Genomic DNA, 576,716 nt, shown 5'->3' with positions numbered 1-576,716 from the left:
CCAACGTTGCGTGTTTACTGGGATAACAGTCAAACTAATATATTGTTTTGTTCTGAGGGCTGCAATTTACCCAAGTCAAGTGCAGAAACGAATTTAATACGATGTTTTTTTTGGTTTGTGCAGTCATTAGTGACTTAGATCATCAACTCAGTTCACTCGAGCATTGTTCGAATCAGTGGTGGGTGTCAATATTCAGAATCCAGTGTACACTTTATGATGTTTTACAAAAGGACATGCAAGAACATAACATGGCTTCCATGTGATAACTGCAAGCTTGAACCTAAGTAATCGAAAATAATTGCATTTAATACACTTTAATAAATGCTGTTACATTTTTCTTATATGGCCTTTGAATACACTCATAGGATTTTTTTTTTTGCAAAGCAACAGTTAAATATAAGATACAGTAATTATCATCAACTGCATTAATCCTATGAATAAGTGGATGATTTAAAAGTGCATTTGACATATTAAACACACACACACACAAAACACCACGTAACACACGCCTCGAGCTTTGTTCAGACGAGGTTCAGGGATGGGAAAATATGGCGTTCTTAGTGTGTCTGCTTCTTTATGAATTCATTAGCGGACTGTGGGGGGGGTCAGCCACATTTTGATGCTTGTTTCTTATGAAGCGGGATGATTGTGGTTTTTGGGGCCGGCCCTTTTGCCTTGCAACTGACGTCGGTGATAATTTTGCGTCAGGCCGGCGGTCTGTAATTGTTTGGCAGTGCTCTTTTCGACCTGGCGCACAGCAACATGCCGCAATGCCTCCCAATGTCGTTCGCTTTGTTTTGCTTGCGTTTGTGTTCGGTGGGTTATTTTGACGTCTCAAACTCCTACCGCGGCTCTATATTGTGAACATCATTTACATTTTTCAAGTGTGGGAAAAAATTGCCTTAGACAATTGTGTAAAAAAATATATATAAAGGTTTTGTTTCTGTAATAAGTAATATGACCACAACGGGACAATACAGGCTTCACTTAAACACTGTTTAACTAAATTTTGATTTAAAGCTTTCATGACTGCAGGGATTCATATTCTTGGTTCTTATTTCGGTACTGCTTAACTAATTCACTAATAGACTTACAGTCTTGTACATAAGCTATAGCGATAACTTATGAATGTATCTTTGGCCGTGTTACCTGTTATGCAATAACTAATGTTTATGAGACTGCAATACTTATAATACAAAAAAACATTATGGAATGTTACCACTTTTCTGTTAAAGTAATGCTGGGACGGATGTTATTAAGTCATAGCTTTTTATGTTCCACCATTTAAATGTTATTTATTTTAAGCAATTAATTTAATTCATCGAACATTTACAATATATGTCTTCCCAAGGTTAAATAAATGATGGTCTTTAAAAAAAACACTGACTTAGCTAAAGGTCATGGCATAATCTATTTCCCAGAATATGCTTAAGATTACACGACGAGAAAATGTCTTATCCTAACACAAAACGTACAACTTTAAAGTACATCATGGAAAAACACTTTATGCAAACTATCTCTTCTGACATTTCACATCTTACATTATTGTAATTACATTCAATCAAATGCCAGAATGCATGATATCAAGATGCTATACATCACTGTAATCTACATTTAATTTCGTGATCTTTGACATTTTACATTCCACATCTTTAAATCACATTATTTCTTTTCGTCCCCAACAGCAACCTTTCTGTTGTTCCATTAATTAAAACCAGCGATATTATAAGAGTATAAAACACATTGTTTTTTATTGTTACTACATGAAAGATACTTGTCTTTGGGGCTCCAGAGTCATATTTCATATGAGATGAGATTTTTAACGAGCCAACATCACAAACTGCAATTTAGCAAATGAATTGCATGTGACGGGCGCAATTTAACCTTTTGCCATCCTTCACCCGCACAAATTACATTGTTTATGTGGCAGGAAGAGCACTCCTACTGGCACTTAATCAAGCAAATGAGGCATTATTATGTTTTTGCTCCACGCAGCCACGCCATCAGGGCACAAATTAAACGGCAGTCTGCCCGATCGCACAAAATAAAGCAGCGCTCAAAGGGGTTTATTGAAGTCGATCGGTTATTATTATTATTTTTTACTTATTAACTTCCAAGTTAACCAATAAATGAGCACCTAATGATTAGTGTGATTTTCTATGGTTTTAATTTTAAGCCACATGTTTTCAAATGTTAATGTAATTGCCGAGAATGAAGACAAACTTTTAGAAACCTCGTTGTTACATATTTCAATTATAATTTAATTACATTCTACTTTAATGACCATACCATTCTAATATTTATAATTGTATCGGTGATTTGATTAGTTTTGTTTTCTATAAGTCAGATCTGTATGACTGCTCTAATGAGCAAAGGGGTGGAACTCGTTTTTAATTGGCTCTTAGCCAGTGGTGTAAATTCCACATTCTCATGGCAGGGGCCAGTCCAGTAATAGGATATTCACTGTAAACTTTTCACAAAGTGGCATTCATTTTATCCACCCTATTGGGATGATGATCGACGTAAAATAAATTATTAATTTCTTATCAAGTCTCTTTATAACGAAGGTCCTCCTTCAAATCGTCCAAAATCGCGTGACGTTTTTTCATATCAGAAATCTACAAAGTGGTCCCGATGTCTTGTGACCCCCATTTAATTCTCTAAAACTTAATGTTTTTTTTTAAGTAAGGTTAATTTAAAACAAAAATTAATATTTAAAAAAAAACTGTTCGGGGTCAATAAATTGTGGGTCACAAGACATCTGGGCCGCCCTGTAGAGTACCTGAAAAAAAACGATACTTAAACAGGATAACCATTAAACAAAATGCTTAGGTTCACCACCGACAGCACAGGTATCCCTCGATTTATGATCATACGGTTTGCGAAATTTCCCGTTCACGCCATTGACAAATTATGGACATTTCTCAATCAACGAAATCCAATTTCTTGCGTAAACGAAATTTCACGTGGCACGCCACCACGAGCTCAAAGAAGAAGCGCCTGCTAGGCTGCATCATCCATCCACGACTGCCAAGGTGTCCCTGCAGTGCAACAGTAATGCCTCCGCATCACATTTCACAGTCATTACAAAATGCAAATCTCTCTTTGGTGAGTACCCTAAATAGGTAAATTGCATTTATGTTCTTAATTATGATTTTGTATTGTGTACGTGGACTTTTTGTTCCTTGCACTGTACGCAGCCAACCGTGCTAATCGGCGGTGAAGGGGGGGAAGGACAACAAGCTAAACACAAAAGGCAGAAAGGAGTTTTCAAGCGAGAAAATTGTGAAAGCGATGTAGGTGTACATTTTTAGGTTAGTAGTATAGATAGAATCGCTGTCTGAAACACACTCCTAATCTTTTGTATTACATTAATTGGAGGCCATGCTCATGTAATGTCATGCTTGTGTTTTGAAGAACGCATCCCTTTCGTAAACCGAGGGATACCTGTACTTGACTTTCAGCCATCTACTGGCCACCATGTCGAATTACTATTATTGTTACTACTTATTTATTCAGGAAATCCACACTGAGTACAATTACTCATAGGCATTTGTTTTTTTGTTACATTTTAACGTGGAAGGAAACCAGAGGAGCTGGAGAAAACCAACATGCACAAGCGGGCAACACTGTCTCCCTTTAGATGGAAACAGATGGAAATTAGTCCAATTCCTGTACTGCCTACTCCTGGCGAGCTAGGGTATGGCACCTCCTCGGCACCCTCGGGAAGGGAGGTTCACATATTATCAGAGCATGTTTGTTTGCATGTTCACCAAAAGTATGTGTGGCTAACGCAGACTGGATTCCTTGCACAACTGATCTATTTGGTGTTTGAACACCTTAACGCAACTGTTTTATTTCCAGAAAGGGTCAAACCTAGTCCTCTTTTTCATCCTGAGTTTTCACAACATTCGTGCGGTGATCCACCAACCCTTGCTACCTCCACAGTGCTGGATTACAGGCGTGCGCCACCACCACCACAAGACAGTGTATTTGCGTGATTTATCCACCAATCCTTGCTACCTCCACAGTGCTGGATTACAGGCGTGCGCTGCCACCACCACTACCACCACCATAAGACAGTGTCGTTGCGTGATTTATCCACCAACCCGCCTTCAAAGCAGTGGGCTACAGACACGGTGTTTAAAAATACATTAAGACAGACAATGTCATAGAAATAAGCAAAAAAAAGTGAAGCATCATATTTCGATCCAAACACTGTGCTCGTGGCGAGATTTGGTTCATGTGATATGAAGGATGCAAGCGATCCTTCTGAGGACACCCCTGGCTTCTCTCAGAATGACAACGAATGGAGGACCTTATTACATGCTCTGTGAATTATGAAGACCTACACTCATGGAAAACTATGTACTCAGATAAATTGGAGTGCAATAGCAGAAGTGATCCCCCCCCCCCCCCCCATTTAATTATAGCCAGACTGCACTGCGAAAAAAACTAATTGCGTGAAAAGCATAGCGAAATATTAAGCAGTTGTTGTTAGGCATAGTCAATCGAGGTAATTTGAATAACAAAGGCATGTTCAATTTCCCCCCCACACTGGACTCTAGTGTGAGGAATTTGGAAAATGTACAAATACACGTGCCTGGATTTGTGATGGAAAGAGAAAGATGCTTAATGAATGAGTGAAGGGAGGCATTTGATAAATTTGCCAAGAAGTCAATAGACACGGTGTAGGCAACTGTCACAGCTTTTCTAAAAAGTCCTTTCACTAAGTCAAGGCTGAGTCATTGATTATTCAATGCTTTTTTTTCTCATCATGGGTCACACTCCACACACACTCGCTCAGTTAATCAGCTTCTTAAAAAAATCGTGGCCCAAAGAAGTACAGTATGGTGAGTTGTGGAAAATTCCAAACATCAACAACCCCTCCTTACTAATTGCCCTAATGAGTAACATTATTGCCGTAATTTTTAAGTTGAACGTTTTATAACTTCTGTTTGTACTCTTTGGTTCTTTCGGTAAAGTCACGTAGGTATAAAATAAAATAAATTAAATCACGACGTTTTGATTGCAACACAAGCAATCATCATCAGGTGGGAAAACCACAGCAAGAAATTGTTTTGCTGAAGTGATGATTGCTTGTGTTGCAATCGAGACGTCGTGATTTAATTTATTTTATACCCACGTGACTTTACCGAAATAACTAAAGAGTATGGATCCCTGCAGTTACGAAAACTTCAAATCTAGATTCTGTTTGGTTATTGGCAACGAGCGCCAATAATGTACTAATATAGCAAACAACTATTTTTACATGGTGGTTCATTAGTAATTTCCGTGAAACAGTATGTAATAGTGGAATATTTATAAATGCATGTTTATTTAACTACAAGAGCATAATAAAGCACTAGTGAGGTATGACGTATGAGACCTGACAGATCCATAAAATTACGGGAATTGTCAGTGAGAGTTGAAACACTGTTATTAGCACTGTTCCCAAAGACATACAATACAAAAAAATGAAATCCATTGAGTGTTTACGTAAACAAAAAGTAATTTTGTGACGTGTGTTTTGGGCTGGTTATGGGTATGAGGCTACATGACTGGCTCTGCCAGTTAGGCCTTGCTCAGGTCGTGATGTAGCAGTGCGAAGTATGACCCCTTTTGTATTGCGTGGGGTTTCTCCAGGTAGAGTACATTACTCTGGGTTCCCTCCAAACGCTAAATACTCATTCACGGTCCTGGACAAACATCCCGATGCCGTAGACTCACAGAAGCGTTCATTGGGTCAATAATTACCGTTATTGTTGTAATTCTTCATCGTTCACTCAGCACAACGCACGTGGCCATAAAACTGTCGGTTACAATTTGCCATCAGTAAATGCCCATGTGACTACTCATTATCCAACCAACGCGGGAATCCACCAACCCACTCTAACATCCTATCATCCGCACGAAGCTATAGTATTCATTTGAGGCTGAGTCGACAAAAGGTGTGGGTTCAAAACGACGGGCACCATTGATGTTTTCCAGTGGTTGAGTATTGAAGTTAGTTTGTGCGTGGTTCCGTAGCACGGTGCATCTGGTGGTCACTGCTGCCTCGATTCCCTCACAAACAAACAAAAGAAAACATCAAAGACAGTAGTTTGACAAAAGGGTTGTACAATAATTATTTATATTTGCTAAACATCAAAGGAAAAGATCAATGACAGTGATTAAGGCAAACATGGATAGCAGCAACACCTAGATCGCCGGTCAAAGTGCTTACTCCTTTTGGCGGCACGAAAAAAATTCCAGTAATAATTTACAGCCCTTTGTGAATAGGGAGTGGTGGCACATTGGTTAGCGCACTTGCACTATGAATCTGGTCACCTGGGTTCAATTCCCAGTCAAGGCTAAACAGTGGCGAGCGCATTGGTGCTGGGCTTCTCTCAGAGTCGACTCCGACTTCAATGAGTAAGTGGTATTTTGTGTAAACGATTGATTATTTGACTAGGTAAGGCCCACTGAGCTATTTAGCTATTTTTTTCAGAAGCGACCTGGCCACAAATGAGAGCCCAACGAAACGGCCTTATCATCATGTGGACATTTACAGCAGCAGTCGAGGGAAAACCCGGAGAAGAAACCACGCCACCACGAGGAGAACATTCAAACTCAACATGTGCAAGCGTCAGGGTTGGGATCGAACCCACGACCTCTTGAATACCGGGCGAGGTCGTTAACATCTCGCCACCGTGCCGCCCCATGAGCACTGGGGGGCCAAAGCTGGCCGAGACTGGTGTTAGGGGCCATCCATAAATGACGTCACGCACCTAGGGGGGAGGGGGGGGTCAGACATTTGTGACGATGTGTGACGAGGGGGGGGGAGTTGAGAAATGTGACGTCACGTCAAAATTCGCAACTTTAAGTAAATATAGACAACACGTTCTACTTAATAAAATTGACTTTTTAATAAATGTTTTCTCCTACAACATAAGAGTGCAGCGGCACATTAAATACGCACTACAATGAAAATAGTTTAAAGCGATTTGAAGCATGTTTTATTTGGGGGGGGGGGGCAGAACTTTGTGACGTCATATTTGAGGGGGGGTCTGACTTTTTGTGACGATGGGGGGGGGGGGGGTCAAAAATCGTCCAAAATCGCGTGACGTCATTTATGGACGGCTCCTTAGCCACCGAGCCCCTCGTGTGCCGTGCCAGGCCAACATAAGTGCCAGCTAACAGCACTTGCCCCAGTAGTCTGTTTAAAGGCTATACAGTACAGGGCACCTTTGTCATTGTGTCACGTGGATAATTCAGCGGCGTGTACACTGCACTATGAACCTGGTCACTAACGTTGGATAATTATCAGCCAAGGCACACATCAGTGGTGAGTGGTTTAAGAACCTGTTTTAAGACTCATCTAGGTCAACTCAGACTTAAATGGGTGCCTGGTCTAGCACAGACGTGGAACATCCCATACATCACTTTGGAGGGATGGGTTGGAAAATCACGTGAAAGTTGAAACTCACAAATCCCGCTGGGCTGTAACATAGCCCGAGAGATGACAGCACAAGTTCATTCTTGAATCGATCTGTGCAGTTGTTTTATTGTTATTCTCTGGGTGCCGAGTTCCCTCCTGTATGCAGTGGGAGTTTTCTGGAAACACGACCTCTTCTGCATCATCATTATCAGCAGAAGCAATATCAACTGAAGCAACAACAAAAACAGCATAATTATCCAACCTGACTGCTTAAAAGGTTTAAACCAGTTCAGCGTTTGCTTGCTTGAATGAATGACAACAATTGTGCCTGGCAATTATTTACCCAGGAAATGCCTCACCGAGTCCTAATGCTGTTGTAGTCGGGTGATGTTTGGCTTATATATGGGAGAAAATCAGAAGAGCTGGAAAGAATAGACACATGTGGGGAGTGTCACTCAGCACTCCCGTCTCCTCGTCAATTTAAAGATCCCGATACAGGCCCCAAACTTGCTTAGATTGCGAGATAACCGACGATATCAGGCGAATTCAGGTGAATTAGCTTGGAGGCTGGCGTTGAACACAATTCTAGGAGGCCAATTGGACGATACACTCAAAAAATATATTTTCGTGTGGAGATACAGAATGAAGGGGGGGGGGGGTATTTTCTGGACTAGGATGCTCAAAAAGAGTGCAAAATGAGCTTTTCTCACAATCTTCGAACATTGCAAACTGAATTTTCAATTTTCCTTACAATCATTTGCGGGTCAGTTTTTGGCCTTTTCCAAATCAACTCCTGGAAATTAGCATACACACACAAAACACAGTGGTGGTTTTGCAACTGGAATGTGTGACTTTGAAAATAAGAACGTTGACCCTCTTACCCAGCAATGAGATCTGCAACGTCGTGAAGAGCCTGACAGTATCCACGGTGTGATTCTATGGTTGAGATGACCAATGACTTCTCATTATTATAGAGTTCTGCTTTTTGAAGGGTAGGCAAAGACAGGGAAAGACAGGCAATACTCCAAAGCACTGTAATAAGCACTGTAATAATGTCTAACGACCAAACAAGCACAGTAACGCTATTGCTTCTGTCATCCCATGTATGTACGTTTAACAAAAATGTCTACAGTACATGTCATGCCAAATTGTACTGATATACACACTATCGCACTTTAAATTATTGAAACGAAAAGCCCATAATTTTATGGGATTCTCGCTACAGAACAGCAGTTTCCTATTTTTGACATTTGTGCTTTTTTAAATTAATTTAAACGTCTCAATATAAATTTAAAACCGGCCTGGCCTGAGCGTATGAGCAAGCACTACTTTCTGTAGGAATAGGAGCACGGGATGTTTAAAGAACCCACTTAGAAAAAAAACGTTCGACCATTTTGCAGTGAATCAACAAGGAGCCTCAAATCAGTGTCCAAACCCACAGGACCCATGGATTCAACAGAGTCGGCAGGACATCGAACAAAAATGTCAGACCACCTTTACAATAGAATAAAAAACACACCCATTTGAATAATTACCCGCGTCTCGTCTCCGTAAAATCGACAGATGGGTAAAAGCAGTTGTGCTTTGCCAAGTAAGCGAATGTGTTTTATTCAGGGCCATTTACAACCAGATCGTGAACTAATCAGCAGCGTGGTCGGATAAAGTTAAATACAGGGGACTTAAATTTCAGACTGCCATAAAAACACCGCGTTTAAATTGTGTTAATCGTAGTTTATTGTGTGTTTAGTTGTCCAATCTTGAAGTGCACTTTTCACTGCACATCCCTGCATCTGGCTCTTGCAGGAATGCATGGTTATTATGGCCACGTAACCAGGACCTTTAAGTGACGGACTCAATGGCTGGCCCCAAAAGGGGGATTTGACTCTAAAAAAAAGCACTGAAAGTGCACGGTACAATCCTCAGGAAAATTTCAAACACGCGCGTCATTTAATTAACGGCAAAGGCCGGCTACGCAGCTGCAGGTGTTGATTACAGAGCGTTCCATTTCCATGTAAGGGGCCCCGCAGTGCAATGCACTGGGCACAATTTGACTCGTTTACATACGCGTGATTTCATGACCAATATTCTGATTCATAATTGGTTCATGTTAGGTGAGACCGTGAAAGTACTGCACAATGTTCATTCCTTACCGATAACCCTCCACCATCCCACAAAGACAAACAAATGAAGTTGTCACGTGGGCAAATGTGCAAGTTGATTTAATGTTTCAGCAAACGGGAATTGTGAAAAGTAACACTTTATTTGCTTTGTCCCTTGATTCGTTTGGCTGTGTCGGGTGGTTGAGGTTTATATCTCTAACTGACAGTATACAGACACTATCCAACCCAAAAGTAACCAATTATGTATCACAGACTTATTTACATGGGCTTCACACTGGTTCTGAGGCAGCAGTCCCATCCCACTGCAGTCCTTCACCCACAATGATTTAGTCACACTGCCACTGGAGGAAATCTACTGCTCGTTTGGCCAAAATGCATTTTTGCAAATATCACCATTTTAACAAGGCTCATCCAACTGAAATTTTCTTCCAACGAAAACATTTTAATCAGCCCGACAAATCAATGGCAATGTGAAAGAAAAAAGACTCCGACAAATAAATGAAATACTTTCAAGGGTAAATTAAACTTTGTTGGTAAATTGTATTCTCAAATGTGTTGGTAAAATAGCTCTGTTAACCTTTCAAAGATCGGTAAAGCCGTATTCACGCCCACTAGTGCCTGGCACAGGTCATGGAAATACTGAAGAATGGCTCTTTGGAAATATAATTACTAATTTATGTACAAGACCCAAGAGCTAAGGCAGCGCTAACTGAGCCCTTTAATTTTGTTATTCATGACGCAACCCAAGATTTCCTGCCAAGAGCCGAGAAACCCGGGCGGCTATTTTAAAGCGATCACGGGCAAAGTTCTACTTCGCTACAAGACTCAATTAGACATTATATGAACCTTGCGCTGAAACAGTACGCCTACAGTTCAACTATGAAGTCGTGTAATCGCTCTTTTGTGTGGAACATATAACGACTGGCAGAAAATACAAAGCGCCGTGAACGTGGAACATACATAAGGTGATTAAAAGAAAATACTTCAGAGAAATGAGAACTGGATAAATTGATGCAGGCGGGTAATTGTTTTTTTTATTGAATTTAACTTAATATTTTCTTTGCAATAAAAAAAACCCATCTATGTATCCGCCTTCATTGAGTGCATACTCCTAAGTGCTGTGTTTTTTTACATACTAAATCTCCTGCTTCCTAGATTTAAGCATGGCTTAAGTAGACTGAGTTGTCAGTAAAAGAGGAAGGAAGTTAATATGCAGATGTATCTGTTTTTCGTTCTGGTCGCTGTGAACATAGCACCAACAACTGTAAAACAGCTGCTCATGGTCCCAGGTTGAGGAGTCATCCACTATTACCTTGGATTTCCCAGTCGAAGGTAATGTGAACAGCTGCTTAATGCGGTCATCTGGTTGAGAGAGCTACCATCATTCTATCACCATTTGTGTACGCACGCCACCTAAAATGGGAATCTTATTGCATATTGTGCAATCTGTTGTCTCTTTATAGCGAAGTTATAAGCCGCTGCAAAACAACATTTTGGTGATGAATTGGAACACTTATTGTGGGTTACAATACACACAAACTGCATTATCTTCGATTGCTATCAGGAACACCAGCTTCTGCACAGCTTCCGATTGCACACAATGAAATATGTCAAAAAATAACACGCGGATTGAATTAATGCATTACATTTATTTAACTGTACATTCATTCCATATTCATTGGCGTAATGGTTAGCACACTGGACTTGCAATCCAAAGGCGGATTATATTTCCTGGTGCAGTTGGAACAATGGGCCAGTTTATTAAACGCCCCCTCCCCCCACCTCTATCTAGCCAGCAGCAAAGGGGGCAAAGTCAAGTGGTGGGGTAAAGTGTGGGTACCCTCACCTCTTCCAAGACATCTGGTCAGTGTGGGAAAAGTAGGCAAATATAATTTCTAGAGGGACTCTCAAGGGTACCCTCGAGCGGAGGCTCTTCCACCAGCAGTAGACTGAAGCAAGCAATTGCAGGGCCGTACCTTTACCTCTTGACATTCGTTACATTTATTCTTCAATGAATATACACAAAACAAAATATAGCGATTCTCACCATTGCAGAAGCATAATGGGTGCTGCTTAGAAACCGTTTGCTTTGTTTTAGTGGCCTTTGTTTCAAATGAAAACTCGAGTCTGGGTTATGGATGAGTAATGCACGTACATTGCAGATGTATCATAAAAGCTGTGCACTGGAGACCAAATTGGACACAAGTGAAATTAACTTGTAAAGCCAACACACATGGCCAGTGCTTATTCCCAATGTTGTAAAAGGGGTCGTATATTTATTATTGCTGTGCAAATGCCAGGTCACTGTAGTGGTACAGTGGGGAACGTGAATGAAGAGAAATTTAAATTCTTATTGAAAAAAATAACTGAACCCACAAGTCCATGCAATGCATGTTCTCGGAGTTACACTCGCCAAATGGAATTTTCCCAAGAACCTTAAACATCCATCTAAAAACTGAAATAAAAAACACATACAAGCGGTTCTTTGTTTTGTTCGTGTATCTGAATGAGCTACACATTCCAAGTAAAGGGTTTTAAAACATTCTGCAACCAGTTTGGCATGCTACACAACAAGACATTATGATTTTTCTTTACAATATAAAAGTGACAGAAATCCAATTTCAAACAAAATTATAATGTTTTATCGTTGTGCGCTCGACATCTACCCGCGGACGCATCGAGAAAAATAAATACTCTATGCTGCTCGTGGTTTTAAAAGTGCATTTTTCATTAATTTGCTGCAGTAATGCACTTTGAACTTCATTTGATACAGTTCTGTGCTTTGGACCCGCCGCCAATTTAAAACAACAACAATAACAACAACGTGGTGTGTGCATCGTGGAAGGGGAGGGGGCCTGCTGGTTTTATGGAGTGCCTTTGCTGAGTTTATGATTCTACTGTACAGCCATGCATTACTGTTTCTTAAACCAAAGCTGTAAACAAGCTGAGGCCCTTACCATCATAGCCAATAGCAAAAATCCCACCAAACCTTGAACTCTTAAGTCAATATTAATGCTATATTACATATTTTACAAACTTAGCCAAGGCTATTTCATTATGTTTAAATAATTTCAGTTTTTTGTCGACATGTTTTTTTTTGCCTCAGCATTCAACCATGTTGGTTACAAAGCAGCACACTATTTCATCTTAGAATCTCCAACGGAGATCAGAACAATGCGTTTTGGCAGAGAACAGCCTCGGTTACAAGATACTCCAAGACCTCTACCACTCTCGCTCAGGCTTTGTACATTTTAACGTGCCCTGTGGAGGGCTTTATTTAACTGTAAATGCACACGTATCGGCGAGGGCCCAATTCGTGTTCAGTTTTATTTCTGCGCATCTCCGGCATTCTGGCAGAATATAGAAATTCGGAAAAATAGTTTCCGCCGAGATCATTTGATATGCCAGCTTCTGGTCCAATTCACCATGCGTAATGATCGGTGGAGGCCCCATTCCACAATAGTTTCCGCAAACACATCGGTCGCCGGTGGGGAGAATCCGGGCAGGCGGGCTGGCGTCAGCACGGTCGCTTCACCCACGGACTGAGCCGACGATGATGTGTCAAATTGCGCAGGTTCGGCCAGAATTCTACCAACCGATGGTGGAACCATTGCCACAAGCAGGCCCTTGGTATCGCTTTGTCTCAGTGTCTGCCACCACGGGGTCACCGCGGTGGCGAGACGTTAATTCCCTCGCCTGGTATGAAGGAGGTGGTGGGTTTGATCCCAACCCCGACATTTGTCGATTTGGAGTTTGCGTGTTCTCCCCGTGGTCGCATTTAGAAACATGCGTTTAGAGTATTTAGCTGCTGTACATTTCCGCATGATAAGTTACTTCGTTGAGCTATCATCTGTGGCCAGGTCACTTCTGAAAAAGAGCTGTATCGCTTAGTGGTCCTTATCTGGTTAAAAAATAAAGACAGATTCATTTATTTCAACTGGATAAGAGCTCATTGAAACTACAAGTCTCTTTTTCAAGAGATTTTCAACCTGAGTTGAAAGAGATTACTTTTTAAAAAATGATAAGCAACCTGCACAATGGGGGGAAGTTAAGTGTAGAATTATAAAAGCAATAAAAACAAATGTGAAAAAAAACATTAACATATGTCGACAATTTACAAGTGCAATTGCCAATAAAAATGTAGGGCACTTTATGCATTTTTTTTGTTTAATCACTGAATTATTTTCTTTTGAACCTATCTACATGACTTTACCGAAAAACCCAAGAATATGAATTGATTAACTTACAGCACATGAACCTAAAGTATTATAGGACCTGGTTCCAAATTTTTACATGGTCTTGAGGCTCCCAAGTTTTTTACTGCAATGCAACAACACTTGAGGAATCAGTGTATAGCACAGTATGATCGCAATGATTGTGTAACCAAGTCGAGGCATGTGACGCATTCAATTCTAAGTACAGTAGTTTGTATTCCCCCAAGGAAACCTGTGGCCCTTTCATTTTTTGCTGCCAGGGTGCAGTGCAATAATTTTGCTTCAAGGATGCATTTGCTGATTGCTAGCTGACGGTGAGCATGTTACCCATTGTTCAGTGGCCTATGCACTTCTCTTATACTCCACACGTGCATGTGCTCCTTATAGCCATGCTTTGCAAATTTGAATGTGTTTTTGTTTATTAATGCAGACCCTACCCAAAAAATACCCCAATGATTACACTATGTAACGTAATTTTTGTGCCTGGGTCGTAAGTGTTTTTTCGTAATTGCTTATGCCTAAAAAGTATAGAAAATGGCTATTATTCCCCACAAACTTTGCTTTTGTGACCAGGACAGTGATATTTTGAAATTTACCTATTTTCAATGAGAAAACAGGCTAATTTGAGTCTTTTTGTTCACATAAAATCAGAAGAAAAAAACCATATGAATCAAAATTAACATGCATTTATACTAAGGTAATACAAAATTTACCACAAAAGATTTAGAAGTGAGTAGTTTTTCTAGATTTACAATTATACTGTAAATCACTTTTACGAATCAGCCCCCAAATGTAGTCTCCCATCATGTTCTCGTTACACTGTCCTTGGTAGCGGCGTTCAAAGTCCAGTTTATCCTGGTGGGAGCGCTCGCCTTGCTCCTCCGAGTACGCTCCCATGTTCTCCTTTAATTTATGAAGATGACCATCTTCATAAATTCAGCAAACTGGAACTAAACTAAACTGGTGGGCTTAAGGGCCCTGTATTTATACTACTATTTATATTACTGGAAAGTTCTAGAATGTTCGAGAAGTGACTCCAAGTTTACTCAGCACTGAATGTATCTGGAATCATCTTCTTGGTTCTTTCGGTAAAGTCACGTAGAATGAGAATAAAACAAAACTAAATAAGACAATAAAATTCTCACGACGTTTCGGCCACAACACCAGTAGCCTTCTTCAGGTGAAGGAACAGAACTGTCGGGACGACAGCGCTTCAGTCGCGAAAGCTTTAAATCGAAATTTAACCACCTCTACGGGGAGGGATTCCACACAACCTTAAGATCCTTCAACAAACTCCGAGATAAGAAGGCTAAACTAATCGAGTCTCTCACCTTTCAATGCTAAATTCTCCTGTTTGATATGTAAACCCCTTTGTCAAGGTGTTTTACTTCTCCCACCTAGCTTAAAAGACGCTGCGAATCTTAGCAGCGTTCATTGAAGCGCTGTCGTCCCGACAGTTCTGTTCCTTCACCTGAAGAAGGCTACTTGTGTTGTGGCCGAAACGTCATGCGAATTTTATTGTCTTATGTTGTTTTATTGTTTTATTCTCATTCTACGTGACTTTACCGAAAGAACCAAAAGATGAATCATTGCAGTCACGAAAGCTTTAAATCGAAATGTGTCTGGAATGTTCTGGAAAATAGGCTAATTTCAAAATATCATTGTCCTGGTCACAAAAGCAAAGTTTGCCATTTTCTGTACGTTTGAGGCATTAGCAATTAGGAAATAACACTAACTAACCAGGGACAAAAAAATGTTACACAGTGTTATCACTACTGTTCCTGAAAAATGAATGACTACATGGCTTACTACTAATGGTCAAAAGGAGTCTTAAAAATAAATAATCCATGCACGATATTTAAATGTATTATACATTATTATACATCAATCGAAATAAGCAGAATTTATTCCAGGACATAGTTGCTTTTGTAATGTTAGTGCATTCCATGATGAGGCCAGTGCCCTCAGTTTGGTCATGTGCTATGTTTGACCAGACTTCTTTAAATGGCTAACATCAGTGACATGTCACATTTGTACCACTTCTGGGCCTCCACTGAACGAACCTGCACTGTCCAGCATGGTGAAGAATGGTCAAACAAGTCCCATGACCGATAGATTGTGGGAAGGCCTTCATCCACAACCTTGGGGCTGACGATGGCTATAACATTGCCCAATGTTTGAAAGAACATTTATCCATATGCCTAACACATTTATAGTTACAGTTTATAAAATATATATTTTTAATACCTGATAAGGTTAATTAAGAAAGCACTGTGCTTCACTTTGCAATCACAGTCAGCACTAAGACACCCATTACACGTATTATTATTAATAATGTATGATTATTATGCTAATACTAAGCAATCTTAATATCATATCAGGCTCATGACCTTCAGGGTCTTATATGGTATGAGCTCTTTTTTTCTACTCACACTCAACATGACATCTGACAACCTCCTTCATGTTACCACTCTTTGCCTCGATTAATCTCACTGCAACATTTTGCAACAATTTAGCTGACTCATTAAAATGAGCACAGAGGAACACGCCTTTGCAATACTGATTTCCTGGTGCGGGGGCCTCTGCCAACACCAGCAATATAAATGGGCACAGCACAGTCAATCGGGAATACATGTTTGGTGGGGGAAAAGTGTGGGTACCCACCTCTTCCAAGACGTCTGGTCAGTGTGAAAAGTTAGGACGATATAATGTCTCGAGGGACTCTCAAGAGCACCCCCCAAGTCGGAAGACTCGTCCGCCAGCAGTAGTCCGAGCAAGAAATATCAGCGCTGCACCTCTAACTTTTACTGAGCCTCATCGAGTCTCGGGACTACATTGCAGGAGGAGGACGCTACTTTGGAATACGTTACCAATCCATTTTACGTGAGTGCTTTTTTTTATTTGTGAGCAAGGTGAAGTAAACTGTTGCATTCAAAAAAATAACACCCCCCATGTGGGTGGCTCGCTAAATAATAACACGAGGGCATTCAATGCACTGCTGCAACGGAGGCCTCCCTATGCCATGGTCATGCAATATGTTCGCCATCGTGTGAACCCTGCGCAGCCACAAGAGAATGGCAACAAAAAATAAATTATTGAATCAAAACGTGACCCCCCCCCCCGCCGCCGCCTACCCCTCCAAATGTTTGGGCTGCAATATGGCCAGGAGATGGCAGTAAGTCAATAAATTGTTGAATCTGCAAATGAAGATATTCGAGTCAGTTTAACACGTAGGCTTTCACAACCAATATATCCATAGTAGATGTTTTTTTTGGGGGGTTAGGATTGTCTTAAATATAAATGTGCCATTAAACCCGCCACAAATATAGCTGTGGCCTGATGATGCTGGCTGTAATTACTGGCAAAACGTCACAGCACTCGAATTGTAAATGTTGTGGGGTTACTCTCCAACACACCGATGAGCTGTTCTAGTAACAAATTTACACGTTTTGTTTACGTGACAAACCTTACTAATTGGCTGTGTCGGGTGGTGGCGGGTTTAACGACACGTTGATATTAACGTGATCTCACCCAAAAAACTTTTATTACAAATATTTGAGTGTTATCTCCTTACATGATTTGGATTTTCTCCAGATGTCCTCCCACAGGCTGAATACTTATGAAAACAATTGTCCAAACGTCTCAATGCAGGCACCTCCTAAATATATCTTGGGTCTTAATACTTGATTTTCAAGATAAAAGGCATGAATACGTCACAAATTAAATAATCCAGGGTGAAAATCACACAATGCCTCATCGTAAGTAAACAATCTCCTTGTCATACTGTTTGTGACAGCTTTGTCGTGGCGCTACAACCTACCAAGAAGGCAACATGATCCGCCCACACATTGTTCAAGCCACCAGATTGTAAACTGCGGCGTGCGTCATCACTAGCACATATTTAAATAATCATCATACTCTTTGGTTCTTTCGGTAAAGTCACGTAGGTAGCAAAATAAAAAAGATATAAATAATAACGGAATAAAATTCTCACGGCGTTTCGGCCACAACACAAGTAGCCTTCCTCAGGTGAAGAAACAGGACTGTCCGGAAGACAGCGCTTGAGTGAACACTGCCAAGCATGGACAGCGTCTTTTAAGCTGTGTGGGAGGAACAGAGCGCCTTGACAAAGGAGTTTACATATAAATTAGCTTGTGATTAGCACCACGGAGAGCGATGAGCTATGTTCAGACGGACGAGGGGAGGGAGGAGAGGAGTTTACATAGAAATTAGCATGTAACTGGGGGATTAGCATGATGTTGGTGTGAGGGATTAGAAGCAGTTTACATATCAACAGTAAATTTGCATGTAACTGGGGGATTAGCATGATGTTAGTATGAGGGACGAGCTTGTGTTCAGACGGACGAGTCCATCTATGTTCAGAATGGAGGAGGAGGGGAAGAGGAGGAAACAGCCACGGTGCGATACCCTGTCCTGTGTTGCGTTATAACTATGCTATAAACTGGACTACTATACAATACAATTTTATACCTTTCAATCTAAACTACATTGTATAATATCGTATACATAGACAAATCCCACCCTTGAATTATACAATGCGTTACTATACACTACCCTATACTTTAGACTATAAAATATTAGACTTGTAGTATTACACTATGTATTATTCTATTAACCCTACTGTATACCACACTGCAGTATATTCACTATACAATTACGGCACTGTATATTGCCTTATGAATTATGTTAAACGTTACACTGTTATACTATTTATTATTATACAAATGCTATAAACTATACTATTGACCGTCGTGTGATAGGTACTAATAGGCAGTATCAGCGAATGGACTGCGGTCTGAAAGTCACCGTAAAATACAATAAATCAAGAACCGAAATAGTTTATAATGCCTTTCCAATGGTTACTAAGCCAGAATCCATCTTCTCGGTTGAAATTCTCTCTGTGTTTGTATATGTGGATAGCCTCATGAACGAATCTCTCATGGTATCCGGATGGCTTGCAGAGAACCTCCGTCTTGAAGAAGTCAATGTCATGTTGGCTCTTATCTCAGAAAAAATCAGACTTACGCGCACCGAACTAGATCAGTTAGACAAGACACTCTACAAATCACACTTATCATTGACGGCAACAATGTCCACATCGGATTGGGAACATGTAGACAATATGACTGCCTCTTCAGCTGCCACTATGTCGACCAAATTTAAGGACAACTTGATTTTCAAATTCAACCGCCTCTCCAACAAGAAATCGGACCCACACACCAAAAAGCTAGACATTAACAAAGTCGTTATTAATCGCAATAACAGTTCTATTTCTGATGGTCTGAAAACCGTTTTAGCTAAAGGACTAAACTTTGCAGTCACACCTAGATACATACAAGTTAATGATATCATTGCCCATGTCGACGTGGCACTCAAGGGCTGGGTCACATCGCTGCAGACGTAGCAAGATCTGAAATCGCTGCAACCCTCAATAACGCTAAGATGCCAGCTAGCAACATCAGCAAAGATGAACGCTTTGAATTATCTCAATTAAAAAAGAGGGATTGCATTGTCATTCTCTCAGCTGACAAGGGCAATGCCACTGTCATCATGGACAAAATAGAATATAACAACAAAATTCAGGAACTACTCAACGATGGCAGATACACAAAAATAAGAAGAGACCCCACCGACAGCCTCGTTACTAAAACCAACAAAATCATTTCTGATTCAACAGCATTAATTGATCAAACCAAACAGTTCTCATTGAAACCTTCTGCGGCCAGGCCACCAAGATTATATGGCCTTCCAAAGATACATAAAGAAGATACACCTCTTCGTCCCATCGTCTCTACTATCAACTCCCCCACCTACAAACTGGCTCGTTTTCTGTCTGAAATCCTGCGGCCTTTTACTGTACAAAACACCTCTGCGGTTCTAAACTCTACTCACCTGGTTTCGACAATCAAGGGTATTTCCCTGTCCCCAGACGACCTGCTTGTCAGTTTTGATGTGGTTTCCCTATTCACCAAAGTTCCTGTACCTGACACCATCGCAATCATTGAAGACTTGGTTCATCAAGGACTGCATACTGATGTACCCCCCCCCCCTGGTGAGACACTGCTTAACCAACACATACTTCACCTGGAATGGAACTTTCTACAAACAAACTGAGAGCACCTCAATGGGCTCCCCCTATCGCCGGTTGTAGCCAACGTTTTCATGGAAACATTTGAGACTGACGCCATCCAGACTGCCACTCGAAGCCCGATCTTATGGAAGAGGTACGTGGATGATACTTTTGTCATCTGGCCACATGGCCGGCCTGCTCTAGACCAATTCCTCGACCACATCAATTCCATACACCCAGCCATAAGATTTACCATGGAAGTCGAAAAAGATGGCAAGCTAACCCTTTTTGGATGTCCTAATTAAAAGGAAACCTGATGGTTCAATGAGCCACTCTGTCTACAGGAAAGCTACCCATACGGATGCTTACTTAAAATCGGATTCCCACCACCATCCATCCCAGAAGAATTCCCTCATCAAGACTCTATACCATAGAGCCCAGTGCATTTCCGACCAGGAACACATTGCTAGTGAACTTAAGCACTTACACCAAGCTCTCAAGGCAAATGGTTACTCCAACTACACAATCCGCAAAGAAATCACTCCAACCATGAAGAAGGCTCCTCTTGAGGAGCCATTCAAAACCATCACCTTACCCTACATTGCAGGGGTCACAAAAAGATCTCCAAAATCCTGAATGAACACAAGATCCAGGTCCGATTCAACACAGTACATAAAATCCGTGATCTGGTTCCGTCTGTAAAAGATGTGGTTCCAGACATACAGTACCCAGGCGTCTACAAACTAAGTTGCCTCTGTGGTAGCAGCTACATTGGAGAAACCAAACGACATATCTTGGACCGCATCCGTGAACATAAAGCAGACTTGAAACATGGTAAGACAAACACCTCAGCCATGGCAGATCACTGTTATAATTCAGTGGGCCAACATGACATTGACTTCCCCAAGACGGAGGTTCTCTGCAAGCCATCTGGCTACCATGAGAGATTCGTTCATGAGGCTATCCACATATACATATACAAACACAGAGACAATTTCAATCGAGAAGATGGATTCTGGCTTAGTAACCATTGGAAAGACGTTATAAACCATTTCGGTTCTTGATTTATTGTATTCTACGGTGACTTTCAGACCGCAGTCCATTCGCTGGCACTGCCTATTAGTACCTATCACACGACGGTCAATAGTATAGTTTATAGCATTTATATAATAATAAATAGTATAAGTGTAATGTTTAACATAATTCATGAGGCAATATACAGTACCGTAATTGTATAGTGAATATACAGCAGTGTGGTATACAGTAGGGTTAATAGAATAATACATAGTGTAATACTACAAGTCTAATATTTTATAGTCTAAAGTATTGGGTAGTGTATAGTAACACATTGTATAATTCAAGGGTGGGATTTGTCTATGTATACAATATTATACAATGTAGTTTAGATTGAAAGGTATAATATTGTAATGTATAGTAGTCTAGTTTATAGCATAGTTATAACACAACACAGGACAGGGTATCGCACCGTGGCTGTTTCCTCCGCTTCCCCTCCTCCTCCATTCCGAACATAGATGGACTCGTCCGTCTGAACACAAGCTCGCCCCTCATACTAACATCATGCTAATCCCCCAGTTACATACTAATTTACTATTGATATGTAAACTGCTGCTAATCCCTCACACCAACATTATGCTAGTCCCCCAGTTACATGCTAATTTATATGTAAGCTCCTCTCCCCCCTCCCCTCTTCCGTCTGAACAAAGCTCGTCGCTCTCCGTGGTGTTAATCCCTCACACCAATATCATGCTAATCCCCCAGTTACATGCTAATATATACGTTAACGCCTTTGTCAAGGCGCTCTGTTCCTCCCACACAGCTTAAAAGACGCTGTCCATGCTTGGCAGTGTTCACTCAAGCGCTGTCTTCCAGACAGTCCTGTTTCTTCACCTGAGGAAGGCTACTTGTGTTGTGGCCGAAACGTCGTGAGAATTTTATTCTATTATTATTTTATTCCCATTCTACGTGACTTTACCGACAGAACCAAAGAGTTGGATTCCTGCAGTCACGAAAGCTTCAAATCAAGATTAAATAATTATCATTAAAACTATGATGGATAAAGGCCTCCCAACGCTGCGTCTGTATATATTGGGATTGTTTGACCATAATTCGCCACGCCGGTTAGTGTGGCTTCGGATGACCAGTTCAGGTATCACTCACCACTGATTGTTTAGCCGTGCTTCGGAATGTAACTCAGGTTTGAGATTGTTGTCCACTCCGAACGATGGTGCCACCGCTCGCCACCAAACATAATTAACATTCACTCTCACGGCACGGTAAATTTGCAGCGAATGCTTGTTTCGTGAAATTATACATAGAATCATCGCAAGAGGTCCTGGTTGTGCCAGTGTGCATTTTGCCCGTGATTTTGCCCATGTGAGACGATGATTATTTCATACCCTCCCACAATTTGATTACAGGTAACTTATGCTTGGATCGCAGACAACAGCGAGCGCCATCATTGGGTATTGTAGGCGACAGTGTCCCTGATGAAGATGGAACGCCGTCTTATTCTTTATAATGAAATAAGGTGGCAGAAAAACAGCTCTCTGGGAAGATATATTCATCTCTCTGTCAGCGGCTGTGGTTTTCATTTCGATCATTTACAAGAGGAAGGGATAAGTTTTCTCAGCATCATGACACTTTCCAAAAAAGGATTTATGAATACGGGTAAGCTCTTCTGCAACAACAACAACAACATCAACAATTTTAATAGCACACTCTTTAGTTAATACCCGATTGTAATAGAATGCCATTACACATGCTATTAAAGTCCTCAAAAATAATTCACCACCTTGTTTGTTTTAATGAACTGTATTTCCTTGTACGTTGAAGCCATTATATATTAAATGCATGTATAAAGGTTAGCTAAAATGTAGCCATTCTTAGAAAGTTTTCATTGGGAGCAAAGGTTGCATGGTTAACTTTTAATAAGGTTCATGAATCAACACTGAGTGAGCATGCATGCATAAATAATACACTTTCACTTAAACGAGTAATTAAATGCGTTTTTGTTCATCAAACCCCACGAACTTATTGGGAATGTCATCTTGCGTTGTGCACGTAGCCCAATGGGTTTCACGACCCCGTATATATACTATAAATAAGGGACGAAGCAGAGGGATATGTGTTTTCCACTTTTGCGGCACTCACCGAGTGCATTGTAAGAAGGAATTGTGTGATCTCAATTGTGTGCTATAATACAAATTGGCTTTCGTATTGTCTGTACACAGCTGCTCGAGCTGCAATATGCGGCAGATGACATGACCTTACATGTAGTAAGAATGCGGCCCGGAGGCCCTGCCTTTAAAAAAAAAACAGACTGGTATCTGTCAGACCTGGCTTAGGGGAGCCATTAAGACACTTCACATTTAAACACTCCGCCATATTCACCCACGACATGTGTCAGGGGCCATGTGAGAGACGACCTCAAAAGACCACAGGCGCGATCCACCCCAGCAGGGCCCCCCCTCCCCTTCCTCTGCCTCGCTCCCCCTCTTAACGCAACCAAATTCAGTAGTGCAGGTGAGCTAACACAAAGGCACGTGTGCATACGCGTGTGTGTGTGCGCTCGTGCCTGTGTCTCAAGTCATCTGCCAGTCATCTCATTCAGTTAACCCATAACACCTGCATCTGTTCCATGATCTCCTGCCAGCGGTGAGCCTTTGACACTGTCATGTGGTCTCAAAATGCACCTCCTCTGGCACGAGTGCTCTGGCGATATCACCCTCACTTAGTGGCAAATGGTGGCTGTAGTTGTTGCTGCTGCTGTGTGCCTGTGCGGGGAGTGGTTGTGTCGTGATTGGGGGGCATCGCGCTACGGAACTTGGCTCGCCTGAGTTTGGCTCCTGACCATGGCGAGCATCACTGGTGAGTGATGTCTGGTCCTGAGCCTGCCATAGATTGACTCTGCCTAAAATGAGTACCTGATGTGAGTGTGTAAACATCAGTTACAGGAAGACAACATTATTCAGGTGTATTGCTTGCCATGCCACCTCTTTGTGCACCCTCTGGCCTTAATAGGTGCTCACTAATATAACTTCCCCAAATCGTCTACAAGGCAATAGAGTACAATGATATTTGATTTTACTTATATATACACACACACGTGTGTGTATATATAAGTTAAAAAAAGTGTGTGTGTGTATGCGTGTCTTCTTCTGTGTTTTTACATGTGCTTCAACGTGTGTGTGTGTGAGTGCCTGTAAAATGCTGTCTGTATGTTGCGAGTTCAGTTCATTCTGTAAGCTTACCTGCCAAACGACTAGTTCTATAACAAACATCGTATGTCTTGTTGGTGTTATTTAGGGGCATGCCAAGGCATTGTGAGGCCCTTGTGCTCCAGGCACTGGTCTAATTTGATGTCAAACAGACTCATGCTGGAATCAAATCTTGTGGTATACACGCTGGAGGCAACTAAAACAATTTAGGGCCACAAGATTAAAGGATAAAATTGGTCAACTGTCTTACCCCGTGAGACTGTGAGTGGGGACCTTTGATAATAGCATCCTCAAAAACAACAACAACGCAAAGAGCATCAGAATATATCATACAAACTGAAAGGTTATATGACAGCATTGCACTCCTTACCTCTCAGCTTTATTAAACAAGTATTGTGTTCCGGCAAGTTCTCTCCAAATTTTAAAATAAGTGCCCCATAAAGAATACTTTTCGGCAGCTTAAATATCGCTGCAACATGCTTGTGGATTAACAGGCATAAATCCAATACCCTAGGTGCAGTGTTGCAATATTAATAAATCAAGAACAGTATAAAAAATGCATATGCTTCATACTGTGATGTACTCTTCATTCTCCTCTCCGCCCCCTCTTCTTGTAAAAGGGCTGGCAATGCTTTCAGGTGAGGTTGATGGATGTTGGTATAATGATGTTGGCAATGCTGAAGCCAATATCTAAATTCTGCTTGGCAAGACGGAATGCATCTATCCGTATTAATATTAATACAACTAAAAGTAACATTGGACAACGGAGCAAGAATGATTAAATGCATAAAAAACAAAAAAACTCAATGATAATAAACATATCGTATACCAGATTTAAAATAAATCGTGGATTATAAAAAAACAATAACACACTTATCAATGAACATATGGGTTTGTTTTTAGTAAAGGACTGTACAATATCTTATCAGAAAGTGCAGCCCAATTTCCTATTTGCTGGTGGTTTCCTTTGTGGAAGTCAAAGGTGACTGTTTGTTGAACTTGCCTGACCGGTATACTGCCTCATGCTTGTCAGCACCTGCTTTGTTTCTCATTAGAGAACTGGAATTACTGGTGCTATGCATTTAATTTATTCCGTAAATAATTTAAAATCCTCGGAGTGAACTTGTGAAATACGATCCGGAATTTTAAAATAAGCCCGCCACTGTCTGCTTGTGCAAGCACCGTTTCATGTTTGATTTTAACAAAGGTTGATGTAAATTTTTAGAAATCATTTGCCTTGGAACCTAAAAATAAAATAGCGCCAGGAATGTGAGCAACGTGCTATTTTTGTGACGCATTAATTGAACTATGCCAAGCGTGCAGGGCTTGTGTTTAACTTAACATGGAATGCGTCTTTGGACGGTTGTGCAAGAGTTTGGCCGCTGTAAAGCAAGCATCGGAGGTCTCACCGAGAGCTTGGGAACATCTGCTCTGGGCAACAAACTATTCATGGCTTGTCTGCTTTGCGATTTGTACTCCCTCGTGCGAACAATGAGTATGCGCTACTGTAACACCATGACTAGGGGAAAGGGAATATGGCAGGAGTAGCAGGCATTCAGATGTATTAGCGCGCAGATGGCATGACGAGAAACAACACAAATGATAACAAAACCAAAGTAGCCACCAAAGCCATGAAGCAAGTGACCAGATGCCCTAAAGTTAACATGTTCCCTCAATAGTGAATGGCATGTCCCAACGTTCCTTTTTGTTTGTAGTTTAGCAATACCACATCATTACACAACTGATGTGAGCAGAGAGAAGGGGGGGGGGGGTGTGACATTTTTATGGTTTGATTATTTTTTTTATTTTTACTTTTATTGATGCTAACAGATTCACCGCCTTCTGTTTGTTGGCAAGCAACCTTGACAATAATTAGATGACAATTAAAGTTTGCCTGGGGGCTAATTGAAGGCCTACTTTCTACAGCTGTTTGTCATACCCAGGAGACACATGCTTTAAAATGGTCTGCTTTTGATCATAAAGACAGCTTGCTAAGTGAAGCGCACCTCACCCATCAACAACAAAAGATGAGGTTGTGGGGGTGGGTGAAGGAAAAATCTGACATTTGGAAAAAAAATGTGTCATCTGCACAGGCAGCGGTGTGTTTTGTAAACACAAGGTTATGTTTGAACAGTCAATCAAACAGGTGTGACCTGTAAAAAATACATCACGGGTTTTTATTAAAGAAAGTCCTTCTTTTGTGAACACAGGACTGCACATCGAACCGTATTATTTATATTTCACATATATAATTTGTTTTATATATATTATTTGTTTTATATATAATTTGCTATCCCCCAAACGAAAAGCGTTAACCTCAACAGAACAAGTTAGTGAAGTTTACTTTTTCAATTGTAAAAGTATAGATTTGTTTTTTAATGTTACAAGCATTGCCATGCCTTAACAAAACAGGGCTGTTTAATCTCTTCCCTGCCCTAACGTAATCTGCACCTACTTATTTGGGGGGGGGAGAAGAAAATCAATTAACATAATTTATGTAAGATGTCGGTTAACATTAAGGGAGAGTGTATTTGCCAACTTGAGCTCTTTGTCCTAATGAAGTCGTTCCTTGCTGCCAATCAAGAGAGTGTGAGGTTGATCAGCCACAGGGAATACGACTTTAGAGGAGCCTCAGGTCAAACCAATAAGCCAATAGAGCCGCTTACGTAATGGCCAAAGTGCCAATAAGCGTTAGTTGGCTGCGTAAATCAGGTATTTGATTCATGATCAAAACACTTTTGCTGGGATCATTAAATCTCTGTGGGCCTGCAACAAATTGTGCGGACAGCGAGGCGGAGGTAACATCAAAGTAACGCCACCTATCACAGAGGTCAACGTCGACAGTAACAGAGGTCACGGGCTTGTCGCTGGATTCGGCCTTTGTCTGAAAACTTCAGCGCCCGAGTTGCACACGCGCCACACAGCACAACCGCGAATAACAACCCACTCAGTGGCTTTGAGAACAAATTTCGTAACTTGCCGTGGTTTATATAGCCAGACGAAGAATACTAGTTACCGACACGTTTAGTTATAACTAAGGCCAATTGTCGTAGCTTAACTCCAGTAAATGTTTAAATCGCTGACGTTCAAACAAGCAAATGGGTGATGCATATCTCCGCAGCTCTGAGATAGGTGTAAATTCCCCGTTCCTATGGCAGAGATGGGTCTCTCTGCCGTACAAGCACTGTTGACTTCATTCACACAGGATTTAAAGTTGACTCTTTTAAGGTCAATTGCAATTCAGGAATTACGTGGTTATCGGTGCATTGTATAATTGGCAGATGAAAAAGAAAGTTATTATCGTGACTTCATTAGTGAACTAGAACAATCTACGTGTATTAGATAACCATGATACATATACTTTTGTTTCCAACAATGTTAACACAGACACCCTGCTATATCCTACACATGCTGTCGAGGTGAGTGCTGTTTGCGAGCACCTATTAAAGGTTCTCACGGCACGTGAGAGTTTGATTTGATTTTACGATGCCGATCAGCCAGTTTCTCGGCTATTTTACCAGGGAGATCCATGGTGCGTGATGTGGCCAGCACCTGTTTCCCCAGTACTGACTGTTTGCTCACTCTATCAGGTACTCAATTAAGGCTGATTCGACCTCGGGGAGGCCCGAAACTAGTCCAGATAAACATCACTGATTTGAGCCGTGAACAGAATCAACCTCAGGTGGTCACTACACGGTCGCTCCCCCCATTTAAAACCCCAGACACAAATACATACACACGCTGCATATTGAAAATGATTCAGATTACTAATAAATAAGGCATTTAGAACTTACCTTCTTCTTTGCATGACCAGGCAATGCTCCAGAGAATATTTTAACCCAAAGCAGTAGAGTATTGACAAGACATGAACATACGCTATGTCATTTCTCCGCTATTGATCTATGAGATGTTTTTTTTCCATAACGAGATGATTTTATAGGTCAGCAAAGACATAATGCAAAGATACATGTATCCCACCATGTTAAGGTGTGGTAAAAAAATAAACCCATGACCGATATCACATGGGAAAAGTCTTCATTCAGCAATGGATTGCCAAAAAATCTATTGTTTTATTTACGAGGCCAAGATCATAAAATACCATCAATGCATATTTTTTTTCCAATGCATAATAACGGACAAAAGTAGAGAGAGGATTAGGAAGGCTTATGCCAAAATGTACACAAGCACACTGAAATAATTCCCATGTGCACTGGGGAGCATTCATTCAAGCCTGACAAACAACAATGCCAAGAGCCACGAACTACCCCATGCGTAGCTCAGAAGGCCAGCTCCCTGTATTTACTAGCTCCCTATTCATAACGAGTTAAATGATGACGTCACCCTGCTGCTGCTCTATTTAAGACCGAGAGCAAGTGGCGAGGGCTTTACCATTCTGACGAATTGCCCGATGATGCTGGATGTATTTACCAGCGAAACGTCGTACTCAAACTGTAAATGTGGATTCACTCTTCAACACACCGGTGGGCTAAAGTAGTGAATTATTTGTCTTTTGTCAACGTGATACTTTATTTTGCTGATTGGCCGTCTTGGGTGGTGGAGGGTTACGACACATTTATAAATAACGCGATCTAACCCAAAAACCTTTATTATGAATAATAATGGTCGTGAAAGCCTAAGTGTTAAACTGACTAGCTCCCTGTTTACTCCCTGCATCTTGGTTTACTTTCGACTCCCTAATGAACAGAAATTTCCCAGGTTTTCTGCTTAATGTACATATGGTGGTCAATAAGACAGTAAAAATGGATATGAATTACATTAATAAGTAATGTATGTATGTTGTTGAACTTTTGTCGCACCTTACGTAGCCAACTGATAATCAGAGGTGTGGGGGGGAAAACACTAACTTACAATTTTGATTTAAATCTTTCATGACTGCAGGGATTCATATTCTTGGTTCTTTCGGTGAAGTCACGTAGAAGGGAAACAATAAAATAATAAAAATATAAAACAGTAAAATTCTCACGACGTTTCGACTGCAACACAAGCAATCATCATCAGGTGTGAAAACCACAACAAGAAAATTTGAAAAAAGTGGCGGTTATTTTTAACGTTAGCAGCACGGAGAGAGATTTAACAGTTTGTTCAGATGGACGAGTCCATCTATGTTCGGAAAAGAGGAGGGGGGAGACGAAAAATAATGGATGCGGTCTGAAAGCCACCTTAAGCGTGATCAATCAATTAAGACCCGAAATGGTTTATCAAATCCTGCCAATGATTGCTAAGCCAGAATCCATCTTCTCGGTTGAAATTGTCTCTGTGTTTGGATATTCGGGTCTTAATTGATTGATCACGCTTAAGGTGGCTTTCAGACCGCATCCATTATTTTTCGTCTCCCCCCTCCTCTTTTCCGAACATAGATGGACTCGTCCATCTGAACAAACTGTCAAATCGCTCTCCGTGGTGCTAACGTAAAAAATAAACGCCACCTTTTTCAAAATTTCTTGTTGTGGTTTTCACACTTTATGATGATTGCTTGTGTTGCAGTCGAAACGTCGTGAGAATTTTATTGTTTTATATTTTTATTATTTTATCGTTTCCCTTCTACGTGACTTTACCGAAAGAACCAAGAATACTAACTTACAAGTTATTTAGGTATATTTTAATTCCTGCATTATTTGCTGATAACCTAATGTAATACATAAATAATGCTATATTTTATATTACGTACAAGTTTCTGTAGTCTCTTCCAAAAAACCAGGCCGTAATAAAACTGGCCAAAATCTCTCAAACTTCCTCTCATAGAACCTCTGTTGGCAGTAGAGTCTCTCAGGCTTCCTCTCACAGAACCTCTGTTGGCAGTGGTATCTCTGAAGCTTCCTCTCACAGAACCTCTGTTGGCAGTGGTATCTCTGAAGCTTCCTCTCACAGAACCTCTGTTGACAGTGGAGTCTCTCAGGCTTCCTCTCATAGAACCTCTGTTGGCAGTGGTATCTCTCAAGCTTCCTCTTATAGAACCTCTGTTGGCAGTGGTATCTCTCAGGCTTCCTCTCACAGAACCTCTGTTGGCAGTGGAGTCTCTGAAGTTTCCTCTCATAGAACCTCTGTTGGCAGTGGTATCTCTGAAGCTTCCTCTCACAGAACCTCTGTTGGCAGTAGAGTCTCTCAGGCTTCCTCTCATAGAACCTCTGTTGGCAGTAGAGTCTCTCAGGCTTCCTCTCACAGAACCTCTGTTGCCAGTGGTATCTCTGAAGCTTCCTCTCATAGAACCTCTGTTGCCAGTGGTATCTCTGAAGCTTCCTCTCATAGAACCTCTGTTGGCAGTAGAGTCTCTCAAGCTTCCTCTCACAGAACCTCTGTTGGCAGTGGTATCTCTCAAGCTTCCTCTCATAGAACCTCTGTTGGCAGTAGAGTCTCTCAGGCTTCCTCTCACAGAACCTCTGTTGCCAGTGGTATCTCTGAAGCTTCCTCTTATAGAACCTCTGTTGGCAGTGGTATCTCTGAAGCTTCCTCTCATAGAACCTCTGTTGGCAGTAGAGTCTCTCAGGCTTCCTCTCACAGAACCTCTGTTGCCAGTGGTATCTCTGAAGCTTCCTCTCACAGAACCTCTGTTGGCAGTGGTATCTCTGAAGCTTCCTCTCACAGAACCTCTGTTGGCAGTGGTATCTCTCAGGCTTCCTCTTATAGAACCTCTGTTGGCAGTGGTATCTCTGAAGCTTCCTCTCATAGAACCTCTGTTGACAGTGGTTTCTCTGAAGCTTCCTCTCACAGAACCTCTGTTGGCAGTGGAGTGAGCAAGAACGTTCATGGCTGGACCTTTACTTGCACAAAGCGACTTTCAGTCTGCAAGTAAACTCCTGCAGAACTGACTTATCGTGTACAAATTCGGTACCATGACAACCAGAATGAACACGCACTGTGAGACAGATTGGTTGTTCTATAGGCGCACTGAGATCCTTTGATGAATTGCACCTTTTTGATTTAAAGCTTTTGTGACTGCAGGGATTCATATTCTTGGTTCTTTCGCTAAAGTCACGTAGAAGGGAAACAATAAAATAATAAAAATATTGTTTTATAATAAAAAAATATTTTTATATTTTTATTATTTTATTGTTTCCCTTCTACGTGACTTTACCGAAAGAACCAAAAATATGAATTGCACCTTATAAATGTAAATTATTACGTATCAGAATACACGGAGTTAACCAACTTCATACACTTAAGCCACACTGCCATAACGTTAAGGCAGGTAGCAGATCCTCTTTTTCTTAATTAACTATTGTACTAAGTTTCTATTTGAGTTTTTCTGGCATAGGACAGGTTTCTTGCAGGTCATATAATATTTTCACAGGTATAATTAGGAGTTATTGCATTTACAGCTTGAAGTACTGCAGCCAGTTGAAGTCTTTGCATACTTAAAAAAAATCTAACTCAGAAAGGGGTTTTACTGGCCCTTATACGTTTAAAGAAATTGATCGTTTTTTCTGTGATGACAGCTTTAGAACCCAGGGTGTCAGAGGCAATAGCTGTCAGAATGACAGGCCTCCTTAGGCAAGGCTAAATCTCTTTCCGTTTCCACACTTAATCCACTATTAAGGGCCTTCAGTTCTGATGGGCAGGTTATCTGCCAACAATTTCACCCATACTGTGTTTTACCTTCATTTGAATTCCCTTACACTATGCGTTTACTGTTAAATAAATGCTGAAGCAGCTGCTGGGAACAAAAAGTTGTGTTGTTTCAGTCGCTTTCAAGGGGCCGTGTTGTTTACAAATCATCCGCAACCAGGGCACCAGTGTGGATTCATGTTCTCTGACAAATCACACAGCCACACGTGGAGTCACATTTTGTGATGACTTAATTTATTGTGGCCCAAAAAATTACAAACAAATAATAATAACAATAATACCACCAAATCCGAGAGACTGATTTACACTAAACAAGAGAAATGTTTTAAAAGATGGTGATGACCTCCTTAAAATGTCATTATTACAGTTTAAATAAAGCCTCATTTTCAAATACAAAAACAAAATTAAATAAGAAACAGAAACATTTAATTTATTACATCATATTATACCATTGAATGCTTTTAAGGCTACATGGAGCCAACTTCAACACCCCCTCTGTTAAAACTATACCCCCAGCAGTCAATTAGAAAGCTATTTTGGCATTTAATGCAAATGGATTTCACTTAAAAATCTGGCGGATTTATCTTTTTTATTCTACACACGACGACATACAAAAAAGCTATATTAACTTCTGCAATATACCGTAGATTACAAAATGTAAATATTTTCACTGGTTTTTTTTCATTTTTTGGTAGCAGAATATAAGGTGTGGTTTAAACGGAGAGCTAAAAAGCATGGTTTGTTTTAATTGTGTTTTCGTCTTACTTTACAAATCCCAAACATTTTTTTTCCTGTGTATTTTCTTCGCTAGAAAAGAAAAAAAAACATCATCACCACGTTATTATTATTTTTTTTTTTACAAATTATCTCGTTAAAGCCCTAGGTAACCCAGGCTGGAATTTTTTTATTTTTATTTTATTTGCCACAACTTACAAGTACATTTGTTCAGCCACATACAGCTCCAACAAACAAGTGCTAAGATTGCAAAAGTTGCAAAAACAGAAAAACGAAAACCCCAACAGCAAAGGAGGAGATACTGAATGCGAGGTTCTACCCTCTTGGCAGCCAGGTATGTATATATATGATGCACGCACAATTTGTACACTGCCATTTTTTCAATTTATCTCCGGCCAACTGAAAACCACATTGATATCTTAACGTTTGCCTTGGCAGTGGATTCCCAGTTCTCCATTTCAAAGTACATTTTTTTCTGTTTTTACATTATTTTTTTTCATTTCTTAAATAGCAATCCGTGCATTACACACATTTATATAGCAGATAAAAAAAAGACAGGCAGACAGGCACCTTATAGAAAACAAAAACCATAGCGATGAAACGTGTGGGAGAGTCATTTACTGAAGCCCCTGCCAGACCCCCCCCCCCTCTCACCCCCAGTTCAGTTAATGAGGCTAACACACAGAATTAAATCCCCCGTGCGTCTTCTTCCACACATCCTAGCCTGGTAAAGTGTCTGATAAATGCAACGATATCCGCATTCGGGTCTGTGCCGACCGGGGTCACCGTGGGATCAAAAAAAAGAAAGCAGGGTGCTGCCCCCCTCCCTTCCAACTGGGTGCACCCAGTGCACCCTGCAACTTGGGCAGGGGGGGATAAGCATGAGAAGTGGTCAAGCGTCGCACAAATGCATTCGTCCGGTGCCATCGTCTGTTCAGTCGTTCTCTGTGAATGTACAACGGTGAAATGTTTTTTTTTTCTCTGGACGCGCCCGACAATGCGGCGTGGATTAGCACAGTCAGCCCCGGCTCCGAGAGGTTACTGCTGCTCGTTTTGGTAAAACTGTGCTGTAGTTATCAACTGTCGGCGCAAGGTTTGTGGTCTGTTTGTCTGTGTTTTTCACATATGTGGGCTGTACATCCGATTACTGATAGCGTCACAAACAGAAGAACAAAAAAAAAGCACCATCCTTTACACGTGTGGCTTTTACACGAACGATTAGCTTTGCTCGCAGCAAGCGGTAACCGTAGAGAACATTTACATGTAGTGATATATCAAAACACAGGTGTTCAGTTAAAGCGTAGAGAGGATAAGGGATAATAATTTCTACAGGGTTTAAAAGAGAACTTGCGTGACGTGACGCAGTACAGTTATGTGTTTCGCCTTCGGGAGAGAAGAAAATCCAGACAGCGTTCCTGTGTCGGCGCGAGAGTCACCCTTCCCACTCTGATCTGCGTACTTTCCTTTTTGAATCATCGTTTTTCAAGTTCCAGCAATCACTGCAAAGCACACAACGCTTCAGTCAGTGTCCCGTCCAGTGGCTTCACTTGACAGGAGCAGCATTGCTCTGGTTTCTTCCCGCCACCCAAGCCATAAACACATCTCTGCAGGGACAGAAACAAAGGGACAATTAGTCTGAACAGTTTCAAATGCCACTTGTAATTTTTGTTGGTGTTCCAAATCAATAGAGCTTTAGACCCTTGTAGGAATCTGACGGTTGTTTGTGGCAAGCATATGTCGCTTTGTAAGAGTGTGGAATGCACAATAAAACACAGCGCTCTCTTCAGCAAAAGAATGGGCCACAGATCAACATCGGCAACACCCACAAATAAGAAACGTGTACATCTCACACATGCGCACACGAGTACACATTCACGTGCGCTCGTAAACACATGGCACAGCTGTTCTCTGCTATGTCTACCCCTCCTGCCGTACGCTTAGGGCAAGACGTGATCAGACTTTGCGCATCTAAACGGTCTATCGACCCACACTTAGAAACAATCTGCTTCTCGAAAGCACCAAATGCTGTTTGTTTCACTCAACGATAAAAAAAACACCCCACCATGATCTCAGAGGCATGCCACCAAATGGAAATGCAAGAACTCCTAGTCACGCAAAACTTTCCTTAAAACAAATCAAGGAGGTGGCCAAATGAGTATACACCTCATTCTGAAACCTCTTATGAAACAAGCTACAACATGTATCTTCCTCCTTTCTGAAATGCTTAAAAGATCAGTTCTTATTTTGGCTACATTATGCAACACCATCTGAATGTAAAACTCACCCCAGTAATATTTCCATACTGAAAATAAATCTATGGGATTATGGAAATTAATTCAATGGGGCCCTATAAGAAATGGAGGAAAATGTGTGAGCTTGCAAAGGCTTTTGTTTGCGAGGGTTGATTACTCAATTCCATCTAAATGTAATGTAGGACACACTGCTTTCAAGCTCATGCGTAGTTAATGCGCTGTGAATTTACATACTGGTCCATTCAACTTCTTTTGGATTAGCGCACCTGCATCATTGAACGTCTCAAAAGCTCTGCATAAGGGGTATGATCCAGACTTGGGACAGCTGTGTTCTCCACATAATCCCTAACTTGCATTTTCAGTTGCGTTTAGCTGTAGCTAAGGAAAAACACCTGGATTATAAAAGAGTAATAACTGCGACCGTGATAAATGCACCAAAGAGGCATGTGTTGGAGCTCGAGTGAAATATAGTACCTCTTTGCTGAGCCAATCTCATAACGTCACTCTGTTCCAGCTAATAACCATTGATTTATAGTATACACCAACGATAACATTACAACAGCGTTAGAAGTAAGCCGAGCCTTGGGTAACACCAACAACAGAGAACATGACCTTAAAAACGAAATCCAATTTTTTTTGTACTTGGCCGAGGGAGAAGTCATACTCATCTCTTTTCAGGAGAGTCTAAATAAATCGTAGCAACATTAAGGGGCAGTTGTGTCAACATTTTCAGGATTCAACTGCGGATAATTAAAAATACTGGGATGTCTTCCGAGTGCACATTGGGCCTAATTCTCTCGGTCTCCAAGTGTCTTCATAAATCGTTGTCAAATAGAAATATTTAATCTTGGCATAGGAATGTGGAATGTTTACCACTGGTACAAGGCCACCAGAAAAATGGGCACCACGCAATCCTTGCTCGAGCATGGAGATGCTGAAATTCAGTTAACGAGAGGCTACACAGGCCTCAGTTGATATTATCCACTGACCAAAGTGGCAATCAAAGCGTCGTCAGGCCAATGCTAAATGCGTCTCACTGACAATCTTGCCGGCCACTAGGCCAAGTCACAGAGGTGCTGTTAGCGAGCACCTATAAAGGCCGGCATGGCGCATGAAGGCACTGGGTGGCCAACAGCATTCCCAGCCGCCTTTTGTCTACCCACTGCTGATGTTTACACACCGCACCAGGTACTCATTTGAGGCTGAGTGGACCTAGTGGAGGCCCATGACCCGGTTCAGATATTCGTCACCGATGTTGGCCACGAGCGGGAATCGAATTCGGGCTACCGAGGGTTCGTAGCGCCAACCACTACCTCCCCCCCTCCCCCCGCCGCCACTAGGCCGAGTCACAAGCATGCACAGTGACAACAGGTGGCAGCACGCACACCTGCAGTGGTGGACCACGCACTCGCTGCTGCAGTAGCTGCTGTCCCAGTCGGCGCTGGGAGCCGGCGGGTTGGGGCAGCCGGCGCGGACGCACGACCGGTGCGGGGGCGGCTGTCCCTGCGGGGAAGGCAGGCTGGGCTGAGGCGGCGGAGGGGAGCCCATCATGGGTCGTGAGTCGCCCTGCTGCGGGGAGTACACCTGCGAGGGTGGGCGGGCGGGCGGGGGGGGACAGCGAGCGTAAAGCACCGAGCGCGAGTAGATGCCGCGGGAGACCGCGTTGGCACTGACGCTTGACACGTTTACGCGCCGCACACTAGGCCCCCCGCCCCCCCCTGGCTTCGTGCCCTGGGCATGGCATTGTCAGAAGTGTGCTGCCCTTCAAAGGGTATGTTAAACCAGCCATCCCATCCGCTTTTAGGCATTAACAATCCCATGAAGCCCTTTTTTTACGCGAGTTAAGTACTGTGTGTTGGCCAAATCGTGAGTCATATTGTAACCCAGGCACACAACCAAAGGGCACATGGCCCTGAAGAGAAACCGCACACAGCTGAACTGCAACAATAGAGCGAAAGATTTTGATATGAATGGATGATTGAATTTAACATGGAGTAACTTGGTGCAGGTCTGCGTGCAGACATTGTCCTTGAGAATGGTGGGGGCTCAGGTACATTTTTCACCGGTTTAACGTGCAATGCTTACAGGTGTAACCTCACCAGGATCAAAGCCCTTTGATATTGAATGCAGCTGTATGATGTTTATACAATCGTGAATGTGCTTTGGCTGCAGGTGTATTTTATGACTTTTTAAGGACTCTATTAAAATACCTACTCACAGAATCCTTCCCAAACTCATATTTCTGGATTTGGATTGCTCCAAAAACTCAAGGAAGGACCTCTACAGACTTCAATTCACCGTCAGCAATTTTGTGGCTACTGCAAAATGTCTTTCCATAGCTCACACTCCTCAACGTCGTCTCGAGCACCTGGCTTGCTATAACTCAATAAGTCTAAACAAAATATGAGAATAGGTATTTCCTCTTTTTTCTGGCAACAAAACAGGTGTTAAGATGTTAAAACACCAAACTGAAACCTTTTACAAGGAATCATGTCTGCATTAAACACAATACATGTGGTCAGAATGCAAACAAAAAAAACTGATAATATATGCATTGTCTTTGAAACTGATTGGTCCACACCAAAGACAGCTTTCTTTTGAGCCTAGTCTCAAAACGGTGTTAGACCAGAGGATGCCAAAAGGCCATGATTCCTTGTAAAAGGTTTCAGTTTGGTGTTAACATATCAACACCTGTTTGTTGCAAGAAAAAAAAGGGAAAAACCTATTCTCATATTTTGGTACTGTCAAAGGAGGTCCCATGATGAAGTCCTAACAAGTCCCCAATGTGTTCTCATGTACACGTGAGCACTGAGTGGCACTTATCGCCCTCCCCCCGCTCCACTGGCAATCCTCAGCACATGCTGAACATTAATTACTCATTCCTATAACAGGGACCTGTATATATCCACAGGATGATCACAAGCCCAGCCTCCCAACGCAGTGCTTAGAGTTACGACCTTGACTAGATGAGGGTAATTCTGAGTTGATCCTGTGTTGATGAGATTAAGTCATGATCTCATGATTGGAAGCGGGGCTACTTTTACCTGCTCGAGCTGCTCAGCAATGCCCTTGTGCCTGCACACTTCCGACCTGGGCCACTTTTCCCTTCCCCTTGGTCATCCTCGCGGGTTCGGTTACTTCTCTTGGCTCCCATGCTCACACTGCTTTTATTGCTAGGTGCAACAGTCAAGGAGGAGCCCTGTGACTGCTTGCTTACGCCACTGGCGAGACCTACAGAGCCCCTCCAGGAGTATTTTGGTCTACTCTTCCACGTTGGTCAGTTATCTAACAAGAGGTGAGAGGGTCCACGCTGTAACCCAGCTCATCCAACCTTTGGTTACTTGCGAATAGTGGTTTTAATTACAAGCTCAAGTTTGAACAATAGTTACACGAGTGCGTAGAAAGATATGAAAGAGAGCAATTATTTTTTGTTGTTGTTCAATTTTAATTTTTAAAAAAATATATTGCCGGGGAAAATCTAATGTAGGACTAATGCTATTAACAAGTACAAGTTTTTAATTACTAAAGAAGTACCGGTACTCAATATAGCAACATGGCTTCTGAGGCAGAGTGTGTTTGCGTAATCGAGCAAAATTGATTTCTCCATTAGCTCCTTCCACGCTGTTGTCAATAGCTGCACATGCAGCCGTGAATATTTATCGGAGAGCGATTTTACAAGTGCAACGAAACAAAAGAATAATATAAATGAAGCTGTATCAACTAAATGCCGTTTTACAATCGTTAAACAATGTCGGGTAAAATATATCTAATTTGTAATCCATTAATAATAGTGAATGTAGCAAAGTGTCGTGAAACGTTTCCAATGAAAGTCCTGCTTACGGGAAAGTTAGAGTGGTTATATCAAGTGTACATATTTGTTCTTGTAACTTAGCATCCTAATATTTCTCCTTTTTTAACACAATGCATACCACAAATAATATTCACTCAGCCTGTCATACTAATGCAACTGTCGTGGTTAGCAGCGCCTTAAGCAGAACATAAGTATACTTCGAAGGAAGTTGGTTCATTGTAAATGTATCCACCAAAGCATGTTTTGAGCTACGGTTTAATGCTGACATCGCTAAACAAGAGGGTAATTACACAACACATTATTGGTAAACATATTGAACTGCAAAATAAACAACTGTGATTTTTTAAATCTGTTCTCCACCCCATGCCTTTACAGTATTAGTCCTTACTCTTTGGTTCTATTGGGTAAAGTCACGTAGGTGAAATTTTTTTTAAAAAATCACGACGTTTCGGCCACAACACAAGCGTTTCTTGAAGCTAAATTATCCCCCCCCCCATTTCAACGTATGTACGCTGAAACATTGCACCTCTTTCGCACCGTACGTAGCCAACCGCGCTAATCGGAGGTGCAGAAAGCACTAAGAAGTTCACCGCTTACTGTCGCACTGCGCAAGGAGTTTCAACAGCGGCACAAAAACACTACACACGTCCCAAATCTCAGAGAAAATAAGCGGGCCTGAAGGCCGAAATGAATGCAACGGGGTGGGGGGGGGGGTGACCGTCTGACCGTCTGATATCATACGATACATTTATAGATTTATGCGCACCGCATCTACTGTATACGTAATTGGCGAGTGTGCGTGCACGCGCATGCACGGCTGTGCACTAACACACAGAAACTTGGCCTGTGGGAACTTTGTTGAGGCAGAACTATTCATGCATAGCTAAGCACCATCTGGTCCTTTCTCTCTCTGGGCCCATCTGCCCACCCCAGCTGGCCCCCACGGAAAAAAAAGAGGAAAGAAAGAAAATAATCATAATAAAAAAACAGAGCCGACAGCTGCCACTAAACAAAGGAGCAAACAAAATAAAAGCGGGATTAGGCAGGGAGGGGGGGGGGCACATAGGAAGGTAACAGAGAAGAGGGTTCAGTCTATCATTTAACAGCGAAAAATAGCGAGGCCCTTTGTGCTGCTGGGCCCTATTCAGATTACGGGACCTGATTGAACGTACATTATTTTTTATCTGAATTGAGGACTTGAAGTAAAAAGGGTGGGATGGGAGTTTCTCTCCCCCCCCCTCCCCATCTCTTTCTGTCTCTCCGTAAGAGGGGGGGGGTGCTTCCTAATGGAAAAGTCCACTGCAATTTAGATTTTTATGCAATTTGCCAATTTAATTGCAAAGATGGGATGATGGCATTGGGATAACGCATTGGGCCTTGCCAAGCCGATGTAAATACACGGCGAGAAGAGGCGTTAATTTAAAAAAGCGCACATTGCAGAATTATTCCTGCAGCCGAGGTGCCTCGTTTGGGGCGTTGTCACGGGACTAGGCCAATTCATACACAGGCCCTTATTGTTGCATCTTGATCTTTAGAAAAGAGTCCTATTGCGTTTTACCACTGCTCTATCAGATCCTGGAGGAATTCAAAATCCCTGTGGGGTATTATAGGATTTCTTTGAATACATTAACGACATGTTTTCATGTAAAGGATCAATAGGATTAGTTGAATAAAACATCAATAAGTATTGTTTTTAATTGGACCGAATACAAAAAAAAAACTAGTTATTTACAAAGTCCAAGGCAATCCCATTATCAGATCAAAACTGCAAGGGCTGAACAAAGTACAAATGTTATAAATGTTTTCTTAGCCTGCATGGTATGTTTACATGTGACATGGGCATAACGATAGCAATGGGTACTCAAAATGTTTAGAGTATTGGATGCAGAATTTATATTGTACATAAACATTATACCTCGTTTCCCTACATAGTGACATCATTGTAAAAAATAAATACTTATTCTCTTATTTCATTGTCATCATCACACAGAGCTGACAGATATCTGGTTATCAAGTCTGTGTGATGGCTGTTCTCCAGTTCTCTTTGTCCTTCATGCATGTCAACACAAGCCCACATGCAGAATGTATTCCAGAGCACAGGGTTATTGTGGCAACACTCATCGTCTGCTTCATACAACTCTCTAACAGTACACACAGCAGCATTCACAAAATATAGCCAGGGCATGGTTCCAGCCTGAATGGCAAAAATTTAATTTAATGCAACTGACACTGCACTCTATCAGAAACATATGTTTCGTTGTTTTTTTACACCGAAACTGTTCTAGTCCGTATGCGTTGGATCATTTACATAAATAACTGATAAAAGCGTGATGTTATTTTAGTGGCAGGAGAGTCTAGTGCTCACAACATTGAATCTTAAAAGTTTTATTTGCGGGCATTGGTGTGATGTCACAACTTCACGGATCTCCAATTTCTTTTGTACATTTACCAAAGCAGTGCCATCTCCCGCAAAGTGGATGTGACCAGAGTGGTAGAACTTGAAGCCCAAAAATTCCACATTTGTAAAAAAAAAGGCAAATTCACTTGTTTTGGAATTAAACAGTCCTCAGCAAATAAGTCACCAGGTCTCATTTTGCAGACACGAAGTTAATGATACTGATTTAATAATATTACACTGGTAATGGAATTTTATATTGTACAGATACAATAATTTCATAAGCTTACAGCTCGTGTGTTTATTAATGTTTTGTAAATTCAACAATGAAGGTTTTATGTTGCTTTCTTGGCCATGACAACAGCAGCTGTCTTAAAAGATGTTATTTAGCTTGTGCCAAACATTAAAAACAAACCAATTGTATGCAGTGAGCTCAGAAAGGTCCAAGAATATAAGCAGACTTTTAATCTAAATCAGTCTTACAGACTCTAAAACACATCCTCTGGAATGTGTGTATTTAACGATACACGACTTTATATGAATGAAAAGATATTGCTATCATTCATGTATTAAGTTATTTTATAACGAAAAGGCAAGGCATCTTAGTTATGTTGCATAATGAAAACCATACAAGAAACCAAAAATACCTCAGTTTGTATTGCACATTAACACATTGTAGGTTCAAATATTTTTTTTATTTTCTTGTTGTGGTTTTCACACCTGATGATGATTGCTTGTGTTGCAGTCGAAACGTCGTGAGAATTGTATTGTTTTATATTTTTATTATTTTATTGTTTCCCTTCTACGTGACTTTACCGAAAGAACCAAGAATATGAATCCCTGCAGTCACGAAAGCTTTAAATCAAAATATTGTTGTAGGTTGTCTCACATTATTACTTGCTGTCCATACTGTACCGTATATGAACAGATAGTATTTTATTTACCCAGAAAAGCATAACTTAGTCAAGCTGACTCTTGCAAATAGAAAAAAAAATAACAATGTGATACTTGGTCAACATGAACATATTAATTAGAAGGCATGTGTAAATATATACGCATATAAATGCACAAAGCTGAAATAAGGCAAACAATTACTCTCAGTGTAACCGACGCCAGATTTAGTAAAATAAGATAACTGAAAATGCATAAATCCATTCATTATCTTGTATAAAGCAATGACACGAGCCGGTTAGAAAGTTACGAAACGCAATGTAAGAACAAATAGCTCAGCTGTTGTGTAAAAATGTCCCTTCACTGAGAGACCGGGACGCTCCCAACAAGTACTTTCTCTCGTGGCTGCTGCGCCAATGCCTCATTGCTCAGACCTATCCGGGGACAAAGCTGGTTTTGTCCACCGCTATTCAGATTGAGACCCCTTTTTTTTGCCTTCTCCATTCACTGTCAGTGAACACACCACACACTTACCACCCCCTCTCCTCCCTCCTCTCACTCCCTATACAGCCACACACGGCCTAACATCCTCACACACAACCTCTCTCTCTCGCCTTGCTTCAGGTCCCTCCTCCTTCCCCAGCCTATTCCAAACTAATTAACTTGCTGTAGCAGACAGGTGCCTGAGAGAGAGATGCAATCTCTTTGGGTCACAATGAGAAAATTTCAAGTCAGGGATCAGCCCCTTAATTCTGTTGACCTTTTTCGTTTTTGTAACTTTAAATTGTTCAGAAAACCAGCACGTTTTGCCCATAATTGGCTGAAATATGCACACTGACTTTTACATATATGAAATAATTGAATGTCCTTTGTTTCTTTTACTTATCAAAGCTGAAGCTATAATGTGAATTTTTTTTCCCATAAAGGTGGAGACAGAGGCTTTTTTAGGCAATTATTCCATCTCAAATGGTTCAATGCTAATAAGAGAAGAATAAAATAATCTATACATTAACCCAAGTGCCCCAAATCTGATACAGTATTTCTCATCTTGTAAAAAAATAAATGGCTAGAGAGAAGTGGAGATCATGACTGGAAAACGGTTGTGGCTTGAGTGCTCGGCCAGAAGTCTCTGCTGCTGCACTTGAATCATCGAGCAGCAGGGGTGTCTTGGGTCATACCATACATGCAAGGGGCGGGGGGGTGGTAGTTAAAGTATGCTTATTTTCTCTGCAGGGTAAGATTGTAAAGTGTTTGTACAGCAAAGTTTGAGGTGCAGGAGAAATGGAGGCAGAGAATTGGGATATGGGGGGGGGGGCACCTTTATTTCATCAGTTGTTTGACTTTGGCCAAATCATCATGGCCAAAGCAGTTTCCAATTAAGGGCGCGTTAGCAGTGACTAGGGACCCATGGTACAATTAATCATTATCATCTTCATAATTGTCTGAAAATATGGGCGGTGGATGCACATGCAGTGCTCGGGTAGTACACAAAATCTGCAACAGTTTGCACGCATTTTTGTGTACATGAAACAATAATTATTTGAGGTAAAAAAGGTCGTATTTGGAATTCTTACTGGAGCCTACAGAAAAATGTGCTTGTTTGAAATACACAACTATTGTATTGGAGATATCCAACGGCATCTTTTAAACGTGGATTTATAGAAAGACGAGGACAATTTTGTAAAAAAATAAAATTCCCAGCGAATGTGTTTTTTTAATGTATAAAGTATTCTAAAATCCATCACCTATAAATTAACATCATGCAGGTCCACTAACCGTGCACTGGGCCAGTAGCGTTCAAGCTTCCATCGGAGTGAACCGTCATCACGATGCCAACTGCCATTGGCTTAGTAGACCTATGGGTTGGGGGCCTCTGTCTGCCAATTTGTGATGAACGAATACAGTTATGCTGTCACTATTTGAGCGCGTGATATCACATCCAATATAAGCTTTACTTTGGCAGAATAGCCAGTGTAAATGAGGCAGCTGAAATAAATTATAGGTAATTTATTTGCAATTTATTTTTGTTGTTGTTGTGGGGCAGCTTCGAAATAGTATATGAATAGTTGTGACAAATGCTTGCAAACAGAAAATCGTGGTCAGCGCTCTCCCCATCTCTTGCTTTTTCCATTGTGCGCCCATTGCATTCATTTTCCATAGTCCATCAAAATTAAATTACTTTTCAAATCCTTCCATGGAACTGTTTACTTTGACAACACACAAATGTGTATAAAGCCACGGACTTTTTCCTTGCCTTCAATCAGTTCAGGAAAACAAAATAATTAGCTTTTGTACAATAATAGAGTTTATTGTGCTAAGGATTTTCAGTGTACATCAATTTTCCTTTAACAGCTATTTAATGCACACCAATAACACGAACCTTAAAAACGTGTGGGCATCACATTAATAATGCAGCTAATGCGTTATGTCCTCAGCCTCATGTCTGCCAAAAACCTGTCCCATCGCTCATTTCTACTGAAATTCTCCCAACATGCACTGCTCTTGATACTCTATCCTTGTAAAATATAAAAAGTAGGGGGGGGGGGGTGGAAGACGACTCCTCAGGCATTTGGCAAGACTAGTCCTTACAAATTATTCACGATGCTGAAATATTCATTATTGTTTTTTCTTTATCCCCATTTACTTTCTTGTTTGAAAAAGCCCAGCAGTGCACGCATATTCTTTGTAAAATCATAATAGTTTCTTTTTTAATGAAACACCAGGAGCAAGAGGGTTGAGGCTTTGGTTAATGTTCAAAGAGTGCCGCCAGAGTGACGAGTGTGCTGCTAAATTGGTTTGTTTCCCCTTTGCGTCGTCGCAGCAATAACAACTCGCCCACTCAGGGGTTCTGATCTTGCAGCTTTGTTCCACATATAAAAGGGGCCCCCAGACGCCCGTCAATACTGCAATCGAACAGTTGACAATGGTGGCTTGCGCTTCCAGTTAACCAGACGACGCACTGCTGGTGCGCGTGTGCACCATGCGCAAAGGGTTGGGTTGTTTTTTTGAAATGGAGAATTGCCATCTTTGAGGATTTAAGTAACGGTGATATTGATGAACCATTGAGTCAAAAACACCTGCATGTGTGTTTTTTTTTCTTTACCAGGACACGAGTATAAACACGCGTATGTATTTGCAATTTTTAACTGTTTTATTAACTACACTTATAATGTACCATTACAACGGCCTTAAAGGTGAGAAGTAAACAAAACATATGCAAAAACAGATGCTGTATCACTTTACCGGGCTGGAGAAAACAAATCTAAGAATGCGATATGACTATAGAGCCTTCATATGAAAGTGTGGAGGTGGAGTAATGGCACATTGGTTAGTGCACAGTGCCCGATGAACCTAGCTACCAGAGTTAAATTCTTATCCATGGCTAACATGAGTGATATCTGAACTCGTTCCTGGACTCCCTTCAGAAGACTGCATTGACCAGCGTGCTGTAAAGTATGGGACTAACAACGGCCATGACTGAAACGACATGTAGAGGCCTTCATCAAGCAGTGTTGTGACAAAATACTGCACGTTATTATGATAAGTGTAAACGTGTTTCACAAGAATCCAATAGAGGTGACTGGATGGAAAATAAAAGCACAAAGTGCATTGGTTTTTAATGACCCGCCGCACATTTATGAACCCATTCCAAACATTTTCCGACCACCTCTCTCTCATTGACGAAGGTATCAAATAAATAATGCTTTCTGGGAAGTATTAAAATGGATGTTCTAAAAAAAGAGAACATTACGTTTTAATAACTGGAAGTTAAGAAGAGGCGAGGCAATGCAGATGTTAGTTCAGCCACTGGTGGCCTTATTTAATTAAATAAGATTATTAGCTTTGAAGGCACAGCGAGTTCCATTGGCTGGGGAAAGGATGACGAAACTTAATCAGTGTTTAGTAAAATGAAGCTGTATTCTCTAATGGCAAACATTGATAGTGGAGATGGTTAAGAGTTAGGAGGGTTGTACGTAATTAAGAAATGAATGAATACGTGTTTGAGATATCTTGCAGAATGAATGAGCTTTCAGAGAAATAGTTAACATTGCATATTAGTTTCAGTAATTTCCTAAGCCATGTATTGAGAATTTGGTATTAATTTACATTTCACATCCGTAGGTAAATAATGGCCAAAAATATATTGAAACACAAAGTTGATGATGCACATCTGGAAGGTAAATGACCCTGGTTAAAACCACACATTTAATCATGAAACACTTTCTAAACATGTTACGTTTAAGAAAAAGTTACGGACAATTTAATATATATATATTTGTGTTAAGTGAAGTAAAGTGCGCACATAACACACAATTATTGACTCCAGCAAGCTGCAGGGAGCTTACTTTGAGCGATTTAATGTTATTTGCTATTAATAAAATGTAACCACAATGGATTTATTTTGCAACAAAAATCTCCAATATTTGCGAGGACAGGTCAACTGGCCGAATATCCCACTGCCAAGTGGCTCACTATATTGCAATGCACTTCCCAGGTTGTGTTGTAACATGCCATTTTTTTGTATTGGAACAACCAACCAAGGGCTCCATTATTGCTTTGGTGGCTGACAAATCACAGAGGACACTAATCATATAGAAACACAACCAAGTCTCCCTTGCAGAAGAACTTTAATGTCTCAATGGGCTCACAGCTGCTAAAGTAAATGCTACCAAACGGAGCCTGACCTTCTGCAGGCATTTCATTGGTGAAGCATATTGCCTTGTGCTTGTCATATTCTTCCTTCGTTGCAACGTAGTCAAGCAAAAACAAATTAAGTGGTAAATCATGTGGTCCAATCAAATATATTAATATTTGCCAGGAATACGTGGGTAAACCCCAAGCCAGGAAGTGATAGCTGTTAATTTGTTTAGTAATTTGCCTGTGGGTATTTTAGAGCTGTGGGATTTGGGCTATAGTACTGGTGGTACACGAGGTTCTCTGCACGTTGGAGCAATGTCACAAGTTGTTTGAATATACATCAATTGTATGCTGGCTACTGGCTACCTAGGGAAAAGAAACTGTCCCCTTTGTAACACGTGACTTTGCGGTGTGTTGGCCACCAATGCATTCAGCCAACTTGGATATAAATAGTAGTTAAAAATTAGTTCACAAAACCCTGCTGACCACCAGGCCACGCCACTGCCGTGTAAAGAAAAAAAATAATACACCATAAATAAATCCACAAAAGCAGGATCGATGGGGGCATTAATAATTAAGCGGGACAGCACTTAAACAAACCGCTGCGTAGAACATTCTGCTCATAATGCAACGCACATTGGGGTTCAATCGTTTCCAAATGCGCAGACATCATCTGCGCTGTCGGTGCGGCTGTGGGGTGTACAGTACACGCGCCGTGACAGCTGCTGCTGCGCTAGAGTTGGGTCTGAGCCCATCCAGGGATCACCGTCTGCGTGACGGCTCTGCAGTGCAAAGTGATTGCTCGTGAATTATCTACGTGGATTAAATTGTTTTAACCGTGCGCATGCTTTTGTGTATGCTATCTTAGCTCCCGTAATCGCAAATGGGATTGTACGAATGCACGATGTATCATTTTGCACGCGATGACCAACATTTTTTTTGCACATTCGTTAATTGCTGTACTTTAAATTGACCCGTATGTGCAAACAAATACCGTAAATATTTGCATTCTTGACTCTGCTGCTACAAATAATAATCCTACAAAGCATACACATGTTCAATTGACATATTATAAAACAATTACTTGTGTCTTGGGTTCCAATGTTGTGTTTAGAAAACAACACTCCCATTACATTCAAATTTCAAATCGGGTTACAATTCGCTTGCACCGTCACGATGAGGAAATTTCCATTCAGTGCATTCACTTCGTGCAATCTGACCTCCTTCCGTCACTACATCCTGGGTCAGGAGGACACTACAAGTTCAACGTACACTAGTACCCATTTACATTGACACATCAGAGCCCAAGCCAGCGTTGCGCCCTCACGGTATGGGTGGTTTTCCACAAGGCCTTTGCCATACTGGGCCGGAACCAAGCCACGATACGTCGGCCTCACAAGACACCCACATCTTGCTCCAGGGTTAAGCAGGCCCAGGGGCCAGGCTAAATAACGCATTCATTGCATGCGACATCAGTCAGTGCACCGCGAGTACACGGCTACGCCGCATCATCGACACGCGCCTCGACTGGTTCAACTATGAGCGACGTCATCGACTTGGCCGCGATGGCTCGGCACGACTCCGGCACAGCTCGCTCGTACGGTGGAAAAGAGGTTCTAGAGGACACCCACCTGTATAGACTGCTGGTCTGGCCCAATCGGCTCACAGTGCAGCTGTGGCTGCGGCTGCTGCTGCTGTCCGCCCATCGGGTGGTGCTGGGGCGGCCCGGGCGGTGGCTGAGCGAAGCCGTGAGGTGACTGGATGGGGCTGCCCATCAACTGCTGCCCGAACACCATCATGTGCTGGCCCTGCGGCTGCGGCGGCTGGGGCTGCCCCTGCGGCTGAGAGTGCGGCGGCTGGGGCTCCTGCGGTTGTCCCATCAGGGCTTGCTGCGCTGCCGCGTGCTGCATGTGCTGCTGCTGTTGCTGCTGGGGTGTGGGCATCCCCATGGGCGGGCCCTGCGCTGGGTGCAGGCGCTGCATGGGCATGCCGTGGGGTGGCACCATCGCCTGGCCCGGCGTCATCATCTGCGTGGGCATGCCGTGCGGCGAGTGGTGATGGTGCTGGTGAGGGTGTGGGTGGTGGTGTGGGCGAGGGGGGCTCATCCTCATCGGCCGGGGCGACATCACCATCCCGACGGGCGTCGGCTGTGGCTGCTGTTGCTGTTGCTGCTGTTGTTGCTGCTGCTGTTGTTGCTGCTGCTGCTGTTGCTGCTGCTGCTGTTGCTGCTGCTGCTGTTGCTGTTGCTGAGGTTGTCCCTGGTTCACCTGCGGCTTGGGTGCGATGGTCCTGGGGATGGGCTGCAGCTGGGAGGCCATGCCCGGAGATTGTTGTGACATTGGGAAGGACGACGACATGTTGACCTGCGATATGCCGCCCTGCGTGACACGTGGAGGCTGGGTGTCGCCTGGGTCGGGGTAGGACTGCCAAAAGGGAAGACGAAGGAAGGGACAGCGCAAAGGAACGTTGTACGGGGATTTGTGCACAGTTGTCACTGCCAGTTCGGCAAAACAGGGAAAGAATACAATAACATGATGAATACGGGGGAAAAAATATATACAAATGTAGCAACGGTTTTACGATTGGAATATACCATAGCTAGAATTGATGTGTGCAAGGATTTCGATCATGAGGTCATGGGTTAAAATCCTTTCTGGGGTCAACTTAACCCCAACACCATCATAATCTGGTACCCCCCTTGAGCATTGTGGAATTTCCACATATGGTTCCGACCACCGATAGAGATGAGCAGTCCTCAATGCTTATTAGAATACCGTGATAAATGCTTTGATTTAATTTGATATATTTTAGATATCAAATTAAATATTGGAGCTGAAAAGAAAATGAGCTATTTAATGTTGAAAATAAATATACCTTGAAAACTCTATTATAATAAAATCCTGATGACGTATGAGATGGTAAAGAACAGGCAAATTCATTCACTTCATGATTACAGGTCACAAAAAAACATTTTAACGTCAGTTGTAATAGAGGATAGTTGGCAAGCTTCAGGAATTGTAATGTAGATTAACCATTTTTTGGAAATCTATCACCTGTTAATGATATTTAAAAAGAAAATTGGCCACGTTTAAGAGGGTGCCGTATAAAGAATGTTTTGTTTGCGGGCTTTTAAAATGGTTGCACGTTAAAAAAACATTTAGCTTTTATTGCGAAAAGCAACGGCAATCTGCATATTAATGGAGCTGAAAGTAATAAAGGGAATTCGGCGAAAATGCTTGCGCGTTTGTTTGCCTTCACACGACTGTGGCAAGTGCTGCACACGGTGACATTTAAAAGCAACTTGAAATGTTAATTTCACTCGGGAGCGCGTACGCAAAAGAGGGTGCACGCACGCGGAGTATATGAAGAGTCTGCCAAAATGTTGAGAGCAGGACGTTAAATGTATACACACGCTCGCGGTTATGATGGTGTCATTATATTTTAATTCCATGAACCCTTAACATCAGTGTAATTAAATTATTACATTATTTGTGCTCATGACTTGCGTGCATTTCCACTAATGTTTTAAACTTGTATTTGCAAAAAATTAAGCATGGAAATCTAATTTATAAAAATAGATTATAATAATTTAAAATATATTATCCTTAATTTACCCGCGATAGTCTCATGAGTATTTAAGACACTTTTTTTTAAAGAGGATCCTGCTTCAGATGTTCAGTCAACTTCTTTCAGAGTATTTTTTTTGCATGTGGGATGAATCAGGAACAGCAGAGAATACCCATGCATGTGAGGAGATAGCAGTCAAAAAAGTATAAATAGACAGCTCAGCAACCTACTTGCTGTACAGAATTCTATGAGCTACCCTGAAATAAATGTAACATCGGCCTTAAATGGACCGCAAAAGGAATGGTGTAATTGGTCAGCTAATGCCTTAGTGCATTAGTAGCCAGAGCAAGATTACCGAGCCATAATGGGGTTAAACAGATAGATAAAGAAAGTCAAGGACACAGCCTTGGAGAAAATACAACCTGCATGCTGGCATTAACACAGCTTAAAATAAAAATATATAGATTACCGATTATTATTACACATTGTCATGCAGTTCCACATGTGCCAGTATGTTAATTGTACGCTGTTTGTTGCGAAAAAAAGTATCATTTGATATAACATAAACCAAAAATTACAGTTTTGTGGTACAAACTGCTTGTGGTTTTGTGATGAAGGAAAAACTAAGTAGGTGGGTTTTTATTATTATTTATTTCTCCTCTCCCTCTCCAAGAAGGTTTGTTCTTGTAGTCCAGGTATGTTAAGTGGTGCTTGCAGGCTGAATAGAGCGCTTGAAGCGTTGATAGGGGGAACATCTTACCTTGGAAACTAAGCTGGCTCGGTATGCCGCAAGCTGCTTCAAGTACTCCTTTTTAGCTGCTTCAGTTCTTCGTTTATATGCCTAAGAAAACACATTCGAATGCACTGGCTTTACACCATGAAATACATGTGCACAATCGTGCACACACAAACACATACTCGAATCTCAGGATTGCATAGTGAAAGCTGAACTCAAACTCGCATTCAGGACAAGCCTATCGTGGCAGGGAAAAAGCCTAATGCTGGTTAAGTTACAATACATTTGAATGATTAATATGATATTTATATAAATAAATATATTATTGTAAGTCATGCAATACAATAAGTAACGCATTTTCTTGTCTATGCCTACATGGATGTTTAGCGGAAACACGGTTGGCTACGTACGGTGCGAAAGAAGTTCAACTTACATATGTACATTAGGGGGGCACACCCTTTGTGAATCGAGTTCGATTCCTGGACACGAATTTCACTTGTGGCCATGGCCTACATAAGTGCTCACCGCACTGCCAAGCATGCTGAAGTATGGTCAAGCAACCCCCATGGACTGACGCTGCATGAGGGAGGCATTTATCAAGCAGAGGACTGGCAAAGGGCTATACATGTTATTTTAACAGCGATATATATGTGCGCGTATCGCAATAGACGTTGTGTGAATGTCATGAGATGTGGTTACATTTCTGCGAGGTTGCAATATGCCACGCAGTTCAATGCGTGTACAGCTGTATTTTAGATGGAGGTTGGAATGACATGTATTGACGTAATATAGTATTCCAAGGAAAACATTAAATTCCTGTATATTTCATGCACAGGACTTTCTTAGGCCCCAACATGCCCCCTTCTTTATATCAGCTTCATGCCACATGTTGACATTCAAGGGCACAGCCGAATTCAATCGTTCGCAGGAAAAGCAGTTTGCGCTAGATTGGCAGAATCACGGAAAAATGACTGCTAAATCGAGGGAAAATGCGGCCATCCTTTGCACTAAGAGGCAACGGGGCAACAGAGCGCTTTCCTGCAACACACACGGCAGGCACCAGAGAGCACTGGACGCACAACCATTTGCGACTGTTGTTGTTGTCGTCGTTGTCGTCGTTGTTGCACGCACAACAAGACAGCGCCTACCGCGCGGGCACACGGGGGCGGTGCAACGCCAAATGCCGTGCCCGCGTTAACGCGGCGCGCGGGGAATTACAAAAGCGATGCTCGCCGACCTGTTTCTGCTCCTCTCCCAGGCCGTCCCACATGGAGGCCACGATCTTGGAGACCTCTCCGAACGTGGCGCTCGGGTTCTGCCCCTTGATGGCCGCCTGCGTGTCGCGGAAGAAGAGCGCATAGGCCGACACGGGCTTCTGGGGCTCGTTGGGGTCCTTCTTCTTTTTCTTCTTGGGCATCTTGGGCTTCTTGAGCACGGAGTCGGGAGCAGGCCGCTTCTCTCCGCCGTTCTGCACGCAACACAAAAAAGCGGTGACAGTCAGCGCCGCCGCCGATGCGACGACCCGAGCCCACCGGCAAGAAACGCCACCCCCAACGTTGCCTAATGTTTTTGTTTATTGTTAGTACTGCAGAGGCTACGCGGCCACCGTTGAAACGAAGATGCCTTGGTCACTGGTGGCGATAGCAGCATTGTGGGTGTTTATTTTATGATTTCAAGAGATCTAAAATTACACGATTAAAATAAGAAACGGTTAATACCTCTAAACAACACGTAATTGAGTTTATGTAACAGTTCTAATTGCATAGGAATTGTGTGGAATGTAATATAAATGCAAAAACATTTTAATTACAAATGTGTGCAATCAACGAACTAATCACAGTGAGGCTCAATGACTCAATTCACGCGGTGAAATATTTTCCGACAAATTTCCCAACAAAGTGCATTCATCGAGCCAATTGCAATGCAGCCAATGTATCGGTAACTGTGAGTGTGAAACTGTTCTTCATGAACCTTGCCAGCCAATGACCAAAGTTGACGAGCTGCAGACCGAGTTTACATTTCTTCACGCGCATTAATTTTTTTTTAAATTAGGTTACAACTCAAATAACCAAAGAGCACAACCCAATATGCCACCTCAGCTCTTTGGCTTCGCCAGAAGCACAGAAACAACTGCATGAACTGTAGGTGAGGAGATCCCATTTTCATACAGTTGTATATATTTAAAGAAGAAAAAAATAACAAGAATAAGTAACGTCAGGTCTTTTGGCGGGCCATGATTCAGAGCGCGCGAGTTATTCTGAGGCTGGAGTGACCCTTGGATTAGCGCAGCAGCTTCTGCGCTTTAAAAAGCTAAAATGGGATGCTCTATTTTTAATCCACATATCCACAACGATTACAATGGGGCACGGCTTGTGCAATGCTAATCAATGTACGCACTTGTGCGGGCGCCAACAAACGTTATTAAAACCCTTCAGCCACCCCCCTTAGGACAAATGTACCACCTTGACAATGCAGTGCCCATCTCTTGCCTGCTCCCTGCCCTGTCTAATTTGTTATTCAATTAAGGCCTCGGTTCACGACGTTACTAATTTGTGAACATACCAGCCAGATGCCCTTCATTTATCTTTCAAGGATAAAATACTGCTCGTTTATGGTCTTTTGCACGCAAAAAATAGCAAAGCCTCTCTCTGCTCAAAGGAGCAAGGGTCATTGCTCATTTCAGGTGGTGGAAATTCTAGATTGTCATGACACCGGGCCCAGTCTTTCCGTAGGATAAACCACTGCTGACTTCCCACAAAGTGGTACTCATTACATTAAGTGGTACCCTTGTGTTGAGACTTCTAACCAGCAGGGCTGTGAGGTGATCAGTAGATGGCAGTACAGCTAATACATTATCTTACTGACTTAACTATACTGATTTTTGAGTATTTCAACGAGTATGTGTTATTCTTCTCTAAATGTCAGCTTCATGCCACATGCAATAATACCGATTCAGGAATTGTACAAACAGCCCAATGCATGGTCCTCTCGAAATGAGCCTCAAACCTAATTGAGGCTTTTATGAATAAACAAAGTACTATTATTCTTTGTTATTATTCATCTTGTTTGTAGGTACAAGCCTGGTTGTATACTTGATTCTGATCTCATGAGAAGTCAATAGGAAACCCAGCCCTGGTGTATATACTACGGCAGATGGTGAAACAGCTTGTCCTACCGTCTCATGGACACTAACACCCTGCAGAACTCCTCGTTTAGTGTCAGAATATTGTGTATAAGTTTCAAGGCCAAGCTAAGCACATGACTCTCTTCAGTCACGGGATTTCTTTAGAAGCAAACAGGGCCCTTCTTATAAACGTGATTTATGTAACGCTAACAAGGTTGCTCTGTATGAAGACGTGCTCGTGTATAAAGAAGAGCTTAATAGACCTACTTTGGATAATGTTATCCAACAAAAACAAACAGAGCAGCCTTGTAAATGACTAGCAAGAAGTAACTGAATAGAACCACCCAGAGAGACAGGGAAACAGACCGAATAACTCAACAATTAAAGCGACTGTAAACAAGCGGAATGCTTTCCCACAGTCATACTTCATCTTGTCGGTTTTGAATGAGAAGTGAGGGCTCGTTTTGACCGCATGTGCTGGACACCAGTCAATATTTCAACATCGTCCAGAGCTCCTCCTTTCATTTTTGAGCAGAACGATGACACCCCCAGCATGCGCACCGGGTGTGAAAACGACGCACCGGATTCAATTCGGTTGACAAGCTCACGATACACGCATCGAATTGTGCAATTATTTGTCATTCACGCCGCGTGTGTTGAATGCGGTGAGCTCACGTGAACCTCGCGACTTCTCGGAGGTGTGTATACAATGCAATTGCAACAAAGAATCGCAACAAACCACAGTCGCGATATGGAATCGTGACGATTCGTAAAATTGCGAGGAGGGAGGTGAGAATCGTTGCAGGCCTAATGTAGGTTCATAGAAATTTGGCCAATGTGGAAAGATGGATGTGGGAAATAAAATGAGCAAATGCATGAACCCTACATACATACATCCAGAAAAACGAGACTGTTTGCGAGAGTCTATTAAAGCCGGCATGGTATTTATAGGAGCGATGTGGTCTGCAATAACACTCATGTCTGGCTGCCTTTGTCTTCTGCAGAGTTCATGCAAACCTCACCCCACACACGAAATACTCGATTTAGGTCAAATCAACCCTTGAGGAGACCCAGGCTGCATTTGAATACCAATTGCCACTGGTGTTGTATATGGCCTAGAATCTAACCTGTGTCAGAAGCTGAGACGTACCACAGGATTACACCACCAATCACACTTAGACTTAGAGGTTCCCGGTATATGCATTTGCACACATGTGAATATTCACACTGGGGAGTGAGTTTTAGATGTCAGGGCTTGTTTATACATTGAGAAAAATATATTTTCGGGAAACAAAGTGAATTAAGCTTCAGGGGAGGCTTCCCACATTTAAAATTATGAAGGGGTCAAAGCAGCCAAATTGTAGACATGAAATAGGGATAATTTCGATGAGATTTCTATCTCCATTGTTTTTTTTTTATTATGCCACAGGCTTACAACGCGTGACATCTGTACACCACACGTAAGACAGTGGCTCAGCTTTTTTTTCGGAGTGGTTGGGCTAGATCCTATTGCACCAGCAATCAAATCAGAGGTTAGCTGGTTCAGGCTCTCAGCTCATGCACAATGATCATGTGCGTCGTGTACAGAACAAACACGTGTGTTATCTGCCTTGCCACTGCACGTTAAGCATCCCTCGAAAATCTTCATTAGTTCCGGCGAACGTATATGCCGTGGTCAGGTGCAAGACTCGCACCAAGCAGGGGCATTTTCACAGAATAATAATCATCTAAAGCTTTGCCTTGTAAACAACACCGCATGCATGTTGACGGAACAATGACAAATTCGAGCACGTGTGACTACTGGAGGAAACACACAGCGGATAGTGAAATGAGATATAGCAGAATTCATAAAGGGACAATCTGATCATTTTGGCAATGCGAGATTGAAAACAACTATCTATGGTCAACAGCGGCCTATTCTTGTGAATAATGACTTGGGGTTATTTTCATCCATGACAACTGATAAAACAACCCCAGGTTTCATTATTACAGACCAGGTGGGCTGCCACTTCACTAAATGGCCAATCTACAAGACGGTGCCTTGCTGCCGATGATTTGGTTGTATTATCAACTGTGCTCTAGCACAATGGGTACATCATCAGAGTGTGCTCGTGTAATCATCGTGCTGTGGCCTAATTGGCATGTCATCCTGTGGGTCACTGGCCATTTTCTTATTCCAAAACCTGGCATCGTAACCCATTCAAAGCAAGAACTCAAGACGTTATGCCTCCATTTTTCAAATACAGTTCGGTTACAATGCAAACATTGTATTTTTTTATCTATCAGAATATACGATTAGAAAAGAAAGAGTTTTTTCCCTTTCACATTCTTGGATGCAAACTTAGCTAGAGAAGGGCACTGCAGTGCTTGACAAAAGCCCAGCAGCTCATCATTTCGAGGCCCAGGTTGGATTTAAATCAAGCCCTTTACTTATGGCCAGTATACCAATCACTGTTGTTCTCCCCGGTGTGCTCTGCATCCAGTATTCCTCCGGTCAATGGTTTTAATTTTGTCAAAATAACATGCAAAAGGTGTGCCCACAAACAGCAGGAAGGCCCGACTCCCATCGTGCCTTGCGTGCATGTCATGTCGCCACCACATTCGCATGAACAATGCCCTCGACCTTGTTTCCAGCCTACACACACATTTGCCTTCCCGTTTTGACAGGCCTTCCTCATCGTCTACGGAAAGTGTTGGCTTTCGCGTTGATGTTGTTGTCGTCGTTCTCATCACGTGCATTCATTGGACTTGTTGACAAGGCAGCCTCAAAATTAGATCACGGTTTATTAACCGGTGTGGTACATCCGATGCCTTTTCTAAACTAAACTATTATACAAATGTTTTATTTTATTTTACCAGGTAAGGCCGACTGAGCTATATAGCTCTTTTTCAGAATCGACCTGGCCACAAATGATAGCTCAATGAAGTGGCTTATGACGTGGAGATGTATAGCAGCCAAATACTCTAAACACATATTTCTAAATGTGGAGGGAAAAAACCGGAGGACCCGGAGAAAAAAAAACACGCAACCATGGGGAGAGACACCTACACTCCAAATAAACAGCAGGCGTGAGGGTCAGAATTGAACCCACGACCTCCTGTATACCAGGCGAGGCAGTTAACATCTCGCGACCGTGGCGCTCACTTACCCGAGCCGCATCGTCCGCCTCCTCGTCATTAGCCGAGCTGGTCGGAGACGGCGTGGCAGACTTGCTTCCGGGAGGTGAGGGCGAGCCGTACGGTAGCCCCGCCATGCCGCCGCCACCACCGCCACCGCCTCCCCCGGCCCCAATAGCCCCCAGGCCCAGGTGGGACTGGTTGATGGTGGTGAGCTGCCCGTGTGGTGGCAGCATGGAGCCTGGCTGGCCCAGGCCACCCATGGGAATCATGTGAGGGAAGCCCAGGTGAGGGTCGTGCCCAAAGAACGCTGGGTTAGCTTGAGCCATTGCCTAAGGGGCAGCAGCCACACACACACACACACGCGCAACACCCGTTAGCGGACTGCCTTCAGCAGGTTCCACTGAAATCATTAACAGGAAACACTCAAAGTAAATGTCACTCGCCCGATCATCCTGAACCAAGATGGAAACTGCACATAATCATAAACATCGTCGACACCAGTTGCAGCACTAGAAGCATCATAAGATGACATTTTCAATTATCTGTGAGATAAAGGATTTCAGTTTTGATATTAAGCATCATTATTGTTATCAGCAACAGCACTAGGGGCATCATCTGCAGCTATTGTCCACAATATAATTATATGGTAATTTTTTTTGTATCATATGAAGTTTCCCATAATCGTAACCAGCCATTGTCTATCCATTGCTGGATGAAGGCCTCTCCATGCTGGTATCATTGAGCTATACGAGTGGTATTTGTAGGCATCGCAACCAGGTGGCTCTGTTATTCATGCAATTGACTCACAATTGGAAGGTCGCGAGTTCAAATCCCGGTTGGGGGTCGATGCACCCCACAATCCCTCCAGGGTCAATAGAATGAGCACCATTTAAATGGAAGTGAATGGTGGGTCTCATTTGAAGAGACAATGCCCCCCCCCCCACCATAGGAATATGGAATCCTCACCACTTGCTCAGATACCGCCAAAGTAGAGGAGCATCTCGTCATTGTTTGTTTAAGCAGAGAACACAATTCAAATGTTGGAAATGAGTGTAGTGTCATTACTTTATATTCAATTGCTGGACATCATTTTTCTTTTGGTCTTCTTCTAGTTAAATTGTTTCTAAATCCCAAATCATAGTGTGCGTGTATACAGTATCGCACTGTACCGTAACGTATATACTAATGGATACCTTCTACGGTGCAAAGATAATGCAATCTTCCTTTTTCGAGTTTCTCTAAAATGGCATTTATTACGATCAATCAGAATCATCCACCCCCTAAGTCTATTGCCCTCATTATTCAGTGACCACCTGCCGCCTTATAGCGACACCTCTACCCCCCCCCCCCCCCACCAAAAAAATGCCAGCTCTCAATTCAGTAAATTGACCTACAGTTTTAATAACGCCATAATACAAACATTGTATATTAAATGAGGGCAAAAAGGACCTTAAGAAAGGGCTTATTAAAGCGCCGAATTTTGGTTGAGTAAGGAATTCTGTTTTAAACATTTGGCCTTTTATAAATCGGGCACATCATTACTGTAAGCCTCTCATAATCCAACGGCATCATTACTGCGAGTGTGCTGCGCTTAAATGAGAGCTCGTGTGCAAGCCAGAAGCAGTGTCCATGCTTAGCCAGTATTGATACCCAGTATATCAGCAAAAAAATCCAATATCCACTTAAACCCATTTCATTTAGCAGCAAAACAATGCTTCCACATTTACTTTCAGTGATGTAATGCTTGCACCATGACATGGACAACTTTGTGAACACATTTAATATATCTCATTGAAACCCTATCAGCTAAAGTATTTCTTTGCTGGAAAGAAGCAAATTTATTAGCTGTAATGCTCACTGCCACAAGAAAAACCCTATCTAACAAATAAAAAACATGTTATTGGACCCTGTATGAAATGTAAACAATTCCAAGAGAAATCCTCAAGGAATCCTGCAAGAATTTACAAAACAAAACAGGGCTTTTATGAAACCCTAATGGATATTTATGTTAAAGGATAGCTATTGAGTAATGCTGACATGGAAAATTCCTACAGGATTAAATGTGGCATTTTAAATGCCACGCAAGGTTTATTTTGTATTTCTTGTCATGGTCTAACCAGTGAAACACACCATTAAAAAAATGAATCCTGTTTATTTCGTTCTTTCATTCTTACAGTTACATTTTTACATTCACCAACATGTTTTATATTCTCCTCTTTGATCATTTAACCCGAGTATTCAATTAGGGAAAAACCAGATGTAAGTGCGCACGCAAGGTAACGTCATGGCGTTCTTTGTTAGAGCAGGTACAGAATGAATCATTGAAATGTCACCGACGTCACTGCCATCTATATTTAGGCATTTTAAGTAAGATGGCTTGCATCTCAAAGCCTTCAGCTGAAAGCTGACCCCAAAGCAATTACTGTAAAACTCATTTAATCTCTAAAAATCCCTCGCAGTACATTACTTTTGGATTGATTTTCCACTACGCCACAGCTCTAATGCCAAATGCATCAATATGTGCTGTTGTCATGCCAATTAACAGAATAATAATAAAAATCACCTAATTCGTATGAAGAAAACATGTCTTTGAAAATAACGAAACATTCGCCCCCCTTCGAATTAATTTGTGCGAACCGAAATCGCTTTAGTCCGAAACCTCATTCAAATTTATTCCAGAAATAACGCAATTCGGTCAGGATCAGGAAGATGGTGGGGTCAATAAGGAAAGAGAGAGGGAGACAGAACAGCGGGGGGATTTAAAATGGCCGCCCGTTACTGTGTCAACATTTGTGCTGGAGAAGCCGTTCATTTGAGAGCAGATTTAAATCACACGCATATGAATAGGCCAGTGTGTGACTATTGAAATGGTTTTAAGTCAATATAATTTTGCCTCAATTACGGTATTACACCATCGTCAAAATGTACGGCAACAACAAAAAATAACAACGCAGCACCGTGTTGTTAGCTCCATAAACACGCGTGTAGTCGGAGATGGTCGATAAAAAAAAGTAAAACGTGCACATTACATAAATATAAGCCATTGCTGGCAGAATTTCCCCAATTGAAAAAAAAAATGGGCCCATTTTCTGTTCCGTCTTAAATCCACCATTTAACGGCACACACAGAGGTTTTGTGCCGCGTTCGTGGGGACCTACCGCTGTAAAATACATCACCTTACAAAGGGGACGTTAAAGTCGGCCGAGATGCAAATGAGAGAAGAGACGATGGTGGTGGCCTTGGAATGATTTGAACGAGTCTTTCACCGGGTTCTACTACAGTTGGCAAAAATTGTGTTTAAAAATAATCCTCATTAAGATGTGTGGCTTCTTACAAAGTAATGACTCAAGGTTGAGCATAGTGATATTTAATGGAAAAAAATCAAGCCTTGTCAATTTTAACAAGGGAAATATTTGCACAAACATACTGTAATGGAAACACTACCATGAATTGCAGTGGTTTTTTTTTTCAAACGTGATTCACTTTAAGTTTACAATGCATGTCGCCACAGCCTTGGCAGTCACAGATAAATGTTGCAGTCAAAAGTGGTTATGTAAATGTTGCTAAACTTTCAACAAACAGAGACTGCCAAATGTTGCTTTTTCCACTGCAATGGTACATATTGTGCCTGCTCAAAAGAACCTGCCCGACAGGTTTCTGCCGCGTAGATCGAGATGGCCTGCGCTAAAATTTGCAATGTAAAAAATGGGCACGATAGCTCTTTGCATTACTCGGTTTTCAGGAGAAACAGGTGAGGTTTTTTTTGGGGGGGGGGAGGGGGGGGTGCAAAAAGTTGATGAGAGGTCAGAGCACAAACACCCTTTGAGATTCCGGAGTCACCTTGGGGTGATTTAGGCCAACGGGCGTAACCTTGGTATGCATCACCGGCTCACAGATGTCACGAGGATGTGAACCCTCAGGGCTTCTTTGCATGGTCGGCTACTGGGACAGTGACAATGTGGGTAAACAAGGCTTGACCTTCCCCTGTGACCTGTCACTGCTGTCAAAGGCAATTGCTAATGATTTCTGAGCACATGAGCGTGCACATATTCTAAACAGGGGGCTTTTAATGACGAGAGTAACAGCCAGGCCCTGTGACCTGGGCAAAGCCCAGTGCAGCCCTTCGCAGAACCTTGAGAGCAGAGGCGGTTATTCATGTAGTTAGTATTGATCATCGTTTATAGATAATAATCATAATCTTTATTCAAATATATAAATAATGCCATGTAACGGTGACACGGTGATGACCGCACTGTACTGTGAACCCAGTAGAGTTACATTCCTGACCACGTTTAATATCAGTCGGATGTGATATCTGAACCAGTACTGGACACCCGTTTGCGAACCAAACTTGATCAGCATGGTAAAATATGACAAACATGTATGGCTTAAATAGCATTTAGTGCAATAAGTTAGAAAAACGTTGTAATCCTTGGAAGCAGCAGCAGAATGTCTTAATACATTAATTTGTGTATGTGCATGAGGATGGATATGTGCTTAAGGCGTTGCGTTTACAACTCACCATGCCATTCATGTGACCTCCCATCATGCCTCGGGAAACAGTGATGGCTGGCAGGTCCAGATTTTGTGGTGGGAAATGTGGCACATACTGTCCCCCCTGTGGTGGAATAGTATCTTCCAGCCCATGATACCGCACCACAGAATCATCCAGAATCAATCCAGAAGGATCCATTTCATTGAGGGGGTTGATGGGTGGGATTTCGAACTCTTCATCGCCGAGGCTTGGCGTGTGAAATGTCTGTGGGTAAAAAACAGGAACCGTCAAATGTCATTAACTGTGAAAAATTATCACTGTGAATGTAAAATAAATCGAACAATAAAATGGTTCTAATATCTATCTACAGACAGACACACATTTAAACATTTGAATGCTCTGCTTAACAAAATTATGGACATGTGGCTTCAATACACTCAAGGTCACAAATGCTCTCTTTTAATATAACAGTTGTTCACAGTTGGTAGTACAGATCAAATAGAGAACATATGTCTGACGTGTCATTTCTCACTAGGCTGCTACAATACAAGCTAGAAAATCGTCTTTTGTACATCTCTTCACTTCAAAGTCAAAAATGTCATCTATCTACAGTGGACAATAACACACAAGGCTGAAAATTTTTGAAATTTGAAGAGGGCAAAGTTGAACATGAGATTAAAGAAATAAAATAAAATATTGAGCTAGGATTATTTTTTTTCAAGGGTTGGCTACAAAAAAACATGGGCGTGAAATCATTAAAACTGAAAATACACAGTCTCTGACATAGAACATCAAACGCACTGGTGGGATATCAAAGATCAGCATTCAAAAGACTGGCACTGATATTGCATCCTGTGAAGTTGAGACTGCTCTTTTAAATCATAAATAACCAGTGATGGCTCTCTGGGAGGGGGACAGGATTTATTAACTACAGAAAGGGGGAAAAAATCCAAACCAACACTTTAAAGCTTGTGCCTGCACTTTATTAAAATGCAGATGAAAGACAGAGTGTTTTGATTATTAAGGCAATACATGTCTTGTCGGCGCAAATTATATTCAAACGGATGTTTTTTTGAAGATACAATTTTGATACCATCCAGATGAGTAATAACTGCAATCATATTATGCATTTATTATGCATGTTTATAGAGAGTATATTTACAGTACTCTATATTAGAGAGATGTGACGAAAGTTGCCGTTTGCTTGAATGACAACTGAAGTTGTTTTTATTCAATACATCTGCAATCGCAGAAAGTTTTACTTATCTTATTTGCAGAACATTTACGTTTCTGTGTTGATTATATTGGTCTGTATACAATTATGGAACATGACCTGAGATTAGTTCCTGGCCATGAGTAACACATCAGTGGTGATGTCTAAACTGGTCCCAGGTCCCCGCTTTGCCAATACCGCAGTGACCAGCATGGTGAAGTATGATGAAACATCCCCCATGACTGACACAACACGAGGCCTTCATGCAGCAGCTGATGGTCAAAGGGCTGTGCACATTTAGTCCATAGCACTGCATCTCTGCACACAGAAAAACCTAGATGGTACTATGTTCTCCAAAACATGAGATATTGCCGTGGCATTGCCTTCCTACGTCTCCAGCCATAGGAAGGCATTCAGACCAACCCCTTGAATTTGAGGCCCTGTGACCTGCCACTCCTACTAACCGCGGCTCAAGTCTCTCCGTGAAAAATACGAATATCTGCGATGTATTCCTCACATCATGCATATATTTTTTATGCAGGTAAAAACAGTGACGTTGAAGTAGTGGCAAGTACAAGCTATTATCCACACAAGCCACCTGAAGGTACTAAATCCATCCTAATGTCCGCAACGTTTTTGGATGAAAGGTGTCACATTGAAGTTGTCTCCTGGAAGCAATAACGTCATCCCATTACCTACATTTTCCCGAATAAAAGAAAGACCCGGAAGTGGTGGTAAAAATGTATCGTATTACAGGTGTCTATTATTCGGGTAATTGTGCGGATACTGGGAGCTATATTTGTGCAGATAATAGGATCCTCTAAAAGCGCCTATTCCGCCTGTATCTATTTTTTTTACCAGGTAAGGCCGATTGAGCTATATAGCTCTTTTTCAGAAGCGACCTGGCCACCGATGATAGCTCGACGAATTAGCTTATCACGTGGAAATGTATATAGGCAGCCGAATGCCCTACACGCACATTGATTGCAAATGTGAATGGAAAAACCGGGGGACCCTGAGAAAGATCCACGCGGCCACGGGGAAAACATGAAAACTCCAAATATGCCTCCCTGTATACCAGGCGAGGGAGGTAACATCTCGCCACTGTGGTGCCCCATCCCCCCGTATCGATGGTGGGGGGGGAAGGAAAGAGCCTCACCACGATGCGCACCACCGGTCCGGGCCCACCGAAAGAAGGCAGCACTGCTCCCATGCTCGTTTGAGCACGGAGACATTTTGAATTGCACTTGTACCGATATATAATTTATTTACATGTTTAAAATGCATTACACAAGACTTATTTGTTTCAGACTAAAGGTCAAATTTAACACAGTTTGGCTTCTTGTCCAACAGTATCCATGAGCGCATAAGAGCAACAAGCAAAAGCCATGCCTGCAGGCATCTTCCTTCAAAATGTTACGTTCCGCATCGAGTGGGAAAACCTCTGTTTAAAACTGTTATTCCCATTTCATGCTCGAAACCCTCTTCTCTCCCTTGCCCTTACCCTCCGTTGCAATCACTCTCCGTCTCTGTAAACACCCCCCTGTCCATAATAAAAGGGAAAAGGTAGTTTTCCATTTGATTGATGTGGATTTTTAAACAAATGTCATCAGACGTCCAACTGGGGCATAGTTGATGATCCTGTCCTGTTGTGCATTTGAAAGTAAAATAGAAATGTATACGTGTGTGTACTGGGCTTACCCTAGGTTGACTCAGCCTAAAGTTAGTACCTTGTGCAATGTGTAAGCAGTGCCCCTAGGGAGACAAAGGTGGCCAGGCATGGTGCTGGCTAACCCACCGCCCTCGTGTGCAGTGCCACCCTTCATAGGTGCTCCTCGCTAATGGCACTTGCCCCAACAGTCTGCTAAGGCTATACGGGGGGGGCAGGGGAATCTTTATCTGTGTATATGCATGTATTTATACCCGAACAGTTATGGTGTTTCTTTTAAAAGGCAGGAAGGCAGGAATTGTCGCTTTCCTGTAGACAGCTAATAACACAGTGGCTGCCACACAAATAAACACAATCTGCCATTTGTGCCACACAACCCCACAACACGTGAGCACGAGTCACAGTTTCTTATTTTCTCCCGCTGAAAGCATCGTCAAATACCTCTTGGCGCTGTGGCATAGTCTGTTGAATGTCAAAGGCTGTTGTCCGGACTGCAGTTAATATAAAAACTCATAATAAAGTCACGTTAGTCAAGACTTGTTTTTTATTTGCACACGCTTTTGTAAAACTACACCTCTTGGCAGGGTGCAGTAAAACTGCATAAAAATGCCAAAATGCCCCTTGAAGTTGGGGCATATTTGCACAACGTTTCGTTTGGCATGCGTTGAGTCAGCACACCTGTCTAAGCACGCGTGTAAGCCGCATTCAGACTATCAAGAAAGGTAAAGAATTTGACGTTTTCCTTCTAAGCGTGTGCTGTGCGCGCGTGCGAGTGAATTCAAGTGGGGGGGGGGGGGTCACTAAGAGACAAAAATGAGGGGGGGGGCATGCAAGCCTTGCCAGTGAGTATTGTTGAATTTTAAATGGCCAATAATTCCCCTGAGAATGCGTGAACACACAAGTGTTACGTATTAACTTGGACAACAATCCGGCTTAATGCAGATGCTTACAGCAACGGTAACACCCCTCCCTCCTTCCGAATTGGGAAGTTGCTCAGAAGTTTTGCCCAATCACTCAAATGCCTTAGACTACGTGTAACCCTCAAGAAGCATATTTTTCTACTTACGCAGAACTTCTGGGCAAAGCGAGCGGCGCTGTTGCGTTTAGACATTTCCCACTGCCAAAGTGTTACTCCTGCACTGTTTAAATTTGAATAAGACATGTCGGTTTAAAATGGACGACGCACATTTTTTGAAAGCCATCAGGGGTTAACATCAGAGGCCTTCAGTGTTGCTCTGTACAAGAGGCACGTCCCACACCACAACACTGTACATTAAAGTCGGTGAAAGCCATTTGCTAAGAAGCACACATCTGTCTTTAATTTGGGACTGTTTTCACGTGAAACTGAACACAGAGCATAAACATGACCACAAACAGCACACCCCTTTGAGAGGCCACAGAAATTCTGACCAGTACGCGTGGGCGTGGATAAAAAGATGAAAAGCAGCCATTATAAACCTAATAAATATTCCTCAACAGCAGGATCCCATTTCATAAGAAAGCAGCGAGGCCTGGCACGATGTCTGCAGAACAAGTCAGGACCCAGATCCCCACTCGTATCTTCTTTTGGGCAACCGCAGCGCTTGGCAAATCCTTTCGGAACCCACAGGGGTCGTCAGCTGATGGCTTTCAGTGACGTACGCTCCACGATCTGAGGTCTGCGTGGGCCAGTTTATCATTTGAATCTTGACACAGTGCTAAAATATGTCAAAAAGATTATTTGCATCTGTTTGCATTACACATTTTCGTTTTTGACAAGATTGACAATTACGTGCAGCACAAATATTCGCATGGATGCTAACTTGCCGTCTATATTGGAGAGGAAAAAAACTCAGGCAAAATATTCCACATTCCCATGGCAGAGGCTAAGCTCTCCATAGGATGGTGAAATAACATTGTACGGTAACAAAATTTAAACTGTGAATAACTTTAATATCCCCATTTTTCGGCTGATCTCATATGTTGCATTATTTTTTGGTGCTTAGAGTCCAATATATACAAACCAAAACATAATGACACATTGCATATACACAGCCCCGATTCATGGGCTGGGTGAATTTTGGTGGAAGAATGTCCAAAAATAAAAATTAAGAATGATCAAATACCACTAAAATATCAATTAACCTTACACGCACCACATAAACACACATTGTAATGCAAAATTAGATTGTGTGTTAATGCCTACTCGTAGTATCTGCACACACAGCACACAGAGGCACTTTGTGGAAGATGGGCATGCTGAATGAATGCACATCAAAGCAGATTATACAAAGTATTCATCATGTGCTCAAAGGCAACAAGGCCCACTAAAAAAAATAAGTCGATATCAAACAAAGAAAATGTATAACATTTCAATGCTTTGTGCCAGGCACAGGCCTTGAGGACACAAAAATCAATCATCTGCCTGCACTGTCTTCCACACAGCTATTTAAACAAAGCAATCGTGCACGCGCGGGCAGATATATGCCCCGGCTAAAATTGTTTTCACATTGGTTTTGAGCAAGTCAAAAGTTTTCTCAGAATCTCTCTTGCCAGTCAAACTTTCTGCCAATGATCTGCATTTCAATTCAGAATGTTTTGTTTGTTTACTGGTACGGGCACTACGCCTTGTTGCCTTGTTCATACTGTGGTTTATCTCCCATTTCATTGCCGTATTTGGAAACAAACAACATTACACCATCATTAGAAGAGTGAATCTGCCTTTTGTAAACGGATACAATACATTAACACGCAAAAGGCTACTGTTGTAAAAAGAATATACGCAGGGCTGTACTGTACTATATTAAATGATTAAACTAGTCTACTGCATACGGTATGGCAGTTAGAGGCAGTTGCCTGATATCGAAAATGCATTTGCCATTACTCTTAGTTAAATTTAACCGACATCAAAATAAAAAAAGCAAAGATGAATATTTACTTGATTTAAAAAAACGTACAACTGAAAACAAAGAAAATTTCTCAGCTGGACTCAAGTGCATGTTTGACATGCGACAATTCCAACTGGAAACACTCACACGGTTAACTCTTTGCCAGTCACCGAAAGAGAATCACAGTATGTATTTATACCGGAGGAATCCAATGAGCTGTAAAAAAAGCTCTTTTTCACAGATATCCAGTAGGGGCGGGTAAGTACGTTACAACAACAGTTACAAAAACACGATAGGAGTGCAAAGTACAAGAAAGGTAAAAAAATCACCCAAATACACAAATATAACTCAACCATCCCCATCCTACCAGGCAAAGCCCACTGATGTATTAACTTATTTTTCAGAAGAGACCTGACCACAAATGATATAGCTCAACAAAGCCGCCCATCCTTTGGACATTTATAGCACCAAAATCATCTAAATAATCTCAATGCCTGTTTCTAAAGAGACAAAAGGTGGTGGGTGGGGGGGGGGGGTTAATTTTCCTCTTCTAATACATTGTAAATCCTCTGCCCAACAACAACAACAACAAAGGAGCTTTTAAGTAAATGAATTGTTCTTTTTTTTTATTCAGGAGGAATTTTACGGCACGTCTTTGGCGCGTACAGTGCGACATTGTGCGAAGTAGTGTACACAGAAGGCCCTGAGAAAACAAAAGCGAGAGCGATACGGCAGAGTGCAGCGACTTTGGCCTCAAACCCATCCTTGTAATCCCGCCGTCTTTTGGAACGCACCCAGCCCAAGCCCAGGGACATCGTGCCAGAAGGCTCTTGTTTTATAATAAATGTTTGTACCGAGCAAATTCCTCCCCCCCCCCCCCCCCAGCGGCAATGGGAACATCTGGAGCAAAGGGGGGGGGGGGGGAAGGAAAAAAAGATTCACTGGGCTGTTCGTTGTCTTCAATATTGTTGACGATTCGTCAAACCGTGGAAGAAAAAAAAGATTAGTTGGCAGGTAAAGAAAAAAAATCGCAGAGGGACCCCTCCTTGAGCCGGTGTGTTTATTAACCTTTAACGCTTATCTGCCGTGGTTGATGTTTTACAGTGGCGTCCTCTATGCCACCAAATTGAAAAGCCACGCGCAAGAAACGAAAGGCAAGACGTGAATCATTCACAGTTACTGTTGATGCAGATTGGTCGTGACAAAATATGACGAATGCCTTTCACCAGCGCTTGCCTCCAATTGTTCTTCATTTTATTATTTAACCTTTCCTTCCAAAAAAAAAAGTCTCCCTCCACTATTTTTAACTTGTCATTTATAACAGCCCCATTGTTAACAACTGTTAGCAAGGAAACTTTGTTTGTTGTTTTAAAAGGGTTCTCCATCTTGCAAATGGTGTGTTTTGTTATTAAAGAGGTTTGGGCACACAAAAAAAAACCCCACAAAATCTTGACTGCGATACTTTGGGTGGCCTTTATGAAGAGCAGTGTTTGGCGAAATGGCGAGAAAAAAACACCTGCCCACCGTAACAACTCTTAAATCCTCCTCCCACTGCCCCTCCCTCAATGGGGAAAGAAGGTTACCTTTGTCAACCATAAGTACTGGTTTTTCCTGTTTTGTACTTTGTAACAGGGTATTGTATTCCAGGCAGCTGTGTTTTTTACGTGTATCTATGCTTTCTTTGCTACATTGACATCATTCAAATCTTATACTTTAAGAGTATTTGGCTGCTATACATTTCCACGTGATAAGCCACTTCGTTGAGCTACCATTTGTGGCTAGGTCGCTTCAGAAACAAAGCTATATAGGTCAATGTGGGTCTTACTTTGTAAAATATAAAACATAGTTTAGTTTTCGTTTTTAAATGAAAAATATTTTAGTTTTACCTGAATCGACCTATGTAGGTTATGAAATTATCATCTAGGTGATAACAATCGCTTTAACTGCACAATTCCTGAATACGCATATGCAACACACAATTTCCTGTCCACCCTTTCGTCATCGCAAAACATATTTCAAACGTGGACCTCTACACAACTTATCTGCAGGGGAAAAAAAATCCACCGTACTTAAGAGATCCAGAAGCCAGGCCTGTCTGCTAAGCATGTAAACAGCCCACTATTACTGGAGCAGACATGTGCATGCCTGTAGGGTTTCCACTATCCTGGTGTGTGGACTGCTGTCAGCACGCGCTGTTTATTGAACGCTGGTATGCGCCTACCCTGCTTAGCAATGGGACCCCATTCGTGCCAGCTACACGTGAAATGAAACAGCCGCAATGAAGCTGATCAAACGCACACACACCACTGCAGACGCTTTCCGAGTGATGGGGGCCCCATTCATAACTTGAATGCAGGACAGTGGCATCTGTTTGCAATTATATTCGTTTTGACAGCGCAAATAACGTCGTATATCAAAACTCAGGATTAGCCACATACTGTGCAGCAAATGCAAGAGTCTGTACACTGCATTCAAATGTCATTTTTTTTCGATTTCTTTGTGGAATTTATGCCACGAAAAATTGTGGAAGCTCAGGCCAGAGTACGTATCACTGGAATATGTGGCACATGTTGGAAATTGAACTTAGAATACAATTTTCAACACGCGGATTTGACCTCGTTTAATTATCTGCTGACCTTTCTAATTATTTAATAATAATAAAATGTATTATTCTCTTTATTCCTGATAACTCTCGAAAGGGAAACGTGTCTTTCGCTGCAACATTGTATATGCCAATGGAGTATTAATACGTCTATTTCAACACGTCTTTATTTACTTTATCCTTGTAAAGGCAGGATAAATATCAGCTTTCCACACAGTCTCTTTTGCAATTGCAAACTGCTTGCCCACATTATGGTTATCACTTAATGCTCTTCTGGCCACAAACAAACAAGGCATATCATGTTAATTAAGTGTGACAAAGTGCGTGGCAACACATTAACTAAACAATCTACCTCCATTATGCTGTTCTTTGCATGGATAATTTTCAACCTACTTATTATTTCAATGCAGACGGATGCCTGGGTGTGGATAACACGTTGGATAAAATCTACAGTGCTGTTATGACGTTAACTTTAGCATTTTACCCGACCTGCACAATGGTATCGTTTTTGTTGCGAGTATGCCTTATCATGGAATATAAGCATGCTGGAAAAACGGCTCGTACAACCCAATCCGAATGGTTAACCTCAAAACTGTAAATTCAGTTAAACTACATTGACCTGCCTTCCTTTTACTCACTCTTCCTTTAATCCACTCCGCAAAATTCAGTCAGTGGAAAGTCTGAATACCTGCCGACTGGTCCTTCATATTATCATCACTTATCCACTGCGGACAAGAGGAAGGACCCATTGTCCACTTATGCATGTTGTAATTCCATGGATAAAATGAGTCATTTGCGTAGATAAAATGCTGATAATAGGAACCGTCAATAGCACCCCTAAGTGAGGGAAGATTAGATGGGATTCACTGTTCTATATTGAATGAAGATACGGAACTAACAAAACTATTTTTTATTTTACCAGGTAAGGCCCACTGAGCTATGTAACTTTTTTCAGATGTGACCTGGTCACAAATGATAGCTCAATGACGTGGTTTATCACGTGGAATTTTACAGCAGCCAAATATTCTAAACACATGTTTCTTAAAAGTGGAGGGAAAAACTGGAGGACCCGAATAAAAATCCATGCAACCACGGGGAGAACATGCAAACTCCAAATATACAGGCGTCAGGGTCGGGACCGACCGAACCCATGAACTCTTGCATACCAGGCGAGAGAGTTAACATCTCGCCACCATGCAGGCTCACACTGCCCATTCGTAATCGAGTCAAAGCAGGTGAATTACAGAACATTTTCCTCCAGCATCATCACCTCCATTGTACCTGCAGTAACCTGCGGTAGATGAAAGGCAATGTACTTTCATTGTGGAGAAAAGCATGGGTAGCGTCCCTGCACCTCCCCCCGTGTCATCTGACATGCAAGAAAGCAGGCTACATACACCTCTCTCAAAAACTCCATCTGCAGTGACATGAGCCACATGTGGCAGGGCTGACATTTACACTTAACACGCATATATATGTTGTACTTCCAATGCATTATTGCTCTTCATACGTTTTCATATAATAATACAGTTCTGTACATTCTATACCATCTCTAAAGCAAATTTAAATTCCACCAAGTTCACGGTTGAAATTCTAGAGGGTTTTATGAGAGTTTAATTTTCAGCAGTGCCAATCTTGGCAGCAATAAATTAGAGTATATGGCCACATTTAGACTCGGAAAAGTGGGTCTTTGTAAAAGTAATATAGAAGTGGGTTCATAATACGTTGAAAAAGTAATGCAGTCATACTCATATATATACTTATTTTATGATCACATTATTGTATTTTAATATTAAGATATAAAAGCTCACATTCCTCCATGCTCCAATTAAAGATGGGTGGTGTACATCTATATTGTGGTCTGTGCCAGTGGTATTAATTCAACATTCCTATGGCGGGGATTAGTACAACCACAAAGCAACTGCTGTTGATCTTCTACAGAGTTGCGCAGCCACACTTGAGAGTGTTCATTTTAGCCGGAGCGATGATGATGATGAGGGCAATAATTAACCCTGCTTGGGGTTTGCAACCTGGCTGCTCAGCCAACTGAGCTATAGCTATAGCTAGTTCATATGTGGTTTGTATATAATATTGCATTTTTCCCATTCAACAGGGTCCCGTTGCTTAGAATCGAGTGCTGTTGCCAATGAGTTGGTAAATCAGCAGCAGCGTTTTTATAACAAGCCTGACTGCTGACAGAACCCAGAAGTTCTGAAACCGGCCCAGAATATTTCCCAGCAGAATTAATTCTGCTGGATAATATTGGTCTAGAAAGCCAAAGGGCTGATGGACTAAAACAATTATATTCATCGTGGGACCTCCTTTGCCAGTACCAAAATATGATAATAGGTTTTCCCTTTTTTATCTGGCAACAAAACAGGTGTTATAAGATGTTAAAACACCAAACTGAAACCTTTTTACAAGGAATCATGTCTGCATTAACCACAATACTTGTGGTCAGAATACAAACAAGAAACGTACTCTGATAATATATGCGTTGTCTTTGAAACTGATAGGTCCACACCAGATATATTATCAGAGTACATTTTTTGTTTGCAATCTGACCACAATTATATTCATGTGAAGACACGCAATGGAGTTATGCTTATACAGCCACACTATATGCCATTGGTTCTTAACCTGGGGTGCACGATGCCCTTTCTGGGGGTACGAGACATACCGGATTTTTTTAGACGGTAAATAATCGAAACACAAATTAAGCGCAGGCATGTAAGTACAACTACTTTGTTTCATCCAACCTATGTATTTGTTAACATTATATATATTTTTACGATTGAGACTCAAAGGGGTGCATAGCTGCAATAAAGCTTAAAAACCAATGGTATATGCATTTGATGTATATAGCACGGTTGGCTACGTACGGTATGAAAGAAGTTCAACATACAGAAATGCACGTGTTTATTAATATTGTCGTATTACTTGCCTCTGTATTTGGAAGAAAGCTGTGGCTTGGTTCCATGACATCCATGTAGTTTTCGCTTCCGAACTAAAACGACGAACATACAAAATAAATGGAGGGAGGGAGGAGAAGATACAGAGACACGCACACGGACACAGTTAAACAAATGCCTCATTTTTAAATTGACATGCAAAAAAATGGCCACGTGGTTATACATTCTACATTCTCCAGAGGCAGATCACATCAATTTCTCTTCCTCTGGGAAAAGGTTTTTTTTTTTGTCAAAACTGGGCCAGTGTGCTTACAACTGCTCACTCTGGGGGCAAGCTGAGAATGTGTCATTACATTGTAATCTCACGTTGGAATGTGCAAAGTTTAAGTTTTGGGATGTGCTTTTATCATTTATTTTTTAACACGTTTTCCCTCCCTGCGCCCTCCCCATCTTAATTTATGTTACTGGGCTGTCAACATGATTGTTGTCGGTAAACGTTTAAAAAGGCACATATTGCACAAATGAGAATCACTTGTTTAAAACTGGGCAGATGAATTGTAACATTAGGCGTACATATGGTAAAGCTTTACAACTGAAGACTGCTGTAATTTAGTCTGGTTAAAATATAGCTTTTGTTAGACTGGGGGAAAAAAGAGAGAGAGAGGTTGAATCACAATGTAATACTGCACTTGATGGCTTACAAATGCTCCCGTAAAAAGCACGTTGTCTAATTTGATGGATTGCCAAGTCATTATTGAAGCACTTGCTAAGAATGATTAAACACATTGTAAAGAAACAAAAAAAAACAGTGGTTGCATTCCAATATCAATGTTTAAATAAAACGTCAAGTGGGAAATCTGATTTGTAGATAATACCGTGCAGCGGTCATTTTACGGTTTACTTCCTTAATGAAAATTGCACGAATCCCTGGTTTATATATAAAATTGGACGTACACGCAGGGTTGTCTTGTGCAACGCACGTGGCCCCGTTTATATCAAGAAGGGGCTTTAAAACGCATCCCGGGCGAGACATTTTCCAAGCAGTGGAGGTATTCCAAAAGTGGTTTACAACGATGGCAATACGCTGCGACAGGACCAACAATAAGGGTGAGATGAACGCAGAGGGGTTAGCAGCCGCTCCCGGAGTCCTTGTTTCGTTGCTGCATTTCGGCAAAACCCCTACCCGCTATTACAGAGCGTGACATGAAAATCAATGTTCCCACTTAACAACTCCGGGATAATTGATTAACACCATCTGGCCATACAATTCACTCGGCACGCAACAGAGTGTCAAGTTGGATATGCATGTAGAGCAAAAGATGGACAGACCATGAAGGAGAGCCAGGGAGGGCCTGGGTGGCGATGGGGGTTGTGGTTCGTGTGGAAAGAGGCAAGGGAGTGGAGGGAGGGGCTGTTATATGAAAGAAAGGGAAATTCATCAACAAATAGGTATGGTATATGAAACAAAAGCACATGACGAGAGAATTTGGGAAATAAGTGCCAAATTTTAACGGCGAAAAGGAGGAATTAAACATGGAGGGATAATGAACAAGTCACTTATAATGAAGGGAGATTTATAACATAACTACGTTACGGTAGGATATAGAACGTAAAGTGCAACAGATGGATAAAGATCATTAGGCAAACACGGGCGTGGGGGGGGGTGTAAAAAAAAATACAATACGCACACACGAAATAAATAACTCATAAGCCAAGAAACTGAAGTAGACAAATATGTGCCAAGAGAGTTGAAATGTAAAGGAAATAACATAAAGCAAACTGAACACACAATGAAGGGTGGGCTGTCAACAGCAATTACCCACTGCAGCTGCCATGACAGTAATAATCGACAACAGTAACCCCGCTGTGTTCACTCTGAACGTAATCAATCTTAATCCCCTCCCCACACAATATTTTCTCTGTTTCTCCGAATTATTTTTAACGAGTAGAAAGCGCTATGTTTCTGCGTGCGCCTAATTAATACCAGTTTTTTTTTAATATATATTCTCTCTCGTGTTTTTTTGGTTTAAATTAGGTTTTTTTTTTTTGGGGGGGGGGGGGTGTGGGCCAGTGGCTGAGTAGGGGGCGATGGAGATCGAACAGCGGCTGGGAGGTGACTTTCACATAAATAAGCATTTTCCTCTGGACCCCCTCCCCCCCCTAACAAGGTCTGCCTCGTGCTACTTTGCTTGTGTGATCGTATTAAATACAACGTATTAAATACAACGTATTAAATACAAGGCATTAATGGGCCGCAACGCGCGCCCCAATCCCACTGGTTCCTTGCTTTGCCCGTACGCGAAATGAACACGCGTCAATCATTTTGATGCGTAGAGGATATGAAAATACACACACAGACACAAAAGATTACCAGCCCATCCAACCTCAAATACTGCAGGGGAAGAGTGTGGTTAGTGAGCGCCTATTAAAGGCTGTCAACACAAGAAGAAGCAGTGGCTACCTTTGTGTACCTGCTGCCGATCCCTCCGACACACTGCAACAAGAGGCACGGGACTCTTATTTAAGGCTTAGTTGAACGACGTGAAGCCGCAGGATGGGTTGAGATGCCACTTTTGCTCACCAATGTTGTGCACGGTGGCCCAGGATACGAGCCACAACGACACCAGGAATGAAGTGCATGAGTGTGCTTACCACCAAAGACCACCAAGGCTTAAAAGACTGCTGGGGCAAGTGCTGTTGGCGAGCACCTATAAAGGCCGGCACTGCAGTGGCACACGAGGGGGTGGGTGGGTGGGTGGGCCGGCACCACGCACGATCGCCTTTGTCTCCCCCCAAGTGGCGATGGTTTACACGCCGCATCAGGTGCTAATCTTTGAGGCCGAGTCGACCTAGGGGAGGCCCAGGACCTGTTCTGACAATCGTCACTGGGGTTGTTGGCCATGAGTTTGTAGGGCAGCGCGCTAACCGCTAACACTACCGCTACCCACCACACGCGCACACAACAGACATCAATTCAGAGCCAGGGCGCGGCCAAACACACTCCGAGAACAAGACACCAGGAAAAAGCTCCGCCTCATACCTAATGCTAAGCAAATTCTAAAGCCCACATATTCATGTGCTATTAATAATGTACGATGATACATTAATACGGGTGGATATTGGAAACTAAACACCGTACTGTAAACGCTACCCTCTGTTAATGTTTCAAGTGCTATTCTTAAAAAAAATTTGACCACCCCTAAAAAAACCACACCAGTAATAACGATAATAACGACAAAAACATAACAATTGAGAGCTATGTTGTCAATCCACTGCTGGATTGAAGGCCTCCCCCACGCCATGTCGTCAAAGGGCTCGTTTGACCATACTTCACCATGCTGGTCAGTGCGGATTAGTGAAGAGGGGGCCCATACCGGTTCCGTTATTACTCGGGAATCAAACCCAGAATGCGAGGTTCACACTCCTGCGGAAAGCAGTGTAATACATTACTTGCGCACATGTCACGTGATGTGGGGGAGGCCTTCATCCAGCAATTGACATAACATGGCTGATGATGAATATGCAGTGAAATTCCCAAAAATGCATTGAAGTTGCCACCGAAAACGACTTAACAGCTGAGCGAGAGCATCAACTTGCCGCAACAAACACAAATCCCAAACACTCCCCCGCTCCCACAAATCATCTTTTATTTTTCACCCCATATCCTAAATGACACCGTATGACATTTCCCCGTTTACCAACGAAGGGCTCATTTTAATAGTCAATTTGATCTGCTTTGCAATTACATCCTTGCAATGATTCCCACCCCCTTCCCTTTTCTGAAACTGCGTAGCTGTATTTGGCACGATCTCGGCATTTTCAATCAACTCACAGAATTTGTTGTACGTGTCGGCCTAAACAAACAGCGGTGGCTTCTAATAACGGCCCGCTTGTGCTGGAGCCACTGCTGTGACAGCATGTTAATGTTCTTTTATATGCAGGTTTTATATTTCGCCAAATGTCAGTGAGCTTAAATAGCCTAGCGGGGGGGGGGGTATTTCTGAACACGCGTCGCCTCCAGAAATGCGTGGTATTGTCAGTACCTGTTATGCAAGCCGCAGTGAAAATGGCATAAGCATGCAATTAAATAAATAAATAAACACACACACAACGCCGGCTACAAAAAAAATCAAACAATTTAAGCTGAGCCAAAGCTAAAAGCTGGATTAAGCAGCGCACCGTTGAAATTAATAAACTCAATGCAGGACAGTTCTCCAGTTGTATGCCTTTTCATTTCCATGCTGTCATATGCAGCCCTCCCTACCACCCCTCCACCTGCGTTGCCTCCCCATACTTAAATTTTGATTTAAAGCTTTCGTGACTGCAGTAATTCATATTCTTAGTTTTTTCGGTAAAGTCACGTTGAAGAGAAACAACAAAATAACAAAATATATATAAAACAATAAAAAATTCTCACGACGTTTGATAAATCATTTCAGTTCTTGATTTATTGTTCACGCTTACAGTGCCTTTCAGACAGCATACATAAAAACAAATTTCGTCTCCCCCCTCCTCTTTTCAAAAAATAGATGGACTAGTCCTGGCAAACTGCCATCGTTGCGCGTGACGCAAACGTTATTTTTATATATATAAATAAATATGCCGTTTTCAAAATAAATTTATGCAAACCGACACACCTGATGATGACCGTTTGAGTTATGGTCGAAACGTCGTGAGAATTTTTTATTGTTTTATATATATTTTGTTATTTTGTTGTTTCTCTTCAACGTGACTTTACCGAAAAAACTAAGAATACTCCCCATACTTATTCAGCATTCCGCATGGTACACTCCAAGTCATGGCACAATGGCTGTGTTCAAGCCAAACGACATCATTGATCAAGCCTGCAGATGAAGAGTGCCGTAATGAATACGAACAATCTGTTCCCCTGGAACAACATGTCCTGTTATGTGTACTTATCAATGATTAATGGGCTGTAATTGGACTCCACCTGGCCAGAAACACTCCATTAGTCCAGCGTCATGATAAAGCTCCTGTCTCAAACTGCATCCAAGCCTATTTTAATTTAAATGAGGGAATGCATAAATTTGCCTTTAAAATGTTTTTTTTTTCTCTCAACAACTGCATTATTGTAAGGGGAATAATGAAGCAGGCAGCCGAAGTCTATTGCAGCAAGTTACCAGTTTATTCAAAAGACTCGGGAGTTAAACCACATTACCTAACGCTTAAATATAATTAACAAAAAAGAGTAATGTGGATATAATTTGCATCTTTCATCTTGTTTTCACAGCTAAACGCTAAATTACTTTTTTCCCTTTCAGCAAAGGCTACTCTGCGGCTCATCTCCGCCGCTATTGCCAAATCCACGTGATGGTTTAATTCAGTAATTGCCCAATAAATTAACCAGCAGGTTCCTTTCAAGCAAGAATTGAACTGATCAATTTGTCGATGGGGATTAGCTTTATTGCACAGCTGCCAATGCCCCTTCTAAACATTGACGGAAGTCTCAGCCTCTGAGCAACTTAAGTGCATTACAAATAACCTTCCTTAAAAACCCAACGTAATGAATTCCCGCACACTTAACCACTAATTGCTATCCGTGCCCTTGTTGTCACTGGTGTCGTCACCATCACCATTAGCGCCACGTAGTTGATCACTATTTAAATTGTCGTTACCTATGCTGGTTATTATACCTTGCGCATGTTATTTTACATGCTCATCATCACGACATGTATTGCCGTTGCCATCGTCATCAAAAAACATCATCGTTCAAAGTACTATTGAACCCATAGCACAGCCACGTGAGCTAGGGGGTGCAGCATGGACGTTTCAGATGTCAAGAGATGTCTCATTTGTATGAATTTCCATTGAGATTGTCCGTTCCCAATCAACTGAAAAGCTCCACCGACTCGCTGAGCTGTGAACACGATACGGTAGCTTTGAGTGCCTCTCTCAGAACGTTGCGGTACACACCTGCGATGCATGCCAGCATGTACACAGAACCACTTCCATGCCTTGTCGCATTAAAATACACTCCGGACGCAACTAAAGGCGCTGTCAGTGGGACCAATATGGGACCCATTGTAACGTCTGACGTCCGGTGTGACGTGCTGCATTTTCAAACGTGAAAAGTTTTGCGTCGTTCGCCACAAAGGGTAAAACGGCCGATTCGAACGGGCGAATCGAGTCGTCTGCCATATCCGATTGCGCGCTCGTGTTTTGGGATTACGGCTGACGGCGGTGGCAGGTTTGTGGGGTCCCAGGAACAAGGCCATGATTTAGTGTTGTCAGTGCGAGCTCGTGGGAGGCACTGTGACATCCCCCACAATGGCCCGGCCCGCGCTTTGTGTCGTTGTTAGAGAGAAACTGACCCCCGGTCAGCAGAAAGGCCACGACTTGTGTAGCATTTCTGAGTGTATATATTTGTTGCCAATGCTTTTTTTTTCCTAGTGTAATGTTGTCTTTTACCACCAATCCCCTAAATGCAGACGACTCGCTGACATGTGCATACGTAAGTGTTACATATGTGTACGGGATGTGTTTTTATTGTCTTGTCCAGAACGCTATTACAATTGTGCTGTCGCCATCACGTGACACGGCCAACTAACCACACAAAACTCTTGTTGAGCCAGTGCACATTCTCTGTGCCAGGACGTCTCAAAATTAATTCTGAGATTCTGTCCATCAAATACCCTTTTAATCGAGACTCCAGGGGAGGGGGGGGAGCACGTTCCCACGTGCCCAACTACATAGAGAAATGTTCGTCACATGACGGTTGGAATTTTGCCAAGTGAAACATTATATCCAATGTCCTTTGGTTGAGAACATCAACTCGCTACACTTGAGGAAATGGTGTAATCACAGCTAACTTACCTAGCTTTGAACCCAGGAGCTCTGGTTATTCTGCGCCCGATCCCTCCAGTTACATCCGAAAAATGTAATTAGGTTTAAAAAAACATTCCTGTATAGGCATCCTGCAAACTGGTAAGCGTATAGCCCTGCAATTGCTTGCTCTCACCACTGTTTGTGAAAGGGTCTCCACAAGAGGGAGTTCTAAAGAGCCCCTCTATAGGGTATTTGGCCAATACCGTCACACTACAAATATATCAATCTTGTTATATTTTACGAAAATTCCATATGACCTGCTGGGCAAAACATTTGTCATAGTTCCATCCCTGAAATTGCCTGGCAATGCAAACTGGCATTACTAAAGCTCAGTGTCTGATTCAAAGTGAAAATTAAAGACCCTGTTGTATCACTCAACTGTAGGCCAGTGCGTTTTATTACCACGGCACGAATACCACAATTCTGAATTATAGCAGCCATACATTGTCATCGAGCCGCTTCAACGTTGAAACATCTCCCAGACACTCAAATATTTCACCAGTCTCACCTTGGATAAATTTTTACAACAACCGTGGTGCATTCTATATGTACCATATTCTATACGAACCAGCGGTGTGTCCAATATAATTATTGATGTATTTATTTATATATTTCACTGGGTGTGATATTCGCTGTATAAATGCCGACTGTATAAGTTATAGATTTGAAATGTGTGTATGCGTGACATTACGAGTTTGCTTTATATATTTCAATCGACACCCTGGACACCTTTGCAAATGACTTTTTCCACCTCATGGGATTTTGTAGGTGAAATATTTTAATAAAATAAAAACAAACAATAAAGGTTCCATATAGCGTTACCCAACCTTATCTTGGATATTATATTGTTTGCCAGTGGTCTCACTGAAATTACTCTAATCCAATATATTATTTACATTACGTCATGTGTGCAAATACAAATATCAGAATCTGAACCTTTACTTATATATACACATTAGTATATTTTACTTGAGTATTTTGGTTTGGAATGATTAGGAATTGATAAATATGGATAATTACTAGTAATTGCATGTATATAATTGCTGAGGGGTTAATCGAGGACGCACAATATGGTAGTTTATTTAAGGATATATGTAGACAAGACAAAGATCCCCCATACATCATTCATCAGGCTGTTGGGGCAAGTGCTGTTAGGAAGTACCTATGAAGGCCGACATGGCACACGAGGGGGTGGGTGGCTAGCACCAAGCCTGGCCGCCTTTGTCTCCCCAATGATCATGTTTGCACACCGCAACCAGTTACTCATTTACAGTTGAATCGACCCCGAAGAGGCCCAGGACTGGTTCGCCGGGTTCGAAGTGCAGTGTGCTAACCACGACACTACCGCTCCTATGTGCAGACACATAAGTGGACACCCACATCGCACGTACCCTACCATTAATTGGTTAAAGGGATCCATCTACAAATGTTATTTTTCCCCTACATGTTTACATATGAGCGTACACACATTAATTAATTTACCCATTACAGCATTTATATCATTAAGTAGCTACACAGCATGACAGATGGCATTAGCCTTGTGGCTTGCACCGGGGCCTGACTGGTACACAAATTCAACACACTGACAAGGCAATCTAGAACCACCACAACACCACTGGCACAAAGCTCCGCCTGCAACAGTTCCACACGATATTCCATTGGGAAGGCACTTACCCCCCTCCCCCCATTAAACTGTGGTTGCATAGTGCACCTGCATGCATTCAAACAGAGACGACGCAAAACGCTAATTCTTTGGCACAGGGGGGGCCCGCTCCAGGTCAACGTGGAAGTCACCTTATGCTCTTCAATTTCAAGCTCCATTGGTCCCTGAGGCACTTCCTTTTACACAAATTTCGGGGGGGGGGGGGGGGGCAGGTTGAAACACGTTGAAGCCTCTGGGGCATTTTGTGATCAATTGATATTGAGCACAGATGTATCCGAGACATCCCATCCTTAAGCAATCCACCACCCCCAGTTTCTGGTGTACTGAAGCGTCGGACAAATATTTAAAATGATTGTCATAAAGAAGGGGAGCCGTGCCACTTCTTGGGTAAGTTAGCAGTGGTTTGTCTTACTAACAATCTGGTCCCTGCCATGTAAACGTGGAATTTCGAACTATAGGCTCAGGGTCACACAAGCATGAGGAGCACTGCTTCAATTCTTGTTCAAGCCTAGAGGCATGGTTTGTATTCAGACAAAACATTCTAATCACAGGGCTTTGCGTAATATCTATGTGCTGCACTACGAATGTACACATTTACAAAGTGTGCACAATTGATTTTAATAAGCTGCCTTATTATGAGGACACCTTGAAGGTCTCTCTCAGAGGTAAATACTTTTTGTTCAAATGAAGTATTTGATTAACATTTCCTTTCCAAAAGAATATCTTGGTATAAGCGACAGATTGAAGATAGTGAGTGCGACTGGGATAATAGGAATGACTAATAGTGCAGATTGTTTGGAAGATAAAAATGGTTCATTTTAGCTTTTTTTTTTGCTCAAATGTTTGTGGCTTGAAAGTCATGCGTGTATTATAACAACATGAAATGTGTGGCCCGGCTGCTCCACAGGCCAAGGTGAAAGGTGGAATGATAACTGCACTTTTCATTTCAAACTTCAACATTTCCCATTAGAAGGGCAAGTGCCATCAAACGTGCACCAAAAGCTGTAGACCACAGCATCTGTCCATCACGCCGCTTCCGAGGTCACATTGAAAAAAAAAATCAAATGGCTGCGGCGATGGAAATTCCTAGAAACTGTATTGATGTTAAAAGAAGAAAAAAAAAACCCGCACGCGTCTCACTCTTCTCGCAAACAGTGAACATTTCAATCGCTTAAAAATTCATGCTCGTAAAAAATTGGACAAACTATACCACCAACAATAACCTAAATTGCGTATTTGTGTACATTTTACGCATGTTTAATGGCCACTTGTGAACAATTTTAGTTTGCCTTCAAATTGCACACCGGGCTCTTGTGAAGGAAGCTGCATTCTCTTGCTTGGCATGCGACCACAAAAGCAGGTACGATTTAAGTTTTGTTCATTGAAAACGACTGTGGCTTTCATTCTGCAAAAGTCAAATTACTTAAACATCGTCTTCATGTCTTCCGTAAATGCCTGCTCATCCATATACCGAATGTGCGTGTTTAAATTCCACTCGCCGATTTCTTATTAATAATGGAAGACCGCCAATAGAAATGGTTACAGTCTACGCAACCAACTTTGGTGTAATTTCATACGAAAACGATGACGTGACATTTGTATTTCTTTGATTTGTTTGCATGATATGGCTCGTCAATCACGAAGAGTAAATTAATATCCCTTTTGATTTAAATAAAGAGGGGCTCTGCAGGAAGCCCCGTGTCAGCTCTTTCAGCCAGCACACCCCACTCCCCATTGGTAAGCGATTTTTGTAATCTCTATAATAACTCGGAAGAATTTGAACAATGGAATCGGTCATCCCATTACGGTGAAACGTCACGCCGCGTAAGGTCGCCCAGTTATCACAAAAGACGTCATCTTGCCGCATTCCCGTTTTTTTTAATGGAGTACAAAGGTCACGATGAATTATTCACGCTGGGCTGGCCAGAGGATGAGAGGGCCTTTCTGTGTGCATTCTCAAGAGCCTCTGAATGGTCCATTTCTCTGCACCCCTCCGTGCAACTTCAAATATTTACTCACAAATAACAGCGGGTGAGGATAGTCTAAGGGCTGAGCTTTGGAGTCAACATTCACATTCCTTTGACAATTACATTCGCCCCATGGAAATAAGTTACAGTACTGCAGACGGGAGTTTCTCCTTGAAACCTAATACCCGTTTGGATCACAAGAACAATGTTTCCTTTAGTTCAAGAAATAAAGATACAATACAGAAAATAGATGCCATGTGTATCAAGAGTGGCTGTTTATGCATGTCCCTTGCGGGACTACTCACTGCGGTTAATAAACATCACTCTTTCCAGCTCCCTTAAAACTAGAACATGCTGATCCTTCTCTTAATGACTCGTATGAATCAGCATAACCCTCTGTGCATTATGGATCCTCGCACACTCGAGTCTTGGTTTTAGATCACTGCAACCTTCTGTCCAGTTGCATCCCTGTGAGACGTCCTGAAGGCACACATTTGTGTTTTTTCGGGGGGAGGGGGGGGGGAGTAAAATAAATAAAACAGCAGCGTAACAGTAGTTGTTAGTATGACGGACCTGGCTTGTGCTCCATGTTTGTGAGCGGCTTTGTGGAATGAATGGCCTTCTTGTGCGAGAGACTTTCATGTGTGTCTCTAAACAAAAGAACACTCACGTACAGGGCAACGGGGACAGGAGATAGCAGGGTGTACTCGCTTCTTAGTTGAGCACTCAATGTGATAACTCGTGTGTCGTGCATGGCCTCCCTTATCCCTTTCCTCCCCCTGTGCCTGCAGCAACAGGGGGAGGGAATGGGGCCGCGTTATGAGCTCGGGAGGCAGAGGCTGGAATAGAAATGAGCTACAATGAGACGGAGCATTGCTACCCACGACGCTACTACTTCCACGCACCTTTGTGATGGGATAGGTGAACGGGACAGGTAAACGGAGCACGTGTTGTGTAAGTAGGAGAGACTAGCGTAGTGGGAAACGTCGTCAAAAATAAAATGTTCCTTCATTCATGGCTCTCCGATGTGTTGCATCACGTGTTGTTCAGCACAATGTCCCACGTTTTCGCTCCACGTGCTGGAAGCTTCTTTAGGAACTGAAACAGCACAACCACAATAACCTACGCGGTGGTATTGATCGATACTTGCGTTGCCTTTTGGCGTTCTCCGATCTAACGCTGGTGAGATAAGGCCATGAAGATGGTTGTCTCTCTTGTGTAGGCCAATCAGTTTCAAAGACAAAGCATATATTATCACGTGTTCGTTTGCGTGTCTTGCCACAAGTGTTTGCGGTTAATGCAGACTTGATGCCTTGTAATAGGAATCTATTTGTTGTTTGATCACATTAACGCCTCCTGTTTTATTGCCAGAAAGGTCAAAACCCATTCTTTTGTTTTTCATCAGTTTTGATAGTGGGCAAAAAAGGTCTCATAGATTCCATCGTTCATCTTCCCACCAACGTCTCGCCTCAGAGCTGAATACCGTTTGAGAAACGTTACACGCGGGCAGTTCGTTACACTACTGTACTTTGGGAGTATTTTGCATGTGAGAAGACGATATGAAGTGCCACCATGCTGCTCCTGCCGACGATGGGAGTCTCAAGCATATCATCTTAACGTGGTCCACCAACCCCACCCCCCCCCACCTCCATTTTGCTGCATTGCAGGTGCGCAGCCATCACCACACCCAGCCAAACAATCCTTTAGGACTACATTCCAGAATGGAGAATCATCCCTCAAGAAAAAAAGGTAGGCTTTTTAAGCCTCCCTGGATGCTGCCTTGAAGCAGCCAGGGAGAGTGTGAATTGATTCAACAAAATACTGCACCAAGTGTGCCGTGTAATACACAGTGAAATTACTCAAACCAATCATATTGTCGCCCAGTGCCAAATGGTTTTGTAATGAGTTTAGAAACAAGAAAAAAAACACAATCTCGTAGGTCACAAAGGAAAATATTTAAAAACCAGCGGCAGGGAAGATTTGTGTTCATTTATTTTCCTTTATCACAGATATTTATTAAGAGGGATTTTTTTTTGGGGGGGGGAGGCGTTTCTGCTGATATACCATCCACAGTTAAGAAAAGTTTCCCTGCGGTGCTGCTTGTAACGAGACAGTTTACAAATGTGTTTGCAGCAGGGCACTATAATTTAGGTTTTGTTAAGATTCACGCATCTGGTTCTGTTACAGCGAGTACGCGTAGCCAATCACACGTAAGCGTTCACAATCACATGGGTCTTTTAAACAAATCAAATGTGCTAAGAAAATGTAATAAATTCACAAAGCATGACCAAAAATGTGTTTGAGAACTGGCTGTAAACTTTACGTAAACTCCTCTTACCGATAGTTTTTTTTTTTAAAGCCACATGTGACCATTAATTTGCTCACATGTGATTGGTTCAATGCCCCATCAATCTTGCTCAATTGGGCCACTCAGCTCTCAGCCGCTTGGCGGCAGTCGCACAGATTGTGGCATAGACAAGGGGGACTTCAAGGAGGATTGCGTCTCCACAGTATTTTACCTGCTCTTACTCCCTCAATTTGTTTCCTCGCAAACAAAACAGCAAGCACTTCTTCTTAGTTTTTTCCCCAGCAGTGCCCGGCGAATGAGTCGGTTTTCTCCCACATTTGGGTCTCGCGTGCATCGGCCGTGGGCATGCGTGCTCTGTGGGACCTCGTTTTTTGGTCCACGGGCTTGATGTATTGAAGTGCCTCCTGTTTGTTCCATAATCTTGCACGTTTTCTACGCTAAGCGGGAATAAATACGAGGCGCATTCAGGCGCAACGTTGCCAGCGGAACGACAGAACGCGCCCGTATAAATTCCACATTTCTCAAAGCAACACACAGACACGTTTAACCCAGGTACGTGTGTCCACGTATTCCTATCCATTACGGGTTTACATTCAGAGGCTTCACGCCTAACACAAAGGCGCATTTGAAATGTTTGCTCTTTATTTAGTTTCTCACCCTCACGGGGCGCAAATAGCTAAAACTACACCTTCACCTTTGGCCCTTCATATATTTTGTATTTGCGTGCGACTTCTTTGAAATCATAACACCGAGCGCCAGAAGGAAAATAAAAACCACACCACAAAGGTTGGCCCACAATGTGAGGTTGTCAGGGTCGTTACACAAAATGAACAGAAAGCGCTTTCTTGTATGCATGCACACGTATTTACGACGCTTAAGTAACATTTTACAGCCCACCGAGAAATACAAAGATGTGACGCAATTCCCCCGTAACGAGTGGCTTGGTAGTGCACGTAGGACGTGCAAATGTGTAAAACAAAAGTCGTACTATAAACGCCAACAACGGATATGAACTCAAACAAAGGTTCGAGGCAACAAATAGCAAACATCACGTCGATAAAAACTCGCGAACGTGATTGTGCTTATCCGGTTTCCAAAGCAAGCCCCAACCATCATTCTGTTCACCCTTGGCATGTGCTGATCCACATTCGTAACCCCGCTAATCAGCAGGGATGCAGATCCACCGATGGAAGGAACCAGGCAAAGACCGTGACGATATGATGCCACCCGCCGCCGTATGCCTCGTCCTGTATAAATATTAACGGAGCAATTAGAAGTGATTTTACGTTAACAGCCCAAAGTGATGCAGAACTTCGGTCCGTCTGATGCCAGGACGTACGAGAGTATGGCAAGTTAGCTTTGGCAAGTGCACGGCACGCACGCACTTCACTTGCGCCGCAGGCAGCCAGATACAAGTCACTGGCGAAATGGCTCCAGGCAGCTGGTGTACCAACGACGATTCCCTCAGATTTAGTTAGTGGCTGTATAAGTGAAAAAAATTAACATACAAAAGACAATGCATTACATATGTTGGTTCTACTGCTCTGGCATTATTTTTTTGATACAAATTAATTATACACGATTTAGTATATATATGACATTCATTATAGAAATGTACTATCCTTACTATCACTGCTGGATGAATAGTCCTAAATTGAATGTCAATTATGGGGGCTGTGTGACCATACTTTGCCACATAATTTTGAAGGGGAGCAGGGTCTAGGACTAGTTCAGATAGCTACATTGGGGCTCGCTGAGTTCATAGCACAGCGAGCTAACCCCTGTGCCACTGTTCCATCCCCCCCAATGATATTACGGTACAGTGCTGGTCCGTCTATGGGCTGTGAAGAAGGGCCATTGCAAAAGATAACACGTCGCCTCATGTAACACTTTTTAAGGCAGTGTCATTTATGAATGTAGAGTTTTTTTGTGCTTGTGTACTACTGCCAAGACGGTATCAGCGAATCATTTGCACTGCTGAATTAACGTATTGTATCGGGAGTGTAGAATTGTATATGCAACATTGCGACAGTCCACATTATTTATACAATTACTTCCAAATGCCAAACACATGAAATTTAATTGCTGATTTTAATTCAACAAAATATGATCAAATTATTTTGGTTTCCGATTGCCACTCATGTAAGAATACAGCACAATACTAACGTATACTTTTCCAGCATATAGTTCACGGTTCTTCTGAAAATCAGTGTTGATGAAAATATTTAAAACATAAAAAATACGAAGTTGCACGTTGTACTTTTTCACATTTATCTACATGGCTAAGATATATTCAAAAAAAGTGTAATCACACAACAAGAAACTGAATAATAATAATCCAAAGCAATTGCCTCACTGTGATGGAAATATTTAATTCACATTGTGCTTGTCCCGTTGTTCCTCCGTGCCTCGCTAATGGCGAAATGAAATGCAAAGCAACATTTGTGAAGACAAATGTATTTTGATGTTGCAATTTGCTTCCTCGCCTATTAGTCTGTAATAGAGCAGCATTAGTATTCCGTGAACAGAGTTATGGTAATTGCAGTAATGTGAACACAATGACAGTGCGCAGCTGTGCTCGGATGAGAGAGAGTGAGCCGTCAATCAAGCCATGGAAACGAAAGGGGGGGGGGGCAGAGAGAGAGAAGGGGTGGCCGGAACAAATTAGCGCCGTGCATCTGCGTGAATTCCGTTAGCTTCCCCTTGGAAACAGCCGCGAAAAAGCCACACAAGGCCAAGGATGATGTGGGAACCGAGACGCGGCAAGGAGGACCCCGGGGTTACGCGGACAAAAAGCCGTGGGGCATTTTTCAATGGGAATGAAAGCCGCGTGTCGGCAGCACCTTCTCGCGCCCCCCCCCCCCCCGCCTCCTCCCACAAAAAAGAGTAAAAGTAAATCGGAGGCATAAATCAATTCGCTAAAACGTACAATTCTCACTTTTTTTTTTAAGAGGCCCGACGGTGTGCGCTCGCAAGCAGATGCCGCCGCAAGCGAGTGCCCGATGCCTGGGAGACAATTTTTGTAAAACGACGGCAAAATACGTTTTTAATGCCCTCTGTTTGTTATTAGTGGGCTGAGTTGTTTGTCTCTTCCCCCCACCCCACCCCGCCCTCTACCCCGGCACCTGCCACCTGCCTCTGCCAATGTAATAATCTGGGCCCCCCCCCCCAGCCGGAAGAAATGCCAACTCACCGTTCACCTGACTTTGCGGGGGTAATTCCTTGCCGCCCTCCCCCCGCCGCCACCCCAAGCACGTACGGCTGTTTTGTAAACTCGGCATTTCGAGTGCCTCGACTCTTCATAACCGCGGTGCCTCTTCCCCCTTGCCATCTGTCCAGCGCTACTTGTCCTCACTGCAAACACGCCCTGTCCCTTCAACCCCCCCACCCACAAAGCCCTTAAAAGCAACAAAATACCAGCAGTTCGTGTTGTGGTGGATTGTCCTTACAATCACTTAAACAGCAATCAGAGCTTATAATTCCATTTCCCCATTGACTTTTAGTCAATTATCTTCCACGAGGTTGTTGCTGAAACAATATTGCTCCCTGGGCTAACATTTATTTATTTTATTTATTTTTGCAACGTTTCAGGGAAGCGCTGGCTCAGGGCACTGATAAGTTTTATTTTAAGTGTGGCATCTATTTTACATTCATGCAAGGCAATGGTTGGGATCATAAACGCTCAATTTAGGGATGGGAAGAGAAAAGCAAGCCGGCAGCTATTGTTTAAATAGTTTTACCTCCCCTGGCTTTTTAAATCACCTCCTTAAAGTTGTGTTTGTAATGACGTCTGCACCGTGGAATTTTTACTCTAAAAAAATATCATACTTACGTAAGAAAAAAATGTGTAGGGCTATTGTAAATGATTTTTTATGGACTGTATAATGCCATAGTGCACACACCCCACTATATGTCAACGCAGACAGACAGAAAGGGGCCATTCAGAGTGACAGAGCCACTTTATGCTGCACCCCCCCCCCCACACTGTGCTGCAACTGCCCCCCCCCCCACAAACCGAAGCTCACACCCCCCACACCCCTCCTCGAACTCACACACACAACCCCCACGACAGCACAACCCAAAATGTACTTATCAGATAAGGGCCTCTGAAACAAGTAAAACACACCCAAAGACCGATCGAGTGCCATCCATTCACAAGCGATAGCCTTACCTTATTGTGTCAACTCTTGAGGTTCGGGCATTAGGGCTCAAAAATAAATCAGGTAAAAGGCAGGGTGGGTCTTTAGCCACTTATCACTCGCACCAAATATATTATTATCCATACACAGAACCTGGAATTTGGTCCCCTTTGACTGTGTCCCTCATAACTCAGGGGGTTCTAAACCTTCATTTTAGCATTGAAGCCTGACCTATCACCTCACTAAAAGGCACTTTGAATTCTGAGAGATCAGATGATGCGGACAATGAAAATGTACGGCTGCAGAAATGAAAATGGCGTTCCATTAAAATAAAAATTTTTAACAAAAATTCTTGACACGTGGTTCTCCCCTGCTCCCCAATGTGTTGTATGCATTTAGCTTCAAAATAAATGTTTGAAATTAAATGCATTTGAGCACTTCTAAATGTATGTGCCCTTGTGATTACACAAATTAATGTAATGATTCAAGAGGCAACCTCCACGTTATGTAATAACATTTTTTGAAAGCATGAATTACTCACTCCGTGTCACAAGGCATTTAAGTTTAATATTTTTTAATTTAGGAGAAAACATTGAAAACACTGAATCTATTGTGTTCACAATTGATTGCTAGTCTGGCAACACTATAGGCCTGTAAGCAAGAATTGTAGGTCTATAAAGTACACTCTTCAATACGATACAATTTTTTTAAAATTATCACGGTACGCACAATTGTGTTTAACATTGAGGTTTTAAATGAAATCATAATTGTCTTCTATCGTTAATATTTAAAATGCTATTTCAAGTTAATGGGCACTCTTGTTGGACACAACACAAAGGGGAGGCGGGGCTGGCCCTGTGGCAGGCTTGGAATTGCTGTGTGGGTTGCATTTCAGAGGTGTACTTTGATACCACAACCTACCGTCCCCTACCATTTAAAAACATTCTGGGTCCGTGGGACATTTACGGCCAAAGTTGGCTACCATATGCGAGCGGCGCAGTCAACGCACTGCGTGCCGCCATGTAAACAATGCCTCCTTGTGAAACAGCTGTCGCACCTACCGATTCAAGAAGGTGGCATTGCTAAATTGGCTCATGCGTAACATTTTGCTTCTGCCGAGCTAGTAACCAAGGCGCAATTGTTCACGTTAAATAATTTGATTCTGTGTTGTGCTATTTGTAAATGGCGCGTTTCCGCTTGCCCAACGCAAATGGCAATTCGGTGTAGTACAGTGCATTACTGTAAGCGGTGTACTTTGATACCGCGTTTGACTCTGTGGGTAGTGTACGGTGGTTACAAAATGACGACGCCAGTTATTGCTACGTCCGGTGAATGGGCCGCTTATTGCCGCTGCCTCTTGGTCAGCGCACAGGTACTCAGCGCCGCCTTCTGCAGACGTGAATTGCGCGCAGCAAAGACCATGGCTTTCCACAGAACACTCGATTCATCAGCAAAAGCGAAACCGAGCAGTTCGTAGCGGGCAGGAATAAATCGTGCACACTAAAGTGGGAACTGTTTTGACGAGCGCCGTCATCCTCGAGATGATATGGGAGATCCACGGGATTTTACGCGCACGTGGCAATCCGGCTGTGAAATGGGCACCGCTCAGCGCAAAGCGGTCCCAGAAGCTACCCCCGGCGTCGGCACCGCGCGCACGCGCCAGCGTCCCACTGGATGCGAGTCGTAACCTGTCCTCTGCATGTCGTACACGCGTCGACACGGTGCCTATAACCTTTTAGGCCGCTAATAGACTACATCGTGGAAAGATGACAGCGGCATCAGCGAAATCTTGGCCTTACGTGTATTTCTATGGCTTGTGCCACCAACTCTATATATATACACCTACAACACAAACTAGTTTCTCAAAATGTTCACAAAAGTGTGTTTTTTTTTAAACAATCCAGGCGTGTGTATTTCGTTAGACTGAAAACTCAGAAATAAGCAAAGGAACAACTGCCTTGGAGGGAAAGACGTACAGAATTGTGTGAGTTTTCGGGTGTTGTTTGTTACAAGCTCCAGACACGGTGTACCAATGCTTGGCAAGGCATTACGAAACAGTGGCAGTAAGTGGAGAATGGGTTGAGGGGGCGTTGGGGGTGGTTGTGAACAGCTTTACGAAACAATTTGCTGATATGCTTGATCCATTTAAGACGCAAAAGTTGGGGGGGTGCTTTAGAGAAGTATCCACCCACCCAACCTCCCCCACCCCTTTATCCAAAGCTTGCCACTGGCTTTGCACTTTTGTGCTTCTTACACCGACTGGCGAACAATTGCACGCCTCAACAATGGATTCTGCGCTTGCGTGCCCACTGCTAGACCCACATTGTGGAAGCGTGATGATTGTTATATCAGTATTTTTTTTACTACTACTATTTCAGTGTGTGTTTGGGCGCACCCTGTGTTTTGACACAAAATGGTGGCAATGCTGATCTTGCAGCAGGGCCTGCAGAGCCACATTGAGCCACAGTGCCTACAGAGCCACATTGAGCCACAGTGCCTGCAGAGCCACATTGAGCCACAGTGCCTACAGAGCCACATTGAGCCACAGTGCCTGCAGAGCCACATTGAGCCACAGTGCCTACAGAGCCACATTGAGCCACAGTGCCTACAGAGCCACATTGAGCCACAGTGCCTACAGAGCCACATTGAGCCACCAGTGCCTACAGAGCCACATTGAGCCACAGGGCCTGCAGAGCCACATTGAGCCACAGAACCTGCAGAGCCACATTGAGCCACAGGGCCTGCAGAGCCACATTGAGCCACAGGGCCTGCAGAGCCACATTGAGCCACAGAACCTGCAGAGCCACATTGAGCCACAGAACCTGCAGAGCCACATTGAGCCACAGTGCCTGCAGCAGAGCTACATTGAGCCACAGAACCTGCAGAGCCACATTGAGCCACAGGGCCTGCAGAACCACATTGAGCCACAGTGCCTGCAGAGCCACATTACTTATATTATTACTTTTTTTAATACATCCAATTACCCCCACGTATGTATTACAGCCCCCTATTTGCTAATAGCAATTGTGATAAATGACATCGTATTTTCTTACCGCACTTCTCACAATGCAATTTTTTTTATATAAAAGGCGCTTTTATGTTTGTTTCATTGTTGTTGTTTGCATTTCAGTCAAACGCAACGCTTAGAAAATACACGATGCCATGTGTTAAAACGTACACTGTTTTACGTGACGCTTGAAGACATATCCAATTTTCGATTGTACCGTTCAACAAATTTTTTTACCATGGATATTTTTATTCAGTTTTTTTCAAGGTCAGAAAGTTCTTTAAAGAAAATCCGAGAAAAATACCCTAATGGCCGCACAACCAACGCTCTGACAAGAACAGTTACGCCAACCAATATCAACTTCAAGATCAACACAACTGCCACAAAGAAACGGTCACAGCGGCAACAAAATCAGCCACAGTAACAAACACGCTTTTATTTTAATTCAGCAGCAATATCCGATGGGACAAGAGGGCCCTTCTAAAGCGACACAGGACACCCTGTGCTTGCATGAATTGCAGACTTTCTCGTGATCTTGGCTTATACTGCCTCTGTTTTTTATGCAGTTACACAGTAAATAGTTTACACTGGAAAAAAAGGAATAACTAAAAAAAACGTTCAGTACACTTTAATCATGACCGTCAGTTCAGGAAAACTTTACCTCCGTTATATATTATTGTTTTTAAAAACATGACTGTTTTATATAGTTGACAAATTGTACAACCTTTGAAAAATTCCTAGGAGAGGAGCGGCGAAGTACTACCGAGTTTTAAACTAATGTCCTGTTAATATACTCCACAGAAACTGAATGCTTGCAATGTACTTGAATTTTATCTAATTGTGGATTAAAAAAAGAAATAGCGTGCACAATTGTAATAATGATGCATTGTTTATTTATTTAACAATACTGGTATACTATACATGAATTCAAATATAAGCACGGAAGTTTTGGCCAACAAATTAACCAACTTTTATTTTTATTATTATGGAGCGTGTAACATAATAATGTGTAACATAAGAATACGAAGGAGTTCAATGCGAATTAATTGTTACACTCAAGCGAACCGAGTTGAAGCATGGTGCATTAAAATTAAAAAGTCAGAAATAAAATATAAAATTACTTCACAAAAGCCCAAGCCAATGCTCATATGTGTCATTTTTATTTTTTCTGTGTGCCGTCTGTGTAAGTGTAATATCTTGTTCTGTCTTTCATCATGCGTTGCGCTGGCTCATGCTCAAGCAAAACGTCCCACTCTAGGCTGTGCATTTATTACTCAAGAGAACCCAGGCTGGATTTAGCACGGGATCGCTGCCAATTTTACATTTTTAAAGGCTCCAGCGATTCTGGCACATTGTAACACATTTTCACCCTTTACAAAGGGCCCCTTGATTGTAAAGTGTTTACTTAATAAGTTAATAGCCATTTATGAATGTAAAATTATTCAAAATGAGATACAAAGAAGCCACTGGCATTGTAGGGAATAAGGCATTTAATTGTTTCAAAAAGGCAACGAGGGATGGCTTTTAAAAGTTTCCGTTGAAGCCAGGGACATTCCACGCTTATCTACCATGTCACTGCTGATTACATTCACTGTACAGGAAATAATACACTGTTGTATTTTATGAAAGCAAAATTAATTGTAGAAAAAAATACGCTGCACGTATAATGCCCACGGCACAATCCACATGTATTCTACTTACCGATGTGAACGCTGCACACGCATTGCGTTATACACTACATTAACGTGGAATGAAAATATATTTTGCAATATATTCACATATGGGGAAGCAGTAGCATACAATTGGGAAACGGTGGCACACAACGGTTAGCGCACCGCATTATGAACCCAGCTTCCTAGGTTACATTCCCAGCCAAGGGCCAACATCAGTGGCAAGTGATATTTGAAACGTGTCCTGGGCACTCATCCTTCACCAACAGGCTCTGATCAACCACGGTGTGGAGAGGCCTTTATCCAGCAGTGGATTGACGGAGGGGCTGTACAAAATTACACGCTAAACATACATGAATGAAAATGAGAACCGTCATTCGATATATTGTATTTTGATGAGATGCTCACTATTCGTCACACGCTGTTTCAATATACCGTACGTGTAATTTTTGCTCCACTGTATATTTTTCATTGCGAAATGTATACCTTTTACACCAAATTCATCATGGGAATGAATGAGTGATAAAACAGCAATGCCCAGCTAGGTGAATTGATAAAGGACAATATTTATTTTTGCACATAACAATTCAATCGTGTAATGTTTTGAGATGATTGATGAGCCTATTGGCTGGCAGGGTTTCACCTATCTGTGACCTCACTGAGAACAATGCAGATCTACTCCAGAATCACACGATGGTGAGTAATGGCTGAAACGACCCCCAGGAACTACAATGCTTTATCTGCTAATCAAGCTTACAATGTGGCTTCAATCCATACAGGAACTGCCAACAAAAATATATCAATTGTATTAACTGCAATGTATCTGAATGCAGTAATGCGAGCCAAAGGCTGGACTGGATACCATTCCCCAGACGGAATGGAGTCATACTGACAGCCATGGAACGTGTTTCTTGAACATCTGGAATTTTACGTCCAGAGCAAATAGCGGGGCTTTGACAGCTGTCACTTCAGCACATCACAAGTGCTTTGCCTGTAAGTGTAACTGGAAGTCCTAAGCAATACTTTGGAATTATCGAGGCTTTGATTTTAACTCTGTGATGAAGACTGCAAAATGCACCAGCACGGATTTCCCAAAGCACCCGCATCCGGTGTGCCGCGCAGACCTCGCTAAACAACCTCGAGGTCTCGGTGAAATGCACGTTGAATTTAAAAAGCCACATCCGACGTTGGTGAACCTGGTCTGCTTAATCTCACTCCGCAGTGCTCTGCTTAATATGAACCTCGGGGAACTTCACAATTTCCAGTGCAATAAAGTGCAACTTTCAAAGTCCACATGAAAGCTAAAATAGCCGTCCTTTTGGAACTACAAAATAAATATATGATTTTCAAATTTACACTTTGAATAAGATTGACACTCTCACTAATGCGTTTTGTAACGTGTAAAATGCCCCCCCCCCTTTTTTTAACTGTAAATATAACCGATACATTCTGTTGAAACTCCTTATTATTGGATCAAAGTTTTAGAAAATGTCTGGGCACTTGAGCTCGGGTTCACACTGCACGGGTTAAGGATTTTCACAATGCGTTAGTCTCAAAACACGAGAGAACACAAGAAACTCCACGGCACACGTAGCACAAGCTTTTGTCAAATGATCTGTCAAAACAGTTTACTCAGCCGAACGACCCGGGCGGCCGTTCCTCTTTGGGGGTGCGGCAATATAGCTCCGTTGGTGGACCTTTAAAACGGGGTAATGGCGCAGACCAGCCGAGACTCCTCGGAAAACAAAGCCGCGGGGTCCAAGTCTTGGAAATTTACACATTCTGTACACGAAAGCACAAGACCCCGGGTACAACTAACCTTCTTCCTAGACAGAGGGCGTCCGCGCAATATTGCACAAAGCAAAGGAGCGGCTGTTTGCCCGCTGATAAGGCGAAGGAGGGTGTTGATGAATAGAGTCACCAACACAGCACGCACAATATAATTTGGATACTGTAACATTTTACAATTTGGTGTTCGGGGGGGGGGGGGGGGTTTAGGGGCTTCCAGGTTGGGGGTCTTACAGCTGGCCCCAGCACAGTCTGTAAAGTGTTGGACAAGAAACGGGGGGAGGGGGGGGGGTGAACGCAGTTCGGCTTGGAATTACATTTTAAATTAAACTATTTTAATTTTACCCCGCAAGGCCCACTGAGCTGTATAGCTGTTTTCCAGAAGCGACCTGGCCACAAATGATAGCTTAACGTAGTGACTTATCACGTGGATATATATATCAGTATCCAAATACACTAAACGCGTGATGTTGTTTCTAAATGTGGGGGGGGGAGGGGAAAACCCGGAAGGACCCGGAGAAAAATCCACGCGACCACGGGGAGAGCACGCAAACTTCAAATACACAGCAGGTGCGAGGGTCGGGGTCGAACCCACCACCCCCTGCATACCAGGCGAGGTAGTTAACATCGCGCCACCGTGGTATATAATTTACTTGGCGGGCGGACGTAAATTTTTTATCGCGCTTTGCGATTTTTAGCAGCTGTTTGATAACCCCCTCTTGGCAACTTGCAGTCCACTATATATGCTATATAGTTCCCTCCGTTGACTTGGTAAACACAAGTCACACTGCAACAATTATGTAACCCGAATCCCAAATAACATTACGTCCATATTCTTGGTTCTTTCGGTAAAGTCACCACGTAGAAGGGAAACAATAAAATAATAAAAATATAAAACAATACACGCGATAGCGTGATAGCGTGTATTGTTTTATTTTATTGTTTCCCTTCTACGTGGTGACTTTACCGAAAGAACCAAGAATATGAATCCCTGCAGTCACGAAAGCTTTAAATCAAAATTTAACATTACGTCCGACATTAGCCACCCTTTCAGATGCTCTTCGAGCTACCAAGCAATACTCAATCTAATTAAACTCTAAATTACTTCGGGATTACCCCCAATTTCAGGATTACCCCCAATAGTCTGTGGGTGCCGTTTGCGCATGAGAGTGGATCAAGAATGTAAATGCAACACAGATCATCGATTTGCACATTGATCAGCTGGTATGCCAGTAATGAAGGCACCACGACACCTACCCCCCTCGTCGCATACGTACAAGAGCCAAGCTATGCAATATATTCACTCATCCGCAGTGAAAATAAAAGCTCTCTTTAAAATAAAATAAAAAAACTCCTAACAAGGTGACAGGAGCCTCTCTCTCTCTCTCTACCCCCCGCGTTGATCGCCACAAGACGGCGTTCCGAACGCGAGGGTGAAAGTCCTGCCGCCACGTAACCGCATGCCCCCCCCCCTTCGCTTTCGCTTGTGGATGCGATGGCTATCGCGTGGAAGAAGCGGTTCACTATCACTGCCTGACAGCATGAATGGCGCATACAGGACTAAGGGACAGCCTTGCGTGCAAACTACACACCCTCTCCCCCCCTTCTCTCTCCCTCTCTCTCTCTGCTTAATCCCCACAACACTGTCCTGAAGATGCCTATCTCTCAGCACATGCACGGTTTTGTAGTCAATAGCAGTATAACGCGTAATATATATACACACACACATAAACACGCCGGGTCGGGTAAACTGCATAAACAGTGTGGAAGAGTTGTTGGCAAAGTGTGGCTCTTCCACTTGTGAATTTCGGTATTCAGTTGGTCGCATTAAATTGAGGATAATTTGTCACGCTTACATGTTATGTTTATTGAACGTTCTTTTTTTAATTTTGGAGTAGCAGTTTCCTGTTAATGATTATGGCATAGCGCAAAACATCCCAGAGAACAAACAAAAAACATAAGTGAATCCTCGAGTTATCTAAATACATAATAACGATGGTCTTTTGTATGGGTGACCAGTGTCTGAATTTGCAAGGGAGATATTGTATCGCGTTGGGCAAGCGTTCACCTGCTTCTAAATAAAGGAAATTGAAAAAAAAACATGCCTTATCACATTGCAGATTACTCTCCTGTTAATGTTGTCAGTGAGCTTAAGAATGGGGGGGGGGGTGGGTAGCGGTGGCATGGGCTATATGAGGTTTGGGTTACACATTGTTGAAGGATACTGGGTCGGAGTCATGTTTAATACGTGTGTTTTGCGAAGGCTTGAGTTTCACTTAATGGTCTCACAACATAAAGTGCACGTCTCACGTACTGTACAATGGAGGTAGCTTTCAAAAAGCGTATTTTTTTTATAACGCATAATATGCTGCACATTAAAAAATATATATGACAATCAACATTTTGCTAGCGTTCAAAGGTGTACCCTACAAACAACTCTCCCCACATATATGACATATCAGCACACAAGCATCATGAAGTAAGTTAATGGTACCGAATTCAGCCTGCATTACATTCATAACGTAACTGTTAACGTTTTATTTTACTTTTTTTTTTAAAGCCACACAGTTTTTGCGATTGCCAATGTCTTGATGTATAGCATAAAACTGTCCCAGTGCATCATTTGTCAACGCAGCACCAGGAGGAAACAAAATAGTCAGTATACTCCAGACACATCAGTATCATGAACCATGGGTCAATCCACTGCTAGATGAACGCGTCACCATGCTACGTCGGTCACTGGGGTTTTGACCGAACTTTGCTTTTAATTAGTGCGTAGTCAAAAATTTAAAAAAAAATCTGCTGTTAAGTTTTCTAATCCAACCCACTGCTGTATGCTCCTACATGTGGACATTTGAAATCTATATTCAAGAACGGCCAACCACATTATATTAAAAACGACTGTAATCATTGTTCACTTCACACCTGCCACGTTGTGGCTGCATAAAGTATTTTAAAAAAACAACTGACCAATGATGTAACAGTGAAAATATTAACGATTTGATTTCCAATGCATGTACCTGTTGTAATTGCATGGCCGTCTAAACGAGGTATGCAATGAGTGTGAATTGATTTGCATTTAGTACGCTTCGCTGTGATTCCTAAATAACAATTGTTTTTTTGTTGTGCTAATATAGCCGTCGACTAATTTAAACGTGAGAATAATGCCCTTTATTTAAGGAAGGCCTTAGCCGACTCTTAACGTTTGATTTGCAGGAGGATCCCACACGGGAGTACCCGGAGATAACCCAAGCGAAGATGTGCATACTTACAATCATCTCCGCACAGATAGACTGAACAATCACACCGCTCTACCGCCACCTCGTGGCCTAAGTGAAATTAATAACACAACCACCCGCCAACTTACCAAACAAAAGCCCAAAACACAACCCCCCCCCCGTCCGTTAAAGCGCTGTCGTGAAACAAAAAAAAACAACCAAAAAAATGCCTCCCATCGCTATTCATATTTAATGCACGTCATTAACATCGCTTCGCACTACGTTACAGAGGATCAGAGGATCAGAGAGAGAGATGTAAATCAATGGGTATAAGGGACCGTCCCGTTGCGCCTGTAATGAATGCGAGAACATCGCGTTAAGAAAGTCTTCGGGTGCCACGTGAAGTCCGTGTCTCTACGATAACACCTAGGGGTTGTCGTCGTCGTCACCACTTCCATAAGCGCCCAGCAACGATATCAATGAGTAATCTGTAACACGTAGGCATCAGTCCTGGGAGTCTCAAAGAACCCCCCCGGTTATCAGGAGGTATCCTACAATTTGGTAATGTTCGCGCAATTCCTCGATGGGCACACACGTAGTTTAACCGGCGCGTGTGGTTGTCACCAACGTTTCGCTGCGGGGTAGCGATTTGACCTCTTCCGTGACAGAACAGAGTTTATTTATGTTTTAATCTCCCAGCTGAGCGTGGAACGTCAAACCCGCAGACATCAGCCGCGTTAGCACAACCGCGACAACCCCACGCAGCCGACACACAACGAAACAAGTACGACGTGACTTTGTGGGGGAAGGAAGGAGGGTGGGCATGCAAACCCGAGGGTACACAAACACTCGGTTGAACAAAAAAATATATACATCAGCAAAACCACGCTTTGTGCGACCGTAAACTTGCATTAACAATAGAAGGCAATGTTAACGACGAGATGATGTCGCATTGGGGGGGGGGGGCACATCGATATAGTTTGTGGCGGACAAAGCGCACAGACAGACACACACAGGCAGACACACAAAGATAAAGATCCCCCGTGTAGCCTTAACAGACTGTAGGGGCAAGTGCTGTTAGCGAGCACCTATGAAGGCCGGAACGGTACACGAGGGGGTGGGTGGCCAGCACCACGCCCGACCGCCTTTGTCTCCCTAGTGGCGATGTTTACACACCGCACCAGGTACTCAATTGAGGCTGAGTCGACCTAGGGGAGGCCCGGGACCGGTTCAGATAATCGTCACTGGTGTTGGCCGTGAGCGGGAATCGAACCCAGGTCGCCAGGTTCATAGCGCAGTGCGCTAACCGCTACACTATCGCTCCCCACAACAGACACACACAGACAGACACAGACAGACACACACACACACAGACAGACACACACAGACAGACAGACACACACAGACAGACAGACACACAGACAGACAGACACACAGACACACACACAGACACACACGTGCGTGTGCATCCTACGTTACTGCAGGTGAAACAGCGTGCTGCCGGGACCCGGTAACACCGCGAGCGAGCGAGCGAGCGCTCAGCTGACGATGTCGCGGTGCTTTAGTTTACTCGCAAGCCGCCTCATTCTTACTTCTCCGTCAAACAACCGCGCACGTTAACGGGCAGGCGAAGCACAAAGCAACAATCACTGCCTGCACGTACACACAACACACACACAACATACACACACAACACACACACACACGTTCGTACACGTGTGTGGTGGTGTGTGGTGTGAGCGCTGCGAGATTGTCAACCGAGGGATGAGCCAAGGATGCCGAAGGAGTTTTGCGTGCGCAGCCACAGACACGACAACGACACCCCCCCACGTGTAGCCTGTGACAGACTGTAGGGACAAGTGCTGTTAGCGAGCACCTATGAAGGCCGGCACGGCACACGAGCGGGTGGGAAGTGGGCAACACCGCGCCCGGCCGCCTTTGTCTCCCAAGTGGAGATGCATTTGTTTCTATTACTATTTACACGTTTACGCACCGTACTCATTCGAGGCCGAGTCGACCTAGGCGTGGAGGCGCGGGACCTCAGAACCGGTTTCGTACAATCGCCACTGGCTAGGGGAGTCGAACTCGACGCGCACGCTTTAACATACAAGCACGGGACACAGCAAGCGCTCGATCGTCAACCAACATCATCACGAACCATCATCATCATCACGAACCATCAGCATCATCACCTTGCCGCTGGTGTAGTAGGGGAAGGAGGCGCAGCGAGACGGGTCGAGGCTCGAGTTGGGCTCTGCGGGAAAGCATTTCCCGGCCGCCGGGGAATAGAATCTCAGGTCCATCGTGGCCACGGTCTTGTGGGGTTGTCTCTCGGCTCGTGTGTCCCCCGGTGATTGCGATGATGGTCGTTGTCTCTGTTGGCTGCTGCTGCTGTTGTTGTTGTTGGTTGGTTTGTTCCCGTTGCTAATAATGAGTTGTTCGTTTTACGAACGCGTGCGCTGTACCGACACAATAATAACTACGGTAACTACGCGTGCGCGGTTTACTATTACAGCTAATTACTAAATGCTATGAGTTAATGATCCGGTGGCTGCTCCTGGGTTTATCTCCTGGGTTTATCTCCTGGTTTTACTCTTTCCCTCCCTTCCCCCCCCCAAAAGACCCCGTCTGAGACTGCCGACAAACGCCGCTTTCACAGCGGTTCAACTGAACGCGCAAACCAGCGAAACGGCGGCTGTCCAAGAAGCCTCCTGCGACATTAGTCCGGGTCGCTTGTTCTTCCTCCTCCTTTTCACTTTTAGCGATTTACAAAGTAGACAGCGGAAACCGGCGGTGGCAGCCGCATCATCATCAGCAGCGGATGATGATGATGCTGATGATGATGATGACTCGGAGGAGGCAGGCGACGGGGATTGCGAGTCTTTCGTGAACCAACTTTGCCAAGTTGTTTACAAGCTCCGCGATTCGCGTGGTTTAAAAAAAACACCACCACCACTCGACTGACACGCGCAAAAGTTAATTGCGTTAAAAAGTCCGACCGAGGGCGAGTTTGATTGTTTCCTCCACTCCGCGAGCCCCCCGTTAACTTCTCGCGGGACGTCAATTCCCAGTTCACCGTCGCTGTTGCGACAGCAGCAGCAGCAGCGGTAGCTTCAAGCAGCAAAGCAAAAAAAATGATTCGACCCAAGTTGCGATTATTACAGCATTCTTAATCTGTTCGCCTCTCGCTGCCGCCGCCGCCGCTGGCTGCTACTCTCTTCGTCTCCGTGTTGCGAGTGTCTCTCCACCCCCCCCCGAGCCACGTCTCGCACCACCACCACCACCCCCCCCCAACACACCAACCTACTACCCCCCCAACACACCAACCTACCACCACCCCCGCCTGTCTCACTCACGCGACAAGACGCCCCCCACCACCCCCCCCCCCCCTCTGATTGTCTTCCGAATCCAATGGCGCACAGCGAGAATATTTAGCGCGTGGACTGCCCCCTTTTCTAGTGATGATGATGTATCCCGGCACGGGACGCGCCGCACGAGGTGACACAACAAAGAGAGAACGGCCCAGGGGCCAAGCGACTCCTGCGGCACCGACGACGCCGCGCTTGCTTGCCCCGTGGATGAGCAGCAGCAGCAGCAACAATAATAATAACCACAGTCGCTTTTTGGAGCGGCACACCGCTGCCTCGCTACTCGTGCTGCTCCTGCTGCGTGGGGACTCCTCAATAGTCACAGGTTCCCACCACCACCGCCACCACCAAAAAAAAAATAAGAAATTGAGTAAATAATTGTTCTAGATGCTCGCTAAAGAGGCCCAAAACCCTCTTGCCTCTCCCCCCACCACCCACGCAAAAAAAATATATATTTATTTACGCGATAGAGTTAACTGCCTTTTAAACACGAACTGTAATATTAGAACGTCAATTTTGCTGGTGCCCCCTCCCCACCACCAGCCACCTTTATATTATATTTATTTTATTTATTATTTAAACAAACTGCTTACAGCAATCACAGCTGCCCGTCAAAGCCACTATCAATCTCGCCGGGGGAGTAACATGCGGACGTTGGTCACGGCAAAGTGAGCGCTAATGCTCGGTACGGTCAAGCGCCCCACTGCTTAGGTGTTGGAAGCCCCGTGGTCGCCTGCGCAGCCCCAGATCTTACCCCCCCCCCACCCCCCAGGGGGAGGGATGGCTGGGCTATGATGGGATGGGGTGGGGTTGGGTCTGTGAGTAATGCAATGGGAGGGGAGGGTTCGTGGTGGGCGGGGGGGGGGTATGATGGTGTAGTGGGTTGGGTTGGGATGGGTGGGGTGGATGGGGGTTGCGCTGGGTGTGTGCAGCGCGAACACACATAAGCTGCCCTGCCCACTTGTTATACGGGAGCGCGTAGCCACCTCCTCCCCCCCCCCCCTCTTTGGTGTGCCTCACCCATCCACCAACCCACCCCACTCCTCTCTCTTCCTGCTCGTTCCCTCCCCACCCACCCAGCACCCCCCCCCTTCTCTCTCTCTCTTCCAGTCGTGAGCACGAGAGATGAGCTGAGACCAGGCCCACTGCTCCATCTATGGGTATGATGTAATGTAATTGTGTATCCAATCCGACGGCGCGCTGCGCGACTTGCGTGGGCAGTGGAGGAGGGAGGCGGCATTCATTCATTATTTACGTATTTGATTTTCTTTGCTCGCAACGGGGTAAGAAGAGAGTGAGATGGAGAGATGGAGGGAGGGAGGCATGCAGCCAGCTCTAGCAATTGTGTCGGTGAAAGAGTGCCATAGGTGTCCAACTGGAGTACTACACGCAGAGTATAATTAAGCCGCACGGTCGCGTGATCACATCTCTTAATCAGTGTTATCTGTAACCATGCATATCAATAATGCAAATTACCGACACGTAGCAAACAGAGAAATAACCACTGAATGTTTTAATTGCATGCCTTTTCACGCTTTGCTTTGGCATATACATTAACATACAATAACATACATTAACATAAGCGTGCGGTTATGCAGTGGCCAGTGCTTTAGTTTTCAGGGCTGTGTAATTCATTCTTCTGAGATGTGTACGTGTTTATATACAACGTGTGGATACATATATATGCAATGTGCTCATAACAGATGATTTAAAAAAACATTCCCACGCCACGGTAAATTTAAAAGTCAAGTCAAAGTGTCGTCCTTGCCAGTGGTAAAACGAACAAAAAAATCCACATTCATATGACGGGACTCGTCTATCCATAGTGTCATCACCAAAAGTAAAAAAAAAATGTAACGGTGCAACCCTGCAATAACTTGCTCATACCACTGCTGGCAGAAGGGCCTTCACTAGAGACAAGGTCTCTATTGACTCTGGTGCCTGCTGTGAAGGGCAATTGCCAAAAACGCCACCGATTATAGTTTTATTTCTTTCTTTTTAAAATGCAATGCTATGGAGGAATGTGCTGAGGTTATTTTGCTATTCGTGCAAATGCAGTATCACCAAGTAATTTCTTCTATTTGAGCGAGCATTTCAGAGCCCCTCTGAAGGGTACTTTTGGCTACTCTTCCACGTTGGCCAGCTATCTCGGAAGATGTGGGATTACCCACATTTTACCCCGCCGCACCCAACCTGGTGATGGCCTGTGGTTTGCCCATTATGCCACTGAGTAGACAGGCGGTTGGATATAATAAACTCGCACATTGCTTCACGTGCTGCACAAGGAGATCGCATTGAACCGGCGACCTCTGAATTGCAAGTTCCAGTGTGCTCACCATTCAACCACGACAGCTTCTCACACCACCTAAAACATGGGGTGCCAAACCTGTCTAAGACCTAGAGCCAAAAGTACCCATGAGTTTTGCAAAGAGCCAAGTGTATGTATATAAGAGGGTATATCCATAATAGAGTTTTTTTGTGGTTGGATCGCGTAAATGTATAAAAGTGTTGTTAAAACCCGCCACCACCCGACACAGCCAACTCGTAAGGGTTGTCACGTAAACAGAACATGCCAATTCGTCACTAGCACAGCACACGGAAGGTGTGTACAGGATTAACTGCACGTGTGGTAAATGTTATGTTGGGCAAACAGGACGAATGATCAGCACGAGAATAAAAGAACATGAAAGAAATATTACATTATCCCAAATACAACTGTCAGCAGTAGCAAAATACGCGTGCCAACAAGGACACTCAATTGATTTTGATAATGTTGAAGTGCTGTGCCAAACTAGCTACTACTGGCCAAAACTAATTAGAGAATCTATCGAAATTGAAAGAAATAAAAATAACTTTAACCGTTCAGATAGCTACAGGCATAGTGCTGCTTGGAAGCGAATCATCAAATTATACATTATTTAAATGCATGCCTATAAAGGGGAGCATACTTCAATAGGAATTACCGTTGGCACGGCTATTTTAATACACACAACAGACAGGAAGGACAAGTCAAAAGGCTCGCAAAATGCACGTGCATAATGTACGTTGCCTCAGTAATCTCCCCCCCCCCCCCACATTGTGTAAGAGAACAGAAGGGTGGTCAACACATCTACGCCTCTATATAAGGAACGAAACAGGTGGACTTCTCCACAAATCTGGCTGTCGCCTGATGAAGCTAGTTGTAATTACTGGCGAAACGTCGTACTCGGATTGTAAATGTTGTGGCTTGGCTCTCCAACACACCGGTGTGCTGTACTAGTGACGAATTGGCCACGTTCTGTTTACGTGACAACCCTTACTAGTTGGCTGTGTCGGGTGGTGGCGGGTTTTAACGACACATTTACACGATCTAACCCAAAACACCTCTCTTATGAATGATATTGCTTGCGAAAGCCTACATGTTAAAGAGTGTATATATTTGCAGTTTTCGGCACAGCACGGGAGACATTCATTATTCTTTGCCGCTGTGATAGTGTGTTCTACGTTATGCCCCTTCGATAGACCCGCATGTGGTGGATTATAGAGCCGCATGTGGCTCGGGAGACGCCGGTTGGCCACCGCTGACTTCTAAAGTATCGTTCCTTTTGAACCTTCCTCGATCTGAGGGCTGGTGGCGAGATGGATTCTCCAAAACCCACGGGGCTCTGTCTTTGGCTTTTCTTACGGGTTGTCCCATACTGAGCCCTGTCCAAGCAGCAACGACAGTGTCATCAATCCAAACCCTTCTTGTTAGGCCTCGTCCTTCCGTGGGACTGAGCCTTGAGTTAACATCTCCTCCAAGCAGAAGCCGGTTTTGTGCAGGACGTGTCCCAGGAATATCATGTCACGTTTACTATTGTACACACAGGGCTATAACGCTTGGTAGTATACCACTTTATACAGAGTATAATAATCGTGTACAATATCTTTTAGGCTATTTTGTCAATTCACGGTTGGATGAAGAACCTCATTTCATCGTGTCGATCGTAAGGGTCGTTTCATCGTACTTCACCAGGCTGGTCGGGCAGGTTGATGAAGAGGTGGAATCCAGGACAAATTCAGATTCACTTGCCACAGATGTTACCCATGGCTAAGAATAAAACCGACATTGCCGGGTTCAGACCACAATGCTCTAACCACTGTGCCACCACTCCACCCTCAAAACATATAAATGTACACAGTTTGACATTATTTTGACATTTACAATGTTAATATTCTAAGTAAATGGCATTAAATAGTTATTTTTAGACAATAGGAGCAGTAAAGGTGAGGGAGCTAAAATAGGTAGCCACAACACAGCATTTGTATTCAATATAATATATACTGTGCACCGATTATGTACACAAAACAGAGACACTTATATTTTAAAACCACACGATTAAAAGGTCACCTCGTGCAGTGCAGTATACAAATGTTAAATGCATATCTGTATATTTTAGGTATTTGGCTTACTCATTAACTCCTTTATTCAAACCATCAAGTTTCTTAAATCCCCCCCATCCCACCTCTGGATACATAACAGTTAAATCTTGACTAAAGTCACGTGGCTTTACCGAAAGACCCAAAGAATATACATAACAGTTCGTCCATCGGCAGGTCACATGTGGCGGAATCAAGTGGGGGATACTCCAACCTCCTCCAAGATGTTCGTTGGGTCTTTCGGTAAAGTCACGTACGTACGTGCCTTTACCGAAAGACCCAAAGAATATGAATTCCTGCAGTCACGAAAGTTTTAAGTCAAGATTTATCCTCCAAAATGTTTAGCCAGCACAAAACCCTCCATGACAAGGGCTCATCAGAGCTCCCTCTAGTGGAGGCACTTCTATACTGTTTTATATTTTCGCAGGTCAGGCCCACTGAGCTATATAGCTCTTTTTCAGAAGCGACCTGGCTATCACAATTAATAGCTCAATGAAGTGGCTTATCACGTTCAATAGCAGCCACGATGCTCTAAACGCACGTTGATTCTAAACGTGGAGGGGAAAAGCAGAGGAGCCCGAAGAAAACCCCACGCGATCACGGAGAGAACATGCAAACTCCGAAACTTACAGGCATCGAACCCACGACCTCTTGTATACCAAGCATGGGGCGCACCCAGCTGCAGAGCAAGCAAAGCAATGGAAGGGCTACTGTGCCTGAGACAGCACCATCTGGGATACATACAGGCAGTAGTAATACAGAGACAAGGGCACTCTTGAGAACATGCCTTGGTTATGCGTAATTATTGCAATTAATACAGTGTATCTGGTTCAAAATATGTTTTTAAAGCGCACGCTTTTTACTGAATAGAATAGATGGGGGGGGGGGGGGGTGAAGAACATTTCCAAAACAATTGTTTTTTTCCCCATGTTCCCTATTTGACAAAGACGTTTTCAACCATTTTGTTATAAACACACGTGTGTGCCATCTTTGTACAGTGAGGGAAAAAAGTATTTGATCCCTTGCTGATTTTGTACGTTTGCCCACTGACAAAGAAATAATCAGTCTATAATTTTAATAGTAGGTTTATTTGAACAGTGAGAGACAGAATAACAACAAGAAAATCCAGAACAACGCATGTCAAAAATGTTATAAATTGATTTGCATTTTAATGAGGGAAATAAGTATTTGACCCCCTCTCAATCAGAAAGATTTCTGGCTCCCAGGTGTCTTTTATACAGATAACGAGCTGAGATTAAGAGCACACTCTTAAGGGAAGTGCTCCTAATCTCAGCTTGTTACCTGTAAAAAAGACACCTGTCCACAGAAGCAATCAATCAGATTCCAAACTCTCCACCATGGCCAAGACCAAAGAGCTCTCCAAGGATGTCAGGGACAAGATTGTAGACCTACACAAGGCTGGAATGGGCTACAAGACCATTGCCAAGCAGCTTGGTGAGAAGGTGACAACAGTTGGTGCGATTATTCGCAAATGGAAGAAACACAAAAGAACTGTCAATCTCCCTCGGTCTGGGGCTCCATGCAAGATCTCACCTCGTGGAGTTGCAATGATCATGAGAACGGTGAGGAATCAGCCCAGAACTACACGGGAGGATCTTGTCAATGATCTCAAGACAGCTGGGACCAGAGTCACCAAGAAAACAATTGGTAACACACTACGCCGTGAAGTACTGAAATCCTGCAGCGCCCGCAAGGTCCCCCTGCTCAAGAAGACATATACATGCCCGTCTGAAGTTTGCCAATGAACATCTGAATGATTCAGAGGACAACTGGGTGAAAGTGTTGTGGTCAGATGCGACCAAAATGGAGCTCTTTGTTATCAACTCAACTCGCTTTGTTTGGAGGAAGAGGAATGCTGCCTATGACCCCAAGAACATCATCCCCACCGTCAAGCATGGAGGTGGAAACGTTATGCTTTGGGGGTGTTTTTTGCTAAGGGGACAGGACAACTTCACCGCGTCAAAGGGACGATGGACGGGGCCATGTACCGTCAAATGTTGGGTGAAAACCTCCTTCCCTCAGCCAGGGCATTGAAAATGGGTCGTGGATGGGTATTCCAGCATGACAATGACCAAAAACACACGGCCAAGGCAACAAAGGAATGGCTCAAGAAGAAGCACATTAAGGTCCTGGAGTGGCCTAGCCAGTCTCCAGACCTTAATCCCATAGAAAATCTGTGGAGGGAGCCGAAGGTTCGAGTTGCCAAACGTCAGCCTCGAAACCTTAAAGACTTGGAGAAGATCTGCAAAGAGGAGTGGGACAAAATCCCTCCTGAGATGTGTGAAAACCTGGTGGTCAACTACAAGAAACGTCTGACCTCTGTGATTGCCAACAAGGGTTTTGCCACCAAGTACTAAGTCATGTTTTGCAGAGGGGTCAAACACTTATTTCCCTCATTAAAATGCAAATCAATTTATAACATTTTTTAAATGCTTTTTTCTGGATTTTGTTGTTGTTATTCTGTCTCTCACTGTTCAAATAAACCTACCATTAAAATTATAGACTGATCATTTCTTTGTCAGTGGGCAAACGTACAAAATCAGCAAGGGATCAAATACTTTTTTCCCTCACTGTATCCACATGGCACTCTCAATGCTCTAATTGCCTTGTAGCAATTATTTAGCACACGCTATAAATACGCACACACTGTATATATTCACGAAACATTACCTTTCTTTCATGTCATGCCATATTCAAATATTTACATGTGTTCAGGCAAGTTGTTAATGTGGCCAAAGTAAAAAAAACTATAAATGCCACTAATAAAATGTTTCATTCTTTGTTTTTTCTTTGTTTTTACACAAAAGCCACAGCACAGAAAATCACCACCACCTGCCTGCTACTTTATAGCGGTCATAAAGACATAAAATGTGAAACAAAGTGGGCCCATTGACTAAGTATTTCTTTATATTTATGGGCACATTGTTCTTCCATTTTTCTGAAGTGAAGTCATGTGGTTATATTGTCGTGATGTTGGGCCAACATCCCCATGAAGCACGTCCCTTCTCTGCTCCCAAACACTGAATGTGGAATACACGCCGACGTAAATAAGATCCAAACAACCAACTTTGTAAAGACACGAATTGAAAGAGCGCTTTATTGATGAACAAACTCAACGCAAAATGGAATACATGTACATCCATCAAACGTTGCATCAACAAACAAAAAACTATTCAGTGCGGAATTCATCCCTTTTGTGTCAACGCTGTTTAGGACAGACGATAAGTAGAGGACAAACAGTTTTTTTAATAATTAGGCGCTTGCAGAGCAATAGAGAAGAGAGCATGTTATTTGTACAGCTGTGTATACAGCAACGTTAAACTGTCACTGAATATGCTCACTGTATTTGATTTATATTTTGTAACAGTGCATGTGTGCACGTATAGGGGAAGTCTAAAAAGTTATGACAATGACATACAACACTTTTCGCGTCATTTATAAACGTAATTGATTCTGCCCCAGTGCGAATTAACATAGTCTATTATGTGCTGCATGCATGAAGCGCAGGCTTTCAATATGAGGGCGAACAATGGCTTTGTGCGACTTTTTTCGTCTGATTCTAAAAGTGTTTGATCTTCATTTCTCATACTGTATACAAACTGTGCCGCATAACGCATGAAGAGAGAAAATGGTACATTCAGCTTTATGGACAGCTGGTGCAAAGTGATATATATATTTTATGAGCACCTATTAATGCCAGCGAGGTTCTTGCGGTGGTTGTTGGAACGGTTCACACGCCATCGCCATGAACCCCTCGACCTGAGTTTGATTCCTGACTCGTGGCTAACATCAGCGGTGAGCGATATCTGAACCATTCTTGGGCGTCCCCTTTTCACCAAGCCGCACCGACCAGTATGGTCAAACATCGCTCACTGTCGACATGCTGTGGGGAGACCTTCAACCAGCGGTGGATTGTCAAGGGGCCGTAAATTTTGACTTAAAACTTTCGTGACTGCAGGAATTCATATTCCTGGCACTTTCGGTAAAGTCACGTAAATAGAAAACAAAGAAAAAATAAAAATGATGAAATAAAAATAATAATTTGAAAATAATAAAAGCAAAAAAAAACCCACGACAAGCGGTCTTCATTTTTGTTGTTGTTTTCTATTTACGTGACTTTACCGAAAGTGCCAGTAATATAAAGGGCCGTAATTTATTGATATTAAATTGAGAACAGCTTGGCACATTGCAGGGTGGTGTCGCCAGCACCACTTCCGGCCTCCTTGTCCACACGCAGCAACGGGTACTTACTCATAATAAAGGTTTTTGTTGGGTTACATCGTGTGAATATAAAAGGGTGTCGTTAACCCACCGTCACCCAACACAGCCAAATTGGCAAGGTTTGTCATGTAAACAACAACGTGCCGATGAGTTACTAACTTCAGCACACGGGTGTGTTGGAGAACAAACCCACACTATTTATAATTTGAGTACGACGTTTCGCTGGTGGCGACAACAACCAGCTTCATCAGGCGATAGTCAGAATTGTGAAGGAGTCTCCCTGTTTCCAGTCCGAAATAGAGGAAGGTGATGCCATCAGTGTGAGCCCATCAGGTACTCACTTCAGGCTGAGTCGACATAGGGGGGAGGCTCAAGACAGATTGAGGCACCAATTGCCACAAACAAGACAGACGTGCACACACACACATACAGCTAATGGATGTCAGTGGCTTGACTCTATATTCACGTTAAGTACAATAATGTTGTTGTACTCCAGAGCGGCGAACAATGAGATTAGAGTGGAGTGGAGAGGAACGATGGCTGGCGTGCAAACGTTTCCACGCTTCTAAAAAAACACACACATTTTGTCTTAACGATAAACGTTCTACAAAATAGGTATTGAATTTGTGAAATAACGTGGTGAGTGGAAAAAAAAGACTTAAAACGGTTATTTTTGTCAAATTTGTCATCCGTTAAAATATACCTTTTTTTTTTCCAACGCAAACATATGGCCGTCATTCGTGCCGTATTTCCGGAGGAAAGTTAAATGGTGCTCAGTTATTCTTCAAAAGTGCGCAATGCATCTCGGAGATAAGTTTAGGGGAATATTTAGCGAATGCGCTTGGTAGGACACTGCCTTTCACAGCACCTGCGAGCGTGTTTAATATTCTAGACATGGCAGCAATTGCCACCATGAAAAATGCCAAATGCCTCCCATTCATTATACCTGACAAAGGGAGTGCGCTGAAAATAATAGGGCTGGGATGAAGGGGAAATTACATCCAGAAAGCAGCATTTGTCCGTGCAACTGCAATGCTGACATGTTTTTTTTTCCTCCTCCTTTTTGTTATTCCAAATTAATAGAAAATAATGACATTATTATTCATGGACGAAGGATTTTGAATTAATTTGAGGTGCATTACTCTTTAACAACCGTGATGGAGCACACTGTGGTTTTTACAGCCGGCTCGGTGTTAACAGAGTCTTCGGGAGATACACATTTTGCCTAGAGAAATCCCTTGTTTGATTAATGCAAGCTGTGTAACCCATTTCTCTCCTTCCATCTCTAAACAAATATCAGCGTAGGAAGAGCACCTGCCCGAATTGCGAGCAAAGCAAACAAACCATCAAAAAAACCCCTCTCCATTCCCCACTGCTGTCATCCACCCAGCCTCCTTGTCAGTTGCCTCACCAACTACCTGAAATATTGAATTATAGGAATGGGTATACTCCAGCAATTTTAATAGGAGCAAGGACGGAGTGAGGCCGTCTGGATTGGGTGGCGGGGGGGATGGGTGGATGGGTGGGTGGCGAACAGGGCCATTGCTTGTTTACCGTTTCCATAGCAGTGTGGGATTAAAGAGTATTGGGTTCTAAGGGGGTTGGCTGCCTGTTCTACACCCTGCGATCTGGTCTCAGAGAATGGCCTAAAAGCAAACACCACTGGGTGGGTGTACTTGTTATTTTTGTTGCAAAACATTCAATTAAGGAAACCAAAGTGGCAATTAGCTTTGTAACCAGCACTACACAACGCAAAGGTCATTTGGTCCAATCGCACTGCCAACCCCCACGTACCCCCCCCCACCTCCCATCACCCTACATTGTGGATCAGAGAAAATGTTTCGTCGTAAAATAATAACATCTAATTATTTCATTTGCCAAATGTAAACTCCACCGCTAATGATGAAGCCTCCAGGTTACAACTGTCTGTTATCACAGTCGCTATTTATAAATAGGACAAACTGCATGCATAACTCTGCTCTAAGCTGTGTCTGTTGAAAATGTTCTGCATCGATGTAATGATGTTTGGCTGCGTTGGCCCACAGGCATGGCATGGATCATGCTCGTGGCCTCACCAACATCATTCAACTGCTGTGGCCCACCCCCACCCCCAGGTGCCCCCTTGTAACCTTACAGAACAGAGCATCACCTCTGTCTGTACTTAACTTGGCAGAGGTGTCTCACAGCTCTTGTCTCCATTATTAAGTGCTTAGAGATGCCCCTTTCTTAAAAAAAAAAGTTGCACAATACGTAAAGTAAGGCATTTTTATCTTAATGAAACAGAACGGCGGATGAGAACGTAACATTGTATTAATCGCTATTCTAATTCAGCCAGACAAAGCTGAGACGATTCTCCGGGCAAGGGCATTGTTATTATAACTGCTCTTTGCAGCATTATGCGTGTAATTCGTGGAAAATAATTCCAAGTGAGCACGGTCATTTGGTCTTGAGTCTCAGTCACTCGGGGCTGCCAGTGGGAGCTGTTATCCTCTACGTGACCACATGTGGAGTGGTCACGTAGCAGATTATCGCTTCTCTTTGGCACCTCACTGGGCCGGGCCATCTCCCAGCTGCTACCTCCATATTGAGCATTCGCAGAGCCGCTTTTGTAATAAAGTGCACACTATGCAAAGCAAGGCAATTCTATTCATCACCAATGAACTGGAAGAGTTGATGAGAGAGTGGCATCGGTCTGCTCTTGTGCCTGAAACAATACATTGCGTGTGACCACGCATCGTTTGTTAAAAATAGCCATTTGATACTAGATGTTGATTGTGGTGATAATTGATGATGACGTGAAGGATATGTAGCATGTTGCATTCTACGATTATTCAAAATGTGTGTGTGTTTGCATAAACTCTTACATAGTTAAAACAAAGCTGCGGGTTTCCAATGTACATCGCATTTTGTTATAAATCCAACGAAACGTTTGCTTTCGTGGGCTGATCCTAATTACGAGCACACGCCACAAAGGATATGCAAGGTACAGACTGCAGCAATGGCTCCATTTTCACCATTTAGGGAAAGAAAAGGCATTGTTGGAGGTGTTGCTGACCCTTAACCCCGGCTTTCCCCCCCCCCCTTCGATTTTTCTGAAGCATGTCATTGAATGGGGTGGGTGGAGGGGTTGGTGGCGTTAGAGAGTTGGTTTGGGGGCTGGGCAGTGACTACAGCTGTGACCGCATTGTGTCCTAAGTGCCAACACCGCATTCCTACCTCCGAACAGAAACCAGAAAGACAGCGTAAAGGGGCTGCTGTACAATTGGGAGGGTGGTGATGGTGGTGATGGTGGTGGGGTGGGAGGATCTAAAACAATTCAACCGCCTTTTCTGCAGTGCAGAACTGTTATTGCTCAGCCTTCTTGCATGCACAAATGTAACATACTTCACCAAACGCCAGGCACTGCGGGGAGGTGCAATGTTTTGGGTCGTGAAATATCTCCACAGGTGTACGAACACGTGAAGAATCGCATGCTACGAAGGACATTTTAGTGGTTTGCCTTCATGCATATTTTCCTGAGTGTGGTGCGTCTGTAAAAACGCTAAGGTTTTATGTGCACTGCAATGAAATATATGTGTGCATACGTAAAGATATTTATGGGGTTGTTGAAAAGTTTGGAATGAGATCTTAACAAAAGTAGCGCCAACCTAATGTCAGGCTATATTTAAGTCCACATCTTTGAACTAATCATATACTACAATAACTTCACTGATGTTCGGCGAACACGGTATTGGAAAAATGACATTGAATATATAAATCCATGTTTTGTGTTTACGAGTCAAATGTATTGCTTTTTTGCAATGAGAGCATGTCATTAATTTCTCATTACACGATTTAAGTAAAAACTAAACACGCGTGCTCGAATGTTTGTTCTTGCTGGTGTCAAGATGGATTGCAAAATTATCTTGAGAAACAAAAATGTGTACCGCAATTCATCAAGATATATCATATCTTTATCGGAACAGACAGTGACATTCTGCAGTAATATAAACCAATTCGGCATCTGGCTGTTTCTATTCCAAATCCAATTACGCGGGCTGTAAAATAAACTTATGGGACTTATCAGGCTGCCGTACAGCATTCAGAATCCATAAACACTTTGGTGCTGTTACATTGAGCACCTCGTAATGGATTAACTTTTCAGTCTAATTAGCTCCATCTACTTAACAAAAAAAATCCACGCCACTACTTATTTAAACGTTATGTTAATGTTACAAAAAAAATCACTTCACAACAACTTCAGAGAGCTTCATAAAACTAACAAATTCGTCACTTTAAGCGCAAAAGAAGGCTAACCATGTTCCTCGTGGCACTGTACCGCACTATGGCTTGTTTTATCATCCCTGTGCTGGCAAGCCTTCAAGCAAATAGTTTGTCAGTGACCACATTCGCCAGCATTAACTCATGGCGCAAGTATGTTTCACCGTGCTGTCTAAAGGGGCAGTGGATAAGTTGAAGGATCGTGTGCCTTTCGTGGAAGAAAAAAAAAGTGTCCATTAAAATTAACAACACTTTTCATTGGATCTGGAATCCTTGCCTCAAAACATCTGCTTACTTTTAAGTTGTCTCATTTTTTTTAACTGACTGGAGCCAGACTTTTGTTAGCTGCACAGCTGTTACCATCAGCTTGTTTGATTTTTCGATTGTCTTGTATATTTACACGTATTACATTTTCACTCTCTTTAAACTCATTGCGACGGGGTTTCCCCCCCCCCCCCCCCGTTTAAAGTTTCAAATTGATTAAAATATACAAAGTGTCTGAACACACAATGAAACTGAACAATTCAGCAATCGTGTTTCAACACCCCCACGTCATGCATTCCATCCTCTCCAGCAATAAATAGTTTACTCGAATGCTATTGCTATTTTAAAGCTGCATTGCAATCGTAACAGTTCCTTTTCAGTGCCCCCCATCCCCCACTTCACACTTTCCCGTGGCTACAACCGGGCGCATGCCACCTTCCGCACCCGGCAAACCACGCAATTCCGCCGACTCGTTTCCCGTTCCATCCAGGTCATGTCCACGGACGCGTGCTTCCCAAAGGCGCAATTAATTGTCGCGGCGGATTGACGCGACGTCAGACGGTGCGATTCTCCCACCTGACCGGCGTCTCGAACACCGAACACATTTTTTTTCTTGCGATTTGCAGCTTTTACTTTCGCCGGCGCTCTATACGGTGGCCGGGTGCAAAGTGCGGGCGCATGGCACCCGCGTCTTCGATCCGTTTCCCCGAGTAACTCTCGAAATCTCAAAACTCTGACAACCTCAACACCACCCTCTGCGCGCCCCCCCCCCCCTCCCTCGTTTACCACACTCATGGCAAAAGTGTGAATTTTTTCCATGAGATGTCACATCAGCTTAAATATATTTTCATTACCGGATGCCTGTTGTAGCAAAATGAATGCATTGCCGGGCAGCAGTGCTGGATTAAGCTAGTGCGAGGCCTGTAGCATGATGTTATAAAGGGGTCCTAAATAAAATTAAAAACACGTAAATATTAAAACACAAGTGTTTTTTTTTACTTGCAAAGTAAAGTAATTGTGTTTTTTTTCATTTGCTATACAGCCAGATAATACGACAAATCGCTAACCTTAAACACCCGGTCGTTCATAAAAGTTGAAGGCAGTATAGTACTATAGTAGTAGAGCAAGTTCAGAATCACTGAACCGGAATTGATAGCTTTGGAAGCATTTAACGCGGGGCCCCTTGAAAGTGCGGGGCCCGTAGCTACAACGTGTGTAGCTACTTGTGCTGCTCGGACTCACCGGCACTGCCGGGCAGTGGTGTGCTCCCGTAATAATGTTGCTTTGCTGTGACCAGCTCCAACCGCTATGACGACCTTGATTACGTTCTTCATCTGCAGTGTGCCCTTCCAGTCCCCCTGCCGACCTCACAGAAACCACCCCCAGCACCTTCCTCAATTGTGCGCAGAGAGACGCACTTTGATTTGGTTATGCATGAACACCTCGACCGGGGTGCTGGCCGCAACCGCGGACGGTTTGCGAAGAGGCCTGCCGGCTTCTCTGGTACGCGAAATAATTGGTGGGGCAATTATTAAAAAATTTTGAGCCAGAGTGCACTTGAAAGTCTCGCTGCCGTGAAGCACTTTAAAACTGCAGTTGGGAAGTGTTCTACGGCGGAAGAGAACGAGAGCGCTGCATATGCGCTCGCAACTTACATCAATGCCGCGCTCCTCACCTTGTTCATGAACTCACCGCGGTGGCTTGTGAATTGCAAGCGCTCCGCTGTATTAGGTTAGGTTAAACTTGAATTCTCATCCCGTGTTAAAGTTACGACCAGACGGGCAAATCACCCGTAATTTCGGAATGTGCTCCATTCCGTTAAACATCGAAAGCTAAGCAGCGTTCGGGGCCTGGATAGTGCACGGATGGGCAACCGCCACGCATAGAACAGGTGCAAGAGGGCAGCCCACGGGGCAATGGAGCATAATCCATTATTATGATGCTGCACGTCTATGCCCCCTCGACTTTCACCAACCCCCCCCCCCCGCCGCCGACAACAATGTGAAATGTGGTCAGATAGCCCCCATGAATCGCACGCTACGTGGTGGGGGGGGGGGGGACCATTATCCAGCGGCGGATCTGCAACAAGGAGTCGTACACGTGTGGATGTGCCCCTTTCCGTAGCACGGCACGTTTATATTTATTTTTCTCAGTGAAATGGCGGTGGACAAAATGAAGTTTACGTAGAGAAAACTGAGCAATTACGCACCGATTGTCTCTCTCCACATCTGCCAAAATAAACACGAGGGCAGAGTCAGCACAGATTTCGTGGAATTGCGTACAATAAAAAAACACACAGGAAACTATTACAGTTCCACAATTTTCAAACACTGATCCTTCTTCAAAGTTCATTTATTTACTACACTTGCAAAGAATGGTGTTTCCCTGACAACCAGGTTGTGTTGGAAATATTTGTATTATTATTATTGTTCGACGACTTATTAAACATGCCGGACTGCATACGTGTGTGCCTTTGCCTTCAAATAGCCGATCCGATAAAACAAAATTATATTGACGAAGAATAATGGCAGGCATTTGGTAAATATTTGAGAGAGGGGATTATATATCACGCAGTATGTTTCCTAAGAGGGAAAGAGAGTTGCTAAGAGCCGCATTGGCCAATGCAGAAGCAGGAAAAAAGATTGACCTTGACTGCATTGTACTGGTGTATTTACATAATGGTTAGCTGGTTATCTATGCCTAATATGCCTCTCTTTACAAAATGTCTCCCTGAGCCTTAGGCATTAACAGCGAACCCTAAGAATCTTGGCCATGCCAGTATTTATCTCCGAGTCTCTGGCATTAACGACGAACTCCAATAATCCTCATGTGCTTCATACAGGTATTGTGAGCTTCGGGAATTAACGATGAACGGGTTGAATCCGAAGGGTATTATTACCATTTCTCTCTGAGATTCAAGAATTACCAGTGTACCTTTGGGGATATCAGTCTGGTTCTCTGAGTCTCTTTATTTAAAATCATAAGGCGCCTTACACTGTTTCTGTGAGATTTTGGTACTCTATTAACAATGAACTATTCCAATGGTTTGCAAACTTTTTGGTAGTGGCGACCCTCAAATCAAGACGACTGGGCCCTCCCTGTCCCCTCCCAGCTCCCCACCACCCCCGTGTTAGTAAGGCATTTGTTTCGTGTTGTGTATGCGTGTGTTTTGTCACTGCAACGTGGCGCCGCCATTCTCCGCTCACATTCGAGATTTCTACTGCACGGTATCCATGCCGCAAGCCCGAGGAGACCCAGGGGGGTGAGAACCACTGAACTGGGAGTTGTTGTGGGACGACGTAACTATTGGTGCACTGACTGGTCGTGTCAGCCAATCAAAAGCCTCGGCTGACGTTGTGGGTTGCGGATTGGAGGTGGGAGGATTGCAGGGGATGAGGCGGTTGAGGTCCCAGAGCCCCTTGCCCCACCCCCCAATTTCCCGTCGAGACGTTCGACCTCTGGCCAAAACTGAGCCACCGCGTTATGCTGCGCTACATATTTGAAGAAACAATATCTGATTGACAGTATGTATGTGGGTAATGGTATAACAACCTTTATAAATCAAGCTGGTTGGTTCGTAGGTTGGCCTCTAAATTGTCTATTAATCAGATATATATGATTTTGGTTGACAGTATATATTTATACGTGTGATAAGAGACTAGTAGGTTTTACAATCCCTCAAATCAGTTGTAATTAATTTCTATGTATACATTTAGCAAGTAGGTCTACTCATTTTGATCCAACAGCTGATCCCAAATATTTGCTGTCCACAGTTCCATCCGAACTGCGAGCGTAACCTTTGTTCATATTGTGAAAGGCAGTGGTTAACTTTTTGGAGTGTGATATTTGGAACATGCCCAGATGTTCCAAATGTATAGTCATGCGATCTGCTTCAGTTCATTACTACTGTGGAAGTTTGTGTTCTCGGCCTTCCACTTCCACTATCGCTTTTTTGATGTAATGACCGAAAATGACCCCAAGGCACGGTGCAGCCTAACGGCTATTCAAAAATAAACCAAGGTGTCCGATTGGAGGAAAGAGGCCTCCACAGGGATTGGTCAGGAGGCCTCCACAGGGATTGGTCAGGAGGCAGGGCTTTTGAAGTGATTGGAGGAAAAGTTTTAAAGGAGAATAGGTGGGAAACAAAGTGGAACCCAGAGGCGACGGTTTTGGATCCGTTATAGGGAACGGACAGGGATTGGGTAAGGGAAATAGGGTGAGGGAACATTCGAGAAAGGGGGCTGAGGGATATATAAGGGGAGAGCACGAGGAGTGGGGACGTTCAGAGGAAGACACGCTGGAAGACAGCCAAGAAGCCTAGTATCCCTTATTGTGCATTTTATAGTAAGGTTCTTATGGTGTAAACTAATAAAAGTGTCTCTTCTTATATTCTTATCGTTGGAGTCATTATAATATTATTCCCGTACGCTCGCCTTGCCGAGCCAGGTGACAGCCACGTCATCATCAGTGGAGGTCGGTGGTATCAAGGTGGACTCATCAGTGGGATCAAGGTGGACTCTCCGGTGGTATAAACATGGATATGTCGTTGGTATCAAGTCGGACTCATTGGTGTTATCAAGGTTAACTCGTCGGTGGTATTAAAGTGGACTCCATAATAGAGGTGTCTTGGGTTAGATCACGTAAATATATAAATGTGTCGTTAAAACCCGCCACCACCCGACACAGCCAACTAGTAAGGTTCGTCACGTCAACAGAACGTGGCCAATTCGTCACTAGTACAGCACACCGGTGTGTTGGAGAGCCAAGCCACAACATTTACAAACTGATTACGACGTTTCGCCAGTAATTACAACCAGCTTCATCAGGCGACAGCCAGATTTGTGGAGAAGTCCTCCTGTTTCTTTCCTTATATAGAGGCGTAGATGTGGTGACGTCACTTGTGCGCTCTTGTGCCACGTGGGGGGGATTACTGAGGCAACGTACATGATGCATGTGCATTATGCGAGCCCTTTGAAATTGTCCTTCCTGTCTATTGTGTGTATTAAAATAGCTGTATCAACGGTAGACGCTATTGACGTATGCTGCCCTTTATAGGCATGCATTTCAATAATGTCTTATTTGATTATTCGCTTCCACGCAGCACTAAGGTAGTATCAAGGTTGATATGTCACTGGTATCAAGGTGGACTCGTTGGCGGTATCAAGATTGACTCATTGGCGGTATCATGATGGACTCATCGGTGGTATGAAGCTGGAGTTATAGGAGGCATCAAGGTGGAGGTTGGCTGCGCATTGACCCTGGCCAGTACATAGCCTGTTGGGCTTATGGCCTCCAGAGATGGTTCCTCATCATAGAACAAAAGGAAAGTATGCAAAAAAGTTCAATGTTTGGATAAAACAACAACAAAAACTACGTAAAATACATGGGCACTTCTATCCAAGGGGAAATGAGCACATACAAATGTACCTGGCGAACATTTCTCCAAGACATTTATGTGGAGAAGTCCACCTGATTATTAGAATGAGTAATTTAATTCCCTCCTCTCTTTGGTGTTGCGGATGTTCTTTGAGAAGAAGTATTGGGGTTATCCCTGCCGCCTTAACATGTAACTTACAAGCGCGAAGGCATGGATTATTATATGCAGGTGTAAACTTGGTGAATGCTTTTGTTGCATTATCTCGCTATGATTTCCCTCCCATGTTTGCATTTTGGAGTGCGTTTATGGAATGTTTTTTGGTATTGTGTTTACGTAAATTGGTATTTTGGAGTGCATCAAGTAATTTTTAGTTTTGGAATGTGTTTATGTATTTGTTATTTGGGTTTCTTTATGTATTTGAATTGGATGGTTCTGATTGATGTGAAAATATCCCCTATTTTCAACAGAAGCAATATTGTGTAATAGTCTCCAGTTACGCGCTTCTACGGCCGTCTGTAATACTCTTCCTTTCGATATGATGAAGCTACTGGAGCTATGCACTTTTAAATATAGATTGAAAACTCATTTCCTTAGAACGGCTGTTTGTGTTTATTTTGTTGTCCTTCCCCCGCATCTCAAATTACCGCAGTTGGCTACGTACAGTGCAAAATAAGTTCAACATACATACATAGTGAGCTAGTTTTTTTTCGTCGAGATTTCGAATGTTTGCTAAGTCAGCAAGTCTCATTGCATGCATCTGCTGTGTTCGTTTTTGATGTCTTCAAATTTTTTTGTATTTTGCCTGCTTCATGTTGCTGGATGTTTTTTTTTTAAACCTGTACTGTACTCACCGTTTTCTTGCTGCTCATGCTCGAAAACCGTGAAATAAAATAAAATGTAAACTCAAATGCGTCCTTCATGCAATGCGTATTCTGCCAGCTATGAGGACTAAAACGTGTAAACAGTTGTTATTTGAAGACCCACTCTCTGCAGAGCCCGAAGGGGTGACATCAGGCAGTGTGTAAGTGGATACGAGAGGGCCGATTGAAGAGACACCCGTGGAAGTGGTTATCTGGTGTCGTCTTTCTCTGACTTGATGCAAGGATCTGCTGACCGTAGGAGTTCCAGAAGGCCAATTCATTGCCTCGTGACATGACTCTTGACAGCACGACTGGAATGCAACTGGTGATGAAATATTAAAAAGCCAGCTATCTTGTTGCAACAAGGTTAAGGAGAAAAGCACTTAGTTCATGAGCTCTCTATCCCTTTTATTCTGCCAGTAATATTTCTCGACGGTACATTTCTATCATGACCCAGGCTAGCTTCCGCAAATAATACCAACAAATATTCAAAAGCAGTGTATCTTCTCGTGCAATTGAGCATTCTGGTAGCACCCCAGGGTTAGGTCTCTCCCAGAATCGCCACTTGTTGGCTTGCTATGAAAAGTAGTTGTCATTTCACTGACACCAGATAATCTTGGCCTGAATCAATCCTCAATCTGGGCTTCAACTCACGGCCTTCCAATAGTGAGTCAAGAATTATATTAACAGCACCTGAACAGGTGTTACTTGCCTTATTTGGTTCTTTGTTAATGGCCTGTAAAATAAAATAAGTATATGCAATGTTATAATGTGCAGTCAATCTACTGCTGGATGAAGGCCTCCCCACGTCACATCACTTATGGGGACTGTTTAACCACAATTCACCACACTGGTCAGTGTGAGTTGAAGGGTGGATAGAGACCCAGAACCAGCCCAAATATAACTCACCACTGATGTCAGCCGTGGCCTGAAATCTAGCGCAGGTTTATGGACAATTAGCACGGCACACTAACCACTGCGCCACCACTCCACCTATATTGAGCACTAATATTACATGTTTTAAAAATGATCACTCTTCTAAAATGAACGGGGCGATCTCATCTCCAGGTTCATATATAATGTAAGAACTACGCGCGTGTCACTGCGCGATGAAATGATTGACCGCCCGCGTGCTGGGATTTTAGGGCCATTGTACCTGTTCCACAATGCGAATGGGGGCTGAGTTGGATTTGTGTGGAAATCAACAGCGGATCCCTGGCACACAGCTCCTCACAGGTGACCACCCCATCCACAGCAGCGTGAAGACATGTGACACATTGGAGGGCTTTCTCTTGTCGGGCGATATCAGAACTGAGCCGTAAATTACACTCCGATCTCTGCCTGCTTGCTACTGGGGGGCGACAGCTGTTACTTAAAATCACAGGCCGGAGGGCCGATACCGAGATGTGGGGCAGTGAAAAATGGGTGGTTGTGGGTTGGGAGGGTGGAGTGGATGTCGAGCGAGGACCGGATATGCAGTTATCGGCTGTCTTACGTGCCACCTGTAGTGCTGTTTGACGACATGCGTGCCTTTGGGTTCGCGTGCCGAGGGCTGCTGTTTGTGTTGTGTCGGAATCCTGCGTGTTTGTCGCAAGGTCACTGCATAAATAACTGTGGTGCCCTGCTATTCATATTCACAGACATCATGTTGATAACATTGCCTGTTGTCATACGCTCAAAATTGCACGTAAGATTTTCTTATTACGAATGCTGATATTCACAAATTAAATCAGTTTACCCGTCTTAGATTGCGTTGACCTAGCGAACGCTGAGGCCAGATTCGGATTCCAATTTCCATCGGCATTGCATCTGGCCAGGAATCAAGCCCAGACCGTTGGGACCATAACCAATTGTCCTAACCATGGGCGGATTTTGCAGGGGGGGGGTGGCACGGGGGTAGGGCAACGCCTCGCCCAAACTGTACACCTATATTCATTTATTTTCAGTAGTTTACAATAAACATTAGTTCCATTTTCCATTTATTTGGTATAGCCCTGTGAGCCATTCGGCTCTTGAATCGGGTGCAACCGCAACAAACAAAAACATGAACAAGAAAACATCTTAAAGTGACTGTGTGACTGTGCAAACAGAAAATCCAGGAAAAAAACATCAAAATATTCCTGAAATAGCACCGTACACCAACGCTGTGTGCAAAATTACTTTATATGCACCGCAATTCCTAATGTGAGGGACAAAGCGACCCCCCCCCCTCACTCACTCAAATATAGAAGTCAAACCCCGTCTATATGGCGCTAACCATCTACCCATCAACTCCCGCGAGATAACGCACGTTACGTGGCGGTGTTAACTCGCGGACTAGAGGGGAAGACGTGAATGGGAGACAGTGGCTGACAAACAGGAGGCAGTGACATCTCAGGTTGTACAAGTGGCACCCGTTGCCTGATTGAAGCTTGTCCTTTAAATATTCCTGACACTGCCGTTATCCCCCGTTGGGGCACTCTGTCCGACAGCATCACAAAGCTCTTCTTGAAAGTGGCTTGATTTTCACATAAAAAAGGCAAACTTAATCGCAATTTCAATCATTCACCACCTATATACCCTTCCCACCTCCTTAAAAAAAACCACAAGGATTCTGTCACATTCTTTGTTAGAAATAAGAACCACACGTCTTGTCGAATTCCTTCTCGGGGAAAAAAAAGAGTCAGTTGAGACTTTAATTGTGGCATTCAGTCTACTTTTAGCAATCATGCTGCTATTGTGACTGTCAATTGGGATGGAGTTTAGAACATTCTCTTGGCAATGATTTAACCAAGGAGATATTGGCAAAAAAGGGGGGAGGGAGGGGAAACCATAAAATAATGAAACCAAAAACTGCCAGAAAGTGGTATTTCCCTTTCGTATGAGAAGTTTAAGATTTAGTGTCGTGCCATCGTTGCCCTGCACTCTCTAAAACTCGCAATATATTTGGGGGGGGGGGGGGGGGAAGAGCCGCGTCTATCAATAGGACACGATGAAAGGTGCTTTTACTCTGTCCCTACGGCCCACTTTAGTCAGATAACCCGCTCGATAAAACCGACATACAACTGTGTCGACTCAAAGCGAAAAACAAATGCATCACGTGTCCTGTAAGGAGGCACTTTCATTGCTCGACCAGCGTGGAGCAAACCACTGTTCCAAAATAAAGCCCCCTAGACTTTTGACAATGTCGCAGTGCATAAATGAACATGGTAAAAAAAAAGATGCAATGTTGAATTGTGCATTATTTTCCAGTGTTAAATGTGAAGAGATATGACGATTCAAGTGTCCGTCACAAGCAACCATCTCGTTCAGTTGGTCTATGAACGAACACTCTGTCAAACCAAGTAAATGTACCGCTTTTTTTTCAATCCACTGCTGAATGAGGGCCTCCCCACGCTGTGCAGGTTGTGGTCAGTGTGGATTAACGAAGGCAGGGAGCATCGACCTTGGAGTACAGTATAATACAATGCAATGTGTTTGCTCCACGATCCTCTGATGACAGCACAGACCGGCAGCAGCCTATAGGGGCCGTCCATAAATGACATCACGCGATTTTGGACGATTTTTGACCCCCCCCCCCCCACCTTCGTCACGCGGCGTCACAAAAAGTCAGACCCCCCCCCCCTCAAATATGACGTCACAAAGCTCTGCCCCCCCCCGCCCCCCAAAAATATATAAAACATGCTTAAAATCGCTTTAAACTATTGTCATTGTAGTGCGTATTTAATGTGGCGCTGCAATCTGATGTTGTAGAAGAAAACATTTATTAAAAAGTCTATTTAATTAAGTAGAACGTGTTGTCTGTATTTATTTAAAGTTGGGCATTTTGATGTGACGTCACATTTCTCAACCCCCCCTCCCACCCATCGTCACACATCGTCACAAATGTCTGACCCCCCCCCCCCCCCCAAGGCGCGTGACGTCATTTATGGACGGCCCCATAGCACCTATATGATGGATGGTGGTCGCCCATTAAAGTGATATCCGGGCTCAAATTCCTGCTTAGCCTCAGATATCTGACGAGTCAGACTGAGACCATGCGATGCATAAGTAATTATCTGTACTTATTCGTAGGATCACTTCGGCAACGTTCAGATTTGGAAGTTGATTGCGACAGAGCAGTTAGATATTAATGGACGGTGGACGTTTCGCTACAACCAGAAACTAAAGTAGGAAAATATTTTCCAGCGTGCGCGGCCTTACCATATGTCCTCCTGGGAACGGCACAAATGATCGATGCATCTGATATAAATTGCATTTGGACTGACACTGGCTAAATTGTGATGTTGCCTCTGGGGCCGTAGCAGGTCCAGCTTAAACAAAATAATGGAATAATGTCAGCGTATTTGGGGGGGGTCCGTGCTCATTAATATGCAGTCAAGAGCTTCTCAACTGTTTTGAATTCTGCACCAGGACATCCAACTGTTATCTACTCTGCAACATTTTCGATGGCGTCGTTTGCGTGATTTATATTGCCAGAAGCGATAAGCAACGATTACACCAAATAATCACTTAAAAAGTGTGTCTCCTTGTGCAGATGAACTCTGCTTTCAGTAGCACATCGAAAAACCACACGCATGGCCGGAGTTGGGGGGGGGGGCATCGCAATGCTTAATGTGAGGGACAAAGCGAACCCCAGCTCCCCCAAATATACAAGTCAAACTCCGCCTATGGCAACATGTGTATCGTATATTTTTGTTACGTTTTTACTCTACTATTGACCTTTCGTATACTTCCCAACACCATCTTCCTACCCTCTGACCTATGACCTCTCACCCTCTCTTAAGCCCCCTTTGTACCCTGAATCTCCATTCCACTCCCACTTAATGGCACTGTTTGTGCTGCTGCTTAATCCATTCAGTTCCAGCCAGCACCGGGCTGCTCAGGATATATTTACGTAGCATCATTGCATGTATCAACAGGGTTTTTGTTGTTGTTGCTAAACAGCACGACTTGGGCAACACAGCACATAATCAATGTTTTAGAAATGCACAAAGGAAGGCAGTTTTTGCAATTTGAAACATAAATCATACTCCACTTTTTTTGCCTTTAAGAAGGAGAATAATGAATGTTTCCTGCGCTTACTCAGCCATGACATGCTCGGTTTGCGACTAAACAGCAACTCGAAGAAAAACAAACGGACACTTTTAAATGCTTTCTGAATACTTATGCGGCTGTTTTCGTGACATATGTGTCCATGGTGGACACTCGTATGAATTAGCCATGCTTCGATATAATTGGGGTAAGATTCTCTTTTGGGGGGGGGGGGGGGTTGTACTACACCCTCCCCCCACCTCCACGTTGATCTCGGTCGATGAACATAACGTGAAAAGTAAACAAGCCAGTTGTTACATAAACATTACGAGTGAACGTGAAACGCGACACAGGCACGAGGGGGCCTCTGAGCGAGAGGCTCTTTACGAGAGCAGTGCTGTGGGACATTCCATCAACCACAGACACACCAACCACACTGGCTGCACACAGACACACCAGCTTCACTTGCTGCACACAGACACAGCAGCTCCACTGGCTGCACATAGACACACCAGCTCCACTGGCTGCACACAGACACACCAACCACACTGGCTGCACACAGACACACCAACCACACTGGCTGCACACAGACACACCAATCACACTGGCTGCACACAGACACACCAACCACACTGGCTGCACACAGACACACCAATCACACTGGCTGCACACAGACACACCAATCACACTGGCTGCACACAGACACAGCAGCTTCACTTGCTGCACACAGACACACCAATCACACTGGCTGCACACAGACACACCAGCTACACTGGCTGCACACAGACACACCACCTCCACTGGCTGCACACAGACACACCAGCTACACTGGCTGCACACAGACACAGCAGCTTCACTTGCTGCACACAGACACACCAGCTACACTGGCTGCACACAGACACACCAACCACACTTGCTGCACACAGACACACCAGCTTCACTTGCTGCACACAGACACACCAACCACACTGGCTGCACACAGACACACCAACCACACTGGCTGCACAGACACACCAGCTACACTGGCTGCACACAGACACACCAGCTACACTGGTGGCTGCACACAGACACACAGCTTCACTGGCTGCACACAGACACACCAACCACACTGGCTGCACACAGACACACCAATCACACTGGCTGCACACAGACACACCAGCTACACTGGCTGCACACAGACACACCAGCTACACTTGCTGCACACAGACACACCAGCTACACTGGCTGCACACAGACACACCAGCTTCACTTGCTGCACACAGACACACCAGCTTCACTTGCTGCACACAGACACACCAACCACACTGGCTGCACACAGACACACCAACCACACTGGCTGCACAGACACACCAGCTACACTGGCTGCACACAGACACACCAGCTACACTGGTGGCTGCACACAGACACACAGCTTCACTGGCTGCACACAGACACACCAACCACACTGGCTGCACACAGACACACCAATCACACTGGCTGCACACAGACACACCAGCTTCACTGGCTGCACACAGACACAGCAGCTTCACTTGCTGCACACAGACACACCAACCACACTGGCTGCACACAGACACACCAACCACACTGGCTGCACACAGACACACCAGCTTCACTGGCTGCACACAGACACACCAACCACACTGGCTGCACACAGACACACCAACCACACTGGCTGCACACAGACACACCAACCACACTGGCTGCACACAGACACACCAACCACACTGGCTGCACACAGACACACCAACCACACTGGCTGCACACAGACACACCAATCACACTGGCTGCACACAGAAACACCAGCTACACTGGCTGCACTCAGACACACCAGCTCCACTGGCTGCACACAGACACACCAGCTTCACTGGCTGCACACAGACACACCAACCACACTGGCTGCACACAGACACACCAATCACACTGGCTGCACACAGACACACCAGCTACACTGGCTGCACACAGACACACCAGCTACACTTGCTGCACACAGACACACCAGCTACACTGGCTGCACACAGACACACCAGCTTCACTTGCTGCACACAGACACACCAGCTTCACTTGCTGCACACAGACACACCAACCACACTGGCTGCACACAGACACACCAACCACACTGGCTGCACAGACACACCAGCTACACTGGCTGCACACAGACACACCAGCTACACTGGTGGCTGCACACAGACACACAGCTTCACTGGCTGCACACAGACACACCAACCACACTGGCTGCACACAGACACACCAATCACACTGGCTGCACACAGACACACCAGCTACACTGGCTGCACACAGACACACCAGCTACACTGGCTGCACACAGACACACCAATCACACTGGCTGCACACAGACACACCAGCTTCACTGGCTGCACACAGACACAGCAGCTTCACTTGCTGCACACAGACACACCAACCACACTGGCTGCACACAGACACACCAACCACACTGGCTGCACACAGACACACCAGCTTCACTGGCTGCACACAGACACACCAACCACACTGGCTGCACACAGACACACCAACCACACTGGCTGCACACAGACACACCAGCTTCACTGGCTGCACACAGACACACCAGCTTCACTGGCTGCACACAGACACACCAGCTCCACTGGCTGCACACAGACACAGCAGCTCCACTGGCTGCACACAGACACACCAGCTTCACTGGCTGCACACAGACACACCAGCTTCACTGGCTGCACACAGACACACCAGCTTCACTGGCTGCACACAGACACACCAGCTTCACTTGCTGCACACAGACACACCAGCTTCACTGGCTGCACACAGACACACCAGCTCCACTGGCTGCACACAGACACACCAGCTTCACTTGCTGCACACAGACACACCAGCTTCACTGGCTGCACACAGACACACCAGCTACACTGGCTGCACACAGACACACCAATCACACTGGCTGCACACAGACACACCAGCTCCACTGGCTGCACACAGACACACCAGCTTCACTGGCTGCACACAGACACACCAGCTACACTGGCTGCACACAGACACACCAATCACACTGGCTGCACACAGACACACCAATCACACTGGCTGCACACAGACACACCAACCACACTTGCTGCACACAGACACACCAGCTACACTGGCTGCACACAGACACAGCAGCTTCACTTGCTGCACACAGACACACCAATCACACTGGCTGCACACAGACACACCAGCTGCACTGGCTGCACACAGACACACCAACCACACTGGCTGCACACAGACACACCAATCACACTGGCTGCACACAGACACACCAGATTCACTTGCTGCACACAGACACACCAGCTTCACTTGCTGCACACAGACACACCAACCACACTGGCTGCACACAGACACACCAATAACACTTGCTGCACACAGACACACCAATCACACTGGCTGCACACAGACACACCAGCTTCACTTGCTGCACACAGACACACCAGCTACACTGGCTGCACACAGACACACCAGCTGCACTAGCTGCACACAGACACACCAACCACACTGGCTGCACACAGACACACCAATCACACTGGCTGCACACAGACACACCAGCTTCACTTTCTGCACACAGACACACCAACCACACTGGCTGCACACTGACACACCAACCACACTGGCTGCACACAGACACACCAACCACACTGGCTGCACACAGACACACCAATCACACTGGCTGCACACAGACACACCAGCTTCACTTGCTGCACACAGACACACCAACCACACTGGCTGCACACAGACACACCAACCACACTGGCTGCACACAGACACACCAGCTCCACTGGCTGCACACAGACACACCAGCTCCACTGGCTGCACACAGACACACCAGCTACACTGGCTGCACACAGACACACCAGCTGCACTGGCTGCACACAGACACACCAGCTGCACTGGCTGCACACAGACACGCCAGCTCCACTGGCTGCACACAGACACACCAGCTACACTGGCTGCACTCAGACACACCAGCTACACTGGCTGCACACAGACACACCAGCTACACTGGCTGCACACAGACACACCAGCTCCACTGGCTGCACACAGACACACCAGCTCCACTGGCTGCACACAGACACACCAGCTCCACTTGCTGCACACAGACACACCAGCTCCACTGGCTGCACACAGACACACCAGCTACACTTACTGCACATAGACACACCAGCTTCACTTGCTGCACGCAGAAACACCAGCTCCACTTGCTGCACACAGACACACCAGCTCCACTGGCTGCACACAGACACACCAGCTACACTTACTGCACACAGACACACCAGCTTCACTTGCTGCACACAGACACACCAGCTACACTGGCTGCACACAGACATACCAGCTCCACTGGCTGCACACAGACACACAGCTTCACTGACTGCACACAGACACACCAGCTACACTGGCTGCACACAGACACACCAGCTCCACTGGCTGCACACAGACACACCAGCTACACTGGCTGCACACAGACACACCAGCTCCACTGGTGGCTGCACACAGACACACCAGCTCCACTGGCTGCACACAGACACACCAGCTCCACTGGTGGCTGCACACAGACACACCCGCTACACTGGTGGCTGCACACAGACACACCAGCTCCACTGGCTGCACACAGACACACCAGCTACACTTGCTGCACACAGACACACCAGTTTCACTGACTGCACACAGACACACCAGCTCCACTGGCTGCACACAGACACACCAGCTGCACTGGCTGCACACAGACACACCAGCTACACTTGCTGCACACAGACACACCAGCTTCACTGGCTGCACACAGACACACCAGCTTCACTGACTGCACACAGACACACCAGCTTCACTGGCTGCACACAGACACACCAGCTCCACTGACTGCACACAGACACACCAGCTCCACTGGCTGCACACAGACACACCAGCTTCACTGGCTGCACACAGACACACCAGCTCCACTGGCTGCACACAGACACACCAGCTCCACTGGCTGCACACAGACACACCAGCTGCACTGGCTGCACACAGACACACCAGCTACACTTGCTGCACACAGACACACCAGCTACACTGGCTGCACACAGACACACCAGCTTCACTGGCTGCACACAGACACACCAGCTACACTGGCTGCACACAGACACACCAGCTCCACTTGCTGCACACAGACACACCAGCTCCACTGGCTGCACACAGACACACCAGCTTCACTGGCTGCACACAGACACACCAGCTTCACTGGCTGCACACAGACACACCAGCTTCACTGACTGCACACAGACACACCAGCTTCACTGGCTGCACACAGACACACCAGCTCCACTGACTGCACACAGACACACCAGCTCCACTGGCTGCACACAGACACACCAGCTTCACTGGCTGCACACAGACACACCAGCTTCACTGGCTGCACACAGACACACCAGCTCCACTGGCTGCACTCAGACACACCAGCTCCACTGACTGCACACAGACACACCAGCTCCACTGACTGCACACAGACACACCAGCTCCACTGACTGCACACAGACACACCAGCTGCACTGGCTGTACACAGACACACCAGCTCCACTGGCTGCCCACCTTCTCCCTCCCCTGCTGTTTTGTGATCTAATAAGAAGAGAGTGCGGCTTTGACGGCTGTAAATAATAACTCGTGCAATGCTCTGTGTGATACTGCAGAAAGTCTGAAAGAAGTCGAAGTCATCTAATGCTGAAATTATGTAAAAATGAATCGTATTTAAATGATAAAAGGTTGGTTAATGCTACGTAAACATAAACGGAGAACTATCAAACATCTCCGATGTTGCTAATTACGGGGTCATTAAACGAACGTATTATAATTAGCGATATGAAATGATTGATGGACTCAAAGAAGGCTCCAACGTGGGGTCGAAGGTGAATATGAGCAAGACAACATTCACGTGCAATGAGAGATGCAAATGTAAACACAACAGGTGATGTACATCTCGAGCAATTATTACAGGTGGACCAGAATCAAAGTGATGCAATACAGAGGCCTGAGAGGGACGGATGCAGTGCTTCTGGAAATGTTTACTTTGAAACGTGTCTACAGAGAGCATTTTACATCAATACTTATTACTTCTACGACATGCAGACTGGAATGATTGGCTGACTGAACAGTATGCAAAGACGCACGGATAAATACAGTGCTGTGAATTACACCGAGGCACGGAGAAACAACACAGGGATCAGAGAACACAAATTGGAGACGTCATATTTACTGATACGAAAAGTAAGCGGACTTGAGCCGGGGGGAAAAACATCACTCTAGGGGTTGATAAATATATAAAAAAACACTTTTTTTTAAAAAACACGCTTTAATGAAATGTACCGTACGAGTAATGGCAGAACTCCACCACAACTCCTGGAAGTGGCCCCGAAGCTTGCCACAGCGTAAGGGACCTTGGTGATTTACAGCCAACGTGAGTTGAGCGTGGACAATTACACCCGTAAAAAAGATTGTTTAAAAATATATTTTACTAAATATTTAATGATAGAATATAGCATTGTCATCAGTATGACATAGCTATACCAAGTTTGCAGTCGATACGACATTGGGAAGACGGTTGAAATTGAGTTACAAGATTTGAGGATACAGCAACACACACTGAGTTAAATAAAAGCGTGTAAAATGTTTTAAAATATGTTTTGGATTTTTAATGATAGAATATAGTCTGGTCATCGGTCTGACATAAGTATACCAAGTTTGCAGTTGATAGCACATTGGGAAGTGGCTAAAAATTGAGTTACAAGATTTTTTTGAGGACACAACAGAGGGAGTGAGTTAAGTAAAAACGTGTTGTAGTAATAATAATAAAATCGACGAGACACAATGGCAGCCAAATGTTGGTAAAACAAGTCCGAGGTTTCGATCAACGTAAAGATGGAGCGATGAAATCAGCTCATGTGCATGAGCGAGATGGATTGTGACATCACTAGAGCCACGAGGGATGGCGATGCCGTGGAGAGGCCTTCATCCAGCTGTGGATAGAACAAAGGCTGCTGATGGTAAATGCTATGGGAGTGACTTCTGCAGCCTGTCGTCGTAATAACGTGCGTACATCGCATGTGGTTGAGTTTAACATGCCATCTTCATAACTCTTCTGTGGCCACGTCACAAATTGACAGTGCACCGCTCTATACATGTAAAGAATGTATACTTAGGGATCACTCAACATTATCAACATGTTCAAAAGGGATGCACAGGGAATTCGTTTCCCTATGCCTTCTCATCCATTCAAAAATTAGAAGAGTCTTAAGTGGTTTCCCATTCAATTGGACATGGGAGAATTGCTAATCTCCCTTTTCCAGCCTTGAGCGAGTTATGGAAATTGTACCTTCCTATGGCGGGAGATTAGTCTTTACATAGGAAACAACAACAACAACAACGTGCAAAGTGGTACATATTTTATCCACCCCGCAAGAACGAAAGGCTGAGTTGACCCTCGTCCTGAGATTTAAATTATTGCAACCTTCGGATTGCAAACCGTGTGCTAAAATGAGCAACACTACATTATGAGAATACTACATAACTCCTCCTGTTCATGGTGATGTTAGGAATGAACATCGTGGGATCGTTTTATCCGTCCGACTTTCCGTGGATTACCTCGACTTGTCTGCAAGAAAATAATTGCGGATGATAGGATTTGTATGGTCCCAGATTATGCGAGTTTATGTGAACCCTAACAGCTGCCACAGTTATGATAGGAGTTGCGGGTAACGTGATTTGGGATGAGAGGAGTTCTCCTGCTCGAATTCTCTCAGAGAATTTCATTCAACAGTCTGGTATTTTAGAAAGCATATATTCGGCACGTACGCATGCTGGACTTCTTTCGCACTGTACGTAGCCACCCGTGGTAGATGGCATTTTGTCAGGCTACCTAATAGATATTGATGATGCTTAACAATCGCTTACAATATACGTACAGTATGTGTACACGTACACCCCTTTATCAACTCACTGCTTGATGACGACTTCCCCATGACATGCGAGCACGTGCCGGTTAAACTGGTAGGAACCTCCTGGTTACACCAGCAGCCCACAGGGGATTATTGTGTCCGTCCGTCCGTCGTGCATCCAAAAATGGGAGGGGTGGGGCTGGGTGGAGAGGGGAGGGTGGGGCTGGGTGGGGAGGGGCTGGGTGGGGAGGGTGGGGCTGGGTGGGGGGTGGAAGGGGTGGGGCTGGGTGGGGAGGGGCTGGTCACCCAGTGGTACCCTTATAAAACTCAACGTTTAACCTACTCACGCCGGCTTGTGCCCGCCCTCACAGTCGGGCATATTTGCGGAATTCACCACGTGGTGCCGCCGTTGACCCTGGCCATTGACCGAGCAACCCAACGTTCCTACCAGCTCCCTCCGCAGGAATGTGTTTTGACTGCACAGGGTGGGTCCAGATGTCCTGTAACCCCCAATAAATTGACCCCGGACATTTTGTTCCCTTTGCTTCTTCACTTGAAGTTTTAGATAATTAATTGGGGGGGTCACAAGACATCTGGACCAACGTGCACTGCAGCACGCCAGTCGATGAGGTTTGGTTAAGGTAGTAAGCATAGCCATGGGAGCACAGCACTACAGTCCAACAATTAATTCCGTTGCACTGCCTGCTGCTCAAGAAAGGGTTTGCACCCTATAATACACGTCGTACATTATGGTCACCCGTCCATGCACTATCCAGGCTCTGATGAGATTGGACGCATTCCGTATGATTTCATGATAGGCCCTATCTATAGCATTATACTGCACGGCTTGTAATGGAATATGAGACAGAGCCGTCCCTCGACTGCACGGTGATTCGGGGCAGCTGCCTCGGGCCCCGCGCTTTGGGGGGCCCCCCGTGCTTCGACGTCACACAGACATAATACTTCCGGTTGGCTCTGTAAGATAATGCATCCTTTTTTTTAAGCGAGCTGCATCAGTAAGCATGAAAATAATATTAATTCAACGAAGAAAGCCATATCACTATTGTCATTAGCATCGCGATTATTTGCATCAATGCTGGCCCAATTAGTTTCTCCCTATCAACTCCACGATGATTTAAGCAAATGATACCCATCAGCGGGCTCAGGGCACCACTGTGAACAATATCTGTTTCATCAATGTCTGGGATTTGGGTCATGAAAGCAACAAACAATGTCCTCCTCTTGCAAGTGGGCAACGCAGTAAGTCCACTTGCAAGAGCAGACGTGGCGCTTTGCGATAATTGCCCGCGACACCACCGGACTGAGATTTGAATTGTCAAACCCTCGCATGCAGCACGTTAACCACTACGCTATTTCAACCGCGCGTACACGTGAGGGTTGCATAATGCCTAATTGGACGGACGAAATGAAGGGATTAAATTGTGTTTTAAAGCTAATGAAACCCAGGAGCCGCACATTGTAGCATGTTATATAATAAAGTAAGGGAGGCTCAATGAGTGCACGGTAACGCCGTAAATTTAGCAACAGAAATCGTGCGCGCTAATTGGCTCTGATGGTGATCAAGCTAATGATACAAACAGACAAGATGGCTTGAAACCATCTGTCGAACCAATTTTCCAATGATGGAGGGCAGGCACAAAGGCTTGCCAAGTGCGCACGGGGTCACGGTATTCGTGCAGTTCACAGGATTCACGCGCAAAGGCAAAACAATGTCCCCCGCATAAAAAAACCACAAGCACACACACACACAATTGGTCAACTCGATAACCTGGCGATAGTGAAACGACGTGGCAGCACCGCGCCACCCTCGGGAGACCCGGGCTGGGAAAGGAAAACAAAGGAAGAAAATTCCAGGCACTCTCTCCACTTTCCAGAAGTTTTGGCCGATCCTTTCAGGGCGGTGGGTGCAGGCTGCGGCGTGGATACCGTGCAGGAGACATTTAGAGTGTGCAACGGGGGAATGAATGCCAGTGCCACATTGCGGCACACACACACACATACTAATACGAAACATGACACGAGTGGCTTACTAACACGGCGCTGACTAGGGGTGTGGACATGTCATCTGTCTGTGTATTGTGGCCTTCTTAATACATGGGGGTGGCGTGGGTAGAGGCACCGAGAATAAACTTTTGTGGGGGGGGGGGGGGCGACCTGGTGGAGGTGAGTCAAGAATATTACTTCTCAGCTCCTTTCATGAATACACCATGGGTTTTGGTATTGGCAAAGAAAAAAAACCCAGCAATTCACATTTGTGTCGGATGTGGACAGACGATATGCAAAGTAGGTCACGACAGTGTGCATCTGTCTATGTGTGAACGTGTTTCATATCTGCACTTAAAGTGGCTTGTCATGCTAAAAGCAATCAAACCAAAACATTCACCGCAGCACCGCTATTATGTGTTAATGCTTCGACCAAATGAAATGCTCACGCATTGTATTTTACAAAGCCAGTTTATATACATGGCAAGACGGATACCTTGATGCGCTCCTGTTAAACATACTGGAACGGGCAGTAATAGAAAAAGGGAAAAAATTTGTAAGCGGGGGGTGGGGGGGGGAAATCCTTTCATTCTACATTTTTGCATGCTGTGAAATTCTGAAAAATAAAAAAGCCACATTTACATTTGCTCTGTATGGCCATTCCATGTCAGTCGTGATGTCGTTACCATGGCGAACACATTAGCATGCCTCCATTGCCACCACTGGTGAAATGCCAAGGCAAAATGGAGGTTTATTTTTTAACATTGGTGATGAAAACATCATCACCATCACTTCATTATCCCTTTTATAAGACATTGAAATTTAATTATTATTGCCCGTGGCTGTGCAGATCTTCATTTAGCTGTTTGTTGAAGTGAGGGTGAGCAGCAAAACATATGAATGGTATGTGCTGTCCTTCCCTTGCCGCTTGATCTGTCATCCTGAGCTCACAAAATAAAACAAACAATTACATAAAGCCTCATCTCCTAGGCCCACGATGTGTACAGCCACAGGCAGATGCTTTTTTTTTTGCCTATGTGCTCTGTCGTGACAGGGAACAGCGATTGTGTTAATATTTTTTTGCATCTAATTTTGCTTGCTTTTGTTAAATTCTTTATCCTCCACCTACATTGAGAGAGAGAGACAGAGAGAAAACTAAACAGCGGTGCATGCAAGCGGGTGGACGAATATTACACGAAACTTTCATTTTTAAATGTTCTGAGCATTAAAGAAAGGAATTTACAAATTTGACGAGCGTAGCATAGCCAAGCATTGGAAGAGCAGAAGATGTTTGAAGCCGCATGAATTGCACGAAGATTAACTCATACGGCACGTCAAAATAAGGTGAAATTATTGGTGGATTAATTTTAAAGTCACTTTAATAGCGTTTTAAATAATAACAATAATAATAACAACACTGCATTGAAGTAACTGAACATAATCTTCTATTTACATTCCGTCAAATCCATCGCGATGTTCAGAGTGATTTTGAATGTTTTTGATCATGCCATGTTTTTATTTTCCCTTGTGTACCATTCATGCCCATTGAACACAATGTTATAGTTCTTTTTAAAAAAAACAACAACACGGAGACATTATTAAGAGCGAGGCCACTATTTGATGTTTTCCAGTTTATTCTGTCGCGTCTCATGCTCTCTCAGATGCAGTTCTGGGAGTGTGGAGATGGAGCCGGTGGCAAGTGGTGGCTAGCGGTGTCCGAACAGGTTCCTGGGTCCCTCCCTTCAACGTGGTAACGTTTTTTCCCACAACCCACTGGGATTTCTACACACAGCATTGATATGCGGTGCTTTTTTTCTAGAAGACTTTTGTTGTTTTTGTTCCTGGATTTTTCTGTTTGCGCGTAGTAGTCACTTTAAGACGTTCATGTTTTTGTTTGTTGCGGTTGCACCCGATTCAAGAGCAGAATGGCTCACAGGGCTATACCAAATAAATGAAACTGAAACTGATGACGGCAAGGTGTGGGGAGGTCTTCATCCAGCAGTGCACTGACAAAGGGGATGTAAGGTTAGTCAAGGAACCAGATTTACTTTGGACCAAAGTCTAGAGTCGTGTCATGTGCCTGTAACCCATGTCGTCTATGGTCTACAGTATTGCACTTCCATCTTTTGATGGTACAAATTTGTCATTGACTTTACACGGCTTTTTGCACATTCACATGAGCAGTGTTTGCTTTGTAGACTTTAAAAGGCATTTGTATTAACAGCCAGTTCAAGAAGTACTGTTTATACAACATGTTTGCCGAGCCCACTGCAATGCTGAGTGCAGTGCGTTTACATCTTCGCGTGTTGTAAGTATAGAAGCTAAAGCATGTTGGCCTTTACAAATGAACATCGTTATTATTTAAACCCTCAGACCTTCTCAAAATCTGCCCAATGAAAGTGCCCAGATAATCCTATAAGTTTTGCAAAAATTTTTTTTTCCCTCTCAGCAGAGCATAATCCAAAAGGGCTGTCCTTTTAAACGGAACCTGATAACGCGGTTTCCAAAAAAAACACAATACACACCCTCATTATGAGAACCTTTTGCAATAAATACGGCACTGCGTTGCATTTCGCCACATTGCCGAGTCACCGCAGCGTTCCGGAGGAATGTTTTTGCGTTGTTATTAATGGTTGCGAGTCGCAAGCGCGCACCGTAGCACTTGCGCACCGGCTAGACAAGCGTTCGAGGCTCTGAACTCTCACACCCGACCCGATCGCTGCGTAGCGATTGCTGAGGTAGGGGGGGTGGCGGGGGCACTGTTTGTAATTTAAAATGCGTTTTACGGGAGCCGATGGTAAAGTGCTCGCTCCGACAATGTCTCCGAACTGCAGTTTTCTTCGTGGTGCTTGGCCCCCGGTTAGCAAACTTGTGTCCACCACATGCGGGCAAGAAGATGGTGTTCATCATTTGCTGAGCTTTGCGGGAGTTAAAAAAAAAGGTTGTGGCTTTGGGTTTTGTCAAAATTTCGCAAAACTGACAGCGTATGATCAAATGTGCATCGCAGAGAGCCAAAACCCATAATTTAGTGCAATGTTGTGGTGGTTTAAAATGCATTCACACACACACATGCCGTAAATTTTAAAGCGTAAAACATTCTCCCGTTAGACCCTATCAATTTTATTATCATAATTTTAATAAATGACAACATAAAGAGTCTAAATCATTTTTTTTACTCTTTCAAGTGGATGACATTGCACACTTGGCAAAATGCAAATTGCCAGGCAAAGTGATGATGAATTGCTGCGTGGAGAAATGTCCTCACACTGCACATGTTAACTCTCTTTTCAGCAGAAAGCAGTTCTAGGAATGTATTTTTTTATACTTTAAATTGATTCCAGACCACATCAACAATTCTTCATCCAAACAAAAGTTCTGCTTAATAGACCATAAAACAAACCAAGGAAGGACCCTGACATTTCTGTCATAAAAATAAAAAATGCTGATGGCTCTATTTTAGCCGTACTTCGATGGTTATACAGATCTCTAGAAGATTGAGTCTTTTTGTATTAGTATTTTAAGTTACATTCTCATAACCTTCACCGTGTATTCTATTGCTTTTGATGATTCTGCAACGGGCATTTAAAAAAATGAATTGAAAGCGTGAGGTGGTGAGTAATGACGTTAGAATTATTTTCGTGATATTCTCAAGTCAAGTGATCAAAACTTACAACATAACAAGAAATGAATTGTGCTTTCCGGACACTGTACATGCCACATAATCCTGTTGTACAAGCGGTTCTGTATGTGGGGTTTTTTTTTAAATTGAAATTGTGCCAGCAGATATCAACAAAATGTTCCCAAGGTTAAAGTGGAAACTGGGGGCTTCTTTGACCACAACATATTTTTCACAAACTTCATTTACAGCACTGCCCCACTCTGGCAACAACAAAAAAGCATAATTCAAATGACCACTGCCTGCCTAAATGTACTAAAAGTACAAATAAACACTTCATATAGTAGTAGTAGTGGTGGGGCTAAGGCACTAACCATGACATCATCGCATACCACGCACCGAACCCTAGCAAGAAGAAATTTCACCTGAGCTACGTCAAACTAAATGGGTTATCAAATTACGCACGCGACCACTCTCCCATCGCGCTGATGCATCTTCAGTGTTGAAAAAAGATACATTGTAAATTAGCATTCCTTTTAGTTATTACTTTATCAAGGCAAATCTTTACAGAGTGTTAAGAGTCTCTCATAAGCAGCTCCTTCGTGCAATATGTTTGGCAAGTTCCATTGTGAGCGATGAAACAAATTGAACACTTATGCTGACGGGGGAATAGGTTGCAACAACCGCACAGAGTGAACAAGTGATGGGCAACTCCAAGGCCAAATGGGCCAGAATAAGGCCTCTTTTTTTACACGCTTTTATTGAACTCACTCTGTCTGTTGTTGTTGTCGTTGTTGTTGTTGTATCCTCAAATCTTGTAAGTCAGTTTTAACCCATTTCCCAATGTGGTATCGACTGCAAACTTGGTATACGTATGTCATACCGATGACAATACTATATTCTATCATTAAAAATACATATATTTAAACAATATTTCTTTACATGTTATGTTTCGGCTTGGGTCTAATTGCCCACGGTCCCCTTACGTTGTGGCAAGTTTCGGGGCCACTTCCTGGAGTCGTGGAATTCTTCCATTACTAGTACGGTACATTTCATTAAAGCGTGTTTTAAAAAAAAAACGTTTTTTTTAAATATTACTTATTATTTCAGCACCTACCATTGTTAGTTACGGAAATAAATCGTTTTACATCCTTCTGGTCAATAGCGTTCTGACACAGCACGTGGAATGCCTTCATGCAGAAGTGTCTTTTTATTTATTTTATTTCAGCTGTATTTCATGGGTGTCCTGCGACGGGGCAGATGTTACTCCACGGCATAGATCTTCGTGACAACCACGGTCACATATGTCGCGATACAAACAGCTAGAATGGGTACATTCTTTAAACGGTGCAGGAATGGTACCGGAAAAGGGAACTGGTCGAAAACGTTTTGACAACGAGCTGTAACGTGATTTTTTTTACTGAATAAAGTAAAATAAGCACGAAAACGGTGTAACTCCATACAGCCATATCCATTCGAGTATAAAGAAAAAATCACGTTCTCCTCGATGCCTTACTCGACAACATTTATATAGCCAAGAATCTGCCGAGAGAGCGAGCACGTCACCAACGCCGAGGTCACAGGGTTCCCAATCACTGCCCGACACAGTCAGAGGCTGACCTTCACCACCATGAGCTTGGCCTGCACTCAGCGTAGTGGCGAGCACAGGATATAGGGTCACCTGGCGGCATGTCGTGGGAACCGCTACGCTCCGAGGAGTTCGCGCCTCGTGATGATGACGACGAGGCACCAACACCACCTGTGGCTGGGCCTTAGAGTGGCCATTCGATACATGCCAGTGCTGGGCTCCCCTTTACCAGGCCACACTGACCAACTTGTTGAAGTAGGGATGGACACACCCCATGACCGAATTGACAATGGGTTGTGAATGATATATTATTGCATTTTTCAATTGCCAAAAAGAATCAGCAGAATTTGGCAAGTTAGCACTTTGACCAATGGTCTAGGCATTGCTGTAACAAAGTGGGCTGTCTATAGACAGTCTTTATTGTTTGCCCTTGTTTCTTAATACAAATAATTACTTTATAGCCCATTGTCAATCCACCGCATTAGATATGCGTGCGCATATAAATATTTGGTGGCGCAGTGGCTGCAACCCTGGTCACTATGAGTTTGATTCCAATAGCAGCCACAATGTGTTGCTTGTTTTGGTGTGCACACATCAATGTGTACATCTGTAATCCAGTGCCCTGGAGGCAAAGGATAGTGGATTGCCATGCGATAGAGATAGGTGTTGGTGTGAGATTCATTCTCATCATCACTATCCACTTCATTGTCATTATCTTCAATATTATCATCACTATCATGAAGACATTATCGTCTTCATTTAGCATTACTATCTTCATCATCATCTATCATCGTTTTCATGTAGCGCTAAGCCATACTTGGCTTAGTGCCACAATTCTTTACCACGGTGGAGAGCAAAACAACACACACTGGCATCTGTGTGTGTTTGCGTAGATCTATGGAGCTTGATTGGTCAGCTCTGTTCTGTGGCGGGCGAGGGTACTGATGTCAGCACGCATCCAGGTACTGGTCTAGATATGTATGCAATGTGGCTTCTATTACACATGGTGAATTGGTAAAAAAAAAAACGATCTGGATACATTAATTGGTTGCAATCAATTTTGTAGAATTACTGGTGAATGCTGGAATGCCACAAAAGCAGAAACACTAATTCTAAATGAATCTGGCCTGAAGGGTAACCACGCTCAAATAAGCATTTTCCGGTGTTCATCTCTGTTGGTGGCACAGAGCTGGTGATGTAAATTCCACACTCCAATGACAATTACGATTCTCGCCATAGCATAAATCACTTGTGCAGGGAATGTCAAGTGAAAAAGTGTGAGAGAGAAATATCCGTGGAAACTGGACAAAAATAACTAAACGGCTTAACGCATTTGAAGTAAAAAAAAGTGTGCCCCCATGTTTCCCGAGCTTTGACGTAATTATGCTCGAGAGTGGGCTTATCACACGTGTAATTAATAGCGTAATTAATGTGGCACGATTTACTTCAACCATCAATAAATCATTCCTCCTCATATCTCGGCCCAACAGGTGGTAGTAGTTACAATGTGTATATTGCTCGGCGGTTTTTTTTCAGGTCACACAGCTGCACACAATAGGCCCTGCGTATTGTGCCATTCCACCATAATAGCGCCTGGGTAATTGCAGCTCCTTTTGTTCACCAATGTGGAGCGCTCTGCGAAAACAAACAGCGTCCGGAGGGGTTGGGGAGGTATGTTGGGAAAGTGAAGACAGCTCATCCGGTCGCCCAAGTTCTGGCAGGTTACGAGATTCCTAGCCCAGACCTTGCTGGACTTCCCTGCACATGCTCCACTTTTAAAGTGTGACGAGGGGAAAAAAATAAACACGTCCGTAGCGTAAGCACACGTAACTTCTGCGGTTGTGCGCTGCGTGAACGCACCACCGACAACACACAGCCGTTGCGTCTGCTGAAAGGAGGAAATATAACTGAAAGACGCTTTTCAAAAAGCTGCTTTTTGTTGACATTTTCTGTCATTCCATACCTTTCATTATTTGTTTTTATTACATTTTTCTTTTGCCCTCTTGGCAAGCTGAATATGGCTACAGTTAGCAGTTTAATGACAGCAGTCTGTGTACCGTCGAACATTTTTTTATTTTCTTAAATGTTTTACTTTGTTTTATAATGGGGTTCTGATCAGCCTGTGTGGATTTTTCTGCGTTATCCCCTCATGCGTGTGGGTTTTCTCTTGGAAAATTGGCAAAACATCCCAATGTAAAACCCCCTTGCAAATATTTTGAGATTCAGTGAGGCTTTAATAGATGGATATTATACATTATTTATGGTAATAATAAACATGGGATATGTTTATTTGTAATATATAATCGCTGGCATTTCATAAATGTCAGCTGCAGGCACTTACTTTGAATAAGGTCCATCTATATATTCTCAAGCCAGCCTGAATGCACCCAGTCAGATGGTTTAAGCTTGGGTAGTGGTTAGATGGGTGATCACCATGCATGACACAGGTATTGTCGTTTAGGTTCGTTTCAAGTTTATTCTATTTGACCTCCCAGCCGTACTCATCATACTTCAAGGTGTCCAGCAAGGTCTTGATGCTGTTGTAATCCTCACTGAGGTGCACCGAGTTAGCCATGGGAAGAGATGGCTACTTCTTGACTTAAAACTTCCGTGACTGCAGGAATTCATAAAGTTACGTAGATAGGTTCAAAGAAAATAACAAAAAATAAAAATAAAAACTACGATGTTTCGATCGCAACACAAGCGTTCGTCATCAGGAAGAAAAAAGAGGGGGAAAGCTGCTGAGGCAGACTGTTTTAAAGGTTTAAAATGGGTGTAGCCCAAGGGTCATAAAAGAAGTGGGCGGGGCTAGTGATGTTGATGTGAGAAATTAGCATAATGTTAATGTAGATCGGAGAGTGGCCTCTACGACGTGTGCATGGAGGTGGCTATGTTAATGTGAGAGATCAGCATGTTAATGGCAGATCGCAGAGCAGCGACGTCAAGCTCGGTGAGCGAGGTGGCTGTGATAGTGTGGGAAATTTAAACCTGTTAATGTGAAATCATAGAGCCGAAAATAACAACTAACATCGGAAGGTGTTGGGATAGAAACATCACAGCCAGTTATGACTTAAACTGGTTGATAACGTCCTTCCAATGATTGATCAGTTTATACACATCTTCTCGATTGAAGTTGTGTCTGTGTCTATATATGTGGATGGCTTCATGAACGAATCTTTGTTGATAGCCAGTGGGTTTGCAAAGTACCTTCGTCTGAGAGAAATACATTTCTTGAGCCCACCGCATTAAAACAATGATCAGCCACGGCCGAGGTATTGGTCCTACCGTGTTTCAGATCTGCCTCGGACCGTCAACTTAGTTTATGACCCTTGGGCTACAAACATTTTAAACTTTTAAAAGTCTGCCTCAGCAGCTTTCCCCCTCTTTTTTCTTCCTGATGACGAACGCTTGCGTTGCGATCGAAACGTCGTAGTTTTTTAAAAACATTTTTTTGTTTTTTTCTTTGAACATATCTACGTGACTTTACCGAAAGACCCAAAGAATAAGATGGGTACTTGTTACCATGATAGAGCAGCACGGCTTTGAGGTTCCTGGATGAGCTGTCAATGAAGAGGCGCCACTCATTCTGGTTACAGGCAATTCCGATTGCCTCGAACAGACTGGTCACATTGTGGCAGAAGCAGAGCCCATCTAGGACGGGTGAAGAAGCTGCAAAAAGGTTGGTGACGCTTCCTCTGATCTGCGACTTGCACACTTTCATCCAACAGGTTCCACTGCTTGAGCCTCGACGTCAAAAGCTCGGCATTGGACTTGGTGAGACCAAGATCTCTGATCAAGTCTTTGAGCTCTTTTTGGTTGGGGTAGAATGGGTCTTTCTCCTCAGCTCCACCTCTTAAATTTTCATCTAGATCTACGTCTTCCTCGCTCTCTGACTTGCTGCTCTCTTCTAAAGACGGCTGCTCTCTCTCCGGAGGAGTGGGTACGGGGAGCTCATGGCAGTGTGGCACCGAGGCGATGGATGAAGGAAGGTCCGGATACGTGATAGCAGGTGCATTCTTGCCAGTCCGACGTTTGTAAGGGTCCACCATGCAGAAGTAGCAGTTGCTTGAGTGGTAGCTTGGGATAGCAAACTTCATGGCTCTCTTTTCCCCTCTGTACCATCCTACAAAAATACATTTATTTCACCCATGACTAATGTGTAAGAGATTCTTGCAACATTTTTCATATATATTTTTTCATTAACATTTTAAATTGTGAAACATTTAAGAATTAAAAACTTTTACAATTTCAACATTTTTCACAAATTCTATAACATTAAATTCTGAGCAATAATTGTACATCTTATCTTCCAGAGTTTTTTTGCATTGCTCGCAGGTGAAATGAGGTACCCAGGGTTTATCTTGATCCTCGACAGGCATGCTGAAACATGCCTTGTAGGCCTCACACATCTTAGCAGATGCTTCCACAGAGTACTTTTCGCTCTTGTCTTGATCAATTGGTCGCAGACAAAGCAAAATTCGTCTGCCGGATGCTTGCAGCCCCTTGATGCCATCTCAGAAAAATGCAGATATGTATCCACTTAGGCAGCTGGAACTAAATGGAACTGGTGGGCTTAAGGCCCCTGTATTTAAACTACTATTCATAGTCCTGGACAGTTCTAGAATGTTCTAGAAGTTACTCCAAGTTTACTCAGCACTGAATCTATCTGGAATGTTCTGGAAAATAGGCAAATTTCAAAATATCACTGTCCTGGTCACAAAAGCAAAGTTTGTGGGGAATAATAGCCATTTCTGTACTTTTGAGGCATACGCAATTAGGAAATAACACTTACTACCCAGGATAAAAAAAACGAATACAGAGTGTTATCTCTTTGTTGGGCATACAGAGTACGAGTTTTCATGTGCATTGAATGCAATTTTAAATAGTGTACTGGTGATTACCGTACAACCATTGTCAACCAAAAAAATTCAACCACCTACGATGTTTGGTATCACTGTGCTACATGTGAGCAGAAAGCAGATACAGGACTGTTTCAAAAGGTAAACGTTTGCATTGCTTCAAATGTAACAGATTCAAATCACACTCTGCGAACCATATTCCCACTAACTAGTGTAATGATCTATTTTAATCATGCAGCGCTCGAACACCTTACCCAGTCTCGTCTTCTAATAACTCATCATTGGAACAAGCTTCTTGTCATCCTCATTTAACTTTTGAAATCCAGACCAATTTCCCCATTTAATGGTGAATGTTCTAAGGAGTGATAATAATGGGGAATTTTTTTTTTGCTACTTGATCTAACAAAATGCATTACTTCCATAGAGTAATAATGATTCACATATACTGTGCGTGTAATAATTCATCATTACAACATACCAGCTTCCATTCCCGGGGTTCTATCAATGCACGGCAGATCAGCGGCTCTCAGAACTGTGCATTAATAAATCACTGCTCATGTGTTGGGCCCCCGACTTATTCAACATTTAATTACAAACGCCCCCCCCCCCCAACATGTAGACCGAGCAATAAGCGTGACAAACGCGATGTGCAGATTCATGTAAATGAAAACGGCGCGCACACATACACACACGCGTTGCATGCATTAACTTTTAAAGCAAAATGTGCCCGGGTTAATCCTGTATCATTCGCTGTGGAGTCACGACATGCTAAAGTTACGAGCGCCCACAGTGAATGATTGGCGAGGGAAGGGGGAGGTGGCTATTGATTCCTATACATTGCTATGTACATGCAACCATTTGCACTTGGGGTTCGTAACAACATTAATAATTGAGGTTTAATGCGAGGGGTCGAAACGCTGCGCGGTGGCTTTGGCGTGCCAGCACAACAGAGTGTACGGTAGCGACGAACACTAGAGAGAGAGAGAGATCTCGACAATTGAACGGGTTTAATTGTATTCTTCCAACTCAAAGTCCCGAGCACAAACGAAGTCACTTTGTGGTCACTCGAAAGTAATTCAAGACGAGGAGCCAATAATTGTCGTTCCCATTACTTTGTGGCCGAATCAAATGGATGCTGTCGGTGAGAAGCGAGACTGTAATACAATTAAATAAATAAAAAAGACAATACATTCCTATATCGAGAAGGAGAGTGCCGATAGAAAGACACCATACACAGTCACGGCATAACGGAATGTTCAGCGGTAATGGCTTAGCAAGCGACGGTTGCATGAGTAATAATTATTATTTTAATCAAATGCATTTACTAAAGGCATACATTTTTGGTAATATCCCTTTATACTGAGAGTAGGCAGAAGGTGACCAGATATTTTCAACCTGCAAATACAGCTGGTTTTATATATGTGCAGTAGATATATGCCCGAACATACACTGTATATTCTATATGCCTTACACCTAAACAAATTTAAATGAATTTACAGCCATTTCTCATACCACTGCTGGATGAAGGTCGTGTTGGTTATGGCATTTGTTTAACCATATTTCACTGCGCTGGAAACCCAGAGGAAATGATGTTCGAGTGGCCGGGAATTAAACTCTGGGTCAACAGGTTCAAAGTGCAGTGATCTGTAACCACTGTCCTATCATTCTCCCCATCCACCTGAGAAGCGAGTACTACAAAATTGTCATCTACTTATTTGTTCATCGCATGCACAAACAATTCGACACGGTAGAATGTGAATTGAGAAAAGTCACGCTAATTTTCACTGCGCAATCGTTTCGATTGTGAGGTCATAATAAGAAGCCTTTGGCGCTATGCACTTTAAAATCTAGATTGAAAGCTCATTTATTTAGAAGTCCCTTTTGTGTTCCATTTGTTGTCCTTTCCCCACACCTCCGATTCTTCTTGTCGCACGGCTGATGTAGATGCAGAGCAACAGCTACAATTTCACATTCAGGTGGTCAAGCCAGATAGCCACTTCAGGAGCAGTGGAGTGTATCGCTGTAATGTCTCCTTCGTATTTGTGGATCGGGACGTTGCGTCGCTGTATATTGTACGGGCTCTACTGGATGACCACAGTCGGACACTGGACAGTTAAACATTTTCCATTTGTGGATGTGATTTTAGGGCGGACCATGAGCTTCGTGGAAGATCAAACCCAGGGATCTTCTGCGTTGGGTCTTTCACCTCCGATGAGCACGGTTGGCTTCGTACGGTGCGAAAGAAGTTCAGTATAAAAAATATATTATTGACTATATGTGTCATGTATGACATCTCGAGCCTCCTTTTTGTCCTGTCCTGCTACTCGCTCCCCGCCCACCTCCGATCACATTAACATTATTGGTCAAGTGGGCACGTCGATGGGTGGCATCGTGCAGCAAAGAGGAAATGAGGGAACCCTTGACAACTGCGTGGTCCATGCCATCACGGCTTCAAGTCGACGGCTACACTTGGATGTGCGAATTAGACTCCAAAAAACACCTTCAAATCGAGGTCCTCATGTGGGGCTTCCGTTAAGCTTTCTGCAACTGGGTAGACTTACTGCAATTAACGTAAGACGCGTGACACACCAGCAGTTTTCATATTTGAAGCAATTGGCGAGACCCCGGGGTCCCATCACTGCCCCGGGGTGGGAAAAACCGCGTAGCGACACGAGTCTTGCTGCCTTACCGACAACAAAACTAGCGTCAATCGATTGGCCTCGTCGAGAGCTACTCGGGACACTAAGTTTCGTAAAAAGTTGAAAAATTACATAAACACGTTAAATTCAATGCGGGGGCGGGCTCGCCTTGGCAAAGAAGCTGAGGATCGACGGCTGACCGGAGGGCGTCGTCGCCGCGCGTGACTGCGGCGGACGCCCCCCGGGGCTCGCGTTTGGCCGGTGGGGTGGCGCCCATCGTGTCGATCGCCGCCTGCTGCTGCTGGCGCTTGGTGGCGCGAGTCTGGGCGGGCGGCGCGTTGCTGTCGGGGTCACGAGTGGGCAGATTGAAAAATGAACACATTCCTGCGGAGGGGGCTGGTAGGAAATTTTGAAGTAATTATTAAGTAATTATATACGGATATTTAAGCCAAACTTGTTCGGGTCGTGCGCAGAAGAAAGCAAAATTAAAAGTGAGCAGAATTATAAAACGACGCCAGAAAGTGCAGTGTAAAAGAGGTCGCACCAGAAAGTGCAGAGTTATAATCCCCTGCCTCCTGTGAATTAATCCCGGTTGGGCTTCCAGTCCATATAAGGGCACCACGGGGTGACCAGCCCCTCCCCACCCAGCCCCACCCCACCCAGCCCCACCCCTCCCACCCCCCACCCAGCCCCACCCAGCTCCTCCCCACCCCTCTCCACCCAGCCCCACCCCTCCGACGTGGACAGACATACACAATTAATCCCCTGCCTCCTGTGAATTAATCCCGGTTGGGCTTCCAGTCCACTACGTTTCCTACCAGTATTATTGACCTGATTTTTGCGGGACCCCGGGGTTCCGCAAAATGATTCATTTATCATCAACCATTACGCCTCGTGAGACATGGAAAATCTGCATCAAAGGCATGAGAACATTTTTTACGTATTTTTTTTAACATGGTTGCTGAGCACAGGCCCTAAGGCCCAACTTTAAGCGGCCAGCAATAAACAGCATGGCACGAGTACAGTCGTAATACATAGAATTTCCACACAATCTCTTAATTTGAGCGAGGTTATAACAGCTTGGACAAAGAGACAATGGGGAATGAATTTCAAAGTTGAGCTGTGCAAGCGATGAAGCAGAATAAGAAGAGGTTTTTTTTAATACCTGGAGTGTGGTGAGTGAGTGGTTAAATAAGTGGGTGTGGGAGTGATTCGGTAGTTGAGTGAGTGGGCAGACGGGTGTGTGTGTAGCTGCGTGTGTGTAGGGAGCGGTGGTGTAGCGGTTAGCGCTACGCTGTGCTACGAACCCCGCGACCTGGGTTCGATTCCCAATCACGGCCACCAACACCAGTGGCGATTACCTGAACCGGTCCTGGGCCTCCCCTAGGTCGACTCAGCCTCAATGGAATACTTGGTGCGGTGTGTAAACATCGCCACTGCGGAGACAAAGGCGGTCGGGCTTGGTGCTGGCCACCCACCACCTCGTGCACCGTTCCGGCCTTCGTAGGGGCTAGCTAACAGCACTTGCCCCTACAGTCTGTTAAGGCTATACGGGGGATCTTTGTCTTTGTGTGTTGCTGTGACCTGCAGTGCCGTGGTTGAAGCACAGTGTGCATGAGACTGGAACAGTCAGTCGGGTCGAACAAGAAGTCCTCAACGTGTGTGGAGGAATCGGCGAGTGAAGTTTACGGGAGCAGTAAGCGTGGCAGTAGTGATAGAAGAGTGTTCAGGAGACCGTGACTGACCACTGTGAACCATGCGACCGGAGTGAACCAAGCATATGAATTGTTTGAATCACGTTAATTCCACAGGATCTTCTTGACGCAGGATGTGGTCCCATTCTCCATAAACGTGGAGCTTGGGTTGGTGACTCGCCCAGAGAGGGGTTGCTCCATTGTGTGTTGTGCACCAAGCATCAGGACGATGGGATCCTTGTTGAGAACTTGACCCGACGGTTTGCACACGACTCTTCTGCGCAGCCCATTTGTTTTCCCACCGTGTGAAACAAAAACAAAAAAATTATTACCTCCGAAAATCACCCAGAAATGTCTGTGCGTCACGCGCGTGACGTCATTCCACATGAGGCCCACCCCCCCCACGTGACGTCACTCCACACGCGGAAAGCCCCTCCCCCTCATTAATAATCATGAGCTGAATAATTTTTTCAATTGAATATTTCAGATTTACTACAATCTACACCCGTCCTTGGACGGTGCAAAGAAAGCGGGTCCAACAATAAACGTCCAAACATCTCAAACATGCCCGGGCTGTAACAAATAAAAAAAACCGCGAGGTTAAGTGAGAATTTTTCCAGGCTAAGTGAAGAATATTTTATACACTACGTCCAATACCCGCCGTTCACCCCAGAGTAACGGCGACGTCACCACGCCGCCTGTGCCAGGCTAAGTGCACTTTGAAGCCACGTGAAGTGTCGAAGGCCTGCTGACAGACCCAGCAGGTGCCATGGGTCGGCTGACTGAGATGACCAGTAGATGCACCATGTTCATACATCATATGCACACCAACATATCTCCATATAAAGTTGTGAATGTGTGTCTGTTCAAAATGTTTAGCGTACTTCTCGACATGCAACAAACTTGAAACTTGCCATGTGGGTACTTTCCAGACTGTACACCATGCAAACATTATAAAAATCCACTTTTTTTTGGGGGGGGGGGGGGGAGCTCAATAATGCAGATTTTTTTTGCACGGTAAGTGAGCTGTGACGTCAAATCTGTCACGTGACCCGCGCACGTGGAAGCGCAACGCATTGTAGTGTAGTGGTCAGCGTGCCGCGCTACGAACCCGGCGACCCCAGTTCGATTCCCGCTCACGGCCACCACCGGTGACGATTATTTCAACCGCTTCTGGGCCTCCCCTAGGTCGACTGTGTGAACATCGCCACTGGGGAGACAAAGGCTGCCGGACGTGGTGAATGCAAGTCCCGGGCGAAGCCGGGTATAGTACAGCTAGTACAGAATAAGGGGGGCATCTCAAGAGTTTCTGAAAATTACATATAAAAGCAAGCAAATGCAAACTTAGCACTGCCTCTCAATGTGACAAGCCATACCACTTATACGAACATGCATTACTCATCATAATACAGTGTGCATAACGATGGGGGTTCTGATAACCCACGGTTTGCATTTCCTTTCGTTTATCTTCTCGAAATTTTGCCCCCCCCCCCATACACATTTGCATGGGGATAGAGATAAGGTCTTGACATTTGACAGTCAATGCAGCTATGTTCACCATTGTTGAAATAAAAGCTTACGTTAGATTATGGAGCCTGATGCAGTGACATAGGTGCATATTTACATTGGAATTGTCTGTTTAACACGGGGGCAGGGCGAGAGGGGAGGTGTTCCCCCAATATAGACTCGCTGTGCTCCATTGCTGAGACTGAATTGGAGTAAAAAAAAAAGATATAATATATCAATCATAAATAATATATAGAAATGTGTGTTTTCTTTTAGTATTATAATTATATATAAATATACATTACATGTTACGTATAAATTTTGATTTAAACTTTCGTGGCTGCAGTAATTCATATTCTTAGCTCTTTCGGTAAAGTCACGTTGAAGGGAAATAATAAAATATATAAAACAATAAAAATTCTCACGACGTTTCGACCATAACACAAACGGTCGTCATCAGGTGTGTCGGTTTGCATTAATTTATTTTAAAAACCGACACACCTGATGGCGACCGTTTGTGTTATGGTCGAAAGGTCGTGAGAATTTTTATTGTTTTATATATTTTATTTTTTTATTGTTTCCCTTCAACGTGACTTTACCGAAAGAGCTAAGAATATGTTACGTATAGTTTTCTGTATATGATCGCACCATACACATTAACTAATTAATATAATATACATGAGTTTTATATTATTTATATATCTGTAACTATATATAATTATTTCTATCTATTTTATATATCAATGTATGAAATAAAACCGATGCTTTGTGAAATTCCACAATTTGCGCGTGAAGCACAAAGATGTGAATGAGTCGCACATTCAACGCAATTTTGTCCAAAGAAAGTTTAAAACAAAAGGGTTAGCCACGCATTTCATAGTTTTCATACCGTGCATGCTAATGTTTTCAGGGGTTTTTTTTCCTTCCTCCTCACTACACCTTGTTGTTTTGCATACACAAACACGTGCAAATTGTACCCTAAACATTCAATCGCTGTGTGGGGTGCGTGAACGGAACGCGCGTTGGCCTCGTTTGAAGAGCCACGCAGCAACAGGAGGCACGTGCCGTCACGTCCGAGAAGCGCTCTACGAGTAACAACATCACGTTCATTCGTATCTGACCACCGTGGGCATTCTCATCCATATCCTCGACATGTTCACGAATACAAAGCGGTGCATTTAACTAGCCGTCAATGGCACGTCTGCCGTCTGCGTAAAACAAATGACATTCCGCGTGACGTTGAAAGTGCTACTTTAAATCATCTATAATAGAGGGGGTTTTTTTGGGGGGGTTAGATCGCGTAAACATATAAAAGTGTCGTTAAAACCCGCCACCACCCGACACAGCCAGCTAGTAAGGGTTGTCACTTTTATATATTTACGCGATCTAACCCATAAAACCCTATATTATGGATGATATTGGTCGCGGAAGCCTACGTGTTAAACCAACTTTAAATCAGTCTGCGTCGTGTGGCAGGGCATCTGCATGCGTGCACAGGGTGCCCGCCTTGGGTTTAATCTCAGCTTTCCGCCTTGGAGGTGCTTATGGAGTAGCCCATTGGGTATCACCTCTCTGCCTTCAGGTTAGCCACTCTCCCCAGCACGTGCGACGATCATTTAGTAGTAAGGTGACGCGTGCAGCATGCAACTCCTTCAGAGCTGGGCTATCCGACTGTCTAAGTAATCGATTACTTGAACGATTATCCGTTTTATTACTCGAATAATTAGATAACGCAACAAGTGTTAAAAACGCTTGACGTCTTTTGCTCTCCTCTCCCCCTCTTCTCCGTCCTTTCTGGAACTTTCCCCGACTCGCCACCAAACCTTGCTTACTCCCTTAACATCGTACGTCTTATTAAAGTCACGTAGAAGGGAAGCAATAAATAATTATTTTATTGTTTCCCTTCTACGTGACTTTACCGAAACAACCATGAATATGAATCCCTGCAGTCACGAAAGCTTTAAATCAAAATCGTACATCTTTCTTAAAAAAATATCCTGATGCAGATGATTGGTCCTGGATACAGCCACATTTGCCAATGTGATTTGTAAATGTGATCCTTACCTTTGAATCTAAGGTTACATTGTCATGTGCCATTTTTTGGGGGGACTGTGTGTTGTCTTGGTGTGGTCTGGGACTGTTTTTGTTGTTGTTTTGCTGCCTTGCCCAAGATTGCATTTAGTGTTGAAAAATTTGACGGATACACTTTATTTATTCAGATGTATTTATATTTAGGGACTTCCTTATATTTTTCTCTGTGTTTGCACTGCTATCATTTTAGATTTCTCACACCTCCGATTAGTACAGTTGGCTACGTAAGGTGTGAAATAAATTCAAAGTACATACAGTACGTTGTTGTAACTCACTGACCCGCCCCTCCTGGACATCTGTGGAAAAAAAGAGCTTCATAGTTCATCTGATTTCCTGCAGTCTCCATAAACATTCTGAAAAATTCCCTTTCCTTTCTACTTAACGGTCTCCCAACCGACCAATCATTTCCATTTGCTTATATATTTTTTTTTCCTTCCCGTGCTATTTCAAATTACCCTGACGACCAGTTCAATGTGAACGGGTTGAACTCGCAAGCTGTGAGAGCTGGAGAGGTATTTATTTACGGATAGGGTTCGCTTCTGGGCATCCCTTACGCAACATTTCAGAGGCGTTGTCGAACCCACGTCCTGATCAAGTTAAGCTCAGCAGCGTGACCAAGGAATTTTCATGGCGAGGGTTCATAGCCGTGCGCAGGCGTGAGAGGGGAGCACAAGGTCGCCGCAGCATTATCACCAACTGCGCCTAAATGCACGCAGGTTGGAGGGCATGCGGAGAGAGGTCGGGGCTCTTTATTCATAGAGGAAGGGGAACCGTCGCTCGCCGTGACTCCACTGTTGAAATACTGTTGTGTAGAATGCTGTTAAACGTTGCATTGGTTGTTTTGGCAAGATTTTTCTTTACAAAAATTGCTACGATGATTTTAATGAAATTGTCGGCACATTTGGCATTCGCCGCCATTCTAATAATGTCGGCTTATCACAAAGAGTGCTATTTTTCACGGATGATTATAGCCTCCGGTAGTTTCACAGTTGAGTGGAAGGTGGCAAGCATCACGGTGCCCGCTCTTGTTCAAGTGAGAAGAAATCACGACTTAAAACCGTCAAAAACGATCAACGATCTCCAGAGCAACAACTCAACTCAAGTTGCACGGGAGGGTAGGGGTGGCGAGGTTGGCGCGTGTGGCATTTTTTTTTTCAAATTTGGAAAAAAATCGCGCCGTCACCAACTTTATTTTTTTTTCTTCGAATAACGTTGACGAGATCGATGAGCACGGTTGACCACGTACAGTGCGAAAGAAGTCCAACGTACGCACGTAGATCTTCAGCGTCCACCGTTGGCGCAGACGACGCGCATGGGTTTGCGGTGAATGCACCCACGGTGTTCACCAGGGCAGCCACCGGAATTCGAGCCGCGTGCATCGCACGCAACGGGCGGCAAATTGCGAGCGGCTGCTCGGTCCTCGTCACGGTGAAATGGAAAGCCATGCTGCGTATAAATCGTTCAAAAACATTTTTTTTTGGGGGGGGGGGTGGGGGGTGGGACGTTGTGGCACAGTCGTTTAGCCTTCTGCTCTGTTATGGACACGTGACCTGAGTTCAATCCGCAGTCACGAGTAACAATCGGTCGAGGGGGGGGGGGTTTGAACCGGTCCTGGGCCCCTTGCCTTTCACTAAACGCACACGGGCCAACGTGGGGGAAGTTGTGGTTCACACAGCACCCAAGAACGACACAGTAGGAGGTGGCCCTTCACGCGGCAACGCATTGACTGATTATTCATGATTTGAAACTGCATTCAACAAGTACAACGATGAATTCACGCAAAAGAACCGTATCCACTTGGTTCGCCTTCCTGGACGTGTCGGGTCACAACATATTTATATCGCTAAGTATCTGCCGAGGCACGCAAAACCGCCTGTTGCTGGATTTTAGAGTGGGGCCTTCTCAATGCGAACGATGACGGAGTCAAGCCATTTTTAAGACGTAACCATGTTTCACATCAACCTCTGTTTAATCAAGGATCAAGAATATATATAAAAAAACCTCTACAAGAATACAGTGCCCATTTAAATAAAGCTCTTCATTACTGGATGATGTAAGGCTGTGATACTGTGTGCAGTAATTAAAGCCCCTTATTATAATTGGTCCGTTCAGCCCTATTGCTGCGTAATTACTCTAATGGAACTTGAAACAAGGAAGCCCACAGTGTCACGACTTCAGCCGCTGAGCATCTGGGCCGAAAAAACAAACTACAGTAATTGAATCTGAGAGAATTTAGAGAAAGGCAGAAAAACACACACACACACTAGGAATTAAAGACACACGCGCATGCACACGCATGCACACACGCAGTCCTGCGTGCTGTGAACGCTGATCCATCGTGTTAAACCGCCAGGCAGTGGGAGTCTGCAAGCCACATGTTCTTATCAAACTCAGGCCATCGAGTATTAATCCGCGTGCTATGCGTTTAACTTAATCTAAACGTTCTTAACGGCATGGGGGGAAAGCTGAAGATTTGACTGCGATAATCAGCACTGAATCATGCTAAACGCTAATATTTCGGGGTTTTTTTTTCACATAAATTTGTATATTTCTTAGCCTTCCTTCTGGCGTTGGTCATACTTTCCAGTGCGTTTCTGTGTTGTGCTCAATGCACAAGAGCAGACATTCGGGAAAATATTCTAACTGCGCTATTACCACACGCATATACATATCAAAACACTTAAGCTCTCCACTGTGATAGAGCAATAGAATTTCATCGTACAATGACAGCACTAAGGCAGCAAACAGTGGGTCAAGAACAAGCCCTCTTTTCATTTAGCGATATTGATTTAATGCTTATTAAAGCCAAAGGACTGCATTGCTTTAGGGTGAACGTATATGGAGACCTTCTTCTAACAGTGGATTGACCATGCCTGATGATAACTGTATTGACAAAAAACGCAGTACAAAATATTTTTAATATTCAGAGAATGTGTATTATTTATGCAATAAACACAAATGTAGGGCATCTTTACTGCAGTTTATGGTTTTAAAGGTCAATTTTTTTTGTAATTTGAGCAGCCTGAAATATTTTTTGCCAATAAATTTCCAACTCCTCAGAGCAAAAATGGGCTCTAATTACAGGAAACGTAACCATGTTTTCATTTCGAAAATATATAATTAAGTTCATTTAGTGACCTAAAATGTCCCTCGATTTGAAATAAGTGGCTTATCGTAACATGTTATTCATTGCTCTATGCTTTTCATGTGCAACGCATTAAATGCGTGCCTTTATTCCTTGTCTAAAGTCACGTGGAACCTTGTCAGTGCCCGGAACCGCAATTTAAACGTCGTCATCCTTCAAAAGACAGTGATTAATTAACAAATAAGCAAGCACACGAGTGCTCACAATAGGGACCCCTGATGTCTCTGTTAAGATAATGGGTTAATCGCCGACAGATCGTGCAATCGCCATGATTGGAGAGACGTAACTGCGGATATTTATGAAAATGTACCCCGGCAATCTTACAAACTTAATTATACCAGGAAATATTATCAAATGTTTCCATGTACACACGTGTTTTGGCAACTCTTGAGTATAGATGTTTATTTATATTGACCTATATTCTTGGTTCTTTCGGTAAGGTCACGTAGAAGGGAACCAATAAAATAATACAATAATATTTTATTATTTTTAAATAATATATACTTTAATAATATATTTTTTATTATAAAATAATATATACTTTATTATTTTATTGTTTCCCTTCTACGTGACTTTACCGAAAGAACCAAGAATATGAATCCCTGCAATCACGAAAGATTTAAATCTAAATTTATATTGACCTACTTAACCTCTGTTCCATTCAATGTTTTATCGTGCACTTCCTTAATAAGGTGCATGCTCTCATTGCGTTCGTGTTTTTTCCCAGGCATGGTTGTCCTCTTTGTGCGGTGGCAATTGTGGCAGGCAGGGGGTCCCGTTTGGTTCAACTCCACATTTGACCATCTCCCACGATGTTCGCTGAGTGCTCTTTTAGGTCCAGTTCCAAGTTTTACTTAGTTTTACCGAGTGAGAACTCAGGAGAATAGTATATAGTCTTAATTTACCAGAGTGATCTGGGTTTCAAAAAAAACTATGACAAAAGCAAACGAAATAAAATTAAGTGCAGCAATGAAGCAAATAGAAAATCAGAGCAAAGTGAGAACTATCATGCAGCCACCAGGAAGCCAGGCCACTTTATCCAACAATGGACAGCTTTATGAGGGCTTCCTCGAGAATGAGGGCCGCCCCTTTCCAGGTCAGTCCAGTGCCTCTGCCAGATCAATTCAGTATTAAATGAGCACCCGGCCGCTTACTCCAGATTGATTCAGTCAGAAATGAACTATATGCCTGGTTTGAGAAGCACGGGAGGAGTGAAAATCAGATAAATGTGGTGCTCATCTCTCACCTCCCCCCCCCCCAAACACCCAATTAGTCATCAATACAGTTCTCTCATGCCAGATCTGCGCTAAACAGATTATGTTGTAATTAAAGGGAACTTTTCCTTTGTAATGTGCACAGTGGCATTCAAGAACTCTAATGCCTATCTATACATCTAAATCAGTTCAAACCTCCCGTAAATCACCCCCCTCTCTGAATTCGGTTATTCCTTCTCCGCCTCCCCTTCCTGCACAGCGCTCCTCCGTCGTTCTTCCTGCTGATAATCTTGAGCCGTGGACTTCCGTCCTGGAATTCCGTCCGTTTCCCGTTCAAGTTTATTTTTCCATTCATGATATCCTTCACTCTTCCCGTGGTGTACCACAGGTAAAACATTTTTTTTGTATTCATTCAGAAACGTATTTATTCCTTTAACTCATACTGTCTGTGCTTTAGTTGTGTGCGGCACATTCTGAATGGTAGTCAAGGTGTCTGTGTCAGCGGTGGCACAACTGCAGTTTGTGGGCCACGTGTGGATCATGGGAAGGCCACATGCTGCTGCTGCTGCTCGAGAGAGAGAGAGAGCAGTGGCCAATTCACTTCTTGTCAATGTACCTTGACGGTTAGGCCTCAACGTTCACGAGAGTTAGGTTCTTGAAAATGTGCGGGAAAGTAGAATTCGCGAAATTAGAGACTACGTTTAAAGGGGGGTTAGATTCCCTGTCCGACTAAACATATGGGAGAAAATCTAAATGTTTCATAACATTAAGCCTGTGCTGTACACGTACATAACATCCATAAACTTAATAAAATTACGTGACTTTACCGAATAGAACCAAAGAGTATGGATCCTTGCAGTCACGAAAGCTTCAAATCTAGAATTAATACAATTATACAATAATACAAATATATAAAACTAATACTACCAAATAGAATAAAATGAAAACATCAATAAATTATACCGTAAATTCTAAAGTTTTATTTCCCTGAAATACAAAACGCCAGGGTCACTTGAACGTTAATGATTCGCCATCGAGGCGTCTGTAAGGCACGTCCTCAAACGGGTGGACGGCCAGATGCATTCGGTAACGTCTGTGTGCGCTCGCGTTGTGCCTGAGCGTGTCGAGTATGTGTTACACACTGGCTTGGGATGGGCACACGGGGAGGGGTATCACAATCCACCACAATCACAATCAGGAGTTTATTCCCCATCGAGTCAATCTCATTGAGGCAAGAAGCTCCTTTTCAAAGACGACCAACAGCGCAATTTTGCCTCCGCCGTGACGCCACGTTGCCAAATCGCGAATGGTCGAGGGACAAAGGCGCGAAACTTGAACTGGCATACAAATGTAAAATCGCGAATAGTCAAAGTTCGCGAAAGAAAAATCCGAGAAGTTGAGGTTTTAATGCACTTTAAATGGGAGAAATCTGCGGAGGCGGGAGAAGCCAGGGACACTCGCCCATGGAAGTGCACCTCTGCATCCGCAGCTTTTTTATATTCAAACATCCACAGCCATAATACCGTTTTTTTGGGTGAGATCGCGTAAATATATAAATGTGTCGTTAAACCCGCCACCACCTGACACAGCCAACTGATAAGGGTTGTCACGTAAACAGAACGTGCCAATTCGTCACTAGTACAGCACACCGGTGTGATGGAGAGCCAAGCCACAACATTTACAATCCGAGTACGACGTTTCGCCAGTAATTACAACCAGCTTCATCAGGCGACAGCCAGATTTGTGGAGAAGTCCATCTGTTTCGTTCCTTATATAGAGGCGTAGATGTGTTTACGTCACTTGTGCGCTCTTCTTGCGCGAAGTGGGGGGGGAGGGGGATTAATCCACAGCCAACCAGCTCGAGCGAATCATCCGCGTGACCACCCCACGTGACCACCCTGTGTGACACGACCAGTGCATGCGCTCAGTATTTGTTTATCGCTAGTGCGGTATATACGGATTACAGCACAGTCCGTTAGACCACTTAATTTTTCAACATTTTCATGAATATTTAAATAGTTTTTATTAGCGGACAGGGTCCTTGGGCTCTTGATATTATGAATATATTTTTTTCTATGCGGCTCACAGGACCACAACGTGTGGCCACCGCTGATCTACAATCATGGACGCACATCATTGGGATTGTTATTTTTGAAAACCAATAACTAATGGTCTAATATAATTACGAATAATGTCACCACCATTTGTCAATGTATTGCCGGGGAGAAGGCCTCTCCATGCCATTTGGTCATAAGGAGGGTTGTTTGACCACACTTAACCGCGTTGGTCAGTGCGGGCGGGGTGAAAGAGGAGACAACTCAGGACCTGTTCAGATAGAACTTGACAGCGATGTTAGCCCTGGCTGGGAATCAAACTCAGTTTGCCAGGTCAATAGTGCACCATGCTGCTTACGACCACAACACTGCCACTGCTTGCCAGACTAATAATATAAAAGTAAAATTACATAATAGATTGCATTTGCACATCAAATTATACATTGAGTCTAACATTCTGGGTGAACATTTAATCATTAATAATTTGCTTATTTGTCTTTCCTTTTGTCAGTGCAAGATGTGTTAAGAGTAAATACTATGTGTCATCACATAGAGAACATTTTTATTTTTTTGATGTCGCCATAAATGTATAATTAAATATAGGTTACTTTTCACACATTTCATTCTGAAGGGCATATCAATGATTTCTGAATTAATCAGGAAATGCCAGCAAACATAACTGCAAAAAAATAGCGTCTATACATTAACCAGTCAGTATCTCATGTCGGTATCCTACAGTACTCAATGTTTACTTAAATCCCTAGGTGGAAGCCACTCTGTTATAAAACTGGCAATGTTTTTCTCTCCTAAATTTGGGCCTTGGATGTTGGAATTAAGCCAGGGTCACAGGAGAAAGGATCAGCAGGGCGACAGACACTTTGTCAAGCCTACCCTTCACTCCACACCACTCATCCCCTGACCCATAACTGACTTCTCACCCGAAAATGATTACCCATCAACCTTTGTGTTTTGTATCACTGATAAACAAAAAAAAAGGTGGTTGGGAAAAAAAAAACACTTTCCCTATTAGAGGCCATTTCATATAACTTACACCAGTGTAAAATACAGCCTTGTGGTGTTGTGACTTGAAACACATGACTGACATTCAGGGAGTTGCGAGTTCAATTCCCGGTCAGAGGTCGATTCAAACCATCAACTCCACCCCCCACCTCAGGATAAAATGAGCACCACTTTTAGAGAAGCCGACAATGGTTGTTGTCTTGAGAGATTGGTCCCCACCACCACCACCACAATCATCAGCCAGTCTACTTCTGGATGAAAGCTTCCCACCTCTCCACACTGTTATCTATTCCAGCCCTGCAATGCCAAAACCCATCTCACTCCTGCACGTGAATGCATCTCAACCCTCCGTGCCTTCAATTGTCACCTTGTCGGGCGTGTTCTCTCCTTTGGCTTCTATTCCATAGCTAGTCTCGTCCATCAGCCAGCATCCTCGTGATGTGCCCTGCCCATGCCCGCTTACTTCCCTTCCGGCTGTGTCTGATAAATCTACTTTGTGTTTGTTCTCCGATCTGTGTGGTCATCTTCCTTACTCTCATTGTAAACCCGAGCATGAGTCTCTCCGTGCGTGCGAACATTGCAGCTTTTGCTCCATTTTCTTCATCAGTGGTCGTGTTTTTGATCCGACATGATGCGCTGATTGAAAACTGTATTCATCAGGCACATTGGTATGTGGCGTTTCATTCGCATAACTGTACCGTATTTTGATCCCAGGCAGCTTACAATAAATGTCCTAGATCAGTGTTCTTCACACATGTTAAGAGGGGGGCCACATTCGCCAACAAGACATCAGCGTGAGAGCCGCCACACATTTGAAACCACTGGGTTTGACAGCAGCACAATGATGGGAGGTGTTGTCACGTGTTGTGTATTGTCGGTGGCCACACGTCAGGGCCCACACTAAAGGCCATCAGGGGCCGCCAGTGGCCTGCAGGCCTTTGCAATGAAGAACACCGTCCTAGATATACTTACCTCTATAAATTATATTAATTTGTTTTGTGTGTTCATATTATCTCGCGTCCAACGTTGTAGCTTCTCATGCCCAAGGATTAAAACGTTTTATCCTCAAAAGTTAAGAGCAACAAAACTGAAAATGATCATCATCCACTTGGGAACTCGATCCACTATAATAGAGTATGGATTGGCACATGCATGTCGCGTCGCGTTATTTTTGGTGGAAAAGTAAAATTAAGTGTAATCTAACCTTTGCCAAAAGTAAAATAAAATAATGTAATCCACGAAAACGGATGCCATGCTAATTGCAAAATGTTATTACAATTTTAAAACTGCTTCGGTCATGGAATGTTTTTGTTACGTGGGTTGCTATGGAAGCGGGGAGCGGTAGTAAAGCGGTTAACGCAATGCAGTTTGTTTCCCGCTTACGACCAATGCCAGTGGCGAATATGTGAACCGATACCTGGGCCTCCCTTAGGTCGGCTCAGACTTAAACGAGTGCTGTACCTGGTGTGGTGTGATAACATCAGCACTAGGGAGACAAAGGCGGTCGGGTGAGGTATTGGCTACCCACCTCTTCGACTGCCGTGCCAGCCTCCATGTTTCCTCACTAACAGCACTTGCCCCAACAGTCTGTGAAAGGTTATACGGGAAATCTGTCTTTACTACCAGATGATAAGTAAAGGTCACAGACAAATCCATCTAGATGGCTAGCTGTGGATAGTTGGCATAGTAAATTAACTGTGGGGTGGAGCCCGCAAGCATTCTCCACGACAAACCTGACGACCTGAATTTGGGTCCCAGCCATGGCTAACATCAGTGGCGAGTGATATTGGAACTGGCCCTGGTCATACCCTTCACCTACCCGCATTGACAAACGTGGAGAAGTATTGCCAGACAACCCCCATGACGGAAGTGATGTGGAAAGGCCTGTATCCCCCAATGAAATGACAAACGGCTGACTATTATAACAGTATGACACCGTAAATATCAATATACACAAATGGTGTTTCCATGTCATGAAAAAAAACACTTCATCACTTCTGAAGTTAATAAAAAGCACCCATCTTGACTCAGGCCACAATTATGGTCACCAACATTGAAACTTCGAGAGAACCGTTGAGAAATTGCTTTGAATTAGCGTAAACACCTTAGAAGAAAAATCCATATCACTGCAACTTGTAAAGCAATCAAAATTAATATTAATCTAAATATCTTCTACCTGAAATACTATGTCCTTAATAACCACTACTGTACACTTGAATGTAAGCAATTTTTTTTAAATGAAAGGTCTCTTTTGGCCACTGGACCTCAAATCAACTTTGGTCGACTCATTTATTTCTCTAAACTCACCACACCATCATGCCACTTTCACGTAGAGTAAAACTCTCGTAGTTGTGCATCGTTCTGAAGCTTACAATGAAGCCTACCCATTCTTTTTTAGATGCCATTATTTTTTTAACTTGGAAATGTCCTTCAAATGGTAGATAAATATGAAGCTTGAAATGGACCCAACGTGGTTACTGCATTGCCTGTGTAACAAATGTTGCCAGAATCTCACTTGAAACGGTTGACAGTTCCGCATTATCGGTATCAAATCTTACTTGGACTACAACGTCCTGGTTTTTTTCACCCCCTTTAAAACAAACAAACCAACCAAATATGTATTCACACGGACATACTGTATACTTCCTCCGATTATCTTCGAGTTGTTAGTGAGTGACTGATTTCTCGCGCATGGCGCACGCGATAATGTTACACACTGTTTGTGTGACTCATCACGTCGGTGACACTTAGCGCTTAACGTTTCAGACATATTTTGGGACTATACGTATTCTCATCGAGTGTTCGTGCGTAAAAACGAAAACGTTTCGTGGGTTCACCGACATGTTTCTAACCACATATTTTTTCATTATTATTTAACAACACAATAATATGCTTTAAACATGGTTACGGCGCATGTTGTGAAACTTGTACCGTCCGTTTCACAAAAGACAAAAGGCTTCACCATAGACAACCAAACAGCATCGTGTGGTGTCGCAACACGCACATGCCGCGGACGTCAGCAGGAATGTCCACGGGTACTTTTATTTTGGCATAACTTCTGTACAAACTGGTTTGATAATAGATCAGTATTGCTTATCAATTGCAGTGAGGAATGTTATCTCCCCACAACCAACCCGCAAGATAAACTTAACTTATACATGTTTTAGATTAAGTGGAATTCTCAGAATTACTGTTTTTTTTCTTTTTCGACTACTGTATGGCAATAGTGTTTCTCCACAAAGTTTTACACAGCTTCTGTAAAATGAGAATGTGTGTGTGTGTTTTTGGATAAATCGGGAGCGGTAGTGTAGCGGTTATCACGCTGCGCTACGAACCCGGCCACCCGGGTTCAAGTCCTGCTCACGGCTAACACCAGTGACGAATATCTGAACCGGTCCTGGACCTTCCTCCCTATGTGCGGTGTGTAAACATCGTCACTGGGGAGACAAAGGTGGTCGGGCGTGGTCCTGGCCACCCACCCACTCGTGTGCCGTGCCGGCCTTCATAGGTGTTCGCTAACAGCACTTGCCCCAACAGTCTGTTCAGGCTGTACGGGGGGCCTTTGTCCATTTGGCTTACAATACTGTAAAGGGATTTAATCTGCTGCTTTTAATTGCATCATCCCACTGGCAGATCCTGGTGAACTTTGTGTGAAAGCAAAGGTGTGTGAATCCTAAAATATATCCTGGAGCAAGTCTACAAAATTACTTAGTTTTTTAAGCAGTCTTATTTTGTGTCACTCATGATGTGTTTTTACCAAACTCAAGAATTCCCTCTGATCATTGTTCGAGGTGAATTCTGCCAGAAAAAAGACTGTATTCACACTTGAAAGTGCCATATATTGTCGCTAATTGGCACAAGGGACACGTCCAGAGATGCAGCGATGATGATGATGATGAAATCAGCTCGTGTGCTGGTGCTGTGTGGATTATTACATTGGGTGATGGTAAGTGATGGCAGCTTTTGGGAAGGTCTTTATCCAGCAGTGGACTAAGCATGGTTGCTATTAACCAACCCGCATTGTGCGAAAAAACGATCTTTAACCGGGTTTTTAACTCGGGACATTTTGAAAGTGAGTTGAATACGCTCCACTATGAGCCAGCCAGCAGGCTCATTTACTCGTAATAATAATAAACTTCCAGGCCTTTACAAATGCGATGAAGGCCTCACCATGCCATGTTAGTCATGAGGGTTGTGGACCATACTTCACCACACTGGTAACTGCAGGTTGGTGCATAAAGGGCAAAATTGGCTCGGGACATCACTCGTCACTGGTGTTAGCCGTGACTGGGAATCCAACCCACCTTGCCAGGTTCAGAGCGCAATGTTAACTACAATGCTACTGCTCTTCACTAGCTGACTAGTCATAATAATAGTGTAGAGCTCCTTATCAATCCACTGCTGGAGGAAGGCCTCTCCTTGCCTTGTCGGTCACGGAGCTGGCTTGACCATACTTCACCACTGACCACAGTAGTCAGTGCAGGATCGTGAAGTGGAGGAGGATCAGGACCAATTTAATATTCACTAGTCATTGATGTTGGCCGTGGACGGGAATTCAACTCAAGTTACCGGATTTGTGGCGCTATACTAGCGCTCCGGCTGACTTAGTTGTATGTAACACAAGAAGTCATAAAATGTAACGTATCACAAAATATAATCAATATAAACGTAATAATTACCCAGCAAGCCGTTATTTAGCAGAGCTCATAACCAACGTTTTCAGCACTTCTGCATTACCATTGGCAATGGTCCATGTGATCTCATTTCAGCCAATCACAGAGCCAAGTAATGGGAAGACGGATGGACAATTTTCAACCCTGCGTGGCAGAAAGGTTGAACACTTCACTTGTGGACCAACACAATGTCTCGACATCAGTACCACATTCGCAGTGGTGACCTAAATTAACCAACCCGCATTAAACCATAATGCGCATTAAACCATAATGCGCATTAAATGAAACTTAGAAGTTGACTGCTTAATACACTACGTCTCATATGTAATTTCAAGCAGCCTAGCTGATAATTATATAATGGGAGAGAAAAAATCTATGTGGATCTGGCAAGAGTTCAAGTTTACTTCAGCATCAGTGAACTCAAGATACCGATTTATCGCCACTGGCTCTACGGTATCAACGCATAGGTCTCATTGACAAAATGTTTGCTTGAAATTGTTTAATGGATCTTTTAACCAAAAATATCGAAGTGTGTGTGAGTGGTGCCTTTGTGTATTGGCCGCTTGTCAACAGCACTTGCCCCAACAGTCTATTTTGCCTTTTTGTGTGTGTAGGGATATAGAACAGTGAAAATTATGTAACCGTGGTAAGGACACAATTTTAATGATTCCATTGACCTGGTTTCATGTCCAATCGCGCACATCATTGGCAATGAAACCTAGTCTGGGCCTCCTTTTGGTTCAACTCAGCCTTATATGGTGCAGCGTGGTCAATATTAGTACTGGGGAGACACAATGTGACGAGGTATGATGTTAGCCCCAATATTGCCCTGTCAACAGCATTTTCCTTATGCAGTTTATGCAGCGATGCTAAACATAGCTATATATTTATATTTCACGTGTACTTGCTTATGCGCGTGATGGTGCTATTGTGTGCGAATCTTGAACATAACCCAAACTTTATTTATAGTGGAAACCCTCTCTGAGTATTAAGACTTTTTTTTCCAGGAGAGGTTCTATTTTGGGAATGTTTTGCCACTTTCAACAAGCGAGTGTTTTGCCTGCGTGCGGGAAACTGGTGGGTCCAGAGAAAAGCCGCACACGACGAGATAGCAATCGAAGGTGCCCAGAGATGGACTCAAAGAATCCACTTTGCTGCAAGAGCTGCACGTGACCCACGCCAGCCACAACAGGAGCACTGCAGTACGTACACCGCCCCTACCGGACGCGGCTCATCGGATTTCTCCAGGATAAATATTCTTGAGTCGAAGCGCAGGCGTAATTTGAGCAAGTCTCATCGAAATTGTCTTCCTTCATAAGGTGGCACCAGGTACCACCACCCCCACCCCACCCCCGTGACAGCGTGCGTTGAAATTGTTCACCTCGGAGTGGGTGAAGGAAGACAAAGACAGAGAGAGAGAGAAAAACTGCAAAGCAAACTCTTGTGGCGCAGACTCAGCTCTGACGGCTGAGCGAAGACGCTGAGAACAATCGCGCGTTGCGTGAAAGCGGCGCGCGCAATTCCGCCACTCCCCATTAACAGAGCCCCACGGGGTGCGGGCGATGGTGCCGGCGATGGTGCCGGCTATGGTGCCCCCTTGCGCCCCGCAGCCGTGTGTCCGTTTAAAAAAAAAGAGAGAGAGGGGACGGATCAAACGTCACTTCAATTCCTGTGGCTACAACAGCTCTCTCAGCGAAGGGGGGGGGGGGGGAAAGTTCACAATGCAAGAACTTTTAAAGATGACGCATATTGGGTCTCATTCAATCGTTACGTCCGATCGCTTGAAAGGCAGGGGGCTGGCTCACCAGATCTGACTGATTGATTTTGAGCTCGGATGCTTTTTGAAAGCGTGCACCCAATTGGCAATGTCCCCACCCTCCTGCACACTACCGCCACCTCTGCAATAATTAAAACAAAACGTATCCGAGGGATGTGGCCCAGATGATAAAGCGCAAACGGCGGCGGTGGCTCCGGCCCTACGCTGGTGCACGCGGTGCTTTGGAAAAGCCACGGCGGTGAAGTGCACCCCAGTGGGGTGGGTGGGTGGGGAGGGAGGGCCTCAAACCAAACGTTGAATCATGGCCCAACGTAGCCCTCAACGAGCGCGGCACCATATGGTGTAAACAACACACCCCATCTGGTCGGTGATTCAGCCCCTTCTACTCGGTTCTCTCTTTCTCTCTCTCTCTATTCAGCGCTCAAACAACAAAACGGGTTGGGAGGGGAGGGGGGTAAATTGGGAGGCCGCTGACTGAAGCAAGTTTCAGGTGTCCAGTGGCAGGTCCAGTTAAGCAGCAGGAGCAGCAGCAAGCAGCAGTCCGTAGAGATGCCTACAGGTGCAGCACTTTTGTCTTCGCCTCCCCAATGGGAACACTTTGCCACGAACGAAACTACCTTTGTTGTATTTTGTTAAGTAAGTGCAGATAGATAGGATGGCTTATCAAAGGAATCATGCCATGCGGGAAATTGAATTACTGTCAAATTGAGCCAAGACTGAAATTATTCCTCTTCTCTCTCTTTTCTTTGAAATCCCCTGCGTATTTAAAATAATTATAACTCACGTGGCAGGTTGCTTTCAATTTAGCTCAAAAGAATTTGTAAGAAGAAAAAAAAACAATTTCATGTTTTTCATGCTGTCGAAGCCCAGGAGAGAATGTGTTGTCAGGTGATAGCTATGCACGCAGTGAAAAGGACCCCACATTAGATCGTCACTGATACCTTTTCAGTCGATGCAAATGTATACTGCGGGAGATATAATCAGGCAGAGCTCAAACATTTCGGTGTAAACAATTACAATTACACAACAACCCAAAAAACCCCGTGACACAACCACGGGATTTTATGGGTACAAACACACTTGAGTGGCGTGCACACACACACATACATTTCATTAAAAAAAATGTGGCTAAAGTGCTCTCTGGGAAATTGCATGGCATTTTCTTAATGTCTTGCCATTCAGCCACAGCGCAATGTTAAGTACACACTGTGTGTAGGTACACACTGTGTGTAAGACAAAAGGACTTGGGGTCCCTAATGAATGTGCGATGTTTTGATGAAACAGCCGAGTTTCAAGTTGATTTTGTTTAACCAGGTGAAAACTCAAGAGACCACGTCTCATTTGCGCGGGTGACTTGGACCATTCGTCTGCCAGTATCGGGGCGATGATTGCCGCTGTGCGTATGATCCCAATCGAATAATTTGCAGTTTAATTTTCGAATTTGGCAAATGTAGACATCAGCTTACGATAGCCGGGCTCTTGCGAACGGCGTCAGAGAAATCTGCAACGTCCTCTGCGAGTGAAGCAGACGGCGTGTAGTATTATCGCCACGATTAATACACACACGCACGCACTGCAGTATTAATCGGGGCGGCCGCTGGAAAATTCTCGAACCGCGAACCTCTGCAAACAAGCGGCGAACTCACTCCAACGAGGCCACATCGCGTCCCGGCGATGACGGTATCGCGGTGTAATTATGCGCGCACCGTTCTTCCCCCCTTCTCGGTGCAGGCACGAGACGCGAGCGACACGCGCTATCTTTGTTTGCGCCACGGTCTACAATCTGCTGCTCTTGGGGGGCCCGTGGTGACACTTACGCGGGCCTCAGGCCTTGGGGTGAAAGCAAACCTGCCACCTACACACACAAACAAGCAAAAATCCCATCCGGGCCTTACATCATCATGTGTATGTGTGTGTACAACAGTTTATCGGGAACACGCACCTAATTTAGAGCAGATGTGGGCCCCCCCCCCCCCCGCAAAATGTCACTTGCGTTGTTGTCTTACGTGCATGAGCGTATGTATGTGTGCGAGGGGTGACACGCACACGCCCGTGTGTACACCGTGTATAGACCGTGAGTGCTTGTGTTTTGTCACTTGTGTGTGAGTGCGTACGGAGTGTGTGTGTGTGTGTGCGTGTGTGTTTTCCATTTTTCCGTTTATTAAATGTACCGGGTTCAGAGTGCAAGTCGTTGTATTTCTTTATTTTCCCGTGATGTCATGTATCACCGAGTTCATGTTTCATCGGTGAAAGTTCGCTACAGGCGTGGTCAAAAAACGCGGTTGGTGCAACGCAATAAAAACACGGCCGTGGGTCTCTTGGCGAGAATAAAGCAGTGTTCCAACACACCGACCCCCCTCCCCCCCCCCCCCAATGTATTCCGGCTTAGAAGGGCACTTGTAAGTTCATAATTTATTAACCCATCTAAAACCATGGCTTCTGTATTTATAAATGGTACTATCGACGAATGCCAAGCGCCGATCGCACACCGAATTCGTGCGCCACTTTCAAGTGTGAATGTTTTGCGTTCACCTTCACAAATCTGCTCCTCATACCTTTGTACCTGTGTTTTTGTCCTTCCCCGGGGGTGCCCCTTCCAGGAATTTGTTTTTTTTTGCCGTATATCACCTATGGCTGGGCTTTCATCTGCTTAAATACATATCGCATTCCCACCTACTGTGTGTGTATATGTAGTGCTGCGTTGAACACGCACACGTGGTGAATGGTGCCTTGGTGGAACGGCTTGCATACCTGAATTTGCAATCCAGAGGTCCGCCGGCAGTCCTACCTGCCTGAGCACAACGGTTGAATCAATGGTGCCAGTTTTCCTCAATCCTCTCCCCCCACCTCTATTCCACCACATGGGTGCACCGCAGTTACATCGATTGGCATGTGTGTACGTATGTTGAACTTCTTTCGCACCGTACATAGCCAACCGTGGTAATCGGAGGTGCGGGGGGAATGACAACAAACTGAACACAAAACGAAGTTCCAAAAAAACGAGTTTTAAATCTAGGTTTAAAAATGCTTAGCTCCAGTGGCTTCCTAATATCAGAAGGAAGAGTGTTCCAGACGGCCGCAGAAGCGAATCTGAAAGCGCACGCGGTGACCATCTGTGTTCGATAGTTAACCAAAAGCCGTTGCGAGGATGATTGCGTGATGGGTTATGCTCCTTCACCAGATCAGCAAGGTATTGTGGTTCATTTGTGGCAAGCACTTTGTGGGATAGTGTGTGGAAGGGAACTCCCGGCCTCTTCCAAGACGTCTGGTTAATGAGATAGAGTTGGCCGAATATTCTCTAGATAGGCTCTTCGAGAGCTCCGTCTAGTGGAGGCATTTCCACAAGCAAGTGGCATGAGCAGGAGATTGCAGGGCTGCACCTTTGCCTCATTGTGTACGCACGTTCACGCGGTGCACAGTATTTACGTGCGGTACGTTGTCATCTTTTCAGAAAGCACATCTGAAACTTCGTGTTCTGTTTGTAATCCAGTCCATATGTATCACGTGCGCACACTGTTGTGCTATTTGCACCTAGAATATTGGGAGTGCACGATGAGTACAACAGCAATACAAAATATATATACACACAACAATAACGACTGTACAGTGAATGATCCTCATACTTTGCGGCAGTGTGAACCCAGCGAGTGGGCATTCCTCCCCAGCTTCACGCCAAGGTGTTGAGTTCCAGCAAGCCTTCGTGAAGAAGCAGTCGTGTGCCCCTGAGCCGCTCAGTCACCCCAAGCGTGCCGATGAACGCGTTGAAGCCACTCGAGGTACATTTCCCCACCCCATTGCTGCATATGCAAAGGAGCGGGCATCTCGCAAAAGCCTAGAAACACACCACAGCCTCTGCTGCGATCCAGGTCGCCGTTGCCAGAGAACTCTGGTCCAGGTTTGTGAACTTTCCAGAACAGGTGCAGCCGGGGCAGGTAACTGAAGACTTTGGTTTTATTGTAGGAGCACAACAGCAGGCGTACACACGTCACTGTGTGTATGAAAGAACAGACTGCGAATGTTGGCCATATTCATTACGAGGCATGACCTCCATAGGGGCACCAATGGAGCAATCGTAATAATAATGGAATTGCCAGTATTGAGTGAAACATAGTTATAGCTGGATTTCTATTTCCAGTTATATTGTTTCCACCCTCTAATGTACAATATATCTGGGATCATGTTTTCAAAGCGTATACAGCGTCGCGAGTAATCTATTTGTAAATAAGTTTATATATGTAACACGACGAAATGTGTAGTGAAAATGAATTGTATTTAGGAATTATTTGGCGTGCCTCCATCTGAAATACCGTATGGCTAGACCTTAAATCTATTTTCGTGCTGCAATCCTCCATTATACTGTAAATCCCCCGTTATATTACACAGCGATGGCGCATCCACCGCTCGTTGCAGAGGTTCACGGCTCGAATCCAGCGGCTGCCCTGATTAACCCTGCGCCCGTATAATAACTGTAATAACACAGCACCACTCGCCTGTCTGCTTGACAGCGGGCGTTAAATATCACCCCCCCCCCCCCCCCGATGTCATTCGTGAGCGTAGGAGCGTAGGGTCACTGTGTGCCAGCGTCAGGGTCCAAATTTGCCAAATTCGACAATGACCCCAAGAAAATACTCCATTGGGATTACACACACGGCGGTAATCATCGCCCCCTACTGGCAGACTAATGCCTCCCCACATCACTCTTGAAGATGAGGCTGTATCCTATTGTGACAATGACCAGTTCTCACCTGGTTGAGAAAAATGAACTTGAAACTTTATCCACCTTCATTTCCTTCAATGTGAATTTTGTACGGCCTGTGTAATGATTCCTCTAAGTTAAGCCTAACTGTGTCGTGTTTGTAACATTGAAGACATATTTGTGTCTCCACGCTCAGATAAAACATTCGTTGGGGTTCATCACTACTGCATTGACAGCCGGTGGTGAAAATTCCACATTCTGATGAGAGAGCCACTATATTCGTAGAACATCCAAATTTTCACTTTTAAAAAGGATATGCCACACGTTGTTGACTCTTAGACTGGTGATGGGGCGAGTCAAGCTCCAACCAAGACTTAAACTCAAAAACCTTGATGGTAATTGTACAATGATCAGTCTAAAATAATCTACCCAAGCAGACTTCCATTATAAGGGCATTTAATAATTAACACTGACGTGCGTTTGTGTAATATTTTTTATTTATAGTGTGATGCAGTCGTTGTTGCACCGATTTTTGTTGCAGTTTCATTGCTGCACTTTTAATATTTTGCTTTTCTGATTTTGTCATTTTTGGTGTGACCCAGGCCTCTCTCTCTCTCTTTTGCAAATGGGACTCTCGTCCCCGTTCCTCTTGAGTTCTCAGCCACCTGATTAAACAAAATTACGCGATGACCTCACTCTGTCACGGCGCACCCTCGTCAGGTGGCGTAATATCGTGGGCAGTTCCACCATTTTGGGATGCGCACCCGAGGCGATTTAAAGATTGTGGCGTTTAGAAGTAAAAATGACGAAGTAGGTCTTATTCATATTCTTAGTTCTTTCGGTAAAGTCACGTTGAAGGGAAACAACAAAATAATAAAATATATATAAAACAATAAAAATTCTCACGACGTTTCGACCATAACACAAACGGTCGTCTTCAGGTGTGTCGGTTTGCATAAATTTATTTATTTTTAAACGGTGTATTTATTTATTTAAAAAAAAACGTTAGCGCCACGCGCAGCGATTTGACAGTTTATTTAGACGGACCAGTCCATCCATGTTCTGAAAAGAGGAGGGGGGAGACGATTTTTTTTTTAATGTATGCTGTCTGAAAGCCACTGTAAGCGTTAACAATCAATTAAGACCTGAAATGGTTTATCAAATCTTTCCAATGATTGCTAAGCCAGAACCCATCTTCTCGGTTGAAATTGTCTCTGTGCTTGTATTTGTGGATAGCCTCATGAACGAATCTCTCATGGTAGCCAGATGGCTTACAAAGAACCTCTGTCTTGGAAAAGAAGTGGGTCTTCCCTTGGGTACAGTATGTTGGACGGAAATAACGTGGCTCATAAAATCCCACGGTATCAAACATATTCAGATGGACACGTGGTGGGAGGCTTTCGCGACTAATATCATCCATAATAGAGGTTTTTGGGTTAGATCGCGTAAATATATAAATGTGTAGTGAGTCCAAATGAGTCGCAGACGTTGTCTTGGGATCAACACTATTTATTACATCAACTCAACACAACATAACGTAACCTACACTCGGGTGTTGAATGCCCATTTAACCACGCTATGGCAGAACTAGACACGGTCCCGCTATCCCAGTCCGGACCACGAGCTGGGTCTCGGACCGCGTGGCTAGAGGCTTCTTCAACCCGACGTGAATCTTCACTCGCCAACAGGCATGAACCCCGAGCCCCTCACGGGGGGGCCCCCGTTATATCGGCCCGGGCTGGGGCTGGCTCCGCCCCTCACCCCGCCCACCTTCTCGATCTTCCGAGCTCTTTCCCGAAGGCTCCCGAGAGCTCCTCTATACCACGTGACCGCCCAGCGGCCCCCGTCCCCCAGTGGCCCCCCTCCAATATCATCCGGTCACGTGTCGGCAGGTCAACCAGCGTATCATGCCCCAACGTAACCCTGGCTGGCTGACACTGTCTCGCTTCCTCACCGGGAGCCCGCACCGCACACTGTACGTGGTGCTTCTGCGCTAACCAGCGCTCACCCAAGCCCCGCTGGGTCTGGTACTACGCCCAGTAACCGGGCTACACATAATGACAACATTATCCACCGTGGCCTCGCAAGCCCGGCACCACACAGTGACAATCACAGTCACTACAAATGTGTCGTTAAAACCCGCCATTTTATTGTGTTTTAATAAACACAATAGACAGAAAGGACAAGTTCAAAGGGCTCGCATAATACACGTGCATAATGTACGTTGCCTCAGTAACCCCCCCCCCCCACCACATTTTGCAAGAGCACAGAAGTGTGGTCACCACATCTCCGCCTCTATATAAGGAACGAAACAGGTAGACTTCACAAATCTGGCTGTCGCCTGATGAAGCTGGTTGTAATTGCTGACAAAACGTCGTACTCAGATTGTAAATGTTGTGGCTTGGCTCTCCAAAACACTGGTGTGCTGTACTAGTGACGAATTGGCCACGTTCTGTTTACGTGACAACCCTTACTAGTTGGCTGTGTCGGATGGTGGCGGGTTTTAATGACACATTTATATATTTACGCGATCTAACCCAAAACCTCTATTATGGATCATATTCAGATGAACTGACGTTTTCACCCATGCCAGGATTGGCAATGGTTTGTCCAGTATTGTGTAAGTGTCAAACCATTGATGTATTCCATAAATAAGCCACATTTCCTAAAACTGTGTATAATTGCCTCGAAAAAGACACCCCCCATATGCATTATTAGGCTGAATTGGAAATGTCTGACTGTGATGTCGCCTAATGTAATGCTTAAGGATTAATTGTATATCGCTGTCGTTCATGCAAATTCCATCTCACGATCACTGAGGAACCACGCACCAGGTTGGAAGGCCGCCAGGCGGTGAGCCGGCTCCAACAACTGCTCAGCAGTTCTTTATTTATTAAGATGTTTTTAAGCCAATCGGTGAATTTGTTATACAGTGCTCCCTCGGTTTACGATGCCATCGATTAACGATATTTAGATTAACAATCCGCCTCCCATGGGGTCCCATTGTTTCTATTAACGATACATTTTCGATTAACGATGTGTTTTGCGATATCACGTGGCCGCTAATTTCGGCCAATCGAAGCGCTTCTAAGAGGACTTAGCAGACCTCAGCCAACAGCGGCGCCCTTTTTATGGCCGTTTTAAGAGCAACTGGCTGCGAGATTTTCAATGTTTGATGTGCGTTGCTTTATGGAAAAAGCTCTCTTGAATACTTTTTTTCTTGGCTTAAAAGATAAACAAGATCAATAACAATGCCTCCTGAAAAGAATGTGAAGACAAGAAAGTGAGGAAAACTATTTTCTCCCACCTCAACTTTCCATCAACCCCTTAATCTTCTTAGCCTAAGTTAAGCATTTTTATTTTATGTTCAATATATGCACCTTTTTATGCTCTATTTAATCATTATTTCTCAATGTTTCCAATAATATTAACGCTTTAATATTTTAATATAACGTTTATTAAAATTGAGTGTTTAAATTTATTATTTTTCGCGGAACCAATTGATGTCGGTAACCGAGGGACCACTGTACTGGGATTCCTCTACTTGTTCGTAATTCCAGCTTTACTCCTGTCGATTCCAAGCATGTTGAACAGCATGTACACTAAACACGGGCAATGGCTTTAAGAGTTGTATAATCTCCAGTAGATGTAGATGCCACTGGTTCTTCATGTTCTGCAGATGTAGATGCCACTGGTTCTTCATGTTCTGCAGGTGTAGATGTCACCACCGCTATTCATTGCGCGGCGTTTGAACTTACGACTCTCGGTCCGAACAGGCAACTGGATATACGGACAGGTTCGTTCGCATCCCTGAAAGTTCGTAAGTGGAATGTTCGTAAGCAGAGGAGTCCATGTAACGCAACCACGCCTGGGCGCGAGCGGGCGGTGCCAACACCCCTGTCCCGTGGAGAGAAAGGGGGGGAAGATTCGTGTAGACTCCCTTGTGCAACTTTATGGCAGTATCTCCTTAGTACTCATTCACATGCAGGGAAACAACGCGCACGTTATCTGCGCTTTTTGGCAGCAACAATTGGCACTCGTTTAAGATACAACTTGCAGTCAGAGGTGGGCTTTGCTTCATTTCCATCAGCTTCAGCATCGTCCTCTATGGGAGGTAAATGACTTGGTTCACTCACGATGGAGATATATATGTTTTAAGTTCACCTCTACATTTAATTTAGGCTACCCTTGCACTGTGCAAAAGTAATCAATCACTGAGTTTTAACTTTTGGGGTCCTAATTTAAAAAAGAAGAAACAAAGGTTCCAGTTGTAAGCATAGACTCAACTATATTTTTGCCTCTGCGAGGTGGTCAGAAGGAAATGGCGGATCAGCATTGGATTCTTGAATCTATCTGTACGGACCTTTAATGCACTGGGTTTCTCCAGATACGGTAATTTCCTCCCACGTGCCATTGGCCAAACATCCCGATTGCAGGACCCACTTTTCAAAAGCTTTCCTGGTAAATAAAATGAAAGCGAATGTATTATAATTGTAACAATTCGACGTTTTAGCCTGTCTAGAAATCGTTACAATTTACCACCGCTCACTCACCCGCTCACCCGCTCACGATTGCCTATTATGCACAATATTGGTTACCAAAAAAAGGTGGCTAAAAAGGTGAAACCTAATCATTGTTTTTTACCCTTTTATCTGGCAACAAAACGGATACCTTTTTACAAGGGATCATGCTTGCATTAACCACAACACTTGCGGTCAAAATGCAAACAAAAAGACAACACTGATAATGTATGCACTGTCCTTGAAATTGATTGGCCACACCCGAGACAGCTTTTCTTAGATCCCGGTCTCACATGGTGTTGGACCAGATGACGCCAAAAGGCGCACAACTCAAAGACAATGCACCATCAGAGTATTGAGAGCTCGGGGTAAGGTTTTACATCATGAGACCTCCTATGCAAGTAGCAAGATATAATAATAGGTGAAACCTGTGAGAGGCTAACATGTTTGTTTTTGTTGTTGAGACAATGACTGGGTACTGTTGGTGTAAAAATAACCCCTTCCCCCGCACCACCCCATGCGCACGTGTGGGAACATCAGTGGTCTGGCCCAGTACATGAGTGCACAGCCCTAACTCATTGTAAACAGCCGTTATAACTGGCTGTCAAACCGAATCAGGCACAAAATTGCAGTTGGCTGTACACCTACCACAATTGATTTAAAACTGCTTCAGAATGTGGTATGTGACTCTGCCAGTATACATATATACACAGTATATACAATATAAACACATGTGTGGTTTATATATATCGTGCGTACTGTCTGTATATGCAGATTCCAGGGTGGTCAAAACATTGCGAATGAGGTTCTACGAAAATTTAAACAACGCTAACTTGAAACGTTTTCAAACAAAACTTAAGGGACTCGGCTGGTGTACATCTATAGAAGAATCTGTGAAGCATAGCCTCCAGCATTGAATTTTGTAGATTCATGAAATGGAGGGTCGTGATGGGCAGAGCACGCGTGTAGCTTGGAGGCCGGCGGGTTGCTGCAATCTTTCAGGACATAGTCTCCCCGAGGTTGGCGAGCAAGGGGGACACCCCCAAAGCAAGATTGTTAGCTACTCTTAAGATACTCAAAAGAGTGGACTTTACTAACAAGCTATTTGTATTTTACCAGGTAAGGCCCACTGAGCTACATAGCTCTTTTTCAGAAGCGACCTGGCCACAAATGATAGCTCAACGAAGTGGCTTGTCACGTGGGAATTCATCGCAGCCAAAGACTCTGAAGGCACGTTTCTAAATACTGTGTGGAGGGAAAAACCAGAGGACCTGGAGAAAAATCCACGCGACCACGGGGAGAGCGTGCAAACTCCAAATATGCAGGCGTCAGGGTCGGGATCGAACTCACGGACCTCCTGTATATCAGGCGAGGTAGTTAACATCTCGGCACCGCCGTGGCGCTTTCACAACAATGGGAGCTGTCAGAAGGAAGGAAGTGATGGCAAGGTGTGGTGCCATCAGTGGTATGGGCAAAGGTGACGTCTTGGCCCTTGACTTGTTTAATAAAAAAACATTTAGTTGACTTTGACTGGACAAATTTAGTAGGCAGATGGAAGTGACGAACAAAAGAGGCCAATAAGAGAAAAGCACAAATAAGGAAATAACCGAGAGGGAGATGGAGCAATAAGAAAACATTGAATACGCAAATGGAAATAATAAACACAGCTACATTGAATGGCGCCATAATAGAGAGGCCTTAATCTCCTCGTAGATAGACACTGACTGCCACTATGCCTCTTTCCAAACTCTTAAAACTGCAGTTTCCATTTTCCACCACACAAAGCTCGTATGTTCATGAATAGCCACACTCTTGAGACGTTCGTATGCACACAGCAGTTCATCCGTCATTTTCTAAAATTTATACCATGATTACTTTGGGCACGGTGTCAGTTGGGATTTCTGAACTGAAATACCAAAAACGAACCATGTTGCGACCACGTTCTTAAAATAAAAAGAGAGGTAGGGGAAGCCGCGAACTTGTTCCAGCACGGGTAATTTGACGAGAACCGCGGCCACCCACACGGGGTGTGATCAGAGGGAAGGGATTAAGCCGTACCGCTGCGGTAGGTCTAATGATGGACACGGAGACCGCAGAGATCACACATTCAGAAGGTAAATAGGCATTTCCGCAAATGTAGTATTTAAATCGAATTAAAATATGTGAAAGGACAAGGACTGGCGGTGAAATCGATTATACAGGGGGAGAGAGAGAGAGAAAAAAAAATTACACTGCACTCGGAATGTAATTGCAGTCCACTGCTTTAAGGAAATGGTTTGAATGGAACAGCTTCATAATTGGTGGCCGTGTTTACGAGGAATAAGATAAGTGGAATGCACTGGGCATTCCTCGCTCAAGTGACATTAGAATTTAGACGGGTACTCAGAGAGGGTCCCACCCTCTCTGAGTCACCCCAGCAAAACAAATGAAACACTCCAAATTAAATACAAGAACGCCTTAAATGCAGCCATGCCAACCCTGGGATACATACGTGAGGGGCATTTTACGTCGTGCGTTTCCATTTTGTGCGAGGATGGTTTGGTGCTGAAGCTTCTGTGCCTGATAGCCTCCCTTAATGTGCTAAATAGAGTTGGGTCAGCATTACTTTAATTCTCTTTACATGTGATGAACGAGTGCAGAGGTAATCAATTATGAAAGACTAATGCACAGCATAGGGTAATAAATGAATGGCACGGGAACAGCATTAGCGGCAACCTGGAACAACATAACATGGACCGCAATGTTCTGGCCAGTGAATCACCTTGGACTCTCTGCTATCATGCCTCATAGTCCGCTACTTTTTAGGTGCCTTTGTATACTTTTTTTTTGGTTGGCCCTACAATTTCCTAAATTCGTAAAATATCCACCAAGAGGGGCATTCCGTTGCATGTTGATACATTCTTCTTGATTCTTTGTGTTTTTTATATCTGCCAACAGTCATTTGGGGAACTGCAATCTTGACCTTTGACTGGTTGACCCCAAAAGCAATCTCATACAAGATTTTCATCTGTTGGATCATTCTTCCCAAAATTTTGTCCAAAACTGGTAAACGGGTTCTTAGCATATGGTATGTGTGGCGAGATAGACACATTCAGACAAAGAGGGCCAACTCACGATTTTTAGAGAAAACATTTTATTTTCTAATATACTTCTTGTAAATGTTAAGTGATATATTCAAACAACGCTTAAGCATTAATTATACAATTAAGTGTGCGTAAAATGTGCATTTAATGTGTGAAGAACACATTATCAACATGCCAAAATAGATATTTTCTAAAGCTGTGTAATGAGAAATATCATAACTTGTGCAAATAAAGTATCGCTTGAAATGCTGTATTACTGCTATAAAATAAAGTAAATGAGATAAATGAGTAAAAGATTAACCGTAATTATGGCATAGAAGCATAACAGTAGAATGTTTGTGCTGCAGTTTCTCTGCGATATAACCAATCTATTATTGTCATAATGTTTTTTTTATTTATGAGCCAGCAAAACGCATGAAGGAAAACAAGGCACACAACATTTTGTAATTATCTGTAGGAAATTATTTAGCTTTATCGTAAAGCAATCAGCAAAAAGTAATTTTCTTTTGTCGTACGCACACACCCCCTCAAACGGCTCACAACTAAAACATTAATTTATATGCATCGTATTTTCTCAAGGGCAAAGCTTGATGGCTCTGAACGACGCGTTTATTTCAGATTGAATTGGACACGAAGGCATTCTGCTTTCCTGAAATAGACTTCGGCAAGGAGTCGTTGCTAGGCAACCTTGCCGAGCTCAAATAAAGCACTGAATCGTGGGATTGTTTGCCGAAGTCACGGCATTGCTTGCTCCAAGACAGAGAGAGAGAGAGAAAGAGCTGTAAAGCTTTAAAACGTAGCAGATTTAAAGAGCAATAAAGAATAAAATAGCTGAGACTTGTAGTGTTGTTTGTATCATGCTTTGAGAGAGAGAGGGAGGAAAAAAAAAGATAGGTGATGGTTCGCTATGGTTTAAATTACAAGTAGCGGGATATTTATACATATGATACAATGCGCATCCGTAGACATGCGCTAGACGTACGCAATCATGCATTCCGCTTGGTGATTAACTGTATCCTGGAGCAACATTTTTCACGTGAATTGGTGGCCTGGCTGTGTTTGTGCGTTGTAAATAAATCGCTCCGCTGTCGTTGGAGTTGGCCTGATTAAACAATTGCGAAAACAAACTTGTCACTTTCATGCTAATGCTGCGTTTAAATGCCAAAATAAACGTTTCACCCGCAGCAAAAAAAGATACTACAAACAATAATGGGGCGCGTAATTCGAGCAAATTATTCAAAATAATCCATTATGGAGTGACGCACAGGCGTGCATTAATAGTCATTTGGTGGCAATACGGCCCCTTTTCACTGGCGTTGACTGTTTTTGATCAAAACATTAAATCTACGGGCAACACTCATGCCAGCCAACTTCTCTTGGCTGCAACCAACGGATATTCGTAAAAGGATATTAATGAAAACAGCTTGTGCAAACTGCAACAAGAATATATCTGTATTTTGGAACAAAAGGTGTCACTATCCAATGGGGCCTTGGGGCGTAATACATAGGCTTCTTTGCTAATAACCCATCATCATCATCAAAGTGGTTCGTCTCATACAGTGCCGAGTACAAGAGAAATTTGGAAAATTGTGCCATCTCAGAAATGCGGGTAGATCTAATATTACATTAAATGCTTGGGTCAGTTCGCTGGATGAGTGAACAACGCATTTTTTTTGCTTTTTTTTGTAGAGTCGCTCTGGCCACATGCATGCTATGTAAAAGGAGGTTGACTGCTAAAAGCATATTCAGAGTTTTCCCCTACACATTAAGTAAACATTGCATTTGCTTACTTACCGCCTGTGTACAAGAAATGTCATTTGAAATGAGGATTTTATATGAGATGGTACATGATGCCAAAACGCATCACGCACCTTGTACTCATGCATGGTCAGGTATGGTTATGCTAAGGCTATGGCTTAAATGTTAAATGACCGCGGCCCAAGATACAATAGGACTATTGGTGGCTTTTGTCATGAACGTGCAAAAAGTGTAGCTGTAGTCTCTGTTATTAGGCACCCATAAAAAATACATAGCACATTTTTTTATTCCTCAATTCGATATTTCTGCTCAATGCATATGCATCTTATACGTGTGACTGCTGGCACACTGAACCTATTTTCAATTTAACATGCGGCAGCCACACATCAGCACGTACCGCTGGCCTGGAGCGTTTGCAGAGTTAAAAAGAGGTGGACTGTGTCATGTGCTTTATAAACAGGGTCACGTGGTTGCGAATCAATGTGATATTCTATCTCGCTACAATGTTTTCCTACTTTAGATCCATTGTTCATCCGTATTTATGTTCCGTGTGGCTCACTTGCTCCATCTTCGTTTATAGGAGAGCTGTTTGTTTTATGACGCGATATTAATTTTGTGTGCGGTAAATTCGTTTAGTAAATTGTTTCTTAAGTTATTAGGCACTTATTTGTTCATGGAGAACCGCCAAATGTAGCTCAATTATTATTTACGTATCTAGAAACTGACACTCACCTAATATAAGCAGAAAACCTATATAAAAATTACAAACTCATTTTGCATTATTTTGGAGCATCATGGGTAATAACATGTATAAACACATCGGAGTTCTGTAATCTCCGTATACAAAGACAAATTTGTTGAGTCCATGCATCTATTGCCCTTCCGGATCGCATAATGAATTAATGTAAAATGTTGCGTTTCGAACAGGGCCCCATCGTTTAGACGGAATGCTCTTGCCAATAACATCTGGCAACTCAGTGGGGTTTGTTCAATAAGCATTACCACTGATAAGAACCCAGAAGTTCAAGTTCCACTTCAAGTTTATTTAGTTTAACCAGGTGGTGATAATTCAAGAGACCAGGATGAGTCTCATTTTGCAACCGTGACCTGGGTCACCAAAACTGACAAAAGCAAAAAAATAAGAACAGAAATGAAGGAACGCAATCGGAACAAAAAATTAAAGAAAACACGAAGGATTGAAAATAGTGCAAACATAATCAACGTTCAGACTACAGTACCTCCAATTATCTCCATGAAGTCAAAACCAGTCCAGAGTTTGTTTGCTTTAACAAATGCGACTGCTGTGCATTGGTTTTGAGAGACACTAATTGGCAGATGGACTAAACACAATGTATTCATACTGTATGTGGAGTTGCAGTAAGTGCTCTTTTCTGCTTATATGTCATTATCTGAAAATTCGCTCATCTCTTTCAAGGGTATGCACTGCCGTGGCATTGCTAAAAAAATATATATAGAAATCAGGTGACAATGTCCAAACAAACAGCATCGGGGGACTCTGAACACCGCGGTGTTTAGAGTAACGATGGGAAACTTAGAGGGGCCCTTTCCAGCTCACCGCCTTCGATTGCTCACGCGAGAGTGCATCTGTCGGAGGGGGTTGGTTCATTCTCCATGCTGGGTCGGGTGGAGTTCTTGGGAGAAGGAGAATCTGCCTGAGCCCGGTGGTGGACAGGGCAGGTGTTTCATCGGCGAGAGGAGAATGCCGCGATGGAGATGCAGAGGGGAGGGGGGTTTCTTTCTCAAAACCCCAACTGCCCTGTGAGAATTTAAGCAGGCAACAATCACAGGCTACACATGCACAGCCCTAAGCGGTCCTTCAGGGGACACTCATCGCGATGGTGCTTAGCAGTGGAGCATACCAACTCGTGTGTGGTGGTGGGGGGAGGGGGGTTTAGTGTTTTTTGGTGACCAGCAATGATTTATGTTTTGTGGGTCGGCTACGATTAATGTTACATTGCCGTCAGAGTGTCACTAATCCTTACTCTTGGCTGCATTTAGGAAGAAAATATTTGACCCACGCCACAGAGGATTTTGTTTCTCGTCACGACGGTAGAAAGCGGCGTGACACCATGATGCTCCGGTGAGCACCGTAGTATTTGGACAGAACGTGGTCAGAAATAATGACATAACAGAATAAAATAAGCTAATACTGTACCATAATGCCCTTGACTTATATGTCTTGGGATGATGGGGTCCACTCGGATCAAAACAGATTCTGAGCACACAAAAAAAGCTCAGAGAAATTTCATCAGCCGGAAATTGGATCTTGTAATTCAATAACGTTGAAAAATCACTTTCTGGGAAGTCTGTATGAGTTGCCAGGCAGCACAGTGTGTCTGTCATAATGGCAGTGCTAATGCTTTGTAAATTGGAGGCGTGATTGGTTTTCGGGTTGAAAATCGCCCCTGGGCAATACATTTTTTTTGCGCGCAAATATTGAAATTGCACGGCCCAACATGGTGGGCCACGTTTACATTAAACCGATCATTGAATAATAATAAATCATCAGTTCGCGTTTATGTGGTTTCGTGTATGGAAATGTCACCACGGCGTACAGAAAAACGCAATTCGCATCGCCGCAAGATTGCGTTACCACTTCCCCATGACACCTCCACAGCGGTTCCGCCACCACAATCTGGTGCACAGTGTACTGAAGGGATTCGGTGCCCCCCCCCCCAATCACGCCCCACACACACACACAGACATCGATTGATAGTCCGATTAAACGTGTTACGAGACGTGACAAGTCGACATGCGGATTCATATAGGGACCTGGCAGTCCTAATTAAAGGTGCAAAATAAAATTTCGCACCGAAACAAAATCCATCAAGAATTACTCTTGTGTCATCACTATTGCCGTGGCGTTAATAATAGTTACGGTGGTTATGAGATTTCCTCGCACGAATTTCATGATATATTTAGTCAACAGTGGTAATTGCGCATTAATTCACACACATTAACCGAAGTAAGTGCCGGATGTCACTTTGATGGGTTGACGATGTGTGCGATACAACAGATCTATGGGGGGGGGGGGGGGTGGTGGAAATACTTTCAGGGGTCCGCTGGAGCGAAATGCATCTCGGTGTAGCCATACCACAGAACTGCAAAATTTGTGAGAAGGGGGAAAAAAAAGGATGCTTTTTTTGTGCAGCTGTCATCAAGATATCAACTGATGCAATTTCCAGCGCAGAATTGCTTTGCTCATTGTCAATCTCCATCACACCAGCAGACGTAAAGAAAGTGCAATAAACAACAACAACAACAACGTTTGCACCTCCCCTGCCCCCTCCCTCTGTGCCAGCAATAATCACCGTCTTTAGCTTAAGCACTGCTGGTGTCTTGCTGTGTGTTTCGTCTCGTCTTTTAGGTACGAAGCGTACACAACGTGCAGCACCTTAAACGTGATGATCCATAAACCAATGCAGAGGGCTAATAAAACCAATCCATATTTGCGATGTATAATTTGATAAGTTTAACCTTCACTTTGGAATGAATCACAATGCCATCTCATGGCGAGCAGAAGCCTCCGATCCTGTCTATTTTTTTGTGAATTCAAGGCTGACTGTCAAAAGCAGAAACAAGCCGTACATCACTGTGGTTTATCTACAGCTGCTATAACATAGAAAATGTAATGACTGCACGGAGCGAAAAAAAAAATAAGAATTTACTGATTATCAGTCTGTTGAGGTCTTCCTAGTCAATAACGCATCTCTTTTTGCAGATCCCATTTACTGAAAAAACCGAATCAATTTTCTGTGACTAAATTGCTTTGTGTTTCCTTGTCAATCAATGCCAGTGGGATGAGGAATGAAAAGACTGTGAGAACATGACTAAATTGGATTGTTATTCAGTGAGATTTTTTTTTCATTTCTTTCAGCGACTTTTATCTGACATTCTCATCCGTGCGTGGGCTGGGAGACTGGCTTTCCATTTACCAGCACCAGATCATCTTTCCTTGTACTCTTTTTATTTGCCTACACTGCATTCATTTTTTTTGTAATCTATTTACACGGCAATTCTCTCAACCATTTACATTTTTGGCTTTATTCGTCTTCGTATGCGAAAGTAAATATTTTTCCTGCTTTATATTTTTTTACCGCTTGTTTGCTACAGTCCCTGACATCTCAATTCAAAAATGAGCCTGGCATTAATTCACTAATTACTGTGATCCGTCTTAATCCTCTGGCCTGTGTATACTTTCAATCATTACTTTTCCAATCCTCCATCCGGTTTATCTAATTATGTCAACCTCTCTAATGTATTTTCTCTGTCCCATCTCCTCTCCATTTTCTTGTTTCCCCTCACCCCTGCGCCTGTTATCTCTCTGTGCAATGCATGATGGATGGTTGCAGAAGGTCAAAGGTTGGGCTGCAGAGTAAATCAGTTCTGACACGAGGCACAGAACACTCGCACACCCGCCATAGGCCATGACAAAACGAAAATTGACAGCATCCAAGATACGTGCTTTTTAATATTGAACATTCAGAGCATGAACCTATGCGTTTCAAACCTCTCTGCGTGGCTACTGCAGACCAGTCCCACTTGCAAATGCAGATCATAAAGTGTGCATTCGCACCGGAGACAATTTATTTATACGTGTGCTAAAAATAATAAAAATTGAATTGTTATATTTAAACTAATTAGTTACGCTTATATATAATACAATAAAACATTTTAAGGATCGTGCTTTGACAAACGCTGCTCTATTTTTCAGTTGACAGGCCATTCTGAAAGGCATTACACAATCCACAGCATGTTTCTGTGTTTGTGCTCCACTCTTATTAGAGATCATCAGCAATGTAAGCCCAGATATGGACTGAGGCTAAGCCATGGGGCCTTTAAAAGGTGTAGCAATGTAGCTGTAATAGATTGTATCTATGCACATGTAGTACAATATACATACATATGGCTTAGCATGCTATGATAAATAGGCGAGATAATGACTTTTGGCAGTTTGGGCCACAGGGATATATGGCGGTTCAGACATAAAAAATAGTTTGTCTCCACCAAGCATGCATATAATTTGCAAGTGCATATTACTACGTATGTGCGCACACTCACAGACACGCAGAGTAGGTATGTCTGTCTTTTGTAAGTTTTTTTTTTTAAATTGGCTTTCATTGTTTGATGAACCACAGTTCTCATGTACATATATTTGAGTTGACTTTTGAAATGTTTTTTTGCGAATGGATTTTCCCCAAGGAGAGAGAGAGAGAGACACACACACGCTTTAGCCAGCCAACTTAATGCAATATGCAAACACTGGAAAACAGAAACAGGCACGTAAACATTGCCAAGTATACAAAGACATTTATCCCCCATATAGCCTTAACAGGTTGTAGGAGCAAGTGCTGTTAGCGAGCAGCACCTATGAAGGCCGGCACGCCCCACGAGAGGGTGGGTGGCCAGCACCACGCCCAGCTGCCTTTGTCTCCCGAGTGGCGATGTTTTTACGCACCGCACCAGGTACTCATTTGAGGCCGAGTCGACCTACGGGAGGCACAGGACCGGTTCAGATAATCGTCAGTTACGTTGGCCGTGAACAGGAATTGAACTCGGGTCGCCAGGTCCGTAGCACAGCGCGCGAACCACTACACTACCGCTCCCCAAAAACATACGCGCAGAGGCACGCGCGCGCACGAATACACGCAGGTTCACACAAGCCAGTCACAAAACACTCGGAGATAATGCCCATTGCCGAGCTCTTGAATAAGGGAGGGGAGGAGAAGCCGCAATATTATTAAACACCATAAATCACGGTGCGAAATTTATGACAGCTCCCGTATGAGATGTACTGCAGCGACTGTATTAAAGAAAATGTGCAAACTGCACTTGTGATAAGAGCGTGCGGACACCGTCTTTTCAACACGTAATCTGTTTGTATTAGCCAAATGTCACACGTTATAAGTAATAAGCGTCATAATGTTTTTTTCTCTCTCTCTCTCTCTTTATGCCCACAGAGATAAAAAAAACGGTCGGGAGTTGTATTGGTTCACAGTTTAATTGAGCCATTAATCACGGAGACAGCGTTTTAATTAAAGGGCCTGTGTGACACCGTTGGCGGGAATTAATCACGCCGGATAACTGTTAATGAGGGTTACGCGCCGCAATTAGCGCTGTGCTCTGGGCTCAAACACGGATTTCTTAATTAGAGTCGCCCGTGCGCCACTCTACGCCGTAATTGTTATATGCTCCACGGAAGATTCATCATGTGGTCTTTGTGCCCGAGGTATAAATGGATCGCTTTGCAGCCAGTAATTGGGTAGCTGTAAGTCGTAATTGCCAACATCCCAGATAATGATAGAAACCATATTTTAGTGTACAAAATCATTAAGGATCCCCTATTTTTATTTGTTTTTTTTTACACTTAGGCGGGTTAAATATAAAATCCCCGGACCTCCTTTGAGCACTGCGTTTCATTTAATATGCGCACATTAGCGATGCTATTAAGGAGTTAATGCTTTCGGAGGGTGACGCTGAAAAGAGTCACAGACCTCTTTTGGGTTTTCACTTAAATAATTAAATCGACGTAATCTCTGGGATCCTGCACGGGTGAGGCGCGATTACCCAGTGGGAGATTTGGGGGGTCCCTTTTGATCCAACACGGGGAATTGTGTAAGTCGCAGGGCATGTCCTCCGCTGTGTTCTCGCGCGCGTGTGTGTTTCATCTCCCATGATGGCCTTGCGGTCTGTTTGCTCGGAGTGTTTGCCCATAAAATGCAACTACCACCTGCAGCTAAAGAGCAATGTATCTGGTGTTGCATTATCAAGACAAATGGTGTTTTAAAAGCTTACTTATAAGTTCGGCACCGCGATTGAGCAACGCTGAGTTCACACGTACACCTGACAAAGGTCCCCGTATAGCCTTTACAAACTTTGTTTTTGGGACAAGTGCTGGCCAGCAGCACGCCCGACCGCCTGTGGCTCGCACGTGGCGATGTCCACACACTTGCAGCAGGTACCTCACTTGAGGCTGAATCGACCTAGGGGAAGCCCAGTACTGGTTCAAATAAACATCACTGGTGTTGGCCATGAGCTAGAATCGAACTCGAGTCGCTGGGCCCGTAGCGCATGAGTGCACTGCACCTAAATGCACACACAAACCACGTAGATTGAACACTCGAATTTAATACACATTCGTGTTGTGTAATGTATTATGTAATTTCACTTTGAACCTATGAACCCGACCGATTGTAAATGAAAATTATTCTTGTGGCATGCAAAGCAATAAATATGACTATGCTCCGAAGCATACTATGAGCTAATTCATTATTTTCTTTGTTTATCCAGGAAAAAGCTCAACAAATTACACGACTCGTTTTTGAGAGCGCTATGTTTCGTGATGTTTGGACGCATTCTTTCGTGGAGGTTCTTGATTTTTTCTGAAAGGAAAAGCAGAGCTGCCAAAGAAACCTCACGTTTATTACGGGAGAACACTTTCACCTCGCTCGGGTCGCCTATCAACAACCTACCTGTTGTAAAAGGCAAAGGCGCAGGCCTGCAATTGCTTGCTCATACCTCTGTTGGTGGAAGGGCCTCCATTAGAAGGGGCTCTTAAGAACCTCTGTAGAAGGTATTTTGACGTGTTCTTTCACATTGGCCGGACGTAAAACTTTAAACTAAACTATTTTTTTTATTTTACCAGGTAAGACGCACTGAGCTATTAGCTATTTTATATATATATAAAAAAGCGACCTGGCCACAAATGATAGCTCAAAGAGATGGCTTATCATGTGCAAATGTATTGCAGCCAAATACTCTAAACTCATATTTCTAAATGTGGAGGGAAAACCGAAGGACCTGGATAAAAATCTACTCGACCACGGGAGAACTTGCAAACTTCAATGATAGCGGCGTCAGGGTTGGGATTTAACCCGCGACCAGTTGTATACGAGGCGAGGTAGTTAACATCTCGCTACCGTACCACCAACTTTACCCGAACGCGTGCGACTTGCCTTTTGAACAACTGCTGGGTGGACAGTGGCAAGGGCGATTTAATATATTTGCACGAATATTTGCAACTGCTACGCTGGGAGACTGAATCGGCGACCTCTGCATTGCAAGTCCAGAGGCAGTATCCCCTTGTTGTACTGACACACTTACCAACAATCTCTCTGCCCGCCTGCCTTGCCTATCCACCTATACACAGACATTCAGTCAGCATATGACAGCGCAATAGGCAAACTGTGTCAACAGGTGCTTGAGCGATCCGGCTCCTGGAGATTAAAATGATCCCATCCAGGTTTTCAAAGTGCCACAGCAGGTGCGTCCAATAAAACAACGTGTAACTGTAGACAGCGTGCTTTCTTACGTATGGCCACAATAGAAGTGTGTGGTAGGCTTCAGTTACCTGCACTGGGAGCACCTGTTATGATGGAGATTGTAAATGTGCACTGGATCGCTTCACCACCTTGCGGATGGGACTCCGGGCTGACACCCATGATTACAACCGGATGACTTCACGATGGCTGTGCATTGAAACGAAATGAGGCTGTCCGCAAACAGTTGTGTCCGCATGCAATGGTATTGATTTAAGCCTTTAAATGCCAATTGTACTTACTGCCGTGCGTTCTCGACGCTCCCCTTTGCACTTTTACGCATGCTGAGCCTGCGCGGATAACGTATAGGAAAATGTTGCGTAACATGTTAATGGAATCAATGCATTAAACATCACACATGCTGTGCATATTACATGCGGCACTGCACGTCGGAGTCGCGAAATTGACTACGGTAGCTGAGCCGTGGTGGGGACGCGGTGCGTGTGAACCAACACTGTGAGGGCAAGGGTGGGTGGATCACGCAGTTGTTGCGAGATTCCCTTCCCGTGGGCGTTGAGGTGCCAAACCCTGGCTTTGCCAGGAGAAGGCCGGACAGCAACTGTGGACTATTTGCCATCTAACGCGTAGGCTTTCGCGACCAATATTATCCATGATAAAGGGGTTTTTTTGCGTTAAATATAAATGTGCCGTTAAACCCGCCACCACCTGACACAGCCAATTAGTAAGTTTTGCAACGTGAACAAAACATGCCAATCAGTTACTCGTTGCGGCACAATTCTGGCTATCGCCTGTTGAAGCTGGTTGTAATCACCAGCGAAACGTCGTACTGGAATCGTAAATGTTGTGGGTTTACTTCCTAACACACCAGTGTGCTAAACTAGTAACTAATTGCCATGTTTTGTTTACACGACACACCTTAATAATTGGCTGTGTCGGGTGGCGGCGGGTTTAACGACACATTTATATATTTATGTGCTCAAACCCCAAAAAAAACCTTCATTATGGATATTTGCCATCTGTTCCCCATGTATGGGATAGAGCGTTGACTCCTCGCACATGTGGGTTTTCTCCGGGTGCTCCAGTTTCATCCCTCATATGAACAGGAATTGGCTGAAAACATCTCAACGTACACAGGGCCACAGAGCTTGGGTAGTTGTCGGTGCCAGCTCACAGCCTGGCTGCTGCATTTCCCGCTCATCTGTGGTTACCCTTGCCTCTGAGTCGTTCACTGCATTCGAGAGTGAGCGAACACTGTACGTGTTCAAAGTTGGCATTATTATTATTATTAGTATACCCTATAAGGACAAGCTATAAGGTATTCGCGTGTTAGTGTATATGCAGTAGACAAACACACTATGTGGGGAGCAGTCGTGTAGCGGTTAGCGTGCTGAGCTACAAACCTCGTGACCCGAGTTTGATTCCCGCTCACGGCCAACACCAGTGACGTTTATCTGAACCCGTTCTGGGCCTCCTCCCCTAGGTCGACTCAGCCTCAACTGAATACCTGGTGCGGTGTGTAGTAAACATCGCCACTCGGGAGTCAAATGCGGTCGGAAGTGGTGCTGGCCACCCACCCCCTCGTGTACCGTTCCGGCCTTCACAGGCCACTTGCGCCCCTTCACCTCCGATTGGCGTGGTTGGCTCCGCACGGTGCGAAAGAAGTTCAACGTACATTCTAGTTGAAATCGTGAATTGTTTTGCATGCGTATTATTGTGTAACGCGCGTCCTTTTAGAGTGCGATTCGACATCACGTGTTCAGTTTGGCTTTTTTGGGCAGCCAAGTCCGCAATCACCCTCGCCGGTGTGTTCTCTCGCACAGAACGAGTACGAGGAATATCGAATTGAGTCCTCCAAAGCTTACGCGCACGCATACATTGTGGCACATTTGCCCCCCTCCCCCCACAAACCGTTCGTAAAGTGACAGCTGAAGGTTACCGCAGTGATGCAAGCGCACAAGAATGCTGCCGCATCCCTGCTGCAGTAATGGCACACGCGCGCGCGCGCACACACACACACAAAAAGGCTTTGCTTGTGCTGGTAATGCATCTGGAATGACGTCAAACCGCATGCACGCCGGCCTCTCTTTCCCCTAAAGGCGTCAAACATTCGAAGATAAACGCCACCACCATCAAGGCTGATAATTATAATTGGCGACTCGTAGTTGACTACTCATTTATATAATTTAAATACTAGAGGTGGATCGTAGCCATTCGTGGGCCAATGGCGACTGGCAGCTTGTTTCTATTGATTATGAAGCTGTCAGCGCCCTCTGCTCGGCTAAGCCAATAAGAGAAGTAAATTATATGGGAAAAAATTGGAAAACGTAGCATTGCACAGCGCTTCTGTAAGTTGTGCCGATTAAAACGTCATCGTTTTAAATCGGCCGAGAGATGCCATCGCAGCCAATGATGCAGATTGAGATTCCACCGCACCTCGACACAAAGGGCCACCATTGCGTCCTTCCTTATGCTACATTCGGCAGCTTGTATGGAAATGTGACGTCTATCCCCCAAGATATGTTTGTACAGCAGCCAACCATCTGGCTTGAGGTCTTCCACTTGCCTGGTAAGCTGCCTTCCCACCAAGTTCTGCCAGCATGCCCCCCCAAAACCTATCACGCCAACTTCCTTGACTGCATCTGCAAAGCGTGCTCTTCGCATTCTGCTCCAAACTTCCAAGTTGTGTACAATAGCGTTTAAAGACTTGGACAGCAACAACAAAAACAGCGAACAATAAAAAAAATACGGGGTTTATTTTGAAGGTTGCCACAGTGAATCACGACGAGCCTACTACACTCGCACACAATCTGGCTTTTTTTTTAAACAATCCACAGCTATTGCATGGGGCTGTGCGCACACGTGCGTTTTATTATCATTATATTTCACGAGCGAAATAAATATACACATGTAATTGGAAGCACATGAAAATGATAATTAGGAAAGCACATGTGCCGCATACCAGCCCGTGCCAGCGGACCACCAAATCCCGACATAGATAAGCCTCGCAAAATGGAACGGAGTCCCAAAGTGAAATCATACGCAAATGCTATTAAGAGAGAACATACCCCGTACCCCATACTGTCTACTGGATACTACCTACGCATTCTGCTGCAAGTGTGGACCATGAATATGAGTAATGTGACCCCCCCCCAAAACGTAAAAGAAAAAACTGCGAGGCACATGTTACATTCCTCAAATACCACCACGCATGCTCTGGGGAATTTATCGACAGATTGAAAAAGCGATGGCGGGAAGGGATCAGCGTGTTAAAAACAACCCCGGTCTATTTTTTCATTACAACATTTTTTTTTGCCAGCAAGCTCAGAGAAAACAGCTGGGATACAATATGTGCACGATCCTCCTGGGACTTCTGTTTAACCAAATCATGAACAATCTTGAGTCATGACTGCACGGCCCTTTCATTGGGAATGTCCAGAAGAAAGAAACAAAACACTTCTGGATGACCACACAAGCTGGAGAGGACGACTCGTCTCGTGATAAAGTCTCATTGGTCGAACTGAAAACGTTGGCGGTCACCTGTTGTCATATACAGGGTGCATTACTGTTCATGCGGATTGTTTTTGTGTCTGTTTGTCGTGAAAGGGGTCTTTCAACGAAGAAGTTCATGTCTCTATTTGACAGGCCACATTTTTCAAAAATGAAATTTAAATAATCTCTGAACAGCTTGTAAAACAGGAGATTTACATGCCGGGAACGAGATCAAACGATGTATTTTTAAATATTAACTCGCCTGCCAAAAAAGTTACTTAACAGGTACGTCAGCCCGGCAGGCCCCAACTGGTTTTCCAGCAAAGCTCCTTGTGTTCATCATGATGGGTAAAACATTTACTGTATATCTAGAATGGTTGGCATCTACAGTAGTTCAATTGCGCCCTGAAACGGGGACGCAACGGAGGTAAATCGACTGCACCAATATGTCACGATCTAATAAGAAAGACCTGAAGCTCAGTTTCAGTGACTATCACAAAGATGGGAAGCACACTCATTGAATACGTACCACCCCCTCCTAATAAATGGACCGGTCCATAACTTCCTGCTGAAATCCTATCAGCTCCGAATGACTCATGTATGCGTAACAAAAACTGATACAAAACACACTTTAGGCGTGTACTGTCATGAATTATTTGCGAATACAAAGACATTTGGCAAACAGTACCAGATATCTTCTTTGGTTCTTTCGGTAAAGTCACGTAGAATGAGAATAAAATAATAAATTGATAAAATAAAATAACGCAATAATATTCTCACGACGTACCAGATATGCCTGTTGGTATGTCTGACTTGTTCACGTGTGAATACGCACACACTGAAATTATAATGGCATATCTAAATATTTACTATTAAATATACTCATTGTATCTTGAGATGTATTCTAGGAGTGTAGTTTTTTTTTTTATGCGCTGTATATATTACACAGGGACTCCTATCCGTGGTGCTGTGGGGGATTGAACATCGCGGATCCTATTTTCCGTCGGGTTATCCATGGATTTATTCCCCTTATCCGTGAGAAAATATTGTGGCTAATTGGAAGAATAATAGGGCCATGGGTAATATGGGTTTTCGCAGACCCTACTGCTCCCATGGATAATAGGGTCGCGGATAAGATGCAGTCTACTGTACTTGTTCTGAAAATACAGTACACATTACGTGCTAGTAACCGGTAGCAGTCTTCAGTGGCTTTCTACTGGAGTTAACATCACATTTTCATCCAAGAATAACCCTAAATATTTGAGTTGGCGTACGTAAATCTTTACGTTCGAATTGACATGTGGCGCCCTTCAGTACTTCCAGACGCAGGTCTTTGCTGCCCTAGGTTCCGAAACTTTTTGGCCCCGAATTTTATTGTGGGCCAAAAATAACAGTATTGGTTTTTATTTGTTTATTGCTCGTTATAAGCACTGACTTAACTACATATCTGCCAAATTTCAGCTTTGTCGCCATTCTAGAACAACATTGTAAACGTACAGCACATCAAAGGATTACTCACGACCGGATAAATTAAAATGTTTATGTGTGAATGAGTCTGCTTATAGGGTACTCTATATATCTGCACACAGTTTTTTTTATTTATTTAGCAATTGCTGTTACACGTGACCGTACAGTTCTGCATACCGAATAGAGTTTCTGAACATACGCTTGTACAGTACACTGTGTCTTACGCTCTCCAGGGTAGGTGGAATGGTGATTACAGGGGTTAGTAAATTTGATTATGAACCCAGAAAATGTAGGTTTCATTCCTGACGAAGGCTAACAACAGCGGCGTTGTCTCAACTGGTCCAGCCCTATCCCTACACCAACCCTTGCTGATCAGTGTGGTGAATTATGGCCCAACAACCCCCACAACGAACACTGACGATCATCATTATTAATATGCTGCTTCTTATTTATGAGTTTCCTCTGAAATTTCTGGTCTTCCAGATGATAACAAAATAAATGAATATAATTTATTTGCCTTACATCTATCGCAGACCGTTCCTGAAGACGTTTCTCAAGACTAAAACAAATGATTTGCATGCACGCGTGCGTCCACACTGAATTCATATATCTGCGCAGTACAGTGAAGGAAAAAAGTATTTGATCCCCTGCTGATTTTGTACGTTTGCCCACTGACAATGAAATTATCAGTCTATAATTTTTATGGTAGGTCTATTTGAACAGTGAGAGATAGAATAACAACAACAAAAATCCAGAAAAACGCATGTCAAAAATGTTATGAATTGATTTGCATTTTAATGAGGGAAATAAGTATTTGACCCCTCTGCAAAACATGACTTAGTACTTGGTGGCAAAACCCTTGTTGGCAATCACAGAGGTCAGACGTTTCTTGTAGCTGGCCACCAGGTTTGCACACATCTCAGGAGGGATTTTGTCCCACTCCTCTTTGCAGATCTTCTCCAAGTCATTAAGGTTTCGAGGCTGACGTTTGGCAACTCGAACCTTAAGCTCCCTCCAAAGATGTTCTATGGGATTAAGGTCTGGAGACTGGCTAGGCCACTCCAGGACCTTAATGTGCTTCTTCTTGATCCACTCCTTTGTTGCCTTGGCCGTGTGTTTTGGGTCATTGTCATGCTGGAATACCCATCCACGACCCATTTTCAATGCCCTGGCAGAGGGAAGGAGGTTCTCACCCAAGATTTGATGGTACATGGCCCCGTCCATTGTCCCTTTGATGCGGTGAAGTTGTCCTGTCCCCTTAGCAGAAAAACACCCCCAAAGCATAATGTTTCCACCTCCATGTTTGACGATGGGGATGGTGTCCTTGGGGTCATAGGCAGCATTCCTCCTCCAAACACGGCGAGTTCAGTTGATGCCAAAGAGCTCCATTTTGGTCTCATCTGACTACAACACTTTCAGACGGGCATGTATATGTGCTTTCTTGAGCAGGGGGACCTTGCGGGCGCTGCAGGATTTCAGTCTTTCACGGCGTAGTGTGTTAGCAATTGTTTTCTTGGTGACTATGGTCCCAGCTGCCTTGAGATCATTGACAATATCTTCCCGTGTAGTTCTGGGCTGCTTCCTCACCGTTCTCATGATCATTGCAACTCCACGAGGTGAGATCTTGCATGGAGCCCCAGGCCGAGGGAGATTGACAGTTCTTTTGTGTTTCTTCCATTTGCGAAAAATCGCACCAACTGTTGTCACCTTCTCACCAAGCTGCTTGGCAATGGTCTTGTCGCCCATTCCAGCCTTGTGTAGGTCTACAATCTTGTCCCTGACATCCTTGAAGAGCTCTATGGTCTTGGCCATGGTGGAGAGTTTGGAATCTGATTGATTGCTTCTGTGGACAGGTGTCTTTTATACAGGTTACAAGCTGAGATTAGGAGCACTCCCTTTAAGAGTGTGCGCCTAATCTCAGCTCGTTACCTGTATAAAAGACACCTGGGAGCCAGAACTATTTTGATTGAGAGGTGGTCAAATACTTATTTCCCTCATTAAAATGCAAATCAATTTATAATATTTTTGACATGCGTTTTTCTGGATTTCCTTGTTGTTATTCTGTCTCTCACTGTTCAAATAAACCTACCATTAAAATTATAGACTGATCATTTCTTTGTCAGTGGGCAAACGTACAAAATCAGCACGGGATCAAATACTTTTTTCCCTCACTGTACATGGACGTCAGGAGGCTTGACTCGACGGCAATGCAAAGTTGTTCAGCTGTGACACTGGCAGGAAGTTCCAAGGCCAATTGACTCACTCGTTACAATAAGCAAACACACCTGCGACCCAGCTGAACTCGGCTGCTTGTGAATCGGCAGATTTGAGCAAAGTCATTGCTTCAAAAAGCCGGCCCTAAGGGTTGCAACACTCGACGGTGCAGCTCATCGATTTGTAAATATGTTCCGTATATCGTTAAAACAAAAGAGTGCCCCCCACCCGCGCCCCCCCCCAAAAAAAAAACCACAACAGATATCCTTAGCATGCTCATACAGTACACGGACGACCGTATGAAATATTTCTGAAAAGTACATTTTCTCACCGAGCATTCAAGGTGACATTGAAACAGACGAATTGACACTTTATTTCAGCTCTCGGCTTTGATTTGCAGAGCCGGTTGATGGAGCGCTGCCCGCGTGATGTGGAATGGTTAAAAATGTTATTTTCTCGCCTGGCTGACACCTGTTGTAGATCACACCATACGCGGATTGAAAAATGTACCTCGCAGGCCATTATTCTTTAACTGGCAGACACTGCCTCGAGTCACGCCGCAAAGTAAACATCGTAAATTATTGCCGGTTATGACGGGACTTTGCCATTTTCAAAATGAAAATAAGAGTGGCATCAGTGATATGATCTCTGAAACAATATTGCATGATACTTTTTAAAAAGGCGTTGGTAAAGTGTATCATACCCCCCACCGCACCGCATTTAAAATGTGCCATTACGTAAAAATGATAACCTTATTATGAATTTAATTTGGAGATGAAGTAAATGCAATAAGAGGAGAATATTATTTGATGAAATACATTTATTTGCGTAAAGCCCAGTGCAACACAGATAACAAAATATTATCATAAATCAAAATCCTGCTTCTTAAATCAAATTACATTTAATAAATTATACGTCCCAACAAATATCAATTCCAATGGATTATAGATTAACTGTCACCTTCAATATAATATCTTTCCTTCCTATGGATAAAATAAAATGTCAAAAAATGGCCAACAAAGCAAGACCCTGCTGCCGGGAGGATGGCTGGGGTGCAGATATTTTTGGGGGGGGAGGGGGAGTGATTTGGGAGCTGGACGAGCAGACCAGGGAAGTAGGGGGTGTCAACTTCGTGTGCGGTGCATGGGCAAACGCTTGAAGCAGGAGCAAATTGAATTCCTCAACACCAGCCCCGCTCGAAGAGAATGAGGCACCACGCAGTAACGATGGCCTGTCCAAGCATAGTTAGCCAAGGTGTGATCTCCTACACCCAACATCCAAATAACTCTTGAGAGCGAAGCTAGCTTGAGTACCAGTTGGTACTCGTGAAAGGCAGTCCCACGCGAGTCGATCTCCGCGTAAGGGAATTTTATCGCTCCACTTACACGCACTCGCAGAGAGCTTCGCCACCCATTTTTGTCATCTGTTCCCCGTTCTTTTGCGAACCTTCTAGAACGTTCTCCCGTATGTCTTCCTCCTCTTCACCACCAATCCTCTATATTATTCCTCAAACTCTGCCACTCCTCCCTCATTTCTCAAAATTCCTTCTCTTGCAAATCCCTCAACCAATCAAGTTAGCCCTACCGTGACAGCTGTCCCGTGACTGCGACGTTTGTTTAATTCATTAGTCAGCCACATTACGATTGTATGAAAAGACTGCCCGAGAACACCGGGTGACGATTGATTGGGCTGTGAGGCAGCCAGGAGGTGGCAGTACAACAACGTGTTTTTGAATGTGTGTGTGCGCGTGCGCGGAGCTTTCAGTGCTGTAGCCTTTGTTATGCATGGGCTTTTCTTCTGCTGCTCCGGGTCGCTTCTCAAAGCCAAACAATCAGAAATTGAAATGGCCAAGCATCCCAATGCAGGACCCTCAAGAAAAAAGCCCTGGCAATCTGTTAGGCATTCCCGGATCGAGGAGGGGCATTGTTGTCATTATGAACTCTCAAAGGACACGTTATTAAAATTCACCGGAGATTCAATGAGAAATTCGAATGAATCCATGAGAGACTGTTAATGTTCGACGTGACTCTGAAATATTATATTCTTTGGGTCTTTCGGTAAAGTCACGTAGATAGGTTTGAAATGAATACAAAATAAAATAAACAAAAAACTACGACGTTTCGATCGCAATACAAGCGGTCGCCATGGGACGGAGAGAAAATGGGGGTAAGCCTCTTCTCTCCGCCTGATGATGACCACTTGTGTTGCGATAGAAACACAGTTTTTATTTTTATTTTTTTATTAATTTCAACCTATCTACGTGACTTTACCGAAAGACCCAAAGAATATGAATTACTGCAGTCATGAAAGCTTTATGTCTGAAATATTACTTTAAAATTATATTCGTGCAAATCATGTGGTAGTGGAAGTGCACAATGTTCGAATAGCTCCATGTTGTTAAGACGAGGCACTGTAATTTGACCATTTTCTGGTGAGATTTCACGTGGGGTCCTGAAGCTGACATATAAGGCCACCACTGCCCTTTGGTAGTCATCCAACTTATTTCTTAACATCTCAGCTTCATGCCCATGTGTATGCTATTGTGCATTAGCAAAGGTTAAGCCACGTGCCAAGAGTGAGCTGATGAGGATTTTATTTTGGAAACTTTAACCAAGTTGGCGTGGAACAGTTGCCTAATGTGTGGCAGCTTGCTGTAAATATATTTCGGTAATGTCTTATTTTTTTAGGGCCATTTTTATTGGTCAGCAATAATGAAGGAACCTCAACAAACCTTAGCTACCATGCAGCTCTAAATCATCTTGTAAAAAAGATTACTACTACAGAGCCCCATTCTCAACGGATATGTAGCAATTGCTGGAGACTTGCATTTTTTGACTTACGAAAGTAAGCGTGTTTTGAAGAATAAGCTAAAATGCATCCCCTGTTGCCGCTCGTAATTAATGTAAGCATATGCAAACACAAGTCGCTGGGGTTTTTTTCGGTGGGGGGAGATGGCCTTAATTTATTTTAAAGGTGTGACTGGGCTTACTCACGTTGTCATATGTCGTGGCACCACAGGTAACAATGTCTGTCGTGTAATGTAGTGTACAGGTCGGATTGAACAACGCTTTGGTATGCCTGTCGTAATAAACGTAAGCATACGGAAACACTCCTGTTTTTTTTTTGTTGCTATTAATCCGGAAGCCGAGATAGGCAGCCTAATTTAGTTGAAAGGTGTTGTTTTTGGGCCATCTCACATTGTTATGTGTGGCACCACGGGTGAAATTGTCTGTCGTGTAAATGTAGTGCCATGGGTGGGCTTGGAATGTGCTGGTATGCAGTATACAAGCCACCTGGAGTGCAGGTCACCTGGAGCAAGCATTGAAATTCAGCCGCATTTCATTTGTGCAAAAAACCACGTGGGAAGAACTCGCTGATAATGACATACTGTCTCTGACATTACCACTGCAAAGCCTTGAGGGGAAATCATTTTGTGTCCCCAGTGTTAAATATAAAATGTGGTAGTTGTCCAAAAAAAAAGGATGTAAGATATCATAACGAAATAAATGTGAGGAAAATCTAAAAGGGCAATACAAAGATCGCACGTGACACATTCGCCCTTTACCCTTTTCCGTGCATCTCTACGTCAGGAGAGTTTTGTGGGGGTTGGGAGGGCTATTTTTTTGCCTTTGGTTCCTCGGACATATTGGTCTTGGAAACTTCAACTCCCTACCATGGCGAACACTGAATAAAAAAAGTTAAATGTATCTGTGGGCCTCTCTGAGCTCCCAGCAGAAATGCCCAGCAAAAAAAAATATAAATTGGTTCGTGTATGGGAGTGTCTTTCCGAAATGGTGGAGAGAATGGTGTGCGTGTGTGCACTGAATTGCCAGTAGTTTCTGCCTTACTCTATTTTCTGCAGACCTGTATCAATTTCACACTCAATGCAGCCTCTTTGCTGTGAAATGGTTTTTGTATAATGCTACAGGCAATGCATACTAACGAAATTCTACAGCACATTGCCACTATCCATACATCATCATTCCCAGCAGGAGGCTTTTCATTCTGTCTCTGGCACATTTATTGAATTGAAAAACTTTTCAGAGGTTTTTTTTTTATATAAAAAGGTTGTTCTAATTTTCTATGATAGTGATTCTTGCATTTACGTATTTACGTGTGTTTTCAGTCAGAAAACAAGCCTCAAGCCACGGAAATCGATCACACATGTCGCGGGCGTGGTTTAGGCTTTTTGAAAAAAAAATTGTGCAATATAAACCATTTCAGTTTGCACGTGTACGGAATCAATATTATATAAATTCAAATACAAATTAACCCGGTGCAATAACATTTTTATATGAATAATTTAACGGTGTCTCTTGAGTCTTTGAGTCATATACATTCACAACACACATTTAATACTCTGTACAGCACTATCCCGCATGCTAAATTCGAAATTTAAAAGTGCAGCCCTGCAATTGCCTGCTCGCGCAACTGTTGGCAGAAGTGTCTGAACTGCAGAGGGGAGTTCTGGAGAGCACGTCTAGAGCGCATTAGGCCTACTCTTCCACACTTGCCACACATCTAGGTGAGAGTACCCACACTTTACCCCACAAAAGGTCGCTTGCTGATGAGACGCACTGCTGTGTGTCCTCTTTATACCGGTGGCTGGACATAGGCATTGCAAGTCCAGTGTGCTGACCACGGCATGGCAGCAGCATCTGGCATGTCAAATGACGTGGGAGATATTCCTAGATTTGTCGTCGCAGGTTGGGGGAATGTAACTGGAAGTCTGTTGTCACTTTAGGAGGGCTCACATATCTGCACTTTGCCAAGTTGCCACGTTGGCTGAGGGGAAATCAAAAACATCGTGCCTGCATGAGCAGGTGCTTTAAACCCACGCAGGAAATCAAATCCGTAAGCATTGCATCACGATGACAGCAGACTCCCAGACCATATTGTGCTCATAGATGCCTGCTTGAAAGCATTAAATTATACATTTTAAATACGCAAGTATGTAGTGCAACACACATTTGGAGCTTTGGCATATTGACATTATATATGTAACGAGTCACGTATGCATATTGCTTTGTCCATATGCGTGTACGGTATGTGTGTGCAAGTTTTTTTTTTTGTAATATGTACACATGCATTTAGAAACTAATTATTGACACTGGCTAAAGCTTTCCCACAATGTTTCAGGCATGGGGGTTTTGTTTGACCATACTTCACCACGCTGGTCAGTGCCGGTTGGTTGAAGAGGGAAGTGGTCATGGACCGATTCAGATATCACTCTCCACTCTTGTGAGCCTAAGCCAGGAATTATACTCACGCTATACCAGATTCAGAGTGCCTTTGCTCCACCGCTCCACTCATTACACACTGTAACATCAAAAATGCATTTCATCGAGTAGAATCACACAGATATCCATAGACTCACACGAAAACCCATAGACTCAGATAGCAGGGCCTGCTCTGCCACACTGACGAGATGTCTTGGGGTCGGTGGGAGTGTCCACACTTTGACCTACGAGAGATGACCTAACAGTCGACTCACATTGGTGTACCCGTTAATTTTACTTGCATATACAGTGAGGGGAAAAAGTATTTGATCCCCTGCTGATTTTGTACGTTTGCCCACTGACAAAGAAATGATCAGTCTATACTTTTAATGGTAGGTTTATTTGAACAGTGAGAGACAGAATAACAAAAACAAAAATCCAGAAAAACGCATGTCAAAAATGTTATAAATTGATTTGCATTTTAATGAGGGAAATAAGTATTTGACCCCCTCTCAATCAAAAAGATTTCTGGCTCCCAGGTGTCTTTTATACAGGTAACGAGCTGAGATTCAGAGCACACTCTTAAAGGGAGTGCTCCTAATCTCAGCTTGTTACCTGTATAAAAGACACCTGTCCACAGAAGCAATCAATCAATCAGATTCCAAACTCTCCACCATGGCCAAGACCAAAGAGCTCTCCAAGGATGTCATGGACAAGATTGTAGACCTACACAAGGCTGGAATGGGCTACAAGACCATTGCCAAGCAGCTTGGTGAGAAGGTGACAACAGTTGGTGCGATTATTCGCAAATGAAAGAAACACAAAAGAACTGTCAATCTCCCTCGGCCTGGGGCTCCATGCAAGATCTCACCTCGTGGAGTTGCAATGATCATGAGAACGGTGAGGAATCAGCCCAGAACTACACGGGAGGATCTTGTCAATGATCTCAAGACAGCTGGGACCAAAACCACCAAGAAAACAATTGGTAACACACTACGCCGCGAAGGACTGAAATCCTGCAGCACCCGCAAGGTCCCCCTGCTCAAGAAAGCACATATACATGCCCGTCTGAAGTTTTCCAATGAACATTTGAATGATTCAGAGGACAACTGGGTGAAAATGTTGTGGTCAGATGAGACCAAAATGGATCTCTTTGGCATCAACTCAACTCGCCGTGTTTGGAGGAGGAGGAATGCTGCCTATGACCCCAAGAACACCATCCCCACCGTCAAATATGGAGGTGGAAACAATATTCTTTGGGGGTGTTTTTCTGCTAAGGGGACAGGAAAACTTCACCGCATCAAGGGGACAATAGACGGGGCCATGTATTGTCAAATCTTGGGTGAGAACCTCCTTCCCTCAGCCAGGGCATTGAAAATGGGTCACGCATGGGTATTCCAGCATGACAATGACCCAAAACACACGGCCAAGGCAACAAAGGAGTGGCTCAAGAAGAAGCACATTAAGGTCCCCTGGAGTGGCCTAGCCAGTCTCCAGACCTTAATCCCATAGAACATCTGTGGAGGGAGCTGAAGGTTCGAGTTGCCAAACGTCAGCCTCGAAAGCTGAATGACTTGGAGAAGATCTGCAAAGAGGAGTGGGACAAAATCCCTCCTGAGATGTATGCAAACCTGGTGGCCAACTACAAGAAACGTCTGACCTCTGTGATTGCCAACAAGGGTTTTGCCACCAAGTACTAAGTCATGTTTTGCAGAGGGGTCAAATACTTATTTCCCTCATTAAAATGCAAATCAATTTATAACATTTTTGACATGCGTTTTTCTGGATTTTTTTGTTGTTATTCTGTCTCTCACTGTTCAAATAAACCTACCATTAAAATTATAGACTGATCATTTCTTTGTCAGTGGGCAAACGTACAAAATCAGCAGGGGATCAAAAACTTTTTTCCCTCACTGTACTACATATATACTCTATCGACTGCGCGTGTTTGTATGGGTGTATGTGTACTTAATCACGTTTTATTATGTATTGAATACAATTTATTGATGATCAAATATTTTCTGTAACATCTTATTGATTTTAAATATATTTAACTAATTATAACTTTTGTAAGGTACAGTATTAAATGTAGAATGCGTACACTACAAAACACGTTGGCACTCTTATACAGCGAGGTAAATAATGCAAAGTTGCTGCCCTGCAATCACTTGCTCGCAACACTGCTACCGGAAAGACCTGGGCTAACTCTAAAGAGCCACTGTGAATGGTATTTGGGGAACCACGGTGGTGAGATGTTAACTGCCTCGCCCGGTATACAGGAGATCGTGGGTTCGAGCCCGGCCCTCGCGCCTGTATGTTTGGAGTTTTCATGTTCTCCCCGTGGTCGCGTGGATATTTCTCCCTCCACAATTAGAAGAATGCGTTTAGAGTATTTTGACTGCTCGAAATTTCCACCTGATAATCCACTTCCGTTGAGCTGTCATTTTTTTTTTGCCAGGTCGCTTCTGAAAAAAGCGATATAGCTCAGTCGGCCTTACCTGGTAAAATAAAAAATAGTTCACAACTTTAGTACCTTATAATCACGCGGACACAAAATATGATACATACTCAATATATAAAAAAGTATACATTGTTTACACTGCATATATGGGCAATGGTATTTAGATGCTATGTGGATTGTCAGAGATGGTTCTGGCTTGAAAAGGCCTTCTTCATCCAGCCGTGGGTTGGCCGTGGCTACTGCTGCTGATGCATATACAGGGTGCATATTCTTGGGTCTTTCGTTAAAGTCACGTAGATAGGTTCAAAGAATATAACAAAAAATAAAAACTACGACGTTTCGATCGCAACACAAGCGGTCGTCTTCCTACGTGACTTTACCGAAAGACCCACGAATATGAATTCCTGCAGTCACGAAAGCTTTAAGTCAAGACATATACAGGGTATTTAACAAAAAATGTTAACACTTACATGGGACTATCGTTTTTAATGTAAAAAAACGGATAATACACTGTAACATGATAACAAATATGCGTTAATAGCTTCAAAAATTCAGAGTCTCCACGTGCTCGCCATCATTGTCAACACGTGCCTGGATTCTTCTCCAGGTGCCCGGAGGCACATTTCTTGTGGTAAGGTTGCAAATTCTCAGAAGTTATCAAGTTTTTTTTTGAAGCACCCTGTATATGTAAAAGATAAAGACAAAGATCCCCCCGTATAGCCTTAACAGACTGTTGGGGCAAGTGCTGTTAGCGAGCACCTTTGAAGGCCGGTACACATACACATACAAACATACTGATGGTCTGGTGGTCACTGCACTTACAAACCGAACCGGTCTGCAAATGTTGGGTCGTTCATAATCAGCTGCTGCCTGGCCGATGCATCAGGGTATTATTGGACATTTTCACTTCCTCTAAATTGGCTATTACAGACATCGTGACATCATATGGAAGATGAGGCCAATGGTGTTTGAATTTAATGACCCAGAGTAGAGATTCGAAAATGATTTGCAACTAAATAATGAACAATCAGAAATAACGCAGGACAGTACCTTGATAAGTGCAGCCATCCAATGTAACGTAAGAAAATTTTGCATCGTCTCTCTCCACATATGGAAGGATTTTTCTTGTGACGTATAGAATAGAAATTTAAAAAATGTATACCTACTACGTGACGTTACCGCAAGAACCAAAGAGTATGGATCCCTGCAGTGACGAAAACTTCAGATCTAGATTTTACTTGTCTCCAGAATTTCATAACTAAGACACAACACATCTGATTGTATCATATTAATCACCCGCTTCACATACAATTCCAATAGGGGAGACAATACCGCACTTGAAATGATGCAATTACATCAAATGAGGCATCGCATTGTGAATAACCCACGTGAAAATAAATTGTTTATAGAAATTTGAGAGCATGTGTCAATGCTGCTGTAGGTGACCACAGGTATTAAAAAAATGAGGTCTGAAGGTTAGCATTACTTAAATGGGAATTACGGGCCGTGCTCTGTAAGGTGCACTTTGCGTTGAAGAATCTACACACGGGAAACACGAACACCTGTGGTCGGATCGCCGCTGTTGTATACTGGCGTTGCTTTTCAGGTAAACTTGTATAATCATTGCACTGCATCTGGGGGTGGGGGGGGGGAATACCACGACAATAGCTGCCATTATGCAATTGAGCCGTGGAACCATGAGGAATTAATCATTCCAAACCAATTTCTTACAATGAAATATCAGTGTCGGATTGCTGATAATGCCAACCAGGCTGCAGCATACAATCAAGTCAACTTTCCAATAGCCCTCACTGAGGTAACTGTCGCTAGTTTTTGTAATTTTCTAGCCTCCACAAAATACCTCTATCACAGAGAACAAGCCAAATAACACCCAAATTACCTCCATTACGGCTAGTGCACAGTGGTATCGGTATTGACACTGGTAAACAATATACCCTTTCCTGCCCCAGCTTCCATTCTTTGTTACCAAGCGCTGATGCAGAGCTTATTTTTTCTGAATTGTGACCATTCCAATAGCGTCGTTTTTTCAAAGAAGGTCAAAATGTTTATTTTCAGACACGATCTCAATGAAAACATGCCTAATTACACAGAATCATCATTCTTAGGAAGTACGGTCGTATCATTTTATATCCAGTAGTTTAAAATATTTCCCTTTTTTATACTACATATAAAAGCACACATTTTTATGACAAAATCATTTTTTCAGGAATAATTGTATGCATATGTTTTTAGAAAATCTTCTGAGAAAGAACGTGGAATTGCATACGAAAGGACAGGGAACAACAAAACATTTCAAGACCAAAGATGCGGCGGCTTGACAAGGTATATAATGATCTCAAGCAAAGGGCGACAAGTGAAGGAGGCTGTGGAGCTTGGCGCAAGACGACACAACGAGGTACCAGAGATCGGGGCAGTGACACGGCCCAGCAGCAGCAGCAGTAGTGTGCCCGCCCCTTTGTTGCAGTGATTCCAGGATTCGGATCCAACAGGCCGTCCTGGTTATTTAACTGCGGGTGTATTAACTGTGCATTATTCGCTGTTTGCCACACGGCGGAGGTTAAAGATCCGCTGTGAAGTAAACTAATATTATTCTCACTTGACGAGCTGTCTTCTGTCAAACCATCGGCCGATGTGTTGAGTCGTTACTTTTCATTCAGAGAAGATAAGGGGGGGGGGGGGGGGGTGGGACCCCATCACTTCCCAAATACCAAACCACGTTATTTTTTTCTGTTTTCAAACGTCATTTAAGAATTTACTCAATTGGGAAACGCAAAGCAACATCCGCACCCTCCTGTCAAACTACTGTAGACTATGTCTGTGAAACATAGTACATGACTGCCGCGAGAACAAAGGTGATGATACTAAATTATCGTTACCTATAACTTGTGTTTTTAAGGGACCATTTTACAAGGTGCAGGCAAAATGTATCGTGTGCTGCTTTCCCCTCTGCTCTGCATACGAACCATTGCCAGAAATGTTATAGCCCATTTCATTTGTTTCTGTAACAAGACAAAAGTGGTGAAGGGTTTTCGATTTGTGTTGGTGCACAGGTGCTAATGGGCACTCGCTGAAGCCTTAACGTATTCTACGCGTTCGTTTCCTGTAATGGGATTTTTTGTTTTACTGAAAAAGGCAAAGGTATGACCGCAACACATTTATGTTTTTTTGTTATTTATACTGTATACGGAAGTAGTGAACTTGGAGATTGATGATGTTTATAATCTGTGTAGCGAGTCTGATAATGTGAGGAGGCGAAGGTAATTTGACTATTACATTTATTGTAATTACCCCGTTTCGGAAGACATCGTACATGAGCAAACGTGCAGTAAAAACTCTGATTAACCACACTCAAGTGGGGGACATGATCCTAAAGCTATTAAAGTACCACCGATAATTTGAATAGCCCCAATTACAGACAATTGGAGATATCTTGAAGGACAATTATCATAATATATATTCCCTATGCTGTATAGTACAGATCATACATTGGAAATTCCATATCCAATTGATTGGACACTCTCTATATTTCCAAATGGGGCGTTTGCGGAGCCATTGGAACATCGCTTTGTCCCGCAACTGGGATTGAGAATTATCGCTTCATACAGCGAAAGAGATCCAGAAGCAAATACTATCACTTAGGGAGGGATGCAAATAAATGATGACACAAGCGGATACATGAACAGAGTGATTGACGCAAACGGAGGACGTCAAAACAACGATGCGAGTCAAGCTGACTTCCTTTCGAATTCATTTGATCTCTCAGAGCAATTGGGGGGATTTGGAAACAGGGAAACTGCGCACGTTTACGCAGATTTCCGTCACCAGATTTCAGTCACCCCTCGCATTTATCCCTGTTAATCAGACACAAATGCATAAACTGTGCTTCGGTTACGGATTCCTGGAAGTGGCATTCTTCTGAGGGCGCTGGGAAAAAAATAACGCGCCGCTTGTAATGCATTGAGGGGGGGGGGGCTGTTTTAGTCGTCGCTTTGTTATCCCCGGAGGGGGCTCGTGGAACCATTCTGAATGGTTGGCAAGCGAGCTTGTCATATAGGATGCAATTTATACAGGGCCTATATATATGAAACATTACATGTTAAAGAGTGGAAGGACATGTAATGCACTTTGGAGGCTATCTCTAGCCCTCGAGACATTTCCCCAGAACACTATTATACAGGAGTCACGATTCGATGTCTCCCTGCAGAAACGAGCCTGAATTGGTGGTCATCTCTTTTGGCAGCCCTGATCTAGCAGGGTAAATTCCACATTGCCATGATGTGGGGGGGGGGGGGGGGGTGGGGACTTCAGCCTAATATTTATAGGACCACCGATGTTAACATCCCATCAAGTAGTGCAGATTAACAAAGCGATGCTCATTTTGCCAACTCGTGAAACACCGCGTGACGATAGGCAGTCACCGTTGGCCGGAATATGAATGCGGTCTTACCGGTGGGGGCACTGAGTGATAACCCAGCCAATAATACCACAGGCAGGCAATCTCCTATCTGCGACAGACAACATGTATTGCCTCCTCCGTTAATGATATTAATAGCGTGCTAATATGCTATTAATTTAATATATGTAACATAACAGTAGCATGTTCCTTTATTGTCTAGGCTTTAAGCTTGTTGCGAAAATATTTGTTTGTGTAAAAAGCCCTCCCGGGTCAACAGCGTGCCCTGAAAAAACGCTGCGATGCGCGGTTGTTTGGTGCCATCCAGTGGTGTGCCGTGGCGAATAATACAAATAAAAAGTTTACTCATTTAAAGTCATCGGTGAACGCAGACGGCACGGCCGCTCGCAATGTCTCTATGCATCCTCTCCTCCGAAACGGAGCGAACGGATTGGCCAGAATCAGTTTCCTTGCAAAAACTCATTTCAGCCGAGCTGACCGAGGCTTGGCCCTCTCCGGCAACAGACGCAAATTGGAAATTTGAACTTTATGAGACTCGCAGATAGATCCGCGGAAAGGCTGTGCGAGTCCTCCGCGGGTTTATTCCAACTCGCTTTAAAAATGCTACGTCTCGCGGCAAGGGATGGGTCAATTACAGAGGGCTGTGTTGTTGGTCCAAATCTTGCGTGAAGTTTCTATCAGTGTTTTATCCGGTAATATTGTCTTAAATCATGTGTGCATGCACAGCAGGCAGTCTTTTCTATCCGTGTGTATAAGAATGAAATGTGATCAGTAAGCAAGAAAGAGGTTGGAACTTCAGCAAAAACTGAGATCCATGTTACTAAACCAGCACCATAATCACCATCAGCACCATTATTTAATGACTCAAGCAACTATTCAACCGTGTGACTACCTTTCTAACGATCGAATAGTGAATAACATGTGATCATCGTCAGCATCGCCTTCATCATAATCACAATTCAATCGCTCAAGCAATGGGGATTCAACCATTCGAACCATCTTTTTATCCACCTATCTGCAAGGGAGTCCCACACGAGAGTCGGCCTGGCGAGGAACCGTTCATGTTCCACTCAACACCAGCACGACGAACACTCGCTTGTTCGATGTCCAGCCTTTTCCTGCCCCAGAGACAGCCTCGCCTCTTGTCCCAACAGCTCTTTCTGTGACCCACTCTCCTCTCCTTCTCTTTGAGGTTTTACACCCCCCTATCCCCGTTTCCGCACCTGCATTTCTCTGGGCATGGTGCCTTGTTCCCATGCGTGACCACCTCGACATTCAATGTTGGCGCGGCATTGTCATCGCACGACCTCTGCACGTCCATCCGTTTGTTAGGGAAGGCCCTAGAGGTGAACCCGATTAAGATATACACCGGGAGTCCAACGGCTCGCGAGTTCATTGGTGAGGAGCTATCACGGGGGAGAGCCGACACAGGGCACACAGTCTGATTGGAAGATGGAGAACCATTCCGAATTACGGTCGATCATCGATTATCCGGCACCGACGTGATTATCCGGGCTGCTTCCAACATTATCCTGCTACGGTCCCGAGCCCATCCGGCGATCGGCACCGTGTGGGTGACAACAACAACAAAAAGTAGCTACGTTTGATTTCAGTGTCAAATCTTACATAGTGCATTATACACTACATACAACAACTTAATGAAAATACTGCACGTACATACATCACTCTATGCAGAGAGTCTTCGAGATAGGAGTGGTAAGTATGGTACATTGAATGTGGTAACTTTTTTTTAAGTACAACATTATATTTGTGTCGACGTGTATGTTTATTTATGGCAATTTCATACAGTAAACAAATAAAAAACACAAAAAACATAGAAGCCAAAACATAAAAACATTGTACCATACAAGAATGCGCAAAAAAGAAGATATTTTAAATAAGGATGCGATTTTTTTGCGATTTGGAATATCCGGCGCTCCCTTCCCCCCCCCCCCCCCCCAGCGAAGCTGCCGGATCAATCGATGATCTATTGTAGATTGGTCATCAGGGTCATTTTAAAGTGCCTGGGGAAGAAAAAACGAATGGAAATGAGGGGTCGGTTGGGAGAAACGAAGGGGGGGGGGGGGGAGATCGGTGGAGAGTCGAGAAGGTTCCAGAAAGGGCGGAGAAGAAAATGAGCGGAGCGGAGCGGATAGAAGGAGGTTCGAGGCGCCTGAACGGAGTCATTCCCTGACGTCGTTACGTGTTGTGTGTTGAAGATGCAATGACCTCCAGGTTCAAGATTTACCGGGGTGCTGGAACCCATTTTACACATGCATAGATCGTCATCACTGTCGGAATCACCGTTCTTCTGCTTTGGAAATTAGCTTGATGACTCTTTTGTCAGATGGAGGTTAGGTGGCCAGCAAATGCGGGAAGAACAAACGGGGCTCGAAGCTATGTCGCTCGGATATGTGACTTTAGCCAATGTACGGGTACGTTCGTTTCCTCACAAATGTCCCATGAGTTTCTTGCAATATGCAGAAAGTGTTACAATTTGTTTACAGTTTGAATGAAATTGGACAGATATGTCAATTCTGCGCTCTCCCGAAAAAGCTGTGAGACTTAGTGAGTGAGGCCTTCCTGAATAAATATAGTTAATTATTTACGTAAGAATCCACGGGCATTCTCAATAAGTACATTTCAAACCACATTCTCAATTGACTATGCAATGAACCAGAAATGAGATAAGACAATTTTGGCTGATTAAAAACATTTAAATGCATAAAAAATTTATATTTTGAAAAACGTAATTTGATAATGAAAAACAACATACCAATGTGCCTTTGGATGACATTTTTCGATCACTGAATATGACTCGCTATGATAAACGGGTTTACAATTTGCCAAGTAAGTTTCATCGTTCTTTCTAAATAACCTGTATATAAAATAGGTAAAAATTATAATTATAGAGGTATCATTGACTGTTTAGAAAAGTTCGTGGACTTAAGTGGTGGGTGGCTGAGACTTTGACGCAACAGCTGCCAAATTGAGAGAACGCACCCAAGAGGTCAACTGCCAACAACCACCACGGAGGTGGAGAAATCTTCTTCTTCTTTCGTACGGCTGCTGATGTAGATGCAGAGCAACAGCTACAATCTCACATTCAAGTAGTCAAGCCAGATAACCACGTCCGGAGCAGAGGAGCGTATCGCTGCGATGTCTCCCTTCGCATTTGCGGACCGGGCAATGCGCATAAGATATCCGCATCTGCCATGGTTTTGTGCAAACGCGGTGTAAGGTGGACCATGAGCTTCGTGGGATCTTCTGCGTTGGATCTTTCACAATTAAAAAAGATCATGTGCAAGGGCACGAAGGATTGCGACGTCACAAAACCGTGATTCATGGTGATGTGTGGAGGTCTTCATCCAGATAATGATTTAATGTTGGAATTTAAATGATAAAACCATGATAGATTAAAGCCATTATGCTCGACGTATGGTATGTTGTAGTAGTAAAAAAAACACATACATTACCTCCAAGTCTAATCATACTGGAACAAATTGGAAATGCGTATGACATGTCAGATTGACCATTGAAAAGGCTGTGACATCAGGACCCGAATGCATGGGGGAGGGAACCTGAAATGTGATCCTGGCTTAGGCCCAGAATGACCTTAAGTCAGGTCTGCCAGCGTCCTATAAAGAAAGCAATTAATCTATGCAGGCGTAATAAATGTTGCTTTTGGTTGAAAGCACTTAAAAACATTAAGAATGCAAAGCAAGATTTTAAGCCTTGCAAATGTTAGGATTGCTCGACTTCAATCTTTATATTGCAGACCTATGGTAGTCTTTACTACGCATTAGTTTCTTGTTGCAGAGGTTCATGGTTCGAATCCAGTGGCCGTCCTGATTAGTCACTGCGGTGAATATTAACTGTAACGTCAGATGCACAGCAGACATTGAAGATCCCGTGACATCATTCGCAAGAGTATGCGTTGAGTGCCCGGCGTCAAGGTCCACATTTGAAAGGTTACCCACAAGTTACTCAATTGCAATCTATGCATTATGTAACAATCTGAAAAGATTTGCAAGAATCCTCCTGAAAAAGAATCATGAGGCTATTTTACAAGCGCATTGGTAAAGCATGTTTGGCCACCACTTAATCGGACGTGTGTGACATGTTAATTAAATAACGATTCATACTGTGACTACTAAAGTATATGCAGCATTGGAATTATATTAACGGCCCATGACTACATATCATAAATTAACAGAGTTACAGAAGTCAAACGCAGGACATTTCAATTATATCAGTGTTTACGAAACATGCTTGCTATTAATGACTAATATTGAATCGCTGTTATAGGTAAAATAATTGGTTGTATTCAGAAGCGCATAAAGCAGACTGCAGTGAAGGTAAAAGTACAGCCCCTGCAATTTCAAGCTCAATGCCACTGCTGGCAAAAAGGCCCCCACTCGGAGCAGCTGTAGAGAGGCCCTTCCGGAGGGAATTTGACCCACTCTTCCACGTTGGCCAGACATCTGACAAGAGGTGTGAATATTCACACTTTACCCCACACAACCTGCCGATCGACCAATTGTGGTGTTGCCATTCATAGCGATGAGTGAACAGAGTCGTGGGGTGGGTGGGTTGTAGAAACTTACCCCATTGTTTCATCTGTCGTGGCGGGAGATCAACTGGCAACCTCTGGATTGGAAGTCCAGCGTGGTGGTCATTACACCACAACAATCAAAAACATGGATATTAAACTAAAATACTGAAAGGCAGCATCCTCAAAATATGAATGTCCAATCGATATGCGGTTATGTCCATGACAGTGTTTTGAAAATAAGCAAAGTTTTATTGGATAGAGACGATAAAACCATTAAACCCATTTTCACACAAATCGAAACTCATATTCCTCTCACGCATGTTGTCTATATATAAAGGGGAAAATCGATGTAATAAGAGCTACAAAGTCTGTAATTACAAACAAAGCTCTCGTTAATTCCACCTTACAAATTTTTACGGGTAATGGTTCTTTAATGTAATGGTTGTATTGAGCCATGTTGTGGTGGCTGGTACCAGCCACTCCTCATGCCTCCACGTGGCTCAACAGCACTGCCGGCGCTGGTTGTTCGCAAGCAATACCATTTAAGGATATTGGTCGGGGAACAGTTATATAACGTTCTCAAAATCTCCACGTCCATAGGAATCTCTGGAAAACTAAATTACAGTATTGTGTGTATATTCTTGGTTCTTTTGGTAAAGTCACGTAGAAGGGAAATAATAAAATAATAAAAATACAACTATAATTTATTTTTTATTAGAAGGGAAATAATAAAATAAAAATATAAAAACTAATTTATTTTTATTAGAAGGGAAATAATAAAAAATAAAAAATACAACAACATTTTTCTTATTTTATTATTTCCCTTCTACGTGACTTTACCGATAGAACCAAGAATATGAATCCCTGCAGTCACGAAAGCTTTAAAACGAAATTTATTGTGCGTATGTTGAACTTCTTTCGCAACTGTACGTCGAGGTGCGGGGGAAGGACAAACAAACTAAACAAAAAAGCAGTTCTAAAGAATTTAGTTTTCAATCTAGATTATTTAAAATTGCATAACTCCAATGGCTTCCGAATATCGGAAAGAAGAGCATTCCAGACGGCCGCAGAACCGCGCCTGAAAGCGTGTGATGCAGTGACCATCTTTGGTAAGTGATACAGGCTCAGCCCTGCAACTGCTTGCTCACAATCACTGTTGGTGGAAGGGCCTCCACTCATGGGAGCCACAGAGAGCCACTCTCGAGGGTGCAGTATTTTGGTCTACTCTTGCATACCGGCCAGACGCCTTAGAAGAGGTGAGAGTACCCACACTTTAGACTACACCACATGGGATCTACCTATCGGCTAATTCTAGTGTACCCATTTACACAGCTAAGGGGCTATCCATTTAGTACGTACGCATGAAGGGGGGGAGGGGGGTTAACCCAAATGCGTACGCTTGCGTATGGGGGGATCTACTGACAATGTGCGTACGCATAGGAAACGGGGGGGGCGGAAGCCTCGATAATAATTTGTCTACATTGTCCTTCAAATGAGTTCGATAGTTCGGCGGTGGACTATCTCTTTGCTTAAACGCGTTCATATTATTAATCATTGATCGTATCTGCGTGGATTAAATATCGGCCGGGGGTCCGTTAAGCGTACGTATGCAGGTGGGGCGGGGGGGGGGGAGGTTTAAAAAGTCCGCGTGCGTACAGGGAGGGGCGGAGGGGTCAAGTTTTGACAGATTTTTGCGTACCTACTCAATGGATGGCCCCGAAGTGGAAAAAGGCAGAGGAGGGTGGCGTTCAGCTTCCACATCAGGAGGTCGAACCAGCGACCTTTGGATTGCTTTGCACTATGGTTGCATCCACCAGCCATTAGAACAGTAATTTGTAATTACTGTGGGGAATTACTTTAGGAGTCACTGTGAAGAGTATAGATACGTTGGCAAGCAGCCTAAGCAAAAAGAGAAAATTGAAAAAACGTAGAGCAACATTGTATTCTACAATGCCATTCAGGTACAACGCTAATGTAATAGTTTCTATGTATCAGTCTTTTTTCTTCTTTATATCCATTCCATTCGAAGAGTATTTTTTAAAACAAATTTGTAAATGCAATTTTCTGCATTAAACTGGATTTGAGTTCAAAAGTTATGATGCATGCAGCTGGAAATGAGTTCCTGAGAGTTTGTGCCAAAATGGGCCAACCCCTATCTTGGAGAGTATTTTTTCTGCTCTCTGCCTTAACGAAATAATGTTTATATTTACCCTTTATGGCCTGTAAAAAGTATATATACTTTATAGAAAAATATATACTTTTTAAACAATAGGCCAATATTGATGCAAATTAACTCACATGCTTCTTTTAGCCTCCCCCCCCCCCCCCCCCCCCCGATTTTATCCAAATTCTGTTTCAGTGTCATGAAAAGACATACATTCCGAGCTCTTCCAGAATAGCCCGCAGAAGCAGATATCACGGAGCTATTTCTGAGATCCATTCCGGTGACCTCTGCTTCACATAATAGGGAGGCACTTTCCCAGCCACGCTGCCGCTGAGGGGAAACGCTTATCACACGTCAGTTAAAACTGACATTCTGCTCGTGAAGAACCAAAATTAACGGAATGGTTTGTTTTGTACAGTCAATGGTGATGTAGCGTGGGTGTCTTTTATAATGTAAGGTTATACTGAATGATTTTCTCAATTAACAAGACCAGTATGGTGAAGTATGGTCAAACAACACCCATTTATGAATGGCGTGGAGAGCACTTCATCCAGCTATGGATTAAGGAAGGGATGAACACTTTCAGATTTCATATTTAGAGTGTAAGTAAAGGCCTTGGAGGTTTGGTGTTGCGTGTCCAACCGTTTTTCAATTTGCAATTAATGAGAAGCGAATTTAATTGCTTAGCGCGCCCCGTGAGACGTGTTTAACAATCATCTGGGGCGTGCAGCGTGGAACGAGTTCATTTTATATTTGAATAAAAGCGCGTTGCATGGTGGGTCGTGAGGACTGGAGTTTGGGAAACCATGACCGATAAGCAATGCCTGCTTGATTTATTGACGATAATGATTGTGGGAAGTAAGTGAATAAAATTGTACAATACGTGTATGTGCCAAATGTCGCAGCATAGTACTCTGCGTATCTATAAAATATTTATACAATTTCCTATTAAACTTACAGAAAATGTGATTGTCCTGCTTCTGAACCTATCCTGGACTATTTAACACTACATGCACTGTAGAGTGAATGTCTTTGATACTCAAAAAAGGTAATGTACCATTCTTTGCAATTACACTTTCATTTTCTTCAGTTAAAATCTGCCAATCTTTTAGGTGATAATGCAATCTGAATTTCGTTTTATTAGATGTAACAAGGCTTCCTTTGCAATAACGAAAGAATGTCTGTCTCGGCATAGCTCATTACTCTATATCTCCAACCGCACTCCAATAGCTACACGAAAGGTGAATAATATTGTGATAACCATCCCGTAAGGTTTACTCACTAGATTATAGCCATTACGGAAAACTAAATCTAAAATAGCTTCAGTCCTTGTCGCGATACCCACATGCTGTGTTAAATAACCGTCCTGTAAAACCTCAAAACGTGCTCCACCCTCATTACATTCTGAATCAATTACTTCCCAATTTACATCAGAGAAATTACAATCGCCCGATAAAATAGCAAGACCTTCCCGTTGACTGCCCTAATTTGCTAGAACATTTCTAAAGCTACCAATTTCAATTTTACCAAGGAGGTCTTCGGGAAAAGTGCAATTATTATTTTTAGTTGGGCTTTTTGTCACAAGTGCCGGTGCAGATTGATTCAACTGGCTAAAGTGACTCACTGTCACAAAAAAGTCCATGCAATCAAATACTCTTCTCTCTCATTGTTCTAATGCTTTAATTACTCTTGCCTTGTGCCAGGTTTAAGCCAAATTCATCTTATACCAATTATAGGTTATTGCTTAAAGTTGGCACGTAATTCTAATTGGGAATATGAGCTATACCTTATTAAGAAACACTGGTCGCTTTTACCAGCATAACCATAATTAGCCAAGCAAATTAATCGAACAGATATTTTTAAATAACCTGTGTGAATTATATTACTTTTTAAATTGCTAAACTTTTTTTCCTTTTCAATCTGAGTAATTTAAATATATACACACACAGAAACAAAGATCTCTCGTATAGCCTTAACAGACTGTTGGGGCAAGTGCTAAGCGGCGATGTTTACACACCGCACCAGGTACTCGTTTGAGGAGCGATTTAAATAATCATCACTGGTGTTGGCCAGTGACAGCTACACTTCCACACCCCATATATATACACACATATATATGCACCGATATATTTATACCTACGGCAGTTGTTGATTAAATAAAGGTGTATGAGATAAGGTTGGATTGCTTTAGGAAACGTATGACAATAAAAAACCTCTTATGGATACTAACTAGAGCTGAGCTTTCCAAATATTTAAGTAATCGATTACCGATTACCAGTATGATCGATTATAACACGAAAATATAATCGGAAAAAATCTAAACTTTGTTCTGGATGGGAAGTGATGAGCACGGCTTGGTGACATCACCGGCATCATCAGCTGCATCATGCTGGGTGCGATTTGTCAGGGGTTTCCTGCCTTGAGGAGGCTAGAGGTCAGGGCTTCTGCAGCCGTCTGGAACGCTCTTCCTTCCGAAATCAGGAAGCCACTGGAGCTTTGCACTTTTAAAGCTAGATTGAAAACTAATTTATTTAGAACTGCTGTTTGTGTCTGGTTTGTTTGCCCTTCCCCCGCACCTCCGATTAGCGCGGTTGGCTACGTACGGTGCAAAAGACGGTCAACAACATACACAGCTGCTAATTTTTAGCGTTGTTATATATGCGTATTGACATAGAATTGGTCACGTAGCAGCATAGCGCTGGCTACTGGCAGGGAAGGGGATCTGTAGCTTACAGCAGCCCTGACTGACAGCAGGCCACGTTATAGGCCAGAGAGGGATGTAGGGGAAAGGTTAAGAAGGGGCACATCGAGAACCTGCTAGTACAGGGGTGGGCAAATTTTTTGACTCGCGGGCCACAATGGGTTCTAAAATTTGACAGAGGGGCCGGGCCAGGAACAGATGGATGGAGTGTTTGTGTGAACTAATATAAATGACATGTAAAAATCATTACATGAAAGGATTTGGCCTTTAACAGGTAGCAAAGCATTTATTTGCAAGGCAAAGTGCGCCATCTAATGGAGAAATGGGGGCATTACAGGAGAAAGGTAAAATTAAATTTAATAATAATATTTGGACAAGTTCGACGGACCGGATTAAAAAGCCCAACGGGCCGTATACGGCCCGGGGGCCGTACTTTGCCCATGTCTGTGCTAGTAGGTTCTAGAAGGGGGGCGTGGCCGGGGGCGGAGCCAGGCCACGCTGACAGTATAAGAGGGGCCCCGGGAGGGGACCTCGGGTAGTCGTCTGGAGTGGGATCCCTGTCGTGCCGCTGCTGGAGTCTTGTCTGTCGTCTCAGTATTCACCGTCTCAGCGTCGCCAGTCAGGCAGCCTACCAGCTGTCCTGACTGGGAACTTTAGTTACTAAGTGTTACTGGCAGGTTGTGTTAATAAACCAGAGTGCCTCCTACTACTCTTAGTGTCTCTGAGTCAGTCACTATATATGAACCAAAAACATTGACATCGATGAAGGAAATTGAATAAATGGTAAAACGTGCTCACATTATCATGGAGAGGTGCATGCTTGGAAATGCACTGAGAGACAATGAAGCGGAACACATTGACAAGAGAACAAATGCAAATTAGCGACCTCCTACACAGGGTGTCAAGAAAAGTGAGGGGGTTTGGGTGAGAGAAATCACCGATAAAAGAGATGATGGCTGATGGTCGAGACTGACAAGAAGTGGCAGCCAACGGAGGGAATTCCCAAGCGGGAATATCCATTGAGGATGTGAGTGATGAAGTCAGTTTGTGTGCAGGAGCCACGTGTATTTCAATACGGACAAATGATGATGGCTTGGAGAGCCGTGTATCTGGCAGTGGATAGATCATGGCCGATTATTATAATAAGAGAGAGTGGTGACAGAGTGGTGAGCAAACCGCAAACCTTAGTGTGATTTCCACCCACAGCTAACATCAGAGGCGAGTGATACAGCACCCGAAACTGGTCCTGACTCCCCTGCTTTACCAACACACTGTGGCCAGTGTCATGACTAAGAGAGAGAGACATTTCATCCAGCAGTGAATTCACATCATCATCATCATCAGCCGCAATCTCGGCACTGCTCTATGAAGGCCTCCCCATATCGTCACCATCCTAATTCACGGTCCAATAAAGACGGAACTCAATAAACGTGTAACGCTTGCCCAACGGTTCAAACCACATGCCAACGTTGGCCTAACGTCAGGGTGCTTACTGGAAATGCATTCCCCACTCCTGCACTTGGGGCTAATTTCTCCAACTTCAAAGGGGTTTGGCGGTGAGTGGATTGGCGAAGTGGCTGCAGATTTAATAATGGTCAAATGCCAATTCATGGAATATTTAATGGACTGTAATATTCCTATTATGTTGGCACATTCATGGTGCACTCTTATATGTTGTTATAATTGCTGACTATATAGTATACACTGTTAATTCGCTTACGGGTAATTAAGCTTTTACATTTTTGTATGAAATTGACTTTTTTGAAAATGCCTTAAAGCTGCTCACTTAAATTATTTCATTTCAAATTTCACTCAGTGCAAGATTGCGTAAGAAAGCACACAATAACTTAATGCAGTACATATTTATATATATTTCATAATGGAATGTCAACGTTTTCCAAATGATACATCATTAACACAGTCGAACCTCCTTATTTTCCAATTCCCGCAGTCTCGGGATTATAAGACATCTCAAACAAGTGGTGGTGTCAACAAAGTAATACAAATCTGGACAAATATTTTTTTAAAATCCTCGGTATAGCCTGAACAGACTGCTTGGACAAGTGCTGTTAGCGAGCACCTATGAAGGCCGGGTGGCCAGCACCACGCCCGGCCGCCTTTGTCTGCCCAGTGGCGATGTTTACTACACACTGCACCAGGTACTCATTTGAGGCTGAGTCGACATAGGGGAGGCCTAGAACCGGTTCAGATAATCGTCACTGTTGGTGTTGGCCGTGAGCGGGAATCGAACTCGGGTGGCCGGGTTCGTAGCGCAGCGTGGCGCTGACCGCCACGCCACCGCTCCCCACAATCTGGAAACATTGCGGACTGTGCGACGCATCCACCAGCGTTTGCTTAAAAAAATATATATGCAGCGCGACTTATAATCTTGAGAATATGGTAATACTTTTGCACGGACGTTTCATATTGACCGACACCCGATCCGAGTGCTCGCTTGCCACGTGCAACCCATTTCAAACGCGTGTTAACGAGACACATTTTTATAGACTGCAAATCTTCACTGTAATAACCCCAATCTTATCTTTTATGCATCAGGAGCCTCGTTGTTTCATACGCGTCGTGACACCATGCCAACCATTTAACATGCTCAACGAGAATCCACGTGCCACGCCAGCTAATTCAGGGCCTACTGTTTTAATAAATAGTTATATTAATTTAAATTAGGATTGAAAACGTATCTGGAATATGCTGTCTTCATTTAACTAGCATTCATATTTAATATGAGGTTTACAGTCCACTCTCCATGAGGGAGCAGTCGTAAAAAAAATCGTATGCATGTTTCAGCGACTAAAGACTGGTTCCCATTTCACATCCTGTATTGTGTGTGAGGCTATCGATCTAGCATTTTTGGGGGGGGTTAAAAGCGGAAACATTGAGCTTGAAATACTGTATCGTCTCCTGCAACAGATTTATTCAACATATTTTTGAATCTCATTTGATACAGCCGATTGCGAGTTGAATTGTTCTTCAGCATAGCGGTGAGGTGCAACAAAGCATAGCCACGGGCACATCGTTAAAACGCTCGTACGGGTGACACTTTAATTTGACTGTGTCGGGTGTTGAAGGGTTCTTAAGGACACAAATTTGGTCAAATCATTACGCGTGGCCTCGCCCAAAAAGTCCATTACGCATCGTAATATTGGTTGCAAAAACCTTCGTGTTAAGTTAGACTAATTTACTGCGACTATCTAGCAGTCGATTGACCATGACTAAGAGGTGTATACAGTATAAACAAAAATAAGTGATACAAAATACACTGAAGTTGAGTTTTATGAGAAAACAATGTAATAGAACTTATGAACTACAATTAAGATTTTAGAATTTGGGTATATGGAGAAACAAGGCACAGTAATTCCAATAACGCAATGTGTCATTGCACCGCATTACATAATACGCGCGAGAAAATAACATCTTTCGAGTAAGGTGAATGCAAATGTGTTAATGTACGTATAAAAAGAAATAGTTTTAAAAAAAAATGTCAAGAAATATTAGCAAATACAAATCGTGCAACACCACCATTATAAAATGTAAATGGTGTAACCTCTCGCTAAACGATGCCACGTGCTGCTGATTTAAAGACCCAGGGGTGATCCATTATTGTGCAGCTCTTCCCGTGCTAGTAGCGGTCCTCAGTGTTCCCAAAGTATATTAATAAAACAAAAACTATAATCCTGTACAGCTCTCTGATCCTCTAGCAATCTTGATATAGGCAGACTGGGTGAAAACATATTTTGTAAACAATAACAAAAAAATCACAACTAAAAGGAAGGGATTATCCAAGCAATGCATATATGTTATGCATTTTCAACTATGGGAAACATCTGTCTGATGTATAATTTGATTCTCGATCCATTTGTTAAAGTTAAACATTTCCCAACCTTTGCAGAATGTCATAAGGTGCTGTATGATATTTTCTATCCTAAACTTTCTGGGAAAGTTAGTATTAAACTATTTATCTTGTCCTTCATGCACACTTCCCGTGTGAAATCTCCACACACGACCATTTGTTCTTGGCCAAACCCTGCATTTTCCTGACATCCTATTGTATTTTTTGTGCCATTGCTCGCAACCGCTCTACATCCCCATCTTTTGTATCCACTTTATTTCACTTTTCGGTGGCTTGACATCCCGTGTGTGTATACTGTATATGTGTGTTTCCACACTCGCTCGAAGGGATAATGACCAGTTGGTCAAGAATAGTGATAGAATAGCAAGCAAGGAATGGGACGCTTCCAATGAGGATGTCCTCTGGAGATGGAACGATTAAATCAGCTCGTTGTGCAGGTGCTAAGTGGAGTATTACATTGTGTGATCGTGACAAATGGCGACGGCTTGAAGAGTGGCCTTTATCCAACAGTAGAATGATCTTGGCTGATGATGATACACACACACACATGTAATTGATATGATAATTTTGGTGTCTTAAAGAAATCATTGTTTTCCTTCCAATGAGAAAACCTTGCGATTCAGTACGAGCACTTCAATGAAGGCAGCGTTATTAATTTTTCATACATTTCTCACTTACAAGAAACTCCACTCCCTACTGGGAAATAATATACTTCACATGCTGTACCGTATTAGCCATGTCGAGAACATTTGGCCAGGCCAGATATGTTATCAGGATCTCATTGTATTGGGGATTTAACCAGGACACCCTCTGCTCTAATTGAAGAGCATGGCAGGATCTTAATAACTCCAGGGCTGACAGGCCTTGATTTTGTGTCTCACGACACTCCTTACTGAAAAGTAGCTCCGCTGTGTTTTCTATTTAATTAGTTTTCAACATTTCTTTTTTTTATATTTACACTCGCCGTGTGCAAAGATTTTTTATTTGGGAGGGTATTTTTTCTATGGATATCAGGTATTGTCGCGTGCAGATTTTTGCACATCAGAAGAAACTGGAGTGCCCAGAGAAAGCCATGTAATATGATGTAAGAATGCTGTACAATTCTAAAGCTACTTGCTTAACTACCTGATATACAGTAAATATCTTGTTGCCCTCTGTTTCACACACTCATTATTTGTTCAAATTACACTGGCTTGTAATTTATGACGTGATGAGTAGTGTGGCAAGGCTAAGCGGCAGCGCATTTGCCTCTCGTTGCAGAGGGTTCAAGCCCGGTGGCCACCCTGGTTCATACTGCTCATGTATTAACCATTAATACGCGCCGTGTGCTTCACGGCGGATATTAAAGGTCCCGTGATGTTATTCGAGAAAGGGTAGGCCATGTGTGCCAGGGTCATGGTCCAAATTTGAAACAACTCCTCCCCAAATTACCTAATTTACCGAAGCGGGTGCACCAACAAGGCAGCATAGCCCCCTACTGGCAGACTATACCCGCCTGAAAAACATAGCAAATTTGTGACATTATTAGTAAACAATATTGTCCGAAACATTCAATAGTGGCAATCATACCATGATCAAATAAAGTTGATTTTCATAGAGATTTCGACATACAATTCCTTCTCCTATAATGCGTTGTTTTCATAACGCGAATTGGAACGCGATTAATTTATTTTTGGAACACATTTGTTGTCACGCGGATGCAAATTGGATATAACGCGATGGAGTGAACAGAACTATGTCATGCGAGTAGGAATAAGTGGCTGTACGACTGTCGCAGGGTAGTATCACACAAGGCGGGATGCTGCTGGATGCTTCTAGATGCTACCCATCCACCTCAGTCTTTGTTGAGCCTGCATACGCATCTCACGCGTTATCGTGGACTCTGCTTCGCCCTATGTTACATATTATTTATTGTAACGCGATTTATTCCAAAACGCGTGTTCTTCAAGAATGCAACGATTGCGTTATAGGAGAACAGACTGTACACGTGTTTCATCAGACATACATATGAGAATGCTCTCTCTTCACGGTTGGGCAATCCAGTACTAACTACACCCAACCCCACTTACCATGTGACATTTAATAACCGTAAGATGATATGGCCATGGGCTGTCATTTAATTTGCAAGGAATATTCAGTATTGCAAACCAGAGCGACGATGCAGCTTATGTAACTATGACACAGCCCGCAATAATTCAAGACATTCAAACACATATTTTAAATACTGTAGAGGAAAAATAACATTGAGGCCATATAAATTAAAGGGATTGAACATGACTGTAACATGCTGAAGTATATCAATATATGTGCAATACACGAATCAGTATTCAAAGCATAAAGAATCAATGTTGAAATAATAAATAACATTCAAATGAACAGTATGATTTTAATATTATTTGGTTATGCATGCAATGTGAGCTTGTGAATGCAAACTCAAGCTCATACAGAAGACAATACAAATATGGACGCTATAGCATGTTCTTTAGATATATATGAGCACCAGGTTTCTTATTTTTTGGCGCCCTCAAGTGGTAAAATTACAAATAAATTTAAAAGCAATCTCTGCAACAAAAAAATGTCGTTTTAAAATGCAGTTTATTTTTCATCTAAAGCCGTCTCAATACGAAATCTAGCAATGAAGTGATGCACATCTCTAAAAGCATCTCAAACTAGCGGTGTAAATACCACATTCTCATGGCTGGGTCCATTCTCTACACAACTAGACCATTGACGTCTTATTATTGTTGTTATTATTATAGGTGCTTACGACCTGATATGGTATCGTAATTAAGAAAAATATATAATGCAACACAAGCTGAAACGTGGTCAAAGAAATGAAGAGAGATGTATGCTTGGAACTTGCATTGAGAGGCAGAAAAAATACTGCATGGTTTAATGGCATCGTTCAAACTGCCGGGAAAAAGTGAGTGGCCTTGGGCAGGCTATGTCGCGAGAACGAATGATGGACTATGGTCAATAATTATAATGGAGTGACAGCCAAAGGAATGGAATGAATCTGAGAGGAATTCATCGCGAAGATGGAGCGCTACAATGAGCGCATGCACACGTGCTAGGTGGATTACCCCATTGCATTATTGTGAGAAATGGTGGCGGCTTCGGGAGGCCTTCATCCAGCAGTGGATTGATCATGGCTGATGATGATGGTGATGAGTTTAATATTTTTTTACGCCATTAAGATTATTCCAGCAGGTAGTCACCGATCATTGACTCATCAAGTCTCTGTTGAAATGGTAACTCGGATCAATTTTAATTAACATCTGAAATCAACGTACAGTAAAAAAAGTAAATACACGTATTCGTATACACGTATATCAAAGAGGCAGTCTTAATTGATTTTAGATGTGCGTTTGTCAATTGTACGACCAAATTGAATAAAGTTATATATTAACCCAGAAGAACCTCGTTTACTTTCAAACACTATATTCAGGATCGTTCTTCTTTGGAATGTTTGGTCTTCATGTGTTATTTTGAACAGTGGGAGTCCGGTGAGCTTAATGTTTCATGCACACATGCTGGGCATTTATTAAATGGCCGGGACTCTACGAGTTTATACGGACATAATAAACATTCAATATTCTGCTGTCACTTGTTGCGATTGCCTCATATTTCTGGATTTAGCACAACAAACCGGTTTGCAAAAGCATATAAACGTAAAACTTGTGTTTCTGCCGGAGGGTTACACACTTTACAACCAAACAAAAAATTTGATTAGTTTAGTCCTGAGATATCTGTGTTCATAAAAGCAGAGGGGTTTAAAATGAATGTGGCTATACTGTGTAATTGGTTTGTGAAATGGATATTTTCATTGAAGTCATCAGCACTTAAAAAAACCGGGCCGTACATTACCAAGGGAGGTGTTTGCATTTGTTAAGTATTGACTTACCATTTTAACAGTAGCTCTTTGAATAGTTTGTGTGTTAACTTATAAAGACGTGAAACATGTTTGGCATAAAGGTTGTGTTTCATGCTGTGGCGTTCTACAAAAAGAAACCAAATCAAATTTTGATTTAAAGCTTTCGTGACTGCAGTAATTCATATTCTTAGTTCTTTCGGTAAGGTCACGTTATATATTGTATTATTTTATTGTTTCCCTTCAACGTGACTTTACCGAAAGAACTAAGAATATAAACCAAATCAAGTTAAACACAATAAACATTGTTGATTTAAAGCTTTCGTGACTGCAGTAATTCATATTCTTAGTTTTTTCGGTAAAGTCACGTTGAAGGGAAACAACAAAATAATAAAATATATATTTTATTATTTTGTTGTTTATTATTTTGTTGTTTCCCTTCAACGTGACTTTACCGAAAAAACTAAGATTATAATAATAATAAACATTGTTTCAATATAACTCCTCTTATACATGGTGATGTGTTTAACCAAAAATACGGATCCAATTATCCGCAAAAAATGCGGGTAATATGAAAAAAACTAAGCAACTTTTTTGCATTTTCGTTTTTTTTAAGGAGTGTGTACACAGTTAAGGTAGTCCTCGACTTACGAACACCCGAGTTACGAATACCCATACTTACAGTGAGGGAAAAAAGTATTTGATCTCCTGCTGATTTTGTACGTTTGCCCACTGACAAAGAAATGATCAGTCTATAATTTTAATGGTATGTTTATTTGAACAGTGAGAGACAGAATAACAACAACAAAAAAACAGAAAAACGCATGTCAAAAATGTTATAAATTGATTTGCATTTTAATGAGGGAAATAAGTATTTGACCCCCTCTCAATCAGAAAGATTTCTGGCTCCCAGGTGTCTTTTATACAGGTAACGAGCTGAGATTAGCAGCACACTCTTAAAGGAAGTGCTCCTAATCTCAGCTTGTTACCTGTATAAAAGACACCTGTCCACAGAAGCAATCAATCAATCAGATTCCAAACTCTCCACCATGGCCAAGACCAAAGAGCTCTCCAAGGATGTCAGGGACAAGATTGTAGACCTACACAAGGCTGGAATGGGCTACAAGACAATTGCCAAGCAGATTGGTGAGAAGGTGACAACAGTTGGTGCGATTATTCGCAAATGGAAGAAACACAAAAGAACTGTCAATCTCCCTCGGCCTGGGGGTCCATGCAAGATCTCACCTCGTGAAGTTGCAATGATCATGAGAACGGTGAGGAATCAGCCCAGAACTACACGGGAGGATCTTGTCAATGATCTCAAGGCAGCTGGGACCATAGTCACCAAGAAAACAATTGGTAACACACTACGCAGTGAAGGACTGAAATCCTGCAGCGCCCGCAAGGTCCCCCTGCTCAAGAAAGCACATATACATGCCCGTCTGAAGTTTGCCAATGAACATCTGAATGATTCAGAGGACAACTGGGTGAAAGTGTTGTGGTCAGATGAGACCAAAATGGAGCTCTTTGGCATCAACTCAACTCGCCGTGTTTGGATGAGGAGGAGGAATGCTCCCTATGACCCCAAGAACACCATCTCCACCGTCAAACATGGAGGTGGAAACATTATGCTTTAGGGGTGTTTTTCTGCTAAGGGGACAGGACAACTTCACCGCATCAAAGGGACGATGGACGGGGCAATGTACCGTCAAATCTGGGGTGAGAACCTCCTTCCCTCAGCCAGGGCATTGAAAATGGGTTGTGGATGGGTATTCCAGCATGACAATGACCCAAAACACACGGCCAAGGCCACAAAGGAGTGGCTCAAGAAGAAGCACATTAAGGTCCTGGAGTGGCCTAGCCACTCTCCAGACCTTAATCCCATAGAAAATCTGTGGAGGGAGCTGAAGGTTCGAGTTACCAAACATCAGCCTCGAAACCTTAATGACTTCGAGAAGATCAGCAAAGAGGAGTGGGACAAAATCCCTCCTGAGATGTGTGCAAACCTGGTGGCCAACTACAGGAAACGTCTGACCTCTGCTGCCCACCATAGTCGAAAAACATCTACAATGCATTGCAATAGCATTGCAATAGCAAGAGTTTTGCCACCAAGTACTAAGTCATGTTTTGCAGATGGGTCAAATACTTATTTCCCTCATTAAAATGCAAATCAATTTATACAATTTTTGTCATGCGTTCTGTACTGTTCGCCTTTCGGCGTTCTCTGGTCTGACACTAGTGAGTCAAGGCAACAAAAAGAATGTGTCTGGTGTAGGCCAATCAGTTTCAAAGACAATGCGTATATTTTTCGATTTAAAGCTTTCGTGACTGCAATGATTCATCTTCTTTGGTTCTTTCGGTAAAGTCACGTAGAATGAGAATAAAATAATAAATTGATAAAATAAAATAACACAATAATATTCTCTGGAGTGCGCTGTCCTACCAGACAGTCTCGTCCCTTCACCTGATGAAGGCCGCTTGTGTTGTGGCCGAAACGTCGTGAGAATATTATTGTGTTATTTTATTTTATAAATTTATTATTTTATTCTCATTCTACGTGACTTTACCGAAAGAACCAAAGAAAATGCGTATATTAATTATTATCGCAGCATGTTCATTTGTTTGCATGTTTTCTCACAAGTGCGTGTGGTTAATGCAGGTTTGATTGCTTGCAAAAGGTATTTATTTGGAGTTTGAACATCTTAATACCTGTTTTATTGCCAGAAAGGGTAAAATATCTTCTTCATAATTTACCCGAACAAATTTTTCATTTGATTATTAATTTCTGTTGAAATTAAACCTGAACTTAATTTGTAGAAAGTAGATAATTAAATTGTTGCAAGACATCTGGATCACCCTGTATACGCCGTTTTCCGGTTCTTTCTTTTTTAGTAACATTCTTATTCGGAGAAATAAAGATAGGTGTCTTTATCGCGGCGATAGCTGGACACAAAGAAGCTGCTTTTGCCGTTCTCTGGGAATTTGCCGCGCAACAGAACCGTCGTCACGTGACGTCACAATGGGCTCATTAGCATGCGCGTCAGCTCGGTTGCCTTGAGCGTTTCGGCGCTAGACCGATGCACGCGTTTTACACTTCCATTCTGCACACATTCGACGCTAAATTACCATTAGGGGCCGTCCATAAATGACGTCACGCACCTGGGGGAGGGTGGGTCAGACATTTGTGACGATGTGTGACGAGGGGGGGGGGGGGTTGAGAAATGTGACGTCACATCAAGATGTGCAACTTTTAATAAATATAGACAACACGTTCTACTTACATTTTGATTTAAAGCTTTCGTGACTGCAGGGATTCATATTCTTGGTTCTTTCGGTAAAGTCACGTAGAAGGGAAACGATAAAATAATACAATTATAGATTAACATAGATGGACTCGCCCATCTGAATAACTGTCAAATCGCTCTCCGTGGTCCTAACGTTAAAAAAACCCGCCACTTTTTTCAAAATTTCTTGCTGTGATTTTCACACCTGATGATGATTACTTGTGTTGCAGTCGAAACGTCTTGAGAATTTTATTGTTTTATATTTTTATTATTTTATTGTTTCCCTTCTACGTGACTTTACCGAAAGAACCAAGAATACGTTCTACTTAATTAAATATACTTTTTAATAAATGTTTTCTCCTACATCAGAGTGCAGCGGCACATTAAATACGCACTACAATGACAATAGTTTAAAGCGAATTGAAGCATGTTTTATATATTTTTTTTGGGGGGGGGGCAGAGCTTTGTGACGTCATATTTGAGTGGGGGTCTGACTTTTTGTGACGCCGTGTGACGAGGGAGGGGGTCAAAAATCGTCCAAAATCGCGTGACGTCATTTATGGACGGCCCCTAAGCAAATTGCGATAAGAATACAGTCATGCACAGTGCGTTGTCACTGCAAGGAAATTAAGTCAAACAAGATTTGTCTGCGTTAACTGTTTAAAATCCAATAGTGATCTTGTATTATATATAACGTGCCCATGTTGCTATAAACGTTGCACAATTTCATTTGATTATGATCAATGCACTCGCGCAACTTCTGCGATGTGTTTAAGTTGTAGCATAGCTGTCAGAATGTCTTGCACCATTAATTAAAATATAAAAAACAGAACACGGGACGATGATTTAATTATTATTGAGCCCCCCCACCCACCACCAAATCTCCCTCCCCCTCGGCGCAAGATAATGGGCTATCTGCACCATGGACCGAGATGATGATGTGATCATGATTTGTAATTCCGTGGTGAAAATCGGCACGTGTGGCTTGGTGCAGAATTTGGCGTGGTTCGGAGGGGCAGCACGTGACTGCGATGGGAAGCGGATCACGTGGAGGGGACAGCCTCCCCCCCCCTCACCGGTCACGTGACCACCTCCATGATAATCGACAGCGCCACGTGCTCAAGAGTCTGCCCATCATTATCGATGGTGGTGAACTGTGATCAGCCAAGAACAGCTATCGGGATTTCTTGCACCCAAAAAAAAAAACCCCGCCAGGATGTGCATGCGCGGTGTGCATGGATAATTCAATGTATGCGCATTGCGCATGCGCGTTGTGCCATTCACATTATGTCTGTCGATTAACCGATGAATAACCCAACCGGCAATGGTTATCCATTGCACTTTACATGACCTCCCCCCACTAGTCTGCGCACCTAATTGGCTCACAAGTGACGGCGTCACATTTATCCCCCGTCTATTTGAGACCGAAACAGGAGGATGATTTCTCCACAACTCTGGCTATCCGCCTGATGATGCTGGTTGCAATTTGCCGGCGCAACGTCACGGTAACTCGAATTGTAAATGTTGTGGTTTTACTCTCCAACGCACCGGTGTGCTGTACTAGTAATTCATTGGCACGTTTTGTTTACGTGACCAAGCCCTTATTAATTGACCGTGTCGGGTGGTGGAAGGTTTAACGACAAATATATTTGTACGCGACCTGACCCAAAACATTATAATATGGACCTTTATACAGCAGTGCACACGTGAAACGCGACACGGTCGTAGGCCTAACAAATAATACGTTTTAATAAAGTATACCATGTATATTAGTTAAACGTCTATAGCTTCTACGTGTGCTATAAATAAGGGCTATTTGCTCGAAACTTCGCCAATACTTTTTTTTACTTTCACGGCCACGTGTTTTTTTGTTGACAGACCTATTATTTCGATTTAAAGCTTTCGTGACTGCAAGGATTCGTCTTCTTTGTTTCTTTCGGTAAAATCACGTAGAATGAGAATAAAATAATAAATTGATAAAATAAAATAACATAATAAAATTCTCACGACGTTTCGGCCACAACACAAGCGACCTTCATCAGACAGTCTCGTCCCTTCACCTGATGAAGGCCGCTTGTGTTGTGGCCGAAACGTCGTGAGAATATTATTGTGTTATTTTATTTTATCAATTTATTATTTTATTCTCATTCTACGTGACTTTACCGAAAGAACCAAAGAAGACCTATTATTGCATTGGGGGACATCCATAAATGACGTCACGCGATTTTGGACGATTTTTAAGTATAACGTGTTATCTATACAGTATTTATTTAAAGTTGCGCACTTTGATGTGACGTCACATTTCTCACCCCCCCCCCTCCTTCGTCACAAATCGTCACAAATGTCTGACCCCCCACACCCCCTAGGTGCGTGACGTCATTTATGGACGGCCCCTCGTAGCAGCAATTGCATCGTCACCAAATTAATGAGTAGGGGGGGGGGCAGCAGCAGCTCACGGCCACCGAGAACCCGCTGACGATTACAGTGTAACAAAAAAATTGTTCCTGGGTAGTAAGTGTTATTTTATAATTGCTTTAGGCCTCCAAAGTACAAAAATGGCTATTATTATTATTATTCACCACAAACTTTGCTTTTGTGACCAGGACACAAAAGCAAAGTTAATAATCCACTCCATTAATAACACTGTGTAACAAATGTATTTATTTCGATTTAAAGCTTTCGTGACTGCAAGGATTCATCTTCTTTGGTTCTTTCGGTAAAGTCACGTAGAATTTTATTGTTATTTTATTTTATTAATTTATTATTGTATTCTCATTCTACGTGACTTTACCGAAAGAACCAAAGAAAATGTATTTATTTTGTTTTGTTCCTGGGTAGTAAGTGTTATTTCATAATTGCTTATGCCTCAAGTATAGAAAATGCCTATTATTATTATTCCCCACAAACTTTGCTTTTGTGACCAGGACAAGTGATATTTTTTTAAATGTTCCTGTTTTAAATGAGAAAACGTGGTGTGCATTTGTGTCATTCCTTCACGTAAAATCCCTGTCACAAAAGGAAAGTATGTGTGGAATAATAATAATAGCCATGTTCTATACTTTTTGAGGCATAAGCAATTAGAAAATAACACTTACTACCCAGGAACAGAATCGTGTTACACACCGTTCAAGGGCCTCATCCCCCTAGGTCGACTCAGCCTCAAATGCCGGTGATGTGGTGTGCAAATGCGGCGCATGGTATAAACGTCCCCACTGTGGAGAGACAAAGGCGGCCGGGCGTGTTGCCCGCCACCACACCCGCTTCGTGTTGCCGTGCCGGCCTTCACAGGTGCAGCTCGCTCTCGGCACTTGCCCCTAGAGTCTGTCACAGGCTACGCGGGGGACCTTTGCCTTTGTAGCCGAGGAGGAGGAGCAGGAGGAGCAGGAGGGGGGCGGGGAACTTGTTGATCACGTGCTCGCACAGCGACGCGTGGATTGGGTGAATCCGCGGGTGAGGTCACGCGGGGTCTCGGAGGGAGGGGGCCGTTGCCGTGGTTACGAGAATCTGCGTCTGTGGAGCGTCGGCGGTAAGAGCGGACGGCAGCCTCTGCTGCCTTCTAATATTTAGAATTAACAACAACAACAATAAGAACAACAATAATAATAACAACAACAACGATAATAGCGACAGGTAGAGTTGATTCCCACTGCATTCGCCTTAATCCAAGCGCTTTGTTTTTTTTGTGTGTGTTCTTGGGGTGAAGGAACGCGAGGGCCGTCCGTTAATTGCGCGGTTCGCGCTGTCATTTAACCCAGGCCCAGCGACGCATTTACAATCGGAATCTTTTATAATTTACACCGCAGCTGTTCGTATTCGCGACCACAGTTGGTAGCGATCGACTTACAATTGTTAAGGGGAAAGGAAGGCGATGCACTGCGGCAACACGAGCTTCGTCAATCGCTGAGTCGCCCCCTAAAGAGGCTGTTTGAGGTGAGTGCTGAGACCGATACGACTCGACGCGCGGTCCAAATTGTTATTGTTGTACAATCGCCGAACAATTTGTTGACCCCGAATTGTTATACTAAGAAACACATTATTAACATAACCGGACCATACCCTGTCCATCGCTGAATCGAGGGCCACTTCCACGCCGCTCAGTCGCAGCGGCATTTTAATCAATCTACGCGGACTTTAAAATGGACATGAGAGCCCCGCCTCCAATCTATTTCACGTGCGCCTCAGTGACATGACGCGCTCGTTTCTACGTCTGAATGTTGTGCTGCGTTACAAATCGCGTCGTCTTCATCATTGTCACTCACGGTACAGTCGCATCTGAAATCCGTGTAGCGTCCCCCGTCCCTGCAGCAGAAGCTGACTTCACGTGGACGTCCTCGATCGCGCGTTCCACCCCGTCCTTTAGCTGCCATTCCGTACCAACCCGGCCAGCATCATCATCATCCTTTGTAAACGGCGGCGTGCCCTGCCCTGCCCAAACACCCACTTTTGTTTACATTCAACGTGATATTTTTTAACTCGCGTATGTTATCAAGTTCATCGTGTACGCCCTTTACTCCCACACCCGAAATAGGAGGGTCACCTTCGCCGGTTATCCCTTCACGGTCGATAAAATGAGTAACATTTAGTCGGCAGTAGAGGTCAGTTAATGGAGGCTGATTCCTGCCGTGGGAATGTGAAATTTATCATCAGACCCGTCAGTGGAGACCATTCATTTCACCCGCCTGAGCAACAGGAGGCATTTTGATTGACCATTTAACCAGGAAGTTTAACTGGGTATTAATATTACTATGTTGCGCTAAACACAATGTGGCGGGGAGGTGCGGATACGCATTGGTTGGCCCATTACCCTATGATCTCGACACCTGAGTCGGATTGCAGGTGAAGGCTTATGTCACTAGCGAGTGATATCTGAACCTGGCCTGGCCTCCTATCCTGCCACCTCCACGGCGAAGTATGGTAAAACAATCTCCCATGACCCTAATACAGCGTAAGGAGGCATTCATTCAGTAGTGGATTGACGAAAAGGTTGTAAGTGTACTAAATATTATATTGCAGGTATTCCTTTTTTGTTTCAACTTTTATTTCGCGGTCATTTTCAGTTATTTTATTCTCAAGGCGTTTTGTAATTTTGTTTAGCAAGTCACTTATTACAAAGACATCGGTGAATGTGCTTTGGAATTTGTGCATTGAGACCTGTGTTGTGAATGCGTTTCACCCAGTAGGAAAACTATAAAAACACAATTTAACGTGAGTTTGCATTGCACACTTTCGTCGACATCTGGAGGTTGCCAATTACATTATTATTGTTTATAGTGTGCTGTCATTGCATGGTATTTAGCATAAACACATACCCAGGTACGCATCAGTGTCAATAATTAGTTTTGTGTCAGTGCCAAATATCCCTCTGAAGTGGTAGGAAGCGAGGGCATCTTGAGAAACTTGGACAAACTGAGGAATACATACTAAAAGATCTGCTACAGAATGGTCTATGACTTATTTGCTATACTGTCATCTGTAGGTTGTCTTGTAGCCATGTAAATGCAGGTGGGTCTTATGCACACGATGATCTCTGTGTGGTCGACCAACTCTGCTTCCAAATGAAGGATTACCGTACACATATCGACCATCATGGCTACCACACCTGCTTCTTATATCAATGTATAAGTGCAGTACTAGGATAGGAATTACTCAATGATATGACGTGTGTGCAGGCTAAAGGATTTAACTTACTCCACTTTAGAAGCATGCGTTTAGAGCATACGGCTGCTATACATTTGCACATGATAAGCCACTTCGTTGAGCTATCATGTGTGGTCAGGTCGCTTCTGAAAAATAGCTGAGTGGGCCTTACCTGGTAAAAGAAATACAACTTTTTCCCATATTCATTTTTGATCATGGAGATTACTCAGTGCATATATCAAAGCACTAGGCTGTTAAATGTGATCATTGTGCCATAATTGAGGTAGCTGAGGATCAACATATGAAACAGCTGGGTTCACTTGGGCACACCTGGTGTTGCAGATATGTGAACTGGAGCAGATGGCACTGTCTCCCTGCACTGGACTGGCATGATAGCCTGAAAAGAAAAGCACTGTACAGTATTACACGTGTGAGATGTATTGCTTGTCCACGAATATGTGGGAAAGCCGGCTTAATGTTCTAAACTCCCTTGCAGTGACCCATATCCTGCCACTGATTCGCTGCCTCCCCTCATGCCCCCCTCCACGAGGATGGCTAATGTCCAAATGTCTCCGATCACTGCACAGATGACATGAGCATTAACTCACTCGTGTAAATTAGTGTTAACAGACTCCATAACCAAAGAGGCGAAGCTGCTTAAAGTGCTGTTCACCTTACCTGATTTTTTAAAAAAAAATAAAGCAATGAACAGCAGACCAGATGCTGCTGTTGACATAAATTGTGCTGACGTTTAGTGCCCCTGAATGTTGTTTGAGCAGTTAAGTGGCATGTGCTTTCAGGACCACAGTTCTCAGAACAACTGGCCAGAGACGCATTTCAATTATATGAGAACTAAGTGCCTCATTTAACCAAGAAAAGTAAATTATTTAAGTATGATTTATGAAAGCAAAACTACCAGTATACTGTATGGGTATCAGATGTTAAAAATGTGTACTATATTATTTTGAAAGTGGAATACAGTATATTATGCATATATATTTCTCCATCCAGTTTTTAGAAAATATCTTCCAATATCACTGTTCACTCCCCTTCTGATATGTATTTTGTTACTTTCCTCACACAGTCTCGGTGTAGCTGTTCCATCCCTGTAAATGGTTTTATCATGACTGAAGAGCTTAATAAAGAAGGCAGCAAAGTTGGGCTCAACATACATGTGAGTAAAACAACATTAATATTGACTGTTAAGAAAAAGTAAGTAAGCTTGGGCACAATCCATCGCTAAAAGGGATGATGGATGATGGACTGGATTGACGATGGATTGACGATAGAGTGGCAGCCTAAGGTGGGTATTTTGCTGAGATGGATCAATGAGCTAAGTAGATTGTTGCATCACAAGACCGTGAGGGATTGCAAGAACTTGGGGTGGCCTTCATTGTGCAGTGGCTTCATCATGGCTGAAAATAATTATCATGTATTGTTATTGTGCATGTATTTTATTTATGTTTTGATACATAGTGAGTCGAACATGTTTATTGATATTTTCTCTGTAGCATTTGCTTTTGTTTTCATTGAAGTCAATGCTTTATTCGACATTGCCAATATGGTATATATTTTTTTACATGCGTTCTATTAAAGCTGTATTTTTCGTCAAAAATATTGCTCATAATCAATATAAGCTGGTTATGCTGTAGGGCTGCATTTTTCAAAATAAGCTTGCTGATTGTGGGGAAAAAGGACTGCCATGCACAAGCAGAGCATTTCACATACCTCACCTATTGTTTTTTTAAATGCTTCAAGTATAGTGGTTCTCAGCACTGCTCCCTTAATCATAAGTGCTTTAAGCAGAAGTTGTTTTTGTGCTACTATGTGACAAAAGCTATGGCCTTTTGTATTTTTCTTTAAGTATTTACATAAATGTTTCCATTACTTACACATGGCACTTGATATATATAAAAAAAATTCTGCTCTTTGCCTTATTAGGTACTGTTCATGAGCATATATTATGGTCGGCAAGTAGCACAAGAGATAAATTTAAACTATGTTTCCCTCACTTTATGCGGTAGATGCATTTAAAGAAAATGCGCAAAAAGCGATACCTAACGAGACAGCTGCCTACTGAGTAGCACGTACACACAATGATTCCCCACATCCGACCACATCTGTGGACATCTGTGAGAAAGAGCTGCATAGATCGTCGGATTCTTACAGTCTAAATAAAGATTCTGACATAATCGCATATGAGTGAATTCAAACCACATACAAGCATACCACTTACAGTGCTCCGGGTGCGTTCTTGGTAAATGCAGCGCGATACGAAACAGCACTATAGGAGGTCACTATAACATGGTTCCAATGGAGATGCGTTACCGACAGCGCTTTTGGAGGCCATTATAACATGGTTCCAATGGAGATGCGTTACCGACAGAATTTGGTCGGAGCTTGCATAAGATTAACCACCGTCTGTTGTAAACACGCGTTCCGCGAGAAGCTACAACTAACCAATGAGCTTACTCGATCGATGGACCGCAAATGAATCAATGCTCTAGCGTGGCTGTCGGATCTACTACGAGCCGAATCGATACAATGGACACCTCAATTCTGGTTCCACAAGACCATATATGCCGACTATCTTTCATATATGAGCTGAACTGCGAAGGAGTTTCCCTCCAGGACAAAGAGCGTCATAACGAAACAGTGTTATAAGAGGCAGCGTTATAAGAGGCAGCGATATAAGAGGTATGCCTGTAGAGCAGATTTTGGGTATAAATAGGTTTGCCGCATATACGCGAAATCGCACAAACCGAATCCGCATAGAGCGAGGGAAATCTCTATAAATATTAAAACCCAATATCTTTAACCACATCGACTATTTTTCTATTTCGCATGCACACACGTATACACAAGATAAAAAAAAACATCCCCACCATTCTCCAGTGCTTTCATCATAGGCTGCTGTGTGGACAATTCGGAGCTCTCCTGAGAAATGGCACCCGTGTTGCCTTTAACGAAAAATGTCAATTGTTTCTTCCCCATTTTATTGAATGTGCGATGGTGCCGCATTCACCCTCATCGTGATGCTTATGATGCAGATGTCACCCTGCTGCAGCAAAAGCAACCGGACGGGGCCAGGGAGTAGCCAGAACATCCTGGGTACTGGGACAGTATCAATGCCACGCAAGCACCCACGAAAAAATGGCTGGAGCTGGCCACTGCACCTACAGCAGATTATCGCGTGGTTGGCCATAACCTATTTTGTGACTGTCGCCTTTGGCGCCTGCTTCCCCTTAATGCGGAGTCACTGGCAGCCATTGGCCTACATTGTATCCTTTGCAAAGATGAAAGTACGGCAATGTATCTTCACAGCATTTATGGAATTTATATTAGTGGTGTTTAGTATTCTCTTGTAGCCAGACATTTTTGGCAATGACCATATCTTTAGCGTTTAAAATTGAACACTTAATGATGAGCTTTTGTCAGTCTGCAGTGTAATACCTGCTTTCCTGGGTAAATGCAATTTTGCCATGCTGAACCAGGCTTATAAATAAGAAATATGCAAGGTATGACATTACACGTCTTGAAATGCTGTCGCATTTGGATATGTATATTTCAAAATTGTATTATATCGTTGACATGGTGCAAAATGTGTGTTCGTGTTTTTATTAACTAAAATTGCTTGTTATTTTCAAACAGGAACCTGATGTAGAATTCATCCTACGAGTGTTGTAAAATGTGTTTTATGTTGACTTAAAGCTTTCGTGACTGCAGGAAGTCATATTCTTGGGTCTTTCGGTAAAGTCACGTAGATAGGTTCAAATAAAATAAAATAACAACATTTTTTTGTTATTTTTGTTGATTTTATTTGAAGCTATCTAACTAAAAAACTTGTTTTTATTTTTTCATTATTTTATTTGAACCTATCTACGTGACTTTACCGAAAGACCCAAGAATATGAATGTGTTTTATATTAACGATCCCCTGTTAACGCAGTGTTGCACCTTAACCTGGTCTTCACCCTCAGGTCACATCGTTGGTACTTGCCATTCACGTGCTGATGCATATATTGGCAGTGTCTATTGACCCAGCAGATGATAATGTGCGCAGCAAAATCTTCAGTGAACCAGTGGCAATGTTTGACCGCAGCGTGCGAGCTCACGTTATCGAGAACAACTACTGTGTGCTTTGCAGAACCGACGTGTGAGTATGGGTTAAACGTCACGAGTTATTTTTTCCCGCAAGCACCATAAATTTAGTCCATGCCAGTTTGAAAAGGTTCAATGCATTCTCTGCCTTAATTGTGCATTCATAAAATGGACCTTTGCGTGGCTCTGGATGCTAGTTACCATGTCAGAACACTGAACCTGCACCAATTAGATCTTTGGGTTCAGTTCCAGGCAATGTGTGGTAATACCTGAGTCCTGAAGTGTTGTGAGTTGATGGTCTAAACCCAGTTACCAATGACGACATAAAATCCATCACTACTTTTGGTTACAAATTTCATTTGGAAAATACCTGTAATGAAAAAAAAATACTTGTGTAAATATCCATTCCCTGCTACAAACTCCCTCATAGTAGTGAACGTGATAAGATACATCACCTATAATGGATAGTCAATTGAAGACACCTGAGAAGTAGCTTCATGATATAGTCTTCCACAAGCCATCTTCTTACATAGGGTGATGCTCTGCTTTCTTCGTGAGCTCCACATTAACACATCTTCGTCTCATTACAATGACATAAAACGCTCAATTGGAATAAAATTGTCATTACAAATAAAACAAACTATAATATTTCCATGTGTTTGATCTTTGATCCACCCATCAATTGGTACAATACAATCTGGTGTGATCATGTCTAAATTATCCTGGTTATAATCACAGCGGTGGAAACCTTTTCTATCATAGAGGGAGAGTTTACAGTAATTGTGGAGGAATATGATTCTTAGTCTGTGGGAAGCAAACGTGTTTCAAGAGTACAGCGGCTAAAGTTACCCAGGTAACATTGAGACTTGAGAATCACTACACGTTAAAGGTAATTATCATATACGAAGATGAAGACATTGACTAAATGTATGAAAAATGAACCAACTGCTAAATCTGTGTAATTGAAAGAACTTATAAAGTAATCCATGACAACATTGTAATAGATAATAGAGGTTTTTTTGGGTTAGATCATATTGGTTGCGAAAGCCTACATGTTGTTAAACATTGTAATGGATTACTTTTATGTTAAAGTATGTAAAAGTTTGAGACTAGAGGATGATTGGTATCCCTGCAGTAGTGATGATTGGTATGTTTAATAGAGTGAGGAATGGGAGAGGTGCACATCTGTTAGAGTTTACACCCAGAAAATACATGGAAATTATACATTTAAAACAATAAGAAATCGAGGAAATGGATGTGGAGGAGCAAAATGCTAAAATTATAAGCAAAATCTATTTTATTCTGATGGTCATACCCCAGGTATTAAATAAATGCAACACCGGAAGCAATAACAGGGTGGTGAGATGCAAGTTGCAATTTAAAATCGTTAAAGCGAGGGCAAAACAAATTGATTACACATTTACAGAGCACGGGCCGGAAGGCTTAAAATGTCAAATGGCCAGCAACAAACAGCACTTTAAAAGTTGTAATGGATTAGAGTGAACTCGTTTCTTGAATGAAGCAAAGTTATATGAGCTTGGGAATATAGAAGATGGGGAGGGAATTTTACAGTCGATCGGTGTGAGGAAAGAAGAAGGAATACTTTTGACCTGCAGTATGGTGGGTTCACACAGTATGGACGGGATGAAACAGTCTGGTAGGTCAAGTCCTCAACATTGGCCTAGTCATCAATGAGTGAAGTTCACAGGAACTATAACCATGGTGATAGCGATAGAAGAGAGATAAGTAGGCAATTTAATTCTGTGGAAGAAACGCATTTTTTGTCAACATTACTGGACAAAAGTTCCTCTGTTTAAATTTAGCTTAATGTGGGCAAGTAGTGTTTTGGCAGCATTACTCTCTAGGGGCCTGAGCACTGAACAACTTGTGCAATTTTATAAATTGCGTAAGCCAAAACTTGTCCGAACTCTTGGTTCCATGTGGGATTCAGGCAAGGGAAATCGTGTAAATTCTGTGAGAACTCGGGCGCAGCCGAGAACACCATTAAGTTCTCCATTACTCACGTCCACACAAACTCGCGCTGTCACAAACACACAGACACAAATACACATGCACGCAGCTACACTCACAAATACACACAGAAACACACAAACACACAAACACATGCGAGCAAAATTGCACACATACACTCCCCACACGGAAGCGCACTGCCAAAACTAGGCAAAAAAAGATCCCCAATATAACCTTTTAACAGACCGTTAGCAAGCACTTATTAAAGCCGGCACGGCATATGATACATGCATAGATACACATAAACTTACACAAAAACACTCTCACACCACTCATGAAGACATTCCCATGCAAAGTAAACACACTCGATAAGTGAACATGAAATAAATTCACACATTACACCGACATTACTTTTAAAAACAGTACAGGTTTCTCTCACTCACTTTATGTGGGTTGGGTTTGTGTGATTGCACGTATATATGCAGCTAACCTATTTCTACCCAAAATTCACTATATGCGGTTTGAATTCACTCACATGCGGCTATGTGGTCACACATTGAACATCATTGTGTGTGTAATGTATGCACTATTTGGCATGCCGGTCACATGTGGTTTCACTTTGTGTGTCCTTGGAATGCATCTACCGCGTAAAGCAAGGCAAACCCGTAATTACAAATATATAACTTATCTCAGCCACAGGACCGGCTGAGGTAAGTTGATGATGTCAGTGGCCATGTTGCACGGGGACTTTACTGCAGCTATGTTACGTCAGGATTCTTTTCCTGGCAGCTCTTGGCTGGTGTAGCAGGAGTGGTGACGTAATCCCTGGCAACCACTAACGCGCCCAGCATTGCTATCTCGTTTGGACACGTACAAATACTCTGCGTGTTCACCTGTGCAGTTTCGGAGCCTTGACACCAATAGCTCTCTGGCAGACAAATATTTTCCTTATTCAAACCCCTATTTGCCATCATAACGGATACAGTGCTGTTTTAGGCGGTTAGGTGTATTTAGATGAACATAAAAGTAAAATACCTATGTTACATATGTTCTCCTTTGGCTCATTCAGTAATTAAATTAATGTTTTGTAATGCTGGTTACATTTCAGTCATTTGTTTTATTACACAGGCACATGTCATATTACGTTCATCTGTGTTCTAAATAGCACTTGTTTTAATACATTATCTAACACAATGTTTTTTGTCCATAGATTTTAACACTGGGGCAATTGTGCAATGATTAACACACTATTCTATGACGGCGAACAGTGGCGTGTGGTAACTGAACCAGACCTGGGCCCCTTGCTTGAGCAACCCACATTAACCAGTGTGGAGAAGTATAGTCAATCAAATCCCATGACCGATACAGTTTGGGGAGGCCTTCATCCATCCCTAGAATGACATAAAAGCCATCATTTATTCTTTATTTTATTAGTATAACTGTCATTGAACATTGCATGTCATGGTGCATTGCAACAAAGTTCTCTCAGCATGGTTTATTTGTTTAGAAGAGCCGTAAAATCCAGGCACATGCATGAGGCTGATTGTGCAGAAATCATTACTCAGTTGTGTGTGCTTAACATTATCTGCAGCAGAAACTATATTCGCAACGAGGGGTGGGTGACAGAACCACGCCCGGGCCGCCTTTGTCCCCCCAGTGGCGATGTTCACACATCAGACCAGTTACTCGTTCGAGGACCGGTTAAAATAATCGTCACCGGTGGTGGCCATGAGCGGGAATCGAACTCGGGTCGCCGGGTTCGTAGCGCAGGGCGCTAACCACTACACTACAATGCGTTACGCTTCCACACACACAGACACACACACAGACACACACACAGACACACACAGACAACGCTAACCACTACACTACAATGCGTTACGCTTCCACATGAGCGGGTCACAAGACAGATTTGACGTGTCACAGCTCACTTGCCGTGCAAAAAATATATGCATTATTGAGCTCCCCCACACACAAAAAAAGTGTATTTTTATAATTTTTGCATGGTGTACAGTCTGGAAAGTACTCACATGGCAAATTTCAAGTTTGTTGCATGTCGGGAAGTACGCTACAAATATTGAACAGACACATAATCACAACTTTGCCTATTATATATGCAGATAGGTTTGACAGGGTTGTGCAAGCGAGTGAACCACTGCCATTTAATTTACTTTTAGGCTTGTTTTATTGCCAGGTCAGCCCAGGGTGTTAATGGTAGGTTTGTTTAATATGACAGTGGAAATCATATGAGGTTTACATCTGCGTGCTGCATGTATCCACACAATTTTACTTTGTTGCTGATATGTTTAGGGCACCTTATGGTGTAATCTTCTTTGTTGTAATCTCCACACAGCCATCTTTGGTATTCATGTATTAAGCTTACATTAGTTTTGATGCCACCTTCAGCCCTTGGAAAAAAATGCATACAGATACAGGTTACTGATATTTCTGCCCAAAAGTTTTTTTTAACCATGTTTTCATGTAAATAGCTGCCCTCTTATAACAATTTCCGTATGTTCAGTGAAGTTTTTGTACTTAATTTTGTTTGTTATTATTTAGTTGGGGGCCCAACATTGCAGGCCCCTTTAAGTTCTGCAATCATTTCCTTAGGTTGTGATCGTAACTGTCTACGATGGTTAATCTTTTCCATTTTTTATGCCAATTTCTCCAATTCAATTTCAGAAAATATATTCTTAACTTGCTGTCAATAGCCTTAATGTAATCTCGGTGTAGCTGTTCCATATTTATGAACTAAGATAATTGTTGGAAAAACAATTAGAAAACACATCACTATGTATGTCTAGACCAATTATTGAAGATGAAACAGGATTAAAATAAATAAAGATGCAAAAAGTTGGAGTGCTTTCAGGAAAACTTAATTTATTAATGAAAAGCAAGATCTGTGTTCCTGAAGAAGACGTTTTTCAATCGAGTGCCTACTACCTGCTGTGACACAGAAAACAAAATATAAAAAAGGTTACGTGAAGAAGCATGGCAAGATGTGTGCTTTGAATTGCACTAAGAGGTAGATAAATACTTGCGTCAGGGAACAAACATAAATTCTTAACAAAGCAAGCATTTCATGTAAAGATGCATGGTGGCCACTACCATAGCCACTGGATAGTCTTATTTGGGTGTTGCTCGCATTGACAAGATGTATTCACCATAATAAATGCAAGCTGTTTTAAGTTACCTGAAACTATGCTTTTATTGAATGGTTTCTTTTTTAGGTTTGTAAAGAGTTGTCTTTTGTTTATTTTAGGGCATCCAAATCAAAACATTGCATTTCATGCAATAAATGTGTTGCTCGTTTCGACCATCATTGCCACTGGCTCAACAACTGTGTGGGCAGGAGGAACTATTGGTGAGTGGGCATTTATTGTGTGTGACTTAACGCATGGCCGGCACACAACCATTTTACAATCCTGTCCAAAGAATGGCCTCGAGTGCTGCTCATTCAAACCAATTATCAGTTTCGACGATGGTTGGTTCTTAACCTGAGGTGCACGTACCCCCTGCGTGTGCGAGATGCCCTTTCTGGGGGTGCACGGCATGGCCAGATTTTTTTTAGAAGGTCAATCATCGAAACACAAATTAAGCATGGGCACGTAAGTGCAACTACTTTTTTTCTTCTTTGGTTATTTCGGTAAAGTCACGTAGAATGAGAATAAAATAAAATAAGACAATAAAATTCTCACGACGTTTCGGCCACAACACAAGTGGCCTTCTTCAGGTGAAAGAACAGAACTGTCGTCCCGAAAGAACAGAACTGTCCCGACAGTTCTGTTCTTTCACCTGAAGAAGGCCACTTGTGTTGTGGCCGAAACGTCGTGAGAATTTTATTGTCTTATTTTATTATTTTATTCTCATTCTACGTGAATTTACCGAAAGAACCAAAGAAGATGAATCCTTGCAGTCACGGAAGCTTTAAATGGAAATGCAACTACTTTGTTTCATCAAACCCTCTGTGTGTATGTACATTCTATATTGTTAACGATTGAGATCCAAAGGGGTGCAAGGCTGCAGTGAAGGTTAAGAACCACTTGCTTTTATTTTCATCTTAAACTTTTCTGCAAGCCTAGAGAAACGTGGCTTGTTAACAGCAAGGTAATTTTAACTTCCGATGATGTCCCTTCCCGATGGAGCACGTGCATGGCTGTGGATAGGGTATCGAGCAGAATATGACGTGATTTATGAATGTAAGGTTGCATTGATGCTTGCACTCAATATACATGCCATCGAATTATGTGTGTGAATCGATTATTATACATGTAAATTATATGCTAATTAAAAAATCTAGTTAATTGGGCAAACAATTGTACAAGACAAAATAAAAGAGACCGGGAAAATGAGACAAAACAGAATATAATTTTTACCCCGAATCATAATCATTGCTATAATGGGGTCGGTGTGTGGGTACGAGTGGTTAAATGTAAAACGTGTTTTAATCATCGGTGGCCTTTAAAAAGCTATGTATGTATTGCAATGTTTAAGTAGCGAGCTGTTCCTTGCAATATGAATATATGAAGCCACACATTGTGGAAATATAATAACAATAGGTCTTGGGGGGAAAAATCAGTTGGAAAAATTATTCACTGTGGACTTTGCTTTACTGCATATTGATTTGTTTGACCCGCTTCCGTGGATGTCATGCACCATTTACTGATTATAGCATGTTAGCAGCACTAGCTCATAGTGCACACAAATGCATATTCTAATGTGTAGAAAACATTCAAGAACTATATATATATCTGACTTGGTCCCCAATGTGCTGTGAGCATGGTAAGTTGATTTGCTTTTCTGTCCTGTTACAGGTTCTTTTTTGGCACGATGATATCTGCTGTGATTGGGCTCTCCATTATCTTGGCCAGTATAATGTATGTGTTTATCCAGTACTTCATCAATCCGGGAGCTCTTCGGGATCATCCTGCATTCTCAGGTTTGTTTTCACTGTCACATCTATTGGCATATTGAGCCCCGTGTTCAACAGAGGGAAAATGCCCCCTGACTTAAAAAAGTCACTGAGCTGACGTTCCAGCAATGAAATGTGAATGACACATCACAGTTGTCAACAAGCTTAGATATGATGTATAAGTTTAAAGTGTGATACATAATGAGGTTTCAGGATGAAGCCAAACATGTATTCTTGTGTAGTAACTTTTCGTTATTACGTTATAACGTTATTAAGTGTGTTGTTAAAAAAAGGATCATGTACAGTTGATCCATTTGGAAATTAACAAAATGTATATTTTTTCTTTTTCAGAATTGAGTGGTCCAAATGAATGGCTGGTGTTCCTGCCATCTGCTCCTTTGCGCATGAGTGGCATTAGTTTTATCATCTTTGTTGGGGTGACAATGTGTTTTGATGCAATTTCCTGTATATTGATAATGCAGCTGCTTTGCAACCACTTTTACCTATGTAAGTAATACACCCTGGCAGTTTACTGCATACCCTTAAGGCCGAGTGTGCTGAAGCTATAGATAACCAGTATTTACAAGACTTGCCCATAAATGAATTAGGAGTAAAACTATTTAAAAAAATATTATATTTTTTAAAACAAGCAAAGAATTTAATACAGTCAAACCTCTTTATTCACCCATTTTTCCTTTCCCGAAATTTGATTGTTCGCGATATATATTTGTATACCAGTTTAACTTTCGCACCTTTTTCCGTCGACCATTCACGGTTTGGCAACATCGCATCATGGGGGAGGAGGCACTGTAGTACAGCAGTGGATTGTGGCCCTTGCTTGCTGCAAAATGCTGAAGCATTTACTCTTCCATTGCCGTTGCCTTTTGTGCTTTTTCTTCTGATTTGTGGGTAGGGTTTTACTTGGATCATGGTGACTAAGCGTCAGGCGAGAGGAGGAAGTTAGAGCAAGCGTAAAAATGCATAAAAAAGTGATGAGCTTAGCTCAAAAAGTGCAGTTGTTGGATAGACGTGCTATCGCGTGTGTCCTGTTGGCTGCCGTTACATGATAAACGAGTCAACAGTCAAATGTATTGAGAAAAACGAGAGGGCAATTATGGAAAGTGTAGCGGCAAAAGTAGTAGCATCACACCCCCATCGTTCAAGGTCAATAAAGCTTCCAAATTAACAGTATAATTGATTACGTGTTTTGTAGCGTGTTATCTATTCGAATGATTGTACAATTTAATTAAGTGGATGCTATTTATGTTTACAGTACAGGATTAATGTTATGAAACGTGTTCTCCCCAATGTTTAGTCGGACACGGCAACCTAACCCCCCATTCTCCCATATAACCATAGCATCTACATTCGCGAATTCTACTTTCACGCAGATTTTCAAGAACCTAACCCTTGCCTTACCGTACTCATTTCCTTGGATAGTTGGCGCCAAATTTACGCTAGAGGGCAGTGTTCACACACACACAACCTAAATTAAAGAAATTCAGTAGTGTTCATTTTTGTTTAATGGCCTAAGCTTTAATAACGTAGTGCTCCTCCCTTATAAGTACCATCTTCATTGATACATGAAATCTACTGGCAGTGTGCAATATATTTGTTGCAGCTGTACATGTACTATAGTCGTTATTTAGACAATATATACACACAGAAACGCACACATGCCAGCTGTCACTAAGGGAGAATTTATCCTTTTGCTGTGAAATGAGAAGTCGGTTAGGTCAAGAGACTGCAATGACCGATAGTATGGGACTTCAGCTGGGACACGATGTGAATTGACCTCTGATGAACTGCATAAAAGAGGAGTGCCTCCTGCTAAGCATCCATTGATGTCTGCAGTGACAATACCATGCAGTATGTTATTTGCCATCCTCAGCCAAATAACTGCACGAGTACATTTAATGTATTGGCATGCATAGCACGCCACTGGATAACTTGTTTAAACTAATGAGACTTGTAAGTTCAATATACATTTCCGCGGTGCTGAGACTGAGCTCATTTGCTCAGCATTGCGTGTGACATACCTCGCTGGCCCTTGTGTACGGCAGTCTACCACAGGATAACCACATATGACTACATTGTGCTGAAACGAAATGAAAAGGAACGTCAGAAGCGAATCGTGGAAGAAAGGGCGGCCAAGGCTCAACAGACCAATTCTCATGGCATTGAGGTAACACAATATTTCCATTCAAATTATACCAAATCGCACAACATGTGCCCAACTGGCTTACCATTTGCATAGGAGACAAACGTAATTGAGTTATTACAGTGTCTACAAAAAGACTGATAAATATGGTTGAGGTGTTGCATTGGCCTTAATGCTAAACGCATCCTTTCTGCATTGGAATAAACTCTTGATAGTCATAGCAGGCAAACGGTGATGAGCTCTACACACTGGTAGATATGCAATTATTCTGCCACCACCTCGCCACCCTCCAGGAAATGCATGGATTGGCACAAGTAATGCGATGCAAAGCAAGACACATTTTTCAGTCAAATTTTTACCATCTCGCTTGTATATATTTTTTTCTCTGTCTTTCAGCTCGTATAATATTTGCATATAATTTGACTGATGCATGATTCGATGTATGTTTCGTGAATATAAGCATCTATTTTAATCACTAAATCGATGCATCGTTAGATATGCCTCCATGCCTGGGTGGCTGTTTTACTTTAACTAAACAACCGTTGTCAAAAATGGGTTAAACAAACATTTTGCATTTGTGAATTAAAACACAAAGGACCCCCCCCCCCCCCAGCATGATCTCATTGTTTAATATGTAGCATTGATACATGTGAAATGAATACAGCTTTGACATTTCACGTAGACTCTGTGATCGAGTGACAATATTGTTTGCTTCCGAAAACAAAACAACAGATACACACATTGGTTGCTTGCCAGGTAGCTTGCCCCTTAGCCAGAGAAGACAGTCGGCACTCGTGTTACTTCACCTAGCTGCTGCCTATATAGTTATTTGATAGACCTTATTTTTAGTCACTGTTAGCACTTAAGAGAAACACTGTACAACGGTTTACTGCTGCAGTGCGGTGTCACCATGGCACACGTTGTACTCACTCGCACTTTTTTTGTGAATTTAAATGAGCGTGGTGAGAAATTTGGCCAGTATTCTGGCGCAGCTTCAATCGCACAATAAATACCTTCTCCGAGTATGACACGTGTTTTTGGTCATGCGTATATATACAGTATTATGGCACCAGAATAGTTTGAAATGAGAAGATAATTCGATTGAACTTGATCAAACCTTTAGGCAAGCATGCTAATTCTGCAGGCCACCCAGCCAACCAGCCTGATTGCCTAATGCTCCAGGCTCGTTAATGTTTTAAATTGTCCTGTGCACGCACGTTAAAGTGTAGCATGTACACATACAAGTTTTTTTGTTATCATTGCTGTGAATGAAATATGTTGTCAATAAAACTAAATATTGGCAAAAATACTATACATGTAGTATATGGCACATTGTACAAATAAGAGGCTTCCTTGATGGTAAAATGAAAAAAAGTCTAATAACCTTTTCCCCCAAATGTATTTATAGTTTTTTTTACATATGCAGTGAGGGAAAAAAATATTTGATCCCTTGCTGATTTTGTACGTTTGCCCACTGACAAAGAAATTATCAGTCTATAATTTTAATGGTAGGTTTATTTGAACAGTGAGAGACAGAATAACAATAAAATCCAGAAAAAACGCATGTCAAAAATGTTATAAATTGATTTGCATTTTAATGAGGGAAATAAGTATTTGACCGCTCTGCAAAACATGACTTAGTACTTGGTGGCAAAACCCTTGTTGGCAATCACAGAGGTCAGACGTTTCTTGTAGTTGGCCACCAGGTTTGCACACATCTCAGGAGGGATTTTGTCCCACTCCTCTTTGCAGATCTTCTCCAAGTCATTAAGGTTTCGAGGCTGACGTTTGGCAACTCGAACCTTCAGCTCCCTCCACAGATTTTCTATGGGATTAAGGTCTGGAGACTGGCTAGGCCACTCCAGGACCTTAATGTGCTTCTTCTTGAGCCACTCCTTTGTTGCCATGGCCGTGTGTTTTGGGTCATTGTCATGCTGGAATACCCATCCACTACCCATTTTCAATGCCCTGGCTGAGGGAAAGAGGTTCTCACCCAAGATTTGACGGTACATGGCCCCATCCATCATCCATTTGATGCGGTGAAGTTGTCCTGTCCCCTTAGCAGAAAAACACCCCCAAAGCATAATGTTTCCACCTTCATGTTTGACAGTGGGGATGGTGTTCTTGGGGTCATAGGCAGCATTCCTCCTCCTCCAAACACGGCGAGTTGAGTTGATGCCAAAGAGCTCCATTTTGGTCTCATCTGATCACAACACTTTCACCCAGTTGTCCTCTGAATCATTCAGATGTTAATTAGCAAACCAGACGGGCATGTATATGTGCTTTCTTGAGCAGGGGGACCTTGCGGGTGCTGTAGGATTTCAGTCTTTCACGGCGTAGTGTGTTACCAATTGTTTTCTTGGTGACTATGGTCCCAGCTGCCTTGAGATCATTGACAAGATCCTCCCGTGTAGTTCTGGGCTGATTCCTCACCGTTCTCATATTCATTGCAACTCCACGAGGTGAGATCTTGCATGGAGCCCCAGGCCGAGAGAGATTGACAGTTCTTTTGCGTTTCTTCCATTTGCGAATAATCGCACCAACTGTTGTCACCTTCTCACTAAGCTGCTTGGCAATGGTCTTGTAGCCCATTCCAGCCTTGTGTAGGTCTACAATCTTGTCCCTGATATCCTTGGAGAGCTCTTTGGTCTTGGCCATGGTTGAGAGTTTGGAATCTGATTGATTGATTGCTTCTGTGGACAGGTGTCTTTTATACAGGTAACAAGCTGAGATTAGGAGCACTCCCTTTAATAGTGTGCTCCTAATCTCGGCTCGTTACCTGTATAAAAGACACCTGGGAGCCAGAAATCTTTCTGATTGAGAGGGGGTCAAACACTTGTTTCCCTCATTAAAATGCAAATTAATTTATAACATTTTTGACATGCGTTTTTCTGGATTTTCTTGTTGTTATTCTGTCTCTCACTGTTCAAATAAACCTACCATTAAAATTATAGACTGATCATTTCTTTGTCAGTGGGCAAACGTACAAAATCAGTAGGGATCAAATACTTTTTTCCCTCACTGTATAAAGCATTTCCAAAGCATTGCGTTTCCAAATAATAAATAAATAGACCGAGTAACATTTAAAAAATGTGGACGGCCCATCTACATAACCAGTGTGTGACAAGCAACAAAGACGAGTCAAACAGCATGCTGGAGCTCGTTTCTAAGGGAATAGTTTTGTTTATTTACTTGGCTGGCAAATGATAGACATGCCCAAGGTCAACAAAAATATATTCATGATGTTAGTTTAAAATTGGCTTTTATTGTTTCACGTGGGTGGGGGTCATGTTAGGAGGGATATGGTGCCAATAAATAAGGCATCGGACAGTTTTAAATATATTTACTGTGAATATTTTCATAAACCTTTTAGAGTCAAGATGCATTTTTGGTTACACATGGATTGCAACACTTTCCTAGGTGTGCTTTGAATAAACTCCTAAAAATAAACAAGTACTGAAAGCATTGCTTTTTGTTGCTTAGCGACAGTCATAACTGTTACATTTGCACGAAATTTGGTTGTGTTTGGACAACTGCTTATGATGATTATGTGGTAGTTATTTCTGATGAATGCTTATGTTCAGCTGGGATTGATCAGTTATTGTTGTTTTGTGTGGCTAAGTGCTGTCCAGCTCACATTTCACACAACCGTTGCTTAACATTGAGCCCGTAAACACGGCCACACAACAGGGTTTAATGTTGCTCAAATTACCACACTGTAATTTGATAAAACAGCCCGTTCAAACAGCTGTTAGATGTAACCATTTTGTAAAAAAATATAATCTTGTTATGTAGTGCACACCAGGTATTTCCTACACATGTGTGAATTAAAATCTTAAATCATTCTGACTATTAAAAGTTTTTCTCCCAAGAGCCTTTGAAAATAATCATGTAAGAAAACAAATTACAAGACTTTATAATTCACACTTAAAATGACAATAATACTGAATAGTATATAACACTGCCGAGTGAAAAACATTGGTTGATTATTTTTTTTGAAGGAATATGTTTTAAATTTGGCTGGAAAAGCTCTTTCAATTTGATGTTCATTTTCTGTGTTTCAGAATGTTAATCGTGGTGCTCCAATTGCAATTAATATGGACTTTCCAAAGCAACTGGTTCAAGGACAAAAGCGAGTATTTGTGAAAATCTTGTTTGTTATTCAGTCTTACTGTACGCTATGACATGGATCACAAATTAAGTCATTCACAAAGAAAATGGAACAAAAACTGAGAAGTATGCAAATAAGCATAATAGATGCATGCTTGGAATTATGTTTAGAGACAAGAGGAACACATGTATTATACAACGGATGCAGATTGACTAACTACGAAAAATAAGTGGGGCTGGGTAGTATACGGTGTGAGAAAGGATGATAACTGGTTGGCAGAAATAATGATGGAGTGGCAGCCGAGGGATGGAGTGGCAGCCGAGGGATGGAACGCATCGAGAGTATGCCCACTCAGGAAATAGAGTAATGAAATAAGCTCGTGTGCAGGTACTCGATGGATTGTTGCATCTCGGTATTATGGGAGATGGTGGCAGTGTGGGGAGGCCTTTAACCAACAGTTGATTGATCATAGCTGATGATGGTGATTGCAGTTTGTGAAAATTATTTTTATGCTATACTTTTTCATGGAGCTCAACACAATTATGTATTGCCCAGACCATTGGGATTGAGTGGCAAAGTGGATTTTGGTAAGTTTTCTTGTGTTTCGTATTTGTACAATCATGCAGGAAATATTAAAAGGGCCAAAATTAACAATGGTCTTTGGAAACGTTTTTTGTCCACTCTGGGAATCTCTCCAAGAAAGCTGATCTACACATCTTGCCATGGAGATATGCAGAAGGGATATTACAAGGTTCCACCTGATAGCATTCACCCATTGATCTTCCACAAGCACTGAGCTGTTCGTTCTTTCTGAAGAAAAAAATATAATATTGCAATGTTCAGATATTGAGAACATAAATTTGAGCCACGTAAGAAGTAGCTTTATCTTGGGTTATATAAGAAATTTTATTTTGCCAGCCCCAGCAATAACCACTCCTGTTTCATAATCCACAGCATATGCATGGAATGTTAGTGGCAGCATTTGTTATGATCATCAACAACAATTTCTTCACGGGCATACAGCCACAGAGACACCAATGTAAAACTACTCGAATAAAGCGAGATATGTGTGGGGTTGCTATGGAGATGCGATCAGGATTATGTTGAGGCTGCCGGTCCTGCATGACCATAACGCATATACACAGGAGTGCTGGCCGGGCGTGTGTTGCTTGATTCCCGAATTCGGACATGCTGTGCAAGGGAACAGCTGCTCCGTGTGGAGGCAAAAGCGACGGTATGGGTTACACTGAAAAGCACGCCATCGTGGGCCTGGGTAAGCTGCAGAAATTGTAGTGTCATGAGCTAAAAATGGATGTGCTCAGAGGGAGAGGATTGGACACGGCCAAACTGTCACTGTGCGGTGATTTCAACCATATTGCTTCAATATTCACTTAGATACGTAAAAGTCATGCGTTGATTGTGTTGAGCGCAGTGTTTGTAAAATCTGACATGCCAAATGTCAGGACAGCTATGAATTGCCAAAATGCTATCGTACTCTCTGGCCTCTTAAATATGTTGGAAGCTCGTGTACTGCACAGGGAATGAGATAATGTAATTCTTGCAAGCAGGATCGCATTTTTCTTAGACAATGTGTTGTGTAAACATTTATACCGAATAATTAATCTTGCAAGCTGCTACCAATAGTAGATGTTACAAGTTTTGGTAGTTTTTTTTTACAAATACTGACCTTTTTTCCACCTTTGCTGTCTGTTGAAACATAACTTAACTGCTGCATGTCTATGAAATGCATGAAGGATTCTTAAGTCTAACAAATAGATCACTAATAAAATAAATCTGAGAAATGTGTCAGTAATTATAATAGATTTAGCAGCAGGGCCTTCAAGAGTGATTATATAGTGACAGATCCAAAAAGCAATTATGTGCAGACCCGAATGGTGTTTGGGCAATATGTACAGTATGATACTTCATCAAATCATAACCAAATGTACACTGACACAGATTACCGATGGGCAATACAATTATTTTCCTCAAAAAAAGCCTCTACTGTCTTGAGACTCTTCAAATAAAAACTGCAATGACCATAGCACATTAATCATATATGGATGGCAGTATATGTTTGCTTTTTAAAGATATGATTTGCAATTTAAAAAAACTCAATAATGATCACCATCAGCCATTTGTCATTCCACTGCTGGGTAAAGCTAAGTATTCCATAATCAAATTGATTTGGTCAATACCACTTGATATATAGAATATGGTGACATTGATAAAAAAGAAACATTACATTTGTGCATCATACTATTAAGAGTTTCAAGTATTTTAAACTCACACTCTCCTCGTGTGTGGCTCAGTGGCAGAGCGAGTGGCTCGCAAACACAAGGTTGTGAGTTAAATTCTAGGTTGGACGTTGACAGCCCATCTTCCCTCTGGGGTTAATAAAATCAGTATCACTATTTTGGGGAGATCACCCCCCCCCCCCCCGCCATAGGAATGTCCCACAACTGGCTCAGGACTGTAGACATGAGATGACCATTACCTTCAATGCCCATTTGAGCAGGAAATCACGTCATGTTTTTTGACCTCATTGTTAATGTGCATGATTATGACAATGGTGGCTCATAATGATTTCACTGCAATGAAAACAAACCCAGCGGTAATGTTTTATCATGCGAATGAAAATGTTATTCGATGTTGTACTTGTTTTAATTCAGCTTTTGCGTATACTTGCCCATAAAGTTACTATTGCATTTAAATTAAACACTACAGATTAGCAGGTGGGCAGAGCAGTATGAATCAGATTTTGACTTAAAACTTTCGTGACTGCAGGAATTCATATTCTTGGTTCTTTCGGTAAAGTCACGTAGATAGAAAAATATATATGTAAAAAAATCAAATAAAAAAATAATCCCTTTTATTCTATTCAAAAAATGTATATGCATTTTTTATTTAAATATTTTTATATTTTATTATTTTTTTCTACGTGACTTTACCGAAAGAACCAAGAATAGTATAAATCAGAGTTTGTACACTATGGGAATTTTATGTAAAGATTTTTATTCCTTGTGCCAGTTTCATGAACTAATTAGTTTTTTCTTCTTTCTGGCAAGTGCACCATGTACTGTTATATAAGCAGCACATGTCCAAGTCCAAACAGACTGAAACGAAACTCCGGAGTAAATGATGCATAGTGTGACATTTTGCACAAGTTGGAGCCTTGTTCTTCGCGAACATATATTCAAGCTTCTAATAATAAATCAGTGATAATAATGAAAGTCTCATCGTACAAAGTATTGAAGCTTTATTGAATAGTGCTAATGATGAACATAGTTCGCAGTATATATAAAATGTACTATGATATGGCAGAGGCTTAGCAGTGTCCGTGATATTAGCCTGTGCTGAGTGTACTCGGGACATAATACATTGTCCTCTGTCCGTAATGGTGCAAACTGCTGCTGAGCTGCATTAAACTAAGCACATGTATTTTTTTGCCAAAGCAAGGAAAAATGCCTATTAAGGTGTTTCTTAGCTAGCTGTTGCTCATTGCCGCATGTTCTCAATTTGATCGGATAAATGAACCAAAATAACCATCGACTGAAATTTGAGATTTTTTTTTAATATAGCATTTGTGTTTTTTCAGTCACAGCACTGTTTTAAATGCTTTAATGTAAATAGGTAAATTCCGTTATTCTTTGCCATGTAATTTTGCAGTGTATTTAGAAGTTAAATGTATAACAAAAAAAACTGTGATGTCATGTATGCACATACACTCAATGATACTAAGTTGGGGTGAATGAAGAATTGTTTATTTTATTTTTCAGAGAAGCTTCTAAAGCAAGAACGGATGAGAGTAGCAAACATCTGGCTCTGCCACCTGCCCAAGCGTCTGCCCATGCCTCTTGTCACGTGGTAACAGCACCAAGCTTTTTTTGTTTTGTTGTGATGCATCACACACGCGTTGCTATTTTCATGTATGTTGCAAGTAATTTTCAAAGTCGTATTGCATTCGTTTTTTCCATACCCTCCCTGCAAAAGGCATTTAAAAAATGCCTGTACTGTATTTACTGACATGTCAATGACAGTATTGTACGAAGTTTTTGGAAAAGATTTGCATGGCTTGTGTGCTTTAGTATTTTTGAGTAAATGGGACCTTTGTGTTGTGTTTTAATGGTGATGTAGTTTGTCAGAATTGCTGGGCTATGATCACAATTGTACGGTTATGAGTGATGCTCATGCATAATATCAGTGGCGATTGATATCTGGAACGTCTTGTTGGTTTACTTGGCCTAAAAATGAGTACCTTGTGCAATGTGTCAGCATTATCAGTCGGTAAATGTGGCTGGGTGAGGTCCTGCTCCTACCAGCATTTGCTCCAACATTTGACAAGCATAACTTGACATTGGTATTTTTGTATACTTTAGGTTCACGAAAATAGGAAGAGTACCATAAGTATCTCATCCAAAAGCTCAATGGATAAACAGCGAGAAATTTTCAACAAAGGTACTTAATTTAATAAAATAATTTCTTACGTTCACAATACACACCAAATCTGTTTCTGAGAATCAGTTATTTTACAATGAATGATTTTTCCTTACCGAGCTACCGCTGAACAATGCTGTTATCGCACCCCAACTCAATGATTGCAACTCTCTCCTCTCCATCCTCATCTCCAGACAACCTAAATGCAATTACTCACACCCATAAACAAGACTACGTCACCTTAATTCCTTCCACTGGCTCCCACATCAATGCCAGATCAATTGCAAGATTGCACTTACCATCTTCAAGCTTCTCCATGTACTCACCCCTGGCTAGCTCTCTCCACTCTCATCTTAATCTACTCTCCACAAATTCTCCACCCCAGCAACTGAGCCTTCCTGTCAAAGCCCCGAGCGTCAACCTTTGCTCAGAGGGAGGTCACTCATTCTTTGCTACGCCCACAGTCTGAAACTCACTTCCCCTACCATCTGTGCTGTCAACTTGCTACCCTTGTTAAATTTCAGGCTCAAGATGTTCCTTTTTTCTCTGCCTATGACTAACTGCCTCTGTCTCTTCGTTATGTAAATGACGACTATTTCTTTACAGTGTCTTGAAATGTGGTTGCTTTTAGTTGCGATATAAATCCAAATTGTATTGTTTTTTTATTTTAATCATTAAATTGTTAATGCAAGCCAATTAACAAGAAGAGGGACTGAATTTGCCAATCTTTCTATTCCTGATTTCAAGAAGACATCCTCAAGGTGACTTGTATTTCTGAGGTTCAGAAACCACAAGATTTGTCCAATTGTTACACTGCCGCAATACAAAAACTGTGTGTATTTTACTTATAGTGCTGGGCTATGTATGGTATTATCCACTGGTGGTGCAGTAAACAGCACATCATGTTACATATGCGGCAGCCTGCGTTGTGATTTCCGGTTATAGCTAACATCAGTGTCAAGTGATAGTTCTGGACCCCATTCACCAACCCACACTCGCCAGCAGGTGAAGTATCGTCAAAAACCTGTAGCCTACGCCGTGCCTTTTCACACACCCATTACTCATCGTCTTAAATGCACACACCCACCTGGTCATGTGACCTCAACCTACATTGCCTGGCTATAATAACGTGTGATATTTATTTATTTCAGGTTCATCTGCAGCTGCTCATGAGGGAAATTCAGAAGTCCCTTCCTACTTTTCCTACCATCATGGTGCGCCTGTTAGTCTTCGAGTCAAGGGTAGTTTAACAGCATGCAGAAGCAGCTTGACTTAATTTTTGTTGCTTGTAGAAAGAAAGAGGAATGTCTTCTAAAATGTTCAATTTTGATTGCTATCCAGGTCATGTAGCAAGCAATTTGCTGGAACAAGCCAGGCTGACTTCAAACAGTGCATACAGAACTGGGAGTTTTTTCAGAAACCCTGTGTGAGTGCTAGCAGCCCGAAGATGAAAAGAATCAAAGAGGGGTGGGATTGGAAACACAATTCAGACTCCACTGTTCTCAGCAAGGCAAGAGGAGATAAGCGTTTGACTGTGTTAACTGCTGACAACAGTCTACTAGTAAAGAGTGCTTACCTCCAACACTACCAAGTCATTGGATGATATTCGGCTTCATAATATTGGAGCAGGAATTGATGTTAACTGATCTGTTTGTGCTCGAGTCTGCTGCCGACGTTAAAATTCATTTAAAGTCCCGTGTAACTGCCAGTGCAAGTGAGAGACTTGTGGATAATTTTACGTGGCAGGGAACGTAAGGTGCAGGGTCTTGCAAATGATAAGGAAAGAGGAGACTTTGGAAGTCCAGGAAATGTGAAATGTATGCAGGTAAACAATATTCCGGACAACGCGGTACGATAATGAGGCCAGCGCGCAATTGTCACTGCCACCATTTGCTTGGCAAAAAAACAAGAACTGAAAATGGCATCAATCATAACAAGAGTGTTTTGTGCAAGCGACATAAATCAACCGCGCATTATAGTTCCTGCAAGATGGTGTGATGGACTTTTGTGTCGTTTCAGTGAAGAGGATTGCTCTTCACAGGGGAAAACTATAACTTCGCTCTCCTTCGTCACTCCCCATATGAGCAAAGGAAATTGTTCAGGGTCCCTTCTGACAAGTGTATGTGCCACTGTGGTTATGTGGACAAAGGGACCATATGCACTGATGCAACTGTTCAGGTCGCAGGGTGGATTTTTAGGTGAGATAAAACTCAATATTTGCAATTAAGAAGACAATGGAAAGAAGTTCAACGGAATCGTAATTTAAAAACACTGCAGGGAAAAGCTATTTCAAGGTGGATGCTAGCCATTCATTAAATCACTTACTCAGACACTTGATATACAGACATCTTCCAAGCTTCAAATGGACGTTGGCTCTTCCGCTGAGAAATTATGCTTAAACATACTCTTAGTTAAAAGTCCCACTGCTCATAGTTGGTACAAACTGTTGCAATTCTTCCTGTTTTCCGTTTAGACACATAGTTGAAAATAATATAAAGTGTCAATTGTTACAATTCAGCAATTTTTATAATACTGCACTATACATTTTTAGGAGAATCGTGATAACATAAAAAGGTACGGTACAGGGATTTGTCTTTATCTTGCATAACCATTTTTTAAAGCTTGGATAAATAATACTTTATGCGCACTTGGGGCACAATTTATATGCCCTGCAAATATTGTTAATTGCATCTCCTACAAACTAAAAAGTACCGTAATAATTAGTGGCTTAGATTCAAACCCAGGAGCTCAGCAGTGACAGCTTATAGAATTAAAATATATATTAAAATAATTTTGAATTGATAGCGGTGTAGAAAAAAACACCCTACCAATCATGGACAGCAGATGGAGTGTGTGAACACATGGTTTTTAGTCTGGCGGTACATCGTTGGGATTTCTATACTGGGACAGAGGCAGATTGAAACAGACAAAAAATTTTGATTTTAAAAATTGTAAACAGAGGGACAAGGAGATATACACAGAGATCAATTCAGACCGATTACTTTTAATTTAGGCTTTTCCAAACTCCAGGCCTCGTGTTCAAACACAAAGTCATATGCTGCATGCATCTGAGGTAGGGAGTATTGATTGTAATAAAGATAGGATCTTGTTTTTATTCAGTGCTCTCCATAAGGGTTTTCACATTGGGGAAAAGATCAATGACCATTGTTCAACCCAAAGTGTCTTCATTTCACCATATAACTGCCAGGTGAAACATTTTAAAACATACCTCCCAGTGGTAGATTTTTGCAAGTAATTATCAGGATTCTACCTTATTGCGCTGCATTTAACACACTTTTTATTTAAAAGTAAAAAAAAATTACATACAAAATGCAATTCACTAATCACGATGTGCCTTTGACTTCAGATGTGGGAGATGCCCACTTGTGTCAGCTGCCTTAAAAAGGTGTGAAGAACCAAAGAACTTACACTGTCAGTCAATGCAATTGTATATGCTGTACTGTGAATATAATACATACTTATATATGAGCGTGGCTTTGTTCGCTCCAGCGCTGTCCTCGAGACAGTCTTGTCCCTTCACCTGATGAAGGCCGCTTGTGTTGTGGCCGAAACGTCGTGAAAATGTTATTGTTATTTGATACATTTATTATTTTATTCTCATTCTACGTGACTTTACCGAAAGAACCAAAGAAGATACTTAAAGCACTTTCATTGACTGCAATTTATTTCAAATCTGTAAAATGAATGTGCCAAATTATTCTTGATTTTTTTTTAGATTTTGAGGTTGTATAAGGATGCACTGATGACTTTGTGATGCTGTGTGATCATTGAGTCATTGTTTCCGATAATATAGTAATTATTTCTACGTACGCATTTGAAGAAAATTTGCACTTTAAAATAATGAAATGGCTTTTTTTTTACACGAGGCATTTTCCACGTTGAAAACATTCTTATAGCTTATGCATTCCAAAATAAAATGATTTGCTATGTCATTGTAATTCTATTAAATGTGTAGCTTTACATTTTTTACGCAATCAACAGGGTGTAATAGGTTACCACTCAAGAGTAAATGACATGGTTTGTATTTGTGCATCGGAAAACAGTCACCAATGAGAACTTGTTACCTTGCTATGTTGTTTGGAGTAAACTAATGGTAACATTTCAGCTTGTGTAAAATCACTTCCAAACACACCATTCTAGATATGCACACAGCTCATGATGAACGTAAGCTGCACACATTAGGTTGAATAAACGTATAAGTTTCATCGAACAAGAACGGAAAATAAAAAATAAAACGCCAACGATTTACTTTCCATTTTCTTTGAAATTATATAATGCTTATCAATGTTAATGAGCAGTGGATAAGAGTTGAGAATTTATAAAATAATCTTCGTTCCGTTGTTCACTCTGATAATTCATACAATTAAAAAAATAAAGATAAAGACTTTTTAGCAGTTGAAATATCTTTAAGAAATTCAAATCCAATTGAGAATTGGCTTTTTCTTGGATTATATGTCAATTCAAATGCTATTTAAGGTGACAGACATTATGGTGGTAACCTTGATATAACAAATGCTATTTTACTGTGTAGCATGGATGTATTAAGGCTTTTATATATAACTATTTACATAGTACATTGATTATAAGGTATATCTAAACAATGGTGTTTAAGCATATTGGCATGGTTTTCAGATTTATAATTTAAGTTGGGTTGCCCCGATACCCTTTGTGGCACACTGCAAACTGAATAACGCAGGGATGGACACAAATTTAATCTGAAGGGATAGAGGCGCAAAAGAGCATAGTAATAGAATGACTTTACTGTCCTTTTTGCTTGCCTGGGTAATTTTCTAAATACAACAGGCTCTTTAAAAAGTCAACTATTGGGGTTTATTACTTGTTGTATGGGCTCCGGGCATTAAATTAGGGCCACATGCCATTGTATGAAAGTCTTAGGCAGCCAAAGTATGAGGACTTAAGTGTATCCATTAATCTGCATTGTCTAGCTGTGCTATGAATTCCATATGCAAAAGTTAAAGCCCTGCTGTACAGCAAAGTTTGTTTTGTGACAATACAATGTTTGTGTACTATGTGCTTGAGTCCTCTGATGTTTTAATACGTTTGAGTCCTCAACAAACTGTTTCGAGCAATAATCATGGATACCCCCCCCCCCCCCCGCCATCATATTTTATTGACATTGGGGAATGGATGTGTGCTACATAACGACAGTATATTGTATTGGTAGTAGACAAATGAGAGATGAGGAATGCTGTTTTGGAACCATTGCTCTGTCAACAATATTAATGTAATTCCAAATAGCCTGTCAAGACAAAATACATTAACCCTTGGTAGAGAGGACAGTGGAAAGTCGGAAAGTGGTGTTTATTTTGGCACAATCTCATTCAGCAAACCATTTTGTTTGGAATCTATAGTTACTGTACCAAGCCCTCGAATGTGTGGGAGATTGGAAATGGGACAGCATGCACCATACATTAGCCCTGTTATCAAGAACATCATTCATTGATCCATATTTGTGTTTTTGGGTAAAGCCACGTGGTAGACATGTGAAAATAACATACGTTTGAAGGGAATGACATTAAAGTTGCCCTGATGTTCAGGACAATATTGCCAGTATTTAATCAGCTATATTATATCCATATTCAGAGTACAACTTGGATTCTTAAGCATATTCATTTAACCGCGTTTTAAATTATTGGACCGAAAGTATAATGTGCATCGTAAGTTCTAAACTCCACACTACCATCACTGGTTAATAGAGCTTGTGACTTTAAACTTATATACCATACATGGTATTATATACTGTAACCGTATATACAGTCCCCTGGTGTCTACAAACTAAGTTGCCTCTGTGGTAGTAGTTACATTGGAGAAACCAAACGACATGTCTCGGACCGCATTCGTGAACACAAAGCAGACCTTAAACACAGTAGGACCAACACCTCGGCCATGGCAGATCACTGTTATAATTCAGTAGGCTCACATGACATTGACTTCTCCAAGACAGGTTCTTTGCAAGCCATCTGGCTACCATGAGAGATTCGTTCATGAGGCTATCCACATATACAAACACAGAGACAATTTCAACTGAGAAGATGGATTCTGGCTTAGCAATCATTGGAAGGATTTGATAAACCATTTCGGGTCTTAATTGATTGTTCACGCTTACGGTGGCTTTCAGACAGCATACATTAATTTTTCGTCTCCCCCCTCCTCTTTTCCGAACATAGATGGACTCGTCCATCTAAACTGTCAAATCGCTATCCGTGGTGCTAACGTTTAAAAATAAATAAATACAAACCGCCACTTCTTTCAAATGTTCTTGCCATTGGTTTTCACACCTGATGATGACTGCTTGTGTTGCAGTCGAAACGTCGTGAGAATTTGATTGTTTATATATTTTATTATTTTATTGTTTCCCTTCAACGTGACTTTACCGAAAGAACCAAGAATATTGAAAAGACAGTTTGTTGTTATTCTAGGAAAACTATGGATTCGACATTGGAGTTAGCCTGTTATGAAAAATGAAGTCAGAAAAAAACCTTGCATAAATTGTCACCCACAAGCATTAGTAGAATGCAAAACAAACAAGGAAGACACATGCAAATAATTTGATTCTCACGATTTACAAGATCTCTATCTTCAAGCTTTTAATGTTTTAATGCGTACTACCCAATATGATAGAAATGTTGACTTACGAAGAAAATGGAAAGTGTGCAAATTTAAACTGCGAAAATGTAAATGTGCAAAAGTAGCATGGATAGGTGGATACTTTGAATTACCTTGAAAGACATGAACATACGCAAGCAGGTCAAATGCATCATGAGGACTTAATAAGAGTGGGCCTCGGCACAACACATCACTATCGGAGATGTCTGATGGACTGGATTTACGATGGAGTAGAAACTAAAGGTGGGTTCTCTGCTGACACGCATCAGCCAAAGAAGAAATGTACCCAAGAATACGTCCACCACGGAGATGGAGCAAAGAATACATCAGTCTGGAAGCACGCCTTGGGTGGATCGTGCTATTGCGGGACCGCGGGGAATGGAGGTGACTGAAAGGCCTTCGTCCAGCAGTGAATTGTGGTTGAAGGAAAACGTTATTTTGCGAGCTGCAAAGGATGATGTCAGACAACGTGTGACGCCACCGCATTGGCCGAAAAGGCTTTAAATGCGCCGTGTCGGGGTAGAAGCAATTCAAAGTACCCGCCAAACATACGGGAACATACTCTTTGGTTCTTTCGGTAAAGTCACGTAGGTATAAAATAAATCACGACGTTTCGGGCGCAACACAAGCGTCCGTCACCAGGTGGGATGAAGTCGCATGCAGCGATGTCATCGCAGCATGTGTGTACGACGTGAGACGTCAACAGCCTAGCCGAGAAGACTATCGCTGGATTATATTGCAAAGTTTTCCGTAACCCCCTTTATCAATTTGCCCGGTTCCGTCGATGGTAAATTCCTATTAGCCAACAACCTTATAATAATAAAATGAAAAAAATCAAGACAAAATGCTTGATTTTTACGTGAAAATAAATACAAATTATCATAGTGTATACACTGTTTAGAGGTCATATTGCAGTAGTATATATATTTTAAAATACATCTCAGTAAACATGGAATGATGGGTTAATGTTGGTCCAACGGTTCCAAGCACATGCGAATGCTGGTCCAATGCTGCATGTTTACCGGGATTGTGTGTAAAGTAATATATTACGCGGTGAGCCAACTTCAGTATGCTTCATTAAACAGCACTGGCGCTGAGATTCAGTTCATATACTCAGTGGCTGAATACTGTGCTTTAGTCTGGACGTGCAAAATCCACACCAACGCTCAATGCCATGATGCGTACCATAATTGGGACATTAAAATCAATGCCCATCGACTGGCTGCCAATCCTGTCCCTCGTACATCCATCCACCCAAAATATCTTGTGTCAACACGAGTCCAAACCTACCGATTCAAAAGGACCTTCAGAACTTCCCATAGTCTAGATTAAATTCCCACAACACACTTTTGGATCGTCGAGCACAGACTGAAATCAATGATACATGTCCATCGACTAACATCGTTGAAGCAATGTCCATAGTCTTAGTCTATGGGCACCCCAGTGTCAACCTATGGGTATTTATTTTGCATGTAACCCTATGGGCATTCTTCTTTATGTCAGCCGATTGGCATTCATTTATTAATGTTAGTCTATTGGCTTTCCGTTTCATCAATGTTAGTCTATGGGCATCAGTTTCAATGCCATTCGCATTCTTGAGACGTTAAAGATCCCTCGACGTCATTTCCAAGATTATAGGCCACCGCGTGCCGGCGTCATGGTCCGAATTGCCAAATTTGAAAAGCAACACCCCCCAAATTACTTGATTGGAATACACATAGCAGTCGTCTGCCTTCACCCCTCGACAGCGAGGACTTGGCACGATGCTCCAGAGAAGGAATCGCGAGACTCAGTGAGGCGTTACTGTGTTAACATGCAAAAAATAAACTGATAACACTGCTCCCGTTCAATCGTGGGGCACAGCGGACAGCAACCTGTGGCAAAGACAAAGATTAAACTGGTAGGAACCTCCTGGTTACATTACCAGCCCACAGGGGATTATTGTGTCCGTCCGTCCGTCGTGCATCCAAAAATGGGAGGGGTCGGGCTGGGTGGAGAGGGGATGGTGGGGAGGGGCTGGGTGGGGGATGGGAGGGGTGGGGCTGGGTGGGGAGGGGCTGGTCACCCCGTGGTGCCCTTATAAAACTAAACGTTTAACTCATGCCGGCTTGTGCCCGCCCTCACATTCGGGCATATTTGCGGAATACACCACGTGGTGCCGCCGTTGACCCTGGCCATTGACCGAGCAACCAACGTTCCTACCAGCTCCCTCCGCAGGAATGTGTTCTCCCCCGCCGCCTCCATAGCCTTAACAGACTGTTGGAGCAAGAGCTGTGAGAACTATACAATTGCACCACACACTCCAACATTTACTACACTCTGCTATACATCACACACTAAAGGGTGCACCCATGCACAAAGACAAAGATCTCCCCATGTCGCCTGAATAGACTTGGAGGAAGTGTTATTAGCGAGCACCTATGAAGGCCGGAACGGCACACGAGGGGGTGTTGTGGCCAGCACAAACACCCGGCCGCCTTTGTCTCCCCAGTGACGATGTTTGCACACCTCACCAGGTACCCTTTTGAGGCGGCGTTAACCCGACAAGAGACCCGAGTTCGATTCTCGCTCACGGCCAATACCAGTGACGATTATCTGAACTATCCTCCTGCAATTAAACCGCCTTCTAATAACCTTACCATGACACTAGGGCTATAGGCTATTGTCATTCGACGTAACGACCCCATATTCACAGTGACAGTAACCTTTATCGAGTGGAATGAAGTGATTTAACACGAGGCTCAACACCTATGAGAGTTACAATACACTAATTGCAGACATTCATACATGGTGACTGAAACCATCAAGGATGTACCACGATTACACAGTATGACAGGATTCTGCATCACAAATAGACATCGCATAGCCCAAATCAATGTCATTATCAAAGAAACAAGAACAAACCCACAACATATTCATATTCTTAGCTCTTTCGGTAAAGTCACGTTGAAGGGAAACAATAAAATAATAATATATATAAAACAATTAAAATTCTCACGACGTTTCGACCATAACACAAACGGTCGTCATCAGGTGTGTCGGTTCGCATTAATTTATTTATTTTTAAATGGTGTGTTTATTTATAAAAAACGTCAGCGCCACGCGCAGCGATTTGGCAGTTTATTTAGAAGGACTAGTCCATCTATGTTCTGAAAAGAGGAGGGGGGAGACGAAAAATTAATGTATGCTGTCTGAAAGCCACTGTAAGCATGAACAATCAATTAAGACCTGAAATGGTTAATCAAATCTTTCCAATGATTGCTAAGCCAGAATCCATCTTCTCGGTTGAAATTGTCTCTATGCTTGTATATGTGGATAGCCTCATGAACGAATCTCTCATGGTAGCCAGATGGCTTACAAAGAACCTCTGTCTTGGAAAAGTCAATGTCATGTGAGCCTACTGAATTATAACAATGATCTGCCACGGCCGAGGTGTTGGTCCTACCGTGTTTAAGGTCTGCTTTGTGTTCACGAATGCGGTTCGAGACATGTCGTTTGGTTTCTCCAATGTAACTACTACCACAGAGGCAACTTAGTTTGTAGATACTAGGGTACTGTATGTCCGGAATCACATCTTTTACAGACAGAACCAGATCACGGATTTTATGTAATGTGTTGAAACGGACCTGGATCTTGTGTTTATTCAAGATTTTGGAGATCTTTTTTGTGATCCCCGCAATGTAGGGTAAAGTGATGGTTTTGAAAGGCTCCTCAAGAGGGTCCTTCTTCATGGTTTGAGTGATAGCTTTGCGGATTGTATAGTCGGAGTAACCATTAGCCTTAAGAGCTTGGTGTACGTGCTTGAGTTCACTGCCTATGTGTTCCTGGTCGGATATGGGCTCTATGATACAGAGTCTTGATGAGATAATTATTCTGTGATGGATGGTGGTGGGAATCCGGTTTCAGATAAGCATCCGTATGGGTAGCTTTCCTGTAGACAGAGTGGCTCATTGAACCATCAGGTCTCTTTTTAATTAGGACATACAAAAACGGTAGCTTGCCATCTTTTTCGACTTCTATGGTAAATCTGATGGCTGGGTGTATGGAATTGATGTGGTCGAAGAATTGGTCTAGAGCAGGCCGGCCATGTGGCCAGATGACAAAAGTGTCATCCACGTACCTCTTCCATAAGGTTGGGCGCAGAGTGGCAGTCTGGATGGCGTCAGTCTCAAATTTCTCCATGAAAATGTTAGCTATAACCGGAGATAGGGGGGAGCCCATTGGGGTGCCCTCAGTTTGTTTGTAGAAAGTTCCATTCCAAGTGAAGTATGTATTGGTTAAACAGTGTCTCACCAGGGGGGGTACCTCAGTGTTTAGTCCTTGATGAACCAAGTCTTCAATGATTGCGATGGTGTCAGGTACAGGAACCTTGGTGAATAAGGAAACTACATCAAAACTGACAAGCAGGTCGTCTGGGGACAGGGAAATACCCTTGATTGTCGATACCAGGTGAGTAGAATTTTGTACCGCAGAGGTGGTTTTTCCAGTGAAAGGACGCAAACCGACACACCTGATGACGACCGTTTGTGTTATGGTCGAAAAGTCGTGAGAATTTTTATTGTTTTATATATATTTTATTATTTTATTGTTTCCCTTCAACGTGACTTTACCGAAAGAGCTAAGAATATGAATTACTGCAGTCACGAAAGCTTTAAATCAAAAATTAAAACCCACAACAACCACTCACATTTACTCGTATGACCACCAAGCAAGCAAAAATGCTGTAAAACACACATAACAGAATGAAGATTCAACAGGCTTCCCCACAGAAAACAAAAAAAAACATCTAAAGCACTACATCTAAAAATCAAAACGTCACGAAAGAAAGTTTAAATAAATCTTAGATGATGCTACGTTACATGCTAGCTAGTTTTACTTCAGTTAGCTAACTGGCCCTCCGATCAAGCCACACGAAAAATGCGAACGTAGGCGGCTAGGCCAGCTAGAAGGCTCCGGCGTGTCAAAGAACACGCCCAACATGGCAAACTCGAAATCTTATTGGTTAAAGAATATGACAACAACATCGTCCCCATTTGCTTCAACAGCAGAGGGGATTCACTCGACATTCTGAAGGCCTCAGGGTGGAATATCTGATTGGATAAAAGCTCTCATTTATGAGTTGCACTGGAAGCCAACTGAGGGAGAGAGTAGCAATGAAATGACGTCAATCGACTGATGGGAACGAACTTTGTACAATACATATAGCATTAATGAAATATATGTTAAATTATAAAAAATATAATTTTCTGATTCTGACAATCTCTAGGCCAGCAGAGAAGGCCTTGCTGGCCCTGACGCCCCGCCTCTGAGTTACACATTTTATTGTGAGACCGTAACGTCTTTCGATATGTATTCATGGAAATAACATTGTACATTAATTTTCTATGGTTCTTTCGGTAAAGGCCCTGTACGTATAAAATAAATAAATTAAATCACGACGTTTCGGGCGCAACACAAGCGTCCCTCATCAGGTGGGACAACCGCAGCAAGAAACAATTGCTGAAGTGGGCAAAAGGGCTGCTGTGACAAGAGGTTATATAGGTAAGAGAGGGTGGGGGAGGAGCCAGGGAGGAGAGACAGAGAGAGGGGGGTGTGGGGTAGGGTAGTGGAGCGCTGCCGAGTGAAGAGCAGCTAGTTGGGGGGGGGGGGTTGAGAAATGTGACGTCACATCAAAATGCGCAACTTCTCCATAGGAAAATGGAGAAGCATACATTTTGTAAATTTTTTGAATGATTGTTATTAAACATTTTGATTCTAATGATTCTACCAGGGCTTATCATTCTGTGAAATGAATATGTGATTGTTATAATTGTATTCTCCATTTTGCTTCGTTCTACTACAAAGTTTAAAGTATTTTTTCATAGTTATAATTACTTTTAATATTTTATAATTATAAGAGCATTTCAATAAAATATTCTGAACATCTGCAGTTTTAGTTAGACGTTGAATATTTTCAAGTGAATTTTATGCTAAATTTCAGCTTTCCAACGCCTCCTTTTTAATACATGTTTTCTCCTACAACATTAGTGCAGCGCCACATTAAATAGGCGCTACAATGACAATAGTTTAAAGTGATTTGAAGCATGTTTTATTTTCAAAATGGAAATACGGTTGGGGGGGGGGGGCAGAGCTTTGTGACGTCATATTTGAGGGGGGTCTGACTTTTTGTGACGCGGTGTGACGAGGGGGGGTCAAAAATGGGCTAAAATCGCGTGACGTCATTTATGGACGGCCCCTAACTCACGGTCTTTGAGAAGTACGTCAATGTCGCCTGAGACACGTGGCGCCTGCTTCTTGTGCGAGCCGATTCCACAGTTTAGGGACCGTGGCGTTTTTGACCTACAACAAATACATATAAATAATAAGGCGTCCATACAAAATGTTAATTGCTTTAAAGTAGCGAATTAATTGATTAATTTATGCCGATTTTGATACAGGCATGCATTTTCACCGGATCTGAGTACGTGTGCAAAATGTGGAATTGATTGGACAACGGGAAGTGGACGAAATTTTGATTACAAGATTTGACCCAGACAAACAGAGGAATCAAGTTAAGTAAAACCGTTTAAAAAAGTAAAACAGTTACATATTGCGTAAGTATTTAATTTTAAAAGTTTTTTACGTCTTCCAAATAAACAATATATTCTACTATATTCTTGGTTCTTTTGGTAAAGTCACATAGAAGGGAAACAATAAAATAATACAAATATAAAACAATAAAATTCTCACGACGTTTCGACTGCAACACAAGCAATCATCATCAGGTGTGAACACCACAACAAGAAAATTTGAAAAAAGTGGCGTTTAAAAAAAAAATTCTTGTTGATGATGATTGCTTGTGTTGCAGTCGAAACGTCGTGAGAATTGTATTGTTTTATATTTTTATTATTTTATTGTTTCCCTTCTACGTGACTTTACCGAAAGAACCAAGAATGTGAATCCCTGCAGTCACGAAAGCTTTAAATAAAAATGTAATACATTCTACTCTTTGGATCTTTCGGTAAAGTCACGTAGATAGAAAAATAATAAATACATTCTAGCTATGGCGTATTTAAATCAAATAAAAAAGAAATATGTTATAAATTAAACATATTATTTATTTTGGGAAAAATATGTAGTCTCGTGTCCTGCCACTCATTATAATCGACAAATTAATTTCTTCAAGACAAAAAAACAAACTGAAATTCCATGTACATACGGAGATTATTATACACAGAAACCAAAATAGGCACAAATAATATACGCTGCCAACCCTGGAGCTCGTCTGCTTACGAGACACGCATTGACAGATGGCACGGTAGTTGGTATGGCACCTGGCTGCACGATCATTATAACTTTGACCTCTGTTGAGTACAAAAAGTTGCGACCTATTTTAGTTTCAATTGACCTCATTTGTCAAAACTTTATTGACTGAATGGATTTTTTTAAAACGTGTTCTTTGTTTTTAATATCTTGCTCCATACAGCAATGTCTGCATATGCCATATTACATTACTATTTTGTTTGTCACTTATGATCGTTATTTCCAAATAACCTTGGTTATCAAGTACATTTCCACTGATGTCTTTTAATTTTTGGTTATTGATTTGTTCAGTTTAGACCCAGACATACATAGTGTGGGCAACCATTTATGGTTGACGAAATCATGAAATAAACAAGAATTAAGCCTTGGGCAAATGTTTACTCTTTGGGTTTCTTCAAGAAATATATATTTGTTAAAATCGTGTCTATGTGGTTTAAAGTACTGCTGCTTTCATACAGTAATTGCCATTTTTTTAAATAAAACATTTCAGTTATACAATGAATGGAAAAATATTCGGAATATAATTTAATTTAAAAAAATGTAGCCTGACCTGTTTGTTAAGTTAAAACAGCTTTCAGGGATGCACAGTATATTAAAACAAATAATAGAAGAAAAAAATAGTCAGGAAAATGTGTAAAAACGTGTAATCTCAAAGTCCGTGTCAGTGCATGTGTTGTTAGTTTCATTTCCTGCAGGAACATCGCGATGTCAAGAGCACGGAGCATTAGAAACGAGAACTTCGGTGCGGTTACATGACAAGTACACGCAGTGTCATGTTCTCCTCGTACAGAGTGAAATTACACGTACCATATTCTTAGCTCTTCCGGTAAAGTCACGTTGAAGGGAAACAATAAAATATATATAAAACAATAAAAATTCTCACGACGTTTCGACCATAACACAAACGGTCGTCATCAGGTGTGTCGGTTTGCATAAATTTATTTTAAACCGACACACCTGATGACGACCGTTTGTGTTATGGTGGAAACGTCGTGAGAATTTTTATTGTTTTATATATTTTATTTTTTAATTGTTTCCCTTCAACGTGACTTTACCGAAAGAGCTAAGAATATAAATTACTGCAGTCACGAAAGCTTTAAATCAAAATTTTACACGTACCATTTTAAGTTATTTAAAGCAAATTACTGTCATGCTCATCTATCATGCATTTGCAGGGAGTCCCCGACTTACGACGGTCCGACTTACGATATTTCGATCTTACGATGGCGATATGACAAAATTGTAAAATATTTTTAATTTCGCGCGGCAGGCAAAACGCAGCAGCGTTACGAGGTACGGTACTGTAACTTTATCATCGCCATCCTCCTCTTCCGACAACTAAGTTAATGTAGCCATCAACAACCTAACATCGTTCAAGTATGCAGACGACGTACGGAATTTTGGTGAGCACAGTAGAATATGATACGTTACGATACGTTCAATGCATGTATGATACAAAACTTTAGCGATTTAATTTTAGGGTTACCACGATACGATACCTACGTTCGATGCATGTTAAAAGTTTTTATAGCAGATAGGATTGTTTCCTGAAAAAACTTTCTATGAAATTGCAGTTCATATAGGTAGGCTAAGAATTTACCTTGGTTTTTTTTACTTAAAATTTTACTGTGCAATACAGTATTGTAATAAATAAATACATACAGTATATAGTTTATACAGTACGGTACTGTAAATTGCTCTGTTTTGCTAAATTATCACCATTCTTTAAGACTCCTGGGTAGGCTAGGCTATTTTCGACTTACAGTATTTTCGACTTACGGTATTTTCGACTTACGATATTTTCGACTTACGATGGGGTCGTCGTAACGCATCTCCATCGTAAGTCGGGGACTGCCTGTATTGACACGAGGAGCGAATTAACAAAGACAACGCCAAACAAATCATGCATTGTGCAACAACAACATAAAAAACACGTAAGAAATATATCTCTGATCTTACAGATATTGTGTGATCTCACGGTTGTGTTGAGCATTTATACATGTGAGATCACCATTTGAAATATATATCTCTCTGATCTCACAGATATTGGGCGCCCTCAGATATTTGAGCATTGACATCTATGAAATCAAAATATCTTTGATCGAATAAAAAAACATTTATCTGTGATCTCACAGATATGTTAATATTGAATGGTGTGAAACCACAAAAAATATCTTTGATCAAATAAACACACATTTATCTGTGACCTCACAGATATTTAAACGTTGAAATCTGTGAAGTCACAACAAATATCTTTTATCAAATAAAACACATTTATCTGTGGCCTCAGATATTTAAACGTTGAAATCTGTGAAATCACAACGAATATCTTTGATCAAATAAAACACATTTATCTGTGACCTCACAGATACGTTGAAATCTGTGAAATCACAACAAATATCTTTGATCAAATAAACACACATTTATCTGTGACCTCACAGATATTTAAACGTTGAAATCTGTGAAATCACAACAAATATCTTCGATCAAATAAAACAACCCAGGTGAAAACACACATGTCACATCACAGTTTATATTGCGTGACACTTCACAATAACTCCCAAAAGCACTCGAGTTATCTCCTCTGTGTGTGAGACCACCACCGTGATCTCACACACAGATATTTCACTGAACACGGCCTTGCTATAATTGCCATGTTTAACGTCTTGAAGAAGAAGAAGAAGACGAAGGAAGGAAGCAAGAAGAAGAAACAAGTGGGTATTGGAGGAGGAGGAGGAAAAAAATGAAAATTCCAGGCACGTCCGGTTGGGTTTGCCTTTTGACTTTTCCGTGACGCACGGTGAGGGGGGGGGGGTGGCGAGCAGAGGGCCTCAGTCAACTTGCCGCGCTTAGCACAACCAAATACTAACACAGATAACATTGTAAGAGACACACACACACGCGTAGCTTGTGTTAAGTAGGCTAACGCTGTTCACAATCACACGTACACACACACATGTACACACACACCACACAACACAGGCTTGTGTACAACAACAACACGAATGCGGTAGTGAGTTGCACCGTAGTCACATGTAGGCTGGCATACACAACCTTGTTATAACAACGCTTTATCTCGTTATATACCCCTGTATAGTCACATAAACACGCTGTTACTATATCACTCGCAACAATACACTACAGCTTGAGCGATATCGCGTACTCTTTATTAGTTGAGGTCTTTTTGCCGCATGTACTTTAATATCGCAGCCGTACGTATACTGTACGCTAGTGCTACGAACTGTACCGCTAAACACTTTAACACACACGTTGTACACAATATTACACGGTTTGTATATTGTTAACAACACACATACACACACCGCAGTGCTATATATACACACACTCGCATTTACCGTATACGAATGCGTATGGCATAATCACGTGTACTGTACACAACGACCCTTACAAGTCGCGTATACCGCTAACTTTTATTACAAAGACGTTGACTAAAGTCATACGCCGTGATATATAGTACCGTAATCTTTTATAAAGAACTCTTTTAGTGATAAACAACAGTGCCCAACAAAGACGCTATCACAAACACACACACACGGCTCGTACTAACTGGCGCTCATCGCGAGACGTGCACACACTTTGTTCACTATTACATTCACTAAATTAAACACGATCACTGTAACGTACATCGTCACAATAACGTACACCATCACACACTTACTGTCGCAAACACACACACCATCACATCAAAATACACCATCACACACTCTCACAAACACACACTAACACTCTAAGTACACCATCACACACATTGTCACACACATTGCACACACACACATCACATTAAAATACACCATCACACACTCTCACAAGCACACACTAACACACTAAGTACACCATCACACACACATTGTCACAATCACACACCGTCACACACATTACACACACACACCATCACACACACACATACCACAACACACACACACAGACACCTATGATCACAAACACACACCAACACACTAAATACACCATCCTACACCTATTATTACACACCTATGATCACAAACACACACTAAGTACACCATCGCACACCTACAAAGACACGAACACACCACACACACACATTTATTATCACCAACACAGCACACTAACTAACACAATACCACATCGTATCTTGTTTCCTTCCTCTGCAAACGTTGTTTTGCATAGAGTGGTCTAGTAACGTCTTTAACAACTACAAAAGCCGTGAGTACTCTGATGCTATTACTTTATCACATCACTGACTACACCAGCATCGTTGTCATTAAGACTCCTACTACTACATGTTAACGATTTCGTAATGGAAGGAAATGAAATGCTGTCATAGTGCCTGTGTAAGTCTTCCTTGTTAAACTATGTGCGTGTGTGTGGCGGCTTCAGGCTTCCGCACTGTTGTTGTTGATGTTTGTTTTGTTGACTGCTGTTTGCACGGACACACCGTGCTTACAGAGGTGCCAACCACCAGTGCCAACATCGCGATGATGTGGAATAGAGACACAGTGACGTTTGTAGAATGAAAACATCGCCGTGAGACCCTCTCGAGGCGTATGTAATGTTCATCGATTGAATGCTAGAGAGCCACCTTACATCAAGCACCGTGGCCATAGTGTTCTGGCGTTTAGTGTATTTGTGTGTACAAGTAATCACGCATGCAGCATGTATGTATTCTATGACCCATGTGCCCTGGACGAGATTGTTGGATTGTTGGATGGATACCGCCAAAGTTGCAATAACCTGAAGCGTTCCCCCACGTCTTCACGAGGCCAATAACAACACCGAATTTGTGTGATGGCCACTCGAGTTGTGGTTTTATTCTTCACTTCTGTTGAGCCTATGAGTCGGTTTCGATCAAAGTATTTTGCTAGCTTAGGTGGAACAGATTTTTGCTCCGGCTCATGGCCTACAACACACATGATTGACCCGTAGTCATGTTGACACATCTACAGTACAGCACTGTGCATGTTTACACACGTTATACCTGTACTATATGCACATATGTGCGTTTAGGTTGCAATTACGTACACTGCTGTATTTCGTATGTGTGCATGGCCTGCAAAAGTGTGCATGTATTCAGTAAAATAGTGTTTACCCTACAGCTGTTTGCAGTATTACACTGTGCATGCAGTACCCCACGTGTGTATCTTGTATGTATGTAAGCGTGCACCATCGGTTTTCATATGGGTTGTATACATGTAGACTGTATTTGCTGTGCTTATTAAGTTGTGTTTACATAAATCGTCCTTACAGTGCACTAGCGGCTTCGTGTCCTTAAGTTGTGTACGTGTTTTGTAAGTGGAAATACTGTAGGGCGGCTACTGTTTGAAGTTAACGCACAGAAATGTTAACTCGATAAAGGTGTTACATTGGACAAATGTCCGGCCAGTGTTGGACCGATAGTGATTATAAATGCTATCTAAGGGTACGTTACGATACCATTATATAGGTAAGATATTGCAGTAAACATTCAGCATTGGACAGACTGATTATAGGAGACCAATTGGTTGATTAGCACGGTTGGCTACGTACGGTGCGAAAGAAGTTAAACATACATACGAAATACTTCAACATCCTAAAGAACGCTTGCTCTAGTACTCATGGTTATCTGGGTTTATTATCATACATTTCAATGTCATCTCGGTATGCACTATATAAAGTGACTGGGCGTGAACAAAGTGCGTTTTGTCGTCGCTACAACTCATTATCTTAAGTCATTCACACTCGTCTCTTGTCGACAGTATCCCCGCAGATGTGTCTGTACCCAATTCAAACGCGCAACAACATTGGGCCCGTCAAATGGTTGGGGCCCGTCAAATGGTTGGGGCCCATCAAATGGTTGGGTCCCGTCAAATGGTTGGGGCCCGTCAAATGGGGCCCATCAAGTGGTTTGGGCCCGTCAAATGGGGCCCATAAAGTGGTTGGGGCCCGTCAAATGGTTGGGGCCCATCAAATGGTTGGGGCCCATCAAATGGTTGGGGCCCATCAAATGGTTGGGGCCCATCAAATGGTTGGGGCCCATCAAATGGCCGTGGCCCATCAAATGGCCGTGGCTGGCCACAATTCAGTGCAGGCGGGCAGTGGTGTACGTGGAGGAGGCTGGTGGGACTAACAAGGAAGTTAGTGTGGGTGGGCTGCGTTCTAGAGGGAACCAACACTTCAAAGCGCGCTCTTGTAGAATCTACCATTAGCAGCTTACCACGTTTTACTGCAGGAGCACTTTTCCACGTGTGTGTGTGAACAATAGATTACATGTTGAAATGGTTGTTCATTCCTTTAAACCACAAGTTAAGTTTTTCGTTAAATACATCACAGTTTAGAATGCACCGTGCGTTGTGATCCTTATGCTGCCACAGGCTTATAATAGAACTACTAAGTAAATGTAAGCCACCACCACGACCAACCTACCTCATTCATGCGGGGAGACCTGGGTGATGTTGCTTTACAATGAGGACATTGACACTGTCCAGGGATCTCAAAACTACCCCCCGCCCCTCTAAAAAACAAACTTACAGCACACACCGTTCTATACAAGTGCCTTTGTATATATGTACTGAAGTATTGTTTAAGTGTCATTTATCTCGTGCGCTCTATAAACTGCGTGATGTATGTACTAAACACTGCAACATACATGCAGTTGGGGTGAACGCTAATTCAATACAGTATGTATTCTTTAAATTATGGATGGTATACAGAAAAAGCGTACAGTACTACACAGTACTGCTCTCTCGTATTTGTAGAATGCTAAGAGCTACGCTTTTTCTGCCCTGTTCATAACACGAGATTATTTGGAGGGTCCTTCAAAAACCATTTTAACCGATACAATTACGAAAGGAGTGGTTTCTTGACGAGGTTGATACTTTTGCATTAAGGCTACATTTGTCATTTCCATAGTCACCATCAAGTCATTGTAGCGCACGTGCCCAAGGCTATATGTGGTCTTATTGAGGGTAGCACCTCTTGAGGTGTGGCATAAAATCGGCAGCGTGTGTGTGTGGCAGCAGAGACTTACACTTCCAGAGGTTTTAACAAGGTAAGGGTGAGTGAGTTTGCCTGCATTCCGACACACACATGGCTTTTTCATGTACGTTCCTGTGTGTGTTTTAACATGTGTAGAGATAAAGTCTTCATCAGACATGGCAAATCCACTGCTAGATATTCAGTTTTATTTGCTTGGCTTGCCTACACTGTCATTATTCTGGACAATTTGGCTATCATCACTTCTGACCATAAGCATTCACCGTCCAAGCGGACTCAACTTTTTTTTTACCAGTTTGAATGATATCACTAGCTTGCTGATATAAGTTCTCTAATTCATGTGTTCCTCATTCTGTTTCTTCAATATAATTGCAAGCATGTATGTGTCTCTTCTCGATGCTTTCCCCACTTTTCAGTAATTTTGTTCCACTATGTTAATTAATGACCGTTTCTGAACCAGAGATTAGAGTAGAATCGACACACAAGCACAACATTCACGTCTTGGAAGGGGAGGCCTATGAAGACATCTCGCTGTAACATGTTTACTTTGCATGAAGTTGACAAAGCTCATATCTAGGGGTGGAGCTGTAACCTGATTTTAATACCTGGCCAGAGCTGACATGATTGGTAGGTGATATCTGAACTAGTTCTGTAATCAATCCTCCTCTACCAGCCTGCGCTAGCCGGCATGGTGAAGTATGGTCAAACATTCTCCATGACCAACATGGCATTAGGATGCCTTCAATCAGCAGGGGATTGAAAAAGGGCTCTACATTATTATCAACTCTAAACTCAACAAGTTTGTCAATATGACCTGCGGCCTTAAAAGGCAAAGTACATAATTGGTGACGTTTTGAGCCATAGACTTTCATAGCACGTGAGGGTCATTGCACAAAATGTCGTCAATTATATATTTTTCCTTTTTAAGTGGGTGTTTTTGACAGATGTGTTGAGGTTTTTTTTATTCCTGTTATGTGCGCCTATGCACCACTGCGCATGCGGTTTCAGAATTTGTATTATTTACTCGTGTTGACATGCTTTGAGTCAATGTAAATCCGGCTCATGTGAAAAGGCCAACAAGCCGTGTAGTCTACGATGCGGAAACCGCATTGCGTATTTCAGTATCTATGCAATTAATTGTACAATACGGCATCACTTTTACCCTGCAACATGTAGCTGTCAGAGGTGTACTGTAGCTAGCTGTGAGGGCACAGAGGCCCTTGACTTCATTTAGGTTTGGCACGGTGCAAGTCTGCCGGGTAAAGTCTACCGACGTGTAATAATACTGCACGTGACTACATTATTGCCTATCTTAATAGTTGACAGTGGGGGGGTAACCACTCTTTGATGTATTCAGTAATTACAGACACAGCAGCAGTGAAGCATCATTGCCTCGTATCAATAATTCAAAGCCGCTTGCAGAACTTTGTTTTACACATCCCGGTCAGTAAGGGTATCTCATGAAAGTAATTGCCGATGGTTGTTACTCCTCTGCGTTGGGAGCCCTAAGTAAGTAAAGAAAAGTCTGCATTTAGTCCATGGGCCAGAGCATAAATTGGTACCACCTAAGTTATAAAAAAAAACTTTCGTAGTACCGATTTATGTATATGGTTGAGAGCGAATTATTTAATAATCCCACTCATTTAAAATGGTTATCTCTTAATTCGCTATAGTTGGTCACATAAAGAAATTGGAATCACTAAAGCTATGCCACCGCAGGTGGCACAAGCGAGTCAAAGATCTGGTCTGCGTTCACGGAATGATCGTCGTGATAGGGACAAGTCTACCACAGGACAACCACTGTTGACTTTCCACCAAGTGGTGATACCTTTCACTCGATTCTACCGGCCCTGAAAGGATGGTGATGAGGTATATAAAGTTAACACTGCCTAGGACTTAAATTCATCATCACAAATAGGTTTCCTGTTGCTTTACCAACTGAAATACATCCCCAAAGGAGGTGTCGAAATGCTGTCCGATAATAGCAGTGGCAGGCATCACTCGCTCACTGGCCGCTAACAAAATGCAGTTGTTTTTGCCTTTAACCTGTCAGGTTGGAATGGCCTTAGTTTGCGTACAGTATCACCGTAGCCAAATTGATAAAATGGCATTGAATGTCGGTGATGCCTTCGAAGGGCGTGTGCAAGGTGCATGTTTGAAAGTTGGGCTGAGGTGCTCGGTTTATCACCCGTGGAGAGCAGATGTTTCTGCATCAATACCTCGAGCAAGGTGACTTAATCGTTGCCATGACGAAAGAGAAACACGATGCTGCCAAGTAAACACAGGTGATTCAGAAACCCAATTTGTATTTCCGTCTTCATTCCTCACGTCGCTAAGAATTCAATACTGTTGTAGTGCCGCTGAAATGAAATCCTGTTCAGAATTATGAAACGCTCCATGCTATATGTTGCCCACGTGTATTCAGCTTACGTGTATGTTGCATGGAACACATCCAAGAGCCACTAATTTGGAGGTGGAGGAGGTGGATCCAGCAAAAAGCGCCGTTTGCATTACAAATTTGTCCTTCAGAGTGTGGAGTTGTGGCAAAGTGGATAGCGCACTGCGTTATATCCCCAACCACCACGATGTTAATCTTCCGGCCACAGCTAACATCAGTGACGAGCGATATCTGAACTGATCCTGAGCCTTTCTCCCTTCACAAACCCACACTGACCAGCATGGTGAAGTTATGATGAAACAAATCTCCATGACCTAGCACAGCATGAGGAGGCCTACATCCAGCATTGGATTGACAAAGGGCTGTGCATTACCACTCAGGACAATGCTGTGACAGAAAATACAGCAGGTAGTTTTCTAAGCTATTTGTAGAGGTTTTAAGTAGTCCCTCTATGCGTGGGCTTTCTCCGGCAATTGCAGTTTCTTCCCACATGTTCATCTACTCTATATGAAAACGCATAAGCTTCGCCAATTGTACCCGCTTGATAATAATAACGAACAATTTATAACGTGTGCATATTTCACAAATCGGAACGCATTGTTCGATCGAGTACTAGGAGGCGTGGAGACAAATTTATTTGTCGTAAGCCAGCCTGAACATGTGAGCTTCGAGCTGCTGGTCGTATGTATGTTGAACTTCCTTCACACCGTACCTAGCCAACCTGGATGATGCTTGAATGCAGTGTGCGGTGGGAGAGCGTATGAGATGGCTGATGTAGCTATGGTGAAGCGCCGCTTAGCCAGGACGGTGCCGGTTCTGGGTACGATGAGCAGGTTGTCAGGTGTGCTATGTAGGGACGCGGTGGTTTGACGTGGTCAGTGGAGTGAGAAGGACATATCAGAGATATGGGGCGGAATACCTTGAGAGGAGAGATCTCTGGTACAGGATATAAAACATTTTTCCGTATCTTTGATTTGACGTGGAGCTAATGCAACATTTTTAGCGAAGCCATGGAAACCATGTGGGTCGCACATGATGCCCAGGACACATGACGGGTTGTTTTTGAAGCCCCGGTGTACTTTGTTGAGGTGTTTTTTTTATGATTGTCGGAGAATTGTTGGCATTGCGGGACATCAAGACGAGTGCCAACGATGTCTGCAAGCCACAGAGTGTTTGCTTTGGTGCTATAAATGCCCAAATGATGGGCCACTTTGTTGAGATATTATTTGTGGCCAGGCCGTCTCTGAAAAATAATTGAATACCTCGGTGGGCTTTGCTTGATAGGATTGGGATGGTTTAGTTTTATTTGTATGTTTTTGGGTGATTTGTTTACCTTGTGCTTTGCATGTTTGTTGTTCAAGCGTTCTTACCCGCCCCTACTGGACGTCTGTGAAAAAGAGCTTTGTAGCTCATCGGATTCCTCCAGTATAAATACTGTATGTATTTCTGATTCTGATGTTTGCTGTGGCTGTGGTCACACGTTGGGCAGATGTGCCACCACCGCCACCAGGTCCTGAGATGGTGAATGAATGGCATGTTGAGCGCATGGTTGTCGAGTGGAGAATGTAGAGTCCCAAGGTGACACCGATGATCTTCAAATTATTTGCGCGGCTGATGGCGGGGCCAATGGTGTGAGAAGATTTTGAGCGAGCGTCATTGGTGTTTAGGAAAAGGGGCTACGTAATGTTTGAGGGTTTCGTCATAGGTGATTTGACCAAACGCAGTGTTGCAATGTTGGGGGAAACATTTTCAAGGTTGATTGGCCCTGATTGCAGCTTTTGTTGTAGTATAATTGAATGTCAATGGCGTAAGTGTGACAGTTTATTATGTTACTGTTGATGAGATGACCAATCACGGCAATGTAGACCGATGGAAATATGGTAGAGGACCCAGGACGGATCCGTGAGGGACACCTGCATGTATGTATTTTGAACTTCTTTCGCACCGTACGTGGCCAATCGTGATAATCGGAGGTGCAGTTGATGTGATGACTGGGGTTGAGGACTGGCCACAACCTTGATCGTAGTATCTTGTGCTCCGGTGTGAGCTGTTGCAGCTCATGGCGAAATCGGATTCTAGATAAAAAATGGTGTTCGGAATCAATGAGGCTTTCGGGTATAACAACGTAACTTGTTACATTTGTATTACAGTATTGCTGGTAATGCTATTGCAATGCATTGTAGATGTTTTTCGACTACGTGGTGGGCAGCAGAGGTCAGACGTTTCCTGTAGTTGGCCACCAGGTTTGCACACATCTCAGGAGGGATTTTGTCCCACTCCTCTTTGCAGATCTTCTCCAAGTCATTAAGGTTTTGAGGCTGACGTTTGGCAACTCGAACCTTCAGCTCCCTCCACAGATTTTCTATGGGATTAAGGTCTGGAGACTGGCTAGGCCACTCCAGGACCTTAATGTGCTTCTTCTTGAGCCACTCCTTTGCTGCCTTGGCCGTGTGTTTTGGGTCATTGTCATGCTGGAATACCCATCCACGACCCATTTTCAATGCCCTGGTTGAGGGAAAGAGGTTCTCACCCAAGATTTGACGGTACATGGCCCCGTCCATCATCCATTTGATGCGGTGAAGTTGTCCTGTCCCCTTAGCAGAAAAACAGCCCCAAAGCATAATGTTTCCACCTTCATGTTTGACGGTGGGGATGGTGTTCTTGGGGTCATAGGCAGCATTCCTCCTGCAAACACGGCGAGTTGAGTTGATGCCAAAGAGCTCCATTTTGGTCTCATCTGACCACAACACTTTCACCCAGTTGTCCTCTGAATCATTCAGATGTTCATTGGCAAACTTCAGACGGGCATGTATATGTGCTTTCTTGAGCAGGGGGACCTTGCGGGTGCTGTAGGATTTCAGTCCTTCACGGTGTAGTGTGTTACCAATTGTTTTCTTGGTGACTATGGTCCCAGCTGCCTTGAGATCATTGACAAGATCCTCCCGTGTAGTTCTGGGCTGATTCCTCACTGTTCTCATGATCATTGCAACTCCACGAGGTGAGATCTTGCATGGAGCCCTAGGCCGAGGGAGATTGACAGTTCTTTTGTGTTTCTTCCATTTGCGAATAATCACACCAATTGTTGTCACCTTCTCACCAAGCTGCTTGGCAATGGTCTTGTAGCCCATTCCAGCCTTGTGTAGGTCTACAATCTTGTCCCTGACATCCTTGGAGAGCTCTTTGGTCTTGGCCATGGTGGAGAGTTTGGAATCTGATTGATTGATTGCTTCTGTGGACAGGTGTCTTTTATACAGGTAACGAGCTGAGATTAGGAGCACACCCTTAAAGGGTGAGATTAGGAGCACACCCTTAAAGGGAGTGCTCCTAATCTCATCAGGTTACCTGTATAAAAGACACCTGGGAGCCAGAAATCTTTCTGATTGAGAGGGGGTCAAATACTTATTTCCCTCATTAAAATGCAAATCAACTTATAACATTTTTGACATGCGTTTTTCTGGATTTTGTTGTTGTTATTCTGTCTCTCACTGTTCAAATAAACCTACCATTAAATTTATAGACTGATCATTTCTTTGTCAGTGGGCAAACGTACAAAATCAGCAGGGGATCAAATACTTTTTTTCCCTCACTGTATATAGTTCTCCACAACGCAAGGTGTGACCCGGTATCGACACGGTTCTGTAATGTGACCGCAGTGCATATATATTTTGTTTGTTTATCGGTCTCTCCCTTTTTTTGTCTTTAAAAGCCACCACAACCAATAACCTCCTCCCTCTACTCTAAGCCACACCTGGAATTTGAGACGCTACTGACAGATCTCACGCAGTCTGCCAGGGCAGTGCTTGAAATGGAGAGCCCCCTTTGTGGATGCGAGTGGCCTTGCGTGACCCCTTTACTGCAGCGTGAGCGCGTGCGGTCACATTCAGTCTCTAGGCTTGCCTCCAGGGGCTATGGGCCGGGGAAATATCTTGGTAATGCCGCCACGCATTTATATTTACTAATTTGTGTTGCTAATGAATCGGCCCTGCAGCGGTGTCTCGGTGTGTGCGATATGGAAGGGTTTTCTGGCTTATTTTAGAACAGGATGCGCAAGAAATGGACGATTAAAAGTCTGCTCAAATGACTGTTCGTGCAGCATTCATATTCATGAGTAGCCCTGAGCCAATGGTGGAAATTCCACATCCCTATGGTGGAGGTATAAGGCACCACACACGCACACTTAATGTGGCTGCTAAAAAATTCCACAGGATCAGCCACTTTGTTGAGTTTTCATTTGTGGCCTAGTCACTTCTGAAAAAGCTCTGGGCCTTACCTGGAAAAATAAAAACAGTTTTAATTAATTGTTTTCATGCTTGACTTGTAGTATTGACTCTCATCTTTTATGATCAATTATTTTGTATAATCTGGTATGGCACAGTATTGTAATGTTCTTATTTGTATGGAGTACAGTACTGTGCTGTGGTATAAAATAATAAACTTACAGCCTTTGGTTAATCCACTGCTGGATGAAAGTTTCTCCACACCATCATGTTAGCCGTGGAGGTTATTTGACCATACTTCATCATACTGATCCAGACCAGCTTGGTGAAGTGGAAGTATGTAGGCCCGGTTCGGATATCACTACACACTGAAGTTATCCATGCCGGGAATCGGTAACCAGATTGTCAGTAGTGTGGTTACCACTCTGTCACCACTTAGCCCACTGTGGTATGAAAGAAAGCATGAAGTGAGAATATGTTCTTAACTAAAAAAAAATCAAACGGTGTTTGACGTATGCTTCGGTCTGTATTGTGCATATTCTGGCAGTAAATGTAGTCGTACTTGATATGGCATGTGCTTTGAATGTGTGTAGTATGGGTCTGTTGTGTATATATTGTCTACAGAATGTACTTCACATGCGTATAGCGTATGCATGTGTTAACATGCATACGCTATATGTGATTATATATAATGCATGTGGCATTATTGTAAATCTAATGGGAATTTTTTTTAAATAAATTTGAACAAAATGCGTATACTCACATGTGTTTTCCAGTATTGCACACACACTGATAATTACCCAAATATGAATTCTCGCTAAATAAATACACGGGTGGAGCGGTTCCATTCCCAGCCACGGCAAACATTAGCAGCGGCGAGTTTTATCCAAATACTGTACGTACTCGGCCCCTCTTCCCCCAACCCGAACTGACCAGCGCGGTGAAGTACGATCAGACAACGCTCACGACCGACACTGCACGATGGAGGACTTCATCCAGGAGTGCACTGACAAAGGGGTGTGGGGTACATCTTCATTTGTTCTCGTTTCCACGGACTCAGCGACAACGACGACGACAATGCAAGGTTCCCATTGCAAATAGACAACGTGACTCTCAATGCGCGTTTCACCTGGTTAAATAAACTGGCAGCAATTATGCACAGTTCCTGGGCTGGTATTTTCTTAACATTTTGACCATTTTGGGGAAGTCTTGTGTGTGTGTCTGCGCTGTGGGGCGGTGGTGTAGCGGTTAATGTGCTGCGCTACGAACATGGAAACCCGGGTTCGATTCCCGGGTTTCCATGTTCGACACCAAAATTGACGATTATCTGAACCGGTCCTGGGCCTCCCCTATGTCGACTTGGCCTCAAGTGAGTACCTGGTGCGATATGTAAATATTGCCACTAGGGAGACAAAGGCGGCCGGGCGTGCTGTTCGCCACCCACCCCCTTGTGTGCCGTGCTGGCCTTCATAGGTGCTACCTGCTAACAGCACTTGCCTCGACAGTCTGTTTAGGCTATACGGGGGATCTTTGTCTTCCATTTACCGGTACATTGAAAGGCACACGGTGTTTATTGGACTCTGGGGCCGCGCATGGCTTCGGGATAACTTTCAGTGTGTACTTGTCAATCACAACACCTGGCCCCTCCCAGTGCTGTGACGTTAAACATGCCTCACCACTTTGTTGGAAAGAGTTAGTGTGCCCCAGTTAGTCACGTTTCAGTGTTAAAATGGTAAATTAGTGGCCAGTACCGGATGATATGTTGAATGGGTTTTTCAGTCATTTTGCGGGTAAATACATGCACGCATTTTACAGACGAAACAAGCCTGGGGGAAAAAAAACATCAGTTGGTTGAGGCTTTTTTATCAGATCAATCCTCCCATATGTGTGGCACACGCACACTCGATAGACCACATTGCAAGTGTTGTACACAACCATTAAACTGCCTCTGCATTGAGCAGTCACCCCTCTGAACGTCAATCCATTATGTAAACACCCGACCAGCAATGTGATATATTTATCCCAGAAAGCCCCACCGAGTTTTGTAACGCTCTGTCAGGAGGGTATTTCTTGGGCCACTTTATTCAGTACAGTACAAATATTTCAATATTTCAACGGAGCGCCTGACAATAACCAACATGCAGGCTGTGTGTTTCCATTGCGACTGTTTATCTGATAAACAGAACGCAGAAGAAAGGAATGCAACTGCAAATATTCTCAAATGCTTTACAATGTGCATTTGTCCTCAAAAGTATCTTTTAAAGTCTAATGAATTCGTATTACCTGTGGTGAACTGGATCAGAAACATTGACATTAACAAAGAAAATATGTAAATGGAAGAAAACCTTAAAACTATTCAAAGGATCATTGCGACATGAACATGGGGATTTGAGAACATGCCGGATAACGTATTGAGTGTTTGTTAAAGTCTTAATTAGAATCAGAATCTTTATTTAGACTGGAAGAATCCGATGAGCTATGAAGCTCTTTCACAGATGCCCAGTAGGGGCAGGTCAAAAAATTACAACAATAAACAATACAAACACAGACAGGAGTGCAAAGTATAGGGAAGTTGAGCGAGTCACTAAATAAAAAATAAAATATAGACGTGGGCTTGGGCAGGACACATCGCCAGAAGGGATTAATGGTTGACTGGAAAGATTAATGACAAAGTGACAGCGTGCCCAAAAGTAGTAGTACCACCAAGGAGATGGAGCATTTAAATATTATCCCGATTAAATGACATCAGCTTGTGTGCAGGTACTGGGTTGAATTGCCACGTTGCGGGAGTGGTGATGGCTTGGGGTGTGCGTTCATACAGCAGTGGATTGACCATGGCCCGATGAAGAATGACGTTATTGCTCGAGCCCGGTAACAAGGTGACAGTGCATATAATGACGTCATTGGGATTGATGTGCTCATGGTGCATGATGTCATCGCCATGGGAGAAAAAAAAGGCTTTTCTATTTAGAGATAGTGTTATATCCTCGAGTTTTGGGCGATCCTCTGATCGATCTGCTCCTATTTTTTTGCAGGATAAAAGAATCCTCATATGAGAACTAATTAATATTAAAAACAATCATATTGGACATCTGAATGAGTTATTTTGACTCCCTTGATATAGACAGCTGGATAGAGCTAATGCGTTCATGCTTTCGTCCTTAATTGGAAAGTATAAAAAAGTACAAGGGCAATGGAATTGGCATGATTCACATCAGCAATTGCCATAACGTTAATATCTGAAGTATTATGCTATGAGTGTATCCGATACATTGCAATTTACTACATGATGCAAATACAAAAATATATACGCACATATATAATATAAACGTGCAGATGAAAAGCGATAAGCCAACGAGCTTTAATTTATATACCATCTAAATGCAACGCATCATAAGACGTTTTACAAAATGTAATAACTACATCAGTGTAAAAACCACAGCACAGCAGGCTGGTCCAGATGTCTTGTGACCCCCCCCCCCCATTTAATTCTCTAAAACGTTATATTTGTATACCGATGGGGTATGAAAACAGAAATGAATAAGCAGAGGAACAAAACATTTTTAAGGGGCAATTATTTGGCGCGTGGGGGGGGGGTCACAAGATATCTGGACCAACCTGTACTGTTGCTCAGCACTCACAAGCGCAATAACGAGCCCCAGGGACACAGCAGCCAGGGGAGCACCAATGAGTCACGTAACCTATGCAGCCACAGAGGTGCCACGTCCACCTCGATAGGGTAGCACGTGGTTGCATGTCAAGAAAATCCCTCCCAGAAGGCCACGTGGCCGAAGGTACGTGTACAAAGAATACGTTTTTTTTTTAATGTGGAAAGGGTGCATATTGTCTGTATATATGTTGAACTTCTTTAGCACCATACCTAGCCAGCCCGTGCTAATCGGAGGGTTGAAGCCTCTGAAAAAAACGTGTCTGCCGCGATCGCCTCTGCGTGCGTGTCCTGCCATCGGCAATGGCCTCTGTTGCTTTTTACTCGCACTACCACCACTGTGGTAACAGCAAACGTTTTTCGAGATCATCTCTGATTCCTCCGTTTACTTATTGCAATATGAATATTACATGACCATGGCATAGTTTCGTTGGTGTCATCATAATAATAACACTTGTGTTGCATTAGTTAGATGTCAAACATAACTAACGTGCGTATTGCATTCGGGAAAAGTGGTTATACGTGAAACACCCATCGGGTGGTGGTCCGTATATTTGTTAAATGTATATCTACGTAAAAAAAACAATCCCCCACAAAGCAGCCTCACAGTTGAGTTTTAGTTGAGCGATTGGCTTTTGCAGTGTGACCAATGTGGTTGGGGTGTGGCAGGCGTATTTCTTTAATGTGTGTGGCTTGGCACAATACCTTAAGCGCTATAATTACCTTCACAAGGCACACCTCACGTCAATTACAGAAAACACGGGGCCTGCCCAATGTTGATTCATCATCAAACACTTGTTGCCCGAGGTAGCAGAATGCAAACATTTTTACGGTTTAAATCCACGAACTTTTACACTCGTAAATGTTTTCTACCACGTCTATATTTAATTACCTTGACATCACTTGCGAGTGTAGTTCACAGTTCTTAAGCAGTCGGCCAAACTCTAAAATTGTTGAACATTTTCTCACGAATGAAAATTTGAATCTAATTAATATTTACAGAGCGCTTGGACTATTTCTTTCTTGAGAAAACTGCCAGAGAGACCTATTATAATCAACATTCATTGAATCAATGTGTGCGCGAATGCGTAAATGAATAAAGAACAATTACAAAACACGATAAGTAATGGTTAACAGCATGTGCGGCCTCGCAACTTGTGTTTTGTGTAGCGGGCAGGAGCGACTTGCTTGAAACCAAATAATCCAATCGGAGCAGTGACGAGGAGAGGAGGAGAAGGGGTGTCTGGACATGGCGGAGGGCGAGGTGGACATCGCATCGCTGGAGGATTCGTTTAAAAAGTTCGCCGTCCTGGGAGACACCAAGGCCACGGGCAAGGAGCTCAACGGCAAAAACTTCGCCAAGCTGTGCAAAGACTGCAAGGTCATCGACGGCAAGGCAATCACATCAACCGACGTCGACATCGCGTTCTCCAAAGTCAAGTGAGTATTTTTGCCACGCGCCAAAGCGCTATGCTCTGGAGACGTGATCACATGGCCGGCGTTTGCTTTTAGACGAACGGGAGAGGGGGGGGGTGGTGTGATTTGACAGGGTCGTGCGATGTGATTGCGCGGACGTGGGCAGCCAAGGTTTCGTTTCCCATTCAATGTTGAGCACGTTTCGTGCATTAGATCCGGTGGCTTAACGGGAGCTGTCCGGCTGACGTCACGGTGACGAAATTCGGGGGGTGAACGGTGTCATGTCTGGGCTCCGCGTACGTCACAGCTGATGATTGGAGCCTTTCTCCAAGCTCGGGCTTGCGAGCGTGAGATGCGATACCTCCTTAACGCATGCCAATCGATATCTTGCACATTTTTTTTCGATAATTTATTCTGTTAATATCTCTTGCCCAAGTGTTTTTCTTTCACAGATTCTCATTTTTGTTTTCTAATCCGCTAACTTAATGCCATGCGTGTGTTTGACTTAACCCAGGTGTGTTCTACATTACACTACTTTGAAAGGTTCATGAGTGTGAGACAGACTGCTTAATTGAAGACATACGGTGCTCAACTTGTAAAGCATTACTAGGCTTGGCCCTTATGCCCTGAGCTGTGTAGCCATTGCACAGAAGGAGTGGGTGTACGGTGGGTGGGACATCTCTGCCAAACTCAACCTGGCCTCAGGTGCGGAGCAGCACCAAGTGGTTGTTTTAAAATTATCTTGTCAGTAGCTTCAGGGTGTTCACTCTTCATTCTGTACTGTACTTCGTATATATTTATTTGAAGCTCAGGAGCTCCAGGTTTCATCACTGTTGTTGAAGTGTTAAAGATTTGCCATGCTGGAGAGTTTGAGGTCTCGTCCCATTTTTTTCCTTGAACTGATAAACAATTTACTCGGTAGGAGACTTGAACGAGAACCATAAGCATTGGCGAATGCGACAACCGATCGTAAAGAGTGTACATTTAAGTGGAAACGGCCGCCACCAAGATGGCTAAATTGTGCTTACTGCCCAGCGTCCTGTTGGGGAACGCTCCTGTGCAGTGTCCAAGCCACCACCTGTCCCTTGCACCTGCCTTGGTGATGTTTGCAGTGCACAAAAGGGTTTGGCTTAAAGACAATGTGGACAATGCGGGCAATCCAGCGTCACCTGTTTTTCTGGTGCCGCTTTTTTTCGGCTGCGTCGTTTTGCTGTGTGCCCCCCGTGGTCATCGACGGCCATGCCGAGTGGAACCTTCCCGCAAATGCACATCGGTCTCGCCCTTTACAGAGGATACCATTCACCGTCAAGCAGCTGGCATGCGGCCTCCGTGGCGTTTGGGTTGCCATGAGAATGGAAGGCTGTTTAGGGTAGAATTGGGGGTCAGAGCAAAGTGCAAGCGTGGTGCTGCTATCAGTTTTAAATGTTCAGCACGTTTTTGCGTCTCCATTTTACTGTTGTTGTGGAGACCCATGGTGATCGTAAATATGTGTACAAAATATTCCAACGTACCTTTCTTTGAGGGCTAAATTATACGCCGTTTGTTGTAGTGTTTTTTTTACGATAATGTAGTTTGGTTTAATTATTTAGGAATGTCAAGTTTCATCTGCGTGGTAATTCAATTAATTGTCGTGATTTGTGGTTGCAGTATTGTGTACACCGTTCGCATAAATGTATATTATTTGGATATAATGTTCACGAATCATAAGGCATGGATTTTTCCATGCACAATTCAATGCATTTATGGTGAGTGCAGGAATAGGTTTTCATCGTTGTCTTTACATGCTTTCTACTTAGTCTTATTTCACGAAGCGGATGTCACAGCACTATTTTTGAGATCTACATGAACAGTCAAAATGATTTTTCTTTTCGAATTTAGCAAAATTAAGTGCAAAACTATTTTAACATGATGGCTGCTATTGGGTAGCTATAGCTACTCTTAGGTAACTTCATATGCCAATTTAAAAACCGGTCATCAGAAAACAATAGAATATATTCTCATCAAGGTCCTGTTGTTTATAGTGCAGTCTCAAACTCTTTTTTTCCCTCTCTCTAGCCTCTTTTTGCGCTATGAAGACGTGTCATTGCCACAAAACGTCACCTATTATATAGTTTTCCTTTCAAAGGCAATGTTATTGATTAACATGTTTAGTTTTTTTGTTCATGATTTTATTTTTGTAGTAATTTGTTGATATGACCTGAGACTGACCATACATTGACGTAATTTGAGAACCCAATTTAATCACAAGTGATCCGCCTGAATTCACGCTCATCCCAGATACGTATTTGACATGTGAATAACTGAAAATTGGTAATCATTGCAAGTTTATTACAGTTTATATGGGTTCCTCTGTGGCAATGCTATTTCCTTTGCCTGGTATGGAGGAGGTCGTGGATTCAATCCCGGACCCTGATGATTCCTGTATATTTGGAATTTGCGTGTTCTCTCTCCCCATGGTCGTTTGGATTTTTCTCCGGGTCTTCCGGCTTTGCCCTGCACATTTATAAACGGGTGTTTAGATTATTTGGCTGCTACTATAAATCCCCACAAAGGGATATAAGGCACTTTGGTGAGCTATCATGTGTGGCTTGGTCACCTCTGAAAAATAGCTAATCGTTCAGTACCTGGTAAATGAAATAGTTTAGTTTAGATACATGAGGCCTACATTTTAAGAAATTGTAAACGTTTACGTATATTGGTGTTTAAGATTAACTTTTCTGAGAAGCCTGAGAAATATTCACCTGCTCATTGCATTAGATGTTTAAGTACCTTTTACATTTACTCAAATATACAATACGTATACAATACGTATGACTGTGAGTAGAAATGTACCTTTTTATTCAAATCAAATAATAAAACGTTCCATTATTTGATAATCTACTGGATGTAAAGGCCTCCCCTTGCCACGTTGGTCATGGGGTTTTTTTGACCATGCTTCGCTGTGCTGATTTGTGCTTAATAGGTCTGGTGGTGGGAGGGGGGTACCCCAGCCCTATTTCTGATGTTACTCAACACTGAATTAAATTCTGGGTTACTGGGTTTAAAGTCTTATTGAATGATCGCATACGCTACCATTCCCACCCCTCCATTCCAAAAATGCTCAAAGTATTAAAAATCAACAAATACAGGATGTGTCATAGTGCAATTTGTATGCGGTGTTGTGGTGGCGATTGCTGAAAATATTACAAATTCTCAAAGTTTACTGGCATGGAAAAACCCCACAAATGTTAAATAACATGTTTTTAAGAGTAGGGGGGCAACGTCGTTTGTCATATTTGGAAAACGCTTAAAACATTCCGTCGAGCATTTTGTTGCAAAATATTATTCCCCCTTGCTCACGTGTTTAAAAGCCTTTTGCACCGATGGAGTGAGCGTGGATTGCAGCTGCGACTCACATAGGTGGCCCAGACAAACACGCGATTCGGCCAAACGTGAAATTTATTCAATCGCCTTTTCGCTTAAGTTGGCAGCACGTGTGTGTGCGCGCAGCAGGCTACCATGTCTTACCTCATAGGGTAAAGCAAGCTAAAGGGTTTCTCTCGATACCCCGTTTAAGTGTAGGTGATGTTGAATATTTTAAAGAAAACAAATCGCCAAGTATCAAATATTCATGGTCCTTTCATTCATCACCACCTGTGCTTTGTAACTGTTGTACAGAGGAGACCCCAGCAGTTCAGAAATTTGTCGCTATGCAGGGGGTTGTGATTCCATTTCAAAATAGATTCATTTTGTTAACTTATTGTGGTGAAAGTAGCAGCCTTGTAGGGGTCACATAAACCCATTACGTACAATATACACGGACCGATAAACCATTTGTACACGCTCAAATTGATGCCTGTAATCGATGAATTGATTCTTCGTTACACCTCCAACCTTGTACACAACCGGAAACACGATATAGTTTATAGAGCAACCATGTCCAGTTTGCGAGGTTATCAGTTCAGATCCTGCTGAGTGTCACCTCGATCAATCATCCCTCCAAAGTCGGTAAAACGAGCACCGCGTGGCGAAGCTGCACCCATTGGGTGGAAGGTTGCAGACGGTAGAAATGTTTAAAGTCTACCTTTGACTCAAGATTGAGAGCAGAAATAAGTACCACCCATAGCTCATTGGAACATTGGGACACCATGACTAGCATACTCCATATGACGAAGGGGGGTATACAAGAAAAAGATTGTTCATGTCATGAACACATGCATGAGCTTTGCCGTTTTTGCTGTCTTAATTTGTTTCAACACTTGTCTCATTTTGTCGTTGTCACTGAAAAAAATGGCAGAGTGATGAGAATCGAGGCTTTTGTGGGAACGAGTTGGATTACATCTGCAAACGAACAGAGGTTGTGTGCACAGGATGTTCTTTGTCTGATGGTTCACACGCCAGATGGTTATCGCAATCATGGAGGGGACCCGTATTGTATTTCGGTGGTTCCCGCGATTATCACCCCCTTGCCGATGCTGATAATACTGTGCAGGTCACCGCAAAAACCTCGGACCCTTTTCATTATAGTAAACAATTACCGCTGGGCGGTGGTGGCGCATGCCTTAAATCCGGCTCCATGCAGGAGAGGGTTGACGGATCGCCCGAGGTGCCATACCCTGGCTCGCCAGGAGAAGGCTGTACAGCAAGTGGGCTAATTGCCATCTGTTTAAATCTTCTGTGAGAGTGTTGCCCCTTTGCTTGCTTTCATCTTCTCCCGGTGCTCCGGTTTCCTCCCGCACATATAAACACTCATCATTAATTGACTGAAAACATATTAAAATAAAAAAGAGCATGGCTTTCCTCGATAGATAAATAATGGCAATAGTTGGTGTGTTATCATCATCAGTGTCGGTTTGTAACGCAGGATTCACAACAAAACACATATACCTCTGTACTTCCATATATAATTTAACACCATCATGTAAAGGTTTATTAAGTAGAGATAGAATTCACTCAACTGAATTTGAGTTTTATCCACTTGTGTATACATGGATTTATTTCTGGGCCACTCCAGTCCCCCGCCACGCTAAAACACTCAATAGAGATATTAGAAAACCTGTGTGTAAGGCTCGAGGCTCGATGAAGCTTTCCTGGATGACCATGAGTCAACTTGTTTCCTTGTTGAAGTGACCATGGAGTATTGCTCAATCTATATAGATGTTTACAAATACGACTCTCTGCACGTGCAGAGATGTGTTCTCAATCTCGCGTACATTCTCTTCTAAATGACATTAAAGCATGGTGCTACATTTACAGTGAGGGAAAAAAGTATTTGATCCCCTGCTGATTTTGTACGTTTGCCCACTGACAAGGAAATGATCAGTCTAATTTTAATGGTAGGTTTATTTGAACAGTGAGAGACAGAATAACAACAAATAAAATCCAGAAAACGCATGTCAAAAATGTTATAAATTGATTTGCATTTTAATGAGGGAAATAAGTATTTGACCCCTCTGCAAAACATTTTGGTGGCAAAACCCTTGTTGGCAATCACAGAGGTCAGACGTTTCTTTATAGTTGGCCACCAGGTTTGCACACATCTCAAGAGGGATCTTGTCCCACTCCTCTTTGCAGATCTTCTCCAAGTTATTAAGGTTTTGAGGCTGACATTTGGCAACTCGAACCTTCAGCTCCCTCCACAGATTTTCTATGGGATTAAGGTCTGGAGACTGGCTAGGCCACTCCAGGACCTTAATGTGCTTCTTCTTGAGCCGTTCCTTTGTTGCCTTGGCCGTGTGTTTTGGGTCATTGTCATGCTGGAATACCCATCCACGACCCATTTTCAATGCCCTGGCTGAAGGAAGGAGGTTCTCACCCAAGAGTTGACGGTACATGGCCCCGTCCATCGTCCCTTTGATGCGGTGAAGTTGTCCTGTCCCATTAGCAGAAAAACACCCCCAAAGCATAATGTTTCCACCTCCATGTTTGACGGTGGGGATGGTGTTCTTGGGGTCATAGGCAGCATTCCTCCTGCAAACACGGCGAGTTGAGTTGATGCCAAAGAGCTCCATCTGACCACAACACTTCACCCAGTTGTCCTCTGAATCATTCAGATGTTCATTGGCAAACTTCAGACGGGCATGTATATGTGCTTTCTTGAGCAGGGAGACCTTGCGGGCGCTGCAGGATTTCAGTCCTTCATGGCGTAGTGTGTTACCAATTGTTTTCTTGGTGACTATGGTCCCAGCTGCCTTGAGATCATTGACAGGATCCTCCTGTGTGGTTCTGGGCTGATTTCTCACCGTTCTTATGATCATTGCAACTCCACGAGGTGAGATCTTGCATGGAGCCCCAGGCCGAGGGAGATTGATAGTTATTTTGTGGTTCTTCCATTTGCGATTAATCGCACCAACTGTTGTCACCTTTTCACCAAGCTGCTTGGCAATGGTCTTGTAGCCCATTCCAGCCTTGTGTAGGTCTACAATCTTGTCCCTGACATCCTTGGAGAGCTCTTTGGTCTTGGCCATGGTGGAGAGTTTGTAATCTGATTGATTGATTGCTCCTGTGGACAGGTGCCTTTTATACAGGTAACAAGCTGAGATTAGGAGCACTCCCTTTAAGAGTGTGCTCCTAATCTCAGCTCGTTATCTGTATAAAAGACACCTGGGAGCCAGAAATCTTTCTGATTGAGAGGGGGTCAAATACTTATTTCCCTCATTAAAATGCAAATCAACTTATAACATTTTTGACATGCATTTTTCTGGATTTTGTTGTTGTTATTCTGTCCCTCACTGTTCAAATAAACCTACCATTAAAATTAGAGACTGATAATTTCTTTGTCAGTGGGCAAACGTACAAAATCAGCAGGGGATCAAATACTTTTTTCCCTCACTGTATAGCATTTTGAAGTTCGTTTTTGCGTCTTTTTGTGTATGGCTTGACCGTCGTTTTCTCTAGATATTCACGTATCCAATCTTTTCACATATCTGCCAAAAGCCGAGTCCCCAGTGGGTCGAATATGCTATGTTGTTCTGTGTACTCAGCCCATCAACCCTATAGCATGGACTAAGTCGACCCGTGACCAGGATGTGAATTCGAAACCTTTGGAAATTTTTGGCCATGCTTTCTACCCACAGCATTAGGTGGGCAGACAAGTAAAGGGGCCGCGGTTATCGGTAATTTTTACGGGTAATTTCACCGCAATGCAAGCGGTGCATTGTCTGAGTGGGTGCTGTCTGCGTGTGACCCTCTCCCTGGCACACCGGCAGACAGAAGGCGGCACGGGTGATCACGTTCGAAGAGTTCAAGGAGGCGCTTCAGCAACTCTCGTGTAAACGCTTCAAGGACAAGGATGAGCAGGAGGCCCTAGAGGAGACGTACAAGCTCATCGCTGGGAAGTCCCCCATCATCCATGGGGTCACGGTACGGCAGAGCACCTGGAGTCGGAAAGACAAGAGGACTCTTCTTGCAGTCCCGTTAGCTTGTTGGGGGATAGTGCTTTTTTAACCCTTTCCTGTTCCGTTGACGGACGTGTACGTCATTCGTTTTTCTTCGAATTCAGTTCCAATGACGTACGTGCGACATCGTACGTGTACGCCATAGGAAGGAAACTGGAAGAAAAACGAAAATAAAATCACTTTTATGGGTACCGAGGTTGCCACAAGGCCACGCGGGAGGGCGTGTGAAACAGTTTGGCGCCAGCTGTCATAGAGTGCGGTGGTCGTGTCGCTACTGTTCTCTGCGGTGAGTGGACTGTCTTTAAAATCAGCGACGCTACGCCTGTATAAATACAATTAACGCTGAGCTGCTTGCGTGCTCCAAAATTCAGAGGTGAATGGGACCCAACCCTGCAACTTGCAGACATCTCAGAACGGGAAAGGGTTAAGTGAGCACCTGTTAAGGTTGGAATGGCACAATCCTGCCTTGAATGCTCTCTCATCTTGGATTGATTCTAACTTCCTCCAGCTAGATGTTGTCATAACTGAAGTACTTCTAATCGACCAAAAGTCCCACCACCGTCGCTGAAATTACACTTGCAAAGAGTGTGGGAACCTTGGAGCTGCAGTTGATCCCAAGCTCTCATTTGCTTCCCACATATCTCAGCTCCGTCTGTGCAACATCTTCCCTTACAGTGAGGGAAAAAAGTATTTGATCCCCTGCTGATTTTGTACGTTTGCCCACTGACAAAGAAATGATCAGTCTATAATTTTAATGGTAGGTTTATTTGAACAGTGAGAGACAGAATGACAACAACAAAATCCAGAAAAACGCATGTCAAAAATGTTATAAATTGATTTGCATTTTAATGAGGGAAATAAGTATTTGACCCCCTCTCAATCAGAAAGATTTCTGGCTCCCAGGTGTCTTTTATACAGGTAACGAGCTGAGATTAGGAGCACACTCTTAAAGGGAGTGCTCCTAATCTCAGCTTGTTACCTGTATAAAAGGCACCTGTCCACAGAAGCAATCAATCAGATTCCAAACTCTCCACCATGGCCAAGACCAAAGAGCTCTCCAAGGATGTCAGGGACAAGATTGTAGACCTACACAAGGCTGGAATGGGCTACAAGACCATTGCCAAGCAGCTTGGTGAGAAGGTGACAACAGTTGGTGCGATTATTCGCAAATGCAAGAAACACAAAAGAACTGTCAATTTCCCTCGGCCTGAAGCTCCATGCAAGATCTCACCTCGTGGAGTTGCAATGATCGTGAGAAGGGTGAGGAATCAGCCCAGAACTACACGGGAGAATCTTGTCAATGATCTCAAGGCAGCTGGGACCATAGTCACCAAGAAAACAATTGGTAACACACTATGCCGTGAAGGACTGAAATCCTGCAGCGCCCGCAAGGTCCCCCTGCTCAAGAAAGCACATATACATGCCCGTCTGAAGTTTGCCAATGAACATCTGAATGATTCAGAGGACAACTGGGTGAAAGTGTTGTGGTCAGATGAGACCAAAATGGAGCTCTTTGGCATCAACTCAACTCGCCGTGTTTGGAGGAGGAGGAATTCTGCCTATGACCCCAAGAACACCATCCCCACCGTCAAACATGGAGGTGGAAACATTATGCTTTGGGGGTGTTTTTCTGCTAAGGGGACAGGACAACTTCACCGCATCAAAGGGACGATGGACGGGGCCAGGGGCGGAGCCAGGGGGGGGTGACAGGGGTGACATTCTGCGTATAAGTGTACGACACTCGGTCTGGCGGACTCCGTGCAACTGCATTGTCAGAGTGTGTCGCCAACCGATGGCGTCTAGTTCAACAGCCTGACTCTCTAATCATTCTTGAAATTAAAATTTGTTGAATATCACCCCGGCCTGAAATCCCGCTCCGCCCCTGTACGGGGCCATGTACCGTCAAATCTTGGGTGAGAACCTCCTTCCCTCAGCCAGGGCATTGAAAATGGGTCGTGGATGGGTATTCCAGCATGACAATGACCCAAAACATGGCCAAGGCAACAAAGGAGTGGCTCAAGAAGAAGCACATTAAGGTCCTGGAGTGGCCTAGCCAGTCTCCAGACCTTAATTCCATAGAGAATCTGTGGAGGGAGCTGAAGGTTCGAGTTGCCAAACGTCAGCCTCGAAACCTTAATGACTTGGAGAAGATCTGCAAAGAGGAGTGGGACAAAATCCCTCCTGAGATGTGTGCAAACCTGGTGGCCAACTACAAGAAACGTCTGACCTCTGTGATTGCCAACAAGGGTTTTGCCACCAAGTACTAAGTCATGTTTTGCAGAGGGGTCAAATACTTATTTCCCTCATTAAAATGCAAATCAATTCATAACATTTTTGACATGCGTTTTTATGGATTTTTTTTGTTGTTATTCTGTCTCTCACTGTTCAAATAAACCTACCATTAAAATTATAGACTGATATTTCTTTGTCAGTGGGCAAACGTACAAAATCAGCAGGGGATCAAATACTTTTTTCCCCTCACTGTATCTGCTGTTTTCTTACTCCAGCTGTCACTATTGCAACTCTATTCTCGACGGCCTCCCCAAACCTCTCATCTCCAAAACTAGTGTTGCTGCTTCTATACTTCTCATCCACACTTGTAAACAAGACCACATCATAATATTCCAATCCCCCAAACTAATTCCAATTCTCAGTCTAATGCCAGGTTAATTTCAAGATCCAACTCACCATCTTCAAAATCCACGTTTCCATCTCGCACTACTCCCCCCTTCCACACACCCTCTACTCCAGCAAACAAGGATTTCTGTCAAAGTCAACCTTCGCCCAGTTTGAGGTCGCCCTTTCTCCTCTACCATCCCAGTCGTCTCGAACTCCCTTAACCCAGCCATCTATGATGTCGACTTCCCTGCCCAATAAAAATTGTAGCCGCAAGTGGACTTATTTCAATCTGTTTCCATCTGCACGGGGCATAGAGCATTTCCCTCTCACACACGTGGGTTTTCTCAGGATGGTCCGGTTACCTCCCACCTGTACAATAAATACTTTATAATAATTTGGCTGAACGAATATTTAAAAAAAAAAACAAGACCCTCCTGAAAAAAGAGTGTGACTATCCTGGATAAACAAGTCATTTTTATTTCATCCAGGCTCAAGACTTTTATTTTTTCTCCACAAATGAATGCCTCTATATCTACGTGAATATTTGAATATCCCCCCCCCCCCCACTAATTTCTACAGAGTCATGAGGTGCAGTTGCATTTAGAAACTATTTAAACCCAAGTTGCATTTTATTGTACGAGTCAACCTTGGGGGCGGCTCTGCACAGGTTCACAGAACACTTGATCGTAGCCATGATCAGGGAGGCAAACTGAGGGAACATGCTTCGTAGTGAAGTGGACTAACCACTGTGCCAACACTCCACATTTATATTATATATATAAAAAAGACAAAGATCCCCCGTATAGCCTTAACAGACTGTTGGGACAAGTGTTGTTGGTGAGCATCTATGAAGGTCGGCACTGCACACGAGGGGGTGGGTGGCCAACACCACGCCCGCGTCTACCTAGTGGTGATATTTACACATTGCACAAGGTACTCATTTGAGGCTGAGTCGACCTAGGGGAGGAGACCCATATCCGGTTCAGATAATAATTTACTAGCATTGGCCGTGAGCAGGAATCGAACTCAGGTCGCCGGCTTCGTTGAAGAGCGTGCTCACCATTGCTCTACCGCTCCCATACATATATTTGTGTTGGTACGCACACACATAAAAACACACACACAAATAAAAGCATTGGCCAAACATGAAGGAGAATAATGCAGCTCGGCTTTTTATGTTTTGACAGATTAAGAGATATGGCAATGGCAGTCTCAGCCAGTAGAAAAATGCACCAGAGTCGAGCCAGAGAACTGCAATTTGAAACGCGCGGTTCCTAGGCAGAAAAATTAGTTGACTAACTTTTGTTTTCAGACGCGTGTAATTTCATCAGTTATTGGTGAATTTAATTTTAGCTAAGTCTTTTCAGCATTGCGGCATCAAATGTGTACTGTAATTTGCTTTTTCGCAATGACTGCCCCTGGCAGGCATGGGTTTCTGGGTTCGCAGCATGAGGACTATAGGATTAACAAGGCTGTGGTCGGAGATGTTACAGTGGGGCTTGGCAGGCTGTGTCGTATTTCCTTTCTTTTTTTTTAAGTCCCGTGTGCTTGTAAATGCAATACCGCGCATCTTAATTTAAGCATCGCGTCTTAAAAATCGTTTTGGCACGAAGGAGGGGGGGGGGGGTGATCCATGGGTCGTGGGGGGGGGACTGTTTGCTGATTGCATGAAAGCTGGTTGCTGGAAGGCACAGTCACATTATCATCCATGACACAGCGCGGCAGGGGCGATGGTGATTACACCCCATCCCCGTGTGCCGGTTACAAAGCCTCGCGGTCGTTTAGTTTACGTTGCCCCCCCTCTCTGCTGCTTGGTCTCGGGCCTCATTGCGAGCACCGCTCGGGCGTGCAGTCTCAATCTGCTTAATATAAAACAGCAAATACAAGTCTGTCTCGCCCGCCTTGTTTTGCCCAAAACGTCTTGGAAACGCGCACAACTCTGCGCTCAGTTGCCCCGGGTTACTGAAAGCACATGGCCTCATCCAGCGACGCTCACACCGACCACACGCTAAGAAAGCCTTTACCCTTCACCCGCGAGTGACCGCAAAAGCCGGTTCTGCCGAGACGTTCACTTGGCGCTGGGTAAAGTGCGGGCGGGGGTGGGGGGGGGCACATGGCGAGACTAAGCTGCCATGGGTTTGCTCTTCGGCCATGCGCCCTGCTTGTGTTGGGCGTAACGAGGGTGGATGGGAGCTCGCTCTCGCCTGGGCACGGTTAAGTGCTGGCGAGCTAGGGACCATGCTGGCTATAACCATCGGTTTCCCAACATCTGCGAGTCCTCTACTCCCCACTTACCCTCCTGCCCCCTCCGTCCGTCCGACCGTCTGTCCGCTCTAGAACACACGTGCTTTTGTTCTTACGCGAACGACGGTGAGCGGAGTGAGACAGGGTGTTGGTTCTTAGAGGAGTGCCCGTGGCCCACCATTCAAGTGGCAGAAAGTAACTTGAGAGTAATGTTGGTGAGCACACACGTTTGCAAAGTCTCCGCGAGGATGAATGAGGCTCTTCTTTGTGTGCATTGGATCATCCGCAAGTAAAAGGTGCTGCATAATCCAGTGCAATTTCTTTGCAGAATTTCTCTCGGCTTATCCCTGCGTGATAGACGCGACGTGAATTTCGTGAGAAACTTATCCGTTCATTCTGCTCGTGCATTAGCCGAGGTTTCTCTGGCTTGTCCAACTTATTTTCTCTTTGATCTTCTTTTGTAAAGGCGTTTGGAAAAAAAAATTACCGTGGAAAACCAGCCCACGCAGATAATGAGACCCATCTTGTTTATTTTTTGTTGTACCAGAAACGATGTGGTTGCTAATTCAGTGTGCGTGTGTCAGAGGGAACATGCCCTAACGCAGTCTTAATGGTTTATTTCTGAAACTGTTGCTGGGCTACAAGAGAGACACTCCAGACATTAAGGCTCATGCATTTGTCGTGCCATCAGGCCGGATAATTAATGTTTTTTCTCACGAAGAAATAGGAAAAGGTATCGTGTTTCCATTAAATTTTCACGTTAAACGTTTTCTGGATTTGGCATTGGTGCGACGACGACTCATCGAAACCGAGACGCATTCACGGACAGAATGGGTGCCCTGGCCCAACTGTTAACAATTTATTCTGCGCATTAACAATGCAGTCAGTTTGGCCAGGAGAGGGGTAGATCTTGTTGGCGTTTTACGTTGAACTAAATATCACGGCGTGATAAAGCGTGTCGGGGTAAAGGCTGCAGCGCTCCCGAGCGACTACCCTCCCCACCGTGGCATTTCACGGTGATGTGTGTGATTGCCATTTCACGTCTGTTTATGGGCAATAAATGCTTCATAGGGAAACCAAAACGCTGTAAAGCTGACGGCGAAATTGTGATCTCAGTGGTGTCGGTTGCCTGGCGACAGGCTGTTGCAGTCCTCATAAAATGTGTTTTGTTAAAGGTTATCTTGCTTTGAAAGGCAGAGTGGAATGATGACAGAGCCAAGTTTCAAGTATTGCACAGCTTAATAATTTATCTTTATTTTTCAGAGGTTTGACGCTCGCCACAATTTTAATAAGATTTTCAGGTTTTATTTATTATCTGCTTTCAAAGGAATAATAAGCAAACCGGAAATTATGGAGTCTCAGGATGATATTTTCAGGACAGTCTAAAGTTGATAGTTTGTCAATTTTGTGTTGGTAACTAGTTACTTGTCAGAATCAGAATATTTATTTACACTGGGGGCATCTGATGGGCTATTAAGCTCTTTTTCACAGATGTCCATTAGGGATGGGTAAGACTCACACATTTAAGCAGATAGCATTCAAACTTCAGTTAGAACGGACACCTACTTGCAGGTTCTGCCTTTTTAAAAGCTCTTGTGTCCATGTAGCTGGGTATCAGTTGCACACGATGTTTACGTGACCCACCAACCCTCCCTCGCTCCCTACCAAACTGCTGCTGTACAGGGTGATGTGACGGCTTGGCCAGCCTACGAAAAAAGTTAAACATTTCCGTAAAGAGGTCTTGTTTTAAGAGCAATATTCAACCACAATTGCATTCCACAAATGATATTAAGTATTTCGGCATGAAAAACAATGTTGTAAGATACTTTGGGGAAAATGTGTTAAGAAGTAGTGCCGTTATTAAAGTATCCCGCCCAGATGGTCACTGTACGCGAGGACCTTGGGGGGGTTGGGTGCCGACTTAGCAGCAGCAGCAACAACGACGAGGGCTGGCATGAGGAAAGAGGCGAAAGAGAAATGTGTTGGCCTCAAAGGCGAAATGCCGTTATGACCTCTTGGTATGAACCCTGGATTGTGCTATAATAAAATCGCGACATCTCCAACTAACAGTAATACTTTAACGAGAGTACATTTCCTTAAGACACACACGCGCACACACGTGCACTTTGGGGACGTCCTTTAACAGAGTGTGCCGTTTACAAGGGCGTTTGCTAAATCTGTGAGCAATTACGCAGTCAAGTGGCCGGTAACCATTTTACACGGCCCCTGTTATGTCTACGGGGAGTTTGTTGGATCATGGGGTCTGCGGCTGGTGTCACAATGTTCCACAGTCTTTGCACGATAGACTTTCTTCTAATGAAATGCATCGCTACCAAATAGGTGCTTGACTCTTCCATACTCGACATATTACATAATGCCTTGAATATGCTCAAAGTACAAAGGGGGTTGATGCACCATGAAAGAAATGGGCATTCCGCCCCCACCCCTACTCCCAGTCCAAAGGTCATCTCTGGACTGTTTTCTTTTTTTGAAACACTGAACACCATGTGCACACAATCAGTGTAAAATGTCTTGCCAAGGAACACGGCCAGCTCCAGTCCCGATTAAACTCCGCAGCTAATGTGCTGTCACATTAATCGCCTCCGTAGCATAATTTTAATTCATACGTCCAGTTACAAAAGGAGGAAGGAACGATCCGATGCTTGGGGAATGTACGACGACAGGAGGGCCGTCTGACTATTTAACGTGCCTGTGTTTTGCTGCCAGTCTTGAGCGAATATGAAATGAGGACCATGGCTTAGCGTAACGTCCGTTGTGGATTTCCCTTGCTGGTAATACCAAGGCAGGGTATTCATTATACCGGCGGTGGTCAATGAGGAACCACAGTTAAACAGAGCACATGCCGTGACTAGAGCTGCTGGGTGGAATTGAGTGCGTGTGTCAAACTCCCTTAATGAAAAGCGATTGGCAAATGGGGCCCGCACCTGCCCACGCATCGCGGAGGAGCGCAGGATTTGCTCATGCCCACGTCCCCGCTTGGCCCCTCGCTTCACCGTCCCGAGCCGCCGCCGCCACCCCCCCCACCCTCTGTGCCCACAACCTCCACGATTTATGGGCTTGGGGAATGAAGTGGGGCAACGTCCGTCGCAAGTGTGCGATGCATTATTGAAAAGGAAATTGGGCAACAGGAGTAAGTTGCAGCGGTTAATGAACGGAAGTAAATTAGTTTTGTTCAAACAATATTGCCGTTTCATCCGACTCTGCATATGCACGAACCTGAGTGGACAGAGGGAGGTGATGATGGGGTTAACTGCATGTTGTTTTTTCGAAGGTTAATATTTCACCTGGGTAGGAGAACTTTCAAGTTGCGTTTGCACGACTGCACAATGGTGTTTTGCTGACAATTGTGTTGAATACAAGTTACAATGCACACCCGTATGAATCCTAATGATGGAGTACATCGTTTATGTAGGAGTTGCATTGGGTTATGCCTTACCTTTAGTCGTGGCTTTATGTATTCGTACATGTACACTATTTTTGCCTGGTCATTTTGTGGTTCTGTGTGTCTGGATATATGTATATAGTGTTCTGTCTGGTCTATGGTTCTGTGTTTAAGTATACAGTATTCCGATAGTATTTATATTGTTTATAGATGATTGTGTTAAAAAATCAGTCTTCTGCCTGATATATTAGCTTCTCTGTATTTACATGCACGCCGTTGTTATAGCGCGACTATATGCGCAGGCAGCCTATATATATAAAATATTAGAAGACATGGGCTTTGAGATTAATGCGGTTGTCTTTTTGTCCAACACCCCAAACGCTATTCCTGGCATTCCTTTCAGCGCTGAGGGTTTTGGCCCAGGTTTCCCGATTTTGTGGCCGAAAAAGGTCATCTTTCCACCACATTTTCGAGCTGTAACCAGGCAACGGTAAAAAAAAAATCTATTTCTTCAAATACTCCCGAAGTCACATTTTACACATGTAAAATGAGCGTGCTTTTAAAATTTATTGAACTCCATTTCCAAGACATACATTGCATAATCCAGGCCCCATCTGGTCTGTTTCATGTATGCGCCATGTTTTTATGCTGTTGCTGTATCGCAGAGCCGATCAATTAAAGCAGCCACATTCCCAGCCGAACTGATGCCAATGCCCAGAGAAAACCCACACATTTGAGGTTAACAGTCAAAAACCCACAGATAGGTCAACCCACTCGATGTTCTATGTTTTATCCTAACTGCATCCTCACAAGTCTCCCATAAACCTCTAAAACACCGCAATAGAGACTTGCACACCACTATTGAATAAGTCCTAACTCTGCTTGTCTGTTGTGTTGTACACCACCCACGTATCCGTTAATTTGTGGACTCATCCTCTCGTCGGCCTGCCACCTGGATTGGCGACACCGCAGAAGGCAACAAACAAGGGCGGTGTTGGCCGGCTGACGGATCCCTCCAAGTACACGGGAACGCACAAGATGCGGTTCGACGAGACCGGCAAGGGGAAGGGCAAGGCGGGCCGGGAAGATATCCCCGACACGCGAGGATACGTGCACAGCTACAGGGACGCCGGCACGTACGACCAGAAAGTGAAAGGTGCCGTCGCGTCTCCCAATGCCAAGAAGACCTAACGGCACGGGGCTACCTGGCCCACGGTCACCATATTTTCCCTGCCTCACTTTCCACTAGGTCACTCGTCCAAATAAATAGCTTTTAAAAGTATGTTTTTTTCACGAAAAGAGGCATTTACGGATTCGTACACGTGTGGAATTTAGCAGGGAAAATAGTGTACCCTCTGTATTTGAGTCTTTTTTTTTCCCGAACTGCTTTCCCAAGCAGACGTTTCTACTGCTAGTTAACTTCCTCTGCCACGTCGATGCATATAAATATAAAGCCTAACATTACATTGCCAATATATGTAACTGCTGCCATCCTATGCCTTATCAGTTAAAAGGTTAAAAATGAACAGAGCGCTGGAAGGAATTGTGACCAAAGTGACACAGATATTCATTTTGTCTCTCCCCCTGGCTTAATGGTGGTGCTTGCTAATAATGAAACAGGTACAGTACAAAGACTACCCTGCACTCCACCCCTCAGGGATGAGTGTGCCAGCCGAGGTTTTTGGTTTCTGGTTGTAGGGAGATACCTTACACCATTCCCCTAACACATGCACGTATGTGTGTGCACGCGTGTACAGCTGTAGTGAAACCACTTCCGCCCCCACCCCACATAAAAGTGCGACGGGGACTTTTATATAACTTTCGAAAATAACACATCCACGTACAAAACGAGATGATAGCACAGGTTGAAGCCAAGTAATAATGGTAATTGAATGCCCATCGGTCTCGAGTGGCAAATGTCAAACTGAAGACGTCAAACTAGGCACAATTGTTTTGTCCAACACTTAGTATTTGTTTATTTGTCCAAGGAAGCCTCAATGAGTCTTAAGACTTTCACGAAGGGGGTTTGAATGGGCACCTGTCACAATGCCTGTGTCTGCTGAAATTTGGACATTTACAGGCAAGATCGCAGCTCATAACTTGCCCGCTTGACATCTAAGCCCACTTTGTAAGGCTTTAACGTCTACCTTTTGAGGATTTAAATTTTTATTGAACACATGCTGTGCAGTATATTGTTTTTACATTACATTATACTGTAGTTGTTAAGTTATATACAGCGTGGGGTTCAGTTTACATGCTTGTATCCGCACTGTGCAAGGGGCACACACTTCCATTTGGACTTTCATCAACTCCCACAATCGAATTTAATGCAAAATGTGTGAGCGGAGTGGTGGTGAGGAGAGAGACTCAACTGAGACTGAAGTGTCATTACATGTACGTCAGGCTTGGCCTGTGCACACCTGATGCCCCTTTACATTAGGAAATGGCCCAGCTTTTCATAATTTGATTTTTTCCACCTGCTTGGTGAAGTCTGGGAAGCCAGGCAGCGGCCGGTTTAGCAAGTGGAAGCGAAGTTCAAGTTCGTAGGTGCAGTGCTTGTATCGGTACAACCTGTTTACTCACAGGAGATCCTGCCTTGCTTTACGTTTATAACAAAGCATTACCGTGAACCTCGCTTATTTGCAGTTGGAAGTGTTGACCTTGTCTTTTTTTTTCAAAGAAAATCAAAAGTAAGATATTTTAGTCTTTTAAGAGATGGGAATGTTTAAATATATGAAGTGCTATAGGCATTTTTTTTAAAATAAAGTAATAAATAACTAAAAAATCATGCATCTTTGTTAACGGATTATTTTTAAGAAAAGAATCTCGGCTGCAGTTTTTTTTTTACTTTGGCCAGTGCTTGCTTTGAGGGCAAATGCGTTGGCTTTTTAGTTGCTTTGAATTTATGTGCAACTTTAAAATGTTGCACCCAATAAATGCAGTAACTTGGAGACTTTCACAGTGGTCTTTATAGTTCATCTGAAAAAAAATTCTTACTGCCGAATGTGACACATCTGTGGCGTGTGACTACGCTTGAAATTGGAATGTAAACATATAGCTTTAAAGTGCTTTTGCACCAGCTTAAACTCGGCTCACATGTTGGGGCATGATTGATGGGCCCGATTAGCGATGATGTCACATGTTTAAGGCCGACCAGCGACCTCTCCTGCAAAGTGTCTAAATGGCACTTTTGCAGTGAAACCCCATTGGCTGCTGCAGACATGCAGCACATTGACTGGCGTTTGTGTGGTTGAAATCTGATTGTCTGCTAATCGCAGAAAGCCAATTGGCTGGGCATTCATGGTGAAGCCTGTTTCGCCATCCATTATACGCAGCCTGTTGTCGACCTCTTTAAGTTGGAGCCTAAATATTAGTCGGCCCTTGCATGCGGCTGATATATTGGCACCCATGTTGCTGGTTGTTGGGAGCGTCGTGTTGTGCAGCTCAGTCGGTTGTTCTTGCATATCACATCTTGACCACTGCAGTAGCGCTTGCAGCCAGTTTGGGGGTGGATGTTATAACTTTGATTGTTAAGATGTAAAATTTCCTTTTGTATGTAACATTATCATTAAGCTATGGACTTACCAATATCACTGTGCGAACAGTAATTTCTCCTGTGCCCAGTGATTGTACTACGCATGATTTGTCTGTATTGCATGAACTGTTATACAGATGTCTGTTGTCCAAATGTACAGTAGCAGGGCTTGAATATTAAGTTATACACAAAATATGAAACTAAATCAATAATTGGTTTGTTTTATATATATACAGTATATTATTGCACATCACTTAAAATGTTAGAATTTGTTGTTAGCAATAGTATGTTTACAGAAAGTAGCTCATTTTAAAAAGCAGTGTTAAACTTAAAGTGTCATTTTACTTAAATCACTTAAATATTCAAGACCAAATCACTGAAAAGCAATACTTACGCCTTATTAATGTCTCTTAAAACCTATTTTTAACCTGAAGAGATTGCCATAAAAACATGCAGAAGAATGGATGGAGGCTTAACACAATTTTACAGATATGTATTTTAATTTGGTTTCATTGTATTTAAGTCTTGAAGCAAACTTGTGTAACAGTACAGATGCAACCAATTTTTTTTTGCTTCAATAAATTACATTTTGGGGGAAAAATGTTTTACTGATGTGCATTTTATATGTAAACATTTACTGGCAATGCACACAGCTGAATGTTGAAAATTGACCCTTTTTCCAGCTGCAAGAAGCAACCCCTCCCAACAAACATTTATTCACTCGAATATTTCATAGACATGACAGCTGATGATAAAACATTGCATTTAATCAGATTATAATATATACAGCAACACACAGGATATTGTTTTCACAGTAACATTTGAATATCCCACACCGTAAACTTATTGTAATTGATTTTTGAAAACAAATGCCAGTTGGCTTTGAAATACGACTTATCAATCTTTAAAGATTAAAAGAGGTTTTGGGTAACAATGTCATTTTTTTAAACGTAAGTTCTTTCTATACAATTAAAAATCGAATTTAAATAAAAAATACATTAAAGAGAACTGCCAAAACTAACATGGGGAAAACACTGCCACAGCAACTTGATTAATGTGAGCAATACTGCCAAACAACTTCTTTATAATACCACGCATTTATTATTTTCTATTACCAGCAACGTACTGTGGAATTCACAAGCACCCGTCAGCTGGTGCCATTCTTTTCACGTTTAAATAAACGATATGGGCTGCACTCATGTGGCATTTATTCAGTTTAAACCGCCCTTTTAGCTGAAGAGGAATGCCTCTGGGGTTATTGAGGTCTGTAATGAGAAGATTTAGGGGATGCCTTGCAATGAGCTTTGGTAAATGACTAGAGCTGAGACGATGTGCCTTGTTAATGTGAAAAATGAACAACGAAAAATGGAAGTGTTGAATTTAAAACTTTTTAATGGTTAAATATTGAATGGTGGAGCTGTGCATTTATTCAGTGCTGGGCTACATCTGAGGCAGGCACATGTCTGTCTATGTTCCTATGTGGTGGGAAAAACCCACTTTCATGAACAGCAATACAAAGTCATGCTGCTTGTATGAGAGCAGTCAAGTTGAGCAGCAGTAGGAAAAGGTATTTGAGGTCATGGCAAATACATTAGAAAAGTTGGCTTGCCCAACGTCAATATAATATGAATTTTGACAGTTTTTTACCTCGTAAAATTTCACTCCGGATGGCAACAAGCCCATACACTGCAAGTCTTTTACCCATACTTCAAGTGATCTGGATGAGATATTCTGCATTTGAAATTCGCTTAAAATGTATCAGTGGGAGTTGGCACAAGTTTCACAAATATACAGTATAAATAACTCAACTAAGATCAGTTTTGTCTTGTGAGACACAAAGAACATGCCTGAGAAAAAGAAATGATATGACCTTGTAAAAATAATGTGATACAATTTAAAAACAAATGAGTTATTTCGGTGTAGTTTAACTTGAGAGGTGTGCCAGTTTCCCAGCAGTAAGCTTCTCAATTCACTTAACAAAAATCTGCAAAAAAACAAGCTACGAGTTTTTTTGTCAGTGCTAAAAATAAGCCAAATCTGTTACCCCCTCCCGCCCCAACCACTGTGAAGACAGCCTTCCTCCCCCAGAGAATATGCCCTCACAACCTCCCCCCCACCCCTCCCTCAGCAGTTGAAAACCACTGCGTTAACGGAAGCCAGTGGTTGCAGTCTCTGGAAGCAACCGCGTGGCTTGGAGCAATACAGCGGGTGGTGTTTACGCGAACCGGACTCTTGGCTCTGTGAACTTGCCGTTTCGCGGTGGCGGCGGCTGCACCATCTTCACTCCAGCGCGGGCGGGAACCGTCCGGTTCCGTGACGCTCCCGTGCATTGCCCAGCTCGCGCAGGAGGTGCTCGTTCGTCATCACCAACGACCTCGTGCGGGCGCGCACACACACACACACACATGGGAGCGCTCGCTTTACCCACAGTTGTCGAGCCTTGTGCTTGCGCACGCAGCCAACATTAATGCTGATAACACTCTTCATCAGTTGGGAATAAATGCACTCAGAGACGATGATGTTTTGGTGGAATTTATCGCCTGTAAACTGTAGTCTGTCAAACACCTATTCCCTTCCAACTGTTTTAACGTTTGAAAAAATGAAACGTTTAGTCACTATTTAGAACATGTTGAGTCACATAACTGATGTAAATGCCAACATTGCACATAAGGGCAAATGCACCAGTAACTGCGTAATTTAAAATTGTAATAGTTCAAATGATTTAGTTTCAAACAAGGTATTTTAGCTTGCATTTTATGAAATTCGTACATGCAGTTTTCAAGGCAAAACAGCAATATTTTCTCTAAATAGAACTGATGTACATCAGAAAGATGATAATCAGAATATATGAGGGCACCATATCTTGCATCCTGCAAACTACAGCTCTGATGCTGTGTGGCACAGATTGAGACAAGACCCACGACATTCCATTCATCCACAATATTTTTCATGGATTATCGGGGAAGCGTGGCACGTGACTAGCAAATTGATCTGCAATTCTCTGATTACAAAGTTACACGCTTTCCTAAGACGAAAGTGCCGCAAATCTCTCATTGGTCTATGTTAACATATTCTTTGCATTTCTTAGACTTGACATCAAGTCAAAAAAATGCAAAACTCTTCTGCTCAAATCACATCAGCCACATAAGCCCAGCTAGTCTGTGCTGATGCAAAACTCTTGTCCACTTCTACAGATCCTGTTTTGCAGTCTGCGAAGCGTTTTCAATCCACCTCAGTGTGCCGTGGATTACAGAAATGTACAGATTTGGAGTTCTGCTGTAATACATTTGACATGCTATAAATTGTCAGCAGTGACAGCGAAGCACGTTTTTGTGCTTTCACGGCATGTCTTGATGACAAATTGGGTAATAATGCTTGCAAATGACTGACATGAAAAATGTATGCTTATAAACGCTGTGAAAAGTATATGCAAATTCGTTGACATGTTTAAGAAACGTTGAAAAATGTTATTTGGCAGTTAAGTTTTCTGCAAAGTGTTCTTCACGGTTGGTTGCAGCCTACGAAAATGACATTGTGCAGGTATCCTGCAAACATACGGTAGACGTTTTGTGCAATCTCACCAACCTGCTGCCTCTGTAATGTGACAGTGTCAGGTGACCGTGCGTGTGTCAAATAGGTCCCACAGCTCCTATGTCACACCACACGGATGGATTTTGTACCAGATACTCGCTGTCACATTTCTCTCACAGCCCTGCCTCTTGCTCTCACTCACCCACCAAACCCTCCTCACGGCACCCCCACCCGCCGCCCAACAGCTCTCCACACTATCCCCCTGCCCTAACGTATTAATCATGTTCACAGCATGCCCATTGAGGTGGTTTCAAAAAGTTTAGCCGTCTGACATTACACTGACAAAATGCGGAGGCATACCATCGTGGCAGGCTGCACATCACAACCGAGTACATGCTGGACATACAAAATGCAGACAGAAGACCATGTACTTTTTGAAGTATGCACGTACATTTTTTCTGATCATTTGAGTTTTTGTACATCAATCATTGCAGCTGAATGGGCACTTGTACTTATAAGACTTATGTCCAAATTGTGCCCGCGCGGTTGTCAACTTTTCTTTGCCATGTGACAATATGAAGAGTTTTACGTCTCTGCGTTTCTTAAGCACATCTCGGAGACGTAGTTTGAAACTCCCTTGATTAGTGTCAGACGACTGTAAACCAGCATTTGTGGTTTGCAATAAAGTGTCGCTATTTGGAAAGAGCAGCTTGACAGCAAATTGTTAACGTTCACAATGTTACGAGAAAATAATAGTAAAGGCAGCCTGGGAACTGAAATTAATTACAGGGTGGATGCTCTCAGTACTGCAAATAGAAAATTAACTGATGTTCAAGATGGTGTCGATGACACAAGAACATGTGGGATGGGTTCTGAGACAACTTTAAGACTTGACTGTCAGAATGCACATCAGATATCCTAACCTGAACTTTTTTTTTTACTTTTAAAAGGAAAGTTACAATCTCGGAATTGTGATAAAAATGTAAAACACTTGGAAATAAAAAGGCAGCGATGCACTGAAGTTTGTGGAAAAGACCGCTACATGCTCGCGCAGGAAGCCAAATAGCATGAGCCTCTGCGCCAACATTTCACGCATCAGCCCTCAATCACATGGGGGGGGGGGGGGCCCTATCCTCGTCTCTGCCAAGTGAAGGAGAGAAAAAAAAGTAGAGCACACAGTGTAGTTGTCTCCCAGCAACCAGGTTAAAATAAGCACAGGAAAGAGAAAAACTGCACCGCGGGTTGCACATTTTTTGAACTTTTTGTAAATAAGCGTGTGTGGTTGCTGTATGCGATGTACAGTTTTGCCCCTTTGTGGGTACGACTGGTTGTGGACACTGGTGCGGTGCGCTACTTTCAGCAGACGTGTGCCATGTCCAAAAACTTTGACTGGTTGTATGAGGTTGTTTTCTTCATTTACAGTCTTTTGCAATTATAGCACTCAATAAGAGCCATGCCCCGAAAAGTTAATTCGTCTAGACACCTAGTATCAAGCAGTGTTAATTATGCAGTTATTTTGATGACATTATTTTAAATTATACACCAAAGTTTTTAGCACCTGAAGAATTAGCAAATATTTGGTGCACTATGACGGTTTAAATTTTACCTCCGCCAAGGAGAATGCAAAAGCACGGCATCTGCTGCAAATTAGTCTTTGATAACTCTATGATGTCATTCATGAGACTGCCTGCATAAAGCCATCAAATGTACAAACCCCCTACAATGGCCACGTTTAAAATACATTAGGACATCTGTGAAAAAGAGCTTTATAGCTCATCATATGCCTCCACTATATATACCGTATTTTCCCGCATATAGCCCGCATACGCATATAACCCGTAGATGCATATACCCCGCAAAAATAGCGTTTTGTGCAAAACAAATTTCAGATAGCCCGCACCTCCATATACCCCGCATTCATTCATATCCTTAACGTTGTTACCGCAGCTTAATTCCATCATATTAATACGAAGTTTACATTTGTAATAAATTCCACTATCAATTGTTAACATTAAAATCATAACGTGCACAAAGAAAACAAACTAACCGGAAACGAGTGAACTTAAAACAGTAAATAAGTAAAGTCACGTAGAAGGGAAATAATAAAATAATAAAAATAAAACAATAAAATTCTCACGACGTTTCGGCCACAACACAAGTAGCCTTCCTCAGGTGAAGAAACAGAACTGTCGGAAAGACAGCGCTCCAATGAACACTGCTAAGCTTGGCAGTGTATTTTAAGCTGGGTGGGAGGAGCAGAGCGCCTTGACAAAGGAGTTTACATATCAACAGAATAATTTAGCATTGAAGTAGCTGTGTTAATGTGAGAGGTTAGCATGTAACTGGGAGATTAGCATGTAACTGGTCACGGAGGTAGCTATGTTAATGTCAGAGTTTACATATCAACAGAGGCATTTAGTATATTGACGCTAAAGAACTGCAACTTCCCAACTATCATACAATAAACCGATGTGAAAGAACTAAATATAAAATACATTAAGCTTTAAATCAAAATTTACATCAATATAATCAATGTACTCAATATATTCTCCAATAAGCTGAGCTATTAACATAAAGTAACTGACTTTAACATAGCTTCTTCCGTGACCAGTTACATGCTAATTCCTCACACTAACATCATGCTAATCTCCCAGTTACATGCTAATTTCTGACTTTAACATCCTGATAATCTCTCACATTAACACAGCTACTTCAATGCTAAATTCTTCTGTTGATAAGTAAACTCCTTTGTCAAGGCGCTCTGCTCCTCCCACTCAGCTTAAAATACGCTGCCAAGCTTAGCAGTTTCATCTTCTTGGTGTACGTGCTTGAGTTCACTGGCAATGTGTTCCTGGTCGGAAATGCATTGGGCTCTATGGTATAGAGTCTTGATGAGGGAAGTCTTCTGGGATGGATGGTGGTGGGAATCCGGTTTTAAGTAAGCATCCGTATGGGCAGCTTTCCCGTAGACAGAGTGGCTCATTGAACCATCAGGTCTCCTTTTACCATGAAAACATTAAACGAGTTATGACATGTCCCACGTGTAAAATATTTTTGGGATAGCCTGAACCTCCATATACCCCACAAGGTCTTGTTTTGTTTGTAAAAACTGGTATACCCCGTGGGTTATATGCGGTAAAATACGGTAAATATGAAAAATGTTCGGTGTAGAAGCTGAATATTGTTGTTAACAAGATGTTCTATTCACTGGTGTTGGTTCTCACTCTGGTGTCCATGTCATACTCTTAGCATCTTCTCACAGCAGCAGCCACTGCCTGCAGACAGGAAAACCACTTCCGCTGGTGTAGGTGCCCCCCCCCATCCGCATGGACCTTTTCACTGCTATCACTCTTTTCTTTCTGCAAGCAAGCTGTAAACAAGAGGGGGTTGATAGCTCCCAATAAAATATTTTATTCAATTGTTTAATTTATTTCAACTCTCCTTCAATGGGTAAGGGATGCTTCACTGCCAAATTTAAACTGCCCATTTCAATAGAGCGTTTAAAATAAAATTCTCACGAAAATGTTGTAAAGATGCTAGCGAGGATTTGCTCTCCAAGACCAGCACTCAGTGCTTCCCCTGTCTCGGCACTAACCACGACTTTTACAGCTGCAACACACATCAGAAATTGCCAATACTTTAAATGAAGGAACGCAGATGGGAGGATCCTCAACTGACACAGTTGAGGCCTGTTCTGTTGCAAATTATATCGTGCACGCCTTAGCTTTGTTGTGTTCTTCCGCCCGCTAAGACGAGATGAATCGCACTCATGATTTTGACTTCCAGTAGACAACCCACGGATTTCTGATCCTCCTGTAAGGCTTACGACAAGCCAGCCACCTTCGGAAGCCACAGCAACGCACTCATATACGGGCTCAACCTCTTCTATTACACCCACCGCTCCGGCTGCCCGTCATGGCCAGGAGATTGCAGCACCTTCGTCGAGAAGCGTGGAGACCAGCAAGGGTCAAGGTTCTCCTCAGCCTTCACCTGATCTATCAGGTGACCCTGCTTTTTGTGTTTTCTCCGAACTTCCGGTTAGTTCATACGGTGCGAAAAAAGTTTTTCCTACCAACTATAAGCCATGTCTTTAACTTGAAACCATGTCTTTAACTATAAGCTGTGGGCATTGCCGTTTAAAAGTCAGCTTCAAGAGGCCATGATTTGCAGACAAGGGGCAAGACCCACAGTAGCTGACCATCAACACAAGCCTATTGGTCAATCTTTTTCACCAATAAGCAGCCACAGTGCTTGTGTGAGGATGTCTGAGAAAGCAAGCCCCCCCCCCCCGCCATGTCTCTTTGGTTTGGGGATGGGGGAGGGGAGTGGAGATCGCATCACCCATTTCAACAACCAAACATTTTGTATCCATGAGTAGCAAACTAGTGCTGGAGATGTTTAAAGCTGACTTACAAGCTCAACTTCATCGCAGATTGAACCACCATTCAATCACCACCAAACTGCTCAAAGGATGCAGTCCTGAGTCTCTCCCTGGAGTTGGAGGTTCAGTGGCTCTTGCAGCTGGTGGCTGTTTCAGCCCGATGTAGTGTCTATGTTTTAATAAACGGGACGGTGAAGGCGTGTGCATTCTACTCAAAAGTGGCAAAGGGAATGTCGATGAGAACACTGTGCCCCATGCATTAATTATTGCTCAGCTGTGTGTTATTTTTGTGTTAAAGTTAACATTTCTCACTTGTGGCTCTCTTGCAACATTGTGACGAGCTCGTGAACCTGACTGAGTTGCTGAAGCTGGTGCCGCATATTCTTCATCTCGGTAACCAGCTTCTGGTTTTCCTGCTGGAGTTCACCTGGTACAATACAAATGAGAACACAGTGCAAGTTCATGGCTGACGGTTTTACATTTAAAAAAAAGTACCATCACGATAATGCACCTGAGCTCAGCACAGGGACATCTTTAGTTAGCAAATGTTAAGATGAAACAGAAAAATCGTTCACATCACCCATAAAGATGAAGGCTAACATGATGGGCTTATATGGTTTCATCGTATTATTTAAGGTAATTTGTAAATCCAAAACACTAACACTGAATACAAAATGGTTTACCTTGATTATGTTGAGTGAACTAGGCAAGACACATTTCACTGGAACTTCATGAGGTGCGACGTAACGGAGAAAAAAATCGGATTTACCCTTTCCGGTAAGAATACTGGTGATGTTAAAGATGTTCAAACACCAAATAGACACGTTTCGCAAGCTGTAAGTCTGCATTAACCACATGCTTGTAGTTAAACAAGCATACGTAAAAAACATGCTTTGATAATGTATATATTGTCCTTGAAACTGCTTGGTCTACACCATAAACAGCCTCCTTTATGGCCTTGTCTCACCAGTGTTAGACCAAAGAATGGCAAAAGGCAAACAGCACAAAGATGATGCAAATATCAAAGCATTAAAAGCTCGGTTTAAGCAGTTTTGTTTCTCTCGTTTATTTTTCTCATCATCTTGTTACTGGCAAAAAAGGGTCCCCGCACATATTCAATTTCTTCTTTGCAAGACGCATCTCAATGGATGAGCACTGCATCCGTGATAACTGCAACAGCACGACCCCTGCCTAGAGCACCGTGAGGGCACGGTGGGACAAGGTGGTGTGCGTGCGACCACGTGTGGTGGCCAGTGACCCCGCCGTGTACCCGCGTGCTGCGTCGCGTCTGCACGGACGCTTCCGCTTCGTGCCGTCGCCTCTCGCTGCAGCCGGGTAGCTTTCTCCCGCAGCAGGTGGCTCTCCTCCACGATCTGCGTCAGCTTCGACCGCATCTCCGCCTTGATGCAATCAACAACAGTGGTGGCGATGAGATTAGAGGTGGGCTCCCCCCCCCGCCGCCTTCCCGTCTCCCCACCCCACTTCTTCCCCCCTGCTCCCTCTCCTCTCTCACCCTTCCAAAGTACCCCACTCAGTCCCCACTCAGTGGGGCAGCCAGCCCAATCTGCCCCCTTCTCTAAACTCAGGACCACAGCGTGGTCCTGAGTTTAGGTGCGCGGAGTTTCTGTCCCCCCACCCCCATGTCCCGGGCTCCCACTGAAATATAATAACATTACAAAATAAAGGATTAGAGGTGAGCGAGTGGTCATATTGCTCATCAAGAGCACCAAGCCGGAGATTCCGAGTTCAAATCCAGGTGTCCCCATTGGCCATTATTAAACCACGTTCTGAAGTGTACCCAACTGAATATCTCATCCAGGTCAGCAAATGGGTGTGTAAGCATCCACTGTGTCACATTTGGTTTTTCACGTCAAAAAAAGGGCCAATTGAAGTGACTGCACAAGTAGTTGTGCCATAATTTCCCACGGTACCTCTGACACAAGCTGGGTGCACTGGTGGCTGCAAGATTTCCAAATGAAATGTTTGTGACAAGATTCCAAAACCACACTCATAATGAAATTGGAAAACATGAATGCAAAGACGTGGGGAATAATCCTAAGATATATTTTTTCTAATGAAGGATCATCCTGTCATTAATCATTGAAACACATTACAGAATAGGTCACTGCAGCACTGATTTAACTAGAGTTCTAAAAGTGAATTTTCAATTCCAAAAGTAGATGTTAATGATTCCATTTGAGCATAAACTGATGACTGAAATTAGTTTCACCCCCATATTTTTGTAATGTGTGTGGCCGGAATATATAAGTTAAGGATGCATGTTGAATTGCTCAGCCTAGTATTTAACCTGTTGTGGAGATGAATACATACGTTAAACATTTGTATTTATTAATTAAGGGTGTGTTTGCTAAGGGATTCATCTTTATCACAAATATGAATGTTCACTTATAATTCACGTGTTTGTCCTGCAGATTGAACCCTGGATCAGCACTACATGCATCAATCATCTGAGCCACCCAGCCACCAAATGATTTATAAATTTGACGTGATTTTGCCGCAACCAACAAATCTTTACAAGAGTTGTAATGGGTTCAAGAAAAACATCACAACTGCAATATCTTGGTTGCACTATGTCATGCAGAAAATTGTTTTTGACAGGGGGAGATAGAAAAAAAAAGTTTGATTTATACCGCTATTAAACTTACAGGGTTGTAGTCAGCCTTGTAAAATTATGAGATTGGTGCTCCACTATTTCCATGTGTGTAGAGGATTTGTAAAGAGACACTGCTCAATGATTCAATGTAACCTTACATTTTTTATTAATCAGATCACAGAACTTTATTTTTTTTAATAGTTTATCGCAACTGAGACGAGGCAAAATATTTATATTCAAACATGTTTTCAACCTAGGTATATAACTGGCAAGTATATGAAAACAAAATATCCAACTCAATAAAACTTACACCGTCTTTCAGTGCACTTGTGAGTTGGTCCTTGATTTTCAAAAGTTCCTGGCTTTCAGCAGTTTGTCTGAGGGCCTGTGCCTGCAACTGCACCATCTGGTCCCGTGTGGCGGCGTGGTCCTGATTTAGCGCGGCGTTCTCTCGGGCCAGGGCCTCTCTTTCACGGGTCAGATCCGAGATCCGATCACGGAGTTCTTGAAGCTCACGCAGAAGACTCAACATAGACACTCCACCGCTGATGGCGTTCAGGATCTGCCGAGCGGGAACTACAAGGCAACGAGCAGGGACCAGAACAGCAGCACCTCTTGAATTGTCACCATCATTATAATGAATCCTTGCAGTCACGAAAGCTTTAAATCGAAATTTAACCGCCTCTATGGGGAGGGATTTCACAGTGAGATTATTGTGTTATTTTATTTTATCAATTTATTATTTTATTCTCATTCTACGTGACTTTACCGAAAGAACCAAAGAAGATGAATAATAAACAGTCAATTGCTCAAAGGAAACTTTACCTATTGGCAATAAGTAAATATAGAATAAAAGTATGCACATAGGAAAAGATGTAGTTAAGATTATGGTTAATCACACAGATATAAAATAACAGGTCACTACTGAGTTGCCTCATGTTAGAGTCAAGGTTGTAGGTGAATTGTTGGTAATTACATAGTAAAATTATGAAGAAAAAAAGACAAGGGTCAGCTTTTTACACATTACCATAAATTATATTTTATGTCATCAACCTGTGGCCTTTGTAGACCAGCACGTGTATAAGCAGGAAAATTTTTAACCAGTTTCCACTTTGTGAGTTTAATAATAAGTCTCATTATGACTTTAAACATAATTTTTACCCAAAACTAGTTTGTGTTAAGTAAGTTTCAGAATATATTAACATATGAGCATATTGAATCAATACAGAGGGGCACATTGATGTACATAGTCACACACGGGATCTTGACATGTTATTTTATTTATCCAGGAAAGTCTCAATGCATCTCGAGAGCATATTAATGTGGGGTTTGCATTGGAATGCTTGCCAATTTCATTAATTAGTATTTTGCATTTGGAAAGAAACAAATACTTAAATAAAACTCATGAGGTGATAAATTGAAGGCCGGTTCAAAACCCGTTTTCTGTACTGCTACATTCTGACCACCTCTCAGCTCATGGATTTTGGAATTTCACTAAGCCCAATGCGATGCACTAACCTTTGCATTCAGAGTGCTTGATAACAAGCATATCGTAGAAGTTTCTGGCTTGCATAGTGGAGGAAAATACTTTGAAAGAACCCATGATATTCTTTGCAACAGCTTGTACAGGCTCTGTGACCCACAATGACTTAATCATACCACCAACTGCTGGTGCTTGACTCCCCTGTGCTGAACTTGCAGGGTGTATTTTAGAGCTAAGCTGCCACTGCTACGCATTGTTTCAAGATAACACACGACGCACTTGTCACGTGTGCACAAAGCAAAGTGTACCTAGGAAGCGATCATTGACGTGCAGCGATCTGGAACCATTCCAGTGCTTGTCGACCAGATCCAGCAATTGTTCCAATGGCGGGGGAACCAGCGTGCAATCCACATCTGCCACCTAGTTAAAAACAAAAAAAACTCCTGTTAATTACATTGCTGCAGGCGTTAGCATTTGTGCAAACTGAGTCTCATAGAGGTCTGGCAACGAAGCAGCCGGGACAGAGTGTACTTTTTCATGCAAGGTCCTCTGGCTCGGTGACAACTTGGACAGCTGGTCCAGGCTGCTCCAGCGCTTGTGAATGGCTTCATTTTCACTTCTGCTGGAGGGGAGACCTTTCCCAGTATTGCTGTCGCAGGAAATGCTGTGCATGCCCCCTGCTGGAAGATTTCAAGAAAGAAATAGCTTTGAAAGCCAAGTCTTGGCATTTTAAAATGCTGCGGGATATGAGAATGGTATTGATGAGTTGTCACAGCACGCATGTAGGATTTTTGCGGATCCAAAAGTGATAATTTAAAATGAGAAAAATCAGCTAATTGGTTAATTTATTTACAATGAAGAAATAATCATCTCAGGAGTATAAGTCATACTTTTGTGAAAGTGCAGTTTTAGCAATTCTTTTGCAAAATAAAGGATTACATATTGTAAGTTTTAGAGGAATTAAAATATTTACACTACTTCCCAGTTGGCAGAAAAATTACGACCATTAACACTACCTACAATACACTTACATCTTTAATTACACACAAACGCACTTGGGACGCTTTATGAATCCACACATGACTTGTACAAGAAACGCCCGCGAATACACAGTACGTGGAAATAGCGAGAGGCCCGGGTACCAGGGTGTGGCGTGAAGTTGGCACGCCCACTGATCACGTGGTACGCCTCGGCCTCGTCCTGGAAGCGCAGGTTGGGGTCAGGCGCCATGAGGTCACGGGGAGCCTCGTCTGCGAAGGTGACGCGCACGTGGCCATCGCGGGGCCGGCCAGCGGCGCTGCCCTCCTTCCCTGGCGAGCGCAGTGCCGACCTTGGCGGAGACGCCTTCAGTGCCCCTGCCAACATAGAGGGCCCGTGGATGCTCGCACAGCGAAGGTAATGATGAATGACAAGTTAGGCAGTGTGTCCACTTGTGAATGGAGGAGGCAGCTGTCCCCAATGTGTTTTAGATGGAACCCGCATCAAGTGTGGTTAAATTCAAAGCACTGCGTCATTCACAATTAACCTCAACTTGTGCACATTTTCATGGAGGAATCTGATGAACTATGAATCTCTTTTTCACAGATGTCCAGTATTTTCACAGATGTCCAGTAAATTAGCACCCAATGTCCAGTAAATGAGCGCACCTCTTGTCAATCCACTGCTGGATGAGTGACTCCTCACACCAGGGAGTTCTTTAAGATAATTTACTGTACTTCACACTGGGCAGTCGCCAATGTGGGGAACATAAACATTGGGGCATAGTATAGTACAACAAATGATTGTGCTGTTTTACCCCCTGCTGGTAATGTAAAACTTCATATTTCAGCAAACACCTCTTGCATTATGTCTGTATTTGGTCGATAGTAAAACACTTGGCTTGGGAAATGTACTGTTTGACAATTACAGAGGTGTAGTACCTATGCTTTAAAATAAAATATGACAATGAACTATTTACAAATTAATCAAAGCAGTCGTGTTAAATAATTTGACTTGCATAATACGCATGTATAAAATTTTGTTTTAGTACAATGCAGCACTTTTTCCCTTAAATAACAAATCACATGATACAGAAAATGTAACATTCTGTACAGCCACTATTTTAGTTGATTATAGTTGATGCGAAATATAAAGGAAACCAATAGACTGAATGATACAATGTTTTTTAATGCAGTGAAGAATTAGTCAACTTTGCATGTAAAAAAAAACATCTGGAAATCAATATCCATCATCCATGTGTAACAAATTACTAACCTCCTTCATGGTTCGTGGAATCGGTATAAACCTTGCCCCCAGTTCCACTTCGAAATCCTGAGCTTGTCTGCAACAATGTCATTTTGTACATCAATTAACTGTCCACGAATCATACACGTCAAAATGCCTTAAGAGTTTGCAATGAGGAATGGCATCATTAGTGCCTCTCAGCAGCATGACAGCATTCGCATCATACCAAGATTAAATTAGCAGCAACATTTCCGCACTGACTGGTGGGCCGTCATGACGTACATATCACAGTGCAGCATCCACTGCAGACATCGTACTGACTGATGAATTAAAATTCAGAGGCCAACTGGTCATTGGAGAAACGTGGCTGCTATATATATAGGCCGTGCACAGAGGCTCGACATGCCCGTGTTCAAAGCGCCGAAATGCACCTTGGGGATGTCGATGGATTGCGTTGAGCAATTCTGGATTTGCAGGAACGGGTCCTTGGCTTTGCTTTCCTCTTGAGTAGGGCGAGACATGCCGAGTTTGTCTCCAGAAGTCACCCTGTCCATTTCCCGTATGCCTGCAGAAAAAGCAGAGTAATGTATCTATTTGCTGCTGCAAATGTCCATCTGAAGAAAGTCCCACTTTTATCTACAACCTGTACAGCCAATTAATGTATTACTATATGCTCCGCATTCCAATGATGGTCCAAGTAAATGCAACTCACACCTATTAACATGGAAATATTTTTGGTGACCCCTGCTATGTATGGCAAGGTGATGGTTTTGATGGGTTCCTCGGATGGTTTTCCCAACAGTTGGGGTGATAGCTTTACGGATTGTGTAGTCTGAATATCCATTCATCTTGAGAGCTTGGTGTACGTGTTCCAGTTCACTGGCTAGGTGGTGCTGGTCAAACATACATCGAGCTCTATGGTGTAGAGTTTTGATGAGGGAATTCTTCTGGGATGGTGGTGGGAGTCAGGTTTTAGGTAGGCATTCGTATGGGTAGCTTTCCTATAGAGTGTCCCATTGAGCCATCTGGTCCCTTTTCAATGAAAACATCCAAGAATGGTAACGTGCCATCCTTTTCCACCTCCATGGTGAATTTGATGGCTGGGTGTATGCAATTGATTTCCAAAATCATGAGCAAACACAAGATCCAGGTTCGATTCAACACAGTACGTAAAATTAGTGATCTTATCCCATCTGTGAAGGATGTGATCCCTGACATGCAATACCCCGGCATCTACAAACTAAGCTGTGTCTGCGGCAGTAGTTACATTGGGGAAACTAAGCGACATGTATCGGACCATGTTCGTGAACATAAGGCAGATCTGAAACACGGTAGGACCAATACCTCAGCCGTGGCTGATCAGTTTTAATGCTGTGGGCACACACGAAATGTATTTTTCCAAGACGAAGGTACTCTGCAAAACCGCTGGCTATCAGCAAAGATTCGTTCATGAAGCCATCCAGATATATAAACACAGACATAATTTCAACCGAGAAGATGGGTACAAACTGAGCAATCATTGGAAGGACGTTATTAACCAGGTTAAGTCATAACTGGCTGTGATGTTTAGTAGTTATTTTCGACTGTCTGGTGTTACATTAACAGGTTAAATGTCTTTACATTAACAGGTTAAATATCTCACTAACACAGCCACCGTTGCTCGTTTTCCTTGATGTGGCGGTGGCTCTACGATCTTACATTGACATGCTAATCTCTCACAATACAATGGCCACCTCCGCAGCTTCATCGTCGTGGAGGTAGCTCAGCACTCCGATCTTACATTTACATGCAAATTTCATCACTAGCCCCGCCCACTTCGCTTATGACCCTTGGGCTACACCCATCTCAAACCTTTATAACATCTCGCCTCAGCAGCTCTCTCCCTATTTTTTCACCAATGACGATTTCTTGTGTTGCGATCGAAACGTCGTGATATTTTTATTATTTTTTTCTATCTACGTGGCTTTACCGAAAGACCCAAAGAATGTGAAATACTAAATTGATACGAGAACCTATTATTGGATTGGTTTGTACGCACAACATGTGTAAATGGCCTAACAGACTGCATTCTTAAAGGTATTCTGCTATAAAATACATATAAGTCACAAACAAATGTGCTTCATAATAGCCTATTATAGTATTAATCAGTTCATATCTCACGGTGGTCAAATGTTCATTACCTCGCCTGGTATGCAGGTCATGGGTTCGATTCCGACCCTGATGTCTGTATATTTGTAGTTTTTGGCTGCTCTAAAATTTCACATCATAAGCCACTTCATTGAGCCATCATTTGTAGCCAGGTCGAGTCTGAAAAAGAGCTATATAGCTCAGTGGGGCCTTACCTGGTAAAATAAAAATGTTCAGGTAAGTTTAGTAGTTTAACCAAAAAATTAAACCCAGTCTGTCAGCTGTTATACCCTATTTGGGGTTGTGTACACATTTTTGCAGTTCCCTCCAATTCATCCAATTGGCATAGAGATGCATTCTCTGCATTGTAATTCTGTACAGGAATGAAATCCACCCTATTTTATTCAGTCAAGAACATTTTTCCCTGTAAAAACAATCGCGGTGGTACTAATATTTGTTTATAACCAAAAGCCAACGGAGGATACTGCACATTCCCATAGTGGCAGCCAGTCTTTCCATAGGACAACCACTGATGACTTCCCATCAAGCAGTACTCATTATATCCAATGACAGTGGGATGATAAGCTGAGTCGACCACTGACCAGGATTTGAACCCTGTAATCTTGGCATTGTGAGTCGAGCACTCCGAGTGCAGAGCGCTCGGCTTTTTTTGCTTGCCACGTTGCCTATTTGTACATACGTATGTTGCACTTCTTTCGCATTGCACATAGCCAACCGTGCACTAATCGAGAGGTGCGGATTCCATTGCTGCTTACTCTCCAGGGAGTGCAGCTCGACGGAGGGCTCCTTGCTGCCGAGCGTGAATCCCGGCTGCGAAATCAAGTTGAGGACTCGTTCGTCGTCAGCATCCAGCAGGGAGCGTGGTCGTGACAATGAGCTCACATACGCCGCCCTCGGCTGCAAGGGCCTGCGGGGTCAATGTAAGTGTTTTGCATTGACATGCGAATTCCTCAATTCCTTTATTGTTACCTACTTGAGAACCCATTGAGATGAAATATCTCTGTTGTAACTGAAGGCAAGAGATTCTCCATTAGGTAACACAAATTGTAATTCGATTAACAAAATAAGATTATAGTAATAGGTTTTACCCTTTTAACTGCCTTGAATAAGGTGTCAGTTTTTGTGCCAGTTAAAAGGGTAAAACCTATTACTATATCTTGTTACTGGCAAAGGAGGTCTCATAATGTAACATAAGATTACTAGCCTAGAGATTTAAATTAAAATATAGATAATCGTGGTGGTTAATGAAACAACCACTCTTAGCCAACTTACCTTTCATTCGTTTAACGTGTGTATAGAAATTCATGGTGCGCACACAAATATTTTAATAACAACAAAATTACTACAGTCATCCTATGAGAAATTTAAGAACAAAATGCCCAATGTAAATGTGCTAACCAAGCAAGGCACACTTGAAAATACAACGTAAAACCATGAATTGCTAAGAGTAATAGTAATTAATAATAATAACGCCAGGTATCGGTGTTTACTTTTCAGGTTCTTTAGCTGCTGGTGGGTCAGGATCCCGGAACTCATACGCTTGATCGCTGCTGAAGTGCATCAGTGCCGCCTTCCGCTCGCTGTCTCGTACGGGCCTGTCATCTGAGTCCACGGGGGGGAACATTTGTGTCAACACTATGTATTTGTCTTGTCAAGAGTCAAAGTGCTTCCCTGCTCAATCAAGCAATGCCAAAGTGCCTCCCTGCTCAATCGGTGGCAAGATAACTACCTCGTCTGGTAAACAGGTCGTGGGTTCGATGCCAACCCTGATTTTCTGCTGTATATTTGCAGTTCTTGTAGATTTTTCTCCGTGTCCTCCGATTTTTGCCTCTACATTGAGAAACATCCGTTTAGAGTATTTGTCTGTTATAAACAAATGCCCACAAGGTAAGCCACTTTGTTGAACCATCATTTGTGGCCAGGCCGCTAATGAAAAAGAGCAACATAGCTCAGTGGACCTTTTAGTTTAATGTGGTAGTGCTCACCTCCCTTGGTGGCCCTGAGAGCACAACCACTGAGCGCACAGCTAGTGGTCACCAATGGGTTCAACCACTGAGCATGCAGCCATCGGTCACTAGTGCGTTCACCGAGTGCAAAGCCAGTAGTCACCACCAAGTTTAACCATCAAGCACGAAGCTAGTGGTCAACACTGTGGTCACAACCACCATTATACATGGGAATGTGAACATTAAACATGCATGCAATTGGGGTCAGTCAGCCCACTGATAAAGTCCCACAAAGTGGTACCCAAAAGAATCAACCAAAGGAAATTATTTCGGAGTGAGTAAACCCCCTGAGAATTCACTCACAACCTACCCGGCTCTAAATGACACGCTCTATCCACAGTGTAACTAACTCTGTTGGTTATCTTGCACAGAATGAAAACACGTCACCGCAACCAACAGCATCATCTTAATGCTCCATCTTCACGCTGGGCACATATTCACTGACCCAGCCGGCGCAGGTTGGGCAGCATGTGCACCAGCAGCAAGCGGTAGTCTGGCTCCGCTGCTGCCACAGGATTGAGCCGCAGGTCAAGCTCGCGCAGGCCAGACATGGCACGCAGCCGCAGCAGCTCCTGCTTGTTGGCCACGCTGTTGTAGTAGAGGTTGAGCTTCTCCAGCAATGTCAGGTGTTCCAGGCCCTGGAGACAAGGGCAGTCGTAAGAACTCGCTCCCTCTTTGCAACTTCCGAGTGAGAGAGTGTGGGAAAAGATGGCTTGCCGACTTGCCCATGGGCTCCAGTGGATTAAACAACATAATCCTTAGAATTATAATTACATGTGTAAATTCCTCTCCACTCATTTGCTATGCATTTCAATTGCATTGTTATATTCAGAGCCAGCTTTCTACCCATCGAGGTATGCAAAACTACGTAATATTATATGGACTGTCAACTATTTAACATGATAATTATGATAATCGTAAATGAAAGTCAGCATCATTTATGATAAAATATATGCACATGCGAACACAAATGTTTTTTTAGGCAGAGTACACATTGCCCATCCATTTAAAAAGCAAATACACACATACTCACTCAGTAGCAATGAGTGCTGCCAGAAAAGCAGGAAGCATGTCATACTTTAAGAAACATGTTCATATATTGCAGATTAAAACAATTATACATTTTTTATATAAGAGCTACATAGCAACAAACAAATCTACATCTAGAATATCAAGCATAATGAAGTCTTAAGTTAATTGAGACTGACATGATGGAAATGTTAACATCTAGCTCATGGCTATGCAACAACATGGTGATGTACATAAAAAGTCAAGCATTTCTTACATTTCAAATAACAAATCTCCTTTGAAAAATGTATCATGCAGTGCTTAAAACAGCACTGAGTAGTGCCGAGCCCCTCAAGTAATTATTTCAGTGCTGGAACATCAATCAAAATTATCTTTAGGTTCTTGAAATTATTGAAATTAGCAGTTCACCAGGGCAGCAGTTTTGGGCCCTTGTCTGTGAAATATGCTTTCATCAAGCCCTGACAGACAGGATCACAAAGCCAGTGGTGGGAACAAACATATGCATCACTTAACTTTCCATTCTAGTGAGCTGGGCCGTGTGCCATTAGCAGATTCAGACTTCCCATGCTCACCTGCAAGCTCATGAGAGAGTTTCTGGAGAGATCCAGAGACTTGAGCCGAGTGAAGTTCTTGAGTGAGCTACCCAAGTGGGCCACCTTCTCGCTGTACGTGCCAGGCAGTGACAGTGAGCGCACATCACCTGCAACCCACACCCATGATCTAATTTTGACATTTTGAAGAACAATCTTTCCATTTACATACAGACCATGTACCAGTTGATTACATTATATAGCATATGCTGCATGTGTCTGTTAACTCTGGACTGTGGCAAGATCGAAAATGTCCATCTTTATTCATATTAATTCACAAGCTCAACTATGAAAACGAGAAAACACGCTTCAAGTCTGCTGTTGTATATACAGTTGTGAAAACAGCTTAGCTAAATAAAATATAACTTTATTGTATTCTGCATCAGTTTAAAATTATTGGTCATCGCAGTTTTCTCAAACAAACTTGACAATATATTCAACAACACAGTTAACAGTATACACTGTAAGGGTGGTATGCTATGCATTATGGATAATGCTCTAGGAAATTTAACAATATTGAGATGCAAGCCAGTTCTACTTAGTAATATGCAAGTTTTCTTCCTGTACTTAATGTTGAATGCAAGTCAAAGACAGGGTTAAGGGCCTCTATTTTTGGAAAGCCCCTAAGCTACCGATTGGGTAATTAGGCTGCTGGAGTGTGGTTAATCAATGTCAATTGGAATGTGGCTGACAGACGTAGAAGCTGTAGGCACGAAATATGCAGCTCCTAATGTAACATGATTCAGGTTGGTAATATTCCCTTGGCTGGTTTCGGTGGACTACATGGGTATACTATAATGCAGACGGAGATAGATGGTGGGCACAGAGAATACATTAATCCACTCCCAATAGGTAGCTGATTAAAAACCATCGTCAAATCTGACACGTTTGATCAGAACCTCCGGGGCTTATATTTGCTGTGTAAGCCATTATACACAGTAATGATCTTAACATTCAGAAATATTAATAAACCTGTTTAAAGCATACCTCCTGCACTTGCAAGTATCAGCATGTTCCCAATGAAAATGCTTTCTTTGCACAGTTTTGTACATGGTGTCTTGATTTGCACCATATCAGAGCTATTCGGGACATTTGTTCCTTTTGAAAATTTCTGAATATTCATTATGAAATTATACTCTGGAGTAATAAGGTAGTCACTGACCTGCTGTTTTTCACAATACATAAAAAACCACTACGTACTTTACATGGAAGTAAAAAACATGATTTGTAAGTGCATGTTTATATGTGTAAATACTGTCCGGCAAAAACAACCCCCTACCTCCTCGTGGTGCCTGATATCAACGCTGTGGTGGGCAGTGCCGTGGGGGGAGAGCCAATTTAGATTGACCATTCTCCTTATGGCGTTTGTAACCACCACAGACGCCAAATGGGGGTTCTGGATGGGTGCAGGCGTCTATGACGTCTCCTGGCCAAACCCCATTTGGCGGAGCCAGGAGATTGAATCGTTTACCCTCGAGGCGCCTCCAGAAAAAACAAAAAGCCACTTTGGATGGCCACGTGGAATGTTCGAACGCTCACTGCGGAGGAGAGGCTGCCACTCTTCTGTCGGGAGCTGGACTGGTACCGCCTGGATCTCTGTGGTATTCAGGAGGTCCGGTGGACCAGCTCTGGCTCCTGCCACCATGAGGGGTGGACAGTAGTCTACTCGGGGCAGGAGACTGCCAAACAACAGGGAGTGGCTCTTCTTCTGAACAAACGAATGAAGGGCGTGTTGGAGCGTGGCGGTGAGGTGTGGGAATCGGTAAGCCCCAGACTACTTTGGGCTTGCATTCCCATCAACCGGAGGCGAGGAGTGGTGGTCGTCATTACTTATGCCCCCACCGAAGACGAACATCCGTGGAGGGATGCAGGCAAGGCCGATGAGTCAGAAGGCTTTTATGACCTCCTCTCACAAGTGCTAGCTAAAGTGGCCCCTCGGGATAGAGTCATCCTGTTTGGCGACTTCAATGCCCCAGTTGGTCATGATGCTGGCACCTGGTCTGGAGTGATTGGAAGGCATGGGCCAGATCAGCTCAATAACAACGGTAGGAGGCTGCTAGATTTTTGTGCAGCCCATGGGCTTGTAATTATCAACACGCTGTTCCGGCATCGGCACATCCACACAACATCATGGATGCATGCCGGGTCCATGCAAGAACATCTGCTGGACTATGTAGTGACAGAACAGCGGATGCAGGCCCGTGTCCTTAACACCAGGACCTACCGTGGAGCTGATCTGCCCACTGACCATCGACTTGTCATCTGTAAGATGCGCCTACCATTCTTCCACTCCAGGACCCATTCAAACCCAAGGAGGCCTGGTCTCAGCTAGTTGATGAAAGTTGCAAGCGAGAATTTAATCATCACTTGCGGCTGGGGTTGGCATCATCCCCCACTCCTCCAGATGTCGAGGGGAAATGGGCGAGGTTTAGGACTGTGACTCATGCAGCTGCAATGGCTGCTTTGGGTACACGGTCCAGACCTCCCCAGAGACCCTGGCTGACAGAGGAGGTGTTCAGGCTGGCTGAGAAAAAGCGACAGGCCCACTCTCATCGTCTACAGCATCCCACATCAGAGAATGAGGAGGCTTACCGCAGCCTTCGCTCGGAGGTTCGGAGAGCCGTGAGGCGCTGTAAGGATGGGTGCTGGTCGTGGGTTGCTGAGGAGATGGAGTTTGCCTCAATGGCCCGCGATCACAAATCACTATTTAACTCCATCAAAAAAGTAACCTGCAGCGCCACACCTATTACCATAATTAGGGGAAAAAACGGTGATCCAATCTCTGACCCTCAGGAACAGGTATGCAGATTTGCTGAGCATTTCTGTGAAGTCCTGGGGGAGGGGAAATCCCTTGGCATGGAAAACATCGTGGGACAAAGTGGGGATGACCCTGCTGAGGCTGCGGTGTCTCAAAAATTGGAAGAAGTCACCCACTGTGAGTGGCTGGCTGAGGTGCCATCTGTTGAGGAAGTACTATAGGCGATCCAGAGTCTGAGACCAGAAAAGGCACCGGGCAGAGATGATCTCCCAAGCGAAATGCTGAGGGAGGGTAGCGTTTGTGCACAGACTGCCCTACATGACATCATAACAACAGTCTGGACCACTGGGTGGGTTCCGCAGGATTGGAAAGATGCCCTGGTGGTCCCCCTTTTTAAGAAGGGGGACCGCACAGACTGTAACAACTACAGGGGCATCTCACTCCTCAGTGTGCCGGGAAAGGTCCTGACAAGGATTATTCAACATCGCCTTGCCAGGCACGCTGAAGAGAGGCTTGCGGAGCCCCAATTCGGTTACAGGAATGGGCGGACCTGCACAGATACCATATTTTCTGTCCGTCTGCTACAGCAGAGATGTAGGGAATTCCAACAAGACCTACATCTCTGCTTTATTGACCAGGTCAAGGCCTATGATACCATCAGTAGGCCTGGGCTCTGGGTTATTCTTCGTGCTTTCGGAGTCCCTGACCCTCTGCTCATGATCATTAAGGACCTTCATGAAGGTGAGCGGGCCCGGGTAAAACTACGTGGCCGGGAGTCGGAGCCATACCCTGTTCACCTTGGGGTGCGACAGGGATGTCCTCTGGCTCCCACATTATTTAACAAATTTTTCGACCACGTAGTTCGTGAAGCCTTTGATGGCTGTATCGGAGGAATTTACATCTGGAACAGATAAAATTGGAGGCTGATCAATGCCCGGGTGGGGTCAAGGGATGGCTCCCTAGTGGTCAACCATGTTATGTATGCCTATGATTTGGTGATTGCTGCTCACTCAGAGGAGGAGTTGGAGGCGCTGCTGTTGAACCTGGAGTGTGCCACTAAGAGGTGGGGCCTTACCACCAGCCCCACCAAAATTAAGCACTTGTCTGGGTATATGTACCATCCAACACTCCACCCCCACAACCCCCAATTGTTGATGGGGCAGTTGTGGAGTGGAGAGTTTTCCATACATGGGCAGTGTGCTCATGACCGGCTCCGGTTTGACAGCAGAGGTCTCACTCCAAATCAGTCGAGCTTCATTATCTTTTCATCGGTTGCGTAACGCTGTGTGGAAGCTACCTGGTTTGTCGCTCCGCACGCGGCTTCAGGTCTTCTCGGCCACGGTCATTCCCTCCCTTCTCTACGCTTGCGAAACGTGGACCCCCCTAATGGAACATCTTCGCCGGTTAGAAACATTTAGGCTGGACTGCCTGCGATCCATCCTGGGTGTAACCAGGCTGGATTGTGTGAGGAGCTCACAAATCCATGAAAGATCTGGGCAAAGTCCCATCGGTGAGCTCCTCCGGCAGGCAAGGCTGCGTTGGCTGGGTCATGTGGCCCGCATGCCCAGCCACCGCATGCCTAAACAGCTTTTGTTCGGCCGGAGAGAGGGGGCTAAACGGGTGCGGCATGGGCTGGAGAAGAGATGGAGTGATGTGATACAGAAGGATGTGGAGCTGAGTGGACTTGCCGATGACTGGTACCAGCGGTGTCAAGATCAGCCTCTGTGGAGGAGGCTTGTGAAGGACGCTACTGGGCAGTTGGAGGCAGTCACCCTCCAACAACAACGGAGGGGGGAGGAGCGACGCTCACAACAACGAGCGGAGCGCTGGGTGGCTAAAGCACAGCAAGTTAGCAAAGTAGGGGGCACAGGCGGTGCATCAGCCAGTCATCTCAGTCAGTCGACCCGTGGCACCTGGGTCTGCCCCGTGACCACCTGCCAGCGAGCACTCGACATTTCACGTGGCCTCAAGGCGCATATAGCCTGGCACAAGCGTCGTGGTGACATTACCGCCACTTCGTGGCGAATGGCGGTTGTTGTTATCTCTATATATAAAAGGGACGTTTGTGAATATGTGTGTCTGTTCAAAATGTTTAGCGTACTTCCCGACATGCAACAAACTTGAAATTTGCCATGTGGGTACTTTCCAGACTATACACCATACAAAAATTATAAAAATAGACTTTTGTATTTTGGTGGGGGGGGCTCAATAATGGATTTTTTTTTGCACGGCAAGTGAGCTGTGATGTCACATCTGTCATGTGACCCGCGCATGTGGAAGCGTAACACAGTGTGCCTGCTCATGTGTTTGTCTGTTATATGTTTGTAACTCTGTTGGTCTGCCCCGATTTTTTTTAAAGCCCTTTTTTGAGCGACAGTGTTAGGGGAAGCGTCGTGCTGGCAATTCAGTGTCAGGAGTGAGCATTGGGCCCGAGTGCCACGGTGCAGGAAAAGTCAATTGGACGGGGGTTTTATGCTGAAGTGAAACTGAAAGAGTGTATACCCACACAAGAAATGAAAAGCGACTCAGCATCCTTTATTGTAATAACAAGGGCAGAAGTGAAGTATAATTAGTGAAACAAAGGGAGGGGGTGATAATTTCAGACCCAGGAACGCAACCCTATTTTTCCCGAAAGGTCTATTATTTATTGAACGCGGTTTTTCCCGACACGGCATTTTGCAGGAACATGACCCACGCATTCAGCGAGGGTTTTCTATATTATACTGGCAGACCTCGTTTCGCGCTCAAGACGTGTTCCAGGAAAAGTGAGTGCAAATCGAATCAGTGCTAAAATGGGTCATTTTACCATTGTATATATGGGAATGTGTTCCCGACAGCATTGTTTCATATGAGCAATATATGAGGGCTTCATTGGGGTATTGGTCATAGCGCTAATAACACAGATGGTAAACATTTTGTTAAATTAAAATAACATATACCATAAGTATTATGTACTGTGCTCACAAGACAGCGGTGGGAGACGAGGTTGTAGCTGTTGCGATCCCAATTCAAGTCTTAGTGATACCCTCAGTCAACTACCCTGGTGTCGTGTGTTCTCACTTGGCTTGAAAATAAACTCCGATTATTTAGAAAATGTAATCGTGACCATGAATATGTGATAATCGAATAGCAGGGGGTGGGGTCTGATTGGCTCAGCGCACATCGCTCTTAATGTCTGAGTGAATGATGGGGGCGGGTACGTTTCCTCGGCGGCGCTGCTGTGTTCTTGCTCGTAAGCGCTTTATGTATTCTGATTAAAAAAAATAGTAGAAAAGTAAGAAAAAAGAGCGCTATAACGAATCAGCATTCTACGGGGTTAGTGCTAAGCGAGGTCTGCCTGTATTGCTCCAAGAGGGATTTTAATCTTTAAGTCGCGCCACCTCTACCGTCCCCACCCACCACTTCGACTGCCACTCGCGCACGCAACAACAAAAACTGCCACTAAGTGGCTGTTTCGTCACCACGGTACTTGCTTGGTGCACTTTGAGGCCACGTGAAGTGTCGAAGGCCCGTTGGTAGGTCACGCAACAAGCCCAGGTGCCATGGGTTGACTAAGATGACTGGCAGATGCACACCATCACCATTGCACAACCCCCACTATTACCCACTCGCTCACAATGTATCACTCAAATCAACTTGACTTTTAGCCCAGAGTTGCCAAGTCTCAAAGGGCAAAAGAGCATGCACATTGCCCTTAAAAACACAAGCCCAAGCCTTTGTTTGGAGGAAAGGGGTGGTGCCTAAAGAGAAAAGGGCCTCAAAAGGAAGAGGCTGGTGCCTAAGGATGGGGCAGGGAAAGCCACCCCGATTAGAGAGTGCTTCAACCATAAACTTAGCTGCTGATTTAAGGAAAATGAAAGAGGAGAATCAAATATGTGCAGCACTCAGTAAACATTTCGTGCCACAGATGCGGCCCCAGGCCAACCAGTTTGTTTTGCAGCGTGATCTTCTAGAACTTGCAATTGCATGCACATTAATCGTGTGACTTTCCACCAATGTCACAGTTCACATTGGATAAACAAATGGCTGTATATTATGTATCTTGTCAAAGTAAAAAAATAACTACCTTGGTGTAAGAGTTAAAACAGCTATCAATGTGTAGTGACATATGACGTCACTACTGTATTTGGTCTGTATACACATGACGTCACTGCTGTTGGGTCTGTACACATTGTTGTATACGGCCCTTTTTCCACAATTAATATCAGTAATAATTTTTGCCGATATTTTCTTTATTTAGTCGATAAATAAATAATAGCACCCTCCAACCGGCAAGCTACCTCATCCCAGTAAACAGCAGATGGAGATCGTAAAAAGGCCAATTAAAAATAAGTAATAAACTCCGGGGCAAAGGAAGGTTCGCGGTTATCTGAGAAATCTCCAGATGAACAAACCTGTTTGATGTAACACTGTGTCGGGGTCACCAAGAGGGGAGGGGAAATTCCAAGCCGAGAGTTCGCCCCCCCCCTTCCGTCAGCCGCAGACACAGGACGCCAGCACACAGATTCAAACAATTGCCCCCTTCATTGCTATTGGGGGTAACGTTAAAAATTTAGAGCTTGGCAACAATGAGTCAACATCATAGGGAGTCCACACACTTACTGGGGCCAGGCTGCAATCCACAGGACGGGGTGTTGCTTCGCGTACATAGTATTAACACGGACGTTGTGCACCTTAATATTACATATGTCTTGATGGGATGACACACACACGGACGCACACACACAGGCCACGCCCCCCCTACTGCGCAGAGCGGAGATTTTTTTCGAATGTAACAGCTCAACCAGCATCTCGACAGACCAGTTCAACAAGGCACAGCGAGTTCAACAAGTCAGTCAGCCCGGCGAGCTACAGAAGAGGGCGGCGAGCGGCTGGCTCCAAGGAGCCCCGCGATCAACACAGGATAGCGAGGCTCGCCGAGTAGCGATGTATCAACGAGCGTGAGTTCAGAGCTGAAAGACGAAGTATCGCTCAAAGATTTGTATTCTACATCGAGTGCCAGCTCTCAGCTGCAGCGCCACCAGCGCCACCAAGCAAGAGTGTCTGCTGCCAGCGGCCAAGCGTGTGCCGACTTGGTTCATCCAGCAGTGGAAAGAGCCTGACCAGCCGCCCGTGAGCAAAAGAGTCAGCGAACCAGCGGTGAGCGTGATCGTTCGCATCTCCACAGAGAAAGCGCGTGCGGCAGCTACTACATCAGCGGAAAGAACCTGCTGCTGCCAGAGAATCGGCGGCGAGCGTGATCGTTCGCATCTCCACAGAGAGAGTGCGTGCGGCAGCTACTACAGCAGTGGAGAGAGACTATCTGCCAACACGAGCAGCCAAGCCGACGCCCCGAGCAAGAGAACAAAGCAGTTCGTATCACCCTCCCCCACGCTCTCACCCTCACGATGTATCACCCTGCGTCTGCTTCACGAAGACACACAACAGGCATATCGGAACAATCAAGAAGATTGACATTCCAAGGTGGTGCATTAAATATCAACTGATCGTGAAGAACATTGTTGCCATTGAGTTACGTGGATACGGTCACTTAGACGTATCTGAGTCGTTCGTTTTTTTATTTCATAAAGTTGCATATGGATCAACGAATGAGTGCAGTAATGTGTGGGCAATTTCAAGTATAAGAATTTGCATATTAGAACGTTAAGGTTTTTGCTTAGAATAGCTTGCATGCATATTTTAATGACTCTCTCTATCACCAATTGGGCTCGCGTTACGCGGTGGAGTTAATCACGTGCCGTTGCCAAAGTGAAACAACGCAATCGTTGATGGTTACTGTGTTGATACTGTGTTGAAATTCCAAGCCGAGAGTTGCATCTTCTAGAGTTAAGGTTTCGTTTAGAATAAATTGCTTAAACGCAGAAGTTTGGTATGTTTTCTTCCTGTTTCATGCATAATAATATTAATTCTAAGAACTGTATTCTGCGTTGAGATATGAATTTGGAGACCTGACATAAACACACTAATACACTCAGTAAACGTTAAAGCGAGAATAATTGTATTACCGAGCGTTAATACGACGTTAAACAACGAAGCGAGTTACTCTGGCATGCTCACAGCACCTGCATAACTTAATACGATTAATTGTATGATCCCGATTGATAACCCGACCCTCATCAGCGAGGCGGGACCTAATTATCATAATGGATCACATTAGCATAATCATACACACTCGCATAAATTAATCCGATTATCTATCGAATAAGCATAATTTATGTGCAGAATTAGATCAAATAAAATAATTTCGGACAATTACGCATTTTTCCGAAATTCATTTAATTTTTATTATTTTCATCAAATTTTCATAACCGACATATACAACAACATGACTTCACTGCAATGCTGGGTCTGTACACGTGACGTCACTGCCTGTTCGGTATGGAGGCTGTTGATGGGTGCCAAGGGGGTTGTGTTAGGCCGTGGCACTCCGAGTGGCCCCGGCTGGGATCGTGACCGGATCCAGGAGGTGGCCAGGGGCCCTGGGGGACCCTGGGGGTCACGTAGTCGGGGAGTGGAGCCTTCTCGTTGGTTCGAGAAGGGGGGTGTGGCCAGCCACGCCAGAGAGGCTTATAAGCAGGCTCAGCGCAGAGGGCTGGGCTGTTGGTGCCTGGGATGAAGCCGTCTCATGAAGACTCTGAAGAAAGAAACCTCCAGTCATCGTGGCCAAGCAGAAGCCCTCCTGGCTTGGCCACGCCAAGTAGTACCCGAGTGTTAGCGAGAGTAGGACGGTGGTCACCACCTTATGTGTAGGGTGTGTTGCAGTTGTGTTGCAGTTGTGTTAAATAAATAGTGTTGCCTCCACACGAGTGTAAGCGCCTCTATCGGACCATTACACATGTATAAAAGTTAACAGTTGCTCATTGCTCAAAGCATAATCAAACTGTTACGAGGATATTAGGTTTTGAGCTTGTGATTGGGGTTGCCCTACTCCAGGAAGTGATTATTGAATGATTGGGTGTGGTCCTTCAGCCACATTAGGGCACCCAGGTGCAGCACAGAATAAGCTCAACATTTTCCAATGAGGAAATGAGTAAACAGGAATAGTGAGTCATGGTTTATGGTTCAATTTAGTATAAAAATGGTGGTGTGAAGTGGGGGGGATGTAATAAATTATGGCAGCTTCAGCGACAGAACCAAACCATTGAGTAGCCAAAATAACACAACCGCCATTCACCACTAAGTGGCAGTGACGTCACCACGGTGCGTGTGCCATACTAGGTGCACTTTGAGGCAGGTCACGGAACAGACCCAGGTTCCATAGGTTGACGGTGATGACTGGCGGATGGACCAATTGTGCTCCTCGCTGCATTTTAGCCACCCGGCCCTCCGCTCATTGCTGTGAGCATCGCTCCTAAGCCCTTCGTCCTTTGTTGCTGGAGGGCAAAGGTGTCCTTTTCGAACCTTCTCCAAAGAGGCCGCTCTTGACCCTGCTGGTACCAGCCACCGGCAAGTCCAATTAACTCCACATCCTAGACCACATCAGTCCATCTCTTCTCTAGCCTGTATCGTGCCCGTTTAGCTCCAAATAACACGTTTACCACCCACGGTCCACAGTCCACAGCAGACACTAGCCATGGCATTGGTTGGGAAGGTGAAGGAGCAGGGGTTGACAAGTCACTGGGTAAAAACAAGACACCAGCATTTAACCACTGCTACGTACAAAGCACACTAACTATGGGAAATCTTGACTTAAAGCTTTCGTGACTGCAGGAATTCATATTCTTTGGGTCTTTCGGTAAAGTCCTCATATCAGGAGGAATGATGACGATCGCTTGTGTTGTGATTGAAACGTCGTAGTTTTTTGTTATTTTCTTTGAGGCTATCTACATGACATTAGAGAAAGACCAAAATAATTACTATGGGAACTTAAATGTTGTCAAATAGAAGATAAAGCTGGGAGATATACATTGTGATATCGCTGGTACTTCATGAAATAAGAAGGAAAATTTAACTCTATACACGTAAATCGTAGCAACCTGTGGTATCACAGAGGTAGAGCTGATTAATTATGGATTGCTATTCTTAGTCCCTGTGGGAATTGACAATTCAAGAGTACTTGATATGGTTGCCGAGCTAACATTAGTGCTGGAACCACACGATTGAAGTAATTTTATGCACCAACAAGAAACCATTAAGATGTAAACCAAATACTAAATTAGCTGACTCTTTGAGGGCAAAACTGATCACAGCATAATTTATTGATCAATGCAATAACAGTTAAAAGGCACAGTGATGCTCGTGTAGTGACATCGCGGATGTCACTGTGTGGTGCCGGACCAAGAGAGGCACGGCGTGCGATGTACTTACATCGCAGACATTACGTATGTAGCGACATCGTGGATGTCACTGGGTAATGCCGGCTCTAGCGAGGCACGGCATGCGATGTATTGCCACAGCAGACACCCCGTACATGTGGGTGTAGTACCAGCCCTAGAGGGGCTCGGTGAGCGCTGATAGAGAGCGCCGAGTGGCACCATGCTCGGCGTGCAGTGCTGTCCCCTATAGGAGAGGGTGTGAGGGTGCCGGCCATGAATGGGGTTCATGTAGGCCATGGCACTCCGGTTGACCCTGGAAGGCACGCGACGGGTAAGATCTACACAGGGGCCCCAAGTGGGGGCTAGGGGTGGTCACGTGTCGGGGTGATATCCTGCTAGACGGTTCGAGAAGGTGGTTGTGGCCAAGGGCGGAGCCAGCCACGACCAGTGAGGATATAAACCGGGTCCCCAGAGGGACCGGGGTTCAGCGTTGCTGTTGTTATCCTGAAGATCTACGTTCTACGTCCGAGAACAGTCACTAACACGTGGACCTGGACCCAAGCCGGGGTTCTGTCCGTTGTAGCTACTCCCAGTGTAATTAGGGTAGTTAGCCTGGTGGTCCACCACCATAGGTTGTTATTTGGTAAAGGGGCAGTTACCCCTTTGTGTTGGTATTGTAATGGGTTTACGGAAGGCGGAGACGAATCCTTTCGAGGCAACGCGTTTAGTCAATAACGCTAACGGTACAGAAGTCTTTCAAAAGGGCAACGGCCCTTTCTGACTACCGCCTGGGGAGGTATGGCCTCCGGACTAGTGTGCCCTATCACGGGGCTACGGGCTCTCAGAACTCCGGCTATGAGTGACCTAGGGGAGGCTACACTGACCCGACCCAGCCAAGGTACGTGTCCCGACCACTGACCCACTCGGACCCGGCCCTTACAAGGACGTCGGGCCGGGGGTTACCAGGGTCTCACCACTGGCCCAAAGAGTTCCGGCCCTTACAAGGGCAGCGGGGCAAGGGGTCCCAGGGTCCTAAGCTCGCTGGTCTTAAGGCTTCGGTCTTGGACTGGCCCCGGACCCTTCCAGAGGTCTGGCTTTTATACACCTCCCAGGTCTGTCAGCCTCTGGCCACACCTCCCTTCCAGAGAGTTCCAGGGGGGGGGTCCCGGGGGATCCCAGAACACCCCGCAGCCCCCTCCTGCTTTTGGGCTGGGGAATCTAGCGACCCACATGCCGGTGCAAGTTACTGCCCCTGATGGGCCGTGTCTGCTACTGCAGCTAAGCGCACGTAGCCCATTTACAGCGCTACAGTACCAATAAATGTGTTGCCTCCAAAGAGTACGTCTGCGACTTAGTTGAATCTACGACACTAGGATGATGGTGAATTTGGCATCGGAGAGAGAGCATTTATGTTTACAACCAGCAGGGAGTCTGGAAATGGACATGGAGGAACTTGAAATTAAATTGACTTAATTTTCATACCCCAACCCCGGCATGTCATCCTCCGCAAAACAAACTCGGGTTACACTTCAAATTTGCCAGAGGACAAAACTAATTGTAATTTAAAAAACAAGACATTTATCATCTGTAACTTAGTTCAGGAAATAGCAGAATCAAGCCTCATTCTAACACTCAAATCTTCAAGAGAAAATATTTAAATGGTTGTTGCCACTGTAAAAAAAGAATAACTAGCACTGTGATGGACGGTGCTTTAAAACAGGGCGAAGTAAAAGGAAGTTTTTTTTTTTTTAACTGAAAGCCATGAAGAAAAGAAAATACTGTACTGTAGTTGTTCAAAGACTGAATAATTGGGCACGGTATGTAAAGAATTATGAAATTGAGGAATTTGAGGTCGGTCCCAAAAGAGAAAAATAGAGGCTTTCATCCAGCAGTAGACTGATCATGATTGATGATGCTGCTGCTACAAGTTTTCCATTTCTGTACACTTAACGTGCATGCAGTTTGACAGTTGCATTGCAGAACTTTGAAACATGTATATGCAGGGTGTTTTAAAAAGATGGACCCGATTTGAAATCGCTAGATCTCTGCAACCACGAACGCCCATTAATGAAACTCTTACCACTTGAAAGGCGGGGCATAGAGTTTCAAATGATACACGCTCGATGCTTCTCCTAGCGCACAAACAGCCCCTAGCCTCATTCATTCGCAAGACGGTGACCCCTGCAACACAAGGGGGGTTTTGCGTTCTGCAGCTCAGCAAGACTGCATCCGTTATTGCGGTGCAGCGTGCGTTTGAACGGCGTTTTGGCATTGATCCGCCAATGTCAAAGAGCATGGTGGCACAAAAGACCGTGGTGTTTTTGTGCCACAATTAGTGACTAATCTGAATGACCTCAAAAACAGAATCGCGGCAGCGGTGCCTTCAGTGGAAGAAGACACTTTGAGAGGCGTTAGGGACGAATTCAACTATCGGTCTCGTTGTTGTCCATACAGTAGGTGGAGGGCACAGAGTATTTATAAAATGGTTAGTAAAACTTGATAACTCATTAAACCATTTGTAACTTACTCATTGGTTTTTTCGTGACTTTACCGAAAAAACCAATGAGTAATTTTATGCAGTCACGAAAGCTTTAATACTTTATCATTTGTAACTTTTTGTGTAATTGTAACATGTTGCCATCGTGAAATATTACGTTCACGAGATGTGATGTAGCAAGGCTGTTGAAACGTTTATTTTAAATACATATATTTGATATACTTTTAAAATAATCTACTAACTTATTGTGTACACGTCTGTTTATATGTTATGCATCATCCAGGTGAACACTACAATAAGACGCACCGGAATGTTAAGATGCATCTGCCCAAACTTGAACCCGGTGTCAATACAGTCGTTATAACAAATTTGGTCTCTTCTTTGGTTCTTTCGGTAAAGTCACGTAGAATGAGAATAAAATAATAAAATAAAATAACACAATAAAATGCTCACGACGTTTCGGCCACAACGCCGCTTGCATTTTATTGTGTTATTTTATTTTATTATTTTATTCTCATTCTACGTGACTTTACCGAAAGAACCAAAGAAAATGAATCCTTGCAGTCACAAAAGCTTTAAATCGAAATTTGGTCTCACACACACAACTATCGGATTATACGACGCATCACAAACTATAATACAGTCCATATTCTTGGTTCTTTCGGTAAAGTCACGTTGAAGGGAAAACAATAAAATAACAAAAATTATATATAAAACAATAAAATTCTCACGACGTTTCGACTGCAACACAAGCAGTCCTCACCTGATGATCTGATGATGACTGCTTGTGTTGCAGTCGAAACGTCGTGAGAATTTTATTGTTTTATATATTTTTTATCATTTCATTGTTTTCCCTTCAACGTGACTTTACCGAAAGAACCAAGAATATGAATCACTGCACACGCGAAAGCTTTAAATCAACATTTATAATACAGTCCCGTCACAGGCCTTTCGGGGAGCCGCGGTGGCGAGATGTCAACTACCTCGCCTGGTGTGTAGGATGTCGTGGTTTTAGACCCCCCACGCCTGCTGCTGTATAATTGATCCTTATGGCGGTACTCCGGGGTAACCAAATAAAATGTCCGAGGCAATTAAATATTTTATTTCTGGGACAACATTTTTATTTTTCCCCCCTCCAGGGGTGTTACTTAACTCCGCGACTGAGGTACCAATCAATCCAAAAACCAGTGCTCTACTCCGCGATGTCGAAACGACAAACATCAGCATAACAACAAAAATCCGTTATCGAAAAAATTATAGTTTAAATAGTGCATCGTGTACAGCTCGTCGAGATGAGTCGATTGCCGCATCGCCGACCATCAAACGGGCTAAAAATGACTGCATCACAGGACATTATGCGAATGTTAAATTGTAGTTCGAGTGTCGTCCCATCGCTGCCCGTGATTTCTATCCGGGTCCTCCGGTGCCGGTGGCTCACCACACATTTAGAGTCAACGTCACGCGGTTTTAAGAGCATGTGGCTGCTTGTACGTGTGTCCACGTGGTGATGATATGCCTAATAGAACCAAAGAGTATGGATCCTTGCAGGCACGAAAGCTTCAAATCTAAATTTCAATGGTGCAGTATATTTATTCTAGTAGTGGTATTCCAAACTCCCAGGTTGGTGTATTATCTATCATCTTGTGCTAATTCCAAGCTTTGTCAGTGGTGCGTTTCATGCTAATTTCCTTTGTCAGGGCGTTTGCTGTTTGCCCCCTCACAGCTTAAAGGGAGGCGACCAGCGCTTGGCTTTCTTCACTCCAACGCTGTCCGCTGGACAGGTTGGTCCCTTCACCTGATGAAGGCCGCTTGTGTTGTGGCCGAAACGTCGTGATTTTTGTCGTTTTAATTTGTTTACCTACGTGACTTTACCGAATAGAACCAAAGAGTGATGATAAACCACTTCGCTGGGCGAGCATTTGTGATCGCCTGGTCGCTTCTGGAGAAAAAAAAATCTACATAGCTAAGTGGGACCTTACCTGGTAAGGACAAAGAAACAATTACTTCAGTGGTGGGGGGTGAAGGGGGTTTCAGGGGAAAGTGCGTCTTATAATCGTGAGAACCTCGGTCGGGGAATCGCATTATGATCAATTTTAAACACCACAAACTCGCGCGAAATTGACCCGGGAAGAGCGAATTGAAATCCCCACTCCGCATTAGCGGTCGACGTCGGCGGCGGCGGCGCTCCGTCACGGGGTCGTCACCGCGGGCCTCGCCCCGGCCGCTCCGATTGGCTTATCCGACGGCAGCGCGTCAGCTCGCACCGCCTCGCCCAATCAGCGCGGCACGCCCCGCCGGGGCCACCACGACCGCGACCAATCGCGGGGCAGGCGCCGCTTAAACGCGTGGGAATTGTAATCACGGGCGTTTGATACGCGGGACATGGTGAGGGGTGGGTGGGGAGGGCGACGGCAACATTTTAAATACAGTATATTTAAAAGTATTACAACACGGCCGCGGTAGATGTTACGTTAACGACGGCTTTGTGAAGGACTGTGCGCGACAAGCCTCACCGAGGTTGTCGTGCGCGAGCTGCAGCCGCTTGCGGACCCAGTCCTCCGTGGCCGCGAGCGCCATCGCGTTCAAACTGAACGGCGCCATGGCAACTGCGCATGCGCAGAGCGCGATCCGTGTCCATGGTAACGAGTGGGGGGGAGGGGTGATGAAGGGAGGTGGGGAGGAGAAGTTGTGGGGGGGGGGAGGTGGACAGAGGGGGAGGTGGAGAGGAAGGTGGGGGGGAGAAGTTGTGGGGGGGGGAGGTGGAGAGGAAGGTGGGGGGGAGAAGTTGTGGGGGGGGGGAGGTGGAGAGGAAGGTGGGGGGGGAGAAGTTGTGGGGGGGGGGTGGAGAGGAAGGTGGGGGGGAGAAGTTGTCGGGGGGGGAGGTGGAGAGGAAGGTGGGGGGGAGAAGTTGTGGGGGGGGGGGGAGGTGGAGAGGAAGGTGGGGGGGAGACGTTGTGGGGGGGGAGAAGTTGTGGGGGGGGGGGGAGGTGGAGAGGAAGGTGGGGGGGAGACGTTGTGGGGGGAGGTGGAGAGGAAGGTGGGGGGGGAGAAGTTGTGGGGGGGGGATTATAGTAATAGGTTTTTACCCTTTTATGTGGCACCAAAACTGGCACCTTTATACAAGGCATCATGTTTGCAATAACCACAACACAAGCAGTCAAACTCCAAACAAAAAGAGACAACTCTGATAATGATATTGGCACTGTCCTTGAATTTGATTGGTCCACACCCGAGACGGCTTTTCTTAGAGCCCTTAGTCTCCACTGGTGTTGGACCAGAAGACGCCAAAAAAACCTATTACTATATCTTGCTACTGTCAAAGGAGGTCTCATAATGGGGGTGGGGATTATCTCCCGTCACGATTGGCTAGGCTCGGCACGTGTTCTCCCTGAGCCAGGACGTTTTATTTAGACTGGAAGAATCCGATGAGCTAAGGAGCATCATTTTCACAGATGTTACAACAATAAACGATACCAAAACCGATAGGAGTGCAACGTATTGGAAAACTGAGCAGGTCCCTAAATAAAAATAAATAGTCTTTAAGTACAAATTGCATAAGCACATCAATCCCTGCCGATTTTCAAACACCGAATGCAATCATGAACAAAGCAGCAAAACCAAACCAATCCCGGATCACACCAAGAAAAACACACATTCCCTCAATGAAATTATGACACATTTCAAATGAACTCTCCATAGCAATTCTGGTTATTTTTTTTCCGAGGTGGGGTTGTTAGCCCCACGCCCAACCCTCAACCCCCCCAACCTGGAGGACCGGGCCTTGTCCATTTCATTTGTCCTCTACCCTTTGACCAGTGGGGCATGATTGGACCTGCTTGGGAGTCTGAGGCTCCCACCGGCTTTGCTCTCTGGGTCATGGAGGCACACAAGCGTCTCTGCCACGACAAGGCGACAACCCATGAGAGTAATAAGTAGAACTACCGATCCATGGTTAAGGATCAACGTAATACAACTCACATTTACAAATGTGAGTTGTATCCAGCACTAATCTTCCGCTTTCGAATACATTTTTGAAGTAAGATTTAAACGAACGAATGAAACGCAACCACGTGCATCGTTAAATGCTTTGTTAAATGCGGTGCCTACAGAGAAATGGGCCCAAATAGAAGGGAGCAGGGGCCAAAGTGGAAGGGTCAGGGCTTTAAGAAGATGGGGTGGGTAGGGTTGCGGGAAGACCCCAATTCCGCATGTAGCATTTACGTGCTTCAACCATAAACGTAGCTGCTGACTCAAGACTAAAAATAGGTGCAGCAGGGAGAAGACATAAACGGTCACGCAAACTCTGCTCATTCTCGCAGCGGCTTTTGGCTGGCCATCGAACAAAGACGGTCACTGGCATTGCGCGCTTTCAGATGCGCTTTTGTGGCCGTCTGGAACGCTTTTTCGATATTAGGCAGCCAATGGAGCTATGCATTTTTAAAACCTAGATTGGGAACTCACTTCGTTAGAGTTCACATGATGGTTTATGCTTCTTGACGAGATCAGCAGGGTATTGTGGTCCATTTGTGACAAGCACTTTGTGTGTAATGATTGCGACCTTATAATGATCAATGGCAGAAGATGTTCTGAGACCTCGTTCCACCAAGAGATGGGGCGATGGAATCAGCTGGCCAGTCTACAAGCGACCCGGAAAATATTCCGTGAAAAATTATGCTGTGTGCAGACCTTTCTTAATCAGCTGCTGGATGAAGGCCTCCCTGCACCATGCGAATTTTACCATACAAAACGACAGACACTAGTCATCGTTGGTTCAGATATCACTCGCTTCTGGTGTTAGCCGTGTTGAGGAATCAGTCTGTGGTAACCGGGTTCATTATGCGCAATCCTCTGTGCAACCGCCAATTAAGAGTACTCGTCACATAATGAAACACTGAATATGGAATTTTACCATGTAAGGCCCCACTGAGCTATATAGCTCTTTTTAAGAAGCAACATGGCCACAAATGATAGCTCATCTTAGTGGCTTATCAAGTGGAAATGTATTGCAGCCAAATTATCTCATAGCATGTTTCTAAATGTGGAGGGAAAAACCGGAGGACCTGAAGAAAATTCCACGCGACCACGGGGAGAACATGCAAACTCCAAATATACAGGCGTCAGGGTTGGGATCTAACCTACGACCTCCTGCATTAGCATTACATCCCAAGCAGGAACCCACAAAATACTCGAAACTTATTTGATGTTACTTTCCAAAGATATATATATTTGAATGACCATTCATATCTCACCCACCACACCACATACAGTATACCTCTGGCTGTGACTAGTGGAGCAGGTCTCGAACTGTTACAACCACACGTCGGTTCTCTGTCGCCCCCTCGGTGTGGAATTCGATCCCCTTGCGCATCCACAACCTCAAATGCATTCTTACTTGCAAGAAACATCTAAAGGCCTATCTGTGTTTGGTCAGGTTTCCGAGCAGTCCTGAGCTTGGCTCTGCGCCTCTGAGTTATTGACTTGTCTGAAAAATCTGGCGCATTATAAATATCATTATTGTTTTATTATTATGACGTGAATATTCGTTCAAACAAGCACCACATTTGGCACGCATTATTACTTCGGGTCACTTGATGATGAAAAGTGATCCACATAACAATGTAAGACGGCCACTAAAATCAAAGAGTGCCACCACCAAAAATAGGCGGCTAACGGGTGTTTTTCTTAAGTGAGCCTAGGTCAGGGGTCGGCAACCAACATAACAAGGGCCACTTCTTTAGAATTCAGTAAAAACAAAAAAAACTTTATATTTCAAGAGCTGCAATTCATGTGGTGAATACGATACGGTGGTCCTTAATAAATAACGTCACGAAGCAGTCTTTTAAAGAGCCGCATGTGGCTCCAGAGCCACAGGTCGCCGACCCCTGCCCGATGAGACAATACGTGCCGAATTTGGTGCTTTTATCACCATTTGAACGGCGACTCGTGTTGTCTGCTCCACTCTTACGGTACGCGAGTTTTGAGTTAACCCTGTTATACGATGGCATATTGCACGAGGGTGAACTTTTGGGGTGGACTATTTTCACAATCATTTTGTGTTTATGTATGTTGAACTTATTTCGCACAATACGTAGCCAACCGTGCTAATCGGAGGTGAATTTTCAGTAAAATGCAAATGACAAAGGTGTTGTGCAAATATAGGTAAGTTCAGCAGTATAACTTGTTTGAGGTCAAACTCCGAGTGCAGTTATATTGCCACATTCTCAACTCACTGTGCCCCATAAAATGAGCGCCATCTGTTAACGCTCAATTACTTGGCGGAAAGTAAACAGAATGATGTGCCACTGGGATCGGTGAAATGGCCCAGCGTTTGCAGCATGTTGCAGAGATTCGCAATTCGATTTTGGCACGTATGATTTGAACGCACAATGCCACCGAGACGCTGCCACGAATATGAAAAGTACAACGCAGTATCATCAGAGGTGCACCCAGCCGGGTAGATCTTTCACAAATTTGAAATTGTAACGAATTATTTCTGATTGCATTACAGTGAAAAAAAGAATTGCAATGTATATGCAATCGAATTTTGTTTCCTAAAAAAAAAAGTGTGACTACTACAGAGGAAACTAACGTGCCCTCTCCATAAATGATGTTTGGCTGGCGACTGCCCTAGGTGGAGAGCACCTATTCTAAACTATGTGCTTTTTATCACTGCATCCAGTATAGCATTTGCATGTACTATATTATGTGCCTATACACACTATACAAATGAGTTGATCGCTCTGTACCGTAAAATAATTTTAATAATTTTCGGTCAACCGGCGAATGAAGGCCTCACGCCATACTTCACTGCGCCGGGTCAAATTCAGAGCGCAGTGCGCTAACCACTGCACTGCTGCTCCAGACACTACTCTATGTACAGTACACAGTATATGCCATACACTGTGTACTGTACATAATATAGTTTTTTTGTTATAGCGTGCAAATATAAGGTTTGTCACGTAAATAAAACGTGCCAATTAGTTACTAGTTTAGCACACCGGTGTGTTAGAGAGAGTAAACCTACATTTACAATTCGAGTACGAAGTTTTGCCGGTAATTACAAGCAGCATCATCAGGCAACAGCCGGAAATAACGACACATTTACGCGATCTGTAGAAACGTAAATAGCATCTCTACGGCGTATAAGCCGACTACAAACACAACTGGTAAATAAGTGTGCATGTAACCTCTCGATGGGGCCAATGGAGACGTGGCGGCGAAGCAGGCCCTACAGAGCAGAGTCCCGTCCCAGTGAGAGAGAGGGGACGTGCTGATACGGAGTAGTGAAGGGGGCCCGGAAACAGGGGCCCGGAGGACATGTGACGCTGGCTCCGGTTCCGTCGCGAGAGACCGAGGAAAGGGCATGGCTGGAGGCGGAGCGAGGCCACGCTCAAGAGAATAAGATGGACAGAGGCGGATCAATCGTGGTTGTCTGGCGGGAAGAGCTCACCGTGCGGCGTTGATTCGGGGGTCTTGGAGTGTCGGTCGTCGGGGAATCAGTTTACATAGAGACCCCTTTGTGGGTCTATAATAACCCCGAGTATTGTTAGCCCGTAGCCCTGTTCAGGTGTTAATAAATCGTGGTGCCTCCAGACTTCTGTGTGTGCCTTGTGAGATACACACTACATCTGGTGCCAGAATTGAAAATACTTCATAGCTAGGTGATAGCGTAGGCTTAAAATGTACACGAGAAGAAGACAACCTACCAGGGCTTCTTCGGAGGAAGAGGACGAAGAGGGGGTGATCCCCCAGATAGCCCTGGGAGAGGCGGCCCCGGAGATGGACCGCGAGGGGTTTGGGCCTGCGGAGCAGCGCCAGGAACGAGACCTCGCCACGCCGCCAGCAACGGGAAGAGACAGGCGGGCACTTGGCCGACCTACCGTCCGCTGCGGCAGTACTCGTCGCGGATATGGACCTGGACGAGCCGGCTGAATGAGTCGGAGGACCGGAGCCGCGGGGCGAAGACTCTGCTGCTACATCCCACGTGCGGGAAACGCAGGAAGCGCGGGAAATGCAGCCCGCGCAATCGATCGCCATTTTGAGCGGTGCGTGGGACGGGGTTCTCGCCATTTTTGACCCGCCATCTAACATGCGCCATAAGTTTGCTGCGCGGAGACGAGAGGAAGCCGAGATGCCTCTTGTCTTCCCCAGCGAGCTTATCTCGCTCGCCCAGGCGGTGTACCCAAAAATGGACAACGACGGTCTTGACGCATTGGTCTTGGATCGAATGCTGGGGCTGGCCCAGGAGCTCGACGTTGTGCTGCCTGCCTGCCTCCGACGACAACTTGAGAGTCGCGAGGTGCCTCCAGGCCCACCTCAACATCAAGCGCCGCTTGAAGGTGGTGGCGTGCGCGGGTCCTGCTGAAGATGCAGCAGCTTCCGAAGTGGTCGAATCCTCCCAGGCCTTCACGTCGATCAACAACAGCGGGTGGAGGAAGGCCAAGATGGGGCGGAGGGACGACCGTGATCGACGGACGGGGGCCTCCTCCAGCCCCGGATCATCCCCTGTCGTATGTTTCAAGTGCGGCCTTCCGGTGCCGGACTGACCATGGGAGAACCTCCAGGACGCCGTCATCCTTCGGCCAACCTTCTTCCGCTCCGCAGGACCCCCAGGCGAGTCATGCTGCAACACACACCTTGCCCTCACACTCACCTCATTCATCCGGTTCGTGCGTCGGCCTTGATTCGCGTGTGGGGATGCCTGCTCGGGGTGCGGGGCGGGTAGTTTGGAAATTGGTGGCCGACGGATGGCTACGGCGACCTAGTCAGTGGTCGGCGTTGGGCCAATGCATCGTGGCCAAGGCCGCGGCATCTTCGGCTGTCATTGGCACCGTGCAAGCGATAGAGGTGCGGATGCTAATTGACACGGGAGCATCCGCTACCATCATATCTGAAACGATTTTTGACTCTTACCTGCTAAATCGGCTATCCTCTGTCCGGTTGATGTCCCGTGCTTTGCGACAAATGGTGGTTCTTTGGGCATTATGGGGCATATGTCGGCTACCGTGGCCATTGGCGATATGCAAATAACCGTCTCAGTATTAGTTTCGAAATCGTTGACCGTGCCTTGCCTGTTCGGAACGCATTTTCTAGGGAAAATGCCCCTCAAGATCCTCATTGACCAGTGCTGCCTGGAATTGCCGTCCAGCCGTAGAATGGCCTTTTTGCCCTCCCCCACTCGACTGTGTCAAGTAAACACCACGATCCCAGTACTCGTACGGGAGACGGTTAAAATTCCCCCTGGAGCGCAAATGCTGGTGCCCTTGCGCCTCAGGAGGCAACTCGATGGGGATGCCACCAAGGGAGGTGTTCGTCTAACACCATCCAACAAAGTGAGCCGTGGCTTTACGTTGGTAGGGGCCTAAACTATCATCAGAAATGGCCAGCAGCCTTTCATTCAGATTTTAAACGCTGGTCTTGGGCCCACTGTCACACAGGTGGGCACGGTCCTAGCTCACGCATCGCCAGCAGATGGCGATGTGGTAATGACGTACCCCGTCAAGATGGTCGCAGCTGCGGAGCAGGGTGAGAGTTGCGACGACGCATGGGTGGAAGCATTCTGTGCCGAAAGCCCTGACTTGTCGGAGGTGTAGAGATCCGCATTGAATGCACTCATTAAGGAATTTTCGGACATCTTTAGCAAATCCAAATACGACATTGGCCGCACGTCGTTGGTACACCATCATATCGACACAGGCAATGCGGTCCTCATTCATCAGAACCCGTACAGGTTGAGCCCGACTAAGAAGGAGCATGTTCGCCATGCAGTTGGGGAGATGCTAGCCGTGGATATTATCGTCCCTTCCAACAGTCGGTGGGGGGCTCCAATTGTCCTTGTCAAAAAGGAGGATGGCACCTTGAGGTTTCGTGTGGATTTCCGAAAGTTAAACAATATATCTGTTGCCGATGCATACCCACTTTCACAGATGGATGATTCCCTGGATGCCCTGTCAGGGGCGCGGTTCTTTTCTACCCTTGACTTACTTTCCGGCTTTTGGCAGTTGCCCTTAAATGATAGTTCCAAGCCTAAAACGGTATTTCATACTCCCCAGGGCTTGTTTGAGTTTAATCCCCTTCCCATGGGACTCCATTCCAGTCCAGCCACATTCCAACGGCTTATGGAATTGGTTTTGGCAGGGCTCCAGTGGGACTCGTGCCTCATCTATCTCGATGTCATCGTCTTTGCAGGTAAATTCGAGGAGTACCTACAACGGTTGCAAGCCGTCTTTCTCAAAATGCGGGCAGCCAATTAAAAATTAAAGCCGCAAAAATGCCATTTTCTGAAGAGGTCAGCGTGATATCTGGGCCACATTGTGAGTGAATCCGGAATAGCGACAGACCCCGACAAAACGGCGTGTGTGCGTACGTGGCCGACCCCCAAGACGGTGGGTGAAGTGCAAAGTTTCGTCGGGTTTGCCTTCTATTACCGTCGATTTGTGCCCGGCTTTGCGACTATCGCAAAACCCCTGCATGTCCTTACTGCCAAAGGCCAGACATTTAATTAGGGGATGGAGGAGGAGGCGGCGTTTGTCGCACTGTGGGAGGGTTTGGTCAAAGCACCTCCTCTCTGCTATCCTGACTTCTCCCGACCTTTTCTCCTCGACATGGACGCCAGCGACACTGGGATTGGCGCCGTGCTGTCTCAGGTGGTTGACGGTGTTGAAAAGGTCGTGGCTTATTTTAGTCATGTGTTATCCCCTGCGGAACAGCGGTATTGTGTAACGCGGCGAGAATTGTTGGCCGTCGTCTATTTTATCTAAGTGTATCATCCGTACCTCTATGGGAGGGCCTTTGAGGTGCGGTCGGATCACGCGGCCCTTCAGTACGTGCTGCGGGTTGAACAACCATCCGGGCAGCTCTTGCGGTGGCTACAGGTCCTTCAGGACTATACTTTTAAAGTATCGTACAGAAAGGGCGTTCGCCATGGTAACGCGGACGCTCTCTCGAGACTGCCACCTCGAGACTCATGTGCATGCCTCATGGTGTCGGGACGCTGTAAAACCCCTGCTTGGGAGTTGCCTCAGGCTAAGGCGGTGTCTGCGGACGTTCGTCCTCCAGACACTGTCCAGATGCGTGATAGAACGCTCGGCCTCACGCATGACGAATGGGGGGACTCCAGATGGAGGATGCCTCCCTGCTCAAACTGCGGTGCCGTGTTGGTAAGGCAGAGGGTCAGGGTGACAGACGAGGAGTATCGTCGGTAATCCTTGACGGGGGCTTGCTGATGAGATGGGATGAGGAATCCCATCGATACGCCATTGTGGTGCCATTCGTTCTGCGGGGGAAGGTTATACGTGCGGAGCATAAGCGGTTAATGCACCTTGGTGTCCAGAAAACATTGGCTACTCTAAAAATTAACTTTTTCTGGCCAGGCATGGCCGACGACGTTTATAACGTGCTGCAGGGTTGCACAGAATGCGCTCGCCGCAAACCTCTGACGAGAGCGGAACGCCCACTGCTGAAATCCATCTGTGTTGCCCGGGTGAACGAACTCGTCATGCTTGATGTTCTCGGTCCGTTCCCCACCACTCCGCGGGGGAATAAATATTTATTGGTGGGGGTGGAGTATTTGTCGCGTTGGCCAATGGCCTGGCAGCTACCAAACCAGTCTGCTGAAACTATCACAGACGCGTTCCTTCATGGCTACGTATTGTATAAAGGTGCCCCTGAATGTCTCTTGACGGATTAGGGCAAACATTTTTCGTCCAAGCTGTTGAAACAGGTTTGCGAGCAATTGGGTACCAAAAAAGTGCGCACGTCGCCTTATCACCCCCAGACGGACGGTATGGTTGAAAGTTTACACAGAACCCTGATTTCGATGTTGTGCCAACGTGTCAATGAAGCCCAGTCAGACTGGGACTTACAAGTTCCGAACGTGCTCGCCGCATATAGTTCTGCCCTGCATGCTTCTACCAGGTTTTCTCCATTGTTTTTAATGTATGGAAGGGATTGTGACTCACCAATTGATGTGCAGCTCAAGCCACTGGAAAATTGTACGAAGATTTCGAACCCCATGCGTCTTACCCCTCAGCGATTGTCAGAAGCTAGGAGGCGTCTCGGGGAAACTCGGCCTCGTCAGGTCCCGCCAGTCCATGACTCTATGGACGCCAGGGAACAATGCGTGGCTCCACTGCTCCCATGTCCCCATGGGTACCTCTCCGAAATTACACAAACCATGGCAGGGCCCGGGCAAAGTGGTGGAGGTGAGGAGTCCGCAGTGCGTGCAGATTCAGTGTGGTCACCGCCACTGGTTTGTGTACCCATCGTGGCCATTAGTCTTTCATCTCCACTTCCCGAGGGCCGGGTGTTTGGTCAGTCCGATGAGCTGGGGCGCGCGTCGGCTGATGTCCTTCCTCAGGACAGTTATATTGTTATATACACAGGGTACAAGCGTCTAACGCACCCAACATTACCGGTAGTGCCGGCCCGGGGTGGACGGGGGAGTCTGGAGCCGCCATCGCCCGACCCCTCACTGCTTGGCGGTTCTTCGCCTCGGGATATCCTGTGCTCATCGAGTCATCTTCCGGCTGTTCCCGGAACCTCCAGGGGGCTCGCACCCTCCTCGCTTGACGGCCCGGCATCAAGGACTTGGGCAAAGACTGCTGGATTTAAATGACCATCCTCCGGCGTCAAAGTGCACCTACACCCGTGGTTCGCGGGCGCCGCTCAAGCCAGATGGGTCAATGGCTGACCCGGCCCATCTTGTGCTCGTGTGCGGTGTTACATATGCGGGGTGTAGTTGTGGACTGTCCGGGGGGTGGGTCGGCCATTGTAGATAGTTGCAACTTATTATTTTTTCTTCTCCCTTCCCTCCCACTTTTCTTCTCCCTGGTCCTGTATATAGTGTAAATATCGTTTTGTTCCTCGTTCGGGATAATTTATTGTTGTTATGTTGCGTTAAAAGTTGGAGGCCCACACGTTGCGTGGGTTATATGTTGGTCAGCCAAGACGGCTGAGTTTCATAAAGGGGGGGGGGGGGTGATGTAGAGATGTAAATAGCGTCTCTACAACGTATAAGCCGACTACAACCACAACTGGTAAATAAGTGTGCACGTACCTCTCGATGGGGCCGACGGAGACGTGGCGGGGAAGCAGACCCTACAGAGCAGAGTCCCGTCCCAGAGAGAGAGAGAGAGAGGGGACGTGCTGACACGGAGTAGTGAAGGGGGCCCGGAAACAGGGGCCCGGAGGACACGTGACGCTGGCTCCGGTTCCGTCGCGAGAGACCGAGGAAGGGGCGTGGCCGGAGGCGGAGAGAGGCCACGCTCGAGAGGATAAGAGGGACGGAGGCGGAGCGATCGTGGTTGTCTGGCTGGAAGAGCTTACCGTGCGGCGTTGCTGCGGGGGTCTTGGAGCGTCGGTCATCGAGGACTCGGTTTACATAGAGACCCCTTTGGGGGTCTAGAATAACCCCGAGTATTGTTAGCCCATAGCCCTGTTCAGTTGCTAATACATCGTGGTGCCTCCAGACTTCTGTGTGTGCCTCGTGAGATACACACTACAGATCTAACCCAAAAAAACCCCTCTATTATGGATATTGGTCGCGAAAGCATACTGGTTACACGGTGTACTGTATATACGATATATTTATTTTTACGAGTAGATAGCTCGTTGCTCTGCAACAGAAAATAAGAGACGGCTGTAATTTTCATCTTCTTCTCACAATCCTGTACCCGGGTGATCTGCCTTTTAACGTAATAAAATGCCAAGACAATATGTATTGTGAGTGTTTTTTCCTCGGACTTTCAAGAATATTCAGGCGAGAGAATTATATTAATAGGAGCACACATTGAAAAGTTAGAGTAATTTTAAGTGAACCACGTCAGTCTGTATTCGTTGCTCCTACCTCTTCGGTGTAACTCGATCATGTCTTCCGAGCTTCTTCCGCTGTTTCAATTCAATGTCATATATTTTTTACACGGGAAATCCTTTTATAGTCAGTTACCCAGCTAGTTTATGTGGCAACGTCCCACAGCAGCCACGAACAATGGAGCCTTTGTTGGGGTGGAGAGGAGCCCAGCTAGCAGCCAGCTAGGGAACTCGAGGCAGAAATTAATTTTATACGAGTATGATGTACTGCAGTGCAAAGCAGAGCTGTATTTTTGACACTCATCATTAATGCAGCATAAGCACTACAATATGGAATAATGCATAGTGTACATTTGTATCATTTTGATTTAAAGCTTTCGTGACCGCAGGGATTCATATTCTTGGTTCTTTCGGTAAAGTCACGTAGAAGGGAAGCAATAAAATAAAATATATATATAAAAAATAAAATTCTCACGAAAAGTCGTGAGAATTTTATTGTTTTATAGTTTTATTTTTTTATTATTTTATTTGTTTCCCTTCTACGTGACTTTACTGAAAGAACCAAGAATATGTTTTTATCATTGTTAATACGTTTATGCATTAATTCAGTATTAATAGATTTACACGTTTGTGTATCATATTCAGCATATAATAGGGACTGTATACAATACAGTACATCAATTACTCATTACAATTGAAAGAGCACACGACTGCATATCATCGTGTAGCGTTTAATTGTTTTGTTGTTGTTGGGACAATTAGAGGTTAGGGACAATTTGGAGCATTTAGGGGACAATTGGGGGACGATTAAATGCCACGTGCACCAACCACGTTGTGGCTGTCACACCAATCGACGGGGTCACAGGTGACAAGTGACCAATTGCCAGGATCGATGTGCACAGCCATGCAAATTGAACGGGGTCCGTCGAATGCATATATCCATGCGTACATATTGACAAGACAAGACGGGCATTAGTGAACCTTATGGTGGGACCCCAGGGTCCCGAATAAACGGAAGTCAAAATCGTAATGGATTAATTTATTTTGGCGACTCCGTCCGACCGCACACTTAAACGCCATGACCCACCTGGCGTGGATCATTCTGTTGTGTCACGTCGTGTGAACAGGCGAATGCTCTCCATGCTCGGGTATGGGCATGATCATAATAAGTCTTATCCAAAGTTGCTCAAACTGCCTACACGACTTAAGTCCTGTATTTGTCATAACGGTATTCATTATACAGTGAAACTTCTCTCTTATCTTCATTATTATTTGTGACCTACCAATATCTGCAGCCAGGATCAATTGATGACAATCCTATTACCTGCAGATATTTATCAGATGAGATGGGTTGCAACGTGAATTCCTCCTTTGCCAGTAGCAAGATATAGTAATAGGTTTTGACCCTTTTATCTAGCACCATAACTGACACCTTTATACAAGGGATCATGTTTGCAATAACCACAACACAAGCAGTCAGTTTTGGTGCCAGATAAAAGGGTAAAAATCTATTACTATATCTTGCTACTGGCAAAGGTCTCATAATGTAAATGCTTACCCCGAGCTCTCAATACTTTGAAAGTGCGCTGTTGTTGAGTTGTACGCCTTTTGGCGTCATCTGGTCCAACACCAGTGGAGACTAGGCTCTAAGAAAAGCCGTCTAGGGTGTGGACCAATCAATTTCAAGGAGAGTGCCAATATCATTATCAGAGTTTAACACGTAGGCTTTCGCGACCAATATTATTCATAATAAAGGTTTTTGGGTTAGATCGCGTTTATTTATAAATGTGTCGTAACCCTCCACCACCCGACACGGCCAATCAGCAAAAAAAGTGTCACGTTGACAAAAGACAAATAATTCACTACTTCAGCCCACCGGTGTGTTGAAGAGTTAATCCACATTTACAGTTTGAGTACGACGTTTCGCTGGTAAATACTTCCAGCATCATCGGGCAATTCGCTCGGGCAATTCGCCCGATGATGCTGGAAGTATTTACCAGCGAAACGTCGTACTCAAACTGTAAATGTGGATTAACTCTTCAACACACCGGTGGGCTGAAGTAGTGAATTATTTGTCTTTTGTCAACGTGACACTTTTTTTGCTGATTGGCCGTGTCGGGTGGTGGAGGGTTACGACACATTTATAAATAAACGCGATCTAACCCAAAAACCTTTATTATGAATCATTATCAGAGTTGTCTCTTTTTGTTTGCATTTTGGCTGCTTGTGTTGTGGTTATTGCAAACATGATCCCTTGTATAAAGGTGTTAGTTTTGGTGCCAGATAAAAGGGTAAAAACCTATTACTAATACTTATATTGTCCGTATGCATCTGTGCAGATAGGGTTTTTTTTGCGGTTAAGCCATAGTCCCCACATAATGCTCGTATCAATGCGGATAAGAGGAGCGGCGACCCATTACTATGTAGAGTAACATTGGTCTAAACGCTTGTTACAATATGAACAGCGCATTGAAAACGCGTACTATTTTATGTACTATTTACAAAGTGTGTTCACAAATCCACACTGAGAAACACGATGATTGACAGGGGGGTGTAAATATCTTTTTCGATAGTGTATTTAAATAGAGGTACTGCAGGTACCAGTTTTAAAGGCATAGTTTAACAAGACAACACTTGCCACCATCCTTCAAACCCATTGGTGAGAAAGAGCTAAGTTTTTATTTACATTATTTACTACTATAATGAGCCAAGAATGTGTGTGTCCCGTGCGTGACGTCACTCCACGTCGACCAGCCCCCCTCAATAATCATGAACAGGTTACGTCCTCCACATGGACCCGCCCCTCATTAATAATCACGATCGGGTGACGTTACTCCGTATGGAGACCCCCCCCCCCCCCAAATGAATAATCATGAGCAGATGACGTCACTCCACATTGAACAGCCCCTCCATTAATAATCATTATAAGGTGACGTCCTCCAAATGTACACTCCCTTCATGAATAATAATTAGCGGCTGACGTCACTCCACATGGGGGGGGGGGGCGAGGCTTATAACCCTCACTGCAAAGGCAGAACCTCACGGCACGCGATCTCGGTCACGCTCTTGAGACATCAAAGTAAAAAGGACGTCTTGATGAACAAGGGATTATGTAACCTTAAAATGAAATAGCTCTGTGTCACCGCGCCCTTACAAATCGCACACGAATGGATGCAATGAACATATCACGTCCCGGTATGATTTTCGCTTGCGAGTTTCATATTTACCGCAATACGCCCGTCCTTGGACGGGCAAACAAGCTCGCAATATAATGTTTATGCGAGAGCCGGGGGCGTATGGGACCCCGGGATCCCGCCAGAAGGTTCATTCACTGAATCACCCAGACGGACGAACGCCCTCATCGCCTGCTGGGTGTAAAAGCAGAGATTTATCACCTTCCCCAGTGTGTGTGTGTACGTAATCACGACTATGCCATCATCATTATCCCGTCGCTGGCTTGCAGGGAAAAACCGGTTCGGACAAACAAAGGCTTGGTTACCCGCAGTGGACAGATACCCGCAGTCGGACGCAGAGCTGCCTGACGTCCGTGTCTAGTGTGTGGTGTGACGATTGAACATCATCTGTTTTTTGGGGTTTACTGCAGACGCTTGCTTCGTGGGGGCGATGAGTGACGAGGTTTAACAGAGGGAGTTCACAAAGCCGCATCTATTGCAACATATTGTTCCCCGAAGGGTCTGCAGCAGCACGTAACGTGGCCGTGTGGCTCTGCGACACGGTATGCGTTTATATAGGTGACATCCACACACGTACACACACACACGTGTGTGTGTGTACAGTACTGCACGTGGACACATACAGTAAGACGACGTTCACGCACGGGAACGCGCATTCGGAGACAGCGCAGTGTACAGCAACAACAATGACTGCACGTACACATGCAGAACACACACACACACCGCATCGATTAGTGAATTGCATTAGAGCGATAGATTCGGCAACGTTGTATGTATCTACGGTCGTACGTACATAAATACACGTAGAATCAGTTCAGGTGCAATACAGCGGGCATGACCGTGCGTAACACGGTCATCGAACGAGAGCGACGATCAGCCGTGATGTCATCGAATACACCGAACGAAAGATCATCCGTTCAGCTGCGTAGAGTTATTGGCAAGTACTGTTAACACACGCACGTAAACCTACACATAAAAAAACAACACGCATACTGCGTTCTATACGTACACACGTACCCTTGTATCGATACATACACGCATAAACGCACACGCAATACACAGCCCACACATACCGACCGGCGTCCAGCTCTCTTGCTAAGCGGTGCGCACAATGAATGGAGGTCAGCGTTTAGGCGCATCGGCACTTCTCATGAGCGTGGCCACTCTGAGCCTCATCGTCATCGTCACCACCTCGTCTCCCGGGTCAGCGATCGGCGGCGACGAGGACGACCGCCGCGAAGGGGGAGACGTGGCCTCAACAGGGGCCGGTGGAACGGAAGGGCCTCCGGGCACACGCCAGGGCGCCTTCGCTCCTACGCCGTGCCCGACCACATGGAGTCCTCAAAGTGTCTCCTCGTCGCACCGCAAGGGCTTCGCGGTGGTCTCCCTTCACTGGGACCACGTTCAGGAGCCGTACGTCATCGCTGTGTGGATACTCGTGGCCAGCCTGGCAAAAATTGGTGGGTTTAGAAAAATAAAAGGGATAAAAAAAAGCTGTTGTGTGTCGTTGTAGACGATGTGTGATGATGATGATGAAAGATTTGTTGCGTTGATTTGTGTTCAGCTCATGGGTTTGTATTTCTCTACGAACTGAATTCCCAGTGCATCAAGTAACTTTATTTAACTAGGGCATGTGTGTCGTTTGAGATGTATTTATTCAAAAGGGGGCATTGACAAGGTGACAGCCAAGATATCTCTGCGATCGATTGACGGAAAATTGTAGCGAGGATGAAATATTAAAAGGTTGAATGTAAGGGTATAAAGTAGCAACTAAATGAATGATGTGCTGTACAGTGTATGGTTTATCGGTGCTGTGCCAAGGGTTGTGTTTTATATTCGACATATTAGTGGTTGCTCTATGTATTGCAGAACACTGGCAAGTGGCACAATGATTTCGGCTGATCGTCACTCAAATATAACGTGACCTTCCAAATGCGCAGGGATTGTATGACCTTGATAAAGACAGCGGAATTGGAAGACGACTTTTACTTAAGCAAATTTACGGATACGCAAATACTGTACATTCTCCTCACATGTTAAACAACTTAATTACTCTCCGTACAGTAATTGCACGTTCAAAGATCCTGGTTATTGGCCTGTAACTTTACCATAACGCACGTGTGGATTGGTCATCACTTGACACGATTGTGCAATCATATTATATATTAACCTGCATAGAGGTGGTATCCAATGATTTGCTTGCTTTAATGCCCCACACTCTGCAGTTTCAGCACCACGGACAGCAACACACACACAGTCTCAATGTTGGATTAAACTCCCCTCCAACAGATATATTTTGGAAAACTCAATTCTATCATGGAAAGTGACATAGCAGATATTCCTCAAGAAGGACGTTCTCAATCAATCCATGCATATTACCTGCTGTGACATATATATTGGAAACTTGGGCACTGGCAGAGTGAACACAAGCTAAAAAGTGTCGCAAAATTGGCAGGAAGAGATACATGCTTGATATTACACTGAGAGATAGAAATAGGAATACAGATATCAGGGAAAGGACACGAATCAGAGGCATCGTATTGACGATTACGACCAGTGGAGCTGGGCAGTTGAATGAACGAGCATGCCTGAGAGTATGACTTGCTGTCGAGATCGAGCATTGAAGTCAGCTCGTGTAAGAGCTACGTGGATTATTGTACCGTGATACCATTTGCAGGATGGTAATGGCTTAGGGAGGCCTCCATCCAGCAGTGCAATGAGAGTGGCTTGTTATAGCAATTGCAAGAATGGTCTTCATGTACAATATATGTATGCAATTAACTTTTAAACCACCTTGGCATGCACAGGTTTGTGTCATCTGATACCAGAGCATCTCAGACCAAGTTTAAAATGAAAGCATTTAAGATCGCAACAAATGCATGTATGCAATTGGCTGACGAACAGCAATCTACACATGTGTCATTTACAAAGGCAGAATAGCTGGTCGTAATTTAAACATGTTAGTGCCCAAGGATAAAAATGGTAGTAATAAACAATGGCATGGCTAATTAGTTGAATCCAGTTTGAAAGCACGTGTATTAATAAAACATATGCCGTTGTGGCCACGTTATAATAAAATATTAAACATGCTATTTGTGTCTCCGAGGAAGGCAAGGTTGGGGACGTTACAGGAAATCCAGTCTCCCATGGCACTTAATTTAGTTGTTATGGTGACTGCTGAGATCGTGTGTGTGGCATCATACTGGGGTTTTGTATTTGAAACCTGAAATCTAAAACGAAAAACTCACTACATGCTGTAACTGAAATGCAGAGTGCATCTGAACTAGCTTATCAGTGGCATTGTTTGTGCCTTTGTTGTTTTTCTTTTTACCAACTTGCATCACTCGATTACCATAATTAACAATGCGACGATATCCACCTGCTTTTTTGGCAGATGAAGGCCGACTGAGATACAGTACAGTATTACTTTTGCATGGTGGATTTGGATAACCGTACAGAGAAGTGGTAACACCATTGTTGCCTCATTTAACATTCTATATTTGGGCAATGACATTTCCATTTCATTGCCCAATCTTGCAAAGCAATAATTCAATTAATGACGTTTGCGTTCAATCATCGGAGTGCCGCTGACGACGAAAGTATATTGGTAATGGGAATTTCGCAAGCTCTTCGCTCAAGATGTTGCAGCATACAGCACGTCATGGTTAGGTAACACCACACAAAAGGCAAGACGCATATACCTATTTTTGTTGCGTGTGGGTTGGAAATGCCACTGGTCATCGTAAGCAATTCATATGCCAGCGCTAACAAGTTCTACAAATTCTCACAAGCAATGCCCTTGAACTTGCCAATGCTGTGGTTACAGCTTCAAGGCACATTCGTTTGTCCTTTTCCAATCGGGGTGTTTTGGTCATCGTAGTTCAAATTGCTATCTCTGAAAACTTAACAATAAATTGGCTATGCTATCGTGAAATATTTTGCTGTAGAGAAAGAGACAACACGTTATTGTGCAAAGGCTTGTCTAAATTGGTTTGATAATGTGATAGCTTGTACCTGGATTTTTGTTTTGGCTCAGTCGGAAAGAACATGGTTGTCTTACATTGAGACCTACTCATCATAATGAAAGTTGTAAGCTTGCTATCTCTGAAAACTTAACAATAAATTGGCTATGCTATCGTGAAATATTTTGCTGTAGAGAAAGAGACAACACGTTATTGTGCAAAGGCTTGTCTAAATTGGTTTGTTAATGTGATAGCTTGTACCTGGATTTTATGTTTTGGCTCAGTCGGAAAGAGCCTGGTTGTCTTACATTGAGACCTACTCATCATAATGAAAGTTGTAAGCTTAAGTCAGAACACTCAATTTGAAGGATTTCTGAGTGCACTTTCTAAAGGTGTTTACACTTATGCTAATTACAATATCGAGTGTATGTGTGTGACAGAAATATATAATTAAGTCGTGCAGCAAATGCTCTGTGGTTTTAAAATATATGAACGGAACTTTTTAGATTATAAGTACAATCAGTATAATCATCAGTGGCCATGACCAATCAACTGATGGATGAAGGCCTCCCAAAGCCATTGCCATATCTCACGATTCTGCAATGTAAGTAAGTAAAGCTCAGTTTTATATAGCACCATTCACACAAGAGCTCACATCACTTTACAACAGAATCCCAGTAAAACAAAAACCCTTAACATTAAAACGAATAGGCAACCCTACACAGACGGATACGTGTGAGATAATAAATGTGCTTTCGGACGAGGCCCTGAAAACCTCGACTAATGGAGCGCCCCTAACGGTCTGGGGGCAAGGAATTCCACGAACGAGGCGCCTGACTACTGAAAGCTCTGTCTCCCATTCAATGGAATCACCCAACATCCGCACACGAGCTGATTCTATTGCTCCATTCCCTGGGCCGTCACTCCATCATTAAGTCTCGACTATCAACCATCAACTACCAACCGACTACCAACCGTCATCCCTCGCTGTGACGTGCACAGCCCAAGCCCATTTACCCCTCTTGATGGTCAAACGCATGTGTTCTGTAATCCATGCGGTATTCTTACTGTCTCTCAATGTAATTGCACATATGCATCTCTTCGTGCTACTTGGCACACTTTTTCGTTTTGATTCAACGTTCTTTGTTGATGACGTTATTTCTGATAATAAGCTTTCCATATACATGGTGCTTAAATGCCTCAGTAACTCAAACAGTGCATTATATAACATGTCATTCTTGATTTGAAGCTTTCATGACTGCAGGAATCCATACTCTTTGGTTCTTTCGGTAAAGTCACGTAGGTAGAAAAATAATAGATCACGACGTTTTGACCGCAACACAAGCAATCGTCATCAGGTGGGACAACCACAGCAAGAAAAAACTGCTGAAGTAGGCGAGAGATCTGCCATGGCGCTGCGTTGCACGACTATCCGAGTAGCTAACCTCGCATTCAATAAACTTTCAGAGCCAGGGTGAACATCCGACGTCCTGGTACGTGGTCTGCGACGCATAGACATAGTCTACAGCTAGCTGTATAAACGAGCGTGTTGGCCACTTCCGACACCAGTTGTAGTGAGGCCAACTGAGTCGCAGACGTTCTTTTAGAGGCAACATATTTATTCGTAATATCAACACGTAACACAAAGGGGTCACTGCCCCTTTACCAGATACAGCCTAGGGTGGTGGCCACCCAGCTAACTACCCTATACGGAGGAGTTACAGCTACGGAGGGTCTGACCCTCACTCGGGTCCCGGTCACGTGTTGATGCCTGTAGAGCTTCCAGCTTGTAGACGTAGAGCTTCCAGCTTGTAGAGTGCAGCAACCCCGGTCCCTCTCAGGGACCCACCTTATATCCCCCTCGGGTTGGGGCCGCTCCGCCCTTGGCCCCGCCCGCTTTCTCGAGCGTTCTAGCTCCCTCTCGATCCCTCTCGAGAGCTCTCCCCGGACAAGTGATCACCCCCTAGCCCTCCCGCCTAGGGGCCTCTCTGACGGACACTCTGGATCACATGTCTACGGGGTCAACCAGAGTGCCATGGCCCGGGTCAACCCTGCCCCTGGGCTGACACTCCACCACTCCCCCTGGTGGGAGGCCGCACCACACGCCGTGTGTGCTGCCCGCGCTATCCCAGCGCTCACCAAGCCCCGCTAGGGCTGGTACTACACCCGCCCACGGGGTGTACGCGATGGCGGTGCATCGCACGCCACGGCCCTCTCAGGCCGGCACCATACAGTGACATCCCCGATGTCACTACAAAAGAACGAGGTAAAACTGATGGAAAAACACAGCACAAAATACAGCATTTGTTAATACTTGCAATATCATTACAATGAATGAACCCTGCAGCATCATAACATCGTCTTAGATAACATGAATCTCAATAATAGGTCCTCGATGGACCAGGCACCAACATTAGCAATGAATAGCTATACAACAAGAGAATAAGCTACTGTCTTAAATAAGGTCACTTTGTGTAATCACCATACTGCTGCCCAAATGTACAGCGCAGCACATAACACTAAACTGTAGATGAGATACTTCTTGATCCTTGCTCTCAAGAACCCATTTAAATTACATGGGCATAAGTCTGGCTTGACTTATCCAACTACAAATAACATTCACAATAATGCAAGTGGCAGGCTTCGTTGTTTACTAGGCCTCATATTTATCGTAACAATTTAACAGCAGTATAAAGGCATTTACAGCATTATAACGGCAATCCTAACATCATAACAACATTCCCAGTATTATAAGAATATAAACGAACTTACAGACAATTATTCTTAAAGTCCCACAATGAACAGATGCACCTGTCTTCACTGAGACGCTAATTGTGCCTCCATTTTGTACTCTTTGTAATGGCTGGCATCCCTGGTGTGCCTCGTGGCTTCTAGACCCTTAACTTCCTGGTCACGTGACCAAACTCAACACCATCATATCAGGCAGTTCCTGTGTAAACACACCCCCATATCTGCCGTGGGGCAGAACAATAGTTGACTTCTTCAAACGTGATGACTAGAACTTCCTCTTTATCTGAGAAGTGGTCTTATTCCTGGGTTTTTTTTTCATTTGCTATGAAGGTCTGCATAACATTCCTCCACAAACTGTGAGATAAAACAAACAAACAAACACAGTAAAATTATTGTTGTAAGTATTTTAAAGTCAATTAATATATTCATCCCAATAAATACAACCAGGCATTATAGAAAATAAACTATTCCTAGTCGTTGTAACATTTCATATAAATGTAACTTTCTTGACACAATCTGCTGTTATGCAAACTAATTGATCTATCAAGTTCAAACATAGACCAAGAGTGTTTTCACCTTGCACAACTGAGATGCCGAGTTTCTGGACTTGGTTTGAGATAGCCATGCATAGTTAAGCTGCGTTCTCAAGTGCAGTGTGCTAAATTACGGTCACCAACAACTGTGAAAAAAAACAGGATACGTTGTTTTTCCACTTAATTTCCAAGAAAAAAAATCCAGATATGTGAATTAAAACAGAGGATGCGAACAGCCGAGGACTTGCTGTTAATGCAGAGCACCAAAGAAGAATAGAATAAGGATATACAATGTTTCGTTTTATACTGCTAATGCCATGTGGTGGTCAATCTTCTTCTTTCGTATGGATTAACAGAGTGGCTCTCATTAATTCATTCTTTAAAGGAGAGAAGATGGCAGCAGCGGAGTGTTTACGATGTGGTCGATGGTTTGGGATTGGTGGCCACACTCTCAGGCCGCCGAATCTTTAATGTGTAATTTGTGCATCAGGTGGCCATATCGGCCACATGGGCATCGTTTAACGGTAGGGTCACTGTATGAGATGTTTATTTTTGACGTCAACCGCAGTCCAGACTTGCTTCCATCTTTCGCCATCATTTGTATTTGTGGTGTAGGGGTGAGGCTGCTGTGATCCAGAAGGGGTGGCATGATTTTGGGGCGAACAGGTGACACTGGGTTTATGTCCCGATGGATCGGAAGGTACTGGGGTTGACAATAATTTTTTGTTTACTCTCGTATGGCAACTGTCTCACAACGGAGTTGCGGTGGAGCGATGCCGGGTGAGCACTGGGAGCCACTGGGTCAGCGTCGACTTCAGCGAACCTAAGATGGCACGCATTGTAATGTTCGGTTGTGTGTCGATAACTCGAGTCTGAGTGCTGCATCCCCACACAGGTGAGCAATACTCTCCCTGTCGAATACACGAGGGCGAGCGTGGCAGTCCGGAGTGTTCGCGCATCACAGCCCCAACTTGTTCCAGCCAGTTTATGGATGTTTGTGCAGGTTTCTATCTTGTTGCTCAGGTGTTTAATGTGTTGCCTGAAAGTGAGACTTCAATCGAGTACCACTCCAAGGTATTTCGGGGGTGGGTCATGGGTGATGGTTTTACCACAAAAAACTCGATCCTTCAGCGTACTTTCTGCCTCCACGTTGTTGAGATGGAACACCGAGTAGTAGAAATGACCTTCCAGTTTCTTTAGGTCAGTGTTCAAGATGTCTTGAGCTGCGCTGAGAGTTGACGCTTGGATGGCCAGTGCTAGATCGTCTCCGTAAATTAATTTGCAGCTTAATGTAGTCGGCATGTCGCTGGTATAAAGATTCAACATTGTTGGTGCTAAGACCGACCCCTGTGGTCGGCCATTTTGTAGAGTTCGTTGACGGCTGACCTGGTTTCCGAGATGGACGTGAAATTGTCGGTCACTGAGCATACTGGCGATGAGGCAAACCGTTTTTTTTAACTTGATGGTGTTGGCGAGTTTAAAGAGGAGTCCTTGGCGCCAGACCGTGTCCTATGCAGAAGACAAGTCTATGAAAGCATCTGTTGTTTTCTGTTTATGCTGAAAGCCAGCTTCGATGTGTGATATCAAGGCGAGGACCTGGTCACAACAGCTTTGTTGTGGCCGAAAACCCGCCTGCAAAAGGTGGTATGGTGGCTTCAAAGAGAGGAGAGAGTCAAGCTATCAGTACTCGCTCCAGTCGCTTGTGGGCTGTACGAAGACAAGAGATTGGCCTGCAGGTCATTAGCAGGTTTTCCTCGCTTTAAGGGAGCAATGACTTTGGATTTTCTTCAAAGTCTTGGTTGCTTGCTGGTGGCGATGATTTTTAAATAAAGTTTCGCCAGCCAGGTACTTCCTTTGCTGCCGAGGTGTTTTAGGAATTCCGGTTAAATGCTATCTATTCCTGTGGCTTTACCTGCCTTTCATAAGTTTTATTTGGGTTAGATCCCGTAAATATATAAATGTGCTGTCACGTAAACAAAACATGCCAATTCGTCACTAGTACAGCACACCGGTGTGTTGGAAAGCCAAGCTACAACATTTACAATCTGAGTACGACGTTTCGTCAGTAATTACAACTAGCTTCATCAGGCGACAGCCAGATTTGTGGAAAAGGCCACCTGTTTCGTTCCTTATATAGATGCGTAGATGTGGTGACCACACTTCTGCGCTCTTGTGCCAAGTGGGGGGGTGATTACTGAGCCAACATACATTATGCATGCGCATTATGTGAGCCCTTTGATGTTGTCCTTCCTGCACATTGTGTGTATTACCTGTCTTTGTTACCGCTAGTGTGGTGCCTATTTCTTCTGGAAGCACAGCTGCAGTTACAGGAGAGTTTTTGACACTGGTGGAGAGTGTATCTTTCGCGGCTTATTTAAATGTGCGTTCTTGTTTTAAACCTCCGATTGTTCTTGCATTGCTGGGAAGCTGCGTCGCTATCCCATTAGCATTTGCCTGAGGAGTCCGGTTTTCTGAGTGTGCCAATCCATCGAGGTTTCGCAGTTATCCCCATGCCCTGCGGGTGGAGTGCGTGAAGTCAAAAGACTCCATCAATGCTGCCCACTTTGCTCGTCTGGCAGAATCTAACGACTGCGAAAGGACTGTTGCGATCTCTGGGTCACCAGCGCTTTAATGTTCTCGGAGAAGATTTTTGCTTTCCGGAATCCAGCTGGGGATGTACGACCTCCGATAGCCCTGCGGAATTGCATTCCTGCAGGCTTTATTCACGAGCATGATGAACTGCTCAAACTTTTCAGGGTCCGTGGAGATGTTGCGGATGTTCTTTTCCACAGTAGCCGAAAAATCAGGCCAATTAGCCTATCCGACGTTCCAGTGGGGTCTTGGTGTGCTGTTGATAGTCAATATAGAGGTCACTTTAAGTGAAATTGAGAATAAGTTTTGTGATAGAGTATGAGTGGAACCTTCACAAATCGGGCACCAGGAATCAATTCCAGAATTGATTATTTTTTGTCCATTTGTATTGTACTTTTCCGTTTGCAGTGTGTCTTGCTCCATCTATCTCAATCTCTCTTATTTGTACCGTTTCATTTGTATAATCTGTGTAATATTTTCGGCATTGTTCTGTCTCGTTCATACGATTAGGCCTCAAGGTACCATTTCGTATACTTTTGCACAAATCATATAATCAAGCCTCATGCATGTGATGTGATTCGGTGAATAAATCAATTGTAGTTCACTAATTGCGACGTGTCTAGATGTAACCTTGCACAGGCCGTTCTCTGACACAAGGTGATTTACTGCCTGAGGACTGTTCCGAATGGACAATGTTGTCTCTCGTCATCACGTCATCAACACAACTGGAATAATGCTGAGAAGGAAAAAAAAGGTTTCCGAAAATAACAGACCCATGACCACGTGTGTCATGCAGCACATATGTAGCATGTTATGGTATTGAAATTAGGAAATACTGCTAGGCTATTTTGAGAGTTGTGAAAGCCATCGAACATATGTGTTGTGCAGTAGAACCACGCGGAACACTATAAGGGCTGTTGCCGTTTAATAAAACACTGTCACACTCGACATCCTACACTCACACCAGTGTAGATACACTTTATCTCGGTCCTTTACCCCGGACACTGAATACTATTTGGGTCCTACTCTCGGCTACCCTTTGGGCTCTCTCTTCCAGCCGACCCTTTACTGAGTACTACGGGACCCTACTCTCGGCTATCCCCTTGGCTCTCTCACTCGTAAGCCCAAAGCGGGGGTTCAGCTAACACCGTCCCCGCGACCAGGAGAGAGAGACCCTCTGCAGCCGATCTTTGCCCTGGCTCCCCACAACGACCACGCCTTCGTCACGGGGTCCCCCTTAAGAACCCCTTGGCGGCTCCTCCCCCTTTCTCGGCCCCGCCTTTGTTCCCGAAGGTGCTCTCTGAAGCCCCTTACACAACCCGTCCCGTTACGTCATCCTTGATTGTCAAACGGCTCGCACCCCCTTCTGTTCGCCCCCTCATTGGTTACTCACAATGCTCCTCTACATATGTACATATGTATGTGTGAGAAAGTCTCCACACGTTTAACAACATACTTCACTGTAATTATCTGATCACATTGACTTGGTAGTGGAGGTAAAGTCAGGACAATGTAAAGGCTGATCATCACTGACTAACAATAATCTTTAAAAAAAATTAAACGGACAACATTAATCTCAAAATCCATTAACTGTTCTCTGGTTCAGACACTGCATGGGGTTGAATGCATTTCTATTCAAAATTACTTCCCTTATTGAAAACCTATCCTGTAATTGATGAAATGGATCGCGTTAAATCACATTGTAAACAAAGAGTGGCGATGCGTGTACAGTCTTATTCCACATTACATGTGGACATTTGAAAGAGAGAAGAAAAATACACCTGATAATGACTGTATGAATAGCATTATTTTGGGCTTCATATGTAAGAGCTTACAGTGCAAATCCTAAACTAACACTACTGTTGAACATAATCTACAATGATGGGAAACACTGGATTGGAAGGTCATTGAGGTGAGATTCAATCAGCAATCCAGTTGCAAAAAAAGAAAGCAAGGTGCATTATAGCATCACATGAAAATGAAAACCTTGGAAACATTGATCAGAACAAATTAGGTTTCTAAAGCTCTTGGGGAAGAAATCTGAAATGAAATGCCTCAAGCTTGTTTTCAATTGTTGGCCTCTCATTGTGTAGAAGTTGCATTGTGTTGCTGAAGGTGATAATGACATGCAGTAACTGCAAACATTTAATCAATATTTTCCCTGGTTAGCGTGTGCAGTACCTGGGTGAATCGCACCCTTTGGATGGGCTGAATTGCAGTAAATTGAGTCTGATTTGTCTGAAACTTACTTGTGCGTTCGTGAATGACTGCACAAATTATATTCTTGCAAAACTCGTTTCCAAAAATAACTATTTAAATTTTACCATGTAAGGCCCACTGAGCCATAGAGCTCGTTTTCAGAAGCGACCTGGCCACAAATGATAGCTCAACGAAGTGGCTTATCATGTGGAAATGTACAGGAGCCAAATACTATAAACGTATGTCGATTCTAAATGTTGAGGGGAAAACCGGAGGACGCGGAAAAAAAATGCACGCAAACACGATGAGAACATGCAAAGGGTCGTGACTGAACCCACGACCCCCTGCATAGCAGGCGAGGTAGTTAACATCTCACCAACACTTCAAGTTGTGTTTTTATCATGACACGAGGGAGCACACTTTCACACATTCTGCTGTCAGGCTGCTGTTTGGCACATCACATTCAAACTGATATTTTCATTGTTCCAGCTGGAATTTGAACAAATGATGCGTTTAAAGAAAACCAAACTTAACGTTATTTCTTGTTGCAGTGATTGGTGACCAGGCTGAGGCCGCCAACTCGCTAGACTTGAGGTTTGATCACGGGTGGCTGAAAGCGTAGTTTCAAACTAGGATCTCAGCAGTGCCGGCTCAGTCCTCTGATCCCCTGAGCAACGAGGCCAAGATAATTAGTATACAGTTTATATATTTTTAAGGACGATGCTTATACATTCATATTTACGTTTTGTAATGATGATGGTTTATTCTGCTCTTGAATTGTTGTGACTAACAGGCAGGAAGATGCAAATCCATCCTATTATATTATCTGTTGATTTAAAGCTTTCGTGACAGCAGTAATTCATATTCTTAGCTCTTTCGGTAAAGTCACGTTGAAGAGAAACAATAAAATATATATAAAACCATAAAAAATTAATAGAAAACAAAAAATTGTTTTATATATATTTTATTATTTTATTGTTTCTCTTCAACGTGACTTTACCGAAAGAGCTAAGAATATATTTCGATTTAAAGCTTTCGTGACTGCAATGATTCATCTTCTGATTCATCGAAACGTCGTGAGAATATTATTGTGTTATTTTATTTGATCAATTTATTATTTTATTCTCATTCTACGTGACTTTACCGAAAGAACCAAAGAAGAGGAGCTAAGAATATATATTATCTGTGTTTATCTGTGGGCGTACCCACTAAGGGTCTCCAGGAAGCATTGCATTAAAACAAATATTATCCACATGTTCATGGCAAGTATGAATATAATATTCGCATTTTTCTTTGATTTAATTTCCGAACAGGAGTTATTTCCACATATAGGCATGGATCATAGGATCAGCCGAAAGCTCCTTTCCCATGTAATCGTGGATAGGAGGGGGTTCACTCCATAATGAAAGCTTCAGGGTCGTGGGATATGCTAGAAAAGTACATATACGTATTGGGTTACTATAATCGATAAAGTTGTCATATCTTGGGTGAAGCACCCAGTTCCTCCCTCAGTGTACTTGAAAGGATGGTTGATCCAGCACTCACCGATTCACATCGGTCACTCGCTCATCGGCAGTGAGTTGTGTCCTTATCACTCTTATACCATTACCACCACGGTTACTCTTCCAATGCACTTCCGTCATTGATTCCTCCACCCATGGTTAGGACTCTGTCGACCAGACTGACCGCTTCCTCTTAGCCACACTATGTTGAATGCCCCAATGCAGATCAAAACATGTATCTCGCCCTCCGCTTAGTTCCTCACACTTCATCTTCGCCATTTCCTCCCACCTATTCTTGGCTCTTTCGGTAAAGTCACGTGCGTGAATTCCCGCAGTCACGAAAGTTTTAAGTCTAAATTCCTCCCACCTCTTGTTCCACGTCTGTATAACCTCGCTAAGTTCGAAATGCGCGTTCATTCTCATCTGTTACAACTTAAGCAGCGCTGTTTGTTCGCTGGCCGCTTGGAGTTTGGATCCTTTTTTTTTTGTATCCTGGGCTCAACAACTGCAGTTTAAGAACAAACAAAAACCCAACAATCATGCTGCATTGGCAACGAGTCTGCACCATAGGAAAGTAGCCAGCTGCAACCCTCTCGACGATTTAGTAGGCTTTCGCGACAAATATTAACCGTAATTGAGTTTTTTTTGGGTTAGACACATCCCCCACCCAAAATATATTATAATTGCGGCCTTGATTTAATATATTTTGGGGGGAGATGTGTCCCCCCTCCAAAATATATTATAATTACGGCCTTGATTTACGCGATCTAACCCAAAAAAACTCATCCCCCCCCAATATTCAAATATGCTCAAAATGCCCCCCCCCCCAATATATTGCTATAAAAAATATTTACAAAAAATAATCATTGCGATGCTATTTAAATAAAAAACAAAATTTGTTAAACCTTGGCCACAATAGCTGAACTTGTCTTCATATAACAATGCATAGATTTCTGTTTACATGATTGTGGTTGTACTTTATGAATCCCTAATCTCTGCCATTACATACAATGAAACAAGAAAAGGTAAAAAAGAAAATACAGAGCAATGTAATACAATACACTCTTAGACATTATTGTAAAAAAATACATAAAAAGTCCATCCCATGTGTTAGGGAATTTTGTAATATTTTAGGCAGGAAATTAGTTTTAAAATTTATATTTTTTTCTGGGGGGGGGACCCCAGACCCCCTGGAAGATTTGGTCCCCCCCAATGTAGACTCCATGGCTACGGCCTTGGTGTAAATATAAATGTGTTGTTAAACCCGCCACCACCCAGCACAGCCAATTAGTTGGGTTTGTAACGTAAACAAGACATGTTAGTAGTGGAGCACAACCGGTGCGTTGGAGAGTAAACCCCATAACGTTTGCAATTCGTGACGTTTCGCCGGTGAGTGCACCAATCAGCCTCATCAGGGGACCGCCAGAGTTGTGGAGAAGTCCTCCCGTTTCGGTCCCTCGACTGCCCTGCGCGAATGACCTTCTTTCCTGTCGTCGCCAGCCTTCCACCTGTCCAGCAGAGTGACCTCAGTGGTACCGGAGAGCTGCCTGCTCATCGTGCTGGGCATTGTCCTGGGCGGCGTGGTGTTGGGCTCCAGCCGCTACGCCGAGTTCACGCTCACGCCCACCGCCTTCTTCTTCTACCTGCTGCCGCCCATCGTGCTCGACGCCAGCTACACCATGCCCAACCGGTTGCTGTTTGACAACCTGGGCACCATTCTCGTGTACGCCGTGGTGGGCACCCTGTGGAACGCGGCCGCCACGGGGCTCTCGCTGTACGGCGCCCACCTCGCGGGGGCTCTGGGTGAGACGACGGAGAGTCCTGCACGCACGCACGCACGTACGCGCCCGCTGGGCAATTCGCAGCGTGGAATATAATGTTTGTTAAAACCTTCACGCGAACTCCTCCGGTCGTCCTCGCGGCAGCGGCTTTTTTCTGGCCACCGCATCGCGCTTTCAGACGCTCTTCTGGAACGATCTTCCATCCGATATTAGGAAGCCACTGGAGCTATGCACTTTCAAATCTCGACTGAAAACAAATTTCTTTAGAACGGATTTTTGTCCATGATAGAGGTTTTTTTTTGTGTTTAGTTTATTGTCCTTGACCCCGCGCCTCTGAATAGCACGGTTGGCTAAGCACCGTGCGACAGAAGTTCAGCAGACACACAGCCCTTTGTGAATTAATAATACATTTCAAATAGTAATGTGCCAACACAGTATTTGTTCACTCTCGTGTGGAGAGAATGGCTCAGAGGCGCGAGCAGGAAGCACAGACGAGCGGGAACGGCAGCAGCCGCGCGATGCTCCCGTGCCAACATTTGCCCAAGCTCTGCGATCCTCTGTTGCATGATGTATTGTTGCAATGCTGTATTCTTTATACATGTTCGATTTTATCAACAATGTATTTAATATATCGTCAATTATTGACAACATATTTAATTACTTTTTTCATTTTCGACAACATCATTATCAAGAATTACGTATATTGCTATGTCCATGGATAGTGAATGTGGGGTGGGGCGGGTAAGAGACTGCAGTCAGCCGAGCAGGCCACTCCAATCCCGGGTAAAATTTCAGGCACACAGGCTGTAGACGTGGGCCTACATGACTACCATCAGCCAGAATTACATAATTTAGCAATCCCAAGCAAGAAACTGTCATCGTATTTAATTTCTTTGGCAAAACGAATGTTTCGATTTAAAGCTTTCGTGACTGCAAGGATTCATCTTCTTTGGTTCTTTCGGTAAAGTCACGTAGAATGAGAATAAAATAATGAATTGATAAAATAAAATAACACAATAATATTCTCACGACGTTTCGGCCACAACACAAGCGGCCTTCATCAGGTGAAGGGACGAGACTGTCTGGAGGACAGCCCCTTCACCTGATGAAGGCCGCTTGTGTTGTGGCCGAAACGTCGTGAGAATATTATTGTGTTATTTTATTTTATCAATTTATTATTTTATTCTCATTCTACGTGACTTTACCGAAAGAACCAAAGAAGAAAAACGAATGTTCTTTAAGCATTAACACGGCCGAATGCGTCTTCTTTGAAGGAATTTTGTTTCCCATACCCACACACACCGTGCCCCTACGAAGATTACATCCTGAGCTGTGGAGAGAAAGTGGCTTTGTGGCTGCCAAGAGCACAAAAATTCATAGCACTCGCTGTCCAAGCAGAATTTAACAGAGGTGACATTAGCAGTGTATTTTACATTTTGTCTATAGAGTGGGCACAAATTGACAACATATATGTTTTTATAATCAGCAACATATACATGCAGCACATTTGTATATGTTTGATAATCTAAGATGTTTAATATCTGTTGATTTAATGTGACCTCGATCATTAAATATACATTACTTTATATTTCAGTAATCAATCCTGTGATTTATCAGTTATTATAATGTGTGCAACTAATTGTAATATTTTTTATTCTTAAAAATTATTTAACATGTTGGTTATAATTGAGGATATATTAAACGAGTTAATGAAATGTCGTAAATTTAACTTAAAAAATAATCAAACATGGAAAGAATTATGCCATAGTCCTCTATAAATTAAGGTGCTATTGGCCAATTCATGTTTACATGTGGGAGGAAACCGGAGCCCACGGGAAAAAAAATACTTATATAAATCAAATTAATAAATAGTCTTTCCCATTGCTGTGTCATTCGTGGGAGCTGTTCAACCATACGTCTTCACGGTGGCCAGTGTATGCTCTGTTTTGATATCACTCAATTAGCCAGATTCAGTGCAGTGCATAATATCAAACATGTGAGTGCTCCTCAGTGCAATTTTTCAGCATTAAAAATGTCAGTATCCGACAGATACTTGTAGGTGGGTTGGTGGGCCACGCGAAGAAGGAGCCATCACTTACGGTAGACACTCATTTACAGGGCAATTAGATGTGGTACTCGGCTGTACAAACAAACATTTATGAACGGCTACTTGTAGGGCTGCATGGCGAAGCGGTGGCCCAGGACTTGATTCTGATATCACTCGCAACCAAGGTTAGCCACGGCTGAGAATTGTACTTGGGTAGCCGCATTCATAGTTGGGTCTGCCCCACCATTCATATGCATCCTTAAAATAATGAACGAATGACAATACCTAACAAGTGCAAGTGATGCGAAGAATCCTCGTATAGGACAGTTTAACACTTAATTATCATGATGGGATAATTAACATAGCGTCTGAATCTTTTATGCTTGCTTTCATAGAGCTTGCGAAAAACAAGCACCGAATCACTTGGAATGCACCTAATTGCATCTGACCTCGCAAGCTGAACAGGAGTAAGCCTGGATAGTTCTTGGATGGGTGGCCGACCTGCAAACACGGTATTATAGGCTGATGTGGGGCTACTTTGTCGGCAGCGGAGGGGAGTGTAGCAAAATACATTGCTGTATTGTACTTATATGCTCGCACATCTATGCTCCACCTTAACCAACTCATAGTGACCCAAACAATCACCATGGCCTGCGTGGCACGGGGAGGCCCTCGTCCATCAGTGGGTTGACTAATAGGGCTGGGCATGTAGGTGTGCCCAATGAGGATGATATTTACGAGTGTTGCACCAATATTAATTATGAGGTGCATACGGATTTATCATTGTAAAACTTAGGTGACAAAGGCAACATGCAGTGGTGGCTTAGGGGGATAATATTTGTGTCAGAACACAGATATCCTTGGGGCAAAACTGGCAGAAAAAAAATACATTGCTGTGAGATCTTGACAGATTCACATGTGCGCCAAGCTCTGATGGCCTCTGTCCAGTTCACGATTTCATGCATAAAAGAGTGGTCAACCCAGTTGCGGAGATTGATGAGACATTTAAGATCAATGTTCAGGGCCATCAAAGGGCACCGCGTTTTTATTTTGGAATCAGAGTCCTTTGGCAGGGTCACCGGAGGGTCAACTCACAGCCAGGCACTGCCGTTTGAAAGCAACAACAATTGGATTCGTCACGAATCCAAGATTCTACGATTAATATTCTTGGTTCTTTCGGTAAAGTCACGTAGAAGGGAAACAATAAAATAATAAAAATATATAACAATGCAAGTATCACGACGTTTCGACTGCAACACAAGTAATCATCATCAGGTGTGAAAACCACACCGAAAGAACCAAGAATATGAATCCCTGCAGTCACGAAAGCTTTAAATCGAAATTCTACGATTAAGTAAAATTGTGCAAAGTCATTATTTTTTCCTCTAAAGTTATAATGTAATAATGGACAGGGAATTATCTGTAAGTCAGTCGAACGGCAAGTTGCGTGTGGTATTGGTAAAATGTGGGCAACGTCCACCTCTTCCATGCACATCTGTCTGTCTTTAGCTCCCTCCAGTGGAAGGCCCTTCTGCCAGCAGTAGCGTGAGCAAGAAATTGCAGGCCAGCAACTTTACCTTCGTTTAGCATAATACAGATACGAAGACATTGCATTATGTTTTTTTTTAATCACGTGGTACTCTATTTGCTGTTCTATGACACGCCTGCTTGACTTCCATCAGCAGCGTGAACCATGTCGAACGTCACTGCCGTAATACAGCACGGGATTCCGTTAACAGTGATGGCCACCTGGGTGCTAGGAATTTAAAATGGAAGTGAGTCACTCCGTTGTGTCCTCTTCGGAGCGTGTAGTGAAACATTGTCAGAGGCCCACCACAGATGAACAACACATTTTAACTGTGATTTCTATATGGGCACGGGTACTGTAGCTTTGCACATTAATAATGGTAATGCAATGTATAGCGCGCGCAATATTTATACGACGCAAATCACTTTTGACTCTGTTTGGCGTGAAGCCAAGCTCAGTTTCGCTCGAAAGCCAGGCGAGGGAGGGGGAGAGAGGGCGGTGGGGCCTTTAATCGTCTCTTAAACGTCGGTGTAGATTTAATGGTGCTGCGAATATGCAGTGGGATGGAGTTCCAGATGGAGGGGGATATACCACGGTATACATCACGGTCTTTTTTTGGTATAGATATAGAGGAGGGTTGTGAGTCGTGCTGCATATCACATTCATGAATAGCTGACAAACACAGGGAGCAATGTCGTGGTGTCTGGGATGTTCTGCAGTGTTTAAAAAAAAACACACAAATAAGTACATTATACTTACGCGATATAATCCAAAAACCTTTATTATGAATATTGGTCGCGAAAGCCTACATGTTAAACAAATAAGGACGCTGGTTTTCAAGAAAATTGAATAGACGTACCACATTTACTGTGTGGGTGGCTAAACCATGTGGGATTTTTCCTGTACATACGGTTTAAATATAGCACTGACTGATCATTGTATCTCTATCACAACTTTAAAAGGAATGTTTCTCGAGTCCACACATCTCAGTACACTAACTGAACATTCCTATATTTGGGGAAATTCAACGCATATTTATTATTACAGGTTACATTTTTTTGAGGTGGCACAATGCACGGTGCGAAACTCGTGTGTATCGCTGGATGAGCGAAACTCCGTTAGTTACATTAATTGTACACACGATCGCGCCATTACGCTGTTCAGATGTTGTTTACAAGGCTCTTTCTTGCACTCATTAGGGAATAAGGCTCAAGGCAGGTGACTATAATAGCAAATGTTAGTGGTGGCATATAACTGTCTGCTCGAGAAAAATGATGCCTTGGGGTGGTGGTCTATTGTACGTCGTATACGGCTACAGTCAAGCGGACTAATTGTGTGGGGATTTCAGCACACGTGATCCCCATGGGAATCATGACAAAGGCTCAAATAAGAATTGCATTGACATGCGATAAAAGCGTCTGTCGCAGACGATACAGCCGATGCTAATGCAGCATTCCAGCTTGGTCACTGAGGAATTCTACTTCAGCCTTGTAAAGAAAACATTTGCCTTCACACTTATTGCCACATACACTCTTTCTACGACACAGAGAAAATGAGAAGAGGCACGTCTGTTGTGGGTAGACTCTGGAATTCAATTAACGTGAATAAATGTGTTTCAAATGGTTATGGACCATCGCAGACAACATCGCCTTTACAACTAACAATGTAAATGAACCACAGTGCATAGAATGATTGAAGCATTTAACAAGGAGGGCTACAAAATGTGGCAAAAGAGAAATAAAAACAAACAAGTCACATACAATCTTTTCTAGATTTAAAGCTTTCGTGACTGCTAGGATCCATACTCTTTGGTTCTATTGGGTAAAGTCACGTAGGTGAAAATAAAATAACAAAAAATCACGACGATTCGGCCAGAACACAAGCGGCCTTCATCAGGTGAAGGGACGAGACTGTCTGGAGGACAGCGCTGGAGTGGAAGAAGCCACGCTCAGATCACGACCTTTAAGCTGTTTGAGAAGAAAAAGACCACGCGCCTTGACAAAGGAATTAGTATATAATTTAGCATTGAAATGGCTCATTGAAATAGCTAAGTTAAAGTATACACATCCGCAGAGGTACCCCTTGACAAAGGAATTAGCATAGAATTTAGCATTGAAATAGCTGAGTGATTAGCTTGTATACATACATACAATCTTGTGCAAGTTTCATTTAAGATATCTGTTGGGAGGGACAATTGCAAAACACAGCAGCGTGTATACTTTGTGCAGTTAATAAAGGCAGATAGTGTTCAAAATTATGATTAGAAAGGGGGAAACTTTAGTGGGATGGAGAGTGTTTGCAAACCTGAATTTGATCGTTAAAAGCAACTTACCAATGTGCATGAAGAATAACGTTGGCCATCAGTGCATGTCGTATGGATAAAACACATGGACATTCGCGAAATAAAATGGAGCGAAAGCTGAATAGTGCTCAACCCTGCAGACATGAATAAAGGAAAGAGGATTCCCGTGGATCGGGGAACAAACGCCAGTTAGTGACATCGCATGAACCATTAAGGCCCGCGAACGGCTGGACAGAGGGAATGCTGAGAAGGATGACAGCCGGTGGCGGGTGGCCACTACCGGATTAAGCTCGTGCGGGGCCTGTAGCATGATGTTATAAAGGGGCCCTAAATAAAAAAAATAAAACACAAATATTAAAACACAATTTTTTTACTTGCATAGTAAAGTAATTGTGTTTTTTCATTTGCTATACAGCCAGATAATACGACAAATCGCTAACCTTAAACACCCAGTCGTTCATAAAAGTTGAAGGCAGTATAGTGCTATAGTAATAGAGCAAGTGCAGAATCACTGAACCAGGAATTGATAGCTTTGGAAGCATTTAACGCGGGGCCCCTTGAAAGTGCGGGGCCCGTAGCTACAACATGTGTAGCTACTTGTGCTGCTCGGACACACCGGCACTGCCGGACAGTGGAGTGCTCCCGTAATAATGTTGCTTTGCTGTGACCAGCTCCAACCGCTATGACGACCTTGATTACGTTCTTCATCTGCTACTAAGATAATCCGGCACTGCCGGTGGCGTAAGACGAGCGATGTGGACGGCCACCACAGACACAAAGTGATGAGATCAGTCCACGTGTTGAAATGGAACCTGGCCTCACCCACTTGGGATGGCGATGGCCTTCATCCACCAGTAGATAAACCATGGCTGCTGATAGTATGCGATCCAAAAATGAAATTCAACAAATCAAAAGGTTTTTCTAATTGGTTATACATAACGATAATTAGCTCCGACAATTCTACAGCGATGTTGACCATTCGCAATAAAATTAATATAACATGAACCCACTGTGTCCATTTCAATTAACACTATATTAACTTCTGAAAAAAACTTAACGTAAAGAACAAATTCGATTTCTATAGCTTTCAATTAGCTGAGTATTACAGTGTTAATTATTGTAATGGGCTTCCTTCACCGCTTCACCTCTGCAAATGCGGAGGGCGTGGGGGGGGGTCTCCAGATGTGGGACAAAATGCATTTTCCCGTCAATTCCGAATGCAGGGAACGCAGGTGTGTACGCACAAGGCGTGATTGCCGAATTTTAACCACCCCCACCCCTGAGTCTTTTGTGGAATCTCGGTCGATACGGCAAGCTCTGCAAAAAAAACAACAACAACAACAACCAATTAACCGCTGCTCCCAAATGCCCTCCTCTCTGCCTTCTCCCATCTGCTCCCGCTCTGACACCGCTCCGACACAGAGGCCCATTGGGATCATGTGCCCCCAGATTCCTCTCCCTTGGGCCCCCTTGTGGCCCGTTGTTTCTGGTGCTCCGTGAAGATGCTGCCCTCTTCTGATGGAACTCGATATGGACTCGCCGATTCTTGTCTCCGAAGCGCCGTCAGTAACTGTTTTTACTATTTAGTATATTTTCTTTACCAGGTAAGGTCGGATGAGCTACATAGCACATTTTTCAGAATCGACTTGGCCATAAATGACAGCGCAACGAAGTGGCTCATCACGTGGGAATTTATCGCAACCAAATACTCGAATTGCATGTTTCTGAATATGGAGAGAAAACCCGGAGGTGGTGAAAAATCCACAAAACCGCGGGCAGAACATGCAAACTCCAAATATACAGCAGGCGTCAGGGTCGGGATCGAACACACGACCGCCTGTGTACCAGGTGAGCTAGTTAACATCTCGCCACCGTGGCGCCTAGTTAACCATAGTAATTCTTTGTGTGTAAAACCGTGTTGTCTACGTATGTACGTGCCTTATACTGCACTTATTAAAGTTCGCATTTTTCAGTTCTTATACGTAGTATTCCGTGCTTATAGGAAGATGACGGTGTCTTCAGAGATATGAACAAACATTTTGTAGCGCTCACAGATCACTGCAAAGGTCGTTAATCAATGTTGCACACAGTTCGGAAGCCAGCTCACAACACCACTGGTGTAACTCGAGAATATTTTGGGTGGAATCGATGTTCGGCTCGCTATTTAAATCCGCAACAGTTGCGGAAATTGATGAGAATTCAAGATCAATGTTGGGGGTGGTGGTGGTGGGGGGGGGGGGTGGAATGTGCCATCGGAGGGCACCGTGTTTTTATTCTGGAATCGGAGTCCTCTGGCACGGTTCACCAGGGAGAGGTGAACTCAAAGGCAGCCCCTCTCGCGATCCTGCGATGCAACAATCCACGCAGAGCGTGCGCGCCTTGAGCTGGCTCCGTCTCTGCACCCGCTTGGCGGCCGTGCTCCCAGATGCGCTCCGTTTCGCGGCAGCCACTGCAAATGTTTTTTTCTTCCTCCTTGACCCATCGGACATCGACCCTTCGAGTTAAATGTCTCGCCCAAGTCCACTCAACTTGTCTTAATTGATTGAAATACGTAATTGACCCGCGTATGTTCTCTGGTCCATGTGTTCTACTCTCTCGTGTCTCTCCATGTAATGCCAAGCGTGCACATCTCCACGCGTTTTGGTGCACTCTTGAGCGTTTGTTCTACATTTCCCGCGAAATGACCGCGTTTCTGATGCATTTGTTATGGCAGGTGGTGCACACTGATGAAGACGTTTCCCCCCCCCACCCCCCCCCCCCCCCCCCGTTAGCCACATTGGTAACGTTACTTTAACGTTCAACATCAGCTCTTCAAAATTACGACAACCTGTGCCATTGCGCAGAACTTTGCATAGGGCCCGGCCAGGGTCTGGGGCCAGAATTGACAGAGGGCATCTTGGGTGAGAGCTTGCGGAGTTGTACGTGTGTATTTCGAACTTCTTTCGAACCGTACGGAGCCAACTTTGCTCATCGGAGGTGCGGGCGGAGGACAGCGCGTCGTGAAGATGTGCTACAGAACGATGTGCGAACGCCGGGAGATATGAGGTCGGACTCGCCCAGTTGGAGGCTGAGATGAGTGATTCAAGACGCGTTTCCTAACATATCACACATTTGTACGCAAAATGTTATTGTTCATAAGACATAGTTTAAGTTTGAGCATTGGTGTAGACATTTTCCTGCGTCTGGTGAAGCTGAAATGCTACTGAATCCTTATCCTCATCAGCTACCATTCTCATTCTACTGCTAGACGATCTGCTTACTGACAGCTGTTTTTCACGTGGATCTGTACACGTATGCGTACACCCTGTAGGTCAACGAACTGCTGGATGAGGGCCCCCCCACGCTATGCAGGGTATTCGATGTGAACTCTGGTCATCCTCGCAGCTACTTTTTGGCTGGCCATCGAACAAAGGCGTTCATCGCATCGCGCGCTTTCAGATGCGCTTCTGTGGCCATCTGGAACGCTCTTCCTTCCGACATTAGGAAGCCACTTTTAAACCTAGATTGAAAATTAATTTCTTTAGAACTGCTTTTTGTGTTTAGTGTGTTCGCCCCCTCCGCACCTCCAATGAGCACGGTTGGCTAGGTACGGTGCGAAGCAAGTTCAACGTACATATATGCTAAAGCGTTAAGCGAAAACTTCGCCGTAAACAAAATTAAAATCGACTTGACAGGCGGGCGGGCGGGCGCGTGTGTGGCGCGTGTGTGACGCGTGTGTGACGGGTGTGTGGCGCGTGTGTGACGCGTGTGTGACGCGTGTGTGACGGGTGTGTGACGCGTGTGTGACGCGTGTGTGTGGCGCGTGTGTGACGCGTGTGTGACGGGTGTGTGACGCGTGTGTGACGCGTGTGTGACGCGTGTGTGACGCGTGTGTGACGGGTGTGTGGCGCGTGTGTGACGCGTGTATGACGCGTGTGTGGCGCGTGTGTGACGCGTGTATGACGCGTGTGTGACGCGTGTGTGACGCGGGCGCCATGTGCTGCTGCGACGCCGCAGGCCCCCTGCGAGCGAGCCTGCTCGACTACCTGCTCTTCGGCAGCCTCATCGCGGCCGTGGACCCCGTGGCGGTGATCGCCGTGTTCGAGGAGGTGCACGTCAACGAGGTGCTCTTCATCATCGTCTTCGGGGAGTCGCTGCTCAACGACGCCGTCACCGTGGTGGGTGCCGTGAAATTTGCGCCGGGCTCCGTGCGGTGGAGCACACACACAGAGATCTTCTTCTTAAAACCATGGAACATACTCCGAGTAATCCCTGCAGTCACGAAAGCTTCAAATCAAGTTGGAACCACCTCTACGGGGGAAAATATCCACACAACTCATACTTAACTTCAAATTTAGCAATCTTTGGAAGAACGTAATCAACCAGGTAAAGTGTTAACTTGTTGTGTTAGCCGACTCTCTGTGTTGCATTGCATTACATTTCTAAGTTTACTAGGTTTGTTTTCTCAAACTTCCAATTTCTCTCCCCCTGCTGCTCTCATTGACTTGCTAATTTCTCTGCCCCAACCCCCCCCCCCCCCCTCGCTCTCTCTATATAATACCTCGTCACAAAGGCGTTGTTTCTCTGTGTCTCTGTGGGTGTCTCTCTGCGTGTGTGTCTCTTTATGTGTCTCTCTTCTATGTGTGTCTCTCTCTCTGTGCATCTCTCTGTGTATGTGTCTCTTTCCATGTCTGTGTTTGTCTCTCTCTCTGTATATGTCTCTCTCCGAGCTTGCATTCACATCTGATGACGGTTGCTTGTGTTGCAATCGAAACGTCGTATTCTATCATTGATTTTATTTCTACGTGACTTTACCGAAAGAACCAAGAGTAATACTCCGACCTCTTTAACATCAGGCCGCCATGAAATGGCAGGCCAAGAACCCCTTGCGAGGGGCTTCATAGAGCTCTGGACATCTGTTAGAAAGAGCTTTATAGCTCATCGGATTCTGATATTTGAGGCCCTTAGACCAGCAATGGAGCGAGCAAGTAATTACCAGCTTGCATCTTTCCCTACCTGGCCATTGTGGTTTTCACACTATGCACCCAGTCGCCAGAGTTTGATTCCTACCCATGGCTAGCAACAGTGGCAAGTGAGGTCCACGTTTTCTGTGCCGCCTGCCTGCCACTCCTGGCGAGCCAGGGTTGGTGAGCCACATGAGAGCCACATGAGAATTCCGTTATTGTCTGAGATGATGCCTACGGATGAGCGAAGCCACGGTTGTGCGATGCTAACTACCTCGTCTAGTATATAGGAGCTGGTGGGTTCGATCCCGACCCTGACGCCTGCATATTTGGTGGTCACGAGGATTTTTCTCCGGGTCCTCTGGATTTTCCTCTCCACATTTAGAATTAACATGCATTTCTAGTATTTGGCTGGTATACATTCCACGTCATAATCCACGTCGTTGGGCTATCATTTCTGTGGCCAGGTCACTTCTGAAAAGAGCTATATAGCTCAGTGGGGCCTTACCAGGTAAAAATGGTTTAGTTTAGTTTCACAAAGGTCCTGGTTCAAGTGTGCACTGTCGGATGATGCGCTCACTTGGTTTGATAGCCACAGTGGCAATGCGGGAGGCGAGTGGGTGGGGTGGTGATTATCATCTTATACTGGTGTCATAGGTGACTCACCTGCCGTGCGATGTTTGGCTGCTTTTGTCGCTGCCCGGATAATGGTTCGAGTCTCTGAGACCGGAGGGCGTCACAGTCGCTTAGTCCTGTTCACTGGAGCTGATGTTAGTTTGATTCGTATTAACACAGAGCATTTAAAAATGAGTTGTCAAAGTGCCTTGAGCAAAATCTTGACTTAAAGCTTTCGTGACTGCAGGAATTCATATGCTTGGGTCTTTCGGTAAAGTCAAGTAGATAGGTTCAAAGAAAAAACTAAAAATAACAAAAAAACTCTGACGTTTCGATCGCAACACAAGCGGTCGTCTTCAGGAAAAGGGGGGTTAGCTTCCAAGGCAAGCTGTTTGTAAGGGGTTTGAAATGGGTGTAGCCCAAACATCAGCAGCCAATGATAATGTCAGTGGTGGGCAGTCACGAAAGCTTTAAGTCAAGATATAACCGCCTCTATGGGGAGGGTTTCCACACAACTATTAGATCTTTTAATAAACTTCGAGACAAGAAGGCTCATCTGATTGAGTCGCTCACATTCCTGAAGAGATGCCACGACACTAAGGTAATACCGATCGTCTGCTGCTGTCACTTCTCCCAATGCACAACGGATCTTGTTCAGGGCTGGCCTAGCCCTGATCTCAGAGACAATAAGATTGCTCCGATTTGAACTAGACAATTCAGGCAAGGCTCTCCTGAAATCACACTTGACATTGATGGAAAAAATGTCTACATCTGATTGGGAACATGTAGATAACATGACATCCTCTTCAGCTGCCTCAATGTTAGCTAAATGCAAAGATAACCTGATTTCCAAGTTATATTCTCCTTTCCAAGAAGAGGCCAGATCCACACATCAAAAAGTTAGACGTTGACAAGATTATTATCAATCAGAGTAACAATACAATTTCAGACAGCCTAAAATCGGTTCTAGCCAAAGGGTTGAATTTCGCAGTCACCCCTAAACACATCCCAGTTGATGATATCATTGTCCAGGTCGACGTAGCCATTAAGGGTTTGGGACCCATTACTGCAGACGTGGCAAGATTGGAAATCGCTGCAATCCTCAAACACGCTAAGATACCTATCAGCAACACCAGTAAAGATTATCGCTTTGAGCTTTCTCAATTAAAAGAGAGAGATGACATTGTCATCCTCTCAGCCGGCAAGGGCAATGCCACCGTTATCATGGACAAAACCACATACAATAACAAAATTCAGGACCTACTTAATGATGGTAGCTATACCAAAATTAAAAGAGATCCCACCAACCGCCCCGTTACGAAAACCAATAATATCATCACTGATTCGACATCTTTGATCGAACCAACCAAGCGGTTTTCCTTAAAACCCTCTGCTGCTAGACCACCCAGATTGTATGGCTTACCAAAAATCCGTAAAGAAGGGACACCCCTTCGCCCTATTGTCTCCACCAGTGGCTCACCCACCTACAAACTGGCCCGATTTCTGTCTGAGACCTTACAACCATTCACTGGTAAGACCACCTCAGCTGTACTCAACTCAGCTCACTTGATATCGTTAATTAAGAATATCTCCAGTTGATTTGCTCGTTAGTTTCGACGTGATCTCTTTGTTTACCAAAGTTCCTGTGCTTGACACCATTGCAATCATTGAAGATGTGGTCCAACAAGGACTGAATGCTGATGTACCTGCCCTGGTTAGACACTGCCTCACCAACACTTACTTCACCTGGATTGGAACATTCTACAAACAAGTTGAAGGTACCCCAATGGGTTCTCCCTCATCTCTAGTTGTAGCCAATGTTTTCATGGAAAATTTTGAGACAGATGCCATCCAGGCATCCACTCTATGTCCGCCCTTGTGGAAGAGGTACGTATATGACGCGTTCGTCATCTGGCCACATGGCCGACCAGCTCTGAACCAATTCCTCAACCACATCAATTCCATACACCCAGCCATCAAATTCACCATGGAGGTGCAAAAGGATGGCAAGTTACCATTCTTGAATGTTTTAATTGAAAAGAGACCAGATGGCTCAATGGGACACTCTGGAAAGCCACCCATACGAATGCCTATCTAAAACCTGACTCCCACCACCATCCATCCTAGAATTCCCTCCTCAAATCTCTACACCATAGAGCTCGATGTATTTCCGACTGCCATCACCTAGTCAGTAAACTGGAACACGTACACCAAGCTCTCAAGATGAATGGATATTCAGACTACACAATCCGTAAAGATATCACCTCAACCGTTGGGAAAGAACCATCTGAGGACCCAATAAAAACTATCACCTTGCCATACATAGCAGGGGTCACTAAAAATATTTCCCAAATCATGAGCAAATACAAGATCCAGGTTCGATTTAACACAGTACATAAAATTTGTGACCTGATCCCATCTGTGACGGATGTGATCCCTGACATGCAATACCCCGGCGTCTACGAACTAAGCTGTGTCTGCAGCAGTAGTTACATTGGGGAAACTAAGCGATATGTATCGGACCGTGTTCGTGAACATAAGGCAGTTCTGAAACACGGTAGGACCAATACCTCGGCCGTGGCTGATCATTGTTTCAATGCGGTGGGCTCACACGAAATAGATTTCTCTAAGACGAAGGTACTTTGCAAGCCCACTGGCTATCAACAAAGATTCGTTCATGAAGCCATCCATATATATAGACACAGACACAATTTCAACTGAGAAGATGGGTACAAACTGAGCAATCATTGGAAGGACGTTATCAACCAGTTTAAGTCATAATTGGCTATGATGTTCCCATCCTAACACCTTCCGATGTTAGTTTTGCTTTACGCCCATTTCAAACTTGCGCTTTCACAGTCACTTCGCGCACCGACCCCTTGGTTGCGGCTCTGCAATCTTCCATTAACATTTGTAAACAGCTCTTTGATTGGTGTAGACCTGCTGCAGGTTACGGAGACCTCTCCTACATTAACATTAGCTGCCCCGCCCATCTCTAAACCATTTGTAAACAGCTCTTTGATTGGTGTAGACCTGCTGCAGGTTACGGAGACCTCTCCAACATTAACATTAGCTGCCCCGCCCATCTCTGAACCATTTGTAAACAGCTCGTTGATTGGTGTAGACCTACTGCAGGTTACGGAGACCTCTCCTACATTAACATTAGCTGCCCCGCCCATCTCTAAACCATTTGTAAACAGCTCGTTGATTGGTGTAGACCTACTGCAGGTTACGGAGACCTCTCCTACATTCACATGAGCTCTAAACCTTTATAAACAGCCTGCCTCGGCAGATTTCCCCCTCTTTTTTCACCTGAAGACGATTGCTTGTGTTGCGATTGAAACGTCGTGATATTGTTATTATCTTGATTATTTTTTCTATCCACGTGGCTTTACCGAAAGACCCCCCCAAAGAATATGCTAATCTCTCTTTAACATGCTAATTTTCACCTGGCAGCCCTTTAATTGGTGGAAAACCAACCACCGTCGGATTGGCTGCCCACCACTTACATTATCATTGGCTGCTGACATTTGGGCTACGCCCATTTCAAACCCTGATAAACAGTTTGCCTTGGAAGCTAACCCCCCTTTTCCTGAAGACGACCGCTTGTGTTGTGATTGAAACGTCGTAGTTTTTTTGTTATTTTTTTGTTATTTTCTTTGAACCTATCTACGTGACTTTACCGAAAGACCCAAGAATATGCCTTGAGCAACTTTGCTATTTGGGTGGATAGAAGAAAAAAATAGAATGCACAGTCGTACCACTTGTTTTTTTTTTCCCTGAGCCTCAGGGATTTTAACTAAACCCGAGAAATAATATTAAGGGAAAAGGGTTTTTACTTTGTTGAGTTATAGCCAGCAAGGAGATGTGCGGGAGTGAGCAAGTGAGTGAGCGAGTGAGTGAGCGAGGGAGCGAGTGAGTGAGTGAGCGAGTGAGTGATCGAGTAAGTGAGCGAGGGAGTGAGTGAGTGAGCGAGTGAGCGAGTGAGTGAGTGAGTGAGCGAGTGAGCGAGTGAGGGAGTGAGCGAGTGAGTGAGTGAGCGAGCGAGGGAGTGAGCGAGGGAGTGAGCGAGCGAGTGAGCGAGTGAGTCAGCGAGTGAGCGAGTGAGTCAGCGAGCGAGTGGGAGGGGTTCTGCCAATTCCCTGGCCCTGAGAAACCGTGGAGCACCCCCACGAGGGGGTCTCTCGGGTAAAAACTCAGGGGCAGGTGCCCCCCCCTCCCCACGAGGCGCTGCGACGGGAGCCGGGTGGCTTCTCGGCTGCAGCAGTACAGCGACAGCCCCGGTCTCGGCGGAGCGGCTTCGCTGTCGTGGCATCACAGTCTTTTATACAGGTAACGAGCTGAGATTAGAAGCACACTCTTAAAGGGAGTGCTCCTAATATCAGCTTGTTACCTATATAAAAGACACCTGTCCACAGAAGCAATCAATCAATCAGATTCCAAACTCTCCACCATGGCCAAGACCAAAGAGCTCTCCAAGTATGTCAGGGACAAGATTGTAGACCTACACAAGGCTGGAATGGGCTACAAGACCATTGCCAAGCAGCTTGGTGAGAAGGTGACAACAGTTGGTGCGATTATTCGCAAATGGAAGAAACACAAAATAACTGTCAATCTCCCTCGGCCTGGGGCTCCATGCAAGATCTCACCTCGTGGAGTTGCAATGATCATGAGAATGGTGAGGAATCAGCCCAGAACTACACGGGAGAATCTTGTCAATGATCTCAAGGCAGCTGGGACCATAGCCACCACGAAAACAATTGGTAACACACTACGCAGTGAAGGACTGAAATCCTGCAGCGCCCGCAAGGTCCCCCTGCTAAAGAAAGCACATATACATGCCCGTCTGAAGTTTGCCAATGAACATCTGAATGATTCAGAGGACAACTGGATGAATGTGATGTGGTCAGATGAGACCAAAATGGAGCTCTTTGGCATCAACTCAACTCGCCGTGTTTGGAGGAGGAGGAGGAGGAATGCTGCCTATGACCCCAAGAACACCATTCCCACCGTCAAACATGGAGGTGGAAACATTATGCTTTGGGGGTGTTTTTTCTGCTAAGGGGACAGGACAACTTCACCGCATCAAAGGGACGATGGACGGGGCCATGTACCGTCAAATCTTGGGTGAGAAACTCCTTCCCTCAGCCAGGGCATTGAAAATGGATCGTGGATGGGTATTCCAGCATGACAATGTCCCAAAACACACGGCCAAGGCAACAAAGGAGTGGCTCAAGAAGAAGCACATTAAGGTCCTGGAGTGGCCTAGCCAGTCTCCAGACCTTAATCCCATAGAAAATCTGTGGAGGGAGCTGAAGGTTCGAGTTGCCAAACGTCAGCCTCGAAACCTTAATGACTTGGAGAAGATCTGCAAAGAGGAGTGGGACAAAATCCCTCCTGAGATGTGTGCAAACATGGTGGCCAACTACAAGAAACGTCTGACCTCTGTGATTGCCAACAAGGGTTTTGCCACCAAGTACTAAATCATGTTTTGCAGAGGGGTCAAATACTTATTTCCCTCATTAAAATGCAAATCAATTTATAAAATTTTTGACATGCGTTTTTCTGGATTTTTGTTGTTATTATTCTGTCTCTCACTGTTCAAATAAACCTACCGTTAAAATTATAGACTGATCATTTCTTCGTCAGTGGGCAAACGTACAAAATCAGCAGGAGATCAAATACTTTTTTCCCTCACTGTACGCAGTGCTTGAGTACTGATTTGCATTCATGCATCATTTGTATACAACTTAATGATCGTGACCTTCGCATTATATTTCCAGAATAGGTGCAATTTGTCATCATTGCCATGGTAATTCGAGGGCCAGTTGTCATCGGAAGACAAAACGTTTACATTGATTTGCACGGCTTTACAGATTTCTGATGTAATTCCACGATCGCGTGTTTTAAAGATTGAAGTCGATGTTTTTTTTATATTAATACATCAGCAATTTCATTAATATATGAATAAAACACGAAAGAGCGAATCAAACGCAAAATTTGCAACGCTCTCTGTTTTTTAATGAATTCCAACATCAAACAAGATGTTCCCCGAGTAAATTGCTCACGGGCGATAATTAGGATGACAAAATGAAGAGTTACGGCTGCTTTGAAATAGTTATAGGTAGTGCCAAGCATCCGGTAGTCATGCTGTGCGGCGAGGCAGCGAAAGTGGCAGAACATATGTTGAGACTACTCTCAAGTCGATTTAAAATATAAGATGTTTAAGGAATCTGCGTTGGATGTTTGAGCCGCTTATAAAATGTCAGACATTTTTATGCCCTGGGGGGCTTCACAAAAGTGATGCCACTTGATGCCACGTGACACCGTTTTCGACCGGAAAGCTGGCTAATTGATGGCAGATTAGCGACGGTCGCTTGCCACTTCGGATCAATCCGAAACAAAAAAAAATGTCTTCCGATCGTACAAAATGTCGTATATACGCCTAATTTTGAGACGTTGTCGGATTCCAGTATAAAACTAAACATTTTTAAAAAAAAATTTCATCAGGTAAGGCCCACTAAGCTTTTTCAGAAGCGACCTGGCCACAAACGATAGCTCAACGAAGTGGCTTATCACGGGTTTACTCTCCAACAGCCAAATGTGGAGGGAAACCCCAGAGGGTCTCAAGAGAAAAATCCACGGGGAGAACATGCAAACTCTAAATGTACAGGCGTCAGGGTCAAGGTCGAACCCACGACCTCCCGCATACCAGGTAAGGGAGATAACATCTCACCAACGCGGTGCTCCAACTTCGGTTTTCCGAACTAATATGGGAGAGCACTGGTCTTGCTAGCTGCTAGCTATATGTTACATGCTTTGTAACATATGGCTATCACCCCTGTACATTATACCTAACGTTATAAAGGCATCTCAAATAATACAACACCATAACAAACTGTGGTAACCATGTAAATACAGAGAATTAAAGTTGACAGTGTGATGTTATGTTTAGTGTGTGTTGTGCCGCCGCTGTACTGTGTGGTGTGGTTATTATGCTCGCCATATAAATCGCGTGGCACCCTCAATCGATAATCCCAAAGCAAAGTTAAAGAAATAAAAAAAGTGCTCACACTCATCATGGGACCTCCTTATGATAATAGGTTTTTCCCTTTTTCTGGTAATAAAACAGTTGTGTTAAGATGTTAAAACACTAAACTGAAACCTTTGCAAGGAATCATGTCTGCATTAACCACCTACAATTGTGGTGAACATGCAAACAACAAAAAAACACGTTCTGACAGTATGTGCATTTTCTTTGAAACTGATTGGTCCACACCAGAGACAGCTTTTTTTAGAGCCTTTTGGCGTCCTCTGGTCTAACACTGTTTTATTGCCTTAAAAGGGAAAAACCTATTATCACTGCTCACACTCAGTTGGAATTAAAACCATTAAACCTCAACCCTGAGAGAAGAGAAACGCAGCGGAGGGGGGATATCGTTTAGAAAATAAACAATTTGAAATGTTAAGCAGCACCAAACAGACCTTAGGGAGACATCCTCGACACTGCTGAGCACGTGGCAAACACAAGGGGGGGGGGGGGCGAGGGGGGCAGGAACGGCTGTCACGTGCTCTAGGGGGCGCCCGATGCTGCGCTGAATTATTTCATAATTTAGTTGACCTCAAGTATCCGAATTTGTATTTATCCTGGAGAAATACGATGAGCTATGAAGCTTTTTTTCACATGTCCTGTAGGGGTGGGTAAGACATTCATAACAATACAAAAAAAAGATCGGAGTGCAAAGTATTGGAAAGGAAAGAAAATTACAAAAACGTAAATACGTAAAATAGATAAAGTACATGAGTTCAAATTGCATAAGTACCTCCTTTCCCAAGCTTGGGCAGGGTAGCAAATTAGCATCAAGAACAATCCCAGACCACACCAAGACAACACAGAGCCCCTCAATAAAATTGCACATTAAAATGTAACCATCAATACATGGGTAAGGATGAAAGTAAAAAAATCACATTTGCAAATTAACTTGTATCCAGCACTAACCTTCTGCTTGGGCATATTTTTTTGAAGGAAGATTTACGATGTTAAGGGAGAAATCAAGGCCGCGCCAAAACGTTGGTCCAGCAACGGAAAAGGCTTGCCCTCGGTGCTGCTGAAGGTGAAATCCGGCTAGCTGGGGTCTGGCCAATCTGGGTTTTACTCAAATCTGTAAGTGTCAAGCAAGCCATGAGTTTCAAACAACACACGAAATGTTCAGGCTCTGTACATTGTGAATAACCATGAACAGTTCCAGAAAAAAACTGCATTTGCGGTCATTGTCGTCTTTAGGTCACCATCCTTGCTTACATTTACATAGCGCCTCTATCCAAGGGTTATTAGTGGTGCAATTAGGGTAGCTAAAGGTGATATGGTGAATCGGGATGGGGTATGGGGAGGGAGGTTTAGTGGGTACGGGAATTACGGGGGTACGTAAGGATGGAGGGAAGGATGGGGCCAGGCAGAAGAGGTGGGCCCTTGAGGGAGGAGCAGAAACTAGACAGGGAGGGTGCTTGCTTAATCAGATGAATGTTTATTTGAGTAAATGTGACCGACTGACAGGCAGCAGCGAGACAGTGACAACTGTTGACAGGGTTTTGTCCTTATTAGGAGCACTCATTAGTACTACTGGCTGGCCTTATTAGGACTACTGTACTGATGGGTCCTAAATATGGACACAACCAATATAACAGAGTACTCTGCCTGTCAGTAGGTCTCATTTGGTCAAATTCATTTCATGGTGACCTAAGACAAGATGACCAAAAATGCAATGCTCTAGGAACTGTTTATGGTTGTTCATAATGCACAGTGGCAAATTGCTTTTTTGTACAGGTTGCTGTGTGCTGGTTGAAATTTAATCCAAAAATCGGGAGCACATTTCTCGTATATAGTACTAAGCCAGTTGTGGAATTCCACCTTTCAATGGCGAAGCTGAGTCAGTGCATAGGCTTACCAGTGTGAACTGGTCTTCATTTTCATCATCAACAGCCAAGATCAATCTACTGCTCGATAAATTCCTTCCTAAGCCGTTCCCATAGTTATCCAACGATATTGCTGGCTTCAGCTACATGCCACATTGTAAAAACACCAACCAATGTTTAATTGGTTTTAACAAGACGTCTTATATTCTTGGTTCTTTCGGTAAAGTCACGTTGAAGGGAAACAATAAAATAATAAAATATATAAAACAATAAAATTCTCACGACGTTTCGACTGCAACACAAGCAGTCATCATCAGGCTTTCACACCTGAAGGTTTTCACACCTGATGATGACTGCTTGTGTTGCAGTCGAAACGTCGTTAGAATTGTATTATTATCTATATTATTATTTTATTGTTTCCTTTCAACGTGACTTTACCGAAAGAACCAAGAATATGAATCACTGCAGTCACGAAAGCTTTAAATCTGAATTTAAGACGTCTTATTTTAAAGAAGTCGAAGCTTCTTTTCGGGTGAGTCAGTTCATAATGCAGGAATGGCATTGGCGTACCGATGTGAGTGATTTTCGCTCCGACGCAGTACCCCACTCGGTTGGAATTTAGTTGATAATATCGTTCCGCTGCCTAGTCCCCTGCAAAGCAGATGAGCGAAATAATGGGTCTGGCAGAGGCATCCAGTAATGAAGGCCCTCGTTGTCATGGGAACATACTAAGACTCTAGTCCAGACAAATGCGAAAGGAAAGTGGACGTATTGCTAGCATCAGTCACTGTCTTGTTTTGCATTCCCGTGTGCCCTCGTTAATATTTTTTGATATATTTTAACGGCTGTTTTTGTTGTTGATAATTCAACTTCATTTCGTTTTTATGCTGGATATATATGCACATACATATATGGTTGGCATTTCGTTTTTTTCTCTCTGTATTGACCTTTATTCCGCAATGTCCTTGCTAATAATTTGAGATGAACACGGGGGGGTGGTGGTGGGGAGGTGGCTGCCTTTTTTCTTAACAGCAAAGTCCTGCCGTGTTTAGGCTGCACGGCTCATGGTTCAGGGATCAACGTGACCTCTATGCGGCATGCAACAATGTCCCCATAGCCCCCTTGTGACTGAACATTTTGATGTCCGCCCAGATTGCGGGTGTCACGTGCCTTCACGTAGCAGCACGGGGGGCGAACAAGCAGGGGGGGGGGGGTGGAAGAGTGTTTTGAGCATAGAGAACACTTTGAAGAATGCAATAAGTGCTTTGCATGAACGTAACAAGGTGGATGTTTCTACCGTTGCAAACAAACAAACAAAAAACGCACGTCGTATTTTCACCGTGGTTGCGTGGTGAAAGTGGGAACATTTTTTTTAGTAAATATTTGATCCTATCATAAATGTATTTTTGTATACTCCCAACTCTTACCAAATTGGCTGGCCCTTGTGGAAGAGTAGGCCAAATATCCTCCAAAGGGCCCTCCAGAGCGTCCTCGAAGTGAATGCCCCTCTGCCGGCTGTAGCGTAAGCAAGAGATTGCAGGGCTGCACTTTTATATTTTACAGCAGTTATATAGTATGGGATATTTAACGATATTTTCTGCTCAATAGAGAATGTGTCAATATTGGAATGTTTTATTGGCGCTTCTGTATTTTAAATGTGCAAAACAACACAGTTTAACACGTAGGCTTTCGCGACCAATATTATCGATAATGAAGTTGTTGTTGGGTTAGATCGCGTAATTATAAATTAGGTTTGTCACAAAAACACAACGTGCCAATTAGTTACGACTTCAGCACACCGGTGTGTTGGAGAGTAAACCCACAACATTTACAATTTTCAGAACAACACGTTTTGTTTCAGCCCTTTATGAGGTTTCTTGTCAGTTTACTTTAATGTGAAGTCTATGTGACGATTAACAAACAGAAATTAGAATCAACTGAGATCCTGCTGCTATAAACGAAGATATTTTTATTCTTAGTTTTTTCGGTAAAGTCACGTTGAAGAGAAACAACATTATTTTGTTGTTTCTCTTCAACGTGACTTTACCGAAAAAACTAAGAATATGAATTACTGCAGTCACGAAAGCTTTAAATCAAAATTTAGAAGATATTTTTGTTATTTACTTCCAAAAATTCGTGTTTAAATGTTACCTGCGGACGACTTATTTTAAACATAACAAAACATAAGCTTCACGTTTATTTTTTCCGGTATTTGAGCTTGGATTACTCCATTAAGCTTATAATTCTCGCAGTGCTGCTGCTGATAATGGTAACGATGGAGATGTGAGCTGCAATCCGGTTCCTGAGCTCTCGTTTGAAATACAAGATAGATCCGATAATGCTTATGAAATGTTTAGATTCGTTCAGACAGAAATACAAATTATGCCTCTTTCATTGATACACACATTTAACAGGTTATTGGTTGACTAATGAGGCATTTTATTTAGTTTTAATTAAACACAGCCTCCCAATTCCACTTCCAATGTGCGTAATGATGCATCAAAGCCATAAATAGTCTGGCAATCTTTACTATTATTATTTGTAAATTTTCGCGATAGGATATTTCGTCTTTGAAGGTGGCCGAGACATACATCCAAAACAGATGTGCACATCTGTAGGTTTCTTCCATGGAAAGTACCGTAATAATTAAACATATGAACAAAGACACTAATTGCTTTGGGAAATAATATCTACGTCTAATTTCCCACAATGCTGCGGTATTCCTGCTTCATTGAAGCGCTGGGTAATGATCTCCCGTGTGGGAGATCTGCCTGACTCACAGGATGTCATGGTGGGGGCACGCTGGGTTTAGTTTGTTCCATTAGGAATGTTCTTTTTAAAATACATTTAATTGACACTGTAGCAGCTAACCCAGTAAACATGGTTTATTTATTTACTACTAATAGCGTATACATAGTATTTCAAGTTATTCGTAGCGACAGCAGAATATTTTTTTTCTGAAAATTCCATTGGACAAATAAAGGTATAAACATAAATTAAGAATATGTTAACCATCTCAGATTTGCTGAAGATAATTACGAGCTGAACAAAAGTAAACAGTACATCATCTAGGTATATATTTAAATCAGCTGAAGTCTCCCGTAAATCACGTTACCTGTGTGGCCACCTCCACTCTGAATCCATCCCCTCTCCCCGTCCCCTGTGAAAGCAGACGCCGCTCCGTACAGCCGACTTTAGCTTACACCTCAGTTTTCTCCCCAAGCCCACTCTCTCCCATCTCATCACATTCTCATCGCCAACATCTTGGCTTGGTCATTCCTTCTCCCCCTCCTGTACTTCCTGCTCAGCACTCCTTCTTTCATCCTGCTGCTCATCTTCAGCCATGTGCCCTCTTTGGCTGTCTTAGGGACTTGCGTGCCGGCATGCCTTTTGTTCGGCGGTCATCTTGCCCTGTCTGCCCCTTTTTCGCAACCTTCCATGCATTATGTTCGTGACACTACTCCCGTTCCTGTGGCAGTTCACCAGTATTTGTTTAAGCAGGCTTGACTTTGCTGATGAGATACTGAACGTCAAAGCCCATCGAGAGTTTGTTTGTGTTGAACCAATGGCGCTGAAATTGCGCATTCCCAGAAGGCTGTGCAACTGATGGGATGTGTAAAAAATATATTTACTTTGATATGGACGGATAGGTCTGCCTTATTTATTTTTACATCAATAAAAGTTACTGTAGCTAGATAATGATGTATCGGTTTTAATTGTGTACATTTCTTAAATTATATACTGATACTGAACATAATTGTCTCAGCAATTAGGGGGTGCCTTTGATCGTGTCTTGTAGTTGACAGTGCATTTGGCATAATTTAAAGAAACCAGTCGCCTCGTTTTGGCCAGAAGCAGAGCTGAAGGTTGAACATGTGGGTGGGTGCATTGATGGGAAGATGCCCATATGGACGAATACGTTAGGATTTTGTAATATCGTTCTATATTGACAGTTTATATTTCTGGAATAGAACCACAAAATCTAATACGACATTCACCGTGTTTTTGAGTGCTCAGAAGTATATGAAGGTGATAGCAGATTTTATACACAAAAAAGAGCTGGCTTGTTTTGCCAAAAGCAAACATTTAATTATTTATGACAATAACTACTTATTAACATTGATATCAAGGTCATTTGCTCATATGTCCAAATAATTGTTTTAAATTTCACTGTCCATATGTTCAAGTGTCTGTTGAGTACATTATGTAATGGCGCATTTCCTTTGTACCTTTACAGTGTGGTTACATGCCGAGAAAATTTGCCATCCAAATCGTCCTTGCGGTGCCAAATCCACATCAAAATATTGATCTCATCTGCAATGGACTTATACGTAATGCCTACTTTATTTCTATATTAATGCTGGTGGCTGGGACGAAGACATCCCACGTAACGCGTTGCCTGTAAGATATTTATTTAGGTCACGTCAGGAGCTTTGGTTGGAAGTTTGGCCAGTAGAATAAAAGTGCCCTTACTACACAGCCCGTGTATTCAATTTGTTGGAGTGGATGCACTGACGACGCAGTGTGCATTTGACTGCCATAATATAGTGAACTCCACTGCTAAAAATACCCAGCTTAGATGGACCTTGGGGACCCAGTGCAGACCTCTAATCCTGCCCTTTTAATTTATTTAGCAGAACACGCAGCACCGCGTTACATTCCACCCCCCCCCCCCCCCCTCACGGCTCAGGGCAACGCATCCATTCCCTGGTTACATCGTTATCTGCATTTTTAAGTGTGAGTGCACTGAAACCTGCTCGTGCGTGGCGAAAATTTGAATACATTTGCTTTACGTCACGGAAAACATAAACGCCCACAATATCCAATTCTGAAAGATAATTATCACATTGTTACGTTCTACATACGGTGATTTAAAAACTAGCATGATTTTATACGTATTTTAATTTTGTTGTTTAACACGTATAGCCGCTAAAAAAAAAAAAATTCCCTGTGAACAATCCTTCGTTAATCCCACCACGTATGAAATTATCCTAATTAAATTTGGGCTATATTTATGCATTTTAAAGAAAAGCAAAGCTTGATATTCATTGTTCTGACTGAAAGCACTGCCAGTTTACATTTTTCTGGGCTCGTGTGGTCTTACCAACATTTGTAAACTAAACTAAACTTTTTATATTTCCAGGTAAGGCCCACTGAGCTATATAGCTCTTTTTTCAGAAGCGACCTGGTCATAAATGATCGTCCTACGAAGTGGCTTATCACGTGGAAATTTAGATGTTAACTATCTCGCCTGGTATACAGGAGGTCGTGGGTTCGATCCCGACCCTGACCCCTGCTGTATATTTTGAGTTTGCATTACTCTCTCCCCGCGGTCGTGTGTATTTTTCTCTGGGTCTTTCGGTTTCCCCCCTCCACACTTAGAATCAACATGCGTTTATAGTATTTGGCTGCTATACATGTCCCCACGTGATAAGCCACTTCGTTAAGCGATCATTTGTGGCCAGGTCACTTCTAGAAACGAGTTATATCGCTCAGTGGGCATTACCTGGTAAAATAAAAAAAATATGTTTTAGTTTAGTGTTTGGGAATTGTACGTTGAGTCGTTATATGTTACGTGGGTTTGTTCTGGGTAACCGTAGTCGCACGACGGGAATTTTTAGATTTTCCATTTGTGCATTTGTATTTGCATCTGCCACGGATTTTTGCGAATGTGGTTCAGGGTTGTGACTCTCAAGCTTCGCGATTATGCTGACATCAACTCACGTGTCTTTGATTCTCCTCGACACTGATTGGCTGTGGATTTTTTTTCCATGGAGTGGAGCTTATAACCCTCGTCTGAAAGTTTTAATTAGCAAGACACTGCTGCGTACATTTTCTCAATGCTTGAATTCTGCAAAAGTGCTGAAATAAACTCGTCTTCGAATTAGGCCCATTTTGCTGCCCTTTATAAATCTGGGTCTCACTAGGACCATAATAAATGATCTGTCAAAGTGAATTCCTGCTCACATGTACTGAGGCGGTTCTCATCTCTTGTTTTACAGCCCTGATCAAAGTGTTGGACATTCCACATTTCAGTGGTGGGGAGCGGGGGGTTATCTTTCCACTGGACAACCCCTAGGTCCGGCTGGGACCTAGGGGAGGCTATCTGACCCACCGCTGGCCCGGTGGGTCCTGACCACTGGATACCCGAGCCTTAGCCCTCAGAAGGGCTGGAAGGCTGGTCCAGGGTCCTAGCTAGTCTTCAGCCCGGGCTTCGGTCTTCGTGTAGGGAGAGAACTCCCCGAGCTCTCCGCGGAGACCCTTCCTATACTCGTTTGTGGCCAGGTACAACCAATCCCACATTCCCACGTGGAACTAGCTGATTGGTTCTCCCCAAACTGTGGCTATGATCCACTTCACCTCGTCTGACCCCAACCGTTATGTACAGCGAGGTAACGCTGCACTGCCCCCTTGATACCTGGTGGCAATGCAGGTTACTGAACAGTGCGTGGTTAACACCTCTACATCACCCCCTCCTTCGGAAGCTCCAGCCGTCCCAGCTGCAACGACGGAAGAAATGTGAGTGTGCCTCACGAACAACAAGAATAAGAAATAAACCCATATAAATACCCCCCTAACAACACAACGTATATACAAGGCAACCGGTCATGACACTGAACGTACACACAACGCAATAGAGCAGCGATGAGTGTATCAAAACCGATTAGGAAACCGGGAATGTGTCAACAAGCAAGAGAGTATCATAAAAATCGGCGAGATTTAGCGTGCGTGTGTTTCGCGGGGTCATCATAGGGGATGGTAGGCTTCGTCGGCAGCACAAGAGGAGGAGGAGGAGGATGAACAAGAACATCCGGTGGGTCTTGAGGCATCTCCACGGGGACAATTGATGCTCCACGGTCCATTGAGGCCGAACGTGGCCTGCACGGAGCCGTCACTCCCGTGTCATCTGCAGGAGGAATGACACGCCTGTGCTGTGGGTTAGGCACCAACGGGGCAACATCTGGCTCGTCGGACGCGTCGCACACTCGGCCCCCGTGTTATGTGTGTTGTGGAGGGACACGCGGCGTGACGAAGGGTTTCAACCCAGAGGGGTGAACGAACCAGCGATGCCGTCCCCAGCGAATTTTAATACATTGGGGACGCAGGACCTCCACTACCTCTATCGGACCCCGCCATGGCCTGAGGAGTTTTGTCAATGTGGACACCGGCACCTGGGGGCAGTGAAGCCATGCCTTGTCTCCCGGTGCCGACTGATCCGTGGACGTTCGAGGGTCACGCAGTCTCAAATTTGCTCGTTGGCGGGAAGCCGAATTCTCAATGGCAGCCTGCCGTGCCTCGGCCAACTTATGGAGTGGTCAACGAGCTTGGATTTCTGCGGTGGCTGTTCGATCTCCAGCCAAACGTCGGCGGGAGGAAAGGTATCCCTGCCGTATATTAAAAAGAACGGGGAAAATCTCGTCGCCGCGTGAAGTGCCATGCGGTACGCGGCGAGGACCCCCGGAACCTGCAAGTCCCAATCTAGGTGGGATTGATCGACCTGATGGCATAACATAGCGGTGAGAGTTCTATGCAGGCGCTCCACCATGCCATCGGTTTGGGGATGGTCGGGCGAAGTGCGCACTTTCTTTGTGCCCAACAGGCGGCACACATCATTCAGCAGGACTCCTGAAAAATGTCTTCCCTGATCGGTCAGCAACTGTTCTGGTGCGCCCTTGTCCAGGACGTAGCCCTTAACAAAGGCGTCCACAATGGCTGCTGCCGACTGGTTGGGGAGGGCCCAGGGCATAGACCACCGCGTACAATACTCCACCCCAACCAGAAGGTACTTATTACCCCGTGGCGTAGTAGGAAAAGGGCCCAAAATGTCGAGAGCCACCAACTCGTTTATACGAGACACCGAAATGGGTTGCAGGGGTGGACATGCCGGTTTAGCCGGTGGTTTACGTTACGCGCAATGGGTGCACCTCAGCAGAATGTCAGATACATCGCGCAGCATGCCCGGCCAGAAAAATTGCAACCGCAACAACCCAATAGTTTTATGAACACCCAGGTGTAATAAACGCTCGTGTGCTGCCCATACGGCTTTACATCGCAAGGCGGAGGGCACGACGATTTTATGTTGACACGATTCAGCATCCCAATGCATCAACAGGCCGTGCTTCATGACAAATGAATAAAATTTCCCCTGATGTGGAGCCGCATTATTCGCGTGACGACGCAACCGCAACAACGACATGTCGTCGCTCTGGTGCCGACCCCGTTCGGCCAAAGTCAGCCCCAGCAAGTCGTCACTGGCCATTGGATCCGCGTGATCCGACATCGGTGCTGAGGCAGCGGGAAGCGCGGCTGACACCGTTTTGAGAGGCGCGACCTGTGCAGGCAGTGGCGGCTTACAACGGCCCGAGCCCAAAAAGCACGCACATTTTTGAGCCTGCAGGAGGCGAGACAATGCATCGGCATTCGTGTGTTGTGCACCCTTACGGTAAGTGACATTGAAATCGTAGTCTTGAAGGACTTCGGGCCACCAAGAAAGCTGGCCGGACGGTTGGTCAACCCGTAGAGCGTACTGTAATGCCGAATGATCAGATCGCACGGTAAAATGCTGACCATACAGGTACGGCCTGTATTGCTGAATGAAAAAGACAATGGCCAGCAGATCGCGTCGGGTAACACAGTATCTTTGTTCAGCAGGGGACAAGACTCTGCTACCATAGGCAACGACCCTTTCAATGCCATCGACCTTTTGAGACAGAACACCCCCAATCCCCGTGTTGCTAGCGTCGGTGTCCAACACGAATGGTACGGAAAAATCGGGGTATGCAAGGGACGGTGCCGTCACGAGTGCGTTCCACAGAGAGTCGAATGCGGCCTGTTCTGCGTCCCCCCAATGAAACACCACCCCTTTTAACGTAAGTGCATGAAGCGGTTTGGCAATTGTCGTGAAGCCAGCAACAAAACGGCGGTAGTACGACGCAAAACCAATAAAACTGCGAACATCGCCCGCAGATGTAAGGGTCGGCCATTGGCGAACGCATTTGGTTTTTTCATGGTCGGTAGAGATTCCCGAGCGGCTGACTATGTGGCCCAGATAGTGCACAGACTCACGCAGAAGGTGACACTTCTGCGGCTTAAATTTTAAGTTAGCGGCCCGCATTTTCAAGAAGACAGCACGCAATCGTTCAATGTGTTTGCCGAACGTGCGGCTAAAGACGATGACGTGGTCAAGATAAATAAGACATGAGTCCCACTGGAGCCCAGCGAGGACCAGCTCCATGAGCCTCTGGAACGTCGCTGGGGCCGAGTGGAGACCCATTGGCAATCTATTAAACTCGAAAAGGCCCCGTGGTGTCCGAAAAGCAGTCTTAGGTTTTGACGCTTCGTCGAGGGGGAGTTGCCAAAACCCCGACAGAAGGTCCAAAGTGGAGAAATAGTGCGCCCCTGCCAGGGCATCCAATGACTCATCCATACGAGGGAGAGGGTAGGCGTCAGCTACCGAGATTTTATTTAGGCGCCGAAAATCATCGCAAAAACGAAGACTGCCATCGTGCTTTTTGACCAGCACTATTGATGCACCCCAGGGACTAGTGAAGGGAGAAATGATATCGGCCTCCAGCATGTCATCCACAGCCGATTTAACATGCTGTTTCTCTGCCGGGCTAAGCCGAAACGGGTTTTGTCGAATTGGGGCAGCATCACCAGTATCAATGTGGTGACGCAGTAGCTTGGTGCAGCCAATACCAATTTTATTTTTTCATGAATACATCAGAAAATTCTCGCAGAAGAGTGCGCAATTTAATTCGCTGTGAACCAGACAAATCACCTGTGTCTGCGCAGAGCGCGTCCAACCATTCCTCATCCGATTCGGAAGGAGGGGGAACCTGTGGCGTGTCACGCATGTGTCCCACAACTTTGGTTCCCAGGGGCACCGGGGTCGCGTGAGCGAGCACAGTTCCTTGCGGAATGACGGTTGTGGACAATCTGACATTCAAAACCTGCAAGAACGGCTCCCTGTCAGCTGCTACGAGGGTCTGTGCAGCCACTAAATCTAACCCCTTAGCAGCTGTGTTTGAACGTCCCAGCAAAATGCCATGTACTGAGGCTTCCGGGGCTAGCGTTTTTTTTAGACGCAAGGGCACGAGCATTTGTGTCCCTGGTGGAATACGGACTGTGCTGGCGATGAACGCCTGCACCGAGGCATTTGCCATGCGCGGATGTGAGGGTGTGGGCAAGAATGTCATCCGTCGACCCGATGGGAGTTCGATGCAGCCTTGATCTACAAGGATCTTAATAGGCATTTTTGCGAGAAAGTCAGTGCCTAACAAACGCGGCACGGCGAGGGAAGAAAAGACCAAAATAGGCCCTGCCAATTTAATGTCACCAATCGAAATTTGCGTACGAATTTGCCCAATAATGCCCAGCGAACTTCCATTAGTGGCGAAACACGGGATAGAAACCTGTTCCAAGGGGCGGCATCGTACGGGCAGTATATTATAAATCAAATCCGAAATGATCGTAGCCGACGCACCAGTATCAACCAATACACGGAATTCCACGCCCTCGATCGATCCGACAACCACGGATGAACCTGCCATCGCCGTGACTACCCTATGGGCCAACTCAGACCACTGCCAAGGTCCAAGTGGCCGTGAAGAATCGCTGGAACACCCCCCATCATACGCCGAATCGCGAGCCTTCCTTATGGTGCGTTGCGGTGTGTATTGTGTGAATGAGGGCCGAGCGTGAGAGGCGTCGCAACTTGCCTGATTGTGCCGCGATGCCATGGGCGTCCTGTAGTCCTGGCCTCGGGATGTAGAGGGGTGTCGTCGAGGCGCACGGCACTCGGAGGAGATGTGGCCTCATCGGCCACAGTTGAAACACGTTACGTCGCCGCGTGGAGGAGGCCGTCCCCGCTGCTGGTCGTCACGGTGACCAGCGTGGTTGGACGATCGCCGGCCGGTCGACCTGGTCGCCATGAAGGCCCGGTCGGGGGAGAACTCGGCGTCCCTGCTGGCAGGCTCCGATGTCGAAGCCGAGGCGGCGATGGTTGAATCCGTGTAGAGCAGTAGATGTGCATGGATGCTCCGAGCAGCTCGTAGCGAGCACATACTGTGGTCGTCCACCGCTTGGATGACGATGCGCAGCTCGCGCGCCAGTTCCAGCATTTTCTGGAGGACGATAGCATCGATGGTCTCGTCATCCATGCGGGGGTAACCCGCTCTTGCCATCGCGATTAGGGTGGTCCAGAACACCAACAGAGACTCCTTAGGGCGGCGTCGCCTGTCGTAAAATTGGCTGCGGACGTCGGACGGAGGCCCGTAGACGTCGGACATCCATCAGAGGGTCGATTGCAGAGTCGCCCTTTGTTGCCTGGGGATGGTGAGGAGCGAGGCGAGAGCGTCGTCGTCCAGAGTGGCCGGTAGCACTCGGAGCGCCTGTGCGTCCAACCAGCCCACCATTTCTTGGTGGCTCAGGAAGCGACGCTGGACGCGAATTCCCGAAAGATGGGCAGGCACTATTGGAGGGCAGACGTAGTCTCCTCCTCAGCCTGCACCGTCTCGAGCCAGAGATCGGTGATTGCCTGGTTGATAGCGTCTACTGTACCCTGTCGGTACAGTGATGATGTGGCGTCCGCTGTGTATCTTGAATTTACAGCATCGCGTGCTGATGAAGCTGTGGGTTGCGATTGGCCACCAGCATTCCCAGGATGCCCATGGCTACCGCTTCCGGTGGGACCACGTGGTTCCCCGGCGGGAAAATCAAAATACCCGTCTTGGCCGATGGCGGGAACATCTGCTGGCGGCTGATTCGGTCCGCCCACAACCTCCGAGTTGATCTCGTCGAGAATGGAGGCCGCGGCATGTAGAAGTTGGGTGAGACGGCTGTGTGCTGCCCGGAGTCTGTCCCCCATTGCAGGAGGAGCGACCGGCTGCTGAACCGGTGGCTGGGCGGTTGACGACACGCCGGCATTTTCAGCGGAGTTGGCGGTTCCCGCAGGTGAGTCAGTGTTTCCTTCGTTCTGACTTCGCACGTGGTTCCGAACTTCGTTTCCATTTTCAACCACTTCTGACTCCAGTTGTAGTGTTTATAAAGACAATTAAACTTCTTAGGAGGCACACTGTTTATTGTAATTCTTTCCTTATACAGTCCTCAACACACAGAGGGGTATCCGGTCCCCTCACCCGATACCCTAAGGAGGTACAGCCTCCGGACTCAGCGTAACCTACACACAGGTCTCCTTGATACCTAAAGAGGTAGAGCCTCCTATCTTGGCGGGACTTACACATCTACCGCTATCCTAGCCTAAGGAGGTACAGCCTCCTATCTTGGCGGGACTTACACGTCTACCGCTATTCTAGAGTCCTCCGGCTGGGACCTAGGCGAGGCTATCTGACCCATCGCTGGCCCGGTGGGTCCTGACCACTGGATACCCGAGCCTTAGCCCTCAGAAGGGTTGGAAGGCTGGTCCAGGGTCCTAGCTAGTCTTCAGCCCGGGCTTCGTTCTTCGTGTAGGGAGATAACTCCCCGAGCTCTCCGCGGTCACCCTTCTTATACTCGTTTGTGGTCAGGTGTAACCAATCCCACATTCCCACGTGGAACTAGCTGATTGGTTCTCCCCAAATTGTGGCTACGATCCACTTCACCTCGTCTGACCCCAGCCGGTATGTACAGAGAGGTAACGCTGCACTGCCCCCTTGATACTTGGTGGCAATGCAGGTTACTGAACAGTGCGTGGTTAACACCTCTACACATGCAAAAGGTGGCACAAAAAAGGCCTCTCTTGAAGCGTCATGTGCTTTGCCTCCCAGTGTTGAAATTTTTGAAGTTTGGTTACATTGCGATGTTGCCAAAAATGCCTATTTATTGCTCTGATTACTAGGCCTGACCTGCATACTCTATTTAGCACTTTGATGTGGGTTAAGTTTCAGGCACATTCTAGGCTGAATCAACGTTTCAGTTTTGCATAATCTGGGAGTGTAAATGTAAGCGAACACAAATAATCGAGGTAAGGTCAGTTGACCTTTCAGTTGCAAGAGAATAAGTGCTTCTTTGTAGTTTTTGTTCTGTCCCTTGTAGCGTTTACACTGATTGTGTGGGAGATCAAGACGTTCTGGTTATTAATTAGCCTGTGCACTGACCTCGCCTGTGTTTAATGAGGCACAGTGTGTTGTGTTTTTGGAAAGGTGATCGAAAAAGTTAACCTGCCAGTGAGTTTCTCTCTCCTGAATTATTTTGTTATATTTGCATTTGCTCTCTTGTTGTTCTCTGCATTCACTAAGGTGCACAGAGATACATGGCGTTTCAAAAAACATGCAAAAATGCAATTCTTATTTTTATTTGTTAGCCCCAATGTCAAATTGTATATAAATTAGGGTACGTGTTCATGTGAGCTTATAGTCTCCTTAGTCCTCAAACACACCTTTAGATTTATATTCCAGACTTTTTTTTCTTCAAAATGTTGGTATTGAACTTGTCTCACATGCGGTAAATTGGTGCAGCTGTCGGCACCATGATGGCAAGATATTAACTACCTCGCCTGGTATACAGGAGGTCGTGGGTTCGATCCTGACGCTTGTATATGTAGATTTTGCACGTTTTTCCTGTGGTCGCGTGGATTTTTCTCCATGTTCTCCGTTGTTTTCCTCCACATGTAGAATCAACATGCGTTTAGATCAGTGGTTCTTTCCCCTTACTGCAGCCTTGCACCTCTTTGGTTCTCAGTCGTTAATTTGTTTTAATAATGTTAATCAATACATAGGTTTGATGAAACAAAGTAGTTGTAAAATTTTGATTTAAAGCTTTCGTGACTGCAGTAATTCATATTCTTAGCTCTTTCGGTAAAGTCACGTTGAAGGGAAACAATAATAAAATAAACAATAAAAAAATAAAATATATATTTATTATTTTATTGTTTCCCTTCAACGTGACTTTACCGAAAGAGCTAAGAATATAAAAAAGTAGTTGTACTTACATGCCCGTGCTTTATTTGTGTTTCGATGATTCACCTTCTAAAAACGTGTCTTGCATCCCTAGAAAGGACATCTCGCACCCCCAGGGGGTGCGTCTTGCACCCCAGGTTAAGAACCACTGGTTTAGAGTATTTGGCTACTACAAATTTCCACCTGATGAGCCACTTAGTTGAGCTATCATTGGTGGCCAGGTTCGCTTCTGAAAAAAGAGCTATACAGCTCAGTGGGCCTTACCTGTGTAGTGAGTCATTTCAGAGACACTATTTAGGAGGCAACAACGTTCATTCTATACTTATACAACACCGTTACACACGGGACTAAATACACCTATCTCTCACTCTTGTTACACATGGGACTACAATACACCTTGATTTTAATTTGAAGTTTTCGTGACTGCTGGAATCCATACTCTTTGGTTATTTCAGTAATGTCACGTAGGTAGAAAAAATAATAGATCACGACGTTTCGATCGCAACACAAGCAATTGTCATCAGGTGTAAAATAGGGGGAATCTGCTGAGGCAGGCTGTTTATAAAGGTTTAGAGATGGGCGGGGCAGCAATGTTAATGTAGGCGCGAGCAGGAGAGAGCGAGTAAGAGAGAAAAAATTGCTTGTAAATGTAAGCTCGGCAAGAATCGAGCTGAGCCAGAGCCCGGAGATTTGCTTATAAATGTAAGCTAGGCATCTCCGACCAGCACCACCTATCCAGTGAACTGGAGCATGTATGCCAAGCCCTCAAGGTGAATGGATATTTGGATCGAAAAATCCGCAAAGCTGTATCCCCAACCATAGGGAGAGAACCATCTGAGGACCCAATCGAAACCATCACCTTGCCATACATAGCAGGGGTTACCAAAAATATTTCCAAAATCTTGAATAAATACAAGATCCAGTTCGATTCAACATAGTACACAAAATCCGTGATTTGATCCCATCTGTGAGAGATGTGATTCCTGACACGCAATACCCTGGTGTCTACAAACTAAGTTGTGTCTGCGGTAGCAGTTACATTTGGGAAACAAAACGACGTCTCGGACTGTGTTCGCGAACACAAGGCAGATTTGAAACACGGCAGAACCAATACCTCTCCCGTGGCTGATCACTGTTTGAACGCGGTGGGCTCACACAATATTGTCTTTTCCGAGACCTTCGGGCTACCATCAAAGATTTGTCCATGAAGCCATCCAGATTTATAAACACAGACATAACTTCAACCGAGAAGATGGATACAAGTTAAGCAATAATTGGAAGGACGTGATCAACGAGGAAAAGTTTTAACTGCTTTGATGTTCCCTTCCTACCTGCCAATATTAGCCGACTCTCAAATTTCCGGGCCCTGGCCGAGCTCGGCCCTCGCCGAGCTCACATTTACAAGCAAATTTATCTCTCCTACTCGCTCTCTCCTCCTCGCTCCTACATTAACATTAGCTGCCCCGCTCATCTCTAAACCTTTATAAACAGCCTGCCTCAGCAGATTCCCCCTCTCTTTCACCTCAAGACGGTTGCTTGTGTTGCGATCGAAACGTCGTGATCTATTATTTTTTCTACCTACGTGACTTTACCGAAAGAACCAAAGAGTACAATACACCTTTCTCTCTCGCATACGGGATAACTATAATCGGGTCAGAGCAGCCAACGTGCTGTCTGACCCACGATAACGAAGACGGAGTGCTTGGGTTCCACTTCACCTGCAGACAGCCCCGATATTCGATCGGAGTTTCCCTTTTATCCTTCTCGGCGCAGCCTGGCTCCACCCTCGGCCGCGCCTACCTCTGGAATATTCCCGAAGGTTCCAGGCTATCTTACACCTGTTCCCTGGCTCTGCCCTTAACCACGCCCCCTTCGGGAACTCTCTAGACGTTCCTCAGCTACTCTTCCCGTGTCCCCTCGTTCACCTTTGGCCCACATTCCTCACCCCGGCCCAGCACGTGCTTAACCCGGTGCCGGGGTGACTCGTCCTCACATGCCCCCCCGACCGCCAGCCGCCCCCACCACACTCCCCCAGTGACCGCCTGAGGCTGCTATCCCCTACTCTGTCGGTAGGACTCATCTGGCTTCCTTCTGCTAGCACTCAGTACCATGCCCCTAGTGACCCACTGAGTGGTACTGCACAGTGTGTTAGCCTCTGCGCCCATTTCTACGGCACTTGGCACTACGCGTCGTAGTGATCCATTTAACATCACTACACCTGTATAATAAAATAAAGTAGTTAGGTATGGGCCATTGTCACCATGGGGGAGTGACAATGCCCAGTGGTGGCGTGTTTTGCCTGCCTGTTACAGAGGTTTCGCGGTTCGAATCCGAACGGTGGCCCCGGTTAACGCTGTGGTTGTATTGATGCATTAAATACGCGCTGTCTGCTTCATGGTGGATGTCAAACAAAGATATCGTAATGTCAGGAGCACGTTATTGTGTGCTAGCGTGCACAGTTACAATTTTGGCAAATCACGAAAAAGAATTTTCTACAAATTACTCAATTGGCATTACACACAGAAGTTGTCCCCCCCCCCCCCACACCTTTACCGGCAAGAAAATGAGTATTTGCAGGCCGGTGCTGAGTCGCATTGTGCCAAAGCATACTTTTCACATGGGATGAAATCGTTATTTTGATGTCTTTGCCTTCAAAAAAGTGGGTAGTATTGTGGTCTTTTTCAATTAAGCTACATTATACAGGGTGTTTGAGAAAAATGGTCCCAATTTCAAAGCAGTATATTTCACGTTGGCAACATGTTACAATTACACAAAAACGTTACAAACCGTTTAATGAGTTAAATTTTGATTTAAAGCTTTCGTGACTGCAGTAATTCATATTCTTAGTTTTTTCGGTAAAGTCACGTTGAAGAGAAACAAAAAAATAATAAAATATATAAAACAATAAAAAAATTCTCACGACGTTTCGACCATAACTCAAACGGTCGTCTTCAGGTGTGTTGGTTCGCATACATTTATTTTTAAACGGCGCATTTATTTATTTATAAAAAAAACGTTAGCGCCACGCGCAACGATTTGGCAGTTTACCCAGGACTAGTCCATCTATATTCTGAAAAGAGGAGGGGGGAGACGAAATTTTTTATAATGTATGCTGTCTGAAAGCCACTGTAAGCGTGAACAATCAATTAAGACCTGAAATGGTTTATCAAATCTTTCCAATGATTGCTAAGATAGAATCCATCTTCTCGGTTGAAATTGTCTCTGTGCTTGTATATGTGGATAGCCTCATGAACGAATCTCTCATGGAAGCCAGATGGCTTACAAAGAACCTCTGTCTTGGAAAAGTCAATGGCATTTGAGCCTACTGAATTAGAACAATGATCTGCCACGGCCGAGGTGTTGGTCCTACCGTGTTTAAGGTCTGCTTTGTGTTCACAAATGCGGTCCGAGACATGGCGTTTGGTTTCTCCAATGTAACTACTACCACAGAGGCAACTTAGCTTGTAGACACCAGGGTATTGTATGTCCGGAATCACATCTTTTACAGACGGAACCAGATCACGGATTTTATGTAATGTGTTGAAACGGACCTGGATCTTGTGTTTATTCAAGATTTTGGAGATCTTTTTTGTGATCCCAGCAATGTAGGGTAAAGTGATGGTTTTGAAAGGCTCCTCAAGAGGGTTTTTCTTCATGGTTTGAGTGATAGCTTTGCGGATTGTATAGTCGGAGTAACCATTAGCCCTAAGAGCTTGGTGTACGTGCTTGAGTTCACTGCTTATGTGTTCCTGGTCGGATATGCATTGGGCTCTATGATACAGAGTCTTGATGAGAGAATTCTTCTGTGATGGATGGTGGTGGGAATCCGGTTTCAGATAAGCATCCGTATGGGTAGCTTTCCTGTAGACAGAGTGGCTCATTGAACCATCAGGTCTCTTTTTAATTAGGACATCCAAAAAAGGTATCTTGCCATCTATTTCGACTTCCATGGTAAATCTGATGGCTGGGTGTATGGAATTGATGTGGTCGAAGAAATGGTCTAGAGCAGGCCGGCCGTGTGGCCAGATGACAAAAGTGTCATCCACGTACCTCTTCCATAAGGTTGGGCACAGAGTGGCAGTCTGGATGGCGTCAGTCTCAAATTTCTCCATGAAAATGTTAGCTATAACTGGAGAAAGGGGGGAGCCCATTGGGGTGCCCTCAGTTTGTTTGTAGAAAGTTCCATTCCAAGTGAAGTATGTATTGGTTAAACAGTGTCTCACCAGGGGGGGTACCTCAGTGTTTAGTCCTTGATGAACTAAGTCTTCAATGATTGCAATGGTGTCAGGTACAGGAACCTTGGTGAATAAGGAAACTACATCAAAACTGACAAGCAGGTCGTCTGGGGACAGGGAAATACCCTTGATTGTCGATACCAGGTGAGTAGAAGATCTCCAAAATCTTGAATAAACACAAGATCCAGGTCCGTTTCAACACATTACATAAAATCCGTGATCTGGTTCCGTCTGTAAAAGATGTGATTCCGGACATACAATACCCTGGTGTCTACAAACTAAGTTGCCTCTGTGGTAGTAGTTACATTGGAGAAACCAAACGCCATGTCTCGGACCGCATTCGTGAACACAAAGCAGACCTTAAACACGGTAGGACCAACACCTCGGCCGTGGCAGATCATTGTTCTAATTCAGTAGGCTCACATGCCATTGACTTTTCCAAGATAGAGGTTCTTTGTAAGCCATCTGGCTTCCATGAGAGATTCGTTCATGAGGCTATCCACATATACAAGCACAGAGACAATTTCAACTGAGAAGATGGATTCTATCTTAGCAATCATTGGAAAGATTTGATAAACCATTTCAGGTCTTAATTGATTGTTCACGCTTACAGTGGCTTTCAGACAGCATACATTATAAAAAATTTCGTCTCCCCCCTCCTCTTTTCAGAATATAGATGGACTAGTCCTGGGTAAACTGCCAAATCGTTGCGCGTGGCGCTAACGTTTTTTAATAAATAAATAAATGCGCCGTTTAAAAATAAATTTATGCGAACCAACACACCTGAAGACGACCGTTTGAGTTATGGTCGAAAGGTCGTGAGATTTTTTTAATTGTTTTATATATATTTTATTATTTTGTTGTTTTTCTTCAACGTGACTTTACCGAAAAAACTAAGAATACGTTTAATGAGTTATCAAGTTTTACTAAACATTTTATAAATGCTCTATGTGCCCTCCACCTGCTGTACGGACAACATCGAGACGATAGTTTAATTCGTCCCAAACGCCTCTCAAAGTGTCTTCTTCCACTGAAGTCACCGCTGCCGCAATTCTGTTTTTGAGGTCATCCAGATTAGTCGCTAATGGTGGCACAAAAACACCACGGGTCTTTGACGTATCCCCACAAGAAAAAGTCGCAGGGTGTGGTGATGTCTGGGGATCTTGGGGGCCCCGAGTGTAGCGCCAAGTCTTGGGATCTCGTGCGACCTATCCAACGTTGAGGCAGTGTGTCGTGCGAATGACTGAGGCTAGGGGCTGTTTATGCACTGGGAGAGGCATCTAGCAGTAATCTATCTCCTGCCCTTTCAAGTGGTAAGAGTTTCATTCATGGGCGGTTCGTGGTTGCAGAGATATAGCGATTTCAAATGGGGTCGAGCCTTTTGAAACACCCTGTATATATAAAACATCTTAGAATGTGATGCATTCAATATATAACAAGCATACATGTTTGGTGTACGCCATTGGAACGTGAATGTGGTGTGGTGTGTAACCATACGAAATTTAAAATCCAAAACACCTTTACACCTGTGCTTATAATTTCGTTTGCAGTGATTGTCTTGATTTACTAAAAAATGTTAAAATGTATTTATTTATCTATCTATCAAGAACCCGTGCACACTTCAGCCACGTTTCAACAGACCAAAGGAACCGCGGTTTCCGTCGCTAGACGGCTGTACCAAAATTAAAACTCGACATGTAACATTTTATGATGCACATAATCTACGAGAGTCATTGTGAAACTTAAAAAATGTACCTTTCTTTCCAAACTGTAGTCATCCTTTCCGTCTCTGCACTCTGATTCACATGCTCCCTGCAAGTTTCCAAATATTATACTCCTAATGCCATGCACTTGATATATTTATATATGAGCATATTGTGGCTGAATGACAGTTAAGGTTTTGATCGAAAGTAAGTTAAAATGTATATTCGATGTGATATTTTACATTCTGCATACATTGATTTATTTCCATAATATAGGTTTTTGGGTTAGATTACGTATATATGTAAATGTGTCGTTAAAACCCGCCACCACCCAACACGGCCAACTAGTAAGGGTTGTCACATAAACAGAACGTGGCCAATTCGTCACTGGTACAACACGCCGGTGTGTTGGAGAGCCAAGCCACAACATTTACAATCTGATTACGATGTTTCGCCAGTAATTACAACTAGCTTCATCAGGCGACAGCCAGATTTGTGGAGAAGTCCATCTGTTTCGTTCCTTATATAGAGGCGTAGATGTGATGACCACACTTCTACGCTCTTGCGCAAAGTAGGGGGGGAGGGGATTAATGAGTCAACGCACATTATGCATGCGCATTTTGCAAGCCCTTTGATCTTGTCCTTCCTGTGTATTAAAATAGCCGTACCAACGGTAATCCCTATTGAAGTATGGTCGCCTGTATAGGCATGCATTTAGATAATGTATTATTTGATGAGTCGCTTCCACGCAGCACTAAGTCAGTAGCTATCCGAACCGTTAAATTATTTTTTATTTCTTTCAATTTCGATAAATTCTCTAATTAGTCTTGGCCAGTAGTAGCTAGTTTTGCACAGAACTTCAACAATATCAACATCAATTGAGTGTTCTTGTTGGCACGCATGTTCTGCTACTGCTGACAGTTGTATTTGGGAGTATTTCATATTGCTCTGATGTTTTTTTAGTCTCGTGCTGATCACTGGTCCTGTTTGCCCAACATAGCATTTGCAACAAGTGCAGTTAATTCTGTTCACACCTTTTGTTGATAGCTTCGGTAATACATATTTTGTACCATATATTAATTTCTGTATTTTATGTGCCGTGCCAAATGTGACTCGGATGTTTTATTTTTCCAAACATCTGGCTAGTTTATCAGTTACTCCCGCAATGTACGTATTTTGATCGTTTTAATTACTTGGGCAGTTTCAATGCTCGTGTTATTTGATTTGGTATATACTGGCGAAACATCGTACTCAGATTGTAAATGTTGTGGCTTGGCTCTCCAACACACCGGCGTGCTGTACTAGTGACGAATTGGCCACGTTCTGTTTACGTGACAACCCTTACTCGTTGGCTGTGTCGGGTGGTGGCAGGTTTTAACGACACATTTATATATTTACACAATCTAACCCAAAATACTCTATTATGTATGATATTGGTCGCGAAAGCCTACGTGTTAAACATATATTTATTTGTTTAGGCTCATCCTAATTTACTAGACACTTCATAATCGCAAAGCACGATATGAGCTCTGATCAATCCTGTGAATAGTGGCTTATCTCATGGATTATGGGATTTATTTTTGTGTGCAAACCCATTGCACTGCCAGTTCCCACATCACGTGTGTAAAATAAACGTTAACTTAAGAGAGCCATCAAAATAATTTTACCCTGGCTGAAAACATTAACATTGTTTTTTGTTTATGTATGTTTGCACTGTTTTGTGGCAAGGTTTTGTACAAAGTGTTTGACACTTTTGTGGAAGTTGGTGCCGAAAATATACAGACTGTGGACTACATGAAAGGATTTGGTAAGTCAAATCATACTTTCCGTTGTGTCATTGCAATGCATTTTAAATGTTTTTCCCTACAAAGCACAACTTAAATACTAATGTATTTTGAGGCATTATTTTTCTAACTCTCATTAACATTCAGAATCAGAATATTTATTTATCTTGAATAAATTCGATGAGCTATAAAGCTCCTTTTGTTCACAGATGTCCAGTGTGTGTGGGTCAAGGCCGTAATTATAATATATATATATTGGGCGGGGGGGGGGGGGACACATCCCCCCCAATATTCAAATATGCTTAAAATGTCCCCCCCCAATATATTGATATAAAATAGATTCATGTTTATATGATTGTGGTTATGGTTGTACTTTATGAATCCCTAATCTCTGCCATTACATACAATGAAGCAAGAAAAGGTATAAAAGAAAGAAAAAACAGAGCAATGTAATACAATAACACTATTAGACATTATTGTAAAAAATAAATAAAAAGGCCATCCCATGTGTTAGTGAATTTTTTAATATTTTAGGCAGGAAATTAGTTTTAAAATTTAGATTTTTTTGGGGGGGGGGGACCCCCAGACCCCCTGGAAGATTTGGTCCCCCCCAATGTTGACTCCATGGCTACGGCCTTGGAGTGGGTGAGAAAGTTGCAACAACAAACAATACAAAAAAACATGGGAGTGCAAAATATTGGAGAGGTAATAAAATCACTAAAATAATCAATAAAGTGTATCAGTACAAATTGCAAACGTATATATACATTTCTGCCAATTTTTCAACAATAAATGCAAGCTTGGGCAAGATAGCAAAACAGCAAAAGTCCCAAGCCAGAGCAAAACAACACACCGTCTCTCAATGAAATTGCACATTTTCAGTTATGACTTGGGGCTACCAAGGCTCTACTGTACTTCAATTTAGTTGATTAGTTATCGTATATGGGGTAGTGAAGCAGATGAAAACAAATTTACGTAAAAAAAATTATTGACAACCTTTGCCAATCCCCTTCTAAATGAAAGCATCTCCATACTCTGATGGTCCATGTTTTTTCTTACTATACTTCACCATGTCGGTCAATATGGGTTAGTGAAGGGGCAGGGGGGGAGTAGGTCACTTTGTGCTGATGTCCATCATGGCCCGGAATCAAAGTCAAGTCGTGGAGATCATCGCTGAGTGTGGCAAGACTGGGACTTTACTTTATCGCATTCAAAGTTCCATGTATAAGTATCATTAATTTATATGTCGTGTCTTACAGAAATACATTTAAACAGGTGTTGAAGTCGCCCTGACTGTTTTTCGCATCTGGCTTTCAAAAACCTTTTAGGCCGATATTCTTCGTCACGGCTCGGCTGAGGCTTGGCTCTGGCTCAAAGTGAGCCGGCTCGGAGCCATGCGCTCGACCTGAGCCGGCTCAGGATGTCCATGAGTGGAGCCAGAGCCGAGCCATGGCTGAGCCGCTCGTTCATGCGTCTCTAGAAGTAACCGAGTGGTTCAAGCCTCACCAGAGCCATGTTAGAGGCCGAGCCAGAGTCGGGCCACAGCTAAGAACATGGCCCCTAGACTATCACCGTGTTTATCTTTACATGGTAGTAGCTGCTAATACAGCTGGCTGCATTAAACATTTATTCCATCAATTAATTGTCTCAAATGTCTTAAATGCACCTGCCTCTGTTCACCCAGCAGAGCGAATGGGCATTCCAAAGTTAGTTGGTCGACAGGTCACGTGTGGATATCTCAGATGTTTAAAGGGTTCTGGCCAAAGTGGAATAGTAGCCGGGCAGTGGTGCCGCAAGCCTCTAATCCAATACTGTGAGAGGCGAGGGTTGGTGGACGTTGCAAATTTTGTGAAACTCCCTTCCCATAGTATGTATCATGTTGAACTTCTTTCGCACCGTACGTAACAATCCTGCTTATCGGAGGTGCGGGGGAAGGACGACAAATTAAACACTAAAAGCAGTTCTCAAGGAAATGAGTTTTCAATTTAGATTTAAAAGTGCATTGCGCCAGTGGCTTTCTAATATCGGAATCGAGAGTGTTCCAGACGGCCGCATGAAGCGCGCGACGCAGCGACCATCTCTGTTCGCCAGCTCGCCGTAGGAGTTGAGATGCCGTAACCTTGGCTCGCCAGGAGAAGGCAGTGCAGCAAGTTTTTCGTGCGCTTCGGTTTACTCCCACTTGCATAAACACTCATCATTCAATGGCTGAAACATTAAAATTTAAACGCAATGCAGGACCCACCCCTCCCCCCAACCCCGAAAAAGTCCTGGATTAAAAAAGAAAAGTTAAACAAGTAGGCCCAATGGAGAGGGGTCTCTCTAGATGTCTCCTGTCGTTAAAGTGCTTCTGATAGCTGTACTTAGATCTATCTTTAATACACATTTATGGTGGTTTAAAAAAAAAGAATATGTGAAAGTGACACTGCAGGTCAGATAAGATTCTGTCATATAAAACTCCCCATCGAAACGTAACTAAATATTGATTACAACATTTCTATTTGTCACAAATCAATTTACTTGCTTTCATTTGATTACATTACAAATGGTAATGCAATAAAGGGTCCTACTATATTGGACGTCTCCCAGAAGATTGTTTTTTTTACTTTGGGGGGTGTGGGGAGTTTGTGGGATGGGGGGGCATAGTTGCAGTGCATTATTATTGTAAGCGCCACACTTGCCCGTATACATGGGAAGTTCATCAGCACTGGGGACCCCCTGCGCCGAGGTCAATCCCAACGCCTGTCGAAAGCGAATTTCTCATCATGTGCGGCGCACGCGCTGGAGACTGGATACTCCATGCGCCTGCACAAGCGAAACTCCCGGCGGCTAATTACGAGTCCCCTGCAGCTTGCTACGAATACACAAACCGGGACGGCTGGGTGTGGTGGTTGAACGCGCCGGATTCCCGGCCACGGCGATGAACTTCGAGTGGCGAGCCGTATCCGAGGTTGTCCTGGGAGCCTCAGCTCAATCAACCCCGCAAGTAATCTGTGAATCAGAAGGAGTCCAGAAGTGGAGAAGTGCGTTCAAACGCTTTTTTAGAGAGGCCGTCATTCCGCAGTGGATTGGCAGGGCTGCGGGCGTTGTTGGTCCATATTCAGTTTTTGGGTTAGGCCAAAAACGCGCTTTATCAATCAATTAGCATGACACTACCCCGTGCCCTAACCGACACACAAATATGGCTCGCTGTGTTGGCTTACGAAACCCTACGTTTTAAGTTCACGCATTTTTTGTTTTATTTTATATAAAAAAAACAGGGTGCACTGAACAGTTGAAGGTGGTAATTATAGAGTACTGTACACTGATTCATCAGTCTTGGCACCTTTATTGCAGTGTCTGCCTCAGAGTTATGGCAACATCAGGCTTGTACACTATTAAGGCAATTTCTCATTGATTCCTTCATTAATTCTCCATTCAGGTTAATTTTAAAGCTGCAATATCTGCAGAAGAGAGATTCTTTGGCCAATGTCGGTGGATTTTTACAATTTCTGGAAACAACGAATGGCTTTAAACTGGGCCACGTGTATGTGGGTCTCTGAGCGTGCCTTGACCAGCCACGTGGCTCCCAGTATGAGGTTGTGCCAATGTGCCCTATCAATTTGAATAACGACTTCGCAGTCGTGGCGTTTTGGGGTACCGTACACGGTAGCTGGTATAGCAGCTGGTTGGTAGTAAATCACCGTTTCGAAACGGCGTTGCTGATTTATATAGGGCCGTCGTGCCGTGCGCAAGCGGAGAAAGTAACCATCAGAAAGTGCTGTGTTAATTTATCACGAGTCGGCTCAGTGCCCCGGCATGGTTGGCAAAGGCCCTGGTGTAAATAATTAATTGGGGCCCCCTGCCCCCCCCTCCATGCCCCCCCTCCCCCGTCCCTCCTGGCCCCGGGGGGCCTGAGCCGCTCCAGCCCATGGGTCCCGGTGCAGTTGCACCGCCTGCACACTCGCTAAGCTACGCCACGAAAGTAAGCTGACCTATTTAAAGGGCAGTCATGCAACTTCTCGCAGGGTCTTCCACGAGCGGGAGCTCTGGAGAATCTCTCTAAATGGCACTTGGCCTACTCTTCCACACTGGCCAAGCGTCCTGAAATAGGTGGCAAGAGTTAACCACACTTTACCCTACCACGTGCGACCTGCTCGTGGTAGGGTAAAGGGTGGGGGGTGGCGGGGTTAAGAAAAGTGCCCCATTGTTTAAACTGCCGCACCTGGAGATCGAACTTGCAACCGCTGGATCTCAAGTCCATTGCAACTGCCCGTTGCAGCCAGGGCAACATCTTGTCGCTGATGCGTAGTCATTATACGTTTGATTTGTGATGATGCGGTGTTGCGGTCGTGAAATTGTGCAGTTTGTGTGACCGTGCGGTTATGCAGCTGTGTGCCCGTGCTGATGTGGTGGTTCATTAATAACAGGAGCGTGGTGGCGGCGGTGGTGGAGCAGTAGCGTAGTGGTCATCGGGAGGCTAAACGGATGTGCGGGCGAAGGACAACAAACTACATACTAAAAGTTCACAGCTCCAGTGGCTTCCTACTATCATAAGGAAGATGGTTCCAGACGGCCGCAGAAGCGCATTTGACAGCGCGGCAACCTGTCTTTGTTCGACGGCGAGCCAAAAGCCACTGCTAGGATGAACAGGCGCCTTAATAGGTGCTCGCTAACGACGCTTGCCCCAGACAAGCCCTGCGTGTACTACACGGGCAGTGTGTTGGTGGTGGTGGTGGGAGGATTTTTGTCTCCGTGTGGCGGTGGCGCAGCTTCGTTCCTCGTGGTGAGCCTGGGCGGCACGGCGGTCGGAGTCGTGTTCGCGTTCATGCTGTCGCTCGTCACCCGCTGCACCAAGCACGTGCACGCCATCGAGCCGGGCTTCGTCTTCCTCTTCGCCTACCTCGCCTACCTCTCCGCCGAGATGCTCTCGCTCTCCGCCATCCTCGCGTGAGCAGCACGGCAGCAGCACAGCAGCAGCAACACAGCAGTATCACAGCAGTATCACAGCAGTAGCACAGCAGCAGCACAGCAACAGCACAGCTGTATCACAGCTGTATCACAGCAGCAGCATCACAGCAGCATCACAGCAGTATCACAGTAGTAGCAGCACAGCAGCATCACAGTAGTAGCAGCACAGCAGCAGCATCACATCAGCAGCACAGCAGCATCACAGCAGCAGCAGCACAGCAGCAGCACAGTAGTAGCAGAACAGCAGCATCACATCAGCAGCACAGCAGCAGCACAGTAGTATCAGCACAGCAGCATCACAGTAGTAGCAGCACAGCAGCAGCATCACAGCAGCAGCAGCACAGCAGCATCACATCAGCAGCACAGCAGCATCACATCAGCAGCACAGCAGCAGCACAGTAGTATCAGCACAGCAGCATCACAGTAGTAGCAGCACAGCAGCAGCATCACAGCAGCAGCAGCACAGCATCAGCACAGCAGCACAGCAGCAGCAGCACAGTAGTAGCAGCACAGCAGCATCACAGTAGTAGCAGCACAGCAGCAGCATCACAGCAGCATCACAGCAGCAGCACAGTAGTAGCAGCACAGCAGCATCACAGTAGTAGCAGCACAGCAGCAGCATCACAGCAGCATCACAGTAGTAGCAGCACAGCAGCAGCAGCACATCAGCAGCACAGCAGCAGCACAGTAGTAGCAGCACAGCAGCAGCATCACAGCAGCATCACAGTAGTAGCAGCACAGCTGCACAGCAGCATAGCAGCAGCAACACGGCAGCAGCAACATCGCGACACCCCCACGCGCCGGTTCTGTGGGCTGTGAAGTCAACAACCGTTGATCCGACTGTGTTGCAAGGGCAATTAAAATCTCAGTGATTGTGATTGCCCATGATTCAGTGCACTCCAGCCTTCCACAGAAATGTTTACTGTCATTATTTAACAATTCGTGACTTGCTTTGGTATGTTTAAAGTGTAATATTTACCGTCTCGTTTGTCATTTTGTTCTGTATTTCTCGTGCAGTTGTTTTTGTGTTCGTGCCATAAATGTAGCACCGGCACATTATTTGCGGGGATGGAGGCCTCCCCGCATCATGTCGGTTTGTGGAGGTTGTTTGACCGTACTTCACCACGCTGGTTGGTGGAGGGTTCAGATAACACTCACCACTGGTGCCTACCATGGGCTGGAATTGTACTCGGGTCGCCGAGTTCATAGCAGAGTGCGCCAACCCCCGTCACACCGCTCTGCCCCTCGTGTGTGTAAATATGAATCATTAATAATCAATTCTCGATCGCACGACTTAATTCGTGAATTTGGGAGTGAAGGAATGGATTTTAACAGATGAATTGATGCACTGTTACATGCCAATTTTAAATAAGGTGGTCGATTTTTGATAAGATGGAGAGTCGGGAATATTGGCAAGGAATGCACAGTTCTTGGCCATTTTCAATTCAAAAAAATTATTTCTCATGCGTGCAACGGCGTGACAGAGTGATCACACGTGTACCTCACAGCAAGAAGGAGCTGGTTTTGATTCCTGACTCGGGTGTCATTCTGTCTGGAGCCTATTTGTTCTCACCCTGTCCTGCCTGGGTTTCCTCTGCGTTCTCTCGTTTCCTCCGATAGCTACAATTACAATGGAATTGGTGTGTGGCAAAACATCCCAATGATGGACCCTACTGAAAAATCGTTTTCCTGAGCAAATTTGCAACAACTAGTTGCAATTCGAATTGTATAATTAATTCCAAGAATTTCCCAGCAGTTTATTTGAAAACAAATTTCACGTTCGATGAAACCGGAATGCTAAGAGACAACCCACGTAGGAAAATAAAAAAAAGATGCCCATATAGGTTCGTCTACTATGGGAGAGCCTGGAATCTACCAGTTGAGGTCGGCTGCAGGGGCTTCGCAGGACAATCACTTCGGAGAGCTCTGGGGGGCTGCTCGGCATCGAGGGGGTGGCAAGGAAGGAGGTGGTGGCCGACGTCGGCAAGCGGGCACAAGCGGCATCCTGTTGGATCTGGCTGAAGAGGAACGAGCGGTGGCAGAGCCAAAACAGGCAGGAGGGAGGCAGGAGTCGAGTGGTGGATCGAGGGGGTAGTTACAGGATGCTGGTTCTGCCGTCGAGCCCACCTGAGGTGTAGTGGGCTAATCGACGAAACACCGGCGAAGAGGTGTGCCCACTTGAGAATCCTCTGAAGTCCCCACTCAGCTCGGTCCCATTTAGGGGAGTAGTGCCTTGAATAAGGAAGGGGTGGGGGGGGGGGGTAGTGGTTGCAGTGCCATCCAGCCCACAGAAGCAGCAAGGAAGTGAGTACCTGTCAGGTGAGCGGGGGTCATCGATGATCCCCATCGTATTTCGGATAGTCTGACATACTCAGTGTGCTTTCACGACCCCCCCCAACCCCGTGCATAGCACCAGAACAGAAGGCGTTGCCTACCACATGTGCCACTGTGCCAGTAAAACATTCAGATGTAACGAGCAGAGGTCCGTGTCAGCAAGAGCTACTTTAAAATTCCAGTGTTTGCAGTGCCACAAAGCGTGGTGTTTGGCGCGTGTGTGCGCACTCACGCACACGCGTCCCCGGCCACTGTGTCCGTGAGTGGTTCGCCTGCTATAACCGAGCACATTTTATGAGAAGCTGGCCAGCAAGTTGTTCAAACCACGACTCTATCATAATTTTCCAGCACCTCCATGAAGATTTGTAGGATGCGGTTTATTGGTTATAGACGTATATATATGTGTCTCAACTACGCTCACACATGCAAATAAAATTATTCAACGGTAGCACCAAGAGACATGTGTAAAGAATGGCTTTGCGGGGGGTAATGGTGATGGGGCAGAATAATGTTCTTGTGGAAATGTAATAATTATAGTTATTAGCGCTGGGTTTTTTTGCTGTTGTTTACATCTGATTAGCCTTTGCGTCTGGCACATTTTGTACTCGACCAAATTGTACGGCGTTCATGATGATATTGCAGCAACTTCGGCTGATTTTTGTGGACCCATTCAAAGCCCCCGCTGTTCTTCTTTTCTTGGAAGTTTTAACACCCCAGCATTGTTGTGGGCATGCGAGTAGGATTGTCACCTCGAGTTCCAAGTGTTGGAAAATGTATTCCCAAATATATGATGCGACAAAATAGAACAATGTATTATGTAGCCATAGAAACCAAATTTACATTCTGAACGAGATAGTGTGTCAGCATTATAAAAAAAAATAACAAAAATCATACCTGCGGGCATCAACAACATTCGTTTTCGAGTATTTGGCTGCTATACATTTCCACTTCATACGCTACTTTGTTGAGCTAACATTTCTGACCAGGTCGCTTATGAAAAATGGGCTGTATAGCTCAGTGGGCATTACCTGGTATATATATAAAAATAAACTAATTTAGTTTGTTTTGTTTCTCTGGCTTCACGTATTGCCCATGCCGCCTCCAACTAAAAACAGCGCAATGATTCCTAGTCATTGGTCATTGACGCAGTTACAGTTCCACCAGGGACAGGTGGCCAAGTGTCTCAGAGGTCAGTGTTCTGGGCTGAAACCGCTGAGGTCCTGGCTTCGAATCTGGAAAGCCACCCATGATTCAAGCAGCTTCTCAAAGTGAGTTGCACGGTGGCTTGTCTCAACACAGTCACAAATGACCGCATAAAACTCCACCATATGAAGTTTGGGTTTAGTACTTTATTTGGCTAAAATCCCAATTCCGGTTTGAATGGCATGCTCTACACTTATATTCTAGCAGAGCTTGTCAGGAAATGCAACACCTATAAAAAGGCCACTTTCAAAGCTAAATTCAAACAAGTCCTATGAAGTATTGTTTCCCCAGGCCATTATTTGACACACTGGCTTCAATGCGACATTTCCAAGTGGGTTCTTCATCTCATCGAGAGATATCTGAAGCATCAATGGAATGGATTTGGGCAAAAAAAGTCACAAAACATTTCCATCAAGGTCCAGTCAGTCGCCCAGTGTCACCTAACCCATGCATATTGCTTTTTTTGCGTTGAACAGGGCCCCGTCGTTTGGAAGGAGCCCTCTTGCCAAGAATTTGTTCAACAAGCCCGACTTTGCTGATGAGGCCCAGGAGGTCAAAACCATTCTCGAATTTGCTTGATTGAATAGATGCTGCTGGAAAGTCATTAAGCCAATGACTTAGAAATTATACATTTGTTTGTGGAGACACAGGACGGATATCTGTTTACGTAGGTTATCACCCATGCAGAATTTTACTGCTGACAGAGAGGACCTGGGTATTTATTTCGGTGTCGCGTGGCATCTCCGTCTACAGGTGACATAAGCACACACTCTGTCCGCTCTCCGCCGTTGTGCAGCATCACGTTCTGTGGGATCTGCTGCAAGAAGTACGTGGATGCCAACATTTCGGTGCAGTCACAGACGACCATCAAGTTCACCATGAAGATGCTGGCGAGTGGCGCCGAGACAATCATCTTCATGTTCCTGGGCATCTCGGCCGTGGACACTCACAAGTGGACCTGGAACACCGCCTTCATACTGCTCACACTCATCTTCGTCTCTGTCTACCGCGTCATAGGTAAGGCACCCACCGGTGGCACCGATGAGCTGCTGGATTCCCGTTGAAGGTCGGGGTAGCCCCCCCGCCCCCCCGCCCCCCCGCTTCAGGTTCTCTCTACCAAGGTGGCAGGTGGCCCAATGATTTCATTGTTTCAGGTCATTTTTGTATGCCCGCATAATAACCTTGCATCCTCAGCGGTGGAGCTGAGGATGCCTTTCCAGATAACCTGGAGGTTGTTAGCTTAAATGCTGGTTGGAGGTTGACTTAGCTCATCATGCCTCTGGTTGTTTATAAAATGTGTCGACTTTGTGGGGGAAGTTAAGTGGCTGTCCTATGGACATATCCCCCACAATGGGGATATGGAATTTTCATACTGGCTGAAATTCCACCTCAATGCTCATTCGAGCAAGAAAACAAATTTTTGATACTTTTTTTCGGGCCAAATGCTGAAACAAATTGACTGTTGATTTCAACAATGCTGACATAACATTGAGTTGCGATTTATTTTCGCCTACCTTTTTTGTCCGTGTTGAAGAATTGCCACTGTGTACAATGCGAAGTCATTTCAACATCTTTTCGTTTTCCAAGATGTCTGGTTAGTGTGGAAAATTGGGCCAAGAAAATGCGCTTTGGATGTGGCTCTCGAGAGCTGCCTCTAGAGGAGGCCCTTCCACCAGCAAGAAATTACAGGGCTGCACTTTGACCCTTTTTGCAAATATATGGACAGCAGTTTCAATTAGTTCCAACTAGTTCAATTATATTTGAATATTTCATCCTATCCTGTTTCTACACAACTTATTAATGCAGTCCCTTAAATAGTTAATTACATACTCACACACATTTGTAAAATGAACAACTTTTCATTAGGATTGACTGGAACAAACTTCGCTGGAACAAACTTCCCCACCACATTAAGCAATCACGTTCGCTCAATAGTTTTCACACCTCCCTCAAAACTCACTTTTTTTCCCATAGCTCACCCCACAGCCCATTTAATCTCCTCCTCATAACCACCACTGCCGTTCCTGCTCCCTCTTCCATGGCTCCCACCCATTACCCATCCATCCAATCCATTCATCATCGCCATTTGCTCTCATAGCTAATTCACGCATCACAGATTTGCCCATTATTTCCTCTCATCGATTGTATTCGCCTAATCTCCACCATTACATTAATGTGTACCATTCTTAAGTCTCTGTAAAGCGCCTTGGGTCAAGGCGTTGTATATATTACGTTAAGGTAAGATAATAAAACCACAAACAAGTGGGAAGGCAGCCAGGCGGTGGGTGACTTGGTGCCAACAATTGCCCAAGCCCTGCGATCCTCTGTATACCAAGATGTTTTCAGCCAATTAACGAGTGTTTATACATGTGTAATGACTCCGACGACAGTAAATAAGAAGAGCCACTTTTATTGAGTCGACACCATCAGTAACCCTATTATAGAATTACACAATAAGGGACCCTAGGCTTCTTTGGTGTCTTCCAGCTTGTATCTTCCTCCGAACCTCCCCACTCCTCGTGCTCTCCCCTTATATATCCCTCAGCCCCCTTTCTCGAATGTTCCCTCACCCTATCTCCCTTAATCCCTGTCCGTTCCCTCTAACGGATCCAAAACCGTCGCCTCTGGGTTCAACTTTGTTTCCCGCCTATTCCCCATTAAAACTTTTCCTCCAATCACTTCAAAAGCCCTGCCTGCTGACCAATCCCTGTGGAGGCCTCTTTCCCCCAATCGGAGACCTTGGTTTATTTTTGAATAGCCGTTAGGCTGCACATTGGCCTAGGGTCATTTTCGGTCATTACGCGTGTGGAAAGAAAACCGAAGTGAGCGGAGAAAACCCACGTGCGAGAGTTTGGGGGGACCACCCTATCCCAGTGCAGATGGAGATCACCTCCACTAGCTGTACTGCCAGCTTCTGGCAAGTCGGGGCACGGCAGCTCGACGCCGCACGTGGAAGGCAGTTTCACGATATTGAAGTTACAGGCCACGCGCATAGTCACCGACAGATTGGCTGCTATAAAGTGGGCGACTTTTCGAAGGGCGTGGCCGGGATAGCCTTCGCGCTCGCTGTTGAACCACTCTGCACAGGGTCGATGGTTTTGGGTTTGCGGCTGCCCATCAGTTCCCGAGAGAATTCATGAAATGCACCGCCACCGGGGAACGACGTGGATAGTAATGATTCTGCGACTGCGTTTGTGCATACATTCCACCGTCGGCTTGTCTCGGAGTCCACGTTTTACACTGTGTTCAAATAATCTTCAAGCAAATGTAGCTTAAAGTTATCCTGCTCGTCAACAGTTTTTCATGCTTCGCTTACATTTTTCTGTTTTAGATCTCGATGGACCATCCACTTTATATAAATGAAGGTTCAATTGAATTAAGCGGGGTGTAAGTAAAGCTCTTGATTTTTTTCTATTGATGTGAAGTAGCATGGGAATTAAAGCCACGTTTCATGCTGGATGTGTCCTGCCAAATTGGCAAAGTGCGTAGTGCGGTGAAGGCAAAGGATTCGGTGCGGCATTTACTTTCATCGTCCCTCATTAACGTTGAAATGCAAGGGTTGTTTTTTTTTCGTCTTTTCTCTCGGGTAGAAATTGCACATCTCAGCAAGTGAAATCTACAATGGTTAGGAGGAGTGTGTCTTCATTATGGCTTCTTCAGTACGGGGTATAATGCACAATTCAGCGACACTATAAATACGTTTTTTTTACCGTGCACAGGTGTAAATAATCACTTAATAGAGGCTATAGCTTGTGGATAAATGAGAAAATGCATATAAGCAACGTGAATAAATATATAGTTTATTAAATATATAAACAGCAAAATGAATACATATTTAAATGTAAGAGTGAGGAAATTAAGGTTTGTCATCAATTATTTATCGTGCATTAAATACAAGAAATTTTCACAATAGTTCAGCTGAAATAATTATAAACACAAACATCATTAAATATGCATACAGAGGCGTTGTTTCTCTGTGTGCCTATGCGTGTCTCTCTCTCTCTGTGTGTGTCTGTGTCATCTCTCTCTCTGCTTATGTGTTTATGTGTCTCCGTGTCTGTGTATTGTCTCTCTCTCACATTTAGCAATCTTTGGAAGAACGTAATAAACCAGGTGGGGTGTTGACTGTTGTGTTAGCCGACTCTCTGTGTTGTATTGCATTACATTTCTAAGTTTACTCGGTTTGTTTTCCCTTTCATTTGTACCTGATGATGATTGCTTGTGTTGCAATCGAAACATCGTATGCTATTATTTAATGTATTTTTCTTTCTACGTGACTTTACCGAAAGAACCAAAGAGTGATACAAGGAACGTGTTTACATATATATTTACAACGCACATACAGTGTATAGCATACACGTGCAGCCCTGCTGTGAAACCACTGCTAGATGGAGGGATCCCCCACACCATCCGAGTCACGGGGGTCATGCTGCCATACTTCACCACGCTGGTCCGTGCGGGTTACGTGAGTATTGCAGCGGAGTCAATGGTTTTTGCAGCAATGTCCCCTGCTGACAGCATCAAGGAGTCAGGCATGCTAAACAAACACACTGCTGGTTTACCAGATGTTATTGGCAGGTGTCCTCTCAACCCGTGGGGCGCCAACACAGAAAACAATATTTAAGTCGAGATAAAGAGCAACAGTTTGTTGCATTACTTGGAATGCTTCACTACAGCGTTCTCTGAGGTTTTTGTAAATATCACTTATACAAAGATAAATGTTCCCTGTGTAGCATTTGACAGACTTTTTGAGTCAAGTGCCGTTGGCGAGCATCTTTAAAGAACGGCATGGTGCACAAGGGGTGGTGTGTGACCATTATTCCACCTAGCAACCTTTGCATATCCACAGCTGACTTATCCGCACCGTGTCATGTACTAATTTAAGGCATAGTCGACCTCTGGGTTCCACTTTGTTTCAGATATCACTCGCCACTGATGTTACCTATGGCTGACAATTGATCCGATGTCACGGTGCGCTAACCACTAAGCCACTGCTGCAAAGGCAAAAGTCCCCCGTATAGCCTCAACATAGTTTTGGGGCAAAGTGCTGTTTGCAAGGACTTATGAAGGCTGGCATGCCACATGAGGGGATGGGTGGCGAGCACCACGCCCAGCCGCCTTTGTCTCCCTCGGGTTCGATGTTTACACACCACACCAGGTACTTGTTTGAGACTGAGTCGACCTAGGCGAGGCCCGGAACCGTTTCAGATAATTAATCATTCCTGATGTTGGCCGTGAGCGGTAATTATCGAACTCGGGTCGCTGGGTTCATAGCGCAGCGCACTAACCACTATGTCACTGCTCCCCGCATAGATTGACACATGCATTCATCCAGACAAGCATTCCAAGGGCTTTGTTGGTGGTCGTGATGGTGGTTGTGGAAGGACAGAATGAAAATATTGAAAATACTTCATCACAATTATAATTGACAGAGTTTCGTCTCGTAACTGATATTGTGTGCGTTTAAATTGCCGATGTAAAGTTCGCATCTTGGGTAAAATGGTCCTCCTTCAGACATATTTTTGTGTTAATGATGACTCAAGTAAATTCTGTTTTAACATTTTCACGTAATTTCGTGCATACATACACACACACATTGTTACATGTACAGGACATAGATGCCACACAAAATTCACACACTTATTCAGTGCATACTTAGCTCTGTGCGATGAATATATTTTTTTATTTCTCTCCATCGGCGCTGCATCCCAACATTACTTATTTATGGATAACATGAAATATGTACCTTTTTGACATTGGCTGTGAAATATTGCAAATTTTGACTGCTGCATTTTAGGCAAGTGCCAAACGTGTCTATAGGACAATCGCGCCGTTGATGAATTTTTGTTCCTCTTGGCGATCGTTGCCATACCTGTGATGAGATGTTGCACAAGTGCATAATGGTAATAATTGTTTTTATATATAGTTAGTTTCAGATAAATGCACCAACTTAATTGAGAGCCCGGTCACCCAAGTTCATTCGTCAGCTTGATGCATGATTCAGTTTAATGTAAGCCCTCAAAAAAATATATGAAATTAAGTGTCTGCCAGCCAAAATTAATTGGAATGCAAAGAACTGATTTCACAAAGATGGCTTTGATGTATGTTTTTTTTTGACGACGGTGACAGATGCAGGACGTGGGTGCATTGTAGACTTGGCAACATTTTGTGTACTGAGGTTGACCGCAATTTCACTAAAAAAATGTCATGCATATCCTCTTCATTTCTCTGCAGCAAAGTGACCATTGATTTCTGTTTAATGTTTATTTTCCAGCGATGTTTCGAAAGCCCCAAACGTATGTGATTGATTGCGGGATCTTAAGCTTATTGAGAAGGTGGTAAAACATTGTTATTACTTTGCTGGTTGTGCAATTCCATATACTGTCAAATAATGCTCAAAATGAACACACCAGAGATCTTATATCACCTGCAAGCATTCCATTAAACATTGCACATAACGTATGCAGTAAATAACATACATCGTTGTGTCGATTGTATACGACACGTACATAACCCAGCCCCTTTGTTAATCCACTGCTGGATGATAGCTTCCCCACGCCGCCCGCGTCATGGGGCATATTTCACCAAAACTTCACCAATGATGGTCAGTGCGGGTTTGTTGAGGGCACGAAGCATAGATATGGGAACGTAGCACAGTACAACAATGGATTTAGCTGCCCTGCCCTATCTGCCTGCACCATAGCCTCGCAGCAGCCTCTAGCAACTCATGCAGACTCTGGTTGATATGGATGTGTGTATGTTGAACTTCTTTCGCACCATACGTAGCCAGCCGCGCAAATTGGAGGTGCGGGGGAAGGACAATAAACTGCACACATCAAATCAGTTCTAAAATAAATGAGTTTTCAATATAGATTTAAACATTGTCAATCTAGATCTCGTCAGATATTAGAAGCTAAGTGGGATTTGAGCCTGGATTGTGCTTGGATAGGTCACCACCCTGCATAAAACAGGATTAATATATATTTAAACTGGTATGTTTATTATCATTATTTAATACGGAGTAAGTATATTACGCATCATTCAATGGACACATAACCTCATACAAATTGTGATATTATGTAGGAAGCATAAATGACAGTGTAAAATACAGACAAGAGTACGCGTATATATTGTTCAATTGTACACCGTAACAGATAACAGTATGCAGTGTATGCATGATGTTTTTTCATGAGCAGCGTTACTACAACAACAATGCAGCGGAGCGATTTTCAAATTAAATAATTAGGTAGGCCCTCCCAAGTGGCATTAATGGGTGCACAACCGAATTCTTGCCACCTTAACAGCTTCTAATTGGTAAAACTAATAACCCATTACAATTGATAACGCTGTCAGACTGAACACCACCAGCTGCCACTGACCTTCCCTGGCTCGGTTGCAAAATAAATGCTTTGGTCGAGGATAAATGCATACATCTCCATTGGCTCCATCTCGCCCCCGAGTGACCTCAGAAGAGGCAATGCCATTTTCGTCACACGTTTAGCTCGCTCACTAAAATGCCACGATCTCTTTGGGAAGATCTACATATGTCCCCATTAAATCCACGGCACACCCTCGCTCTTTGCGGATTCTGTTGTCGGTTGTGGCGCTCTCCCCCCCCCCCCCCCACTGCTGCAATCTATTTACTGTTGCTAGTTAATTAAACAGCACAGCTCGCTAGCTTGCAGGCAGGGAGGAGGTCGTGAGTTTGAAAATTTTACATGGTGATCGTTTTACAAGAATTTTGGGGATTGTCTTCTCTGTGCCAATATGGTGATGAAAGAACGTGATGATAACATTTTACTGCACACAGGTGAATTATTTTTAACCTTATGAAAAATAGCCACAACTGAGTCTCCAGTCTCATTCCCAGGAGTTGTTTTTTTCGATGTGAGGACAAATTATTATTTTAGTATTTAACACATTTCTCAATAACACTCTGGCCTTAAAAGTAAAAAAAATATGAGGCGACATTTTGGAAAATGATCCTTGTTCAGAGCACACAATCCTTTAAGTGTATTGTTGGGAAATATTACAGAGGGTTAAAACGTTTTTGGCCTGACAAAGAGGATATGTTTCAACAACAATTGATGTGTCTTCAGTTATTTTTTTAATTTTAAAGACATATTACAAAATATATTTTTTTACAGGTCATTGAATCGTATTGTTTTTGTGTTAAATGAAAAAAATAAGAAATATGAAAGACAGATATTTGGAGAAAATCCATACTCAACAGACCTGGCTCACATTAAGTTAAAGAATCACCAGCAGGGATGACCAATTCTTCTCGTGACAGTGAAGTCGTTTTTGCTGTGGGCACATGCGGATGTAGCAACTTTCCCGGGGTGAAGATGTTTCCAGCATTTTCAAGGTTTTTTCAATCGGGCCCCGTACGAGTAAAAAAATAGAACATTCAGCGTATGTTCTCTGGCATTATAGAATTTCATTCACGCTGTTTTTTTAAAATTTCTTTTGTAGAAAATTATCGGTTGTATCAAAAACTATCGATCTGCAGGTGGGGTGGGGGGGGGAGAGGCGGGGGGGGGGGGGTGACCTTACCACGAGCAGTGGGAATCGTGCCGGCTCTCTCTCTGCTGATGCCGTGTTTGGCCGCAGGGCCTAAAACGAAACTTTTTTTTAATACTTTCATTTTATATAGCGTCATTCATGCCAATAGCGCCCCACAACGCTGTACATTACTTATATATAAGAACCAAATCCCATACACAGCCACTACCAAGCAAAATGAAAACCCTACGACAAAACAACATAAAAAATGAATACAAAAAAAAGAAATGGAAATCAAAAAAAGTGCAAAAAACAACAACAAAAAGTGATCGCAACATAGAAATGAGTCCACGAGGCGTCAACATCCCAGACCCACAATCCCCCAACTTTCCAACCAAGCCAGGAAACCGTCACAAGAGGGACGGTGGAGTGGCGTCAAGTTACGACTCGTTTATATCCATCAGTCCAAAAAATGATTACCTATTTCTTGACTTAAAGCGCTCGTGACTGCAGGAATTCATATTCTTTTGGGTCTTTTTGGTAAAGTTACGTAGATAGGTAAAAAAAAATCTACAACGTTTGGATCACAACACATCAGATCGCTTGTGATCCAAACGTCGTAGTTTGTTGTTGTTGTTGTTATTTTTTTGTTATTTTATTTGAACCTATCTACGTGACTTTACCGAAAGACCCAAATAATATGATTACCTATTTTTTTCTTCATATTCCTGGATTAATAAAAAGGCCTTTAGTTTAGATTTGAATACTGCGATGGAGTTGATTTGTTGGATGTGCAGCGGGAGGGTATTCCAGACTGCAGGGGCTGCGCTTGAGAAAGCTCGTCCACCAGTGGTTTTACGTTTTATTTTTGGGGTGGAGGGAAAACCGAGAGAAGATGAACAGAGAACCCGAGCAGGGGAGTAAACTGAAATCACAGGGGCTCGCCCGTGAATAATTTTGAAAACAGTGCAATCTGGAAGGTGATTAGAGTGTTATTATTATTTCTACTCTGAACGCACGTTGATTCTAAATGTGGTGTGAAAAACCGGAGGATCCGGATAAAAATCCACACGACCACGGCGAGAACATGCAAACTGCAACTATGCATGCGTCAGGGTTGGGATTGAACCCACGACTTCCTGCACACCAGGCAAAGGGATTTAACATCTGGCCACCGCGGCGCCAACATGGGCCTTTATTCCCATGGCAGCTGGCGCTCGACAAACTCCCCTGGAGCTGGGATGATTCATCAATTAAGCTGATTATTGAACTGAACATTATAATTGACTCGTTTACTCGAGTCACTTTTAAAATTAGCAGTGTCCCCTCCCCCTCCCACCACCGCTCAACTCCTACAAAAGCCACAGCCATCGTGTCGCTGCTGATTGATGCAGATGACATTGCCAAGACCCGCCCATCACCTCCTGACCAGCGGCACACGCACGTACAGAAGGGAATATTGTTTTATCCGTCTCTTTTTGAGTTATCCAGTTGTTTGAGGAGTTAAACCTTTGAATCAGTGGAGGAATTGATTACTTAAATAATCGGATAGCCCAGCTTTAAACTGATCATGACTACCTCCCACAACAACACCACGGAGTTTCCTTCCTCGAGCAAATGACGTAGTTTTGCCCAGGCTGAGCTGAGAACGAGATATGATGGATTCAATCAGCGAGTGCGTAATCGCTGAGCCCATGCGGTGGGGGTCCTCGGTGACCGTGTGCAGTTCTCTTGGCCCTCCGCTCAACTGAGTGGATAGTCATGAACAACTTGGTTTGTGTAGTGCCGCAGCTGTGTGTGGCTTGTCAAGAAGACCTCAATGGTGGAGGGTGGCTGCACAGAGACCTTTGCCCACCATCTGGACTTAGGTCCTCTCACCCTTGTTTTGCCAGACTCATGGAGACCATTCCATGCCTCGTCTGGGTAACTGGCCCTCCTCCTGCACACGTGTCCTACCCAATACGACCTTCGTTTTTCTCATCATATCTACAGCCATAGGCGGAATTTGGGGGGGGGGGAGGGGGGGCAGGGATTTGCTTTGTCACTCACATTAGGAATCGCGAGTGCTGATCATTAATTAATATTTCATCTTAATCACAATCTATTTAAAATAAATTAATAAAGGTGTCCAGTTTGTGGGTGGGGGGGCGGCGTTGCCCCCAAACTCCGCCCATGTCTACAGCACTCACCCGCCATGAGATTTGCCTCACAACTGAGATGAAAGTTTGGAGAAAAACTAAAATAATCTAATGCACATTTGCTTCTGATCACTCTACCCATTGGCCATGGAGTCCGCAGAGCTTCATTGCTTATAATTGAGCGTGAGGGGTGAGAGTCCTCGGCTCCTGTGGTTTCTGGGCTTTTCCTGTGCCATTACTGTGGGGAGTAATGTCTTGAAATATGTACGGAACAAGTGAATTGCATCTCAAGTAGACTTCAGAGAAATTATGTACGAATAACAATGTAATTAAGCTTAGCCTTTGAGTTCCGTGTCAGGCCAGACTTTTGATCACCAAGTGTGAATTCCTAATTTACTGAACGTGTAGTTGAAAATTCACAGGACAATGGTTTGTGCGGTATGTGATCATTTATGTATTCTATTATGTCGCTAATGTTGAATTGCATCAGCCTTGCATTATTAAATATATTTTTAGAATATGGCCTTAAAATCAATTCTCCCTTTGCGCTCATTTTTTTTATCATAATGACAATAAAAGCAAACAGACACACACTAAATGATGTATGCGTCATATAATTGATGAGAGACATCCATTCTTTTGACCCAGAGATCAAAGAGTGTGACCTCAAATCTGTCCCAGAATACCAGGCGCTCAACCCACTCTGCATATGCGCTGCGTTGCAACCACAGTGCTTTGTGCTGAGGATGTGTGCGTGTTGAACTTCTTTTGCACCGTTACGTAGCCAACCGTGCTAATCAGAGGTTCGGGGGGGGGGGTCTACAAACTAAACACACACAAATAACCTTTTACAGAATACAGCCTGATGTGTTACTTATTCTCAGCAACACTTACCGCTGTTGAGAAAGTAAAGAGGATACCTGCAACTCGGTATTTGGCTGTTTTTTTAGAATTGTTATGAAGGTCACTTATTGCTATGCCTGTAAAATATTACACCAATCTTCCTGGTTGTTTATCTCTATCCATCCAAGGATGGCTTCATGTGTTTCATTGAAACTACAAAAGAACTATAGCATCGCTGCAAAACCTGCCACTCAGTGTACAATTCAGGTCTGTTTTTTTTTGGGTAAGATTGCCAAAGAAAGGCTTGGAGCATTATTTATTTAATATATATCAGAAAACTTTTAAGCTATTATTTTTGTTTTTACCAGGTAAGATATGCTGAGCTCTATAGCTCTGTTTCAGAAGCGACATGGCCACAAATGATAGCTCAACAAAGTAGGTTAGCACGTGGAAATTTTATAGCAACCAAATGCTCAAAACGCATGTTTCTAAACGTGAAGGGAAAAAAAAAACAGAGAAATCCACACGACCATGGAGAGATATATTTTGCAAACTCCAAATATAAAAATATCGGGGTCGGTATCGAATCCACGACTTCCTGCATACCAGGCGAGATCGTTAACATGTCACCACCGTGGTAGCCTCAACAATATTTTATATATATATAACAATGGTGTGGTGAATACCGGTCTGTGTATTGCATTGTGCATTAGAGCCTGTGGAGCTAAGCGCGTGCGTGCGGTGCACGTGCCCGTATGGTACGTGCGTTTGCACGCTGCTGTGCACATCTGTCTGTTGCACAGAGATATCCCGTGACAAAACGGAGGCTTCGTCGTTGGGCCGATTTGCCAGAGGGATTTGTTTGCTGGTAAATTTCACGCACGGTTCGTCTTGCGGAGGGGGCGTTTCCGCCTCTTCCAAAACATCCTGACTGGTGTGGAAGAGTAGGCCAAATACCGTCTAGAGGGAGCTCTCCAGAGCTCTCGTCGGAGCTCCCTGTAGTGGAAGTGCTTCCAGCAGCAGTGGCGTGAGAAAGCAATTGCAGTGCTGTGCCTTTATCAATAATACGTGTGCAGCCGTTATTATTGCTCTCGACAAAGAGATGCAAGTATCTACAGCGAGGGCAGGAGGGGGTCGGCAAACCAAAACAACAACAAGAGCACATTTTTTGCGACTTCGGTGATTTAAAAAAAAGAAATCTTTCAAGAGCCGCAATAGGTGTGAACACGGGGACGGCGGTCCGTTGATCAACAACGTTACGACGGAGTCCTTAAAGAGCCGCATGCTTCTCCGGAGCCGCGGGGTGCCGTCTCCTGAACGAGAGCATCTCCATGTTAAAGCATGGGGAAATGATTGAGGCGAGAGGCAATTTCAATCAACTGTCCGTCTCACAGGCAAGCACTGAATGACCCTCCTGAGCTGTTTAGTTCCGTCTGCCATAGGTAAGACTGCAAAGCTGATGTGGATGAAATGCACTGCACAGTAATTCGCAATAGTTTTAACAATGGGGAGGGGGGGGGGGCAAATATAGTGCAATGATCAACGGCCAGACATAAATAATTGCAAGCAATTATAACGAGTTCTATTAGAGAATTAGAGATACAATACGGGGACATATACGATGTTAAAATAAATAGCTTTAGAAACGGGAATTTGGCAGCGCTGCTCTGACAAAGACAGCAATTGCCTGTGGCTCTAAGCGCAATACTTTACCATTATTGTTGTACGTTCAATATAGATCGTGTGATATACTGCGGCACAGGGTGGGGAAGTGACGGGGGGGGGGGGGGGCCCGCCGTCTAATCTCACTGCGCTATGAACCCGGGCGAGCTGAGTGTGAGACCCAGCCAGACTCGTCCAGCCCTCCATTCCCTCTGCCACCCCGACCCAGAGTGTGTGAAACATGCATCCCCGTCCACTAACACGGCGTGGAGAGGCCCTTCATCCAGCAATGGATTGACATAGGGCTGTATATTATTATTAAGAGCGATATAATAATGATTTGAAGCTTTCGTGACTGTAGGAATCCATACTCTTTGGTTCGTTCGGTCAAGTCACGATATACAATTATTTTATATATATTATTTTTTGTTTTATTTAATTTTTGTGCCTACGTGACTTTACCGAAAGAACCAAAGAGTATGTCATGATAATATACTCGTGAAGAGGGAGATAACGATTCAGAGGCGCGAGGAGGAACCACAGACGAAGGAGAAAGGCAGCAATGGGATGGCCCACTGCCAAATACATCCTGGGCCACCCCTTCACCAACCAACACTGATCACGGTGGCGAGGCCCGCCACAATAGCGGGCGTGGGTTCCATCCCGACCCTGATGCCTACATACAGGGTGTTTTAAAATGATTGACCCAATTTGAAATCGCTATATCTTTGAAATTGGGTCCATCTGTTTGAAACACCCTGTATTTGGAGTTTGCATGTTCTCCCGCGCGGATTTTTCTACAGGTCCTCCCAGTTTTCCCTCCACGTTTAGAAACATGCGTTTATAGTATTTGGCTGTTATACATTTCCACGTGATAAGGCACTTCGTTGAGCTATCGTTTGTGACCAGGTCGCTTCTAGAAAGAGTTTAATAGCTCAGTGGGCCTTACCTGGTTAAATACAAAAAATAGAATAGATTAGACAGCAGGTCTGCGCGTGTGCGCTGTGTACCATACGTGTGTTGTATATATAGCCATGTGCGTTGTATTCATATTTAATTATGTTTGTGTTAATAATGATAATTGCATCTGTACTATTGTTATCATATATTTCTATTTTATGCACGATACATAATTGATCACGAACCTTAATTTCTTCATTCGTATGTTTAGATATATATTCCGTTTGTTGTTTCAGACATGTATCTGGGAAAGCATATGTTTTTATTTACTTGTAAGTTGTGCATTTGTCCACCAGGTTACATCCTTTATTAAAGCGCTACATGGCCTCGCGTTTTTCAGAATCAGAATCGGAAAGGGTTTTATTCGCCATGAAAGTTCACACCGACACGGAATTTACTTTGGCAGGATGGTGCATACATTCAACATATAGGAATCTAAAATCTTGAATAAGTTTTAAACAAGTCTTACTATAATAATAAGGGTTAAAAGTCTAACTAACACCAAGGGGCTGAAGTATATAAAATTGAATAAATATCGAATATAAAATAGCTTTAAGATATAATTTAAAAATAAAAAAATACAAATAGGTTAACATAGTTAATATCGGCAAGGTGTCATTATGTAGATAAAATGTTAAAATAAAATAAAAAAAATCATGTTGTTGTAAAATACGTGACTATAGTTAAAGCTTACATGAATTATGACACATCACTCTGTGGGCCACAGGGAGTCTTGAGGACTACAACTATTCCACCCATGAATGGTTAAAAACTGCGAACCGTTTTGTCACTGGGCTCTCGTGGTGAGAGCCAATTAACTCTGTAGTTTGGTAACCATAGTTGGGTTCGTTGCCAGTTTGCTTTTTTTTTAAGTGAGAACATTGGAAAACGAATTTGTATTTTTAAAAATAAGTTTAATTTGTTAGGCGCCAAATTAATGAACTAAACTCCTCGAAGCACTGCTGAGCACATATACAACGAATACAGGGTGCATCTTATAAAAGTAAGCCCAAGTAATGTGTTGTCAATTTACTTAGGTGTTATTTATAAAGACACGTGATGGGCGCCACAATGGCGAGATGTTAACTACCTCACCTGGAATGCAGGAGGTTGTAGGTTCGATACCGATCCTGCCGCCTGTATATTTGTAGTTTGCATGTTCTCCTCATGGTCACGTGGATTTTTCTCCAGGATACTCTGGTTTTCCCTCCCACATTTAGAAACGTGCGCTTAGAGTATTTGGCTGCTATAAATTTCCACGTGAAAAGTCACTACGTTGAGCTATCATTTGTGGCCAGGTCGCTTCTCAAAAATAGCTATATAGCTCAGTTGACCTTCCCTGGTAAAATTTCTGTTTGCTTATATATAGTTTTAATAAAATAGTCTATAGTTGTATATACAAAACAAACACATTGTTTGAGAGTAACAAAAAAAAATGCCATTACTCGGTGTTTCCAGCGAAGGGAAGTGATGACTGCATGCATGGTTATATTGGCTTTAAATTGTCTGTCAGTATGATTAAAAAAAGTCAGCATGAACCCCCTGGATAATTCCATTGGCTACACCCAGTGTGATTAATTTGCCGTTCACTCCGACACAGTGTCCACAGACATCCAGAGCTCACAAACAAATTAATTTGGACGGTTTTTCTTAAATTGAGCGGTGGCAATACGCTGCGGCTATCTTGCCCGCGCTTCCCTGAAGTTATGACTAATTGCTTTCCTGAGAAAACCGCGCAAAAAAATGCATACGGCGTAACTCACCGGGCAATGATTCGTGCGAGTGTGCTTTCTCGCTTTTTTTTCATCGTGCAATTCTGGTGTCTGAAGGATTTTATCCAAAAAGGATATTCCGATGTGTTTTTTTTTTAAACGGTTGAAATGAGTGGAGCCACGACCAACCCCCCGCTGCCAATAAGTGGCCAGGAGTGTGTCCACCGTACGCGGTTGATATCAGCACACGTCCGACCCACTGATGGGCAGAACTGACCAATCAGGCTCTCATTTAGCCCGAACAGACTGTTGGGGCACGTGGCTGTTAGCGTGCACCTATGAAGGCCGGGCACTGTGGCACACGAGAGGGGTGGGTGGCCAACACCACGCCCGGCAGCATTTGTCTCCCCATTGGCGATGTTGACACACCACGCCAGGTACTCATTTAAGGCTGAGTCTACCTAGGGGATGCCCATGACCAGTTCAGATAATCGTCATTGGCGTTATACAATCGCAGGAATCGAACTCGGGTCGCTGGGTTCGTGGTACAGCGCGCTAACCGCTACACCACCGATCTCTGTCTCACACACGGACACACACACATTCCACTCTGTGGTACAATTGCTCTTCCCTCTTTAGTGATAACCTCTCCAACAATATGCTGAGGGAGGGTGACGATTGTTTGTAGGCTTCCCGGTGGGCATCATTACAATCGTCTGGTCCACAACACTGGCTCCAAAGGCTTGGAAGGATGTCCTGGTGTCCCCCATTTTCAAGAAGGGGGACTGCACTAATTGCAACAACTACCAGGACATCTTCATCCTTAAGTGTGCAAGGAAAGGTCCTGGCAAGGAGTATTTAACATCGCATTGGCAGGCACGCTGAGGAGAGACTTACAGAGCCCCAATGTGGTTTCAGACCAGGGCAGTCCTGCACAGACGCCAAATTCTTTGTCCGTCTGCTCCTGCAGAGACGTAGGGAATTTCAACAGGACCTACATCTCTGCTTTAGTAAGCCTATTATAATATCAATAGGTCTGGGTTTTGGGTTATTCTTCATGCTTTCCGGGTTCCTGATCCTAATTATCGAGGTCCTTCATGATGGTGGGCAGGCTTGGGTAAAGCTATATGGCCAGGAGTCAGAGTAATTTCCTCTTGATGTCTGACAGGGATGTTCTCTAGCCCCTACACTATTTAACATCCTTGACTTTGTAGTTGCCACACTTGCCATGGTTGTACAAGAGGAAATTCCATCTGGTACAGATATCATGGGAAACTGATTGATGTCTGGGTGCAGTCAAGGGATGGCTCCCTATTAGTCAACTGTGTTATGAATGCTGATCTGGTAATTGTCGCTTTCGGTTGTGCTGAGGCAAAGGTGGCTTGGGGCTAGCTAAATAAAACTATGATGACAATGATGAAGATGTTGTTGGAGATGACAATAAAGATGACAATCGTGATGCTAATACAAATTATAAATGAAGCTGATTATCATGAGAATGACAACAATGACAGTGGTCCTAATGATATTAAGATTATGATAGATGAAGATGATGGCAATGCTACATTAACAATATATATTAACAATGTAGTGTTACTTTTTGGTTCTTTCGGTAAAGTCACATAGAAAGGAAATAAATTAAATAATAGAATACGACATTTCGATTGCAACACAAGCAATCGTCATCAGGTAGAAAACAAACCGAGTGAACTTAGAAACACAATGCAATCCAACACAGAGAGTCGGCTAACACAACAGTCAGCACCTTACCTGGTGGTTACGTTCTTCCAAAGATTGCTAAATTTGAGAGAGAGACAAATCACAGACACGGGGACACACAGACAGACACACAAGCAGAGAGAGACAACACAGAGACACACAGAGAGAGACGCACAACATAGACACACAGAGGATGTAGCGATGCCGATAGCAATGCTGCTGCTACTACGAATTTCAGCATGCTCACTCCGCCAATGGACAGAGCCGACCAATCAGGCTTAGGACCATCTCAAAGATCCCCCATATAGCCTTAACAGACTGTAGGGGCAAGTGCTGTTAGCGAGCACCTATGAAGGCCGGAACGGTACACGAGGGGGTGGGTGGCCAGCACCACGCCCGACCGCCTTTGTCTCCCTAGTGGCAATGTTTACACACCGCACCAGGTACTCATTTGAGGCTGAGTCGACCTAGGGGAGGCCCGGGACCGGTTCAGATAATCGTCACTGGTATTGGCCGTGAGCGGGAATCGAACCCGGGTCACCAGGTTCATAGCGCAGGGCACTAACCGCTCACACTGATGGCCACGATGAAGAATAATATGTTGATGATGATGGTGATGACTATAATTGGACCGTCTCACACATTCACCCACACACAGTAATGTGTGTGACATTTTCTTCAGCCTCCACTGTGATTGCTATTGTAGCGCTCAGTGAAAGACAGCTTCGCGCTACTTATAAACAACAATGATGGCCACGATGAAGAATAATATGTTGATGATGATGATGGTGATGACTATAATTGGAGTGGTTCTAATGATGATGGTTCCACCATAGCTCAGTTGACTTTTAGCCATTCCACATTTCTTGCAAGAGAAGGTGGCAGAATTGTTGCGTTTTTGTGAGGAGCGATTTTTTTCTGATTTTGTATGAAAGAGGCCATAATTCCGTCAAAAATGGGCAGAATGACGGCCAAAATGGCTACACGAATGAACATCACGAACAGCTGAACCGAGAATACTTTAAAGGATGCATTTTATACTGTGGTTTGATTTCTGAAGAAACAGATGGCATCGAGCGAGACGTTACATTACTGCGGAGAGAGTGAGTGGGAGTGAGGGAGCGTGATCAGAAAGACAGGCGAAAGATGCCTTACTGCCAACACTCAGAAGTGGCAATTATATTTACTTGATTATTTCTAAGGTGCAAAATGTTAGTTTGCTGTGCTTGTTCTAGATTTCCACAAATGCCCTGGCATTGTCACACGACCAGATGTATAATTTATTGGGCAAATCAGCAGCTACGAGTGGCAGAATATAGCTGGGTACATTGTTGCTTAGAGCATTTGAACCCAAGTACAATTTTAACCATCATTGCACGCCGCTAATCACGCACCTTTTATCGAAAGTAATTTAATTGAATCCCATAATTAGTTTTTCACTCTTTTACACAATTCTAAATCCAATGTTCTGCGTTGCCTCAGAGTGCATCAGTATTTCCTTTACTCTTCCCTCTTCTCCTGGTGTCTGATCAGAAATCTCTCTGTAAATCTGAGCAGCAAAGGTGTCAGCTGCTTCTCATTATCCTCCATTATTGTAACACACTCGCGTGGAATCTCGGGGCACAATCTGCTCCAAAGAGAAACGCCTTCCTGAAGCCGGCATTAACCGTTTGATTTCAAGATAAGTGGGAAAATCATTTTACACGTGACAGAAAGTGACCCCCCCCCCTCTCGTCCACCAAAAACAAGGATGGGGCAAAGAGGGTATCGCCGTCTCAGGGAGACCCCAAACTTTTACAAGAACATGTTTATATATATATTTCAAATGCACTTGATTGTTTTGTGAGTGCATTTACAACCGATTCCTATAAATTCATCCCGCAACGTGTCGGGTACGTCGCGACGTAACTTTCTGGTCAACGTTTCAGCTGCCTGTTTGATTAATGAAAATTGATTGATGTATTGTCTGGCTCAAGTAAAAACATTGCAAAAACGTCCACGGCAATAAGTTAACGTTAACGTTATTCCATTGAAGACAATGCAGGCCGAGGGAAAGTTTCTCCCTTTGGTAATGGTGATGGGGGATAGGAAGGAATGCCCTGTTCCCCAGCCAACACTATTATTATTATTTACTGGGGTCCCAAATGCCTATTGATGGGCTTGTATATTAAATGCTCTATATACAGTATATCATAGGGAGGGCTGCCCTGCTAATGTGTGTCTATTGCATACCCACCTCCTGTAATGTGACACGTAAAACATAATATATTTTAACAAATCCCATCAGCCACACACGGGCCTTCTGGGAGTGTGCATCATTTCAGCGGCATTGGTTCAACGCAAGGAAACTCTGGAACTGTTTTTCACATTCCCTGTCTCGTCAGCAGTGAGGTTTTCTTGAACCAATGCCGGTGAACTGCCAGATGTTTAATGGCAAGAGCCCTGTCTGTTAGGTATGGGTTCTGGTTTGGCACAAAGTGGTTATGAAGGAAGGTTCTATAACGATTCCAACATTGAAATGTTTACCCAAAAAAAATGTGTGAATGTCGGAATCTTTATTCATCCTGGAGACATCTGATAAGATCCGAAGCTCCTTTTTAACAGATGTCCAGACTATGTATGTAGACACAAGTATGCCTTCTTTAAATAACCTAAAAGCAACCTTGTCGAGGTAAATCTGTTTTTTTAAGTAAATAGTTTTCTCACAAATGCCAAAATATCTGGCAATTAATTGTCAAGATAGATGAAGCAGAATTCTTGAGATCAGTGAACCAAACCCACAATGTTGCGGACAATTACTGCCTAGTATGTGCACATGTACTGCTCAAAAGAAGCCACACAACCTAAACATCACCTTGAAAGCTTTGTAACACGTTTAATGTCAGATTATGCAAAACTATGTAACGACTGTCCCCGCTCAATAAGCTGTTATTATAATGCGAGGTTGCTGGTTTAAGCCTACATGTGCTGTGAGTTTGTGTACATTTACACGCGGCTTCTATGCATTGTATACAAACGTTCCTTTCAGCTTGGGCACTGCACAAGTGCCACATTCATCCTTGTCACAGCAGAGCCTCACTTATTGCGTTGGCTTGCTGGCTTATTTATATTCTTCACTTAATGTGATGGAGAGTCTGAATGAAACATTAGTAGCGCCGCATGCGTTTTATATATTTATTTACATAAGTAGAGAACTTGTTAATATGCTTCAAATAACATTTTAAAAAACTCAGGTTTCTTTATATGACTGTTCTCGAATGCATCGATAGGAAGTCTCTAGCCCTCATTCGTATTCAGACTCAATGAGGTCGTATTGACCGGCTGTTACCTCTGATAATTAAGGTTGTGTAGGATCTCCAGACTTAATCGCGAAGCAAACAGCGAAGTTAGTGCAGCACCACTGCCGATTGTAAATGTTGATGAGTTCTGAGACTTCTGCCGGGGTTTGGCCGTCTCCTCAGCACATTGATGCTCAATATTCAATGCTGTGTTTGCTCTGGGGAAGCTTCTCCTTGTCTGAAGATCGGCAAGCGCCCCTATTGCAATGAACGAGATTTAACCAATCCACCGCAGGCTTCCCCAATCCATATGCCACTAACAGCCTCGTCCTGATGCCGTGGTTGTCCCTCATTCAGCCATAGTTGCTACATCTGCGGTGGAGCACCCATTTCCCACTTCACAATAAAAGTACTGTACGGGATACATTTGAACGTAAAGCAGCCCTCGTTGATTGATGAGCCAGCACTCAGTGAATAATTCCAGTGACTCATTTGCTGGGGTGGTCAGTCACCGCGTTATCCCCTTGTGTTTTGTCGTTACTACCACGGTTAGTGTTCCCGTGAAAAATTCGAGTACGACGTTTCGCCAGTAATTACAACTCGCATCATCAGGCCACAGCCAGATTTGTGGAGAAAGCCTCCTGTTTCGCTGTTGGTGGGGGGTTTTCACGAACACATTCATATTTACGCGATCTAACCCAAAAAAACTCCATTATGATAATAATGTTGGTCGCAGAAGCCTACGTGTTCAACTCACTCACTAACCCACTAGCCCGCTAACCTGCCCACTCATTCACCCACGCACTCACCCACTCATTCATCGACTCACTCACTCGCCCACCCACCCACCACACTGCATGTCTCAACACTTCTGCTTCTTCCCTCACACCGCTCAACGTTGCAATTCCCATGGCCTCTTTTCCCAAGCTCTTACAATGTTCAATCTTGACTTAAAGCATTCGTGACTGCAGGAATTCATATTCTTTGGGTCATCAGAATGATGACGACCTCTTGTGTTGCGATCGAAACGTCGTAGTTTTTTTGTTTGTTATTTTCTTTGAACCTATCTCCGTGACTTTACCGAAATACCCAAAGAATATCTTACAATGTTGCTCAATTCAAGAAGCGTACTAACTATTAGACCTTCAACGGTAGAGTACTGTTTGTGGCTGGCTGCTGGGCGTTTGGGGCGTTTAGGGCTGTGCTCAGCAACCGTAGTGAAATACGGTGAATAACGAAATGTTCCTCACCTCGGATTGCACAAGTGTCCATGGTGACAAACAATCTCCATTCTGATGGTTGCAGAGCAAATCTTTTGATAACGAGAGAGAGATGCATGAGAGAGATGTGTGAGTGATGATGATGCAGGCGTGTCCCGGGGGCACCTTTATATCACTGTTGGATGTTAAATTGAGATATTAATCTATTATATAAACAGCTAATCTGTATGTGTGCGTGCATGCGTGTTTTTTTTGTCTGGAAAACTCCGAGACCTCAGCAGCAATGTCAGCGAAATGTGTGGGTGGCGTTTGAAAGCTTATGATGAAAGAGGCAATGCGAACTGGCTCAAAATTTACGACGAAAAAAAGTGCCCATTGACCAGATGATTCCGGTTATGGCTGGGCTGTGGTGGTTACACACGTGGTGTATAATCCGGCACTGTGGATGCGAGTGTTGGTGGATCGCACATATGCCGTGAAACTCCTTTTCCGTCGGCGTTGAAGAGGTGCCATACCCTGGCTTGTCAGGAGACGGCAGCACAGCAAGTGGACTAATCGCCATCTATTTCCATCTGTATGGGGATAGAGCGTTGCCCCCTCACACGCGTGTGTTTTCTCTGGCTGCTCCGGTTTCCTCTCACGTGTATAATGAACACTCATGATTAATTGTATGAAAACATCTTCAACTAAAAACCCAATGCAGGACCCTCCTTAGACAGAGTCATACGGCACGGTGGGGCCTCTCGTGGGCAAATAAAACCAATTATTATTGACCCTGAGTATGACTAACTGCTCTGTTTGTGTGTGATCCAAGACCAGTTCAAAGTCATACAACAGATTTGTCATGTATCTTTGGGGAGGGGTTTGTGCATGGGGCCGGGTGACGTTATGCCTGTGCATCTTTAGTCATACATATCCGATAAATCCAAAATTAGCTTCCTAACCTACTTCGATAATAAGTTGGGTCCGTTTGTGTGTACGTGTATGTACAGACCTTTTTGCCAATCTACTGCTGGATAAGGGCCTCCTGTTGCTGTGCTGGTTGTGGAGGTTATTTGACCACATGCAACTTGTCAAAAAGGTGTCAGTTTTGTTGCCAGATAAAAGGGTAAAAAAACAATTATCATATTTTGTTACTGGCAAATGAGGTTTCCAATGGTGTAAATTCTTAACCCGAGCTCTCATACTCTGATGGTGCATTGTCTTTGAGTTGTGCGCCTTTTGGCGTCTTCTAGTCCAACACCATTTGAGACGAGGCTCTAAAGAAAGCTGTCTCGGGTGTGGACCAATCAATTTCAAGGACAGTGCCACATACATTATCAGAGTTGTTTTTTGTTTGCGTTCCGACCGCAGGTATTGTGGTCAATGTAAACATGACTCTTTGTAAAAAAAGGTGTCAGTTTTGTTGCCAGAAAAAAAGGTAAAAAAAAAACAATTATCACATGCAACTTCTTCCACATTTGAATAGGCGAAGGCAGGCGGCATAGACATTGGAGCGTAGTTCAGCACAACAGTCGCCTCCGAGATCTCAATAAATCGCATGCATTCCGGCTCATTTCTCATCAGCAAGTTCGGGTGTGCGTGCTACATTCGTAATCGGGTGCAATCAATATTGGTGTGTGTGTGTGTTTTTAAATGTATTCCTTTAATATTACTTTGCAACAAATATTTATTACAGAGAATATTTTTTACGATGTTTTTTGTTCTTCTGACAATGTTCCAGTGTTGGTGCTGGAATCGGCAGTGCCTCGGCAAGGCCTCTCACTGCCAATTGGAAGCCCGTGTCACAGTTGTGCTGACGCTGCTGTGCACATTCACACAACTTCTATGCATTGTGTAAACAAGTTCCTTTGAGCTCGCGTACTCAATAAGTGCCACATTTCCATTGTTTTCACAAGCAGTGCCTCGCTTATTGTGGTGGCTTGCTATGCATGATTTTAATTTTGTGTGTTTACATCTGGTGAGAGAATGTGTGAATATAACATAAATCAAATAAAAAAAAACACCTGTCACGTGTTTCTTCTTTAATTGTTCTCAAATGCATTGGTGTGAAGTCCACAGCCTCATTCCAATTCAGACTCAGTGAAGTTCTCTGTGACTTGATTCCTTGTCTCTGATAATTGATAGGGGTTCACGAGGTCGTTCACGTCTGGGGCCAGTCTGTACTAGTCCCACAGGTGTGGCTCGTCACGCGGCGTGGCTGCTGCCCAGTGATGAATACAAAGTCAGCCCTTTGTTCATCCACCGCATGATGCATCCGTCACTATAGCGTGCCATTGGGGGTCGGTGGTGCAGTGTCGTTGATGTGGGCCATGGACCATGGAACTCAGTGGTGCCACGTGTCCATTTTTTTGTTTTACCCAATTCGTCGCCTTCTACCTGAGACCCTCTTGATCATGGGCCCTAGCACGGTCAATGCAATAAGGCCTCGTGCACTCGATCGCTAAGCCACTGTGAAGCATGCTCAGACAACCCCCCATGACCGACGTAGCATGGGAGGGCTTCATCCAGCAGTGGATTAACAAAGGCCTGTGCATTATCATTAAATTACAGTTATATCAAACACGTGCAATACACATTACTTTCCTCAGTTCGGGTTATCGTATTTTTGTTTGCCCATCTCATGGCAGAATACCATGTTCACCGCTCACCAACATTATATAATTGGTTTCTTTGGTTTTATTTTCACATTTGAAATTGATAACCTCAGTTGTGCATGTCGTGGTTGTGCTCGTCGCACAATCGGGCTGATATTTATTAAGTAACCACTTTCAAAACCCACTGGTGCATTCTGGGAGGTGGAAAACAACTGAAATGTCAGCCTTGAACTGTGCACTTTTTTTTTTAGCACAATGACACTTTCAAGTGCGCTGCTTGTTACACTCCCATTTGTGCAGCAGGTGAGAGACATAAAAAGCCCTACCACCCCCCCCCCCTCTCCCGTGGTGTTTTTCAACGTGTCTGCTTCCCAGACGCCTCTCTGTGTTCCGTCGCGATGCGGTTTCCGCATATTGCTGGTAGCTTGCCCTTGAAAACGGTGAAGTCATAAACTTCAAAGGTCAACGCTTCCTCCCGCGTTTAGTTTGGGGCTCTGAAAACCGAGCAATGCAATAAGGTCTCTGTGCTTCAGTGAGATATTCCCTCTGCGAACATTTGACAGTTTTCCTGCAGGCTCTTGTTTGCCTATGAGGGTCTATGACTGCTGCTGTACGGCAGGAGGAATATATCTGTTAATTATGTTCTACGTGACTAATTCTCTAAAAGTACTGCTCAATGAAATGATCATCGGGACGTTCCTCGATATGTATAGATTTTAACATTATTGAATTTTGACACGTTTGAATCTTTACACTCGTGCAGGCCAAATCCGCCAATATGTGATGCAATAATCGTGAATCCTTGTGATCGGAGGCACATCGCGGCGGATTAAAAACGATTCGCGCATCGCAAGCCACGATCCGTAGAAGTGAGCGGTGCAAACGCAGAGCTGCAGAGCGGAGCTGCAGGGAAATGCGGAGGAAATTTTAGTTATTATTTTTTTTATCTCGCACAGAATTCACCGTGCCGGCATGATTTGTTGAGTAGGATTTTTTTGCATGTTTAAATTTTGATATCATTTTATTTTTTTACACAAAAATCCTTTAACGTCAACCCAATTGGCAGATTTTCCCCATTTGGATCTGAGGAAAACTCCTAACCTTGTAATCCGTGAATTTATCACGGATTAATTTACCCGCTAGTCACGTACAGTTCTTACCCGGTAATCCGCACATTTTTTGCGGATTACTGCAATCGTGTGGCTCTTTATTCCATAATCCACTGCGTGCCGCATCAGAGTGAAAATGTTTCCACATATAGAACTAATCTTCGCGGTGCGCTGTGATTACAAGATTCATGATATGCTCCCCCCCATATCAACACGGATTATTGGATTTATGTTGTACTAATGATGGCCCGAATTGAGCACGCATGGATTTATCCGGTCATGTTTGAAAGTAAAATCCTCAAGTTAACAAAAACGTTGCGTGCAATTGTGCAAGTGAAAAATCGACTACATGCATCCAGTGCAAACGATCACGGCCATGACACGCGGATGCTACATTTGTGCTCGCCACGAGAGCGGAGCGCCGGCGGCTAAAACGCGGCAAGTTTTCGCCGCGGGGATCACGGGCGGCGCGTCCGCCAGTCACCTGGGGCAGCGACCCCATGCCACCTGGGTCTGTCCCCGTGGCCCTCTTGCCACCACCACCACCACCAGCGAGCGGCGAATGGCCGCCGCTGCCGCCAATCGTCGTCGTTTGCCGTCGTTGCGTCTGCCCGCGCCGCCGCACAGGTGTGGTGGCGCTTACCTGGCTGCTCAACCGCTTCCGCATGGTGCCCCTGGGCCCCATCGAGCAGGCGGTGATGTCGTACGGCGGCCTCCGCGGCGCCGTCGCCTTCGCGCTCGTGGCGCTCCTCGACGAGGGCCACGTGCCCGAGAAGCGCCTCTTTGTCAGCGCCACCATCATCGTCGTCTTCTTCACCGTCATCGTGCAGGCAAGGGGCCCAGTTTCATTTGAACACGTAGTTGGCTTTCGGGACAGATTTCATCCATCACGGAGGTTTTTTGGGTTTGATCGCGTAGATATAAATATATAAATGTGTCGTTAAACCCGCCACCACCCGACACGGCCAATTGGTAAGGGTTGTCACGTAAACAGAACGTGGCCAATTCGTTACTAGTACAGCACACCGGTGTGTTGGAGAGCAAAGGCACAACATTTAATTACAACTAGCTTCATCAGGTGACAGGCAGATTTGTGGAGAAATCCTCCTGTTTCGTTCCTTAAATAGTTTTTTAAAATTATAATTCAACACGAGCCCCGTGCAAACTAAAACCAAAATTTTGTTTATTTTACCAGGTAAGGCCCACTAAGCTATGTGGCTCTTTTTGTGGAAGCAACCTGGCCACAAATGATAGCTCAAGCAAGTCGGCTTATACTCTAAACGCACGTTGATTATAAATGTGGAGGGGAAAATCCGTAGGACCCAGAGAAAAATCCACACGGCCACAAGGGAGAGAGACAGACGTGCAAACTCGAAATCTACAAGAGGCGCCAGGTTCGACGACCTCCTGTATACCGGGCGAGGTAGTTAACATCTCGCGACTTCCAGGGTTTAAAGAAGGGGGAGAATTTGGTGTTGTGTTTTTGCTATAAGATGGTTTAAGCAAATAAACTCTGTACCGGTTTTGCCTCTTCCATGTCTCACCGGCAGAGTGTGGACGGATTCAGTGCACGTATCGCAATCATGTGCTACTTCCGAACATCGCGCAATGCACAAACGCAATGACTTACCAAATAAAAAAATGTGCCCTGTCACTACCGGTAAAGTTGTACTTTGTTTTTATCACAGAAAAATGTACAAGTAGTCATGGAACAATATTTCAAATCACATGTGTTGTGTTATTCTTTTGACATACGAATTGATATCAAGACAATTCGATGAACTAATATTTTGCGTACCACATTTTTCAAGACTTGTTTTTTTAAAATGCTTTTGCAAGGATTTTGTTTTTTTGCGACAAGAGTACATCCTTGTCATTAAACTATTACCCACAAATATCCACGATGGCACCTATTGATATCTTTCTTTGGGCAGTGCGGAGGAGATGGAAAAATATCAGTGGAAAGTGGAAGGCTTCAGTGGTGGTGCAACGGAGCCTCGCCGTCACCCCTGCACTTTTATCTTTACCTTCATTCTCATGAAACGCCGCACTTGACTCCCCCACCTTCTCCAACAGTTGCGCTGGTTGCTGCTGTTTGCCTTTTAAATACCGCAGACGCTAAGCAACGCAAGCGTTCGACATTTAACGGGTCTACTTGTCAGGGACGGGGTTTTTTTTTAAACAACACTTCCAATCGCAGCGGATGAAAGCTGATGTTTCTTGTAAAACAAACAAAAAAATCACAAACGCATTTAGAAAGATTGTACGAGGTATAATACAGGGTGCTTCATCAATTTTTTTGTTAACACTTTTGAGAATTTGCAACAATACCACGTGAGATGTGCTGCCTCCGGGTTCTGGAGACCACCTGGGGAAGATTCCAGGCACGTGTTGGCAATGATGGCGAACAAGTGGAGACTCTTTGACTTTTTTTAAGCTATTAACATGAAATTTGTTATCATGTTACAGTGTATTATCCGTTATTTTTCCATGTAAGTGTTAACATGTTTTTGAAGCACCCCTGTATGATATAGTTAAACTGGTGAGACCCAGTACAGAGATCTGGTAAATGTGTGTTATTTTTTTCATTCCCCCCAGTGTACTGCACACACTTATTGTGATGTAACACTTGAACTGCTAAGTAGTCCTCTAGTAGTATTTGAAATGTCAACTGGTGACTTGTACATGTACTGTATATACGTGCATTTGTTAACAGGTAGTGGATAGCACATTTCAAAATACAATCCATAAAAGTTCCGCGTGACACTTTTTTTAAAGGGCGTAAATGTTTCATATCTGCTAATGCAATTTTGAACACTGAGAATGTAGTTCTCATTAAAAAAATAACGTTTATTGCTTAACCTTATCCGAATCGTATCACAAAAGTCCACAACTGCACCGAACATCTTATTCACTTGCACATTGCAGTTGTTTGCATTGGTAATGCATTTTATTATTGACAATGTTTGCATTCTGACCACAAGTACTGTGGTTAATGCAGACATGATTCCTTGTAAAAAAAAAAGGTTTCAGTTTTGTTGCCAGAAAAAAAGGGGAAAAAATTATTCTTATAATGTAGTGGGAGTTGTGGTGCAGTGGTTAGCGCACTGCATCAAACCGGCAATCTGTTTTCGTTTTCCTTGCCTGGCTATCATGCATTGGCCGGCGTAGTGAAGTATGGTCATACGAACAGCATGACCATACTTCACCTTGCTGGTCAGTACAGCGTGATGACCAGCACGGTGAAGCATGGTCAGCGTGGCGAGACCTACATCCAGCGGTCGGTTAACAATGGGCTGTAGGCTATGAATAATCGTCGAAAAGTGAGCGGCGGGTCTTTATCCAGTGCGGCCCGTGTCTGCAGGGTCTGACCATCAAGCCGCTCGTCAAGTGGCTGAAGGTGAAGAGGAGCGAGGAGCGAGAGCCGACGCTGACCGAGGAGCTGCACGAGAGAGTACCTTGCCCAAACACAAAGACAAAAGATCCCCCGTGTAACCTGAACTGACTTGTGGGGCAAGTGCTGTTAGCGAGCAGCACCTATGAAGGCCGGCACGGCATAACAGAGGGCTGAGTGGCCAGCGCCTGGCCCGGACGCCTTTGTGTTGCAAGTGGCGATGTTTACACATCGCATGCAGGTACTCATTAAAGGCTGAGTCGACCTAGGAGAGGCCCTGGACCCAATTCAGATGATTGCCACCGCTGTTGACCGTGAGCGGGAATCTAACTCGGATTGCCGGTTTCCTCGCTCAGCGCTCTAACCGCTGCACTGCCGCTCCCCACAACTCGCACACACACACACTTACACATAGACTCATGGACAAAGAGCTCCTATTGAGCTGTGCAGACTTCTGGGGCAAGTGCTTTTAATGATTGCCAAAAAAGAGACGTGGTATTTTCAGTTCTTATATAACAAATGTCAATACGTGGTGTAATGGTTCGCACACCGGACTTGCAACACCGAGGTCGGTGGTTCGTTTCGACCTCTCGGCACGGGAGATTGAATCTTCGCGGTAACTCTGTCGACCTGCCAGCTCGCGTGTGGTGAGGTAAATTGTGGGTACTCCCCGCTCCTCCGTGATATCTGGTCAGGATGGAAGAGTAGGCCGAATACCTTCCAGAGGTGCTCTCTCGGGCCCTCTCTAATATAGACTCTTCACCAGCAGTATGGGTTTAAATAACAGCAGAGCTGCACGCTGACCTTTAGCTTACAGGAAATATACAAAGACAAAGCTTTTCTTGCCATATACATCAGTTATCACTTTTACCTGGCCCATTGCTGGACTTCCCACAAGTTTTTTTCGTGTGTTTAGTTTGTTGTCCTTCCCCCGCACCTCCGATCGGCATGGTGGGCTGCGTACGTATGGTGCGAAAGAAGTTCAACGTACGTACGTCCATGCAAAGTCAACCCGGCCTCAAACATGGGATTGTTATTGGCCTCCACTAAATTATATTTAGTTCATTTGTTTATCCAGGTGAGAATTCAATAGGCCAGGATAGTCACATATGCAAGAGCGACCTCTGGGGGGGAATGAATCTGCCAGTAGGGAGCTATTATTGCGACTGTGTTTGTGATCCTAATTGCATAATTTGTAGTGTCATTTTCGAATAGGGCAAGTTTGAGCCTTGACTCGCCTAAAAATGTAAACCTGTAATTTAAGTTCCCACCCTTCCTTTGCGAGTCATCGAATTGTTCAAAGAAAATCTATTCTTTACTTTTGTCTCGTCCCATCCTGGTGAATGTAGCCGCCTTTAGTGGAAGCAGCGTGTGCCGTGAACCGATTGAAGTAGAGGAATTGATTCTTGCAAGCACAGTTTTACGTGGCTGATGCGAACATTGTAATCGATATCAGTCGATTAACTTATGAAAATATATAAGCAGAACTCTGCTCTGTCTTCACGTATAAATAAAATTAAATGTGTTAATATTGCACCCTATATTCTTTCCAGACCAACATTATCCAGCAGCGTATTTTTTTCAGCAAGCAAACTCTGAATAGGTTCAGGGTCTCGTCGGCAGAGCCAGGCTTGTGAGACAAACGCCGCTGGGTAACCAGATATTATTGGCAAGAGCATTCCAAATATACGATGGGGTCCTGTTCAACATCAAACAGCAATATTGATGTATTTGTACATCTCTCTATGACATCCTTTGTCTTGTTTTTCTGGACAAATGCAGCGAAGTAATTGGGAGTTGTTGTTTTTTTACGTTTCCACTCTGGTTTCTTTTGATGTAGGCATTTGACCACATTCTCGCGGCCATCGAGGATGTGGCCGGAGAGTACGGGCATCACTACTGGAGGGACAAGTGAGTAAAAGCAACGCTACCCTTCTCACGCGGGGCTTCGATGCATTTGATAGAATTGCAAAATCCTGATTCACGTATCCTTTGCACTTCAAGATGTTGCTATGCTTCGGGTGAGGAAACACGGTTGTGGAATTTGTTCCTAACAACCACAGAGTTGTTGTTTAGAGTATGTGTCTGCTGTAAATGACCACGTGATAAGCCACGTTGTTGAGCTGGCAGTTGTGGACGGGTCGCTTCTGAAAAATAGCTCTATAGCTCAGTGGGCATTGTCTGGTAAAATAAAAACAAATTGTTTACAGTATCATTTATTTGTTATATATTTGTGCTTGAATCACATCAAGCTTGAATAATCATAGTGATTTTAATTTTTTTGTGCTAATCAATTGTTGCTGTTTATTTACAAACTCTGGTTTTCCTATTGAACGCCGTCACATGCTGGGTCAGAGCCCTGTTTGTGTGTGGAATTACTGAACGCATTTTTACCTTTTTGTTTTTGGACAAAAGCCTTGAGTAAAGTTTCATGGTGTGCATGCACATGCTCAGCACTCACACCGCACAACAAAGCTCCGTGCTTGCATTTATTAGATCCACGTATATATCTTAATTAGCTTATGATAGATAGGTCAGCAGTTTCAATGGTTGGACAATTATCAAATCATGGCATTGTGCAATCTTCTGCAGAGTGGACTTGTTGCACCCACACACTAAGTAGAACAAATGTTTTTGGGGAAACAACTCGGTCACTTCTGTGTGTACAAACTGGAACATTGGTCAGAGAAAATACGCTGAGATTCTCTTGTTTTCTTTGCACTGGTTGTTTCGAGATGGCAGGGAGTGTTATTTGTGTGCCTTGTGGGTTTTTATGTAAATCTATTTGCTGCATTGTCTCACGTTGTTTTATTTATTAATATTTTCCACCACGATCGTTTCATGGAATAATGATACAAATCAATGCACAGGAATACACAACAATCTGCGTGTTTTTGACCTCTTACATCATGGAGCTATGATCTTCGTTCTATTCACACGTGGACACTAGTGAACTGATAATTAAAGTACTTTACTGGAATGGAGCACATGCAGATATAAATTCGAACCAATGTTCACGACGTAAAGGTGTTTGATTACATTAATAAACAATCTAATGTTCTCACAGAACACCATTTGGTATTCCTATGATGGAAATTAATCTGTATACACCACACCAGATGCAATTAATCTGTTTCCAAATTGCTTTTGTATGTAAATAAGTGGCATTAATATGAAGGGCAAGTTTTTTTTGGAAAGTTGATAGAATAGATAGGAAATGCACATGTCCTTGCAGCTAAAAGAAAAGTATCCTACTTGTGAACAGTGGTAAAAAATGCATACTGTGGTATCGTTTATGTTTCATAAAGTTAATGCATTTGGGATGCAGTGAACACATTTTTCAGTCAGAATACTGTAAGCTGCACATGACAGATTCCATCCAATTACAGACATTTCGGGGGCTGTTCTGAAAAAAAAAAGATGGAATAATAACATTGCACAATGCTAATAGTGTCCGTCAAAGAGAAGCAGTGTTCCGTTTTGCACAATAGGAGGCTACTCGGCTCAGAATAAAACTAGAGCACATTTAGAATCAGGTGAGTTGATTTATTAGTGCTGCTTCTTTCTGGAAACCCAGTGAATCTTCTTCCTCTTTCGTACGGCTGATGTAGGTGCAGAGCAACAACTATCATTTTACATCCAGGTGGTCAAGCGAGACAACCGCGTCAGGAGCAGTGGAGTGGTGCATCATCATCGCTGCGATGTCTCCTTCGTATTTGTGGATTGGGCTTTGGGTCGTTATACCTTGTGCGGTCTGTTCTGGATGACCACAGTCGCACACTGGAGAGTTTTTGTAACTTTCCATTTGTGCATCAGGTATCCGCATCTGTCATGGTTTGTGCAGTGGATGCAGCTTAGGGTGGACCCAGTGAATGATAGCTGATGAACAAACTGGTGATGAAAAAGGTCTTTGAGGCATTGGGAGCACACACAAGGGATCAACAAAAAAGGGGAGATGGATTACAGCAGCACGTGACTGTGAAGTGACTGCACTACCAGCGGTACACCCGGACGTTTATACTAATAATTAAAGTTAAATGTTTTACTTATTTATCCAGGAAAGCCACACTGAGTCATTAGACTGTTTTCAAGAGGGTTCTTCTCTACATTGTGTTTTTTTAATTTAAAATGTCTTTGGTCAATGAATGAGTGTTTATTATACAAGTGGAAGGAAACCGGAGCAACTGGAGAAAACCCATGGGTGCGAGGGGGCAACACTCTATCCCCGTACAGAGAGAAACAGATGGCGACTAGTGCACTTGCTGTACCACCTTTTCCTGGCGAGCCAGGGTATGGCACCTCAACGCCCACGGGAAGGCAGTTTCACAGCATTTGTGCGATCTACCAACCCGCTCCTTCACCGTCGCTGGGTCAGATTCCTGGAACTCCCTGCCACAAACGGCTTTGATGGACTGCAGGAGTTCATGGAGAAGGCCCAGTATCACGTTCTCAGCACAACTAGCGATGGGCAACAGATGTTGTACTATCAGCGGCGCCGCACAAGCCGAAGAATACAAATAAGATACATCCAAAATTAAATGAATGTGCCTCCTTGCTCAAACAGCAAATTCTGGACCAGTTTTTTTTTAATCCATGATGACTACTGTTCAATACCCTAAAGTGGAGGCGGTTTTATTGACTCCAGATGGATTATCGGCTGAGTCGACCCCCGATCGAGATATGAACTTTGCTCCCAACCAATGGTAAGTGTAGCGCACAGACCATAGCAGCGACTGGCTGGATCGGTAGTGAACGAAAATTAAGTCAAAGTGACTTCCTGATCAAATGATCATCGAGGTGGTGCTAATCTCCTCTTTACAGGCCTGAGCCAGTGGTGGAAATTATACATCCCTATGACGATGGGGGGGGGGGGGCAAACACACCCAGAGGACAAAATAGTGAGTTTAAAGTAAGATGATTACGGTGAGAAATTAACACTTGGGTAATGTATACATACTCTTTGGTTCTTCCGGCAAAGTCACGTAGGTAGGAAAATAACAGATCACGACGTTTCGATCGCAACACTAGCAATCGTCATCAGGAGGGACAACCACAGCAAGAACAAACTGCTGAAGTAGACGAGAGATCTGCCGTGGCACGAGGTTATATAGTAGGCCTCGGCAGTAGGGGGGAGGGGAGGAGGCGGGGCAGAAAGTGGACCCCGTAGCAGCACCCTGGCCACTGGAGTAAAGTGGACCCCAGTGGAGCACTGGGAGATTGGCTGCAGGGTATACTGTATACATTACATACTGTAATGTATACAGTATGCGTGTAATGGTGTCATATATCATGGCGGTATTATAATTAGACAGTATGGTTGAAATGTTGACAACATATTCCTTATGTACCATACTCAAGTTTGTTGTTATTTCAAAAGCTTTGAGTGATCTTCAACGGCACTCAGCTGAAGCATTCTTTATCATCGCACCCAGATATTAATAATCGCCTGGGACTCTTAAATCTCAAGAAGATGTGCATCAACAATACCATGGCGGACGTGTGAAGGGCTAGAGCCGCTAGAGGAATGACACTTCTCAAACAAAGTATTCATCCTACCCAGTATGTGTTCAAATATAACCACTAATATTCTTAGCTCTTTCGGTAAAGTCACGTTGAAGGGAAACAATAAAATAATATATATAAAACAATAAAAATTCTTACGACGTTTCGACCATAACACAAACGGTCATCATCAGGTGTGAAAACCAACGGCAAGAAACATTTGAAAGAAGTGGCGGTCCCCATTTATTTATTTATTTTCAAAGGGTGTTTGTATTTATTTACAAAAACGTTAGCACCACGGGCAGCGATTTGGCAGTTTATTTCTTGCCGTTGGTTTTCACACCTGATGATGACCGTTTGTGTTATGGTCGAAACGTCGTGAGAATTTTTATTGTTTTATATATATTATTATTTTATTGTTTCCCTTCAACGTGACTTTACCGAAAGAGCTAATAATATGAATTACTGCAGTCACGAAAGCTTTAAATCAAAATATAACCACTAATGTTAGCCACAGCCAGGTGCTGTATGTATGAATGTTGAACTTATTTTGCACCATACGTAGCCAACCATGCTAATCGGAGGTCTCTAACCACCACACCACCTCTGCTGTCTACACATCATTCTTCAATAATGGATAATGGTTATTTTAACGCGTATAATTTGTCTTCTGCTTAAATACATGACTGTATTGTCTCATGAAAAATCTTTGCTTACGTTACGGAGGCTGTAATAATGGATGGCGACTTAATGGACACAGTGTAATATTTTGTATACAATCTTGCCCAGCGCTCCGGGATGGCAATTTCGAAGTCGCTGTAATGAAACCTATTCATCCTGCAACCCACGTTCACTGCCATGCCTCCTCTGTGGAATCATCGTCGCGTTGGGAAAGGAACAATTCTGCAGAGTGCCCGTACACTGCAGGCGCTTGGGTGTTGTGAGAAGTGCCGGTATGGAATCAGCGTCGTACACCGGCATATTTCTGCCACTGCTCATTCTGGTCGTGATGGTGGTGCTTGCACGGTTTTTTTTTTCCATTGCCATTGCCGCTGCTGCTGCCACCGTAGGTTTGAGCAGTTTGACAAGCGGCACCTGAGCCGCCTGCTGATGCGGCAGTCCGCCCGGCGAAACAAGAGCGAGATCTGGGACGTTTATCACCGACTCAACATCCAGGATGCCATCAGCTTTGTGGATCAGGTGCACTCTTCCCACGCGCCACCGCGGGCTCACTTGTCATCCGTCCTGGTTTTTTTTCACGGAATCGTCTACTTTTTCAGGTCACATTCCCTGGGTGGGGGCAAGTCTTATTCTTGTTCATGGAGATTCAAAGTCAACGGTTGTTAACAGTTTCGTGGTTAGGTGAGGCGGCTGATGTTCAGTGGCTTCCAGGATAGTGAGGTGATTCGCTGGCATTTCTCCGAGAAACGCGTGCATTGGGCACTCAGTTATTCCTGCCAATGACTCGGCGTGCGTTCCGTTTCTTTGACAGTCTTTTCATAGGATGGGGCCAGTCTATCTCTAGGGTGATCACAGTTGACTTCGCACAAAGTCAACTGTGATCAGTCGAAGAAGATGAGGCAGAGTCAACCCTCCACCCAGGATTTGGCACTGGCAACTTTCAACAGGCGAGTTGATTACCATAGCGCCACCTGGTCAGATGATTCCTCATGCCACTAGGGTTGGCACCTATCTTTGTTTTCCCAGGATTGCGTAATTATAACGCCCCACTCAAGACAATGCATTCACACGTAGTTCCCCCCTCTGCTGGCGTTGTGAGATATTCTTCATCTCGTGACATACAGTGAGGGAAAAGAGTATTTGATCCCCTGCTGATTTTGTACGTTTGCCCACTGACAAAGAAATGATCAGTCTATAATTTTAATGGTAGGTTTATTTGAACAGTGAGAGACAGAATAACAACAACAAAATCCAGAAAAACGCATGTCAAAAATGTTATAAATTGATTTGCATTTTAATGAGGGAAAAAAGTATTTTACCCCTCTGCAAAACATGACTTAGTACTTGGTGGCAAAACCCTTGTTGGCAATCACAGAGGTCAGACATTTCTTGTAGTTGGCCACCAGGTTTGCACACATCTCAGGAGGGATTTTGTCCCACTCCTCTTTGCAGATCTTCTCCAAGTCATTAAGGTTTCGAGGCTGACGTTTGGCAACTCGAACCTTCAACTCCCTCCACAGATTCTTTATGGGATTCAGGTCCGGAGACTGGCTAGGCCACTCCAGGACCTTAATGTGCTTCTTCTTGATCCTCTCCTTTGTTGCCTTGGCCGTGTGTTTTGGGTCATTGTCATGCTGGAATACCCATCCACGACCCATTTGCAATGCCCTGGCTGAGGGAAGGAGGTTCTCACCCAAGATTTGATGGTACATGGCCCCGTCCATCGTCCCTTTGATGCGGTGAAGTTGTCCTGTCCCCTTAGCAGAAAAACACCCCTAAAGCATAATGTTTCCACCTCCATGTTTGATGGTGGGGATGGTGTTCTTGGGGTCATAGGCAGCATTCCTCCTCCTCCAAACACGGCGAGTTGAGTTGATGCCAAAGAGCTCCATTTTGGTCTCATCTGACCACAACACTTTCACCCAGTTGTCCTCTGAATCAATCAGATGTTAATTGGCAAACTTCAGACGGGCATGTATATGTGCTTTCTTGAGCAGGGGGACCTTGCGGGTGCTGTAGGATTTCAGTCCTTCATGGCGTAGTGTGTTACCAATTGTTTTCTTGGTGACTATGGTCCCAGCTGCCTTGAGATCATTGGCAAGATCCTCCCATGTAGTTCTGGGCTGATTCCTCACCGTTCTCATGATCATTGCAACTCCACGAGGTGAGACCTTGCATGGAGCCCCAGGCCGAGGGAGATTGACAGTTCTTTTGTGTTTCTTCCATTTGCGAATAATCGCACCAACTATTGTCACCTTCTCACCAAGCTGCTTGGCAATGGTCTTGTAGCCCATTCCAGCCTTATGTAGGTCTATAATCTTGTCCCTAACATCCTTGGAGAGCTCTTTGGTCTTGGCCATGGTGGAGAGTTTGGAATCTGATTGATTGATTGCTTCTGTGGACAGGTGTCTTTTATACAGGTAACAAGCTGAGATTAAGAGCACTCCCTTTAAGAGTGTGCTCCTAATCTCAGCTCGTTACCTGTATAAAATACACCTGGGAGCCAGAAATCTTTCTGATTGAGAGGGGGTCAAATACTTATTTCCCTCATTAAAATGCAAATCAATTGATAATATTTTTGACATGCGTTTTTCTGGATTGTTTTGTTGTTATTCTGTCTCTCACTGTTCAAATAAACCTACCATTAAAATTATAGACTGATCATTTCTTTGTCAGTGGGCAAACGTACAAAATCAGCAGGGGATCAAATACTTTTTTCCCTCACTGTATCCTGTTTTTTTCTTTTAACCTCGGAGGTGGCGATGGCTCGATTGAGGCACTTGTCCGTAGGATAAAGAAGGTCCCGCCAAGACACAGTACAGAAAGTAGGTTTCCGACACATTGTGTGTTAGGCATGTCATGGTTAAACCACTCAGCCCACAGCCATTAATCAGGAATCCTGGTTGCATTGAGATTGAATGATTATTTCGTCTAATTTCATCAAATGTTTGCCATCTCTTATCTGTTGTTTCTCATGTCTTAATATATTTCTCGTACGGTTGTGTTTGCCTCGTTAGCTTAAACGTATAATTGGCCCATATATAACATTCTAATGCTGTTACTATCATTTTTCAAACCATATGCTGGAACCTTACAACAACAAGAACATATAATCTGCGTATAATTGGCATACGTAAATAATTGAATGGTAAGGCATGATTTGAGGCAGAACAATTAGTGTAATTTAATGAATCAACGAATGAGTAGATGTCCAGTACGTGTGCACTGGAGTTTGGGTACACAGTATATATCTCATCATCATCTGTGTGGGTTTTCTCTGAGCACTACGGTTTTCTGCCTCATGCAAATATTTTCAAAGGACTGTTTTTGTCTTAAATTCCAAGAAGCCTTCTATTGATAATTATCAGGGTTGAAGCTGCAGCGAGGCTTTCTGAGGCAACCGATTTAAAGCGATCCACTTAGATAATATTCAAGCCTGTCTTGAAAACTCACATGGATGCATTGGGATCTACGGATGAAATGCGCCTTACTAACGGCTCATCTTATCTACAAGATTCCAGTACAAGTTGTCGCTATCTGTGATAAATAATGTAAAAATGTAAACAAAGGTGCATAAATTATCAAGCGCTGTATACGTTACACTTTTTTTTTACATGTTATTACATTTTGAAGCAGATGCTCATGCATATTTCACATTTGGGAAAATGTGAGATGTTAATTTCAGTCTCCGGTAAACAGTCGCTAATTAGTATTTGGCCCACCTTATGGCTTGAAACGGGGTTAAATCCTCCCTGCAGACAGACAATGCTGCCAGCGATTTTACGAAGTGCAATGCGCTGAAGAGGTGGATGATGAGGACCTCGTCGCGTAATTTTCTAAAGTTAAAGCATGTGATGGTAACGCGATGGTCGAAACTTGTAAAATGTACGCATGGCTATCAAGTTATAAAACGTGCCACAACTGCGACTCACTGCATTCGCTTGATCGCATTCACTAATACCTCATTTTGGGAAGCATATTTTTCTGCAACGCGTTATGACTTTGTTCAAAATAATGGAAATTTAAATTAGTAACAGCTTGATTCCGCGTCCCAATTTTCTACTGCTTGCTGCGATTCACTTCATAATGATATTTTTTTTCCCCATAAAGAAAATTCAAATGTGTGTTTGTCTCTGGAATGCCTGCAGTAGCATGCATGATTTCGGTGCTTAAGTGGTAATTTCTTTGTGGAGTAGCACAATAGTGCAGGGGAAGTGGAGGGCGTGGGGGGGGGGGGGGCGGTGCTGATGGTGGGGGGTGTTTATGGTGATCGAGGTATGCAGTAAAAGGTCTTCGTCGTGTCTCCTGTCAAACCTCTATTGTCTTTGCCAAATATTCTGCATAGGCCACTGCTTCTGGTGTTGGCATTGACAAATCTTGAGGAGTGCTGCAGGGCATCTCAGGAGATGATTCATGTGGTTTGCTTCTCCTGACAAGGAGATTGGGTCAGTTGTGTAGAAGCCCCCGATGATTTAACGAGAGCGTTGCATCTGCTCAGACCCACTCTCAGTCTGTTTGGGCTCCACCATGTGAGCCATTTGGAAATGGAGTCAGGCGCGAGCTCCTCACTGGGGGGTGACTCCTCGTCGGCTCCATTCACCAGTTTTGTCACTCGATTTTTCCCATTATTTTTGCCAGAGGGACGTTCTAGTATATTCCGGTGATGTGGTCAGTGGTACATTGGAGCACAATAAGCTGTTTTTCGATGACAGACGACGGTGGTGCTGGCTGATGGCCACGAAGCGGATGACGGACGTCCCCAATCTGACTTGCCGGTCGTGGTCACCTGCTACCCTCCTCCTGACGTTAGGGGGCGCTATGCCAGACAGTGCTGCATACAGGCAGGGGACAGGGGTGTCTCTCAGGCACCCCTGATATGAGTCTGCACGTGCCATTTAGGGCGGTGTCGACGTTTACATATTCAGCCACGGATAAACACAGTGCTAAGGCAGTGGCGCGTAGACTGGATGGAAGTGCTCCCCACTTTGAATTTGCGAGCTTTCGCCCAAATGTTGTTTCGTATGTTGACCTTGGCGTTTGTATTTAATGTGTGCTTTTTGTAGCTGAGTATACGATCCAGTGTTACCCCGAGGTGCACTGGGTGACTCTGGTGTCCGAGGCTCTGGTCTCCCCAGGTGACATTCAGGTGTCGCTCTGCATCCCGATTTCTCAGGTGCAAGGCACATAATTGGGTTTTACTCGGGTTGGGTTTGAGATGATTATTTAGGTACTATCTTGACATCTTGTCCAGTGCCCTCTCCAGGATCTTCTCTGTGTTCTCGAAATTCCTCTGCTGTGTGGTGCCACAGAGGTCGTCAGCATAGGATAAACCGCTGGCATTCAGCAGGAAGTGGCTGATCGTTGGTGCAGATATTAAATAAAAGTGGGGCGAGCCACACTGCTTTGTGGTAAGCCATTGTTTTGAGAACGCCATCTACGTGTCTGCCCCTTTAGTTCCACGTTGAAGCGTCTTTTCTCTAGGAGGCTACGCATGGTCTGGCGAAGGTCTAGGTCGCCACTTATGAGATACAGTTTGTGCCTCAAGATGCCGGTGTTGAACAGTGTCATATGCAGCAGACAGATCAACAAACGCTGCGCCTGTGATCATCTCCTGTTGGTAACCATCTTCGATGTACTGTGTGAGGTTTAGTAGTTGGCCTGCACAGGATCGGCCCGGGCCTGAAGCCCGCTTGGTCTCGTATGAGTGTGAGATCTACCAGAGGTGAATTCTTCGCAGGATAAGGCGTTCGTAGGGTTTGTAAGTGATGCTAAGGAGGGAGATCGTTCTGTAGCTTTTTGGTGATGAATGGTCTTTCCCTGGTCTGGGCAGAGCTGTGACTCTTGCCTTCCTCCATGTTGATGGCATCTGTTTCTTCATCATACATGTGTTGAAGAGGTCAAGGGGCCATTGCAGCAAAAGGTAATATTTTTTTCTCGTTGGTCACTGCACTGCTGTTTCCCAGTGAGACAAAAACATTTGAATGTGTCACAAACACGTAGCCCAAATTTCACCAAAGGTGTAACATAACATATATCTTTGCTTGCTTGTCAAACACTCATGAGGTGAGAGATGAAGTGGAGGACACAAATAAGTCGAGAGAGGAATACAGGGAGATATTGGTCTTGGATACAGTCATGTTCCAATGGCCCAAAACTCTAAAGGACGAGATGTTTAAAAATGTATATTAATTAAAATATATATATCAAAAGGTTTGTTCACTGAACAAAATTGAATGTAATTTTAGTCCATCGACTAACCAAATAATGAGAACAATCACATGTTCTCAATGAGTCTTGTAAAATCAATGTTCTCCTGGAGCATTTGCTTAAGCAAGGAAAACCCTGGATCGGGTTTCACTCATCTGCGTCTCATCAGTATGTCATGGTCCTTGGGATGCCTGACATTCAAGGCAAATTCCATCCAGGGACACATCCAAGCAGTTCAGCACATTTACAACAAAACTGCTAAAAATAATTATTTTCTGGTTTGGTGAATCGTGTGAAGTGAAATAAAATTAAAATAACAAATGTTGATGGATCTGTTTCAAATAGGGCCCTTTTATACTTTGGCTATAAATCCAAAGTGATGGTGTCATTGCAGTCACTGATGAGTTCTCAAAAAATGAAAACATTTCAGATGGATGTTTGACCTTATACCGAGCCCGAGCATGATAATAATAACATCTCTAAATGTGAGGATGGCCGTGAAGTGTGGTCAGAAGGTGACACAAGTTAGCAGCCTGGAAATGGCCATACAGCAGTGAATTAACTCTGCCTGTGCAGACCTTTGAGAGCTTTTTTCCTCGTATCTGTGGGTTTTCTCGCAAGTGCTCTAACTTCCTCGCACATACCAAACAATGTCTTTTATATAATTGGCCAACTATCCCGAATGTAGGACCTTGTTGAAAAAAGTCTCCGAGACTCAGTGAGGCTTCCTTGAGAAAATAATTGGCATTTGAAAATAATTGGCATTTGAAAATAATTGGGATTATATATATATTTTATTTGCAATCGAGACAGAAGGAAGTGGGCACCCTGCCATTACTGTACAAAGCATACTCTGGGCTGGTAATGGAAACTTATTGAATGAACAGGGGAATTATAGAAATTGTTCCTGACTATCAGTTATTGGTTATTGTGGTGGAGGAAAACTTCGCTCTGCGATTGAACAACCGTGGCATATAAGACAGGGTCTTAAGGATATTAGGATCTTATGTGCTTGATAGTTGTGTGTGTGTGTTTGTCTTTGCGGTTGTATTCAGATGTGTGGGGAGCGGTAGTGTAGCGGTTAGCATGCTGTGCTACGGACCTGGCGACACGAGTTCGGTTCTCGCTCACGGCCAACACCAGTGACGAATATCCGCACCGGTCCTGGGCCTCCGCTAGGTCGACTCAGCCTCAAATGAGTACCTGGTGTGGCGCGTAAACATTGCCACTTGGGAGGCGGCCAGGCATGTTGTTGGCCACTCAGCCCTCTCGTGCCGGCCTTCATAGGGGCTCGCTAACAGAATTTGCCCCAACAGTCTGTGAAGGCTATACGGGGGATCTTTGTATTTTGTTGTTATACTGTAGTGTAATGTTTATGCGCATTGCGCTATGAACCTGACGACCCGAGTTCGATTCCCGCTCACGACCAATAAAAGTTGCAAATATCTGAATTGGTTTGGGGCTTGCCCTGGTGAGGTATCTAAGCATCGGGACTGGGGAGACAAAGGCGGCTGTTTATCGTGTCGGCCACCCGCCCACTCGTGTGCCGAGCCGGCCTGCATAGGTGTGTGCTCATGATATTTTCCCCAACAGTCCGATACAAAGGCTATATGGGGGATCTTTGTTTTTGTGTTCGGAATGCACAAGTGTGCACATGTTTGTGTACACATGTTTGTGTGCGCATGTTTGTGTGCATACGTGTGCACATGTTTGTGTGCACACGTGTGCACATGTTTGCGTGCACACGTGTGCACATGTTTGTGTGCACATGTTTGTGTGCGCATGTTTGTGTGCGCATGTTTGTGTGCACATGTTTGTGTGCACATGTTTGTGTGCACATGTTTGTGTGCGCATGTTTGTGTGCACATGTTTGTGTGCACATGTTTGTGTGCGCATGTTTGTGTGCGCATGTTTGTGTGTGCATGTTTGTGTGCGCATGTTTGTGTGCACATGTTTGTGTGCACATGTTTGCGTGCACATGTTTGTGTGCACATGTTTGCGTGCGCATGTTTGCGTGCACATGTTTGCGTGCGCATGTTTGCGTGCGCATGTTTGCGTGCACATGTTTGTGTGCACATGTTTGTGTGCACATGTTTGTGTGCACATGTTTGTGTGCACATGTTTGCGTGCACATGTTTGTGTGCACATGTTTGCGTGCGGTGTAACCTCGTGAAGCAGGACTCAATTAATAAATAAACAAAGTCCAAAACAGCGCGAACAAAAGTGAATGCACTCATTAAGAGGCGCATAGTGGGATGCAGCGTAAACCACTTTGCTCATCTTGTGTCGGTGATGTGACGTGTGCTATATGCGGGTGCCTTTGTCTGTGTGATGCGTGCAGGGAGAGCGGAGTGGCTCTTTGGCATTCATTCGCACGCCGAGCGGGGATAAGATGAGCAGCGTCAACTTCTCCATGGCACGACTACAGGCTCCTGAGGCTTCTATCAGCAACATGCTGTAATGCCACCGCTTGTACCTCAACAGCTTCCACCTGGCCCTGAAAATACAACTAATTTGCATATCGAGTCATTCATTCAGCAGGGAGTGTGTGCCCAATTTATGTGCACTCGATATATCCGTAGCAGAGCCGAGTAATTTAACGAGCTCACTTTTTTTCGTAACATAATTTGAGCAAATGATTATTCAATGTATTTTTATTACATTAGGTTAAACCTAAGGTCAGACTCTATGTCGGTAATATTACCTACATTTTTCACAGCCCTGGAAATAAACGGGTGGCATAAATGGGTCATGTGTCATTTTATTGCGTTAATTGTTATCGCTAAATAAACCGTAAAATCTGCTTGAATTAGATTAGAATTAGATTAACCTGTGTATCCTTACCGAGCTGTGGCTTCCTACTGCCCTCCTACATACAAAGACAAAGATCCCCCCTATAGCCTTAACAGACTGTAGGGGCAAGTGCTGTTAGCGAGCACCTATGAAGGCCGGAACTGTACACGAGGGGGTGGGTGGCCAGCACCACGCCCGACCGCCTTTGTCTCCCCCAGTGGCAATGTTTACACACCGCACCAGGTACTCATTTGAGGCTGAGTCGACCTAGGGGAGGCCCGGGACCGGTTCAGATAATCGTCACTGGTGTTGGCCGTGAGCGGGAATCGAACCCGGGTCGCCAGGTTCATAGCGCAGCGTAGCGCTAACCGCAACACCACCGCTCCCCTACATACACACGCACACTCACCCTCGCACTGCGATTTGCCGATCCGGATTACCTCGCCCTGCTCGTTCATGGATGTGCACACGGCGTTGCATGCTGTGCCACGGCGTGCCTTGCGGAGTTTAACTCCATCTGACCCACCGTGCTCTTCGCCGGAGCACTCGCGAGATGCCTCTATTAACGGGCAGTGCGTTGTCGTGCAGACAGAGGTGTCTCTTGCCAGTATCTAAATGTAAGAATGGGTTTTTCCCTTTCTGGCAATAAAACAGGTGTTACGATGTTTAAAACACCAAACTGAATTTTTTTTTTGCAAGTAATAATGCCTGCATGAACCGCATATACTTGTGGTGAACATGCAAACAAAAAAAAACGTGCTCTGTTAGTACGTGCATTGTCTTTGAAACTGGTTGGTCCACACCAGAGACAGCTTTCTTTAGAGCCTCGTCTCAAACGGTGTTAGACCAGAGGACGCCAAAAGGCGCACAGCACAAGAGAGCACGTGCCCTCCGCCGTGCCCTCCGCCGTGCCCTCCGCCGTGCCCTCCGCCGTGCCCTCCGCCGTGCCCGTTGATGTTCTGCGTGTTGTTTGCGCCGCTGCAGGAGGGAGAACAGCAGCTGCGTGTGCCTGGACATGCAGGCGGTGGAAGCCGGCCGTAAGAGTGTGCGCGACCGGGAGGACATCGTCACTCACCGCATGCTCCAGGAGAACCTGTATCGACCGCCACGCAGGGTAGGGGTCGGGCAGCGTAATCACTCGGCGACGGGCGCCAAGGGGGGGCAGCCCCCCCCCCCCGGCCGCGCGATGAGCACCCCCCCCCCCCTTCTCGCGGAACGCACCGATCACCTGCTTATTGAGTTCCTGACACTGTTTGAGAGATTGCCGAGGCTCGACGAAGGGTTAAAGAAAGGGCCACTGAAAACACGCGCACGCCAGGGAGGTTTCTCAGGCCCCTGTGTGCGACGTGACGCCCGTCTCTCCGCCCGTCTCTCCGTCCGTCCGTCCGTCCGCATCGCCTGAGACGCGCCCCGTGTGCGCCACGGGTCGTGAATAAGAAATGAGCGTCGTCTTGCCCATGCGTCAGGTCAGCGTGCGGAAATGTCTGATTTTTTAAATTTACTTCCTTTAAAAATAAATTCCATATTTTTGCAAAGGTTGCATTGCGCATACGTTGGGCATCTTTCGCTCTGTAACTCAGCCAACCGTGCTGATCGGAGGCGCGGGGGAAGGACAACAAACTGAACACAATCAGTTCGAACGAAATCAATTTTCGATTTAAAGTACGAATTATATATCTGAGTCATTAATGCCGTGGCTTTAACATCGGTGGGAAAGTGTTGGCAAATTGGTTGGCGCCACTGTGCTGCTGCGAGCCCACCTTCCTGATTTTTATTCTCAGCAATGGCTCACATCAGTGGCGAGGGATATCTAAGCCAGTCCTGCCTCCATCCCCACTTCGCAACCTTGTCCTGAAATCTGGATCGTGCGCAAGGAATCGCGACGAGATGTATGTTTCTAATTACACAGGGAGACAGAAAGTGCAACACGTGGATCAGAGAACACAGACGAATTAGAGATGCGGCATCACTTTTTTTAAGTGGGCCAGGGCAGGATGCATCACAAAAAAAAAAACAGATGATGATTGATGGAGAAGATCAGTGATGGAATCGCAACCACAGAGGAGAATATGCCAGAGTGGACTGGCGCCATGGAGATAGGAGCGATTGAATTTGCTCCGATGCAGGAGCGAGATGGATTGAGGCGTCGCAGAATGGTGAGGAATGACGACACAGTGGGGACGCCCTCGTGCAGCAATGGATTGACACCAATGGATTGACACCAATGGATTGACACCAATGGATTGACACCAATGGATTGACACCAATGGATTGACACCAATGGATTGACACCAATGGATTGACACCAATGGATTGACACCAATGGATTGACACCATTGCTGCAGATGCTGATGGCGAAACGCACCGTATCCGCGACATTGAACGTCTCACTTTTGTTTCCCGCTCCTCCCCGTGCGTCGTGCTGTCCATGCCGTGGCGTGCGTGTGCGCGCGTGCGTCTGCGAGACGCAGCACAAGCACAAGTACGGTCGCTACACGCTGGCCGGTCAGAGCGAGCAGGATCGGCAGGAGACGGAGATATTCCAGAGGACCGTGCACAAGCACCTAAGCGCCTTTGCGAGCAGCCGGCACTGTGTGCATGGCAAGGCGAAGGCAAAGGGCTGCAAGAAGGTGACGTTAGCCCTAACCGTGTACGTGGCATGAACGCGTGGCGGCGCGGGGGGGGGTTTTGGTAGCACGCATGAGTGGCACGGTCTGCAGGGGATGCCGAGTTCGCACGGTGGAGATTTTAGAAGGGCAGAGCCGTCGGGCGTTCCGTGTTCCCCCGCCGCCAGTAATAGTATATTCGTATTCTTGGGTCTTTCGGTAAAGTCACGTAGATAGGTTCAAAGAAGATAACTAAAAATAACCAAAAAAAACTACGACATTTCGATCGCGACACAAGCGGTCGTCTTCAGGAAAGATAAAAGTATTTTTTGTTAATGTAGAACGAGAGCGATGTCCCCACGGAGTGGCCGCAACTTTGCGTAAATGCTCTAATTCCGGCCAGATTGAGGGGGGTACTGTCATTGCCCGGTTATCCTCCATGCACACGCAATGCTCCATCGCTCTTGTACATGTCAGTGTGTACGTGTTTTCGTACGCACGTGGGGAGCAGTCGTGTAGCGGTTACCGCAACCTGCGCTTCAAACCCGGCGACCTGAGTTTGAATCCCGATCGTGGCCAACACCAGTGACGATTATCTGAGCCAGTCCGGAGCCTCCCCTAGGTCTACTCGGCCTAAAACGAGTACCTGATGCGGTGTTTAAACATCAGCACTGGGGAGATGAAGGTGGCTGGGAGTGGTGTTGGCCACCCTCGTGTGCCGTGTTGGTCTCCGTTGGTGCAGCAATTGCTGCAGGAGTCTGTTGAGGCTATGCCGGGGATCTTTTGCCTTCGGTGTGTATGTAAGGCGTGTTAGTGTGTTCGTGACATTCGGAGTGCTTGCAGAAAGAGTATGTATGCTAAAATGAGCTTGTTGCAATGCATGTGTGGGTTGTGCACAATAGGTTATGGCTCGTGCTGGTAAATTATGGTTTTTACGCAAATGAAATCCACATGCAGAGCAACATTTGTACGGACGCTTAGTAAATGCTCGCACGAAAAAGCAAATGTGTCGGAAAGAAGTTGATGTATTTATTTCAGCGTGTGCTAAAAAATTATGCTATTAATCAATACAAACATTATTTTGCATTCTCCCTGCGGGTGAAGAAATGTATTTTAATAATTCATCGCGTAGTGTGCGTATTGGTATAAGCGCTGACACGTGTGTAATGCGGCACTCATTTAAGTAAGCCTGCTTGTCACACAGGCTCACGAAGGCCTGCATATTCAGAGAGCCATTTAACAGTGTGCGTGTCATTTTCAAGCAATAATCTGGATGCGTTTCAGTTGATAATGGCATGTTTAGGAATATTAAATTGGCTTGTATGTGTTTTACCTCAGGAAGATTTCTTGAGGTAAAGGACATTTTTTTAAACGTGCGTTTAGAATATATGGCTGCTATACATTTCCACATGATTAGTCATTTCGTTGAGTTATCATTTGTGGCTGGGTCGCTCCTGAAAAAAAAGCTTTATAGTTCAGTGGGCCCTACCTGGTAGAATAAAATAGTTTTGTTTAGTTTAAGACTCCTTAAGATGCATTCAGAATTGCAACAAGGCCCCATTCAATGATTTTATGTGGATATGGGGATCATCTCAAACTAATTTTTCTTTCAGAATTGTTCACGCTGTGACACTTTCATAATGCCCCCTAATGAGAATGTGCAACCTTTTCCGCGATGGAGATGGTCAATGGAGATTCATGGTGTCGTGTGCGTGGAATTCAAAAAATGTGTCTTGACAAAGAATCCATAAATTGAATCTACTCTATACACACACACATATACAGTTGACAAAGACCCCCCCCCTGATAAATAAAAGCATAACTCCTTGCAAATGGGGCAATCTATGCATGATGTGTGCATGAATCCTATTTACCCTGCTAGATTGAGTGTGTCATTTCTATCTGATAACCCGGCTCCCCTTAACAGGTCTATCGGCGTCGTGATGAAGCGTCAACAGTACCACAGTGAACGCTTTACTTTGACCTTGGGTTTGTCTTGCTCCGAGATTGGATCTGTGTAAGGATTTGGCGAAACTGTAGAGCGGGATGTGAAGATTGCGATTGTGCTCGTGGAAGTGTTTTTTTGTTTCTGTGTGTGGTTTTTTTTAAGGATTCGATGCCCACGACATCTCAGTTTTGTTTTCCCTCTTTCTTTCTTTTTTTCATTTTCTTTTCACTCAAATAGAAAGCGGGAGACAGAGTGGCCAATGGAAAGCCACCATCTACCAGGATGAAACATTCAGTCAGTTGGATAGACACAGGTCAGAGATGCATTCAAAATGCATACCCACCCACCCACGCACGCACGCACGCATGCACGCTCGTTCGCTGACACTCGTTTGTTCCCCATTGATTAGACTGCTGGGTAAGTTAATCGTACAACAGACTTACCACCGAGTTTGCACGATGACGATTGGTCTCAAGTCCCTTCAGCTGTCCACTCATTCCGTACTGGGGAATTATCAAAGAGCACCGCCATGCAGTGAAGCGTACATTAACGGCCCTGTGGTACGATGAGCAAGCGTGCAGTTGTTATCGCTCAAATCATACATTTGGAGCATACTTGCAACATATAAATATCTTTCTCTCTCTCTCTCTCTCTAGATAACCATGACAACGTAGATTTTTTTTCATCAATTAAATGTCGTGCATTCGTTCATTAAAACAAAATATGAATATGGTTGTCATCATGTCTCATTGCATAGAAGACAAACCCAGGTCGAGGCGTGCCATGTGGCATTGCTTGCTGTGGCACAATGGATGTATTGCTAACAGCTGGCGTTTTCATGACGATAATCGGTGTGCTTTTCTTTCCCGTGAAACAATTAGCAACTGTCAATGCAATTTTTGCTGGCGTTGCAACGCGGGGCACAAGCCCCTGAAACAAATGCACTCGCTCTATGGAATGGAGTAACATTGAATGAGAGGGAATTGCATGTTTTTGAGAAAATTATATTATCCAAAAAGGTATGCAGAGGTTAACATTAATGACCACGCTTCAGTACAGTAGCCCTCATTAAGATAATACCGAATGTATGATTATCATGCAAGGAGTTTCAAAGCAAGCCCAAAGGTATGTCGTAAATTAATTTAACACAATGTGACTCTCTTTAAGCCCCTAATTTCCATGTATGTGTATGGGGCAATTAAAATTGCGTTTTAATAAGTGTGATATTTTTCTCGCCGGTATTCTTAATGGCTTCTTCAATAAGACACTGCCTTAATTTGGCAAAGAATCTCGAGAGCTTTTCGTACCAGAATAGCTGTTCTGGATGGGAGGGCGCCAAAACAATATTGCTGATGAAAATGGCAGCAAAAAGAAGAAAATCACTTCCAAGAGGATGACCTACGCCGAGACAGCGATGAGATTGGCTCCCGCGCAGGAGTGAGATGGATTGTGGCGTCGGTGTGTCATGTAGGGATAGGGACAGCAAAGAGGGAGGGGGTGGGGAGGGGCCTCATCCAGCAGTGGATGGATCACGGCTGATGATGCTCAATGAAGTCTGCCTGGAATGGAGGCTCTGATTCTGGTAACGATGGCAGATGGGCGTTCAATTTGTATGTATGCTGCAAGCTGGGCTATGTGCGTCAGGGAGGTGCACCAACGGTGACCATTTTTATACCGACCATTAATTCACGTGCCACGTAAAATAAACACCGCAATAAACTGCTTCATTGGCTCGAGACAAGATGAGCAGAAGCGAGGACGAAATTATAAACTCTCTCTCTATATTGACGCACACGTGTGCGCCGTGTATATTACATCCATGTACAACGAAGGCAGAAACAAATAGGTTGCAATGCATACGTAGGTATTTAGAAAAATATGAAATGAAGTGTGAGATTGCGTGTACTGTAAGGTGGACACTAATTCATTGCTATCTGCTTTCGTAAGTATTCATGTGTGGTGAGTGAAACAACGTCAATGAGTATTATTTTTAAGATTGAAACGATATTATTTTAGTCAGGGTTGATGTTTACTTACCGCTAATTTCGTTAATATGTATTTGCTGTAGCAAAGTGTCCTCTTGGGGGCCATCTTAATAACACATTTTAAATTTGCGACTGTAGAACATCAAGACAACTACGCACATATATTTTCAGAAACATTCAGGTTCAGAAGATTAAAAATGTTGTTGCCCGGGCAGGTATTTCTGCGGTGCAGTTAGTCCGTCAGCAGGTCGCGTGAGCGGGTGGGCTAAGACGTCGTTGTTTTCCCACTCCTTCCACGGCATCTGTCCGGCGTGGAAGAGTAGACCAGATGCCCGAGAAGTGGGTCTATCAAGAACTTCCTTTGAGTGAAAAGTCATTCCGCCGGCAGTGGCCAGAGCAAGCAATTGCGGGGCCTGCGCCTTGACCATTTTTTTTGTTCCTCTGCGGCCATGCGTTTCACGGCCGTGCTCTTTTTGAAAAAAAATTTTCCCCGTGAGCCGTCCTCACATTTGGCTCCTAATTTATGGCCTTTCCAAAGAGCGGCCTTGGAAAACATGAGACGTGTACGGTTAGCTCTGGGAGCCGGAAGGGACAGGTGCGATGGCTCTGAAAGCTGTGAATAAGGGAGACCGGTGGGGTTATTTTGGTCCATTTTGGGGACCTTGCATGGTGGGAGTGATACCACCACACCTTTTATTACGTTTTTGTGTTTACTTCGCACAAAAACATCTACTTTTGTTCTGGATTTTAAACTTTTCTGCCTTATGATATCCGATACTTTTATATCGCGAATTTACATTTTTCGGTACAACGAGGAGCCGATGTCTTTCATTTCAGTTTGATTTATTTTTGTAGCAGGAGCGAACACCCTTAGAAATACATTTGTATCTTTTGAATGGAAGACTTAGTTAACCGTAACTGCAGACAACAGCAGCTTAATAAGATAATTTCGTCATGAGGCCTCCTTTGCCAGTACCAAAATACAATAATAGGGTTTTTCCCCTTGTGATGTTTACCCCCTAGCCCTCATTACTCTGATAGTGCGTTGTCTTTGAACTGTGCGCCTTTTGGCGTCATCTGGTCGAATACTGTATGAGACTAGGCTCGAAGGAAACTTTCTCTGGTGTGGACCAATCAGTTTCAAGGACAATGCATAAATTATCAGAGTGTTGTTTTTGGTTTGCATTTTGACTGCAGGTATTGTGGTTAATGCAAACGTGATTCCTTGCAAAAGGTTTAAGTTTTGTCACCAGAAAAAAAGGGGAAAAACCCTATTATTAAGATAATTTCGGGCTGGCAATACGAAAACAAAACTAGGTAACGCAATTTGACTGAATGGCTGTGAAGCTCGGCACAGCATTCCTTGTTTTCGTTGCATTGTGAAAATTAATCTATTTGATAGATAACGATTGTTTACTGTTTCCTCCTCCCCCCCAATAACTATATATTTTATGATTGCAAAGCCAAAATAAAAACCTGTCGATCGTGTGGTTTTCTCCAACAACACGACGGTGTGCTAAAGCAAAGGGTTCGTGGTGCCAAATCGTGGAAATTTTTCGACGATTTGACGCAAGTGCCACTAAAGCACCCCCTTTGTTATGGTCATTTAATTTCCATCATTTTATGCGCAGGTTACAAAATAAAAGTTACATCCTCGTTTTCGGGAATGAACAGCGGGGTGTGTGTGAGGACCTAATGCAGAATCGCTGTCTGTAGCAGTGGACTCGGAAGAGGACTCTGACGAAGATGAAGGAATCACGTTCGTGGCCAAAGGGTGCCACCAAATCCTGAAGGACATCAAAAACGGTGCGTCCCCTCTTGATACTGCCACTGTTTCGCTGTGACAGAACGACGACAAAACTGAACATGTAAAACCGTGACCTTAAAAAAATATAAAAGTGTATAATAGGCGATGTGTCAGGCAATGGTCCCTTCTTCTTTTCTCTGCATCTCTGGCCTGTGTGCTGTGAAGAGGGGCTATTTAACAAAAACATCTATTATTATTAATATTATATATTTTGAAAGGCCAGTGTTATTGATGAATGCATTGAGTTTTCATTTGTTATTTGCGCTGGTGTACCACTGCCCATGCAGTATCACCAAGTAATTTTTTCACTGTGACATATTTGTGAGATGGCTCTCACACGTCCGTGCTGCCTTTCCTCAAAATCATCATCAGTCATGGTCAATCCACTGCTGGATGAAGGCCTCCCCAAGCCATTGCCACAATCTTACGATGTAGTGATCTACCTAGCACCTGCATCCGAACTCATGTAATCGCCCCATTCCTTGGCTGCCTTTCTATTAAGAAAGTATTTGTTTTTATTCAATGAACATCAACATTAGTATTTTTTGTAACCGAGTAGGTAAACAAAAATGCGTGAACGATTTTGCAAAAAAGATGTAGAATCAATGCAATTTCTCCACTGTGCTTGCGTATTTACTGAAATCAGGTGCATTCGAATTTTATTATCGGTGTAATTTTTGCGCATTTTGTATTTTATTCGTGTTTTAATTATTTGCATAAAATGTAAGTTCCCCGGGTAGGGGGAAAACAATGGTTTTATGAATATGATTGCCGATCCAGCGGGGGGCAATAAAAACACTTTAAAATTAAAAGGGCTTGAAAAATCCCTAAAGCGTTTCATTACCTCGAAATATGCTTCAGTGTCCCCGTGTACAGTAAGTAATATACTTCCCAAGTAAATACCGCCCCACTTATGCAATTCATCATGTCATTGAAAATGTGAACATTAACTTTGAAAGGCCGTTGTTTACAATGCACGCCTGTGGATTGAACCACCAATATGTTTCATTTAAGCCGCTGCCCATCAGAGCCACGGTGAGACATTCACCACCCAGCAAACCTGGAACGTTGGGGTAATCGTTGGTCCAATGGTTCCAACCACATGTCAGCGTTGGCCCCGACGTTGCATGTTCACTGGGTTTGGTGCCCGAGGCAAGGTGCTATCCTCGCCCGCTCCTCTACCCTCCCCCCCACCACCAAATATCGTAGCCACCAAACCACCACTCGTTTCTTCCTCTTCAATAACCTGACCGATCCTTGCTGTATGGTCGCACTGCAGCCCATTGTATTACACAAAGTCTGTGGGTGGCACGCTGCATCAATATCTGGAACCCCACTACAAATAGAACTCAGGGGCTTTTCCGTTAAACCAATAATGCAACTTTAATTGATGCTCAGGTTGCAGCGGTGGCACAGTGCTTAGCAGACTGCGCGGTGACTTAGAATGTTTAGAATCATGCTTTTAGAGTTAGTTGGCTGCTATAAATTTGCGCATGATTCGCCACTTTGTTGGGCTATCATTTGTGACCAGGTCGCTTCTAAAAAGAGATATATAACTCAGTGGGCCTCATCTGGTAGATTAAAATCTTTTATAGTTCAGTTCCTGGCTGTGGCTAAGATCTGTGACAAATATGGTCAAACAAACTCCATGACTCAGATGGCGTGGGGAGAGGGCCTTCATCCCGCAGCGGATTGATACAAATCTGGACATTACATTACAATTGGTGCTCTCTCTCACCACCTCGTCTCACAGTCACCGTAAACAGACAAGGTGACAGCTTTGCTAACATTAAGGACATCTGATAAATAGCGTAATAAGACTCACCTTCTGCGGGCGGATGTGATGGAAGGAAGCCAGTCGTCTTCAGTAATATCCCAATGGTTGCAGCCCATAATGGTCCCGCCATGCTCTGCTCGAGCAGGCTATTTTACGCCAATGTCACGAGAGCTTTAAGCACCTGCTCACAGTCGTACATCACCCATGCCGTTGATTGAAAAGGGGGCTTTGCAAATATGGAGCTCAGATGCACGCAAGTGGCGTTTCTGTGACAGCGAGGGCGAGATGACCAAATCTACCAACAGACACCGTGAACGTGTGGGCGCTGCATGCAGCGATGGGGCTCGTGGGTGTGTGCAGGCGGTGCAACTCCACCGGCGGCACAGGCCGGAGGGGCGCAGGTGCCAGTCGATGAAGTGGGAATTTGGTTGGGGGGATAATTTTGTCAAGGAGGGCCATCATTTCATTCCATGAAGCAGGGCCCGTGGCAACGCACGCTGTGCCATTGGCTATATGCGTGCCGTTATTGCCAACACGCTGGACGCAGCACGGTAGTGGCCAAGACAGTTTAAATTAATGCGTTTGTATAGTGGCTAAAGCTATGTGGAATGGCAGTTAAATTTACGATCATCCGCAGCCGCCTAATGTATCTGTCGGGCGATCCCTCCCATTAAACACATTGAGAATGCAGTGTGTGTGTGTGACTGCGTATGTACAGAGCCTAATTTGTTTTGTTAGGAGGTGACCAATTGCATGGAGAGCCATGCCCCTTTCCAGCTTTGAACAATGCCAGTATCGAGACAACGAGATAATAATGTATAGTTTTAGCGTTGACATTGTTGCACAAGCACAGTTAACGAAACACACTGAATACGTACGTGAATGGCACTGCATTAAAATAAATAACTATTATTGGCGACGTTTTGGGCAGTGAATTTTTTTCATAGCACATGGCTGTGAAAGAGGACCATTACTCGATATTTTTTTTAATATATTTTTTTCTTTAAAGGCAATATTACGGAGGTGTATCTTAAACTGTGATTATGTAATCAAATTGATGCCAGGGGTTTCCAGTGCTGCTACACGTTAAAAAGTAGAATTTTACAGTGCAAAGCATGACATTTGCACATCCATAATGTGTCATTCCCTAATGTGTGTTTTTCTGTTTCAGTTATAATTCACGTAAATATTACTGCCATTGGAATGGTGGCAATGTGGTTAATGCACCGTTACATGAGCCAGGAAACATTAAGTGTGATTCCCTGTCACGGCTAACACCAGTGCCATCGGGTAGTGCCTAATGTCTGAAGTGGTACTTAGCATGCCCTCCACTTCACCAACCCGCAGTGACCAACGTGATCAAGTATGGTCAAACAACGACCCATAACCAAACAATCACCACGTGGGAGGAGGTCTTCCTCTGGCAGCAGATTGACCAATCGCTGTAAATGGGATATCAGGATCTGTGAGTCTGTGGACATTTCAAAACCTCATCTAAATCTTATCTACACACTTCCGTTTATTCAACTTATAACTAATTCAGCAAAATGGCTTTTAGTGTTTATTTGTATATTTAACCATGTCCTCGTTTTTATTGTGCCTTGTGCAGCATTTTGAGAATCTTTATGAAAGGCTTTTCATACATAGGGTTATCATACTATTTTATAAAAAAAAGTTTTGCTGACTGGCTTCCTACCTGGCTGCCTGGCTGGCCATGTGGACGGAACGGACGGGATGGACTGTCAGACGGTCACGTCCAACGGATGTGCAGGCAGCTATATTAGGAAAATGTTTCTCTGGATGGCTGGAGGGATGGACGGTCATGTCCAAGAGACACATGGGTTGCTAGTTGTTCTTTAAAAAAAAAAGATTTACTGGGCTGTGTCACATGAACCCTGAACAGGAAAAATGCCTAACCATTAACAACGAAATCGTACGTACTTAGGAAATGTCAGCTTCGTGTCATTTTTTGAATTTTCTGCCAAAAAAAGAGGAACAAAAATTCCAGTTTCCTGCATCCTCTCTCAATGTGCCATAAGCGTTAAAGGAGGTGTGCTCTAAGCAGCTATCCAGTAATAATTTTTGCAAGGGTATGAGACAGCTTTATAACATTCAAGACATTTGCAAGAAAAGGTTAAGGTATTTTTGAAAACGCAAGAGTGCATTTAAAACATGCAATTTCACATTTGCAGTACAACGTTCTGCATGAATTATGTTGCAAATGGATAACGCCAACGTTTTAGCAAAATGTAATCTAAATGCATCAGAGATGGAGTCGTGAGATTAGTTCATGTGTGGGAGAGAGATGGATTATGGCTTCCATTGCAGGACTGTGAGGGATTGCGATGCATCTGCAGGCCCTTCATCCAGCAGTGGACAGACCTTGGGTTATGACGACGATCCAATTTCTGAGCAATAGACCTCCAACACAACCAAATCTTTTCCCAAGTATCACCACATTAGAATTCTCAAGTGTAAATACCACGCCGTAATATTGTCATGATATTAACGATGTCGAAATAGTATTATTATTATTATTTCGTTGAATAAGCATTTAAGAATGCATTTCAATTCTACTGTGGTGCACAGGTGTGCAAGGCACGAGTTTCCATAGTTTATTTTTTACAAAAAGTCAAAGCATAGTGGCTGGTTGCATAATTTTTTGGCAGATTTCCATAAGAATAATGCGCGAGAAAATACTAAGATTCTCAGGGCAGAATTCACCGTGCATTTATCAAGACAACCAAGAGAGTTACGTGCGGTTATATTTTCCCGATAACAGTGAGTATTTATACATAAGCGTCTATAGGCTGCGTGCTTAAATGCCACAGGAAATCAAAATGCTCAGTTTTATCTCAACCATTCCGATGCCATGCTCCAGTCTAGCCGAGGGCACCCCCAGTGCCAGCTGCCCCCACGCAGCGCGAGGCGAACTCGGCAGCATCGCCCTGCACGCGCGGACGCCGTGGGGGTAGTCACACGCTCGGGCGCTGCGACACGGCCGTGCCTCGACCCACACGACTCACCACGTCGGCACGATGAACCCTGCCTAGGTTCGGTGCCCATGGCCGGCAGCCCCCGGGTGCAGCCGCCCTCTCCGCCGACGCTGTTTGAGCGGGAGCCGCCCTGGCGAGCGCCGGCCTCTCACGGGCAGCTCTCGCCCACGGCCGAAGCCGCCGCGGCCGCCGTGGTGTCGGAGAGCGCCGGCAAGACGGTGCCCGCCTGGCACCAGAGCTTCTCGTCCTCCATCGAGAGCCTCAACGGCGCCAAGCCGCCGCCGCCGCTAGCCGTCGGCCCTCGCCCAGACCCACGGGCGGTGCCGGCGCGTCCCGACGGCGACCCCGAGGACGAGGAGGGCGACGGCGCCGTGGAGCGGCAGGAGCGGCAGCCGCTGATGGCGCCCGAGGGCTGCCAGGCGCAGCGAGCGGCTGGCACGCACCAGTGGCGCTGCCGCCGCTCGCCGAGGACACGACGGGGCGGCCTGCCGGCGGTGCCGGCCACGGCGCCGGACAAGGCCGGCGGTGAGCGCGAGACGGTGCTGTGATCGACGCCACGGAGCCGACGGGAGGCGCTGGCGCCCGTGGGCTCCCCGCGGGAGCCGGGCACCGGCAGCGTGTTTGCGGTTTCACGTTTGCGGCGATTTCGGTTAATGGGCGACGTCGTGTAGAAGAGGGGCGGATTGAAAGCGCCGTGCGGTCGAGTATTGTTGTTTTTATTATTGATGTCTAGCAGAGTTTGCAGACTGAGTTATTAATTGCAGGAGCACAATGATAATTAATGTGTTGGGTCGCATTCGAAACTGTCAATATATGTTTGCAAAATTACTTTGTCACTGTAGTAGTACTTATGACACATTTCAAATCAAGATTGTAGTAATACTAATAATAACGCACATCGCTCTATCTGCTCCTGGATCAAATCTCCCCATGCCATTTTAGTCATGGAGGTTGTCTGATCACACTACGCCACGCTGGTTTGATGATGATGGGAGGCCAGGAGCAGTACATATACATATCACTCACCACTGATGTTAACCGTGGCCGGGAGTCAAACTCAGGTCACGAGGCTTATAGCATAGTTTGCCGCCCTCTTTATTTATAATACACGCACACACATAATAAACACACATACGCGTGTGTTTATATGAATGCAGTAAACATAAACACAGCATATGTTTTGCATCTGTATGCTATATATTCTGAATGCTCATAATGTATATATGTGTTTTAAAGAAAACGTATTTTGAAAAGGTTTCAGCCAATATGGTTATTACGTGATGCTTTTTCGAATATTACTTTAAAAGTAACTAGAGGTAAGGTTAACATTTACGTTTAGACAGTTCCGTGCGCAATGTATCACCTTTGAATGTACATTGTATTTGCTTTACGATAAATCCTGGCACCCTGTCGGTTCTCTTAACATAGTGCCTTAGCAATAAACTTACAATGTGACTCATGTTGTTCTCGTTACAATATTGTCATCGTGAACTACTCACTCGGCAATTCTCGTTTGTAGAATGCGCCGTGTGATGTTGCAGGTTCGGATGTTAACTGCGGGAATGGTCCGTTGATATCCGGTGACTCATATTCGTTGGGTCTTTCGGTAAAGTCACGGTAGATTGGTTCAAAGAAAGTAACAGAAAAAACAAAAAGAATGACGACCGCTTGCGTTGCGATCGAAACGTCAATTTTTTTGTATTTTCTTTGAACCGATCTACGTGACTTTAGCGAAAGACCCAATGAATATGAATTCCTGCAGTCACGAAAGCTTTAAGTCAAGATTTATCCGGTGACTCGTTCAACACGCTCTGAAGGTTTTTAAATTGTGGATTTCGTAAACGCACACATTGTGAAACTCCGCGATGGTAAATCTGTATTTTATTAAAAGCCCTGTTGTTTTTTTTCTTCCACATTCATCAATTTGCAGACAAAACAAACTCAGCGACGTACATTGGCATCCAGCCTGCCACAGCGTTCTGAAATATTTAATTGCACGTATTCGCTGTGCATCACACTTATTTTTTCATAATAATAGTGGTTTTTGAGTTAGATCGCGTAAGTATAAATGTGTCGTAACCCTCCACCACCTGACACAGCCAGTAAGGTGTGTTACGTAAACAAAACGCACCAATTAGTTACTACTTCAGCCCACTGGTGTGTTGGAGAGTAAATCCACAACATTTACAATTTGAGTACGACGTTTCGATGGTAATTACATCCAGCATCATCGGGCGATTTGCCAGAATAGTGAAGCAATCTCTTGCAAAACTCGATGGTTGTAGTTGACTGGGTATGGATGTTGAACTTTTGTTCGCACGGCCCGTAGCCATCCGTGCTAATTCGGCGGTGCGGGTAGGCGCATATGTCAAACGAAAACCTCGGGTTTTGTTTCTGGTCAAGAAACAACAACATTTATCTCAATCAATTGTGAGTCAATTTCAAAACAAAGGGTTAGCCGTTACCTAAGCACGAGCACATTGAACATGGAACCACACACACACACATTGCAGCTCTGTACCGCAATACGTTATCATTTAGAATAAAACCTCGGTGTGGTTGTGAAAATCGTTGTAACGGAACTGTCGGGGGCCAAGCGGGAGGTTGCTGACAGACGTAAAATAAAGTGAATGGCAAACGCAACGTCTGCTGGTGTTGTGGTCGTGCCAGAAACGAGAAAGCCACTGCCAGACTTGCCCATGTCTAATGACCGCTCGTCCCCGTCATCCATTCCCGGCTACGTTGAAAAAACTGATGACGACGACGACCCGTCATGCTGCGAGGCTGTACGGTACCCACAAGGTGGAAAGTCGACAGCACTTGGACAGGATGTCTGTACATGTATCATGTCCACCATTACAGCATTATAGTTAGGCAGCAGTTTGGGATAGGTCATTCATTCATTCATTTGGTGCCCATCATGCCAACTGAGAGAGATCAATGACGACCGTTAAGGTCATTAACAACAACAACCGCAATTCGGCACTAAGTGGCGGTGACGTCACCACGACGCTTGTGCCAAGCTATGTGCACCGTGAGGCCACGTGAAGTGTCGAACGCCCGCTGGCAGGAGGTCACGGGGCAGACCCAGGTGCCACAGGTCGACTGATTGAGACGACCGGCTGATGCACCACCTGTGCCCCCTTTGTGCCAACTTGCTGTGCTTTAGCCACCCGGCGCTCCACTCGTTGTTGTGAGCGTCGCTCCTCCGTTCTCCGTTGTTGGAGGGCTAAGGTCATTAAAAAAAAGATCAAAGATCCCCCATATAGCCTTAACAAACTGTAGGGGCAAGTGCTGTTAGCGAGCACCTATGAAGGCCGGAACAGTACACGAGGGGGTGGGTAGCCAGCACCACGTCCGGCCGCCTTTGTCTCCCTAGTGGCAATGTTTACACACCGTACCAGGTACTCATTTGAAGCTGAGTCGACCTAGGGGAGGCCTGGGACCGGTTCAGATAATCGTCACTGGTGTTGGCCGTGAGCGGGAATCGAACCCGGGTCGCCAGGTGCATAGCGCAGCGTAGCGCTAACCGCTTTGGACCACTCATTACATACAGAGAGAGAGAGAGCAACATCTCAAATTCCTCTATCGGGTTTAAAATCAATTATTGCGCTACTTGGACCTGCAATTACTTGTGAAATGTGTGATGTGTAGTCTCTGCTTGTTTGGAAGGCTCATTCAACCCACGCATCCTCCACATTCTACCCAGCCTGCATGTTTATTTCACATTTTCGGAGCTACTCTTTGTTCCAATTCACTCTACATTTCCAATTATAAACTAACAAGGTCTCTCCCTGAAAATTCGTAATTGGCAGCAATTGTAGAATACAGTAATATGTTAACACAGCTGGAGTTGCCTTTATTTTATCTCTCTGTTGCACATCAGAACATTATTTCTAAAGGCGTTTGGAACAACGTACTGACAGTGATCTCTGATCAGAGCTTCTTTAGACTTAGAAAGTGGTCTCTCGTGGTTGGGTCTTTTGGCAACGGACTGGCAGGTCAAGTATATGATCGCGTGGTCTTGACTGACAGATCGGGATGCTGTCAGAAACATTATGTTAACAGACAATTCCACAAAGTATATTTTTGTATCTTCGAAAATACAAGAGTGAGGTATAGCAACAGTTATGAAAGCGCTTTGGCAAGTTGCTCAGGCAGGCTAACGTTGATTTTTCGAGTGAACCAGATGTGTGGAAACGTACCCCTAAAACTATACAAGGCAGGCAACATCAACAGCCGCCATTCACCACTAAGTGGCGGTGACGTAACCACGGTGATTGTGCCAGACTAGGTGCACTTTGAGGCTACGTGAAGTGTCAAAGGCTGGCTGGCAGGTCATAGGACAGACGCAAGTGCCATGGGTCAACTGACTAAGATGACCGACAGATGCGCCACCTGTGCTCCCCACTGTGCCACCTCGCTGCGTTTTTAGCCGCCCGGCGCTGTGCTCGTTGTTGTGAGCGTCGCTCCTTGACAAGGTGGGCACACACACACACACGCGCTGCTTTCTTTTGTCGTGGGGACCGTGTGGAACGGGACAAAACCAGGGTGTGGGGTTTAAACACTCGGGGTCAGTGCCTTGCTCCGGTGCATGCATGCATGTATACATTCGCGACACTATGCCGCTACGGTTGGCACATCATGAAGATAATTATAATCGCGGATCCCAGTGTGGCTCCACAAACAAAATGCGCGTGATGAATTGCCACATCAACCTCTGTATGGATGTTATTTTTCTTACCGTTGTACATGTTGTACTGAAAGAGTTGGTAATTTTCTCCATTGGAAATAGTTGAAGCTAAATCCATTGACATATTACATGCACACTTGGCATTAACCGGTATGGGGTCAGGTGGTTTAGGCGTTACATAAAAAGGGGCCCCATTTGACAAAGTGCACCTGGATGGATCTGTATCGTCTGTAAGATCAAAATGTCATATCTGATATGGCGAGACCACAACCAATTTCCGTAGTTGAGCTACGAATACACGTGAATGTGGGGCTCCTTTGTTGATAATCATTTGTAGGGCAGTTGCAGCGACTGGGCAAACGCTATGGGGTGGCAGGTGTGGGATGTCTTGAATAGAGAGAATTGGGTGGGACATTATTTTAGGACTCGGAATGGGGTATTTGGTGGAGGCGAGTGGAATAAGGATGAGCGGAGCGGTTAGATTTAAGCTCGTGTCCGTTACCTTCAAGCCGCGGATGTCTCGAGATATGCTTTCCCTTCGGCTGGTTTGTGCGAGCGGTTCTGCTGAAATGCGCATACGCTGCTCGCGAGCCGATTTCGCGGAGGGAGGCAAGGGGTGGCACACGAGGACACGTCTCGCATTAACTGCAGGCGCGAAACCGGCTCGTGGCAGACGCCTGCATGCCAGGGTGCTCCAAAGCACGTGTCGTGAAGCAATTGTAATCAGTTTCAAACAGACCGCAAAGGTAACCGGCTCCAGTCTTTTGAGAGTTGGCAAGCTTGCGCTCCAACGCAGGATGAGGTGGGTAAGCGGGACATGCTCACCGGCACGCTCGAGAAGACCGCTTGGTTTGTTTTCAAATATTTTTTTTTCTGGAGGTGATATGACTCCGCTTGTGCCCTCTGCATGTTCAATGCAGCGTCTGCTAAAGTGTGTGCGATCGTTGCGCGCAGAGACATTGCAGCAACTGCAATTTTATTAGTGAGCTGTTCTCAAAGACGACCCTTGTTAAACGAGTCTTACTTGAGATAATGTTTTGTCGATTTTGTGTGGTTTCTAAGTAGAGTGTTCAAAAGACTGTGTTTCTGAAGCCGTCGGTATTTTGTGAATTTTATTTGAAATTATTATTTGTTTGAATTAAAGTGGCAGAGTAAATAAAAAAAATTGTCCGCGTGACAAATACATTAATTTTTTACTCATTAACTCGGGGCATTTTCTGCCATTCTACACTTGTACAAGACATGTCAGAATGTGAACGCAACGTTTGTTAAACAGACAGTTTGCCTGATTGCTCTATTCGCCGAATAATTTATTGAGAACGACGCACATGAAGGGAGCGTTAAGTTAAGCGCGCAGGTTGAGTGAGCACTTTGGCGAGCGGTGTCTGGAACATTGATTAGTCGAAAATTACCGGTGCCACTTCGCGCGCCAGCTTGCAACGTGTGGCCGCGGTCTCTGTGAATTTGAATTGAGCAGAGCTTGGGATGCTCTCAAGCACGGCCCTCGGAGCCGCGTTGTGGCCTCTTAAATTGCTTTTAGACAGCCCCGAAGCACGGCCGTACAGAGCCCTCGAGTCCCACTCGTTCACCACGTCTCACAAGGTGCCGCACGTATCACACACGCCGCGAGAAATCAGTACCCTTCAAGGAGGCAACATTAGCTATCTCCCTCCCCCCACTCTTTCCCGCACCTCCGATTAGCATGGTTGGCTACGTACGGTGCGAAAGAAGTTCAACTGCCAAATCGCTGCGCGTGGCGCTGACGTTTTTAAATAAATAAATACACCGTTTAAAAATAAATTAATCAATGCAAACCGACACACCTGATGACGACCGTTTTTGTTATGGTCGAAACATCGTGAGAATTTTTATTGTTTTATATATATTTTATTATTTTATTGTTTCCCTTCAACGTGACTTTACCGAAAGAGCTAAGAATATAAGTTCAACATACGTACATATTGGTGCAGTGGTGGTGGTGGGAGTGAGTTGTGTTTCCACTCCCTTACATCCGCACACAAGGGATATACTCTTTGGTTCTTTCGGTAAAGTCACGTAGAAAAATAAATAAATTCGACAATAGAAGACGACGTTTCGATTGCAACACAAGCAACCGTCATCAGGTAAGAATGAATGAGGTTTGTTTTCTCATTCATTCTTACCCGATGGCGGATGCTCGTGTTTGCAATCGAAACGTATTCTATTATTGCATTTATTTTCTTTCTGCGGTGACTTTACCGAAAGAACCAAAAATCAATTCCTGCAAGTCACGAAAGCTTCAAATCACGAGGGCATTTGTTTCATGACTAACCCCTGAATGCCCCGGCGAGGCCGTGTTCATGTCGTGACCACAGTTGCGCTGTCGACACTGCGGAATTTAAAACTCAGGGAACGTGACGTTCTGGAGGAAGGACGCGTTGCCTCGGACGGAGAGAAAAAAAACGCGCAAAAACAAAAACACATACACCTCGCGTAGGTTTGCTTACAGACAACATAAAGTTTATTTGAGATACGTCGCATGAGTCAGTGTCCGAGATATGGTGGATGTCACATTGTAAAGATGTGTTCACATTTGGTGAAATCAAGTTCATCAAGATACGGCCGTATATAAACTTTACACTTTTAATCAACTTAAATTGTGCTGCGATTTTGAGTTCTTCCAGGCTAAGATTCGCCCCGCGATGCATCCTCTTTGCTTGTCAGCTGTTCGACAGACCGGCTGTTCATCCCTTTACACGCACGCTCTTCCGCCTTGATTCATTGCACGAACCGGCCGGAGCGTTTGTAATTGAACCTTTGGCTGCGATCCAATGGGCATGTACCCGCATGCGCAAACTGCTCACTGTTACGATCAGACGAGCGGCCAAGTGTATTCAAATTGGGACGTTTATTTTGGCCCACAAGGGGGAGAGAGACTGCATTAAGTTTGGCAGATTGTGCGGAACTCACGAGGGTGGATCGGTGTGTGTGGGCCACCATGGTAACGTGTACAAAGATACACATGTGCGTACGCATACGTGTGCGTGCGTTTATGACGTAGAAATTCGTGTTTACGCAGTAAATATGTACACATATATATGTGTGTCTGTGTGTGCGCGTGTTTAAATATAATTTAGAAAAAAACATTGCGAAATAAACCATGGATTTTGGCTGAATGTAATTTATTTCATACGAGAGGGGAAAGAATCAACTACAATCTTTTTTTTATATTTCAGCGCCAAAATCTCCCGTTTTTGTGAACATTTCTATTAATAAATGCCCCTGTCATTCCAGAATAAGTTAAACTCTATATATATACACAGTATTTTATTTTATATATGTTTACGACCACCTTAACATTGGTGGTCATAGATTTGCGCCCTTGGCTCATTAATTTAAATTGACAGTTTAATTACAATATATAAAATTAAGCGTGACTGATGGTTTCTTGTCCATGGCAGTCGATTCCACGTCATGGGAAGCTGATTAAGAGCTTTGTTGTGAGTGCATTCGCCCCATGCTAAAACAAGAATATATATTGTGTCTCTTACTACTATGGTGGAACGTATTTGCTCAACTGCTTCTTCCTCCATCACGTGAATAGAAAAATGATTTCACGCAAAAAAAACCTGTCGACTTTCTAAGTCTCACACAGTGAAGTGTTGTGCTACTTTGCATGTATTACAAAATATTGGGCGGCTAAGATGAGGGCAGCTTTTACAAGCAGGATGTGTTGCCTTGGACATGTCCTCGGTCCACCTGCCAAGCGAGAAGAAAATAAATTAAAACAACGCGCGCAGTGTCGGCTCAGGGTTGGAGTTGTGGCGCAGCGGTTAGCGCACGCTGTTGACATACACCCGTGCGGCTTGAATTCAATTCCGGGGCCACCGCCGAACATCAGTAGCAAGTGACATCTGAACGAATCCTGCTCACTAAATCACACCCTCCCTCCACCCCCAAAGCATAAATCGCATTGACCAGCGTGGTGAAGTATGGTCAAACAACCCCAGTGAGCGGCGAAGGGGAAGGCCAACATTCAAAAGGGCTGTACAGGCCTGGTTCGACTAGACCTGTTGTGCCGTGATGCTGGACATCGTTGTCTGTGTATATAATTAGTACGGCCACGCTTCGGCCTTTATTTTTAGTTCCCGTTGTGTTGACTTCGCTCGCATCATCTTAACTTTTTTTTGCTCGGGTTCTTTTTTTATTGATGCATTTGTAGTGACATCGCGGACGTCACTGTGCCGGTGCCGGTCCTAGAGAGGCACGGCGTGCGATGTACTGACATCGCAGACATTACGTGTGTAGCGACATCGTGGGTGTCACTGGGTAATGCCGGCTCTAGCGAGGCACGGCATGCGATGTATTGCCACAGCAGACACCCCGTACATGTGGGTGTAGTACCAGCCCTAGAGGGGCTCGGTGAGCGCTGATAGAGAGCACCGAGTGGCACCATGCTCGGCGTGCAGTGCTGTCCCCTATAGGAGAGGGTGTGAGGGTGCCGGCCATGAATGGGGTTCATGTAGGCCATGGCACTCCGGTTGACCCTGGAATGCACGCGACGGGTAAAGTCTACACAGGGACCCCAAGTGGGGGCTAGGGGTGGTCACGTGTCGGGGGCGAGATCCTGCTAGAGGGTTCGAGAAGGTGGTCGTGGCCAAGGGCGGAGCCAGCCACGACCAGTGAGGATATAAACCGGGTCCCCAGAGGAACCGGGGTTCAGCGCTGCTGTTGTCATCCTGAAGATCTACGTTCTACGTCCGAGAAGAGGAAACCAACACGTGGACCTGGACCCAAGCCGGGGTCCGGTCCGTTGTAGCTCAGTTTCTTTATTTTGGTATAGCCCTGTGAGCCATTCGGCTCTTGAATCGGGTGCAACCACAACAAACAAAAAACAAAAACACGAACAAGAAAAACATCTTAAAGTGACTATGTGACTGTGCAAACAGAAAATCCATGAAAAAAACGGCAAAATATTCCTGAAAAAAGCACCGTACACCAACGCTGTGTGCAAAAAATCCCAGTGGGATGCAAGTCAAACAACAACAACAACCACAAGAAAACTAAGATTAAGGCCATCAGTCTAACTCCGTACTACAACAAAACAAACATGTCCAAACCAAAAAACGTTATCGAAATCACCAAAAAATAAAGCCATAATTGCAACGTAACAGTGATTTTTACAATAAACTACATAAATAACATGTAACACCAAATCCTAGAGCCATAGCTGGCTGCATGAGTTACTCCACAACAACAGAAGCATCAGTCGGAGTATCATTTTTTTCAATGCACCTTTAAGATCAGCACGCTAAATCAAAATACAGATAATACTTTGCTGCATCATCCGGAGCGAAAACATTTTATTTTATTTTACGCCAATGAATAGCAGTGGCAGCTAGGGGTGTACAACTCCTCTAGAGCAGTTTTGAGAGAAGATCTCATTGGTAGCGATTCAAGTTGCAGTTTATTGGCAATAGCATTCCAGACCCTGGGGGCATCAATAGCAAAGGCCCTTCCTCCAGATTTGTATGGCAATAGGAAATGTGAAGCTGGTAAATGAGCGAAGACCTGAGGTCAAATTTGTTCTTTGAAACAGAGAGGAGATCCAGCAGGTAGTCTGCGGATTTTTTTGTAAGTACATCGTGAATAAATAAGATCTGGTGCACAAGCCGTCGAACATTAAAAGATGTTAAGTTTGACCCAATGTAGAGATCACAGTGGTGAGTCCTATATGGGCAGTTCAATGTAAATCTTAAGGACGAGTGATAGATGTAATCAAGCTTCTTCAGGACAGTACTTGGGGCTGATTTATAAACGATGTCATAGTAGTCAAGTAGAGTCAGTATGGTAGCTTTTATCAATTCCAAACGGAACATTGGGGGGAAGCAGTGCTTGTGTCGATACAGAAAACCAATTTTTATTTTTGTCTTTTTACCAATATAATCAATGTGATCTTCAAAATTCAGTATTGAATCCAGGATGACCCCAAGATACTTATAGATCTTGACTTGCTTTATTTTATAATTATTTAAGGAATGTAATTGGGGAAAAATAACTTCCTGCTTTAGTCCTGGTGAGAATCATAGCACCTTGGTTTTGGAGGTATTCAGGACTAGTTTAAAAGCAACTAGCTAATGTTGTAGTTTGTTGAAATCACCCTGTAGCTTAGCAATCACGTCATCCGGAGAGCGGCCAGCAGTAATCAGTATCGTGTCATCTGCAAAAAGATTTATCCTGGAAGGATCCAGGTCAGTGCCCAAGTCATTGACATAAAGAGAGAACAAACGGGGGCCGAGGATAGAACCCTGTGGAACCCCTTTTGTTACCTTAACACTGTTTGACCTCCAAACATCTGTGACAACAGTTTGGGTGCGAGAAAAGAGGTAATTTTGTAACCATTTTACTGCGTTTTCGGAAAAACCGAGGCAACTTAGTTTACTAAGCAGGGTGTTGTGGTCTACTGTATCAAAAGCTTTGGACAGGTCTAGAAAAAGACAGGCACAGTACTGCTTATTATCAAGGCTACTGTAAATGTGATTCAGAGAGTGTAATGCAGCAGATGTGGTGCTGTATTTTTTTCAGAACCCAGAGTGTTTTAGATGTAGTAGATTGTTGGTGGACAGGAAACTGCTAATTTGGTAGGTCAATAATTTTTCAATTTTTTATTAACGGGACAAAATTGAGATAGGTCGGTAGTTATTTGGATCATCTTTTGGGCCTCCTTTGTGAATTGGATGGACATAGGAATGTTTCCATTCTAGAGGAACTGATGCTTCTTTGATGGACAGGTTGAAAATATGGGCTATAGGTTTGTATATGAGGTGACCAACAGTTTGTAGAGCAAAGATGGGAATACTATCTGCTCCGGTAGAGGAGGACCCTTTGAGGTAGGACAGTTGTTTCAGAACATTACTTTCGTGGATTGGCTGGAAACTAAATTTGTTTAATGTTTAGACAGGGGTGTATGAATTTGCATGAGCAGGGGTGACTCCCAATACATTATCAAAAAGATTACCAGCTTCAGAAAAATGAAGGTTAAAATTATTAACTATTTTTTTGGGATCTGAAAAATATTCCCCATTTCGGTTAAGCTCAATGGGCAGATTGTCTGTTTTGGATGCCTTTTCGATACATTTGATTGTTTTCCAGAAAATCCTGGTATTTCCATTTGATTCCAGGAGAGTGGAGGAAAAGTAAGCATTTTTTGCATGTCGTATTTTTTTACACATATATTCCTTAAAATCCTGTATTCTAGCCAGTCATTGACCAAATTCCTTTTCTGAGCACATGCCCAAGCCATGTCCCTAGTTTTCATGAGCTTTGTAATTAAAGGATCAAACCATGGTGGGCGGTTGCCTTTAGTTTTAAATCTAACCCACGGAGCATGTTTGTTAAGAATTTGGAGAAACGTGTACGTGAAGGTCTCCCAAGCCGTAGTCAGGTTGAGGATATCACAGACCTTGTCAATATCCGAGTGAAGCACATCATTAGTAAATGCCTGAGTGCTGAAGTGTATCATAGAGTGCTTCTTAACCAATTTAGGGGGGGCTTTGGGTCTGGCTGATGATCTCACCCCAAAAATGAAGGAGTGATCACTAAGGTTATTACCCAGAACACCAGTCAGTGTCAAACTGTGAGGGGCATTTGTCAATAGGACGTCAAGCAGAGATGACTGTCCCGGATTTTTTAGGTTGGGTCTTGTGGGGACATTTATTAATTGAAACAGATTAAATTCATCTGCAAAATTTGTGGCCATGGCCGGCGGGTTTAGCCAATTCCAATTTAGATCACCCACTAAAACTATTTCACCTTTAGGGAGGCCCCTAAAAAGCTCTCTCAGTGCCGATGCAGCTTCAACATCCTTCCCACTAGGCGGTCGATAGCAGCACACTACCAATATCTGTTGATTTTTTGGGAGAGTTATTCTGAGAGCCAGACCTTCAAAGCAACATTTTTTAATCAAGGAGTGAGCTAGTGAACATGCAATAGTATTATGAACATAGATGGCTATTCCACCTCCTTTAGATCCTCGGTCAAGCCGAAAAAAGTTGTAGTTGTCAATCGCAATCTGCAAGTCATTGACGGCAGGAGTGAGAAATGTTTCTGTTAGGCAATAAATGTCCGGGTCAAGATTTGCCACTTCTAGTTTTAGTTGACTTAATTTAATCACAAGCCCTCTTATGTTGACATGTAGAACACCAACACCTTTCCTGCCAGAAAAATCTACAGAATTATACGAGTTATTTTCATTTGGGCCAGGATGAAGCTCAATACCATCCAGAAATAAGAAAAGTAGAATTAATAGTTTGCACAAGTATTTTCTGTGAAAGGATGAAGAGTGGCGAACCTTGGACGAATAGCAGTAGCTCGCAGATGGTGTTATTTTTAAGAGCAGAATGAAGTTTGGAAGGTGTGCTGGTGAAGTAATGGGCGCAAAGTAACGAGGCTAGCTGTTTGTAGAGTTGAGTGTGGCACTAGATATGGCCGGGAGGGACAGCAGTAGGATACACAGCAGGAGAATTGCCATCTCTAAAATATCCGGGGTAAACACAGATTAACACACAAGCGGAAAATAAAAAAATATATATACTGGTAGGCCGAGCGCTAGAAAACGTCTTGCCGCTCTCGTCACACATGCACGGCTTCTCGCCCATGTGCTAGGGTTGAACAGCGCCCCCCCCCCCCCCAGACAGGGACAGCAGATTTTTGGCTGTTGTGGGCTCGGCTGAACCGCTTGCACCACCTCCTTTCCCCGCCACAGGATGGTGCTCGAGCTAACCCTCCTTGAGCTCAGCCCACGACTGGAATGTCGTTTCTTGGCCTCTCGTGTCTCTGCTGCCTGACCAGACGGCCCCACTGAAGCCCACACAGGGGACTCTTGGCCGTCTTGACGATCTCCGTGAAGTTTTTCAGGAACATAGCTTGGGGTCCGTCGCAATGTTGCCTTGGCACGAACACAGCTTGGGGTCCGTGGCAATGTTGCCCTGGCAGGAACACAGCCTGGGGTCCGTGTCAATGTTGCCTTGGCAGGAACACAGCTTGGGGTCCGTCGCACTATTAACTAGGCCTCACTCAGGCTGCGCCATGGGCGTGATCAACCAGGCCTCACTCAAGCTGCGCCAGGTGCACGATTTACTAGGCCTCACTCAGGCTGCGCCAGGTGCACTGTCAACCAGGCCTCACTCAGGCTGCGCCTTGTGCATGATTAACCAGGCCTCTCTCAGGCTACGCCAGGTGCACGATCCGCCAGGCCTCACCCAGGCAGTGTCATGTGCACAAACAGGCCGCGCCACGTGTATGACCAACTAAACCTCACTCAGGCTGCGCCTTGTGCATGATTTACTAGGCCTCACTCAGGCTGCGCCAGGTGCACAATTAGCTAGGCCTCACTCAGGCTGCTCCACGTGCACGATTAACTAGGCCTCACTCAGGCTGCGCCATGTGCACAAACAGGCATCACTCAGGCTGCGCCACGTGTATGACCAACTAAGCCTCACTCAGGCTGTGTCTTGTGCATGATTTACTAGGCCTTACTCAGGCTGCGCCAGGTGCATGATCAGCTAGGCCTCACTCAGGCTGCGCCTTATGCATGATTTACTAGGCCTCACTCAGGCTGCGCCATGTGCGCGATTAACTAGGCCTCAGGCTGCACCACGTGTATGATTTACTAGGCCTCACTCAGGCGGCACCAGGTGCACGATCAACCAGGCCTCACTCAGGCTGCGCCAGGTACACACACGAGTGCACATTACCACACTATCACACACACACACGAGCGCACATCACCACACTATCACACACATACAGAGTTGCACACCACCACACTATCACACACAGTGCACATCACCACACCATCACACACACAGAGAGTGCACATCACCACACCAACAACAACAAGTGCCATTCGCCATTAAGTGGCGGTGACGTCACCACGACGCTTGTGCCAGGCCATGTGCACCTTGAGGCCACGTGAAGTGTCGAACGCCCGCTGGCAGGAGGTCACGGGACAGACCCAGGTGCCACGGGTCGACTGACTGAGATGACTGAGATGACTGGCTGATGTACCACCTGTGCCCCCTACTGTGCCAATCTGCTGCGCCCTAGCCACCCGGCGCTCCGCTCGTTGCTGTGAGCGTCGCTCCTCTGCCCTCCGTTGTTGTTGGAGGGCGACTACCTCCAACTGCCCAGTAGCGTCCTTCACGAGCCTCCTCCACAGAGGCCGATCTTGACACCGCTGGTACCAGTCATCGGCAAGTCCACTCAGCTCCACGTGCTCCTGTACCACATCACTCCAGCTCTTCTCTAGCCCGTGCCGCGCCCGTTTAGCCCCCTCGATCCGGCCGAACAAAAGCTGTTTCGGCATGCGGTGGCTGGGCATGCAGGCTACATGACCCAGCCATCGCAGCCTTGCCCACCGGAGGAGCTCACCGATGGGACCTTGCCCAGATTTTTCAAGGATTTGTGAGCTCCTCACACAATCCAGTCTGGTTAAACCCAGGATGGATCGTAGGCAGGCCAGCCTAAATGTTTCTAACCGGCGAAGATGTTCGATTAGGGGGGGTCCACGTTTCGCAAGCGTAGAGAAGGGAGGGAATGACCGTGGCCGAGAAGACCTGAAGCTTAGTGCGGAGTGACAGACCAGGTAGCTTCCACACAGCGTTACGCAACCGATGAAAAGATATTGCCGCTCGACTGATTCGGAGTGAGACCTTTGCTGTTACACTGGAACCGGTCATAAGCATACTGCCCAGGTATGGGAAACTCTCCACTCTCTCCACAACTGCCCCATCGCCGATTGGGAGTTGTGGGGGGGAGTGTCCGATGGTACAAAATACCCAGGCAGGTGCCTAGTTTTGGTGGGGCAGATGGTAAGGCCCCATCTCTTAGTGGCACGCTCCAGTCTCAGCAGCGGCGTCTCCAACTCCTCCTCTGAATGAGCAGTTATTACCAAATCATCGGCATACATAACGTGGTTGAGCAATAGGGAGCCATCCCTTGACCGCACCTGGGCATCAATCAGCCTCCCATTATATCTGTACCATATGGAGATTCCCCCGGTACAGCTATTGAAGGCTTCACAAACTATGTGGTCAAAATAGATGTTAAATAATGTGGGAGCCAGAGGACATCCCTGTCGCACCCCAAAGTGTACAGGGAATGGCTCGGACTCCTGGCCACGTAGTTTTACCTTGGCCCGCTCACCATCATGAAGGTCCTTAATGATCGTGAGCAGAGGGTCAGGTACTCCAAAAGCACGAAGAACAACCCAGAGCCCAGGCCTACTGATGGTATCATAGGCCTTGACCAGGTCAATAAAGCAGAGATGTAGGTCTTGCTGGAATTCCCTACACCTCTGTTGTAGCAGACGGACATAAAATATGGCATCTGTGCAGGACCGCCCTTTCCTGAAACCGCATTGGGGCTCTGCAAGCCTCTCCTCAGCGTGCCTGGCAAGGCGATGTTGAATAATCCTTGCCAGGACCTTTCCCGGCACACTGAGGAGTGAGATGCCCCTGTAGTTGTTACAGTCTGTGCGGTCCCCCTTCTTAAAGAGGGGGACCACCAGGACATCCTTAAAATCCTGCGGAACCCGACCAGTGGTCCAGACTGTTGTTATGATGTCATATAGGGCAGTCTGTGCACAAACGCCACACTCCCACAGCATTTCGCTTGGGATATCATCTCTGCCCGCTGCCTTTCCTGGTCTCAGATTCCGGATCGTCTTCAGTACTTCCTCAACAGATGGCACTTCAGCCAGCCACTCACAGGCGGTGACTTCTTCCAATATTTGAGGCACCGCAGCCTCAGCAGGGTCATCCTCACTTTGTGCCATGATGTTTTCCTGGCTGAGGGATTTTCCCTCCCCCAGGACCTCACAGAAATGCTCAGCAAATCTGCAAACCTGTTCCTGGGGGTCGGAGATTGGATCACCGTTTTTCCCCTAATGATGGTAATAGGTATGGCGCTGCAGGTTACTTTTTTGATGGAGTCAAATAGAGATTTGTGATCGTGGGCCACTGAGGCAGACTCCATCTCCTCAGCAACCCGTGACCACCACCCATCCTTGCAGCTTCTCACGGCTCTCCGAACCTCCGAGCGAAGGCTGTGGTAAGCCTCCTCATTCTCTGACGTGGGATTCTGTAACCGATGACAGTGGGCCTGTCGCTTTTTCTCAACCATCCTGAACACCTCCTCTGTCAGCCAGGGTCTCTGGGGAGGTCTGGACCGCGTACCCAAAGCAGCCATTGCAGCTGCATGAGTCACAGTCCTAAACCTCACCCATTTACCCTCGACATCAGGAGGAGTGGGGGACCGTCGCACACCACACCATCACCCACACACACACAGAGTGCACATCACCACACCATCACACGAACGCAGAAGTCCCTCTCGTCACGGCTCACTCACACACACGGCTCACTCACTCACACGCAGCTCACACGCAGCTCATTCTCACGCACAGTTTACACTCACGCAAAACAACTCACAAAAACAACTCACGCTGCTACACACGCCGCCGCTGCCCAGTGTAATTAGTGTAGCAACTCCCAGTGTAATTAGTGTAGTTAGCCTGGTGGTCCACCACCCTAGATTGTTATCTGGTAAAGGGGTAGTTACCCCTTTGTGTTGGTATCAATAAATGTGTTGCCTCCAAAGAGTACGTCTGCGACTCAGTTGAATTCACTGCACATTTAATAACGGTAATGTCAACAATGATCATGTAAGGTGGCGTCGCTTCAGCTCAGTGCGTTTCAATGCGCTTCCTGGAGGCTTCGTCCTGCCTGGTTCTTTTACCGACGGTTTCAGCTTTTTCTTTTTCGATGGAATCATAATGCTTAAGAGGTTTTTTTTTCCTCCCATCCCCCCCCAAGAATGTTTCAGGTCAAATAATTTTAAAATCCAAATTGACAAAGGCAATTTGATTAATGCATTAAAAAAAACCCCTCTTTAATGATGAATTGGTCAAACATCTCATTATCGTGCTGCACTGCACTGATAATAGAGTCTTGAGACTCAATTACTGCTGGGTGAAGGCTTCCTCACCTCGTGTCAGGCTATTTGACCATACTTCACCACTCTAGTCGGCACAGGTTGGTGAAGGAGGAGCCTAGGACTCGTTCGGATATCACTCACCGCTGATATAATCCATGGACAGGCATCAAACTCGAGTTGATGAATTTATAGTGTGGTGCGCTAACAACTTGCGCCACTGCTCCATACAGTAGATTTTTTTATAAATTCGCATGTATTAAACGATTGTGTTCAAAAAGCAAACACTTCACGTGTCAAATCAAACTGGAAGACAGTATAACGACGATCATCCAACTGTCATTTCATGCTTAATTGAATGCTAATGAGCAATTTCATTTGCAATTCTGAAAGAGTAAGATAATGATGCCAAAACTTTTTTCTTTGTCTTTTAAACTCTACAAATGTCATCTAATTGCATCAGAATAATGGCACCAACGAAATTCCTTGCAATTTAGCAATGGGACGATTTGCGTGTATTAGTACCACTCTAACATAACCTTTCAGTATTCTTGGTTCTTTCGGTAAAGTCACGTAGAAGGGAAACAATAAAATAATAAAAATATAAATACAATTCTCACGACGTTTTGACTGCAAGAGAAGCAATCATCATCAGGTGTGAAAACCACAGCAAGAAAATTTGAAAAAAGTGGCGGGTTTTTTTTAACGTTAGCACCACGGAGAGCGATTTGGCAGTTATTCAGATGGACGAGTCCATTTATGTTCGGAAAAGAGGAGGGGGGAGACGAAAATAATGGATGCGGTCTGAAAGCGACCATAAGCGTGAACAATCAATTAAGATCCCAAATGGTTTATCAAATCCTTCCAATGATTGCGAGCCAGAATCCATCTTCTCGGTTGAAATTGTCTCTGTGTTTGTATATGTGGATAGCCTCATGAAAGAATCTCTCATGGTAGCCAGATGGCTTGCAAAGAATCTCTGTCTTGGAGAAGGCAATGTCATGTGAGCCTACTGAATTATAACAGTGATCTGCCACGGCCGAGGTGTTGATCCTACCGTGTTTTAGGTCTGCTTTGTGTTCACGAATGCGGTCCGAGACATGTCGTTTGGTTTCTCCAATGTAACTACTACCACAGAGGCAACTTAGTTTGTAGACGCCAGGGTACTGTATGTCCGGAATCACATCTTTTACAGACGGAACCAGATCACGGATTTTATGTAATGTGTTTAATCGAACCTGGATCTTGTGTTTATTCAAGATTTTGGAGATCTTTTTTGTGATCCCTGCAATGTAGGGTAAAGTGATGGTTTTGAAAGGCTCCTCAAGAGGGTCCTTCTTCATGGTTGGAGTGATAGCTTTGTGGATTGTGTAGTCGGAGTAACCATTAGCCTTAAGAGCTTGGTGTACGTGCTTGAGTTAACTGGCTATGTGTTCCTGGTCGGATATGCATTGGGCTCTATGGTGCAGAGTCTTGATGAGGGAATTCTTCTGGGATGGATGGTGGTGGGAATTCGGTTTCAGGTAAGGATCTGTATGGGTAGCTTTCCTGTATTGTAAAAATTAAGCCCCCCCCACCCACAGACGGGAATACAAACCCACTCTGAAGCATACCATTAACTGACCTGAAACGATATCGCTAACCCACCCCTAACAATAGGGGTGGAACAATGTACCAAATTCTTAAGCACGCGATACACGCTCTAAATTGTGTGTGCGTGTTTTTTTAGACTGGTACACATTGTATGTAGTGGGGCTCACGTCATGTTTGCAGCCACCAGAGGCCCACGACCAGTCGATACAATAACAACAACAACAACAACATATAATCTATTCTGGAATTTCATTGCAACACTGAATCATGGCAAGTCATTTAACCCCACGTAACACGAAACAACCCTAAGCCCCCTTTTGCAGTCGGAGAGTTTCCACCACAGTCTCCGGGCTCCGCTCAGTTTGGGATTCAAGGCACCACGCCGAGGCAGCTCGCAGTGAAAGGAGGGGGACAGGGTGGCGTTGGGGGGGTAGAAGTGCACCTCTCTCCGGCATACTGATGGCGCGAGTGCAGTCGCGTGGAATGAGCGCTCTGTAATTGAGCTATAACCTCTTGAGCAAGAGGCGAAGGGGGGGGGGGGGGCACGGCACGCTCACGGAACGAGATACCGGGGACCTCAAGTAGTGCCGCAGGAGGGCGGCGCGGGCTTGAGAAGCACCGCCCGCTCAGATAACGCGGCCGTGCTCTGGCATCTAATTGCGAGCAGTCACCCATCTTAATAAAGGCCGTAGGGAGCGGAGGCGGGGGGGGGGGGGGGCACCGGTAGAAAGGTGTTGCAGCTGTGATTCTCAATCCTGGTCTTTTGATGCTCACCTTCCACTATTCTGGCACCCCGGGTCTTTCCCAAAGGGGCCGACATGAGACATGCTCGACTCAATATTCTACTGCACCGACTTCGTACGTACGTCATACAAATTGAATTGCGATATAGGAATAGAGAAACGTCATCGTCATCATCCATGATACATCCACTGCTGGATGAAGGCCTCCTCTTGTGATTCCCTGCGATGTAATGCTCCACCTCCAAGGTTTAAGTATAGGATGTTATCATTGTGCAAAGCCACATTACCTAATAAATATTCTCATGAGAGTCACAGTTGTCTCTATGTATTGCATTAAGGCGGCACACAAGGATGGCTCTCATCTCCCATTGGTAGCCGTCGGCCAGTGCTACAATTCCACATTCCCATGGTTGGGGCCAGTGCCTCCATGTGATAACCACAGTGGACTTCCCACAAAGTAGTTTTCATTTTTATCAACACATTTAAAATAAATAGGTGGCATGAACAACAATAATGGGTTTTACCCTTTCTGGCAATAAAACATGTTTCAAAAACAATGCATATATTTTCAGAGCATGTTTGTTTACATGTTCACCACACTGGATTCCATGCAAAAGGTATCTATTTGATATTTGGACATCTTCACACCTGTTTAATGGCCAGAAAGGGTAAAAACTCCATTCTTATTTTTCATATTTTGATACTGGCAAAAAGGTCTCATGAATAAGTAGCGTCAACCAACCAGGATTTGTCACTAACGGACTTTTAATTGGTGGATTTATGTCTTGGACCACAGTGTCACCTGGCTGGAGTGTTCCTTGTATCGCGAGCTCCCCCACCTCTCCTCCTGGAGCCCCCTTCCCTCTTCAACGTGTACAGAGCGCATCGGGCGGGATGATTCCGAGGGCGTTGCAAATGGGACCGCGTGACTCAGAAAGTTGCATTGGCAGCCAATTGAACCTTACGACGGTACCCCGGGGGTTCCTTAGTGCAATGTCTGTGATGCATTTTTAGTCTGTTGAGGGTCGGTGATTCGGTAATCGACTCATCTCGACGAGCTGTACACTACGATGCACCGCCACGGTGTGTACGAGCGTTCAGGGTTTCAGCGCAATCGTCCTCACTGCGTTTCGACATCGCGAAGTGCGGCACTGATTTCGGATTGATTGGTACCCCAGTCGCGGAGTTAAGTAACACCCCTGGAAAAAAAAAAGTGTCCCAGAAATACAATATTTAATTGCCTCGGACATTTTGTATTATTTGGTACCCCGGGGTACCTGCATAAGAATTAATTACTGCATGATGCAAATTTCAATATTGGCCTCATTGCACACGAAGCTCTCCACTCCATGGCTCCCTCCTACCGTTCGCCTTCCAGTGTGAAATCTGCGGTGAGCGGCTAGTCAGGACACGTTGGCCAATCCGCATACCGAATTAAGGATTACTGACGGGATTTTGCTCCCTGATCATATAATTTCCTCTGCAAATGTATCGCGATATAAGAGGCGGTTGATAACTCACCCTTTTATCAAACCGTGTCCATTGTTTACTTTATTTGCAGATTACCATGACGTCGCTCGACATGAGTTGCTCTGCGCATTAGTTTATTGTGCTCTGCAGAGCACACACAATGTTTTTGCTGTATTTTAACCTTTTTGCTGACTATAAGTTCCTGCTACTACCTTGGGACTTATTTTCAAGACTTGTTTTTTGGGCAGTAACATGGCCCAGCGGAAGCACGTTTTCGAGCTTATTGCAGAGGTTAGCAGTTCAAGGCCACGGCCACCCTGGTCAATATTGCGCTTCTGCTAACCCTGCAAATGCAAGACGTCTGCATCGCATCGGACGTAAACAAAAACATCCCACGAAGTTATTTGAGAAAAAAAAAACATGCGGCCAAATTACGGTCCGAAATGTTTTTCCAACTTAAAGAATTACCGAGATGGGAAACGCGTAACAATTGCTGCCCCATATTGTGAAACATTCGCAGGGCCCTCCTGAACAAAAACAATCTTAAAACTCAATTACCCTTTCATAGCGAGACAATGCACTCACAGTAATAATGGGGAAAAATAACCACAATTTTGTAATGCGCAACATCAAGCAATAGTTGATGATGATGGAGATGGAGATGAGTGCTCGGGTTCCTAACTCGCCTGACGTGCGGTCGACGTTGGTGCTGGGTGTGGAGGCCCCGCCCTGGGCCCCCGCCGGACGCGCGGGGCTCCGCTTGGCCGTAACGTTGTGGAAGAGGGGCATGGCCTCGGCCGCCTGGACGTCCCGGGGCCCGCCCGGGCGCCGGCGGCCCCCCGCCATCTCCACCGTGAGGGCCGCCCTCGCCTTGTGCTCCTGCGCGGGCCATGCGTGGCGGTCGGTGACGCGGCACTCGTACGTGCCCTCGTCCTGCTTGCGCACGTTGGTCAGGTGCAGCCGGCTGGAGATGCTGCTGCCGAGAACCCGGACCACCTGCCGCGCCGCGCCGGGCGACATTTCGTCAGGCGTGCTCGTTCATCATGTGCGCGTCAGTGATTTGCCCTCTGACGGTCGTGGGCCACGTGGGACGATGGCTGAGAGTGGCCCCAAGTCGCGCTGAATACGGCACGGCATTGCTAACGCAGAAAGGAGCCGATGGCAGTCGGTGACGGTAAAGGTGCAGTCCCCGAAATTGCTGGCTCACGCCGCTGCTGGCGAAAGGGCCTCCACTAGAGCGAGCTCTAGAGCACCCTTGTGAAGGGTATTTTGGCCTACTCTTCCACGTCTTGGGAGAGTTGGGAGTAACCCACACTCGAACCCATCACACGTGACTTGCCTATCGACTGTAGTGTACCAATTTAAACTGGTGGGTGGACAGATGCAGGGGGCGTTAATAACAATTTTCATTTAAAGTCTCAAGGCTTGCCGACTGTTTCGACTGCCGAGCCGGATGATGGAACGGGCTACCTCTGGGTTGCAAGTCCAGTGTGATAACCATTACAGCGTGGCAGCTCCCTGGTTGATAAATAATGCGATTATAATCACGTGCATTTATTAATCCAAGAAAGCTTCACTGGGTTGTTTGTCAAAGGGTTCCTGCAAGATTGAGTTGTTTGGCCATTTTCCTAATGAATATTTTGCACATGGAAGGAAACTGACGTGCTTCGAGAGGTATAAGTAAAATTATGTATGTCTGTATGTCTGTGTGTTGAACTTCTTTTGCACCGTACGTAACCAACTGTGCTAATCTGTTCTAAAAAAATAGCTTTCAATCTAGATTATTTGAAAGTACGTAGCTCCAGTGGCTTCTTAATATTGGAAGGAAGAATGTTCCAGACCGCCGCAGAAGCGCATCTGAAAGCTAGCTCTCAAAAATCCATACCGATACGCAGAAACTCTTTTGCAGTACTGGCCTCTAGTGGCCACTCCGCAGCCGAGCGGGTTAAAGGTCTTGGACGCTCAATAAAATACCGTGCCATCCACAAAACCGTGATTACGTAGCGCTGGATTACAGTACATGTGACCAAACCACGATCAAAATCACAGCGGGTGCATTGGATCTCATTGGAATTCAGAAACTAATCAAAGCTGAACCAGCTAGGTATAGTTGAACCATCTTTCTGAGATGGCATGAGATCAAAAGCTAAGCAGAGTTGGTATCTCCAGGGCTTTTCGGGTGTTGTAGTCGTAGGACTGCGAGGTGGCGAGGAGATTGCACTATGGCAAAGGGTTCAATCCACACATAGACTCAATGGGTTGAATGTATGGGGTGCCACGGTGGTAGTATGTTTACTACCTTGCCTGGTATACACGAGGTTGTGGGTTCGAACCCGACCCTGACTACGTATATTTTGAATTTGCATGTTCTCCCCATGGTCGCGTGGGTTTTTCTCCGGGTTCTCTGGTTTTTCCACATGGTAAACCACTTCGTTGAGCTATCGTTCGTGGCCAGGTCGCTTCTGAACAGAGCTATGTAGCTCAGTGGGCCTTACCTGGTAAAATAGAATAAATAACTTGTTTAATCGTATCTTTGTATTGAATCTGCCAGTGCAAAGTATTAAGCGTTATCACCTGGCATTCCAGTTTCTTTCCACATGCTAAACACAATAATAGAATTAGCCTATCATTTCAGTACAGGGCACTCCTGAAATTGAGTCTTGAGTATCTTGATATTCAGTGAACCTGTCCTGGATAAAATAAAGGCATGATCATAAATTTGTAGCAGAATTTGGTTTCATAAAGTTCCAGGCAAAATACAAATGGTATCTTTGTCACGAATTCACAATGCTTTACTCTGTCACATGGGCTTACTACAATCCTTCACATTAAGTGAAGAGTATGCACTTTTGATAATGCCTCGTCATTGAAAGACAAGAGTGGAATTCAAATCAATGTGCTGCCAAAATCCGACGAGATGACAAGCTAATTGGCCACCCCCAAATTGAGTAAAATTAAGACACCAATGCAATACGTAGCTCTTTAGCAGATAAGTACATTCTGGATGGTGTATGAGACACTGGGAAGTAGTTTCTGTCAGGTGCTGTTCCTTGGCTGATCTCCGCTACAATAATATAATGGATTCTCCCTCTCTAACTGAGGCCATTGTCACAGTTGGTGGAGAAAGAGAGAACGTAATGTAAAAAAAAAACAGACCAGATAAGCACCAATTTGGTACAACAATGGAATTGGGGGTCTTGCAGCAACAGAGATGCATACGAATATCAACCTAGAAACGTAGGGTGTACAGATGTTACTGACGTTTCCCAAATGGCCTTCAAGCGATCTGCATTACAGACCCGATGCTGACAACTACAAAATCTAATTGCACAAATAGGAAAAGAGTGGATTTGTGGAATTGAAGATTCCCATAACAGCACAATGGCCTTTTTTCCTGTGTGCAATTGGATTTAATTGGAGTTGACACTTGCCCTCATTTGAATGCGGAATGCGGTGTAATAGTGCCGGCAAGAGAGTGATTGGAATTCCGTCCTTGGGAAAAAAAATAGCCAAACATTATCCTGTATTGGTTGCCACTTGCCCCGGTACATAATGAGCCTAACCTTTAATTCAGAAATCTCACGAGTAACCATAGTAATGGGTTTGCTATGAAGGTGTATAGTGGAGATGAAACGGAATGTGTTTAAAAACAGCCTTCAGCATTTCACAGAGCCCCATTCACAATCATAGGAATGAAGGGTACACTTACTGAGCTGTCCATTTGCAAAATGCCTATTCACATTCGCATACTGTATTGGAACAATATTAAACCACACAAAATTACTTTTCAAGCAATTATTAAGCGCATTACACATCAGTCAGACAATCTATTTATTGCCTCCTGGAATGTATAAAAAAAAACGGTTCAAATTCTGAGAATGAATTGCACCTCAGTGAATTCATCATCTGGCATCACCGGCCACTAAAACCTCATTTATCAAGACTCTTTAAGATTATCCCTTTATATTTCTCAATATTTTCTGAAGAAGAAGGCCAGTCTGTAAAAATAGGCCATCAAGATATTCCTTTGCTCTCAGATACATGAAAAAAACACATGTTGTTATTTATTAATTAACTTTTCATATTTTTTCTTTAAACTTATCTGATATTGAATCGATAGAAAGCTGTAAAAAAGAAAGATAAAAACAGGAGGTTCCCCTTCTTACTGCCGAGCGTGCACCATCACCACGCTCTCAAATCAATTCGAACTTTTCGTGTCCTGCGAGCAACAAGCAATTTCAGCTAGCACGGAATTCAGAAAGCGTACTGCTGGTGTTCAAAGTGAATTGAGATTCGTGATTGTGAAAAAAAGAAGCCAGGTTTTTCTTTATCATATATATTCAGCAAAAGTAGCCTAGTCTTTATGAACCTACCTAGCGAATTTGAATACGTAATGTTACGCAAGTTTGCGGCACGCATCCTACCGGACATCTGTTAAAAAAGAGTTTCGTAGTTCATTGGATTTCTCCAGGAAAAATAAAGATTCTGATTCTGATAATTGTTATAATTTGAATGTTATTTTGAAATTGGATTACAGGACACGATGAAATGCCTATATGTTAGAAAGTAATTGAAAGCTTGTTAGGATAAAAACCATAGGCAGATTGACTTCTATATTTGCGTGGGTTGGGGGGGGGGGCGTAGGGGTTCGCTTTGTTCCTCACATTAGGAATCGCGTGTGCATATAATGAATTAATTTGTTTTTAATGTTAATACGAAACTACTGAAAATAAATTAATTAAGTGTCCAGTTTGGGGGGGGGCAGAGCTCCCCCGTGATAACCCCCCCTCCCCCCCGCAACTCCGCCCATAATCAAAATGACAAAATAAAGAGATAAATGGTGTCAGGATGGACTACTTTTGGAAAACTTAATTTAAATATGAAAAGCAAGATACCAACGTGCCTGAAGAATGAGTTATTGTTTGTTTGTTGAATCGTCGAAGGCTACGTTACTGTCGCCGATTCAGAAACGTGGACACGAACAAAGAGCAAACGGAGCGAAACCTCGAAACGTGCGCAAAGAAGCATGAAGAGACGCCCGCTTGGAAGAATGACACTGAGAGAGGGAACGAGGGGATACGTGGGTCACGGAACAAATACAGATCGGAGGCATCACAAGGACGTGATTGCGATTGGGCAGGATGCATGGCGAGAAGGAACCATGGCTGATTTTGACCAAACTGGTGAAGCCATTTTTTTATTTCACCAAACTAGGCGCTAAATATAAACGCGTGGTTTTTTTTATCCAAAAACGACTAAACACTTTTTGACGCGTAAAAATATATATACAGAAACTATATTTCGCGTGCTAAATTGAGAAAGTATCAGGGGAAAAAATGCAAGTTATGTCTTAAAAGGAGCGGGACTCATTTTGGCCACAGATTGATGCGCCAAAGTGTCTTTAATTATTTCTTTTACAAGAACAATAACCCCACATAATAAACATAAACGTGTGAATTTATATCACATCTTAAGACTAGAAGCAACTTTCGATGCTGTACATGAACAGCTATTTACATCAGATAACGTGGAGAAAACATCAAATAACAGAGACTATTGCCGAAGAGACTACATGTAACAGGACCCTTTAGTACACGTGAGTAACCAACGTTATAAAACCCATCAACTTGTTGTGGCTTCAGAGTTTAATTGCCCCCCCCCCCAAATCACAGCTAAGCCGCTATGTGGATTTTCGCACGAAATATTGACAACAACCAACCTTAAACTGGGGTTTTATGGGGAATCTGCATTCGCTCATGAGTCTAGGACTTCGAACATTCTAGCAACAATTGTGATTGTTCCTCCTAGGCTGTCGGAAACACTCTCGTGTATACACCTCTAGTGGATCACACCTGTTCAGCTGCCTCATTAGACCGGTGTTTGCACACCACACTCTGTGATGAGCCGATACTTTGAACTGCAATAATGTGTTTAATATGTAGGCCAGGCTAGCAACCTGAGCCATACGAGGCACAGTTGAAACTGGATATAAGCAGGACCCTTGGGAGTCTCTCTGCTCTAAAGTGGCATTGCCTGAAATTTCGCCTATTATATATTTCTATTAGGGCAGTGTTACAGACAGCTGTTGAGTTTGTGTTATTTGTGCATGCGGAGTAAGACCGGCCGTACTTATATCTGAAGTAGTGTGCTTGTATCCGAATTTTCTCTTCGCCTTTCTCACCATGCGTGGCTTATATCAGAACCGTGCTGATGTAAAATGTATTTATATACAGATTCCACTTAACCATATCACAGGTTAATTGAAATAATATATGTTTTCTTCTTCTTTGTCACTTATTGGAAAGGAAGATCTCAATGTGTTGGTCGACTAGCTTTTTGGTTAATATTGAAGTCTTTCAGAGAGTCTTAAATATTCCTAAATACACTGGAGGGAGTCGATGGAGTCGGATGATGGATTCACCGATCATATTTGGCCCGCAGTTGCTTTACCCTTCCGAGTGATTATATTGTTAATCTCTCACCCCTCTGTTCTGGCACAACGAGACCGACTGCACGGGAGGCTTAGTGGGATAAGTAATACATGAGGATGATCGTGATGATGGGTGCAATGAGTTGGCAGCGTTTGGAGATTTATGAACGCACACCAAGAGTAGGGCTGCCACCCGCCCTGGTTTCCCAGAATCACCCTCGTTGTCAGTTAGATGTCGCGGGAAATGTATATGTTTGCCTAGTGGCATTAACAGTCTCAGTTATTGTCAGTTGCATAATACTACACCACTCAAGACATTGCATTTACATGTAGTTCTGTTATCTTCCGGCACTGAGAAAGATTATTCTTCCTATTGATATCTCCTCTTTTTGTACGTCAGAGTTGGCAACCCTAAGCATCAGTTTATATTGCGTGGATTTTCTTGCTGAAGCGCCATGACTTTCGCAAGTGTATGGCATTCAGGAGGGGTGTACCAAATTGGCCTGTCAGACTGCCCAGCCTTGTTCCTGCACTGCCTGGCAAAGAGATTTTCCCCAATTGTCCATCTGGCAGTTCACCAGCATTGGTTCAAGAAAGCCTGACTCCCATTGTCAAAACCGGCCCAGAATTTGCTCGTGTAGAACCAATGTTGTTTTAAAAACATAAAATAAAAATCCCTCCCAGAAGGCAATGTGTCTGATAGTACGTGTAGAATAAATACTTTTATGTTTGCTTTTTGCATGGAGGGACAGATATGGGAAGGGTGTATATTGTCTAGTATGTACGTTGAACTTCTTTCGCACCGTACGTAGCCAACTGTGCGAATCGGTCTACTTATTCACTTGGTTCATTGTCGGTGGAGATCAATCCGGGCTGCATTGAAGGCAGACAAGGCCATCTCGCTGCACTGGTAACACGGAGCGGCAGGGTTCCTGTACCCTGCAAGTCAGCAACCTCGACACATCGAGGTGTCGCAGATCAAACGTTGCTTCTTAAGAGTATTGCGGTATTGGGAGTGAAGGCAGTGTTGTTGGGGGGGGGGGGGGGGTCATGGGATTAATTAAATTGCTGCACTTAATAAGAGGGCGTGGGACCCGGAGTATTTCACCTGCATTGAGCTCCATAATGAAATTATCCACTCAAACAGGGGCTCGGTAGAACAGGTGGTTAAGTGGATACGTGATTACAATAGGAGAGGGCAGGAGGTAGTGGGCATGTTATGATGTGTTGAGTTATGAAAATCCATTCTTCCACTAATGATAATGCTTCGCTTGTGCCCATAAGAATAATTGTTTAAATAAGGTTATTTTTTGGGGGGGAGGGAGGGGTTAACAATAGGTAATGTACTCGATATTTTAAGGTGTCTGTAACTGGTTGAGGATTAAAATGTGAGTCACAAGCATGAGGGATGCTCTAACATGTGGTATAAGATGTGTAACTACACTATTCTATCACGTAATTGTCACTTGTATTACTTTAAATACCGGCCTTTGTCATCATCATCAACAACAATCATGAGCAATCCACTGCTGAATGGAGGCCACCCAAAGAGGAAACCATAACACACGATTTAGATTCATAATCTAGTGGAGGAATCCGAAGCAGATCCCTAAAGCAGACCATTCATATGCCACACTTGAAGAAATGACAACGCATGTTAACACATTATCTTTTTGCATAACACTCGCGAAAATTACTTGCTTTTTACCATAATTACGATATAGATGTGCTAGAAACTACAAATCAAGTAGAAAAAAAAACAAGAGCTTTAATTTCTGGAGGAGAGGTTTGACTGAATGTTCATCTATGTGAATTCTGCCCAAATATGGCCATAATTTAGTTTTCTTGATTAAATGTGTTTATATAAAGTATATATTGATGGAAAATGACTTGGACACAAATGGGTAAAAAATATATATAATGAAATGAGAAAAATGTACGATGTGCAAGTTGCCACAAATATGTAAAAATGTTACGGAATACATGAAAATACTATGAATAAATTAAATCACCTTGACGTGTACCCGTATATCATATATCCGGCTATCTTAATATTGATATCAGCAGATTGATACAACACACAAAAAGGAAAATCCCTTCACTTTCGTAATTTATTCCTTGACATCATGAAATGGAAATTGCTGATATCATGAATTCCTGATTAAGTGCCAATTCAACTTGTCAGAGAGACGGCCCAGCTGTCCTTTTTTATTGCGTTAGGATAAAAGGTAGCAGCAGCTAACACTCATGACAGCTCATTAGGGGAACTCAAAGACATCAGAATGCGCTGCGCCAGACACATCCACTAAATTACCGCTGAGCCGTCTGTTTTCAAGAGACTGAAGCAAGTGACAGATGCATGTGCATACTTACACTTATTTTTGTAGGCTCTTGACTGAAGCCACCCTGTCAATGTGAACAGAGATTCGTGTCATTTTTTTGAACGAACAGATAATGCAACAAGTAATGACTGTTCGGGTAATGCGTTTACACCGTCGTCGCCGCCGTTCCATGCAATCGCACTCAAGATGCATTGAAATTACATTGCTAGTCGATGTATATCGTTGCATTAATGTTTAACCGGTGCGGTGGTTTTCACGTTTTCAGCGACGGACACTGCAGCGCTTCGTGTTGCGCGTTCCAAAACGACCGATTAAAAAAAAGAAAACCCACACAAAGCAAAAGTAATCTCAAGACTATGCAAATTGGTTTCGTATGAAAACACAAGGCAATCCCAAGAGAGATAAGTATATGGATGTGTCCATATATTAAACACCAGTTCACCTTGAGGGGTGGAAGGTGTTGAGTGTGGGTTTTTTGAACAGGACATTTATCTGGGCTTAAAGGAATGCATTTGCTTTCATGCAACCAGCTAAAGAGGTACATTTACACAATCCACCTGGGCTCCATAACATTGTTTCTATTAGCCCATTTGTTAAGAATTTGCCTTCGGCTCACACTGGACATTCAATTAAAACAAGTTCCTTTTAACATATATTTAAAACGGCACCAATTAAAAACCCACAAGGCGAATGAATAACAACCGTCTCATACATTACTGCTTAATAACAAACGCTAACTTGTAGCACGTCTTTGAAAGAACTGGGAGAGATGTGTACAAGATGTAATGCTATTTTTGTACAATATAATCAGCCATTTAAAGCATGAGCATGCACTATCAAATTCTAACAACTGGTATTACAGAAGCGTCTGAGCAAATAGTGGTTGAGCACTACCAAGGATTATCATAAAACTGGGTTTGTAATTACACTAATTATGGATGTAGCATGTGTGTGTGTGTGCAATGAAAAGTTGCAGCTTCAGCAAATGACTGTATTGCTGAATTTAAAACAAACCTTACATCTTGTAAGTATGAATTGTCCTGCGCATATGCAACAATGCAGATCGTATATGTATTGTGTATATATGGCTTCCATCTCAAAGGACGAATTGCTTCTGTTAGTACGTCTATTAGCTCTGTGGTACTCATGAGTATGCATTGCGCCTATGATATATGAATTACAGTGAGGGAAAAAGTATTTGATCCCCTGCTGATTTTGTACGTTTGCGCACTGACAAAGAAATGATCAGTCTATCATTTTAATGGTAGGTTTATTTTAACAGTGATAGACAGAATAACAACAAAAAAATCCAGAAAAACGCATGTCAAAAATGTTATAAATTGATTTGCATTTTAATGAGGGAAATAAGTATTTGACCCCTCTGCAAAACATGACTTAGTACTTGGTGGCAAAACCCTTGTTGGCAATCACAGAGGTCAGACGTTTCTTGTAGTTGGCCACCAGGTTTGCACACATCTTAGGAGGGATTTTGTCCCACTCCTCTTTGCAGATTTTCTCCAAGTCGTTAAGGTTTCGAGGTTGACGTTTGGCAACTCGAACCTTCAGCTCCCTCCACAGATTGTTTTATGGGATTAAGGTCTGGAGACTGGCTAGGCCACTCCAGGACCTTAATGTTCTTCTTCTTGAGCCACTTTGTGTTGCCTTGGCCGTGTGTTTTGGGTCATTGTCATGCTGGAATACCCATCCACGACCCATTTTCAATGCCCTGGCTGAGGGAAGGAGGTATATGGCCCAGTCCATCGTCCCTTTGATGCGGTGAAGTTGTCCTGTCCCCTTAGCAGAAAAACACCCCCAAAGCATAATGTTTCCACCTCCATGTTTGACGGTGGGGATGGTGTTCTTGGGGTCATAGGCAGCATTCCTCCTTCTCCAAACACGGCGAGTTGAGTTGATGCCAAAGAGCTCCATTTTGGTCCCATCTGACCACAACACTTTCACCCAGTTGTCCTCTGAATCATTCAGATGTTCATTGGCAAACTTCAGACGGGCATGTACAGTGAGGGAAAAAAAGTATTTGATCCCCTGCTGATTTTGTACGTTTGCCCATTGACAAAGAAATGATCAGTCTATAATTTTAATGGTAGGTTTATTTGAAGAGTGAGAGACAGAATAACAACAACAAAATCCAGAAAAACGCATGTCAAAAATGTAATGAATTGATTTGCATTTTAATGAGGGAAATAAGTATTTGAACCCCTCTCAATCATAAAGATTTCTAGCTCCCAGGTGTCTTTTATACAGGTAAGGAGCTGAGATTAGGAGCACACTCTTAAACGGAGTGCTCCTAATCTCAGCTGTATAAAAGACACCTGTCCACAGAAGCAATCAATCAATCAGATTCCAAACTCTCCACCGTGGCCAAGACCAAAGAGCTCTCCAAGGATGTCAGGGACAAGATTGTAGACCTACACAAGGCTGTAATGGGCTACACGACCATTGCCAAGCAGCTTCGTGAGAAAGTGACAACAGTTGGTGCGATTTATTCGCAAATGGAAGAAACACAAAAGAACTGTCAATCTCCCTCGGCCTGGAGCTCCATGCAAGATCTCACCTCGTGGAGTTTCAATGATCATGAGAACGGTGAGGAATCAGCCCAGAACTACACGGGAGGATCTTGTCAATGATCTCAAGGCAGCTGGGACCATAGTCACCAAGAAAACAATTGGTAACACACTACGCCGTGAAGGACTGAAATCCTGCAGCGCCCGCAAGGTCCCCCTGCTCAAGAAAGCACATATACATGCCCGTCTGAAAGTGTTGTGGTTAGATGAGACCAAAATGTAGCTCTTTGGCAACAACTCAACTCGCCGTGTTTGGAGGAGGCGGAATGCTGCCTATGACCCCAAGAACACCATCCCCACCGTCAAACATGGAGGTGGAAACATTATTCTTTGGGGGTGTTTTTCTGCTAAGGGGACAGGACAACTTCACCGAATCAAAGGGACGATGGACGGGGCCATGTACCGTCAAATCGTGGGTGAGAACCTCCTTCCCTCAGCCAGGGCATTGAAAATGGGTTGTGGATGGGTATCCCAGCATGACAATGACCCAAAACACCCGGCCAATGCAACAAAGGAGTGGCTCAAGAAGAAGCACATTAAGGTCCTGGAGTGGCCTAGCCAGTCTCCAGACCTTAATCCCATAGAAAATCTGTGGAGGGAGCTGAAGGTTCGAGCTGCCAAACGTCAGCCTCGAAACCTTAATGACTTGGAGAAGATCTGCAAAGAGTGGGACAAAATCCCTCCTGAGATGTGTACAAACCTGGTGGCCAACTACAAGAAATGTCTGACCTCTTTGATTGCCAACAAGGGTTTTGCCACCAAGTACTAAGTCATGTTTTGCAGAGGGGTCAAATACTTATTTTCCTCATTAAAATGCAAATCAATTTATTACATTTTTGACATGCGTTTATCTGGATTTTGTTGTTGTTATTCTGTCTCTCACTGTTCAAATAAACCTACCATTAAAATGATAGACTGATCATTTCTTTGTCAGTGGGCAAACGTACAAAATCAGCAGGGGATCAAATACTTTTTTCCCTCACTGTCGGTATGTATTGTTAGACAGTTTTATAATACATTTCTATCCATATTAGCAAGTCAAATCAAACTATACTGTCCCTTTAGTATATGTGTGCATGGTATGGGTTGCCAGTATTACTGTATGTAATAGGTACTCGCTCACTACACTTGCCCCAGTAATCTGTATGGTTGTTGTGGTACGAATCAGGATTTAATATGATTTCATAATCAATTCTTTTTTACATTATGGTGAATTTATCGGCCTCAAGTGGCTGGAAGGGGACACGTCATAAAACACATGGATTGAAAAACCCTTGATGATTACACTTCAATAAACATCGTTATTAAGTAATCGATTAATAGTTACCGCCATATCTGCTAAGTCCTGTCTTACCAACTCTGCCCACGATCCTTCGCCACTTTACACGCGGCCTCTTGGTGCTCCTAGCCTGGCACAAGCGCCGTTGTGCCGTCACCACACTTAGTGGTGAATGTGGACTGCTGTTTGCGTGCGCACATGTGTCCATTGAACTATTTGGGGAATGGTGGCACCGCAGTTAGCGCACTGCACTCCGAGCCATTGTTCCAGTGCACGACCACGGCTAACATCAGTGGCGATTATACGAACCAGTCCTGGAGCTGTCCTAGGTCTACTCAGCCTTAAATGAGAAGCACCTGATGCGATGTCTCTAAGCATCGATAGTGGCACTTGGCACATCTGTCCACACCAGGTGCTCGCTAAAAACCAAGCACTTGCCCTTACAGTACCACGCGGCTGAACCTTTGTTTTGCACAGCCACTTAAGCAGCCAACGAGATAGCTGCGGACGAGAGCTGTGGGCTAGACACAGTGGGACGAGGCACGGCCATCACGCTTGCAGACGAGACCCAACTGAGGCGCGTGCCTATGTGTGAGAGGTCTACCTTAGCTGACGTGTGCGTTAAGTGACACGGGCACACGCACAGAGGCGCCTTATTCTCTGCAATGACCCACCGCCTGCTACCTGCCGCCCGTCTCGCTCGTCGGGGGTGCGTACGGGGATAAGGTTTTTTGTTGTTGTTTTCAAGCAGAGGGAACTACAAAAGAATACGCAATATTCTGGCGTCGCAATAAAACAACACAATATTAAAAACCTCTGCGACCGCCATAGCCCAGAGGCGTGTTATCTTGAGGTCATAACCCGCGCAAGCGAGAACTCGGAGGCCATCAGTGACTGAGACAATGACCACGGTAACAAAAACATAAACAGTACCAGCACGTACGAAATGAATACATTTCAAACCAAACAGCTTGTGTGTGTTTGTCTGCATCGTCCTTGTGTCTGTGAACGAAAAACAAACGCGTTTAACAAGCCAGGATGTGTACATAGCACTTATGCCCAATATTGTGGGTGGTCCTGCTAATCACGTCTGGTAACCCCTGAAGCAGTTGTTTAACAAGATTGGCATTGATGATGCGACCCATAAGATATAAAATGCTTGAGAGTTAACTTGCGTAAACAAACTCTGCTTGATAATGTTGGTTCTGGGAATCCATGAGGTCGATGCACCGAAACATGTTTGTTTTTGACGTTATATTATTGCTTATGGCAATATGTTATAGGAACTGAATTCCAATGTCGTGGTCTTGATAGCCGTGATATAGTTCGTGTAGTTTTGCCGCTCCTCCATTTAGGGACTGCAGTACTGTACAGTTAGTTTACTACATGGTCCATAGTTTCAGTTGTACGGCCCCAATAAGTTTTACATGTCACGCGCTGATGCTGGCTGTTGTGTGTCCTCTCTGCCCACGGTGGTGGTTATACCAGCTATCCTTCACTTTGTGTCATCTCGTATTGTAAAGATATGCAGCAGCTACGTTAGAATCGATTGTATTTACACCAAAATGTATACTGAAATCCCAATGATAATGAGTATTATGATCAGGGCTTATAACCGGTAACCATTTTCACAATCTATTACCGTTTAATGGATGGCACGCGCTGCGCCACGTGCAGTAACGCGTCAGAGTGGTCCTAAGCGACATTCCCCCGTTGGTTGAACTGCCTCTCGGGGACATTAATTCGAACCAGGGGCCATCGGATCGCAGGTCAATGGTTGTTGTAAAAAGCCACAGCACCACGGAACCTCCTGTTGGTTGTATCAGCTAAATGCAACAGGCGCAAGTTTGTGACACCTTTATTAAGGCGTACATTTATTTAAAGTAGTTTTACAATTAATATTACAAGTATTTTTAAAAAAAAATGAATTATAAGCGCCCGCGATCCATATCGGTAGGGGACAAAGCGACCAACCCCTTCCCCACTCCCCCAAACACAGAAGTCACACTCCGCCTCTGGCTAAATGATCATGTTTTTTGCTCGACATTTCTATATGCGCGCCAAACCGGAAACCGCTTTCTTTCAATTTTTCATTCGGTAACAGCCGTGCACATTTAGTTTTTTTTTTAACAACCCGCACCATTATCGCTGTACGAACATCCCTCTTAGTATTCACCGAGCGCGCTGTATTATACATTGCCATCTGCATCAGCAACTCATCGTAAGTGAATACACTTTTAGTCGACTCAATACACATTTGAAACTCATTACTTGTATTTCCAAGTTATGCAAAATACTTTAACACGGCAATCCATCTTAATTTGATTGGTTTCTGTGGTAACTTTGATCCAAAGCCAAAGCCAGCCATCGTGGCCAATTCGTATGGTGTAAGCACGAAGCAGAACGGGGTTAAGCACCGAGTAAGGATGTCACAGGCACGGACATGCGTGGACGCGGGCGTCGATATAAACCTACGGGCAAGATATGCCGACATCATTGTCTGATCATTTATGCAAATGATCTACAGGGGTGGTGCAGATGTCTTGTGACCGCCCCCCCCCCACCCATAATTAATTGACCCCTAAATTTGTTTCCTTTGCATATTCATTTCTATTTTAAATAAACCTTACTTAAAAAAAAATACATATATTCCGTTTTAGATAATTCAATGGTGGATCACAAGACATCTGGACCACCCTGTACACACATGAGCGCGTCTGGATGTCTTGCGCGCGCGTGCACACGCGGCTCTTTGAAGACCACCACACACCGATAGGGTCGGTATTGATGGTTCACCTTGAACGCAGTCTGCAGTGTGCACAGGTCACGAGTTAACGCGTAAGGGGGGGGGGGGGGGGGCGGGGTTCTACTCACACATCTTCCTCGGAATATTTTATTCGCCCAAAATAAATTCGCTTTTTATTTGATTTGCAGGTCGGGTGATGGTCATTACGACTGAGCTACCTTAGAAGGGCACCGGAGGTGTGGGATGGGGGGAGTTACGACAACTTCATAAGAGGGACCCCCACCCCCTCTTATTCACCACACCAATCACGGCCATCAACCGTCCACGTGGAAACACTTTTCGCTCAATTGCCGCTGGCAGCGTTTCAGATACTCACCAGGCTACTTCTGAAGCCGTCCACTGGCTCGCCGACATCGATGTGCACACACAAACGGGGATTCATCTTTCACTCGACATTTGTAAGAACGCTGCTAGCTAGCTGGGTTTGAATGCATATTATATTATTGGCGTAAGGCACTGCCACTAGAGTACAGTGCACCTTTATTCATAATACTCCTATTTGACCCGACATGCCGAAAATACTATGCACGAGACGTCGCGTGTAATACTGCTGGTACGTGTATAAAAACCTGTTGACAGAATCAGTCTTTATTCGAATCAGAATCTTTATAAATGCTGGAGGAATCCAATGAGCTATAAAGCCATTTTTCACAAATGTCCAGTAGACCTCCTCCCCCTGATGTTAACAGGGTGGATGTGGCATGCAGAACTAATTCCTGGAACAGCACTGGGGACTGTTGCGTCTGAAATGAACCCCCTGCATGTCAAACGGTGCCAGATCCAACTTCCCACCGCCAATTCTAGATTTGAAGCTTTCGTGACTGCAAGGATCCATACTCTTTGGTTCTATTCGGTAAAGTCACGTAGGTAAAAATAAAATAACAAAAATCACGGCGTTTCGGCCACAACACAAGTGGCCTTCATCAGGTGAAGGGACCGGACTGTCCAGAGGACAGCGTTAGAGTGAAGACAGCCAAGCCCAGGTCGCGTCCTTTAAGCTGTGTGGGAGGAGATGAAGACAAACTTCCGTCTGTGCATGCGTCGCCCGCTCACCTGGAGCTCGTGAACGGCCTCCTCCTCCTCCTCCTCCTGCTGCTGCTGCTGCGTGGACTCCGACACCGGCACGGAGCCCAGGAACCACCACTGGATCTCGAGGGGGGCGAAGGCAGGCGCGCCTCCTCCCCGGTAAGAGCAAGTCAGGTCCACGTCTTGGCCCTCCCTGGCGCGCATGTCTCCCGGGATCTGCACGAACCTGCCTGGTGCGCAAGCGTCCCATCAGCTGTTCTCAGCCACTGCGTGTCTTGTTTGTGGCTGTGTGTGTGTGTGTGAGAGTGACCCAGTGAGGAGCGGTGCACTGCGCTATGGATCTGGCAGGCCCGAGTTCGATTTACGCTCACGGCCAACACCGGTGACGATGATCTGAACCGATCCTGGGACTCTCCTAGGTCGACTTGGCCTCAAACGCGGTGTATAAACATCATCACTAGGGAGACAAAGGCGGTCCGGCGTGGTGCTGGCCACCCACCCCCTCGTGTGTCGTGCCGCCCTTCAAAGGTGCTCGCTAAGAGCACTTGCCCCAACAGTCTGTCAAGGCTGTAGGGGTAATCTTTGTGATTGAGTGACAGTGCCATATTTTGCACAGCACGAGTTGCTGCTTCTCTCTGCAGTCAACGAGGAAGTTCAACAAGTTCGAATAAAAAAACACGATATTAAACCCCTACAACTTAAATACACTGCTAGGATGTGGGTTTTTATGTCAGTTGTCCATGATCAATCCGGGTTCTCAAGTGTAATGAATTTATACCCCAGTCATCAAAAATACCGATTGTTTACATTGTCTTAACCCAGCTCTGAAGATCTATATTTTAAAAAAAGCTGATTGACTGCCATGCGACACGCATCTGCCATCCGACACGCAGTAGGGTGTGTGATGTAGCAGCGAGTTCAGAACTAGTTCTGTGAGATCTTCCGTGGGCCGTTCCCGATAACCGCGTAATGCACTACAGTAATGTGTCAAAGTTAGAAATGAACACTTCGTCTTTCATGTGAAAAATAACAACAAATAGAAGGCCCATCATCAGTCTATGGGTCTTCTCGAGCGGAGTGCTTTGCAACTGGTGTGATGACGCGGTATTTTCTGAATTGTGGGCGAGCAGGGAACTCTGCTCGCAAAGCTACGATTGACGGAACTCTCCATGCCGTTCAGTGGCCGATACAGCCCCCCCCCCATCCACCTCCCTGAGTGTGGCCTTTTACAGGAAATGTCGCTCTGTTGGTTGGTGCTTTATTAACGAAGCGTTCTGATGTATGAATGCTGGTCAACATGGAATATTAAAAAAAATCACTGCCTTGAGAGATTATTATGTAACGACATATAGGGACTATGAAAGCGATTTGGTGTCCGAAATTAAACTGGTGACCTAGGGTAGTATCCTCACGAGTTCTTCTTACATGAGTGTTCGTCACTCATTTTCACAGTGGGGGGGGGGGGAACTTTCGCCGATAAGACATCATCAGTGTTAGGGCCGCAACACCATTTGAAACCATTGGGGTTTGTCAGCACGGCGTGGGGTGTATTCACATTTGTGTATAGCCTGGGGCCGCACTAAAGGCTTTGCAATGAAGACCACCGTCTTAAACGGGAGGGGGGGGATGTGAGAGGCAACCACCGTGGGAGAGAGCGACACCTTGAAAGTGCTACAGGAGTCTCTCTTGTTCCGCGCCCCCTGGCGGTGGCAGCTAACATTGTCGCTGTTGATTTTACGCGCTATCCATCAAGCAAGTTCATATGCATCCGAACAGAACAGTGTCAAGAAATACCGTGCTATAAATTACTCTTTCCTTCTACGACTTCTTCCCGTGATTTTACTAGTTTTACTCATTGTGCTATACGTGACAAACAGCTATGGGTTGCAGATACTTTAAGTGGAAACCAACCCCACCACGATATTGAAAATCTCCCTCGATGTTGCACACCTGACCACGTGTATTCTGGCGAATAGTGATGAAGAATTCCATATACAGTAACACTGATCATGCAATATAATCGTCCCGGAAAACCTGACTAAGTCGCTTGACCCACGTTAAAGAGGGCCTTGCATGGGAATGTTTGGCCACTGAATTTAAACGAGTGTGTTTGGTACGTGTGAGGAAACCCCAGTGTCCAAATAAAACCAAGCACGTCGCGTATTAGTGGGTAACAAGGACAAAGACCCCCCGTCTAGCCTCAACAGACTGTTGGGGCAAGTGCTGTTATCGAGCACCTATGAAGGCCGGTACGGTACACGAGGTAGTGGGTGGCCAACACCACGCCGTCTTTGTCTCCCCAGCGGCAATGTTTACACATCGCACTAGCTACTCAATTGAGGCTGAGTCGACCTAGGAGAGGCCCCGCACCGGTTCTGATAATTGTCACCGGTGTTGGGCTTGAGCGGGAATCGAACTTGGGTCGCCGGGTTCGTAGAGCATGCCACCGCTCATGCGCACACGCGCACACACAAAGACTCCGCACAGATGAATGCAATAATCAACTTGCTGCACTGCCACCTTCCGGCCACCTCGCAGCGCACCGACCGGCTAACCCCTAAGCGGCGGTCACAACAGGCGTACACGGCCACCAAAGACAACGCTCCCCCGCACAGACTTTAAGAAACTGTTGGGGCAAGTGCTGTTAGCGAGCACCTATGAAAGCCGGCACGGCACACGAGGGCGTGAGCGGCCACCACCACCACCACCACCACATACATTGATTGCGTCTTCACGACTCCCCGGGGCCACTCCGCTCCCCCGTCCCAATCAACAGATGTGTCCATCGTCCCCCCCACGCTCTCCTCCTTATTTACACGTGAATGGGAACAGCGCTGGAATCATAGACTGCGGGATCTGTTCTTGCGTTCACGATCTCAATGGCAATATATCGAGGTCTGCTAGCCACGACGAGAGAGACAGAGAAAGAGAGAGAGCGTGTGCGGTCTTGCCAGTCCTCCGTTGAACAAAGCAGACAGCAGTGGGTTTACGAGACCAGGGGTTGGCAACCTGGCGCATGCGGCTCTTTAACGACTGCTTCGTGACATTTATCACAATTGCATTGCGGCCCTTTGAAATATTGCGGTATTTTTTTTGTTTGTTACAGAAATTAGAACAAACACCCCCCCCCCCCCCAAAAAAAAAAATGTCTCTTCTCGTTATTTTTGTTGCAAGACCCCTGCACTAGACGGTCCACAGGGCTGGGTTGCGTGGCCACGATCATGCTACCGTGCGGACATTGCACGGTAGCATGATCGTCGTGGCCACGACGAGGAAATTCGGAAGAAACTTGACTTAAAGCTTTCGTGACTGCAGGAATTCATATTCTTGGGTCTTTCGGTGAAGTTGCGTAGATAGGTTCAATGTAAAACAAAAAACTACGACGTTTCGATCGCGACACAAGCAATCGTCATCAGGATAAAAACAAATAGCGGAAAGCTCCTGATGACGATTGCTCGTGTTGCGATCGAAACGTCGTAGTTTTTTGTTAATTTTTTTTTTTAGTTTTCTCTGAACCTATCTACGTGACTTTACCGACAGACCCGAGAATGTGAATACGGAAGAGTTGGAGTTTGCAAGCGTGCGCTGAATGTGCCCGTCGTGGAAGCAAGGGGCTCTGGCGATGAAAAACGCGACTCCCCGCTGCGTTTGGCTGGCGTGGAATCGCGTGCCCCGCAATTGCGCACGCAGCAACCAAACACCGTTAGAGAACGAACTTTTACACGCGGATCAAACCGCGGCGCGTTGACGGCTCCTGATTGCAACGAGACACGTTCAGCAGCCGCTGCTGTCGCTTTGAGTGCAACGTGAGCGCAGGTAACCCCCCCCCCCCACCCCCCCACCCCCCCCGGCACTCTTGTGTGCCCTTTCATCCAGATGCTGTTCTCCTCTCGTTATGGGTAAATAAACAGCTTCAGAGGCTGCACAGGCTGCAAGCGACGTACCACTACGACGAGCGCTTGGGAATTCTGCGCCAAATGCACAAGAACCGCACGCATGATCCCTCTATGGACGTTCAGAGAGGCGCATTCGTATTACTTCTATTGTATGTCCACAAACACTCCGTGTATGTGGATGTTATGCAAGTGATATTTTAATTAAATTAGTTTAAACATATACATTTTACGATAGACATTTTTTTTTCTAAAGAGACTCCCACCGCCGTATCTCTCCTATAGGGATGCATTCCAAGATTGATAGCCTTTTCGCATCGATTGGTTTAAGAATCCGAGAAAATTCACCCCCTTATCGCGTAAACACATCGTAATATAAACGTCGTTTGCCGGATCTTCGTCAAGATTGCCACAACTGGTGCGCACACAAGTAATCCCCCTCACTTCCGATTGGCACGGTTGGCCGCGTACGGCGCGAAAGAAGTTCAACATGCATACACACAAGTCGCAACGGGCGACGTGTCAGAAGAGAGACTGACGGAATCCTAGCGCGTGGAGTTGCGGGGGGGTTTGGGGTAAAGTTGCGGCGACGTTTACGGACGTTGCGCGCTGATTGCGCAACATCGTCACCGACGAAGCGCGCACGTAACAGAGCGGACGAGCAACAGCGAACTTACCCTTTGCCACGGCCAGGATCGCTGCTGCTGCTACCACCACAGTGACGCTCGCAGAGCATCCCGTTCCGAGCATATTTGTGCAGAGAGAGGGTGGGGGGGGGGGGTCTCTCTCTCTCCTCCGTCGAGTCGCGTCTGACTCTCCTCGAACTCGACCACGTTCAAGCGAGAAGAGTGCGCATGGCCACCACGATCTAGACGAGGTCTTGGCTCGTCCGCCCGCAGCGCCGAGCCACGCAGTCTCGTGCCACCACCACCACCACCATCATCATCTCGGAGTGCGTCATTGCAAGCAGCTTGCGCCGGTGAGGAATACGAACACGTGGCGCCGAAGATGTTCGATTTGATCCCTGGTTTCTTCCAGAGGTTCGGAACACCGCTTGACCGTGTGTCTGTGTGTGTTGAGTAGAGTTCTATTTTTAAATGTGAACTCAACAGCACAGCGGCGCAACGATAACCAGCATGTGTCTGCTTGTGACGATAGAGCAATTGATTAGGGCTGGAGGAAGCTCACTAAATTAAGGACCAGCGCAGCAACGCGAACATAATACTGGGGATGCATTACGCGCCGAGAATTCTTATTCTGGGTTTATTATTATTCTATTTATAGGATCAGCACAAGGGCTGTGTTATTTCTTGCTCGGCAGGATAACACACGGATAAAGAAAGAGCCCTCCCGGCACGGCCTTTAACGCATGACCGGCGGCACGTACACACAGCCACCAGTGAATACGGTGGTGGTGGTAGCGGCAACTCTGAATCGTCCGCGTCTCTCTCTCTCTCCCTTCCCTCTCCTCGCTCTCTTCTTACACCGCTCTCTCTCTCTCGCTCGCTCTCTCTCTCGCTCTTCGTTCGCTCTTGCTGGCTGGAGCTCCCCCTCCTCACCAACCCCCCTCCTCCCCTACCCCCCCTAAGGCGAGCCGCCCCGCTCATACATAATCAAGGAGTTTGCACTGGTGGATGCAGCTTGGTGAGCACAAAAAGTCGTGGGCGACGCCAGAAGATAAGCCCTGCAGAGAGCGGTATCATCCGTCACGCAGCCACCGCTAATCAAGAAGAGCTCGGGGCGGAATGAATCTACTGAGCCATCGAGCCGGCTCAGATCCTGCTGCTGTAGCTGCCCCCACTCCCTTCTCATCTCCCCCCCCTCTCTCTTTCACTCCGTTTTATCATCTCTGCACCTCCCTCTGCTTTACCTTGCCGCCCAGTTGCCCTGGCCTCCTCACATTGCCTAGCGTATTTGCAAGAAACCCATTACATCTATCAAGCAGGGGGCTTTCGTGGTCAGCTGTAGATTCATGAGGATCTTTGGCTTTGGAATAGTTTAAATGGAGCTCTACGATGCGCGATCTTTACCTTCATCCCGTTCGTCGGGCCTTTATTTATTAACATAGCAGCAAGGAGTTGGATGTTTTTGTTGTTGAAATTTAAGATGACATTTAATTAATGACATTTTATAAACGAGTCGACGGTGCTTCTGCCAGCCATCTCAGGCCATCGCAACACCAGGGTCTGCCACACTGCAGACACAACTGTGGATGGTGGCGTTTAAACCTGCCGCGCTGTGGTGTGCAACGAGGGGGATATCCGTTGCACCCTGGGGGCCAATGCAGCAACATTTATTGTTGTACTGCACTTTATATGCTGTACAGTGCTACCAAGTCACTGGCATCGCGCGCTTTCGGATGCACTTCTGCGGCCGTCCGAAACGCTCTTCCTTCCGATATTAGCAAGCCTCTGGAGTTATGCACTTTTAAATAATCTAGATTGGCAACTCATTTCTTGACAACTTATTTTTCTGTTTAGCTTGTTTGTCATTCCCCTGCACCTCCGATGAGCACGGTTGGCTACGTACGGCGTGCGAAAGAAGTTCAACGTACACGCACACAAGTCTCTGCCTTCCCCCACCTTCGCCGACCTCGCACTGATGAGCGTGGGGCTAAATGAAGTAGGGTCAAATGAACCAAATGACCCACCCAGGGTGAGGAGGCCCTCGTCCAGCTGTGGATTGGCGAACGGGGATGTACCTCTCCACGTGCGGCAACAGCGCGCGCACACGTTCCCTGTGTGCTGCTATGTTAGTGCCACTTTGTGGGAAGTTAACGGTGGCTATCAGTGAAGTTTGGTTATTGGCTCGTGCTGTGCTGGTCTGTGTCATTGGAACGCTGAATTTCTCACCACTGGCTCAAGACGACCACCACCACCGACCACCAGACATCCATCGCTCGTTTGAGTGTGGTGTAACAAAAACAATGTACATCCTCTGCAATGTCACTGCTAGATGAAGGCCTCGCCACACCACATCAGTCACGGTGATTGATTGACCATACTTCACCAAGATAGTCAGATGTTGGTAGGTAAATGTGGCATTGTCCTTTTCAAATATCACTCACTGCTGATGCTAGTCATGATTGATAATCGAATTATGTTTGAAGGGACATTGCATCAACATAATAATGTATGTGTGCATTTTACATATATACGTACTCACGAGGAGCAATGCCTTGTGGACTGCACTTAGAACCCGACAATAACCTGTGATTTCTGCCTACGGATAACATCAGTGACGTTTGATAACGGAACAAGTGCTGGGCATCGCCTCGTTCGACTCGTCGTTCAATGAGAACCTGATGCGTAAATATCAGCACTGGGGAAAACACACCATCACCGCATGCACAGTGCCTGGACTCGATAGGTGGTCACGAGCAGCACTTGACCCGATAGTCTTTGAATTGTCGAAAGGGTTGTATGTGTTCTAGCTCTTTAACGTGTGTGCCTTGTACGCAAACTCTTACATCTCAATTAATGGCCAGGTGACTTTGAGGAAAGTGTCTGTGAGTGCACATGGCTTAACAGCTCGCGGTGGAGAGATGTTAACTGCCTCGCCTGGTGTGCAGGATGTCGTGGGTTCGATCCCGACCCTGACGCCGACATACTTTGAGTGTGCACGTTCTCCCCGTGGTTGAGTGCATTTTTTTCCTGCTCCTCCGGTTTTTTCCTCCACATTTATAAATATGCCTCCAGGTCATTTGGCTGCTATAAATTTGCACGTAATAAGCCACTTCGTTGAGCTATCATTCGTGGCCAGGTCGCGTCTAGAAAAAGATATATACCTCAGTGGACCGTACCTGGTAATATAAAATATATATAAAAAGTTAACATGTTGGCTGCAACACTCGCTCTCCAAATGCGAGAACTTGGGCACTTTGGAAATGCTGTGCCGCAGGCTTGTGACATAAACGCGTTAAGCTTGCACTTGTGAGCCTGAAAGGCAACATTGTGTCGTTACAGCCATTCATTTGAGAAAACCAAAAAAGTACTTCTTCACAACTGAAGCCACCACCTCCCCTGCCTGGGACACAAGCACCAGTCGAGCATCGACGGCTAATGTGCAAAGCTGAACTCAATTTTCGCCTTGCCCCAAAAAGGGGTAGTTATATTCAGTGGCTCAATAGGCAGAGCAGGCATTGCCATTATGAGGCCGAGTTAAAATTCTGGCCAGTGTTGACTCGGTCCCATTGTAACAATTCACATTCGTTCAATAAACTGCATAGCGTCGGGGATGAGGCTGCTCGGCTCCGTGGGAAGCCAACAGCGGTTGTCCTGTGGTTGAGCTGCTTCCTGCGATTTAGGGATGTGGAATTTAATTGCACTTTTTCTGAAGCAACAATGGAAATGAGCACTGCTCAAACTCTCATTAGAAGAATGGAACACTGACTTTGTGTGTGTCCCCCCCCCCCCCCCCCACCACCACCATAACATTGTACAGACACGGCACTCTCCACTTTGGGGATCTAATCCCTTTTGTTAATGTCGAGTTCAGAGCTCCCGACCGCAGATGTGCTTGCATGCCATAACATTTGCAGTCATTGGATAGCGTCCCAATACCACTAACAAGATGAATTACTTATCGGGATATCATCATGCCTACATCCGTGTATTATCCAGGCACACAATATATTAATCTCTACGGGGTTAATAGAAGACCTTATCTACGCCGTAACGAGATCAATATAGCTCAAGAAGCAACTCCTGCCTATTATCAAGGGTGGACCAAAGACATATTTTGGGGTACGCATTAGCCTCTGAAGCTGTGTGCGATAAGGCGTGATACTACGTCATGTTAAGAAATTGCACCGTTAAGCTTGGTAGGGGAATGCTCCATTCATATCGGTGTGCATTTATTGTTCAGCGCACGTTTTATTAGATTCTAATACAAAACCAAAGGGTCTATTGAAATACACGCAGACAACAAACCATGTTTAGTCTATAATAAGCTTAAATAGTAAAATTTAATTTTACGCTAAATTCATTTACAATACGTGTCGAGGCAGCAGAAATAAGATGTTGATGGACAGGTCATAAACATTATCGTTGGTATAAAAATTAGGAGTATTATTTTTTATGAGTCGACATAAATGTTTATGGTGCTGCTCATAATAAGACAGGAATTTTGATGAATAACAAGCAACAAGATTGCTAATTAGCTGTTTGTAAAGCATGATGTTGATGGTGCTTACGCAACGTGACTTAATATCTCCCTGTTGTGTGATGCACTCATCTGGCCAGTTATTTACACACATGCACACACACAAATTAACACTGCCATCCCCCAACTTAGTGGCGGTGTTGTCACCACGGCTCTAGTGCCAGGCTAGGTGCGCTTTAAAGACACGTGACATATCGAGAGGCATCGTGACGGGAATGTCGCGGGACTGACCCGCGCTCGAGTGTGCAGTCGGTGCAACTGCCGGGACTCACGGATCAGACGGGGGGGGCGGGGGGGGGGGCAGGGCCCAGGTTCTGAGCTATGAAGAGGGGGCAGAGGTGGGGGCAGGTGTTGGTAGATGCCCCGGGGACCCTGGCAGTGCCAGCTTTCCAGCTTCGAGGCAGAGGTAACGTCGGCATTTGCGTCCGGCAGTGGATTGTTGGGACTCTGGAGGAGTGGCAATGTCCGGTTCTGCTTTTGGGTAGCTTTCATTGGCGAGCGTGTGCCCATGGGCTGCTCGAGGGGCAGCAAGAGTTTACCCATTGGTCTTCTTATTTGTTGTGAGCTTGCTGCTTCTGCCTCCCAGTTGCCGCTGCACATTTATTCACACACACACACGCACACGTCTATCTTTAGCTGCCCAGCAGTGGTCTCTCAACGAGCTTCCTCCACCGAGGCCAATCCTGACCGCCGATATTAGTCCTCAGCAGTCCAGTCCGCTCCATGTCACCTTGTACCACATCTGCTGTTCAATTCTCCCAGCATGTCCCGTACCCATTCAGTAGCCCCCTTTATGTCGCCAATGAAGTACGCTTAGTGTGTGGTAGCTTGTTGTGCAGCCAACACTGAGGAGGGAGACGCCTCAGTGGTTAAAAGTCAGAACGACCAAGGCAGCCTATCCAAACCTGCAGGACCTAATCTACCATCTAAACCAGGGGTGGGGAATCTTTTTTCTGCCAAGGGCCATTTGGATATTTATAACATCATTCGCGGGCCATACAAAATTATCAACTTAAAAATTAGCCTGTTATATTTTGTCAAACATTTCATTAACTCACCCCTAATGTGATGGCTGGAAATGCTTCTCTTTGGCGAGGCGTGGTGATGATGTTAGCCGGTATTGATGATGTTGCTACTCGCAACTGCTTTTCCAGGTTTGCTCCTAGATTTATTGAATTTCGAGTCCCGCCTGCGGTTGCCTTGGCAGGGCCAGAGACCCAAATGATTTTGCGGGCCTTATTCGGCCCGCGGGGCCGGACGTTCCCCACCCCTAATCTAAACGGTTGTAAATGTCTAATGCAATGCAGCCTTAAAAGATTCGCCACCTGCCTCGGCAATTAATTTTGGAGCTAATCCTTTGCATAGCGCTTCACCAGGTCTCAGGCTCTGGATCACACGTTGTACCTCATTGGCAGATGGCCCATCAGCCAGTCACCACATGTGGCAGCTACTTTCTCCAACCTTATAGCTCTGAAATTCTCACCGGGTCAAAACGCCCCCACACCATAAGTGTACTGAAGGATTCCCACTCGCCCAAGAGCTCACAGGAAATGTTCTGCAAAACATGCAGTCTATCTTTTGTGGGATTGGAGATCAGCGTCATTCTTCCCCTCATAGATGGTAATAAAAATGGTGCTGCAAGTTACTTTGTGGTGATATTCAAGAGTGACTTTTTAAAATAATTGGCCAATGTTGCAATGTTGCAGTTTTAATTTGCTTCACAACCCATGACCACCACTCATCCTTGCAGTGCCGAACAGCTCTCGGAATCTGAGCGAAGTCTCTGGTTCAGTCCCCTTATTCTCAGGAGTGGGATATTGTTGAAAGTGAGCATGAGCATACACACGGACACATGCACAGACACACACATGCAGACACTTCGCTATAGATCTATATTAAGCCCATTATGCTCGCAGGAGCTGACTACAGGATGCATAATGCGGTGCATTGTGTGTACAAATATTCTCACTAAAAACGAAACCAGGTGCAACGGTAGATTTCTATATCATAAATTTGTATAATGTATTGAGGGCTTTCTTTTCATTTGTAAAGCTGTGGCTTCTCATATGTTTGTGGGAAACGTAAATTTTCATGGGAAAAACAGTCCCCCCCCCCCCAGCATCTTCGTTAATAGCATTGTGTGGCCTAAAAAGAGAAAAAAAAATATATACTAGGCAAATATTTCGAGAAATGGGCCTTCTTTATTTTACGTAGAAATAAAGGGCAGGAATATAAATAAGGACCAATGCCCGAAACGTCATCTGTTACAATATTTGTTTTCATTTGAAGGCCACAGTGTTGTTGACGAATGTTAGATGTTGTTGTTTGTCGCTCATTAATTGTGCTCGGTCACCATTGTCAATGAAGCAGCAGCAGCAGCAGCATTGCCAAATATACCTTTTCCATGTTTAGGGTATAAAAAAAAAGAAATCAAGCCGCTGCATGTGCTATTGAAGAGGAAACATAATGTTTAGAGTGCCCCAGTTTCTCGTGTGTGCTTCAGTACAATGGGAACCATGGGCTGAGATTCAGAATTCATTTTCCCTGACGTTGGATTTTAATATTGCTAAGACGTTTCTGATGTTGACCATTTATTTTTGTATTTTCAGATTGGGTGATTTGTTTACCTCGCTTATACTTTGCACTACTATTATGTTTTATATTGTTTGTTGTTGTAACCTTCTTACCCGCCCCTACTGGACATCTGTGAAAAAGAGCTTTATAGCTCATCGGATGCCTCTAGTATAGATTAATATTGTGATTCTGAAAATAGAATTGAATATCATTATTAGTTTATGCACTATTTTTTCATAAAATGTAAATATTAATGTTTGCATTTTAATCGTCACCGTAGAGTTCCATCGGTAAAACCCGACATGTTTAATGTAAACATATTTCTATTTCTATAATTTAAGTAAATATGACATCAAGTTTTTCTCAACATTGTGTCTTGCAAATGCACTTAGAGGGAAAGGCTTGTAAGTGGCGTCAAATTTTCATTGAAAAATCTGTCGCTATTCTATTTTTGTATCATTGTAAATGTCGCATTTCGGCTCTCGATTTTCATTTTTTGGGGGGATTAATACAGAAATCATAAACACATTGCAAGCAGCAACTAACTCGTGTGATCGGTACGTTTGCTCGCTGGAGAGTGAAGTGGTGATTCTCTAGAACCGCTCACGTTTTGAGACTCGATTGTGCTGCTAAGCAAAGCTGAACAAAAAAATACATCCAAGCAGGTTAATTGTAAAGGGTATGTATTCGTGTGAACAATTGTGCATATGATGGAAACAAGCCTCATCGCTTTAAAAGGAAGCTTTAAATATGCGACCAATGCAAACACAGTGTAAATGTGAACTCACTTTAAACGTCTGTCTGTAAGAGTCTTGATTTGAAGCTTTCGTGACTGCAGGAATCCATACTCTTTGGTTCTTTCGGTAAAGTCACGTAGGTAGAAAGTTAATAGATCACGACGTTTCGATCGCAACACAAGCAACCGTCATCAGGTGAAACAAACACAGCGGAAGAACTGCCCTCGTATATCTACGCGACTTTACCGAAATAACCAAAGAGCATGTCTGTAAGAGTTTTAGAAATGTTTCAAATTTGATTTCTGAGAAAAGCAAGCTGTGAAATATTGTATTAATGGCCATGTGACATTTTAGATTTTTAGCAACATTGTCTAAACTTTTTTTCAAATGTTCTTGCTGTGGTTTTCACACCTGATGATGATTGCTTGTGTTGCAGTCGAAACGTCGTGATAATTGTATTGTTTTATATTTTTTATTATTTTATTGTTTCCCTTCTACGTGACTTTACCGAAAGAATATTGTCTAAACACTCTCACAGTTATGACAAAACATTAAAGAAAAATATTATTTTTGGAGTTTTGTGACATTTGGACCTTTTAAATCTGAACAACAACCCCTGAGGCAAGAAATTGTCTTTGAGCGGCGCTTGAGCGTGGGTTCAACGGCTAAAGCTTCTGAGGAGACGGACATATGCGAAGACACGTACCGAGAGAAGGATACATACAGACAGGTCGAAACACGAGCGCATAAATATATAGATGGACAGATATTCTGTGGGTCTTTCGGTAAAGCCACGATCGAAACGTCGTGATATTTTTATTATTTTTCTATCTTCGTGGCTTTACCGAAAGGCCCATAGAATATGTATTCCTGCAGTCACGAAAGCTTTAAGTCAAGATTCAGATGGACAGACTTCACTTCACTGCATGTGGTGGTTAACCTCGGGCAAAGGAGTGATCATGGGATGTGGGATGTTTTGTCAACTCCTATACTTTTTTGGGGGCATGTCTATATTTAAGTGGAAACAATCGAAGAGTGCCTAAATAATACTAAAGGCGACAAGAGAACACATACACTCTGCATGATGCGCTCTGGAAACCTACTTGCTGTCCTCCCTTTTCACAGGGATTTGGTCATCCCGCTGCTGGGAATCTCACCCGCAGCACGGTTCCATCTCCACCCGATCCATAAGCGGCACCTGCAAGTCGCTAAATTATAGACGTACACCGCTATATCCGTTATTGAGGGTAAAAAAAAATCTAATGCCTCTGCAGTGATTGAAATTCTTTCATTTTTGAGACCTACTAAAATGCTGACCTAGCAGCAATGTCTTTTTTTTTTAAAAAAAACGACATCATTCATATTTTTCCCGACTAGCCAGCCCATAATATTGAGGTCATGCATAAAACTGACACGCACACAAAGACAAAGGTGCCCCGCACATGTTTGCTGCACAGGCTGCTGGGTAAAGAGCTGTTAGCGAGCACCCATTAAGGCCGACACAGCACACGAGGGGCTGCTCTGGCCAGAACGCAATACTCTGTCTCTTTAGTACCATACCGATGTTTATGAAACGGTACCTGATACTCATTTAAGGCTAAGTTGACCCTTAGGGAGGCCCAGAAACGGTTCTGATATACACCGCTGATGATGACCATGGCAGGGAATTGAAGTTGGGGTGGTCAGATTCATAGAGCTGAGTGCTAACCACTACAATACCACTCCCAACCCCGCACCCCCACCACCACATATACACATGGACACACTGCTTTAAACTCATGATTAGTGTACGAGGATGATTGTCCTCTTAGTTGCTACGTAGTTACAGCCCAGTTACATTAAATCCTGTAGCTTTCACCGAGTCATTAAATGCCTACTTGATTGCAAACCGTTCAATGTCGGTTGACCTTTTAAGTGTGTAAGGTTGAGCAGTTCAGTTTAATTTAATCTCGTGTAATTTGTAAAGCAAAATCTGCTTGAATTACACTGTTGGTGCGAATGCCCTCGGGTAGCCGATGTGTATTGTTAATTTGAGGGTCACCTCTCTTCACGACAAATACATATTGCACTCCATTATCGAACGTCTTAAAGCCCATTCATGATTTGTCCAGTGATCAAGTTGCATAGCCTCTACGGTTTTTCAATCCGAATACAATACTGCATATTTAAATAGACAAGCAGAATAAGAGCACATTCATGTAAAAAGTGTTTTTTTAAGTGCACTTATGTAATGTTAGTTACTGTATAGATTTCATTTAACGTGGTATGTTGTATTGTTAATTTTAAGGCTGTGATTTAGCTCATTGGTAGAGTAGTGCACCTTCCATTTGTGGGAACAGGAGTTCAAATCTTGATCAGGGTTGACTTAGTCTATCATGGCAATTAGCCTACTACCATCAATGTCCTCCATCATTTTTAGAATCATCATCCACCATCATACTCCTCCGCCACTATCATCTAAATTGTTCATCATAAATCAGCATGCGTCATCACAATCACCATCATCCATCATAATAATCATAAATCACCACCACTCCTACCACTACCTATGAATCATTCATACATCTATAAACCATCATACATCTGTAATCCTCATCATCATAATCACCATCAATCGCCATGGATGTTAAATGAACATAACCCATGTCGCTGTATCGCTTGATGAAAAGCCAACAGTTGTATTCTCATGAATCCTACACTCTGCCACAGGAATGGTGAATTTTCACCATTGACTCAAGGCCACTAATCGATATTTATCACCCAAAGCTTGTTTTGTAAAACTTGACGGTTCTCAAGTGTATTTCTATTAAATTTTGACTTAAAACTTTCGCGACTGCAGTAATTCATATTCTTGGTTCTTTCGGTAAAGTCACTTAGATAGAAAACGAAAAAATAATAGATTGAAATAAACAATAATTTGTTTTTGAAAATAATAAAAGCAAAAAACCCACGACGTTTCGATCGCAACGCAAGCGGTCTTCATCAGGTGGTCTTCATCGCAACACAAGCGGTCTTCATCAGACGCCTGATGAAGACCGCTTGTGTTGCGATCGAAACGTCGTGGGTTTTTTGCTTTTATTATCTTTCAATGTATTATTTTTAATGGTTTTCTTTTTTTTAATCTACGTGACTTTACCGAAAGAACCAAGAATATGTATTTATATTGCCTCGTTTTCAGCCTTGCTTTGCGTTACAGCATTACGAAAGCAGACGATTATGCGGATGGCAGGTTCTCCAGCATAAGGAGGTGAAATTGACAAACCCCTCACCCCCACCGCCCCAGCTTTTCAGTCTTTCCATTTTCAGCCATTCCACAATTAGCTGGGAGATGCGAATGTTGTTAATGCGTGGATGCCGTTATTGCCTTTGTCGGCATCGCCGAGTCGGCCGGGCGAGCGGCCGGGCGAGCGAGCGGAGATGGCGAACAGGTGCAGGTAGATTAGCCCTGTGATGGAGGGAGTGCACCGTTGACAGGCGCGGAAATGGCCCGTTGTCGCACGGGCATTAAGACTGCTTTAAAACGACTTGCTGTGCTGTTTTGTGAGCAGTCAGCATTTCCACCCCCCACCCCTCTCTCTCTCTCTCCCTCCTCGCCCCCCAAACGTTTTTTTGTGTTTCACCAGCCAGTGTCAGATGGCTGCAAAAATTGCTCTTTGTTTTATTCGAATTTAATTTCGGCTCATGAAGGCAATTTTGAAAACGCAATATAAATGTACACTTTTGTCACCTCATTTAAACCGTGATCCGTAGCAGATGCACACTTTGCCATAGGACACGAAGTACATCCAAAACATCCAAAGCGCTTTCCTGCTCAAACGGTCACGCGCTGTGTTCACCCTTTTCGGTTTATAGCCCTGATTCAGTCAGTCATTTGAAATTCCACATCACTGTGACGGGGATGAATGGATTACAGGACGTATACAAATAAGTGCAAACGTAATGCTGGGATCGTGTGGTGGTGCAGACGTAGGCGCGTTGCGCCATGACCTCGGCCATCTGAGTTCAATTCCTGACAACGGCTAACAGCACTGGGTGATATCTGAACCATCCATGGGCCCATTTACTAAACCGCACAGACCAGCATAGTGAAGTATGACTATAGTGTGAGTGGGATACCTTAATCCAGCAGTGGATTGACGGAGGACTGATGTTTTACTTGTTATTTTTAGAGTCATACTGCAGACGTGCAGAATGCACACGTTAAAATCATACACAAACATCACGGACCTGCATTGTTATACTTTACATATTATGTGTACACATGAATACAAATACAATCTGTCTTTAATATAGAATTTAAATGCAACCACCAATGCAATACACTGCAGCACGGTGGGGACTATTTATTTCATAGACCGAAAGAGACGGAGTGGCCGGAGGCAGAGCAGAAGAGGGAAGTTCTTGAGTGTGGACTTGAACAGTGGCAAGGAGTCAACAGAGCACGTGGCTCAGGGAGCGGTGCAGGCTGACGAAAGACTCGAGGCCCATTGAATGTAGAATGTTTGGCATCGGTTGTGCAACATGATGACGGAATGATGGACTCCCCCCCACCCCCTTCTACTTCCTCTGTACACTGAGCTAAATTCCACAAATTGTAATTGCTCGTGGGCCCTTTCCACCCTTTGTGGAGAGGCACACTGCTCACACTGCTCCCCTCTTCTCACTCCCACACCGGTGGGGCGGACGGTCAGGGCAGCCTTCAGTCACGAGCCAAAGTGACGACGGGAACTTTACGCGCTGTCTCAGCCGGCGAATTTACGTGAATGCGAACAGGATGCTTGCCAATGCCCATTTATTGGACGAGGGCCTCCTCACACGCCATGTAGGTTCGTGAGGGTTATTTGACCATACTTCACCAGGCTGGTCATTGTGCATTGAAGGCGGAGGGGGGATGTGCAGAACAACAAATTATTTTGAAGCATCGACCTCTTCTCCTCGCAATGGCCACTATACCACCTGGTGTGTTGTGCATTGGTGGTCCACCCATCCAAACACTATCCAGGCTTCCAAAGTGGGGTGGGATTGGGTGCATTCCGGGTGATTTGAGTTGTAATAGTGAACACCACCAATCAACATTTAGGGGGTGGTTTTCGCTAAATGGAGTGCCGAGTAGACTGGCGTCAGCACACGTAGGAGGTTCATGAACCCACTTTTATCTCGGCAATCTCTCAGCCCAGTGGGAGTTTAACATCTACGCGCTGGGTTTTAGTAGGTGCTCTCTTACAGCACTTGTCCACAACAGCCCGTGTAGGCTACATGGGCGATCTTTGTCTTTGTATGCAAGTCAACTTTTAGAGCGCGATGATTGGTGTGCAATGGTTTACGTACTGTGACGTAAGCCCTGGGTTGTATTCCCGGCAATGAAAAGCCTTGGCAAGTAGCATCAATACGTTTTTCATGGGCCTCAACGAGGATTACCTGTCCTTCCATCTGCACAAGGTGCAATTTGTGAACATGAGCACTGGGGAGACAAAGGCGGCTGGGCTTGATGTTGTCCACACCACTCCATCACAGACACCTATGCCATACCAGCCTGAAACAGTTGGTATGGCCCAGCTGAACAGGTGTTCACTAGAAGCACTTTGGTTTTGCAGTCTCCGAAGTTAAAGGAAACATGTTTGCTCGTCCATGGGACTGTCTTTGTGTCATTGTGAAGGGGCCATCGGTTTCAACCACATGCCAACATTGGCCCATCGTTGCATGTTTACTGGGGAGCTGCGGTGGTATCTGCTGTGATGGCCTCTTTACTTTGACATATATACAACACAGAATTCGACGCGTGTGTGTGAGGTAGCGCGTCAGTTCGCTCACTGCACTACGAACCCGGTGACCTAAGTTAAATTCCCGTTCGTGGTCAATGCCAGCGACGATTATCTAAACTCGTCCTCAGATGAGTACCTGGTGTGGTGTGTCAACATCACTACTGGGAAGACAAAGACGCCCGGGTGTGGTGGTGCCCCCCCTCCCCCCCCACCCGCTGGTGTGGCATAATGGCCTTCATAGGTGCTCGTTAACAGCACTTGCACCAACAGTCTGTTAAGGCTATACGGGTGATCTTTGTTCATGTGCCAATAGGGCACCTGCAATCCACTCCTGCATCTCTCCGGATTCGTCTCTTGCTGCGAGTTAATGACCACAAAAGCCAGCCAATGGGTTTTACTGAATGGATCCACTGTTGTGCAAAAACTCGCCTATCGAGCCATTCACGCATATATATCGAAACATTTGGTAAAATGGCCATGAATCCGGACTCATGTAATACGGAAAGGATCCCAAAATGAATAAAAAAACAGCACAAAACTCCAACAAAGTTTACGCAAATGTATACTATCTTGATTTGAAGCTTTCGTGACTGCAGGAATCCATACTCTTTGGTTCTTTCGGTAAAGCCACGTAGATAGAAAATTAATAGATCACGACGTTTCCATCGCAACACAAGCAACCGTCATCAGGTGAGACAAACACAGCAGGAGAACTACGTCAGCAGTTCTTTTACCGAAAGAACCAAAGAGTACATATGTATACTAGCAATTCTGAGGGTATATACTCAGTACGTACTTATCTGTTGTATGGAATTGTGTACTTGGGTCCAGGTGCTCTGTTAGGGCTATTCGTGCTCTCTCATTAGTATTTACATTTATATCTTAAATTAACAATAGATTATTCAAGCCGGCCAAATATATATATATTTAGCCATCTTCATTCAGTGAACCTCAGCCTTTGACTCGCACCTAATGGACATCTGTGAAAAAGAGCTTTATTGCTTATTGGATTCCTCCAGTATGAAATACATATGCTGATTATAACGCATGCCCTGGTTCAGTGTTGGTTCAGAATAAACTGTTCTGTACATATAGCAACTTTCATTGCTTTTATTGCAAATATTATTTCGTAAATATTTAGTTTTGAAATGCTTATATTTTAATGTAATGTGTTAGTGGTGGATTGTGTGTCAATTTATTTGAATCAATATGTATTAATTTAATTATTTTTGGAATGCTAGACATCCTCCATAACTGGAAAACCAGTTTCCTCAATTAGTTCAGCTTAGATATGTTTTGCTAAATTATGCAAATGCATGACATTCAGATGAACTTGAGCCTGATTGGACAACTCGATCAGGGCTTGCTTCATGATGTCGTGACACGTAAGGAACAATGCTCTTGTTCCTCCCCTAAATTATGATTGGCTGCTGAGTTTAATATAGAATGGTACTGCACGACTTGTACCTTGTGGATTTGTGCCAAAAATCTTGAAAATAATTTAAAGGGATTGCTCTTCAGAAAATTTTCCACGGGACGAATTTCCGTGCAAGTTGAAAATGTAAGTGAAGAAAATGGAGTTACCCGGGTTTAGCCTCGTAGTATATTGGGGTAAGAAATGTCAGCAGGCACCTATAAAGGGCCAGCACACCATATAATGGACAGATGAGTCGTGTGGCGAGCACTACTTGCACCCAGCTGTCTTTATATTTCGAAGGTGATATTGAAAAACTGCAATACACCATAATCTCAGTCTAAAAAAAATGACTCGGATGATGTCGTGAAAGCACGGGTCAGATTCACAACCAATTGTGCATTACCATTTAATATATATGGGTACATGTGTATGTCTTGTGTAGCTACGGACTTGGAAACCTGAGTTTGATTTCCGCTCACAGCCAATACCAGTGATAATTATCTGAACCGGTCTTGGGTCTCCTCTAGGTCGACTCCGCCACAAATGAGTACCTAGTGTGGTGTGTAAACATCGCCACTTGGGAAACAAAGGTGGTCGGGCGTGGTGCTGGTCACCTACCCCCTCGTGTGCCATGCCAGCCTTCATAGCTGCTCGCGAACAGAACTTTCCCAAAGTCCATTAAGGCTATACTGCGGGATCTTTATCTTTCTACATCTATACCAAAGACAAAATATTCCAAGCAACCTGCACAAGCTTTTGCGGTTAGTGCTGTCTCAATGTATGTTGGACTTCTTTAACACCGTACGTAGCCAACCACGCTAATCGGAGATGCACCGGCCTTCATGACCACTCAACGAAAGGCCGATGCAGCACACGAGGGGATGGAGTTGGCGCCTTTGTCTCCCCAGTGCTGCCGATGTGTACACAATACCCCCAGCTATTCATTCCTCGAACTCAGGGTACTGGGTTCGTAGAGCAGTGGGCTAATGCATATGTAGTGACATCGGGGATGTCACATCGGGGATGTCACTGTATGGTGCCGGCCCGGGAGGGCCGTGGCGTGCGATGTTCCTACGTCGTGGACAGCACCGGGTGGGTTGCTGTGTGAGGCCGGCTCTAGCACAGCACGGCGTGCGATGCACCGTCATCGCGTACACCCCGTGGGCGGGTGTAGTACCAGCCCTAGCGGGGCTTGGTGAGCGCTGGGATAGCGTGGGCACCACGGATGGCATGTAGTGTGGGCTCCCACAAGGGGGAGTGGGAGAGTGTCGGCCCAGGGGCAGGGTTGCCCCGGGCCATGGCACTCTGGTTGACCCCGTAGACACGTGATCCGGAGTGTCCACAGAGAGGGCCCCAGGTGGGGGGGGGGGCTAGGGGGTGATCACGTGTCCAGGGAGAGCTCTCGAGAGGGATCGAGAGGAAGCTAGAACGCTCGGGAATAGGCCTCGGCAAGGTAAGGTAATTTACCCTTTTTACCGGGTAAAAGGGTAAAGGTGTCAACATGCCAAGGAGTAAGGTAAAGGGTAGGGTAAAGGTAGCTTGGAAGAATTACCCGGTAGGGTAAAGGTATCATGAAGTATTAACCCGGTAAATACGGTACCTTGTTTACTCAAAAAGCTCCGTGATGCAGTCTGTGGCTTCCATTTAATAAGTAATATTTAAAAAACGTTTTTAAATCACGCTTTAATGAAATATACGAGTAATGGCAGAACTCCACGACTCCAGGAAGTGGCCCTGAAGCTTGTTATAACGTAATGGGCCGTGGCCAATTACAGCCAACGTCAGTTTACCGTGGACAATTAGACCCAAGCCGAAACATAACATATAAAAAATAATGTTTAAAAATATGTATTTTTAATGATATATAGTCTTGTCATCAGTATGATACAAGTATACCAAGTTTGCAGTCGATACCACATTGGGAAGTGGGTTAAAACTGACTTACAAGATTTGAGGATACAACAACGACAACAACAAGCGTGTACAATGGGAATCATCGAGAGTATTCTATATTAATTAAGCACTGTACCTAGCATTTACCGTTATAAACCTTTTTCATGTGTAGTACCCCAGTAATTACCCTGTAATCGGGTAATTTGTATGGGGTAAGGGTAAAAGGTAGGGTAAAGGTAGGCTCGTTGTTTTTACCTTTTAGCTTACCTTGCCGAGGCCTACTTGAGAAGGCGGGTGGGGCCGAGGGCTGAGCGGCCCCGACCCGGGAGGATATAAGGTGGGTCCCTGAGAAGGAACCGGGGTCGCTGCATTTTACAAGCTGTAAGCTCTAAGTTTACAAGCTGGAAGCTCTACGTCTACAAGCTGGAAGCTCTACATCTACAAGCTGGAAGCTCTAAGTTTACAAGCTGGAAGCTCTAAGTTTACAAGCTGGAAGCTCTACGTCTACAAGCTGGAAGCTCAACGTCTACAAGCTGGAAGCTCTATGCCTACAAGCTGGAAGCTCTACGTCTACAAGCTGGAAGCTCTACGTCTACAAGCTGGAAGCTCAACGTCTACAAGCTGGAAGCTCTACGTCTACAAGCTGGAAGCTCTACGTCTACAAGCTGGAAGCTCTAAGTTTACAAGCTGGAAGCTCTACAAGCTGGAAGCTCTATGTCTACAAGCTGGAAGCTCTACGTCTACAAGCTGGAAGCTCTATGTCTACAAGCTGGAAGCTCTACGTCTACAAGCTGGAAGCTCTACGTCTACAAGCTGGAAGCTCTAAGTTTACAAGTTGGAAGCTCTAAGTCTACAAGCTGGAAGCTCTAAGTCCACAGGCTGGAAGCTCTACGTCTACAAGCTGGAAGCTCTACGTCCTACGAGGCATCAACACGTGGCCGGGACCCCAGTGAGAGTCAGACCCTTCGTAGCTGTAACTCCTACGTATAGTGTAGTTAGCTGGATGGTCACCACCCTAGGCTATATCTGATGAAGGGGCAGTTACCCCTTTGTGTTAACGTGTTGATGTTATAATAAATGTGTTGCCTCTAAAGAATAACGTCTGCGACTCACTTAGACTCACTACACAGGTACTGACCCCCCCAACCCCCTTCACACACACACACTTATCTACATTCCTCTCAAAGAAAAGGCCTGTTGTTTTTGGTTGTATGCGCAAGGTTAATTATGGGCAGGGTAGATGTATGCAATTATGCTGCAATTCTTTTGCACCATACGTAGCCAACGGTGCTTATCAGCGGCGCAGGAAAGGACAACAAACAACGCAAACAGCAGTTTTAAAATAAATTCAGTTTCAAACTAGATTTTAAAAGTGCAGATAACTCTGATAGAGTGACTTAATTATATAATTAATTACGATGATAAATACATTTTTAGGATACCTCTGGTTTTGTCTGTGGGTGAGAAGAGATTGAGTAGACATGGCGAGCGTTCAGTAAAATGATATTCCACTTGCTCGAGGCAAAACAGCAACATCAGAATGGAGGAAGTGGAGTCAAGATTGGTATGCAATTGTCAAACTTCTGAAGGGCAATTTTTGGCTTCAGGAGAGAGAGACATATATGCTGTATAGAGCATGTTATATTTAAAGGTGATGGCAGTGTCATTTCCAGTGCTCGCCTATGCAGAAAAATGATTCCTTCACACTTGGGCGGAACCCTGACACGTGAAGTGGGGTCACATATCAATAGGAATTGAATGTATTCATTAAAACCAGTGCATTATTGGGTGTGATAATAACCTGTGTATACACAGCTTATGGATATGAGCTTTTTATGAGATGGTTATCTTTCATTGCTCCTATATATTACTGTAATCATTAGTCATGGTTTATCCATGTAATCCACCCTGAACTTGCACATATGTGCTTCTGCGGCTGTCTGGAATGTTCTTCCTTCCAATTTTAGGATTCTACTGAAGCTATGTACTTTTAAATCTAGATTTTAAACTTATTTCTTTAGAACTGCTTTTGTATTTAGTCTGTTGTCCTTCCCCCGCACCTCTGATTAGCACAGTTGGCTGCATCTGGTGCGAAATAAGTTCAACATACATATATGATAGAATTTCCAAACTCCATTTCCTTGGTGGGCCCACTCTGTAGGGTTGAGGTTTTATTTTGGCACAGGTAAATTTTTCAATGGTAGCCTGGTTACACCGTACAGTATAAACCTGATTACAGCAAAACAAAAACACGAACAAAACAATATAAAAACAACTGTGCTTTACATTATTTTCCTTATCTGACATTCTAGGACCGTCATCCATAATCTCTTCAAAGACATGTCCATCCCAAGCCCACTTACTTAGCAGTTTGAAACATATGTTTAACGTGTGAAATCTTCCGTGCCTCTCCATGTGCTTCCAATCCTGCATCTCGTATATTGCTGTGCTTTAATAACAGTGTGTAACACATTTTTTCGGATCCTGGATAGTAAGTGTGATTTCCTAATTACTTACGCCTCAAAAGTACAGAAAGTTACTATTATTCCCCATAAACTTTGCTTTTGTGACCAGGACATTGATATTTTGAAATTTACCTATTTTCCACAACATTCCAGATAGAGTCAGTGCTGAGTAAACTTGGAATAACTTCTAGAACATTCTAGAACTTTCCAGTATGAAAAATAGTAGTATAAATAAAGGGGCCTTAAGCCCACCGGTTCAGTTTAGTTCCAGCTGCCCAAGTGGATACATATCTGCATTTTTCTGAGATGGCATCAGGAGGCTGTAAGCATCCGGCAGAAGCATTTTGCTTTGTCTGCGGCCAATTTATCAAGACAAGAGTGAAAAAGTACTCTGTGGAAGCATCTGCTAAGATGTGTGAGGCCTACAACAAGGCATATTTCAGCATGCCTGTCGGGGATCAAGACAAACCCTGGGCACCTCATTTCACCTGCGAGCAATGCAACAAAACTCTGGAAGCTAAGATGGAAAATTGTTGCTCCGAATTTTATGTTATAAAATTTGTTAAAATATGAATTACTGCAGTCACGAAAGCTTTAAATCAAAAATTGTAAAAGTTTTAAATTTTTTAATGTTTTACAATTTTCAATGTTATTGAAAAAATATATCATATATGAAAAATGTTGCGATAATCTCTTACACATTAGTCATGGGTAGGATGATACAGAGGAGAGAAGACAGCCATGAAGTTCGTTATCCCAAGAATTTGGCTGGAACCCACTGACCACTCAAGCAACTGCTACTTCTGCATGGTTGACCCTTCCAAACGTCGGACTGGCAAGAATGCACCTGCTATCACGTATCCGGACCTTCCTTCATCCATCGCCTCGGTGCCACACTGCTACGAGCTCCCCGTACCCACTCCTCTGGAGAGAGAGCAGCCGTCTTTGGAAGACAGCAGCAAGCCAGAGAGCGAGGAAGACGTTGTAGATCCAGATGACAATTTCAGAGGTGGAGCTGAGGAGAGAATCCCATACTAACCCAACCAAAAATACTTCAACGACTTGATCAGAGATCTTGGACTCACCAAGTCCAATGTCGAGCTTTTGACGTCTAGGCTCAAGCAGTGCAAGTCGCAGATCAGAGGAAGCGTCACCAACCTTTCTGCAGCTTCTTCACCCGTCAAGATGGGTTCTGTTTCTGCCACAATTTGACCAGTCTGTTCGAGGCAATCGGAATCGCCTGTAACCAGAATGAGTGGCGCCTCTTCATTGACAGCTCATCCAGGAGCCTCAAAGCTGTGCTGCTCCATAATGGTAACAAGTACCCGTCTCTTCCCCTGGCTCACTCGGTGCACCTCAAAGAGGATTACAACAGCACCAAGACCTTGCTGGACGCCTTGAAGTATGATGAGTACGACTAGGAGGTCATCAAAGACTTCAAAATGGTGGCATTCCTGATGGGTTTCCAAGGCGGTTTTACCAAGTTTCCCTGCTATCTTTGCTTTTGGGATAGCAGGGACACCAAGGCGCACTACCACAGGCGGGACTGGCCACAGCAGACCGAGTTCTCTGTGGGGAGGAACAACGTCAAGTGGGAGCCACTGGTGGACTCCCGGAAGGTTCTGATGCCACCATTGTACATCAAATTGGGCCTTATGAAACAATTTGTCAGTGCTGTAGATAAGGAGTCAGCAGCCTTCAAGTACCTTCAAGAGTTCTTCCCTAAGCTGTTTGAGGCAAAGTTCAAAGCCGGTGTCTTCGTCGGACCACAGATAAAGAAGACCCTGGAGTGCAATGAATTCCCCAAGAAGCTCACTAGTAAGGAGAATGCGGCTTGGGTCAGCTTTGTCGCAGTGGTTCGTTGCTTCCTGGGCAATCACAAGGTCGAAAACTATGTGGAGCTGGTTGAGACTCTAGTTAAGGACTATGGTACAATGGGCTGTGGGATGTCCCTCAAAATCTATATTCTTGATGCTCATCTTGATAAATTCAAGGAGAACATGGGAGCGTACTCGGAGGAGCAAGGCGAGCACTTCTACCAGGATATACTGGACTTTGAACGCCGCTACCAAGGACAGTATAACGAGAACATGATGGGAGACTACATTTGGGGCTGATTCGTGAAAGTGATTTCCAGTATAATTGTAAATCTCGAAAAACTACTCACTTCTAAATCTTTTGTAGTCATTTTTGTATTACTTTAGTATAAATACATGTTAATTCTGGTGTGGACGCTCATGTGTGGACCAATCAGTTTCAAGGACAATGTATATATTATCAGAGTACGTTTTTTTGTTTGCATTCTGACCACAAGTATTGTGGTTAATGCAGACATGATTCCTTGTTAAAGGTTTCAGTTTGGTGTTTTAACATCTTAACACCTGTTGTGTTGCCAGAAAAAAAGGGAAAACCTATTCTCACGTTAATTTTGATTCATGTTGTATTTTTCTGACGTGATGTGAACGAAAAGACACAAATTCGCACGTTTTCTCATTGAAAATAGGTGAATTTCAAAATATCACTGTTCTGGTCACAAAAGCAAAGTTTGTGGGGAATAATAGCCATTTTCTATACTTTTTAGGCATAAGCAATTACGAAATAACACTTACTACCCAGGGACAAAAATTGCGTTAAATAGTGTAATAATACAATATATTATCATATCAGTTAACATTACGTTCCTTGCGGAGCCCTTTAATACAGTAGTTTATGTACTCTGAGAGGTGTTTATGGATGTTAATGTTAACATATACATGGAGAATTTGTGTTTTATCGCTTACCTCAATATATTAATGTCAATATCAAACCGAATAAAAAATACACACTCACGTGCAGTGGTTTATTCCTCATGTGGAATGTCTGCATGTTCTTCAGATTTCTGGGTTCATTTTTTGTTATAGTATGCGTAGATCAATCTTTGGTTTTCCGAAAGGAAATTGCAACTGTAAAATTACTTTTCTAAAGCAGCACGGTGAAAGGCATTCAATACATCATCTAGCCATTGTCCTTCCAAGCTAATTTTTATATTTCACAAGTGATGGACGTGCGATAGTGTAAAGTTGTTTTTTTTATCAGACATGCCACGTGTTTCACTTTGATTGTTTATTCATGAAACACAAGTTCACTGCCACCAACCTAGTACTGACCTTATATTGTCGTGGATTACAGATTTTACAAGCCTGACACTCATGCGTAATGGTTTGGACAGTGCTCATGATAGTCGTGATATTTTGCAAGTGTAGCTTTCTCGTACGTCCTGGGATGTCTCTCTTTGAAGCAAGCGGTGGTAGGAGTGGCCAATGCCAGATTTGTCATCCAAATATCTTCTTTGCCAACTCCGGTAATGGCTCACCACTCAAAAGTCTCACTGTTTGACAGGTAATTGTCCCCTAATCAAATCCAAACCTGTCAACTCATACGCTTTACCCTGTATTGTTGTACAATGATATTGAGTTTTCAGGTTCAAACGGCGTACAGCCGTTACAATACGGGCACTTTTTTGTTGTCTTTTTGTTTTGTGTTTCTCCCTTGTGATGGGACTTTGTAGGATAAACTTTGAGATTTATAAGGGGCACGGGGTGACCAATACGGTCTGAATTGGTCTGTAATAAGGTAGGTCACTGATACACTGAGGGAAAAGAGTATTTGATCCCCTGCTGATTTTGTACGTTTGCCCACTGACAAAGAAATGATCAGTTTATAATTTTAATGGTAGGTTTATTTGAACAGTGAGAGACAGAATAACAACAAAAAAATCCAGAAAAACGCACGTCAAAAATGTAACAAATTTATTTGAATTTTAATGAGGGAAATAAGTATTTGACCCCCTCTCAATCAGAAAGATTTCTGGCTCCCAGGTGTCTTTTATACAGGTAACGAGCTGAAATTAGGCGCACACTCTTAAAGGGAGTGCTCCTAATCTCAGCTTATTACCTGTATAAAAGACACCTGTCCACAGAAGCAATCAATCAATCAGATTCCAAACTCTCCACCATGGCCAAGACCAAAGAGCTCTCCAAGGATGTCAGGGACAAGATTGTAGACCTACACAAGGCTGGAATGGGCTACAAGACCATTGCCAAGCAGCTTGGTGAGAAGGTGACAGCAGTTGGTGCGATTATTCGCAAATGGATGAAACAAAAGAACTGTCAATCTCTCTCGGCCTGAAGCTCCATGCAAGATCTTACCTCGTGGAGTTGCAATGATCATGAGAACGGTGAGGAATCAGCCCAGAACTACACGGGAGGATCTTGCAAATGATCTCAAGGCAGCTGGGACCATAGTCGCCAAGAAAACAATTGGTAACACACTACGCCGTGAAGGACTTAAATCCTGAAGCGCCCGCAAGGTCTCCCTGCTCAAGAAAGCACATATACATGCCCGTCTGAAGTTTGCCAATGAACATCTGAATGATTCAGAGGACAACTGGGTGAAAGTGTTGTGGTCAGATGAGACCAAAATGGAGTTCTTTGGCATCAACTCAACTCCCCGTGTTTGGAGGAGGAATGCTGCCTATGACCCCAAGAACACCATCCCCACCGTCAAACATCGAAGTGGAAACATTATGTTTTTCTGCTAAGGGGACAGGACAACTTCACCGCATCAAAGGGACGATGGACGGGGCCATGTACCGTCAAATCTTGGGTGAGAACCTCCTTCCCTCAGCCAGGGCATTGAAAATGGGTCGTGGATGGATATTCCAGCATGACAATAACCCAAGGCAACAAAGGAGTGGCTCAAGAAGAAGCACATTAAGGTCCTGGAGTGGCCTAGCCAGTCCCCAGACCTTAATCTCATAGAACATCTGTGGAGGGAGCTGAAGGTTCGAGTTGCCAAACGTCAGCCTCGAAACCTTAATGACTTGGAGAAGATCTGCAAAGAGGAGTGGGACAAAATTCCTCCTGAGATGTGTGCAAACCTGGTGGCCAACTACAAGAAACGTCTGACCTCTGTGATTGCCAACAAGAGTTTGCCACCAAGTACTAAGTCATGTTTTGCAGAGGGGTCAAATACTTATTTCCCTCGTTAAAATGCAAATCAATTTATAACATTTTTGACATGCGTTTTTCTGGATTTTGTTGTTATTCTGTCTCTCACTGTTCAAATAAACCTACCATTAAAATTATAGACTGATCATTTCTTTGTCAGTGGGCAAACGTACAAAATCAGCAGGGGATCAAATACTTTTTTTCCCTCACTGTAAGGGGTTGACAGGTATGCAAATCTTGCATGCGTCTTCAGCAAGGAATACAAATGGATTAATGACCTCCAAGAGCCTCTAGAAGTTTCTTGTAGCACCAATAATAATCATAATAATTTGGAGTTTTTTTATTTTTACAGACGCTCCATAAAGGTATGGATTTCATACCAATATTTTCCACTTGTAAAATAGAAGTGCTATGATTTTATTTCAGTACTTTAGTATATATGAACCTTATGACGGTACCCCGGGGTCCCATAGTACCCCGGGGTCCCATAGTACCCCGGCTCTCGCATAATGTCCGTGACGCAGTCATTTTTAGTCTGTTGATGGTCGGCGATGCGGCAATCGACTCATCTCGACGAGCTGTACACGATGCACTCTTCAAAGTTGCATTTTCCGATAACGGATTTTTTTATGCTGTTTGGTGTTTTGACATCGTGGAGTAGCACTGATTTCGGATTGATTGGTACCCCAGTCGCGGAGTTAAGTACACCCCTGGGGGAAAAAAATAGTGTCCCAGAAATAAAATATTTAATTGCCTCGGACATTTTCTTTGGTTACCCCGGGGTACCGCCATAAGGATCATTTGTGCATGTCACTACGCACTGCCTCATGACGTACAGACAAAAACAAACTTGTCAATTGTTAATTTTAAAATTAATACGAGCATTTTTACTTTCTAAAACACAGCCACCCCAACCCCTCCCCCGAATGTTACAAAAAACCGAAATGTGCTACCCAATCGATGTAAATGAGACAAAAGCCCCCCCACCTCCCCACATCAACCAGGACGGATCAGGTACGACATGAGACAAACGCTGTTATCAGCGTTTGTTTTTGTCGCCCAACGTTCTGCAGGGTGGGGGGGGGAGCTTCGTTCTTGTATGCAGCAATACAACTAAAAATAAATATCTACATTTTTAAATACAAGCCAACTTTTTGTAGAATACAAAGTTCACGAGAGAGTGTGTGTCTGGCACATTTGAATTGCACACACCACGGAAGCGTGCGTGGCACACGAGTATCCACGACTGAGCTTGTCGCTCCGTGATAGACTGGTGTGGCAGCTTGTTTTTTTGTGAATAATTGGTTGTCCAAACACTAATCCGGTCGTTCGTCCGAGATCGAAAGCCATGCAAACAACGGCCATGTGGGATGCGTCGCGTTCGTTGCGTTATTTAACCGGTCATAATCCCGCCTGGTCGTCGATCGGCCTCGTGAATTCGTACGAGCAATAGACTGGGGGTAGCAATGGGCCTGAGGCGTGTTGTAAAATTGGACCTTGTGATTTAATTACGGCACGCGGCTCCGGAAAGTTCGCATTGACCGTATAGAGGTAGGTGCGAGACGACTTTAATTCCCTAATGCATATTACAGGTACACAAGCCTATTTCAACAGACGTGGGTTAACGCTGCGGTTGTGATTCCACACACATGGAAGTAAACCCCATCCAGCCCGCGGTGTCCGTTGTAAATTGTACAGACGTGAGAGAATCTACATTACGTGGCATACAACTCCCTTTAGTTTATTCAGCAGATAACTTTTGGATTGAGGCAAGACAGAAAACATTTTAAAGCAGCCCCGATAATATCGGCATGTGCACTTTTAGCGATGGGCTCCAGCGGTACGGCCTCGGTCATGGTCTCGTGACCGAGGCCGGTCACGGTCTCGTGAACAACTGATGACTGTGTCACACCTCTGTAATATTGTAACGGATGGATCCCTGCATGGATTTTGCCAGCCTCATCTAGACCAGCTGGGTTTTTTTGTTTGTTACAGTGGATAATTCAAACTTTATATGCGGACAGCCAAAGACCGTTGCCGATAAGCTGCACCGGCAAGCCGATTTCAGTCTTGCTGTTTATGGTTGGCTTTTGTAAAAAAATAAAATCCTGTCGTACCAGTGTTAGACTACAATAACTACCGGCGTTCTTAAGGGAGCTGCTAGGTTACTTACTGCTTTGCCTACAAAATATAATAAATATGTCTATCCATCTGTCTGTGGACACTTCAGAGTTGCATGAAAACTACAATCTATAAGCCAATTGCTTCACAACTTAAGATATGGCTTACCAAATTCCAATACCCAGTTCTGTGAAGTTTGGGGAAAGATGTCGTAATTAAATACTTTATAAAGAAGTATTTCCCAATTAAAATAAAAAATACAGTATGCTGCCTACTATAACAATTCGTGTGTGTATGTTAGATTGTGGCTATATGGGTGTAAGAGTGTATTCTATTTAAAATTGGTGCTCGCTAACAGCACTTGTCCCAACAGTCTGTTCAGGGAATTTTAAGCATTCTTTGTCTATTCAAAAACATATTTGGTGATACTGTGTTGGCAGTGGGGCACATGCACAAATAACAATAAACGCCATGGCCTTTCTTTATAGCACAGGGGTATCTCTATGTGCTATGAAGAAGGACCATTGGCAAAATGTGGTCTGTTTTATATTTATCTCTTTAAGGCCACAGTTTTTTAGGGCAATGTGAGATATTTTTTAAAAAATATTATTGAATGGAGGCTCCTTTAATACATTACCTTCCTTTCCAGCTGGTATAAAAAATATATCATCAATTTAAAGTAACAAGTGGATAATCCAGGTAGTTTGAGACTCGACCTATCAAGTTAGAGTAAGCTTGTTTTTGTAGTTCATTAGATAAATGTTCTTCTTGGTTCTTTCGGTAAAGTCACGTATAATAAGAATAAAACAATAAAACAAAATAAGACAATAAAATTCTCACGACGTTTCGGCCACAACACAAGAAGCCTTCTTCAGGTGAAGGAACAGAACTGTCGGGACGACAGCGCTTCAATGAACGCTGCTAAGATTCGCAGCGTCTTTTAAGCTAGGTGGGAGAAGCAGAGCGCCTTGACAAAGGAGTTTACATATCGAACAGGGTAATTTAGCATTGAAATAGCTGTGATAAAGTGTTGGATCAGCAGGGTGCTAAAGTCAGAAAGTAGCATGTAACTGGGAGATTAGCATGATGTTAATGTGAGGGATTAGCATGTGACTGGTCAAAGTTTACATATCAACAGATGCATTTAGTATATGGAAGCTAAAGTACTGCAACTACCCAACTATCATACAATAAACCGATGTGAAAAAACTAAGTATAAACTACATCAATATAATAAATGTACTCAATATATTCTTCAATAAGTTGAGCTATTAACAAAAAGTAACTGGGTATACACTACACTATATATTGAATGCCATATAGTAAACTAATAAAAAACTAAATATAAACTACATCAAGGTTATCAATAAACTCTATATACTCTCCAATCAGCTGAGCTACTAACAATAAGTCGTTATACATTACAATGCCATATGGCGAAAAAATGGGTGGCGGTTTTTTCTTTTCCAACGTTAGCACCACGGACAGCGACGAGCTTTGTTCAGACGGACGAGACCATCTATGCTCGGAACGGAGGAGGGGGAGAAACAGCCACGATGCACTGTTATACTCCATGCTATTAACCATACCATTAACCGTGGTGTGAGAGGTATTAACAGGCAATGCCAGCGAAAGGGCTGCGGTCTGAAGGTCACCGTAAAATGCAATTAATTAAGAACCGAAATGGTTTAAAACATCTTTCCAATGGTTACTAAGCCAGAATCCATCTTCTCGGTTGAAATTGTCTCTGTGCTTGTATATGTGGATGGCCTCAGGAACGAATTTTTCATGGTAGCCGGTTGGCTTGCATAGAACCTCCGTCTTGGAGAAGTCAATGTCATGTGAGCCCACTGAATTATAACAGTGATCTGCCACGGCAGAGGAGTTCATCCTACCATGTTTCAAGTCTGCTTTATGTTCGCAGATGCGGTCCGAGATATGTCCTTTGGTTTCTCCAATGTAGCTGCTACCACAGAGGCACTTTAGTTTGTAAACGCCCGGGTACTGTATGTCTGGAACAGCATCTTTACAGATGGAACCAGATCACGGATTTTATGTACTGTGTTGAATCGGACCTGGATCTTGTGTTTGTTCAGGATTTTGGAGGTCTTTTTTGTGACCCCCGCAATGTAGGGTAAGGTGATGGTTTTGAATGGTTCATCAAGGGGATCCTTCTTCATGACTGGAGTGATGGCTTTGCGGATTGTGTAGTCGGAGTAACCATTAGCCTTGAGAGCTTGGTGTACGTGTTTGAGTTCACTGGCAATGTGATCCTGATCGGAAATGCATTGGGCTCTATGGTATAGCGTCTTGATGAGGGAGTTCTTCTGGAATGGATGGTGGAGGGAATCCGGTTTTAAGTAAGCATCCGTATGGGTCACTTTCCTGTAGACCGAGTGGCTCGTTGAACCATCAGGTCTCCTTTTAATTAAAACATCCAAAAAGGGTAGCTTGGCTTCTTTTTCGACCTCCATGGTAAATCTGATGGCTGGGTGTATGGGATTGATGTGGTCGAGGAATTGGTTTAGAGCAGGTAAGCCATGTGGCCATATGACAAAGGTGTCATCTACGTATCTCTTCCATAAGGTCGGGCGTAGAGTGGCAGTCTGGATGGCGTCAGGTTCAAATTTTTCCATGAACACGTTGGCTACAACCGGAGATAGGGGGGAGCCCATTGGGGTGCCAACAGTCTGTTTGTAGAAAGTTCCATTCCAGGTGAAGTATGTGTTGGTTAAGCAATGTCTCACAAGGGGGGTACCTCCATATGTAGTCCTTGATGAACCAGGTCTTCAATGATTGCGATGGTGTCAGGTACCGGAACTTTTGTGAATAAGGACACCACATCATAACTGACAAGCAGACGACCTGCTTGGTAACAAGCTGAGATTAGGAGCACTCCCTTTAAGAGTGGGCTCCTAATCTCAGCTCGTTACCTGTATAAAAGACACCTGGGAGCCAGAAATCTTTCTGATTGAGAGGGGGTCAAATACTTATTTCCCTCATTAAAATGCAAATCAATTTATAACATTTTTGACATGCGTTTTTCTGGATTTTTTTGTTGTTATTCTGTCTCTCACTGTTCAAATAAACCTACTATTAAAATTATAGACTGATCATTTCTTTGTCAGTGGGCAAACGGACAAAATCAGCAGGGGATCAAATACTTTTTCCCCTCACTGGATATACGTGGACACCTGCACACTTATTAAGCATCAAACGTGGTCAATAACTACAAACTATGAAGATAAGGTAGTTTTGCTTGGGAAGGACACATCACTAGAAAGTGATGATGGACTACGGTCAAGAATAATAACGGAGTAGCAGCCAAGGAATGGACGTTTACCGATAAGATTGAGTGATGAGATCAACTCTTGTGCAGGTGCTGGATGTATTGTTGTATCGCATGATCGTGAGAGGTGGTGGCGGATTGTGGTGGCCTTCATCCAGCAATCATAGCTGATGATCCAAAAAAGGCTGACATTAACACAATGTTACTTCAAATTGCAGAAATAAATATTATTTGCAAAGAGTGGGACATCTCACAAATGCAAAGGTAAAAAAGAAAGGAATAATGTGTTATAAAACCATGCCGATGTTTGTTTCGTGAAATTCTCACTTACTCCCTGAGCTGCACTGCATGTGGCATGGGAATATCTTGGAAAAAAATGGCCACATTCTACAACGGGTCAAACTCTCTGAAAATATCAAGAGCCACTTTTCTGGCTTCTTGCTGCACATCTCAGGATGTATTGAGTCGCACTTGAACACGTGTCTGCGTCTTTTTATAGCGTCCTTTGTTATTGTTTCGCTGTGAGAGCATTTTGGTGTGTCCAGACATCCGTCCGTCTGTCTATTCATCTGCTCATCTGCCCATCGGTCTGTTCAATCCATGATGCCATTTTTGGAACCGCAGAATTCACCGCACTCAAATTGTCGTGCACACAAGAGACTGGGTTCCCTGACCCAGGCGATTTAAACACTTCCCGCATCATTTGTGGAAAATCGTTGTAATTGACGAGTGACTGCACGGCGATCCACTCGATTACTACATTTATCGATATGAGGAGAAATCTGGCTTAGCAGGATTTTGGAAAGGCTCGATGTGTTTCTCTCCGATGTCCTTACATCCATTCGGAATGGTAATGAGATTTTGTGTTGTGGAATGCAGTGTATATCCATCCAGTTAAAACCGAGTGTGTTCTTTGGAACGATTTTGAGGCGAATGAAATATAGGGCCAGTGGATCATCGCTGACTTCAGAATGTGGCCAGAAAGCAATGCGGCATGATTAATTTTGACAGTTAATAACTACAAAGCACCAGGTTAGAGGGAATGTAAACATACAGTATCTACAATTTATGACAACTTGTAGAATGCTTCACTTGTGTTCTTTTGTTGTTGCCAAATTTGGTATTTAAAAAAATACATCGCACCCAATGTGTTGCAATTTCTTCATACATATGCAGTCATACTTTTCCCAACGCTGTTTTATCAAACGTATGTTTCAGCTATACATGGCTTACTTATTGAGTTATGTTTTCCGGAACACAGGGGTGATGTTTTGGCTATACGTGGTGGCGTAATGTTAACTACCTCGCCTGGTATGCAGTATCATCATTAGACCTCCTTTGCCAGTACCAAAATATAAGAATAGGGTTTTTCCCCTTTTTTTGGCAACAAAACTGAAACCTTTTTACGAGGATTCATGTCTGCATTAACCACAATACATGCAGTCAAAATGCAAACAAAAAACATACCTTGATAATATATGCATTGTCCTTGAAACTGATTGATCCAATTAGTTTGTAAAAAGGTTTCAGTTTTGTTGCCAGAAAAAAATGGGAAAAACCCTATTCTTATATTCTGGTATGCAGTAGTTCGTGGGTTTAATCCCAACCCTGGTGCCTGTATATTTAGAATTTACATGTTCTCCCTGTGCTCACGTAAATTATTCTCTGGGTTCTCCGGTTTTTCCTTCCACATTTAGAAACATGAGTTTAGAGTATTTGGCTGCTATACATTTTCACGTGATAAGCCACTTCGTTGAGCTATCATTTGTGGCCAGGTCGTTTCTGAAAAAGAGCTACGTAGCTCATTGGGCCTTAGCTGGTAAAATAAAAATTGTTACTTAATAGTTAATACGCGGTTTGACGCTGCTACGATGTCCATCTCCACGTCGGAAAGTAGTGCACGGTCCGCTTGTACTGTAGTCTGCAGGAGATGCTGCGGATGAATATCTGATCATTATCATCTTCACTACCCAATACTCTCGTGTGGTCTTAATCCCCTCCAACACCCCCACCAACATCATCATCATCTTCTTCATCATCATTCATCGTGAAATAAACATTTCCAGTCGCACTTTATACCAACTCTAATCACCCAGGAATGTCCTTAACGCTCGTGACGTCACTCCACATCGACCAGCCCCCCCTTATTAATAATCATGAGCAGGTGACGTCCTCCAAATGGACACCCCCCATCCCTCCTCATTAATAGTCATGAGCAGGTGACGTAACTCCACATCGAACAGCCCCCCTCATTAATAATCATTATGAGGTGACATCCTCCAAATGGACCCCCTCCATTCCTAATAATTAGCGGGTGACGTCACTCCACATGGGGGGGGTGGGGCGAGGCGCCTCCTCCCCCCTCCTCGGCGTCAACTGACAACCCTCACTACAAAGGCAGAGCCCTCACGTCATCACGTGATCTCCGTAACGCTGTTGTTGAGACATCAAAGTAAAAAGGACGTCATGATGAACAAGGGATTATAACCTTAAAATGAAATAGGTCTGTGTCACCACGGCCTTACAAAATGCATACGAATTGATTAAATGAATATTACGTCGCGGTCTGATTTTTGCTTGCAAGCTTCAGATTTACTGCAAAACGCCCGTCCTCTGACGGGCAAAAGGCTAGTTATTCATAAAAAAATCTACATCTCAATTTTATATACCATGTATGTTGCCTGTTTTTTTTTAAGTGTGATAATAGGTATGGGAAATCGTGTCGAATTATAAAAAAAGAGGGGGGGGGGGGTGATAATCATCAACATCATCATTCATCGTAAAAAAATATGCACAATTTCACTTGCTTATCTATTTCATTATGTCTTAATATATTCTATGTACGTGTATTATGTGTCTGTTTTTCTTTTTGTGTAGAATTATTTAATTAAAGAGGGAGGGGCTGATAATTTCGGACCCAGAAATGCAACTCGATTTTTCCCATGAGGTCAATTATTTGTCGAACGTGGCTTTTCCCAACACGGCTTTCTCTAGGAACATGACAACAGTGGTCAGTGAGATATTGTTGTACATTATTTCATGAATTAACAAAATACGTGTTTCTGCATTTACCTCCTATATATGGCAGTATTTATATTATAAAAAGTGAAAAAAAAGAAAAACTCCATTCTGGCTAATTATTCGAGTCAGGCTTGCAAAACAACTGCTGCTTGTCTTACCAGAGTTTGCGTTTCAAGAGGTGTTTACAATAACACAAAAAACGTCGTTAATCCAGTTGTTATTGTTCTGGTGGAACATTACAAACACACGGCGTTTGACGCAACAAAGAAGTCTTCGAACACCGGTTCTGCATGTGATACGAAGCACGCCCGAAGGTGGTGGCCTTCAAGTTTCAACTTCGATACTGCAGGAAAATTACGGTTTAATTGTAACGACACGTACGCACCAGATTTATATCTGCATCAACATTAACTTGTTCTATGAGTGACACTAAATGAGACCAAATACAATGATAGTAATCTGGTTATGATAAACAAAAAAAATATTAGGAAGTAGGAGGTGGTGTCACGGGTTCTACACCACATTCAGTTAACTGGTGACTCCTGGGTTGAGTCCAAATTTCCTCTGTGTCCAATGTTAGTTTTGCCCGAGGTCAATTCTGCCCTAAATGAGCACCCGAGTGGCGCAAGTGCGGTGCAAGGAATTAAGGCGGCTGGACTTGATGTTGGCCACCTAGCGTTGTCATGTGTCACAGCAGAGAAATAGGCATTCTCCAGCGGCAACGGCTCCAGGAGCTCTCCAGGACTTTAAAGGAGTTGTCAAATACATATTTCTGTATCTTTTACTATTGTTTTTCATTGATCAGGCCAGGCCAGATTCGAGTTCTATTTATAGGTATTATTAAACAAGGTGAAAAGATCAGCATGTGAAACAGATGGCACATCCATCTGAGGAATTAGTATGACCATCCTGTTTTGTGTATGGAAGACAAATGACATGACATTAACCCATTTTATGATATCCACCTCAAAGACTATTATGGCGTATTATAATTCTGTCATCTGTGATTGAAGGTGTTCAGGAAATTAATTGGAAAGATTTAAAAAAAAATCATGGGCCAGGCTTTCATTGATAATAATGGATGATAATGTTTAGTTTAATTTAAAATTATCAAACCTAGATGTGAGATGGACATGATTGCAAAATTTATTTATTTTTCAACAGGAAAAAGTTACAGAGCAGTTGTGTGAACACAAATACAATTTTTAAAAGAAAAAAAACGGAATGAATAAGAAAACAGTGCATTTTAGATACCATTTAAATTGTTCGTACAAATTGAAGGTTACTCGAACACCTGCAATAGGTAATTTCAGCCACTGTACCTTGACTAATAATCTACACCCGTCATAAAAAAATACTTTCATAACACGGGTAATTCACATCAGTAGACTGCTATACTGTATACAGTACAGTACTGCAAATACACACGCAGACATCAACCTACAGACAACCGTTATACTTTCATGTACATTTTAAACGCAATGTCCTTCCCTTATACAGGATGAGAAAATGCTTATTTTTTTATATCTCCCGCTTTGACGATTCACTTCGTAAATTTCTGATTGACTTCATCAATCACACCACCACAACAGACAGTACACAAAAAGCTGGCTCCATTTCCTTCGATGTTGACCACAGGGAGAGGTTAGCCATCGTCGGTGCATAGCTTTTAGTCAATGGGTTAAATGTTTAGTGCATTTGGCTTGCGTCATTCTGAACATAAGGCAGGGGCATGCATCCAGCTAGAATGGAGTGCAGTAAACAGCCGAATGCTCGTCCACATGAGATTCTGATAGATGCCATTGTCGCAAAAAAGTTTTGGCCCCTGCAGCAAAAATTTAGACCAAGAATAGATGGCAGTCGCCTGCCATCACCTCCTATTGAGAGCTGTTATTGAGAAACGCTCCAGACGCAAATACATACTTCAGCCATAACACTAATGTAATATTTGAAAACGATGAAATCTGTACAAAAGCAATCCAGACGCATATATTTTAAAATAAAGCTTGGAGACAGTTTGGTTTATCTGGATAATTCTAAATAAGTCACCAGTATAGAATGATTATGAATGTTTTCAACATTTTGCAATAGAGTTTTTTCGTATATAATAGATGGATAGTGTTTCCAGGATACAATTAGTTAATTAAAGCAAAGGAAAGCATTGATTAACAAAATATAAACCAGTGTCTTGATATGTGAAAGGGTACTTAATTCAATGTTGCTTAAAATACCTCATTATTATTACGAGTGATTGTTTTAATTACATAAACCTTGAATGTAGGGCACCGTCCATGGTTTTCCTTCACTTTGCATAACAGCAGTGTTCATTTTTACGCAATGTAATTTGTGACGAGCATATGTACCACATTGCTATAACCTTGGTGAAAAATCAGTTTGGAGAAGCCAGAGGGATTATAGGCATTATTCCAGTGCTTTACTTATACAATGTACATAGCTGGTAAGTACGGTGTGTGATGAAGTGGGTGGTTGGCTTGGAATGCTACCATCACTTGTGTTTTTAGCATTGAGCCAACAACGCGAAGATTATCAGTTCAAATTCAGCTTGCCGTCTGTGCCTCAAGGGTGGCAGGGTCGCGCAGTGTTAACACACGTGCCTCGCAGCGAAAAAGGGGCCCGGGATTTGAATATATTTTTGTCATAAAATATTTTTTTATTCCACATCCTCCCTCACATCATACATTGCAACATCCTGATGTTCTGGACGGAATTCCCAGGGGCATCGACGATATCAGGTAAACCGGACTCATCAGAGATGGTGGTGGGGTGGGGGGGGGATTTTCTTTGGGGGATGGGGGGGGTTGGCCAGGTCATTGCCATTCTGGACTTAGGTATTTAAGACTGTTCTAAGATTGTTTTATTCTTCTTCCTTGTCTCTGAGCTTATAGCTCAAATGCTCCAGTGCTGAGATTGGGCCTAATGAATATAGCTATTGAGTATGGGAGGGGGGTTCGTAATTCTTACATGTACTCAATATGTTTTTTTCCGGGACGCTATATTGAAAGTCCTTAACAAATGTTCTGTTCTCGAGTCAATTATCTTAGGCCCCATAGGGTCGTTTCCACACTCATTTTTACAGATGTGTTGTTAACATTATTAAATACCCCCAGTATATGTTCATATAACTCAGCAATCTGGGTTTGAATCTTAATCCTGGCACCTTTCTTCTGTGTTGAGTTTATATACTCTTCATGGGTTTCTTCTGGTGTTCTCTGGTTCCCTCCAATAGCTAAAATAGAAATGTACAATGTCGCCGGTATTGGCCAAATTATCCCAAAACTGAGAATGACCTGCAAATCCCTCAATTTGGAACGGCAATATTTCCCCGTCCTGCCAATACTTAGTTGAACCCTCCTAAGAGAGTTGAGATTCCGTGAGAATTTACTGGGTAAACAAGATTAGAATGTAATGATCTCAGCTTTGTCACTGATGGCCACACAAAATAATCCCATCATGCTAACGTAGGTTTTCACTTAATTTAGACATTGCTTAGCTCATTTGTAACGGCTATTAAATGTGCCATTTGAGGGCCGATGTCGTTTAAAGTTTGGACACGTTTTAAGAGCTACATGGCTACATGAATACGTTAAACACTATGCTCCTTTTTTACTCTGTTAGCGCATTCGGAGATGTAAACCTTTTTTTAAACTACTAATTCTAGTGATTGTATCATGTTATTGGTGTACAATAATTTTTCATGTCAGAAAAAACTTACGCCATCGTTTTATTGTAGATATTATAAAGCGAGTGGTTGAGTGAGTTTCATTTGGCAGATGGTGCATGACAAGCTCCAATTTTGGAAGTATAATTATTCCTCATAACTTGGCTCTGAGCTCCCGATGGATAGCGGCAAAATATCTGATAAGTACTAGCACTTGTAGTTACATTCAATGCGTGACATATGTGCAAAATGGTATCACGGTAATTGCAGTGGTTAGCAGACTGTGCTATGAAGCTGGCGACCCTGAGTTTGATTCCTAGCCACGTGTAACATCGGCGGCGAATTATATCTGAACTGGTCCTGGGCACCTGCTTCACCAATCTCCATTGACCAGTGTGGTAATGTATGGTCAAAATCATTCCCACGACTGACAGACAGTGGGGGAAGCCTTACATCTGTCATTGAACTGAGAGACATACATTATTGTTGTAGGGTAGCTATTCACCAATCCCTCAGTAATTGACAGAATTGTCACTGCTCAAGGGCCACAGTTCGATTCCAGTGGTGATTATTTGTGAAACATTGCGGAGGGCGTTGTGGCCTCATGAAGCCATGCGTCCGTCATAAAGGCGTTGTTTTCTTAGCCATTTCAATGCAGAGAAACCCCGCACTCTATGCACTGAGGTCAATACAATGCACCCCACCATAACCAATATCGCCGCTTGCAATTGTATCGCTGTTGTCAATTGCGTAAATAAACTCCTACGAAGGGTATATGTGCGTGTACTGGAGGAATCCGTTGAGTTGTAAAGCTCTTTTTCACAGATGTCCTGGAGGGGTGGGACATTACAACAACAAATAATACATAAACATGATATGAGTGGAAAGTATAAGAAAGGTAAGTAAATCGCTTAAAAAAAACACGAACGATTAAAACGAAACTATTTTTTTTTAAATCTTACCAGGTAAAGCCCACTGAGCTATTCGTTTTTTTTTGTTCAGAAGCGACTAGGCAACAAATGATAGCTCAACGAAGTGGGTTGTCACGTGCAAATTTCTCAGGGTTTAATGTACGGGAGTGTTCACTGTTGTGTATACACAAATGTGCTTATGGAAAAGGAACATTGCCTGAAATGTCGCCTGTTAATATATACACGGTATCAAATCCTTAATTGAGTTTTTAATGAGAATTATGCTTGAGTATCACTGCCAACGCAGCAGAAGCAGCATCACCAAATAATGTGTCAACGGCACAGGGTGATTCGTTCATACTTCATCGATGCCCCGCTGCTTTCCAATAGTCTCTCTGTTCCTCTGTTTTCCCAATTGGTTATTGAATGTGGCGAAAGTGGCGGGTTTCCTTATCTTATGGAGGAGAGGGGAGCGTCGCAAGATTTAATTAGTGAATTGAGTTTGGTGGGAGACGCGTACAATTACAATGCTGTTTCTTCTAATGTATATCTATAAATGTATCGCCCTGTTTATTTATTGCAAGGCGGTTGCCTATCGAGTGATGATGGTCCATTGGTGTCTCGGTTTGTCTGTGATGGTGTACGGCCGACTGTCTCCTCTCCGTCACGACGATAACTCTGTTTTGGTCGTGCCTGCTTGGCCGTTGCCACCGCGGGCTGAACGGGATATTTTTTTCAGTGTATCAAATAAACATTTAAATGGTGGCAGAATTTTTGGAAAGACTTTACTAATAGATTGCAACACAGGAAGAGGTGGGACTCAACGAACACAGAAGACTGTGACACATGGCTGCAACTTTACAATTTGTAGCTTTCACGAGAATAGATATTTTTTGTATCCTAGAGAATATTGTTTTCACAATATAAATTATCTTTCCATTTAATTGTTACATAACGACGCAGACTTGAGTGCAGCTGTTTCTTATTTGGCGTTGCCTAGCAACGGGTTCTGTCATAGTGTTGCATCATTAAAACAAATGCATGGTTACATTTTTACTTTAGATTTAAGGAAACGCAATTAAGCCCCGCAAAAAGGATATGGTTGTGTTTACGATTAAAATGTCACGTTTTTCACACGTTCTGAGCGAGTGATTTTTTTTGCAAATGGAAAATGCACAAATACCAGTGGAATACTCTTTCAACAGCCAACCTGCCAATACTCGCGCATGCTAATAAGGATTATTTTTGTTGTTGCAGTTGTGCTTGCAATTTCAATCATCTTCACGTAATGGCAGTTAAAGTACATTACTGAGGACAGCTTGACATCAAACTACATGTGTTAATTTGAAAGTGCAACATCGCCAAACTTTTGTGATCAATTATGGAGAAGAAAAATTGTTCAAAGGAACGAATCAGCCGTAAGCATGTGTGATAATGAGGGTATTTCTGGACTCGTTTTTTTTTCTCCCAGCAGTGAATGAAATCGTAATAATGCTTTCACGGAGGTGAATCGTCTTTGAAAACTATTACGAACTAATGTTATTGGTGTATTACCTAAGTAAAACGTAGTGAAAACCGGCTGCAATGTGATTGGTAATCTCTACGTTGTTTACAGGGAATACAAAACAAACTATTTGGGTAATTACTTTATTAAAACGTCTGCATGGATATTATATTCTTGGTTCTTTCGGTAAAGTCACGTAGAATGGAAACAATACAATAATTAAAAAAACAATAATATAATCACGACGTTTCGACTGCAACACAAGCGATCATCATCAGGTGTGAAAACCACAACAAGAAAATTTGAAAAATTGATGATTGCTTGTGTTGCCGTCGAAACGTCAGAATTGTATTGTTTTATATTTTTATTATTGTATTGTACTTTTAAAATTTAAAATTACTATCGAAAATAAAATTTAAAAACCACTATTCCCTGAGTTGCAACTAGTCTAATTATCCAGCTCTTTCTTCCAAAGCAATGAATCTCAGTGTTGGCTCACCTGGCACAGCATGAGACATGCATCAAGGGGTAAACGTTTTTTTGGGGAAATGTAAACCAACTTTTTATTTCGTTGTTTGAAATTTCAATCTTCAAGCAGACGATCGTGTGTGCAAGTGGTGCACAGAATAACAATTGAAAATAGTATTTTGTACATATTAGAGTCAGCATTGTCGCAATCCATCGTAATTGATTGCAGTGCATTAGTTCAGGAAAAAAAAAGCAAACGAGATTGCAAAGTTAGTGCCAGCCCAGTGCAGCTGGTTCAAAGCACGCTGGAGGTTAATTGATTCTGCATTAGAATGTTTATTGATGCAGTCAAACCACATAGAATAGGAGCTCTTTGATAATGAGAAGAGAACTGCAGCCTGACATTAAAAGCTATGTCTTGACCACTCGTTTATGTTGAAAAAAAATATATAAATTGGTTACAGCAAAGTATGACATTCATGGATGGGAAATCGATTTAATTAATTGAGCTTTTATGTTCGTGTTTTGCGAACAATTGTCAAACATATGAACAGCCATCATTGAATTCCCGCTATCCAACAGGTCTGTTAGGCTTGTGCACGTGTAGTGAGCGACTTCTGACACACGTCTAAGTAGAAGGCTTCTTATTTATTAAGAGCACACAGGACGATACACTTCGTAACGCGGCTACACCTAGGCTGTACAAACACGCAGGCCATCTCCGTCCTGCGTAGCTACGCTGGCTGGTTGACGAGTGTAGCGGCGGCGACAGAGCTGGACTTGCAGAAGAACAGCCACGTGGTCGAAGACGAAGAGATGACGACGGCAGCGACGCAACCAGGACCCAGACCCCACACTAACAGCCCCAAAGCTCTGGTTCAGTGTTCCTTATATCTGCCTGGTGTGGCCAAGCTCCACCTCTAGCCACGCCCCCTTTCTGTAACCTTCTAGACTCTTCGGGATGGTTCCCGGAGCTTCTCGACTGACTCCGCCCTTGACCTTTACCCCAGATACGCCCCTTCATAATAAGGCATTATGTAATGCAGCTATAACCGTAATTACCCTTACAGGCCGGCAGGTGTCACCATATCATTACACATGCATTTTTTGAAATTCATATTTGTGAATGTACATTGAGTGATATCCTGCTTGCATGAGCAGGGATACAGTGGTCATCATCTACCGTTTACAGCCCTGAGCAAGTGATGAAAATTCCACATTGTTATGGCTAAGGCAATAGGACAACCACTGTTGACTTCCCCACAAAGTAGTAATAGTGGGCGCTAAGCCATCGGTGGGCCATTTCGAATACTTCTCCAGGAGTCATCACCCCTCATTAGACCTCCTGGACAGACATAGCTGTTTCATTGAGCGTGATGATCTGTAAACAGCACCAGGTTGAGTGTGGTCATCACCTCGGATGAGCCAACCTTAGATTATCACGGTTGGCTACATACGGTGCAAAAGACGTTCAACATACAGAAGTTCAACATACATACATACATACTCAGTCTGTAATCCATACATATGGTGGAAGACGAGCTATGCGCCATAAAAGGTCCAGATGGCAGTGTCGGATGAGGTCCTCTCTTTTGGGAAGACCAGTGCAGAATGTCAAAGTGTCGCCTATGACAAAGTCTGAGCACCTGATCCCCCAGGATATGCCCATGGTAGCGCACATGGAAAGCCTCGAGGCTGTTGGTGTCAGACACGAGCAGTGTCCAGGTCTCTGAGCAATGGGGTGCAACTGGATACCAGCCTTGTGGATGCATAATTTTGTTTCAAGGCCTAGACTGCCCTGTCGCCAGATGTTGTCGAGAGAGGCAAAGCAGGAGGAATCCATTGTATCTCCACATCACATCCACTGAAGGAGCACAGCATCCTGGCGAGCCGCACAAATTTGCCGGCCCCATGCGCTGCTAGTCTTTGTGCTGGAATGTGGTGGCTGTCAGATCCACTGACATGTTCTGCACCTTTCGTCTTGGCTGTCAACAGATGGAGTCTTTAAGGCCTCCACCTTTTGCGTGGTCGATAGCAGGACGGAGGTGCACTGGGTCACTGAGGAGTCGTGCGACATTTCCAGCATAGTCGCAGTCAGTAAATCGCACGCTGCCGACAGACAGTCCATGGAAGACTGCAGTTCTACCCATTGGTAGGCATCTCTGCTGAATTCTAGACCTGGTTCAAAACGGTTAGGACAACTCTTGCCCGATACCAACCCTGGTGGGTGTATTGCCATAGAGGTCAACCTTTTAGACACACGAGTGGTTCCTGTGTGTCGCCTCCTCCTAAAAGAGCTTTCCAGACATTGCTGTCCTATCCACCGAGTCAAACACCACCTTGAAGTCAATGTAAGCGCTGTACAGGGGTCAGTTGAACTCTTGGTGGAGTTTAGAAAGCAGTGCACGAACTCCATCCTTCATGGAGCAGCCCATTGTGAAGCCCGATTTGGGTCAACGCTCCAGTTCTGGTTCAAACTTGGGGACAGGCGAGCAGTATGTTGGAAAATCTTTTTCCCAGGACAAATATGTATGTATGTTGAACTTTTTTCAAACCGTACGTAGCCAACCCTGCTGATTGGAGGTGCAAGTGCTAATCGGAGACATAAGGGTGAGGGGACGGTCACTGCAACAATTTCCGTTATCGATAGACAATCACGCCATCTCTCCAGTCAGCTGGGACTCACCCAAATGTCCAAACGAGGGTGAACAGATGAAGCAAGGCGATGCTCTATAGCACAATTCAGGAGTGCCGACGGGATGGCTTCCAGGCTGGCAGCTTCTTTGTTGCGTCGTCGCTTGATAGCTTCCTGTACCTTTTGCAGCGTAGAGCAGTTGGGTGAGATACTCCAACTCGCCGTGCGATCGAATGAGAACATATCGAGGTCTGGTCCAGGAGGTGATGGTGGATGATCTAGCATGATGTTATCATGCACCGGCCAACGTTTAATCACCACTTGTGTAGATGAATAATATTCTTAGTTTTTTCGGTAAAGTCACGTTGAAGAGAAACAACAAAATAATAAAATATATATACAACAAAAAAAAATCTCACGACGTTTCGACCATAACTCAAACGGTCATCTTCAGGTGTGTTGGTTTGCATAAATTAATTTTTAAACGGCGCATTTATTTATTTATAAAAAAACGTTAGCGCCACGCGCAGCGATTTGGCAGTTTACCCAGGACTAGTCCATCTATATTTTGAAAAGAGGAGGGGGGAGACGAAATTTTTTATAATGTATGCTGTCTGAAAGCCACTGTAAGCGTGAACAATCAATTAAGAACTGAAATGGTTTATCAAATCTTTCCAATGATTGCTAAGATAGAATCCATCTTCTCGGTTGAAATTGTCTCTGTGCTTGTATATGTGGATAGCCTCATGAACGAATCTCTCATGGAAGCCAGATGGCTTACAAAGAACCTCTGTCTTGGAAAAGTCAATGGCATGTGAGCCCACTGAATTAGAACAATGATCTGCTACGGCCGAGGTGTTGGTCCTACCGTGTTTAAGGTCTGCCTTGTGTTCACGAATGCGGTCCGAGACATGGCGTTTGGTTTCTCCAATGTAACTACTACCACAGAGGCAACTTAGTTTGTAGACACCAGGGTATTGTATGTCCGGAATCACATCTTTTACAGACGGAACCAGATCACGGATTTTATGTAATGTGTTGAAACGGACCTGGATCTTGTGTTTATTCAAGATTTTGGAGATCTTTTTTGTGATCCCAGCAATGTAGGGTAAAGTGATGGTTTTGAAAGGCTCCTCAAGAGGGTTCTTCTTCATGGTTTGAGTGATAGCTTTGCGGATTGTATAGTCGGAGTAACCATTAGCCCTAAGAGCTTGGTGTACGTGCTTGAGTTCACTGCTTATGTGTTCCTGGTCGGATATGCATTGGGCTCTATGATACAGAGTCTTGATGAGAGAATTCTTCTGTGATGGATGGTGGTGGGAATCCGGTTTCAGATAAGCATCCGTATGGGTAGCTTTCCTGTAGACAGAGTGGCTCATTGAACCATCAGGTCTCTTTTTAATTAGGACATCCAAAAAAGGTATCTTGCCATCTATTTCGACTTCCATGGTAAATCTGATGGCTGGGTGTATGGAATTGATGCGGTCGAAGAATTGGTCTAGAGCAGGCCGGCCATGTGGCCAGATGACAAAAGTGTCATCCACGTACCTCTTCCATAAGGTTGGGCGCAGAGTGGCAGTCTGGATGGCGTCAGTCTCAAATTTCTCCATGAAAATGTTAGCTATAACTGGAGAAAGGGGGGAGCCCATTGGGGTGCCCTCAGTTTGTTTGTAGAAAGTTCCATTCCAAGTGAAGTATGTATTGGTTAAACAGTGTCTCACCAGGGGGGGGTACCTCAGTGTTTAGTCCTTGATGAACCAAGTCTTCAATGATTGCAATGGTGTCAGGTACAGGAACCTTGGTGAATAAGGAAACTACATCAAAACTGACAAGCAGGTCGTCTGGGGACAGGGAAATACCCTTGATTGTCGATACCAGGTGAGTAGAATTTTGTACCGCAGAGGTGGTCTTTCCAGTGAAAGGACGCAGGATTTCAGACAAAAAACGAGCTAGTTTGTAGGTGGGGGAGCTGATAGTAGAGACTATGGGACGAAGAGGTGTATCTACTTTATGTATTTTTGGTAAGCCATATAATCTTGGTGGCCTGGCAGCAGAAGGTTTCAACGAAAACTGTTTAGATTGATCAATTAATGCGGTTGAATCAGAACCATCACTTTACCCTACATTGCTGGGATCACAAAAAAGATCTCCAAAATCTTGAATAAACACAAGATCCAGGTCCGTTTCAACACATTACATAAAATCCGTGATCTGGTTCCGTCTGTAAAAGATGTGATTCCGGACATACAATACCCTGGTGTCTACAAACTAAGTTGCCTCTGTGGTAGTAGTTACATTGGAGAAACCAAACGCCATGTCTCGGACCGCATTCGTGAACACAAGGCAGACCTTAAACACGGTAGGACCAACACCTCGGCCGTAGCAGATCATTGTTCTAATTCAGTGGGCTCACGTGCCATTGACTTTTCCAAGACAGAGGTTCTTTGTAAGCCATCTGGCTTCCATGAGAGATTCGTTCATGAGGCTATCCACATATACAAGCACAGAGACAATTTCAACCGAGAAGATGGATTCTATCTTAGCAATCATTGGAAAGATTTGATAAACCATTTCAGTTCTTAATTGATTGTTCACGCTTACAGTGGCTTTCAGACAGCATACATTATAAAAAAATTCGTCTCCCCCCTCCTCTTTTCAAAATATAGATGGACTAGTCCTGGGTAAACTGCCAAATCGCTGCGCGTGGCGCTAACGTTTTTTTTATAAATAAATAAATGCGCCGTTTAAAAATTAATTTATGCAAACCAACACACCTGAAGATGACCGTTTGAGTTATGGTCGAAACGTCGTGAGAATTTTTTTTGTTTTATATATTTTATTATTTTGTTGTTTCTCTTAAACGTGATTTTACCGAAAAAACTAAGAATATGAATTACTGCAGTCACGAAAGCTTTAAATCAAAATTTAGATGAATAATCTTGACCTCAATACTTTCCTCATAAGAGTCTCTGTGGACCGACCTTTGTGACCTGCGAGATGCTTGATCGCTGCAAACACTAAGCGGTGGTCATTGCAGGGAATGCCGGCTTCTGCTTCGTTGGGGATATTGCTGTAATATTTCTGACGGTTCGCATTCCCCATAGCCCTAAAGACGTCTTGTGGTCTGCCTTTCTTCGACTAGTCCACACGCAGATAGGCAGAGGCCTTCTATTGCACAGTGCTAAATGTTTCTGCCAAGAAGTGGGGTCCGTTGTATAGACCTCGAATTGATTGGCTGAGTCGATCCTCCAATCAGGATTGAACTTGCAGCGTCACATTTGCGACCACTAGCTCGACAGCTCAGCCACTTTGCTGGTTACGTCTGAAAAATGATTAACGCGTACAAATATTCAACGTGTTCAAAAGAATATTTGGTATATATATATTTTTTTAACAATTCAAGACAAACATGCTTAAATGAGAGAAAAATCAAATAATACCCGTACACACTTTTATAAACTCACTCCGAATCGTGTCAGGATCCAAACAAAGAATGCACCCGCTGCTTCTTGATACTGCACCCGACACGTCGTGTGGTCCGGACAGGCGCGGAAAATTCTGCGCGAGCACGTGGCTGTGGGGCATGCACACCGCTGCTCTTGATCTAACGTGGGGGTTGCGTTGCGCGTGCTTCGGCTCTAAGTCTCGACGTGTTGTCTGCGGGAGGCGGACTTTCGAAACTTTACAACAAAAGTGTGCATTTGTTGGATTATTCATTATGCAAGCCAACTTTACGACCGGTGCTGCTGCCAGGTGCAAGTTGTGCGTGGGGTTTCTGAACGACGTGTCATCATTGCCGCGTGCCCCGCCGTCGGTGCTCACTGAGGTTTCTTGCAAAGCTTAACGGGATCCCGTCGCAGTGTGATCTACAGCGCGATAGACTTGCCTCCCAGAGAATCGCTACTTTTGATCTGACCACTTGGCGCGGCGGTTGAAATAATGACGTGCACGTTTCTTAATTCTCCCCTCTCCTCTGCCTACCTCTGCACCACATCTAGGCGATTTGGCAGATCACGTTATGGGGGTGGGGGGGGGTTGGGGTAAAGCGTGGGTTTCTGCCACCTCTTTTAAAGACGTCTGGTCGGCATAAACGAGTACACTACCAATGAGATAGAGCTCCAGATGCCCCCCCCCCCTCTTAGAACTCCCGGTAGCAGAGGCCATTCTGCCAGCAGTGGCGTGACTTAAAAAAATTGCTTGGCTGCGCCGTTGCCTTTGCTCTTTTTTTTGTCATTGTGGCACCAGTAAAAAAAAAATTGCGATTCAACACGCAGCGTGGTCCGTGGCTCCCCACGGAGGAGAAGCACGGGCCCTCGATGTGCAGGTGCCGGGGTATTCCCAGTTCTCTTGCTCCCTCCTCCCCTTTAGCCTGCCCCAGCACCACTCGCAGAGAAGAGACCTGATGGCAATTCCCAGTGGTGTCAACACCATCCTTGGCAACAATTCGTGGCTGTTAACGAGTGCAGCAGGGGATTAGATCAGCTGTTCCCAGTCCTAATCTCTTCATTTATGTGCCAATGACAGAATGGTCGAGGCAGCGCTGGAATGTACATCAAAATGCACGAAACAACATCCCTTAAAATAGCTTTTTTTTCTACTTCACTAAGACGAACGACAAACGGAGTGGCTAAAAGCTATGGCATTGTACCTTAATGTCGTAGGTGTAATCGAATAATAATATTTTATTTATCAACCTAACAATTTGATCCGTTGGCCTCTTTGCACAGAGCGGCCGATGCATCATTCACAGGAGGCCGTCTGCCAGAATCCCTAACGGTGGCCACCAATGGGATAGAAAAGGAATGAGCAGGTGATGAAATAAGTAACTATCGACCAACACTTTCCCACAGTGTGGCTATCCAGCCAGAAATCTATCTCAAGGTTAAAGTTCATGAAAGACAGACCGATGAGAAAGAACGGCCGCATCAGCCACACAGTAATAGACGTCCAATTGCGGGAAGTTTTGTCTGTGCCTTATTCAGTGACCCACTAAAATGCGGCCTTTCATCCTCTTTCTTGTTTTGATGAGCGTGATGATACCGTGGGTTGCTTGAGTATGGCGGTCGCCAGCATTGACCAGCTCGGTGACAAATTTTAAGCTAATGCACAACTGCCGTGTTGACACAGTGCTTCTGTGATCTTAGCATTTCTGAGTGTGGGTTTGCCCTCGTGTTCTGTTTATAATTTGTTGATGTTGGTCGAATTATGAAAACTATGGATTTGTTACAATTATTTAAACTTTTGCAACTACAGAATGCCAATAATGTGATTTATACTTTTTAATAAGAAAAAGACCCACCACTTAAAATTGTCCAGGGACACCGCTGTGGTGTAATGGTCAGCACACTGGACTTGCAATCCAGAGGTCGCCAGTTTGATCTCTTGGTCCAGCAGTTCAAACACTGGGCAGGGTTCTTAAATCCCCCAGCCTCTGTCCACCCACAAGTATAAATGGGTTACTCCGCATTTCGTTGATTGACAGGTTTGCATGTGGTGCTATAAAGTGTGGGTATTCAACTCTTTCAAGATATCTGACCAGAGTGGAAAGAGTAGGCCAAACTTTCTTCTAGAGGGGTCTTTTCATTGGCAGTGGCATGACCAAGCAATTCCAGGCTGTACTTTTACCATAACATTGTCGAGTTTTTGTATCTCCTATGTGTTTTATGATCTCTTAGCATGTGAGAAAACATATTTCACTCTAAACTGCTTGAAGAATAACGGCACTGACACGCTAGTTTTACCACATACACATGGAGAGACAGCAGATTGCATGTTTATTAGGAATAAAACAAAAGGACAATAAAAATGTTGTTGTCGCTTAACCTAAAACACATTCTTTATTCATATTCTTGGTTCTTTCGGTAAAGTCACGTAGAAGGGAAACAATAAAATAATCAAAAATATAGAACAATAAAATTATCACGACGTTTCGACTGCAACACAAGCAATCATCATCAGGTGTGAAAAGCACAACAAGAAAATTTGAAAAATTTGTGTTGCTGTCAAAACGTCGTGAGAATTTTATTGTTTTATATTTTTATTATTTTATTGTTTCCCTTCTACGTGACTTTACCGAAAGAACCAAGAATATGAATCCCTGCAGTCACGAAAGTTTTAAATCTACATTTTTTATTGTCACCATTGGATACGTTACCTAACGCATTAAGTTGCAGATGTTCTGCAGGATAAGGTTTATGTATTTATTATTTAGACTTTTAAACAACAGTGCAAGGCCAAAGTACACAGATTATATGAAATCAGCAGGCGAACTGGATAAACATTTGCCACTGCATTCACCAGCAGTGATCTATGAAAAAATATTCCACACATTTGTAAAAAAATACCTTTAAAATGTATAATAGATGCCGTCTCGGGTAATGTCCCTGCTTTACGTGCAATGAAGAAGGGCCATTCACCAAACAATTTGAAAATGAGAAAAATATATTGTAAAGGTTCAGGAGGGGAGGGAGGGGTGGGTGGAGGGGGGAAGAGGGAAAAAAGACAGTAGACGATAGGAGAAGAAAGGGATAAGGTGATGAGGACAAAGCGGAAGGATCAGCTTTCTAAATTCTCATCGTTTTGTCCCGCACTGCAGAACGCCCAAGACAAAGCAATGATTGTACTAAGCGCGCATTGTGGATTGATACGCAATTGCAGTGTTTACTATCTTACATCACGGCGACTTCCATCTTGGGCTAAATGTCTATCAGAAAGCAGTGCATGTGCCAATTTTAGCTTGTGAACAGGTCTCAACTCAAGGTCACACGGAGAGCTGTCCGTGACATCATAATCTGCAGCGATGGGAGGCAGCAACAAGCTGACATTATCTGTATCACTTAAGAGGGGGCAAGTAATGTGACTGCTGTAACCACGAGCTAAACCTCACACTTCAACGAATTTATATTCGGTACAGGATACGCTGGAAGCCGCCGTGGTGTAGTTGTCAGTGCAATAGACTTGCAAATGTGGAGGTCGTCGGTTCGATTTGCTCTCCCGGCACGGGAGTTGAACCAATGGCTAAACGATGTTGAATGCCCTGACCGCTTCTGTCCACACAGCAGTACACGTGAGTACACCACAAGTTAGTGGATCGGCGGTTCACGTGCGGTGGGGTAGAGTGTTGGTACTCAAACCTCTTCCAAGGCCATTTCATATCGTGGTGCTGCATTGGCGGAAATGCACAAGAATGAACGTGATAAAAAAACCCTTAACACATTCATCACTAACACTGTATTAAGAAGGATGAAAATATAATAGGCGACGTTTCGAGAGAGAGCCCTTCTTAATAGACAGAAGTCATTATGTATGTATGTTGAACTTCTTTCGCAGCGTACGCAGCCAATCATGCCAATCGGAGGTGTGGGGGAAGGATAACAAACTAAACTTATGAAGAAGGCCCATTGCCCAAAACGTCACATATTCCATCTTCTTCCAAGGCATCCGGACTGTGGAAGAGTAGGCCAAATACAAGCTACATGGGCTCTCTAAGCTCCCTAGAGCAGAGACCCCTCCACCAGCAGTGGCGTGTAGTGTACATCGTGTGTTTCGAATTGCTGCCTTTTTTATTGGTTGCCAAATGTCTTCAAGTGTTAAATCGTGATGAATATTTTTCATATCGATGGTAATGCAATTGCATACGCTATGTTTTGAACAGTAATATTTTGAAGTAATTTCTGTGCTAACTCATATTCTACGCAGTATTATGCTTAATGGATACAGTTGGTAGCATGTCTTTATTTATATTTATGGTTAGCATGTTGACTAATTTTACGTGTAAACTACTGCAAGATGCATTTTTTTTAAACCACGTCACCCTTGAGAACATCTTCATACCCGATTGGGCTCATACCTGGTAACAAAGGCAATAGATCGACAGCACCTACAGGGTGGCCAAACGAATCAGGACACACAATGGTTATTCGATTTACATGAACAAATCACAAGGCTATTTTATTCATGTTAACAAAAGTTTAAACTGACTTCCATTAATGCATGCATTCATTACCTTTTGAAGTAGATTGAGGACTTATTTTTTTTAAAGATGCCAGGTGTAAGCTTTGAAAATGTGTAAATTATTTTTCAGCTCAATTCATTCGGGGTTCTTGGCAGAGTTTTGAGGTGACCCCACAGAACGAACAAAATCGGTATTGATAATGATAACGGATTAAATATTACCATAAATAATAAACAAATAAAATGTTTCCACGCCAGTGTTAAAGTAAATAATGAAATAATCTCGCGTGCCCTGACTTTTGCGCCACCCTTTGTAACATTTTAAAATAATAGTTTGCTGTACCTATCAATCCACTGCAGTATTGGATGTCTCTCTACACCGTGCCGGTAATAGGGGGTTCATTTGCCCATACTTCACCAGAGGGATGAGTGCAGGTTAGTGATGGGGGCCGTTCGGCACAAGTATGTGTGGTTAATGCAGTCTTGATT

At 44.0% G+C, this 576,716-nt stretch overlaps 6 protein-coding genes across 27 annotated transcripts; 3 read left to right on the top strand and 3 right to left on the bottom strand.

The window, feature by feature from the left end:
* Positions 1-31,879: 31,879 nt before the first annotated feature.
* Positions 31,880-102,570, bottom strand: LOC116944125 (TOX high mobility group box family member 3-like). Of its 5 annotated transcripts, none has more exons than XM_032957572.2 (9): positions 101,493-102,570; positions 72,727-72,789; positions 61,459-61,695; positions 56,966-57,265; positions 51,930-52,160; positions 50,717-50,797; positions 48,021-48,812; positions 36,042-36,238; positions 31,880-34,006 (listed from the first exon to the last, which is right to left on the bottom strand). In XM_032957572.2, exons 1-9 carry the CDS (start codon positions 101,601-101,603, stop codon positions 33,946-33,948), a joined length of 2,073 nt encoding a protein of 690 aa, XP_032813463.2. In that variant the 5' UTR covers positions 101,604-102,570; the 3' UTR covers positions 31,880-33,945. The 5 variants fall into 5 exon arrangements, with proteins under 5 accessions (XP_032813463.2, XP_032813462.2, XP_032813465.2 ...); XM_032957571.2 differs by having other exon boundaries at positions 31,880-33,901; XM_032957574.2 differs by having other exon boundaries at positions 36,063-36,238.
* A 131,827-nt stretch (positions 102,571-234,397) lies between these two features.
* On the top strand, positions 234,398-263,348 carry LOC116944127 (putative palmitoyltransferase ZDHHC11B). Of its 2 annotated transcripts, XM_032957577.2 has the most exons (14): positions 234,398-234,492; positions 234,670-234,896; positions 237,688-237,777; positions 239,654-239,884; positions 240,583-240,758; positions 245,937-246,038; positions 247,489-247,613; positions 247,938-248,093; positions 249,650-249,771; positions 253,812-253,879; positions 257,638-257,725; positions 258,238-258,316; positions 259,447-259,509; positions 259,637-263,348. In XM_032957577.2, exons 3-14 carry the CDS (start codon positions 237,727-237,729, stop codon positions 259,723-259,725), a joined length of 1,350 nt encoding a protein of 449 aa, XP_032813468.2. In that variant the 5' UTR covers positions 234,398-234,492; positions 234,670-234,896; positions 237,688-237,726; the 3' UTR covers positions 259,726-263,348. The 2 variants fall into 2 exon arrangements, with proteins under 2 accessions (XP_032813468.2, XP_032813467.2); XM_032957576.2 differs by having other exon boundaries at positions 234,444-234,896.
* Positions 263,349-274,997: 11,649 nt separating this feature from the next.
* LOC116944131 (tubulin polymerization-promoting protein family member 3-like) lies at positions 274,998-310,690 on the top strand. 10 transcript variants are annotated; one of them, XM_076068297.1, is made up of 6 exons: positions 275,035-275,127; positions 276,413-276,448; positions 282,974-283,048; positions 290,667-290,936; positions 298,100-298,253; positions 307,527-310,690. In XM_076068297.1, the coding sequence occupies exons 4-6, from the start codon at positions 290,746-290,748 to the stop codon at positions 307,743-307,745; spliced, it is 564 nt and encodes a 187-aa protein (XP_075924412.1). In that variant the 5' UTR covers positions 275,035-275,127; positions 276,413-276,448; positions 282,974-283,048; positions 290,667-290,745; the 3' UTR covers positions 307,746-310,690. The 10 variants fall into 10 exon arrangements, with proteins under 10 accessions (XP_032813478.1, XP_032813476.1, XP_075924412.1 ...); XM_076068296.1 differs by having other exon boundaries at positions 275,046-275,255; XM_032957585.2 differs by lacking the exon at positions 282,974-283,048 and having other exon boundaries at positions 275,023-275,127.
* A 1,502-nt stretch (positions 310,691-312,192) lies between these two features.
* Positions 312,193-361,770, bottom strand: LOC116944130 (centrosomal protein of 72 kDa-like). 2 transcript variants are annotated; one of them, XM_032957582.2, is made up of 15 exons: positions 361,681-361,770; positions 346,118-346,210; positions 330,077-330,204; positions 328,921-329,113; positions 327,960-328,071; positions 327,225-327,376; positions 324,753-324,886; positions 324,352-324,418; positions 323,241-323,453; positions 322,630-322,778; positions 322,407-322,518; positions 320,926-321,191; positions 319,272-319,401; positions 318,314-318,428; positions 312,193-312,463 (listed from the first exon to the last, which is right to left on the bottom strand). In XM_032957582.2, exons 2-15 carry the CDS (start codon positions 346,203-346,205, stop codon positions 312,370-312,372), a joined length of 1,953 nt encoding a protein of 650 aa, XP_032813473.1. In that variant the 5' UTR covers positions 346,206-346,210; positions 361,681-361,770; the 3' UTR covers positions 312,193-312,369. The 2 variants fall into 2 exon arrangements, with proteins under 2 accessions (XP_032813473.1, XP_032813474.1); XM_032957583.2 differs by lacking the exon at positions 346,118-346,210 and having other exon boundaries at positions 361,681-361,769.
* On the top strand, positions 360,615-486,461 carry LOC116944128 (sodium/hydrogen exchanger 3-like). Of its 6 annotated transcripts, none has more exons than XM_032957579.2 (16): positions 360,615-362,067; positions 375,647-375,949; positions 385,801-385,961; positions 417,840-417,918; positions 422,644-422,821; positions 427,176-427,396; positions 452,750-452,952; positions 455,487-455,576; positions 457,357-457,427; positions 462,089-462,218; positions 470,248-470,363; positions 471,684-471,813; positions 473,171-473,329; positions 475,491-475,566; positions 478,958-479,044; positions 483,876-486,461. In XM_032957579.2, the coding sequence occupies exons 1-16, from the start codon at positions 361,719-361,721 to the stop codon at positions 484,364-484,366; spliced, it is 2,844 nt and encodes a 947-aa protein (XP_032813470.2). In that variant the 5' UTR covers positions 360,615-361,718; the 3' UTR covers positions 484,367-486,461. The 6 variants fall into 6 exon arrangements, 5 of the variants coding, with proteins under 5 accessions (XP_032813470.2, XP_032813469.2, XP_032813471.2 ...); XM_032957578.2 differs by having other exon boundaries at positions 360,616-362,067; positions 478,955-479,044; XR_012942355.1 differs by having other exon boundaries at positions 360,618-362,067; positions 473,171-473,349; positions 478,955-479,044; positions 483,876-483,909.
* Positions 486,462-490,984: 4,523 nt separating this feature from the next.
* Positions 490,985-527,169, bottom strand: LOC116944133 (V-set and transmembrane domain-containing protein 2-like protein). Of its 2 annotated transcripts, none has more exons than XM_032957591.2 (5): positions 526,325-527,169; positions 521,782-521,980; positions 514,093-514,125; positions 505,976-506,285; positions 490,985-492,249 (listed from the first exon to the last, which is right to left on the bottom strand). In XM_032957591.2, the coding sequence occupies exons 1-5, from the start codon at positions 526,381-526,383 to the stop codon at positions 492,158-492,160; spliced, it is 693 nt and encodes a 230-aa protein (XP_032813482.2). In that variant the 5' UTR covers positions 526,384-527,169; the 3' UTR covers positions 490,985-492,157. The 2 variants fall into 2 exon arrangements, with proteins under 2 accessions (XP_032813482.2, XP_032813481.2); XM_032957590.2 differs by having other exon boundaries at positions 521,782-521,984; positions 526,325-527,168.
* Between the last annotated feature and the right edge of the window lie 49,547 nt (positions 527,170-576,716).

The sequence above is a fragment of the Petromyzon marinus genome, chromosome 20 (genome assembly GCF_048934315.1).
Source record: "Petromyzon marinus isolate PM22_M1 ecotype Great Lakes invasive population chromosome 20, UKy_Petmar_22M1.pri1.0, whole genome shotgun sequence".
Classification (NCBI taxonomy): Eukaryota; Metazoa; Chordata; class Hyperoartia; order Petromyzontiformes; family Petromyzontidae; genus Petromyzon; species Petromyzon marinus.
The sequence above is the reverse complement of the archived record's forward strand: the minus strand, read 5'-3'. Positions and strand labels throughout refer to the sequence as shown.

Bases quoted from the DNA above. Each gene is read 5' to 3' on its own strand.
- LOC116944125 (XM_032957571.2), bottom strand. From the start codon at position 101,603: ATGGACCTGAGATTCTATTCCCCGGCGGCCGGGAAATGCTTTCCCGCA. The intron at 57,266-61,458 runs GTGAGTTGTAAA...GCTGCCCCTTAG, and splicing joins GAGGTCACATGAATGGCATG to GCAATGGCTCAAGCTAACCC. The intron at 36,239-48,020 runs GTGGGTGTCCTC...CCACCCTCGCAG, and splicing joins CAGACCAGCAGTCTATACAG to GTGTACTCCCCGCAGCAGGG.
- LOC116944127 (XM_032957577.2), top strand. From the start codon at position 237,727: ATGACTGAAGAGCTTAATAAAGAAGGCAGCAAAGTTGGGCTCAACATA. The intron at 237,778-239,653 runs GTGAGTAAAACA...CTTATGATGCAG, and splicing joins AAGTTGGGCTCAACATACAT to ATGTCACCCTGCTGCAGCAA. The intron at 240,759-245,936 runs GTGAGTATGGGT...TGTTTATTTTAG, and splicing joins GTGCTTTGCAGAACCGACGT to GGCATCCAAATCAAAACATT.
- LOC116944131 (XM_032957587.2), top strand. From the start codon at position 290,746: ATGGCGGAGGGCGAGGTGGACATCGCATCGCTGGAGGATTCGTTTAAA. The intron at 290,937-298,099 runs GTGAGTATTTTT...GCACACCGGCAG, and splicing joins ATCGCGTTCTCCAAAGTCAA to ACAGAAGGCGGCACGGGTGA. The intron at 298,254-307,526 runs GTACGGCAGAGC...GCGACACCGCAG, and splicing joins CCATCATCCATGGGGTCACG to AAGGCAACAAACAAGGGCGG.
- LOC116944130 (XM_032957582.2), bottom strand. From the start codon at position 346,205: ATGGCGCCGTTCAGTTTGAACGCGATGGCGCTCGCGGCCACGGAGGAC. The intron at 324,887-327,224 runs GTAAGCAGCAAT...CTTTTTCTGCAG, and splicing joins CGAGCTGCACTCCCTGGAGA to GCATACGGGAAATGGACAGG. The intron at 318,429-319,271 runs GTACACGGCGGG...GTATTGTACCAG, and splicing joins AGACGCGACGCAGCACGCGG to GTGAACTCCAGCAGGAAAAC.
- LOC116944128 (XM_032957578.2), top strand. From the start codon at position 361,719: ATGAATGGAGGTCAGCGTTTAGGCGCATCGGCACTTCTCATGAGCGTG. The intron at 385,962-417,839 runs GTGGGTGCCGTG...TTTTGTGGCAAG, and splicing joins TCAACGACGCCGTCACCGTG to GTTTTGTACAAAGTGTTTGA. The intron at 457,428-462,088 runs GTGAGTAAAAGC...CTGCCACCGTAG, and splicing joins CATCACTACTGGAGGGACAA to GTTTGAGCAGTTTGACAAGC.
- LOC116944133 (XM_032957590.2), bottom strand. From the start codon at position 526,397: ATGCTCGGAACGGGATGCTCTGCGAGCGTCACTGTGGTGGTAGCAGCA. The intron at 521,985-526,324 runs GTAAGTTCGCTG...CTTGCGCACCAG, and splicing joins GATCCTGGCCGTGGCAAAGG to GCAGGTTCGTGCAGATCCCG. The intron at 514,126-521,781 runs GTGAGCGGGCGA...TCACATTGACAG, and splicing joins AGGCCGTTCACGAGCTCCAG to GGTGGCTTCAGTCAAGAGCC.